This window comes from Canis lupus, chromosome 29, assembly GCF_011100685.1.
Source record: "Canis lupus familiaris isolate Mischka breed German Shepherd chromosome 29, alternate assembly UU_Cfam_GSD_1.0, whole genome shotgun sequence".
In the NCBI taxonomy this organism is placed as follows: Eukaryota; Metazoa; Chordata; class Mammalia; order Carnivora; family Canidae; genus Canis; species Canis lupus.
The window spans coordinates 7,113,516-7,687,400 of record NC_049250.1 but is presented as its reverse complement, the minus strand read 5'-3'; the positions used below and the strand labels follow the sequence as shown (position 1 = coordinate 7,687,400).

Sequence of the window (573,885 nt, the reverse complement as noted above, 5' to 3'; positions counted from 1 at the left end):
CCTCCAGGCTACCCCCACTTCTGCCTCTGCTTGGCCTATTACAAATTTGGAGATTTCCATGACCTCGCATATTACCCTCCTCAGGTTGGATAATTAATAGAATAACTCACAGAACTCAGGAAAATGCCATACTTACAGTTTTATTATAAAGGATGCAACTCAGCAATAACCAAATGGAAGAGGGCAAGGTATGGGAATACGTAGTGTGTCAAAACTTCCTTTTCTTTCTGTGTGTTCCACCTTTCCAGCATATGATGTGTTCACCAATCCAGAAGACTCCCCTAAACCTCATCTTCGTGTTATTCATTGACTTGGCCACTGGTAGGCCTCTCTTCTCCCTGGAGGTTGGGGATGAGGCTGAAAGTTCTAAACCCTCTAATCACATAGTTTTCCTGATAACTGCTCCATCCTGAAGCTATCGAGCCTTTCCCCACCATACCCAACTAGGAAGCATTAGCATAAGACAGGTATTCCTATCACTCAGAAAATTACCAGGATTTTAGGAGCTCAATGCCGGGAGCTAGGAACAAAGACTACATATATGTATATTTTATCACACAATAATGTTTCCAAGGTTCATTCATGTAGCATGTATCAGAATTCATTTCTTTTTATGGCTGCAAAATATTCAACCATATATTATGTATGTCCATAACACATTTTGTTTATCCAAAGTATTGTTTCTACCCTTTGGCTATTGTGAATAATGTTCTTATGAATTGGTGTACCAGTATCTGTTTGAGTCTCTGCTTTCAGTTCTTTTTGATATATACCTAGGAATGGAATTGCTGGGTCATGGTAATTCCATATTTAACTCTGAAGAGCCGCCAAACTGATTTCCACAGACTACCATTTTATATTCCTGATAGCAATGTACCAGGATTCCATTATCTCCATATCCTCACTAATACTTGTTATTTTCAATTTTTTTGGGAAATAACTATCCAAATGGTATCTTATTGTGGTTTTGATTTGCATTTCCCTGATGACATGATTTTGAACATTTTTTCATTTGCTTGTTGGCCATTTGCATATTGTCTTTGGAGAAATGTCTATTCAAGTCCTGTTTTTGTTTTTTAGAGTTCTTTATGTATTCTGCTTATTAATCCCTTATCAGTTATATGATTTGCAAATATTTGATCCTATTCTGTGGGTTGTGTTTTTAGTCTCTTGATAGTGTCCTTTGTGGAACAAATTTTTTAATTTTGTTAGGATCTAGGGGTGCCTGGGTGGCTCAGTCACTTGGGCCTCTGGCTCTTGATTTCAGCTCAAGTCATGATCTCAGAATCATGGGATTGGCCCCATGTCGGGCTCTACACTCAGCAGAGAATCTGCTTGTGATTCTCTTTCTCTCCCTCTCCCTCTGCCCCTCTACCCATCTCTAGAATGGATAATAAATCTTTAAAACATTTTTTTTTCTTTAAAACATTTTTTTGTGGAGATCTAACTTATCTACTTTTCCTTCTGTTGCTTGTGTTTTGGTATCATATATAAGAAATCATTGCCAAATCCAATATGAAGTTTTGCCCTATTTTTTCTTCTAAGAGTTTTATAATTTTAGTTCTTAAGTTTAGATCTTTAACCCATTTTAAGTTAACTTTTCTGTCTGGTGTCAAATTTATACTTTGCATGTGGATGTCCAGTTTTCCAGAACCATTTGTTGAAAAGATTGTCCTCTCCATATGTGGTCTTGGCACCTTTCTCAAAAATCAACTAGTCATAAATGCAAATGTTTATTTCTGGACTCTCTATTCTATTCCATTGGTCTATATGTCTATCCATATGCCAGTACCACTGTTTTGATTAGTGTAACTTTGTAATAAGCTCTGAAATCTAGAAGTATGAGTCCTCTTTGTTCTTTTTAAAGATTGTTTTGTTTATTTGGAATCATTTGAGATTCCATATGAATTTTAGGATGGGTTTTCCTGTGGGTTTTTTTTATAATAAATTTATTTTTTTATTGGTGTTCAATTTACCAACATACAGAATAGCACCCAGTGCTCATCCTGTGGGCTTTTGATAAAGATTGTATTCAATCCATACATTGCTTTTGGAAGTATTGTCATCTTCACAATATTAAGTGTCCAATGAATAGGATACTTTCCATTTATTTATATCATCTTGGATTTCTTTGAGCAATGTTTTATAGTTTTGAATGTTCAAGTCTTTTGAATTTTATTCTTTTATTCTATTTTAAACAATTGCTTTCTTAATTTACTTTTCAGTTGTTCATTCTTAATGTACAGAAATACAAGTGCCTTCTGCATGTTAGTTTGGCTTGTCAACTTTGCTGAATTCATCTATTATCTTTAACAGTTTGTGTTTTTTTTTGGTGGAAACTTACAGTTATCTGTATATAAATTCATGTCATCTGCAAACAGATACTTTTACATCCTCCTTTCCAATTTGGATCTTTTATTTCTTTTTCTTGCCTAATTACTCTGATTAGAACTTCTGACAGTATGCTGAATACATGTGGTAGAAGTGTGCATTTTTGTCTTTATATGATTATTTTTCATGTTCAAAGATGAAAGAATAGATGTGAATCTTCTATCTCTTTCATGTTGTTTGTTGATTTCTAAACATCAGGCTGGTTTGTGTTATTAGGGTTATTTTGAATTCTGGGTGGCTTTATGAACATAATTCTATATCTGTAAAACATTTGTTCTGTCTTGGTCATTCCATTTAATTTACTCTACAGAAGCTATTTACTTGTCCTATTCTTAACTCTAATATGTACTGCCATCCAACAGTATTGAAAACCAAGTACTCATTTATTCAAATGAGTAATTCAATTCAAATCAGACTTATTTATTCAAAACCTTTGTTTAAACTCCATGTTTAACATTATTTCCCCATTTAGGACTATTGTTTTGTAGGTAAAAGAACACATTCATCAACTGGCAGGCAAAATTGAATTCCAAGCAGAAACTCCCACTTTTAAAATTTGGTTGTCAATATATTATCTTTTACAAGTCAAAAATGACACTAAACTCTGTAACTCTAAATCAGAAGACACTCTTTTCTCAAAAAGCAACATACTATTTGTCCTTCCTCAAAAATTCTGTAACAGGAAACTGTCTTTGGCTTTTTCTGGATCAACAAAGGAAGAAAAAGGATTCTCAACAAAATGTATATAATAAAAGCTTTGTAAGTTTCTGACATTGAAATTGGGCTTGTCTTGGTATCTGTTAAATTGTGGAAGTAAAAACACACTCATATTTTTAAAATCTAATTTTCATTATGTCAAAGTAGTACATATGCTGAATAAAACTTATAAGGAACAGTAGCCGTTCTCTATCCTCTCTTTCCCCTCACCTCCCATATCCTATTCTAGACACAAACCCTTTCAGTTCTAGCTACTTTTGCTAATTACTTCTAACTAACATGGTCATATACCACTACTTCTAGATTTATCTGCTGATTTTCCTGTGGATTTCCTACTAAGAAAGCTGGTGATTTAATTCGTTTTTCTCCACTGCTTCCCATACCTCTCCTATTCCCATTCTACCAATAGATTTATCACAACTTTGGATAAAATTAGGATCCAGTGTTATTTGCAACTATGCAAATATGTTTACAGCTTAGCCATATATGTATTATGATTACATTTCCTTTTTTGAACAGCCTTCTCACTTGCCCTGCTGAATTAGTAATTATTTCACTTTCTATTTGGTTAATTTTCCACTGGCCCTAATAGTTCTTCCCCAACTACAAAGTTGTTAAAAAGTCAAAATAATGTTACAGTGATGCACATCAGCCAGTCTGCTGCACTCTACCTCTGCTGGAGACTTCTGTACATGTGTTGCAGTCTGGCATAGTTTCTGTCTGATCCTGCTGTGGCATCCTAACAAATCCTCTCACTTCTTTCTCTTGGATTCCTGCTTTCTGGATCCCATTCTTCCTTTTTCTTGGTTTAAGCTCAGTTTTGGTGGGACACATCCTCCAGTAGTTTCCTGAGAAAGGTTGCATGAGACACACATGTTTAAGCTTTTGAGCAGCTTCACATTTGTTTGGTAGATTACCTGGAGGTAGAATTCTATGATTGAAATCATTGTCAGAATTTTTTTTTTTAATGTGAGGCTTGAATTCTTGAACCCAAGATCAAGACCTGAGCTGATATCAAGAGTTGGACACTCAACTGACTGGACTATGTAGGTGCCTCCATTCTCAGAATTTCTGAATCATTTTCTATTATCTTCTAGTGTCTATTATTGCTTATCTAAGATACTTGGCATTTTGGTTGTGTTTTCTGTGGGACCTGTTCTCTCTGGTAGTTTTGTTTTATCCCAAGTCTCCTGAAATTTGTTGATACTTGTTTAGCTCTTTATTCTTTGAGCTGAGTATTTGGTGGTTTTTTTTCTTTCTTTCTTTTTAACTTTTTTTTAAATTATAATTTTAAAGATTTACTCTCATAGGAATTTTCAAATATGCAATACAGTATTGTTAACTCTAGTTAACATGCTGTACATTGCATCCCCAGGATTTATTTATTTTATAATTGAAAGTTTGTACCCTTTGACTCCCTTTACCCATTTTGCCCATCTCCTTAACCTCTGCCTCTGGAAACTATCAGTCTGTTCTCTTTATCTATGAACCTGGTTTTGTTTGTTTTTAAATTACATGTGTAAGTGATATCTTAGGCTATTTCTCTTTCTCTGACTAATTTCACATAGCATAATGTCCTCAGGGTCCATCCATGTTACACAAATGGCAAGATTTTTTTATGACTGAGTAATATTAGACACACATACACCATATCTTCTTTATCCATTCATCTGTCAATGGGCACTTACGTTATTTGCAAATTTTGGCTATTATAAATGATGCTTCAATGTACACCAGGATGCAGATGTCTTTTTGAGTTAGTGTTTTCGTTTTGTTCAGATAGATAGCCAGAAGTGGGATTGCTAGATCATATGGTAGTTCAATATTTAATTTTTGGAGGAACGCCCATATTGTTTTTATAGGAGCTGCATCAATTTACATTCCCACCAACAGTGCACAATGGTTCCTTTTTCTCTACTTCACCAGGATTTGTTATCTCTTATCTTTTTGATAGCAGTCATTCTAACAGGTGTGAGGTGATATCTCATTGTGGTTTTGTTGAGCATCTTTGTATGTACCTGTTGGCAACCTGTGTGTTTTCTTTGAAAAAAATGGCTATTAAAATCCTCTGCTCAGTCTTCAATTGGACTGGTTTTGTTTTTGTTTGCTGTTGAATTGTATGAGTTCTTTATATGTTTTGGATATTGACCCCTTATCAGATATGTGATTTGCAAATACTTTCTCTCATTCAGTAAGTTGTCTTTTTATTTTGTTGATGGTTTTCTTTGCTGTGCAGAAGCTGCCTAATTTGATGAGTTCCACTTGTTTATTATTGCTAGTATTGTCCTTGCTTTTGATGTCAAATCTTGAAAAGTCATCACTAAGACTGATGTCAGGGAGCTTACTGCCTATGTTTTCTTCCTAGAGTTTAGTGATTTCAGATCTTACATTCAAGTCTTCCATTACTTTTGAGATAATTTTTGTGTGTGGTATAAACTAGTGGTATGGTTTCATTGTTTTGCATGTGTCTGTCCAGTGTTCCCACTGATACTGATTCTGGAGACTGAGGGAATTGTTTGTTTTTCTGTGCAAATCAAAGAAATAGACCAAGATTTATGTCTAGGCAGGTTAGGGTCAGTGCCAGATGAGCTCATTGGGGCCTTCTACACAATTCTTGAACTGGACAAATCCAACAAAAGCTAGGGTCTGGAGACCATGACATCCAAGTAAACTTTATGCTCCTGAGACTCTGCAGAATTTGGTCTTTCTTGATTTTCCCAGCAACTCTGTAAGATATTCCTATTTCAACCTCAGGAAATTGAGGTTTAGAGTTTATACAACTTGCTGAAGTTCACAAAAGGAAATGTCAGAATTGAGATTTGAACCTGCCAAGTCCCTTCTCATGCCTATTGCTATGCTTCCACATCCTCTATGATCTTTGTTTAATATTTCTTTTTAAACACAACATCTGGAGTTGATACTGTGGTTCTGATATGACCAGAATTGAATACAATAAAGCTATTCTTTCTTTTAACTGCTCTTATCAATGAGCTCAAGATTAACCATCTGATACATTTACATTGACCATCTGATCCATTTGGCTCATATTAAATTTATTATCAATACAAAAATCACAGCCTTTTCACAAGAACTGTTTTAAAGCCACATATCATCTGCAAAAGGAAGGTGAGATAAGAATTTATTTCTCTGAATCAGACATGGTTGATTATCTATCCAGGATCCATTCCTTCCTTCCTTTCTTCTTCCAAAAAAGAACCCTAACTTTATTCATGTATCTACCCCTTTTCCAGGAAGTTCGTGTATCTCAGGGAATTCTGACCCCACTTGCAATTCCTAAGATGGCCCAATCTGTCTAAAGATGATCTTATGTCCTTGATCTGTTAATAACTTTGACCTGGGAGGTGGAAGTAGAAGTGAGCCAGGGACTTTGGGAAAATTCTTTCTCATTTTTTTGGGTGAGGTCTTGGAAATGACCCTTTCTCTCTTTGTCTGGATTTATTGTCTGGATCCAGTGAGCCCTGGATCTGCTGTGAGGTTGTCACTTTCAGCCTGGGAAGAAGCCAGCCTCACTGGAGGCCAAAGAGAAAGGTTTACAGGAAAATAGAGATGGAGCCATTAGACTAAGTCAATCCTCAAAGACATCCTATCTCTGGACTTCCAGTTATATGAGCCAATTACTTTCTCTTGTGTTTAAATCTTTAAATTGATTTTTTTTTATTACCTGCAATTTATGTATCTTGACGGATGTGGGGTTCAAATGATACAACATGTGATTTGTTATATACTAGTTTCTTTTCTCTAATACTAGAGAGTAGCCTGATGTGGTCATCACATGTAAGAGCTTTGTGTTTCAAGGTTCTCAATATCCTGGGTCTACCTCCTCCCAGTCAAGTGACCTTGGGTAGAATTACTTACTCTCCCAAACCAAAGTTCGCCTCTATGAAAAGCAAGGGTCATAAAAGCTCCTATCTCACAGGTTTGCTGAGAGGATTAATGATGAAATCATCCCTGTAAAGGGGTTTAGTACTTTGTGGTATCTGGTTGCACAGTATAGACAGTACAAAGCTTAAGACCTGGCTCATGATAAGTACTTGGTACTCAGTAAGTATCTGCTATCATTATTTACTTTCCTGGTGTGTATATGTGCAATTTAACTGTGGAATCTTTATTAAATATTTCATATGTATCCCTTTTAAATTTTATATTCTCTATTTCACCCTATCATTCCAAGTTGTAATGATCTCTCTGACTCTTTCATCAACGTACTGATATTTCTTTCTTTTTTTATACATTATGCATTTTAATTCTACCCCTAAGTGTTCTATAAATATGGCCGAAACCAGGAGCTCAAAGAATTTAATAACTTGCTAGCAAATTGCTGATCCATCGACAAAAGTCCTTGATTTTTCCACAATTACCACCACTGTCTCCAATCTCAGCCCTGCTCCTGGCCCAAGAGGGCTGCAGGCAATCTTCCTTGGTGTTGTGGAGACTCAGTGGGTACTGTGGTGCACCACCATCCTCCTGCAGACAGAGATGCTTTCCCCTCAGCTGATGAAGGCTCAGAGCTGGGTGTCTCTCCTGGAATTGCCCTCTGTTAAAAGGGCTGCAGCATTACCCATAGGCACATCCCTCCCCAGGCACTAGCTCACCTCCAGTGACTAGCCCATGGTGGGAAAAAGATAGACCTTGTCTCTTTCTCAATTCAGGATGTCTCTAGAAGGCCACTCCAGCTCCAGGCCTCTCTGTGGAGTTGGTGGCAATATCTTCCAATTGCACAGTAGTTCACCACCTTCTCCTGCCTGTCCTGAACCTCATGGTCCAGAGACCATAGCCCTTTGCATGCTAATATCCATCTTAGAAACTAACTGCCCTGCTTGACCAGCTCTGTGCATGTACTCTATTTCTAGCTCTGACCATGCTCCTCAGACCCTAGTTCTGATCATGGAGTTCTCAACTCTGAATTTTTTGTCATTTCTCATCTTCAATGCTGGGTACCTGTGAATCTCTTGCCCACCCATATGCTGGAGCTGTGAGTATTGCCTGCTCCTAGGCTCCTGGATTTAATATATGGTTCTCCTAGATCTCTTGATAAATTAACTTTCTCCAAGAAAGAATCAAAATTAGTGTGGTATGACTTGTTAGCAAATCAACACTAGTTTTAGCTGTTTATCTCTTCCTTTTTTTTTTTTTTAAAGATTTTTATTTATTTATTCATGATAGTCACAGAGAGAGAGAGAGAGAGAGGCAGAGACACAGGCAGAGGGAGAAGCAGGCTCCATGCACCGGGGGCCCGATGTGGGATTCGATCCCGAGTCTCTAGGATCGCGCCCTGGGCCAAAGGCAGGCGCCAAACCGCTGCGCCACCCAGGGATCCCTATCTCTTCCTTTTCTAAGTGATTACAAAACACCTTCTTGATCAAGAGAGCTAGAATTGTCTTAAGCAGGGTATCTATGTGTTAAAACAATTCACTTGGCTTTCAATATCTGCATTTTCTTTCATTATGAGTCTGCTGTTCTCAGAATCCACCTCTGCCCCCTCTTGAAAATTAGGACATTCATTCATTCAAGTTCCTCCTGAAGATTTTGGTCCCTATACTCCTGTTCAAAATTCCTTGGATATTAGTAATTATAAATTCTAATTCATCTGGATCTAGAGATTTGAAAAATCAAAAGCAATGAGGAATTACCATGTTTTGACCAGCATATTTAAAGCCTCAAGTCTTTTGAAGAGAACTTATTTATATTTCTAGTTTTGAGATATTTTCTAATGAAGAAGACCATATCTAAGTTAAAAGTGAATGCTTTTGCTGTGCTATTAAAAGTTTTGCTTTGTTATTGAATGTTTTAAATTTGTTTCTTTCTATTCTGTTAGGAAACAGTTTAGTACTCACATCATGGGTATTTGCCATGTGCTAAATTCTTTACAGATATGACTTATTTCTACCAATCCTAGGAAATAGAAATTATGATCTCTATTATAAAGTATATGAAATGGTCACATTTATATGGAGAAGTAGAAATGTAGGCCCCCTGCAGAGATTAAGGAACTTGCTCATGGTCATGTCACAATTGGGAACAGAAGAGAGAATCCCTCCCCAGCTCTCCCATGTCCACACCAGAGCCTGCCCCTTTCCCCTTCCATACACTGCTCCTCACTGGGCCATGGCCCCACACATAGGTCTGTCCTTCTCTTGGTGCTACTTAAAAAGCTCCCTTGTTGTCTGTGATGGTTAATTTTGTGTGTCAACTTAACTAGGCCACAAGATACCCAGATATTTGGTAACATTATTCTGGGTATGTCTGTGAGGTTGTGTCTGGAGGAGATTAATGTTGGAATTGGTAGATGGAATAAAGCAGATGGCCTTCCCTAACATGAGTGGGTATTATTCAGTTTGTTGGAGGCTTGAATAGAAAGGGAAAAAAAGAGGGGTAAAAAAAGAATTTGCTCTCTGCCTTTTTTTGTGCTGGGACAAAGGTCTTCTGAAATAGGTCTGGGAGTTACACCAGTGACAGGTGGCAGATCACAAGAGTTCTCACCCTCTATAATCATAGGAACCAATTTCCAATAATAAATCTCCTGATATGCGTCTATATCTCCTATTGGTTCTGTTTCTCTGGAGAACCCTAATATGTTGTTCTCATTTGCTACTTCAGCCTGGAATGCCAATCTAGAGTTTCATGTCATGCCATTTTAGAAATTGTTCTTGGACATTTGGCATTTCTTTCCTCTTTCATAAGTATCTGTTAAAACTTAAGATTACCAGATGGTAATTTGGGTAACTACAAGGATTTTGATGTGTACCTTCCATTTCTTCATCCTTCAGTAGTGTTGCTATTATGAAGATTTACATTTTTCATCTCTCCTTCTTCTTGAGTCATCTTCCTTTTGTAGAATCTCCAGATACAGAAATGTGGCTATTTTTATCTTAAGTCAAGAATGTCTGTGTTCAGAATTCCTTTGCTTAGCTTTTAGGGTATTATGGCTTTTTACCTTTCCAACCAGTTCTGTTGTTCACAATTGAGATAGAGTAACAATTTTTCGTATTCTTCTTTCTACTGAATGTGGGATGTAATTAACTTCAAGGCAAGTCAAGATTTACAAATTGCACTTTGTTTGTTTCTTCTTGGTCCAGTGAGATTCTTAGCATCAGTTTTCATATTTCATTGACTCCTGTCCAATTTTGGAAGGGAGTTGTGGATTTTGTTGTTGTTGTTTTCTTCCTTTACTTGAACCTTCTTGCTTTCTAAAATCTCCTCTTTCATTCTCTATTACTTTTGAGCTCTTGGTGTTTTTTTCCCCTAATACTGCAAAGCGTACCTTTTTGTTAAAAAAAAAAAAGTAGCCATAAATGCACAAGGGAAATAAAAATAAATCAGGAGCAAATTTTGATAGCTCATTTCCTTCAAGTTGTCAAGGTGACATATTTGTATTCTAGTTCACATTAGTTTTCTCTAAGTCTTTAGTGCTAAGAGCAAGTACTATTTCTTTTAAGAAACTTATCCACCCTTAGCATATCTCCTACAAACTTTATCCTTCAAATAAATATTTATGGTTAGTGGCATTAAATAAAAATGAAATGTACCCTCTTCCTCTGATTTTTCTGAAGTTAAACAAGATCCACCTTGATGAGTGTTTGAGTGACATTCCTGGTTACCTGGTGCCCTGGTGCCCAGTTCTAGAATGATGATTTATAAGAGTATTTTTACTTCTATTTTAAAATTGACCCACACTTCACTCTTTCTGATGTACCGTTGTCTGGGCTTTGAAAGCATCACTGAGTACCCACCATCACAACTGAGATACAGAACTGTTGTGTCACCCACCCCCAAAATTAATGCATGTGCCACTTTTGTAGTCAACCCTTCTCCAACTTCATCCCCTGGTAACTACTAGTCTGCTTTTCATCCCTAAAGATTTGCCTTTTCCAGAATGTCAAATCAATGGAATCATACACTAGATAGCACTTGAGGTTTGGCCTCTTTCATTTACCATAATAGAGATTTGAGATTCATCTATGTCATTACATGTATTTCTAGTTGGTTCCTTTTTCTTGCTGAGCATTATTCCATTGTATGGATGTACCATAATATGTCTAATTGTTCCACAGCAGGGGGGCATTGAAGTTTGTTCGGTTGCTGGCTATTGCAAATAAAGCTGCTATAAATATTTTTGTACAAGTCTTAGGTGAGCATAGTTTCTCAATTCACTTGGATAAATACCTAGGAATGAAATTGCTATGTGTGTTAGTTTCATAGGATTTCTGTAACAAATTACCACAAATTTTGTGGCTTAAAACAATGGAAGTGGATTCCCCCACAATTCTAAAGGCCAGAAGTCCAAAATTAAGGAGTCAGCAAGGCCACATGAAGGAAGAATCAGTTCCTTGCCTCTTTTAATTTTTGGTATTTGCCAACGTCCTTGGTTTGTGGCCACATGGCTCTGATCTCCATCTCTGTCTTCATATTGCCCTTGCCTCTGCCTTCTTTGCATGATCATATTTCAGCATGTTGGCCTTTGACTCCAGGTGACAAAGAAACACATTTAGTCTGAGTGCACACAGCTCCTCTCTGAGGCTTATCAATGGAACAGAGGATGTATGGGGAATCCAGGTTGCACTCTAGGGATATTTATTTTTATGAGTGTTTCTTCAGTCCTGCTACTTCATTCTGGGTTCTCTCTCTTTCTCTTTTGGCTCTATCAGGGTTCTTGGTTGCAAACAATGGAAACTAATTCTGGTAAACGTAAGCAGAAGAACACTTTTTGTGAGGGTATTGGATACCTTGCATTTTCAATGGAAAGTCTACATTTCTGGACTTCAAAGATGCGTAGTCACTGAAAGAACCTACTAAGGGCACTCTTGCTCTTGAGCTCCTGCTCCATGTCCCAGGCTTCTTGTCTCTACCACCCATGTCAAGAATAATTTCTGCCTCATCACTTTTACATTATCTCTCAATATTCAAAGCTCTAGGCAGAAGCATCTTATTGGAAACATGCTTTAGCTGTGAGGTAGCTGAGAAGAAATTGTAACTGTCCCTTCACATTAGCTACCCTACTGGGAGCATCCTATTCCCACAAATTTGTTTTTTTCCAAAATAGGAAATGTGTTTAGCTTCTAGATAGCGAAAACAAAACGAAACTCACAAATGTTTGCTACAAATATTACAGAGTATTACCTGGGTGGCCCGTGGATTAAGTGTCTGACTCTTGATTTGGGCTTAGGTCATGATCTTGTGGGTCATGGGCTTGAGCACACAATCAGGCTCCATACTGGGCATGGAGCCTGCTTGGGATTATCGCTCTGCCCCTCCCTCCGCCCACCCTTGCCCTTATCCCCCCAACCCTGCTTGTGCACTTTTTCTTTTTCTCTCTCAAAAAACAACAAAAAAGCTACAGATTTCCTTTAGTAATTTTTTTTAAGTTTCAGTAGGAATGACTGTATTTCTTCTTCTAGACCCATAGAGGATGAATTTGTCTTACTTTTAATCTCTATTACTGTTTTCTTTTGGAACTGAGGAGGAAACATAAACCTTGACCTCACAGCATTATCTTGACCAGAACTTCTTACACTGCCCAGATACTTTAGCTAATGCTTATCACTTGGTGAGCCCTTGTTCCCTTGTTTACTATATCAAAAATGTCATACCCTAAGTTACCTCATAGTTTTTAAAAACAAACAAACAAACAAACAAAAAAAAGTTGGGCCAATGGTAAAGAAATTTTTGAAGCCTACCTAGTTGGCATGTGGCTCTATAATAGATTTGAAACCTTGTCCTACTTCTCAGACCCTCTTAACTTCCTCCTCTCTCTCACTTCTTTGGTTGGCCCACTGCTTGCACCATGTTGGCCTACCACTTTTGGACTTTGTTAACACTCTACACAGAAGAATATGACATTTGCTTTTCTGAGTGGCTGCCAGTGGGTGGATTGGCATCCATGAACAATGGGTGATACTACCAGGGCATGTGAGGGAATTAGCTCTCCTTGAGGTGAATACCAGCAAGGGGGAGCCAAGTGATGAGTGGAAGTGAGGCCTGTGCATTCCTGCATTCCCTTCCTTTCTCTCTGTGGTGGACTACTCTTTACAACCCTTCTAGAAAATGATAAGTGGTGAATAAACATACTGCAGAGCAACCTGCTGTTTTTCATTGTCACTGAATGAAAAACAGCTTGAGCAGTAATACTAACACTTCCCATTATGCTGTGTCACAGTTCTGCTAGCCTTACCTCTCTTTTTTACTTTACCATCGCTGTTCTCAGCTTGCATTTCCTAAATAAAGTATTGGCATCTTAATCCTTGCTTCAGGCTCTGCTTTCTGGAGGATCGAGGGCTAAAAGCAAGACATGGATTTTAAGACAACAACTCTCAGTGGACTTACTCTGTCCGCAGCTACTGAATGTGACAGGTATAAGGCTCATTTCCATATCCGTCGCATTCTGAAAATCCAGGGAAGAAGTAGGGAATTTGTCTCTTACTCCTAACAGAAATTCTAGACAAATCCAATCTTCCATAGCATACAGTTTTGATGCTATAAGTTTATAAATCTGAGCAGCAATGATTTATAAAGCTATGCTTCTGATACAAAAGTCAGAAGCAGGGAGAGAGGTGGGGTTTTAATAATACCAAGCAGATCAAGAATAATATAAATAACTATGAACTGGCTGGAATTAGGGATAGACAGTCCAGTGTGAGCACCAGCAGTAGGGAGTCCAAGAAGGCTTGTGCTTTATCAGTCCTCATCACGTTTCCATTGGAAAACTGAAACACATTAGCAGACTCACAAAGACTAACCGAAAAGTGTCTTCTGTACAATAATCATCTCTCATCATTTGAACAGTAATTCTGCCTTCTGTTAATGATTTTATTATTCTAGCATTTCTTGATTTATTTAAAAAAGTCTAACCTGAAGCATTGAATGAGGTATATTGAATGAGGAATAATGGGCCTTTAGAGAATGAGGAATAATGGGCCTTTAGAGAAATCATTGAACTCATTTAACAACATTTAACAACAACACAATTTATAGGTATTCCTCATTGAAAATAAACATAGTGATTTGAAGGGGCACATGCATCACAATGTTTATAGCAGCAATGTCCACTCTAGCCAAAATATGGAAAAAGCCCAGATGTTCATCGACAGATGAATTGATAAAGAAGATGTGGTATATATATACAATATTACTCAGCTATCAAAAAGAATGCAATCTTAAAAAAAAAAAGAATGCAATCTTGCCATTTGCAATGATGTGGATGGAACTAGAGAGCATTACGCTAAGTGAAATAAGTCAGTCAGAGAAAGACAAATGCCATATGATTTCACTCATATGTGGTATTTAAGAAACAAAACAGATGAACATAGGGGAAGGGAAGGAAAAATAAAATAAGATGAAAATAGAGAGGAAGGCAAACCATAAGAGATACTGAATTCTAGGAAACAAACTGAGGGTTGCTGGAGGGGAGGTGGGGGGATGGGGTAACTAGGTGATGGGGATCAAGGAGGGCACTTGATGTCATAAACATTGGGTGTTGTATGCAAATGACGAATCACTAAATTCTACTCCAGAAATTAATAATACAGTAAAGGCTAACAAACTGAATTTAAATAAAGAATTAAAAAAAGAAAATAATCCATTCTTAACAAAACAAAGACTACTGTCCTTCCAAATTTTTATTTCTCTAAACTCCTCTTGGACTTTCAACTACTGTCACATAAGTTAATTAAATACGATGCCAGCTTTCCCTGCCCTCTCATTGTTTTCTCGTATCCATCTTAGCTACCTAAGTGGGATATAAACCTATTCAGGACTATGACTCTACTTTCTTTTTTTTTTTTTTTTAGTATTTTATTTATTTATTTATTCATGAGAGACACAGAGAGAGAGAGAGAGAGGCAGAGACACAGGCAGAGGGAGAGGCAGGCTCCCTGCAGGGAGCCCGATGTGGCACTCCATCCTGGGTCTCTGGGATCATGCCCTGGGCCAAAGGCAAGTGCTAAACCACTGAGCCACCCTGGCTGCCCTGGACCCTTCCATTTTTATCTGCTGTTGCCCCTGAGTCGGGTCATGATCCATGATGTGGTCTAGGCTCGCATTGCAGTCCAGGCCACAGAAAGGAGGGTGGGCAGAAGATGGCTCAGCTTCCCTCCCTCTGAGTTCCTGGAATTCTTCACATAGTACTAGTTTACATTTCAACACCCAACACTTACTCAGACAACTACATCTATCCACAAGAGAGGCTGGTGGCAATGTGCCCAGCTACAAACTGAGGTTCCTATTCCTGAAGAAGAAAGGACACCAGGAAGCAGAAAGCAGCCTTCGCTACAGCCACCTTGATGAAATCATGAGGAGGGAAAAAGTGCCATTTGAGTGTGGACTTGCAGCTATGCTCCGCTTCTCCTGGCAGACCCTCAGACTCAAGAAGAAGGGGCCCGCAGTTTGGAAACAGTGAAGGGAATCCTCAGAAATAAGGGGTTTTACTTGCTCTGGGGAAGAATGTAAACTGAAGCATACAATCTGGTGCAAGTCTGACCTGGGTTCAATTGAATAAGGCAGGGAAATCAAGTCCGGTTCTCAGCTCAGGACCCAGAGATTTGGAGGTAGTCCATGCTAGTTATTAAGAGGCCATTGAGAGATATGGGGTGAGTGAAGAGGCTGCCATCAGAGGAGCCAGGGGAAAAGGAGGCAAAAAACAGGCTCTGAAAAAGAGGCAATGCCCTGAGAGCCGGGGGGCACTCAGTAGGAGGCCAGGCCAAGTTAGGCCATTGTCAAGAATGAGGAAATACACACACAGCAACAGACAATTTAGAGTCCAGCCCCGCCTTTCTCTATGGTTTTGAATCTTACAGTGGAAGTATAATGGCAAAATAGAAGTCTCTAGGGAAGTGTTTTTTTAGTTTTGGTTGGAATCATTTTTTTTGTTTGTTTGTTTAAATCCTATTTAGTAGATTTCTAAAATACAAAGGTAAAACATATTCTATGTAATGAGTGAATTTGTCCAAAGGCATATAAAGAAAATAAAAGGATCCCTCTCATGCCTCCCCTTCCTTGAGCCTCTGCAGTGTGTGTTGTCAGCTGCCTGGTGTGCAGTGAACACCTTCCCCTCCCTCCTTGTGCGTGTAAGACATATTCAAATGGATATGTACTAGATGGGAATGTTGTCTTCTGGGGTGTGTGTGTGTTTGCAAACAGAAGATCTGATTAGAAACACTGTCTTGAAACCTGCTTTAAAAGAAAAACAAAGTATCTTGAACACCCTCTAAATGAAGAGATATAGACCTAACTCATCATTTCTTATAGATGCATAATATTCCAACAAATACACCCTTTACTTAATTAAACCATTTTTTACTGATGGTTATTTGGGAACTCATTTGATAATCATCTACCTATGGTAGACTCTCATTTCTGCAATAGGCTTGCAGATGAACTCCAAGTACTGAGTTACCCATGGCTGAACCTGAGAAACATAGATATGCTTCACATCTCCTTTCGTGGGGGGTCCTAATGAGATCCAGTATTCTGTGGATGACCTGAGAAGAGGCATTCTCCATCAAGCCTTCAAAGGGTTGATACGAATACTTATTCATTATACGACAGTGCATGACTATTCAAAAATTTTGAACCGTAAGAACTTCACCAAAATGCTGAAGAGGACCAATGGATTGCTGGAGTAAGCATCCTTCTTCCCAGGGAACTAAGCATGAAGTTAATTAAGATGACAATTGCATTTTTGGGTCTGCATGGAGCTCTTTGTGTCAGTCAAGAGGAGAAAAATCATCTAAAAGTGATACCTCCAGGATACAGATTAAGCAGATGCATTAAAAATTGCTAGTCCTATAATTTGTAACTAACAAGACACGGAAAGCGCCGTCATAGCACAGGCTGGTAGTCTCAGCTCCCCCACAGTCGGGCCTGCGTCAGGCTCCCCTAATGAGACTCATCCATAACTGTCTCCCTGCAGTTCAGTCTCCCTTCACCGTATTACCCAGCAGCTTAACCTTCCCTTGTCATACCAGGACCCCCTTCCAAGGCCTGGAGGATCTTCTCTTGTAACCCCGCAAGGCTTGTAAGGCTTAATTTTAAACATTATAATTAATTTTAAACATTTAAACATTAATTTTAAACATCCACTTAAGAGAGGATCCCAATTTAATAATAGCAACCAACACGGCTGAACACCCATCATGAGCCAGGTGCTATTCAGAGCACTTTAGGTGTCTTTTAAAAAATCCTTTAACAACCTTATAAAGCAGTCAAATAGGGGGATGGTGTCAACATACATAAAAGCATTATGGCTTGTATGTGGTACCCCCCCTTTGCTAGTATTTAAAGGTAATCAAAGGCAAGCTTTTTCTTGAGTTAACAAAAAGCCTTACCAATGTACAAAAAAAAACTTAAAAAGGCTGGAATTCTTCAGTGCATGTAACTGCATCAGTGGATTCAAGAACCATCATTCTTTCCACAAACATAAGAGATCTGGGGGGAGGGGAGCAAGCTGAGGGGAGGGGAGGAAGCTGTGAGTGTTCTGTAGGAGGTGTTTTTTTTTTGTTCATTGATGCTGAAGGTTGCTCCCATAACTGTATTATTTTAAATTTGATGCAACAGGTGTCTATTAGAAGCAAGTGCCTTAAGGACTTACGTCTTGAAAGTGAAAGCCTTGGCTTCTGGGCTGCAAAGCCTGATACTTGGTTGGACTATTCCAGATACAGCTGCCAGGAGCTGGGCCCCAACCTGCTAGTTGTCAAAGTATATTTATGAACAGAACATATCCACTTATTATAAGGTCTGGAGTTGGAAATGCTAGGATCCCCTTCTTGCTCAAATGCTTTTGCAAAACCAGTCAAAACATATCTTCACAATGAAGGACTCTAACCAAGAAGTAGAACTTGTAGTCATTAAAAATCATTGTCTTCGAAAAATAGTCCAGTAAGCCAAGTCATATCTCTAATATGTGAAAAATGAAAGAAAACTAAATTTATTCATATTCAATTAATAACTTAAAAGTTGAAATATTCTATTAAAACTAAAGACAAATATTCATGAAAATAGAAGCAGATATGGGTGTCTGGGTGGCTCAATCAGTTGAGCATCTGCTTCAGCTCAGGTCATGATCTCAGGGTCCTGGAACCCAGCCTCACATCAGGCTCCCTGCTTCTCTCTCTGCCCCTCCACCATGCTTGTGATCTCTCTCTCTCTCTGTCAAATAAAATAAATAAAATCTTAAAAAAAAGAAAACAGAAGAACATAGGAAAAAAACACTGAAGTGGTAGATGAGATGCCTTTGCATTTGAATAAAGTCTTGTTGACAAGGTTCACAAGAGCACCAGAGTCTTGCTACTTGCCCTTTTTCATACCTCTCATCTCTTGATCGTAGCCGTACAGGTTTTTTTTTTTTTCTTTTGTAGTTTCTTGGCACCTTGCCCCCACTTTTCCTCTGCTTAGCTCTACCTTTCCCTGAACTGCTCTTGCTTTCCTTGGCTAACTCTTGTTTAGCTAAAATGTCACCATTTTTATCTTCTCTGTCCCCCTGAAATGTTGGCTGCCATAGATTTCCTTTCTATTTCATTTGTCACATTTGTAGTTTCTTAACATATATTATCTGCCAGAAGCATCATAGTGCTATTCTAGAGCTTAGGTTTTGGAGACAACAGAACTGGGTTTAAAAGTTACCTCTTCTACTTCTTAGCTATAATAGTTTGGGCAACTCACATGACCTCTTTGAGAAAAACAAACAAACAAGCAGAAAACAAAACAAAGCAAAAACAAGGTAGAACTCATTTGGCACAGTGCTGGCATATACACCGGATACATGTCATGTATTATTATCAACGGCTTGTATCATTGACTGTCTGACTGTCGTGTTTTTGGTTCCTTCCCGAATACATACCATGTTATACATAGTTGCTGAATAAATGAGCAAAGTGCATGAAAAGATTAAAACATTTTCTTGTGATAAAGTTGTTTGACTTCATCTAAAAAGTGGCTTAATTTATTTATAAAAATGCACCAGTGTATTTAAATCCCAAGCAACACGTTCTACCAGCTAGGAACTTAGAATCTGTTCAAAAATGTTTTTCTGTATTGATAAATCGAGAGAATTTGATTCCCCTGAAGATCAACGTTCAGGACAACACTAAGCCTAGAATGTAGACATAACAAAGAAACAACCCCCACCCCCCAAATGTATTGTATTGAGTTTTCTGCAAATTGAATCTAGGAATTGTTCATTTTTATTGATTGTCACTGCCAGCCTGGGATGCTACAATGAGGTATCTTTTAAGTGTTCTATGATACAATTAAATAGATTTTGTGAAATCTGTGTGAAGTGACTTTGGGAAATGAACAGTTCTATTTCATGTGTGTTTAAGACTGAAAAAGACTAATTGTCCTTACTTACATCTGGGCAAGCATGGTATTGATTAAGTTTCTTGAGACTCAGGGTGATAAAGCACTATACTAGGCTAGACAGGGATGTTGTGAATCCCAGAGAGTGTAGGTTTCTTTTTTTTTTAAGTACTAAAAAGATAATACTACTTTGTTTTTTGTTTTTTGCTTTGTTTTGTTTTTAAACAAGGATATTCAGGTCTTATTTTTTTTTAAGATTTTATTTATTTATTCATCATGAGAGAAACAGAGAGAGAGAGAGAGAGGCAGAGACACAGGCAGAGGGAAAAGCAGGCTCCATGCAGGGAGCCCGATGTGGGACTCGATCCCGGGTCTCCAGGATCACGCCCTGGGCTGAAGGCGGTGCTAAACCAAGACATAGTCCATCCATTTTCTCTTTGAAAAACTTTACTTTCCTTCATCCACCCAAGTCCCATTATTTGAGCATGTATTCTCTCATTTCCCATTCATACTCACTAACTTTGAAGACGTTGTTAGTTTTTACGAAAAAGGTGGGTTACAAGATTTTTCATGCATATCACATTGCCATGCCTGCTGCCACTTCAATACCCTTAGTTGCCAATTTTAACCAAACAAAAAGAGCCTCTTCTCAGGTCCATATCTTCTGCTTATAGCATCATTCATGTGTCTCTGCTGCTGCTGTCTACCAACCTCCAGATGTAATTTACAATTCCCCCCCAGAAAACCCCCTCCATGGTGACCCTTAGCCTTCTACCTGACGGTTGAATCATCTAATATTCTGATTGCAGCTAGCCTTGACCCTAGAGGTCCACGGTTCACCCTGAAACAGCCATTCCTGTTTCTTCCTTGCTGAAGAGCCCCACTTTGGTTTGGGGGGCCACCCTTCACCACAGAGTTGCTAAATAGTCCAGGGAATACCTTTCTCCTTGCCAGAGATCTGTTTGGGGGTTTGCATGTGACCCAGTCTGGGCTGGAGACCAGACTATATTGGGATCTTCTAATAAACATTTTCTTTGCTGATTAAAAGTGAGAAATACCAGAAGAGATAACTCCTTGTCTCCATTGCCCATTACTATGTCTGGAACATAACACAGGAGCCACGGGGAGCCAAACAGGCAAAGGATGGCAGAGTGAAAACTGTCAACAGACAAAAACAAATCTAAATTGCTAGATTAGCTAAGGCTGGGCCCATTCTACCTCCTGGTGAAAGAAGAAATTTTCCTTGTAAATCAGTTGGCTTGAGAATTTCTTTTTTCATTATAATACCTTTTACTCCGATATTTCATCACCATTAGATTGAGGCTGTGCATTTTTGTTAGAAGCATGGCCAAAATGAAATGCTGTTGTGTTCTTCTCTGTACAGCTGTCAGGAGGCCCAGAGAGCTCATTAGTCCTAATACTGGGAAAGTGAACTTGATCACTTGGCTAAGGTGCCGTCTGCCGGGTTTCTCCACTCTAAAAGTCACTGTTTTCCTTCTACAATTAATTGAAGGGAGGTATCTTAATGCTCTAAGTTTCCTATTCATCATACTTTCACCCACCAGTATTAGTATCCATTGATGCCTAAATCATTTATTACTATGATGGTTGCCAATAGTGTATCCTGATTTTTTTTTAATTTTTATTTTTTTAAAAATAGTGATTATTTATTTATTTATTTATTTATTTATTTATTTATTCACGAGAGACACACAGAGAGAGGCAGAGACACAGGCAGAAGGAGAAGCAGGCTCCCTGCAGGGACCCCGATGTGGGACTTGATTGAGGGCCTCCAGGATCACGCCCTGGGCTGAAGGCAGATACTCAACTGCTGAACCACCCAGGCGTCCCTTTCTTTAAGTTTTTAAACTAAAACATACCGTTTGAATCTTTCTTGAGCGTATAATTTGCATTGTTGGGCAACGATCACCACCACTCATTTCTATAACATTTTAAGCATCTTACACTGAAACTTTGCACCCATTAAACAATAATTCTACCTCCTCTGCTTCCCCCTCCCCTCAGTCCCTTGTAACCATGGCTCTACCTTTTCTGTCTCTGTGAGTTTGACTGCATAGGTACTGCATATAAGTGAAATCATATAAGTGAAATAAGTGTCTGGTTTATTTCATTTCACATAATGTCTTCAAGTTTGATTCATGTTGCAGCATGTTTTAGAACCACTTTCCTTTTACAGACTGTATAACATTCCATTGTGTGTGTACATACCATATTTTGTTTATTAATTTATCTGTCTATGGACATTTGAGTTGTTTGCATCTTTGGTTATTATGAATGATGCTGCTATGAACATGGATGTACAAATACCTATTCTATTTCCTGCTTTCACTACTTTTGGGTATATACCTAGAAGTGTAATTCCTGAATTATATATATAATATCTATGTTTAATTTTTTGAGGATCTACCATATTTTTTTCTAGGTGCCCATACCATTTCACTTTCCTCCCAGCAATGCCCAAAGGTTCCAATTTCTCTATATCCTTGACAATAATTATTTGCTTTTTTTATTGTGTTTTTTTGATAGTTGCCTGTTATCTAGTGGTTTTGATTTACACTGTCTGAATGATTAGTGATGTTGAACATCTTTTAATGTGCTTATCAGCCATTTGCATATCTTCTTTGGAGAAATGTCTAGCAAGTCTTGCTCATTTTTGAATTGAGTTGTTTCTTTTTTATTGTTGATGACTTTTAGGAGTTCTATATGTATTCTAGATATTAATCTTTTATGAGATATATGATTTACAAAGATTTTCTCCCTTTCTGTGGATCTCTTTTTCACTCTTTTGTTAGTGTCCTTTAATGTACAAAAGTTTTAAATTTTAAAAAAGTTCAATTTATCTCATTTTTCTTTTGTTGTATTTTTCTTATTGTTCTTTTTGGTGTCATATCCAAGAAATCATCATCAAATCCAATGTCCACATGAAGTTTTCCTCTGTTTTCTTCTAAAGGTTCTATAGTTTTAGTTTTTACCTTTAGGTCTTTAATCCATTTTGAGTTAATTTTTTCATGTAGTGTAGGGTATAGGTCTAATTTCATTCTTTTGCATGTGGATGTCCAGTTTTCCCAGCACCATTTGTGGAAAAGGATAAGATTTTCTTTTAAAACGTAACAGAAAGCATGTTTCCTCAGAGGATCTTAAACTTTCCCAGGTCAGCACACCCTTAGCATCTCAATGCATTTTTTTTATGGTGCATTGGGTCCAAAAGAAATACCTAACAATCTTACTCATTGAATAGTTAGGTCTAAACAAACTAATGTGTATTCATTCCTGAACAGCTTAGCCATTTGAAAAAAAATTACACATAAATTGAAAGAAAAAACACTATTTTAATTTTATTCTTAAATAACACAACTGCTTTCTAATGAAGTGTATGTTGGGTGATATGTAACATCTCAGACCTTTGAATCAGACTGGATAATGGTGTCCTCATTTCCTGTTCACATTGGTCTTTGTGTGGTGTTTGCTTTCTGTCTCTACAACTGTGGAAAACTCACACTTGCAGAGATATAGTATCACTGAATGTAAGTAGTGTGGTCGATGTTGGAACTGTGAACTATTTTAAGTAGTTCACGTGATGTCTGAAAGACATCCAGCATCTCTGTGCTTGCTTTGAGCAAGGCATCCCATGAGTTTGCTGTGGCATCTCTGCACTTGGTGCATTTGGGGGATGCTGTCTTAGCTGATACAACTTCTTTAACTCTGATGACCTTCACCCTCACCTCTCCCTTAGCCAGCTGCTCCAGTGACCACCCTATCCTTGTCCTGACCTAGAAGATATTTACCTTTTACTCTTATATTCTACTCTTTCATTCCCTGATCACATTATCCTATAATCTGTCTCACACTCTTTCTCCTGATTGTGACTTTAGCTTCGTGAAAATCTCAATGTTCTTCACTTTTCCACTTTCTGCCAATCCATCAGTTTCTTTCTGCTTAAGCATTTTCCCATCTAGCCCATCGTTCAACATCTCTACTTATGTCCCCAGCCTGCTGAACATTAAAAGCTCTATTTAAATTGGAGCTAGTAATCCCTAACATCATTAAGACCCTAAACATTGCCTGAAGATCTTTTATATATGTCTTCTTGGCTATCCCAAGATGATCCCCAACATTCCCCTCATTTCTCAAAATCCTCACTATAATGCTTTCAACTTCATGATCAGTGAGCTCCATGAACTTTACTGAGAGAACGAAAATCGGAATGCTTATGCTAGAACTCCTTTATCTCTCTCTGCTCACTACCCATAAACATCTCCATCTCTACTCAGACATCTTCCTCTCCTCATAGTTCAGTAAAGGAGGGTCCCTTTCATCTGTCAAGGAGAGTCCTACCACTTCTGTTCACATGCTCCATTGGTCCCTAAGGATGCACACTCCACCTTCTTTACCTGCTGTCTGCTCTGGCAAGCCAAGCCCTTGCTCTCTGGCTTCTGGTGGAGTTTTGGCCAATAGACCCTGTCAGGAGACTGGGGAGTGGAAAGAGAGGAAGGTATGTGGATCGAGCCCCCAGCCCCCTTCATGATGAGCCTTGAGTTGACAGTGGCTGCCTATCTCTGTCAAGCCACTGCTGGGTGGTCCTCTCTTAGAGCTGGTACACTTTCTTCTCTGGTCCCTTCAGGCCACGGGTGGCAGTGTCTCCTGCTACTAGTCCAGGAGTGCTCTGCTCTTTTTCCCTGTGGTTACTACTCCTGCCCACACCCTGGTAAATAGGCCCTTCATTGATCTTTCTTCAAACACCTGTTTTGAGTGTGTCACCTGTTTCCTGTTGGGACTCTGAGGTACAGATCCACCCTCTATACTCCTTTATGGCAATTTTTTCTAGAAGATGCCATTCTCTGGCTAGTGATCAGGCTGATGATAAGCTAATAATAATATACCAATAACTATGATTTATTAAGCAGTTTTGACAATCTAGGTACCATGACAACAGTTTTTAGCATGTGTGATCTTATTTAAACACTGAAACTGCTGCCATCTGTTCACAGCCCCCTTTACAGATGCAGGACTCGAGACTGACAGAGGATAAGCAATTTCCCCAATGTCACACGCTGGAAGTGGTAGAGTTGGAATTTGAGCCCAGGACTGTGAAGGACTCACCTGTTAGACATCTAACCACAAGGACACATGTCCTCACTATCAGGCCAGATGGGTTGTCATGACTTCCTTTTTTTTTTTTTTTTTTTTTTTTTTAATTTTTTATTTATTTATGATAGTCACAGAGAGAGAGAGAGAGAGAGGCAGAGACACAGGCAGAGGGAGAAGCAGGCTCCATGCACCGGGAGCCTGACGTGGGATTCGATCCTGGGTCTCCAGGATCACGCCCTGGGCCAAAGGCAGGCGCTAAACCACTGCGCCACCCAGGGATCCCTGTCATGACTTCCTAAACGCAGAGAGGGGACCAGGAAAAAGCACAACATGGTTTGTGATACTGCACTGATGATACTATTTTTGGGGTTTACATTTGGTGTTTGAGTCCCTTGGTTTATGAGGAATGCAAAGCAGCCAGCTTATTTCATCAGTGTCTTCCTGCAGAGCTCGAGTGCAGTGGGGACAAAACATTTGTGGCAGTGAGCAGGGATGGTAGGAGGACCAAACATGGACAATAAGTCCAAACACAAACTTCTTGCTCCTCATTCCATCAGGGAAAGGAGCATTTGTATGCCACCAGGGACTTTTATGTTAAGATCTGTTCTGCCCAGTCATGGAAACATGCATGGGCCTTCAGTGAAGAGCTTTCTTCATGAGGGACTGAGTGATATCAGAAAACATGAGGAAAGTTCTCTGAGACCACTGTTGTGCTCTGTGTAACAAAACAGCTCCAACATTCCCCTCATGTGGCTCCTCTCCTCTCACATTGCAGCCACACTTCACTTTGGTCACCAAATGTAGGGAGGTTTCCTGCCACCAAGCAATTCTCTGCCACACCAGCTGGGTGTCCTACAACTTAACCTAATTCCGACACTGTCCACCCAGAGGTAATGTAGCTCCCAAGTTTTAGGGCTTAGGCCCACAAGACTGCTCTCTCCCCACTTCAGATGCCAATCAGAAGCAGCAAGTCCCAGGTCACCCACAACTTCTGCCTTACTTGGCTGCAAACCAGAGGTTCCCAAGATCCCCATCTTGAGTTTGATGAATTTGCTAGAGTGGCTCACAAAACTCAGGGAAACACTTACATTTAGCAGTTTATTAAAGCATGTAATAAAGGATACAGATGAGCAGCCAAATGAAGAGATGATGTAGGAGGAGGTCTAGGAGGGTCCTGAGTGCAGGAGGCTTTGTACTTGTGGAGTTGGGGTGTGTCACCTTCCAGATGTGGATGTGTTCACCAATCTGGAAGCTCTCTGAAGGCTATACTGTTGAGATTTGATGGAGGCTTCCTCACTTGGACATAATCAATTAACTCCATTTCTAGCCCCTCTCCCACTCTAAAGGATGGGGAACAGGGCTGGAAATCCCAAGCTTCCAATCATGGCTTGGTTTTCTGGTGGCCAGCCCCCATTCAGGAGTCATCCACGGCCCCACTCAGAGTCACTTCATTAGAATAAAAGATGCTCCTAGTACTCTTATCACTTAAGAAATGACAAGGGTTTTAGGAGCTCTGTGCCAGGAACCAAGGACAGAGGCCAATATACATATTTTCTATTATCTCCGATTCTCTCACCTACAGAATGCTGTCTCTCCTCAGGTAGAACGAATGATGGGTGGGGATTTGCCGGTGAGAAAGAGTGAAGCAGAAACACTATTTTTTGTTGATTTTCTTTTCAAGATGTTGGGGCTACTTAGGCTGGGAAGAATGTAAATGAAGATAACATAATTCTCATTCTTGCCTTGACCTCTTTAGCTTTGGCCAGTGCTTGGACAATGAACACATATCTAGTAACTGTGATTCAAATAAATCCTTTCTAAATACCCACCCACCTGGGTGGCTCAGTTGGTTAAGTGTCATGTTCAGGTCATGATTCCCAGGTCCTAGGATGAGCCCTGAGTCGGGCTTCCTGCCTGGCAGGGAGCCTGCTTCTCCCTCCCCTTCTACCCCTCCCCCTTACTCAGGCATGATCTCTCTAAATAAATTAATTAATTAAATATTTTAAATAAATAAATAAATAAATAAATAAATAAATAAATACTTGCCCTTGAAATCCAATGATTCCCTCCTAAATCTAAGCGCCCCTTTCAGAGACAGCGCAAGGGGAACCAGACAAATGCATAATTTGGTTTCTTCCACAGAACATCTGTCAAGTTTCTACCTTTGGCTCTTCTAGAGAAATTGGCGGGACATGTCAGAAAGATCCTAGAGTTCTGGAGCCAGTTCTGAACAGCTCGCCCATGGCTTCCTTTCCTGTTACCTTCATCTATTTTCTGGTCTGCCATATCAGAGGTGCCTCGTGAGCAAAAAGCAACTGGTTGAAGAGGATGGTTCCCCTACAAGCCTCAGGAGCCAGACGTCCAGAATTCTTTTACATGCCAGAGCTACATGGCTTCCTATTCTACTTTTGTAGGTCTTTAGTTTCTCTTCTGCCATCTCTTTGGCCTTGGGACTAAGAATGAGGCAAGGAAGGAGAAATATGGCTTTATCATTGTGGATACTGTTCCATTTATTTACCATCTACAATGTGAATATGTGTGGTGTATCATGTTCACCAACCTTAAATCTTTTGAACCTAACATGAGCTTGGTTGAATGGACTATATTGAGGAGCCATTATTCCATAATTTTTTCTCTTGATTTTTTTCCCAAAAAGGACCTGGAGAGCATTGAGAGGTTCTGAAAGAAGACTTTCCCAAGAAATGAGTTTCTAACTTACTCTTCATCCATTTCAGAACATTTAAAAAATTTTCCCATTAGATCATAGGAGTGTTGTTTTCTTTCTTAGCTTCTCAGATTTCTGAGAAGAAATCTTCTGAGAGAAGAAAGTCTGAAAAATGGGAAGCCAGTGTCCTTTGAGTAGCAGCAAGAAGAAAGTAATTTTCTTCATGCCAGAGGGCAGCACTCTGGTAAGTAGTGACTCTTTCCTTGTCACACTGCTGCTCTGGGGGCAGCTTGCTCTAGTACCCTTAAATTATGTGCTTGAAGAGTAAATAAAATAAAATAAAACACAATAAAATAATAGAAATCTTCCATCCTGTGTCACTGTCAGTGTTGTTTAACCTCCGTAGAAGCAACTTCTTAAAAGTCCAAATACTTTCCAGTATTAGATTTTTTGGTAAAAATACTTTTTTTTAAAAGATTTTATTTATTTATTCATGAGAAAGAGAGAGAGAGAGAGAGAGAGAGGCAGAGACACAGAAAGAGGGAGAAGCAGGCTCCATGAAGGGAGCCTGACGTGGGACTCAATCCTGGGACTCCAGGATCACGCCCTGGGCCAAAGGCAGGCAGGCACTAAACCGCTGAGCCACCCGGGGATCCAAGGTAAAAATATTTCTGATGGCCTTGTCTTTTTTAAGAGATTGTCCTAACTAGAAGCACACCAAATCTTCTACTATAAATGTCTTGTAAAATGTGCAGTCCTTTGTTAGAAAGTTTTTGTTTGTTTTGTTTTGTCTTAAGCTCAAACACTCTTCTATCACTTTTACCAGAATCACTTGGGATGTACTTGTAAAAAATTCAGATTCCTGGTCCCACCTCGAATCTACTAAGTTGGAACATCTGAGTTGAAAGCCAAGGAATCTGCATTTCTCATATTTGAGAACCTTGGTTCTAAATCACATAGATGCTAATTCATGAACAAAAAAAGTCTCAATCTGGACCTAGACCATTATTTCTCAACCCAGGTTGTATATTAGAATTGCCTGGAGTGTTTCAAATATAAGATGTCTGGGCCTTACCCACCACCAACAGAATTTTGGTAGAGGTAGGGTAGTGGTGGTAGGATTTTTTTTTTTTTTTTTTTTAAGCTTCTAAGTGTTTCCAGTGTATAGCCACAATTAGAACTTCTGGTCTAAACCTAGAGCCCTAAGAATTGCCTTCAGGAGGTTTGTCAATATACTCACCAAAATGGCATAATATACAAAAATTGGAATGACTACCTGGCTCATGGTGAACTTCTCTTCTCAAGGACTCTTGATTCACAGTGTAGGGATCCTTGGCCAGAGTCCATTGATCCAGCTGAGATGTCAACCCATGCTGAGTTCACTAGTATCTTTGCCTTGGAAATATTTTTTGTTCTTAAAATCTTTTCATTTTTTTTCTTTTATTAGACTGTTTCTCAAAATAAATATCACTTTTTTCTTACAATAAAAATAACACATTAATAGAAGTAAATCTAGACAAAAGTTGTAAAGCAAAAATGAAAACTATCTCCTTCCAGAGTGAAATCTTATTAACATTTTGATGAGTGTATTTCAACATTTCTTTCTATGCGTATATAAAAAATGTGATCATATACATACTGTTTTGTCATCTTTTTTATTAAATGTAACATATCATGGGCATTTTTCTTTATCATGAATATTGATCTTCATGATTATTTTTAAATCAATATAGCAGCATTCCATTGCATGGCTTTACCATGATGTATTTAATGAACTCCCTATTGAGAATTGAGAAAAGATACTTGGCATTTTTTCCCTGTTAGGAATAATGCTGTGATGGACATATTTGTACATTAAACTTTGTATGCTTTTCTGGTTATTTCCTTAGGATAAATTCAAGAAGTAAGATTGTTGGGTAAAGGGCACGCACATTAAAAAACTGATTATATATTACCAAAGTACCCCCTACGGCAACTGATCTTACTTCCACTGCTACTACCATAGCCTGGGAGTGTGTTGTTCCACGCATTACCAACACTAGTATTATCCATCTTAAAGTTTTGCCAAACTGTTAGGCAAAAATTATACTTATTATCATTTAATTACTTTGATTACTTAATCGGGTCTCAGAGAGAAAATTTCACTTGAGCCCTGGAAGCCACTAGAACTCAGTCCCACATTGGGGAAGAAACAAGTGACTGAGTTTATAAAGGCTAAGATGACATTCTGCTTATTACTATTATTTTTTAGGTGTCTGCTTTTGAGGTCTCACAGTGAAATTACTGGTTGTTTTTATTTTTAGTTCCCTTTTCGGTCACAAATATCTAAGTTAACTTGAGAAGAATTTGGAATAGTCTTGAAGAAGTTACTCACTGCCCTTCTGTCCCCCTCACCTCAGTGAGAAGTAGTGTGAAACAGGTCTGGCACTTCAGTTTACTAAATAGCTATGCCACTTTCCTTTGGTTATCATACTTCTGGCTTCAAAAAGTTTTTTTTTTTCTCAAAAACATTCTCTTGTTTATCCAGCAGTGGTTTTATTCCTCCCCCCCATTCCACTGTTTTTATTTTGTTTTAATTAAGATAATATTCACATACCACAAATTTAACCATTAACTGTTTTAGAGTGTACAATTAAGTGGCCTTCAGTTCATTCTAGTGTCATACACGTCTCCCATCTAGCTAGTTCCAGGACCCTTCCATCACCCCAAAAAGGAGCCCCGTATCTAGTCACTCTCCATTCCCTTATGTGTGCTGTGGCTCCTTTGTATACAATTAAGCTTGCACAAATGAGCTTAGGTATGGACAGTCAAAAGAAATGATCAAATATCAATCACATTTTTTGTGGGGTATGAGTCTCAGCCAGAAATGCAAATATCACCTTTTTGGATGGCTATTAAATGAAAAAAAGACAAAACAGAAAAGAAGTGCTGGTGAAGATGTGGTAAAGTAGGAACTCTTGGCACTGCTGGTAGGACTGTAAACTGGTGTAGCTACTCTGGGAAACACCATGATAGTTCCTTAAAAAATTAAAATTAAACACAGAAAAATTAAACACAGAATTTCCATATGATCCAGCAAATCCATGTCTGGATATGTACTTCAAAGAATTGGAGGTCAGGATTTGAACAGGTATTTGTACAACCATGTTTAACCATGTTTATCTCAGCATCATTCACAATTGCCAAAAGGTGGAAGTGACCTAAGGGACCATCCATGGATAAATGACCAAACAAAATGTGATACATACCTACAATGGGATATTACTCAGCTTTAAAAATCAATGAAATTCTGACATATGCTGCAACATGAATGCACCTTGAAGACATGCTGCAACATGAATGCCCCTCGAAGACATGCTAAGTAAAATCAGTCAGTCATAGAAAGTATATAATTTGAGTTATAGAAAGTACCTAGAGTAAATAGTCAAATTCAGAGACAGAAAGAATAGTGGTTGTCAGGGGTCGGTGGGGAGGAGAGTGTGGGGAGTTACTGTTTAATGGGTAGAGGGTTTCAGTTTGGGAAAATGTAAAGAGTTCTAGAGATGGGTGGTGATGGTGGTGGTTGCATGGTTAATGTTCTTAATAATACTGAATTGTACACTTAAAAATGGTGAAAATGGAAATAATGATTGCATCTTAAAATTTTTAAGTTTCTGATACTAAAAAATATTTTTTTAGCCACTTTTGGATACTACTAGAGCACCAATTAACTCATTATTTTGAAAACTGGTAAATAAAGGTTAAAAAATCCTGAAAAAAAAAAAAGATATGTGTAGAGAGAAATTACATTTGCAGCCAGTTTGAAGGATCTTTCTTTTTGGCCTTCTTATTTTAGTATCTATATTCACTGAAAGCTGGTTATTACCTTGTGTGTGGGCCCCTTGCCAGCCTGACAGATGAGCTTGGGTATGGACACTCAAAAGAAAAATTATCAAATATCAAATGTGTTTCTTGTGAAGTATGAATCTCAGCCAGGAATGCAAAATTTCCCTTTTTTTCCTTTATCTGTAGCTCCAGTTGTGGAGGCACTATTATATTACTCTCTTATCAGAACTGGATCAAATCTGATTTGTTGAAAATGGAAGTTATGACACTAAAGTTAGAAATCCCTTAAGTTGAAATTTGAGTAGTACAAAATGTGATATTTTGGAAATACACATAAAATATGTATTTCCTTCTAGGTTTTGTCTCTGTTTGCTATAGAACTTTAAAAAAAAATTGTTAACTGGAGGGTGGCTCCAGTTCTTGGTTTTGTTCTTGATTTTGGCTCAGATCATCTCTGCACTGGGTGTGGAGCCTGCTTAAAATTCTCTCCCTCTGCCCCTCCCCTCTGCTTGCACATATGCACATGGGTGGTAGCCCTCTCTCTCTCTAAAAAAAAATTGTTAACCAGATTCTTCTCCATGGACCAAAACATCTCAAACAGTAAATAGCAGCTCTTTATATTTTAATGTCTATTTTATTAATATTATAATTTATTTAAACATTTCTTCAAACATTAAGCATAAATGATTAATATTCCTCAAAGTATTTACGTGCTACCTAAGATGAATATATCAAAACTTACACATTTAACAAATTAAGTTACCCAAATGCTTAAGCATTGATTGCACACTTATTTAATCAAACTCTTCTAAACATTAAATAAAATCATGAATCTCTATCAAATGCTTCAGATAACTAGCAGGAAAGAGTGCACAGGAAGATAGTGATAATTACGAAACAAATCATACTTGCTAGTACAAGTTACAAATACGCTAATGCCATGGATTGATTTATTGATTGATTGCTTGATTTTCTGGGGTTGCCTTCCTAAAGCTGCAGAGAGTTTCACCAGGGCTGAGAGGGAAAAGGACAGCTTCCCAGACTAGCTGAGGTTGCCGAATCTGGTTGTCAAGCAACTGATTCCTGGTCAAGACCTAGCCTCCATTGTGCTGTGTAAAACTTTTAAATGTGAGCCACTGTAAAAAGACTGAGTTCCTTTTTATATTTCACTTTCCCTTTTACATTAATGAGTTTTAAATCCATGTCTTTCAGGAGACTTTTAGTTCTTCAAGCTTCATGTATTTCCAAGAAATGATACATTCTTTAGCTTATCCTGCCATTAAGACCTAATTTCTTAGTATTACTGGAAAATGATGGGTTGTATGCATTATATTTAATAAGGTCATTCGTAGTTTTTGGCTACAAGTGGATGAGGGATCATTCCATCTTTGGGACATTTGGCTAACAGATCATCTGGGAACAATTACATATCACCACTAGTATTGATGACCTGACTGATCTCACATTTACCTAAGGTTCTGTTCACTTATTAGAATATCTTTTTTTCCTCATATAGGATAATTTCTATTTTTATCTTTTAAAAAAATCTGACAAAAAAAATCTGACACCCTCAATTTGCTCTTAAGCTCATCCAATGGATTTTTATTTTCAAGTATTATACTTTCCAGTCATAGAATTTCCATTTGTTTTTTTTTTTATGATGTCTATTTCTCTGCTGAGATTTTTCTCTCTTTGCATTAATTATGAGCATATTTTCCTTTATGCCTACAGGCATAGTCATAGTAGTCACTTAAAAATCTTTGTCTACTAATTCCAACCTCTAGATTACCTCACAGTATCTGCCGGTTGTCTTCTATAGATAGGTCATGTTTCTCTGTTTCTTTGCTATGTCACATAATTTTGGAATGTGTTCAGAATATTGTGAGTGATACACTACATAGATTCTGGACTCTGCTATGTTATAGCAAAAAGCATTGATGTTTGGTTTGGGCAAGGTGATACCTTGCTGAACTCAAACTGCAAACTCTGTCTTCCCTGCTTCACTCTGGCCTGGAGCTGGGCTCTGCGTGATTCAGCAGTTAGTGAGGGGTCTGGGCTGTGTTTATACACAGAACTTGGTTCTTTGGCCCTCTTGTTTCTGAGATTATTCTCTTCATTTTCTAACTGCTAGTTCGGCCCAATCTCAGTTCTCTTACTCTTCCAGCCAATAAAACTTAAAAAAAAAAAAAAAAAAAAAAAATCCCAGGTTTAGCCACATGGAACAGACTGGGACCTCCCCCAACATTAAAAAAAAAAAAAAAAAAATAGACAACTCACCCAGTGCCTTCCCTTCTTCCTGTGTCCATCTCCTTCTAGTATCTTCCTGCTTTTGTTTGTTCTTTAGTATCTTTAGGTAATTGTTTTAATATTTTATTCAGAGTTTTTAATTGTTACTTGTGGGAAGATTGGTCCAACAGGAACTACCCAGCCATTGCCAGAACATCTTTTTAAGGTCAACGATTCAGCTTAAATTTTCTAATTTATCATAGAATATATTGCTCTCCTTACTATTTTCTTTTTTTTTTTTTTTTACAATATGACGTCTTGGCCATTAAATGTTTTACTGCATCATAGAAATGATTGCAAGGGAAAAGTTTCCTCTAAACAAGGAGTGCCAAAAAGGTTGGCTAAGTCTTGTATAAATGTAAGCCTATATTATTTTTCAGGAGTTTATGATGGAATGATCTATGTAGACTCTGATTCCACCTGATAGCAATTGTATGGTTAGAGCAAGAGTTTTAACACCTCAAAGTTTGTTTTTCTTTTTATCAAAGGAAGATTGTGATTCACTGACCTCTGTTTCCAAAGCTGAGATTATAATTAAGTGATATGCTACACTTTAAAGTATCTTAGGATGAAAGCAATTCTAATTATTTCCTTTACTTGGTGTCAACTAATATTCTGGGTGTTAAGATGGGGATTGAAAACATAATGGCTTTAGCTCAAACCCTTCACCTCCCATCCTTCTTCTGTTGCAGTTAGCAGACTGGAGAGGGCAATACTACCAGGGAGGTCTGGTGGTTAGCCACTTAGGCCAGGCCTCACCACATGGCAGGATCATATGATGATGTTCCAGCATCTGACCCTCAATCTCACACTCATTTTAGTTTTACTAGTGTTCCAGAACTGATCAGACTAATAATAGATCTAACCAATCTCACAGAAGTCTAGCATGCACACTAGAAAGCTAATTTATTAGCTGTCCCAAGGAGCTTTCTAATTTATTAATCTGCCACAGTAACCAGAATACTTGTGTCTGATGTGCAGGGTGCTGGGCATTAGAGTAATGTAAGCTAAATGTAAGCTAAATTAATAACCTACAGGTTTTCTTGATACAGAAACAGGGCAAAGAGACATGGGTAATGACTACAGTAACAATAAAAACATCTGCCATTCCGGGTGCTTTATATTCTTTTTGGTTATTTTTACAACTCCAAATAAGCTAAAATATTCACTTATATCAGAAATTCATCATCTTACTTTGAACATAAAAAAGGCACAACTTAAAGTAGTAGAAAACCAGTTTCTCCTATATCTGGTTAATAAATGTTGGATAAGATGTAAAGAATATCAGCTTGAGGAGAGCAACATTATTACCCTTAGCAGGCAGGGCTCATGGTCTCAACCCAGGGAATGTATATGCTCATTTTACCCAAGAGTCTTGAGGACACACACTAATCCAACCGAGCAAGGTTTGGGCATAATATCGAGGAGGCTGGACTAGAATATTAGTGTAACAGATTAATTATACTGATCATAACCAGGTAAGCAGGATACGGAAAAGGGATAGTGAGCATGGAGCCTAGGTAATAAGGGAATTTGAGAATGAAAATTTGCAGGTCTTTATCCCGGACCATCAAATGTCCAGACATTGAATCTGCAGAAGGAAATAGGCCTATCATTAGAGAGCCATGTTTTTTATAGGGCCAAGGTGGTTCATTTGGTTTCACTCTAGTCAGAAAAGTGGCTCCTATGTTTCCAGGATTTGATCTTAAGCACATTTAAATTCTCTAGTTTTTAGTGTCTTCAAAACTGAAAAAGATAAATTATAATATCTTAATTTGGAGTTCTCTTTTTCCACTCTGTTGCTTTCTTTCAGAGCTGGACAGCCTAAGTGACCCAACTCACTCGGAGTAGAAGTCCCACTAAAATAATGATACTTATGGTGATGGTAACATTTTCTGAGCTCAACAAATGCCTATCACTGCTCTATGTGCATTTTTTATCCTCATCAATCAGCTATTGTTATCTTCAATCTTTACAAATAAGGAAGTAGAGCTCTGAGAGGGTAAGAGATTTGCCTCAGGTCACACAGTTTATAAATGGCTGACATTGGAATCAAACCCCGGCCTTCTACCAACGCACTGAATTGCCTGTTGGTTAAAATTACTGTTAAGGCTGAATTGTGTCTCCTCAAAATTCAGGTGACCCCAGGACCTCAGAAAATGACTGCATTTGGAGATAGGGCCTTTGAAGAGGTGACTGAGTTAAGATGAGGCCGTTAGAATGAGCCCTAACCGCATCTGCCTGGGGTCCCTGTAAGAGGAACACGAGAGCTGAGCCCACACAGAGACAGAGAGGCCATGTGAGGATGCAACGGGAAGGAGGCTGTCCACACGCTGAAGAGTGAGGCCTCGGGAGACATCAGCTTAGCCAGCACCTGGAGCTTCTAGAACATGGGAAAAATACATCCTCTTGTTCAAACCATCGAATCTAAGGTATTTTGTTACAGCAAGGACTGCCAAGCTAACACATTAATCGTGTTCAAAGTAATTTTAAAGTTCTTCTCCCTGATTTCATTTATCATTTATTCTTCCTTTCTCTTTGTCCCCCCTTCCTTCCTTTCTCTCCTCCTCTACTTCTTTTTCTCTTGCTCCTTTTCCCTCTCCTTCTCCTCCTTCTCCCCTTTTTCTTCCTCTCCCTCCTTCTCCCTCCCGGTCTCTCTTCTTTCCATCTTTCTGAATGAGAAGGCTTCTTAATCATCATGTGAAAGGGTTGACATTTATATAGAAAAAGGAGTCACTGGTCCTAGGTGGAAGCCCCAGCCCATGCATGATTGATTACAGCATTCTGGCATTCCTGAGGTCTTTGCTGACTTTTGGCCTCTCCTGGCTGGTCGGCCTCAGGGCCTCCCCATGAGCTTCGTGGCCCCAAGTGGTGAGCATGTGCACATGGCGCTGAGCCTCAGTGAGGATGGACCAGCTCTCAGCTCTCCTCCAGGGTTCTGTGTACTTTGGAGGATGTGGGGCAGGTTTATATTCTGCCGTCTAGGGATCCTGAGATGGCCCAAGACCACACTTGTGAATTAGTCTAGTGATGCTTGCTGTGCCCCCTAGAAATTAGCTCAGGGTAGCTGACTGGCTGACTGCTTGCTTAATGGGGCTGTGATTAACAATGTCCCAAGGAGCTATCTTTTTCTCATTTAAATCCTCAGTGCCCAGCTGTTTTAATAAAGGCTTTATTATTTAGGTATGGTGAGGCCAACAGATCACCATGATTGCCACTGGAAAGATAGTTTGTGACTCACAAGTCCCAGGAGAAAAGAGCACATGGTTCTGTGCAGGGACACACAGGGAAGCACTGGAATTGATCCAGAGGCAGAGGAGCAGGAGGGAAACCAGGGATCAGAGCCTTTATTGTGCTTTCTACAGGGAGGAACGCAGGGAGGCACGCAGGGTAAGTAGGTTTAGGATTGGCTGACTTGAGTCATTTCAGTGGGCTCTGGGGTACAGGGGCTGCCCCTAGTTCTCTGATACCACTGTGGGAGATTGGCTCAGAGCTGGAGAGCTGTTGAAGTATGGGCTCTAAATTGGTGGGTTTGCTTTGAAAAGTACCCTGGAAGGCAGGGAGTCTCTAGGAACTGTATTAAAATGGGAGGGGCAGTCCCTCCAGTGTCAGGAAGGCCCCAAAGCATCAGAAACAGGAAATAAATTTCTGTTCATGTCTTCTGCCCATTTCATGATTGGATTTTTTTGTTTCTTGGGTGTTGAGTTTGGTAAGTTCTTTATAGATCTAGGATACTAGCCCTTTATCAGATATGTCATTTGCAAATATCTTCTCCCATTCTGTAGGTTGTCTTTTAGTTTTGTTGACTGTTTCTTTTGCTGCACAGAAGCTTTTTATACTGATTAAGACCCCAAAGATACAGATGTAGTGAAACGCCAGGGCACCTGCACCCCAATGTTCATTGCAGCAATGTCCACAATACCCAAACTGTGGAAGAAGCCACAATGTCCTTCAACAGATGAATGGATAAAGAAGATGTAGTGTATGCATATACAATGGAGTATTAGTCATTAGAAATGACGAATACCCACCATTTGCTTTGACATGGATGGAACTGGAGGGTAGTAGGCTGAGTGAAATAAGTCAATCGGAGAAGGACAATCATCATGTGCTTTCAATCATACGAGGAATATAAGAAATAATGAAAGGGATTATAAGGGAAAGGAGGGGAACTGAGTGGGAAAAATTAGAGAGGGAGACAAACCATGAGAGACTCCTAACTCTGGGAAATGAACAAAGGGTTGAGGAAGGGGCGGTGGGTGGGGGGATGGGGTGACTGGGTGACAGGCACTGTGGAGGGCACTTGGTGGGATGAGCACTGGGTATTATACTATATGTTGGCAAATTGAATTGAAATTAAAACAATGCCAAAAAAAAAAAAAAAAAAAAGAAAAGGGAAACAGGAAATAAGAGAAGTGGTTAATACACCGGCATAAAGTTATGCTCTCTAACAACATTGTGGGCATCTCCTACAGTAAAGCACTGGGCCACAGTCGCAAACAGGCAAGATAACACGCATGCTTGTATCAAGTGGGATTGACAGCGCACCGGAAACCCTTGCGTTTCCTTTACTACAGATCTCAACATCTTTACTATTTTCACAAGGTTTTTTGGGGATCAGCGAGTGAAAGAGAGGTGGCAAGGGATGGTTTCCTTGTAACTTCCAGGCCCGCGTGTGCCTGTGCAGAGGGCACTCTGTGCCCTTGCCTTCCCCACAGGGCAGGCCATATGGGTCTATGCCCCATGTGAGGGGAGAGGACCATGTGTGTGCTGGGTAGGCTGCTAAGTGCTCTATTAATTAATATTATTCAAAAGCGGAATGAATTTTCTTGAGTCACAGAAAGTATTCAGAGAGTAATCACTGGTTGTAGGTGTTGTCACCTACAACCATTAAGTGGATAGTTAGACTTGCTCACTTCAAAGATACTTTCTTATTTATTTTAAATTTATTTAAACGAAAAAGTATTTTTTATAGTTAAAAACAAAATTTTCAATTTTTTTTGGTCCTAAGTTTTCTCATATATAAGATAGTATATGCCTCACAGGGTTTTATTAGTATATCATTATTTTTTCTATTACAAAAATATGAATGACTAGATTATTTTTCTTTAATCACATTGATAATATTTCTTTGGGAAAAAAGCATAAATCTGTGTGAATACACAGGATAAATCTGGTTTCTACCCTGAAGCTAATGTTAAAGACAAGATGGTTAGCCTCTTCCTACTTATTCCCCATCTTTGGATAGATAGCTTGGCCTGAATGGTCAGTATGGTCATATCAGTTAGCTCTTTGTCCTGTAAATGTGACGAGTGAGATTGGGGGTAGTGCAGGAGGTAGATGAGGGGCTTTCCAATTTTGTTGCTGACTTCTGTAAGTGTGAAGATCTTAAAACTGAGCCTTAATTTCTTTGAGGAGTTTGTCTTCCTCTTTTCAACAAATTGTGGACAACTTAAATTGGCTTTATCAGTTCCATAGCTGGAGAATATTATAAATATTTCCCCTCCAAATTTTTGGCTCGACATGGACTCTCTGTTAGCTTGAAAATAAACAAGAGACAGACAAAACAAAGCCCTAAACTGACCAGGTTATGAATTGTCATATGAAATAGAATTTGGAAGTGGTCATCACTGATTTTATTTAAATCTATCACTTCTCCCAAATAAAATATAATAAATTTCGTCTGAGAGGCTCTAAGTTTGGGCATCTGAAATACATTGATGGCAAAATGATGGGCCAAGTTACCTGTTCATAAATTTTGTCAGTGAGATTGGAGAAGCATAGAATTTTTTATTGACACTCTAAAGTCTTCCTTGTTCTAGTTTTATAATTCAGGGAAACAAAGTGCCCTGAGCTTTGCACACACCTCCTTCATTTCATCTGATAATGCATCCTCATTTATATAATTAATTAGACACTAAAGTTAATTAAAATACCTGATGAATACTTCCTGCCACCGGAGCTCCTTATGGTCTGTTATAATTGATGGCTATTTTGTTTGTTCATAATAACTCTGTTGGAGTGTCCTCTCTGGTTGGACTCAGGGTAATTTTTCTAGGTTAGATTTAGATCTTTATAAGACAACTTTTTTCCTGGATAAATCTCACATGGAAGAATAGCCAAAGAAAGCAAGTTAAAACAAGTGCTTTTGTGGCTAGACCCCAACTTTCTGGCCTTTCTCCTTCTTATGATTCCACTTTGGAACACACTGGTCTCGTCCATATTTAATTGGGAAAATTCTTTACTCTCCTAAACTACTGACCCATTTGGGACATTCAATCTGAAGATAGCAATTTTTCCTTGACAAATTACTAGTTTCATTTCTCAGTTAATAAATAGCCTTTGAGAACTTATTTAATTTGTGATTGGTGTTGTAGAAAAATAGGTAAAGGACTAGATTCATAATCTTTGCCTTTGAGTTTGGACAGGAACTCATTAGTATTAAGTCACACAAACTGACTATATATTTTAGTTGCTGATGTGTACATATAACTTGAAAATTAACACTATTGTGAGATCCAAAACTAGCTGGAAGGGGAGTCTACTGAGGAGTTATATCAGTATAAGTAATTTAAAAGAGGAATATATTTTGCTTTTCTTTTATACCCCTTATGAAATATGTACATTCATGATTTGAAACACTTTCAGATGCATTAGGACTCTAAGGTCCTATTTGCCAAAGATATAGGTTTATAGTCACAAGTAGAAATAGTTTCAAGAGTTGTCCTCCTCTATAAATACTGTTAGAAAGAATTGTTTAAAACCAACTATCAATACTTACAGGAAATGCCTTTCAAAATTTAATTGGCTGATCATCAACCATTATGTGTAGTTGGATAACTCATTTACATATCCAGGAGTACATTTTTCAACTAATTTTGCCCTGAGGCTTTACCAAGACACTGCTTAAAATTAATTGTTTCATGAGTGTATCATTGAGAAATTTTTGTTTATTTATTTTAAATATTTTATTTATTTATTATTCATGAGAGATAGAGAGAGAGAGAGGCAGAGACACAGGCAGAGGGAGAAGCAGGCTCCAAGCAGGGAGCCCGACATGGGACTAGATCCCGGTCTCCAGGATCAAGCCCGGCGGAAAGCGGCGCTAAACCACTGAGCCACCCGGGCTGCCCTCATTGAGAAATTTTTAATAGTGAAATAGAGAAGCTTGTATTTTTCTAGACCAAAATGATATCAGGGATGTTCTCCAGTGTAGAATTTGGGGACTTGGACTTGAAACAGGCACAGGACTCTGTTTTGAAGAAATGTTGACCTTAACTTGGAAATGTTCCTCCTTGTCAATCTGCTAGTCCAATGTGAGTCTGATTATGGTTTTCATTATTTATAAGATGACTCAAATCTTTTAAAAATATATAGTTCTTATTAAAGCTTGTAGCAAGAATATGTACTCCGGGCTCTCCTTAGCAAATATAGCCTTGAACATAACCCACTTCCCTTTACAGGTCCATGTTAGGCAGAAAGAGGGATTGATTCTCAAGGAGCTATAGTTCGTCCATCCTTCTTAGATCTGTATTTCTCAAAGTGAAATGGAATCACTGAGGAGCTCCTTAAAAATGGTAAGGCCCTGGTCCTGAATCTGAATCTCTGTAATGGGACAAAAAACCTGCAGTAAACCAGCAGCATTACACTCTGTCTGCATTGAGACCCCACACACTCCACAGCTAAATCTATCTGGGACCAAGCCAGATCTGAGAAGCATTTGTACCGAATTGTGTTCTGGCATAAAGCCCTCAGAGACCTTGGGAGAAGCAGTCATGTAGGGAAAGCATCCAGTTTTTTGAGGAGCCATGGCTATTGTATGAGCCCACTACCCTCTACTATCAGTGTGATGGGCCCCTGCCTAGAGTGGGAGAACTGGGAAATCTTAACTCCCCTCTTTGGCCGAGACTTCACTTTTTATTCCCCATTGGATCCCAAAAGTCTCCAGTATGTCTTTTAGTCTAATCATTAAATAGAAATGCAGTATTACCATAATTATTGTAGGGATATTCTTCAGGATGCTATCCACTGTGTCACTTGATGCCTGGTACCTCCACTCAGTGTCACCTGGGATAATTTCCCTTAGTTCTTGCTGCTACTGAAAACTATAACCTCTTAGGTAAATAATATTTGTTTTGTCTTTTGGAGAATGTGAATGTTGCCAACTGCTCATGTTTTTGGCTTTTGTTTTGGTAACTGGGCAAATTCAGCATTAAACATGTGGGCCACTTTTAATAATGAACTGTGCAGGCCATTATGGCACATATTTCTGTACGCTGACTTTTCTGCTTATCTGTGTATGTGACACCACTTGCCCTCTGCCATGGTTTTTTTAATCTTTGGGGTAAAAATCTTGTAATTGCTCTATGTATATTTTTTGATTCTTTAAATCCTTAAGGAATGAAGATATAGATTCAATAATAAACAAAACAATTACAGTAATCCTCCATTATCCACAGGTGATACATTCCAAGACCCTCCAGCATATGCATGAAATCATGGACAGTATTGAACTCTATATATATTATGTTTTTTCCTATACGTATATACATACCCATGATAAAGTTTAATTTATAAATGAATAACAATCTCTCTTTCTCAAAATATCTTGCACTGTACTCACCCTTCTTGAGATGATGCAAGATGATAAAATGTCCACGTGATGAGATGAAGTGAAGTGAATGACATAGGCACTGTGACAGAGCTTTAGGTTACTCTTGACCTTCTGATATGACAGAAGAAAGATCATCTGCTTCTAGACCACGGTTGACCACAGGTAACTGATAAGAGGAGACTGCTGTAATATGTAAAACATTAAATTTTTTTTAAAGGATTTTATTTATTTAAAGAAAGAGAGAGAGAGCATGTGCTTGTGCACATGATGGAGCAGAGGAAGAAGGAGAGGGGAAAAAAAATCTCTAGTAGACTCCCTGCTGAGCAAGGAGATGGATGAGGGACTCGATCTCAGGACGCTGAGATCACGACCTGAGCTGAAATCAAGAATTGGATGCTTAACTGACTGAGTCACCCAGGCTTAGGTTTTTGTTTTTATTGTGTCTTGCATATAAGACATTTCATAAAAAATCTGCTAAATGAATAAGTGGTGAGTTCTAGAAGGTATGTAAAGAAAATCTGGACATATGCTATTTTTGCAGAGAATACAAGAATAAAACTAACAGTTAATAATAGTAATAATAGCCAATAGCAGTTGTGAGCTATGTGCTATAGACATGATCTTGCTTGATCGTCACAAGAGATAAACGAGATAGGTATAACTAGTACATATAAGGACAGTGAGCCATAGGGCAATGATTTTCCCAGGTCACCAGAGGGTAAGTGACAGAGCAGGACGTTTTGGGTATGTTTTCTTGCCAACCTTTGGTTTAGTGGCTACAGGACTTTGGTTGAACCCAGTGGTTGCAGACCTTGACTTCTCCCCACTTTGTTCCAGGTGTTAATTTGTCCTAACTAACTTAGACTTTAGATGAGGTTGTCTTGTTCTCTGAGATCAAGGCAAGATTAATATAAACTCTTGCTTCACCTCCTGGACAAAATCCAACATCTTCCCCCAAATCTTTGCAGATTCCCAGAGGCTTTTATACCCACAGTCAATTCTGGCTCAAAGTTGCTGCTTTGATGCCGTTCTCAAACTTCTCTGGGTCTCTCCCCTTCAGCTATTCTCTTCTCTCTGTTCTGTGCTGTTGCAAAGTAGAATTTGGTTTCTTTGGCTGGTTTCAACAAGCCCCCTATCGTGATACACTTGTGTCTGGCAGATTTTAGGAAGGTTTGAGGAGACAAACATCATTTAGAGACAAAATCCGAAAGCATTTAATATTGATCATTGGACGCTCCTCTTCTTTTATGTTCCTTAGCTAGCTTGCCATAGGAGATTGCTCGTTTGTCAGTTTCTCCAGCAGGTGTCAGGCTTGGGGCTCAGCACTTCTCTCTTCTCTCTACCCAGTAGCTATCCAGCCTAGACAGCTGGAGTTGGAGGTGTGGGTGTGTAGAAGGCGTTCTATGGTGTGTGGGCGTGGAGAGCTTTACGGTGGCCCATTTCAAGGCCATCAACTCTTAGACCAGTTGATTTGCCTGAAAAGGTCCTCATAGTTTAGATGTTTTCTCACTTCTTCTTTGCCACCTCCCCCTTTGTAAGGATCCCCTTTCTTGCTTTCCAGAGGAATAACATATCTCTCCCCCCATCCCAAATTTTATTATAGTACATTGCTTTCAAGTGTTAAAATCTTTGCACAAGGGAACCATTTGAAATATTGATGTGTCTAAGAGAGTGATAGATTCCAGTGAGTGGTTAGCTATTCCTTTATAGCTTGGGTGGTTTCCAGTTCTTGGCTTATAGCAAATTTGAAGGAGAACTTGATTGAGTTGTCAGCTGATAGATCATTTAAAAATACATTTTGAGGATACATAACTATGCTAATTTGGGGAAATATAACTCAGGGAGAATCCAGCAGTTGAGTGATGTTGCTATACTAAAATGCCTTCACTACCATCTACTTATTTAGGTGAGTAAAGCTTTTTCAGCATTTTCATCTATAAAAAAAGACAAGTCATGGTGAAATTAGTGCTGTGTCCTGGGTCTTTTTGGCAATAAGTGTAGTCATCTAAGGATATAGGAACTCAAAAAAAGAACTGTACCAAATATGTAAAGCTAAACATTTCCAATTTTTCTTTTACTTTTCATGTAATATACAGGCATGCCCTGTTTTATTCCATTTTGCTTTATTGCTCTTTGCACGTATTGTGTTTTTTCACAGATTGAAGGTTTGTGGCAAACCTGCATTAAAACAAGTCTACAGACCTCATTTCTCCAACAGCATTTGCTCACGTCATGTCTTTATGTCACATTCTGGTAATTCCCACAATATTTTAAACTTTTCATTATTATCAGATTTTTAATGGGGGTTTGTGACTAGTGACTATGACTCACTGAAAGCTTAGATGATGGCTCACCTTTTTATTTGGCAATAAAGTATTTTTAAATTAAGGTATGTACTTTTTATTTTAAGACATAATGCTATTACACACTTAATAGACTATGATTTGGGGTGAACACAACTTTTATAGGCACTGGGATGCCACAAAATTCACTGGACTCACTTTATTGTGATATGTATTTTATAACAGTGGTTTAGCCAAACTTCAATGTGTCTAATTAGAGGAAATCCGATCATTTTCCTCAGTGGTGTACGCTTAATAATGGTAATGATAAGTCAACCCACGCACTGAAAAAAAAATGTAGAACTTTAGATTCATTGGAAATAAGCGAGCAACCAAATTCAAGTATTAACTTTCATTTATTTATGGTAATCCATAATAAGGCTTTCAAATATGAAATTTGAATAAAACACTATGGAAGAATTGAAATGGAAATCCAAGCTTTAGGAAAAAACATAAACAATAAGAAAGGATAAGATAAACAGAAATGTAAAAAGAAATAAGTAAATTCTACTACTTTCTTCCTGTAAACTCAGTAGATTATCTTGAACAGGCTCTAGTGCAAATGTGGCCAAACCACTTTGGAAGATCTGGCTATCATCCAGTGGGCAGGGCGCTTCTCCTGTGTACAAGAGGATGGGAGACAGTATGAGGATGATTGATGATTATATTCCTGCACGAGTCATTGCCATGGTTTGGGTGTTCTGTATACACTGACCTTAGAGTTATTACTCAGTTTTTTTTTTCAATGTAGTTACTCTTCACTGAAAAACAAAAATGCTTTCTGAGTACTAACCAATAAAACTAATCTTATCTCTTCTTCCCAGATGGTGCAATAAAGACCTAAAAATATCAAAGAAGTTTTCTGAAACATTACAAGTAAGTGGAAAAGAGGAATAGAGGACCTCAAGTCCTCATTCTAGGATTAGTAGACTGCAATTTGTGGCCGCAGGTGTGAGGTGAGGTACATAACTTGAAGATTATGGCAGTATGGTGGCTTATGGTGACTTGTTAAAGTAGACTGATGAATAACAAGCTCTTTCTTTTGACATTTTCTAGAATGGCCTTTTGAAATGGACCCGATGAAGTTTGTCCCTGCCAGGTCTCCTGTACCCTTTGCCCAGTGCTCCCATGCCTGTCAAATATGTCAAAAACAGAGGGGATTTTCATCAATTGTGTTGGCTCCTTCCTTCACTTCCTGGAACTCATGTGAGGTGAACATGTCAGCACCATAGAGGAAGCCACAGGAACAGGAGAGGAGAGGGGAGCAATGGCAACCCCTAGTCAGGGAAGGCACTTCTGTGGGGACATGTTCTTGTCAGATTCAGATTCAGAAAAATGCCTTGCCCTTGTCTAGGTCCCTCATGAAACCCCGAGGACACAAGCACCTGTAAATTTGGGGGCTGGCGGCTTCCATTGCCGCCCGTTTGAGACAAGAGGGAATCTTTGAGTTTGAGGGGGCTGGAGTGGGAAATGAAGGTCTGGGTAACGGACGCGATCTCTAGTTTTTCCCCTTGCAATGTTAGTTCACATATCATAAAATCCACTCTTTAAAAGTATGCAATTCAGTGGTTTTTAATGTATTCTGAATTGTGTGACTGTCACCACAGTCTAATTCCAGAACATTTTCATCACCTCGGAAGGAAATCTCATGCCCATTAGCAGTCATCCCCCAATCTTCCCTCCAGCCCCTGGCAATCATTTTTGTCTCTATGGACTTGTCTACTTTGTCTGTTTTGGGCATTTCAAATGAATTACTTTTATTTGAATGTGACTTTTTGTGATTATAACATTCCCAAGGTTCTTCCACGTTGTGGCATCTATCAGCACTTTGTTCTTTTTTTTTTTTTTTAAACTATTTACTTATGAGAGACACAGAGGGAGAGGCAGAGACATAGGCAGAGGGAGAAGCAGGCCCCATGTAGGAATCTGATGTGGGACTTGATTGCAGGACCTCAGGATCACGACATGAGCCAAAGGCAGATGCTCAACCACTGAGCCTTGCAGACAACTCTACTTTGTTCTCTTTAATGGCTAATATTCCATTGTATGTCTATACTACAATTTGTTCATCTCTCCATCAGTTGATGGGCATTTGGGTTGTTCCATGTTTTGGTTATCACAAATAATGCTGCTATGAACCCTGGCAGAAAAGTTAATAGTTTTTTAAAGTACATGTAATTGAGAGCTCATTTTAGTTGAACAAATGCTGACAGGCTTGTCAAGAGTCCTTGATACCATACCTTACATTAGTCTGGCTAGTCCAAAAGCCATGGTAGATTAAGAGTAAGACATAACAGGGATCCCTGGGTGGCGCAGCGGTTTGGCGCCTGCCTTTGGCCCAGGGCGCGATCCTGGAGACCCGGGATCGAGTCCCACGTCGGGCTCCCAGTGCATGGAGCCTGCTTCTCCCTCTGCCTGTGTCTCTGCCTCTCTCTCTCTCTGTGACTATCATAAATAAATAAAAATTAAAAAAAAAAAAGAGTAAGACATAACAGAAGTATTTTAGTATGCATGAAGGATGTGAACATGTTTATTTGCCTAGTATCATCTACATATTTTCAAATCATGTTTACAAATTTCATTCAAAAATGTTGCTGGCTGACTATATCTTCATTGTCATGGCCATATCACATTTGTATTTTAGAAATATCTCCCGATATATAAAGTTGTCTGTGGTTTGATTTCAACCTTATTCACTAGCCCAGTGGTTCCGAAACTGAGCACTGAGTGCCTTTGGAGACTGCAAGAAAATTATTTTTTTAAATATATTTTTTATTGAAGTTCGATTTGCCAACATATAGTATAACACCCAGTGCTCATCCTGTCAAGTGCCCCCCTCAGTGCCCGTCACCCAGTCACCCTATCCCCCTGCATCCCCTTCCACTACCTCTTGTTCATTTCCTAGAGTTAGGAGTCTCTCATGTTTTGTCACCCTCTCTAATCTTTCCCACTCATTTTCCCTCCTTTCCCCTATAATCCCTTTCACTATTTCTTATATTCCCCATATGAGTGAAACCATTTGATGCTTGTCCTCTGATTGACTTATTTCACTCAGCATAATACCCTCCAGGTCCTCCAGTTGAAGCAAATGGTGGGTATTTGTCGTTTCTAATGGCTGAGTAATATTCCGTTGTATGCATAGACCACATCTTCTTTATCCATTCATCTTTCAATGGACACTGAGGCTCCTTCCAGTTTGACTACTGTGGACACTGCTGCTATAAATACTGGAGTGCAGGTGTCTCAGCTTTTCACTGCATCTGTATCTTGGGGTAAATCCCCAGTAGTGCAATTGCTGGGTCGAAGGGTAGCTCTATTTTTAACTCTTTGAGGAACCTCCACACAGTTTTCCAGAGTGGCTGCACCAGTTCACATTCCCACCAACAGTGCAAGAGGGTTCCCATTTCTCCACGTCCTCTCCAACATTTGTTGTTTCCTGTTTTATTAATTTTCGCCATTCTCACTGGTGTAAGCTGGGATCCCACTGTGGTTTTGATTTGTATTTCGCTGATGGCAAGTGATGCGGAATATTTTCTCATGTGCTTGTTGGCCATGCATATGTCTTCTTTGGTAAAATTTCTGTTCATGTCTTTTGCCCATTTCATGACTGGATTGTTTGTTTCTTGAGTGTTGAGTTTAATAAATTCTTTATAGATCTTGGATACTAGGCTTTTATCTGATATGTCATTGCAAATATCTTCTCCCATTCTGTAGGTTGTCTTTTAGTTTTGTTGACTGTTTCCTTTGCTGTGCAGAACCTTTTTATCTTGATTAAGTCCCAACAGTTCATTTCTGCTTTTGTTTCCCTTGCCTTCATAGGTGTATCTTGCAAGAAGTTGCTGTGGCCAAGTTCAAAAAGGGTGTTGCCTGTGTTCTCCTCTAGGATTTGGATGGATTCTTGTCTCACATTTAGATTTTTCAACCATTTTGAGTTTATCTTTGTGTATGGTGTAAGAGAATGGTCTAGTTTCATTCTTTTGCACGTGGCTGTCCAGTTTTTCCAGCACCATTTATTGAAGAGACTGTCCTTTTCCAGCGGATAGTCTTTCCTCCTTTGTCGAATATTAGTTGACCATAGAGTTGAGGGCCTATTTCTGGGTTCTCTATTCTGTTCCATTGATCTACTGCAAGAAAACTATAGGGGCAGTGCAGGAATGTTTTAAATTTATGAGTTCAAGATATTCTAAACTAAGTGCTACTAGTTAAGGACAGGCTACAGTTTCAACATTAGATGGTGACACAATCTGTTGAATAAATATCTTTGTGAAACTGGGATGTTGGCAGGAGCTCTGATAAAGTGCCAAATACTGCATGAAAACCAATGTGGAATGGGAAGCAGCATGGCTGTGTTCAATCTGATTCAAAGATCTGAGAGGCTCTAGGGTAGCCCGCCTGATACACACATTCCCCAAATAAGTAATTGTAGTTCTTTAAGAATGAAATAAATATTTTTTCTTTGTTGCAAATTAAATGTTATTTGAACTAAACATTAAATAACTAAATAAATCATTTGGATTAAATGCTATTTCATAAATGAAGCTTTTAGCTATTCCCTTTGGCCTCAAGGTGCCTGAAAAATGACTGAGATATGTAAGTTGCAATAAACCAAGATGTTTGGGACCCTTTGTTCCAGTCTCTTCCCTTAGTTTCTCATGTTTTCTTTGTTGAAGTCTCAGTGTTTTTAAAGTATATCCTGTTCTTTCATGGGTCCATGTCCTTGCATGTGTCTCTTTGACCTGGAGTTCACCCCTTATCTCCATTCTTCTTCTACCTGGAAATTTTTTTTAAAACCCTTGGAGACTCTTCTCAAATATCCTCTCCTCTGGGAAGCCTTCCCAGACCTCTCCAGGTGTGCTCACTTACCGAATTTTCAATGTTTCCAGGATGTCTAGTTTATTCCTTCACTTTCTGCCCCCTCAAATTTCATTGTGCTGAAATCTGTCTGGGTTACTGGACTTCCTTTCTCATTCTGAGTTCCACGATCACAGAAACCACATCTTAGCAGCTCTGTATCTCCAGCACAGCACCAGGTGCCTTGTGACAGACCAGTTAACTGCATGAGTAGACTGAAAGCTAACACAAGATATCTATTAAACTACCCTCTCTCTTTCAGAATGCACGTCCCCCCGCCACTGGAAGCAATTTACTATGGTAATATTGGAGAGTACTGTAAATAATCCTGATTGCAGTGCCCAGAAAGCTTTATAATCAGTCAGAGAGACCACGTGAATACAAACTGTGACCGTTTCAAAGGCAATTTCCTGACCACCACCTCAAAGCACATGTCAGACACAAAAGTTGTGCCAATCTATGAGCTCCAATTGAAATGATAGAGTTCACTGCAAGTTCAGCCTGAATTGGGCTTAAATGAAATGAAATTGATAGCAGATGAAAGCTCAACAGGTTGCAGAATAATTATATACTTGTTACGATGTTCTCACTAATTGGAGCACTAGCTCAGTGAACCTCATCTTCTGGAACTGCTACTGGGGTAACTGGCAGACACATCTGTTTGGTACGAATCTGCATATTTGCTCATTTGCCAAAAATGTAAAGTAGAGCCTTGAATTAGTTTCAGTTCACTTCATCACTTCCAAGCTGAAGAATCAGCGGAATATATTACAGTGCTTCTCCCCTCCCCTCGACATGCCAAATTACATCCACAAGCGAACATTCACAAAAGGCAACCTTAAAAAGCAGGCTGTCTGGAATGGTGATGGACAGAGACGCCTACACCCTCTGCATGAACATGTACTACTCTCATTTATCTAACTAGGGGCCCCGTGCTCATACCAAAGGGACGGCTGATAAAAAGACACTCTCTAGAAGCTCTTATTTTCAAGATGAAGGTGAAACTTGTATTTTCTTAAAGGAAGGCCCCTTTAGCTCATACTTCATTCCCTTTGGCAATGTGTGCATTCATAGATAAGTATTTTCCTCATGTCTTCAAAAGTTGTGCTTCTAACCGAATTAAAGTTTAACCTTCATTAATCCCGGTGGGGTTCTCTCTAAAATAACTGGTCGCAGTTACTTTAATGTCCTGTTCATTTTATTTTATCATGGTTCTCAAATTATAGTAATCCTCCCAACCCTTAGATTCAGTATAAAGCAATTTCATGTTTATATTGTAGTTGGCAGACTCAGGTTATCTTCAAATATTCTACAGAAATAAAACTATCAGTCCACAGAGAAGTAATCACCTGGTGGAGATGAAAATGCTTTAAAAAGAGAGGGTTTCCTCTTCCTCTTTAAAATATCAATTGCAATGATGTCTCATGTTGCTCCTCGTGGTTAATATTTTTGGAACCTTTATTTCAGAGCATAAGGAGCAGTGAGTGACTGAGTTACTTTTGAGAGAGAAATTCATTTACAGGCTATGTCTTGAGCTTGCAGGGCCAGCTCCCCAAAACCGCTTCCAGAGAGACCGAAGCTCCTCCTTCCCTGGCTCCTACCTGTTTCCTCAAACTGGCACCACGTGTCAAGGATCAACTGGATCCTTCTTTGTGCCAGACACTTTCTGCTTGTTTAGCAGTGAAGAAGACAGACAATCTAATGGGAGACACAGAATGAAAGTAACTTACCCCATAGTATCAAGATCATTATGCAGTGATGATAAAAATTGCAACAAGGTGCTGAGAAAAGAACAATCTCTGGATATAGGGGCAGTGCTGGTAGTTAGGGAAGGCTTTTCTGAGCAGGTGTCAGATGAAGCCCAAGATGAGAAGGAGTGCACCTTGAAGGCACTGGGGGTAAGAGCCCCACAGGCAGAAGGAACAGTAGGTGCAAGGACCCTCAGGACTGACAACTGGAAATGTCTCTCCTCTCCATTCTGCATTCACCAGTGCCCCTGTCCTTTGTTTCACATTCATCTTTCATATATGTAAACTGACTGGAGATTCCATCTGGTAGACCTCCTGGCTGGGCCAAAAGGTTCTGGGTGTTCCAAAGAGCCATCCATACCTAATACCTAGAAGGCAGGGGTCTTAACAAATTGCATATACTAATATTTGGATTTTTATTCGTTTGTTTTAAAGATTTTATTTATTCATGAGAGACACAGAGAGAGAGACAGAGACAGAGACAGAGACAGAAACATAGGTAGAGGGAGAAGCAGGCTCCATGCAGGAATCTGATGCTCAATTCCATCTCAGGACCATAGGATCACACCCTGAGCCGAAGGCAGATGTTCAACCACTGAGCCACCCAGGCGTCCTGCATATACTAATATTTGGATCCATGAAAACTGAAAGTATGAAGCTTTTCTAGGAGATACCTTCATGAGATCAGGGTTTGTGTTTTAACAGTAAACCCTGGGAAACTTACAGACCTCTGAGACATGCCCCATTCTAACTTTCTACTTAAATAACAGTAAGTTCTGCACAAAGATGAAGAGTTGCTATTTTGCCTGTTTCATCCCTGAAATGTTGCTAGCCTCTTGAATTCTTTTGAGGTGAGGGATCTGGGTAAAAATCAGATGTAGCACTAATGGCTGTGTTCTTAGCCTGTGGCCTCCAAGGACCCCTGTGGCTGTGGGGACCCACAGCCATCTCATAGTGGCTGCCACCTGCCATCATCACATCTTTCATTCTTCCTACTCCAAGAGGATATTTCCCTAAGAAGAGGTAAAATGAGTAAGCCATAGTGACAGTGCATGTGGACAGCCTGTTGCCCCCTAGCTGGGGTAAGAATCAGAAGGACACGAAGATGGATCACTTTGCTTGGGGAATGGCCCTGGGTAAGGGCAATTTGTTGCTCTTCCAAATGCCTGAAGAATTCCCATTTTTGTTCAAGACCCATCCCTATTGACTTTTTATAAAATTTTGCTTGATCACATCTTATCTGCAGCCCCAAGGGCACTGTTAGTCTCGATGCAGTGAGATGGGTCCTTGCCCATCCCAATGAACTGAAGTGTATCTGACTATAAACTTAGATCCTTATTTGGACCTTGAGCTCATCTGTGTTTTGCTCATTTGACTATCTCAGAGTGCCTGCTCCAAAGATGTTTGCCATAAATGAATAAATACATGCATGATGTATAATAAATATAGCTCCTCCAAAGCAATATCAGAAATGGCAGTGGAGCTCAACCTGCTATCATAACTAGAGGAGACAAGTGTCTTCCTCAGCAGAAGCCCCATGCATGTGAAGTAGGGCCCATTACCACTTAGGGCTGCTAATCTTTCATCCACCTAGACATTTTATTTTTCTCTGCTTTAGAAAATAAGAGGCAGAAGGTGGAGAAACTGATATTTTTTGATGAAAGAATAACATTATTTAATGGGTTAGCCTGCACAGTTCGTTTTGTTGCTGTAAAGTCTGTCCAAAGTGTGTGTTTTGGTGTTTCTGTCTTAGTAGCTTAGTAAGTGCAATATTCTGAGCAAAATGGAATCTTTCTTTGAAGGTTGAAGCTACTGTAATGCCTTGCAGTCATCATAACATCAAGACCCCTGCCCTGGTTTCTTCTGGAAAATGCATAGGAAATACAGCCAAGTTTTCACTAACCCCAGGGCATGACTGGCACAGTAATTTTTTGAATAAATCTTAAAATAATCTGGTTTCCTTATGACCATAGTTTCTCCCCCCAAGTTATAAGCTATAAAAAATTTGGATGGGTTTATGTTTCTGCTTAATCAAGGTTTACTGTCTGCCTTAAACTTAGTGCCAAGTGACATCCAGTAATCATTCTTTGTTTGGAGCATCCCAGCAGCCGAGAAGTCAAATTCATCACCAAGTGACAGTTTCACTCACATTCCTGAAGAGAGACAATTCATAAACCTCACATTTTTATTTATTTTTCTCTTACCCCCACCAGGGAATCCTCTAGCCTGATGCATCAGGAGATAGGGCATGACCTCCTATACTACTGTAATATTTCTTTAGTTGGTGTGCTTAGTGAGAAGACTCTGGAAAAATGGATATGGAGAGAACAGGATATATAATTCCTCTCTTCCTAGAATATGTCACAGTGGTAAGTGGATGATGAATGCTGATGAGCATCAAATACTTCCTCAATCAAGCCCTGCTTCTGGTGTGTGTGTGTGTGTGTGTGTGTGTGTGTGTGTGTGTGAAAGAGAGAGTGTATGTGTATTACAGCTGCCATCTGCAGTCTCTATTACTAAACCATCAGGATGATCACAAACAATCAAAGAAAAAATTGAAATGACATCAGATGCATTATTTTATCCATCTACAATATTAACTATGTGGTTTAGCAAAATATCCTGGAGCACATTTTGTCTTAATGTATCAGTGTCAATAGCTGCAAAGAATTTCTGAAATCAAAGTCACAGATGTGGACAGGTTTTCAGAAATGAATTATAACAAAATAATTCTCTTGACTGAAGGGTATATAGTAGAAATGGGCTTCATTTGATAATCAATCTTTTTGCTACCATCCAAATCTGAAGACAAAAATACCTGCATCAAACACTTACTTCCTGGGTACTTTGGTCAGGTTGTTAACTCTCTTAGAACCTTGGAAACCTGCCTTAAGTGGTTGTGGGGAGGAAAAAGCTGGAGAGTAAAGGTTAACAGGAGGAGAACACTGGACTTGGTGTCTGACCATCAAGCCTCACTTATTGACTGAGTAACATTGGATAAATTGCCATTGGATAAACTTCTCTGAGTCCCATACCCCCTTTTGATGGCTGTGGATAACAATATGTTCCTCACAGGATTGTTATGAGGAATTAGACAAAGATATTGAAGTAAGATGGTTGGAACACAGTAGGTGCTCCTAGGCTGTAAAGTCTGTTCACACTCTCCTCATAGCCTGAAGAAACTCTTCTTTATACAAGGATCAGATTAAATGACTCAAATCCAATTGCTCAGCTCAATTAAGAAATACTGAGTAATAAAAGTTGTTGTGAAAGTACTGTGTCAATATTAGTTATTATTAATGACAAAGTTTAATAATCAACAGACTGACTCTCCCACTGTAAAATCTCTGAAATTGTAAATCTCCCATTCTAAATCTCTAAGACATATAAGGTAAGTCTCAGGAATTGGCTAATAGGCAGCACTGCCTGGTGCCCAATGTCTGAAAACTTGTTTCATGTATTTTGTTTGGTTTTCAGTTGTTTCAGGTAGGATGATAAATACAATCCGTGTTACCCCATTATGGCTAGAAGTGGAGGCCTGACAGTGGTTTGTAATGAATTAAAGATGCACTTATTAAGAAAATAAAAAGAAGCATAGCTAAAAAGCCAGTATAAAAAATAAAATGGAATATTAAAAATTATTTGATTAACCCAAATGAAAGCAGGAAAGGAAGAATAGAAACAACAAAAATCATATGAACTAATGGAAAACAAGCAAAAAAAAGGATAGATTAAAACCCAACTATATTAATAATTATATTAAATGTAAATGGACCAAACATTCCACTTAATGAGACTGGATGAAAGTCAAAACTATGGTGAACATGGAGGTACTCTATCAGACTCTTTTTCAAAGAAGGACTTGCCCAGCTTGTCAGAAGTGGGCCTTCATATTTGCCACATATGCAGAGAACTACTTCACTCAAAGCATGCCCTTCCCAATGTGTTCCACATCTAATTACTGATTGAGGCAGAGGCATAAAGACCTGGCCCCTTCAGCCCAGTGTGGGAACTTTAACAAGCCATGTTATGCATCAGAGCTCCCTATCGGGTAGGCTGAAGCTCTGTCAAGGCTCAGTACAGTTTGACTTTTCCCTCTGCCCAATCCTGCTCACTCCCCTTCCTTTCTATTCACAGTTGCAGATTCCAACAAATACTCTGCACAGAAAACTCCAGCTCATCACCTACTTTTAGAGATTCCAGCTGATGACAAAGATCTAAAATCAAATGTCTCCAGAAAACAAAGCAAACAGACTAGAGAAAAACTGACAAATTAAAATCAGCTATTTGAAAATATTAATAAGCTTAATAAATTCTGATCAAGACCGATATGGAAAAGAGAGAAGGAACACCAATCGACAACATTAAGAATGAAAGAGAGGAAATCACTATAGATCCTATAGACATTTAGATTAAATCATAAGGGCATATTAAGAAAAACTTCATGCCAGTAAATTTAATAATTATATAAAATTAGCAAAGTCTTTGAAAAGCACAAATTACCAAAGCTCACTCAAGAAAAAATAGAAACTTTAGTTCTGTAGTCATTAAATAAGTTAAATTCATTACCACAAACCTTCCCATAAAGAAAATTTCAGGCCCCATGACTTAGCTGATGAAATCTGTCAGTTAATAAAGAAGAAAAACAAAATAATAACAATATTACAAAGCTATTTCAGCAAATAGAGGAAGAAGCACATCCTAATTCATATTAAGAGACCATCGTAAGCCTGATATCAAAACCTGGAAAACGTATTAATGTAAAGAAAATTACAGATCAATATTCTCCATGAACTTGGATGCAAAAATCCTTGACAAATTTTTAACAAGTTTATTCTAGCAATATATAAAAATGAAAATACATCATGAAGTGAGGTTTATACCAGGAATAAAAAGGTGATCCAAAATTTAAAAATATCAATCACCTTAATTCACCATATTATTAGAATGAAAGAGAAGCACTATATGATCATTTCAATAGATGTAGAAAAAGCACTCCATAAAATTCAGCACACATTCATGATAAAAATTCTCAGCCATATGGGACCAGAACAGATATTTCTCAACTTGATATGTCTGACATCTTAGTGGTGATATACTGAACACTTTCCCTCTAAGACAGGGACAAGGCAAAAGTGCCCACTCATCACTTCTGTTCAACACTATTTTCTAGTCAATGAAATAAAGCAGGAAAAAAAAGGTACATAGATTGGAAAGCAAAAGAGAAAACTATCTTTAGTTACAGATGACACAATTGCATATATAGAATATCATAAGGAATCTACCAAAATAAGAAAAACCTTTCAAAGTTAACAAGTGAATTTAAGAGGTCACAGGATATATACAAAATTATCAATATGCAAATCAGTATACAAAAATGGTACCATTTCTATGTACTAGCACCAAATAATTGGAAAATTAAATAATAAATTGCATTCACAATGACACTGGAAATCAGTAAACACCCAGGAGTAAATGAACAAATGATATACTTCCACTTGGAAAATTATCTTTAAGATATCCCACAGGTAACAGAAGGGCTCACAGGTTAAGTTGGAACATCAAATTAAAGCCCAAATCACAAAATCTGGGACTTCAGGTTTCCAGTTCTGCATGTAAGGAGCTAGGAAAGTGCCCCTCTGTCCTAACGACAAGTAAGAAGCTGGACAGCCTGAAAAGTGAACAATCTGAAAGGCTACAAATTGTATGATTCCAAGTATATGACGTTCTGACAAAGGCAAAACTATGGAGTCGTGAAAACAAAACAAAACAAAACAAAAAACAAAACAGTGGTTGCGAGGGGGTTGGTGCAGGGGAAGGGATGAATAGGTGATACACTGAGGGTTTCTAGTGTAGTGAAAATACTGTATGATACTGTAATGATGGATACATGTCATTATACATTTGTCCAAACCCATAAAATGTAAAATACCAAAAGAGAATCACTGTGTTACCAGAGTTTGGGTGATTATGATGTGTCAGTACAGCTTCTTTAATCGTAACAAATGTACACACTGTGGGGGAGACTCGCAAGTGTGGGGGCAGGGAGAGATAAGGGAAATATTTGTATCTTCCCCTCAATTTTGCCATAAACTTAAAACTTCTCTAAGAAATTGTCTCAAATAAAAACAAAAAATAAAAAGCCACAGATCACTTGGTTTATGTAATTAATTAACAACACAAAGCAAAAAAAAAAAAAAAAAAGCAAGGAAAAAGGTAACCGGGTATTTTAACACACTTTGGAGAGTTTGCAGGCAAATGGAAGGGCCACATTCTGGGCCATGCTATGCTCACTTGTTCTGCCTTATCAGCCTTCTCCACTGATGACATGGTTATAAGAACAAGAAATGAGGTTTGAGCAAGAGGACTCAAACACTGGACCAGTGACACGCCCTTGCTCAATTGAAGAGATGAAGGCACAATAAAACCTGGCCATCAGTGTAGTGTGCTATTAGCTTGTCAAACAGGCATAGGGTCTGTTTTTTTTGAGGTCAACATGGATGTCACTGATGGTGGTGAATTAAGGCCTTTCGAATATTGAGTGCTCATAAATATTTAGTGTATCCTGAATATTTTGAGCTTCTTTTATATTTACTACAGTATATGCCTCATACATGTTTAATATATGATGAATATTTAGCACCTCCAGTGTATTTAGTGTATTATGAATATGTAGTATTCAGGTGCTGCATGAACATTAGGCATTTTTTACTCTTTCCACCCTTTTTACCTATCTTTAGCACATATATGCGCTACTTTGTAACTATGTATCTTTATCTAACACATTTTATGAATCTTAACATTTTGTGAATTGTCTGTTCTAACAGAGATTTTGCTTGCTAAGTTATCTATACTTAAAATACTTTAAAAGTCTTTGCCAATGTTTTACAAATTACAAGCATTTTCATCTTTTTTAATGGAATTGAACATTTTCAAAATTTAATGTACTGCATGTGTAAGACCACTATCCTGAAATTATAAAATATTGCTGGGAGTAATTTAATCAGGTTTACATAAATGAGGATATATATACTACGTTCATATTTTTGGAAACCTCAATATTGATAAGATATCATATCTCCCCAAATTGGTGCATAGATTTAACAATTTCCATTAAAGAAATTCCAACAGGGGCAACCCTGTTGGCACTCCTCTCACTTCTGAGAGCTTTCTCTGTACCCTTGCTTAATAAAATTCTATTGTTTCTATCAAAAAAAAATTCTAAAAGGCTTTCTTTGGGGGGCAGGAGTAGAAATCTACAGTCTGACTCTAAAATCTATATGGCAATGCAAACTAATTTTGAAAAAGGAAAACAGTTGTAGGATCCAAACTACCTCATTTCAAAACTTACCGCAAATGAAACAAAACAAAACAAAACTTAACCTAAAGACAGTGGGATACTGGGTACATGTATACAATAGAGTCCAGAAATAGATTCACACATATATGCTCAACTGATTTTCAACAATGATGCCTAAATAATTCAATGTGGAACAAGATAATGTTCCCGTAGTTGGAGCTGGTTTAACTGAATAAAAAAATGCACTGCAACCCATACCTCACACTGTATATAAAATTTAATTTGACATGTATTTGTCCTAGAAGCAGAAGCTAAGAAAGAAAAAAAAAATAGGAGAAAATCTTCATGACCTTGGAGTAGACAAGTATTTCTTAGATGCAAAAGACCAATACTAATAGAAAAGAATTCAGATTAGAGTCTATCAGAATTAAAAACTTCTGCTCTTCAAGGACACTGTGAAGACAATGAAAAAGCAAGCCACAGACTAGGGGAAAATATTCACAATATGTATATCTGACAAATGTCTTGTCAGAACTCAATAGTAAGACGATTCTTTTAGCAAATGGATGAAAGTCTTGAACAGATAACATTAAAAAAAATAAAGAATACAAATGTCCAATAAGCAGCAAAAGGATGCCCTACATCAAGTTATCAGAGAAATGTGAATTAAAACCCCAACAAGATACCACTTAACTAAATTAAAAAAACTGACAAAACCAAGTGTTGAGGAAGATACAGAGCAATTAAACCTTTCTCCTGCGGGAGGATATAATCAGGCAACTACTTTGGAAAACCTTGTGCCCATTTCTTACAAAAGTAAAGGTACCACTGTCTATGATCCAAAAATCATACCACTAGATATTTACTCAAGGGAAATGAAAACATATGTCCATGAAAAGACTTGTATTAGCAGTATTATTCCTAACAATGCCAAATTAAAAGAAACCTAAAATACTATCAACAAAATAATTTTTAAACAATGTATGAAAACATAAAGTGCATAAGAGTACACATTATATATGCCTTCTGAAGTCTCTGAATCCTCTTGCAGCCTTCTACTTCTTCATAAAATATATATATTTTTAATTTAATTAATTTATTTACTTAGAGACAGCATGTGAGGGAAGGGGCAGAAACAGAGGGAGAGAAAGAATCTCAGGTAGACTCTACGTGGAGTGTGGAACCCAATGTGGAGCTCCATCCCTGGACCCTGAGATCATGACCTGAGTCACAATCAAGAATTGGACATTTAACCGACTGAGCCACCCAGGCACCCCTCCCTCTGCACACTCTTGATGTGATTGGTAATAATCACTGACCCCACCTTAAATAGACAGTGGAGAGCAGAGCTTCTCATGATAGGTAGCTGTATTGAATCTTAGGAAGAAGAAAAAGCTTGCTTACTTATCTTTTTTCTACCTCCCAGTGGGGTGAGGGGTTCACATCTTTTTGAGTACAAGGGACCAGCCCTGCTTTAAACATGAGTTGGTATGGATGGAATAGTATTCAGCCATAAAAAGGAATGAAATAGTGATATATACTGTGACATGGATGAATCCTGAAAATATGCTGAAGGAATGAAAGCAGACACATATATGATTCTATTTATTTGAAATGTCCCAAATAGGGACAGCTGGGTGGCTCAGTGGTTGAGCATCTGCCTTTGGCTCAGGTCATGATCCCAGGGTCCCGGGATCAAGTCCCACATTGGGCTTCTTTCATGGAGCCTGCTTCTCCCTCTGCCTATGTCTCTGCCTCTCTTTCTCTCTGTGTCTTTTATGAATAAGTAAATAAAATCTCTAAAAAAAAAAATGTCCCAAATAGGCAAATCCATTGAAACAGAAAGTCAGTGGTAGGGACTGTGGGGAGGAGGCCATGGGAACTGACTGCTAACCATATACAGGTTCTTTTTGGGAGTGTTGGAAATGTTCTGTAATTATACTGTGGTGATGATTGCATAGCCTTGTGAATATAGTAGAAATCACTGAATTGTAAGCTTTAAGAGGATGAATTTGATGGTATATGGATTACATCTCAATACAAATCCAGCGGACACATCTCTGTCTTTATCTTTTGGCAGCATTTCACATTCTTAGCAATGCTTTCTTTCTTCATTCACTCTCTTCTATTTTCCCTCTGTGGTATTATATTCTTCTTATTTTACCTCTATTTCTCAGATTGTTCCTTTTTGCTTTCCATTGGGTTACCCACTGCTTACAGAAATACTGGTGGTCCTCAGGGTGCTCTTACAGGCCTTCCTGCTCTCTGAGAGCTTCTCCTCAAGTTCCAAATATCTTTTGTATCATCATTGATTAGCTTATCTATATGTTTCCACCCACATTGCTGTCCTGAGCTTCATACCTGATGCCCAATATCCCATACTTGGCTATGCCATAGGCTACCTATCTTAATAAATGCCACACAATGTATATACCTTTGCTTCAAACCAAACTTGCCAGTCCTCTTGTTTGTCCTTATCTTGAAATTCCAGGAATGGTTCTTGGGAAATGGACTCCTCTCCAGATGGTGTCCTAGAGAGGTTGTTGGCCTTCAGCAGAACTCCATGAAAGTTGATGAGGGCTCAGCTCCTGTGGCATTTGGTCCTGGGAGAGTGTCCAGGTGGTGGTGGATGGGGAGTGGAAGCCCCTGGTCCACTGTGTTACGCACTGACAGCTACAAGCCCTGGACCTCACTACCTGCTAATTTTAGGAGAGATCCTGAAGAGTCACAACAAAATAACTGAATGAAAAATAATCTGGGATAATCAGAAAAATAATTTCATTTCCATAACAGATAAATACCTCATTTTGAGCTCTTTGAGAATAAATACAAAGAAGGGGAAAATTGGCCAAAGAGTGGAACTGCTTAATTCAATTTCCCTCTTATTGTTCATGGACATGGTTCATGGATTTCCAAACGAACCTCAGAAAAAAAGTAAGTTGTTTTGTTAGGGAGATATCTCATCCTGGGCCGTTAATCATTTCAAGGCGACAAAGCAAAACCACATCTGTCTAAACATAAAAGGAGTTAGAGAGACCGCAACTACAGAAATAAAACTACTAGTGGTTATAATGACGGTATAAAGGAACTGTAGAAACCCATCTGGTCTAGAAGGGAAATGAAGAACAACTCAGGACACACATGGGAAGCTTACAAAATACACAAGAACTGGAAACAAGGGAGCCTGAGACAGTTATGAAAATTATCAGGCGTAGAGCTCAAAGAAATAAAAAATGAATATTGTGAAAACTGTCTCAATAAGGAGTTTTCAAATCATGAACATAATACAGATAAAAGATAGCATGTCTTCACCAAATTGGTTTTTCAAAGGCTCATTTCAGATTATAAAGAAATACTAGAGCAATGAAATGGTTACTTTGCATTTGTTTTAGAAAGGGGAAAGAGAGAATTAAGATTTACTTCAGATCAAAAAGTCAATGTTCCCAGGAGCTATGGAAACAGAACTAAACTGGGCTTGGAGATAACAAAGCAATTGATGCTAAAAGAAATGCACTGTCCTGTTTCCATTTTCTTCTGACTGGGGGTTTTAGACCAAGAATTGGTAAGCGAGTTAGGGACAGGGCTGAATTTGGAACTCCACATCAAGTGATGAATTTTCGTCCTGGCCTTGTCACTGAAGGGGTCCTTGATCTTAGCTAAATCCTTTCAGCTCTGTGTCTCCTTGTTTTAAATCTACACATTGAGATTTGTTTGCTTATTCCATAAGCATTTACGAAGCCCACCTTATGTGCTAGGGCCGCGTGGGCTTGCATATCCTTATAGCTATGTCTTCAGCGAAAGACACTTCTGCTGGTATGAGAGATGTTCTTAGCTCACACCCTTCACTTAAAAGATTTCCTGAGATCAGGAAAGTGAAATAAGCCGGCTAAGATCTGTTAGTTAGGAACAGAGCCCCATGAGGACCCTGGCCTCACTGACTCCACTTCATGAGACGTAGGAAGTTCCAGTCAATGTGAAGTTACTGTGAATGGAACGAAAGCTCCTGTACTTTATATGGTAAAAAAAAATAATAATAAAAAAAATTTAAAAAATTGCACTAACCAGTTATTTTTGGCTTTAAAAAGTGTAATAAAACTTCAATGTCTTCTATCATTCTGAAATACAAACCTGTTAAAGGAGATTGGATGCTTTAATAAAACTAGTTAATGTTTGCTGAGCGTTTGCTGAACTCATTCATCCTGTGTGGAGGAGGGTGTCAGTTCTGTGTTCCATGCAAAGTGCTGTCTTCTGCGGTCCAGTATCAGCACTGAAAGAAAACAGAGACTTGGTGAGTGAAGGAACGTGTCGTAGTCATGGGACGGCCCCCTGAGGGTGTCTGTGTTGCCCACTGTGTTAACTGCCAGGTCCAGAAAAGGTGTGGAGGACCAGAATGGGGTTTCTATAATTCCAGAACAGTTTCAGAAGGTAGTGGCAGTTTATGCATGGAGAGATTGGCCGAGGAGCAGAATTGGGAAGAAAAAGGAGCCTGGGAGGTAGGGGTAGGGATGGATGCTGAAGAGATTGTGGAAGGGGATGAGCTGGAGGGCCCCTAGACATGCTGGCACCGAAACTCAGCCTCCCCACTTACTATGGTCTGGGCAGGATCCCAGCACTTCCCTTCCACCCACAGCCTTCGGGCCCTTTGTGACTGCCTTTTCCCTTTCAAAGCTGCCAAATTCTAGCGGAATTAATACAAATTGTAATACACATGATAATATAAAATGATATGAGAGGAAATAATATTTGGAGTATTGAAATACATATAAATATATAATACACATAGTATAGTTTAATAAATATAATGGCCACCATTTGTTGAATGCTTGCCATGTGGAAGGTGCTATAAAATATTTTCCAAATCCCTATAAAATATGACCTCATCTTCAGAACTCAGCTAAGGCCATGGAGTCAGGGGTGGCAAGCCAGGATTTGAGCCTAGTCTGTAGGAATCCTAAGCTTAGAGCTCTTACCTCCTACTCCTCCTCTTTTTGGTCAAGGGCACATGGGGGGTCGCACATCAGTCCCCTCCCAGCCCAGGAGAGACTATGCCTCGGGCCTGCTGTAAGCGTGGAGCAAAAAAGCAATGTCAGATAAAGCCTGGAAAGATATTAGAATCAGCATCAGGCATTTAATAGAGAGATTCTCAATCTGTCTTTTTGAAGGTTTGAATGTCTGCACGTGGGGGACCCTGGAGATCAGCATGCTTGGGGGGTCCTGGCAGGCTCCAAACTACACCCACACCCACCACCCCTTCCAGCGAGCACCCCTGATGCTCCAGGCTGCCTGCTGCCCCAACCATCTCTGTGCCTTCAGAGGTAAGCACCAGGGATAAATGGTATTGAAGGAATATTGTGGTGTCACTGGGATCCAGGAGACTCTGGCTCTAGGGACGGTCTGCTTTCCAATACTCACTATGACCCTTCCCGTAGCCTCCAGTATCTCCCAGTTGGAGGAAGAGGTGGAGTCAGCAGACCCGGAACCATCATTTCAGCATAGTAAGGTAAGAATATCAACTCTGTGGTCAATGGCTTGACTGTCTGCTCTGTGATCTTGAACTTAGCTTAACCCCTCTCAGCCTTGATTTTGTCATCAGTAAAACGAGAATAGTGATTTCTACCTCATAATATTATTGTGACGATTAACTGAATCTTGCCAGTCTGGTGTTTTCTTGCTCAACATCCACTTAAATTGCTCAAGCAGGAGGCTGAGGCCTTACCCTCAGCTCTTTCCTCCTCTGCACAAACCCCATTCCTAATCCCGTCCCTATGTGTCTCAATGATGCTTGCTTATCTCCAAGCCCAGGACTACTCCTGCCCTCCCCCCTCCCCCAACTCATGGTCTACTTTGCAGCCACAGCGGTCTTTCAAAAATACAATTCTGAATAAGCCTTTTTACAATGCTTTAGTGGCTTCTCACTTCTCTTGAAATGAAGCCTGCAACTTGGCAGGTCTTCATGCTCTCTGCGGCTTCATTTCAAGCCTCTTAAAACCTGAAGCTTGGACACTTGCTCAGATGTAGCAGAGCCCTGCCTCTGTCTTGAGCTAAATTCCATGAGCTTTAACAAGACAAGGTTGTTTTTCTCCTACTTCCCGGTAATGACAGATTTTTTTTTTAAACTGTCATGTGTGTTTTTTTTTTTTCCAACATAGACAATTGGAAAATAATTTAATGCAGTTGAATCCCTTCTCCTCCATTTATTTATTTATTTATTTATTTATTTATCTATCTATCTATTTATTTATTTATTTATTTATTTATTTATTTATTTTAAAGACCTCCCCCTTTTAAATGGCTCCTAGATTTTGACTCTTTATTAATAAGAAAGACTTTTCCAACTTTGAGATAATGAAAGTAATTTCCCAGGGCTTCTTCTTACTTGCTTATAAATGTTGCATTGTTGTTTTTTAATGTTGAAATCTTTCAGACTCTTGGAATTTACTTCCGAATAAAGAGGAAGTTAGCGATCTAACTTATTTTTTTTCCCAGTGGCTACTTGCTGATGCAGATGTCCATCTTGTGCCCACTAATATGCAAAGCCACCCTTGCTCCTAACTAAAATCTCCTCTGTAAGTGGATTTATTTCTGGACTCTCTCTTCCCTTCCAGTCTCCCTATCTATCCGTGCAGCAGTGCTGTTCTGTTAATTATGGTAGCTTTGCAAATATGGAACTCTTCGGAGGGCTGCATTGCCCTATTGTTCTTGTTTTTAGAAGAATTTTCTGTATGATTTTTGTATGTTTCGTCTGCAGTTCTTCCTTAAAACTTAACTTTACAGCAATAACACACACATGAACACACTGAACACACTGACAACTTCACTTTTAGCTTCTGGACACTCACGGGCTGCCTTTCAGCTACAACTGCTTGCAGGTAGAAAAGATGCTGTGTCTGCACTGTCTGGTGCAGAGCTCAGGGCAATTGACCAAGGAAGGAGGATGAAGAGAAGAAGATACAATTGCTGGAGAGTCAAGAATATTAGAGTTGGAAGGGCTTCTAGAGATAAACTTCTCATTGATAGATGAAGAGATGGAGATGGAAATGTTTGGCATCTATGTGCCTTGGCTAAGATCACACAGTTCTTTGGTGGAAAAATCAGGATGAGAGCCCCAGTCTGCTGTCTGTGATTGGAATCTTCTTTTTGATGCACAGGGTTTTTGTTTTTAAAATAAAAATGTGGGAGACTTCAGTTGCTTCTAGTCCCTCCCCTTTAAATTGTCCACAAAAGGTACATATTAAAGAAAATATGCCAGATCTGAAAACTGTTAGACTTGTCTTCATTAAAAGCCTATTCAGTAAGGTAGCAAGGGTTGAAGCATGAAAATGGGATTCTAGAATTTTTTTTGGCTTTACTTGAATTAGTAACTTGTGCATTTTATGAGAACTGTACACATCTCTACCTATGTTTTTTATTTTTTCCCATTGATAAAATATCCTAAACCATCTGGAGAGAGCTGGAGCTTGGCTTCATTTCTGTTTAGCAGAAATTATGCTTTGGGCTGTGAGGGAGGAGAACTAAATGTCTCTGGAGTAATCATTTCCCTAGCCAATGATGGCTAGGTCTAGAGATAACTTTATATTTTTCTCTACAGTGATGGAGCAGAAGTTTGAAAGTGGACCCCTCTGAGAGGTTGCTCGGGGAGCAAAGCCTCCCAAATGCATTCTCACTTTACAGAAAAAAATTGAATGATATTTTCAGATGGCTAAGAGCAGACAGATACTCTAAATTAAAATTGAAGAAGAATAACTGAGTGTGCAGCTCAGAGCTTGTGTTTATCTTCCAGGGTTGAATTTGAATTAAAAAAATTTAATCTCTGCATTTCATGCTTATTACTTGGGTGATATATCTCTGCGTTAATTATTTTCTATTTATGTGAAGGGAGATTTAAAATGTGCTAAAATGTAAACCAAATGCAAACAGCTTTTCTTCATTTGAGCCAATTTTTTTTATGTCCCATTTTCCAATAATACATCTTATTTTGGGAAGAAGTTGAGCTATGTGGCCAGAGTTAAGTATATTGGATATTAACTGTCTGTGAGTTGCACGTGGCTATTTATAAAATGTTCTATTTTTGCCACCCATTTCCACATTCTCTTGTCTCTTATTCTATGTCCTTCTTTTCCTAAAATGTTAGCAATGGCTCCTCAACTAATTTTCAAGTCCTTTTTTTTTTTTCTTTTGGTTAAGTTTCCTTTTTCATATTTGATATCATCCAGGGATTTTTAAATAAAATGTTATTCACTCTGCCCAACCCTTAATTTTATACTTTGGTTTTTTTGTTTTTTGTTTTTTTGGTGTTTGTGTGTGTTTATTGTGTGTGTTTTAAAGATTTTATTTATTTATTCATGGGAAACAGAGAGAGAGGCAGTGACATAGGAAGAGGGAGAAGCAGGCTCCCTGCGGGAAGCCCAATGCGGGGACTCGATCTCAGGGCTCCAGGATCATGACTTGAGCCAAAGGCAGATGCTCTACCACTGAACCACACAGGTGCTCTTATACTTTGTTTTCATCCTTCCTTCAGCTTAGTGGAATGTCATGCAACCTCTCTTCTTTGCTTACCTGAGACCCAGGTTGAGCTGAGGCCTCCAGAGGGGTGCCTGAAGGCCTCTCCCTGAGCTGGTGAGCCATAAGGATAATCATTCTTTCTGCTTTTCTTCCAGCCCAGGCCTAACTGTTAAACCAGACTCCTTAGAGTAGCTTCTTTCACCAGACCTGAATCCATTTTTACTTTTATTTATTTACTTATTATTTTTTAAAAAATATTTTATCTGTTTATTTGAGACAGAGACAGAGAGCACGTGGGATGGGGGTGGCAGAGGGCCATGGAGAGGTAGACTTCCTGCTAAGAGCAGGGAGCCCAACATGGGGCTCAGTCCCAGGACCCCAAGATCATGACCTCAGCCAAAGGCAGATGCTCAACTGATTGAGCCACCCAGGCAACCTTTGAATCCATTTTTAAATCACTGATTTCAGATGAACATGATGTTCTTAGAGATTACAAAACGCAGTCTCCCCATTTTATGGACATGGAAACTGAAGCTCAGGCATGATAAATACTTGCAAAAGCATACTTGAGTATTGATAGAGTAGAATAATTTAATCTATAGATTTTTACTCCATGTTCATGACAGATTTAGAAGATATAAGTGGAAAGTAAGATAACAGATCCTACAAACTAAATAATAGTGAAACTCATGAACCTTTATTCATCCTTATGATAACCTATATATTAGTTTGCTGTGGCTGTTGTAACAAAATGCTGGGGACCGGGTGACTTAAACAACAGAGATCTTTTTTTCTCATAGTCTTAGAGGACAGGTTCAAGATCAAGGTGTTGGCAGGATTGGTTTCTCCTGAGGATTTTCTCCTTGACTTGTGGATTTCAGCTTTCTTGCTATATCGTCACACAGCTTTTCATCAGTGTGCTCATCTCCCATGTCCCGCAGTGTGTACAAATTTCCTCTTTTTATATAAAAACACCAGTTAAATTGGATTAGGGCTCACCTTAATGGCCTCATGGTAAATTAGTCACTTTTTAAAAGACCCTACCTCTGAATACAACCACATTCTGAGGTATTGGGAATTAGGACTTCAACATATGGATTTTTTTGAGACATAAATCAGCCCATGACACCCTGTTAGGTCAAGATTATCAATAGCCCCGTTAACTGATGATGAAAGAATGACACAAAAATGTTAAGTAACCTGCCCAAGGTTGCACAGCAAATAAATGGTGAAGCTGGGTTTTGACACAATATGGATTCCTGAGAATGCTGTTCAGTGCTCAGAATCCTTAGAAAATGTTCCATAAGTGCATTATTATAATGTTAAGAATCTTTCCCTGGACAATTGGTGCTACATAAAGATAGTTTTCTACTAAAGACAGTTTTTGTTCATTTGCCATGACTTTTTCCTAGCTCCTTTAGTTCTTCTTTACCATGTGTAAGAAGGTCAGGGTCTTTGTCACCCAAGGAGTGTAAAAACACGTCCGTGTCACCTTTGACTGCATGAAGAGGAATGGAAATGTACAGGAAATCTTCAAAGCAGATAAGAAATTTTCGTCAAACACCTAATCTTAGATCATCCATAACTAATTACATTTGAGATCAAGAGTATGAATAAGTAATTTTAATTCCAAAATTACCACTGAGGATACTTGACTATACCTTCATTCTGTAGAAGTTTCCTATAGCCTATTATCATAAGAAATGGAAATGGTCCTATAACAGTCCTATATTCTGGAGAAAATTTCCCAAGGAATTCATTAACAGAACCGAAGAAGAGTTGAATCTCTATTAAGGGATGATTTTCTGTGTGAGAAAGCTGAAGATTCACCATCATTCCTGGTCGTCCTGTCAAAACCCTTCTTAATTGTAACTTTGACACATCAGTGACAAAAATAGCTGTCCTCTCTTCTTTAGATCTTCTACCAGAAAAATGACCCACCTGGGCCTTGCTATTATAAAATTTTCATGGTTGCTGTCGGCTGAGTAAGTCCCTACAACACAATGTTCATAAAAGTGCTGAAGAAGGAGTCAAAGTCTTTGCCATCTTAAGGGAGGTCCAGAATTTCACCTTCATTTAACACTTGTAATTGAAACAAGGTGAAAAAATGTACCCAAATATATGCAACCACAGGAAATTTTATAATCTTAAAATAAAAGTAGGATCCTAAAATAAGAATTTTTCAGCCTTCAATTTCCAAATCTCTCAGGGTATAAATAAGAAAATGCATTTGTAAATGCATTAAGGTTTTAAACCCTCCACTTCTCAACTTTAATGGTTAACTGCAGTATTACAAAAGAAAATGTAAGATGTAAGCCTGTACTGTGTGAAAGCTGTCAATGACAGAGAAATATATGCACAATTTCCTCATTAGTAATGGAATTTCTAAAATAAAGCAGAGTATAAATACATGTCTCCATTTTAATGATTAAAGTCTAGAAAAATTATTGTCTCTCTTCCATTGTTTTCAGTGTTTGGCTTCTGGTTCTCTGAATGAAATCTAGATGCTTCCCAACAGACCCTGTACAATCATAAGGATAGTCAGGTCAAATTTCTAATTTGTAAAAAAAATTCTGACCCAGAAATTTAAACCCAGAGTGTCTAAATCATGCAGCTCCTGCTAGATGCTGATGGAAACACTAAAATCTGGGAATCCGAGCTCCCTTGCCATCCTTCTGTCCACACCTATCTTTATGAGAAGATAGTAATGGAAAGTGGTACAGAAACACCTTTCCTGGCATAGAGAACTTTATTGTCTTTTAACCTTAGAGAAATTATGATGCCTGTCTTAAGGACAGTTTCATCTGAGGTAATGGTTTCATCTCTAGGTGATAGCCCAATATATTCAGCCCAAATATATTCATTCTTCCCTTGTTCTTAAAATCACATTCACGAAGATATTTACAATTCTAAAACCAGGTGCAGCTTTTATGTCTTGCACAATAATTAGTATGAGAAGCAATCTGAAAAATCCCAAAGCATGCAGGTTTTACTGCAGCTGCAAACTTGTAAATATAGTGGGTGAATACTTAAACACAATTGCAGCTGATTAGTAAGAAATGCCAGCACACTTCTTTCTAAAAAGGATTTGAAGAGCAAATACCTGCCCATGTAGAAACTTCTACAGAAAATAAGAGACATTTATGACGTTATTAAAATGGTGCCTTTGATGATAAAATAATGATAGGTAGACTAGATCTCAGCCTATGTATTTCTTATTAGTTCTATTTCTCTGAAGAACCCAGACTAATATACCTCAGTACTCAAATACCTCAGAATGTGAACCTTTTTGGAATTAGAGTGGTTGCAGATATAATTGGTTAAGATGAGGTGGATCCTAATGACTAGTGTCCTGATAAGAAGGGGGAGTTTGGAAACATGCACACAAGGGGAAAAAAAACATGAAAAGATGAAGACAGAAATGACACTTCTCATGCCACGGAATGCCAGAAATTGCCAGCAAAGACTAGCTGGGAAGACACAGGGAACAGAATTTCTCCCTCACAGCCCCAAGGAGGCAATCCTTGGATTTGGGACTTCTAGCTTCCAGAACTGTGAGACAACATAGTTCTGGTGTTTAAACCACTTGGTTTGTGGTCCTTTAGTATGGCAGCCCTAGAAAAATGAGTGAGGAGGGGAACTGGCCTGGAGGAAGGACCCTCCATGGCATAGGGGGTGCCTTGAAAGGTTGTTGGTGGGAAGGGGTGGTCACTTTTCAAAATGCAATTTTTCCCCCATGATCAATAATAGGACTGCCAGTTATATTTTATCCAAATGCCAAGGTTCTCTATCTTTAAGGAGAGGCTGGCTGATTTCAATCAAAGTCTGATCTGTGATATATTTTTGGCTATTGTTTACTTTTCTATTGCTGTTGAGAATCTAAAAATTTCCTCACATTGTCTGCACTAATTAGAGTAAAGGTCAAACCAGTTAATTCTTTATTAAAACTATTATTGCAGACTTAATATGTACAACATTTTATTTCAAGTACTATGAAAAATGCGAAGTTCAAGAGAATACAATTGCTGCCTTCAAATTAGTCTATAATGAAAAATATGGACTAAGAATCAATAATTATAAAGCAAATTTTAAATTGATAAGAGTTCTAGGTGAAATTTCATTTCCAATAATGGTAGGCTAGGTTATTCAGACTAATCCTTCTTCTGTTAATAATAAATTATACATCATACAGTATTTTAAAAATAATATCTTAACAGCACTGGAGAGGGGACTAAGTACTCGGCCAAATCTAATCTTCAACAAGGAAGACATCCCTTTAATTCCTCCCTTTATCCCCAAGCTTCAGGGGGGGCTGGTTCATAGCACATGATCTAATCAGAACCATGGGGAAATATTGTATTTGGAAGGGTTGGAATACTATTTTTTGGATTATCCTGGAACCATGAACTGTGATGTAGGACCACTATTTAGCACCTATAAGAGGAGAACATCCTAGAATGGTTCATGAAAGACATGAATCTGGAGCTTCTCCACATCCAAGGGAGAAAAGGAAGACATAAGCAAAGCCAACTCATGCAGAGCTCAAGGATCATGAGACAAGTGTGACATGTGTGTCTGGAGACTGGGGGGGTCATTGGTAACATTTGGGAGCGCCTTCTCAGGGGTCACGTGAGTGACAATCTGACTGCAAAGGCTCAGAAATACATTGGAGGAAAAAAAAAAAACAAACAAAATAACTTTCTTTATGTTGGAGAAGGGAGGATTGGCAAAGGCAAGGGTGCCACCCATTAGGCAGGGTGACCAGAATTAAGGGAGTGAAAGTTGAAAGGAATTTTTTAAAGAAGAAGACAGACTAAAGAAATTCTGTATAGATAGGAGAGAGATCGGAGATGTGAAATGGAGTTATTCAATGGAGAAGATTCTGGAAGTAGCAAAAGGAAATGAGACTGAAAGGGAAGGTTGGGAAGAGGAAGGAAAAGAAGTAAGAGGAAGAACAAAAGAGAGCTGCTTCTTATTTGACGGCAGGAATGAGAGGGCAAAGATGGAACAAAGAGTGGTGAGTGGGCCCTTCGTGCTCATTAAACTGAAGGAAGACCTGATAGAAATGAATATGATGGAAGTATTACCTAAGGGACTAAGTATGTGCACTGTCAATTCTCAGCCAGTGCAAAATGAAATATTTTTAGAGGAGGAAGAGAAGGGATGAACTGTTACTTAGAGCTCCACTGTTTTTGACAATGGTACAGAGGGCTCTTGTGGAGCTTTGGGGAGCTGAAAGGGACTGATTCACCTTTTCTCAGGTCTCTCCTCACTTGCCTAAACACCGGAGTAGGCAGCCTTGGTATTTCTTTTTCCAAGGTGAGTATTTTTGTAGGCAAGAAACATGCTTAAGCTTCTTGAAATTCTATTGTGCACTCTTTGGGAGTTACTTAAAACACACTTTCTTTTAATGGCGGCCATTGGCTACATGTCCTTTCCCAGTTCACTGGAACTTTCATTAAATATACCATCAGAACTAACTAGGTCCTTCGTCCTGATTGGAGTCTCAAAGGGAAGTGCCGACTCCATAGGTGAATGCAGGCCAACCCTAGCGGATCAGTTTGGGTGCTGGGAGAGGATGCTGTGACCCTAATTTTTTCAAAATTCAGTTCAGCAATGTAAGTACTCCTCATAATGCAAGATGCACAGTCAAGGAAGAGCTCCTTTTTTGCTGAGACAAGTGACACCATCCGTGTGCCACCTTCTGTGACACATGCTGTTTTTAGAAACACATTAGGGTGTGAGCTCTGGGGGATGTTTCTATCTACATCTAAGGCAATGTTAATGTTTGTAACTGATCATCTAGCTGTGCAGTAAGTTTTTATTTATATTCATGGTTTTCAAACTGTGCTGGGAGAAGCTTCTTAGGAAGCTACAGTGAGGAGAGGGTGAGGAAAGAGCTGAGGAAGGGGCTCTGCTGTTTCATACGGAGGTTTTTGGCATCTGCATAGACCTTTATTTAAACAAAGGTTCTAAGGGGGAAAAAAGGAAAGAAAACCACTATTTTAAATCAACCAAAGACTATTACCAAGTACATTATTAGCAATTAAGCAAGCAGAATTTTTTTTTAAGGGAAGCTATTATTCTGGTCTTTAAATAAGAACTATATTGGGTGATAAGAATGTTAATGTCATTAAAAGTAAACTGTATTTTTTGCAGTTTAAAATCTTAGTGAACCCTCCAAAGCTGTACCTTTCCCAGCTGTTAAAATTGTACTCATCTCTTAAAGATATTTCTTACCTCTAAGGCCTTGCACAAACACAGCACTTCCAATGGCACATCTTGGATCCCCTGCTCATCATTAATTCCTCCCTCCCCAGTCTTTCTGTTGCCTTTGTGAGCATCTGTAATTCTACTACAGATCCCAGTACACACCTTGCCTTAGATTTACTTGTGTGCCAGGCTTGTCTTTTCTGCAAGACTTAGCCTCTGGAGGGTTCTCATTCATCTTCATATTCCCCATTGAACCTGTCTAGGCGTGGAGACTTGTAGCAAAGAAACCCTAAATAAATGTTTGTTTCCCTGAATTCTCAGCAGTCATATTTTTTTCCTAACAAGACAAGGTAGTTGAGCAAATATTCATCATAATGGAAATGAAATTGCTGCCCATAATAATGAAAAGTATTTAGGGGAATGTTTTCACCTATTTGGAGATGTCGTGGATGACAAAAATCACTGCGGTAAAACCAGGACAAAATCCTATTTAGGCCTAACCTCTTTTGACTATTCTCTTTCTGGAAACTGCAAAAGTATCTAGCATGACAGCTGCCGGGTTACCTCAGGTAGAGTTCACCTAATCAAGGGACTCGGGGCTTTGAAATGTCTTCATCATTGTGAGTCATTGTTGACCAGGTGCTTCTTGTCCTATCTGTGTAACTCAGGTGATCTTTGAGGTCCCTTCTAATTCTAGATTTTATGGATATCTGCATTTTATACCTCTCACCTCTTCATCTCTTAAAAAAGATTTTAATTTTAACTAAACTAATCTCTACACCCAACATAGGGCTTGAATTCACAACCCTGAGATCAAGAGTCACATGCTCTGAGCCAGCGAGGTACCCTCATTTTGATTTAAGAAGAAAGTTTTTGAAATTGTTTGAATAGCTGAGCTAGGGGATCAAAGTACAATATATTTGCATAAAATTTTCATTACTTAAATACATCACAGACAGATCATTGGTCAATGATGAGAAATCCTTGGGTTGACTTTATTTTCCTTTGGTCATGGAACCTGGGTACCATGTATCAATGGTTTACTGGATAGGGAAAGACTCTTGGAAGCACTGGTATACTGAATGTTTCAGGCCACATTCTAATGCCTGGAACCTATGAATATCTTACTTAATATGGCAACAAAGACTTTGCAGATGTAATTAAGTTAAGGATTTTGAGATAGAGAGATTATCTGGGGTTATCCAAATGGACCCAATGTAATCAGAATGGTCTTTATAAGAGGAAGACAGGAGACCAAAGTGGGTAGTAGGAAATATGATGATGGGACCAGAGGTTGGGCTGATGCAATAAAGTCATGAGCCGAGGAGTACAGACAGCCTCCAGAAGCAGGAAGAGACAAGGTATAGATTCTTCTCTGGAGCCTCCAGAATGAACCAGCACTGCCCACACCTTGACTTTAGCCTTGTGAGACTCATTTCAGGGTCCTGACCTCAAGAACTGTAGGAGATTAAATTTGTATTGTTTGAAGGCACCAGGTTTGAGGTAACTTGTTATGGTAGCTATAGGAATTATGTATACTGATTTGAAAGTCTGTTGTGCTGTTGTACCATGTATATATCCACATATATAATTATAGTGACATTCCTTGTCACTTTTCCCTGAAGTAAGCTCACAGACCAAAGCCTAGGAAAATGGAAACATATAAATACAATAAGTTTAGTTTTTCTTCAAGGACCAGAAAAGCACTGGAAGTGAGACATGTTGGTAAGTGTAAAAAATACCTCAAAACCTATGTATACATATATATCCTTGTCTATATCCCTTCCTTCCATTAGGCTTCCTCTATCTTCGATAGGAATGTTCCAGTTGCTTTTGGAGAATGGGTGCTAATTAGAGGCTTTCCTCCTGAAGTCATATAAAACTCTTGGTAAAATTGTTGATGTCATCACAGGATTAGCGGGGGCAGTTCAACATTTTCACAAGAAAGTGTGTTTTATTCAGACTATTTTCGTTACAAAAAAACATCATAGATTCATCCAACTTAGTTTGTGGAATTAGACATTTTTTGTAAGTGGAAGTGGATTGTTAAGTATGACAAGTATAAATTGTTTTTCACAATGCTGGGATGAAAGAAATTAATATTTTTTAGTTTTTCTAAGTCACATAAATTTGACTTGGTCCCCACTTGGCTGGAGTTGGTAGGAAATTTACAACTAGTCATGGTTGAGTTCTTCTCTCTTCCCCAGAGTTCTAAGAATCTGGGAAAGAGTCCCAAGAACACAGGCTCCAGTGTGCATCACTGTCTCTGCTTGCACCATACTGGCATCCCATTGCTCAAAGTAGTCATATGGGTGGGCCAAGAATCAAGTGAAAAGAGTGTATCACATAAGTCCATAAACACTGAGAGGTGGGATTCTTTGGGTGGGGGTCACTCTGCAAACATGCAGCACAGACTGACCTAGATCATCCACTTACACCAGGTCACTACAGGTTAAATTTCACTACCATGCATTTTTTAGCATTTGGTGCCTATTGTCTCTATGTTCTATTAGACTGAGTGCCTGAGGTAGAAACCATATAGGTATGGTTCAATGCCCTATAACTACCAGAAGGTATAGTGCTTAGAACATTACAGAAAGAGGTACTCTTGCCCCAGTAGAATGTGACCACATAGACTATTATGTGACACAAACATGTCCCACCAGGCTGCCTTGTAATCAAGTTTTCTTTGGACTTAGTAGTCCTGGATTGGACACTCCTAGGATGGAGAGCTTAAAAAGAAGCTTGGGGCAATAAGTCTTTAGCATTAATTGAGGGAGCTCAGATCAGGTTATAGGAGGATCAATTCCTAGGGCAGACCAAGTCCCATAGTACCTTTCCAATTTCCCCTATCAAGAGCCATCCTGCTCAAGCACTTCTTGGATGCTCATTTGGTTCCCCCTTGGACTCCCAACTCCCTCTTTGTCAAGAATTACGTCCCTCCTCCTCACCTCCCGTACAAATCAGTGTCACATGGATTAGTCAATACAATTAACTCTCCAAACTTTTAACCAGTGAATGACTTGTGCTTGGAAGGAAGCAAGGTGGAGAAGACTGAAGATAGGTTTTAGTATAAGACAACCCTGGATGTGACATTGAGTTCTGCTGCTTATTTGCCTGGTCTTGGCCAACTTGCTAAACTTCTATGGGTCTTTGTTTCACCAGTTGCAAATGATTGTAATCATACCTTCCCTTTAGGGTTTTAATGAAGATGGAATTAATGACATAGAACTACCTTCTTCCCCCATTCCCCTTTCTTCTCTTCCCTCTCAGTTTTTCATACATTGATTGGTATTAAGGATTCTTAAAATGACAGATACAGTCTTGAGAAGACATACTGTGGTATTAAACTGGGGACTGAGTGTGAAGCATTTTGGTATACTCGATTAAAACAGTTTTAACCTTAGGGAAGAAAAAAAATTTTAAATCGCTCATTTTTAGAATCTTAGTGAAGGCCCCACGCCAAGAATAGGGTTCCCTATTTATTAAGTGCAAAAAAAAAATGAAACATGAAATGAGAATAATGTATCTTAAAAGCTTATCTGTAGTGACCTGGGGTGATTAAGTACTCATTTATGTAAGTCCTCTTTGCCTTTCTTGTAAGTGGTTGTAAAATACAGATAAAATTGGAAAGAGACCCAAATACCACTCGTATGAAGGAAAAGACTGTTATTTTGGTATGGAAAACAACATGATGATAATTTTTAGATTTTATTTCAGTTTTTATTGAAGAATGAAATGGGAAGATTTTATGCTCAATCATCTTTTGAAGCTAATGGTTTGGATAATGCATAGGGTGTTCAAGGTCCAAATGGCAAAGTAGACATGCATTAGAATGATGGCTGAAATTCACTGAATAATTTTGGAGAAATCGTTTTTATATAAGTGCTTTGCCCAGGTGCCTCAAAGGCTGTATCATCAGGGAAACCCTGTATCTTGCACTTATTCCACTATATTGCGGCTCATATAGTTTTAAGAACTCTCCCTATTATTTAGTTTAGTTTTTCCCTCACATTTAGACTTGCATTTCCATGGACTTCTTTTTGATCTTATTTTCTTCAAATTGGAGTGGTTTCTAATGAAACCATCACTAAACTATAGGGGATTATGTTACAAAATCACTGGAACTCAAAATGGAAGAAGAATATCCAATCAAAAATATTTTAGAAACATTTTTGGAAGAAAAGATTTGTAAAGTGTCTGGAGCTTCTATCTTTGTTTCTTACACATGCCATTGGTTTTCTATTAGGTAACCTTCCCGATTCTGGATAATTCTTAGTATTTTCTAATATAATGTATTTATCTTAATGAACAGGTTGATCAATTTTTAAATCATTTCTTTAAAAACTTTTTATTTCCCCTGCACTATGATTTTATGCCTGAACATTTTATTTACCATCAAGTTCCAGCAGGTTGTTATGGCCATTAGGGACGGAATGCTTTGGTCTGCTCAAAATTCATGTCAACACCTTAACCCCCAATGTGATGGTTTAGGAGGTGGGGCCTTTGGGAGGTAATTAGGTTTAGTTGAGGTGTTGAGGGTGGAGCTTCAGGATGGAATTAGTGTCCTTATAGGAAGAGGAAGACCCCTCTCTCTCTCAGGTTAAGTTACAGGAAGGTAACTTGCAAATCAGCAGCAGAGGGCTCTCCCTAGGAACCTAGTAAGAGTCAGTGCCTCCAACTTGGACTTACCCGCCTTTGAGAAATAAATGCCTGTCTTTCAGACCGTCCAGTCTGTGGTATTTTGTTATACCAGCCAGAGCTGATTAAGACATGGATTTTCTCTCCTTTTAAAGAAAACTGAATTTGCTCTGCTCCTTTTTAACCATTCCTAAGTGGAATGCAGCTGAAAAACTAGGGAAAATGTTAGTCAATTGATGAAGCGGTCTAGCCAGGTGGGAAGGGGAACACAACGTTAATACACACCAGTGAATGTTTGCAAAAGATGATGAAGTGGATGATGTGAGCATTCCCAGATAAAAATCTGAAGAATGTTCCAGAAATAACATTAAAAAGAATACAATATTTTTTTCTCCAAATTAATAAGTCATCCGACTGTTTTGGTGTCACAGCCATGGCCATTTTAGTATCTTTCTATGATTGATGGTTTCATCATCATTTTGCAAGTAAAATTTTTAAAAGTTGTTATATTTGATACACTAATGAACTTCCAAATGAGAACATCTGTTGTTTTCCTGTTACTCACAAATTCTGTTAATCTTAAAAATAGAGCTATCGAATTTGGTGGAGATGGATTATTAATTTTATGAACTCATGGCATTATTTTCTTATTACTTTGATATCCATCAGCAGGCCCCAGAGAATTAAATCAAAAGTCTGGAAAGTTCTTCCCTCCTCTTCACTTGCCTGTCTCTCTCTTCTATCATTATTACTATGCGACCAGCAAGGCCCAGGGTCAGCAATACTGAGCTCCCTTATAAATCTAAAGGAGATATATTGATTTCAGCTGTCTGGAAATACATCTTAAGAATGGAGATAAGCAATGAAAGGGCAATTATTAAATAGTCAATAATGCCATTCCCTTGGATAGTGAACCGGGAAAAAAGTCCCTTGGCTTATTGCAGAATTTGCCACTTAACAGTATATGTTTGAGTTGACAAACGATCTCAGCCCAGTATTTTCCTTTTTGATTCTCAGTTTTCCTGGAAGGAATGAACTACAGGGGAGGCAGGCTTTCCAGTTGAAAATTCCTCATAGAAGAAATTTTAGCAGAATCTATAGTTTGCATAAGAGTAATGTAAACCACAAGTAGGGTGTACCCTCAGGATTTGCTGGTGAAGTGAAAATAGGAAAATCACCGTCAGAGGTAATTTGTTGCTGATGAGACTAGGAAGAAAGCGTTTTAAATCATATGAAAAAATTCTCCAGGAGGTAATATGGATATAATTTAATAAACTTGGTCTAATTAATGATTACATTTATTATTGTTGAGACAGGAGGGTGATATTCTGGATGGAGATCGGAAAAGAAATAAGGACGTGGAGGACTTTTTCAATAATTCTTGAGTACGGTACTGCTGCAGGTGACTTAGGAAGAAATATTTTCCCTAGAGCGGAGAATCAAAATTCATCATGAAATTATATCTCTTACCAGTTCCATTGTCATTGTAAATGCATAATTTTGGCTTTTTGGTTTCCAAATATGAAGCTTGGTATATTAATCAGACTCCCTTGTGAGCAAGTGGCAGAAATCAACTCAGACTAACTTAGAAAGAGTCCAGATGGGCTCATTCCGGGGGCTTCGTGTGTGCGTGTGACCCAGGCCCTTGCGCGGGGTCGCAGTCGGGACGGCCCCGACCTCCGGGTGTAACGCTCGGTGGTTGCCACTGATATTAATAATTTTACCTTTGGATTTGTGTTTGTGAGTGAAATCTGGTGCTGCAACGGAGCTTGGGCCAGAGGTGTGGAGCTCTGCCTCACAGGACCCCGCCTCCCCAGGACGTGCTCCACCGCCCACTCCTCCAGTCCCTGGTGCCCGGGTCTGGCATTGCCAAGGTTAGCGAAAATAAACAAAAGACAGAAAACAAAACGCGATACCCAGTTATGCCTGAATTTCAGGTAACAATGAATCATTTTTAAGCGCAGCTATGTCTCAAATATTGCATGGGATATAGCGCAGAACGAGCGAAAATCCAAATTTCGTTAGGTGTACCGTTTTTTACCCAACGCCTTACTCCAAGCCAGGCCACCTCCGCAGCGGCGGGACCGTGTGGCGGGGCGGGGGGGAGGGGAGAGGAGGGGCGGGGCGGGGCGGCGGGAGGGGAGAGGAGGGGCGGGGTGGGGCGGGACGGGGTGGAGGGCGGGGCGGGGTTGGGGGGGTGGGAAGGGCGGGGAGGGGAGGGGAGTGGGGGGTAAGAGGGAAGAAGAGGAGGGGAGGGGAGGGGAGGGGTGCGGCGGGGCAGGGCGGGGGGGGGTGGAGGCGCGCGGGGGGCGGGGGTGGAGGCGCGCGGATAGCCCGACAGCCCGACAAACCGACAACCCGACAACCCGACAGCCCGACAGCCCGCAGAGCGTCCGGTGCCCCGCGCGTCCTAGCGCGGAAGTTGCCCTTTGAGGGTCCTGGGGTTACCGCGGGGCTGGCAGGTCTGCGTTCCTTTACTGGGGACGGGGGTGTGGTCCCGGGCCCGAGGTTCGGCTCAGGAGCCCGGATAGTCAGGGATCCCCGTCCCCCGAGTGTGAGACATTAACTGTCAAATAAAAACCAGCGCGACGGATACAGAATGAGACGCGGAAGAAAAGCACACGGGTTCTGTTTTCGTACCTGTAATGACACGTGTTTCCTGCTTTTGAACAAGAGGCCCCATAATTCTATTTTGCATCATAACGGGTCCTGGACTCAATATCCCAGGAAGGAGCTGTGGTAATGTTGAAATTCACTTCAGGTGGAGACAACATTGACGGCATTCTCTCCAGCTCACTTTCCTGCTTCTTAATGAACTCCCAGTTTCTTCTTAGAGCACAGCTGCCGGGAACTTACAGACTCACCGCTCAACAGCCAGGACCGAGGGAGGAAGGAAGCTCCAGTGTGCATGATGTTGGGACACAGTCTGATTGCTGCAGCTTTGGTCCCCTGTGTCCCCTTGGACCGGTCTTGCCGAGTGAAGTGGCAATTGCACACCTCCAGTCCTGAGGTCATCTCCCTGTCAGCAGGAGAGAGCACTGGAGGAGGGGTAGAACCAACTAAGTTACAGGAAGTCACTGCGAGATAATTTACTGTTTTCTACTCTAATTTGATTTTCCTACATTTAGTTAGTATGACTCTTTCCTAGGGCTCTTTTAACTCTGAATTAATTTATATGATTAGTTTTTTGAAAGTACAAAGTTTACAGCAGGGTGGCCACCTACTATGACCTAACAAAATGCTGACATTTTCTGCAACCCAGCCAGAGGGAACTTCTGCAAGTCAAACTCTTTCTTAAAAACTTTAAACATTCTTACATTTAGAGTTCCTCTAAAATTATGTTTGGGAGAGCTCTCAGATGTACAGATTACTGTTCATCCTTCCATCTTTTATTTCATTTGTTCATTCAACATTGTTTTGACCAAGAACAAGTCTTGGAGCTGAAGCTTACTTGGAGGAGAAAATTCTGTAAACTGGTAGGTTTAATGAAAACTACTTAAAATGTCTCATAAATCCACAGCAGAGGCACCAAAGACAGGTGGAGTGCCTGTACTTCCTTCCCCCTTTCTTTCTCTCTTTCTCTTTTTTCACTCTTTCTTTTTTTCTTTCTTAAAGGTGAAGATTAAAAGAAATAGGCTTTGGATTGTGGACTTAGAGCTTAGTCTGGCTATTATTAAATTATTGACATATTCTAGGAGGTGTCTGGAGAAAAAGAGGAGGAGCTTTGAGGGACTGAGTAGTGTGATTGTGCAGTTGTCATGGTGACTTGTGGCTGGGAAAATTGTTCTGTGTTGGTTCCCTTGCACCAAATGTAGGTGTAGCTGAAAGAGCATAAGTCAGTTTCCTAGGAAATTATTTTAAAGGCGTGTCCCAACTGCAGAGGGAGTCAGAGGCAGTTTTCCTTTTCTGTGTCTAAGACAGCATGTTTCTTGCTTTCCCTTGTAAACACATATAATGGCTTGTTATTTTTGCCAGTCCTTTGTACACATACACACAAAAGTATGTAATACTTTGAGGTGAGAGAAAAGACAAATGGATTTTGGCTGACAGATACTAAGGTCAGTCTCTTAATGATTTTTTATTGTAAAGAAAAAAGATATACCTTTGACTTCAGTTTAACTTGAAAGGTATTCTTGAAACTTCCCTGTGACAGTAACTAGATCAATTTATAAAGAATAAAACATTAATGGCAAGGCTCATCTCATGGCATGGTGCTACAAACAGTCTTTTTTTGAGTGCTAATGTAAGTGGTAATTGTGTTTTTCGTTTCAAATTTCCCTTGTTCATTGGTGGTATATAGGAAGATGATTGATTTTTGTTTATTAACCTTGTATCCTGACTCCTTGCTATAATTACTCATTCATTCCAGGAGGTTGTTTTGATCATTCTTTCAGAGAATGTGAAACTTTGGAGAGGTAATTAAGTCATGCAGGTGGAGTCCTCATGAATGAGATCACTGTCCTTATAAAAGAAACCCCAAAGAGCTACAGAGCTCTCTTTTAGCCCTATGAGAACACAGAAAGACAGCAGTCTACAACTGGAAAGACAGTTCTCACCAGAACCTGATCCTCCAGGATGCTGATCTTGGAATTCCAGCCTCCAGAATGATGAGAAATAAATTTTAGTATTTTAAAAGCCAGAATACCCAGTCTGTGGTATTCCAATATAGCAGTCCAAGTGAAGACACTTCTCAATCAGAATACCTTTTATTTGTTTTTCTTGTCTTATTGCATTAGCTAGGACTTCCGATGTGTTTCTGAAAAGGAGTGGTGAGAGAGGACATCTTTTCCTTGTTTCCAACACACAGTGAATATTCAAAATACCGTTTCAGAGGCCATCATTTAGCTTGGTTTAAAAAAAAAAACTTATGTTTTCTGTACTGACAAGGATGAAAAAATAATACCCAGGATTGGTGAGAATATCTGGCTAAAGGTATTCTATTATCCTCATCATAAGATTACAAACTGATCCATTTTCAGAAGACTTCTGATCTCCGGACTGTCTTCTCACATTTAAATTTTAAATTTCTAGGAAATGCTTACACAAGTGCAAATATTTTAGAATAAATATTGCAGTATTGTTTTTAGCCACAAAAAACTGGAAACAATTCATTTATCCATCATAACAATGAACAAAATAAATTATGATATATTTACATAATGGAATATACTGTTCAGCTTTTAAAAAGAATACTAAATTTCAACTATATATTGACATTGGGAAGATGTCAGTAAAATATGTTATTGGGTTAAAACACAAGTTGCAGAACAGAATATATAGCACAATTCTATTTGTGTAAATAAAAGATGTTTGTAAATATGCTTATATAAGCACAGAAAATACGTAGAATTCATGAGAAATTATTACCATAAGTTACCTCTGATTAAGAATGAGTATATCAGTGGAAAAGAAAGAGGTCTATTTCTATTCATTTTATATTTTCTATATGTTAATGGAAACCATGTAAAATATTTCAAGTTGGGGGAAGAAAACTATTGTAATTTAAAAACTGTAATGCATTTATGAAACATTTGGGGCCTGTGCCTTATAAATTACAGAATATTATTCTTTCTCTACTGATTTGCTTCTGGCCATTTAAAATAGCAAAATATTCTTTTTATTTATTTTGAAATCTTATATTCCCTCATCAGAGCTTAGAAAGGATGATTTATTTTTTGGGGGGTGACTCAGTAATATGTGTTAAGACATCAATGAGGCCTCCAAATATTCATTGGTGTTCTTGTTTGTTTTGTTTTTAAGATCTGGTAGGGTATATTTAATCTGTTTTCCCATTCTTTTTTTTGATAGACTTGACATGTTGAAAGATTTTTTTTTATTATTTTATTTTATTTTATTTTATTTTATTTTATTTTATTTTATTTTACTGAAAGAGGCTTAAATATGCCTATATGTAGGGGAGAAAGGGCAAGAAAGAGGTAAAGATTAAAGTAGAATCCCAGGAATGGGTGGATGAATAAATGCAGAGATTTTTTGGAGTGGAGAAAAACAGAGAGAATTTTGACAGATGATTATTCATCTGCTATTTGTCGGAACTACAGCTGTGGGAGCATATGAAGGGTGCTGGAGCAGGCCTTTGCTTCTTGTAAATGTCTTACAATCTGGGAAAAAGTGGTCTGATTGTAGTGTTATGCCCATTACTGTGGCATCAATGCTCTCACTAGGGTCAATTCCAAAATACCATGGTTTAACAACGGGTTTATCACATTCCTAGAGATTTAGTAATCAAAATAGGTAGCTGCAGAAGCTGCTACCTCCAGCATACCACAGGGGTGGGGGTGGGGGAACATATTAAACCATGGAATAAATATAGTACCTCATTCTAGTGTGTCAATTTTATTTGAAGATTTGGCAGAGAATGTGTTATTTTCATATAACCAAAATATGTATATTATGTTAGTCTGTTTGGGCTGCTGTATTAAAAATACCATAAAGTGAGTGGTCTATAAACAATAAACATTTATTTATCACATTTTAGGACTAAGAAGTCTGAGATCATGGCATTAGCATATTTCGTGTCTGGTAAGAACTCTTTTCCTTATTCATAGGCAGCCATCTTTTTGTTGTGGCCTCATAATGGTGAGGGGGCAAGGGATCTTTCTCAGGCCTCTTTTATAAGGGTACTAATCCATCTTTATGACCTAATCGCCTCCTAAAGGCCCTAAATCCTAATATCATCACCTTGCAGATGGTGGCTCTTAGCTCAAAATAATCCATATGCTAAGAGGCATATTTTGGGGTGGCATATTCTGGTACCCTTCAATTTGCAGGATAAAATTTTGTTGTGTTATTCACATACCTAATATCCTTCCTTATTTTAATTCACATAAATCAGATGATTTATGGAGGCAGAGCTACTGTGGATTTTATATTTTTTGGTAATATTTCTAACTACTTATTTTGAAATTTTGTTTTCATGTACATATTAGTTAAATTGAACATTTCTATCAGTGTAAAATATTTCTTTGTCCCATATAATACATTATTTTATCTGATACTAATACTTTCACTTCTGCTTTTTTTTTTTTTTATCATTGGTCTAGTATAATCTGTCAATGTTTTTTATTGTTCTGTGTCCTGCAAATTCCACATCACTTGTTTGTTGTATTGTTCTCCTTTTGTTTTAGTGGGTAAATTAAACTTAGTAATTTTTTTGTGATAAATTGTATGGTTGATTCTATTCTTGACATTTTGTTTTGTGTTCTTCATTGGTTATATTTGTTTTAGAACTTTTTTTTTAAAATATTTTACTTATTTATTCATTAGAGACACACAGAGAGGCAGAGACATAGGCAGAGGGAGAAGCAGGCTCCCTTCAGGGAACCCCATGTGGGACTCGACCCCTAGACCCTGGAATCACGCCCTAAGCTGAAGGCAGTTGCTCAACTGCTGAGCCACCCAGGTATCCCATTTGTTATATATATATTTTTAATTTTTTATGATAGTCACAGAGAGAGAGAGAGAGAGAGAGAGAGAGAGAGAGGCAGAGACACAGGCAGAGGGAGAAGCAGGCTCCATGCACCGGGAGCCCGATGTGGGATTCGATCCCGGGTCTCCAGGATCGCGCCCTGGGCCAAAGGCAGGCGCCAAACCGCTGCGCCACCCAGGGATCCCCCATTTGTTATATTTTTTGTTAATTTTTTTTTACTTTGAATTTTGTTGTCCATTTCTTCTCCTAAGTGGCTACCCATTAAATTTTAAGAAGACATTTAAACTTAATATGTCTAATGAATATAATCTATTTAAAATATTTGAACCCCCTTTCCACTTGATTCAATCATGTGACAAAGACCCTCAGCAAGCTTTATCTTTTATTTTACTCGCTACCTACACATAATTCAAAAGACTTATTAACTCTTTTCATAGTTTAGGTAGTCCACTCTGTGTATCTCATTCATAATTAGGGCATCCCAGCCTTCTCATTACTGAGATTTGTTCTTGAATCAGTCAATCTAATTACAAATCAGAGATGTGCATTCATAAGAGTGCATGTGTGGTAATTGCTCTTATATTGAAGTATGTACATTTTCAATGTGCATTTGTTCTAAAGTAAAGATATAAGGATACTCAATTTTGAAATGCCTCAGATCATAATCTCTTTTGAAATGATAGCTGAAAACATATATATATGTAATTGACATAAGCCATACTTGTGTGAATGTGGCAGGAACATCATAGCCGATAACTGAATGTTGTTAACTCTGTGGAGTCTTTAGAGACTCTTACATGTTTAAGGGCTCTGGCTTTGCCCTGGTTCACCTTATCACAGGGCTGCCTCTGACTGAGCTATATATAGTTTCCTGAATCTACTGGCTCTTCTACTTCAGGGGCTTTGTGTGTGTTGTCACCTCTGTTTATAATGGAGTGGGTCCATGAGAATTGGTTGAAAACAAATTGCCTGAAAGTTGTTTAATAGAGAGAAATAGAATAAAATATTAAGTATCATGATAAGATTAGATTAAGGATATTGTGCTAGTTTGCTATGGCTTCCATAACAAAACACTATTGGGTTTGGCTTAAGCAACAAAAATGAATTCTCTCACAGTTTTGGAGGCTAGAAGTCCAAGATCAAGGTGTCAGCAGAGTTGGTTTCTTCTGAGGACTCTCTTTGTAGCTTGCACATGGTCATCTTCTCACTGTGTCCTAACACAGTCTTTCCTATGCATGCATGGATCCCTGGTGTCTCTTTTTGTGTCCAAATTTCTTTTTCTTCTAATGGATTAAGGTCCATCCTAAAGACCTCATTTTAACCTAATCACCTCTTTAAAGGTGATTATCTTCAAATATAGTCTAAATTTGAAGTATTAGGGGTTAGGGCTTCAATATCAAACTCTACCCCAAAAAAACCAAAAAATCCAGTCAAGAAATGGAAAGAAGACACGAGCAGATATTTCTCCAAAGAAAACATGCAAATGGCTAACACACACATGAAAAAATGTTCAACATCACTTGGCACCAGAGAAACACGAATCAAAACCACAATGAGATACCACCTCACACCAGTCAAAATAGTTAGAATTGGCAAGTGAGGAAACAACAGATATTGCAGAAAAAGAAGAACTCTCTTACACTGTTGGTGGGAATGCAAACTAGTGCAGCCACTCTGGAAGATGGTGTGGGGGTTCTTCAAAAAGTTAAAAATAGAACTACCTGATGACCCAGCAATTGTACTACTAGGCATTTATCCAGAGGATACAAAGATAGTGATTCAAAGGGGGCACATGCACCCCAATGTTTATAGCAGCAATATCCACAATAGCCAAAATATGGAAAGAGCCCAGATGTTCATTGACTGATGAATTGATAAAGAAGATGTGGTGTGTATATATATATATATATATATATATATATATATATATATATATATATGTATATAATGGAATATTACTTGGCCATCAAAAATAATGCAATCTTGCCATTTGCAATGATGAGGATGGAGCTAAAGTGATTATGATAAGTGAAACAAGTCAGTCAAAGAAGGACAAATACCACATGATTTCACTCATATGTGGAATTTAAAAAACAAAACAGATGAACATAAGGGAAGGGAAGGAAAAATAATATAAAATGAAAACAGAGTGAGGCAAAACATTAGAGACTTATAACTATAAGAAACAAACTGAGGGTTGCTAGAGGGGAGGGAAGAAGAGGGGAGTCAGGAGATGGGGTAATTGGTTGATGGGCATTAAGGAGGGCACTTGATGTAGTGAGCACTAGGAGTTGTATGCAACTGATGAATCACTAAATTCTACCTCTGAAACCAAGAATTTTATATCTATATATGTACACATATATATAAAATTTTGAGGGACCCAACTCAGCCTCTAATACATATCAATGAAACAGAGTTGGCAGTGGGCATTTAAGGATGAAGGAGGAAGGGAGAGAGACAAGGTTGAATCAGACATTGATTATTATTTTGTGACTTTCTTGTGCTGTCCTCCTCTCCTGCCCCACTCCTCCCTTCAACTTGCCTAGACCACCCTTCATCCTACCAAGTGGTGTGGTGCCTGAAGAGCCTCAGGGGTAAAAGGTACTAGGAAGCACAGAACTCTAGGTTAGTTTATGTAGCAGCAAGCCAAACTTGAAGTGAGGAAATTTGGTAAGAGAGGTAGAAAGCTGACAGGTACTTTATTTTGATGGAAGTCATGTGAAGGTTTCTTTCCAAAACTCCTCTCTGTATATTTTCTCACCGAAAATCAGTGGTATGCATGATGTCCATGGCAAACCCGCTGGGTTTCCAGTTTCCTGCACCTGCTCTTCCAATCTCACTGATACTTCTTCCAGTGTTGCTTTGCTTGGAGAATGGCAAGAATCTGCATTCATCCTCTATAAGCCCGCTTGAATGTATTTTCCAAAATATCATTGAATATCTGATTCTGTTTAAAATTATCATGAGAGTCAATTTATAAATAAAGGAGCTGATATTTGCCAAATATGGCTGCATTAAATTGACTTGATACTGAAGCACATATTCTATGGGGAAAAAACATTTATGTGAATCTCATTTGAAACATTCTGGGATCAGCTGCTCTGAAGCTTTACACGTTAGGACATTTCCAGGACATTATTTTACCACCACCCCCCTTCTTTTAATCAATTGCTGCTTTTGGCAAAGACTTCCTAACTTTCTAATTGCCTTAAATTTATTTTCTGGTTGAAGACATGTTTAACAATTGAATTCATTATCTTAGAAATTAACAAGACTTTCGTTTTTTAGCAACTGCCCATCATTACAGAGCTCCCAAGGAAGTATTAATTCAAAGAAATCTGTAAAAATGTTATGTATCTAATTAGATTCAGTGAAAATTTAGAATAAAATTTCAGACCTGAAAATGGAGGGCTGTTACAAATTGCTGGAACTGAATTGTGTCACTCTCAAAATTAATGTTGAAGCCCTAGTCCCCAGTGTGATGGTATTTGGAGGTGGGGCTTTTGGGAAGTAGGTAGGGTTAAATGAGATAAAAAAAGTGGGGTCCTCAAGATGGGATTAGTACCCTTCAAGAAGACATCAGACCTCACTTTCTCTTTCTCTCTCTGTCTCTCTGTCTCTCTCTGACTCAAGAAGGACCATGTAGCTCCTCACCAGGAAAGGAATCTGTCAGCCCCTTGATCTTGGATTTTCCAGCTCCCAGAACTGTAAGAAATAAGTGTCTATTGTTGAAACCCACCCAGTTACTTTGTTATAGCAGCCTAAGCTGATGAGGACACAAATATTCATACAGGATAACCATATCTGACAGCACTCTGCAGTTCCAAGCTTTCTGAACTTTAGGGTAGGGAAAGCACCCAAGTCCATGGAAACTTTCTGTTCCTTATTAGCTCAAACCTAAATGCTGGTCAATCTGGTTGGGCTGTCATGATCACATTAGCATCCCCAAAACAGGATCAAAGTAAAAACATGAATCAACAATTTGGCACTGAGATTTCTTTGTGTTCTATGTGTCTAGCCCTCTGTGAGGCACTGGGCATGCAATGGTCAGTAAGACACATACAGACTCTGATGTTGTTGTGCTTATATGCTTTTTGGGGAAATAATGAGAAAATAGACAATGTTCTGAGGACAGAGGAACTGGATGCAGTATGAGGTACAGGGGCTCCTAGAAGAAGTGTACAGGGAAGCTGAGATTAAAGACGGTCAGGAGCAGGAAAGGTTCATAGGGCAGGAAGAGTTCAAGGCAAAGAACTGTTTGAGAACCTGAATTTCTTTAATGGCTAGGACCATTAAAGATTTCTTTATATTAATTTCTTTATGGCTAGGATGCAATGAGGAGAGAGTGTCATGAGAGATGAACCTGAAAGAATTAATCCCATCTAGACCATGCAGGGCCTTTTAAGTCATAGGAGCTTGAAGGTATTTTAAGGACACTGATGAACCAACCACTGAAGTTTTTTTTTTTTTTTTTTAAGATTTTGTCTATTTATTCATGAGAGACACACAGAGAGAGGCAGAGACATAGGCAGAGGGAGAAGCAGGCTCCCTGCGAGGAGCCCAGTGTGAGACTCGATCCCTGGGCCTGGGATCATGACCTGAGCCAAAGGCAGACACTCAAGCATTGAGCCTGAACCACTGAAATTTAATGGCAAAAAGTTGATCATTTTGACATTTTGAAAAGATCCTTCTTGTTTCTATGTGAAATGGATTGGACTGTAACAATAAAAAAGCCAACGATTCCCAGTACCTGGAAAAGTAACAATCTAGGATAGATGATAGAACTGGGCAGAGTTTAGAGATATTTAGGAGGTATACTCACTTTGGTAATTGACTGGATGCTAGATGCCCTGAGGAAGAAGGAAAAGTCAAGGAAGGCAGCTGGATTTCTATTAGATCAAATAAAGGAAAACAGGGACGCCTGGGTGGCTCAATGGTTGAAAGTCTACCTTCAGCTCAGGGTGTGATTGTATGGTCCTGGGATTGAGTATCCGCATCAGGCTCCCTGCAGGGGAGGGACATTCTTTATTGGAGTGCTATTCATTGAAATCCATCATTGCCCGTTTGCCACCTAGTATATAGAAAAAGAGGGTTATGGGGGGAATAACATATTTTTATGTTTCTATGCTGCAGGGAAGATGGACTTCCAGAATGGGGATTCTGTGGATTGATGATGTTTCTCATAATATTCTTATAGGTTCTGGTAAGGTTGGGACAGAGGAGATTTTTGACAGCTCTTCATTCGGGTCATTCCAGCACTATTGTGTTGGATAAGAGTGGCTCAACTTAGTGGCTGCTTACATACCAGAGACTCCAAATCACTGTTTATAGCTCTAAGTTTAATTGAAAATAAAAAGATAAGTCATAGTTGAATGTCTGGTCAAACAATTCTTTTGGCTTGATCCTAGGAAGGGTTGGGAAGCAGTATGCTTTCCTCTGGCTTCCCAAAGAAGTAACATTATTTGCTTAGAGAAATTTCAAAAGCCCTTAATCGATGAAGAGTAATATCTGCACCTTAAAGTCTCAGTTCTTTAAAAATGGAATGGGTATCTCAGAGGGAAGCTGCCAAGGGAGCAGTTCTGGATAAATTTCTTGGGAAGGAGTCAGGTAATGGCCTCCAACATGGCCCATTTGTTTGCCCCGCCCACTTTCTCTGCCCACTCAGTCCAGCGGGTGGTGGACGATCCCATCCCTTCCTCTAATTCACCAGTCCTGATGGGGTTCCTGTATGGCACATGTGTTCCTCCTCTGGCCTGTCAGGACATCCCTCCATTCAAATCTACTCCCTAATTCAGTATGATCCCAGTCCACTCCACCAACTGTGGCCTTGGCCTCTGCTCTCAATCTGGTGATGCCAGCATGTGTCCCTCTGACTCAGTTTTGATTTTGTTCCACTGGGGTTGCCATGAATGTACCCTGCCCTTGCCCATGCCTTACTTCTCTGTGTCAATTTGTACACTGCTATGTAAGATGTGGGGTTTCTGGAGAGCTTTATGACTGACATGATTTGGTCTGATCCTATAAGAAGATGGAAAGTGATCTAAACAAACTAACTAGAATTTAAATAAAAACTTGATACATTAAAACAGTAACAACAACAACAAAATAAAGTGTATGGCCATTTAAGTTTAAAAGAAAAGAAAGTGATTTAAACAACCTTTACCTATTTATTTTCTCATTTCATAATCATAGGTCAATGAGGCCCAGACATATCAGTTAGATGTGTTTTTGAAAGTTCTCTGAAAGATATTTTAAAAATACTCAGAGATTGAAGGATCGGAAGAGGGATAGTTAGCCTGGGGAACTTAAATAAAAGTCAATTTAGTAGTTCAACTGAGAAATGAGAGTCAGCTTAATAGTTTAAGGTGAGAAATGATAAAAATGTGAAGTAGAAGAGCTGGGTTAGACTTGAGGCATTTCATACTATAATCAGCAGGACTAGGTGACCGAATATTGGGGAGGAGGGTGCAAATAGTTGAAGACAAGAGAGGTTTTTAGTTTGATGTGCCATTTATTGTGGTGCTATGAATGAAGAGAAACTAAATGACAATGACTTTAGTTCTTTACATATTGAATTTCAGGCACTTATAGAAAAATTGAGGAATGAAATCTGGTCAACAAAGTGATCTGTGTGGACTCAGGGATGACAGTTCAAGGCTAAAGATTAACACTAATAATCTATTTAGTTTTTTTATTTATTTGCTTATTTTTATGCTTTCAAATTTGAAAATTAATCAATCTGAGGCAGTTTTCAAAGATACTGATACAACATAAAATTAAAAAAAAAACTTAAAATGGGAAATTTTCAGAGTGGATTTGTCAGGAGAGAACAGAAATGTAAGTTTTGAAAAAACCCAACCTTGAAGTATATACACACAAGCACAAACACATGCACACACATACACACACACACACACACACAACATACCTTTCTTTTTGCTAGAGGTAGGCCTTTCTGAGTTTCTTATGATCCACTGCATAATGGGAAACATTTAATTCACAGTATTATTAAGATGGAAGTGTTTTTTGGGTTATAACTCTCCTTGGTACTGACATCTGAAAGACAATTCTTCTGTGGGTTCTCATAAAAGAAGGTATCATGTGACTATAGAGAACAATATTCTTAATGATATCCATAGAACAAATTTAATAAGTGATCTTATATTTTTGTAAAGCCATATAAAATAGGCTAGTGGCATAACACCAAAAGACAGTTTGTTTAAAGTAATTGCTTATGGAGAAGATGATGGAATCCAGGTTTATAAGCTATATGGTTTCAACAAAAATAAAAAATAAAATTTAGATCTAGAAATTTCATAAATGTTGCCTACAGACCATATCTGGTCAGTAGACATTTTTAATACATAGAATTTGGAAAATGGAATTATTTGAATTATTTAAAAGATAAACTATTAGGGATTTTCAAATTAAAAATCTATATTATATTGTATTATATTATATGTTTTGTTTTGTTTTGTTAGAAGACCTTGTACCGTGGGGCTTACCTTCCTATATGGCAGCCATTGGGTAACTCTGTCTTTAGTTGAAAAATGTGCTCTCTATTTTGTTATAGATCTCACTCACGTTACTTGCCTGACCACAACCTCTGCTACAGAGAAAGGTATGGACTGCATGCCATTCAGGCAAATCTTAATGTTCTATTCAATATAACATTAGATAATTATTGTGTGATAGAAGCTATAAGTTTACATACAATAATAAAAATTTGGAACACTGGTATTATCAACATTTTTAAAGGAGAGCCATACATAAACAGCAATTGCACTTGAGCTAATCTGATATCTTGTTATGAATTTAAAAAATTGTGCCTGAGGGATCCCTGGGTGGTGCAGTGGTTTAGCGCCTGCCTTTGGCCCAGGGCGCGATCCTGGAGACCTGGGATCAAATCCCACATCGGGCTCCCGGTGCATGGAGCCTGCTTCTCTCTCTGCCTATGTCTCTGCCTCTCTCTCTCTCTCTCTGTGACTATCATAAATAAATAAAATTTTTTAAAAAAAATTGTGCCTGAATATAATGCCACTCTCTCTTCCCCAGAGGTCAGAGGAAGGAAGTCTGGCATAAAAGGTTAAGATTTTCCTCGGAAAATTGTTTTGGATTCCCAATGCCATGGGAAGAATTGTTGATGGAAGTCCTGAATGTCTGGGTCTCATAATGTAGCTTTAAATACATTAAAGTTGGTGCTATACCCAAAGAACCATAATTTTGTTTTATGTGATTTCTTAATGAACCCTTCAATTAAACAAATTGTATCTTAGATAATTGAATATATTGCTTGCTAGATATATTTAAACATTGCTTAAATTTAGAAGAATATTTACAACATTGATGATCTGGATGTAGAAATCTCAATCTACTCAGTCAAAGACTGATTAGCTAGAGGGTAAGTTTTCTATAAAGGCTTGACCTAGTTCATGCCAGTAAGATAATTTTATCAGGACATAGAATGTTTCTTCCCAATATATGAGTTAGGGAGAAAGAAAGGGGATGTACTCAATTCACCCAAAATGAATATCAGGTCATTAAGATGCAAGTTAATGAGAAGAAGTAGGGGCAGAACAACATTTCCATTTCACCTACTGGAAAGATTCACCAAATAATACTGGACAGTCTTGCTGTTGGTAGTTTGCATAAGTCTCAACAGAAGTGGAAAAAAATGAGTTTATACCGGGTATGAAACCAACAGGTAAGCCAAGGTCAGTAATACTAACAATCTTATGCAATTCCTGACATGTTTCTCCTGAAGGCAATAAAAAACAGACCAAAATCAGCAGTGAAATAACTCAACCCTACATCTCTGCTCTGTGTGAAAATTTATTCTGGGAAACTGATTCTTGGATTATATAAAAAAGAAAATGGGAACATATTTGGGATGGCATGTCTAATGAGTAAATAGTTCTAAAAACTGGAGGAATAGATGCTTTTTGTTTATTTTTTTAATAGAAGCTTATATGTCTGATCCGACCGAGATGAGACATTTCTAATACTCGTCTGTGTACAAGAGTAGTTAAACTTTACAAGTGGCCTAGTAGAGAGTCTTAAGGAAGATGAGAAGAGGGCTGAAAGGAGTTTTGAGAATCACCACATTTCAGTATGAGAAGGGGAGGAGATCCAACTAAGTTGCAGGAGAGGGAGAATACAGAGGGATTGAAAGAGACTCAGTGGGGGGTCACACCCCTACTTGCAGTCAGGAAAATCAAGTGGTAAGAAGAGTAAAGAGGCCTTTGAACTTGGAAATTGGCAACTTATTTATATTTTTGAGAGTTAATTCAGTAGCATTAATATCTTATTTATTACTAAGCTGGCTGATTGAGCTGGCTGATTTCTGTACAGCCTTCACCACCACCACATCCTGTAGATGAGGAAAATGAGGTTGCAAAAATTTAATGAATTTCTTTGTCTCTGGTAATGTTCATTTATTCACTCAATAAAAAACAAAACCAAATCCATGATGTATCTTGACTTTGAAGGAATTGATGCATTAATTTATTTTTTTATTTTTATTTTTTGCTTTTGAGTGGATAAGGAAAAAGGAGAAGACAAGAAGAGGAGGAAGAGAGAGAGAGAGAAGATGGTACAAAGATTGAGGTTTTGGTTTTGTCTTGAGCAATTTTGGAGTGATGGTAGACAGAATGAAAATGACCCCAGAGAAGATGTGAAAGACAGGGGAGAGGAGATGAAGTGATGGCCTATAAGTGAAATAAAAAGTAACGGATTCTTATAAAACACAGGTGGAAGTTTAAGCCCTGCAAAAAAGATGTAGGGATGTCTTTTTGAGACTGTGCAAGGATAGCTGTGAATACATATAGATTCTGATTTTCAGGAGGAGGGCCAGAGGTTTTGTCTCTTATTTGTCTGTGAGATAAAAATGCAGAGAGGGTTCCTATTATGTGAAGGGTCAAGGTGAAACAAGGTCCTTGTCAGGCTTGGTCATATATAGAGATGGTAAGAGAATTGGAACTAGAAATGAGGAGGATCTTAAAGACAGTGATGATTCAATTAAATAGTTTGGGTGATTCTTGGCTTTTGATTCTTTTATTCAATGGAGATCCTACTGTATGCAGTAGGCGTTGCGTTATTTTGACACTATTGAATAACCACATATGGTTTCTTTGCAAGACTCTTCCAGTAGTTCTGACTTCCTGCATGCATGTTCGTTCTCAAGGTGACCATTTCTCATCTCCTGTTTTTTTTAGTATTTACTCTGTCTGAAAAATGCAGAATTTCCTAAAGTCTTTCTAGATGTAGTCACTTTTTGTTTTTTTTTAATTTTTACTTAAAATTATTTTTTATTGGAGTTCAATTTGCCAACATATAGCATAACACCCAGTGCTCATCCCATCAAGTGCCCCCCCCAGTGCCCATCACCCAGTCACCCCCTCCCCCCGCCCACCTCCCTTTCCACCATCCCTTGTTTGTTTCCCAGAGTTAGGAGTCTCTCATGTTCTGTCTCCCTCTCCGATATTTCCCATTCATTTTCTCTCCTTTCCCCTTTATTCCCTTTCACTATTTTTTATATTCTCCAAATGAATGAGACCATATAATGTTTGTCCTTCTCTGATTGACTTCTTTCACTCAGCATAATACCCTCCAGTTCCATCCACATCGAAGCAAATGATGGGTATTTGTTGTTTCTAATGGCTGAGTAATATTCCATTGTATATGTAGACCACATCTTCTTTATCCATTCATCTTTCGTTGGACACCGAGGCTCCTTCCACAGTTTGGCTATTGTGGACATTGCTGCTAGAAACATTGGGGTGCAGGTGTCCCGGCGTTTCATTGCATCTGTATCTTTGGGGTAAATCCCCAGCAGTGCAATTGCTCGGTTGTAGGCCAGATCTATTGTTAACTCTTTGAGGAACCTCCACACAGTTTTCCAGAGTGGCTGCACCAGTTCACATTCCCACCAACAGTGCAAGAGGGTTCCCCTTTCTCCCCATCCTCGCCAACATTTGTTGTTTCCTACGTTGTTAATTTTCCCCATTCTCACTGGTATAAGGTGGTATCTCATTGTGGTTTTGATTTGTATTTCCCTGATGGCAAGTGATGTGGAGCATTTTCTCATGTGCTTGTTGGCCATGTCTATGTCTTCCTCTGTGAGATTTCTGTTCATGTCTTTTGCGTAGTTCATGATTGGATTGTTTGTTTCTTTGCTGTTGAGTTTAAGAAGTTCTTTGTAGATCTTGGAAACTAGCCCTTTATCTGATATGTCATTTGCAAATATCTTCTCCCATTCTGTAGGTTGTCTTTGAGTTTTGTTGACTGTTTCTTTTGCTGTGCAAAAGCTTCTCATCTTGATGAAGTCCCAATAATTCATTTTTGCTTTTATTTCTCTTGCCTTCATGAATGTATCTTGCAAGAAGTTACTGTAGCCAAGCTCAAAAAGGGTGTTGCCTGTGTTCTTTTCTAGGATTTGGATGGATTCTTGTCTCACATTTAGATCTTTCATCCATTTTGAGTTTATCTTTGTGTATGGTGTAAGAGAATGGTCCAGTTTCATTCTTCTGCATGTGGATGTCCAATTTTCCCAGCACCATTTATTGAAGAGACTGTCTTTTTTCCAGTGGATAGTGTTTCCTCCTTTGTCGAATATTAGTTGACCATAAAGTTGAAGGTCCACTTCTGGATTCTCTATTCTGTTCCATTGATCTATATGTCTGTTTTTTGTGCCAGTGCCACACTGTCTTGATGACCACAGCTATGTAGTACAACCTGAAATCTGGCACTGTGATGCCCCCAGCTATCGTTTTCTTTTTCAATATTTCCCTGGCTATTCGGGTCTTTTCTGATTCTACACAAATCTTAAGATGATTTGTTCCAACTCTCTGAAGAAAGTCCATGGTATTTTGATAGGGATTGCATTAAATGTGTAAATTGTCCTGGGTAGCATAGACATTTTCACAGTATTAATTCTTCCAATACTTGAGCATGGAATATTTTTCCATCTCTTTGTGTCTTCCTCAATTTCTTTCAGAAGTGTTCTATAGTTTTTAGGGTATAGATCCTTTACCTCTTTGGTTAGGTTTATTCCTAGGTATCTTATGCTTTTGGGTGCAATTGTAAATGGGATTGACTCCTGAATTTCTCTTTCTTCAGTCTCATTGTTAGTGTATAGAAATGCCACTGACTTCTGGGCATTGATTTTGTATCCTGCCACACTGCCAAATTGCTCTATGAGTTCTAGCAATCTTGGGGTAGAGTCTTTTGGGTTTTCTATGTACAGTATCATGTCATCAGCAAAGAGGGAGGGTTTGACTTCTTCTTTGCCAATTTGAATGCCTTTTATTTCTTTTTGTTGCCTGATTGCTGAGGCTAGGACTTCTAGTACTATGTTGAATAGCAGTGGTGAAAGTGGACTTCCCTGTCTTGTTCCTGATCAAAGGCTCCCAGTGTTTTCCCATTGAGAATGATATTTGCTGTGGGCTTTTGGTAGATGGTTTTTAAGATGCTGAGGAATGTTCCCTCTATCCCTACACTCTGAAGAGTTTTGATTAGGAATGGATGCTGTATTTTGTCAAATGCTTTCTCTGCATCTATTGAGAGGATCATATGGTTCTTGTTTTTTCTCTTACTGATATGATCAATCACATTGATTGCTTTATGAGTGTTGAACCAACCTTGCATCCCGGGGATAAATCCCACTTGGTCATGCTGAATAATCTTCTTAATGTACTGTTGGATCCTACTGGCTACTATCTTGTTGAGAATATTTGCATCCATGTTCATCAGGGATATTGGTCTATAATTCTCCTTTTCGTTGGGGTCTTTGTCTGGTTTTGGAATTAAGGTGATGCTGGCCTCATAGAATGAGTTTGGAAGTACTCCATCTCTTTCAATCTTTCCAAACAGCTTTAATAGATTAGGTATGGTTTCTTCTTTAAACGTTTGATAGAATTCCCCTGGGAAGACATCTGGCCCTGGACTTCTGTGTCTTGGGAGGTTTTTGAGGACTGCTTCAATTTCCTCCCTGGTTATTGGCCTGCCCAGGTTTTCTATTTCTTCCAGTTCCAGTTTTGGTAGTTTGTGGTTTTCCAGAAATGCATCCATTTCTTCTAGATTGCCTAATTTATTGACGTAAAGCTGCTCATAATAAGTTTTTAAGATCTTATTTCTTTGGTATTGGTGGTGATCTCTCCTTTCTTACTCATGATTTTATTAATTTGAGTCTTTTCTCTATTTTTTTTAATAAGGCTGGCTAATGGCTGATCTATCTTATTAATTCTTTCAAAGAACCAACTCCTAGTTTTGTTGATCTGTTTCACAGTTCTTCTGGTCTCTATTTCATTGAGTTATGCTTGCATCTTTATTAAGTCTCTTCTTCTGCTGGGTGTAGGATCTATTTGCTGTTTTTTTCTCCAGCTCCTTTAGGTGCAAGGTTAGCTTTTGTATTTGAGTTCTTTCCAGTTTTTGAATGGATGCTTGTATTGCGATGTATTTCCCCTTCAGGACTGCTTTTGCTGTATACCAAAGATTTTGAATGGTTGTATCTTCATTCTCATTAGTTTCCATGAATCTTCTTAATTCTCTAATTTCCTGGTTGACCCTTTCATCTTTTAGCAGGATGGTCCTTAACCTCCACGTGTTTGAGGTCCTTCCAAACTTCTTCTTGTGATTTAGTTCCAATTTCAAAACATTATGGTCTGAGAATATGCAGGGAACGATCCCAATCTTTTGGTATCGGTTAAGACCTGATTTGTGACCCAGTATGTGGTCTATTCTGGAGAGAGTTCCATGTGCACTTGAGAAGTTGCGTTTGGATATAAAGTTCTGTAAATATCTGTGAAATACATCTGGTCCAGTGTATCATTTAAAACTCTTTTTCTTTGGAGATGTTGTGCTTAGAAAACCTGTTGATTGTAGAAAGCGCTACATTCAAGTCACCAAGTATAAGCGTATTATTATCTAAATATGTCTTAACTTTGGTTATTAATTCATTGATATACTTGGCAGCTCCCACATTCGGGGCATAAATATTGATGATTGTTAGGTCTTCTTGTTGGATAGATCCTTTAAGTATGATATAGTGTCCCTTTTCATCTCTCACTACAGTCTTCGGGATAAACTTTAGTTTATCTGATATAAGGATGGTACCCCTGCTTTCTTTTGAGGACCATTTGAATGGTAAATAGTTCTCTAACCTTTTATTTTCAGGCTGTAGGTGTCCTTATGTCTAAAATGAGTCTCTTGTAGACAGCAAATAGATGGGTCTTGCTTTTTTATCCTGTCTGAAACCCTGAGCCTTTTGATGGGGTCATTAAGCCCATTCACGTTCAGAGGTACTATTGAAAGATATGAATTTAGTGTCATCATGATACCTATTCAGTCCCTGTTTTTGTGGATTGTTCCCTTGGACTTCCTCTTTCTATTACAGAGTCCCGCTTAGAATTTCTTGCAGAGCTGGATTGGTGGTCGCATATTCTTTCAGTTTCTGCCTATCTTGGAAGCTCTTTATATCTTCTTCTATTCTGAATGAGAGCCTTGCCAGATAAAGTATTCTTGGCTGCATGTTCTTCTCATTTAGGACCCTGAATATATCTTGCCAGCCATTTCTGGCCTGCCAGGTCTCTGTGGAGAGGTGTGCTGTTAACCTAATATTTCTCCCCATAAAAGTTAGAGATTTCTTGTCTGTTGCTGCTTTAAGGATCTTCTCTTTATCTTTGGAACTTGCAAGCATCACTATTAAATGTAAAGGTGTTGAGTGGTTTTTATTGATTTTAGGGGGGAATCTCTCTATTTCCTGGATCTGAATGCCTGTTTCCCTTCCCAGGTTAGGAACATTCTCAGCTATGATTTGTTCAAATACATATTCTGGACCTCTGTCCCTTTCGGCATCCTCAGGAACCCCAATTAAATGTAGATTTTTCATTTATTTCCCTTAACCTATCCTCATGATCTTTTAATTGTCTCTTTTTTCCCCAGTTTCCCTCTTTGCCATCAACTTGCCTTCTATGTCACTCACTCGTTCTTCTACCTCATTAACCCTCGTCGTTAGGACGTCTAGTTTGGATTGCATCTCATTTAATTGATTTTTAATTTCTGCCTGATTAGATCTAAATTCTGCAGTTATGAAGTCTCTTGAATCCTCTAGGCTTTTTTCTAGAGCCACCAGTAGCTTTATAATTGTGCTTCTGAATTGGCTTTCTGACATTGAATTACAATCCAAATTTTGTAACTCTTTGGGAGAAAGGGCTATTTATGATTCTTTCTTTTGAGGTGAGGTTTTCCTTCTAGTCATTTTGCTCAGTGCAGAGTGGCCAAAAACAAGTTGTACTGGAAAAAGGAGAAAAAGAAAGAAGAGAAAAAAGAAAAAAGGAAAAAAGAAGAAGAAGAAGAAAAAAAGAAAATAAAGGGGAAGGGGGAAGCAAACAGAAAACAAAAAACAAGAGGGAGTATCCTCTGATTCTATATACTGTAAATCCCTCGACTTCCCCTGGAAGTTTCCAGTGCTGCATGATCAATATCTTGCTTTTACCTTGTCCGTCTAGCTGGTCTTCTGGAGGATGGGACTGCTGTGCTGATTCTCACGTGTGTGCACCTGGGGGAGCTGCCCTGCCCCCTGCCTGGTGCACGGCTCAGTGGGACTTGTTTATCCTGTTTTTATCCTGTGAGGCCACTGTGAGGCTCAGTGAGGATTGTTTATCCTGTGAGGCCCCAGGAGGAACAGCAACAGTGGCGGTGGCCAGCTCTCTAGCTCTGGAGTCAGCTCCCGCAGTAACTACCGCAGCTCCCAGTCCGCAGGGGCCTGGATGCTCTGGGGGCAGGGGACCCCCCTGATCTGCACAGCTCGGGGCCGCCTGGCGGCAGGAGCGTCCTTGCTGCCCTGTGTCTTCCCGGCCTCTGCCTGTCTCAGGGGGAGCGCCGGATCCTGGGCTGTGTCCCCGGCGCCCTGGGCTCCGGGGCCTGAGCTGCTGGAATCGCGACCCCTGCGGCGCAGCCCCTTCCCGTGCGGAGCCTCCGCCCCAGCCGCCTCCGAGCTGCTCCCGGGTCTAGCTGTGCGCGCACCAGCCCTTTAGGGAGCGCGGGATGTGGCGCTCTCCCCGGGGCGCAGGTGTCTGTTAGTGCCCCTGGGAGCCTGAGTGCATTCCCGCCCTCCTGGGATCCTGCAGGAGCTCCCTGCGAGCGCCTTTCCGTCCAGGAAGATTGGTGAAGCTCCTGCTTCTCGGGAAGGGGCTCTCCCCACCCCCCTTAGTCCGGCTCCTCATGGGGCCCCTCCCCCTTGGATGCTTTTTTATTTCTTTATTTTTTTTTCCGTCTTCCTACCTTGATAGAAGCAGAACTCTTACTGTAGCATTCCAACTCTTCTCTCTTTAAATCTCAGGCCGAATTCATAGGTTTTCAGGATGATTTGAAAGTTATCTAGGTAAGTTGGTGGGGACAGGTGACTTGGGGACCCTACTCCTCCGTCATCTTGCCCTGCCTCTCTCTAGATGTAGTCACTTTTTGTAAACTAGCTCTAGGCACAAATCATTCAGAGAAACTTTCAGCTGCTGCCCTACATGGTTACATCTTTCCCTTAAAATCTATCAAATGAATTCAATTCACACCTAGCATAGTTGCTAATTTCATATTCACTGATCAACTGGTGTGTCAGACAAGACTATTCTCAGGTAGCCGCATTTTATCTAGAGCCAATTTTCTCCTTTCAATATTCTTTGCTTGTTGTACCATTTTTTGCTTGGTATTCTAATCTACCAAGCATGTTTATTTATGGTTTACCAAGACACTTGTTTCTTTGTTCTTTACTTTCAAAATGAAGTTTTAACAATTGATATTGTTATTTAATACAATAAAAATGTTATAAAGTATTTTTTAAAAATATTTTATTTAGGACGCCAGTGGCTCAGCGGTTGAGTGTCAGCTTTTGACTCAGGGAGTCCTGGAGTCCCAGGATTGAGTCCCACATCAGGTTCCCTGCATGGAGCCTGTTTCTCCCTCTGCCTGTGTCTCTGGCTCTCTCTCTGTGTCTTTCATGGATAAATAAATAAAATCTTAAAAATATATACTTTATTTAAATTCTAGTTTCATCCTTCTGCACGTGGCTGTCCAATTTTTCCAGCACCATTTATTGAAGAGACTGTCCTTTTTCCAGTGGTTAGTCTTTCCTGCTTTGTTTAATATTAGTTGACCATAGAGTTGAGGACCCATTTCTGAGTTCTCTATTCTGTTCCATTGATCTATGTGTCTGTTTTTGTGCCAGTACCACACTGTCTTGATGATCACGGCTTTGTAGTACAACTTGAAATCTGGCATTGTGATGCCCCTGGCTCTGGTTTTCTTTTTCAATATTCCCCTGGCTATTCGGGTCTTTTCTGATTCCATAAAAACCTTAAGATGATTTGTTCCAACTCTCTGAAGAAAGTCCCTGCTATTTTGATAGGAATTGCATTGAACGTATAAATTGCCCTGGGTAGCATAGACATTTTCACAATATTAATTCTTCCAATCCATGAGCATGGAATATACTTCCATCTCTTTGTGTCTTCCTCAATTTCTTTCAGAAGTGTTCTATAGTTTTTAGGGTATAGATCCTTTACCTCTTTGGTTAGGTTTATTCCTAGGTATCTTGTGCTTTTGGGTGTAATTGTAAATGGGATTGACTCCTTAATTTCTCTTTCTTCAGTCTCATTGTTAGTGTATAGAAATGCCACTGACTTCTGGGCATTGATTTTGTATCCTGCCACATTCTCTTACACCATACACAAAGATAAACTCGAAATGGATGAAAGATGTAAATGTGAGACAAGAATCAATCAAAATCCTAGAGGAGAACACAGTCAACACCCTTTTTGAACTTGGCCACAGTAACTTCTTGCAAGATACATCTATGAAGGCAAGGGAAACAAAAGCAAAAATGAATTATTCGGACTTAGTCAAGATAAAAAGGTTCTGCACAGCAAAGGAAACAGTCAACAAAACTAAAAGACAACCTACAGAATGGGAGAAGATATTTGCAACTGACATATCAGATAAAAGCCTAGTATCCAAGATCCATAAAGAACTTATTATTAAACTCAACCCCAAGAAACAAACAATCCAATCATGCAATGGGCAAAAGATATGAACAGAAATTTCACCAAAGAAGACATACACATGAGTAACAACCACAGGAGAAAATGCTCCGCATCACTGGCCATAACAAAATACAAATCAAAACCACAATGATATACCACCTCACACCAGTGAGAATGGTGAAAATTAACAAGACAGGAAACAGCAAATGTTGGAGAGGATGTGGAGAAAGGGGAACCCTCTTGCACTGTTGGGAATGTGAACTGGTGCAGCCACTTTGGAAAACTGTGTGGAGGTTCTTCAAAGAGTTAAAAATAGAGCTACCCTATGACCCAGCAATTGCACTACTCGGGATTTACCCCAAAGATACAGATGCAATATAACGCCGGGACACCTGCACCCCAATGTTTCTAGCAGCAATGTCCACAATAGCCAAACTATTGGAAGTTCCAATGTCCACAATAGCCAAACTATAGGAAGTTCCAACTTCCTAGTGGAAGGAGACTTGGTGTCCATTGAAAGATGAATGGATAAAGAAGAAGTGGTCTATATGTATAATGGAATATTACTCAGCCATTAGAAATGACGAATACCCACCATTTGCTTCAATGTGGATAGAACTGGAGGGTATTATGCTGAGTGAAGGAAGTCAATCGGAGAAAGACAAACATTATATGGTTCCATTCCTTCGGGGAATTTAAAAATCAGTGAAAGGGAATAAAGGGAAAAGGAGAGAAAATGAGTGGGAAATATCAGAGAGGGTGGCAAAACATGAGAGACTCCTAACTCTGGGAAATGAACAAGGGGTAGTGGAAGGAGAAGTTCGTAGGGGATGGGGTGACTGGGTGACAGGCACTGAGGGGGGCACTTGACGGTTTGAGCACTGGGTGTTATACTGTATGTTGGCAAATCAAACTCCAATAAAAAATATACAAAAAATTTACTTAAATTCAATTTGCCAACATATAGTATAACACCCAGTGCTCATCCCATCAACGTAAAAGTATTTTTTATTTGTAGTTGTTACAGACTATTTCATTATAAGGCTATACCATAGCTTTTTTTTTTTCCAATTTTCACTATGGTAAAGATCTTTGTATATACATTTTAGGATGTTTGTCCAGTCTAGTAGACTCAGTATTTTTTTTCAGTTGATTTTTGGACAATTCTGTTTCTCCTTTAAGGGAAGTAATGAAAATATATTCTATACCTCCTTAACCTATTTCTTTATTGATTATAATCATTTCTTTCCGTCTTTAATGAGACTTGGAAAACATTTCCCACCTCAGGTGACATTAGTACACTATTTTTGTAGTTGTAGTTTTTCAGTTATATCTTTAATCTGTATGATCTGATTTGAGGGTAAGAGATGTCCCTAGTTGTAAGCTGGTTATTCTAAGACCATTTATTGAAGAGGCTATCCTTTTTCTACTGATTTGAAATTATCATATACTAGGTTCATTTATATAATATGTACAGATTCTGTTTCTGAACTTTTTAATATATTCTTGTGCTGGTAGTATGCTGTTATTGTAACTCATAATAGGTTGAGAGGGCAAAGCTCTGTCCATATTCTTATTTAAAAACAAAATATTTGGTTATTTTAGTGCTTTCATTCTCCCATATAAGCTTTGTGATCATTTTGTGAAGTTTTATAAAATATCTTTGTGGCTCTGCTTTGAGTTGCACTATGTTTCTAGATTAATCAGAGGCAAATTTCATTCTTCATTGAATTAAGTTTTTAAATGCAGGAATGTGGTTTTTCTTTTTAAAAAATCTCCCCTTAAATTTAAATTTTTATTTGTGGGATCCCTGGGTGGCGCAGCGGTTTGGCGCCTGCCTTTGGCCCGGGGCGTGATCCTGGAGACCCGGGATCGAATCCCACGTCGGGCTCCCGGTGCATGGAGCCTGCTTCTCCCTCTGCCTGTGTCTCTGCCTCTCTGTCTCTCTCTGTGTGACTATCATGAATAAATAAATAAAATCTTTAAAAAAAATAAATTTTTATTTGTTTTCAGATTATAATAACGATACTCACTCATTGTAGAGAACATAGAAAAATACAAATAGCCATTTCTTTTCCTCCTTGTTTTGAAATTCAAGTAGGGAGTTGAGAGCTAGTTATACTCATGACTGAGCTAATTGCACACTGCTGGTCCATGGAATGATCCTTTAAAAGTCAGAAAAAGCTAATTGCTGTAACGAACAACCCCAGATATCAGTACATCAACCCAGTAGACATTTATATATTGCTTGTTTCCATTTTGGTTCAGCCAGGGTGAACTAGGGACTCTGTTCCATCATCTCATTCAGAGACCTAGGCTCCTTCACTGGTGTGACTCCCTCCCTGTCCTGTCTTCTTTCAAGCTGTGTTAGATGCTCCCAGAATAGTCTGTGCAGACCTTGACTTTTACTACCAAAGAATATAATTCATGTATCTGGATGCATTTCTTTAATAGACTGTATTCTTTAAGAAGAAAATGTGTTTTATTCATATTTATAACCCCAATACTATGCATGTCAAATAGTCACCCTGAAAAGAAACAAGTGAATTCTTGAAATTTTTTTCATTGGTCTTTCTAATAGTTTTATCTGTTTCTATTTGATATTGATAGTAGTTTCTACACATATAGTCAGAGCTTAGCTATAGTTCCGTTTTATAAAGGAAGGCTTTTATTTCTTTTTTAAAGATTTATTTATTTACTTGAGAGAGAGCAAGCAGGAGAGGGGTAGAGGGAAAGGGAGAAGAAGAGAATCCCAAGCAAACTCCTCGCTGAGTGCAGAGCCCCATATGGGGCTTGATCTCACAGCCCCGAGTTCATGACCTGCTTGTTCAGATGCTGAGTAAGCCATGCACGTACCCCTAAAAGAAAGCTTTTATAAGCCAATATATCTCTTACCAAACTGTATAGATAATAGAAAGTTTCTTTAAAACAAAAAAATTAGAATATTTTGAGAAAAATAATTATATTAAGCATAAACCCTAATTTTGTAGGAAAATTAGGCATTTAGACACATCATCTTTTTAAAAAGTACTTTTGTTCATTGACAGTTCTTCCTTTTCTTAATGTTTAGACAAATTATTTAGATTGTTAACCTTCTGTGATATGAAACATCTCTTTGTTTTAATACTGGTTCTAGAGAAACATTCTTTAGCACTTTTCAGAAATAAACAAATGAAACATATCCTAGAAATTTATATAATTTTATTTTAAATCTCAGATTTGGCAGAACTCAGCTTTCTTTATTTTCAGGTTTAAATCATTTTGTCTTGAGATTATGCCTAAGAAGATGGCCTACTCCCCCCGTCTACCCATCTTAGACCCACAATGACTGCTCTCTTCATAGATTTATAAATAATCAGGAACTCAGACTTCTGTTAAAATGACCACAGTGTACTTTATTTAATGATTTTGGTACCTTGTGTTGCAATAAAATAAAAAAAAAAATCTACAAAATCCAAATATATAAAATTTCAAGTTTTCTTTTTTTTAAAGTTTTACAAGAAAAAATCATGTAACCAAGGAAATTTGTTCATTATGAAGCACTACTTTCCACTTCATTTCATCACAATTTGCAACTTACTTAACAGACCAAAATAACTATGGTATTATAGTACATCAAATACTTCACACACTGTGCTTTCAACTAGAGCACATGGGACCGCGGCCTGAGATGGCGGCGTCCAGCCAATAAAGACACTCTTACAATCCGAACGCTAAAGGAATGTTTGGATACATGGAGTTTGAATATATATATTTACAGGAAGGAAAAAAAATTAATAACTAGTTTAATTCTTCATTTCAAATAAAATTCCAAATACATTTGTACAATGTTTACAAAGTAAAAGCACAAGAACTGCCAAGGTTATCATTCGGGTCCAGGCACTGTGCTTGTACTGGGGGAAAAGTCTACACTGTTCCCTAAACACACACATGGGATCTCTCAGACCTTATTTCTGGAATGATCATGGGAGAGAGAAGCACAGGAATGGCAATTTTGCACAATCAGAATGTCATGCAGAGTTGACAACAGGGAACTGAGAAGTGATTGGTCCATTCTCTTGTTTGATGTTCATCTGCCACCTGTTATATTTTCTTTTCAGAGATAGATTTAAAACAAACAAACAAAAAAAATTGAACAGGGAAAGGAGCACAAAATGTTTAAGGCAAATTAAGCAAATATAGAGCAGCTTCTCTTGGTGTTAAGTGGAAAGGAGATTTTACCCCGATCGAACTTAGAAACCAATAAACAAAATTAAGAACAACCTCCTGAGGTTGGGTTTCTTATATCATATACAAATTTTTGAAAATTGCTTTGCACCAAGTATCCTTTTGAATTTTTAAATGAAAAACTTGTTGGTTACAAAGTGCATGATTTCATGTTTCTAAATAAAATAACAGTAGCTGAGGTAGTTAGATGTGAAAATTATTTACTTAAAATAACTGCAGAATGAAGAACAAATGTCAGTAGCAAAAATCCTTGCCATTTGGAAGCAGGTTTATATTGTGTAATGGTTTGATGCTGAGCAAAATGCTCCTTTTTAAAAACTAGATGTTTTTAATGAAACCAGAATATTAACTAGTATTTGTTTCCAATTTGCTAGGTAAGGTGTCAGTACAGACAAAGTCTGTATCCCTGGTAATTTTGTAACTCATGTTTTCACCATTTCTGTATTGAAGCTATAAATAAAATGGTATTTCTTATCATTACTAGAAACTTCTGATCTACACTGTAAAAATAATTCAGTAAAAACTATGAAAAGAACCAACAGGATGGATGATGTTGTTCATACTTTACTTTTTTTTTTTTTTTTGTCTTAGCCCTAAATTCAATGTACTATTTGGTTTCAAAGGTGTGGTAACCTCTGGCTCATTGGTTGCCCTCCTTGCTCTGAGAATGGGAAAAACCTAATTTGCATGTCTTACATCATTTTGCTCTCCAGGCTACTGAGCTGTCTGATAACTGAGAAGAAAAGCAGAGACAATTTAATAGAGGCAAGGTTCTCACCCATGTTCCCTCTCCTTCTGCCACCTTCACTAAAGAGAAGCTTTAGGTGAGACCTTAATAAGCAGTTTGCTGAAAACCTCATTTTTTTAGTGATCTCGTACCATCTAGATATGAAAGGAGTTTGGTGATATTAATATGCCAGGAATAAGAGAGACTATAAATAAGTTAGCAGGCATTCCTTTGGAGCAAAAAAGAGTTTTCCATGTGTTTTCTTCCACATGTTTATGGAACAGAATTAACTGGAAGTAATCGTAAAAGTTGACAACTACATCTATGAAGCATTGCATACACATAATTATATAATGACTGGTCCATGGCAGTATAGTCACATATATCTCTGCTAAAAATTAGTTTTCTAAAAAAGTCTACTGTTTTCAGGGAACACTCTGGAAAGTTTCATGTGGACTGGAAAGCCTTAAGGGTAAAATATAAGGGGTTCAAATTTCCTTTTTTGCAGTAATTAATGTAGCTTCTGTCTAATAACATGTTGTCTACACCTGTTTTTTCATCTCTTTGGTGAGGAATTTTCATTTCTATCATTACAAGGAGTTGTACAGCCCTACTACTTTTAGATTCTGTTTTGTACCTTTGTCATACAGCCTTTCAATGATGAGTTCTCTGCACAGCCCCCTCTCATCCTGGCCAACCCCCCTAAAAGGCTGCCATACATTTTCTTATTTGCATGCACCTGAATCTAGTACAGTTAAATTCAGGTCTCTTGCACAAAAATAAAAGAAAGACATGGATATTTCCCTTCAGAAACAAGGACATTCTGTTACACTTTTGGTTTGAAAAACTTTTGGCACTGGGGGAAAAAGTCAGAAATTCAAATTATTTCGACTCACAATTCTCATATTTTGAGTCTAAAAAATGATATTTATCTTAAGTCTGGCATGGCAACATAAACTTTTTTTTAATGGATCAGATAATTGCCTAGGTTAAATTCATGCTTCAAAAGGTTTAATACCATGCATCAGAAATGTTTCACCAATCTGAAATTTTAAGCTATACCACCAGCAACTAGATTTTGGAATCCAGAAGAGATTATGTTGAAGGTATACACTATATTACCTCCAGGCACAACATGATTTTAAACCCACTTATCAAGATAAACTTTCTGAAAACTTATTTCATATTTTTAAGAGCATGCACTTTTTTTTTTGCAAAGGAATATAATTATAAACTAAGGGCACAATGACAGCATTTATGTACATAACTTTTCCCCGTGAAGTCACATCTTTAAAACAGTATCTGAATTGTTGGTATAATTCCATGGGTGAATTCCTACTTTACAATATTGCCTCCATGACTCAAAAATGATAAATATTTATAACCTCAAATCATGTTATTTAGGACTAAATATTTAAGAAAAAGCATTTACTTTGGGGGGAAGTTGTACAGGATGTTCCCTATAGTTGTTTTCCTACCATCTCCTTTGTCCTATAGTTGTATACTAAGATTTATGCACGTGTAAGTATACATGTATATCACTATATAGAAACCCTTGTGTAAACACGTCTCTGAAAAATTTAAAATTTATTTATAATCTGGAGAGATGTGTCATCTTAGGGATGAAAAAGAAACTCACTGTAAATAACACAAAATCTAATCTATCTATTCAAATTGTTACCTCCTGGTAGTGGGTTCCAGAACACCACTTGGCAATCATTAGTTCTGAACTCCAACATCATGTGGGCATTCTGGAAAATGGAGTTTGGGATCAGGCATGCAAACTCTTTAGGCATCAGAAGGAGCCCAGTCTTCTGGATATGTTTAATAAATATTTAGTAAAATTCAGTTTGGCTAAGAGGAAAATCGTTAGTGTATATGAAACTTTTAAATGTTTGTATGAAAAGAGTTAATTTTTCTCATTTAAAAGCTGATAATTTTAAAAAAAAGTTCTATTAGACCTTTGAAGAAAAAGTTTCACTTCTGTTAAGTGATCATACTCTACTTCGTGACTTATTGCTGTCATGTTGCTAGGCTGCCTTCATCTCCCCCACTGCAGCCTATCCTAAGGCTGCACACAGGCCTCCTTTATGCTAATGTTAGTTATCAAGTGTCAAGCACTTTAAGAACTTAATTCCTCCTCACAACACCACTCTGAGGTAGGTAGATAAAGATTATCTCTCTTTTACATATGGGGAAAAAAGAGGCAGAGGATGAATTTCTGAGGCTTAAGTGACCAACAAAGAATGAGGACTCAAGGGGCTCAGATTCCACGCCCCTGTGTTTCCACTGCTGGACAGGGCCCCTGCATGTTCTTGTCTCCAGAAAAGAATAGATTTCATAGTGTAAAAGGATATGGTTTAATAGAATATATTTAAGTATTTAAAATAGCCATTATAATCAACACAGGGATTTTTTTAGTTTTCTACTAAACCATAACTTCCTCTCAATTATTACATAACAAAAGATAACAAAAAAAGTGCCTAATGTTTTTGTAGTTGCCAATTGATTGTTGCCTCTTTGTTGCCAGTTGACTGAAACATTGAACTAAATATCCTATTGATAACATGAAGGTACAAAGATTTGGAAAAGGAGTTAGTGAGGTAAAAATCTCAAGGAAAAAGGAAAGCAAAGCCATATCGGGTTGGTATGTCATCTGTGACAGGAAGGAGCAGCTCTGTAGGCTGGAAGGCTTTCACAGGTGTGGGACTAGCAAACCATCCAAAGATGCATCCAAAGGTCTGCCATCCAAAGGAGCATTTACAAAACACAGTTAGCATAGGGCAATTGACACTTGGTGGCTGGAAGCCCTTGCTAAGCAAGGGAGAGCACCCATTTGATTTTGGGGTGATGTGATTTCTGCGTCTGATGGGAGGAGGGAGCCGACAAGTGTGGGGACTGATTACCCCATGAAGTCCTTCTAAGTTGGCACTGAAATGTAGAATTCGACACAATCACAACACTACCTAACAATGTACAAAACATTTCGATTTTCTCTGGAAATCCTCTCATGACCTTGGCAGAGCTGAATACCTTCCAGTGCTCTGTGTGCCTTGCTTACAGTTGATGCCTCAGAACAAGTTCTGCATCATAAGCTCATGGGAAAGAAAATCGGTCTGAATAGCTTGCCTGTTTTTCTGTCCAACTTCAGAACAGTAAATAAGGTAAGCACAAATTTGAGGAAATGCACACACTCACCAATACAGGGCCAAATCAGATGAAACAAGGAAGAAATTGTTCACAAGTAATCACAGATACAAGAGTCATATGACTATCTCAAACTTCCTTCTGGAAAATGAACTTTCCTTTGATGACATTTTTTCCTTTTTCTCTTTTCCATGACTACAAAGGAAACACTAATATTCTAATATGTATAACCAGTTAGTCCTTGGCAATCAAAATGACATCAGCAAACCAAACAAACAAAAAAAAGTTATGCATTCTGTTTAATTTGGGAAAAACACCTTTTACTTCTGTTAACACCATAACATGCACCATAAAATAACTGCATTGAGTAGTTTATTTTTCTGCTTAGAAGATGTAATCCTTAAAATGAAAACTTCCTATTTGAAGAATAAAAAGTTAACCAATTTGTATTTCTCTTGAACAATTCAGTCAAATAGACTTGTGAACAATGAAGAGTATGTGAAGAGCAGAGGGGCAATGATAGAATTATAAAGGATTGGGAAGGAGCTGAATAAAATGTTTCCTTGGCAGGAAGGAGCCCAGTGGCAGGCCTCCAGAACCTTCCTTCTGAAGGAGGTCTGTGCTACAATCACATCTGAATACCCCTAGGACAATCTCCCAAGCCTCTTCCACTCATGTGTTTGCCAAAAGTAAATAAAAATCAAATAGCATTTGCTCTGCATTATTTATTCCTCTTTGCACAACAAAGAGATTTTTAGCAGCAGAATATCACTAGCAATAGATTACTTCACAAGAAAGTTAAATTTCATTACCTATAACACCTGAGCATTTTCTGTCTATCTAGACAACACCAGACAACCAGATGAGAAACCATATCATTCAAACATCTGGATTTTCCCAAGTATCCAACTGTTTGACATCACAAAGACCTAATTTACTGCTTGAGTGACCTACTTCTTCACTTTGCTTTGGGATATTTGCATTCATGTGGACAGACTTTATAGTTTAACAATGCCATAGTGTGTACTTCGGTTTAGTTAAGATGGTTCAACAATCATCTGGAAAATTCAGATGTTGAAGGCCCCTAAGTGGAAAGAAACTTAGTCATGAGAAGAAAAAAAAATCAGAGCTGTAGGGCTATCAGTACTCTAGTAGTCTTGTGCATGGTGAAAATCACTTAACTGTCCACATTTTTTCACTTCCATTATTCTGAAGATAATCCTCAAGGAATTATTTTTCCAATTTGGGGATAGATACATAGACCTAGGACGTGTAAACCTGGTTTAGTGAATTTGAACACAGAGGCTCTCATGATGTCATGATATATTTACAATGGGATGATGAGTAAGGCCATAGTAACCCTGAATCTCGTTCCTGTTAGAATGAGGGATAATTCAATGGTTCATGTTCTACAAGCAGGAGTACTTACAACACCTTTAAACACCTCATCTTATAATTCATCAGAAGCTCTTGGCATGCAGAACTAGCTAGCAGCATAGGGGCCAATGATCAAGGAGAGCTGTTATAGACAGAGTTAGTCTCAGACATGAAGCCCCTGACATCTTCTCTGGCCTCTGCCTTGGCCCTTCACATATGGGTGTAACTATCCTCGGAGTGATGGAATGGCAGGGGCTACTCTGATCCTCTGCTCTCTAAAAAGGCAAGTATTCCTGATGAGCTACTGGGAGGTGTCCTCTTCAATCACCTTCTGTGCCAACACAGCTTATAGCTGCTCTCACTCATGAGCCTTGCCTAAGTGGATTGTTTATTGCTCCTGGGTCCCCACAGTCAATCAACTCACTGTATGTTACAGAATCTCTTTGTGCCCATTTTGGCTTTGAAGTTCAGGAAATTACAGTTTTCTTCAACTTATCAGTTTTCATTGCCTTGTAATTGAAAAGAAGTCACATGGTGGTAGGCCAGTTTTTGCCATTAGATTTCAGTGCTTGTGCCAAGCGCTGGTTCTGAAAAATGACTTTGACAGAGTAGGGTAGGCAGCACAATACTGGCACCTGTAACTGGGATTACATTCAGTAGCTCTCAAATCACTAAGATGGTCTACTTAGCAAGGAGAAACATCTTTGAAACACAAGAAAAAGGATCTTTGCTTCTTTTTACAAGATTTTTCTGTTAGGTTGCTCATTGGAAAAACCTGATGACTTTCATCATTCTTCTAGGGTTCACTCCTAAAATTGTTCTACCAAAAGGTTAGACAGGAACTTTATCAGAACATACTGGATGTCTGACTCCTTTGCAAGCCCTGAAATTATAATCTGAAGTATATTCATCCTTATCTTGGAGCTCAAACCTTTCTTGGAAAACAGAAACAAGTGGGAAAGAACCATGATTGTTTAAATTCTGAAACTACCTGTTTACTTATAAGTGAACATTTAGGCAGTAAGAATCTCTCTTGATGACCTTATAGCTTGTAACCGAGGTTTTGTAGGCTCTCAGAAACAACAGGAAGGTCAATTCCACATGCTCATGTGCCTCAGTTTGAAACCACCAGGTTCCACCACCCAGGAAGGCAGGAATCAAATTATTGAATAGTTACATCCATGCAGATTTTACCTCTGAAATGGAATTACAGATTCAAGTTTCATAGATTTGTTATTACAACGCTGACAACAGTATTCTCAAGAAACGAAGTGAGGGCAGCCACTGTACTCAGATCAATCATTAAAGAGATGACAATGACATTTTTTCTTTTCATTTCCAAACACAAGTAGATTTGTATCCATTAACAGGAGTCTCCATGACCCAATACCTATTCTTTGAGCTATGCGAGCCCCAGGAATCCATCGACATTTTTCTTTTTGTTTTTAAAGCAGCTCTTTCTGGCAAAAACAAATGAAGCGGATGAATATTCATAGCATGAATGATGAGGAAGCAGGTAGCATGAATTCATTAGTGCTCTACTTCACAGAGGTCTTTCTCTTCAGGCCCGGGCATGGCATGGCTCGGCATGGCACGACTGTTCCTTCCCACTAACTGATTAATTTTCCCTTGCGGTAGCTTGGCTACAATATTACAAGTCAAGAATTTGCAAGATTAAAGGGTCTGTTGCATTAATTAACGCAAATCACCTTCCGTAAAGCTTGACAAGTTCCAAGATGTTTCTGTAAAAAAAGAAGGGAATCGATACCATCAACACTACACATCTTTGTGACAGTCGAGGCTCACATTTTGAATGATTGGGCTCGTCCCCCTTCCCTTTCCTGTGGCACATGAGACATTTATTCCTCTTCATGGGGCGTCAAGCCTCTGATTCAGACCTAGGGAAATGTTTCACCCCAGGCTTTTGGAACGTATTTCAGGGATCCATTTCCTTTTCTATGTACAATACATTAGAAAGGTTAATAAGGAAAGTTGAATGTTTTAGTTCTTTGAAAGAAGGATATAAAAATGACAATTCTTTGACTAGCCAACAGATCTCCTTTGGTTACAGGATGATGTACTATTGCTTGCAATTCGAATAGAATAAGAACTCACAGTGGGGCCATGGAGAGTCCGGGTCGAAGGTTAATTGCTAAGTTTTACGTAGCAGTACTAGCAGTACCCGACATGCCCAAGTGCCAGAATCACAATGGATTGAAATGCTGATGTTGATTAAGACACGTTCTACTGGTTTGTAACCAAAATAGGAATTTCGTACAATGATAGAAACCTGAGCTGTATTTTCAACTCACTTAGGGGTGTTGTAGAACTTACTGATAAATGAATTAATTTGAAATAATTAAGAGTCTTGATTTGGTACAACTCCATACCAGAATGCCACTAGAACTATTAAATTAAATGAACTCAAATGCAACATCTCCATTTGTTAATATTTGTAGCACTTAAATGAAATAAGAATTTGATTAGTTCCATTTTAATGCAAATCAAGCAATAGAGAGAGGAGAGGGGCACTAGCTTAATTTGATACATGGAAGTATAATAAAAACATGAAACCTTACATTTTCTGAAATTCTAATAACAGAGTTAGGTGACAGGCTTTAATAACAACACAAGAGAACATTTTGTGTTGGTACTGAGCTGGTAATATTTGCTTATCAAGTTGATTAATTAGTTTTGATGTTGGTCTGTTTTATCATCATGATCTTTGCTCTGCAAACATCATATCAGTAACTATACTCTTCTTGGCCTGCATGATGGCTAAAACAGCAGTAATCACAGTGATCAACAACCTAAAGTGGCTTGAACCTAGAGACCATACCTCATACTTCCCACCATTATTAGTCAACTGTTTTATTGATATTTAACTCACCAAGAGATTCGTTGAATTATTCTGTGCTTTTAAAAATTAATCTGTTTTTTCTCTTTCCTTTTATTCCTTAGAGAATCTATGCATTCCCTGACCAGAGTTATTTCACTTAGAGAAAATTTGTTATGCAAATTAATAGTTACCTTTAGCAATATACCCCTTACAGCTGAGGGAAGCCAACCACGTGGCCATATTGTGGGGAGAAACTCGATTTGGGTACTTTGCCAGCATGCAGTATCCACATGAGGTGAGTCTGGCTGTCCTGACTCCTGAATGTAATGCAGCACAGTGTTGCTCTTCTGGACACAGAAAGTATGGCTTTAGGTCAATGTCTCAGTTTGCAATATCTGAGGTTTAGGTCTGGAAATTTGTTATTCCTAAACACTATGCTGGAGACGTACCATATGTGCTAATAAAGGTCATTTCCTGAAGATCAGAGAAGCAGCTTATTGGAAAAGTCTTCAGACATTTTAGAGGCATCCTAATTTCATGCCTCTTCTTAAAAAGAGTTCTCAGGAATATCTCCAAAGGTTATTCAGATATGATTGTTTAGAGTCAAGTGCTATGTGCCAAAAAAGTATTTCAATTTCTTTTTGTTGCCTTGTGACCTTGACTTAAAAACGCCTAGTATTTTTTTTTTTAAAAACGCCTAGTATTGAAGAGGCATAGAAACAAATTATAAAATTACTTTTTTCTTTATAGACTGTCAGCCATTGTTGACTTATCTTTATATTTACATCATTACCTTATGTTTGTCATTGTGTGACAGTTGTTTATTATGAGGCTTACATAATACAATATTGGGAAAGTTATGTTTCCTTGTTGCTCTAGTATAGTATTAAGTGTAGATATTAAAAATAGGAGTTGTGTAAGAGTGCAAAAAAGAGTTAAAGTCAGAAGACTCCATTTTGGTGCTAATAACCAAAGTGTAAACTGCTGGATTGTGAGACTCCTGCGCTTGGCTGTGTGTTTCCTGGCTAGTCCTGTGGATCATGCTTATTGAACAGATGACTGAAGGAATCCTGATTACAAAAATGACCTGATCTCTTTGGATCTTGGTTGTCTCATCTATAAAAGGAATGTGCTGTAGTAACACTTAGATCTCTCTTTAGGTGCTTTCTTTCTTTCTCTTTTTTTTTTTTAAGGTTTTATTTATTTATTCATGAGACACACAGAGAGAGAGGCACAGAGGGAGGCAGAGGGAGAAGCAGTCTCCTTGCAGGTTGCCTGATGTTAGACTCAATCCCTGGTCTCCAGGATCACACCCTGGGCTGAAGGCAGCGCTAAACCGCTGAGCCACCCAGGCTGCCTAGGTGCTACTTTCAATAAAAATTAGTGACTTCTAATTTAACATATCATCATAAAGATCTGCTTAAATTTTCTCAAAGTAGGAAGACAGAAGATTGCTTGTATTTTTCATACTTTAAAGTCAGATTGATCACTGCATATTTTTCTAAAATGAAGACCAAGGTTGAAAAAATTTAGGGTTTATTACTGGCTATTTGTTTAGCATCAATTCAAAGGACATCACACAGCTTACTATACAATGCCATTGAATGAGTTTTACTGTTATCCTATAGAACTCAGACATGTTACATCGAAAGTGAGGAGAGAAAGGAAATATCAATCAACAAATAGTTGGTAAATGTTTGCTTTATTCTTTACACCTAACCTTTCAATATAAGGTAAAATTCCTCAATTTATATGATGGGTCAAGCTAATGGTATAATAATCCTCTTACATATTAAATTGTGTGAACTGCAAGATATATAATTTAGAGAAAAATCATGGCAGTGGGGTAGGATAATGTCACTTCAAATGTTTGCCTATCTTTCTTCCCTCTCTCCCTCCCCCTCCTTCCTCTCTCTCTTTCTCTGTCTCTGTCTCTCTCTGTCAGAATTTCAGAGTAAGCACTGGAGTTTATGTTTCAGTGTGCCTAACTGGATGACAGTATAGCACATGTATAGAATACAAAAGAAGAGCCATCAGGTTACTTTATATTTATCGCTTACTTTAGAGTAGGGTCATGGAGGAGGACAATTGTCCAGAATGGAAAAATAGCACGTATCTACCTACCATGGATTAGGGAGTGGAAGTAAAATTCAGTCACAGGTGATAGCAATTTCCATTTCTCACTATTGACTTTTATTTTTAACTTTTCATTTTGGAAGACCTCTTTGACCTTAAATAAAACTTGCTTTGGAAGATTTCATTGTCAGACCATGATTTTGTTTCTCCTGAAAGCTTGCCAGATCAGAAATAGATGTCGGTGGGAAAATGTTCCTTGGTCTTCTAGAAAAATTTGCAGTTGTGCAAAGTTGTTACAAGTTGTGTTCAATTCTCAGGTCCACTGTTTCCTAGTTGTGGGATCTTTGGCAATTTGTTTAGTGTCTCTGAGATCATGTTTTGTCATCTGTAAATGGTCTTACTTAACTCATGGATGGTTGTAAGGATTAAATGAGGTCACATAGGTAAAGCTCTATAGCACAGCACTTGGCACACAATAAGTTCCAGTCATGGTAAGTTACTATCAATATGAGGAACTGAACTGCAAGAAAATCTAAGGGTAAAAAAATAACCAAAGCATAAATTTGAGTTTGTCAGTGTTTCTGACATATTATGTCAGTATATTATTTATGTGAGTAAAATATTTTAGCAAAATGATTAGGCATTTCAGGGACATTAAACCATCCCTATTGAGCAGAACATATACCACAAAAGACTGACAGAGTTTTACGTTTTGGATTAGATCATTGCATACAATATAACAAGAATGTGATTTTTTTTCTTATGGAATCTAGAGAAAGAGCTTCAGATGGATGCTCAAACAACATGATGCCTTACACACTCAAAGGAGAGTTTCTGAACCCCTCATTTCTGTGGGCAAATGGCTGTTTGCCATTTCTTCCACTTGGCTTTCTGCTGTGAGCACAGGCTGTGTTCGAGCTAGCCTAATTGCTACAATTAACAAAATTAAATGGCTCATTGTGTTTTTATACAATTCCACCCACATTCTGGGGAGTTTTACTGTTGAATGAGTAATCCTACTGTTGAGACTGTTGATCCCAGGCACAGATTGAGTCTTTCTGTGTGCCCATTTCTAGGATTACAACTGGACCAGACATAGGTCCAGAGACAAAGCCCTGCAGTGGACAGTACAGCTTTCCTAAGTGAGCAGAGGAGATGCAACCCGACTGCTGAGATCACTTCACAGCCTGATACAGGTCAGGTCAGGGCCAGAGACTTGGAAATGGAAGTTGGGTGCTTCAGTGGGTAGGCAGTAGACGAAAATCACCCTTCTTCGGCCATGTTGAAATGCCCAGGCTTCAGAGGGGGAAGAAGGGTGTTATGAGTCACAAGCTGGCAGAAGCAATCATTTTGATTGTTTTCAGAAGTGACACTGGACTGTTGAAGATAAATGAACATGAGTTGATCTGCATCCATCACTGAATTTATAGAAACAAGCACCTCAGATCTGCTGTTTTCACCATGCACTTCAACCATCCTCTAAGCTATATTTCTGAAAGACAGTCTGAGCTATTTTTAAAAAGGCTTTAAGGAATTCTCCTTAGAAACATAAAAATGCAGGCATCTCATCCAAGTTTTATATAGAAACAGTGATGGCTAATGGCAAAGATGTATGAGAATGCAGGAGAGCATATATTTAGTGTAGAAAATGGTTCATTAGAAAAAATAGTGGATTCTTATCTAAACATTGTGGGAGAACTTCTTCCACTCGATGGCATTTGGTATGTTTAAAGGCAAATGTGTAACCTTACACAGTCTGGTAAGGACACAAGAGTTTTTCTTTGCTCAATTCAATCAGTTGGGAGAAAGAAACCTTGAAATGATTCAAACCTATTCTATTCAGCTTCTTAGAAGATGAAATCTTATAGGAGTGAAATAGCTTATTTAAGCTAAAAGTGATAAATTGCATCTAGGTATTTCCCTCAACATTACCAGTAGGTTGATGTCTTATATCGTATAGACAGGGATTGTAAGTTTGGGCTGAAAAAGAGGAGGTAAAAGATTTTTAACTAAAAATTCACGTGTTGGTAACACACCAGTTAATATGCATGAAAGGGCAGTATATACCTCATCTTTTTCATCTCTGTTCTTTTGTTGTGTGTGTAGATATATATGTAAACCATACATATATACATACATAACATATATGCATGTTACGGTATTTTAAGAAACAGTCATTGAGATTTCAATTATTCCCATTCACTTTTAATTGGTCAGTGCTATCACTTAATTTATTCATAGAGTAAAATAAATTGGGCATTTAGGAATTAAGCATAAATACTTCATTATACTTTTATCTTCTGGTATCTTCATATTTTATATTGTACTAATACTCGAATTGCATGTTCTTGCCAAGTCAGTAAGAAAATTTATTTCACTTGTTGGACTCATGGTATTATCAAAAATGAATAGTAATGGAGTGTCGGCAAAGCCAGTGTTACTGAACTAGACAGCACATAGTTAAGTAGGACAATGTGAATGGCTAAGAGGATTTAAAAGACATAGTCATCATGGGAGACCAAACTTTGACTTACTTGGAAATTTTTTTTTCTCCCACACAAATACTTAAAAACCTCAGTATGGTTAAGATATATATATATATATGTGTATATATATATGTGTGTGTGTATACACACATATATATATATACACACGTGTGTGTGTATATATATATCACATATGTATATATTTTTTAATCTTAAATACAGCTTCATTTTCAAATGCTAATTTGAAAGTGAAAAAGATGTATAACATTTTCTTTTAGAAAATTTATGGTCTTGGGCAAAAAGGGAGTGCTAAGAGCAGGACTCCCCTTCCCTCAGAGAATCCAAGGAGAACACAGGAAGTTGGATCCTACAGAGAAAGAATCCAGCATTTCCAATCTGTGTGCTAACTGTAGCATGTTCTTTTTGGGCTCTCTGGGCTCTCTGGTTACTGTCTGTGGAGGGTTTCATGGCAGATTGAAAATGAAATCTTAGGAAGAATTAAAATACAGATACAAAAATCAAACGTTGTTCCTTTGCACATTGACAATGTCTCTTTAAATCCTAATACTTTAAACTCTGTGTTTTCTATATATCTAGAAATGAATAATAACGGTTCTCATCACACCATCTGAGGGCAGCACAGTGCTTTTTCTGAATCATGGAAACAAGATTAGGTCACGCTTTTCCTCAGAAGCAGAATTTTTTGGTTCCTATAATCAATCTTGAGAGAGTTTGGAATTTATGGTGAAGATATCCTTTCCTTAGCAAGAATTTTTGACTAACTAAAACATCATCATCTTCAAGTATGTTGGATAATGGAGTATTTATGGCATTTGGGCAATTGCTGAGAAATACAAACTTTTTACACCCTCCTAACTGTATTCTTACCTCCAAGACAAAGCACAGTACATTATTGTTTATTCACACAGTACTCATTTTGACTCTTAACATGTTAAATGGGGTATCAAATTGAGAAATAACTCAGGACTTACATGATTGAGGAGTGTTGGGGCCTGCTGAGTTTGTGTTGATTGACACTCTAACTGTAATCTGGCATTTACTCATGAAATCAAAGGTATAGTTCAATTGAGCCATTCAATTTCCAAAGATCATCAATTAAAAGTTTTCTTGGAAATAATGAAGCTAATAACTCATGGTCCTGCACGAAAGTGAAGAATTTTTGCCAATATAATCATTTTTTCCATCTATAATGGGGGTGCAATGTTTTCACCAATTGCTGATAAGAAGAGCGTCTTCCTGGGCCTTTATTGACGACTAGGTAATCTTTTCACATCCAAACAAAAGATTATTATTTTTTAGTGGAAATCTTGCTTGGAGGATCAAACCATGGAGTGCTAGGAAAGTATCTCTACCAATAAAAAATCATCTATTTTTAAAATGTTGCTCTGGGGCTTTGTACCAAAGGAAGTCATAGATTGAACCCTCTGCCATTTCCTGTGGATGTCACTGGACTGCAGTCTCTGTGTGACACACCCACTATAGATGGTGGCTATAGAACTTGACTATTTTAAGTGGATTGTACAGTCCAAATCACAGAATAATTAAGCTAAACGGACTTTTCCCTCTTCTGTCTCTCTGTCTCTCTTTCTCTTTTTTTTAGTGACTTGACTAATATTTAATATATAAGTTGGGTTAACATAAAACCAGGGAAGGAAGTTTAAGACATCTTCCACTGTGGTCAGGTTTGTGATCATGGATGGATGAAGATAATCATTTACAGCTCTCACATCCTGGGAAACATTGGCCAGTCTTGACAAGCCCTTTCTAGTTAAGCTGATTCTCTTGTCACCTGATATCCTGATAGCACCCCTGGCCAGGTTCCTGGGGGCACCGACATTGCAAAGTAGGGTGATCTTGCAAGAGACAAGTGTTCTCAAACTGCTGAGGCAGGCTGATGGGATTTGTGGACCAGTTCCTGACATCCCAAGTAATTCTGATGCTTAAAGTGTTTTAAACGATTCCAGGTCTATAAAAAAAGTGATGATGCCTATATGTATACCCTATATTTTTTATTACAAAAATATTGAAATAATCCATGAGTTATTCCACTCTGCACCAACTATAAAAAAATACTATCAAAGTTTGACCGGCACTTTTAATGCAACGAAAAGCACCATGACTGAGGACACTGGGAACAGAAAGCAAGGGACGTTTACTTGCCGTACGGAGGTATTAAAAACCCAGAAGTTTGTTCAGAGTGCGACTTTACAAATGATTCAAATACAAATCTTAGCTGGATCTAGTGATAAGCCCTCCATCAGTTGGGAAGGGTTGTCTCATAGCATATTCACTGCACTGTCTGCTCATACTTACTAAAAAGTGTCCAAAGCCTCTAAAAGACACATCACTTTGACCTTGGGTTGGGGAGAGGGGAGTCTGTACACAGTGGGGAACTTGATGGTGCACTCTCACGTCCACTTTGGGGGGCTCATGCCACTCGTTCTCAGGTGTTTGGGACTTCCACATCAGTCCTGTGGTTGGACATGTTTGGCACTAGGAAGGTGTGGCGCAGCGTGCTCTGGACTCGCGCTTGCCTGTATTCACACAGAGCCATGCTTCCCTACGTCTCGAAACATCCAGTTCAGCATATTCCTCTCCTGTTGCTCTGCACCTATGAGCCCGCATGAGCTGCACAGGCCAGGAAATCAGACACTCCTTTTGCCTTGTTTCCCTGCTTCCTCTTCATGTACTTACTACATTTTTGCGACTGAAGACTGAATCATGATGATCATTTAGTTTACATCACGAAATCATTGAGAGCTCCCTGGTCTTGTCAAAAGCCATACATGTGCTGCATAGGATTTCTGTCGGAGAGGATGTTCTCAACTGAAAACTTAAAATAAGAGACAGATCCTGAAATGTGTTGAAAGTGAACCATTCTACCGATTCGCATACACATGTAAACAACAGTTGAGTTTGTTGTCCATTGGGTAGGATTTTCACGTGTGGTAGTGGTTTCCAGATGAGAATGGTCTATGAAATTCTTTCCTAAGTAGTACTATTTTTTTTTCTGGAGTCTTGAGGGATATATTTTCTCTCTGATTTTATATTCAGAATCAGAGCTTTGCATCAAGAAAAATCACCTAAGCTATTTTGACAGAGGACTGGTGCCGTGTGTGTGTGTGTGTGTGTGTGTGTGTGTGTGTGTGACTGTATATTTTTATGCAAAGGTCAATTAACTTCATCAAAACACCCTATTGATTGGAGGCAACATTTTCCGTGATCATAGTACCCTCTGGTGGACACGCTGAAAGTGGGCAGGAGGGGTTGGTAGCAACAAGGAGTCCTGCTGAGCTGGCCCGTTTCCCTTCCCTTCAGTGGCTGTTTTGGAAGGAGACCAGCAGCAGGCAGTCAGCTGATGCAGGGTCAGACGAAGCGCATTACAGCTCGTTGCCCTGCTCTAGGACAAAGTTTCATTATTGCCACGGCCCTGCTGCCACCCCTTCACCTGGAGGTTGTGGCTCCTCCAAGGCCTTGCATCTTATAACGTGGTTTCATACTCCAACCGCTCCTGGATCAGGGCATCATCTTTGTACTGCAGCCTCGGAGGAGACGGGGAACATTCAAAGGCTAAAATGGCCTTTCGAAGGCTTCTGTCCAAAACGTGTCTCTCCCACGCTGGGTACCTATTCCTGAACAGGTCAATTTTAATGACAGATTCTTCAATCCGTGGCAGGCGAGATGACGGGGTGGACGGAGCCGTGGGCCTCACCTGAAAGACAGGTACACACCCATCCCGCTCTACAAATTTCTGGTCGCGGTCGCTGGCGACACTGCGGTTGTTGGAGATGGACCGGAGCGTGCTGGTGGCCACTTCTGGAGGCAGGGTGAAGGCAGCGACTGGGTCCTCACAAGCACAACTGGGTGACTGCCCGAATCTGGGTCCATTGGGGTGAAAGAAGGCATAATACATCAGCATAAAAACGACGCCAGTTAAAAAGCTGCTGAACACCACACACAGTGCTGGGATGGCAAACGCATCTGCAAATGGGGGAGCCTTGTAGAGGTACCAGAGGGCACTCAAGGCTGTATTTTCCAGCAGGATCACAAAATAGTAAATGAAGAGCCTGCAGCGTGTCCTGCCTTCCTTGACGTTGAACCAGCTGAAGATGTAGATGATCCCCACCACCATGTCGAACACAATCTCTTCCCATTTGGTGATACAGAATTCTGTCTCACAGTGGACAATCCAGAAGGTCATGATGCACCAGTGGAGGACAATGAAGATCCCAAAGTACAGCTGGAAAACCGAGGCAAAGAGGGCGAAGGTGATGACTCTGGCAGCAATGGTGAAGAAATGCCAGCAGAACTGGATGACAACAGCCATGTAGCTGATGGGCTTCTTGTCATCTCGAGAGTCCCGGAGAGCCTTCTGGTAAGAGGCCAAGGCCCAAGCCAAAGACACGAGGGAGGCTGCCGCTGTGAATCCTACAAAGGCAAAAAGGAAGACATTTTGTCAAAAGTGACATGCAGTGCTGTCCCCAGAAAATAAGTCATATGGAGCTGGGGGCTTGGGACAAGTACCTGTGACCTCAGCAAAGCTCTTCACTTCTTTGAGTATTTAGCTGAGCTTAATCAGATGGGGCTCCTAGTGTCTGCCCTCTGTGGGCCCAACCATATGGAGAAGTCATGACCTATGACAGGAATGCTATTCAAAACACACGTGGGGTGTGGGATCTGGAAATGGGGTGGGGTGGGGTGAGCTTTCTGTGTATATGGTGGAAGTAGGTAAAGTAAGGAGGTGATTTTGTGTAGTTGGAAAACAGCTATGGACTGGAGGTTGACAGATTGGCTTGCTGTGTCAACTCTGCATGACTTTGGACAATCATTTCAACTGGTGTCCTCATTTATAAAGTGGATAATCTCCAAGGTTCCTGGCAGCTTTGAGATTCTGCGGATGAAAGGGATAAATAATCACTGGAAACCTGAGGGGCTAGCTGATTTACTTTCTGCTTCTAAACAAGAATAAATGCACTTCATTCACAAAGGAAAGTTTATTCTTTCTTACAAATAAGAAGGCCATAAAACCTCCTTGGTAATGTTTCTTGTCTTACCTGGTATGCAGTTTGTCCTACTATAATCTGAACATAATTCTTCCTATAGCTTTTGTCTGTTCCTTACTGCCATTCTCTTAGAAGAAGACATGTTTGCTCACTGGCACTCACCACTTATTCTTTCATAGAGGAAAGATTGTACAGAAATCACCTCTCAACCATTTCTCTTATTTTACGAACTGCATTTGTTTAGTATGTTCTTTAAAAGTTTGTTTACAAGTTTTTAAAATAAGTTTTATCATTTCCCTCCGCTTTGCCGTCATCTGCTGTGTCTGAAGCATTGCTTGTATGGTCCAGACATGGATAGGGCTCACCTGAAAACATACTGGCTTCCTTTAGGAGAGGAGCTCTTTTGGGGAATTCACTTTGCCACTGAAGGGTTAGTCAGTTTGCACACTGTGCGACACACCATAACAAGATTTACCAAGACTAAGAATAGGTTTTGAGTTTTACAGTCCAGCTGGCATTTCTCCACAGATCCATTAACTTATCATAACCAGGCCACCTTATAGTCTTTGGACAAGAAATAGAAGGATTGCCAAGAACTGGGGATAGAACTGTATTTTGTTTTTATATTTTGATAGAGAACGGCTGTTGTCTATGATCTTTGAAAAATGAATTGGAAAAAAATGACTCCTGTAGGAAAGATGCACACTAATTAATGGAAAACACAGTCAACCTCAACGATCATTTCTAACACATTCCCCTTGAGTAAGGTGAACTTCAAAAGACAATATTGGTGAGAAATACCTTCCAATGGCTACTTCTCATATCCACTCCCAATCAAGCTAGCAGAAAGCCCACATCTTACTCTGGATCTTCAGGGGTTTTTTTCTGGCCAGCACAGAAATCTTCTGCTACCATATCTCTCGAGCAGTTATGGCAATATTTTAGGTCAGTTGGAGACCAGCACACAAAAGAATTTTTGATAATGTAATTTCTTTTCTTTTTCTTGTGTTTTTAAAATATATTTTTTGTTGTTCGTTTGTTCTGTTTCTTTCTTTCTCTCTCTCTCTTTTAATGAAAGTATAATTTCTATGGGGTGGGAACCATCTACCTCAATTGTAAAGCAAATTTGGGAGATGAAAGGACACGGTGGGAAGAAAAGTAAGGAGAAGAAGAAGGTGAGACAATGGGAAATAAAGGGTCATGGAATAATGACTTCGAGAATGACACCCTTATTTTCAGTTTAGGACATAAGAACAAAAGGTTGTGCTGTTTTAATCCCAACACCTTTGAGTGACACAGAAGCTACTCATGACCTCGTTCCTTATCTCTACTGTTTGCTGCGGCACAGATGGTTTTGGAGTAGACTGTGTCCTCCTCTCTGAGTACGGTGCATCCCCTGCAGGGCGGCACCAGCCGAAAGCCCCACCTCCTGTTCACACCCTGGCGCCCTGAGGACGGCGTTCACGCGCAGCGCCACCTGCAGGAAGATGGCTGCATTGCTGGTCAACTAGACCAAGCGCTAGCTGACTCCGGAGAGTCGGAACCACGAGGGTACGGTTTTTCACAGGCAGGCGTTATTAAAGGCTGTTTTTCAAAGCAGTGACTAATGGTAAAGCATAACAAAACGTTGCATACACAGCATCCTTAAATCATCTGCTCTTGCATGTAAAAGAATTGGAAAAATAGCCTAGTCCATCTTCCCCTGTAATCTTCACCCCTTTTATTTTTATTTATTTTTAAAGATTTTCTACCTATTCATTCATGAAAGACACAGAGAAAGAGGCAGAGACATAGGCAGAAGGAGAAGCAGGCTCCTCGCAGGGAGCCTGATGTGGGACTCGATCCCCGACCCTAGGATCACGCCCTGAAGTAAAGGCAAGTGCTCAACCGCTGTGCCACCCAGGCATCCCTCTTCACCCCTTTTATTGCATGTCCTAAAAAAGTAATTGAGCCTGCTCCAGGACACTTCAGGAACTTGGTAAGAAAATATTCTGGCAATAGAAAAGGGAAGATTTTCTATCAGCTTTGCTTTCTATGTATCTTACAATTTACAAAGTAAATTTTTTGCCTATAGCCAAGGCAAATTTCATGTCCATGGATGACCCCCCCTTTATGAATTCTCTGCTATAGCAACAATTGGAATTTCCTTGGTTCGTTTGATTTTTTTCCTTTCTGTTTAGCAATTAATTTTTATAAGATGAATGTATCCCCAAACAGAAAATACAGGGCAATCTTAGACTTATTCCTTATTACAAATTCACATTACCATGAAATCCTTAATTTTTTGCTTTTACACAAATAATGTCAGCTCAGTTGTTTCAAGATAAATTCCCTTAGTAAGGCACTGCATTATCATTAAAGTAGAATTCTCTGGAACTTTTGATGCTGGCAGATAGAACCCTAAGTACTGTTTTAGCTAACAATGTATATTTTCACTCTTTATTTGAAAATTATTTCAAACTTAACAGGAGAATTGCAGAAGTAAAAAAGTTGTCTATTGAATATTGAATACTTATATTCTCTTTGCCCAGACTGTCATTTGGCCTCTTTTACTTTATCACTAGCCTCCACCTGCCCACCCCACCCCCTCTCTAGCCTTTTTTCTCTGAACCATTTGAGAGTAAATTGCATACATCTTGGCTGCTAGGGTCTGATTGTTCATGTCCCCCTCCATTCATATGTTGAAACCCTAACCCTTAAAGAGGCTGGTATTAGTAGGAGGAGCCTCTGGGAGATGTTTAAATTATGAATGGGATCAGTGCCTTCTAAAAGAGGCCCAGAGAGCTTCCTAAGCCCCTTCTGCCACCCAAGAATACTATGAGAAGTCTTCAGCTCAGAAGAGAGCTCTCACCAGACTATGCTGGCACCCTGATCTTGGACTTCTAGCCTCCAGAACTGTGACCAATATATTTCTGCTGTTTATAAACTATCCAGCTTGTAGTATTTTGTTATAGCAACTCAAAAAGACTAAGACAGGGATGCCTGAGTGGCTCAGTGTGTGATCCCAGGGTCCTGGGATTGAGTCCTGCATCTGGCTCCCCACAGAGAGCCTGCTTCTCCCTCTGTCTATGTCTCTGGCTCTCTCTGTGTCTCTCATGAATAAATAAATAAAATCTTTTTTTTTTAAAAAGGACTAAGACAATGGTTCTTTACCCAAAAATATATCAATGTCTCTTTCTTATGACTAGAGATATTCTTTTAGATAACCACAATAAATTTATCAACTTTGGTCAATTTAACACTGATACAATACTTTTTTTCTAATCCACTGTATCCACTATCAATATTCCAATTTCATCAATTGACTTTAACAATGTCTATTTAGGATTTTCCCCTGTGGTACAGAATTGAGTCTGGAATCAGATATTGCATTTGGTTGTCTTATCAATATAGTTTTTTTAATCAGAAATATTTCCACTGACTTTCTTTCTTTTTGACATTGGCATTTTTTTGAAGAGTACAGTACAAAAAAAAAAAAAAAGAGAGTGTTCCTTGTTTTGGATTTGTCTGTTTCCTCATGGTTAGATTCAGGTTACACATCCCAAGCTGGAATATTATGTAAGTGACACTGAACAATATTTCCAGCACCTCCCACACCATTAAGATATTGAAATACAAGGATTTCCTCAGTAGTTCCAGGAATATATAATGTGTCCATCAGAATTTTGGTGCAAAAGAATGAATAGCTTACAAAACTTCACTCTAAAATCAAACACACAAAACAGCTACAGAAGACTCAATGGGATTCTCTTATTTATTAAAAGGTTGCAAGAGATGATAGGACCTCAGATCTTATCTAGTGCAATGATCTCATTTTATAGAAAAGAAACCAAGTCTCCCTTGGAGAGCTTATGTGATTTATCTTCCCTCTTTCTTTCCCCTCTCTTATTTCTGATGAAAATTGCCCTTCTACTGCAAAGCTACCCTCTGCTTCCTGGAAAAGAGACTTTTCAGTTAAACCCTCTGTATCCCAGCTCTTCCTCCACAAGATTGCAAACATGTGATAAGCTTCCTTTTACCCCAAGAATAGCCTTTCACTTTACTGAATCTCTTCCTCTTTATTTCAGATTTGTCTGTTTCCCATTTTTCCTTCTATTCTTTATCTCTTGCTTCTCCATTTTTATCTGCTCATCCTTGAGTTACTGGCACTGGTTGGGATGCTGCACCTGGGCCTCCTCCCTTAGCAGCCTCTCCCTGAGAGATTCCCTGCACTCCAGCATCTCCACTCCTCTAGTCTACCTCAGCACTCAGCACACCTATCTCTGCACCAGACTTTTCTGGCCCTAGAGGCGTGTGTCTGATTATTTCCCCAAGAACCTGCAGGCCTACAGTCTTTGTGTTCCATGTACACAGGATCAATGGGATACCTGGAAGCAATCTGGCTGTAGATGACAGTGTTTGCGTTCTCATGGAAATAAGACAAATCTTCTTCCTCTATGCCCCCTGATGTTAGTGTAATACCCTTCTCAGAAAGAGAGAGAACATGAATTTCTGGGTAGGCTGCCACAGTTCTAAGAAGATGATTTCGAATGCCACTTGACTGACTAAGAAATACGAGATTGCAAAACCATCCAAATCCAAGGATTCGCAATATGTGCCATTTGGGTGCATTGCATCTGGAGGGGTCCAGAATAAACCACTGTAAAAATTATTTCCAGTTGAAGGCATTTGAGTTCCTGGAATCTTTTATCTGCCTTAAAGCAGAGTGCCTTAAAAGAACTCAATTATCATAAATGCCCTCCCCAGGAGTAACTTGAACCTTCTTGGAGAGGAAAAGTCAGCACCACACCCAAATAGACTATCATAAAACTATTATATCTCCCCTCCACTTTTTTATAGTGTTTTATTTCTCCACAAGTCACTTGTTTTTCCATAAATGCCTTTTCTCCCCCACTTTTTAGAAATCATTTGTTTTCCCAGAAGTGTCCATCTGCCATCTCTCATCCCCTATTAAGATAAATTCCAAAATCTAATGACCTCCTAGAGTCAGATTTCCTTGGGAATGCTTGTGTGTGCACACATGATTACATACATAATTTACATACTCGCACACATGATTACATATGTAATTGAGTCTGTATTTTGTCTTGCTAATCTGTTTGTTGATTTAATTTGCAGGCCCTCATACATATAACTAAGAGGGTAGAGGAGAAGTTCTTCCTTCCAGTAAACCCCGAATTGAGTCCAGCTGACCCCAGGTAATTTTGTTTTCTCACTGCAGCCCAAAGAATTGATCTGACTTGGAATAAGACAATTCAATGATCATAAAGTCAGTGTGGCAGTTTATCCTATAATTTTGAACTGAATATCTCTATATATTTGGATAAGATTTGGTAAAAGAAGTAGCACCTTTGGAAATATAATCCAAGAATTTTTCTTTAAAAACCTCTAGATGAGGTCGGGATTACTTCTGGATTCTGAGATCTGTGCATTTGAATTGTTGCAGAGGTTGCTTAGTAATTCAGAGACTAGTTCCTCAGAGGAAGACTAAGGTACTTTTCCATTTTGAATAAAGATTTTTTATTCAGAATGAGGGTTTTGAATCTGATACTAGCTAGTTATCTAATTAGCATTTCAAAGAGAACTGATAGAAATCAATATTGTGTTGTTCAAGTGAATAACAAAGTTTTGACTTTCTTCCCTTTTTTCTCCTTGCTTCCTTTGGGTGTCCTTTCCCCAACTAGTGTTTACATGTTTTGTTTTTTTTGTGTGTGTCCTTTTCTTCCTTCTCTTTCTTCTCCTCTCTATGACAGTCTTTCCTTCTGTCCTGCTTTGCTTCTGCTCTGCTCTTCTTCACTCTTTCCCCCCATTTCCTGGGGGAAACATGACATGAAGTTGAATTATTTTTTAAACAGTAGTTGTATTAATGAACTAATGTTTGGTGTTGCCCAAATGTAACCTTCTCACTGTTCCTAAAACTCAAATAAATTCAAAATAAGAAAGGAAATTAGTCTTTTTCAATGTCAATGGCCTGCTCTACTTGCTCTTCTCCTGCCTTTGCTCTGAATCCCATGGCTTTGCTCCAAATCCAGATTTGCTTTCAAGGAACTCCATTGAAAGAATTCATTACTGCTAACCTCTGTTTTTTTATTACAAGTAACTTGCTTTCCTATAATATTCCTCAAGTTGGATCTAAATGCAATCCTAAGGAAAGATGTAGAAAATTTATATATTTTATTTAGGATAAAATAATAGTTCAGAGAATGGTTGATGGGGGCTAGAGGAGGGTGTTGTGAACAAAAGCTCTACCATCTCACTTTAAACATTTCCTTTTTGGAAGAATGGAAAGAATGGGTCTGGTATAGGCTAAAAGACCCTTGGAAATATTACAATGCAAGAAACTGTTTTGATTTGGGGACCTGAAGACTAGGAGGGGGCTACTTCTCACCGCCAAGTGCAAATTCATTCACTCTACAAACGTGTTTTCATATCAAGTGTGCTATCCCCTTCCTTCAGAGTACATATCCTGGTCTAAAATTATGTTTGATCTTGTGCTTTAATTTACTTCATTTTAATGTTAATTATTTAATTTAATTTAAATTTAATTATTGTGTTGACCTTTAGGTAAGGATGAGTGCCTCCTTGTTTACCTTCCTGTCCTCTACTACCTTGTATGGTACCTGGTGTATGTTAAGAATTGGCACTTAGAGAAAAAGCAAGGCAGAAGGAAAGGTAGAATGGAAGAGAGAGCAAGAGAGAGGAAGAAATAGAGAGGAAGAAAGAGTATTCCAAATATAAAGCTGGAACCACAGAGAAAATGAAAATTTCAAAAAATGTGCACAATTCTTCATTGCTCTCCTACTCTGCTTCTTCACAATTTCCTTTTTTTTTTTTTAATTTTTATTTACTTATGATAGCCACAGAGAGAGAGAGAGAGGCAGAGACACAGGCAGAGGGAGAAGCAGGCTCCATGCACCGGGAGCCCGACGTGGGATTCGATCCCGGGTCCCCAGGATCGCGCCCTGGGCCAAAGGCATGCGCCAAACCGCTGCGCCACCCAGGGATCCCCTTCTTCACAATTTCTATCTGAGCTGTAAATGCCAAAACACGGAGAAATAAAGTCTGTATTCCTGTCGTGTTGTTTGTGGTCTGGGTGTAAACAATTCTTGGAAATCCTCAGAGAATGCTTCATAGGATTTATAGCCTAATTCCCCAGATGTAGGAGGTTCACGGAATTGAACCAAGTACTCTAATTCTTTGATTCTTCAACAAACAGAATGAGCCTGTCTCTTCCCTCCTCCTTAGGGAGGGTAATCACAGCCCTTCTCTTGAAAAGGCCAGCCAAGGGTTACAGTCCCAGGGAAACACCTGGCTCCTGACCCATATTTATAATCAAACTGGGGCTGGTAAGATAGGGCTCTTTTACTTTTAACTTAAAACATTCATTATTAGGTAAAAATTCAAACATATACAAAAACAGAGGGAATAATACAATGGATATATACCCTTCCGGCAGAATCTGTATCCATCACAAGGGAAGATGATTTTTGGCCAGCAGAGGGCGCCTCTGGATGTCGCCTTGGATCTACTCCTTCCTGAATCTGAATATTCCTGCATCGGCTCTTTTCCTGAATGCTCATTTCCCTGTACTGACGGAGACAGAAGGGCTGGGCTAGAAGCTAACTTGCTGATCACTGATGTTTTACCAGCACATTTTGGAAAACTTGGCCGTGTATCCCTCATGGCCACCCGATCTCCTCTGGCTCATCTTGTCCCTGCCTCTCTGAGCTTCAGACACACATTGCCTTGTCTCCAATCCTCACATGTTGAATAAGACTGCATTTTCTTCCTAGGAGGAGGAAACTCTGGGGTCCCACTTGAAAAGCCACTTCTCTCCAAAGAATCCCTCCTCATCTCTCAGTTCCCATTTTGAGCATCATATCTTAGGAAAGTCTTTCCTAGCCTCCAATCTACATCCTGTCATTTGTTGTAAGACCCTACAGCACCTTGCATTTGTTCTTCACTCTGCACCTTGGCACACCTGCTGTCACCATACATTTGTATGGTTGATGATAGACACATCTACCCAAAAGGGCTGGATCTGTATCCTGTGGCTGACCATTATGTTCCTGACATCTGACACTTTCTTTGTGTCAGGTTCTGAAATTAGTGCATTTGTTATTTAGTAGCTGCTCTCATATTGTCTATTTGCCCAATATCTTGATTTCACACATCTTGACTTCCATTTCACCCCATTTTTTTCATTCTGTCAATTTCAGCATTTTCTGTTGGAATTTTAGGTATTTCCTCACCAATAGTTTGGGAATGGATGATTTACAACAGCACCCTTCTCAGCTATGCGGGTGAGATGATCATTTCACTGTTCACACCATATACTATCTTATCATCACAAACACAATAACTTTTCTTCTGAATGTACAGTCCTTAAACAAATGAGACATTGACTTTTAGATGATGACATAATATTGGTTTCCTGAATATTGATTTTCAAAAAAATTTTATGGTTTCCTTAGCACATTTGAGGCTCATATCCTAGACAAGTAAAAGAGGAGCAAGCATTTGTTGGGTCCTTGCTTTATGCACTTGTGATGTGCTGGGTACCTGCGTCCTTTGTTCAATCTGAAGTTCATGATAATGCTTTGAAGCAAGCACTCTTTGGCACTCAGGGAAACAGAGATATAAAGAGTTAAACAACTTCCAAGCTCATGTAATTATCGAGGAGGGCAGGCATCACAATTCACAGATTCCAAACTCTGTTCACCATGACAGTAGACCTATCTACAACTGGGATGTGAGGCATGGGCAAGCATAGTGAGCTCTCAAATCTCTTGTGGTCTAAGCTCCCAGGAAAACGGCAGAGAAACGTACATGACTCTGGAATAGTGCCACCTTTTCACGCAGCTGACTCCTAAAGGTTCCCACCACACCTGCTCCTTCAGGGTCTCAGCAACCATATTTGTTCCCAGGCTAAGGATCCCCCTTTGGATTCTTTTCACAAAACAGATCAGAAGCATGAATACCTAGGAGGAAAACCATGCTTTTCTCTCCTTCACATTTTCTGATCTGAAACAACTCTCCTGGTTTTTCTGGATTTTCACTTGAGGAAAAACTGTTGCCCAATTTCAGTTAATTATATGACCTAAGAGTGGGAGCTCCCAAAATGAAGATCCAGAACCAGAGTGGTTTTCCATTTCTTCAGCATGCTTAGAACTTGTCTCTTAGTTACAGATACAAAAGCAGCAAATCCTCTTGGCTGGACTCATATTGAATTCACCCAGTTAAAAGAAGGTAATAATTGAAAAAAAAATGTAAAGCTCTCTGTGCTCTCTCTGATCTTCAGTGAGTGTGGTGAAGGAAAGGAAAGTAATACAAGCTCACCAGGTCTCGGATGTTTTAAATATTGCATTGAAACCATTTATCTCTAATTTAAACCTTGTAATAGTTCTGATTAAAAATATTTAAATGCTTAATATGTTTAGTTTTGGTAGGGATATGCATACTTCTCATAATCCATTCTGAGGATTTCAACTTGTTTGCAAGGCAAATTTTAAGGCTGCTAAGGTGTTGATAAGGGAAACATTGAATTGAAATTTAAAAAAAGTGTTTTAATATGAAACTAGTTGAAGAAAGTTGTTGGAGGAAGCGAAGTGTCTTAACAAATGTGGGAAGTTATTTCCTTCTGAGGTGAAAAGAATCAGAGATGATTTCACATAGCTCCATCTATTTTATAATCTTAAATTTTATTATTTTTAGATTTTTATTAAAATTTCCCAGGAAGACAAACATATTGTGTGGGGGAATTTGAAAATATCTCATGCTTTCTCTAAAAGCATGAGAAAAAAAAATTCTGTAAATAAGAGGAGGCAAGAAAGTCAAAATTCTCTGCACAATATTACAAAATGCGTGGTTAAATTTATACTGAAAGTAAAATGATGGTAGAAATTACTACTCAAAAGACATAAAATAAGGGAACTGAGATGTTTAATAGGATTGAAGTTTTCTTTATTTTCTATTTCTTTAAAAAGTTTTTGGCCACCATGCTGTTTCTTTCTTAAAATTTTTCTCCTTTGGTGGGTAGAGGGTGAAATGGGGCAAAATGAAGAGAAATAGAGACGGAAACGGGTAGAGACAGAGGCTGTGTCCTTCTCTTACCCATCAAAGAGGGACATGGCTGGACAATGGCAAGACTAAAATAATAATTTAAAAAATCCCAGCAGGTATCAATCATCAAGCAGGCTTGTCACATTTATTATTTTATTTCTTACAGCATCACTTCTTTGATGGTGATTTTGCCCATCTTACAGATGGGGAAACTGAGGCCTAGGGGTGATATAATCAGAGGATTTGGAAGGGGCCCAGAAGACGGAAAATGGTGACAAGAAGTACCAGGTATTGAGAACACCAATGCAGTCCTTGAAGGAACTGCAAATCTGCATGGGAGGCAGAGATTTACAAGCACATGTGTACAACCTGGCGAACAGAGCGTGGAGAAGAGAGAAGAAACAGTATTTGCCCAGAGGCCCTGTCCTGGAAAAGAAGGCAGCCCAGGAAGAGACAGGCACATGCCGAAGCTTACAGGTGTGGGGAGGGTGTTTGAGGCGAGCCGGCAGGGGGACCGTGGACATGTGTACCAGACGTAAGGACTTGCACCTGAACCTCATCCTGGAGGCAAAGGCACCTGCACACTAAGCTGTGTACCATCCCTGAGGTGCAAGGTGAACGCAAGTGGGTGGAGAGCTCCTGGCAGAGGCGGGAGGCTTTGCCAGACATCCGAGGGAGACAACAGTGAGGATGGGGGGATCTATACCTGCTAGCTGTATGGCTCCAGCAAGTCACTTGATTTTACTTAGTCTTCATAGGTTTGAGCAAGGATCAATGAAATAGTGTCCATCAAAGCATTTTGTGAGCAGGAAACTTGCTATATAAATAAAATTAGCCACTCCAGATCCTGGCTTTTCTCCTAATCTTGCTCCCTTCTGCCCACCTCCCCCCTCTCCATGCCTAGGAGCCCTTCTCCACCTGGATTCAGAGGAAGTTTTACTGGAGGAGGTTGGCTTTAACAGAATAACAGGGCAGAGACAGAACAGGGTAAGAGGTTCAATCTACAGGGTAAGGAAACATTTTTTTTTCCCTTTACAGATATTAAATAATTTTTTGACAAGATACTGTTTCTAAAAATCACTTTAAAATAGGAAGAAAACGGGACACCTGAGTGGCTCAGTGGTTGAGCATCTGCCTTCCGCTCAGGGCGTGATCCTGGGATCTTGAGATCGAGTCCCAAATCGGGCTCCCTGCAGGAAGCCTGCTTCTCCCTCTGCCTATGTCTCTGCCTCTCTCTGTCTCTCATGGATAAATAAATAAAATCTTTAAAAAAAATAAAAATAAATAAAGAAATAGGAAGAAAAAAATAATTGGCATATTTACCTAGGTGAAATATGTACTTCATTTTATTTAGGTTGAAGGGTAATAAAGCAGAGGCCACTCAGTTGGAAGGAAGGAGGAGATGCAGAAGAAATTATTTGAGGGTTTGCAGAAAAGTATGAGGCAGGGACAGCTTTTGCTGACCAGGTCTTGGGAAAGCCCCGGTTACCAGGGCAGTGATGGTCTACAGGGTTTGTCTGAGTTGTGTACATGAAAAGAGGGTTCCCAGAGAAGGGTATGGCTTGACCTAGAGCACAGGCCTCCTGGAACCTGAGGGCCTCTGGGCACCAGGTAGGTCCCTCCTAAGGGTTGGGGGGCGCCACGGAGACAGGGCAGAGGGTAGTGAAGGGCTGCCAGTTGGAGAAAGACAGGGTGGAAGAGGAGATGGTTGCCCCAAGCCAGGGTCCTTGAGAAGCACAACAAATGCTTCATTTATCTGCTTTTGATCACTTATTTTTCCTGGCTTTATACCTCAATTTTGGCAGAAATGGATGTACTTTAAAAAATACCTTGCTTTTATTAATTTTTATTTTTTAAGATTTTATTTATTTTATTCATGAGAGACACACACACACACAGAGAGAGAGAGAGAGAGAGAGAGGCAGAGACACAGGCAGAGGGAGAAGCAGGCTCCATGCAGGGAGCCTGACATGGGACTTGATCCCAGGTCTCCAGGATCAGGCCCTGGGCTGAAGGTGGGCGCTAAACTGCTGAGCCACCTCAGCTGCAGTTTTTTTTTAAACAGGATGTAGCTTTCTCTAAGGGTCCCCAATGTCTGATCGTTTCTCTGGCATGCAGGTTGGAGGACAGTAGGAGGAGGCTATTACGGAAGCAGGGTGGGGCGGCCCGGGATGCCTTAGCTTTAGCCCTATTTTCCAGTGTCTTGCCCTTTGGGTTGCCTCATTTTTACTTTGTCAATAAAAAGGACGCGGCTTGCTGCTGGGACCATTTAATAATGCAACAATAAATTGTGCTTTCAAGCCCCGAAATGCTTTTCTAGATGATTTACAAAAAATGACTCAATACCCCGAGGACACAGATTTGTAGCATTATCTGTTCTTACGGTTGGACTGGCTCAGAGGAAGCTCACCCTGTGAGGATCCCCGGAGGTTCACAAATGGCAGGAAGCCAGGGAGCCTGGGGTTCAGTCTTCCCTGCCATCCCCACCCACCCCAGTCACTCTTCCTGCACTGGGACCTGTGTCCTGGCCTCTCTCCTCTCCTCCTGGTCCTCCTGGGGGCGGGGGTGTCAATGGGCATACTCCTTTGGGAGACACTCCGTGCTTTTGGGAAAGGAAGACGAGTGCTTCTCAGAGAAAAAAGGCTCTGAGAGCATCTAATAAGATGAGGAAGATTGCCCTGGAGAAGGGAGTGGCTGGCTGCTTTTTCTCGGGGAGCCTCAGCAGGTTCTGGGGACACTCCTCTACATCCCCACCTGCCCCTCCCTGAGCTTAGGACCCCATCAGGCAACGCCTCCCATCTGGCCTGGTCTCCAGCTCTCCCGTCCAGCGGCTTTTTCACTTTGTGGATAAAGTGAACTGGCTCCAGTGCACATCTGATCAAGTGTGTTCCCCGCTGAAAATCCTCCAGGGCTTCCTGTTGCCTCACAGGGTAAATGAGGAAGTAAACCCTTCCAGAACCGGCCCTTTCAACCCCCTCCCGTTCTCCCTCATTCCCTGCCTCAGCCACCCATACCCTTCCTCTCTTTTGCCTGGGCCTCTGTGTCCCCTCTTCCAGCCTGCCTGAAGGATTTCTGCATCAGAGGCCCCAGCTCACAGGTTGGCTGGGAAGCCCACCTGGTCACTCCCCATTACCTGAGCACTGACTTCCACCACATCTGTCATGGCCAGGGGACCTGCCTGCACTCCAAAGCCCCCATCCTTGTCCTGTACCCATCAGACACAAGGGGCTGTGCCATTTTGCCTGTGGCACGTGGGTGGCTCTATAAATACTTTTAACTCTTAACTCCCAGGACTGTGGCTAGCAGAAGGGGAAGTAGCTTTGAAGGTGCTTTGTAACCTGTAAAGATTGTTGAGGAACATTGTGAACATTGTAATACATCTGTGGATGTGAGAGAGGCCTCCTTTCCCAAAAGGATGGACTGTCAGACCCTTCGAGGATCCTTCTAATCTAAGTGTCTTAGATGACAAAACGTCTGGTACTGTATGAGTCTTCAAAAACTTGTGAGTGATACCAGCCTCCAGCTCCTCTGTACACGGGTATTGAGACCAACTGAAACATCTTTTCTAGCATAATCTCATTTTAGAAAGAAGTAAGCCCCCCAACGGCTCAGACAAACTAGCTTTATATGTACCATATGTGATGATGGCCCAGTTCCTCACAACACTTGCTCCTGAGAAGGGAGTTGCCTTTTAGCTGATTGGTCAGAATCTGGGTGCTCTCTCAGTTACTGCATGTTTGAACCTTAAAATTCTGTTTAGGAAGACACATTTACTTGAAATAACCTATGTCGCTGCCGGATTATAGAGACAGACTCACAAAATCAGTAAAAAGAAAAAAAAAAGATGGAAAAGAAGAAAAGGGAAGTAAAGAAATTTAACTCAATTTAAGAATTATTCCTGGAAGTATGAGTTCACCATTAAGTTTGGGCTCTGACAGGTTTAGAACACGCTACCCCAAAATATGACACCTGAACATATTGTTTATTTCAAGCTGGAAGACTTTGAGAAACAGCAGATACAGAAGGGATTTTCTGACCTTCCCCTGAAGTTGGTGATAAGACCCTGAGGTGAAAGGTGTCCTCCCTCTACCTGGAGGAATGGAGCCTCCTATCTCTGAGGATGGGGGGACTCCAGAGGGACTGGAACAAATAGACTGTGCACAGTTTCCCTCAGTTTACCACAGACCCCTAACTCATACCTCCTTGCTCCCTATCCCATTTCCCCACAACTTTCCCATCTTCATTAAACCTATTATCCAAACGTGCAGTTTATTGCTTCTTTGGGTCTTCATTTCCTTGGGAAAATTTGTGTACCAGGTAAAACTTTTATTAAATAAATTTGCAGGCTTTACCCTTGTTAATCTCTGGTTACAGGAGCTCCGGTAAAAAATTCAGAAGGGTAGAAAGAAAATATGTTTTCCCACTCTTAGAGCTCCTACAAATCAGCTTTTGAAAGCAACAGAGTAAGTGGTTAGGAAGAGCCTGTGTAAGGTGACATGGAGCGTCCTCAATGCCTCCTAGTCCTGTCCTCCATCAGCAGTGTCCTCGGGAAGGGGGAGGAGGGAAAGGCAGCTTCTGAAGCTGTCCTAGATGGTGAAAAAATGGTGACAAAGGAAAAGGTAACATTTCTCAGTCTGTATATTGTTTGATACGTATGTATCACTAAAGGGAGTTAAGTGGTAGGAACAGACATTGGGCCATTTCATCTCCATCCCCCAAAGCTTATATATTTAAGGTGGCTTTAAAACTATTTTCTATTGACTCTTTTCATTGAAAAAAAGGGAGGGGGGTTGCTTTTATGCAGAATCACTTCAAAATCAGGTCAATACAGGAATCCCCAGTTCAAACCAGTCGATAGCCTGAACGTGGAAGCCCTTTAGAGACCCATGTAAATCAGTAACGATCATTCTGTGGCCAGTAGTTGTCATGCGCTTCTTTTAAAATTACTTCATGCTCACTTGTTCAGTACCACAGATATTTACTGGGCTAGGAAGGTGCCTAGTTAGTGCCTGGAGGACTCAGGGAGAGCCTAATCTTCCATCTCTCTGGAACTTTCTGGGTTTTTTGACCCGTATCTGAGCCTGGACCTGCATCATGTTTCCCTGACACTCTGTGATATCTGAACCACCCTCTTTGGGAAATTATCCTGCCCCCCTCCACTGGTAGCCAGAAGCTCCTCTTCTTGTTCCCTTACTTACCACCTCATGTATACCTTAATTTTAATTTTCAAGCTATTTATTAACCTTTCTCTTTTTGTGGAATCCATGAAAGTAGGGACTGAATTCTATTCTTTGCTATACTCCCAGAGACTCAGGAGATGCCTAGTGCACTTGATAATTACTTCATAAATTGCACTGAATTGAACTGAACTGAATTTGGAGATGTTTTAAATTGAGGTATTGCTTGGATGCAGTTCTTAGCTATAATAAAGAGATACAACCTGGATCTGGGACTATTTATTAGTGTCTTGGGGCTGAGGTAGCCCACAGGGACAGACTCTATAAAACACAAATCATCAAGATTCCAATGTGCATTCCTTCCCTGACCCAGGCATGTTCCTAATAGGACACAAGTAAATTAAATGCATGCCACCACCAGGTGTAAAGGTTTTTCAATTAGGATTTGGTATGCTAGCAAGCAGTAATTTCCCAAGACAGAGACTTTTAAATGGAAATGACCAACTCCAGATTCAAAGCTCTCTCCAAATCTTCTAAAATTGGCCAGAATAAATTATTTTGAGCTTCTAAAACACAGATGGGGCGATTTTGATTGCATTAAGAGAAGTGTAAGTCTGAGTTCTCAACAAAAACTCTTGGGTTATAGATGTCTCAGGATGTTTCAATTTGTACAATACAAGGAACTGTACACTTTAGGGTACTAATGTACGAAAAAGGACTTGAAACAGGTAGTTGTATAATCAACATATCTAAGTAAATGATTAACAGAGAAGAGTGATAATAAAACAGAGTGACACCACAACCCTAGGCACTTATTATTCTATTGGCACATGGAAATTTATATCTGCTTCTGAGATACTAATTAAAAAAGAAAAAAAATAATGCGTTAAATCATTTTCACCATTGGATAAAAACAGGCCATACTTGTCCTGGTAGACTATTGTGAAAGTAGTGAACCAGTAGAACCATTGCAGTTTTCACGGAGTCAATACTGGCCGGACTCGCAGACTATTGTTTCCATTATAAAGTGCCAAAAATCTAAGCCAGCTCAGATACACAGTAGGTCTGATACACATGTGCTTTTCCTCTTAGGAGTGACACATAACGAAGGCAGGATGGACCTAAAGTCTGCATCACACTGAGCATAAGACTGGTTTTTAATAGCTGTTAGTAGGGAAAGAGGATGTCAATCATGGAGAGATAATGGACTAGTGTGCACATAAAATGATCTCTGCTTTGGAAAAAAGATGAGATTTTGAACAAAATCAGTGTTCTGTGCAAGGAGAAAGATGGGGGGCCGGGGGAGTTGGCTTTCCTAGGGCTTCGTCAAGGTTCTTTGATAAGGCACTAAAAAAGCAAGAAGACATGAAGATATTGCCACTGCTGGGTAGTTAGTGACTGGACAAGGCATTGGAGGACAGGCCTGTTGTGTGGGCCTGGCATGCAACTGTTCCTTATGACAGAGGTTGTAAGTGGGGCACTTGGGGCTGGTATGTGATTTCTTTTTTTTTCTTTTTTAAGATTTTATTTGTTTATTTATGAGAGACACACAGGAAGAGGCAGAGACACAGGCAGAGGGAGAAGCAGGCTCCATGCAGGGAGCCCGATGTGAGACTAGATCCCAGGAGTCCAGGATCAGGCCCTGAGCCAAAGGGAGGTGCTCAACTGCTGAGCCACCCAGGCGTCCCTGGTGTGTGATTTCTTTTTTTTTTTTTTTTTAATTTTTAAAATTTATTTATGTATGATAGTCACAGAGAGAGAGAGAGAGAGGCAGAGACACAGGCAGAGGGAGAAGCAGGCTCCATGCACCGGGAGCCTGATGTGGGATTCGATCCCGGGTCTCCAGGATCGCACCCTGGGCCAAAGGCAGGTGCTAAACCACTGTGCCACCCAGGGATCCCCGGTGTGTGATTTCTATTGTGAGCCCTTCAGCTGCATTTATTTGGTCTCCAAGTGGTAGAGACCTCACACCGATTTGACTTTTTTCCCTTCATTACCCACTTTCCTAAGTCCTTTTAAGATGCTGTGTGGGCTGGTAGAAATCATCAGTTGAATTGCAGCTGTATTTTATGCCTTCTTGGGAGTGTAAAACACCAAAACCTCTATCAGAATACAGGCTATGCACTGAGAGGAGAATTGCATCCCACCCTTCCATTGCTCCAGGGCTATGGAATGGTGGCTACTGATCTGAAAACAAAAGCCAATCCACAAATCCATAATTGAATAGTGCATATACCATATAACCAATATTACAGCCCTGGGAAAAGTTGCTTTAAACATTCAAATATACATATTTCAATATAGGAGGATAATTTAACACATGGTGGATGCGGCCTGATTTGGAACAGCCTACTTAAAGTATTTCAGTGCCTTCTTTAACTTCCTAACAATTTTTTTTTTTAAATCACATACTAAACAATGAGAAAGAACACCAGTAAGGAAACAAAGGACTTGGAACAATATATGCCAATTGGACCTAACAGACATATAGGGTATATTTCACCCAATAAGATCTGATTATCCATTTTTGTCAAGGGCACATGGACCGTTTCCTGGGGTAGACCACATATTAGGCCACTAAATAAGTCTTAAAAAATTTATAAAGATTGACATTATGCAAAGTATCTTTTCTGCTTACAGTGGAATGAAAGTAGAAATCAGTAATAGAAGGAAAATTGGAAAATTCACAAATATGTGGAAATTAAGCAGTATACTCTTAAACAATCTATGTGTCAAAGAAGAAATCACAAGGGAAATTAGAAAATATCTTCAGAGAAAATGAAAACAAACACAACATACCAAAAATTATGGAATGCAGCAAACCAGTGAAAAGAAAGGAATTTATAGCTGAAAATGCTGCATTAAAAAAAAAGTAAAAAAAAAACAAAAAACAAAAAAACAAAAAACAAAAAACCCCCCAAACAATAAATAAATAAATAAATAAATAAATAAATAAATAAATATTATCAAATGGAAAAATCTGACTTCACACCTTAAGAGACTAGAAAAAGAAGAAAAAACTAAACTTAAATATAGCAAAAAGAAATAATAAAGAATTAGAGCAGACATCTACAAATTTGACAACCCTTTAGCTGATTTTATGGAAATAAAAAGGATTATAAGTGACTACTATGAACAATTGTATGCCAACAGAGTGGATAACCCATATAAAAAAGACAGATCACTACAAATACACAGCCTGCTTACACTGAATCATGAAGGAATAGAGAATCTGAACGGACTTACAGAACTAGTAAGAAGATTAGATCAGTAATGAAAAACCTGACAACAAAGAAGCCTTGCACTAGATGGTTTCATTGGTTAATTCTGCCAAACATTTAAAGAAAAATCCTTCTTGAAGGCTTCCAAAAAATTGAAAAAAAGACTTTCTAATTCATTCTATGAAGGCAGCATTACTCTGCTACCAAAGCCAGACAAAAAACCAACAAGAAAACCATAGGCCAGGGCAACCCTGGTGGCTCAGCGGTTTAGCGTCGCCTTTAGCCCAGGGCCTGATCCTGGAGACCCAGGATGGAGTCCCACGTCAGGCTCCCTTCATGGAGCCTGCTTCTCTCTGCCTGTGTCTCTGCCTCTCTCTCTCTCTCTCTCTGTGTCTCTCATAAATAAATAAAATCTTTAAAAAAGAAGAAAACTATAGGCCAATATCCTTGATGAATATTGATGGAAAAATCCTTAACAAAATACTAACAAACTGAATCCAGCAGCATATTAAAAGGATTACATACCATGACCAAATGGTATTTATAGCTGGAATGCAAGGATGATTTAATATATGAAAATCAATCAGTGTAATACATCACAGTTACAGAATGAAGGAAAAAAAAAACCCACATGATCATTTCAATTGATTCAGAAAAGCATTTAATGAAATTCAACACCCTTTCATGATAAAAACATTCAACAAACTAGGATTAGAAGGAAGCTATCTCAGCATAATAAAGGTCACATAATGAAAAGCTCACAGCTAACATCATACAAACTGGTGAAAGACTGGAAACTTTTCTTCTAAGATGAAGAATAAGACAAGGATGCCCACTCTCAACACTTCTGTTCAATATAGGATTAGAAGTTTCAAACAGAATGATTAAGCAAGAAAAGAAACAAAAGACAACTGAAGTGGGAAGGAAGAAGAAAAATCATCTGTGTTCACAGATGACGTATGTAGAAACCACTAAAGATTACACACACACACAGACACACACACACACACACACACACAACTGTTCAATTAGAAAACCAATTCTGCAAGATACAAAATCAACATGCAAAAATTCGAGGCCTTTCTATACACGAATAGTGGACAATCAAAATGACATTAAGGTAACAGTTCCACTTATATAGCTTAAAAAAGAATAAATTACTTAGGAGTAAACAAACCAAATCAAACAAGTAAAAGACTTATACACTGAAAACTACAAAATGTTGCTGGGAGAAATTAAAGAAATAAATAAATAGAAATACATCTTATATTCAATGATTGAGGACTTAATATTATTAAGGTGGCAATACTCCCCAAGGTGATCTATGGATACATTGCAGTCCTATCAAAATCCCAATGATGTTTTTGCAGAAATGGGAAAATCTATCCTAAGATTCAGATGGAATTTGAAAGGACCCTGAAAAGCCAAAAAATCCTTCAAAACCCATAAAGTTAGAGGACTCACACTTTCCACTTTCAAAAGTTACTACAAAGCTACAGTAATCAAGAGTGTGGTATTGGCATAAAGACAGACAGGGAGATCATAGGAATAGAAAAAAGAGCCCAGAATTAAACTCCCAAATATATGATCAAATTATTTTTGATAAGGATGTCAATACCATTCTATGATGAAAAGACAGTCTTTTCAACAAATGGTGCTGGGGAAACTAGATATCTACAAGCAAAATAATGAAATTGGACCTTATCTTACACCACGTACAAAAATTATCTAAAATGGATTAAATACCTAAATGGAAAAGCTAAAAAGAGCCATAAAGATGTTTAAAATTATAGAATTCTTAGAAGAAAACATAGGGAGAAAATCTTTATGACATTGGATTTGGCAATGGCTTCTTGGATATGACAGCAAAAACACAGGTAAAGTAAGAAAAGATGACATAAAAATTGGACTTGATGAAAATTTAAAACTTTTGTACATCAAAGGATAACCTCAACAGAGTGAAAGGCAATCCACAAAAAGGGAGAAAATATTTGCAAATCATATATGATAAAGGATCAATACCCAGAATATATTAAGAACTCCTACAACTCAACAACAACGAAACCCTCCAAAAACCCAATTAAAAAATGGGCAAAGGACATGAGTAGACATTTCTCTTATTTCTCTAAATATGTACAGATGGCCAATGAGTACATGAAAAGTTACTGAACATCACTAATGACTAGAGAAAGGCAAGTCAAAACCACAGGGATATAACCACTCAGCACCCATTTGAATAATTTTTACAAGATGAAAAACCCAAATGAACAGAAAATAACAATTGTTAGGAATGTGGAGAAATAGCACTTGTGCCCTGTTGGTGGAAATGTTAAATGGTGCAGCTATTATGGAAAACAGTAAAATAATCCTTCAAGATATTAAACATAGAATTGCCATATGATCCAACAATTCCACTTCTGAGTATATGCCTGAAAGAACTGAAAGCAGGCTTTTGGACAGACATCTGGACACCAATGCTCGTAGCAGTATTATTTACAAGAGCCAAAAGGCAAGAACAAAGCCAATGTGTATTGATGGCTGAATGGGTGAATGGATAACAAATATGGTGTATCCATACAATGGATATTATTCAGTCTTAAAAAGGAAGGAAGTTCTGACTCGTGCTGCAACAAGGATGAACCTTGAGGATGTTATGTTGAGAAAAAGTCAGTCACAAAGGATAAATACTGTATGATTCCATTTTTATTAGATACGTAGGTGAGTTAAAGTCATAGAAATGGAAAGTAGAAAGGTAGTTTCCAGAGGCTGGAGTAGGGGGGATAGGGAGCTGTTTGATGGGCTGATGAGAACATTTGGGGGATGGATGGTGGTGATGGTTGCACAGCAATATGAATGTGCTTAGTGGCATTAGACTATATCCTAAAAAATGGTTAAGATAGTAAATTTTATGATTTGTTTTTTACCACAATAAAAATAATCGGGTGCTCAATGTAACAGTTAAAGTAGAAGTTGCACATTAATACTGGGTACCAATTTTGGCTCCAAATAGAATCAGATTTCTACACGGTTTTTAAAAGTACATTTGATTTTGTAGCTTTAGATTGGCAAGTCCTTCCAACCAGCAATAAGTTCCAGAATTCCCCACTGTGTTACGTCTTGTCTGTTTCACTTAGCTCATTACCTGCCAGGGCCCGAAAGTTATTTGGGTTGGAAAACTATGTAACTCCACCTTGCATCTCTTCTATTCTATCAGCACGGATCTGTTGGGTGACTAGCCTTTCTTCATTATTTGTAGGAATATGTGGTAGAAAGATATGAGGTTGGATTTTGGACTTCAGTTTAGGTTTAGAATTCAATGCTAACTTTTCCCGCATCAGTTCTATGAAATGGGGAGCTTCAGTTTTCTTATTTGTAAAAGAGCATTAACAGCATTAATTTCATAGAGTTTGAGGAGAGATAGATGAGATTGTAAATACAAAAGCACATAGCATGTGCCTGTCAGGCATCAAAGTTCAACAAATGTTGGTTTCCTTCTTCTCTTTGCCTCCATAAGTGATGTATCTTTTTTTATTTTATAAATTTATTTTTTATTGGTGTTCAATTTGCCAACATATAGAATAACACCCAGTGCTCATCCCATCAAGTGCTCCCCTCAGTGCCCATCACCCAGTCACTACCACCTGTGATGTATCTTTCTGTGAAGGGAAATGGTATTGGTGCCATGTAATTCTCATAGATTAGTGGTGGGAGACCACATGGAGAGTGGTTTTGGGAATTTGTATAAGGTCTGCTGTAGTGAACCAAACTGCAAGATTCTAGACACAAGGACTGGCCATCTTCATCTTTCATCTAGAGAACCAACATGCCGCTTAATAAATGTGTAGAGAATAACAATTGAATGTTGTCAACTTGGAAAAATAAGCATCAAAATTGCATTCACCTATTTTGGATGACAATCTCAGAAAGAAAAAATTAGGACACTGGACCTTTGGGGATAGAATATGGCTTTCAGTACTGGTGAAGATGATATCTTAGGCTTACAGAAATCTGAGAAAAGTTAAAGCTAGGTCAAAAAAAAAAAAAAAAGAAAGAGAACTCAAGAGTTACCAAGTTATTATTTCTTTTTCCTTTTTGCTGCAGTGTTCTCATTTCTTTAAGTTTTTTGGTCCAGTTTGCTTTTCCCAAAACTTCTGACCAACTTGCTCCTCCACCTGCCCTTCCTCTCCGCAGCACAGAGCATCCAGAGGACACATTTGGGGCAGTAATGGTATTTTCTCTCACCTTTCCTCTCCAACACTAGAGAAGAAGGATGGGAGAAATGAAAGAAGAAAATGAATGTTATCAAATTTTTGACACTAAAATTTTTTTTTGACACTGTTAGTTTTCTTTCCTCTTACTTTTAAGAGACATGAATGTTCTATTTCATATCGGAATAAGGAAGGGACGCCTAGGGATTGATAAATTCATAAACTGGGCTTCATCCTGAATTCCAGCTGTAGCCCAAACAAAACAAAAACAAAATGAGAAAGGAGAACCGTGGACTAAAGCATATAAAGACACAGCAACAGCTGGATATATAGCCGACCACTGCGTAAATAAATAATTAGTATTATTAGTATTATTAGTGCATGATGGCTTTCCCTGTCAAGCTGGTGCAATCAATTGCTTTCAGTTCTCCCAACCATCTTTGAAAATTTGAGCTCCTTGGCCTGATGGGTCCCAGGGGCCAGCTCACAATAGGTCACCGCAGATGTGGGGAGCAAGCAGCAAGCCCTCTGTGCCTACTGACAGACCACACCGCTGGAGTACTTTTCACGTTCTTGATTTGTAAATTTGCAAAAAAATCATACCAGAAAAGATATCGTGCCAGTCATTATTTGTTCAAAGATTAAGTCCCCTGGAGGTGAAAACCTCTGTTTCAGAAGTCCCAAAGACTAACCAGTGTGTCACATGGCAGGTGGGAGATGCTTTTCAAATGGCAGGAAGAACGATCTTGAGAGAAAGTTGCTTTAATTTAAGGCATATGTTAATAATCCATTTCTCTAATGGACCTCTGTACTCTAGGCATTTAAAATAACGATAATGACTCCTTGATCTCAAGTAATGCTGTACTATTTTCAAAGTGTTTTTTTTTTCATACGTATCTCAATACAGACTGAGATTTGATATTTTCACATTTAAGTTTTAACTTTGGAGCCTATAGTCACCATAAGAGTGTTGTCTAGAAGTCAGTCAACATTTCTGGATTCTGAAGACACTTGTTACATTTCCTCATCTAAAAAGATGTCATTTTGTCTTATGTTTGATTCAAATACCAGCAGATAAATTTGTGGAGGCTTTCTCTATGGCCAGTGTGCTTTCCCAGCTTCACCACCTAGGAAGGCGCTTGAATAATCCCGTGTTTGGTCAAAGCAGGGCCTCCAAGCAACACTGTGTAGATGTGGGTCCTGGGGAAGATGTGAGTCCTGTAGAAGTGACATTGGGGAAGTCACTTCCCATCTCTGAGACTTGGTTCCCTGATCTACAAAACGGGGATCAGTTATTCAGCAAATGTTCACGAACCCCCGCTTGCAGGTATCCAAAGCTAGGGATGTACAGTGAGCAAACCCCACCATGTTCTTGTGGCCTGAAAACATATTTTTTTGGAGGGAGAAGCAATTAACAAAAGCCCACGAATATGTTCTGAAGAAAATTAAATAGGGCGAGGGAGCCAGAGACCGGTGGAGAGCCCCCTAGGCCTGCGCGGACAGAGCCCTTAGGGGAGCGGGATGAGGCGGGCGGGCCTGGGGAGCGGCTGCAGCGCCCAGAGGAGGCTGGGCCAAGTCCCAGATGGATGAGGGGCGGGCCCTGGGGGAGCCGGGAGGCCTCAGCCCTGCCTCCCCCCCCGCCCCCCCCCCCGTCCCCCGCCCCCCGCCCCCCCCCCCCCCCCCCCCCGCGACGGCAGGGCCGGGAGACCGCAGCCTCGGGAGCCCCGGAGCTACCCCGGTGCCAGGGGCCTGGCACGGCTCACACTTGCATGTTGCTGATGGGTTGGACGTGGCGGGGGCGTGAAGCCCGAACAAATGGAAGAATGGAAAAAAAAAAAAAACAAAAAACAAAAAAAACAAATGGAAGAATGGAGTCCACGTTTTCCGAGATGGGATCTTCATCCCTTCTGGGACGAAATAAATATAAAAATGGGACCTACTTCTTTGGATTGTTTTGAGGGCAAAAAAGCCAATAAAGCAAAAGTTAAGAAGTGACCTATAATAAACATTCAATAAACACTATTCCTCCCCGAACCTATAGCTCATTAAATCCACCCCCCCCAAAAAAAAAACAGAAAAAAAATAAACTCATATCTGTTACAATGGTCCATTTAAAAACATATGAAAAAAAAAAAGAAAAAAAACATACGAAAATAACAACAAAAAACCGTTCAGCAGTTCTGTAGAGTTTTGGTGCCTTCTTCATAATTATAGTTTGATTAGCACTTACAGTTTTATAGTCAATTTCTCATTCGACTTTCAGTGTTCAGATTAAGTACTAAAAATAATAGGGATATAGCAATTTGATAAGTGGACATCTGGGAAATACTACTCAGAGTCTTGATTTTAGAACTTTAACATATTTTTCACTCATCATTGAAGAGAAGGGAGACATTTTCATGGAGGAAATGCATTCATAAATCAGTCTCCTTATCCTGGTGCATATAGAATGAAAGTACTCCTTTAGCTAAGGGTTTGGGGAAGTTTCTGGGGAAGCCCTTATAGGCATCATTTTCAGATGGAGATCACCACTGAAGAGGAACAGAATGGGGAGACTGGCATGAATATTTGCCTTAATTTTCCCCCTACAACAATTCAGATCTACTGACTAAATCCTGTTGCATCAAATGCTACTTTATCATCATGGGACTAGAATTTTGTTTGAGATTTGTATGACACCTAGATATTCTAATACAAAATCACATTCAAAAGCCATATAGATTGCTTTTTAGAGTCTAGCTTTCTGCTTTAGTTTTTAAGGAGAATAACTGATCCAGAGTTACCTGTAATAGGCTGATTTTATAATAAGACTATGCATTACTTGTGTGGGAAGTACTCTGCAACCTTGAAACATTATTATCAATGCCCCTAATTTTTATTTTTTTATTTTTTATTTTTTTTAATTCCCCTAATTTTTAGATAAATAATCTCTGGCTCAGGAGGCTGTCTTAAGATCCTACCCCTTTTGAAGGGACAGAATCAGAATTTGAATGTAGGTCTCTGATTGACTCAAAGGCTGATACTTTTTGAAAAACTGTAATATGAAGTTTTCCTTTTTCTTTTTCTCCTCTCTCTTCCTCTCTTTTTCCTTTTCTTTCTTTCTTTCTTTCTTTCTTTCTTTCTTTCTTTCTTTCTTTCTTTCTTTCTTTCTTTTCTTTCTTTCTTTCTTTCTTTCTTTCTTTCTTTCTTTCTTTCTTTCTTTCTTTCTTTCTTTCTTTCTTTCTTGGCTGCTTATTTAGTTTAAAGAGATAACTTATGTGATCAGTCCCTGGTCCAGGAACTGGCTGAGACACTGAGTAAGAGAAAGTGATTCTGGTGATTGTGCAAAGGTTTCCAGAGTCTTAATTTTTATCCATTAAGCATTAGAGCTTAGAAGATTTCTCCTTAACCTGAACAGCTCCATCCTGTCACTATACCAAATCCTATTGCCCTCATTACTATTACTTAACATATATCAAATGCCTACCACTGCCCTGGGTTCCTTAAAGAACACATTATCAAAGCTTCCTACTGCTGGCCAGGCTTCTGGACGGCAAGCAGGGGAGTGCTGATTGAGTGACCGAATTAATTAGTAAGCAAACATTTTTGATTTTGTATTCTCAAGTTATTTGACCTCAATTTTATGCCTGAGGCAATTCTTCTTAAATATTTCTCATAGGGTAATTTTGAAGTGTGTGAACACATGCATTTGATAAAGAACTTGTTTTACAGTGAACGGATGAATACAAAGGTTATTAACTTCCATAGTGTTTGGGAACCATAAGTAATTAATATCAGGGCGAGCAGGAAATCAATATGATCTTTGTTTTATCCCTCCCCAAATGGGAAAATGAGAACTGTGTAGCTGGGTGGCATTCTTGGATAAAGGTCACAATCAACTTTACAGTCTGCTTTTGCACAATCAATCCAGACATAGGTTGGCTTTTCATTCTATTGCTTATTAAATATTATTGAAAACTATACAATGATTTGGGGTGAATATCCTATGTGCTGGACACTTTTTAAAGAGCTTTATAAACTATAGATTATGTAATTCTTGCAATAGCCCTATGATGTAGGTACTATTGTCATTGCTATTTTATGGATGAGGAGACTAAGTCTTAGTAGGTGGAGTAGCTGGCCCAATAAACTGTGATAAGTATTGTCCATTGACACAACACCATACTTGCCTTTTATACTCTCCCCTAAACCACTTTGGAGGGAAACCTGAAAATTTCATTTTCCAGACTCTTGGTTGGCTAGTGCCCAGGAGAGGCAATAGGAGGTAATCATAACTAATTAAATGTGGAGAGAAATAGAAACTACCCTTTTCTGGCAGTGGCAGATGGCTGCAGACTACTGCAATAGCTGTCAGCAGTTCTATACCACTGGTCAATGAACATGAACTCCTACAGAGGCAATAGCTAGCAAAAACCTAGGTCTTCTGAACCTGCATGTTGTGTCAGGACAGAAGAGTGTGGGCTCAAGGGATTATCACCTCCTTTCAGGATGCTATGGCTTTCCAGAATTTCTGATCTTTAAAACCACCAACTTTCCCATTTTTTGCTCCTTCAGCCCTGAGATTTGGTCTCTTAATTTCCAATTTAAATAACTTTCTGTTTGAGACACCTGCAATGGTTCGTATGTCCCTGAATGAACCAATATCATTTCTATGTGGCCTATTTTATCTTCCTGTGCCTTCTCACAACTGAAGTATAGAGAGGGAGTACCTGGCCCATCTCAAAGAGCTGCAGTTGGTATATTCACCACTGCCCTGCAACTGAGGATCCCATCTGCTCTGTCTGTAACACAATTCCTTAAGGCTGTGCAAAGTGGTCACAAATTCATGAGCTCCTATGTCAACAGAATGACTTCAGATGTCATAGCTGCAATTTTGACAAAGCCATGTGAAATATATAAAACCCAGTTGAATATCGGCATATCATTTGTAAGTCTTGAGGCTGAAGAAATAGAGTTCCACAGAATTTAAAGGTTTTTAAAAAGATAATAAGATATCTGTTTATATAGAGCAAAAAAAAAAAAAATGTAGGATCTAGTTGATTGATCCACCTCAGGGAAGCTGTGGACTGTGAGTAGACTGAAGAATTAAGTCATGTGTCTATTCTGAATTTAGGGATGTGGGCCATGTGACACTTCTTTTAAGTTATGGCTTCATTGACATAGAAATTATAAATAAGATTCAGTGAGTTTCGTCAGCACTGCAAAGAAGCACATAGTGTTGTGTTGAAGGTTTGTTTAACTCAATGAAATTGCAATTGTCTTAATGGGTGAGAATCTTTCAAAGAGGATTAAATAAAACAATGGCAAAGAGAACTTAAATGGTGGCATTAGTATTTCAGGCATACTTATTTTTGTTTTAACTTGATAAACACTAGCTGTTATTACTCACGTTGCTATTATTACAACTATCATTAACAGTTAATTGTTTCAGATTTGGTGGTAAACAGAGGGGTTGAATTTTTTTCATTGAGGTGTAATTGACAACATTACATTAGTTCCAGGTGCACAGTGCAATTATTAGGCAGTTGTGTACACTGTGATAGTCTAGTCAGTATCCATCACCATAAAAAGTTACAAAAACTATGTTTTATTGTGATGAGAACTTTCAAGATCCACTTTTCTCCCAACCTTCAAATATGCGCTTAAAATGCCATTGACTACAGTAACCATGCTGCACACCAAATCCCCATCACCTGTTCATTTCATAGTTGGAAATCCCCCTCCCCCGACCTCTTCACCCATTTCACCCACCTCTCAAATCCCCTCCCTGCTAGCAACAATCATTGTTCTCTTTATCCACAGTTTTATTTATTTTGTGTTTTGTTTTTTAGATTACACACATAAGTGAAAGCATATGGTGTTTGTCTTTCACTATTTGACTTATTTCACTTAGCATAATGTGATTTATGTTGTTGCAAAAGCAAGATCATTCTTTGTTATGGATGAGTAGTATTCCATTGTGTGTGCATGTGTGCATGTGTGTATTTTGTTTCAGTGTACAAGTGTTTCAAATTCTTGGTTAAATTTATTCCTAGGTATTTTATTCTTTTTGATGCAACTATAAATGGGATTGTTTTCTTAATTCCTCTTTCTGATAGTTTGTTGTTAGTGAATAGAAATGCAAAAGATTTTTGTATGTTGATTTTGTACTCTACAACGATACTGAATTTATTTATTAGTTGTAATTGTCTTTTTGATAGAATCTGTAGGCTTTCTATACATAAAATCATGTCATCTGCAAATAGTGACAGTTTTATTTCTTCTTTTACAATTTGGATGCCTTTTATTTCTTCTTCTTGCCTAATGCTCTGGCTAGGACTTCCAATACTCTGTTAAGTAAAAGTGGCAAGGGTGGGCATTTTTGTATGTTCCTCATCTTAGAGGAAACACTTTCAGCTTTTTACAATTGATTATGATGTTAGCTGCTGCTTGGATTTATCATGTTGAGGTATGTTCCTTCTATACCCACTTTGTTGAGAGTTTTAATAAAATAAGTTGATATTAAATTGAAGTTAAATTTTGTCAAATGCTTTTTCTGCATCTACTGAGATGATCATAGGATTTTTATCTTTCATTGTGTTAATGTTGTGTATCATGTTGATTGATTTGTGGATATTGAATGATCTCTGCATCCCTGGAATAAATCCCACTTGATCGTGGTATGGTATATGTTCTTTTTAATGTATTGTTGAAATCAGTTTGCTAATATTTTACTGAGAATTTTTGCATTTATGTTCATCCAAGATACAGGCTGTAGTGTGTGTGTTTGTATGTGTGTGGTGTTCTTGTCTGGTTTTGCTATCAGGGTAATGCTGGCCTCATAAAATGAGTTTGGAAGAGTTTCTTCTTCAGTTTTTTCGAAGAGTTTGAGAAATATAGGTATTAAATATTCTTTGAATGTTTGGTGGAATTCAACAGTGAAACCATCTGGTCCTGAATTTTTGTTTGTTGGGAGATTTTTGATTACTGATTCAATCTCTTTACTAGCAATCAGTCTATTCAAATTTTCTACTTCTTCATGATTCAGTCTTAGAAGATTGTATGTTTCTAGGAATTTATTCATTTCTTCTAGGTTGTCCAATTTGTGATGTATAATGGTCATAGTAGTCTCCTATGATCCTTTGTATTTCTTTGGTATCAGTTGTAACTTCTGTCATTTCTGATTTTATTTGTTTGAGCCCCCCCACTCTTTTTTTTTTTTTTTGCCTTGGTGAGTCTAGCTAACAGTTTGTAGATTTTGTTTATCTTTTCAAAGAATTAGAAATTAGTTTCATTAATCTTGTTTATCATCCTTAATGTTTAATGTACTTGCAATTTTTAAGAAATATGACCTTGTAGAAAGGCAGCCTTACAACTTGAGTAAGTTTGTAAAACTTTGATAAGCTACTCAGAATTGGATTTTCCTTCTTGCCATAAATGACTAAAAACCTAGACAAAATATATTAGATAGCTGTGTCAGATACTGGACAACAGATAGGATATCTGGCCTATATCCTAGATCTAAAGGAAGGAAATAAGGTGAGACCAACAATTGTCCTGGCTTTTTGCCTAGAGCCACTTTCTAAAACTATAGTATGGGAAGGGGAACTCAAGTACAGTGCTGTTCTGAAAGACGTATTAGTATTCAGGAAAGCTGACATGGCTGGAATTTGTGAGGAACAATACTGGAGAAAAGGGAATGATGCAGAGAAAGAGCTCTAGAAATCTGCATAGGCATCCCCTCGAGTTTTTTGCTGAATACTAAGCCACATGTGCATGAGCCAGGCAAAAATAGACCACAGGGGAGTTGTAAGCTGAATTATTCCCAGAGGTTATATGGGGCTAGGAGACTGTAAATTCTGACCAGCAAGAAATAAAAGACCTGAATAAATGCTTTGAATATACAGAAAAGACACCAGAATGGACTTTTAGAAAAAAAAAAAAAAAGAAAAGACTCAACTAGCCCTAAAATAATGCATACTCCAGATTTGCTTTAATGATGCTTAAAAAACAAGCCCTGAAGGACTCTTGGGTGGCTCAGATAGTTCAGCTTCTGCCTTCCTGCCTTCAGCTCAGGTCATGATCTCAGGGTCCTGGGATGAAGCCCCATGTTAGGCTCCTGGCTCAGTGGGGAGCCTCCTTCTCCCTCTCCCTCTTCTTCTGCCTCTCCCTCTGCTCATGTTCTCTCTCTCTGTGTCTCAAATGAATAAATGCAATCTTAAAAAAACAAAACAAAAAAAAAAAAACAAACAAATCCTGAAAGTATCATTCTCATCTCTAAGTGAATTAATTGCCTGCCAGGTCAAAATTCAGCATTCGTCAAAAGAAGACAACAAAATTCAGAGTCACAAGATCCTGCATCCAATAAAAAATTACTGGCCATTTAAAGATGCAGAAGAATGTGACCCATAACAAGGATAAAAATCAATCAATAAGAAGAGAACCCCAAAAAACAAATATGTTGGAACTAAAAGGCAATAGCTCTAAAAATGTAAAAGAAATTTTACATTTCTTTTTTTTTAATTTTTATTTATTTATGATAGTCATACATTGAGGGAGAGAGAGAGGCGGAGACATAGGCAGAGGGAGAAGCAGGCTCCATGCACCGGGAGCCCGACGTGGGATTTGATCCCAGGTCTCCAGGATCGCGCCCTGGGCCAAAGGCAGGCGCTAAACCGCTGCGCCACCCAGGGATCCCGAAATTTTACATTTCTTAAAAATGTAAAAGAAAACATGAGCATGATGAAGGAAAAAATACCCACATGAAACTTTAGAGATGAAAAATATAACATTGGAAATAGGGACGCCTGGGTGGCTCAGTGGTTGAGCATCTGCCTTTGACTCAGGTCATGATCCTGGGGTTGGGCATTGAGTCCCGAAATGGGATCCTTGCAGGAACTCTGCTTCTCCCTCTGCCTATGTCTCTGCCTCTCTCTCTGTGTCTCTCATGAATAAATAAATAAAATCTTTAAAAAATATATGATATTGGAAATAAAGTGTATAGTGATAAAGTTAACAGAATATTAGGCCTCAGGAAGATAAAAGTTAGTGATCTTGAAAGCATAGCAATAAAAACCATCTATTGGTAGAATATACATACACACTCCATAAACGTTCTTCAAAGCACTTCATAGTCAAATTGTTAATAAGCTATGACAAAGAAAAATATCTTAAAAACAGTCAGGGACAAAAGGCATATTACATGTTCAGGAACAGAGGTAGGAATGACCGCTGGCATTAGAAACCACACAAGCCAGAAGATAATGGAATACCATCTTTAAAGTGCTAAAGGAAAAAAAAGCACTTGACAAACTAGAATACTATATCTAGAGAAAATATCCTTCTAAAATGTAGGCAAAATAAAAGCATTTCAAATGAGTAAAGGCTGAGAGAATTTGCCACCAGTAGACTGGCACTATAAGAAACGTTAAATGAAGTTTTGATTGTAGGGTAATAATATCAGATGCAAAACTTGGATCTGCACAAAGTAGTGACAAATGCCAGAAATGGTAAATATTTGGATAAGTATAAAATACTTCTCATTTTAAATTTATTTAAAAAATAACTGTTTAGACATAAATGATTACAGTATATTGTGAGGTTTAGGAGTAAGTATTTGGTGGCAATAAGCACAAAGACTGGGAGGGAGTAAATGGAAGCATCATTGGAAGGTTTTATACCCACAATGGTATACAGTGATTTGAAAGCAGAGAGTGAGAAGTTAAAGATGCTTATGTAACCAGTTTAATGTGTAATTGATTTTGACTTGATTTTTATGTTGAAAGCTTCCTAAATTTATGCAATTTAAAATAACAGGTTAGGGGTGCCTGGGTGGCTTAGTCGGTTGGTTAAGCATCAAGTTTTGATTTTGGCTCAGGTTGTGATCTCAGGGCCCTAAGACTGAGCCTCATATTGGGCTCTACAGTCAGCAGGGAGTCTGCTTGTCACTCTCCCTCTGCTCCCCACTCCCCCAGCCCTGCTTGCTTGCTGTTGAGTACATGCGCATACACTTTCTCTAAAATAAATTTAAAAATTTAAAAATCTTAAAAAATAAAATAATGTGGGTTATTGTATTTAAAAGGGATATATTGCCAGAAATTATTTGAAAAGTTGTGAATATGCCAGATTAATGAAATACATAAGAAATTAAATATATAGAATGTGTAGGCCTGTTTTTAAATATTTGGTGTATAATCGTTTTTCTTTTTTTTTTTTCCTTTCCTTTTCTTTTCTTTTTTTTAAATTTTTATTTATTTATGATAGTCACACACACACACAGAGAGAGAGAGAGAGAGAGAGAGAGAGGCAGAGACACAGGCAGAGGGAGAAGCAGGCTCCATACACCGGGAGCCCGACGTGGGATTCGATCCCGGGTCTCCAGGATCGCGCCCTGGGCCAAAGGCAGGTGCTAAACCGCTGCGCCCCCCAGGGATCCCTCTTTTTTTTTTCTTTTAAGAAAACATGGCAGTTTAAGGTTTAGAGAGGTTAACTGATTCACCTAAAGTGACACGATATGAAGAACCAAGATTTCATCTGTTCACTCCTGGTTTTATTTTTATTTCTTTAAAGTTTATAATTACATGGGCAAATCAATTTAAAGAAATTCATCCTAAGTTGAGAGTACTTAGGGTTATGTGTCCGTTAATCAGTTTATTCTCATCCAGCTTTCAAAATAGTTATAATTAGGCAGGAAACATACCATTCTAATTTATGTTGTAGAAGAATAAAATCAATCTTCCTATCCTGGTGAGAAACTAATCACAAGATAAATAGATATAATAGGGGAGGAGGAAAGAACCTTGTAATGGAGACAGAATTATGGCCATCTCAATCAATGTAGGAAAAAGCATTCTGGAATCTTCATTACTCAGTCATGTTAAAAACAAAACTCTAAGCAAACTAAGAGGAAAGGGGTAATTTCTTTAGCCTAATAAAGGTTTAATTAAGATAAAGTTAGCTGCAAATGGCAAAATAAAAACAAAAACAGTGGTTCAAGAATCTGTTGCTTACTCAAGTGAATGTGGGCAATCCCCACCTAAATCTTGGAGCATGACAGCTCCAAGAGCATCAAACCCCAAAGCTGCTTCTGTCGTGATTTCCTGTCATCTTTCCGTGTTGTGGTGCGAGATGGCTCTTCTAGTTCGGCTGTCTAGAATGTATGCCACCAACAGAAAGGACTAGGAAAAGGACAGGGAAGGGCATTCCCCTTCCCTTTAAGGACATGCACCACAGCTAATTACATCTTATTGGCAAAACTTGAAGATAACGGCACCTACTAACCACACAAGATACTGAGAAAGGTCGTCCGCGTTTTGGATAGCTCTATGATGAGGTAAAGTCCTGGTTTTAGTTTTAAAGAATTTTTTTTTTTTAAATTTAGATATTCATAATAGAGAGAGAGGGGGGCGGGGAGAGAGAGGCAGAGACACAGGCATTGGGAGAAGCAGGCTCCATGCCAGGAGCCCGACGTGGGACTCGATCCCGGGACTCCAGGACCACGCCCTAGACCAAAGGCAGGCAGGCGCTAAACCGCTAAGCCACCCAGGGATCCCCCCTGGTTTTATTTTTAAACATAACTTCATGGTTTTTTATTTTGCAAAAAATATCTCCATGGTTTTTTGGTTTTGTTTTGTTTTGTTTTTTTGAGAGAGAGAGAAGGGTGGGGGGAGGGGCAGTGGGAAAGGGGCAGAATCTTAAGCAGACTCGCATTGAGCATGGAGCCCGACACCGGGTGCGATCTCATGATCCTGAGATCATGATCTGACCCGAAATCAAGAATCCGACACTTAACTGATTGAGCCACCCAGGCGCCCCTCTCCATGTTTTTATTAAAAACGTACTTAATAGATACACTAAGTACTTGAACCTTCTTTGTGGAAAAGTCACTAAGTACCTTTTTAGAGGGTGGTGCTTTTACTGTTAAGATATCTTTAAAAAAAATGAATAGATTTGATCTTTTTGAGCAGTTTTAAGTTTGTAGAAAAATTGAGTGGAAAGTACAGGGAGTTTCCATAAACACCCCCACTCCAAGTTTCCCTTGTTATTAGCATCTTGGGGGTGATATGGACATCTGTTACAATTGATGAGTTGATACTGATACATTATTATTAACTAAAGTTCATAGTTTACAATATGGTTCACTTGCAGTGTTGTACACTCTGTGAGTTGTGACAAATATATAATGATATGTGTCCACCATTACAGTGTCAGAATACTTGCATTGCTCTAAAATGCCTATTCATCCCTGCCCCTTGCCCCTGGCAACCACTGGTCTTTACACTGTGTCCACAATTTTGTCTTTTCCATGTGTCATATGGTTGGAATTAAACAGCATGCAGAATTTTCAGGTTGGCTTCGTTCACTTAGTGATAAGCATTTAAGGTTCCTCCACATTTTCTCATTGTCTGATAGTTCATTTCTTTTTAGCACTAAATAATATTCCATTGTCTGGATGCACCACAGTTTATCCATTCATCTACTGAAGGATGTCTTGGTTGCTTCTGAGTTTTAGCAATTCTGAATAGAGCTGCTCTACGCATTTGTGTGCAGGTTTTTGTGTAGACATAAGTTTTCAATCCATTTGGGTAAATACCTAGAAGCGTGATTGCTGGATCATTTGATAAGACAATGTTTTGCTTTGTAATAAACTGCCAAACCATTGTCCAAAGCACCTGTACTATTTTGCATTCCTTCAGCAATTAATGAGAGTTCCCGCTGCTCCGCATCTTTGTCAGCATTTGGTGTTGTCAGACTTCTGGATTTTGGCCATTCTAATAGGTTTGTAGTACTAACTTGTTTCACGTGACTTTTTAATATTATTTACTTACATGTTACAAACCATGTGATAAGATTATATTCCTGAGTCGTGACTTCAGGTTAGTTACCCCTGTTCTACCTCCCAGAGGCAGGATTATTGAAAAACAGTGGACAAAGGAAAGGGCCCAGGATTCTGAGCTGGCAGGGTTGGGATTAGGGAGAGCCGAGGCCACTTATCTTGATGAAATGGGGTGTGACAGGCAGTCTGAGGGTTACCAAAAATGCGGCTTCTCTCCATTCAGGCCAGCTTGGCATGGATCTCCCCAGCCAGACGGGTTTGTGTACAGCTAGAAAATAGGCCATTTCCTTTTTCCCCTATGCAGCCTCTCACAAGCTCTGACCTGTTTTCTCAGCTTGACTACTCGAAGGTGACATGGCACCCATTCCAGGCCAGGACGGTGGGTTGTTTTTTATAGCCTGGTGCTTCTTTCTGCCCAGCTTCTGGGACCATGGCAGCAATCAACCCCTGCCCTGTGTCCAAGGGGTTGGCTGGCCATCCAATAGGAGAGAAAGCACAGGTAAAAGAGCTTACAGGTCTGTAACCAATGGGAAAAGAAATATTTCTCACAGCTTTAACTAATATATCATAAGTTGCTTGGCTGGCTTGCTCTGTCCTGGCTGTCTTGCTTCACCATGCGAAGGCAATCTTCCGTAGGTTAAATGGGTGCAGACATACTCTCTAATCCTATTTTCTGTGAAAGCTTCTCAGCTTTGTTCAGATTGTCTTGTCAGCTATGAGCATCAGCGTGCCCCACCCACCTGGAAGGATAAAAGGGGGGGTGCTGCACAGAATTGGGGAGAACTTTGGAGGGTAAGGTTTTCCCTTGGCTCGGGGGAGTCTAGACTTTCCCTTCCTCTCCTCTTGAACACCCTTTTCAGCTCTGTCTGGTGATGCCTCTAGAACCCATTTTCTTCATACTAAGTAAACCAATTGTGTGCTTATGCTAATCCTTGTGTGGGCATTATTATTTGTGTTTAATGAACTAGATGAGTACTCAACCTTTCAGTGTCACTGTTTGGTTTCTTAACTCCATGCAGCCTTTTCCCAGTTCTTTCTTCAACATCCAGTTTGGTAGGTTCCAATTCTTCTCTTGGCCTTCCCTCCTCGCTCCCCCAGGGCAAGAAGGGGCTGTGCATTACCTTCTTTAGGCACTTCCCTCCATTGGTTGATTGATTTTTTTACTTAACAAGCATTGGACTTCTGTTTTGAGCAAGACTGTGGGTTAGGTGCTAATAGCACACAAGATTGATGTCAACTCTCACCCTCACAGGCTTGCCAGCTGATGAGGAGGACCTAGGGGGCAAGCTGATGATAAGAACAAATGGGAATTACCTCTGTGGGCAAAAGTGGTGCTTCCAGGGCATAAGGAATAATGCCTCCATTGCCTAACTGGAACTGAATGATCTGGGGAAGGGTTCTTAGAGAGAAACATGACAAAGTTGATACTCCAAAGATAAAAAGGGACAAATAAGTAAGGAGGGTCCTGGGAGAATGTACTGAAATTAGGGGATAACTTGTGGGGAAACCCAGAAACCAGAGTGTTAATGACCTGAGAGAGGTTCAGTGTGGCCAGGGCATAGATTGTAGGAGAGAGAGCCCTGAGGCCAGGGGAGTGCATTAGCAATTACACAGAGTATAATACACCATGCTGTTTGGGCTTTACCTTGAGATAAATGAGGAGCTGTTAAAGGGTTTTGAGTAGACCTGTGATGTGATTGGGTTCATGTTTCGGAAAGACTTACTATGGAGAGTGGATTAAAGTAGAACAAGAACATTTAAGGAGATGGTGTGGCAATCCAAGGAAGTGAATGAGTACAAATTAATTAGAATAAATGCAGAAGGATGGAGAGAAAGTGATAGATTCCAGAGATACCGAGAATGAACCAGTGCCCTTGGTGATTAATTTGCTGTTAAGAATGAGAGAGGAATCAAGTACATTGCCTATATGTTTGGCCTGGGAAACTGATCAGACAATGATGCATTCACTGAGACGGGTAATAATTGAAGTAGACAGATTTAAAAAAATTAATAAGCTTTATTTTTTGGAGCAGTTTTAGGTTCACAAAAACATTGAGAGAAGGTACAGAGATTTCCCATCATACCCCCTGTCCTCACAAGTGCAGTACCCCTCTTGCCCCCCACCATCAACATCCCACACCGCACGCAGCAGGACATTTATTACAATCCATAAACTTACACTGATGATTTATTACCCAAAGCCCATAGTTTACGTTGGGGTTCACTCCTGGTGTTGCATATTCTGTGAGTTTGGACAAATGTGTAGCCATCACTGTAGTATCAGACACAGCAGTTACATTGCCTCTGTGCAACCATCTGTGCTCCACCTATTCATGTCTCCTTCTCCCCAACCCTGCAACCACTGATCTTTTGACTGTTTCCCTAGTTTTGCCTTTTCCTGAGCATCATAGAGTTGGAATCATACAGTGTGTAGCCTTTTCAGACTGGCTTCCTTCACTTAGTAATATGCATTTAAAAGTTCCTCTGCATCTTTTCATGGCTTAATAGCTAATTTCTTGTAAACACGGAATAATATTCCATTGTGTGATGTACCATAGTTTGTTTATCCATTCACCTACCAAAAGACATCCTGGTTGCTTCCAATGCCTTGACAATTTTGAATAAAGCTGATGTAAACATTTGTGTGCAAGTTTTTGTGTGAATGTAAGTCTTCAGCTCATTTGGATAAATATCAAGGAGTGTAATTGCTGGCTTGTATGGTAAGAATGTTGAGTTTTGTGAGAAATTGCCAAACTGTACCCTTTTGCATTCCCATCAACAATGAATGAGGATGCCTGTTGCTGTGGCATTTGGTGTTGTCAGTGTTCTGGATGTTGGCCTTCTTCCTTGGGGAAGTGTTTGTTAATGTCTTTTGCCTATTTTTTGATCAGGCTTCTTGTTTTCTTATTATTGAGTTTGAAGAGTTCTTGGTATATTTTAGATAACAATCCATTATTAGGTGCATCTTTTGTAAATATTTTCTCCCCATCTGTGGCTTCTTTTCTCATTCTCTTGACACTGCGTTTCACAGAACTAAGGTTTTTAATGTTAATGAAGTTCACTTCATTAATGGTTTCTTTCCTAAGTCACACTTTTGGTACTGAAGACATGGTATCGGAAGAAAACTGAGTTCAATTCTGTGCTTGTTGAAGTTGTGTCCCCTTTGGAGGTCCATGTAGACAGGCCTCCTTTGGACATCCAGCCTAGGAGAATAGGCTTAATCTTTCATTAGGATCTTATCGTCTCCTCATATGCCTAGATGGCAATTTAGTCCCCACTAGAGACACTGCAATCCCCGTCACCGTCTCCCTGGGAGACCTCCTCTTCAAAACTAGCAGGACTGCATTCAGAGACCGGAAAAGGCTCCCGTTTCCGTGGCATTCCGGGACAAATTTTCTGCTCTCTGCCATTCGGGAAGCAAAAGCTTTCTATATGCACTGTTCTCTGGGGAGAAGTTAGGCTTTATACCAGGAGATTCTTGGCTTTGGATTTCCAAATAGGGTTTGGGAAATCTGATTTTAGTTCCAAGATGGTAAGTGAGAAAAATGGTTTAATTTGGATTCCCAAGGAGCTTTGCCTTAGATGATCCTGAGCCAAAACCTGCTGGACTAATCATAGATTTTAAACCACAAAGAGGGAAAATGTAGCATGTAGTAAGGCAGCATATAGGAAGAAAGACCCCCACCCCCCATCCTCGGACATCCCCAGACATCCAAAAGGGTTTAATGCTTTGCCTTTTGTCTAAATCTGGGGAAAGAGATCATGCATGTCCCAGGCTAGCCACGGTGGAGCACACACGGCTGTGTGGTGATGAGACCTATTTGTATCATCAGTTCTTTGGCCTCTGGATGGGAGTCTGCCTGAATCACCAGGCTCCTGGCTTGGATCAATTAATAGCAAATTCTTAGAGGTGAAGCAGAAGGAGATGCTTTAAAGAACCACCCAGACAGATGGCTTTTTTGACAGCTGGACAATGCTAAGTATTAACCCTAGAATCTCCCCCCCCCCACACACACACCGGGAGAATCCTGAATCTGACCTAATAATTATCCCAAATAGGCCAACTTGTAGAATAGCAGGACCGGAGTTGCAATGAAAAAGTGGAGTAAAGATTTGTTGCTTCCTTTTTCTGTTTCCCTCAAAGGAAATCCGCTCTCGAGCAAGTTAAGATGTGGAAAATAAAGTTCCATTTCTGCACAACTGATGTAGAGTGTGAGATTTTGCATCTTCTATACAAGCCCCCGTGTCACTTCTGGAACTCTTTGGTTCTGAAAGTCCGTACTGTTCAATTACAGCATCCTTTCCCTAACTTTGCTGCTATGACATCCTGTTCAATACCAGCCCACCTCTTCACATCAGCTTATGTTCTTCCTCTATACCTTGTTTCCTGACAGCATCTGTAGCCATTTTAATATATTTTGATATCCGTGGTGGCCTTTTGTCACTGCCTTTAGCCTTATGGTTCCTTCACATTGTTGGTATGAAAATCTCTACCTCCTTATAATTACCAGAAAGCAATGGCTTATTATTACACTCTACTGCTCTGCTTGCAAAAACTTGGAATTGGCATGCCACTCAGCATTTTTCTTTCTACAACCATGTTGCAGCTTTTGGGACACAAAGCTATTGGGACACAATCAACTTATACTGTTCAGTAACCTGCTTCTGGTCTCACTTACTTCTCTGTCCAATTTAGGTACCGTGGTCAGCTATTTTAACTCTTTTTGTTAATATTCAAGGCCTTATTAAGCATCCTGCTCTGTCCAATTTTCTGTCACTGCTGTTTTCATTCTTCATTTCTGCTTCTGGGCCACAGATCATTGCCAAAGAAAATGCTGGAACTTGGCCAACCCAGTTGACCACATATTCGTGTTAACTTCAATGGGGCACACATTCCTGCTTATCAATCCCATCATTTCATGTCTATTCATTTCCCCAGAAGAGCACAGTGATCTTCTAAACTGGAGTACACCCTAAAATAATTTTGGAAATCTACGTACATCCTTATACATTTAAAAATGGACATACACAGGTTTTCAGCAAAGATTTAAATAGTTAACAAGTATGTACTTTCTGGTTTATTTTAATATCGACACTTTAAAATAAAAGTGTTGCATCGTTCCTTTAAATGAATCCAGTGTAATAGAAACACTATGGTAATTTGACACCTGGCATTACCCATTTGAAAAACACACAGAGGTTTTTTTTTAACAGACAGAGATTTTTACATTATTCCTTTTATTTCTTGAGTTCATATTCTGTTCTGCTTCCCCCACATTTTGTCTCAGTGTACTTTTAGGCTCAGTGTTATCACTCTGCCAGATTTCTCTACAACAAAATGCATATATATTTAATTTATTTATTTTTATTTGCTGTGACTACAAGATTTATGTTAAAACATTCCTTTTTGACTGGGTGGTGGAAAAATTATTATAAGTATAGAGTTGCTCAAAACATCATAAATATATGGCAGTTTGAAAAATATTTATTAAGCAAACATTTTATTGGAAAAGAATGAGTACCTAGTTACTTAATGAAAGGAGCTATTGAGTTTTTTCTTTGTGTTGTGCTCCTGAGACTTGTACATCCAGGCAATGTATGGGATGGATGAGAGATTTGCCTGTTTTTGAGAAAGTGGAGGGAGGGAGGGAGGGCTGGGGGCAGCGGTGAAGAGAGAACAGCAAGATGTGCCCACCCCCCGGGCTTTCTGCCACCAGTCTCCAGGAAGTGGAAGACTGGGAAATCCATTCCATGCCTGTGCTTCCCAGGTTCCTATGACCCCACTGTGAAGACCAATGTCCTGAACTTTCCTCTCCTTGTGCCCTTGTTCCCAGGCAGTGAGGAAAGAGGTCCAAGAAACCTTGGTTTTCCATCCTCCTTATTACAAGTGACCTCCCAGCTTCTCTTCTTTCCATCCCTCTGGAGGATGTACCCTTGACTGTAAGGTTCATGTATTCCTTCCCACAAGTGCTGTTTTGTCATGTTTTTAATTGCATCATCCTCTCTCTCACAACTACCTTCAATTTCTTTCCTTCCAGATGTTTTTCCTTCTGCCAACACACTTGCCAGGTCTCTCCTATTTGTGTTTTTAAAAACACTTTTAATAAAAAAAAAAAAAAAACTCTTCACTTGATTTTTCTGCCTTGCCAATATGCTATTTCCATTCTCTTTGCAGCCACATTTCTAGAATTGCTTATTCAATTCCAGTATGTGTAATTTCTCTCAATATTTTATCTCCCACCCCCACCCTGCAATGATCAACACTTATACTACTTCCTAGAGTTTTTTCCCACATTGTCCATTCCCCTAAGTACATTGATTTCGATTTTCTAGATTTTCTACCTCTCGGATGCCAATTAGTCTGTTTCATTTTCTGGTTGCTCAAGTGATGTGCTCCAAATGCACCTACGCTACTTCTCTAAGAGTCTCACCCCACCCTTACTTGATGCCGGGCTTTCCTCTGATTGGGAATTTCTGACTTGCTCTGAAAGTCTGCCCCTTGTTCAGAAATTCAGTTAATGTATTTTTAAAAATTTCCCAAGAGACTTCACCTTTGTCCCATTTTTTAAGTGTCTTGTTTTGCTTCTAGATGTTTGAATTTAGCCTCCACTGACCATGCACGAGTGAGCAGGTCAGCTTGGCTTTTAAATCCTCCTCCATGGGTTCAATGTCACAATTTCACTTCTCATTGTTGCTTGTAACAGAAACCCTAACTCCAGGCTAGCTTAATGTGCCATACCACTCTCAATATTACATTGAATTTAGAATTCTTTGATGATCAGGATTTTTTTGTTCTTTTTTTTTTTTTCCAGCTTCCTAAACATTGGTTACAAAGTCATTTTAAGGCTATTCTATTGGGATCCCTGGGTGGCGCAGCGGTTTGGCGCCTGCCTTTGGCCCAGGGCGCAATCCTGGAGACCCGGGATCGAATCCCACATCAGGCTCCCGGTGCATGGAGCCTGCTTTTCCCTCTGCCTATGTCTCTGCCTCTCTCTCTCTCTCTGTGACTATCATAAATAAATAAAAATTAAAAAAAAAGGCTATTCTATTGCTTAGTTTAGGAAATAATTGTAGGTTGAAATTATAGAAATATAATAAAGCGTGATTATTTGAGGGGAAAAGAGATACCCTAAAGAGTCACCAGACTAGTGTTCAGAGTTTGGTTCCTGACCATATATCCAATTTTCTCCCAAGCAATACAAAATACCATGCCTTGAGGATGTGTGATGAATGTCTACTGCCATCTGAAGAAACGACTCTAGTCAATTCCTACTTATATTCATTTGCTCAGAGAATTTGAGTAAATTCCTCATGTGCTTTGAGTTTCTTTTGAACAGGGCTAATAATGATTGATTTGCAAAATGCCTGGGGTAAGAAGATCTCATATCTGCAAATGTTTTTTAAAATTTATAATTAATAACAGCATCCACAAGGTTTCACAGAATATTATTGCAGTATTTAATCTGAGGGAACAAATACATCTAATTGAGGCCTGTTAAATAATAAAGAATACACAATTATTTTTTCAGAAACCCAAAACTCATTCAATGAAAATTACTAGGTAGCAAATTTAACACAAATAATTCCATTTTGTTGTAACCCTTTGAATTTATATTACACTCCTTTCTAAGTTCAAAGAATTTAATTAAATAATTTTTTACGAATCCCAACATATAATCATCCAGTCAAATCTACTGGTTAGTAAATGTATCACAGAATAGTTCTTTTCTATGTAGGTTTGTACATGTGTTTACAATTTCTAACATGAAATTTCATCAGTTAAATTGCTATCAGTTTCTTGTTCTTAGTGGCACTTTGACACTTTGGATCATTCTAGAGTTCCTACCCCTTCTTATGTACAGCTCATTAGTGGTGGTCGGGAACACGTTGAGCCCTGTTACTAACACCCCCTACGTCCACACATGGGCTGGTCTTAGAGGCTCACCTTTGCTCTGCAGCCTTTGAACTCGCTCTATCCTGGGCGACTTGTGAAAATGCAGTTTCCCAGGCTCATAGACGCATAATCAGGATATCCAAAACTGCTGCTGGAATCTGCTTTTTTTTTTTTTTATCACTCTGAATCAAAACAGAGCTCATTAATGCATCATTGATGTGAAATAAGACAATTTATATTTTCTGGCATGGAATTTCTCTGCACATACAATAATTTGGCTCACCTGCCTACATCCCAGGAGCATGAGATACAGCATGGCTAGTTTTCTATTTAATATTGCTCTCTGCTTCTAGGTGCCATTTTATATTACTTTTGTATCAGCTAGTGGGAACAAAGGCCACTACATTAATCTTTCTCTATCAGTGCTCATCATCCATACCTCCTATTTTGGTATCTGTGTACTGTTCAGTATTACTGATTGTGTACTATATTATTTCACATGTATTTATGGTTCTTAGATTATTGTCTTTAGTTGCATAACTTGTGTGTATGTTTAGTATCCTCACCCAGATTTTAAACTGCTTGAAGATGGAAAGGAGAATGGTTTCTTTCCTTAATATTCTGGACCAGTGCCTTGCTCAGAGCTCTGAGGCCAGCAGGTGTTCATTAAATGCATTTTAACAGACTGGTTTTCTGCATACACGTCTTCAGTTTGAGAAGAACAAGTATGGCCTGGGAGCTCTATGGTAATGCAGTGACTGGATATCTATTATAGATTACCTAATGAGATATACGAATACAGCATTAGATACATGGCTCATTTGGCACCTTGTGAGAAGGCAGAGGCCATTTTGGTGTAGCCTTATTAGCTTACAGGAGGGATTTGTGATTAATTAAAAATGTTAGTGATCATTAGTACCTGAGAGTCAGGGGAAATGGTTATTCAACATCTGCTCTAATTATAACTTAAATGTGAAAAAAATTGCCTTTATTCTAGTCACTTCAATGTATAGTTATTCCAGAAACATCTTAGAATAATAGATGACATTTCACTTAAGCCAGTTAGCATTTCCTAAAAACCCAAGAATGCTTTAGTTAATTATTCTGAAAAAGAACTTTTCTTATCAAATGGGAGAGTGTGTGTGTATGTGTGTATAGTATGTATACAAGTGTGTGGATACTTAGCAAGCCTACCTGATTTTTAGCTCTAATAAGGAGAGAGCATGTTCCACTAATATGTGCTAATTAGTGCATAGCATTTAGCCACAACTATGAAAATTGAAACCGATGTAAGGTTCTGTATCTTTGTGGTAACTCTCCATATCAGTAATCAGCAAATTAATATGTGTGCTTGTGTTGAAAAGTCAGTTTTTAACTTAATGATTTAAATGAAGTTTTACTGAAGGAAATCGTTAGAAGTCACTGTATGAATGTTTCACTACTTTTGTTTCTAGAAATGCTCTCTTTGTGTGGATGTGGATCTGAAGTTTCTTTCAGAACTCAGGTAAGGAGGTGTTTTGGTTCCTCTGAGAAACTGGCACACTTAACTCCTTTAAGAAAATAGGAATTGACACGCAGCTAACCTGGTCTCCTTTGTGCGACCCTTACAGCTAGCTGCTGGTCTTGGGGCACAATGGCAACTCTTAAGGAAAAATTGATTGCACCAGTTGCAGAAGAGGCTGCGATCCCAAACAATAAGATCACTATAGTGGGTGTTGGACAAGTTGGTATGGCATGTGCCATCAGCATTCTGGGAAAGTCTCTGGCTGATGAACTTGCCCTTGTGGATGTTTTAGAAGATAAACTCAAAGGAGAAATGATGGATCTACAGCATGGATGCTTATTTCTACAGACACCTAAAATTGTGGCAGATAATGATTACTCTGTGACTGCCAATTCTAAGATTATGGTGGTGACAGCAGGAGTCCGCCAGCAGGAGGGAAAGAGCCACCTCAATCTGGTGCAAAGGAATGTTAATGTCTTCAAATTCATTATTCCTCAGATAGTCAAGTACAGTCCTGATTGTATCATAATTGTTGTTTCCAACCCAGTGGATATTCTTACATATGTTACCTGGAAACTAAGTGGACTACCCAAGCACCGTGTGATTGGAAGTGGGTGTAATCTGGATTCTGCTAGATTTCACTATCTTATGGCTGAAAAACTTCGCATTCATCCCAGCAGCTGCCATGGATGGATTTTGGGAGAACATGGTGACTCAAGTGTGGCTGTGTGGAGTGGAGTGAATGTGGCAGGTGTTTCTCTTCAGGAACTGAATCCAGAAATGGGAACAGACAACGACAGTGAAAATTGGAAGGAAGTGGTTGAAAGTGCCTATGAAGTCATCAAGCTAAAAGAATATACCAACTGGGCTATTGGATTAAGTGTGGCTGATCTCATTGAATCCATGTTGAAAAATCTCTCCAGGATTCATCCAGTGTCAACAATGGTGAAGGGCATGTACGGTATTAAGAGTGAAGTCTTCCTGAGTCTTCCATGTATCCTGAACGCTCGGGGCTTAACCAGTGTGATCAATCAGAAGCTGAAGGATAATGAGGTTGCCCAGCTCAAGAAAAGTGCAGATACCTTGTGGGACATCCAGAAAGACCTAAAAGATATGTGATTTCTGGCTTCTAGGCTGTAGAAATTTAAAACCATGATGTGATTAACTGTGAGCCTTTAGTTTTTCATCCATATACATGGATCACAGTTTGCTTTTATCTTTCTAAATATGTGAATCTGGGCTCACAGAATCAAAGCCCATGCTTGGTTTAATGCTTGCAATATGAGCCTTGAACAAATAAAATTAACTATTGTAGTGTGCTTCTAAAAAAAAAAAAAAAAGAAAAAGAAAATAGGAATTGGATAATTGACAGTGTCTGCCTTCTTGTTTGGTTGCCAAAAATCTTAGAGCTAAATTTAAAGCTCAGCTATGCCAATTACGTAGAGATTTAACAACTAAGTATCTATGTTCTTTTATCATCTTGTCTTGACGTTCTACTCTTGTTTTTCCGACACACCTACCTGGAATCCTTCATGGAAAAATGTGGAATGAATACATTCATAAAATGAAAAAGGATTGTCACTTTTGATTTATTATGAGGGAGATATTAGACAAGTCATAGAACCTCAGTTTTCATCTGCAAAAATAAGCATAAAAATACTTTCCTACCTACTTCCCAAGATGGCTGTGAGGATTAATTCAGGCCAGGTCAGTTGCAAGGAACAGACAAATGGTATTTTTGTACAGAAGGCCCTAGCTTTAAAGTTTAAGCTATATTTACTCTGAGGATTTAGGATTCTATGTTTTTAGAATATGTGGGGCAGACCATGCAAGACTAGAAAGGATAAGAAGAATCCTAGAAAAGGACTCATCCTAGGTTTAGATGATTAAGGTGAACTCAGTCATGATCTAGGATCAAAAGATCACTATCAACAGGTGGAAGATTTTATTTTTAGCATTCTGGTCCTTTTATGCCATATTTATGCCAGGGTCTTGGGAGGGAAAGCATAAAAATTAGAAGAGTTGTTTCACTAAAGTCTCTGTAAGGTATTGAGAATGTAAAGTGACTCTCTTGTAACTAACAAACAGTACAAAGCAGAAATCTATCCTTGCTGCCTCCACTTCTTCACTTCCTATTTTGTCTTGAACCCCTTTGATCTTCTTAGTTGATTGGCCAAATCAAATTGTCGACAGTTGCTCTACCAAAATGACTGTGAAATGCTCCGTTATGAATGCCTAGGAGCAAAGTCCTTCGGTCTCGCTGGAATATGAGTGTTCTTCACGTTACCTTGGCTGACCTCCTCTCTTAATGGGCAAGACAGGATCCTGTTACCTCTCTGACCACTGCTCCTCCCCTCTGGCTAGTTCCTCTGCTGCAGCCCAGTCTCCAGGATCAGAGAGTTGGATGTCAGCCCTTCCAACTACCCTCTTTTCCCTGTACACACTTCAAATTACATGCTATCTTGTTTGATGAGTTGTATGAACTAGTAACAGAACCACAATGTAAGTTAATTAGTTGCTTTTAAGACTAGAACATATTTATACCATCTGGTCAAATTTGCATTTGAGATGCCTCCCTGAATAAGAGAAAAAGGAACCAGGGTATAGAGAATTGCTTCTAAATCTAGGCACACCCCTTAGTATTTGTAGACACTCATAGAAATATCATTTGTGTAGAGAAAAGAATTGGGAGCTATCTATCCAATGGATTCCTGGCTAATCAACCTCCTGAATTCTGACAACTCTAAATCTGTATTTCTATTTCAGAATTTTCTCCTGATATCTAGACTGACACTTTTTTTTTAAAAGATTTTATTTATTTATTTATAGAGACACAGAGAGAGAATGAGAGGCAGAGACACAGGCAGAGGGAGAAGCAGGCTCCATGCAGAGAGCCTGACGCGGGACTCGATCCATGGTCTCCAGGATCACGCCCCGGGGTTGCAGGCGGCGCTAAATTGCTGCGCCACCGGGGCTGCCCTAGACTGACACTTCTAATAGGATCACAATACTTGAGTGTTTCTCAGGAACTCAAACTTGTTGTCTTGCTCTTGAATATGTTTATCCTTCTATACTCACTAACCCACCTGGAGTTATCCCAGATTCATTCTTCCTCTGCGTACTCCACATTTGGCCAAAGTTGCTTGTATTTCTGCACCATGTTTTACAAACCTGTCCTTTCCTCTAAATCAGTGGTCTGCACACTTCAGTGATCATGGGTGATTTGATACTGCTGGTTGAGTGGGTAGGAAAGGGCAAATCACACTCTGGAAATCAATGGCTTAAGTCTCTACTCTGACAGCCTTATTTTTTCCTCTAATACTCTCTCACTTGTCTCTCTATGCTCCTTTCCCCATCCCATAAGACTCCAGTGCATCCTTTAGCCAGTGCTGTCCAAGAGAACTTTCTGCGATAATAGAAATGTTAATTCTGTGCTGTCCAATATAGTAGCCTTTAGTCACACGAGGCTACTGGGCACTTGTTTTGTGGCTACTGCAACTGATGGACTGACCTTTTACGTTAAATTATTATTTGATTTTCAATGTGGCTAGTGGATACTATATTGAATGGTGCAACTCTATTCCAAGGCAAGAATCCATTCATATTTCTTCTTCATTTAAAATATTCTAAGGGTTTCATATGGTCCATAGACTAAAGATAAATTACAATGTAATTCATGTTCAACCTGAAATCAGGTGGACCTGATCAAATATTGGCTCTAATACTTAATAGCTATATTGCTTTAGGCATGTGAATTCATCTTTGATTATCAGTTTCTTTGTCTGTCAATGTAAACTATTACAGTGATCATAGCAAGTGATCAATGACTAGAACCCATTAATTATAATAAGAAGTTGGTAACCTACAATAATAATGGTAGTAACAATAGTAATTCTCATTCCAAACTCTGTTGCAAGGCACACTAGTCCCTTCACAGTTTGGAGCTTGCCTAGCTTTCCAATTTTAATTTTGATATGCTGTGTCTTGTACCTTAGCTTCTAGACTCTCTAAATTGTGTGTGTTTTCCTCAAATGCTTTTACCTAATTCCTCCTTTTGTGCCTTCAGTTGTTTGGTAACTTGCTGGTCTACTTGGCAATCAGATCTTTTTATTTTGAACCCAAGGGGTTACCTTATCTATGAATTCCTTGTGCTTTTCCCTGTCATAGCAAGTAGAGCTGACTACCTCCTTCTTTTAGTGGTAACAATGTACAATTTCTATCACAGCATCTATCACCTTTTATTGCATTTACTTGTCCACATGCATCTCCTCTTCCTAGACTGTGTTCCCAGAAAGCAGGGCCATTTATCACTTATGTGTTCCTAGGACCAGCATATGACACACTGCAGGCACTAAATACCTCTTTGTTGAGAAAATGAGGGGCTAGGTCCTATGGAAAAAAAGTTTTTGATAGTTCCTTGAGCTTTAGAAAACTTTTAAATTTTGGTCCAAGATTTGTTCCTGAGTAGCTATGTGGTTTCAATAATCTGTTGCCTCCTCTGACCTTTACCAGCTGGGAGTGGGGTGGGTGGGTTATGGTTGAAGAGTACTCTCAAGAGTTCACCTACCTCTAACACACTCAACCGCTAATGTCTGCTTTTATTTTAAACTTGTATTGTAGTTCACTGATTTGTAACATATTTTTTTGGCCCCAAGGAAAAGAAATAATTGAGTTTTTGAATGGAAATAAAGATTTGAAGTTAGTAATTATTATTTTTTCTTGTTTTAGCTAAAATGGATATCCCAAACATCTGCAGAAACTTTTATTTATTTTTTATTTTATTTTATTTTATTTTTATTGGAGTTCAATTTGCCAACATATAGCATAACACCCAGTGCTCATCCCATCAAGTGCCTCCCTCAGTGTCTGTCACCCAGTCACCCTGCAGAAACCTTTAAACACTGAAAATAAGAATTCAAAATCAAACTAAAAAGGTAAGGAAATAAGCAAAATATAAGATGTGTTCAGGAAACAGCAAGTATTCTGGATGACTAAGACACTGGACATAAGCTGGCCAGGGTGGAGGCAGAGGGTGGTTGGAGATGGGGAGATGAAGAAAAGTTTGGAAAGCAAGGCTGTGTAGATTGCAGAGAGGGCTTCATTTCCAGGCTCTGTAGTTTGTTCTTAATTCATCAGACAAAAAGGGAATGATGGGAATGTCAACATGGCTATAGTGTTTTGTAATAATCATATCAAAAGTGATAAAGAAGATAAAGAATTTTCAACATTGAGTTCTGAAATGACATTCTAGGAGCCTGAACTAATATGTTGATAAAAATTGAAAGAAGGTTAAGGAGACAAATACTGCAGTGGACAAATATTCTGGCCTTGGGTATTGATTAAATATGGAGAGAGAGAAAGATGATAAAACGTGACCCTTATTTCATGCCTTCAAGGAGCGTGGAACAAATCCCAAGAATATGGAAACTGAAAAGTTTGAGAGGGATGGCAAGGGTTTGGTTTGGATATATTGACTTTGAAATGATAATAGGGTATTTTATATGAATGTATAATAGGAATCCAAAAATTAAAAGAGGAAGAACCTCAAGGCATACTTAGGACTGGGAGTTTGAAAGGGCCAAAGAAAGAATGTAAGTAGAAAACCTTGAATCAAATGTCAAGTAGAATGCAAATGTTCTATTTGAGCAGAACCTCAGAGATCTGCTAGTTTAATATTCGTATTTAAGATAAAGAGATTAATCCCTGAAATTTCAAGGAAGGCTTAAGGAACTTATATCCTTCCATTATGGTTTACTCATCTATAAATAAAGGAGGGACTTGAGGCTAGTTTTTAACAGATAAATCATACAGATTGTGTTTCAGCCAACCAAGTATTTCATCATGACTGTTTTCATGCAGCATGGAGAAGTGATCTTGCCTGAAAGACATGTTCTCTTGGTTATCCAAAATGTTTTATATTTTTAAAAACCAAGACTAGTTTTAGGCCCCAGATTGAAATGGAGATATTAAGGATAACAGAATTAGTGCTTAGAGACTAATTCTGTTAAATACTAAAATTAAATGATTTAGAAGAAAGCTGAGTACATATCCTTGCTTGTTTTTAAATACTCCAAGCTGTAATTTGATAGCCCAAAGATAAGAAATGAAAAAAACAAAAATGGAGCTGACCTCTGATGTCCTGAACCAATAACAGACCAATGTGTAGATTTCCCTGGCCAAGAAATGATACAATCATTTTTCTGGCTGAACACTGGACACTTTAGGTTAAGAATTGGTTTACATAACAATTAGAAGACCACTGGAAGTTGAATTATTAGAAACTTCGTCCTGGTATATATTCCCCTAGTTATAGAGTCTCTGTCATCTGAGATGGAAACTGGAGATCCCATCTGACTCCTTTCTTAGAAATAAAATGCTCAGGAAAACATTTCAGGGTATAAAAAACAAAGAAAAGAAACTATAAAGGTTAGTAGGTCTGATTTTGATAATGTTTTTCTCATGGTGCAAGGCACTATAACCAAGTTAAAAGGAAAATATATCAAAAGAAAATGCTTGCTATATGTACCATTAATAATTAATATTCTTAATATTTAAAATGAGATTTCAAAGCAAAAAGTATCAGAAAGTTTATATATATATATATATATATATATATATATATATATGAATATTACTCAGCCATCAGAAAATGAAATCCTGCCATTTGTAATGATATGGATAGAGCTAGAGAGTATTATGCTAAGTGAAATAAGTCAGTCTGAAAAAGACAAATACCATATGATTTTACTCATATGTGGAATTTAAGAAACAAAACAGATGTAGAGGGGGAAAAAGAGGCAAATCATGGAAGACTCAACTATAGAGAACAAACTGACAGTTGATGGAGGGAGGTGGGGAGGGGAATGGATTAAATGAGTGATGGGTTTTAAGGAGAGCACTTATGGGCACTTGGGTGGCTAGGTTGGTTAAGCATCTGCCTTCAGTCCAGGTCATGATCCTGGAGTCCTGGGATTGAGCCCAGCATTGGGTCTCTTTTCTGCCCCTCCCTCCACTCATGCTCTCTCTTGCTCTCGCTCACTCTCTCTTTTCAAACAAATAAATGAAAATCTTTAAAAAATAAAAAAAATGAGGGCACTTTTAATGAGCAGTGGGTGTTATATTAAGTAATGAATCACTAAATTCTATTCCTGAAACTAATATTACACTGTGTGTTAACTAACTGGAATTTAAATAAAAACTTGGAACAAAAAAGAAAGAAAGTTACCTTAGAGGAAAACAAATAAATGGACAGATGTTTTGCAAAGGAGAAGTAAAAATTGCCAAAGACCATTATAATATTTTTTTGAGAGAGAGAGATAGTGCAGGTGGAGTGGGGAGGGACAGAGGCAAAGGGAGAGAGAGAGAGAATATTAAGCAGGCCTCATGCCCAGTGCAGAGCCTGACAGGGCACTCGATCTCATGACCCTGAGATCATGACCTGAGCCGAAATCAAGAGTTGGACACTTAACCAACAGAGCCTCCCAGGCACCTCAGACAATTATAATCTTCACATTGATGAAAAACTTATCCTCTCATTGCCAAACCCCTATCCAGTGATCCTAATCCAGCAATATTTGCCTGTCTTTGGCAAAGATAAAAATTATAATATCTAGCCCTAGGGAAGCTAGCTTTCATTTGGTGGGGGTATAAATGTTCTTCAGAAAATGTGGCAATTTGAACCATAATCTTAACAAATATGCAAACTTTTTGTGAAGGGCAGGCTTCTAAGAGCCTCCAATTTTATTCCTTTCCATTTTATATATCTGTGAACTCAATGGGACAGAACTCCTGTGTTTAGATTACAATATATGACCAAAGTGAAGAGACTTTACAGATATAATGAAGGTTGCTAATCACTTGACTTTGAGTTAACCAAATGAGAGATTATCCTCAATGGGCCTGACCTATTCAGATGAGTCTTTTTAAAGAGTCCAAAGGTGAATGACAAGAAGCATCAGCAGATGCCCTTCTGTTGGGCTGAAGGAGCAAACTATCATGTTGTGAAGTTGGCCACATGGCAGAGAATGGTAGGTTATTTCAGAGCTGAGGAACAGACCTTCAACCACAAGGAACTGAAATCTGTCAACACCATTGAGCTTAGAAAGAACCATGAGCCCCAGACAAGTTTGTGGTCTTGGTTGACACCTTGAATGCAGCCAGCTGAGGTGCCAAAAAGAAAATGCAGCAAAGCCCTGCCAGATGTCTGACCCTTAGAATCTGTGAGATAATAAATGTGCATTGTTTAAAGCTGAGAAGTTCATGGTAATTTGTTCCACAGCAATAGAAAAATAACACATACTTTGAGTAAGTCTAACTGGGAATTTATTCTGAGGTAATAATCAGGCACTCAAACAAAAATATATGTATAAGGATGTTTACTATAGCATTATTTATTGGTGGAAGATTAGAAATAAGCTAAAAAAAATCTAACAATAGTTGATCGATTAAACACATTCTGGTATATCATGATTATTTGGAGGAATATAAACCAAAGTGGTAACTGATTATATGAGTAGTAAGATTAGTGGGCCAAGAAATTCATCTTTGATTTTTATTTTTTTGACAAATATCTATTGGTTTTTAAAACAGCCTTATTAATGTATGATTTAATATCATTAATATCCATTCATTTTAAGCACACAGTTCAATGACTTTGAGTGAATTTATACAGTTGTGCAATTGTCACCATAATCTAATTTAAGAACACTTGTTCACCCCAAAATATTCTCTTGTGCCTGTTGGCAGCAATCCTCACTCCCACTGCCAGCCTTAGGCAACCACTGATTAGCTCTCTGTTTCTATGATTTTGTCTTCTCTAGAATTTTCGTATAAATGGAACTAAATACACATATAATTGTGTATGACTTCTTTTATTTACAGTATTTTTTTAAAAGATTTTATTTATTTATTCATGAGAGACACAGAAAGAGAGAGGCAGAGACACAGGCAGAGGGAGAAGCAGGCTCCGTGTAGGGAGCCTGACATGGGACTCGATCCAGGTCTCCAGGATCAGGCCCTGAGCTGAAGGCTGCAGCGGTAAACGGCTGAGCCTATTTACAGTATTTTTGAAGTTCATATCTCTCAGTAGTTTTTCCGTTTGTATTGATAAATAGTATTCAAGTCTCAATATGCTATATTTTGTTTATGCTTCGTTGGTTGATAATTTGTGTGGACATATATTTCCACTTCTCTTGAGAAAATACCTGGGAATGGAATTGCTGGGTCATATGTTAAGTATATATTCAACTTTTCACGAAACCACCAAACTGTTTTCCAAAGTGACTGAACCATTTTACATCACCACTAGGAACATATAAGGTTTCTAAGTTTCTTCACATTCATGTCAATACCTGCAATTGCTGATCTTTTTTAATGCAGCCATTCTACTGGTATGTGGTTTTAATTTGCATTTCTGTATTAAGGATGTTGAGGATCTTTTCATGTGGCAATTAGCAATTCATACTTTTTTTGATGAAATGTGTATTCAAATCATTTGTTCATTAAAAAAATGGATCATCCTAGTAAGTTGTAAGTTATTTATATATTCCAGAAACAAGTTCTTTAACAGATACATACTTTTCAAATACTTTATTTCAGCCTATGCTTCTTTTTTCATTTTCCTAAAGTTGTTTCTGAGGAGCAAAACTTTTTAAATTTTTAAATGAAATTCACTTTGCAATTTTTTTCTTTTATAGATCAGATTTTTGATATCACACACATTGGATAAATTTTTGCCTAAATCAAGGTCAGAAAGATTTTCTCCTATATTTTCTTCTAGAAGTTTTATAGTTTTAACTCTTCTATTTAGGTCTATGTTCTATTTTGAATTAGTTTTTGTGTCTAATGTGAGCCAAAGATCTATATTTATTCTTTTCCCTCATGAATATCCAATTGTTTCAGCATTGTTTGCTGAAATTATTCTCCTTTTCCCTTTGAATTGTCTTGGCCTTTTTGTCAAAATCCTGTTGACTATAATGATGAGAGTTTATTTCTGGACTCTATATTTTGTTTCATTGATCTTTATGTCTGTTACTCCAATATTATTACTCTCTCTAGATTATTAGTAAACCTTTATGATTAGTTTTAAAATAGGTTAATGCACATTAAACAAATTTGTATTTCTTTATTAAAAATAGTCTTGCATTTCCATATAAATTTTAGGGTCAGTTTATCAATATCTCTGAAAAATGCCTGCTGGAATTTTAATAGGAATTGAGTTGAAACTATACATACAAAATCTAGGGGAGAACTGCTATAATATCAATAATGTCTTCTAATGCAATAATGTGGCATGTCTTTTTTCATTTAGATCTTCATTAACTTTCTCTGAACAATGTTTTGTAGTTTTTAGTCTACATATATTGCTCTTATTTTGTTAAATTTAATCATAAATATTTTATTTTTCAATCTAATTATAAATTGAATTATTTTCTTAGTATCATTTTGATATTGTTGCTACTAGTATCTAGAAATACAATTGATTTTTAAAAAAATCAACTTTATATTTTAGAGCAGTTTTAGTTTTACAGGAAGATCTGAGTGAAAGGTACGGAGATTTCCCATTCAATTGACTTTTGTATATGTAGCTTGTATCCTGTGATCTTGCTAAATTCACTTACCAGTTTAAATAGATTTTCTTGGTAGACTTTTAAAGGACTTTCTATGTAAGGATCATGTCATCTGTGAATGAATAATTTTAATTTTTGTTTCCAATCTGTATACCTTTATTTTGCTTGCCTGACTGTACTGGCTAGTACAATGTTGAATAGAAGTGGACATCCTAGAGTAGACATCTTTGTCTTGTTCCTTATCATAGGTGAAAAGTATTCAAATTTTCACTATTAAGTATGATGTCAGCTATGCACTTATTAGATTGAGAAAATTCCTTCTATTCCTAGTTCCTTAATAGTTTTTATTGTGAATGGTTGCTGGATTTTTAAAAAACTAACTTCTTATTTTGGGGAAGGTTAAGACTCATAGTAAGTTCCAAAAACAATACACAGAATTCTTGTTCATCCTACATCAAATTTCCTTCAATTGTAATATTTTATAGAATCATAGTACATTGTCAAAACCAGAAAATCAAAGAGGGTACCATATTATTAAGGTATGCACAGAAGCTTTATTTGGATTGAGTATTGGATATTAACAAAGACTTTTTCTGCATACATTGAAATGTCCATGTGGCCAGTCTTCCTTTCCTAAAGCAATCCTCACTTAATCATTGTCTCTAATTTTGCTAATATTTTGTGAAGGAGTTTGTGTCTATATTCATGTCACATATTCTATAGTTTTCTTGTGATATTTGGGTCTGGTTTTAATATTAGAAAATACTGAATTGGTAGAATTCAGTTCCAAATGTTATAGTTTTTTGAGTTTTTGTGTAGAATTGGCATTATTTCTTTCTCAAACATCCCCAGAGAATCTATTAGGACCTGTTCTTTTATTTGTGGGAAGACTTTGAAATACTAACTCAATTTCCTTCTTTGAGGTAGTAAGAAGAACTTTTTAGAAAATGCTTGAAAGATTTCTGTTTCATGATATACATGTCCTGCCCTTGAGTGAGGGGGTGTTTTGAATCTGATGGGATGTTATTCTTGTGGCTTGGTTATGTTACAACAAGAAGCAAGGGCAAAGGGATTTTGGAGACATAATTAAGGTCTCTAATCAGTTGATTCATGGTTTTAAAAGGGTAACCATGAAATAATCAGGTGAAAGTCCTTAAAAGAGGGAGTAGGAAAAACATTCTGTTGCTGGCTTTAAAGAATTAAGTCACCAAGTTGTGAGAGATTGTGGGTGAGGACCACATGGTGGGGGATTTCACACTGCCTCTAGGACTTAAGGGCAACTTTCAGCTGACTGCCAGCAAGAGATGAGCCATCAGTCATACTATAGCAAGGAAATGAATTCTGCCAACAACTTTAATGAGTTTGGATGCCATCTTTCCCCAGTCAAACCTCCAGATGAAAATGAGCCCCACTGTCATGTTGACTGCAGCTTTGTGAAATTCTGAGCAGGGAACTCCGCTGTTTCCAGACTCTTGACTCACAGAGCTCAGAAAATAAATGGATATCACTGTAAGATGCCAATTTTGTAGTAATTTGTTACAAAACAATAGAAAACTAATGTACTTTTTATAAGTGTGTACCTCAAAAGTGTCTTTTGTAGACAGATTATAGTTGAATCTTGCTCTTTTATCCAGTTTAATAATTTCTTGACTATTAATAAAGCATCTAGTTCATTAATATTTAATGTATTTCTTGATGAGACTGGCTTTCTATCTACCATTTTTGTATGTTTCTATGTCTTATATAATTTTCTTCCCTCTCTTCCTTCTATAACTGCCTTTTTTGTGTTAAATACTTTTTAGTGTATCATATTAATTCCTTTATTAACTTTTTGAATATTTTTTGAGGTTTTTTTTCTCACTAGTTACCCTAAGGAATGAATATGCATGTTTAACTATGGTTTACCTGAGTTAATGCTGACTTAACTCCATTAAGATATGTTAACTTTGAAAAAAAAAAAAAAAGATATGTTAACTTTGTTAACAACATATAACTCCACTTATCTCTTCCTTTCTGCTATTTACAAATACACACATATTTCATTTACATTTACACACATATATATTTCATTCATATATACTCAACAATGAATTTTTACAATTATTATTAAAGTTTATTTTAGGGGCACCTGAATGGCTCAGACAGTTAAGCATTTGTCTTTGGCTCAGGTCATGATCCTGGGGTCTTAGGATCCAGCTTCAGGTTGGGCAACCTGCTCAGTGAGGAGTCTGCTTCTTCCTCTCCCTCTGTCACTCCTCCCAGCCCATGCTCTCTCTGCATCTCAAATAAATAAATACAATCTTTAAAAAAATAAAATTTATTTAATTTACCTACATGTCTGCCATTTCTAGTGTTCTTCATTTCTCCTTATGGATTTTAGTTTCTGTCGAAACTAAACATTTTATTAGGCCTGAAGGACTCTTTTAGTACTCCTTGTAGGTTAGGTCTGCTAGTAATGGATTCTCTCAGTTTCGGTTTACCTGGGAACTTGCTTATTTTGCCTTCATTTTTTGAGAAATAGTTTTTCTGGGTATGGAATTCTTGGTTGGTGAGTTTTTATTTCTGTTTTTGTTTTGTTTTGTTTTTAATCAGCACTTGACTATGTCATTTTACTGCCTTCTTGCTTCCATTGGTTCTAGTGATAAGTCAGTCATTAATCATATTGCTTCACTCTGTATAGTATATCATTTTTCTCTTGCTGCTTTTAAGAGTTTTTCTTTGGGGATCCTGGGTGGCTCAGTGAGTTAAACCTCTGACTCTGATTTTGGCTCAGATCATGATCTCAGGCTAGTAAGGCTGAGCCCCACATTGGGCTTTGTGCTCAGCACAGAGTCTGCTTGGGATCTCTCTCTCCCTTTGCTCCTTCCCCCACTTGTGCACATTCTCTCTTTCTAAATAAATGAATAAAACCTTTTTAAAAAAGTTTTTCTCTTTGTGTCTCAGAGGCTTGAGTATGGTGTGTCTAGGTGTGAATTATATTGTTGATCCTTCTTGGGAGATAAGGAGCTTCTAAGATTTACAGATTATTTTTCATCAAATTTGGGAAGATTTTAGTGACTATTTCTCCACATACATTTTTTTTCTCCTTTTTTCTTTTTTCCTCTGGCACTCTCATTTCATATATGTTGGGATGCTTAACCTTGTCCCACATGTCTCTGAGGCCCTGTTTATTTTTTAATCTTATTTTGTTTTTATTAGATGAGATAATTTCTATTGATCTATCTTTCAATTCACTGTTTCTTTCTCCTCTCTTCTCAAACCTGCTATTAAACATAACAAGTAAATTTTTCATATTGATTATTAGACTTTTCAATTCTAGAATTTCTACTTGGTTCTTTTTCATAGTTTCTGTTTTTCTACTAAGATTCTTTATTTGTTGAGTGAGTCATTGTCATGCATTTTTTCTTTAATTCTTTGAACATAGTTTTTTCTTTTTTTTTTTTTTAAATCTTTGGAGTTACTTATAATAGCTGCCTTAAAGTCTAACTTTGCTAAATGCATCATTTCAGCAACCAGAGTCAGTTTCTATTGACTACTTTTTTTCCCTAGTACCAGTCACACTTTACTGATTGCTTAAAAATTAAAATTTTAGAGAACATGTTGTAGCAGCTCTGAATTCTGATTTATTTTTCTGAGGATTTTATAATATTTATAATATTTATTCCCTATGAGATGCAGCTACTGAGGTTGATCCTGTGTCTGCATAGCATAGTAGTCAGTCAAGACTTAGGCAAAGAGAAATAAACTCAAGCATATAAAGTCAACTGATATTTGACAAAGGAGCCAAGAAAACTCAATGGAGAAATGATAGTCTTTTAATAAACGGTGTTGGATAATTGGATATGCACACATAAAAGAGTAAAACTGGACTCTTATACCACTCGCAAAATTAACTTGAAATGGATTAAGACTTAAATGTACAACATGAAACCACGAGAAGAAAACAGGAATAAGGCCACTTGACATGGGTCTAGATAATTATTTTCTGGATATGACACCTAACGCACAAGCAACCAAATAAAAATAAGCAAGTGTGACTACATCAAATTAAAAAGCTTTTACATAGCAAAAGAAACTACTGACAAAGTGAAAAGGCAACCTACAGAGTGAGAAAAGATATTTGCAAACCATATATCTGATGAGAAGTTAATATTCAAAATATATAATGAACTTGTACAACTCAATAACAAAAAATAGTCAAATAACCCAATTAAAAAATGAGAAAAGGACCTGAATAGACATTTTTCAAAAAAATATGCAAAAGGTCAACCAATTGCTCAACATCTAGTCAGTAGGGAAATGCAAATTAAAACCATATAATATATCACTTCATGTCTGTTATAATGACACCAAAAAGACAAGGGATAACAAATGCTGGAGTAGGTGTGAAAGAAAAGAAACCTTTCTGCACTCTTGATGAGATTGTAAATCGCTATGAAAAACAGTATGCAGGATTCTCAAAAAAATTAAAAATAGAACTATTATATTATCTAACAATTCCACTTCTGGGAATATATCCAAAGAAAACAAAAATACAAACTCAAAAATATATATTCATGCTCATGTTCATTGCAGCGTTACTTATCATAACCAAGACATGGAAATAACCTGATTGTCTACCAACAGATGAATGGATAAAGAAGTTGACATATATATTTTATACATGCACACACAATGGAATATTATTTGGCCATAAAAATGAGCAAATTCTGCCATTTTGAGACACCATGAATGGAACTTGAGGGCATCATGCCAAGTGAAATAAGTCAGACAGAGAAAGACAGGTACTGTATGATCTCACTTATACATGTGATGTAACAAACAAACACCCTCCCCTGCCACTGGAAAGGAGATTAGACATGTGATTGTTAGAGGTTGGGGCTGGGGGCAGGGGTAACTGGAGGAAGCCTGGTCAAAAGGTACAAATCCCCGTTTTAAGATAAATAAGTGCTGTAGTTATAATGTACAATATAACTATAGCTAACACTGCTGTGTGATATATAAGAAACTTGCTGGAGAGTAAATCCTAAAACTTCTCATCACAAGTAGAAATTTTTCTTTTTTCCCCTTTTCTTCTTTTCTTTATATTGTATCTTTATGGGATGAAGGATAGCAGCTGAATCTATTGTATAATCATTTTACAATATATATGTAAATCAAATCATCACACTGTGCCCCTTAAACTTATATAACAATATATATCAATCATTTCTTAGTAAAACTGGAAAAAATATTTGGATGGAGTTGTTTTCACACACTTTGAGCCCATAAGACTGTACCTTCTGTTAATCAATCTTTGTGTGGGTCAGGAATCCCATTTAGAATTCTACCATTCTCAGCCCTGCCTTAGCTTTAACTTCCCACCAAGGTCCTTCAAGTCTCCACTGCACATAGGCATTGGTTCCCAGTAGGCCAGGAATGTGTGGATCCTTCTTGATCTCTCACATTCAGGGTTTTCCTCTTTAATTTCTCATTAGTCTGTCTCTTGCCCCAACCAGAAGGAAGGATGAAAATAGTCTCTGTGAAGAAGGTCACAGACCCACACAGCCCTTACCTGGAGCTCTACAAAATTTTCAAGAATAAATAAATATCAACTTATTGCCTGCTTTCATTTGCAGAGTTCTAAAATGTCGTTTTCATAATTTTTCTAGTCTTATTTTTTTTCCCTGAGAGGATTTGCTGAATTCTTAACCCTACTACAGCTCGAAGTTGAAGTTATCTATTGCTCATATATTAAACAAACCATAAAATTGTATTTTAGGGTTATTAGATGAGTCAAGTGTAAATCACGATTTCAGGTCTGTAAAGCCCTTGATCATAGAGCCACAGGTAGTTACAAATCCTTACATTGTCAGGCTCTGATTTCCTGGTCTGTTATACGAGGTTGGCTCACTATGGTTCTTTATAATGTTATGAGAAAGACATAGCATGCAAGTTTGGTCTCAAGCCTCATCCCCAATACACGAAGCAAAACTCCAGCAAATTAGGTTGGCCACATTATATTTCAGTTGATTGTTGTTGTGCAGGCCATATGGAAGATCTATATGATGGTAAAGATAAATGGTGGGCAAGAAACCAGAAAACCAGGAATTACAATCATTTAATTAAAGAGGTGAATCCTAATAAGAGAAATACAAACTAAATGTACTAGTTAGCAAGCCCCATCCTGAGCCTGTTCTCTAAACCACAATCTCTCCACTGATCAAAAGCATCTTACTTATAAGCTAGACATTACACAGATGAGTGGATTTGGGTTTAATTAATCAAATTTCAGTAGCATGGGTTTGCCTGGATTCATTTTGAATGTTATGATCCCTTCAATCAGTGACTTAGAAAATAAATGTTTGCATTTTCAAGACTAAGTTTTATTTTGCACAAAATGTTTTCATTTCATTGCCTCATTGACTGTTCGTTGTACAGACTGAATCTTGTTCTTTGGCTTTTTTTTTTTTTCCGGCCTCCTTGGTTTATTGATTGAGCAAAGTGCCTCCGAGCGGCGGAGCCCGGCCCCGATGCGTACAGTCGTTTATAAATGTAAACCTCTCCTGCTGCAACCGGCTGTATACGAGCGCCCAGGGGAGGCCTCCCAAAGCCCGGTCCCGGGTCCGCCGCGCTCAGAGGTGCAGCGCATAGAAGGCGGGCCATAGGTCTGAGGATACTGGAAGTCCAGGTAAATGGGAAGATGAACACTTTATTGAGTCACTCTTTTCCAGAGCAGTGACTATTTTATATGAATAAAATGAGGTTTAATAAATCATCTGGTAATGCCAGTCTTATGAATAGAAATGTATAAAGCATAGAAAAGAAAACTGATGTCTTGTCAGCCTAAAAGTACCCTGAAAGAAGAAAGGAACTGCAAATTGTACAAGCTTTGCTGTTCCTACTTTTACTGTTCTTTTTAGCAAAATTGACAGGCATCTTGTTTGCCAGGGAGCTTTGTACCCAGGGCTGACTCAATCTCAGGAGTGAGAGTGGCAGCTTGGTGTCATTCACTTGCTGACCGATATCCTACCACGAATATTTGACAGACAGAAGCCATTCACTGTGAGGGGCTAATGCTATTCTCCTTCAAAATGGATAGTTTAATAAACCACGCATCAAAATGGAATTAAGGAAGTCTTCAGTTCCCCAGTCTCAAACTCCCAATTCTTTTGCTAAAGAGAAAACAAACATGGAAATGTAAGGAGCTTATTGGCTGTCCCTTAAAAGTCTACCGGTTGGAATAATTCTCATGAAAAAAATAAATAGATCCTGCCTGAATTTTATCACAAGCTGCAAAAGGACTGCTGATGACAAGCAGTTTCTTTCCTGTGAAGGGAGACCTATGAGGTGGTCTTTTAGGTGGTACAGAACAGGTGCCATTTCATGGCACTCCACAAACTCTCAATTAAAGAGTAATTATAATGGTAGATAGGGATACTAACATAACAGTCTTGTCAAAAGACTTGTCAAGTGGAATCTCATTCTTTCCTTTCTTTCTTGGCCAACCTCCTTAGAAAACTGGTCTTCATTTGCTGTTTTTACGTCCCCCCCTCTCAGCCCATAGCAAGAGCACTGGGGATAAAAGTGTATGATGTCTTCCATGATTTCAATCTTGGATGCATTGATTTGGCTTTCACTCTATATCTTATTTAAATCATATCCTCTTTCCACTCTTGCCAAATGAAGTGGTTTCTAATATTCTCTTTTGCTCTCTGACCTTTCAACTATTAGCACATTCCCAGATTTAGCTTTGATTGTCTCATAACTGGCTGATCATACAGATCCTGTCTAGAGAGATGGTCTACATAGATCACCATCTGTGCATTTTTATCATTAGGGACTGTATTCCCCCACTTCAACCATTGCTTTATTTTTTCCAACCAGATAGGATTCCATCATCTCAAAAATTGGAGTGAAAGAATAAATGTTTTCTCTGAAGTTAATAGCAATTAGATATTTTTCCTATCCAATTTTTCACAAAAAAGGGATTTAAGTTTTTGACAACAAAAATATAAATGGGGAATAAAGTATCCTTTTCTGTAAGGGCCTGCTTTCTAGAGGTGCTCTGTCCCTCACTCTGTAGGTTTTGACTGACGTAAGCAGGTGGTCATTTCCTTAGATAGTTGAAGAAATCCAGAAGGAAGAGGAATCCTCTTCCAAAAGGTACTGCCTGGCAAAGGGCTTGGTTGTTACTGAATAGGTATTTGTTTGATGGTGAATTACTTTTTTTTAAGTTATTGCTTTTTAATTTTTACATTCATGTCCATCAGGGAGATTGGTCTGTAATTCTCCTCTTTAGTGGGGTCTTTGTCTGGTTTGGGGATCAAGGTAAGGCTGGTCTCATAGAATGAGTTTGAACAGTTACTTTTTAAATTGTTTTTGTCATTTGTCAAAAGCTTTTGGTGTATTGGGAGAAGGACAGGCCATTTCTTCTGATTTGCTTAATTATCAGGTTAAGTGGGAAAGCATCCCACTCAAATCTTCCTCCTCAGCCAGCATGTGATCATTCTGTTCATGGTCCAAAAATGAACCCTAGAAGATATAAATTTAGGCCAAAAAGTTGAATCCATGATTTCTAGGTCTTTTTATTTGAGGGAAAAACAATTTGTAAGCCTTCTTTAAATCAGTAAAAGTCTCATATTAATGGAGGCAAAGATATCTATATAGTCACTTTATATAAAATTAAATGTATGTAAAATAATCAGAGTATAGTGCCCTTTTGTGATTTGCTTCTCTCTTTCTACTCAGCATTATGTTTTAAAAATTATCCACATTAATATAGCTGTAGTTCATTCATTTTTGTGACAATATAGGATTTAATGATATAATTACATTACAATTTTTATTTTTCCTCTTTACAATCAATGGACATTTAGGTTGCTTTGTCATAATTATAGATGCTGCTGCTATGAATAACCTTGTACTTACCTCCTGATATGTGTGCAAGAATTTCTCTTGTGTAGGGTAGTGGAATTTCTGAGTTTTTGGACTGAGTGTATAGTAAGCTTTAATAGGTAATGCCAAACTTTTGTTTTCCAAAGTGGTAATATGATGTACATTCCTATTTGCAGTGAATGAGAGTTTCCATAACTCCACTTGTTCACCAACTCTTGATACTGTGCAATTTCTAAATTTTTATCAATTTGCTGATGTGGTTTTAATGTGTATTTCCATGACTTCTAAAATATTTGGGTATCTTTTGTAAAGTTTATTAGTAATTTGTGTTTTCTCCCCCATGAAATGACCAAATGATTCATCTTTTTTTATTGATTTATAGAAGTTCTTTATATATTTGGTCACTAATCCTTTGTCAATTATATATCTTGCAAAGATTTACCACTTCTCTACTTGTCATAGTCTTTCTGTGAGAGGCCTTTTCATTCATTTTATTCATTCACTTAATGTAGTTGAACTTGTGCATTATTTTCTTTATAGCTTTCTTTTTCTATATCTTTAAGAGAATTTATCTATACCTTTAGTGCAGAAAGGCTTTCTTCCTATATTTTGTTTAAAGGTTTGAAAATTTTGCCTTTCATATTTTATTTCTTCATGCATCTGGAATTGCTTTTATTTTCTGTTATGAGGTATGAGTCCATTTCAATTTTTTATATGTATATTTTATCTCTAAATCAGAAAGGGTCCTTTTCCTTTGTCACTGTTATGAAGTACCAGTCTGACATATATCAGGTATGCATATAGTCCATTTCTGGGCTATCTATTTTGTTTTATTAATCTCTTTATTGATATCTGAAGCATTGCTTCATAGTTTTAGTTCCTAGAGGTTTCTCTTAGCCTTCATGTTTGGCTATATTTTGACAATTACCAAGCCTTTTTTTTTCTGTATAAATTTTAGACTTTGCTTATGCATATGCAAAGCCAAGTCGGAAGTTTTACTGGAATTACATTATATCTATATATTGTATGGGGATAACATCTCTACAATATCAAATCTTTCCACATGGATTTCTCTCTATTAAGTTTTTCAATGTTTCTAAAGTCAGATTCTTAATTCTTATACATATTTTAACTCTGTTTCTAGTTATAATTTTTTGTGCTGCTTTGAATATATCACCTCTTTTTGAGAACTTCATTTTCTAACTATTGTTGCTGGAGGGAAATATAATTGAATTTTCCATGTTGCATTCATACTCATCAATTTTATTGGACTATGAATAACTAATATTTTGCTCATATTTTTGTTTTTATTAAATATAAATAATCATAAATCTGCACATATGCAATGTTGGCTTTTTTTTCTCCCCTCAGTTCTATGTCTCTTGTTCTTATGCAATGAAAAATAACATTCAACTACTGAACCTGATCTTTGCTGTGGAATTTTTTTCTTTTCATCACTACTAATTGTTGAATTTTATCAGCAGTTTTTCTGCATCTGTTGTCCTTCATTAATCTGTTAATATGATATATTATAATAGCATATTTTCTAATGTGTTAACTTGCTTCTGGTCCTTGATCCTAGAGAGTTATCTTAGGATAACTTGGATTCAGTTTACTAATATTTGTGTGTGATTTCTGTGTCTATGTTCAAGAAAAAGGAAGTCCTATAATTTTTCTTTCTCATAATCTCTTTGCTGTTTTATAGATCAATGTTATACTAGTATGAGAGAGAGTTGTATAGCATTCACTTTCTCACCTTTAAAGAGTTTGTTAAAGATACAGAATTCCTGTATAAAACCAAATGAGCCTGATGTTGACTTTACAAAAACAATTTGACTCTACCAATTATCTTTAATGGTTATAGGAACACCCAGACTTTCAAGCCCTCTTCACGTGTTTTAAAATTCACCTTTCTAAAATATGCAGTTCAGTCTTGTGCAGCCATTCCTACCATCTAATTCCAGAAGATTTTCATCACTTCCCAAAGAAATATTGTTCCTTTTAGCAGTTATTCACTATTCTCTCTCCACCCATGACAACCACTTTCTGTCTCCTTTAGACATTTCATATGAATGGAATCATCTAATGTGTAACCTTTTGGGTCTAGTTTTTACCTACCATGATGTTTTCGAGGTTCATCTATGTTGTTAAATGTATCAAAACTCCATTCCTTTCTAAGGCTGAATAATATGCCATTGTAAAAATATATCATGTTTGATTTTTTTTCCTTATTGACCCATGGACACTTACTTTTCCCCCCTCTTTTGTCTATTATGAAAAATGTTGTCATGTATATTAAGGTACATGTATTCGTGTAGACATATGTTTTCAGTTGTCTTGGATATATGCCTAGGAATTGCTGCGTCATGGGTGTGCATCTTCGTTGAACTTTTTGAGGAACTATAAAGCTGCTTTCCAAAGTGACTCTACATTCCCATCACCAGTGTATGAGGGTTTCAGTTTATCTACATCCTTACCAATGCTTGTTATAATCTGACTTTTGGTTTTATCTATCCTAATATGGGCAAAGTGGTGTGTATTCATCTTTGAATCAGTAATTTTGTCCATTTCAACTAAGTTTTCAAGTTTTTAGGCATAGTTGTTTATAACATCCTTCATGGATATTATATTAATAATTATATATTAATAATCCTTTTTATTCCTTTTAAAATTTTGTGTTTCTTTCATTTTGACCAATTTTGTAGATAATCTTTTTTTTCAAAGAAAGAACTATTTCTTTGTTAATATTCCCTATTGTACCTTTCCGTTTTATTTATTTCTGGTCTTATGTTTATAATCTCATCTTTTTCTATTTTCCTTGGGCTTATTCTGGTTTGTTTGTTTGTTTTGTTTTAAGCTTCTTAATCTGGAGGCTTAACTCATTAATTTTGAGCCATTCTTCTTTTTCTAATATAGTCTTCTATAATTTAGTATTTCTTCCTAAACATTGCTTTAGTTATATCTCACAAGCAATAATTATTTTTCAATTTCCATAATGGTTTATACTTTGACTCATGGTTGTTTTGGATTTGATTTTGTTTTTTCAGACTTGTACCTTTAAACTGATAAATATTTAATAAGTTATGTTTTCTACTGATTTATATAATTTTGTAGTCAGAGAAATGTTATACGTGTAAAACCAAGTCTGAAATATATTGAGACCTGATTTATGGTGTAGAATTTGTTCAATTTTCATAAGTGATCCATGCATACTCTAAAGGTACATGCGTTCTTAGTTGAGTGCAATGTTTTATATATGGTCATTACTAGCTCAAGCTTAAAAAATTTTGTTTTTCAAATATTCTATGTATTTCCTCATATTTGTCTACTTCATCTATTATTTACTGAGAGCTGCATTAAAGTCTGCTTTGATGATGGATTGATCAATTTCTTTTTATATTTCTGAAAATCTTTGCCTTTTATATTTTGTTGGTATATTATTAGATACCTATATATTTACAATTATTATGTTTTCTAGTGATTTACTTATTTTTAAGTGTTTTAAGTTACCTTCTATTGTTATGTTTTACTTTAAACCTCTACTTTTTTCCCCCTGGTAATTGACCAATTGCACCAGCTATACGTACATATACTTTTATTTATTTATTTATTTATTTATTTATTTATTTATTTATTTTTTGCCCCAAGTTTTTTTTTTTTTTTTGCATTTTTTTTTAGTTCTCTCTTTTTTTTTATTATTATTATTATTTTTTTTTATTGGTGTTCAATTTACTAACATACAGAATAACACCCAGTGCCCGTCACCCATTCACTCCCACCCCCCGCCCTTCTCCCCTTCCACCACCCCTAGTTCGTTTCCCAGAGTTAGCAGTCTTTACGTTCTGTCTCCCTTTCTGATATTTCCCACACATATACTTTTATTATATTTTTACTCTTTAATCTTTTTGAGTCCTTAAATTTTGGGAGTATTGTTTTTGTAGAAAAAGTCTGAAAATTCTTGTGTTCTAACTGGTGATTATATCATTTACCATCACTGTTATTTTTAATATATTTATATTTATCTCTACCCTATAATCTGAGCTTTATACTTTTCTTATTCTTTGTCTCTTTCTGCCTTCTTTGTCATCACTCTGATTGATTAATATCACCTCTCTAACTCTATTTTTCTTACTATGAGTTTGTATGTTATATATATATAACATATATATATATATGTTATATATATTCCTACATATTCCTGTAGTGGAGATCTGTTGATATTAAAATTTCTATTTTCTTTGTAATAAAAATGTCTTTATTTTGCCTTTGTAGTGAACTATATTTTCACTAGATAAACACTTCTCAGTTGACAGCTTTTTTGCTTCCACACTTTGAAGATATTCTAACATTGTCTGACTTCCATTTCTGTTCTGGAGAGCCCAGTTGTCTTAAAACTGATTTCTTTGTAAATAATCTGTCTTTGTTCCTTCCTCCCACCTCTCAGCTCCTTATATTCCACTATCTATCTTTGTTTCTTTGGTTTCCTGGAACTTCAGTATGTTGTATTTATGTTTACTCTGCTTAAGAGTAATTGTTAGGCTTTGAATATGAAGATAGGCATATTTGATTAATTCTGGAAAATTCTCACCCATTATCTCTTCAAGTATTGTCTATCCCTAATTAGGTTATTCTTTTGAAATTACAATTAAATATATGATAACCCCTTTTTACTCCATCTTCTATATATTTTAACATTTAAAAATATCTTCTATGGTTTTGTCTTCTTGTGCTGCATTTCTTCAGATTTCTCTTCCACTTTACCAATTACTTCTTTGGGTATAATCTGTTTAACCCACTCATTAAAATTTTAATTTTAGTTTTTCAGTTTTTCAGGTGTTCTATTTAGTCCGGCTTTACCTGATTGTCTCTTATTTCTGCACAATGCTTTCATTTTTTGAAAATATTAAAAATCCTTATTTTATCTTTTGACTCTGATAATTCCAATATTTGCTGACTTAGTAGATCTGTTCCTTAAATCTTCTGACTCTCGTCATGGTGGCTTATTTTCTTGTGTGTTCAGAGAATTTTGGCTGGAGGGACCTCATGTTACTTGAGACTTTATATGTGGGTATTATTTGAGGCATGGATTTAAAGTGCATTTGTGTTTTCCTTTTTGATAAGGGCTTGGGGGGAAAATCAGCTTGTGGCACTTTCAGTTAAAATTAAGCTTCATGATTTTCAGATCCCTCAGGTAATGTAAATTTAAGACACATGTCAATTCAGATTTAGCAGGTTTTTGGAAGTTCTGATAGGAGACATGTTAGTTGTATTTGCTTCTCTTAGAGTCTAGACTAAGGCACACAAGTTCCCCTATGCAAGATTGATTCCCCTATTTCCTACCTCCTTTCTGCTCTGGTTTTCCCACATTGGGATTCTGGATTTATGTGGAGATTTCTAATTGGGCCTCTTCACTACTTAGACTCATTAAAATTCAGGTTCTTTGCCAGTAGGGGTGAGCAGATGCTCTCAAAGTAAAAACTGATTCCATAGTCACTGCTCTGGTTCTAGTTTCTTGTTTGTATCTTGTTCTCGTATTCCTGTCAATTCAGCTATGCCTCAGTATTTAAAATATATTTAATCCAACATTTTATGAGTTTTTGTATCAGAGGGTTCTCTTTATCTGTATAAAAGGTCATGTTGCCTGGCATGGAAGACCACTGATCTCTTCTTTAAATTGATTTGGGCAGGTTCATTTCTTGACATCTTCTTTTATAAGCTGCTCTCTCTTTTTTTAAATCTTCTCTTTGTGTTTTGCTTCCTATTTCCATATTTTATTCACCTTCAGGCCAGGAAGAAGGCTGTTCTGAGTCATTGCTCACTGAAGATGCAAGCTATTTTGGTGCATTGCTTTAGGTGTTCCCTCTTGAATTGAGTTCAGACTCAAGTTAACTTTTTCATCTGGTAATGTGTCCCCAGTGTCCCAGCACTGAGTCATTCTGAATTAACCTCTCTTTCTCCTCAGTTGCTCCAGATATCACACCTTCTCTTATGATTACACCCAGGACCATTTCAGTTTTAATCTATTCATCTTGTTTCTGCCCCTTCTTCATTTCTTGAGAGGAGATCCTATGGTTCTTCACATTTCTGTGTCTTTGCTCTTTGTAACTCACTTAACATTTCCTTAAAACATTTCTCATTCCTATTGATATTTCTTTAAAAGTTTCTCAATCCTATTTTTCCACACTGAAATTGCCAATCAGGCCTGTCTATAAACCACATACAAAACAGTTCTTAGCCATGAACTTTTAATACACATAGACCTATTATCTGCAAAATTTCCTTGGGTATTTTCCATATTTCAGGTCTTGCTTTAATCGCTATATAGCATTATCTTATTTAATCCTCCCAAGTATCTCAAGAAGGAAATATCACTTAAAATTTCCATTTTAGATGAGGAAGTTGAAGTATATACAGATTAACTAGCATGCCTACACTTTATTGTTATTAAATAGTATAGATGGATTTGACCCAGTTTATTTCAGAGCCCGTATCTTTACCAGTATGAAATACTGCCTTCCAATAAATTTAAAATATACATATGTATAGTAATTAGCATTGTCCATGTCACACAGTAGTCACTCAGCATGTGTTTGCTCCTCTCCTTATCTCATTCATATCTTCAGATCCATATAATTTGAGGTGACTACTGGGATTTCTTTACCAAAAGGCTCTAATGTTGACCATGTAGGTAACTGGTAACCTGATTATAGTAAAGGAAGCTTTGGACTCATTTAGAAACCCTGGAGATTAGATCAGAATCTCTAGACTACTGTCGGTATTGTTACTGAACACTGACATGTAAAAAAATTGCATGCAATCTTCTATATTTGATTTGGGCTAAAAACCTCCCTCCTTAATATAGCAAATTGGATAAGCTGCTTGCTAAAATCATCTCCTGATTCAGGTTGGCTATCAGAATCTTGACATCAATATCTTTATGCATGACTAACTTCCTTCACAAACACCTTTTAAAAATGTTTTTACTATGAAAACCACACGTTCTTCAATCTCTGTGTTGAATTCTGAGCAGAAGGTGTAAATTCCATAACTTATGTACTATAGATTTATTTTCCTTGTTTAGAAAACTAGATATGGTAGAAATAACAATGAAATTAATGAAAAAGGCTGAGCACAGACACTGTGTTCGACAATCCTCTCAGAGTGCAGAGACCCTGGGCCCGGCCAGACCTTCTGTGGCATCTGGATCAATCAGCTCTTAAAGCTTGCACAGTCCATGGTGTTAATGAAACCCAACACCTTTACTTTGCAGAGGGAGAAATGGGGACTCAGAGAAGAGAAGTGATTTGCAGGCTGGTCACCTCTGAAGCACGGGATCAAGCCATTTCTTTCTTTTGCATATGTGTTTTAGAACAGTGAACATTTGTGTGACCTAGTTACTTTTATAAATAGCTTCACAACTGAACATGATAGCAGAACAAACTTGTATTATTACTATTTTCCCCATTGAGTCTATGCTAGCTGTACTTTTTTTATTTTCTATTCTCCTGCAGCAAGAAGACCTACAAGAGATGTAGGATTTAGCCTAAAAAGTGGAAACTCAGTTTGGCCAGTTCTTTGATCATTAGATTGTAAAGGATGACTTGCAAGATGCATATACCCTGTTATCTGCAGTTCTAAAGGCTCAAGAGGGGCCTCAGTCAGGGACAGAAACACAGATTTCCTCTGATGTTGTCTTAAGGAGGCCTCCTGCTTAGTGCTGGAGGATGGTTTTTTTGTTTGTTTGTTTTGATTTGTTTTAATTTAAATTCATGTAACATATCATGTAGTATTTGTTTTAGGAGTAGACTTTAGTGATTCATCACTTATATACAACACCCAGTGCTCATCCCAATAAGTGCCCTCCTTAATGCCCATCCTCTCACCACCTCTCCTCCAGCAATCCTCAGTTTGCTCTCCATAGTTAAATCTCTTATGGTTCTCCTCCCTCACTGTTTTAAGAAACAAAACATGGGGGAAGGGAAGCAAAAATAAAATAAGGTAAAAATAAAATAATGCTGGAGGCCTTAATAATGGTTCCTGTTCCAGACATCTGGAATCACTGCTGGAATCTGACGCAGCAGTAATTTGATCCATTATAATTATAATGTATGCAACTTTAAAAGTACCACAGTTAGGGACGCCAGGGTGGCTCAGTGGTTGAGCATCTCCCTTCAGCTCAGGGCCTTTCCGGGGTCCCGGATTGAGTCGCACGTCGGGCTCCTTGTGGGCAGCCTGCTTCTCCCTCTGCCTATGTCTTCACCTCTCTGTGTCTCTCAAGAATAAATAAATAAAATCTTTAAAAAAATAAAAAAAATAAAAGTGCCACAGTTTATCGCTTAATCTTATTTGAAAAAAACTTATTTTATGGTTATGTAAAGTTATCTATTTGGCTTTTAAGAAAAAAATGTCTTCTTTACGTCATATGCATTGGTAGGAATGAACAATGTTAAAGACCAGACCATGTCATGATATGTACTGGGCAATAAATTATCAATGTCTTGATAATTTAAAGGGTTAAAGGTCAAAAGATCACTTGAGAAAAAGTCTTCTTTGAGCTATGAGAGGAAAATGTGGCCGAAAAAAGCCAAAATGTCTTTCTAAAGTATTAAGAAAAGACTTCTGAGGTCAAATCCAAACACACCTCAGGAATGTTCCAGGGTAAACTTCAACTTCTGTGCAACACCATTCTAATTTGGTTTGTGGTAAATATAGGCTTCTGATCAGCAACTTGTCAAATACATTTATTTTTAAATTCCTCTTTACTTACAAGCACATCTGCGGACTATTCTTAGCAGAGCTGTCACATCCGTGACACACTCATTTCTTAATTGACTATAGCAATGAAGGCCTCTCAAGGGTTAAATTTTGGTTGGCTAAATATTGTTGTTAAAAATAGAAGCACCATAAAGTAAAGCACCTACTAATTTGCTTTAAATTAAAATTAAAGAACCTACTAATTTGTCTTAATAAGAAAAATGTTTGTGATTGAATACGTTATATGGTTCACTTCAAAACCCAATCCATAAAATGGCTTGTATCTTACAGATGAAGACAGAGATGATAGATTTGAATGTGTAAGGAAAATGGAGTACTTGATAAATATGTAGCATTTGAGAAAAATATGCTGCATTGAAACATGATTTGTAACAGGGTAGTTGTTTTGGGCAGCTCAACATGCAGAAAATTTTGCAGGGTTACATTTTTCCACAGAATACCAGCAGCCCTTTGAGAATCAGCTGGAAGGTTTCAGATGCAGCTAATTTATCTATACATATGTATTTAAAATGGATTAAGAAGTTAGGATGTCTGTTAGGTGTGACTTTAGGCAAAACTATGAAATGAGCAAAATTTGCCTGGAAGTTCCTTGCCTTTGACTGCAGTCATATGCAGTCCCCTGCTCTGTGCCCTACCCTCAGGGGACTCATGGGGTCCAAGAAATGCCCTAACCTTCAAATTTGTCTCCTGTCTTCTCCTCAAGGATGCTTTCCTCTATTGTATTCCATTTTTAAAAAAAGATTTTATTTATTTATTCATGAGAGACACACACACAGAGAGAGAGAGAGAGAGAGAGAGAGAGAGAGGCAGAGACACGGGCAGAGGGAAAAGCAGGCTCCATGCAGGGAGCCTGATGTGGGACTCGATCCCGGGACTCCAGGATCACGCCTGGGCTGAAGGCAAGTGCTAAACTGCCGAGCCACCCAGGGATCCCCTTGTATTCCATTCTAAGGAAGGATATCCCTTCTCTGTCTAGGGCACAAGAGGTATTAATAAGTCAAAAATTCAACTAATTTTAGTCATCAAAGCAATGTATGAACCCTCTAAGCAGACTGAGAGTTTTAACCAGGATAATATGCATACATCTTCTGAAAGCCCTGAGCAAGTGACACTCAGATTGGGATCAGCGCAAACTCTGGTAGACTGATGGGGTTGTGTTTTGACCAGCTAAGATTTCTGGTACCATTGTATGTGTGTGAGAGTGGCCCTGTTTTCAAAAGCATGAACATATCTTAGAAGTGCTTGTAAGCATGCTTAAGATGTATATATAGTGAACTCTTATTGATTGTTGTAAGATGAGGAGTGTGTGATGGCTGCAGGGTGAAATCCACTTTCATTGCCGGGAAAAGGAGAGCTGGCTATATGTGCCACCCCCACCTCCCACCCCCTGTATAGTCTTAGAATTGAGGCAAGGACAGTTCTGGGGTTTAAATAAGCAGGCATAGTATAACTGTGTAAATAATTTTTGAATTAAACCATCCTTCTACTCAACAAATAAAAAAGCAGTTAAGGAGAAACATGGTGGGGTTAATCTTCACCACACCGAGTGGGTGGAAATCCCATTACCATGAACAGATTTATACACGTAAGTCCAACACATCCACAGGACACCGTTTGCAAACATTGTATGATGAATAATAATGATAAAACTAAAATCTTAAGACTGTTTATTCTGTGCATGTTATTGAGGTGTAGCTTTTGTCTTCATATCACCAATCCCAAAATGAAACCTCATTTTCAATCTGGCTTGTATACTGTAATTTCATCCAATTAACTAATATTTGAACAGTTTGAAAGCCATTTGCTTATGCATATATATATATGCATATATATATATGCATATGCATATATATATATATATATATATATATATATATATATATAATTACAGGCAAAGGTTAGTATCAAGAAGCAACCAAAATGAAAGCTTTCAAATTCACATTAAGTTGTTTCATGAGATACTTTCAAATCTGCGTTTAATTATTTTCCATTGGTAAGATGAATCAAATTTACAAAAAGTTAAGCTAGCAACACTCCCCTTTTAGCAAATTTATGTCATGTTACAAGTTTTAGACAATAAAAGGAAAATATACTGTAGTTTTGTATCGTGGCTCACTGTTAAATTTATCTAGTATATTTATAAATTGATCATATTACACATGATATATATATACACACACACACACATTTTAAAGTAAGTAAACTGTTTTAAATAAAGATGGAAACACATTATCTTGAATTAGGTTTTTGTCTCGTGATAGCTACTTATTTAACCAATGGGACTCATTCTCTATCCCTTCCTTCTGCTCTTCACTTACCAATCATTTATTGTCTACTCTACAGTAGGCAATTAGCTCCCTTTTTTCCTCCCCATTCCTTTTAATTATACTTGTTTTACCAAAGGATTTAATTCATTGAAGGAATGTCTCCCCCATTGGAGAGAGGACAGTCTGGGAGGTAAGTTCCAGATGCATAGAAACTCAAACTTCTCTTCCTTTACAAATGATTGTCGGTAGACTCATAAGACATATATCTCACTTAAATCGGTAGTCTTTGAAAATAAGAGGATAAAAAAGGTAAAGCTTGAGTTAATTATTTGTTATTCTAGGAATATTTCTATTCCTATATTAACCATCATTTAGTAACACTTATAATAAAGGGAACTCCTGGATTCCATTGGCAGATAACTATGAAATGCTATCATCAGTGAATTCTGTACAGATTCATTTTTACTGTATGCCATTAATGAAAACAAAAACTCCCTCTTGATGTGTGAAATTTCCACGGCAAAGCTTGTTTGTTAACAATGTTTAAGAAATTATAAGGCAATTACACTTATAAATATTTAGCTCTGCTCCTCTGTGCTACAGTTTTGTCTCGATATTTTGAATGGAAAAAATAATTCTTGGGTTGGAAACAAAACCCTGCCAACTGTGAGAAAAGTACCATATATACTTACAAGAATGTTTGTGTTTATTTATTTATTATTAAAAAAAGATTTTATTTATTTATTTGAGAGAGAGAGAGCACGAGGAAAGAGGAAGGGGCTGAGGCAGAGAGATGAGCAGACTCTGTACTCAACCCTGGGACCTTGAGATCATGACTTGAGCTGAAGGCAGATACTGAGCCACGCAGTTGCTCCAAATTTGTATTTTAAATGTATATTTTAAAATATTTTAAATAAGCTAAAAAGTAATGTTTCAAGAGGTTGTTTGTCTCCCTGAAGGTTGGATGCAGTGGGCAGGCTATGAATAGTTATTTAATATTGATCAGGATTCTGTTTGCTTCCTTGCTGAAAGGGGTATTAGGCAAACCATAGAAAGACCCATATTGAAAGATGAATTCCATGATCTTCCTTTTCTTTGTCTTTCTCTGATATCAGTGGGGAGGTTAAGTCAGATAGAAAAGGAACCTTATTTTTTAAGGAAAAGTTAATAGAAATACGGTCAAGGAAGGTAGTTACATAAGAAGGCTTTCTAGAAGAAAGGTGAATTAAAAAATATGTAAATAACATAATTTCTCTGATAAATGGAATTTTCTAAGCACTTCATATCCCTCCCAATGTTTTTAAATTCACAAAATGATACATGACATGTATAGTGAACTACCCATCACTTCATTTACAATAAAGGCTACTGCCAATACCAATGAACCTTTCCCATGCTGTCCCTCCCTGTCCATCCCTGGCCCCCTATCACTATATGCCTCTTTCTAATTAGAGACAAAGCCAGACTGGATTATACAATAATAAAGAGTTTACAATAGCTCAGGGGTGAAAAAATATTCAGTTACTGGTGCTTACTTTGTGCACCAGGTGCTGTTTCAAGAGCTTTACCTATTTAATCTTCACAAAATCTCAAGGAGGAAGGGATTACAAGTGACCTCATATTACAGATAAGGCACAGAGGAGTTAAAACAGTTGTTCTAAGTCACGCAGCATGGTGGAGCTAGGACTCCAATCCATACAGTTGGGCTCCAGAGCTCATGCTCTTAAACATTATATTTTGCAAAGACAAATAATTCTCCTCCTGCTCCCACAATCCATTACACACACAAATCAGTGTTTAGATGGCAATGAACTTCCTCCTGGATAACTATAGACAGATAGCATTTTGAATTATAGGAAGAGCTAAATGCTACAATCCATAATATAATCAGGGTCTGATTGGATTAACCATCAATGAAATGATCCATAAAGAAAGAATCAGATGACAGAATAGTTCATTTGAGTAACCCCAAGAAATGCATCTTATGAGACAGTAGTGAGCTTTTCTTGATTATTTTGTTAGCTTCTCCAAGAGTTAATAATATAGAAGGAAAAATATAGAAGGAAGTATATGAAGAAGAAGAAAATTGAATAAAAAAGTGTTATGCCAGGAACTGCAAAGTATATCAGATTACTTTGGGTGGTGATATTACTCAAAAACATTCATGGGGTTAAGGAGCTGCACATGCAATCTAGATATCAGATGTTAGTGATAAATGCTAACAAAGCATTCACTTTGACAGCATAGACAGCCATGCACACTTCATGCTCAGAATAATAGGAACAATGGGAAGGGTCCAAAGACTTACAAAAGAACCTATATTCCTAAAATCTCAGCCAGCCAAGGTAATTGATCTTTAGTTGTAGTTACTGATATTAGCACTGATATTATTGTAGTTACTGATATTATTACGACTATAGTTGTAGTTACTGATATCCACCATTTAAGAGCCTTTTGAACTTTGATCCTGAATTCCCTTGACATGAAGTGAGTTTGCATTCAATCTATGTGTAGAGTTACACAGCCTAATGATGTTTTGGGTATTAAAGAAATTCTGTCAATTAAAATCACTTAAAAGTTTTTCTCTGTAAATAAACAAAGTGAGGCACTTAGATGTTCTTTCTCTCTTCTAATAGTACTTTGCTTTATCTCAAGGAGAAGACTAAACTTCAATGGGAGCAACCCTAATTATTTCTCCACTTAATCAAGGTCCAGTCACTCCCACTACATTTGACTTATTACTTGATCCAACACCTTTAGTAATACTTTTTAAATTAAACTTTTCATTTTGGCATGAGTGTAGAGTCACGTGTAGTTAGAAAACAAAAACACTAATTCAAAAAAATGTATTCACCCCCATGTTTGTTGTAGCTTTATTTACAATAGCCAAGATATGGAAGTAGCCCAAGTATCCATTGATAGATAAATAGATAAAGATGCGATACACACACACACACACACACACACACACTGGAATATTGCTCAGTCATAAAAAAAGAATGAAATCTTGCCATTCATGATAACATGGGTGGACCCACATGATAACAGGGTATAATACAAAATGAAATTAAATCAGACAAAGAAAGGCAAATATCATAGGATTTCACTTATATGTGGAATCTAAAAAACAAAAATATAAACAACCAGAAATAGACTCATAAATTCAGAACAAACTGGTGATTGCCAGCAGGGAGGGGATGAGGGAATGGGTGAAATAGGTGAAGGGGATTAAGAGGTACAGATTTCCAGTTGCAAAATAAATAAGTCACGGTGATGAAAAGTATGGCATAGGAAATATAGTCAATATTGAAATGAGTTTGTTTGGTGATAGACAGTGACTACATTTAGCGTGGTGAACACTGTGTAATGTATGTAATTGTGGAATCACTATGTTGTACACCTGAAATTAATATACCACATGCCAACTACACCTCAATTAAAATTTTTAAAGAAGAAATAATGCAGAGATTCTGTATACCCTTTACTTAGTTTCCTCCAAGCATGACATCTTATAAAATTATAGTACAAAGTCACAGCTAAGATATTGACATCGATGCGATCAAGGTGTGGAACAGTTCCATTGACACTAGGTTCCCTCACATTGACCTTTGACAACTACACCCTCTTCTCTCTGTCTCTACCTCTTCCTTAACCCTGGGCCACTATTAATCTGTTCTTTATTTATAGGATCTTGTCATTGCAAGAATGCTATATAAATTGAATCATGTTGGCTTAGCCATTCACCTATTGAACAAAATCAGGTGGTTTCCATTTTTTGAGTATTCTAAATAAAGCTGTTATGAGGGACACCTGGGTGGCTCAGTCAATTATGCATCTGCCTTCAGCTCAGGTTATGATTCCTAGGAATGAGTCCCGCATCTGGCTCCTTGCTCAGCGGGGAGCCTAATTCTCCCTCTACCTGTCACTCCCTCACTTGTGCTCTTTCTCTGACAAATAAATAAAATATTTTAAAAGAAAATCTGTTATGAACATTTGTATACAGCTCTTTATGAACTCTAGCTCTTCATGTGAACGGCTTTTTCAAGGATAAATGCCCAGAACTGCAGTTTCTGGGCCATTTGAAATTTACATAATTATTATTTTAAGAAATTGCTAAACTGTTTTCCTGAGTGACTGTATCATTTTAATTCTCACCAATAATATATGCTGGATCTAGTTTCTCATTATCCTTACCAGCATTTGGTGTCATCACTATTGTTTATTTAAGTCATTTTGACAGGCATGTAGTAATATCTCATCATGGTTTTAATTTATATTTTCCTAAAGGCTAATGATATTGGACATCTTTTCATGTCCTTGTTTGCCATCTGTATATGTCTTTGGCAAAATGATCTTCATGTCTTTTGCTCATGTCTTGGTTGTATTTTTTTTTTTTTACTGTTGGTTTGAAGATCTTTATGTTTTCCAAATTCTAGTCCTTGTTAGATATGTGATTTGCAAATATCTTCTCCCAGTATGTAGCTTGTATTTTCATTCTCTTAAGAGAGTCTTCCACAGAGCAAAAGTTTGTAATTTTTATGAAGTCCAATTTATCAATTTTTCTTTTTATGAATTCACCTTTGGTGTTAGGCTAAGATTTCTGTCTAGCTCTAGCTCTGGCTCTCAAGATTTTTCTTTCATCTATACCATTTTCTAAAGGATTTGTAGTTTTGGATTATACATTTAAGTCTGTGATCCATTTTGAGTTAATTTTTGTATAAAGTTTGAAACTAAGTTTGAATTTTTTCCCCTATGGATCTTCAGTTGTTCCAGCACCATTTATTGCAAAGGCTGTCTTTAGTCTATTGAATTTATTTTACATCTTTGTCAAAAATTAATTGGTCATATTTGTGTGTCTGTTCTACATTCCATTGATCTAGGTACCTATCTGTCCACCACTGCACAGTCTGAATTATTATAGATATATTATACATCTCAAAATTTCATCAACTTATTTCTCCCACTTTGTTCTTAATTTTCAAAAACTGAGCTATTCTGGTTTCTTTGCTTTTCCATATAAATTTTAGAAAGTCTTGTTTATATCTAGAAACAATCTTGTGAAGACTTTGATAGGAATTTAATTAAACCCATGTATCAATTAGAATGAACTGACAGTTTTACAATGTTGAGTGTTAACATTGATGAACATAGTAAATCTCTCCATTTATTTATATCTTCTTTGCTTTTTTCCCCTCAATGTTTGTAATTTTCAGTATAGAAATCCTGTACATGTTTTGTCAGATTTATACTAAATAAGGAGGGCTGCTTCAGTACTACTGGGTGGAGGTGGAAGTCCAGGTCTCTACTGGTATGGAGAGGAGTTGAGAAAGGGAAGTGATTATCCTCTGGTGACGATGAGAGTCCAGCTTCCTTACATGCCTTCTCTAACACCACTTCAATGGGATTTGGGGCAACTTCTTATAGCCTAACTAGTGGGGACACCTAGGCTCCCTACTCAGCCATGCTGGATGAGTAGGAGTGGAATGGCAGTTTTTTTTTTTTTTTTGTGGTATTTAGCTGGACTAGAGCAGTTATTGTCTAAAGGCTTTCTATTTTCCTAGGATACCTCTCACATGGTCTTTTTTCTTGGAGCTTTTTTTTTTTTTTTTTAATCAGTCTGTGCCCATTTGCATTCTAAGTTTCTAGGATTAAATTTCAAATCTGGGATGTAGGAAGCAAAGAGAAAACTCAGGGAATTCACTGTTGTGTTGTTCATGGATACCAGTGTCTGTCCAGTCTGGCTTGTTCTCTCCACTTTTCAGAGTTTTCTTATTTTTGTTTTACATATAGTATCCAGGGTGTGTAATTGTATTTAGTAAGAATAGTGGTATATACATACATTCCATCTTCCCAAAAGTGGAAATCCTGCAAATATTTTGAAGGCATAGTAAATTATATTAACCACATCCAGTTTCCATAGACTAAAAAAAATTACACAGCATTCTATTTGTCTCAATAGAATTCAGTTCACACAAATGATAATCTACACTTAGAGAATGCCTATAGCAGCTCCACTATGAGATTCTGAGTATTTGTCTCTCAATTAGCCTATCTGCAGAATTGGGATAATGACTCTAAGCTGCTAGAAATGGGACCATGCTTTCCTTTCACCATTACCAACTTGGAACACATACTTAGGGCTTAATAAACATTTGCTGGAAGAATAAACAAATGATATCTCTGGGATGTATAACCATTGAGTAGGTAGAGACTTTTGGAGGTAAGACATTTGTTCAACAACATTTATTTAAGAGAGCCTATTATTTAGTCGAGGATAACTAGTTCCAAAATTAAATATGGACAATTCCACAAAGCTCATTACACAGAGTGTGTATGACAAAAAAGGCTTTCTATTATGCTAATTTTATAGAGAGATGGAGACAATTTCCCCCCTTGTGTTACATACCTGCAGGTAACCACAACTTTAACTTATAGTTAAGAATTGATTCTAATTAATACCATAGAAAGACATCAACTTTGATATACTTGTTCATATCTAACCATAGATAATTTAGAGAGTTAAAACATTTTTATTTTTTAACCATTTTGGTAATAATCATCTAATATATTTTTACTTTGAACACATCTCTTCCAGTTATTGGATGTCTGTTCTATATACACTAGAGCATTTTTTATAACTATTTTGAGATCATTGCTGAACATCAAATTCAATAATGCTGCTATTATCAAAGTATGTATTCATATGAATGCAAAAGGTAGTATTAAAGTAATAATCTAAATGACTCTTACTAATAATTACCATATGTTATATATAGCACTGACCTAATTTGTTTTTACTACCTGGAAATTCTGGTAAATAATTTGCTGTGAATGGCAACTGTAGGCAGTGGTAGGAAATCATTATTCCACAAATGTGATTACATCATCTATGAATTTACAGAAAGCCAGTCAATATTAAAAAATCAATTTATCTCTATGATAGAGGGATGCTCTTTCTTTGTCTACAAATACTAGTACATTCGAACAAAAAGAAAATGTACCCAACTGCTTAACTTTTTAGTGCTGTTTCCATTGGTTTCATAATGAGGGTGATAAAAAATCATCTGATTTTAAACTGGTGATTTGAGTTGCTTCCAGCTCAATAAGTCATAAATATCAGACTCTTCTAGTGTCTGATCCACATTTAATGTGTCATCATTTGGTTGTTCATTCATTCATTCACTTAATAATTTTAAACTACTATGCGCTTGGTTCTGGAGAATCAAAGAAAAAAAACATAGCCTTTCTCTAAGCAAGTACAGGTTTAGGAAGAGAGATATAAATGTAAAAAGATAATTAAAATATGATGTATTAAGTACTATGGTGAGTGTATGGACAGACCCTAAGGGGAACATACATTAAGAAGGTCAAACCCAGCCTGTGTATTGTGCTCCTGTGCTCCTGCGCACACACAGGTGTGTGAGTGACAGGGGTGGGCAATGCTACATGTCTCAGGAAAGGCTTCCAGAAGAAGTTGCCTGTACAGAGTGTTAAATACAGAATAGGAATTAGCCAGGCAAAGATGGAGGGAAAAAAAGGAATTGAATTGGCATTACTGAAGCAAAATAAAATCGGTGATTGTCCATATTTAACTTTGAAAGGTCAAGTTCTTTTTGACCGAATAATCGACTTCCATTGCTATGTTCATGAAAAAATGTCTTACAAAAGTCTCTACCTATTTATGTTTATATCATCCTAGAATTCACTCCAGTCTTTCATTTAGTATTTGCCCAGAAACTCGAAGCAGTTTGGTGTTGCTAATGAACAAAAAGGAAGTAAAAATGTGGTGGGGATTCAGTTTGGAGATGGGGTTGGGGTGAAGCGTGCTGAACACTGGGCCTCTTTGCCAGCATAAGGGAAAAAGGAAACTCATTGATGGATTTTAAGCAGTTGAGGTTACCCAGTTACATTCAATTTTTAGCTTGATCCCTCTGATGTTCTGTGCAGGGTGGCCTTGGAGGAGCCTGAACATGAGAACAGCCATTACAGAGGATCAGCTGGGAGCTGTGAAGCTCAAACAGGGAAGAAGCAGAGCAAAGGGGGAAGAGACAAGAGGCCTGAGAAATATTTAAGTAATGTGGTCTCAGGTCTCAGTGCTTGCATGTGATGAGATGAGAGGGGGAATAGTATGAGACACCCAGACTTCTGCTGTGAGCGGCTAACAGAAGGCCACCAACACATAACTACCACAGGGGAGGAGATTTCAGAGGAATCTTTTAGGCTTGGACAGGCTGAGCTAAAGGGTCTCCAATACATGCAGGTGGAGATGTTAAAAGAAATAGCGTATGATGCCCTGAAGCTCAAGAGAAGGGTCAGAACTGGAGGTATCCATCTGATAATCACCAGCCTCAGGGTGGTCATTATAATCATGACAGTAAGAGAGGACAGAATGAATAGAATGAAGGGAACAATTATGCAGACACAGATGACAAGAAAGACTAATTTCCCCAAGGGTGAATTATGAACCTCTAGATGAGCACTCAACTTCAGAATCGGCACTGATGATTTTCCCATGACTTCTTGAAATTATGAATGACCTAACGCTAGGCTGGGATCTTAGTTACTCTAGATTGGAGTTTAATGTATGCCTCCAAAGTCAGGCAAGTAACATCAATCAGTAAAGCTGCTTAGTTGTAGGGCAATAAATGGCTAGCCTCAATAGAGGGCATGTAGGCTGATTTAAGACAATAAGATGTGGTGAGGATTGAGGCAAACTAGCATGTGTGTCCATTGAAAGAGGGTGGCCACAACCCGCTTCAGTTGTCTTCATTACAGAATACAGGTGGGGATTGCTAGATCTTCCAGTTTTTCATGGGAATTAAGAAATACAGATTTTTATTAAAAATATTCCACATTTTCAATCTTGACAGCTAATTAAAATGTAGAACTATGCAGCAACCAAGGGGGAAAACAAAAATGTCTGTGGTCTACAGCTTTCTGCTTTCTGCTGTGGGTAATTTGGGTTGGAATGACTGAGAATAATGCTGAGGGTCAGGAAGTGGTGATGTCCCATTCACAGGGACTGTACTCCATCAATAAGCACTTATGTTGTGCCTGATATATGCCAAGTTCAAGGGAGTTAGTGGTGGATAGGAGAGGCAATACTCCCGAAAAATGAACTGCATATATGGTTTCTGCCCCCTGTGGTTATTCTCTTTGTGATATTGACATTCAGACAAAACAAATCCAGGTGGTTTTGGTGGAAGAACAAGGCATGCACCTCACTGGTGGTGTCGGATGGGTTCATATTTAGCTGTGCCGCTTTTTTGACTCTGCAACTATTAGAAACAGACCTAGGATGGTTTTTGAATTCTCTGTGCTTCTATTTTGTTGCCTGTGAACATTTCACAGGCAACAATTCAACTAATAGAATTAATGTGAGACTAAGGAGAGATAATGTCTGAAGCGTTAAGCCCATGTTCTGGCTCATGTTAACTATGACAGAGGTTAGCCATAATGATGCTTGTAATGTTTGACTTGGCACCCTGCTCATGTGTCTAGAGTAAGTGATTTTATGACAACAAGCAAGCATTATATCCTATAAAGGATGCAAACATGACTTTTGTTCATGTAACTGTGAGTAGCTACTTGAGAGGCAATCCAACTTTTTCAAATGCTGTACTTTTAAAGAAACTGATTCCTGGAGTACAGGGCAATGCCCTGATGTGATCCTAAGCAGGTGCAAAATCAAATTAATGGTCAGTCAGTTTCATATGCTAATACAAATAAGATCCCTTGTGCTGAGGTCCTAGAAGGGCACAGATGTGTGTTTGGATCCTGTAGGGATTGGGGGCTACTGTTGACAATGGAGTTGCTGGGGGAAAGATCTGTTCCCATTATAACAAACTGAAACCTCTTGTCTTTCAAGTGAACCAGTTCATAGCCAATTTGTCCTCTTTGTGGCCAGAGGGTATAGCTGACCTCATGAGGCAGAACCTGTGAGGTCGACAGGGTCTGACAAGAATTATGCATATAAAGAGTCTGTCATGCAATATAAAGCATGTGTTACTTCAGGGAATATTAATTAAACATTTCCTATGTGCCAGGTGTTTAGCCAGGCACAGGGTTATGAGAACAAAATGGACAAATCTCCAGCCCTTGTGCAGTGGATAGTCCAATGAAGAGGTCAGGCTCTTAAGCAAGACATAGCATAAGTCCTGGTTCCTAGCAAAGCTCATAGAAGGACCACTTCACTTAATCTGAGGATAAGTAGTGGCTTCTCAAAGGAAGTGTTGTGAAAACTGACATTTAAAATTGAGTAACAGAGTAAGCCAGATAAGGGAAGATGATGAAAGCTCCAAGATGAGCAGGAACAAGTATTTATTACATTACAAAGTCAAATAAAGTGGCTTTTAACTCACCTGGTTGCCATTTCTTAATTATGTGTCAAGATTTGGCTTTAGGATAATTTTCAAAGCATATGTTGTTGATTTAAGAGATTATGTTATTAAAGCACATACTGATGTGTATTGTCTTGGACTTAGAGCCACTTTAAAGTGAGCATATTACCTGTCACTTTCATAGATCTCAAAGACATCAGTTTGGGCATCAATGTTACAAAGATAGATAACCATCTCCCATTCATCCTCTCCCTCCCATTGCCACTTCTCACGTTCAGATCGTGTTACCTCTTACTGAACTCATGCAATATTGTCTTTGCTGATTTCTTACCTCAAGTTTTCTTCCCCCACTTCAATTCCTTTTACACTTTGCTGCAAAATTACATTTCCTGAGCTACAACTCTATCACTCCCATGCTTGCAGTTTCTCAGGGGATCCCATCCCCACAGCCTGAGATGTCAGTAACAAACCATTGAGCCTGGCCCTCAAAGCCTTCCAAATGACTCCAGCCTACCTTCTTAGCTCCTCTTGCACTAGCCTGCTCCATGGAAGTCACCTTAGATACCTGGTTGTACTGCTTTCCTGCTTCCTTAGTGTTTGCTCACATCATCCTTCATTTTCATGTGTACCAGCCTGTACGTGCTGAAATAATCACTTCATGGACCAGCTCCCATGTTACATTGATTGTGAAGTCCTGCCCCAACCTCCTCACTCATCACTGTGATCCTCCTGCTTTTAAATCCTTAGTACCATACTCACATACACAGTATCATGTGTCTGTCTCTTGAGTTACACTTGTAAAATTACTCCTTATCAGTATAATATGTGTATATACTAGAGGGTGAGGGCTCTGTATTCCTAAACTTTGCATCTTTTAGATCTTTTACCATGGGATTCTTCACATTGCAGACGATTAATATTTATTGAAGTCTAGCAATTCTACTAGCTATGTTAATTTTATTTGAGTTGAAAAAGATTTGATTTTATGTACTTGTATTTGGTGTGGTCTCAATTCATGGAAGCATTAATTTTTTATCTTGTATATGTATAGCACTTAGAGTTCATAATGATTCCCTGTTTATTATTTTATTTTCTTCCCTAAGGCTCATGGGATATTAATATATGTATCAATATAGCCTCTTTCTTGGCACTAGCACAGAAAGGTTAAAAAGCTCTCTGGAGCTCATTGAGTTAGGAAAGAACAGAGTGGGCCTGGAACCAAGTTCATTTTGTTCCAGGCCCTGCCATTTACCACCTGCAACTTCTTCCCTACTATCTCTTTTTCCCTTCTGAAGACCCAGTAAAATGTAAATGCCATAACAGAAATCACTATTTTCTCACTATATGCAGATGTCAGTTAAGATTGTACATGGCTCCTGCAGCAAGTGGAGAGGAGGATTTGCAACGTAGCCTATGTAGGTAGTCAAGTGCCAGCATAAAACCCAGGTGATTCGCTCAGATTATTCAGTGTCTACTCTTGCAGTCTAAGTTCATTAAATAGCTACCGTTAATTTCCAATGAGTGCTGTTGCAAACAGATTTGTTGCCAGTTGACTAGACTCCAAGGAGAGAGGAAGAGAGGTGTATGTGTAGATGGTCTGCACGTTCCTTCTTGGTGACCCTGTTTTTTGCTGTTACTGCATTAGGGTTTCAGTGAGACGTGATCAGAATCGCTAAATATTTGTAGGCTCTCCATGATGCCCATTTGTTGGATCTAGTTTCTTCCTCTCTTCCTTCTTTTCTTCCTCCCTAACCCCCTTTCCCCTTCCACCTTCCCTCCCTCTCTTACTTCCTTCTTTTTTTTCCTTCCTTCCTTACCCTCTTCCTCCTTCTCTTCCTTCTTTGCTTCCTTCTTTTCTTCCTTCCTTGACCTATCTCCAAAAAGTAGGCTGTAAGTTAAGGTAGGAAGATCCTCGGATTTAAATTTCAAGAATAAGTTTTTAATTTTTGTGTAGCTCCACCATTAATTGCTCTGTGACCTTGAGTAAATTAAGCTACCAGAGGTTTGGTTATCTAACTTTAAAAAAATCAGATAAAATAATTTATAGAAAATCACCTTGTAAGCTTCAAAACACTTTATTGAAGTGTTATTATTATTACTAGAAGAAGGAAATAAGGCAATACTTTGAATAAAATTTTGTTAAAAGAGTTTCAAATACTAACCTGATAGTTTTGGATTTTTTAAAAAATGATTTTATTTATTTATTCATGAGAGAGAGAGAGAGAGAGACAGAGAGAGAGACAGGCAGAGACACAGGCAGAGGGAGAAGCAGGCTCCACGTAGGGAGCCCGATGTGGGACTCGATCCCGGGACTCCAGGATCACACCCTGGGTCATAGGCAGGTGCTAAACTGCTGTGCCACCCAGGGATACCACAGTTTGGATTTTTTTTTTTTTGAGAGGGGGAGCATTTTATGAAGCCAAGATAGCATAAAGCTTGCTAAATTTTTCTGAAATATTACTTAGAGATACTTTATATTTTCACCTTGATTAATCAGATTTAATAACTAAAGCACAGGGAATCTGGGTAATATCCTCAATCTAAAAAGATAATCAAATATAAAAGAAAAATGTAGTTTACCAAACAATCAGAACAATAATAGCAAAAAAAAAAAAACAAAAACTTATGAACACCCTTCTGGACTTTCCTTGCTCTAGACTGGAAAGATAGCACGGCTTCCTTTTATGTAAAGTCCTTTAAAATTGAGAGAGTTTGGTTCCAATTATTGTTCTTTTTGCATTCCTAGAGAGAAAGATTTAATCTGAAAAGCAACAACAGCAAATCTAAAGCAAAGCCAAACCACACCAAAAGAAAACAAAGCAAAACAAAAGGCTTTCAATATTTGTGATAGTTCTTCACTAAAAATACCACAGCTTTTTATTAAAATTATTGGAGGGATTCTTATTTAAGAAATCAAATAACAAGAATTTCATGGAACTTCTAAAGAACTTTGTGTTATTATGTTATTATAGGAGCTGGATTTAGGAGAAAGCAATTGGAAGAAGCTGATAAAAAAAGAGGGAAGAATATTCCTAAAATCGTCTCCATTCTGCCATCCAATTCTTTAACTTATCCTTAGTAAAAACCAACAATAAAACCAAACCAAACCAAATCAAAATAAAACAAAACAAAACAAAAAAACTTCCTTGGTGCTTTGTGTGATGAAAAGAATGGTCAACCACTAAAGAGAATGAGAAGCTGGGCATGACTGAAGAACAAATTGATCCATTATTAATTTGTTAAGTAGTAGGACCCTAACTAGATCTCAGAAGATCATTTTATTGATTCATTATCTATCTAAGTATCTACTATTCCCTTTAGGAGCCCCAGGGAGTTGCTCAGTTACATCATGCATCAAAAATATTTGAATACCCAGCAGTGGTGATAACAAAGCACTGTAATGAAAATTGTTAGAATTGGTGGGACATATTGAATCACGGAGTCTAGAATGGTCAGTTTTAGGAAATTGTTCCAATGGATCAGAGCGGCAATGAAGTGTTCTCTGAGTTTTGCAATTCGATGTCTCCTTGTTGGTTTCTGTACTGGTTAGTTGAGCTTGAACCCAGGTACTTCTCCAAGTGCTTGGAGATGCCTACTTAACACAAGAGACAAAACCGCTGCTTGTCCTAATGGAGCTTATATGCTATTGAGAAAGATAGTCAATAAACACATTTAAAAGGGAAAAATATGTGAAGTTTAATGGTAATAACTGGTGATGAGCCAAAAGGAAGACAAGGTCTAGACACATGAAGTGTCAGAGGGAAGTATGGCCAGGGAAGCCTTTTTGAGAAGGTGACTTTGGTGTATAGCCTTGAGAAAGTGGGGCAGCTGGCTACAGGGTGTTGGGAAGTGTTGTCCAGGGAAAAGGAACGGTCACCCCTGCAGAGGCTGGGGGCAGCAAAGGGTGGAGGGATGGCCAGTGCTGAGGACACCCTTCACTAAAGTTGGAGTCGTGTGTTCATGTGTAAAAGGGAAGGTCCAAGAAGACATGGAAAATAACAAAGGATTTTGAACAGACGAGTGACGTGATTTGGATTTCCATTCAATGGGATGGGTCTGGCTGCTGTGTTGAAAACAGACTGAGGAGACAAGGGCAGAAGAGTGACAAGGTAGATCAGTTTCTACCTGGGCTATTGTAAGAATCCAGACAAAGGTGTCAGATCAGAATGATGTCAGGGGAGAGACAGAGACACAGTTGAATTCTGGATTTATTTTAAAGTTCATGCCAATAGGATTTGCTGATGGAACCAATGGGGCTGAGAAAAAGATGGAGCTGAAGATAGCAGCAAGGTTTTTTAGCTTAAACAACTCGAAGCATGAATTTGCCTTTCATTGAGTTGTGGAAGTATGGAAATTAACAGGTATGGGGAGAACTCTCCAGAGCTCATGTCAGGCAGTTGCTGCTATCAATGGTTTAGCTGAATTCCTCTCTGGGCACTGTCCTCTGAATGGCACTGCCTTGCTAAGGTTATGCCTCCTCCATGAGGGCAGCCTGGATCTGGTCCCACAGTTACTCATGGTGGGGATAGGAGGCCTCATCCCCTTGCCTAAATAAGGGTCCCTGGAATTGGCTCAGGCCTCTGTGGCAACTACATCACCACTCAGCTGTCCCCTCAGCCCAATCCTGCACCCCCTACTCCTCAGTGTTATTCCTGAGAGCGTGTTCCAAAAAGCTTTCTGCACCCAAACCTCAGTCTGTTTTCAGAGAGCCCACCCTAAGACACCTTAGGTCAGTCCCCCAAATCAAAATTATATCTTTCTTTTTAGTGTAGCTGATCCCATCCCATTCCACTCAGCCTCTACCTTGAAAACACTATAATGATTTTCTTCCCAACTAGATAATAGTATGTCCAGCTCTGCCTTAGACTTATTTCTATACTCTGCTCCGAAAAGATGTTGAATATTGAACACATGTTATGTGGTTAACAGATAACCCGTGCAGAAATTAAAAACGAGAAATTAAAGATGAAAAGCAATGCTTTGAAACCGAATCCAGATGTCTGCTTTCCTCTCTGATTCATGCATGTCAGCAAAATCATAATCTCCTGTAGCTGTTGCTTTCTTGAAGTTTGGAGGGCTCTAAGTCTGTTAGCATGATGGCCAGTTTGTAATTAATTGGTTTTCTCCTCAGGCCTCTAGTCTACCCTTGCATCTGCCTTCTATCCAAAATTTGAAAACAAAAAAATCTAGGCATCTATAAGCAATTGTTTTTGTGTATGTTGTACCAGAGAATATCAGATTTGATTGTATCCTTTGGAATGGACTGATCTGAGAAACAAGTTAACCAGTTTATGAAATGTTTGGCCATTTAGACAGCGGTGAAAGAAAATAAAAGAGAAACATTTCTCATAACCCCATGCACAGTGGACAATAAGGCATCATCTAGGTTATTTTCAAGATGTCCACTAAGGAATCCCTTTTCACTCCTAAAAGCTGTGTTTAGCAGGAAAAGGAAAGTAGCGTTTATTGAGTGCATTCTGCATGGTGGGAACTTCATGGGGACTTTCTTCTGTCTCACCCTCTACTACCTTGGACAGGAGTGGTTCTCAGCCTTGGCTGCTCACTCAGTCACCTGGGGAGATTGCAAAACCCTGATGCCTGGGTCCCACCCCTAGAGATTGTCAACTAGTTAGTCTGGAGTGTGGCCTGGGCATCAGGATATGTTAAACCTTTAATGGAAAGCATTCCGAGGTGCTTCTAGTGTGCAGACAGGTTGAGAATCCCTGCTCTATCAGGTAAAATACATTTTTGGCGAAAAGCAATGGAGTGGAAAGCATCTGGCTAAAAGCGATTATAGAAGCAAGTTGCCTGCTACAATCTGTCCCCTGTCCCCTGACAGTATCCTATTCCTGTCACCCCTTTGCTTTTGATTCCCCCAGCCATGCTGGTTTTCTGCAATAAACCAAGCCCTTCCTGCTGCCAGTACAATCTGTCCCAGATCACTTTCAGCATATTAATGCTGACCAATTTTCTATTGACAAAATTGATCTCAGCCAAATATTTCCAGTCAGATCCTCGAGTGGTCTGCTGTCACTACAATCCACAAATGACACTGGGGAGCTATGGAGCTATGGTTCATCCATTGTCAAGAAATTAGCAAAGAAAGAGGTGGGCATGTAATTCAAACCCACAACCAAAATATCTTTGCAGAGGATTCTGAAACTTCCTGTACTAATCCAGACGTTTCTTCTATAATATAATCTAACTGAAATAAATAACAAAGCAGCCTTTACAATCCTAAATTAGACTCCTCTAAGGCTTCTCTTTCCCATGCTCTGTAGCTTCATTTCTTACTGGTTTTTCTCATTGGCCTGGTTTTCCAGCCCTTTAATCACTTTCATTGCATTCCTCCAGAGAGCTTCCCCATTTCCACACATTCATTTAACTTGCAGGGTTCCAGACCAGCTCTTTAATTACAAATTTAAAAATTATGGTAGGAGCGGAAACATAATCACTTCATATGGCTCGGTGCTCTGCTTACTCCTAAAGACAATGTCACTCTATTGCTTTAGCTGTGGTTCTGGTCACTCTAAGCCACAAGGTTATAATGATTTTTATCAGTGTGATTATTATCAATAAGAATTACTATACAGTTACTCTGTGCTGAGTACTGAACTAGAGGATATCATTTAATTCTTATAACTATAAATGCAAGCCTATGTCCAAGGCCCCAGCTTTGAACTTGCAGGGCCACATTCAAGCTAGGTCCAACTCGATAATCTATGAGTTTTCACTGCATAATCATTCTGTCCTTAAAACAATTTTCTAATGAGGTTTTAATTGTTTGGAAATTAGGAAATAAATATTCTACAGACTAGGAATTCTTTGGCGATAGCAGTCTTCGTTTGAAGGAGTCTAAAGGTTCCCAACTACAAAAGATGATACTGATTTCTTGTTGCAATAAATTGTTGACATATATTCGTTTCTTTCTTCCTCAGCTATAGATTCATAATAGGAACTTAATAAATGCTTGCCAAATGCAAGGTAAGGCCTAAGGGGCTGATTTCTTTTCCTATATTACATGAAGGAGACTCAGCTGTTATGCACTTAGCTTCTAATGTATTCATGGTTTTCTACAAGTGTGGTTTTTCTGACCATTTAATAAATTCTTTTTTCCAGCCTTACCCCCCACCATGTCTAGGCCTGGCCCTCCCCCGTCCCAGTATGGTTCCCTACCTCTCTTTGCCTCACAAGAGCTTCACAGGACTGTTGGAAATTTGGAAGAGTAAAGCTTTTCCTTTATTTCTGATCTGAATAATCTGAGATAAAATCATGACTTTGAGAAAGCAGTGCATATTGTTGTCTGGCATTTCTTTGTTAAGCTGTCTTTAAGAATTTGGTTCTTTCCTCTGTGTGATCACAGACTATTGTTAGCTATACAAGATGTGCTCTGCCTGTTTTGACAGATCTAAACATTCTGAACAAGAAACAAGGAGAAGAGATGTGTAAAGCTATCCTGCACACCTAGGTCTCTTGTCCTGGAGGCACTTAAACACATTATTTTCTAGTATGTAAGATGCTTGAGATGGATGGAAAAAGTAAATATTATGATTCCCTAATAACATATAGAAGGCAGAGGAAGAGGTACACAGCATGTCTGTCCCCTTCACAGCATTCTCTTATTAGGCTTTTGATTTATGATGCATTTGAAATTGGATGGACAACTCCAGACATAAATCTTGTCCTGTACTAGCATTTAAATAGAAAAGATAGTTTGTTTGTGATAGGCAGCCTCTAAGAAGGTCTCCAGTGATGCCCTCTTCCTGGTCTTCATGCTCTTGTATAATGCTCTATCCTTGGATGTGGCCTGGACTTAATGAATCTCACATCTGCAAATAGGTTACAAAAATGGCTTCTATCTTGGGTGCTCCCTCTTAGACCATTTGCCAAGGAGAAAGCCAGGTGTTGCATCATGTGGCAGCTCTACAGAGAGGCCCAACAGCAACGGACCAAGGCTGGCCAACAACCACATGAGTGAACCTGGAAGCAGGCACACCTCTCCCTAGCCCAACCTGGTTGAGACTTCAGATGAGACTGTAAGCCACAGCTGACCATTGACCATTAGCTCGTGAGAGATCCTCAGACAGAGGGACTCAACTCAGCCTTACCCAAATTGCTGTATAACAGTGGCTAGGAGATAATAAATATTTGTTGTGTTAAGCTTCTAAATTGAGGGATAATTTATTGAACAGCAGTAGATAATTTATATATTAAGATGGAAAACTTTCCATCTACTAAACTCCAGTTGCATTCTGTCCCTTGTCTTTTGTGAGAAAATACTAATACATTCTCTAATGGCATTTACCACTTTTTAACCTACATCATAAATATGTATCATATCTCTAGCTTGTCTGTAAACTTCTGGGGAACATAAATTCACTGCTATTGGTTTTTGAATTCTTCTAGGTCCCAGAAATGAACCTCACACATAGCAAGTGCTGATTAATAAATATGTGAATAAATCTTGCCTTTGATGGTCAAGATGCAGCTGGGTAACTTGATGTTAGACAAGGTCATGTGACCTGCTAATCACTTCCTTGATCCTTAATGCATCTTAATATATTAATAACTGACTTTCAAGCAGAATCTCTGCTGAGATTTCTCTTTCTACTGTAGAAGACACAAAGTTTGAGTAAATGATGTGGCTTCATTATTTCTTTATGGTGTAGGGAATTTATAACATGCAATCATGAGTCAAAACATAATCTCTATTTTTACTATCAAAAAGATAGTTAGTGTAAAAATGAGTAATTATTTGAGGATACATAGAAAACGTCATCATCAGTAATGTGAAGAACTGTTACTATAAAAGCAGCAAGGCAATATTGTCACTTAAAAATTTACTCATATTCTTCTACATTAGTGTGTTATTATTATCTTTTAACATAAAACACAACTGGTACAAGGAGAGGTACACTGGTACACTGAGTCTGAGATCAAATAGAAAGTGTGGGTCTGAGACACATTGCTGTCACTTGTGTCATAGAATGTGCTACTATGGTTATTATGCAAACTAATAGAAATCAGACTGAATTTTGAAGGATTTGGACTGAAGCAGAGTGGTTTTTTTTTTTTAAGATTGTTTATGTTAAAGATATTTAAGTGGTGCTCTTTTGTGGCCATTATAAAAGGAAGTGATAGGGAAAAATACTTTTTTTTTTTTTAGTTTTTTTTTTTTGTTTTTTTTTTGTTTTTTTTTTGTTTTTTTTGTTTTTTTTGTTTTGATTCATGAGAGACACAGAAAGAGAGGCAGAGACATAGGCAGAAGGAGAAGCAGGCTCCATGCAGGGAGACTGTTGCGGGACTCAACCCAAGGACCCTGGGATCATGCCCTGAGCTAAAGGCAGATGCTCAACCACTGAGCCACCCAGATGTCCTGGGAAAAAGACTTTAATTAAGTGAAGATTGTCAGAGGAAAGTGAAGACCTGTCATTATTATAGGATCAATATAGCAACTGACTTCTTTATCTTCATTTCTCCTCACATGAAGAGGAAACAATTAGTAAAACAATGTAATATATATGATTATTTATATATTGTATGTTATTAAATAAATATATTCAGTATATAGTATCCATATTCCATTTCTATGTGTATATATGTGATTTTGGACTAAATATTATGACCTAAAGGAACTGGAAATGCCAATTAAATTATTTAGGATGAATCTGGTTTCATTTGTCTTCTGATTCCTGCCTTTCCACTTAGACTATCATTGTCAATGATTTTGTTACCTAACTCAAACATGAGAAGAGTTCTGCTGGTGGCTTTAATTGCTTTCTCATCAAAGCCACACTGGACAGTTTCAGAAATTTCTTCTGTGTCTCCTAGGCCACCTTAAAATACAAATGATTCTCCTCCTTCAGTTGTGCATCAGAAATGGTAGGAAATCATTGGTTTAACCAGCTTTGGTCAGTTTCTTCAGGAGCTATGTGTGCATGGTGGCAGCGGAGGTGTTCTAGAGTCTTCTCACATCGTTAACTCAACACGGTTAGTTTCTTCCTCCCATTCAAATCAGGCTGACTAGGGACAAGAAACTCAATGACTCTGTGTTTCAATTGTTTCAAATATCTTTCTACAAATGGATTTTCTGAGAGTTTAAAATGCTTCAATTTCATCTGTGTTGCATGGTCTCTTGTGATTGAAGGAAGGAGACAGCATACACTGGGTGACCAAAGGGCATCTGGCACAAATGTTATAAACAAATGGACCAGAAATCAGGGCCCTGCGTATTGGTCTTGGTTCTGCCATTAGAACTTCATGGATCTTGCATTTTTTTTTTTAAATAAGAGAGGTCATTATTTCTCCTTCTACTTAGCAGGGAACTAGGGACTGGGATCTCAGGATACAGAAAGATAATTTTGGCCATTAAGAGGACTTTGGAAATCATGTGTTGCCCCTCTTACCTCAAATTTATTGAGAGGTGATTTCTTGTTTTCCTGGGTGATCTCATTTTCATGCCAGAGCTTGCTAATGAGCTGGTTTAGAACTCTGTCCACAAACCACCTGGCACCTGCTTCTGTTTCTTTTCTGTTTTTCAGTGACTGGTCAAAGGATTTATGTATAACTCCTGCGAACTGCCCTGCTGCCCCTTTCTGATTGCCCACTATAGATCTGAGATTTTCCTACAGTCTAAAGCCCTGAGAGATTTTTCAATTGCTTTGAAAAGACTTCCTGAGGAGTCTCTCTACCTGGTTTTGGGAGACTAAATATGAATCTCCTAAGATGAGCATCTTCCAGGGAAGCAGCCCTTCTGAGAAGCTCCTTCCATGTCTGTGAGCTGACAGCATGTCTTGTCGCTGTCCATGGATGAGTGCAGTCTGAGAGTCAACAGGCAGTTCTGGGACTGGGGGACTTGGGCACCCATTGTGATTGACCATTACTGCACCTGGGCCATTTCATGACACTGGTAATGGGGTGGCAGTACGCTTTATCAAATTCCATTTCAGTCAGCTTAAAGATAGACTCTGACTGTCAAGGAGAGGAAAGGAAATGCTGACCCATTTCATGAGGTTGACTTCATTTCCAGAGCCAAGGGGCTTGGGGTTTCAGTTTCTAGGTTGCTCTTCCATCCTGCACACAGTATTAGATGGACAAGTGGTCCACTGACCAAGAGCTAGTAGAGACATTATAACCCTACATCACTCTTAGATTGTCTGAGTCCCTAGACTTAACAATATTTTTTTCCCAAAGGAACTCCATTCTGAAAACTTACTGAGTGCTTTCCTACTGTTCTGGGTACAAAACTGAGGAATAACAATAAAAAAATCAAAGCACACATTATGCAACATGTATTATACTAAGCTCTGTGCTAAGCACTTTACATATATTGTGACATTCAGTCCTTACAAGAATCTGATGAGGTAGGATCAGCTATGCTCCTCATCTTGCACATCAGGAAAGTGATGCAAAAGTGCTTAAGACACTTGCCCAATAATCCAAATCCCATTAGAGATGGACACAGGTTTCAGGTCCCAGTGGTCCTTTTCCAGGGCCTGGCTTCTTAACCACCACCTGGGACTGAAGAAACTTGCAGCCTTCTTGAGAATGGCACTGAAGAAACTTCCAGTCTCACTGGGGATGCAAATAGCTAACATTAGTATGAGATAAATTTAATTAATCCCTGGACAGTGGTAAAGGCATCATGATGCTAGAGCACAAGGGAGAAAAAGTTGGTTTTAACTCAGGGTGCTGTTGTTGAGGCATGAATGGAGGGTTGATCAAGATACAAAGACCTGGAGGGGTGTGTTGTATCTTGGGAATGGGAGTGCTCTATGCGCCATGAACGTGTGTACTCTGTGGAGGCCTATGGTGGGAGAACAGCCTGGAATACAATTTGGAACAAGGTCATGAGTGGGCTTGAATCTAAAGCAATAATGAGGTTTTTATCCTGCAGACAGTAGGTACCAGTTTTAAATTTTAGAGAAGAGTACCATGAGCCACCCTGTGTTTTAGGTGTTAGTAGGTAGATTCAAGTTGGAGATCAGACAGGGAGACCTATTGGACTCCAGGTGAGAAGTGGGGGAGGCTAAAGTAGGGCAGGGACAGGTGGAAATGGACATGAAGAGAGGCAGCGTCATGGAACTGGAATCCCTGGTGGCAGCTTACACACACACACAGGAACAGCCCCAGTTACCAGCCTGGCAGAGGCTGGAGGAACCTCTGGCTAAGACAGGGAGACCTAGGAAGGAGAGGCTGTGGGAGGTGCTTGGGGCCTAGGGATTGTGACCCCAGTGACAGCCTCGGTACTTTTGCTATGTGAGAGTCCTGCAGATTATTTACATGGAGATATGCGAAGTGGGGGCTCAAAACCCAGGGAGAGATCAGGGCTGGAGTCATTAGTGTAGAGTGCTTGGCAAAATCCCTACCATGTGTAGAGAGGTCAAGGAAGGTACTGGGGCATGATTTTCCCCCATTGGGCTGCAGAGGAGATCTCGGGGTGGGGGAGCGGGCATCTGAAAGATGCTCTTAGAAGGATGCTGAGTCAAGGATGGGAGGAGAGGACTTCAAGAAAGAGAACTCTGACTATCTCCATTTCAAAAGGCCTTATTATTTTTTAAAAGGCAAATGATAGAGAGGAGTCAACAAGCTTGGCAACCAGAAATAAAGCAATTCTCCATCATCTCCTAGCTCCAGTCAGGCTGCTCAACACAATTTATTTCAAACAGATGAAAATGCGTTTCAGTGTAGCTGGGAGCAGTCAATTAAAGAGATTAAAGACAGAAAAGCTACTGCAGCAAAAGTATTTAAGTTTTAGTTTCTTCCACAGCTGTGCTTTCTCCACTTCTCAGCAATCAGAATTTCCTTATCCTCTTTTCTCTTTGGCGCTTGGGATCGAAGGAAGCTATTTCTTTGGCTCCTGAAGGATTTTTTTTTTTTTAAAGAGATCCTAGGATCATAGATTTCCATTATTTTCATTATTTATATTTTGTATATCTTCTAAGCATTTGGTGCTTTATTCAGTTTAAATCACTTCAACATGCTTAAAAAACTCATCCTTTTATCCCTAATTTGTAGCATAGCAAATCAAAGCTACAGGTTTCCCTGAAATTAAGTGCCATAGGTTATACAGACTCAAAACAACCCAAATTTTTGTTTTATGTTTCATTGACCTCTCCAGACAAATTACGTTTCAGTATCTATTTTTGTGGATTCATGGCATTATAAACCCAGAGACTTAAAACTGTTAAGGAAGGTGGAAATCATGCTCCACCCCTTCGTTTTACTGACTGAAACTCACCCTGGCTAAATGACTGACCCAAAGTCCTATGGTCAGAGAATTTCTGGGCAACACCTATAAATGCCTGCAGTTCCCCATAGTCAAAGTTTCTTCTCACCTCATCCAAGGGCCAGTCCCACTCCTGCCAGTAAAACTTGGGCAAGAAAACTTTGACAAACATCAGCAGGCAGGTCACTTACACTGGCTGCCAGGTCTGTGATGACACATAGCTTGGGCCTCTTCCTGAGAGTAGAGCTAGTTTAGGTGCCTCAGTTTCCATCTGGGTGCTATGTCCAGTATCTTAGTCCCTCCTGGACACCAGAATCTGCTTTACCTCAGAGCTGCACCAGCTCTGTCTTTGGCTTCTGGCTAGTGCCTGGGGTTCTGCAAACTTCTCTAGGCTGGGAGTTTGGACTACTTGTTTCCCAGCAGCCAAACTTTGCCCACCCGTCAGGAGACCTCAGGGCTCTCTCAGGACCCTTGCGTCCACATCCTCCGGCAGCACTTCTGCCTGACGTCCTGGACTTCTGGCCCGTATTGTGACTGTTCTCTTCTCCCACTGGGAGGGACTGTCCTTGGGATCCTGCCCCTATAGCTCATCTTCCCCATCCTGCTGCGGTCCCCTGGGCCATGCTCTGAGACATCATATAGAAGTAATATGTAGCAAAGCCAGGGCCACTCACTTCTGAGCCAGTGTTTTTTTGTTTTGTTTTGTTTTTTTGTTTTTTTTTTTCATTAAATCCTCTTTCTCTTTCATTTCCTGTGTGACTTGGGTCTGCCATTTACCAGTGGTATAAATTTGGGCAAACCCCTCCACCTCTCTAGGCATCTTTTTCATTGGATGAAAAATCTGGATGATCATGTTGATTTCCCAGGGTTGCTATGAGGATTAAATGAGATGAAAGAGCTTGTGATAAATACCTGGCCTTTGACAAGTGTTTTATCTGAACTGAAGGCTGTTGTTTTTTACCACTTATCTTTTTTCTACTAATTATCTGCTTTCTCCCAGTGCTCAATAATGTAATAGGGAGTTTACAACAGGGTTAAGTACTATATTTGTAGATACGAATTGGAGCAGCCATATTGACTGAGCTTTATCTTGGCTTGCAACTGAAGCAAGTGCTCATTCATGGCTTCATTTACCAAGCCACTAATCTGGGAAAGTCATGAGGATGCTCTTGCATGTTGGAATCATGTCTTCAGGTTAGCTACATGGACATTGAATAAATATATCAGGAAATGGAATCCATTGGCTCTGTTTCCAATCCCACCAAAGCCTTTCTTGGCTTATTTTTTGTCCTTCAGGGAAGAATGGGCAAAATGATACTCTTTTATAAAAGTGTGAAGGCAACAATAAAAGCAAAAAAATCCCATACGGGGACACCTGGATGGCTCAGCAGTTGAACATCTGCCTTCCGCTCAGGGTGTGATCCTGGGGTCCAGGGATCGAGTCCTGCATCAGGTTCCCTGAGGGGAGCCTGCTTCTACCTCTGCCTATGTCTCTGCCTCTCTGTGTGTCTCTCATGAATAAATAAATTAAATCGTAAAGAAAATCCCATATGGAACAAAAATCAAATGAGACCTCTTGACTAAAATATTTAATAATAATGGCAAATTGAACACCAATAAAAAATAAATTTATATATATATATATATATATATATATATATATATATATATATATAATAAGAAGAAGAAGCCCATGTAGTGCTTGATCTCCTTAGGAACCTCTTAGGAGCTTCTTGAGCACCCACTGGTGCCTGGCACTCTGTATGTTATCCTACTTAGTCCTGACAAGAGCCCTGGAAGCAGACATTTTAAAACATTTTGTAAGAAGGGAAACTAAGTCTCATAGAAACTCAGAACCTTCCCTGGGGACACACGAAGTAAGTAGGAGATAGAGCTGGCATTTGAGCCCAGACATATTTGCCCCGAAGACCCACTCTACACCACGCTCCAATGCTGCTTCTCAAATCAGCAGACCCACGAACATAAGACAGGGTCCATGACACTTAGGCTGACAGCTGGTGATGATCAGACTATAGGTGACACTGAAGCTCTTCTAAGTCAGTAGTTCTTAAGTGGGACGTTGAACATCATTTGAATGACCACTGTAACCCCATAATCAGATGCCTGGAGTTCCTTTTCCCCCTTTTACAAGGTGATGGGTTAAGGGGATGAATATCAAAAGCTCAGCTGAAATCCTGACAATTTCCCATTTTCCCTGGAGACTCCTGCCCCTCACCAGGACCTGAACACTTTAAAAGTTCAAGTCCTGTCCACGTGAGACTGACCCCATGTGGTCCTCCTTTCTGACTGTGGTCTCTGTAGGATGAGTCTCAAAAATGCCCCATGCCTCTCAAGCTCTCTACAGCCCGAAGTGTCTTCTACTTGGGGTGCTGCAGACACACCCCAGGCCTCCTGAGAACCCTTGATCAGTGGTAACGAGGGTGTTTCCAGGCCAGAGAAGCTAAGAGGAGGATATCTGTATTTTGTCATCTTTCTGGTTTTCTGGTTCCAGGATTTGGGACATGGGCAAGTAAAAAAAAAAAATGTGAATCCTTTTTGACTAAGAACTACTAGAAGCTATTTGCATATTTCCAACAAAGTACTTATTGAATATTTTGGTCAGTCATATTTCCATGTCTTCATCCCTGCCCTCTATATTTACTGACTCTCTGAAAGAGGAACAGGAATTAATAATTAGAGACTCATTCATTCATTCTCTCATTTATTTCCTCAATGTCTAGACATTGAGTGATTTATATAAATCAGACACCATATTACATTCTATACTTCCCATTTCACCCTTTCAACACTCAGTAGGTATTGTGGTCCCCATTTTATAGCTGGGGCAAATAAACTTCAGAAGCATTAAATAATTTGCCCCAAATCCCAAAGCTCATGAAAGATAAGCCTGGGATTAAATACTTTTTGTGGCACATATAAGGAACAGAAGTTCCTTAGCAGGAGAGCAGAAAGTAGGTAAGATCTAATTCTGGGGTCCCTCTCTGAGTTGGATATATACATATAAATAAGCTGTGCCATCACGAGCAAGGTATGTAATCTTCCTGAGTCTTGGTCTCATCTGTGCAATGAGATGGTAACAGCACTGCTCAGAGAGCCTGAGGATTGAGGAATGTATGTGCAGACCTGGGTGCCGTGTTTGTATAGGTAATGCTCAGAAGTGGTAGTGACTACTGTTTTTTTTTTTTTAATCATTATTTTTAGTATTGAATCCAAAGACTGGAAGAAAAGATAGACTCGGAGAAGCATTTGATTGTCTACATCACAGAACTAGTTAAATACATTCTACAAGTCTTATTACTACCCAGTAAATCCTATCCAAAGGCCATGACTGCAACTGGATATCCTACACCCAGAGGCTGGGGAGGAAAAGAGGCAACATTTCATTGCTGAATTGAGGCACAGCTGATCAATTGCAAATTGGTTAAAACCATAAAATCCACGTGTGTTTTATTTTTTTTTAAGATTGTATTTATTTATTTATGAAAGACACATGGAGAGAGAGGCAGAGACACAGGCAGAGGGAGAAGTAGGCTCCCTGCAAGGAGCCCGATGTGGGACTTGATCCTAGATCCTGGGATCATGCTCTGAGGCAGACGCTCAACCACTGAGCCACTCAGGTGCCCCCCCATGTGTGTTTTAATGACAGTTAAGAACCACATGGCTGTGATGCTATTCACTGCTGTGGGGTCCAGATGCTGGTCAGTCCTGCATACAAATGGAAGTGCTCACTTAGAAAGAAAGATACCTGCCACAAAGTAGCAAAGGTCTATATCCACTGTACATGCTCTCCTTCGGCAGAGGCCCTAAGGACATGCCATATAATGGGCAGCAGTGCCATTATTATTGTAGAACAACTCCATTTTGAGTAAGCCATACTTTCTTGGACTAAGATTGTGCCTCTGAAGTCACCTCCTTGTCCAGATATCCTGGAATAACCAGAATCCAAAACAAAAGGATATGGAAATAGAGGAGCATGACAAACATGTGTGCCATCAGCACCTTCGTGGATTCCTCACTAGCTAATTAATCAGGGTGTGCTGAGTCCTTCTGAGAGTCAAGTGCTGTATGAGTCATGAGTCATAAAGCTTTTCCCTCTTCACTTGTTGCTACATAATTGATTGAATCTTGGAAGCAAGGAGGTGATGATGTGCTGGCATCTTTCAGCTCTCCTGACCATAAAAAAAGGTGAGGATGTTGGAAGTATCAGGAAGCCAACTTCAGAGCCAGCTAGCTGTGCTTTCCTGATGACAGTTGCCATCATAATGGTAATTTCAGCTTTCTCAGGGAGCAAATCCTAACACGGGCAGTGGCTTCACTGCCTCTTGTGATTATATTCCCTTGTCCTTCCTCTTGCCCCTCTTTTGGCTTGCCCAGCCAGGCTGTCAGGACTGATTCACAGCTACACACATGGGATCTGACCATGACAACAGTGATGGCTCGACTTCAAAAGAGGATAAGGGGGTTCTCCAGTGTCTAGGCAGTGTCACGAAAAACCAGAATATCACTGGTATTTCAGGCAAACAACTCTTCATTCTCACAAAGCAGAGACATTCTTTAACAGAAATGTCTAAATCACCCAGTGTATTAAGGCATCAAATTCTTGCACAAATTGTAACAGATATTTTTTTCGTTGTGGAGAGACAGAGATTTTGTGAAGATGTCAAGTTGCATAAGGCCGCAGCACAACATGGCATCACAGATGTAATCTGTGCTTGTCACTTTGTGAGGTGAGAAGGCAAGTAGGCATTAATAGAGCCCATGAGTGAGGTGGATCCAAACACAGTTTATTCTCTGCCATGATGAGCAGGTGAATGTCTTGCAAGAGTTATTGGCATTCTTTCTGTCCTTCGATGTCTACTTTTCATCCCCTCATCTACAACGCAGCCAGCAAGACAAGCAGGAATCAAGAGCTGTATATATTAAGAGCTTTGGTCTCCTAACTCTGGGAAATGAACAAGCGGTAGTGGAAGGGGAGGTGGGCGGGGGGATGGGGTGACTGGTGAACTGAGTGACGGGCACTGAGGGGGGCACTTGACGGGATGAGCACTGGGTGTTACGCTATATGTTGGCAAATCAAACTCCAATAAAAAATATACAAAAAATAAAAAATAATAAATAATAAGAGCTTTAGTCAAAGTCTAACTGTTGAGAAATGAGTTGTGCTTGGACCAAGCAGTTCAGGTCAATGAAGCGCGTAGCTTGTTGTGTATTGATCACAAAAACTAAAATAATAACAACAGGATTAGGAAGATAAATGCATGTGGAAGCACTTCTGTAGTTAGCGTGAAAATGAGTGTTTGCTTCATCGTTCTTCAGACAGGAAGCTCCTGGGGAATGACTACACAAGACCCAAGACAACAGGGTTTGTTGTGCATCATAATTGCTAAATAGGACTTCAGGTTAATTTCTCTGGTCTCTAATCATGGAACAAAGGGATTGTGCTCTAACTATGTACTACCTATCTATCTAGCTATCTCATTTATCTACCTATCGTTTATCTATCTATATTTCTACACATACAACATTCAACAATCCTAAAATTAATAAATACCAATAGAAACAGCATTAATATTTTGAAATATAAGGATACTATAAAACAAAGTATAAGGTAATCAAGTATACACTCACACACACACACACACACACACACACACACACATTCATGTATACTCTCAGAAACCACTCCAGGGACTACTCTTTGCTCTTTTCTTTTTTCAAGCCTGCAGCAGGCTGGTCAAGGGCCTATAAAGGGGCCCCAGAAGAGTGAGTGATAAAGGGTGGTGTTGACATCCAGGTGGAAGTGGTGCAGCCAGGTGTGCTCTGGGAACTCTGTAACTTCTGAGATGTGATACTTGCCAGGCTTCTGCAGTGAACACCATACAGCTTTTCATGGAAGGAATAAAACCAGAGTTCCTAATGACATAATGGTGTTTACTATATGCTTTGTGGATGAGCAAGGGAGAGAGGCAAGAGAAGAAAGAGAGAAAGAAGAAAGTTGGTTGGGGAAAGGCTAGGTAGAAATCCTGGTAGAGTCTGCTGTGAGCCCTCAGAAAATGGGTAATGTTAACTGTCTCTAAAAGCAACTTGATCTCCATGGGTTTGTTATAATGGACACTCAGTACAGACTTGCCAGATTCATATGTGCTGGGGAGACAAGTGAAAACTCAACCTTTTAATTACTTAATTGCTGGCTATAAAGTTGACGGCTGACTGCCAAAAGGCTAATGCTTGTCTGCAATACAAAGACATTTTTCTATAGTAAGTCTATTTGTTTTTTATTTGTCCTTCACTGGCGGTTGTTCATAGTTTGAACAGGTCACCTCTAATTTATTTATCTTATTTAAATTATAAATTGTTCTCACCTAAGCAGCCTAGCTATTAAAGTCAGAAAATGTTAAAAGTTAAGACAACTATTAAAAGCCCAAGTAATAGATAAGAGATCATTTTGGATCTTAAAGGCAAAATTTGCAAAGTTAATGGAAACTGTACTTCAAAAAAGATGTACATAGAAATCTTGAAATGCTCAAAGCTGATATGAAATCTTATTTTAAAGCATGAATAAACTTTATCACTGAAAAAGGTTGAATATGAAGAGAAAAAATCCTATTATAAAAACGATGTTCAATATATTCTGTAGGGGCACCATATGGCTGCAGGTGCCACAACTAGCAAATCAGCACCTTAATATCTGAGAAGACTCTTAATGCCAACATAGTGTTTTAGGATGGAAGCCTAGCCTGGGCCTGCCCTTACCCTTTCTGATTCTGATCTTTGATGCTCCTGACCTTGAGCTGAGCAGTCAGGGGTTTGTTTTCCTGACTGGGATTTGGCTGCCTGACTCTGATTGGTAGGGCTGGCCTCCCATCCCATCTGCGTCTGCTACATTTCCCTGCCGGGTCCTCATCTCTATTCATCTGGCTCTAGCTTGTTAACCTGACTTTAGGCCCTGCCTGTTTCCTTTGCTTGAAGCTTCAGTTTGATGATCATTATCCTGAATGCTACCTGACTCTGCTTAACCTGACTGAAGGGAAAAAGCAGGCCATACCCACTGTCTTGTCTCATGATATATGAAGGTTCACATTTTCACAGCAAAAATGAGAACCAGCACTTTGTAGTAAATGGTTCTCACAATTTTGAATGCAAGGGGCAGAAATTGATATTTGGAGGTTGGGACTAATGGCTGGGTCAATCTGGTAGGGGTGGACCCATGTATGGCCTCTCATAGTGTGGCAACCCCATTTTCTAAGAAGCATAGTCTTCTTAGAGTACCATGAGTACCGTGTTGTTCTTTTGAGCCCACATCAGCAAATGAGAAATCATCCTATCCTTAGAGGAAGCTTTAACCTTAGATCCTTAAGGCAAGGTTTCTAAGACCTATATGCGCAACAGTTCATGGTCTAAGTGACAGGCTTGCATTGGTGAAGGGGGTTCCAGAGCAACACAGCGTTCATAGGGCAGACCCAACCTCCACTCCCCATACAGAAGGATATGCCAGAGTGGAACAATTCCTAAAGTATGATCCCGAGACCCCTGGGGGCCCAGGATGTCTTTGAGGTAAAAACTGTTTTCAATATAACACTAAGACATTTTTTCATTTTTCTCATAACTTATCCAGTGGAGTTTTCTAGAGGCTACATGATCATATTACAACAGACTGAATATAGAAGAAGGTGTAAGAATCGATTAGCCAGACATCTAAGAGATTTGCAACCACGTGAAACAATACCATTTCCATTAGATTTTTTGTTTTGAACTTGGTCATTTTTCATAAGATAGACCATTTTTGTTAACATGTCATTAATTTTATTATTGTTCATATTAATTAATAAATGCACATTTAAAATTTTTCTCAATTTTAACTGCTAATATGGTAAATATTGATGGATATATATATAACCAACCAACAAAGGCCTTTTGGCATCCTCAGTAACCTTAGAGAATGTAAAGGGGTCCCAATAACAAAAAGCTTACAAAGTGATGCTCTATTGGGAAATACGTGGGTTTTAGGATCAAGACACCCAGGCTTGCGATCCCTGGGTGGCGCAGCGGTTTGGCGCCTGCCTTTGGCCCAGGGTGCGATCCTGGAAACCCGGAATCGAATCCCACTTCAGGCTCCTGGTGCATGGAGCCTGCTTCTCCCTCTGCCTGTGTCTCTGCCTCTCTCTCTCTCTCTATCATAAATAAATTAAAAAAAAAAAAAAAAGAGAGAGAGACCCAGGCTTAAATCTGAACTCATCCCTAAGTGCCAAAAACTCTGGCAAGTTTCCTACCTTCTTTGTGCACCCATTTACTTCTCTTTGGGACAAGGAAGCCCTTGCAAATGCATTGAGATGTAGTGTGGTAGCAGTGGTACCCAGCAGGCACTCTGGGAGTGGGAACTGTGCATGAGGTTGCAGCCAGAGCTGTGCCCACAGCCACCCCCCAGGTCTCTTAGCCTCTGGCTGGGGAGGTGACTGACAGCGTTTACCACTTGGTCCTCAGCCTGGTTCCTCAGCAAGGAGGAAGCTGCTTTTGGTGGACTTTAAGGACCCAATTCACTCATATGGGTTCCTTCTCCTTTCCTCTTTATCTAGTCCTCTCCTGAAGATTCATGATAATTAAAATGCCTCCTGCTCACTCTGTCTTTGGGATACCAGATGGTAGGAGATGGACCATTTCACTCACAAAGGGAGCCACCCTCAGGACAGCCACAATAAATGCCAGCTCAGCTGGTAGATCCTCTCGGTTGCAGGTGGAGCAAGTGGAGCGCAAAGCATCTAATGGACGTCTACAATAGGTGGGGAGTCAGTGCATCCATGATGCTTTCCATGTCTCTGCAGTCAGCTGCTGGCCCTCACCTGCTCATGCAGATCCTGCGCTTTCCTGGGGCAGATCCCAGGCACTGACCTAGTCAAGTGCCTACTTGCGTGGAAAGGCACAGCAGCCATGAGCCTGTGGGCTGGGAGCTCTGTATGAGAGGTTAGGTTATTGCATCACCCACTGTGTCCCCCGCTGTCTGCCTTTAAGACTTTTTTCAAAGTCTTTCTCTGGGTGATTCCACATGGTACTCAGGCCTTCACTGGCCATCTTAGAGAGGGAGTCTTGCAAGACCCTCACAAGATAGCTCAGCACATAGGCAGGCAAGCTTGGGAACACAACGTTAAATGGGAAATGCAAGGCACAATGACACCAGGTTTAGAAAGCAATAGGCAAATATGTCCAAGGTCTATGTTATTCTGGAAACCTTTTTCACCCAGCTTATAGAACTCTGGATCTTTTGCTTCACTGGTGGAGTGGATACTTCTCTGGATTTGGATAGACCATGGATTTGGAAGCGTGGGGGAGAACCTGACTTGGCTATGGATTCTCATCTGTGTCCCTCTGCTTCAACCTTGCTTTTCCTCCCAGGACCATCCAGTGGGGCTGCTTCCTCTGGCCTTGTCCCATGACATGAAAGAGAAAATGACCCCCCAGGGACTGCGTGTGCCTTGTGGTCCCTGTATCACTAAGGTGACATTTCTCCAACGGTGATTTAGTGATCACTTGCCTTCTTAGGATCTATCTCGGACAAGCTGCATCAGAATGATCATAAAGGTGGAGGGGGAGCTGTATTTACAAGGCCCTAAGAAGGTTCTTAGATTACCCAAATTTAAGGACCATGTATAATAGTAGTATATATTTTCATACTGTGACCTTAATTTAGAAGAAGTTTTTTTTTATTAAAGATTTTATTTATTTATTCATGAGAGACACACAGAGAGAGGCAGAGACATAGGCAGGGGGAAAGGAGGGTCCCTGTGGGAAGCCTGATGCGGGACTCGATCCCAGGACCCCGGGATCATGACCTGAGCCAAAGGCAGACACTCAACCACTGAGACACCCAGGTGCCCCTAGAGGAAGTTAAAAGAGCATACTTGCCTGAACCTATGGATGGGAGTCTTATTTGAGTGTTTTCACAGGAGATTCCAGAGGACTTGATAACTGATAACTGGGACTAGGGAGAAATTAATGGTTTTTAGGATGCATTGAGTTGAAACTCAGTTATGAATAGAAACTGGAATTGGGGAAGTGTGGAAAATCTAGGTCTGAACTAGATTTATCTCTTTTTTTCTTTTTTCCCATTTCTTAGAGAGAAATGATATCAGGGAGGTCACTTCTATGGGATGGGAAGCAAGATGGCAGTGAGTGAATCTAAGGAGTGGGAAGGAAATTTGAAGCAGCCTGTCATGGGGCAGAGAATTTAGGTCTAGGAAAGTTCTTTGCTACTCCTGTTGGTTTCCTCAGGATTTGAAACCTGTAATTTGGAAAGCTGACCCATGTGTTGGCTGTATTTTCTGAAATTACTTCCTCTTCATTTTCTTTCATTGTTTATCGTTGTTTGAGACTTCCAGCTTGTCTAGACTGTGCCAAGGACACAGGTACAGATGAAGTCTTTATTGTTCCTGAGTGTGGGTTCTTATGAGAAACTAGTGTTTGTTTGGCATGTGGAGGACAGTGGGAAAGCCCAACAGGGTAGGAGCAAAGTGGCGTCACCAAATCTCTTTGATGTCACCCCCCCACCCTGCCCCCAGAGTCCTGTGTGTTCTGGGCTGCTCCTGTCTTGGCAATTTAGTGCTCTGTATTCTTACAGCCTCGCCACGGCTCTGTAGAGTTCTCCCTTTCTCTTCTGTTCTTATGTTCACTCTGCTTACCCAAAAAGAAGCTACCGTCTGACCCGTAGCTGTCAACCAGCCAAGCCCCACTCCCTGATAGGTTGATGGGCAAGAGCACCCATGTTAGACAACTGTGTGAACCATTTCCTTCTTAAAGATGACTGGGATTACATAGTTGGGATTCCTGTCTGTGCCCTTATTCTACGATCTCAAGGTCTCAAGTGCATTTCTACACATTTTAAGGGTAGGGGTAGGAATAAAAACTTGCATTTTAAATGACAGACAGAAATAACAAGAGAGGTTTAATAAAATCAGGTAAAAATAAAGATTACAGGGACTATTCTGTTCACATAGTGAACATATAGCACAAGAACTGTCATTGGGAAGAAGTTAACTTGCAAAACTATTGTTTAGCTACTGACTTATTCCAGAAAAAAGTGGCTGTAAATGCTACTTGTACTTTAGGCTGAATTGTATCTTTTTTCCTTTCCTTCTTTCTGCCTTTTTCCATGCTAGACATCCATCTTCCATACATATGGACAATAATGGGTGTAGAAAGTGCTAGGCCTGCAGAGTCTGAAGTGGCTATGCCAGAGAGTCCTGTCAGGACAAATGTTGTGGGAAGTCCAAGTTCCCTGCTATGAAGTCAGAGGTAGAAGGCATACTCCAATTCCACTCTGAATAAATCTCTTTTCTTGAAGTAAATCAAGACAACAAACCAGTAACTTACTAATTCTAGAGAACCTTTATTGGTGGTAGACAAAGGAATGGGAAATACAGTGCTTTTGTGTATTAAAATATTGCCACGCTGCATGATAAAATTTTGAATGTATTATGAAACTCAACAGGTACATGAGCTTCTGTAGAAAACTATTACGGTTTCTATTAAGCCTCAAATACACCAAAATATTTTTTTCAGATTATAATATTTGACAGCAAGAAGTTTTAAGACCTTCTTGTAAAAGGGTCGCCCTGGCTGCCACTGCAATGAATCTGTAAACATGTTTTACTTGGCTTTAAAATTTTAACTATAAATGTCTTCAGATTGCCAGCAAAGCCCTATTTCCTTACCTCCTTGTCTTTTCACTCATTTCCAGTTTCTTGTCTCCTCTTGATGGTTATGAATTTGTTGGATTTTTTTCCAGTGTCTTAATTTGAAAGATGAAGCCCAGAGAGGTGAAGGGATTTGCCTACAGCCATAGGGACTACTCATATCCAAGCAAAAATTACACCCCATCCTTCACCACTTCCACTGTGTGTTCTTTCATCATGATGCTGACTTGCTTTAATTTGTTTAATTCAAACAATAAAGAACAAATGTTTTCTGATGAATTTTTACACAGCATGCCATTTTGGACTGATACGGAAGTTTGCAAAGACTTAAAAAGACATCTGCAGACAGTGCTGGACCAAATCTAATAATGTCTAAAAAGGAAGCTTCAGCCACTGATTACCATTCATTTGCCCCTAATCTGGGCAGGTAGGGGCAGGAAGAAGATTATGGAAGATTATGGCCAGTGGAAATCATTGTCACCTTCCTTTCTGCAGGGCTCTGCTGTAGGGTGGCTGTCCAGATCTGCATCATTCCTGGGAAACCCTTTAGGCTCAGGGCAGCTTGTTTTGAAGAGAGAGAGAGGAAAGTTTTGGGGAGGGAGGGGAAGTTCTATCCCTTCCATCCTTTCAAAGGACACACACAATTGGTTGGATATTAGAAATCTTTTAAAAATCTTTTTTTGGAAAAAAATCTTTTTTAGTTATTTTACTTGAAAAAGACTATGTTTTCACTAAAATTGGGGGATAGTTTGGATTGGCTTGATTTCAAACAATGCTGCAGCATACACATGGGGGCTCCCCAGAGAAGAAATCATCCTTTAGGGGGTTTAATGGGAACTCCCTCGGGATGGTGAAGTGGTTCCCACCCTCAAGCAAGTTCAAGCCCTGTGTGCTGTCCTGGTATAAGCAGCAGCGGGGCTCCTGCTGAGCAGCCCACTAATCCTACAGAGAATCAGCTAACTGTCTTAGAATGCCTGGAACTGGGGCTAAGGTGGCAGGATTTTCCAAGGTGAACAGGGAGGCCAGAAGATCATTGATCAGTCAGAGGCTTAGCTGAAAATTGGCTGACTGTGATAATAGGAGTTAAACACTTGGCCTTTAGAAAGGTGTGTGTGTGTATGTGTGTGTGTGTGTGTGTGTGCATGTCTATGTGTGCATATCCACGTGTGCCTGTGACTTTATATATGCATATGCATATATGTACATGTGCATATGCGCACATGTGTGTCTATGTGTGCACATGTCTGTGTGTATTCATGTGTGTCCGTGTCTGCATATCTGTGATTGAGTGGAATGGCAGGAAGAAGTCTCTAGAGACAAGAAGAAAGTAGTGTTTCATTAATGGCACAGCTCTGAGAAAGGCAAAATCACAGCCCACTAACCACAGTATTGATCATGCTCTCCCTGCCCATCCCATCCGCCACCTCTTATTTTTAGGTCACAAGTTTCCAAACCCAAGCGAACCCCCCACAGACAGAGATGCTTCTTTTAGCATCAGTGTACTGCTCAGAGATGGGAGCTGACAGCCTTTTGAGTGCAGCCATGTGAAGGGCTCTGGCTTTCCTTGCACTGTTCCCTGAAAACTTTTCCATGAGGAGATGGAGATTTCCAGATGGAGATGACACAATAGAGCCAAGAATTACTGTGGCAAGAGAAAGTTTTATGTTTTTTTAACTTTTTAAAAAAGATTTTTAAAAAAATCTATTTGAGAGCGAGAGAGCACGAGCAGGGGGAGGGGCAGAGGGAAAGAGTGAAGCAGGTTCCCCACTGAGCAGGGAGCCTGATGTGGGGCTGGATCCCAGGACCCTGGGATCATGACCTGAGTGGAAGGTAGACACTTAACTGGCTGAGTCACCCAGGTGCCCCAAGAGACAGTTTAAACATGAACCTCATTATTTATAGATGTGCAGTGTTTGGCAAAGAATTTAAGTGAACATTCACACAATTCACTTCTTAAAAATGTTTCCATTGGAATAAAGACAATGAATAATTGAGGCACAGAGTTACTTTTGTTCTGAGTTACCTACAATACTGTCTTGTTTCTCACTTTATATGTACAGACAGAATTAGGTGAACCAACTGTAGAGAAATGATGGGGAAATACCAACAGGAAGACAGAATTTGAAAATTAGGGACGCCTGGGTGGCTCAGCGGTTGAATATCTGCCTTAGGCTCAGGTCAGGATCTCAGGGCACTGGGATTGAGCCTCACATCAGGCTCCCCATGGGGAGCCTGCTCCTCCCTCTGCCTAGGTCTCTGCTTCTCTCTCTGTGTCTCTCATGAATAAATAAATTTAAAAAATCCTAAAAAAAAAGAAAGAAAATTAACCTACATTTCCTTTATCTTATACTGTTTTGTGGCTGGCTATATGCAAGCTACTCCCTACTGAAAATAAAAGGTAATGATAGTTATTCTCAAATGGCAGAAAATACAGTCAAAGAGATCTCCTAGTTTTATGCTTTACTTCTGAGCAAGACGAACACAGCTCAGCCTGCTGTAACAGCTGGAAAAGCCAAAGTAAATGCATATGAATTCTTTAAAGCAGAAATTTAGTTATTGAAGTACAGTTAAACCTCACTAATTTATTCCAAAAAGCCATGGCTGGAATGGGGAGGTGAGCACACATGTGTGCTTTCAGGGTATAGTCCTTGTTAAACAAAACAGTTTCAGTTGTGCTTGCGGTTGCCTCCCTGAAGTCCACATGAGGAGTGAGGAGGGAAGCTGTGCCAGGGGTGCATGCTGGCCTTACCGAGGACTGTAACGCAGGTGAAACCTTTCTCCAAGCCCATCTCCTGTGCTGTTCCTGTTCTCTACCCACCTGGGGGCTCTAGTGACATTACACTCTTTCCTCCGGCCAACTGAGGCTCTCAGGTTGACCCCCAGTTACCCTGAAATTTCCACAACGTTGATTTCATCCCTTGCAAGAGACCTTCCCGCTGCCCTTTATCCCAACAAAATTTTTGCAGTCTGCCTAGCTCAAGTGATAAACCAGTGAAAATGAGGTAGAAATTTGCCACCGCAGATTTTCTCCAGCCAAACAGCACAGGCATTTCAAAAGAGGCCTTGAATCATATAAGAAATGAGTAATATAAAAATCGTCAGCACTCTATCAGGGTCACTGGGAAAATATGTTGTGAAGGCCAATTTTCTGCAAGGTCCCTTAAATCACACTTTTACAGTGCTGCATGCTTTCCACCAAGACCTAAGGTAGGAAGGATGGACTTGACTAGCATGTTTAAAAACCCTCCTAGCTGCGTCTTTGTCCTCACCTGTTTCTTCAGCAAGAAGTGGCTACTTTGGAGCACAGAGGGCCAGGTCACTCTTCCCTCCAAAACCTGCCCCGGGTCCCCATTAGCTACCAAATGAGTTCCAAACGCCTGTTCTGTCCTTCCAGATGTCTGCATTCTAAAAGACTGAGCCTGTCTTACTTTCCTGGCCTCATGGTTGATTGTACCCTGGCACAAATCCCATGCTTTCATGGCATTGCACTATCGATTTCTCAAACACCTGAACTTTTTTACTTCATGCTTTCACATACTTCCTCAGTCTGGAGCCTCTCCCCCTCTATCCTTTTTGCAATCTACCCCCTTCACATTTGCAGATTTAGCTCTCCTGCTCTCTTCTCCATGGAAATAGAGCATGAGCCCTTATGTGCCCAACAGGAGCTCCCATAATATCTATCACACTTTTCCTTGGTGGTACTCCATGGAAAGGAAGGCTTATCATAACTGGGAAACTTTCTCAATGATTTCTAGCTTCCCTTTCCCTACCTGCAGTTCACCTCACACAGCTCCACAGGAGGAGATATGATACCTCCCTGAGCTGGAGAGGCTGCACATCTCTGCTTTGATTTACCTGGAAGGGCTTATCATCTGAGTGCTTGACATCCAACATATTGTAACTATTCCACTTCATATGGAAGTAAAACATTACTAATAAATTGACCAATTATACAATTAGCTCCCCTTAAGCATGCCTCCATGTTTAATCCTAGCAACTCTTTTGGTGGAATCTCTTGGTCAGTCTTGCTGATTTTTGGATGACAAAGTGATTATAAAGTGAAGGTGAAAAGCTAGGGGGTTTCGTGAAGAGTGATGAAGCCGATGCTGGGGAATTCTGGATCCCAAGCAGGATAAATATATGTCGGCAAATGAAGACTAGGTAATTGAGGAACAGCAAATCAAAAATGATAATTAATGACATGATAGGTGCTTCTAGAGAGAATGATTTGAAGAGAACTGATTAAGAGATGCTTAAGGGAAAGCTGGTGAAACCTGTGTGTTTTTATAACTCGCCTTATGATCCTGCTATGAAAGTCAAACAAGAAGTGAAAGGTATTATGTCACGCTGTTATGAAATTTGTTTGGTAAGATTATGCCCACATTCTCCATCACCATGTGTAACTTTCTTCTATAAATCGGTACATAGTTAAGTGTAAACTATGTCTTATTAAAATACAGTGAAACAAATTTATTTTCATGATGTTTCAGTTTATTTTGTAAGATGAAGACTTAATGTTTTAGATCTTCATCATTTCTAGGAAGTTTTGGTCCTTATTTCTGAGAGCTATTTGAATTTGTCCCTTTCTGGTATCAATTTTCTTCAAACAGGAAGCACCTCCTGTAGTTACATATGCAGATGTTCAAGTACCTTACTAGGCAGTAAACATCTTGCTGGCATGAACCCTGTCTTCATTCTTCTACTTACAGTATGTAGTTCATATTCAAGAGAGACTAAATGAAGGGGAAGTGATTTACAATCAACAGTGAGTGTAAAAGTTAGGTTGGTTTTCTTTTGCTTGGAAGGTTGCCGAGAATGGGATTCTCTTGAGCTTCAGAAAAGCAGCCTAGTCTCATGCATACACTTGGCTCCCGAATCAAGAAAAGGACAATTTTTTAATGCCTATTTTTTACATTTGTTTGTTACCAGTTAAAATTCCTCATGGTCAAGGGGTGCCTGGGTGGCTCAGTTCGTTGAGTATACAGCTCTTGGTTTTGGCTCAGGTTATGATCTCAGGGTCATGAGATCTTCTGCCCTTCCCCCTACTTGTGCACATGTACCCACATGCTCTCTCTCTTTCAAAATCAATCAATCTTTAAAAAAATCCTCATGGTCAGGATCTGTGCTGTGTTCTGAATATTTGTGTTCCTGTTAAATCCATACATTGAAATCCTAATGCTCTATAAGATGGTATTAGCTTGGGATCCCTGGGTGGCGCAGCAGTTTGGCGCCTGCCTTTGGCCCAGGGCGCGATCCCGGAGACCCGGGATCGAATCCCACGTTGGGTTCCCGGTGCATGGAGCCTGCTTCTCCCTCTGCCTGTGTCTCTGCCTCTCTCTCTCTCTCTGTGACTATCATAAATAAATAAAAATTAAAAAAAAAAAAAGATGGTATTAGCTTAAGGGAGGGCCTTTGGGAGGTACTTAGGTCGTGAGGGTGGAGCCTTCATGAATGAGATTAGTGCCTTATAAGAAAGGCTCTAGAGAGCTCCCCAGGCCCTTCTATCATGTGAGGATGCAGCCAGATGATGCCTGCTATGAATGAGGAAGGGGACACTCACCAGAGAATGTGACCATGCTGGTGACTTGATCTTGCACTTCCAGCCTGTAGAACTGTGGGAAATAAATTTCTGTTTTGTATAAGCTATCCAGTCTGTGGTATTTTGTTACAACAGTGCAAAGATACTAAGACAGCCTGCTTTGTTTTAATCCTCACTGTGCCAGCAATTCATTATCCTGCATGCAGGACAGAAGATGCTGTTAGTTAGGCAGTGACTAACTTGCTTGAGCAGAAGGGAATTACTCAGGTAGGCTCCCGGGCACAATCTCAAGATTTGAGAAGGGACAGAAAATTCTAGCTCTCATTTATTTGCCTGGAAAAAGGAGGTTTCTACATTTTATGGTTGGTGCTTTAGGAGGGCTTAATCTCTTTGAAAGAAATGTTTATCATTACCAACCAATATCTGTGCTTTGGATTTCCACCTGAAACTCGTAGCCAGCTCACTGACTTCCAACCATGACTTCATTGCCAGGTGTGATGTTCCCTATAATTAGGTTGATTATTGCACATAGCTAAGCAGGCCAAACTGCTCCAAGGTTTCTATGCAGCATAAAATGAGATGTTTTCTTAATATTTTACTGGGGAAAATTCAAACAAAATCAAGGTGAAAAGACTAGTATAAGTGTCCACATATTCAACACATAGCTTCAACTAATCTTAATATTTTGCCACATTTGCTTCCTGTTACCCTTACTTTTCTTTTCTTTCTTCCTTAAGAAGATTCTATTCATTTATCATTTTATCCTCTCTTCTGAAAAAAAAAAATCAAGATCAGTTTTGCTTTAGAAAAGCCATGTTTTAGAATTTTCTGCTTGATTTCTTGTAATGTTATTTAGCTTGATTACAGTTTTTCTCTTTTCTGGAGAAAAAGTGGCAATGTATTCTTCATATTGCATCATTTTAGGAGACACACAATGTCTGTTGTCCTGCTTTCTATGATGCGAAGACAGTCTGATCTCTATGAAGTTTCCCATCTTCATCAAATGGCTTCATCCTTAATGATCCTTACTGAACCTATTTCCTTTGGAGTTTCAAAATGATTATTTTTTTCTAATTCTATCATTCTTTCCAGATTTATTAACTGAGATTCTTTTTTTTGAACAAAAACTTCCTTTTATCCATTGGGGCCACTTGATCACTCTGAAATGCAATTCTTACAGAAAAGGCGAGATAAACCTTCAGTTCCTTATTTTTCATTGCCAACTTTTGGAGTAAGAAGTTGGCATCCTAGTTGTTTCTCAAATGCTTAATATGGTTTTTTTCTCCTTTGGGCTTCTTCTCTTTTATTTGTGACTATAATTCAAACATTTGAAAATATGCATTAATGCATTTCAATTACATTATTATTTTAATTAAAATTGTTTTATCTTTTGTCAATGGAAGTACCTTCACGTTGGCTTTGGTTTCCATTTAGTAAGATCTGAGATTCCTTTATAACTCCTTTGCCTTCTAGAACAACAGGATACTTCAAGGCTCATCTTGTATATTTCCTCCCTAGACTAGGAATTGGCCATCTCTCCAAGGAATTCCCTTCAGTAGGTAATTATATTTAGACTCAACAATCAGGGCTTTTGGTATGTTAACTGCACTTGGGCTGTCATTTCTCCTATTTTTAGAGGACATATATATGAAGCATATAGTTTTGAATAAAATCATGAGCTTGTACTGATGTGTCAAGTAACATGTTTTTTCTTGTCTTCTTTCATTTTATACTTATAACTCTTTTCTTTTACACTTGATAGTCTTGCTTCTTAACAGCATTAATGTAATTATGTTTTCATCATACTGCACCATAGGATAGTTCCAAAAGGACTGGTAATAATATAACAGCTGCAAATTTGACTACTGATGTTTCAGATTTCTTTGCAGCTCTGTTTTTCTGTAGACTATGTTCCAGTAAGTGTACCCAAAATACGATTTTTAAGACATTTGAAATAAATCTCTTCTTTGTGGTTATGTTTTTAATGTGGCCTATGGATAGATTCATTCATATACTTATTTTTATTTTTAGGTACTTTTTTGTTATTTTATGCTATATTATTTTCAAAGTCAATCTGTATAACAAAGTATATGTATAAAATATGCATACTTTTAAAATTTTATAGTTTCTAACAATATATGCTGGAAATTGCTCCAATTAGAACATAGTTTTATTTTTCCTCTTTTATTTTTAAAGCTGAATTATGTTCCATTGTGTAGCTATCTCCTAATATATTCAACCAGTTCTTTACTGATGGACATTTGGGCTGATTCTAATGTTCATTACTGTAAGTAAATCTATAATCAATAAATATCTTAAATATCGTTTCATATTCTAGAGGGATCTTTTGAGGATAGATTCTAGGAAATGGGTTTTCTGGGTCAAAGAACATGTAAGGACAAATTTGTGGGGTGTTTTTAAGTTCCACCCTATAGATTTGTATCCTTGTTCACCCACCATCAAAGTTTGAGGGCTTTTGTTTCTCCACAGCCTTCCCAACAAAGAAAGTCATCAAACATTTGATTTTTGTCAGTATTATAGGAAAGAAATGCTACCTCAGTAAACTTTCTTTTATTGAAAGGGAGGCAAACCATTTTTTCATGTTCATATGCCAACAAAGAATGTGGTCAACTTTTGGGTTTTTTAGAATAAAGCACCTAATCAAACTTATCATGTAACCTGCCAATTTGAGAACTCCAATTTATTTTTAGATTTAAAAACTTGGAGGCAGGAAAAGAAAAAGATGAGAATGAATTCCAAGTTCCTTTTTTCTATAATTATATTGGGGGTGCTCCCTCAGGTAATTAAATCTCTCAGTATACCTGGCAGTGCACAAGGAAGAAACTCATTGTCAGGGTCACCACCATGCCCTGAGGAAGCAACCAGCAGCTCCAGGTGGCTTAGGGCCAAAATTCTGGCTATGCAGAACAGCAGCAGGGAGAAAACAAAACATTTTACAAATTAATACATGAGAAAGTGATTCAAACACATTAAGCCCAGGTGCACAGCTCTGAGCTTTGGTGACACAGGATTCTAGTTCCCATCCTGACAGATTCAAATATGTATCCTAATGGAAAGATAAAGTTTCAAAGACTCCATTTTACAGATGTTTACAACATCGGGATCTCTATGTTAAGAGAAAAAAATAATTTGGGGTGAACTGTAAGGTGTGTTGAGGAAACAAAAATGTGGTGCTTCCTCTGTGAAGAATCCTTGTCAGAATCCTCTAATGGGAGAGCACATTATGGAGGGCAATGTCTTATTTCTTCTTGATATTAAAATTTTATTTATTATCAAGGCTTTAGATTACTGAAGATTAGTAGTTACATTACTAATCATGAACTCTAGACTGAAACTGACAAATGATATGAACCTAACTCCTTAGGATTTTTGGTGTGATTCACAAAAACTTCACTAGAAACCTAGGGCCAAGAAGTTAACCAGAGGAAGAAACAGATTTTGTTTTTAAGTATACCTCCACCAAGAAGCCTCCACATGCTCACAAATGAGCTGTTAAATTTATCTCTTGACCTACAGGCAACCTTACTGGAAATTGAGATAACCACAGGCCAGTTTCCATTTGTCAAAATTTGGTTCTTTCCCTTTGTATTTTTCCCTGGGATCAAGGGTCACTTCAGAGGCCTTGTACGACTTGCACATAACAATTAGAACATAGAAACCAGCCCTTGGCAGGGACTTTGACTGTGAGCCTTATGTCAGACAGAGGAAAAGAGAAATATTAGATGTATGGGCTACAGCAGGCACTAAGAACCTGAGGACATGTTTCCAAGTAACTGGAAATAGCAATAACCAAGAAGAGATGAGAGTGGATTGCCAGGGACTTAAAAATAGGCTTACAACCTCACTTTATTTCCACAGATATTTTTTTTCTACAGATATTTAATAAGCACTGAAACTAGGAGAGCCTGGCAAATGAGAGGCACTCAGTAAATATTTGTTAAATGAGTAAGTGGTTGTGAAACCCTGGAGTAGAACAGGAGATGAAATCTAGCTCTGACTTGATTTTTCTCACATGAGTGGCATATTCATGTTCTTTCTTTATTACTCTCCAGTTGACTTATTTCATTTTCCCTTGATGGGCACTGAGGAGGGCACTTGATAGGATGAGCATTGGGTGTTATACTATATGCTGGCAAATTGAACTTTAATAAAAACAAATGAAAAAAAAGAAATTTTATATTAAAATACACTTCTTTCAATACATTTTCTGATGGATTTCATGAGACAGACAGTATCCATTGGCTATTGTTTAGTCTTCATCTTATATTGCTCTTTATTTTAAAGAGCCAATTTTATAATAATCTACAGTCTTCCAAACATAAATTCTGGCCACTTACAAGTGACTTGAAATGACAAACTAACTCAAGAAATCATTTTACGTTGCTATGAAGATGGTAGTATTAGTTTGCTAGGGCTGCCATAACAAAGCACCATAAACTGAATTCTTTAAACAACAAAAATTATTGCTCCCCAGTTTTGAAAGTTACAAATTGGAAATTAAAGTGTCATCAGGGCCTTGTTCCCTCTGAAGTTACCAGGGAAGAGGCTGTTCCAGCTGCCTCTCCTAGCTTCTGATAGGTCCTTGGCTGGTGGCAGGATAATTTCAATCTTCACATGGTGTTCTCCCTGTGTGTGTCTGGGCCATGTTTTCTCTTTTTAAGAACTAGACCAGTCACATCAAAATAGGGTCCACCCTACTGACTTTATCTGAGCTGATTACCTCTATAATAATCCTATATTTCAACTGAGTTCAGCCTCTGAGGTATTGGGGGTGGTTAGAACTTCAACCTATCTATTTTTGAGTGTCACAATTCAACTCATAACAGAGATCTTAGTGGTGATATCACCAATGGAAATTAATTAATTGCTGTTAAATGCATGAGTGCAATCATAGGCTGATAGATCTTAACATGGGATTAATAGAACCCATTATCCTCTCTCATTGTCTTATAGAGCGGATGTGGCTGGGGAAGCCTGTCAATATGGAAAATTTAAGAGTTAAAATTGTTCCTTTTTAAATTTTATTTCAGAAGAAGGCTTTTAAGAATGTGCCAATAAGAATAAAAGTTGTATCTTGGCCTAAAGAAAATTATCTTATCAGGATAATGATTGGAATTTATGAAGCAACATATTGGTTAATATTAAGTGATACTCTTCTGATCTGACAGTAAAAAGAATAAATGTTTAGATTGCCACGATTGTAAGAATTTAAAACTAAGGAGATATTGACCACCTAAATGACAGGCTTAGGAACTGGATAGACCCTCACTCCAGGAAAGCTGCCTTTAACTGCTGAAAATTATTAAACAAGACAAAACAAAAAACCTCTTAAAGTTCTGATAATTGTTTGGAGGAACTATATCAAATAGAGAAGCATCTATTTAAGACGATCTACTAAATCTCTGCAAGAACGGCAAGGCACTGTATTATTTGAACCATGGGCCATTCATATTCACTCCTGCCTTCTCCCAACTCAATGTGGCAGAAGCTCTATTCTGGGTGGTATGGCTAAGAAGGGGCTCCCTCTCCTTCTGCCTTGCAGTCTAGATGTACAGTTTTGCAGCAGAAGGGGCAGGCTGCTGACATCCTCATCACCCCAACTTCCAGCTTTGTGCTACAGAAGCTGTAGTCCATGTGGATACAGCCAAGAGGACAAGGCTCCCTTCCCCCATTGATGCCATACCTGTAGGGTCAAAACTCTAATCCAGACAGAGCTGGCTGAGAATCCTGGGCTTTAGTCTCCTGCCCGAGCTCACTCATAGGCTAGAGGTCCATACTAGGAGAGACAAGCTGAGAAGAAGACAAGGTACCATCCCTATCCAGAACTCCAATCACCAGGGTGTCCTTCTGAGAGAAGTGGGCTGCTGATGCCAGCCCCAGCTGTGGTGCAGAGGTAATGTGGCTCTGCCCTGGAGGAAGGGACAGGCCTGAAGATTGGAAAACTCCAGTGTATCTGCTTAAAGGGGACTTTACCAGGAACAGGGCATGTGGAAGTTCCTGCCTAAGGGCATGATCTTGGTGGTAAGCAATTAAGAAGGGGAGCCATGGTACTTATAGCAAGAGTGAAATGGTACATCCGCTAGAAGTTGGACAGAGAACCAAGGAAATAGCTGAGAAGAGCCCTCTGTGGCTGGCAGTGCCCTCCCCCTATGAAAGGGGTACAACTGAATAGGATCAGACCCTGGAGCAATCTCTGCCACAGGGTGTTGTCAAAATCAATAGAACATTCAGCTAGTAACTAGTGAGTGCTAATGGCCAATCTGGAAGACCAACCAGAAGCTTAATGGGGAGATCAAAGAAAGAGACCAAGAGAACCCTGCTAAAACCACCCTGAAATTGCCAAATTAAGACCAAGATCTGAAGTCTCTGACTTCGCATGGTATTTTATGCAGTACATATTGCTGTAAATAAAATATTTGCTATGTGGTATGTGTTAGATCTGAATTTTTTAGAAGGGAAGAACTAGAATATATAATACATGTTATAATGAAGTTTCTTCCTAGGAAAGGATCGAAAATTTATCTAAAACCAAAATGAAATAAATGTGTTGGAAGAAAGGACCCTATCGATTCAAATGAGGTGCATTAATTCCAGGGGCTTGTACTTGTACCTTCCATTGTGAAATATGGGGATCCAGAGCTTTTCCCATTTATCCAGTTGTATACCTATCTCTTCTTTGCTACTACATCCCATGATATATTAAAACCAAATTGCTGAAAAACAAACAAACAAACAAAAAACAACCAAACCAAAAAAACTCAAATTGCTATAAAGGCAACAGGAGTGGAGTCACCTTCACTTTCATGTCTGTCACTCATGGGTAGGACTTCAACAGCACAGAAATTTCTTATTGAATTAGCAATTAGAAAAGAGCAAACACATTGCAAAGATGTCAATCCGTTTGGCCATTATTTGAACGAGTAGCTTTTCGGTTCAGCTATATCCAGACCATTAGATGGGATTTTTAGAAAAAGACTTTAATCAGTGCTTTGTGAGGTGTGCTAATTGGCTTCTGGAGACAAGCAGCCACAATGAAAGATCAGGGCCAGAACTCCCCTTGCAGGGACAGTCAGCCTTCCTGCTTTCCACATGAAGGCCATGCCTCACATGGGGCTTTCTGGGGCAGGCTCAAGGGAGGCCCAGCAGACTCTCAAGGAGTGATGACGCAGTATGTTCCCTGATCCTTTTTGGGGGTCCCTAAGGATTGGAGAATTACTAAATTTGTCATCAGGAATGTTTCAGCTCACGTTGGACATTATTTGCCCTTCCCTAGTCCTATAAAAAGGATAAGCATTTTGATGTCTTGACACTTCATTAAGCATAGGTGTATTCTATTTCAGACAGTAGTTGCTCTGTTTTCAGAGTGTCTATAAATTTGCCTTGAATAAAATGGCTTAAAAAGAATTTTTAAACGTGGTATATATGAAATATCCAAGCAAGTAATAGAAAAAATAAAGGCAGCACACAGAATTTGAAGGCATAAAATACATTTTTGTTCCTATCACATCCACTACCCGTTCTTTTGGGATTCTTATGGTTGGTACAATAGAATGTCTCTCCTCTTGGCTCTTCCCAATGGATTAAGCACAATATGCACATGAATGATGTTATGTCATTCATGACTTTAAAAAAGTTGAGACTAAAGATGAGCCCTTTTTTTTGGAACAAATATATAGCAAAATATACACATGAAAGCTAGAATTATTTCTTATAAAGATTTTTATTTATTTATCCATGAGAGACACAGAGACACAGGTAGAGGGAGAAGCAGGCTCCCTGCAGGGAGCCCAATGTGGGACTCGATCCCAGGACCCCGGGATCATGACCTGAGCCAAAGGCAGACGCTCGACCACTGAGCCACCCAGGCATCCCTAGAATTATTGATTTTTTCAAAGCAGTTTTCTGAGACTGCTGTTCTGTCTCCTCTCTTCTGTGATGCTTCTTTGCTTAACATTCTCTGGAACTGGCTCATTTTATTCACGTATTCAGCAAATATTTATTGACTGCTCATCATGTGCTAGGTACTCTGTAGAAGCTACAGAAACAAAGACAACCAAAGCAGAAGTCTTGACTTCGAGAAGCAGAGAGCTTAGTGAGGAAGGGAAAAATAAGTTACATGCCAGTGGATGTGTGTTTTAATCATGGTCAGGGACGGCTTCAAATAAGGTTGCGATATCTGAGCAAACTCTTAAAGGGAAGGATTTTGCCAGACTAAAATGGAAAGGGGACAGGACTGAGACCTCATGAACAGTAAGTGAATATCCACATAGGCTGGAATGCTGAAGCCTGTTAGCTGGCCTCAGGCAGGCTGTGTTTCTCGAGGAGGTTATAACCGGAGATGCAGAAAGACCTAGCCAGCCAGCAAGCAGGGCTTCTGACAGAATAGCCCTCACTCAATAACGCCCATCTCTTTCTTTGCAACCACAATTTTTCTTAACCCTAGAGAATATTGCAAATTTGAAGCATCTTTATTTATCAGACTTAATTCTCTAATTTTTTTTACATATTCCCCAAATTACACCTACTCTTAAAGAAAAAAGATATATTATTTGTTGTATTAAAGATGCTCAAAAGAATTGTCACTAGTCATGATAGCAATTCTTAGAGAGGAGTCCCTGGTGTCCTTTTAGCTATGACAATGACTCACTTAGCTCAACCATGGAATCTGTTTTGGAGGTGGCAAAAATCATTTGAAATTTATATGTTGGTGTACTTGCTAGAGAATCAGACCTATTACCTTATAAACATGCTCCGTGCAGGCTGATAGATACTTCCAGAGGCACCTTACTCACTCTCTGCTATTGGCTTCAAAGGGTGTTCTTGACAGCCTATATTTATTGTCATTATGCCCAACTCCCTTGTTTACTAATTTGTAGGTAAATGTCTCTGAGGTGTTGTACCACCTCACTGTTTCCAGGGATCTTTCTCCTTCAGGCAGGATAAACCTAACTCCTTTGCTCATTCTAACCAGTGGTTCAGTTACACAAACAAAACAAAAAATACAGAGTCCTCATCTGGAATTGCCACTTCTCATCCTGTCTTTGGGCTATTATTTTCTCCCTTGGTAAAAATATGTCAGCAGCTCCAATGGTAAGTTACAAGGCTACTATTTCTAGAAGTTTTTTATTCAGCGCCTGCAGCCCTTCTCACTCTAACCATGATCTGACAAGTTGAACACAGTCAACAACAAAAAATATCAAATACCTAACACACTTGATATCCTACAAATTTTCCCAATGTACACTTTTACTTCAGAAAAGTGAAGTATTTTCCTGCAATGGCTTTACTTGTGCCTTTTTCTGCCTGCAAGGAAGACTTGACTCCAACCTGCTCCTCCAAACTTTGCCCACAACTCTCGATCATCAACCCACTTGTCACTGCCAGGCACATAAAACAATTTGCTATTCCTGAAGCATGCCCTTGTGCCTTGTCTTTGACATGTGCTGTTTCCTTCTCTTGAAAAGAGCTCTCTTCCAGGATTACACTTCCTGCAGTCACGTTCTGCAGGTCCAAGAATGATGCGCTAATACCAAAGATGATTTGCAAAGGACACTTGTGAATTAGGGCTCAGAATTCTCGCTTGAGTCCCCTCCTCACTAATTTATATTAAAATGCAAGACAACGTGAGGCAATTTATGGTAAATACTGCTGGCGGTATATTGGAGTAGGTCCATGGGCTGCCTCTGCAGCCAGATGGCCTAAATTTGAATCCTGGTTCTGTCCTTTTACCTTCCTGTGCCCTTAGATGGGTTATTTTTCCATACCTCTGTTTCCTTTCAAGTGACATTGGGATAATAAAATATCTACCCATTCTTCTTATCACACTCAGGTGTAAAATTGGGATAATGTTAGAATTTTAAAGGCCACAGGGAGGATTAAAAGAAATTAATGCGTTAGCACTTAGAACAATGTTCTAATTATTAGGAAGACAGGAATCATTTCAGAAATGTTAGCTATTTAATCCTTATCATCTTAACAAATGTCAAATTACCAACTCACCTAAAATATAAATTGGTCAGATCAAAAACTAAAAACCCAAACCCCGAATTTCTGCTCTTTCAAAGCCTAAGCTGAGAGTGTCTCAGTGGCTCCCTTTACTTTGGTTATGTGCCTTATTCTCCTTCTCCTTCCTTCTTCAGACACTTAAACAGTTCCTGTGGCTCTTTTCTGTGTACACTGGGGATCAAAAAATGTGTCTGACACTTTACACCAGTGAGAATAGCTAAAATTAACAAGACAGAAAACGACAAATGTTGGCGAGGATGTGGAGAAAGGGGAAGCCTCTTGCACTGTTGGTGTCAATGCAAGCTGGTACAGCCTCTCTGGAAAACAGTGTGGAAGTTCCTCAAGAAATTAAAAATACAGCTACCCTATGGCCCAGCAATTGCACTACTGGGTATTTACTCCAAAGGTACAGATGTAGTGAAACAACAGGACAGCTGCACCTCAATGTTTATAGCAGCAATGTCCACAATAGCCAAACTGTGGAAGGAACCTCGATGTCCTTTAACAGATGAATGGATAAAGAAATTGTGGTCTATATACTCAATGGAATATTACTCAGCCATAAGAAAGGAGGAATACCTACCATTTACTTCAATGTGGTTGGAACTGGAGAATACTGTGCTGAGTGAAACAAGTCAGAGAAAGACAATTATCATAAAGTCTCACTCATATGTGGAATATAAGAAATAGTGAAAAGGACTATGAGGGAAAGAGGAAAACTGAGTGGGAAAAAATTGGAGAGGAAGGCAAACCATGAGAGATTCCTAACTCTGGGAAACAAACGAAAGGTTGCAGAAGGGGATGCAGGTGGGACAATGGGGTGATTGGGTAACGGGCACTAAGGAGGGTACTTGATGAGATGAGCACTGGTTGTTAAACTACATGTTGGCAAATTTAACTTAAATAAAATATATTTAAAAAACCAAACCAAACAAAACAAAAAAAAGTGCCTGAGACTTCAAATATGCGAACACAACTCTCTGCAGGCGAGAGTTTGATGAGGTAGGGCAAAGCCTGGGAGATAGGAATGGTTCTTTCAGTCTGTTTGGTTTGGAGCATCAGCATATTCATTAACTCACCCCACTTATGCCCTAGTCTGTAACATGTACATTCACACATCTCTCTCCCCACTGGTCAGACTCCTCACTAGAATAACTTGCGATAATGAGGCCCACTGCCTGAGAGATAAAGAAAGAGATGCTAAAAAAAAAAAAACAAAAAAAACCACGTAGTAATAAATGAAACTTCCCTCCAGAATATGAGATCATAAAGCTTGGTATGACTTGGGCACTCAGCCAACCTTCTGTAACAAAACGATTTTTTTTACAAATGAATTTTTCACCGTTAGGATGCTGTGAGTGTCAATGGAATCAATACCTAATTGAAACCTTCCAGAATCGAAGTTCTGACCTTCCAAATATCCTCCCTCTCTCCTTCCTTTAATGGCTTCTCTGCAGTACTCTTGGCAACATTAAGAATCACCTGATTACCTTTATTGCTATAAACTCTAAAACAAACCACCTCGGCCATATCAGCCAAAATATATCACCCCTCAATGATTCAGTATCATATTTTATTCTGCTTCTCAAAACCTAGTAGCTGGTTTTTATTCTTTGGAATACATTCACAACTGCTTTTTAAAAGTGGTTATCTGAAAATAAATGCTACCACTTTGTGTAAAAGTGTCATGTTCAGAGTGATCTTGTTCCAGGTCAATGACCACTTCCATTCATTATGGCATATTTCTGTTGGAATAAGAGTTAAATACATGGCATACTTTGAGTTCTTCTGCTAAAATACCAAACCTCAGCAGCAAGCAAATAATTATTGCCTTTCCTGGTCATTTTAGATGAGAAAAGCGGGCAAAGGCATCTCCAAGTGTTATGTCACAAAAATTTAAAGAATAACTCTTTCTTTTAATAACTGTCTTCAGAATTTGCATAATACTAAAATTTTTTTTGAGGAGTTTTATCATAGAATCATAACATAACCGGAAGACAAGATAGAGGTCTCTTTCTGACCCTGACTTGACTTTTCCTCTTATTCCTGCTGTTTAACCTTCTGGATCTCAGCTTCCCACTTGGAAAGTGGGAATAAGAATATAGATTCTAGCTGTGGAAAGAGGAAGAGATATAATAGAGGTAGAAATGCTTTGATGAAAACATGTCACATAAAGGTTTATCACTGGAATGTCTACTTAATTTGGAAATCTATTAAAATTTACAAAGAAGTCATATTTAGAAATTAAAACACCTTATTACTGATTCTGAATTATTTTCTTTTGCCATGGTAACAAAAATAAAATATTTCTTAGTTATCAAAGGAAAACAATTTGGAAATAGCAATAAATAATAAAACAAGAAAGCTGAGATCTGAAATATATCATATTCAGAGTAATTTTAATTTTTTTCCCTCTTGAAAATAATCACCTTTTTTTATCAACTTGTCTAGCAAATTTGGGTTTTCTCATAACTGGCTTTATTGTTAACTGTATGTACTATATAGTATTTGATGTTCAATACAGAGCATTTATTTTTAGACATGAAATAATTTTTCAAAAGATTTTTTATTTATTTATTCATGATAGACACAGAGAGGGAGAGAGAGGCAGAGACACAGGCAGAGGGAGAAGCAGGCTCCTTGCAGGGAGCCTGACGTGGGACTTGATTCCAGGACTCTAGGATCATGCCTTGAGCTGAATGCGGCGCTAAACCACTGAGCCACCCGGGCTGCCTGACATAAAATAATTTTAAGGATAATTGCTACCTTCATATCCACCAAAACAGACAAACAGTTTTCATTAAATGTTTTTTGATAGAAATAAGCATGATTTGTACTTATGTTGAATCTTAGATTTAGAGATAGTGTAGCTTGAGTCTTTCATTGGTTGCATAAATCACCTCCATTTGTAGTAGTTTGCGGAGGACCTACTATGTGAATAAATTACTCAGCACTCAGCACAGAGCCACTGTTAGTGACACCAAAAATGCATCATGAAATCAAGAGAGGGAAGTTCTGGAAGCACATGGGTGGTGGTTAGAGACCTGGGCTCTTCTTTTGGTGACTTAGTGGATCAAGCTTAGTTTCTCTGTGTGTATATGGGTTTAAGCCCCACCTAATAATCCACAAGAGATCACTGAGTAGTTCCCTGAATAAAGTGCAAACACTAAAAATAACTGGGAATGAATGAAATGAGAAAAATACAGTCCCTGGAAGTTCACATAAATTGTATGTTTCTGTTACTGTCTGGATGTTTGTCTAAGTGGAAGAATGCCCCAGCACTCACATTTAATTTCATAAGGCTTTCCTTTCTCTTTCAACATTCAGAATGAACTTGTCTTTTCTTGATAAGTTTATTATAGAAATGGTTTGTACTCTTTTACGTGTTATTACAGACATTGTGCAAACTTTTCTTAATTGATCTTATGCTACTCTTATTTAAGGGGGCCGAGGTAAGGAAAGTGGCCAAATCACCTTCAAGTAGCCTCTTGATGACATCAGTCTTTTGATTTTGCTTCCCAAGACGCCGCAACACATATGGGGGCCAGCACCACCCCCATAATTTAAGTATGCGCTTGAATTGGATTATTCCTCAAGGATGCCTGGACATACCTGAGAACAGGATGCTACCTGACTCTGTAAGCCTCTCATCATAACCAACAGAGCAAGAATGCAGCAGGCAGTTCTTTTGAGGATAGAAGCTTTCTCTTTGAAACATGATTGTGTATTTAATTATGTGAGAACAATAGGAGGAAGCATATGTAATTTTGGGGGGTGGTCAATATTAAGTATCAGATTTGAGCTCAGTGTTTCATAGGTGCGATGCCATACTACATGTTCACAATGCTCATTGTAACACTTGAGGTAGGTCCCCATTTCAGAATGAATAAATGGAGCCTCTGAGAGCCTAAGACATTTGTCCAGTTTTCAGAAGTTGGTATTCAGCCTCAGAACCCAAGTGGTGGGTTCTCCCAAAGCCCCTCATGGGGTTCTACCTGGGAAACCACCATAGGATGTTCAGGCAGCACTGCTCTCAGGATGAGGCCAAGGGGCTGGTCAGGATCTGTAAGTGTACATTCTGACTCGATTGAGCCTGAAACAAAACCAGAAGTGTAAGGCAGCAGCTCAAATCTATCTATTCTAATTTAACACACACATACCAATGAGTATGGGTGAACACCAGCACGTGGGAAATTTACTACAATGCCCTGGGGCACATTTGTAATAATCACATCTCCTATCTGTGCTTTGAAATTAAGTAGGAATTAGCAGTCAGTACAGGACTTGGCTCACAGTAGGCACCCTATAAATACTTGCAGAAAGAATGAGGAAAGCAGATATTTGCACTTTTAATTCTGCAAGCCAAAAGGGAGCATTTCCTTGAAACCCTATTGGGATGGTGATTAGCCTCATCTTGAAAAGTATAATTATTTTTTGGTAATTTGGGGGAAAAATCTAAAGCACCTGACAGTGTTTGGTGATCATAAAATAATTAGACACTTTTGGGGATCTCTGGGTGGCTCAGCGGTTTAGTGCCTGCCTTCGGCCCAGGGCATGATCCTGAGGTCCCGGGATCAAGTCCCACATCGGGCTTCCTGTATGCAGCCTGCTTCTCCCTCTGCCTATGTCTCTGCCTCTCTTTCTCTCTGTGTCTCTCATGAATAAATAAAATCTTAAAAAAAAATAGATACTTTCGAGTTCAGTATATTGCTATCTTATGTTCAGAGAAGCTGGCAAGGTGAACTTACAGAGAGAGAAGTGTGGAGTGTCAGTGTTAGACAGGACCTCTGACTACCAGACTGTAAGCCCCATCACTGACTCCATAATATCATGTCTTGTAAAGAAGCTCCAAAATTCTGCTCAACAATTAGGAGGATTACATATAGGGGCTCTTTGGGGAGAAGAGAAAAATGTACTTTGCTAATTAAATTGAGGTGGATAATTGACTGGTAACTGTAGGATTTTGTTAGTTTTGTATGATGAAAATAGTATTCCCCAACAAAATTAACAGGATTGTATCCCATGTGATAAACATTGAGTTGGGCAGTTTTCAAGCTAGAAGGGAGTATAGTGGCCACTTAGCATGCCTTATTTCACAGATGTGAAAACTGAGTCTTAGCTGCGATGATATGCCAATCATTAAGCGACTTAGTAGTAGATCAAGACTTGAATCCATTGCCTACCATCCATTAGCCATATTCTAGTCTCTACCTCTATAAGCAAATTTTTGTTGTGAATATATACAATGTCTCTCTGGAGTTCCAAGAGAAATACTAAAATGCCTTTCAATTTAAGAAATTGAACATTATCAATGACTATGTAGCCCCTTTCTCCATCCACCTCATTCCCATGGGCAACCACTTCCCCGAATTTCAAGTTAATCATTCTCTAGTTTTTCTCAATAGCAGGCTACCTCTCTTGGTTTGCAATATTTCTTTTATTATGAGAGCCAAATGCACAGATGTTCCCCGAAGCACAATGGATATTTTATAGCACTAATATAAGATCAGAATTTTAAAGCCATAAAAATAGCCAATTAGGCTCCCAGATCAATCTTGCACTTGCACCCCATTAGTCACTGATTCACTCTCTTTGGCTCTGAGATGACATCGCTGCTTTTGACCATTAAGAACTCACTTTTTGGCATTTCCACATCCTTTGATAATGTAAATGTATGAGAATAATGAGCTCCTTTGGGGGATTCTTTGTTTCTCTAAACTCATTGCACTATTTCATATCCTACTCGTTTTAATGTACTATTGTTTTAAAACCAGAAAACAACGACAGCATCAACAAAACTAGACCTCTTCTCTATCCAAGCACTAATACTGCTTATGGGGACAAACAAAAACAGTTATACTCAAATGTTGTCAGTCTTAATTCCTATTCCCAGATGAAGACAAAATCTGATTGGTACCATGGCAACATGTTGCCTCAAGTGTCAAATAGGTATTACTCGCATATAGTCTCACTCACAAATTCTCTTTATAAGTGTTGGGAGAGGTGTGATCTTCTCCTAGAACTCACTAAATTAAAAAAGGCTGAAGAAAATCTAATTAGTGTTTCCAGAAGTACCTTTGTAGGGTCTGATAATATCAGATTACTGTTTCATATTTTTTTCCTCTTGTATCCACAAGATGCAGGTGCAGCATGTAGATGTCTCGGCAAGCACCAGGTAAGTGGACAATTAAGGCAACACCAGGGTATGCAGGCACTATAAATTCATGAAGTTCTGGTGGTTCTCTTTTTTGATATTTCACATTGGTGAGTTTTCCTCCCTCCCTCCCTCCCTCCCTCCCTCTCTCCCTCCCTCCCTCCCTCCCTCCCTCCCTTCTTCCTTCCTTCCTTCCTTCCTTCCTTCCTTCCTTCCTTCCTTCCTTCCTTCCTTCCTTCCTTCATTTCTGGAGGGAAAACCAGTGATGTATTCCTAACTAATTCCCTGAGTTATTTGGTAGTGCAGCCTAGCTGGTAGAATTGACACTTTAGTTATAAATGATCTGCTCTTTGTTGTCTGTACTGGCACATCAGAGTTAAATATTCCTCAAGGAAGAGGACACTTCTTGAGTACCTGCCATACACTAGGCATGATACAGGGCATTTGCCCTTCTCATGATCTCAGCAAATTCTCACAGATGCCTGCCCTATGATGTAGGGCCTACTTTCCCCACTCCTCTGATGAAGAAATGGATGCAGAGAGGAAAAGAAATGAGCCACAGCTCAAAGTTATTAGGTCATGAGTCAAGATTTCACAATAGTCTTTTGAATCTGAATTTCCTCGCCATTATGCTCCTTGAGCAGGCAGCATGCATTTCTTTCTCATTCCCTGAATGGTGGTAGAGGTGGGGGACAAGTGTCATTGCTATTAGGCATTGTGATTTTCAAATACTGTTATAGTTTGACAAGTAGTCTGTGCCAGTCATCCCAGGTATATTTGCATTTCTCTTTCTGTGTGTGTGTGTGTGTGTGTGTGTGCGCGCGCACATGCATATATGTTGGGGGTAGGAGGAGAAGGGAGAGAAAGAGAAAGGTGAGAAATGAGGAAATGGAAAGAAATATGATCACTTGTGATGATTCACTTATTAAACTAATGCTTTTCTCTGAATTTGGACTGCCTCTAACATGAAGAATCTATGGCAGGAAAGGAAGTAAAAAGTATACAAATTGGGAAAGAAGAAACAAAACTATCTTTGTTCACATATGACAAGATTATAGAAAATCTGAAAGAAACAACAAAAAATGCTTACTCCTGGACCTAATAAGAGATTATTGAAAGGTTGCAAAATACCAGGTTAGCACACAAAAGCCAACTGTTTTCTATATGTCAATAATGAATAAGTGAAATTTGAAATTAAACACAGAATACCATTTACATTAGCATCCTCTAAAATGAAATTCTTATATAAGTCTAACAAAATACGAGTAAGATCTATACGAGAAAAACTACAAAACTCTGATGAAAGAAATCAAAGAATTTTAAAAATGGGGAGATATAACATATTTATGGCCGGGAAGACTCAGTATTGTCAAGATGTCAGTTCTTCCCAACTTGATCTGTAAATTTGATACAATTCCAATCAAAATCCTGGTAAGTAATTCTGTGAATATTCACAAACAATTCTAAAGTTTATATATCAGGCAAAAGACCTGGAATAGCTAATATAATGTTAGAGGAAAAGAACAGAGTTGGAGGACTGACATTACCCAACATCAGTACTTACTATAAGGCTACACTAATCAAAGCAGTGAGGTATTGGTAAAAGCTTGACAAAAAGATGAAGAGAACAGAAGAGAGTCCAGAAATATAACCTCATAAATATAGTCAACTATCTTTGACAAATAAGCAAAGGCAATAGAGAAAAGATAGCCTTTCCAATAGAATATCCTGGAACAAACAGATATCCACATGCAAAATATCAATGTAAACACATACTTTATAACCTTCACAAAAATTAGCTCAAAATGGATTGCAGACCTAAATTAAAATGCAAAACTATAAAACTCCTGGAAGATAACATGGGAGAAAATTTAGATGACCTTGGGTACAATGATAACTCTTTAGTTGCAACACCAAAGGCATAATCTATGAAAGGGAGAATGCATAAGTGGGACTTCATTAAGATGAAAAAACTTCTTCAGAAAAACATTATCAAGTGAACAAAATAACAAACCACAAACTGAAAGAGAATATTTACAAAAGACAGATCTGATAAAGGAAAATATACAAAGGACTCTTAAAACCCAATAATGAGAAGATACAACAACCGAAGTGAAAAATTGAGCTGAAGACTTTAACAAATACCTCACCAAAGAATAAATACAGATGTCAGTAAGCATACGAAAAGATGCTACACATCATATGTCATCAGGAAAATAAAAATTAAAGTGGCAAGAATATACCACTACATGCTATTAAAATGGCTAGAATCAAGTTTACTGACAACATCAAATGTTGGTGAGGAAGGGGATCCCTGGGTGGCTCAGCGGTTTAGCACCTGCCTTTGGCCCAGGGCGCGATCCTGGAGTCCCGGGATGGAGTCCCGCGTTGGGCTCCCGCCATGGAGCCTGCTTCTCCCTCTGCCTGTGTCTCTGCCTCTCTCTCTCTCTCTAGGTCTATCATGAATAAATAAATAAATAAATAAATAAATAAATAAATAAATAAATTAAAAAATAAATAAATAAATAAATAAATAAATAAATAAATAAATCTTTTAAAAAATGCTGTTGAAGATGTGGAGCAACAGAAACTCTCATTCATCGCTGATGGGGATGCAAAATGGTTCAACCACCTTGGAGGACAGTCAAGTGGTTTCTTACAAAGCTAAACTATAATCTAGCAACTGTACTACATATGTCTACATTAAAACCTGCACAGGGGGGATCCCTGGGTGGCTCAGCGGTTTAGGACCTGCCATCGGGCCAGGGCATAATCCTGGAGTCCTGGGATCAAGTCCCAGGTCAGGCTCCCTGCATGGAGCCTGCTTCTCCCTCTGCCTGTGTCTCTGCTTCTCTCTCTCTCTGTATCCCTCATGAATAAGTAAATAAAATCTTTTAACACCCCCCCCCAAAAAAAACCAACAATAAAAAAACCTGCACAGGGATGTTGATAGCAACTTTGTTTTTAACTGCCAAAATTTGAAAGCAAACAAGATGTCCTTCAGTAGGTGACTGTATAACACAAACAAATAAAAAACTATGGTACATTTAGGCAATGGCATATTATCCAGTGCAAAAAGAAATCACTTATTAAGCTATGAAAAGATATTGAGAAACCTTAAATGCACATTACTAAGTGAAAGAAGCTAGTCTAAAAAGGATACACACTGTATGATTCCAACTATAAGACATTGAAAAGACAAAACTACGGGGACAGTAAAAAGACCAGTGTTTCCCAGGGGCTAGGAGGAGGGAAGAATGAACATGGGGAGCACATATTTTAGGGCAATAAAAATACTCTGTATATTCTGACGGATACATGTCATTACAAATTTGTCTAACCCTTGCATGTACAATATCAAGAGTGAATCCTAATGTGTGCTATGACCTTTGGATAATAATGTGTCAATATCAGTTTGTCCTTCATAACAATGTACCATTCTGGTGGGTATGTTGATTACAGAAGAACCTCTGCATCTGTGGAGACTGGGGATACATGGGGAAATCTATACCTTCCTCTAATTTTTGCTGTGAAATAAAATTCCTCTAAAAAATAAAATCTATTTAAAAAAGAAGAAAATAGGACCACTAATTTTAGAAATCCTATACTTTCCAAAGACTGAAGAAAATATCTGAAATGTTCAGATCAACACTTAGCATATGAATGTTAATGAGCTTGTGGGAAGAAGATTAGTTTTGATGTCTAATGGGGTGAAGATGATGTACTTAGAAATTTTTTTTTTTTGCTTAGAAAATTTAAAGACACTGCACAACATTTCCCCCCCTAAATATATATTCTTTCAAAAATCAAGGCTAAAAGTACTTCGTGCCAAAAATATAGGTCAGTGGACAGATCAAAGCTTAAGTGGCATTTGCTGGAAGATTTCTGAGGTCTCAACCCCTTTGGGACAACTCTGAGTTCAAGAGACAAGAGCACAACAGATGCAATTGGCATTGGCTCTGGAGGGCATGCATAACCTAAGGCCAGACAGAGAACTCTCCAGGGGCAGAGCAAGTCAATATTTAACTTCAAGGTTATGTAAAATGAGTTCAAATTGGTCTACATCCATTTAAAAGAGAAATAAAATGTGAATTATGAAGCCTCATTTCATAGCAAATTTAGAAACATGCTAAAGGTGTTCTTCCCCTTCTCCATTTGAGACAGGAAAGAAGGAAGCAAGAGGATGCCACAGGTGGGCAGCTGAACCCCTTCATTGCTCCAGACAGGAGGTTGAAGTTCCTTATGTTGTTTATTTGATTCTAATATAACACTGCAATTCAGATCATTAAATTCTTTTCCAGTCAGAGCAGCTAATGCTCACTGTGGTTAAGTAACACACATAGGTCTACAAGGTGAGTGAAAACATAAAAGATCACTTGTGATGGAATTTCTCCATGTGGGGGTCCTTTATCGATGGAATAGTGCCTGGAACCCTGGGCTGTCGTTCAGCTCTACCTGTTATTGGTGGTGTTACTTTTGTTAACTCACACTAAACTCTGTTAACTACCAGGGTAAGGGAGCAGCAACTGGATTCAAGGAAGATCTTGCTTTGGTTCTACTTTTCAAGTCTATTTTTAAATGATTCCTTCAACCACAGTCTTATGTTTATATCTCTATCCTGAAACGCGTGCTGTTAGCCACTTATTACTCATTTTGTTCTTCCCTTCCTGGTCTAGAAATTCTCCTCTTGCTACTACTATTTCTTCTCTTCTAATTCACATTCTTGTTTCCTAAGTTGTGCACTGTTATGTTCTGGGCTTTGTCACAGTAATATCATAGTTGTTAAATCTAATACTATGAAAATGTCAACGTTACCCAGGGCAATATACACGTTTAATGCAATCCCTATCAAAATACCATGGACTTTCTTCAGAGAGTTAGAACAAATTATTTTAAGATTTGTGTGGAATCAGAAAAGACCCCGAATAGCCAGGGGAATTTTAAAAAAGAAAACCATATCTGGGGGCATCACAATGCCAGATTTCAGGTTGTACTACAAAGCTGTGGTCATCAAGACAGTGTCGTACTGGCACAAAAACAGACACATAGATCAGTGGAACAGAATAGAGAATCCAGAAGTGGACCCTCAACTTTATGGTCAACTAATATTAGATAAAGGAGGAAAGACTATCCATTGGAAGAAAGACAGTCTCTTCAATAAATGGTGCTGGGAAAATTGGACATCCACATGCAGAAGAATGAAACTAGACCACTCTCTTTCACCATACACAAAGATAAACTCAAAATGGATGAAAGATCTAAATGTGAGACAAGATTCCATCAAAATCCTAGAGAAGAACACAGGCAACACCCTTTTTGAACTTGGCCATAGTAACTTCTTGCAAGATACATCCACGAAGGCAAAAGAAACAAAAGCAAAAATGAACTATTGGGACTTCATCAAGATAAGAAGCTTTTGCACAGCAAAGGATACAGTCAAGAAAACTAAAAGACAACCTACAGAATGGGAGAAGATATTTGCAAATGACATATCAGATAAAGGGCTAGTTTCCAAGATCTATAAAGAACTTATTAAACTCAACACCAAAGAAACAAACAATCCAATCATGAAATGGGCAAAAGACATGAACAGAAATCTCACGGAGGAAGACATAGACATGGCCAACATGCACATGAGAAAATGCTCTGCATGGGATCCCTGGGTGGCGCAGCGGTTTGGCGCCTGCCTTTGGCCCAGGGCGGGATCCTGGAGACCCGGGATCGAATCCCACATCGGGCTCCCGGTGCATGGAGCCTGCTTCTCCCTCTGCCTGTGTCTCTGCCTCTCTCTCTTTCTCTCTCTGTGACTATCATAAATAAATAAAAATTAAAAAAATTAAAATAAAATAAAATTAAAAAGTCTTTAAAAAAAAAAAAAAAGAAAATGCTCTGCATCACTTGCCATCAGGGAAATACAAATCAAAACCACAATGAGATACCACCTCACACCAGTGAGAATGGGGAAAATTAACAAGGCAGGAAACAACAAATGTTGGAGAGGATGTGGAGAAAAGGGAACCCTCATACACTGTTGGTGGGAATGTGAACTGGTGCAGCCACTCTGGAAAACTGTGTGGAGGTTCCTCAAACAGTTAAAAATAGACCTGCCCTACGACCCAGCAATTGCACTGTTGGGGATTTACCCCAAAGATACAAATGCAATGAAACGCCGGGACACCTGCACCCCGATGTTTATAGCAGCAATGGCCACGATAGCCAAACTGTGGAAGGAGCCTCGGTGTCCAATGAAAGATGAATGGATAAAGAAGATGTGGTTTATGTATACAATGGAATATTACTCAGCTATTAGAAATGACAAATACCCACCATTTGCTTCAACGTGGATGGAACTGGAGGGTATTATGCTGAGTGAAGTAAGCCAGTCGGAGAAGGACAAACATTATATGTTCTCATTCATTTGGGGAATATAAATAATAGTGAAAGGGAATATAAGGGAAGGGGGAAGAAATGTGTGGGAAATATCAGAAAGGGAGACAGAACGTAAAGACTGCTAACTCTGGGAAACGAACTAGGGGTGGTGGAAGGGGAGGAGGGCGGGGTGTGGGAGTGAATGGGTGACGGGCACTGGGGGTTATTCTGTATGTTAGTAAATTGAACACCAATAAAAAATAAATTAAAAAAAATAAATCTAATACTCTGTTGTTCAGTTCTCATTTTGACTGGTCCCTCATGGGCATTTCTTTTGAAACAACGGCCTTGGCTACCATATCACTGTGCTCCTCTGATCTTCCCATATCTCTTATGTCCTTCGCTGTACTGTCTCTTTTTCCATTCTATGCTCTTAAAAGGTGATCATCCCCAGGAGTCTGTTGTTGGCCTTTTCCTCCTCCCACTGATCTATCCCTAGGTGATGTCTTCTATTTTTACTGCCTCAACTACAACTTAGCCCAAGTTGAATGTTTATGAAACCTTTCCCATCCTTTTTGAGTAGAGTGAATCACTCCCTCTTTGGATGTCCACTGTCCTCTGGGTCTGCTTCAATCATAGTACCCAGGACAAACTTCACATTTAATGTTCGTATGTTGTTCATCATTATTAGCCTGGAAGCTCTTCAAAGGTAAATGGTTTTAGCCATCTTCATTTTCCTAGTATCCAAATCAGTGCTTGTCATGGATGGGTACTCAACAAATGTTTATTGAATAAATTAATGTAAAAATTAATGAAGATTCCCTTAGGTCCTAATTAAGACATTGCAGCCTATTGTTGAGGTTGTTGAGAAATGTGTTTCTGGACCTTAGGAACAAAGAGTGGTTTTCAGGAACCTTGAGCTTCAAGATCAACTTCATGCTATTCCCCTCCTGTTTCCTGGAGTTGGCAATATTATTAATGCTCTGACTTCTGCTTCAGGACCCAGCAGATCTGCCTCCCAAGCACTCAAAATCATTTCACTTCTTCTTCTTTTTTTCTCTTAGAGAGTGGGAGAGAGAGGGTGTGGGGAGGTTAGTGGCAGAGGGAGCGGGAGAAGGAGAGAACGCATGCTCCACGGTTTGTGTGGGGCTCAATTTTACAACCCTGAGATCATGACCTGAGCAGAAATCAAGAGCAGATGCTAAACCAACTGAGCCACCCAGGGGCCCCTCATTTATTCTTTAAGATCCATTACTCCTTCTTTCATGAAATTTCTTAGCATCCTTGAATTTGAAATTAATGTCTCCATATGTGTTCACAAAACAGTTCAAAAATGCAATTTACTTCACCTGGGTAGCTCAGTTGAGTGGCGGGTCTTGATTTTGGCTCAGGTCATGATTGAGCCCCACATCCAGCTCAGCAGAGTCTGCTTGGGATTCTGTACCTCTCCCTCTGCTCTTCCCCCTAATCATGCTGTGTCTCTTTCAAATAAATAAAAATAAAATTGTTTTAAAAATGAAATTTACTTCAAATGGTTTTTGTAGCTGCCTTACTTTTCTATGCTGATTTTTTAAAATCTAATTTTTATAATCTGTGCATTTATTGGCCCAATCATTTATTCCTAAAGTCTAGGTCAAAAATATCTGTGTACTATTTACATCATTGGAGCTATGTTTTACATTTCTTACTTCTGAATTTTAACTTAGTGTTTTAGCTAACAAAAATCAGGCAGTTGTTGCCTTTGCTGAAGCCTACACACTGGAAACTCATATACTTAGACCCCACACTGAGAACTGGACCTCATAGAATTGTCCAAGTGTTTGAATTGGTAATATTATGGATGGTTAAAAAGTTTTGGAGTTTTCAAGTCTCAGTTGTCTCCTAGACTCTCAGACTTTTCCTACAGCTGAGTGGAAAGCTTGGGAAATTTAGGATCACAATGAAAGTGCTGACCAAACCTTAGGCAGGCAGCACTCTGCAGGCCTGTCCTTCTGCAATCAGTGGCTCATTGTGTGCTTTGAGAAGTGAGTCTCCACATAGTTTTCTAGGGAGGACCGTTTACATACCAATGGAATCAGTTGCTTCTTTTTCATCCTGCTTGCATCTGGCTCTGAGAGCATGCAGGGCTCTGGATCTCTTCTACACATACACAGTCCTGTGCACGAGTGGGGCATTTTTTTAAAAAAAAACCTCCTTGAATCATTCAACGGGAAATGTTCATACTTCTTTATCTTGCCGAGTCATCAAAAATATTAACTTACATGTCTAAGGAATGCTTTAAAATTCAATCTAAGTCCAATCTGCCAAATAAATGCGAAATGTACTTCTAAACTGGAATGTATGCTTTAGAATGGCAAAAGTTTGTTCATAAAGAGCAGGTTTCACACCGAAAACTATTCAAGCAGTTGTGGGAACTTCCCTTATCCTCCCACCCAATCAGAATCCTTAAACTTTCGGTGCCTTTCGTGGGGTGGGGGCGGGGGAGTAAGCTATTTGGGGAAATACCATAGTAAGGCACTTGCAAATTTTGTATTAAGCTGACCTTGCCTTGTCCCTGCTCAGTGAATATTTTGACTATTCACAGTAGTTATTTTTAGTGTTTAGAAATACTAATTATAGTATGTCAATAGTCAGTCAAAGTAAATACCTGCTCTGAGTTTGGGCTAAAGGTCAGGAAAATGGAAAATGAACATAGGCTTCTATGTCCTTGAAGGTGTGAAGCGTAGAAACGCTACGGAAATTTCGGAGGTTGGAGGTTGGCAAACAAAGCCGTGAGAAAGGCAAAGGAACAGCCAGTGTTTGGGAACACTATTCGCTGTAGACAGCCCTTTATTTAAGTATGCCTCTTCGTTCCAACAGGGTTGTAGCAACCACTCGGCACCTCTCTTCGACTCCCTTCTCAGGCTTGCGCAGTTGTTATTGCCTGTTGACCCCACCCAATCCACTGTTTGGGACCCTATGACTGAACACGCGTACAAACTCACTCATATCTCACAGGCAAGGAGACAGAAGGAAGACTGAGTGGAAAAATACCAAGATTTGTGCTTGATTATTGGAGATAATTAAGTAGAACCTAAAAATAGTCAGGCTCTTATTTCATATTATGTTCAAAATGATTCAAATTCAAAACTATTCACAGCTGTGCTGGGCGCTGATATACCATACAGAGTTGATTTCAAGCACTTGAATCAAATGATAAGCAAATGAAGCTTCTCTCTTTTCTTCTAAGTATAACTTGGGGAGGTACCATGACTCACAGGCTATTGAATGTGAAATAAAGGGATCGATAATATCATTACCCCCATGACAGTCATCGTTTACTCTGCCAATACTTTTCAATAGCGTGGAGCAGTATGGTCAACACATCATATTAGTTTTGTAAAGTCTCTCCCTACAGAGTTGTTGATAGTCTTTTTTTTTTTTTTTCATTTTCAAATATATATTTACAATTATTCCAACACTTGAAATGATTGGGTCACATTTCCAAGAATAATGACTAAATGCGGGTTAACTCTTTTTGCATATCTGTCTCCACCCTCTTTCACTCTTTTTGCATATCTGTCTCCACCCTCTTTCACTCTTTTTGTTTATTTGTTGTTCAGTTAAATGGCTTTAAAAAGAAATCAGTTTGCCAACGTATAGTATAACACCTAGTGCTCATCCCATCAAGTGCTCTCCTCAGTGCTCGTCATCCCCCACGGATGAGGAACATCGACGGTACACCATCGCCCCACCCACCATCTCTCCTGCAACCCTTTGTTTCTCAGAGTTAGGAGTCTCTCATGGTTTGTCTTACTCTCTAATTTTTCATCACTCAGTCCCCCCCCTTCCCTTATGATCCCTTTCACTATTTCTTATATTCCATGTATGAGTGAAACCATATGATGACTGTCCTTCTCCGATTGACTTATTTCATTCAACCTATGGTGAGTGTTGCTAGTCTTTAAAACTCAACTCTGTTTATGTATTGATTAAGCAGACTGGCAGTTTACTATTTTATTGATGTATCTATTGGGAATCTCAAGTACCATACAATGCAAAAACACAGGCTGAAAAGCGATATAGGAAAATAGGTTGTATTTCTTTAAAAGCATATAAGCAAGGACCTACTTTGCTACTAGAAAGATCTTTCAAGTCTGAGAAATAAATATTAATCATGTACTATAAATAACACCAACAATACCATTGCTTTTAGAATCATCAGCATTACTGAACAGACAGGCATAGACAAAACCAACAGACTCTCCCTTCTAGCTTTGTTCACATTTCTATTTTTTTTTAATTTTTAATTTATTTATGATAGTCACACACAGAGAGAGAGGCAGAGAGAGGCAGAGAGACATAGGCAGAGGGAGAAGCAGGCTCCATGCTGGGAGCCCGACGTGGGACTCGATCCCGGGTCTCCAGGATTGCGCCTTGGGCCAAAGGCAGGCGCTAAACCGCTGCACCACCCAGGGATCCCCACATTTCTATTTTTTTTAATAGAATATGAAAAAGATGTTAGGTGTTGTTTGTGATCCAGCTCAGAAGTCATTCTTTTTATGAAAACTTCCTTGATTCCTCTTCTTCTTCTTCTTCTTCTTCTTCTTCTTCTTCTTCTTCTTCTTCCTTCTTTCTTCTTTCTTCTTCTTCTTCTTTTTTAAAGATTCTATTCATTTACTCATGAGAGGCTCAGAGACACAGGCAGAGGGAAAAGTAGGCTCCATGCAGGGAGCCCGACATGGGACTCGATCCCAGGTCTCCAGGGTCATACCCTGGGCCAAAGGCGGCGCTAAACTGCTGAGCCATCCCGGCTGCCCTCCTTGATTCTTCCAACATTCCTTGATATGTTTGTTGGAGACAGACAGCAAGCATGGCATTTTGGCTTTCCCTGTGTCATTTTCCATAAGAGATCGTTTTGAGTTACCACAGGATGGTAACACGGCCACAAATAAAACACAGAGTTAAACATAGAGTTAAGATGGCATTTTGGTCTTTCTTTTCCAGTAGGCTGAATACTTTGAGAGCCGGGCCTGTGCCATTTGTTTTTATATCAATCCACCTAGCATAGGGCTCTGCCAGAGAGCAGGCATTCAGTCTTCATTTTATCCAACAAATATCCATTGATTGCCTAGTATGTGCCAAGTGCGGTGGTCCATGCTGCCAGGAAGGAATGTGTAATGGCCTTTGAGTGCAAGCATCATTGCTAACGTTACCCTTGTTTTTGGCAGCTTCTACTGAGTTTGTCAGCACTGGAAGGGAGGACATGCTGTCTTTTATTTATTTTTTCAATATCGGACTGGGCTGTGCACTAAATGCTATTGCATAAATTTAGTTTATAATGCTAAAAGAAATCACAACCATCCAGTGTAGAGGCTGCTGTTTTATAATTTTTGTCTGGTTTAACTCTTTACAAGTTTTCTTTGGTCAAATTTTTGTCATGTGTTTCAAGGAATGTGTGTCTGCTTTCCTTACAACTTTGGCTCACTAAAATTGAAAGTCTGTGATGAAGCTGTTTTTAAAATTTTGTTTAATCAGCAACAAACTGCTGCTGTTTAATAGAATAGATTTAATAAAGTTTATAAAGGTGGATACAATGAAGTAAGAAGGAAAGAAACTAGAGGGCACTTCTTGGAATTAAGCCCTTCATATTTGAATAGGCACTATTAAGAGCACTTTCCTAGATATCCAGAGATTTCTCTGTCCTTGTCACAATTTTTGCCCTCACTGACTTCCTGTGCACATAAATCAGAAACTTGAGACATTGCAGAATTCTTCTTAAGAAATGCACTTTTTGATTTCCAATTTGACATGTATCAAAAGTCTTCAACCCCTGACCTGAAATCCAGCAATTTCACTTTTTAGGTATTTATTTTTGAGAAATAGTTGAGGCTGTCTGCAAAGATTTAGTTCTTAATGTAATTTGATAACATGATTTTAAAAATAGGGAATTATTGGGGAAGAAAAAGAAAATCCATGTTGGTAAGTTATGCAGTTGTTAGAAACAATGTAGAAACTATATACACATAGTTACGGACATATGTTCGTGGTGTGTTGTCAAAAAAAGGAAGTTATAAAGTGGTATCTATATTTTAATGTAATGTATACTAAAGTATTGTAGAAGTATATAAGAATAAGCAATAAAATATAATCACTAATTATTTCTCAGTGGCAGGATTTTTATTACCTCTGTCAGGAAGACAGTTTTGATTTTCTCCTTTGTGTGTGTTTGTGCTTTCCATTTTATCTTGACTAGCAGTTATAATAGAGAATAAAAAGTTGGTATTTTAAAATTTCCAAATATGTAGAAGTATTAAAAATACAAATATTTGGGGAGATCTTATATTATGTTTTTCATCCATGTAAAATAACACTATGATTTTCCATGGAAACTTAACTAGCAGTATGTACTGCTAGTCCAATTGAGAAACCAGTAGAAAATAAGGTAGATCCTGAGCATGGTAATTACATACTAAATTCTTTAGTCAAATACTTTTTGAGTGCTTTCTATTTTTCAGTCTTATCTCTATATTCCTCACTGTCATGCAGCTTGCCCTCCAGTAAGGATGATAGAGAATAATAATAACAACAATTCATGTGAACAAATAAAATTTCAATTGGCTATGGTGAAAAATAACACAGAATGAGGAGGGAGGGGGAAGGAGGATCTACTTGCAGGGAAGGTGATATGAGTTTTAGAAGTGATGCTCAAGTGTGGTCCTGAGTGAAGAGGATGAGTCATGTGAAGAGGGAAGGACAAAGCAAAGGACCAGCAAATGCCAACATGGCGTGTCTAAGAAACAGAGGGCCAGTGCTACCAGACTTGGGTGAGTAGAGGAAGGATAGAGAGGTGTGGAGATACCAAACCAGGGCACCTTGTCCCACACTCATTACAAAAAAGGTTGAACTTGTTTTAATTGCAATAAAGAATCAAGTAATAAAGAGATACAAAGATCATTATGGCTGCTATATGGCAAATAGACCGTGTGGAGGCAAGGATGAAGCATGGAGAGCAGTTCATTGGAGAAGTCTAGCTAGGTTGTAGCTTGGATAAAGGTGTGGTGGAGGTGGTATAGGGTGATCAGCTTTGAGATGTATTTTGAAGATGGAGCAGATAGACCTTGCTGATGGATTGAGTAAGAAGGTGAGGAAGAAGAGAAATCAAGGACACTTTTTAACATGATCATTATCATAAAATGCAAATTAAAAACACATTGAGATCCTACTCATGGCTAGAATTAAGATAGCCAATAATATCAAATTTTGGAGAATATTTGGAGCCATCAACACAAACATACTTTGTATTTACTTTTGCCTGCTTCCAAAGTACGACTGCTTTGGAAAATACTTTGGAATCATCCACTAAAGTTCAGTGTGCCTGTATTCCGTGACTCAGCAATTTCACTCTTAGGTATTAACCCAAGAGAAATGTGTATACATGTGTAGAGGCATGTAAAAACATCCATAAAACGTCATTCATAATGCCCCCTCACTGAGAACAAACCACGTGTCCATCAACAACAATGGATAAATCAACTGAGGTTTATTCTTACAATGGATTATTTTAGAGTGACCAAAATGAGTTATAGCTACATGTATAATGCTGAATGAAAAAACCCAGAAACACACATATGTGCATATGCACATATATACACAACAATGTATGACTCTATTTATAGAAAGCTCAAAAACCTGGAAAACCAATTTGTCAAAACAGTGATCATACTTAGGGAGAGTGGAGGAGATGCTGGTGTGCATGCGTGAAGAGAAGAGCTTCTGTGATGCTACTCATGTTCTCTTGGTAGGGGTTTCTTATGATGATGATTGTGTAGTTTACTGCATATGTGGTATACATTTCAAAAACAGTGTCTTAAAAATTATAAAACAAAAACATATAGAGAATAGGAAGTGGGGAAGAAGAGGGAAAGCAGAGGAATCTTTCAAGGAGTTCGTGAAGAGCAAGAAGGTATGATGGTAGTAGGTGATAAGGGCCAATTTCTCTTTTTAATAAAGATGGGAGTTATTACAGGATTCTTGCTTATGTGTACTAGCAACAATACAGAAAAGGAAAATGCTGGAGAGGGAGAGAGGCTAATTTCATGAACAAGATGCTTGAGTAGGTGATCGGGGATGGAATCTAGCACAGAGGAGGGGTGGATAGATAGGCTCGAGCACAGTTTCTCCTTGTAAACTGAGCAACCCCAGGTAGATGGGTGCAGAGGCTGGTAGAGTAGTAGAATTAGGATGGAAAATAACTGTTTTCAGAACAGAACAGAAGCTTCTGTTTTCTCACTGAAATAAATGGGCCAGCAGTTCAGAGTGCCAGATGCAGTGTTTCAAGAATGAGAATACAGTGAGTTTGGGAGCAGGACAGTGAATTTCAAGAAGAAATCCATTAGGATTGCTGGACACTGCTGCGTGGCCACTTGAACTCTGGGGTCATACATTGAAGGAAGACATATCAGTTGCCAAATCTGGCCACTTAGCTATCTTTCACATGACGTAATCTCCATGATCTAAAGCCTGTACATTTGTTCATACAGTGGTCTTTCTGGCTTTAACAAGCTCAGTTATCATTTCTCAGCTGGAAACAGGCAAAAGTAACAAACGGAACGGGAAGTAGGTTACCTTTTGCCCAAGAGGTGGAGCTGGGCCTGCAGAGATTTCCCTGAACCTCTCACCAGCTGGTTTCCCATTAAGTTCTGCTGAGAGGTAGTACTGGTAGGATGTTGAAAGGTAGGAGGAGAGGAGAGGAGTCTTTCTTCTGGATTCCAGCTCAGATCAGCATCCTATTCTCACTGGCCTCTAAAGTTCCTGCCTCCTGTCCCCAGCTTCTTTTGTTCTAAAGCCACACAGCCTTACCATGTCCTTGGGGCCTTGCTCCATCTCTGCCTGGCTGACTTTCCAGGGCAGCATCAGCAGCTGCTGTGCCCCACCCCTTTGTCACCCACATCCACCAGGCTGTGCCCTCCCCAGAGATCTGAGCACCTCTTCCTTCATTCCTCTGGCCCTAGGGCATGGAGCTTCTTCCTTTAATTAGGAACTCTTACTTGTATGACATCTGCTTCTTGTCCTCTCAGCTTCCCAGCGCCCATGGAGCATATCTACTGATTTAAATCTCTTCTTTTGGAATATTTAACATGTTCTGCATTCCTGATGAGGGATGGTACTCTAATTGACATATCATCACAAATAGCAAAAAAGAAAAGGAGCTAATGTTCAGAGATACAACATTAAGACCCATAGAGTGGTCTGGGGACATTGGAGGCACATGCATACAGCTCTTGGCTAGCCTTGTGCAAAGGAGGGCAGAGTGGCCAGGTTGCAGCCCTCATGACCTGCAAACTACCTCTGAGAGCCAGAAAATGGGTAACAGGAGAGGGGGCCTGACACTTTGATGCTGCATGGTTAGGAAAGCACTGCCTGCCCTGCTCTGGTCTAATCCACTGATCCTGAAACTGTCAGTATAGATTTCATAGAAACAATACTTTTTCCACATTCAGATTTCACCAGTTTATATACTATTTAATTAAACTAAGTGGTCACAAGAACAAGGTAGTTAAAATGAACAGCTTCAAATCCAAAATGACTCTTGTGAAGCATTCGCTCAACTAGAGGAGAAAACTGCCTATTGACTAAAAGTAACCTGCTTGGCAGGAGCATTCAATGTACAGAGAGGCTAGGGTACTGCTTGCCCAAAGTTGGGTAGGAGAGCTTTTTTGTTTTTCAGAGTTATGATAATGAGTAGTCTTCCGAGTGTGATGGCAGCCCCTGAGACTGAATGTAGTGAGCCGAGGCAGAACTGATCAGAGATTCATGTGTCAGGTAGAGTGATGGGCTAGATGCCTAGTTAGGCCCTTTCCAAGAGTCTGTGATTCATTCAAACTGTCCTACGATGAATAGTGGGCTCAAGCAGAGCCTCGGTGGCCTCTCAGTGGCAGAGGGTGAGCTAGATGCGCTCGAAGGGCTCCTCTCATTTCAAATGTCCCAAGTAGAAAATGGAATATTCTAGATTACACCCAGATAAATTAAGTGTTTCTAAATATGTTTTGTCACGTTGTTTATAATGTCACATTATAAACTTTTAATAAAAACATGAACTTTTTTTAGGACAGATTTTGCAGAGCTTCACACACCGTCATGCACATAATAGACATTCGATAAATGTGTTAATTAACGAATGAAAATAGCAACTGCAAAGTAGACAGATCTAAAGGGATGTGGGCCACAGTCCCACTCACAGGCTGGCACTCTTGCCTGTGCTTCTCCTCCCTGAAGAAACCCGGAGGTGAAGCCAGGCATCTGGCAGAGGGAGAAGGCCTTGAGCCTGAAGGTAGCTGGGTTTCTTCTCTGACTTGAACTATGTAAAGGCAGTTGGGTGTGGCTCTACCTGCTTGACAGTAAAGTTGAGCTGACTGGATATCCCATGACTTAGGTCTTGAAAATCCTCATCAGGACATGGAAAATAAAGTGTTTTTCACACTTTGGGGATATCTTAGTTACTTGAGTTTGTTGGGCACAGTGACAGATGTTTGAGGACGGCCCCTTAACTTGTTACTTCCCTGATGGTCTTATGGGAGGCAAGACAGGAAAAGAATAATTAAAAACTTCTCCCAGCCCCCTTTCCTCTCTTCTTTTCATGAAGTATTCAGGATAAACTGTTGGCAAAAGGGGCAACACGTGGGGTTTTGGATCTGAAGACAACAGAATCGAAGTAGGTGTTGGTGTTTTTCTTGCTCAACAAAGCTGTTCTGGACACATGGCCTGTGGGAAGGCATTTGTTTGTCACTCACTCTGCACATCACAGCGAAGTACATGTAGAGTGTTAAATGAGATTTTCTAGTAATGACAAGTAAATGTGGACACTGGAAATGAAGAACTAAAGCCAGCTGAAAAAAAAGGTGGAAATATTTGGGTTAGCAGATTGGCATGCAACTTGCATTTCTTCTGGTTTACCTAGATGGTTCCTTCATGATGGCTTCACTGGTAGGCATGCACACCTGGCTGCTAGAGCCAGGCAACTGAGCTGCACCAACCTGGAGTGTGACTTACACAGCACACACTCTGGGAGGAATAAATACATGGGTGCCATGATCCTGCACAGCATTCCCTGGGCTGCTCCATGGAGCACACCCTTTGATCACATGGAGCATGGTGCTGAGCAATGCTGTACTGCTAGAGAAGGCCTGTGGATACTTCTTTGTAGGTGAATCAGTATCTTCTCTGCCAACATCGTGAGGCTGGGTTTACACAACCAAACTGAGTACTCACAGAATCACGCTCACAAAACTAAAAGTGACTTAGAGACCCTCTAAGCACAGTTTGCTCATTTTACAACCAAAAGGCCAAGTAGGGCAATTTCTTTGTACAGAAGGTAAACAGTCAACCTTCTACCTTTTCTTGTATTATTTAGATACAATCAAAGGCCCTGGATGAGTTTGAAATGTTGCTTAAAAATAGGACAGGCAGGCCGTGGACCACATCTTATGTCTTTAACACCAAGAGCAGTGTCCTTAAACTGAGATGAACAGGTAGGTACACCATTGCCCATCTTGGTTTATCATGTAGTCTTTCTCCTTCCATTCCTCTTTCTTTCCTTCCTGCATTTCTCTCTCTCTGTGTCTTTTCCTCTTCTGGCAGGGAAATGGAATTAGACTGGAAAATCATAGCAAGATGTATACTGAAAACTCTAAGACACTATACTAAGTGGTCTTATGCACTATGTGCCTTCTTAGTTAGCTATGTGCGTACAACTGGACCCTCTTGAGTATTTCTTCACTTCAGAGATAGATATTCCTAGGAAAACTCCAGATCCAATGAAAAGCAGTAGTTGTGTCTAAGGTAACATTGTGGAGTGAAAAGACTGGATGTTCATTTTCAAGTTTCTGACTTATTCTGCTTCCTGGTCTCAGGACAGGAGCCAAACTGTCCTTCCTGGGACGGTGCAAACTGAGAAAGCATTATACTTTACATGCATGGCTCACCACTAAACCTGTCAGCCTCCAGTACAATGAGGTATCTCTGACTTAATGATTCACTAAGTTAGGGTTGCTGAGAAGGGATTTTCACAGCTAACAGTGTTTTAGGGCTATGCCAACTTCCATAAGGAGAATACAATTTTTAAGCATCAGTTTTAAAATATCACATCTTTTCTTTGATTTTATTGGTTTTTTATTTCTAAAGATTTTGTTTGTTTGTTTGTTTATTAATTAGAGAGTGAGCACAAGCAAGGGGAGGGGCAGAGGGAGAAGCAGACTCCCCACTGAGTGGGGAGTCCAACATGGGACTCCATCCCAGGACCCTGAGATCAAGACCTGAGGCAAAGGCAGATACTTAACTGACTGAGCCACCCAGACCTCCCTCCTTATTAGTTTTTAAAAGAGTGTCCTTCAGAGTAATAGGTGGTTGAAGTTGGGATAAAAAAGCATATCGTTTCTATCCTAAAAACTAATAATTCTAGACAGATATTTACAAGAATGACTTGCAGACTTAGGACCACTCTCCATCTGCTAAATAAGAATATTTAAAAAATTTTAATGCAGAGTTATTTGTAAATAGTTCAGAGGGTTCATGCCATTGATTATTTGCATCCACTGCAGAAAGTTGTGTTTTTATATATAAATCCCAAGAATCTTATACCATAAATATATATGAAAATATATGTCAGAATAGCTTCTATCACATTTATTTTTCTTCTCCAGAGGGGAAAAGCTCTGTTCCTGTAATTTATTCACACCGTTTAATTTATAAGCTGGTTCATTTAAAGTGGAATCATCTATCAGTGGAGGGTTGAATTTGGAAGCTCTCTCTGAAGACAGGTTTCTCTTCAAAATGCAAACTGATTTAGATGGTATTGCCTGGGCTCATCTTCATTTGCTGGAGGTTTTGTGGTTGTTGTTTGCTGTCAGGTATTTTCCATTGTTTGATCTTTTGAAATAACTTTCTGCCCACCTCCCTTATCAAAACATGGAAGGGGAGGAGGGCGGGGGGTGGGAGTGAATGGGTGACGGGCACTGGGGGTTATTCTGTATGTTAGTAAATTGAACACCAATAAAAAATAAAAAAACAAACAAAAAAAAATGGCAACACTATGACCTAGGCAGAAGGCTAATTCCTCACCTTGTGCTCAATGACTTGCATTGATCCTAGTGATCTTTGAATCAGCCTGTCTTTTGACCACTTTGGGAGTGATACAGAACACATTTCCCCTACAGCTTTCTAATTTTGACAGCCTGACTTGCCTTGGCTGAGGATGAGGTGTGGCTCCCAAAGTAAACCTCATGCAAATGTGAGTTTAACAGATAAACTGGGGACACCAGGTGTCAGTGAAGAGACACAACTGTGTGAAGCAGAAATTTTGATTCCTATGTTTAGAAAGAATAATCTCAGAAAAACTAAGGGTTGCTTTCTATTTTTTTTTCCTACAAAACCATATAAAACTCTCCAGCCAAACTGATCTCATTTTCTGATGCTCTCTCTCACCTTTCTTGCTTTGTCTCCATCATCTTTAGGATAAAATCTTCTCTATGATTTTTTAAATCTTTTAGAAATCTAGTATGGACACCCAGTATTTCTTGGGCCACAGAAAGGTAGCTTACAATGTTCCATATTTATGCATGGATTTTCCTCTTATGTAACTATCCCAGGACTTTGCCAAGTTGTTCTGGAGATTCTTTGATAGAGATTCTTTGATAGAGATTTAGTGTGATGTTGCCTCTAAATTTATGCCTCATTTACCCACCATTTCCTAACGCATATCCCTGGCCCTGGAAGGTTACTGGGCATTCATTGATGCAAAGAGGGAATAGAGCTCCAAGGAGTTTGGAGATCATCTAGTTTCATTGGTGACTTCTACATTTGAGAATTTGGGGCCCAGAGACATTAAGTGACTTGCACAAGGTCTCACAGCAAAGAAGTGAGTGGCCAAGTCAGATCCTCCCTCTTCAAGCCTGGGGTCTTTCACCACTAAAGACAGTCATCTACAGCTAATTTATACATCTTGCTTTCTCCAGGCTGTTCTCATCTGTTCCTGTGTTAATGCACTACTTTGTCTTTTTTTTCCCAATTTGCTTTCTAGCATGGGATATCACACCCCATGGATCTCTTTGACTCTTTTCTCAAACTTCTTGGACCAAAGCTATTCTAGTGCAGAGCCAGGGTTGGCTAGACATTCACAAATAAATGAGTCCCTGCCTACCAGTACACTCTCCGTCTTTCTTTTCCTCTTATATGGTCCCCACCCCTCGCCAATTAAAATGCCCAGTCAAAGCTAATATGCTCCTTGCTATGAAAAGTTGTAAGGACACTGTAGAGATTCCCCAAACCAACTAGATCAAATCTCAAGTTAGACCATGGCCCAGAAAGGACAGCAACATGTGTGTACATAGAAGTCACAGCAAAGGCTCTGATGAGATGGAAATAAAATGAGCACATTATAATATGTTAACAGTTACACAACATCTATTTAGTTATAGGATTGACATATTACCAGGAAACTCCTTATTTAGAAAATGGCTATCTGTCCATCCTTTTATTCATTTGTATACCCACTGGTCTGTCTGATTTTCTTGCTACTAGAAAAGATTTGAGTAGCAGAGCCTTAAGAAACATAGGGGTAGATTTCTTACAAGTGACAGTCCTACTTATGAGACAAACAAGAGAGTAAAACACAAAAATATTAATCTGGTAATTTTTAATAAAGCTTAGTAGTATATAAACAATGTATTACTAAATATTGACAAAAATTTTTCCCTTCTGACTTTGAAAGCAATATTATGGTAATCTTTACCATTTCCTTTTAAACTCTCCCTGTTTCTTAATGTCAAAAGGAAATGATAGAGATTATCCTCATGTTCAAATATATGTATAAATAGTATTAGAAAGAGAGAGAACTAGGCCTTTTTTCTCCCACAGTTTTGGAAATTACTCTATGACACAAGCCAGGAAGACTCAGTTGCCTCTATTTACATTCTGACCAAATGTAAAATCATAGAATTTTTTTTCTACTCAGAGGGCAGCTTGAAGGCAAAAAAAAACAAAAAAACAAAAAAAAAAAACAAAAAACAAAAACAACAACAACAAAAAAAACCCATCACAAGTAACCGTGAAGAAGAAAATACACAATTCACAAATTCTCATGTCAAATAGCAGATATATAACAGGGAGAACCATGGCCTCTGTCAATAAACAGTATTAGAACAGTTCTTTGGATATGACAAAAGTAGCCAATCTTTCCCCAAAGTCAGAAACCAAATTGCAAGCCCTTACCTTGGAGGGCCTGTAATCTATGAGTCTGTACGATAATGCAGAGCTGCAGGACCAGCTGTGGAGCACTTTCCAGAAAGGTGGCTAGCAAATGCAGCATACTCACATCTGCATACTCATACACCATTTTCCAGTAAAATCTCCATCTGTCATTCTCCCCACTCTGTCGACTTCGAATACCTAAGTAGATTGTGTGGAAATATCTAGAAAGAAAACATGGAGAATAAGAAAGAAATGAGTGATAATTTATAATTCAAACACCAAGGCTGTTTTTCTTTTCTGCAAGCCACTATATACAAGCACACACAAAAAACGGTTACTTTAGTGGCTTATTAATTTAAGGCCCAAAGTTAACTGCTTAAGAAGTACCCTTATTCTTAAATGTTCACTTTGAGAAGTCACTGCAATCTTCATCCTCATTAAAGGCAATCCACTGACTTGCAATCTAAAGAATGAGGCGGGGGATCCCTGGGTGGCGTAGTGGTTTGGCGCCTGCCTTTGGCCCAGGGCGCGATCCTGGAGACCCGGGATCGAATCCCATATCGGGCTCCCGGTGCATGGAGCCTGCTTCTCCCTCTGCCTGTGTCTCTGCCTCTCTCTCTCTCTCTCTCTCTCTCTCTCTCTCTCTGTGACTATCACAAATAAAAAAAAAATTTAAAAAAATATTAAAAAAATAAAGAATGAGGCGAAATGTGTTGGAAACTCAGGTATAGAAGGAATTTGCTACTGTGACAATATACACGCAGCCTTTCTGGTCAGTATGTGCTCATTGGTACGATGGATTTCCCCTAGGGCACTGTGCAAGTCTGAAGTCCAAGAGCATGTGTCTGTAAACCTTCCTGGTGTCTTCTAAAAAGTGTTTTATTATTGAAAATTTCACACATATACAAAAGGAGAAAAAAATAGTATATCGAATCTATTATACGCTTCACCCAGATTAAGTAATTATTGATACATGTATGTACAATACATACATTATTTTTTATTTATACCACCACTTACTCCCTGCCACCAGAAAATCTTAAAATAATAAATTCTAGGCATCATGTTATTTCATCTGTAAATATTTTATTAAAAATAACTGACACACATAAATGCAGTATCATATTACATTACAAATAAGGACAATTTAATATCAAATACTCAGTTTTCATATTTTCCTGATTATCATATTTTCTTTACAGTTTGTTTGAAATACAATCCAAACAAGACCTAAATATGATTATTTGATATGTATCTTAAGTCTCTTTTACACCACGGATTTCTCTTCCATTTTTTTTTTTCCTTTCCTGCCTACTTTTCACTGTCTTGATTTTGATGACTGTACATATGTGGTATGTTTAACATATTTGTCCTTGTGTTTTCTTCTCTGGGTAGTGTTGATAAGATTCAAGTTTGATCATTTTTATCAGGTCATGTTGACTACTTTTTTGAGGAGACCCTAATGTACTCCTTTATGATGCCATCATCCACTAATGATCATTTCCTAGATCCATTCATTCATTAGGGGTTGTAAAATGCTGATATTCTGAGTTGATCACCATTTAAATTTTTTTGGTTTTTAATTTAAATTCGTTAGTTAACATACAGTATGATATCAGTTTTAGTTGTACAATCAGTATTTCAACACTTCCATACAACACCCAGTGTTCATCACAAGTGCACTCCTTAATCCCCATCACCCATTTCACTCATTCCCTCACTCACCTTCCTGATGGAACCATTAGTTTGTTCTCTATAGGTAAGAGTCTGTTTCTTGATTTGCTTCTCTTTCTCTTTTTTCCCCCGTTGTTCATTTGTTTTGTTTCTTAAATTCCACATGAGAGAAATCATGTGGTATTTGTCTTTCTCTGACTGACTTATATCACTTAGCGTAATAATCTCTACCTCCTTCCATAATGTTGCAAATGGCAAGATTTCATTCTTTTTTATGGCTGATTAGTAATATTCTGATCTCTCTCTCTCTCTCTCTTTCTCTAGATATATATATCTCACGTCTTTTTTATCCATTCAATTTATCGGTTGGTGGACACTTGGGCTATTTCCATAATTTGCCTAATGTAAATTATGCTGCTATAAACATTGGGGTACATGTATGCCTTTGAATTAGTATTTTTGTATTCTTTGAGTAAATACCTAGTAGTGCAGTTGCTGGTTTGTAGGGTAGTTCTATTTTTAACTTTTTGAGGAAACTCTGTTCTGTTTTCCAGAGTGGCTGCACCAGTTTGCATTCCCATCAACAGTGTAAGAAGGTTCCCCTTTCTCTGCATCCTTGCCAACACCTGTTGTTTCTTGTGTTGTTGATTTTAGCCATTCTGTGTGAGTTTATAGTTTTGATTTGCATTTCCCTAATGATGAGTGATATTGAGCATCATTTCATGTGTCTGTTGACCATCTATTTGTATTCTTTGGAAAAATGTCTCTTCATGTCTTCTGCTCATATTTCAATCAGATTATTTAGTTTTGGGGTTGGCTTTTATAAGTTCTTTATGTATTTTGGGTCCTAACCTTTAATCAGATATGTTGTTTACAAATATCTTCTCCCATTCCATAGGCTGCCTTTTAGTTTTGTTGATTGCTTCCTTCACTGGGTAAAAGCTTTTTATCTTGAAGAAGTTCTAACAGTTTTATTTTTGCTTTTGTATCCCTTGCCTCAGGAGACATATCTAGAAAGAAGTTGATATAGTTGATGTCAGAGAGGTTACAGCTCTAAGATTTTTATTGTTTCATGCCTCACATTTAGGTCTTTAATCCATTTTGAATTTATTTTTGTGTATTTTTGTGTATATTTGGTGTAAGAAGGTGGCCCAGTTTCATTCTTTTGCATGTTGCTGTCCAATTTTCCCAAAACCATTTGTTGAAGAGACTGTCTTTTTCCCATTGAATAGTCTTTCTTGCTTTGTCAAAAATTAGTTGACCAGATAGTTGTGGATTTATTTCTGGGTTTTCTATGATCATATTCCATTGATCTATGTGTCTATTTTTGTGCCAGTACCATACTATTTTGATCACTACAGCTTTGTAATATAACTTGAGGTCTGGAATTGTGATGTCTTTAGCATTGTGTGTGTTTTTTTTTTCTTCCAAGGTTGATTTGGCTATTTGTATCACTTTTTTTTTTCTTAAATTGGCTAGAATACTTCTCCAGCTATTATGTCAATGACTCTGCAGTTTGTTTGGTTGTCTGAAGTTTACTCTCTAGTAGGTCCCCTAAGAAAGATGTGTAGGGATAATATTCTCTGCGTTCTTACATATTTATAACAGCAGTTATCAATCTTATAATTGCAGTTATCAATCTTGACTTGCATGGGAATAGATTTACATTTATTATTTAAACCCTAACGTCTCACAATTCTACATGAAAATTGGTGCCCATTTCTGGAGTCTGAAAGAACTTCACCTACTTAATGCAAAGATTTTCTGATACCAAGAAGGGAGGATGCTAGGGATACAGCAATAAAGTACAAAAATAGAATAGCTGGGGCAAACTTTCCATTGGAGTGTCAGGTTGGATGACTATAAAATCTATGTATATTCCATACAAAATCCAAGATCTGCAATTTATTTATTTAAGTCTATTAAATCCATTATTCTATTGCTTATTAGCATGAAATATTGTCATGGAAGTCTGATAAAAATCTTATATTCTTTCTTTTATAAACTACTTGAACTTTTTGTTTGGATCTCCAAGGAATATTTGGTTCTTTCTGAAGACCTATAGTTTTATTAGAATATATCTTGATATTGGTTGTTCTGTATCAATTTTCCCTTCATTACGTAGTTTTAAGTCTTCTTTATTAATACTATTGAGCATTTTTGTTTGTTTGTTTCATTACTTTGGTATTCTTCTTTGAGGACCCCTATTTATTTATATTGTATCTTCTTTATCTTCTATATCAGTCAACTTCCCTGAATGCTTTTATTCTCAAATAGCTTACAGATTTAAATTTTTTCCTCCTTTCTACTATCTATTTATCTTCTAATTATGGTGTTTAGATGCTGTTACACCCCTTCTAGTTGAGTTTTCACTGAGCTGCTTTTAAAAAAACAGAATTCTATATTGAGTTACATCATCTTTCTTGTAAAATCTAACTTTTTTCTATACATGTCTTTTCTATTTTTTTCTGATTCTGATTTGTGTTATATTTTTATAATTTTCTTCATTTCTTTCAACTCATTTTGAAGTATTTGCTTATGGTTTTTATCTGTTTTTACTTGTTTTCTTGGTATGCTTTCATTATCTGTAGGAACATCATCATTTTCCTATTCTTTATTCCTTATAATAAGTTTTGATCTTTTTTCTCATTGCTAAGTTTAAAAATGAATTAGTTTAGTTTTTATGCAGATTTAGGATGGTAGGGGGCCAGGATGGCTTGGCTGGAGTCATAGCTCCAGAGATCATTCCTCTTTTGTTCTCATGAGAGACAAAAAGAATATCACTTGTCAACTTTCTGACATCAGCATCCTCTGTTCCCCTGCCCCTTGCTTTGAATCTGGACTCTCTCTTGCATTTCTCATAACTGTCCCTGTCCTGCTCAACTTTGGCATCTATTTCCAGCAGATTATCTTCAATGTGGAGTCTTGTCTTGGAAGGGTCCTCACTCTGTGTGTAGTGAGACTACTCCAATAGCATTATATGTTATTGCATTATGGTCTCCTTGGACTTGGACTTGCACTGGATCATTGAGAACACACTTCTAGGTCCTTCTGCTCCTCTAAGATTGGTCCATTGCACTTTCTGATGAGCGACTGTTGGGGCTTTGGAGGTTCTTCTGTTCTCAAAGCCTTCTCTCTGCCTCTTCCTGCATGGTTGCCAATATCACAATGCTCTTATGAGCTGTCCCTAATTTGTCCCTTGGTAATTATCTTGGGGTTATCTCAGCACTGAGCTGTATTGGTGTTGTTGCTATTGGTATGAGCAGGCATTGTTCATGCTCCTTCAGTTTCTCTCTGCCTACTTTAATGGGGTCATTTTGGTAGATTCAAAAGCTATGCTGCTACTGCCACCATATTTACAGAGCAGAAACATTTTAAAACATGAAAATAGATTTAATAATTCCCTTGGGCCTTGGATTGCTCTCTATCAATTATAAGATGAAATTTGTAGCGCACTGTTTACAGGGACATTTATGAACAGATCACCATGTTCTCACCACTCCACTGCTACAGTGTGTGATCAGCCCAGTGCAAACTGCTGGCACATCCTTCTTTAGACTTCCGTGCATTTTCACAAGCTCATATTTTTTCTTGGAATATCTTTCCTGCTTCTTTCATTGGCAAATTCATTTTTGAACTGACAGTAGCTGTTCAGTCATTACCAATAATCATTCTTCTGTGCTCTCCCTGTTTATATTACTTTGCTAACAAAGTACCACAAACTGGTAGCTTAAATAACAGAAATTTATTTTCTCCCAGTTCTGGAGGCTAGAAATCCAAGATCAAAATGTTGGAAGGGTTGGTTCCTTCTGAGGCCATGAAAGTCACGCTGTTATGTCCCTCTTAGTTTCTGGTGGTTTGCTGGTACTCTGTGGTATTCCTTGGATTGTGAATGCATCACCCTGCTCTCTGCTTTCATATCTATGTGGTGTTTTCCCTGTGTTTGCATCTGAGTCCAAATTTCTCCTTTTTATAAGCATAAAGTTATATTGGATTAGGACTCCCCCAATGACCTCATCTTAACTTGATCATCTGCAAGGACTTTCCTGTGTTTTCAAAAAAGATCAGATTCACAGGAACAGAGTGTTAGGACCTCTTTTAGGGGGACACAATTCAGTCAGAAGCACTCCTCTATTGATGTTTGAACTTGTTTACTCTATGAACTTACATCCCCTGTTCCAAATCTGCATCTCTCACTCTAACTTCCACCTGAGATCCAAACCTGTATGTCCATCTTATTATCTCTATGCCCATATGCTTTCCAGATTTCCCAAGGCATATATAAACAAGTATATTCAAAATGCCTTATTAGCTTTTCTTCTAAATTTGTCCCATCATGTACATGGAAATCTACATTGCCATACATTCAATAATCCAAGCTAGAAGTCTAGGGAGCATGTGAGGCTCCTACCACTCCTTCCCTTTCTCTTTTTATTTGATAATAGACATGTTATGGATTTTATCTCCTTAATATATTTCCCCCTCTGTTTTCTAAAGTTGGATTTTCTGGGTTTCTGTTTTAGTTCTGTAGCCTACTACGGTATGATCTTAGACTTGACATCTCTCTGCCGTAGCCCTTCCACCTCTAAAGGGGGAAGAGAACAGTACCAAATGCATAGGCTGATCTGAATATTAAATGAAGTAAAAGTGAAGGACTTAGCGAGCTTGGTAAATAATAGGCATTCATTAAATGTTAGTTCTTACTATGAATCAACTTTGAATTCTCTAATGGACCCTTCCCAGTGCTTCCAGATGTGTAAATTGAATCTAATTTCTCCCATTTTAAAAACCTTTGTAACTCCCCATTGCCTGGAAGATTTACAGTAGACTCAAGTAATGCAAATACAGACATTTAAGGCTTTCAGTTTATCCTTTCTTTTTTTTTCTTTTTAAAAGATTATTTATTTATTTATTCATGAGAGACATACAGAGAGAGAGAGAGAGAGAGAGAGAGAGGCAGAGACACAGGCAGAGGAAGAAGCAGGCTCCATGCAGGAAGCCCAATGTGGGACTTGATTTCAGGACTCCAGGATCACGCCCTGGGTGGAAGGGAGAGTCTAAACTGCTGAGCCACCCAGGCATCCCTAGTTTATCCTTTCTAACTTAACTTTTGGCCTCTGCACTCATCGTCCACTTACCTCTCATCCTATGTGCCATAATATGTGCCATATTAAAGCACTTGCTGCTTCTTAGCTATGAATTCACACCTTAATACCTTTGTAGGAACAAAGGTGCTTCTCTTGCCTGGAAGCTTCTTCCCACCCTTTAACATCCTGGAATTCCTACTATTTTATGATACAAGTATCAGCTCTCTCTCACCCTCTGCGGCTACTCCTCCACTCTATGGCCATTTCACTGTTTGTGCCCAAAATATTTTTATTCAGACTTTGACCAGAGAAAATAACATTATTTTAGCATCTGTTCATTTGTGAGTTCACCCACATCCCAAAATACACACCTCTGGAGAGAAAAGAATGTCTTTGTACACCTACATCAAGCTCAGTTTCTCATGATTCATAGGTACTCAATTAATTCATGTCATTTTATTCATTCAATGAGTATGTATTAAACATATGCAATATTTACCTATTTGACAGAGAGAGAGAGATCACAAGCAGAGGGGAGGGGTAGAGGGAGAAGCAGACTCCCAGATGAGCAGGGAGTCTGATGTGGGAATCAAGTCACCCAGGTGCCTGCCACTGTAGGCTTGAGCAAAAGAGTGAGAAATCCAATTTGCATTTTAACAAAATTGGTTATTGTGTGAAAATTAGGGGGCAGGAGGGCAAGGGAATAGATAGGGACATTAGCTGGAAGACCACTGCAGTAATCCAAGTGAGAGAAAATGCTGACTTTAACTAGACTGCCAGAGGTATTGGTGGTAAAAAGACATCAGAATTGGATAATCATGAAGAGAGCACTGACAGCTTTGTCTATTGAGTGAAAAATTTAATGATTTTAATGCTCAACTTCCTTGCGATTATCACAGAAGTTTGAAATCCAGACCCCCATGGCATTAGCAAAGGCAGTAAGGCTTCCAGAAATGCTTCCATGAATTATTTTACTACTAGTTTTCACTTGCAGAGGACATTATGCATACTTTAAACTCTCCAGCAACAGGCTAAAAAGCTACAAATGGATTTCCCAGGTCTGTGGCCCATGGGCACTTGAACTCTTCTGATGCAGTATTTGTTTCTGTAGCACTGGGAACTCACAGTTAACCTGATGGTGGTGGTAGGTTTGTTCCTAAGGAATACAACAAAGAAGCCTTATGGAGTTTCATATATTAGGATACAAAACCCAGTCTTCCAATAATGCTCGTACAGAATTCAAACACCTATAAACCAAGAATGGTCAAAACAAAACTATTTTCTGGCCAAGTGAGTTCCATATGCAAAGGCATAATGATGGCAGGAAAAAGTCCTGTGTTCTGATAATAAGTGCTGTTGTATCTGTAGTTCTCTTGGCCTGAAAGTATTTTGTGCATTCATGTTATCTCTTCTTAGAATGGACTTGCTTCTTTTCTCCACTAAGGAAACTTAATATTTGTGGTTTAAAACTCTAGTGATACATCTCACCTCAGAATACATTCCTTGGGGACCCTCAACCAGGAATCTTTCCCTGTACCTAACTTCATGCCTAGCTTTAATCTGCTTATACGTTGGCTTCAATCGCTGGCCCTCTAGGGCTGGAGTGTGCCCTTTCATCATTGAAGCTACCCCATTTAGCACTATTTTTGTTCATGCGGGCATTCACAAATATGTGTTGAATTGAATTGGGGAAAAATCTATTATATTTCTTTATAGTTAATTGCTTCTATGAGATAGATAAATAGCCTATGTCATACCAATTTTTGTTTCTGGTTAGAAGGACACAATGGGTTATGATATTTAACTAATATTTACGCTGTCATGAATATTATACATTATTAGGATAGTTTTCTACTTTCTCTAAATCAGCAGTGATAGACATCAGGAGTCTTAGGCCCATAACTTAGTCATGAGGAAATGTCAGTTTGGGCTTTTTCTCTGATTTGTGTTCTGAGAAATGGTGAGAATAAGGAGGCTTTGCAGTCACAATTGGATTTCTTCCATCTTGTCAATATGTTAATAGTATAATACATTTTGGTCATATTATTTTTTTAACTTATTTTTCATCTGCTACCAGAAGGAGAGGTTGAGATAGAACAGAATCGATGAATGTGAGCATAAACATTACTATGTGTCACACATGTTCCAATTTATTCCCCATAGCATGGTGAGACAAATTTGCTCTGGGTGAGTAGAGGATGAAAACATAAATTTGTATTTCAATGTCGTATTCTTTCCCCTTTGCCACTGTTACTTCCCATGTGGGCGTATTGACTCTTGCCTTTCAGCTGTAAAACAAGCTCCCAAGAGAAGTCTTCAGCTCCTCAGCTTTTACTTAACATTTGACTACCATCATGCAATTCCACATTGTGCTTCCATAAGAGCATATGGCAAGAGACTTGACTTCAGGGAGATTTGCTTCTATAATGATTTACTTCTCAGGTCAGGAAATTCTGTCCATGTTGACAAAGAACCCCAAATAGCACTCTACTAACTGGTCACAGTACCTGTTCTAGAGACAAACCATCAATACAGAAAGCAAAGGAATATTGGCAATATTTATCATTCAATTCTAACAAATGAGTGAAGATGTTGAATTATTCAAAGAAACTAGATTTCATATGTCATCTAGTAACTGCACAGGAGATTGATATGTAAATACAGAGAAACAGACCCAGGAGTTCCTTTTCTACAGAAGTTTATAACAACATGATGAAGGGCTTGTGTTCCAATGAAGAGTAGTTGCATTTCTGAACCAGAAGCAAAGCTGTCAAGTTTACTCTTCCATGGATGGTGTTTTTGTTTGTTTTTTTAGCTGCCAGCCCAAGGGCCTTGGAGTTATTTCCTATGTTAAGCACCCTTAGGCTGTAATTGAGTTTCTAAAAAGGAAGAGATTTGCAAAGTTAAATATCTTCTGTAAAAAATTGCAATCCCTTTGATGAGACCTCAGTTCTGGAACTGTACCCCAGGAGACATTCCTGACTAGGGACGGTAGTAACACGAGATAGCTTGGAATCACAATAGAGGCAGAAGAAACTTGAGAGGTGCTTATTTCCACCTGTTTGTCCTGGAAAGATGTGGCAACATTAGCCTCTGCTGCAAGCCAGCCCATTAAGGACCCTTAGTGTGAGGGCCTTTACACATTCACCCAACTGATCTGACAAATTCTTCCACTGTGCCCTGTCCAGCTCAGAATACTTATCAGAGATAGAGTTGGGTGCTCCAGTCACTGAGAGGGGACATCTTGGTCCATTGGTTAGCTTTTGAGTGATTCTTGGAAGAAAGCTACTGGGTAGATACAACAAAGAAGTTCATGGTCGTGAACTAACTTCCTAGTCTAATCCAGATCCTTCGCATTGCATTGCAACCACATGTCTACTCTGACACTGGGAGAGAGGTGCACAGCTAATGGTCTATCCCTGAAAAATGACTCTTTCTATACCAGAAAGCAAAGGCTAAGCAATCTTGTTTCTTTGGCATCTGTGTTATTATTATCTCACTGGAAAGCATTTTCTCTTCTCTGATTTTTATAGCCACTTAGCTTTTGAGCTAAGTTTCACATCTGAAGATCGAGGTAACCAGCCCTCCTGAAAGGCTCAGGTGTGAATGAGAGGATGACAGGCATGTTGCCCCTGCTCTCCAAGGTTACTGATGCTCTGGGTTCTTCTAGAATGCTCATCTTTACCCTAATAACTGAAGGTAGTTTTCTTCTCAGTTCTTCTCATTTTCCTTAGGCATTTTATTCTAGGAGTGTTCCATCACATTGGATTTGGCCTTTGACTAGTTTTCCAGAAGGGCGGATGGAAAAGATCATTACTCCATTGAGAAACAAGACAATTTCTAGACTTTCTGAGGATCAAAGGAATCCAGGCTGGGGTCCAGATGGGGAGTGGAGGGACTCACTCAGGTTTTTCTTCTTAGGAATTGGCTTTGCTATGTAGATGTAAGAAAGATCATCTCTGAAAGGGGCATTAGTGACCAGGGAAGTGCATAGTAATGAAAAGTCTCAGTACTTTTTAGATATTCACACACACAGCAGGGAGGATTCATAGAAAGCCATATTTACAGTTAAAATTTTAGCATAATCACCAGGGTTTCGTATAAGAGGGGAAAAAAGTTTCAAAGCTTTAGGATTGAAGATGAAATACATCTTTAGGGATCCCTGGGTGGCGCAGGGTTTGGCGCCTGCCTTTGGCCCAGGGCGCGATCCTGGAGACCTGGGATCGAATCCCACGTCGGGCTCCTGGTGCATGGAGCCTGCTTCTCCCTCTGCCTGTGTCTCTGCCTCTCTCTCTCTCTCTGTGACTATCATAAATTTAAAAAAAAATCTTTAGCATGAGAGAGCAGTGGCTTAACTACACAGCTCTCATTAGTGCTAATGGGAGATGTTCCCAATAAAAACACAGTTGGAAATATCAATGTGCTCCTCCTCTTCCACTGATGTAAATACAACCAGATGACATTTGCCACTCTTATTCATTTCTGCTAGGGACAGTCTTCCTATTTCTTTCCTGAGGAAGTATGCTAATGGAAGATATAGTTTTCCTTACATCACAAAAGGTCACTAAGGAACTCTACACCAACTTTATCAACATAATCCCAGTCTAACAATATCTTGATTCTGTAATTTCCTCAGTATTCTTGAAGATGCCCACATAAACACACCTACACAACTTATACCATGCTGTGCACACAGACACCCACACATAATCTGCCCCCTCCACACATCTGGACACAAATTCAAGTCCAACGATTTTCCGAGGATTTCAATTGAATTGAAATTCTCAGTTTCTTCTCCTCAGCATTTTCCAAATGTGAAGAGCAAGCTGAACTAATGTCATAGCCTCCCACATTACCAGCTTCAGACCTAAACATAACATAGCAAAAGCAATAAACTTGGGAGGAAAAGTCTAAATATTTGTTATGTTGAGCATTATATATGGGATGTGTATTACTGTTGTTTCAGGTAGTTCAGTTCTTTTTTTTTTTTTTTAAAGATTTTATTTATTTATTCATGAGAATACACAGAGAGGAGAGAGAGAGAGGCAGAGACACAGGCAGAGGGAGAAGCAGGCTCCATGCACCGGGAGCCCGACGTGGGATTCGATCCCGGGTCTCCAGGATCGCGCCCTGGGCCAAAGGCAGGCGCCAAACCGCTGCGCCACCCAGGGATCCCCAGGTAGTTCAGTTCTTAAACAATATTTGGTCAAATGCTCACTACTGACATATCAAGAGCTGAATCAGAAGTCATTAAGAGCTATAAGGATATTATGCATACATATTCTAACCCTGAATTGTTTTTCTATCTTCTAGCACAGTAAACAGTTTAGCTGTTGGCTGTTGTTATTTTTACTATCTGAAAAATGCAGTGTAAAATCTGTTCAGAAGATTTTTAAAGAAACAACATTAATAAATTGTGATTCCAGCAAGTGCTATTTCCTTGTTGCCTGGCTACAAAAGAAGCTTTACATTAGGTATGTGTATACACATTTATGATATATACACCTACATGTGTATACATATATCTCCCCAACAGTAGGCACTGATTAGTAACAAAAAAGTATGATTTGTCATCTTAAGAAGTTCTGTATTGGATATGTTAAGCAAAGGACACAATCACCATTTTTTTTTAAACACTAGAACAGTAGGTCTCAATTTATGCTGAATAATAGTCAAAATGACTAAAAATTGTGGCCTTTATTTCCCTAGTGGAAGATTTTCCTAGTGGCAATTGTTTTAAAATTAGATTCTATTTTCCACCAATCATTGAAAGGGAGAAAATGTGGGTTACAGGGAAAGAATAAATTGGATGACCTTGCACTTGACAAATAGTAGGGGTCACAGCTATCAGAGGACAGTCTAGGCTGCCTCTCACCCTGAGAAGACCCAAGGGAGCTGTCACCTCATACTGCAGAGCCACCTCCTCACACTACTCTGCTGTTCCTTTTCATAGAGCCCTGGGTGCGCCTTCTCTCATCAGAAGTGCAAGAGCACTCCCAAACCCATGAGTGTGTGTGCAGCAGTGTGCCTCTCAGCTGCACGATAAGCATATTTGCAATAAGAAAAAAGGGAGAGAGAGAGAAAAACCGGGAGAATATACTCAAGGAAATCCTTGAGTGGGACAAGAGCATGAATACCTCTTCCTCATTTACCACACTTAGACTTCTCCCCCCAAGGGCAACACGACCTCTTACACTAACGAGATTTTGGATTTCTCTGCATATATTTGACCCCTGAGCTGTGTTTCTGTCACTTTTATCTCCTGTTCAGATAATTAGAATGAATGTGGGTCCTTAGAGAAGAATAACACTCTACTAGCTGCATATCATGGTATATAACATTCTTACATGGTGTGATCTTATGCGAAGTAAAATTATACTTAGTTTGCATCTTGATAAAAGTCCTTTTAAATTATTTTTATTGTTCTGTGAAAATTTATATATGGGATATGATTATTTTTGCTTTGTTTAATTTTCATGCATTTTTCTCATATGCTTAATGCATAAAATGGCACTCTTCATATATTTATTCAAATATAGCATAGGAAATAATAGAATTTTTTTTCTCTACCAAATAATTTTCCCTGTAAAGGGCAGCATACCCAGGTCTTCTTGGGAGACATGGTACATTCAACTGAAACTGCCAAGAAAGGAGTGTTGAACTTAAAAGAAGTGTTCTTTACTCACTCTTAACACCTCCTATCAAGTGATACCTACTCCTCAGAGAGAACAAAAGATGCATTCCTCCCCAAATAATTTTTTTCTTTAGAGTTATAGTATACTTATATATTAGTAAAATATGTTTAGTTTGGAGAAAATAGAGCATACTACTGGCATAGTATAAGTTAAATTCAAGCCTTCCAATGATTAAGAGACTACTGGCAGAAATTAACCATATTTTTAAAAAAAGATCTATTTACTATTTATTAGAGAAAGAGAGAGAGAAAGTGAGGGCAAGGGGAAGGGCAGAGGGAAAGAAAGAATGAATCTCCAGCAGACTCCCCACTGAGTGTGGAGCTGAACATGGGGCTCCATCCCAGGACCTTGAGATCATGACCTGAGCCAAAACCAAGAGACAGATGTTTTACCAACTGAGCCACCCAGCCACCAACTGAGCCACCCAGGTGCTCCAGAAATTATGAACTATATTTTTAAAAAAACAGGTTAACAGAATATTAATTCTTATTTCTCAGGAAATAGTGATTTGATAGCATCTTTATCATAAGCCCTGTTGGATTGATTTTATGACAAACGAGGAAAGTTCTGTGTATGTGTGTGTGATGTGTAATGTTTTATTCTTTTTAAAAGATAAGATGATGCCTTGCAGCTTTTAAGTCCTTGACTTTAGCAGACTTAGGGACATTCATAGTTTTTCAAATTAACTGAGAAATCAAGAGGCCTGGGGCATCTGACCCATCACATCCACTGAATGGCCAAGTGGGGAGGAAGGAGAATAAGGGGGCATACCATGGATCCTTACAGTTCAGGATGTGCTGTGATTCTGGGTGACTCTGGGGTCCCATCTGAAGTGTCTACAAACAAATGTCTTGTAGATGATAGGGACAAGATAAGGACTGATTTCAACATTGCCATTGAATTCTTAGCACTGTTTGGGTTCAAATGCAATCCTTTTGCATTCTCTTTAAGACACTCTATTACTGTTGATATTATTGTTATTATAACTTTACTATTTATCTATTTATGCAGAATTTTGACAGAATTCAATAGCATAAAATATAGTGTTGTGGAAAGATAGAGGAACAAAGGAACTGTAGGTCTGGTTGGAGTGGGTCTGAAGTATTTCAGTTCTTGTGCACAAGAGACCTTTGTGCCACGAGCCGACAGGTTTCACTTTTCACTGAGGCCATCATGTTGTGCCCTGTGTAGAAAGATTCCGACATGAGAACATAAAATGCTTGCCACCTCCAAGCTTGCATTAGCCAGTTCAGTCTAGAGTTTATCACAGCTTCATCTAGAACACCTAATTCCTGAGAGTAGATTGCTGAAAGGCTCTTCAGGCCAGAGTTTTGGAGGCTGCAATAACAATTCAGCAGGAAAAAAGCAGAGGAGCTTCCGGAGATTGGAAGGTTTCCTTCTGACATACAGTACAATACAGAGTGGCTCATGGTGATGAATCAGGAAAGGGGAACACCTTTCTCTAAAATGACGGACATGATTCTTTCCTTCTCCCATTTGTTCAGCAATCTGTGTTCTCAACTGTTTTTTAATACCCCAGGGAAAATTGTCATAGCACAATTGGCTGTAAGAATTTGGCAAAAGGTATAAAAAAAGAATTTGGCAAAGGGGATGTGAGAAAACAATATGCTAACCATGGTGGGGTGTGATCCTTTATCCAAACAATCTGACATCACATAGAGTCCTGTTCAGGAATGCTGCAGTCAAAGTTTCCATGACCACCTACAGACTAGTAACTAGAGAAATTGTTCCCTAGGAAATGTGCCTATAAACAAAAAGTTCAGTGTTTCCAAAAAGAGAGTCCCCTTTGCCTAAAATAATGAATTCGGTAACTCATTCATTCATTCAGCAAGTATTTATTGAGCACTAATTCAGAGATGGGCACACATTTGATTTCTGGAAATATAGCTGGGAACGAAATATGTACTTGCATTCTAGTAGGGGAAGACAGGCGATAAGCAAAATAAACAAGTAGAAGATAAAATATAAAATTCATGATAAGTGCCAAGTTAAAAATAAGCTGGGAGGGAGGATAAGGAATGTTGGGATGCTTGTCAATGTAGTTATACAGCCAGGAACATTTACTGGAGAGATGAAATCTTGGTTTGAATTCAAAGGATGGAGGGGAGGTAAGCCCTCTTCATTTAAAATCCAAGGAATAACATTCCAGGAAGAAAGGACAGGAGGTACCAGGTGCTATGGTGGGCATATACCTACTCCATTCCAGGAGCATTAGGTAGATAAAAACAAACAAACTGGGCAGTAATAGGAGATAAGATCAGAGAGGAAATGGACAGTCATCGCAAAGAGCCTGCTGGGCTCTATATGGACTAAGTGAGAGAAGAAACAATTTGAGGGTTTGAACAGGTGAGAGAGGTGATCTGGCCAGCATTTTGGGAGGATCTTCTGACAGCTGTGCCGAGATCAGGATGAAGGGAGGCAAGTATAGAATCAGGAAGGTTATTGCAATAACTGTGGCCAATGATGATGATTGTTTGGACTTACATAGTAGCAGTGGAGAGCTTGGTGAACTCAGTATTTATTTAGAAGTTAGGGCCAATGGAATCTGCTGCCAGGTCAGATGTGGGTGTGAAAGAAAGAGGAAGCAATATTGATTCCAAGATGTTTGCCCTGAGCTTCTGCAAAATGGAGCTGCCACTTACTGAAATGAGGAAACGATGAGAAGATTGCCAGATGATGATGAGCTTTGGAAATGTTAAATCTGAAATGCTTCTTACATATTCAAGGGGAGATCCTGAGCAGGCCATTGGGTGAGTCAGGAATGCAAGCTCAGTCTAAGGATGATTTGGGAGGCATTACGGTATTTAAAGCCATAAGATAAGAAGAGATCATCTTCCCTTACAGTGAAGTTGTGCCAACTTAATAATTTGGTGTGCCTCCTCACTAGGCATGCATTTCATGCCCACCATGAGAGAGGGTTTTACTTCAAAAGGTACCATGCCTAAATACAAATACATCAGGTGACCCCAAAAGCAGGGAATCCAGGTTCTTTTGGGGAAGTGGGAATGCTCAGGAAGTCACTCCCTTTCCAAGACCTAGACCAGGGAAAGAAGGCTACCAAGGGTGACACAAGAGTCGTCTACCTACGAGGCCACAGGGTTATTTCAAACTTCTAGAAGAAAGTTCAATAGTGTGGGTTTGAAATTAATGTGATCATAAAGTATCCATGATGTCTAAACCCAGATGCAATTTTGGTCACCTTTTTTTCAGTGGATATGCTCGTGAGAATGACACAGTTCTTTTCAGAAAGTTTTTACTTACAGAGTAGCCAGAAATGGCTGGGCTTCCCCTTAATTGAAAAGGGAGGAGAGAAAGCACAGAGAGTCCAAGGTACCATCAAGGCAAGTATGAGCTGGCATATTGATGTCCTGCTCATGGTCCCTTGTCACCCATACTCCAAGGTTTTCTCTCAACCTACATGCAAGGCAGCTTGGAGGGATGAGGAGTTAATGTCTAGGTCAATGACACTACTGAATGGTTGGATAAATACCCCAGCTGCTTCTGGTAATGTAATTCTGAAGTGAGTTCTCTACTGCCTCAAAGAGTCCCTGGCGGTCCTGTATCCCAGCTGTCCACAGTGGTTACTTAGTAATTCAAACACATTCATAGTGCCTCCTCTTCCGTGTCCTGCTTCCACACTCCTATCCGTGCTTCCTGGAATTGCCTTCAAATAAACCATTTACACTCAACACTTCCCTGCTCTTAATTACATCACATGTTCAGAGCAGCACCCGTGATTATGCATGTCCTTCCTCTGGACATTAGTCCTCCAAATACACCACTGGCATCATATCAGTGACATGTTCATCAACCCCAGGATGGCTCCTGATTTTCTTATTGTGTGTTGATTCCTCTGCTAAACCTTTCACATTGTCTTTTATCAGGTCCAACATAGCAGGCCATCTCTTTACAGGGCAGTGCAGATGTGACCCATGTGGACTTCTCTTCCCAGCCCTGCATGCCCTTTTCCTTCCTTGGTGATTACCCACATTGGTTCTCTCTACATAAAGTGCCTAACCAAATCCGAGTGCCATTCCTTCACATGCTTAGCTCAAACTCTCCCCAACTGCTCTTCCTACCACAGCGACTCTTATCCTGAGATTCCATTGAACTCTCTCAGCACCAAAAGTCTTGATACCCAATGATCTCTAATCCATGCCTGAAAAATAGATTTTGTTGAGCATACTAACTCTGTTCCATTGGAGGTTACAGTGTTGAGAAGGATGCTGAACTGGTCTTTGAGCTCTTTGGTTTTAATTAGTGGCAGCTGCCATTTGATGAATAATAGCTAACACAACATATTTGCTCAAACTCCTTCATGTGTTATATAGTCTTGACTCATTAAATTGTAAGCCCCTCACTAGTGTAGTGGTTATTCTACACTACTTATATTCTCCTTCCTTTGAGCCTATCCAACTTGTCAGTCTAAATGTAGATTTACTAATCTAAAGCTGAATCATGAGGTTCAAACTCATACATATATATGTATACACACACACATATTGGGTGTGTCCAGAACCAATGCCATCACCACACATAACCATATACCACACAGGCTCAGCTGAAAATGCATCTCTGGTGATTGGCAGTTGAGAGTTATGTATTCATTGAATATAAAGGATTTAAAACCAGTTTTTCTCATTCTCATGGGTAGGCCTGTGTGAGCATTTTGCATGTACCATATCACGTTTCACCTCCTATACCATATCACATTTTATTTTTTAAAGGTCTTATTTATTATTTGAGAGACAAATAGAGCACAAGCAGGGAGAAGGGCAGAGGGAGAGGGAGAAGCAGACTCCCCACTGAGCAGGGAGCCCTATGTTCAGGCTTGATCCCAGAACCCTGAGTTCATTACCTGAATCAAAGTCAGACACTTAACTGACTGAGCCATCAGTTGCCCCCATATCACATTTTATATTAACTAGTGCTTCCTAGCCAATTTTCCTTAGGATCACAAAATAAATCAAGAGAGAATGGGCATGTACACTCATTCTTTCAGGGTATAATTTGAGCTGTTCTGGTAATTTATGAACTAAAGTTATACATTGTGCTTTGAATTCAATTCAACAACATCAGTGGTCAGTGAGACTTAATTTTGTGTTTTATATCATAGAGAAAAATCCAAATGATTGTGTGCTTTATTTAGAGGATGGCTTTAGTTGAGGAAAAACAATGCTAGTAAATATCTAACACCTCTTATAGGTTTTGCCTGAACTTCCATTGTGGTTTATGGAAATGTGATTCATGATGATGTATTATTAAATATTAAAACACATGTAAGATTTAACTGAAATTTATAGGTCAGCTTTTCTTAATTTACTGTCTATCACATAATTTTTAGCTTGCTGCATAAATAACAAAAGACTGCCTACATCCTTCTGTTGATTTACCATAGCCCAGAATTAAAATTAAACTTGCTGACGTTAAAGAAAAAGGAAGGTGCCATGCCACCCAGACTTGAATTTGCAACTTGGTTTTGAATGGCAGCTGAGGGCCAATACCTGGCACTTGTCCGACAGAAGTGTAACAGTGTATATGAGCAGTTTCAAAGTTTCCTTCTGCTACTCAGCCTTCTGGAATGAATGCTCATGATCAAGCAAAAGGAATTAACTTTCTGCCTAAGATACACAGGTGCTGAGTAAAATAATTTTATATGTTTTTTCAGTCTTCTGAGATGCTTTATGAAGTGTGTTACTTACTCTCTTTGATCCCCGTGGGGTCCTTGCCAGAAGAGACTCATTTAGGGACATCATACAGCTAGTGAGCAGTTGAGCTGACCATAGACACTATATTTCCAAGACCCACACTATGAGACATAACGCAGATCAACTTCCATAGAATCCTACATTATCAAACAACCACAGGTTTCCAGTCCAGGAAAACATGTCAGCCACCCATGCCTAAATAGTTACTTGGTTTTTTATATTAAAATGTATTTGGGTCAGAACTTACTAGTTCCTTTAATATAGAGTTGAACCTGATATATTGTGTGGTTCAAAGCAGCCTTTGAGTTTCTAGAAGGCAAGACTAGGATTCCGATCATGGGTCCTGACACTGAGCAATCTGCTTGGCAACAGCTACGTGAGACAGTTGAATTGACTGATTGATTGATTGATTGAATGATTGATTGATTAACTTCGTCACAGCATTTCTTGAGCCTGTTTTTTCAACTTTCTGTGTAAGTCAAAAATACCCTAAAATCCAACTGCAGGGCTTGACCTGGTTGAGGTGCTCCCAGACTTCAAGTGTGGAGGAGCAATTCTGCTTGATTCCTCTTTACACCCCGCACGCCTCACAGCCTCCTGGACAATGGTGTCACAGCCATGGCTGTTACTGGTGTTGCATAGGATAACCAAATAGCACCTTGTCAGACCTGTAGTCTTTTCTCACCCTTGGGGCCACTTTGGTCAGGGAGGATGAGAGGAGTCTTTGGATAAAATCTACTCTTTTCCCTCATCTGGATGTGCACAGGTACACTTGCCCACATGGTGGCCAGCTTGACAAAGTGATATGGGGTGGCAGTCCCTGCTTTTTTGTCTCCACTCAGGCTCCCTGGGACCAGATGCCCAAATAAACCCCATGAACTCTAACTCTTGTCTCAGGCTCTGCTCTTTGGGGGTCCAGGCTATGATATTTATCATACGTGAGTCTAAAGCTTTGTTTTTCTCATCAAGGACTGTGCGGGAGTGGGGACTAGGTAAGTGACAGTTGCCCAAACTAAAGATGCAAATTTTGTAACAAAATTTGGGGAAGCAATTAGCATTTTTAAAAACAGATCCTGGGCACCCTGGGTGGCTCAGCAGTTTAGCGTCACCTTCAGCCCAGGGCCTGATACTGGAGACCTGGGATTGAGTCCCACGTCAGGCTCCCTGCATGGAGCCTGCTTCTCCCTCTGCCTGTGTCTCTGCCTCTCTCTCTCTCTCTCTCTGTATCTCTCATGAATAAATAAATAAAGTCTTTTAAAAAGAACTTAAAAACAGATCCTTTTTCATTTTTAAGAGCAGATCTCTTCCAAATCTGTGTGACTTTCCATTTTTATAACACCTGACAAAATTCTTGCATTTTCACTTATTGCTCAATTAAGTTTGTCATAAAGGCCATGCCAAAACAGCCTATTTCTGTAGTCAGTTTTTGTTTCCAGGCAGCTCAAGCAAGAGACAATACTGGAGACGTGCTGTTCATTAAGAAACTTCATATTGAATATGGCAGCATATGGCAGTAATCAAACACCGCAAGTTTGATTTACTTATACCACAGAGAGGAGAATGCCCTGCCTTTCCTATCAAGAATAAGAAAACTGCTTATCCTATTCTCAGGAGGACCACTGGATTCAGAGTTGAGACAGGCTAGCAAAGGGTCTTCCTTTAGAAAATCTTCATCCAAAGTATTTCATTGATGTTGAAGATGATGTGACCCTTTTGGAGCCACTCCCTTTGTATCTACCAACTTATGGAAATAACCATTTATTTTACTGTTACCCTTTCTAACACACGCAAATTCTCTCTCCCATCCCTTCCCTTCTTCCCTCTCTTCTTTTTACTAGCTTTGGTCTTTTCTCCATGTCAATATTAAGTAGGCCATGCCCTTCCTAGATGTTTCCACTCTTTTCCAGAATAAACGGAAAATGAAGAGTAAGAAAACACGGTGTGTGCATTCCTGAGCAGCCTTCATTATACATTTAAGGACTGCAATTACTAGGTGAGAAATATGGCCTTGATTCATAAAATATTATGAAGCAATATTAAATTATTGCAGGCATCTCTTAAAGTAAAAGAGGAGCATGAAGAAAATAAGAAAACTAGTGAAACAAAAAAAGGTGATTTGATCAATGGGGCATTCTAATTCAAGAGTCTATCTTGGGTTCCAGAATCATCCATGTTGACATTTCTAAGAACTATAATTTATTTTCTGTTGAAAGGCAAACCTTGGCGGTAGGAGACATTCAGATCCTTATCAGTGATGAGACCACATTGGCTCCCCTCCTGCTATTTCCTAGTGAATCTCCAAATTTACTGGTGGCAGTCACACTAAGTTTTGGGTAGGAGCTGGCATGATGTAACTGCATCACATAGAAATGTTTCAGACCCAAATATAAAGCATAAAAATTAAAGTATGTGTATACAAAATGTCAATATTTCCCCCAATAATCACTTGCAAATTTAAGATTGTTTTATGCAGCTCAGCTATGAAATGGATATGTTCACTAGTTCATTTGTTTAATAACAGAATGAAATCATAGTGAACCTAATATATCTATATAACTATGTGTATATATATATATATATATATATTAGTCACGGAAGAATCTGAAAATGACTAGTAAACAGTTCTTGACCTCATGTTGTTTATAATTTAGTAAAACAGAATTGAATTATACCCCTGAAAATTATGTCAAGTATTTAAATATACTCTGGAATCTCTCCCTCCCACTCTGGTCCACATTCCCTTCTTCCTATAAGCGACCATTAAAATGTATTAATATGCATTCTTTTAATTGGCATTTGGTCTTAAAAATTATTCATTTAGAAATAATTTTAGACTCATAAAAATTGAAAAGATAGTATGAAGACTTCCCATGTGACCTTACCCTTGCTTCCCCTAAAGGTAACATCTTATAAAACCATAGTACAGTTATGAAACTAAGATATTGCTGTTGATATTGGCGCAATGCTATTAACTAATCTACAGACCTTGTTTTGGCTTTTATCAGTTTTTACAAGAATTCTGGTTTTCTTTTTCTTTCTTTCTTTCTTTTTTTTTGTGTATAGTTCTGTCAAATTTTATCACAAGTGTAGATTCATCTAACTATCACCACAATCAGGATACAGACATCCTAAATAAAACACCTTGTATTAGCCATTTACACTTATACTCAACACCAACCCTAATTCTGGCAACTGCTGATCTGTTCTCCATAGCTATACTTTATATAAATGGAATAAGATTTTAGATTAGGTTTGTTTCACTCAGCGTAATGCTCTTCTGGTCTAAGTTGCTATGTCTATCAATGATTCATCTCTTTTTATTATTAAGTAGTACTCCATTGCATAGCTGTATCACAGTTTGTCCATTTACCCTTTGAAGGATGTTTGGATTATCTCCAGGTTTTGGTGATTATGAATTAGCTACTTTAAATATTCAAATACCGTATTTAGTGTGAATGTGTGTTTATTTTCTCTAGAATAAATAAGTATAAGTGTGATTGCTGGGTCACATTGTAAATCTATGTATAACATTCTAAGACACTGGCCTTTATTCTTGCATTTGTTCTGTTGGCATGCATTTGTTTATTAAATAGCATTGTGTTAAAATATTTTACTTTTCTACTTCACCCAGTACCATGTTTTTAAGATCCATAGATATTGCTATGTAACTTTCTAATTCACATAAAAATTATTTCCTTTAATTACTGCCTACTATTGTAAGGCAGTTCTCTACTTCAAAGAATCATATAATTAGTCATTTTGTAATGCAAATGGTTCTTTGGAAATGAGTATGCCCCATAAATAATTTGTTCAGTGAATTCAGGTTTCTAGTTACTGGGTTTTCCTAAAATACTGTGTCTCTTTATTGGCTCTGGCTTTGCTTCATGGTTTTGTATACTAATGAAAATGTTATCAGGTACTAATAGTTGTCTAAGTTTGGATCCAGGTAATACATACAGTAGAGTCCCTATGTTGTCTAAGAACTTTCCAGAGTTCACAGCAGCAGAGCTAACTGTCCATGCATGGAGTGGCTCCATAGACTTTCTGTAGGTCTCTATCAGGCTCAAAATCACTGATCTCATTAGGATTTATTGATACCAGTGCTATGGCTGAAGGACCTGGAAGTGATATGAGGTAATCCAGGAGCAGTATCATCATTAGCAAAGGGCCCTGAAAAATAAACTACTGGCCTCAAATACATGATTTTCACACATGCCTTAGAGGTGACATATCCTTAGTCTTTCAGACACATACAAAAGTTCTTCTTCTTCTTCTTCTTCTTCTTCTTCTTCTTCTTCTTCTTCTTCTTCTTCTTCTTCTTCTTCTTTATTTTATTTTATTTTTGCTGTAGCTTTCTTATATAGAAGGCAGTAATTCTAGGAAGGGCCCATAGGTTATCTGTATATTTATATCTATATACATATGCATTCTCAAGTATTCAGGCCATTAGTTCCTTTATTAGAAATACTTTAAAATTCTGTAAGTCACAGGTAGAGGTCGCTGGTATATTTAGTGCTTATGGGGGGGGGTTGGGATTGGAGAAAGGGGCCTGAGAATTTTCTGTAGGTTTTATCAGCTCAAACTTGAGTGTGAATCAGAATCAGTGGGAAATCTGATTAAAATACAAAGTGCTAAGAACTTACCCTAGAGTTTCTGATACATAGTAGATATTATATGTACACTTGTGCCCATCATCATTTAATTTGTAGCCTCTGACTCACAAAGAACCTCCATAAATATATTTGTGAGGTAATTTACCCCATAGTTAGATTCTGGAACAGCCACCTCTGCTTCCCTACATGGTTACTTCATTGTGATTACCAAATGGTTGAGGTTTAATGTTCCAGGGCCTTTCCTCCTCTCAGCCAGTCATCTCTCCTCAAATAGTGCTTGCTGTGCTCACATCTTAGGGTAAAGGAGGAGATATTATTTTTTTCTGTTTCTTTCTTTATTAAATTATAGTGAGTGGTATCATCAAGAGGACCAAGTAGGAAGGTCCAAGAACTGGCTCCCCAAGGGACATATTAAAAAAAAAACAGTAAAGACTGGCTAAAATAACTTTATAGCAGCTATGGAAATCAGTGAGAGAGCTACAGCAATCATGTGAACTCACAACCAGGAAAAAGTCATATTGAAAATGGTAGGAAATTTTGTGGCATTTTTACTCACCCTTGCCCCACCACTTCCCAGCACCATATGGCAAGTTTGAGGAAAACAGTGGCCTGGTCCCCAGGTTCCTTCCCCAGGAATCTGGGAGAGCACAAGTAGACAAAATCTGTAATTTTCTAACCTGTCTAGAGGAAGCCCAAAGGCTTGGTATCTGTGTTGCCTAAACCTGTAGCACAGATGGCTAAAAGCAGTGCAGCTCAGATTTCAGGCTAGTTGAAACCATAGGAAGCAGTGTTTGTGGATCTAAAAAACTGCAGGGAGACGGCATATCCACAGATGCTGCATCAAGAGATTACTGATTGAGGAATATGATAGTTAAGGCCCCGAAAAGAAGCCTGGGTAATGGTCCTAGGGAAATGAAGACATTTAAAAGTAATCATACATACAGAATCAGAAAAAAGCACACATGCACACCAGACGCTGGTCCAAGGAAAATACATACTCAGAAAAGGTTTGATACCTTAAGTCTTCATACTTGGCTGATTAGTGAAGGTCTATGATTAGTGGCTCCTACATAGAGACAGTCATAAAAGATAGGGAGAGTGGTTATTTTTTTCAAATGCCAAGTTTTCAACAAAAACATAGGCATACAAAAAAACAGAAAAACATGGCCCATTCAAAAGAACAAAATAGGGGCACCTAGGTGGCTCAGTCATTTAAGCATCAGCCTTTGGCCCAGGCCATGGTCCCCAGGGTCCTGGGATTGAGCCCTGCATCAGGCTCCCTGCTTTTTCCTTACTCTCTGCCTACAGCTCCCCCTGCATGTCTGCTCTCTCTCTGTCAAATAAATAAATAAAATATTTTTTTAAAAAAAGAACAAAATAAATTTCCAGAAACCATCTGTGATGACACACTGGCATTGGATTTACTAGATAAAGACTTTAAAATAGCTGTTTTATATATGCTTAAAGAGATAAAAGAAAAAATGGGCAAAGAACTAAAGAAAATAATAAAAATAATACATGAACAAAATTAGAATGTCAACAGGAAAAAAAATTATAAAACATGAAACAAAAATTCCGGAGCTGAAAAATATAACAATTGAATTGAAGAATTAACTAGAGGGGCTCAACAACATACTCAAATAGGTAGAAGAAAGAATTAGCAAACTTGAAGTTAGGTCATTTGAAACTATTAAGTTTAAGGAGCAAAACCAAAAAAGACTGAAGAAAAGTAACAGAGTCTGAGGGACTTATGTAGTCATTATCAAGTGGACCAACATCTATATTATGAGCATCTAAGAAGAAAAAGAAGGAAAAAGGAACAAAGAGAATACTTGAGGAAATGGCCAGAGACTGCTCAAATTTAGGAAAGATACATACACAAATACAAGTTCAAGAAACTAGAAATAAGTAAACACAAAGAAACATATGCTGACACATAATAAAACTATCAAAAGTAAAAAACAAAGAAAGGATATTGAAGCAGAAAAAAACATCATGACTTGTAAGATTTTTAGTAGATTTTTCAGGAGATCCCTTGTAGGCCACAAAGCAGTGGAATTGTGTGTTTAATGTACTGGGGGAAAAAAAACCCTGTCAACTGAGAAAGCTGCATCCAGCAATACTGTCCTCAGAAAATTACAAATATCTCTTAATGAAAGCTGAGGGAGATTATTGTCTCTATACCTAAATGAAAAGAATATTAGGTAGTAAGTTGAAGCCATGTGAAAATGCAAAATTCTCTGGTAAAGGTAAATACATGGGCAAATGTAAACACCAACATTATTGTAATTTAGTTTTTAACTCTACTTTTTATTCTTCTACAGGATTTAAAAACCAAAAACAAATATAAATCTTTGTTAATGGGTATGCCACATATAAAGATGTAACTTATGATATCATAAAGTGGGAGGAGGAGTTCAAAGAGTAGTTTTTGTGTGCAAAGTTAATTTGGCATCAGTTTAAAATAGATTGTTATAATTTTATGGCATTATGTGTAATTCTTGTGGTAAGCACAAAGAAAATATCTATAGAATATACACAAAAGGAAATAAGAAGGTAATCAAATATGTCACTACAGAAAATTAACTAAATACCAAGGAAGACAAAGGTTAATGGGGTTAATGAAGGACAAAAAGCTATAAAACATAAAGAAAACAAACAAAAAAAGCAATGGGAATCCTTCTTTACCAGTAATTATTTTCTATGTAAATGGATTAAAATTCTCTGAGCAAAAGACATAAGTTGGTAAAGTGGATTAAAAAAAACAGAATCCAACTACATGCTGCCTATGAGAGATGCACTTTACAACTAAAGACATATACAGATTGAGAGTGAAAAGGTAGAAACACATATTCCTTGAAAATAGTAACGCAAAGAAAGCAGGAGTGACTAGACTAATAACAAACTCTAAGTCAAAAGCTATTACAAGAGTCAAAGAAGGATATTATATAATGATAAAAGTGTCAATTCACCAAGAACATATAATAATTAAAACCATATAAACACCAAACATGTGAGGTCCTAAATATATGTAGCAAACACTGACAGAACAGAAAGAAAAAATAAACTTTCCCACAATAATAGTTGGAAACTTTAGTATCCCACTTTCAATAATGGATAGAGTATAAGACAAAAAATTAATAAGGAAATAGAGAACTTGAACCACATCATAACTTAATTATCCTAACAGGTATATACAGAACTCCACCAAATAGCTAGAATACACATTCTTCCTAAGTGCATATTTTCCAGAATATGCCATATGTTAGGCTGCAAAACAAGTCCCAATAAAAATAAAAAGATTAAAGTAATGCAAAGCATATTTTCTGATCATGATAGAATAAAGATGGAAATCAACAGAGAAGGAAAACTTGGAAATTCACAAACATGGGAAATTAGAAAATTTGTTCAGACAAATAAAGTGCAAGCACAACATATCAAAGTTCATTTGATCCAGCAAAAGCACACCTAAGAAGGCAATTTGTTGTTATAAGTGCCTATATTAAAAAAGATCTCAAATCAACAATCCAAATTTATGTCATAAGGAACCAGAAAGGAAGAACAAACTAAAGTCAAAGTCAGCAGAAGGAGAGAAATAATAAAGATTACAGCAGAGAGAAATAAAGAATAGAACAATAATAGAGAACATCAATGAAACAAAGAACTGGATTTTGAGAGATCAACAGAATCGATGAGCCCAGATAGACAGACTAAGGAAAAAAAAAGAAGACCCAAAGTACTAAGATCATAAATAAAAGAAAGAACATTTGATTTCACAGAAATAAAAAGGATTGTAAGACCATTCCATGAAAAACTGCACACTAACATTTGGGAGATATAAGTGAAATGGATAAATTCCTGGAATCACAGAACCTACCAAGACCAAATCATGAAGAAATGAAAACTGTGGATAGACCAATTAATAGTGAGGAGATTGAGTCAGTAATGAAAAACCTCCAATGAGGCAAAATCCAAGACCAGATGGTTTCACTGGTGAATTCTACCAAACATTTCAAGAAGAATTTACACTAATCCTTCTCAAATTCTTCCAAAAGTATGAAGAGAAAGGAACACTTCCAAACTCATATGAGGACAACCTTAACAAACCTTATCAACCATATCAAAATCAGACTATGGTATTATAAGAAAAGAAAATCACATCAATTTCCCTGATGAATATTTATGTAAAAATATCCTAACCCAAATAATAGCAAACTGAATTCAACAGTATGTTAAAAATATATTACATGACCAAGTGGAATTTAATTCTGTCCTGTGTGAATGGTTCAATATATGAAAATTAATCAATGTAGTATACTACATTAATAAAATGAAAGATAAAGTAAAATGGCATGATCATCTCAAGTGATGTAGAAAAATCATTTGAAAAATTTCTGCACCGTATTATGATAAAAATTCAACAACCTAGCAATATAAGGACATTACCTCAACATAATAAAGACCACATAAGAAGGGGCCACAGCTAATATGTTGAAAGACTGAAAGTTTTTTTCTTTTTTTTTTTTTTTCTGAAAGTTTTTTTCTAAGACCAGGAACAAAAGAAGGAGGCTTGCTCTTGCCATCTCTATTCAAAATAGTACTGGAAGTCCTAGTCAGAGCATTAAGCAAGAAAAAGCAATAAAAGCATTTAAATCAGGAAGAAAGAAATAAAATTATCTCTGTTTGCAGATGGCATGAAATCTTTAGGGTAGAACCCCCAAGTATTACACAAAACTAATGTATTAGTTCTAATAAGTTAGAACTAATAAATTAAGCATAGATACAAAATACAAAATCAGCATGCACCAATTGATTGACTTTCTATACATTGAAAATGAACAACTTGATACAGAAATTAAGAAATAATTCCATGTATAATAGCACAAAAACCCACACAATACTTAGCAATAAATCTATCCAAAAAAATAAAGGACCTGTGCACTGTAATCTACAAAATACTGCAAAATAAGAAGACACAAACAAATACAAAGACATTCTATGCTTATGGATTATTAGACTGAGAATTGTTAAAATGTCTGAATTATTCAAAACAATTTAAATATTCAAAATTTTGTCTCTATCAAAAACCCAATGATTTTTTTTTGTTTTTCTTAAGAAATAGAAAAATCCATTCTAAAATTTATATGGCTTCTTGAGGGATCCTAAATAGGCAAAACCATCTTGAAAACGAAAAATAGTTAGAGTTCTCACACTTCTTAATTTTAAAACCTACACAAAGCTACGGTAATGAAAAGAGTGTAGTATTAGTATATGACAGATATATAGACCAATGGAATAGAATAGAGAGCCCAGAAAAAACCCTTTGCATATAAGATCAAATGATTTTCAAGAAGAGTGGCAAGGCCATTTGATGGCAAAAGGACAGCATTTTCAACAAACAGTGCTGGGAAAACTGAATATCCACATACAAAAAATGAATTTAGACCATATGCAAAATTAAGTCAAAATGGACCAAAGACTTAAATGTAAGGAGCTGAAACTAAAATACTCTTAGACGAAAACAAAGAGGAAGGGTCACATGGCATTGAATTTAGAAATTAATTCTTAGATAAAATATCAAAAACACAAGCAACAACAAAAAGATAAATTGGACTTTATCCAATTTAAAAACTTTTGTGCATCAATAGATACTATTAAGAGAGTGAAAAGGTCACCTACAGAATGGGAGCAAATATTTGTAAATCATATATCTGGTAAGGGATTAACATCCAGAATTTATAAAGAACTTCTAAAATTTAACAGTAAAAACAAACAAACAGACCATTTGATTTAAAAATGTGCAAGTGACTTGAATGGGTATTTCTCCAAAGAAGGTATATGAATGGTCAATAAACACAGAAAAAAGGTGTCCAACATCATTAATCACTAGGGAAATGCAGTCAGAATCACAACTGGATACCACTCTACACTCATTCGTATGGCTAGTATTGAAAAAACCCTGAAAATAACAGTGTTGGTGAAGATGTGGAGAAATTGTAACTTTTATGCATTTCTTTTGGGAATGTAAAATGGTGCAGCTGCTGTGGAAAACATTACGGCAGCTTCTCAAGAAATTAAAAATATGATTACCATATGATCCAGTAATTCCATTTCTGGGTATATCTCCAAAGCAATTGGAAGCAGGGACTCAAACATATGTTTTCATCCATGTTCATAGCAACATTATTTACAATAGTAAAACTTATAAGTAACCCATGTGTCCATCAATGGATGAACAGATAAATAAAAAGTAGTATATATGTACAATGGAGTGCTATTCAACCTTAAAAAGTAAGGAAATATTGACATGTGTTATTTACAACATAGATAAACTTTAAACACAATATGAGGGTAGCCCGGGTGGCTCAGCGGTTTAGCGCCACCTTTGGCCCAGGGCCTAATCCTGGAGACCCAGGATCGAGTCCCATGTCAGGCTCCCTGCAAGGAGCCTGCTTTTCCCTCTGCCTGTGTCTCTGCCTCTCTCTCTGTGTGTCTCTCATGAACGAATAAATAAAAATCTTAAAAAAAAAACACATAATATGTTAAGTGAAATAAGCCAATTACAAAAGGACATATACTGTATGATTCTACCTGTAAAATGTACCTAGAGTAGTTAAATTTATAGGGACAGAAGTAGAAAGGTGGCTACTTCTCCCCCCAGCATTCAGGGGCTTAGAGGAGGGGGAGAATGGGGAATTATTAATAGATATGGGGTTTTTGTTTGGGGTGATGAAAATGTTCTAGAGATAGATGGTGGTAATGGTTACAGGACAATATGAATATACTTAATGCCACAAAACTGCACACTTAAAAATGACTAATATATACATTTATCCCTGGGACACAAGGCTGGTTCAACACCCGTAAAACAATCAATGTGATTCATCATATCAGCAAGAGAAAAACCAAGAACCATATGATCCTCTCATTAGATGCAGAGAAAGCATTTGACAAAATACAGCATCCATTCCTGATCAAAACTCTTCAGAGTGTAGGGATAGAGGGAACATTCCTCGACATCTTAAAAGCCATCTATGAAAAGCCCACAGCAAATATCATTCTCAATGGGGAAGCACTAGGAGCCTTTCCCCTAAGATCAGGAACAAGACAGGGATGTCCACTCTCACCACTGCTGTTCAACATAGTACTGGAAGTCCTAGCCTCAGCAATCAGACAACAAAAAGACATTAAAGGCATTCAAATTGGCAAAGAAGAAGTCAAACTCTCCCTCTTCGCCGATGACATGATACTCTACATAGGAAACCCAAAAGTCTCCACCCCAAGATTGCTAGAACTCATACAGCAATTCGGTAGCGTGGCAGGATACAAAATCAATGCCCAGAAATCAGTGGCATTTCTATACACTAACAATGAGAATGAAGAAAGAGAAATTAAGGAGTCAATCCCATTTACAATTGCACCCAAAAGCATAAGATACCTAGGAATAAACCTAACCAAAGATGTAAAGGATCTATACCCTCAAAACTATAGAACACTTCTGAAAGAAATTGAGGAAGACACAAAGAGATGGAAAAATATTCCATGCTCATGGATTGGCAGAATTAATATTGTGAAAATGTCAATGTTACCCAGGGCAATATACACGTTTAATGCAATCCCTATCAAAATACCATGGACTTTCTTCAGAGAGTTAGAACAAATTATTTTAAGATTTGTGTGGAATCAGAAAAGATCCCAAATAGCCAGGGGAATTTTAAAAAAGAAAACCATATCTGGGGGCATCACAATGCCAGATTTCAGGTTGTACTACAAAGCTGTGGTCATCAAGACAGTGTGGTACTGGCACAAAAACAGACACATAGATCAGTGGAACAGAATAGAGAATCCAGAAGTGGACCCTGAACTTTATGGGCAACTAATATTCGATAAAGGAGGAAAGACTATCCATTGGAAGTAAGACAGTCTCTTCAATAAATGGTGCTGGGAAAATTGGACATCCACATGCAGAAGAATGAAACTAGACCACTCTCTTTCACCATACACAAAGATAAACTCAAAATGGATGAAAGATCTAAATGTGAGACAAGATTCCATCAAAATCCTAGAGAAGAACACAGGCAACACCCTTTTTGAACTCGGCCACAGTAACTTCTTGCAAGATACATCCACGAAGGCAAAAGAAACAAAAGCAAAAATGAACTATTGGGACTTCATCAAGATAAGAAGCTTTTGCACAGCAAAGGATACAGTCAAGAAAACTAAAAGACAACCTACAGAATGGGAGAAGATATTTGCAAATGACATATCAGATAAAGGGCTAGTTTCCAAGATCTATAAAGAACTTATTAAACTCAACACCAAAGAAACAAACAATCCAATCATGAAATGGGCAAAAGACATGAAGAGAAATCTCACAGAGGAAGACATAGACATGGCCAACATGCATATGAGAAAATGCTCTGCATCACTTGCCATCAGGGAAATACAAATCAAAACCACAATGAGATACCACCTCACACCAGTGAGAATGGGGAAAATTAACAAGGCAGGAAACAACAAATGTTGGAGAGGATGCGGAGAAAAGGGAACCCTCTTACACTGTTGGTGGGAATGTGAACTGGTGCAGCCACTCTGGAAAACTGTGTGGAGGTTCCTCAAAGAGTTAAAAATAGACCTGCCCTACGACCCAGCAATTGCACTGTTGGGGATTTACCCCAAAGATACAAATGCAATGAAACGCCGGGACACCTGCACCCCGATGTTTATAGCAGCAATGGCCACGATAGCCAAACTGTGGAAGGAGCCTCGGTGTCCAACGAAAGATGAATGGATAAAGAAGATGTGGTTTATGTGTACAATGGAATATTACTCAGCTATTAGAAAAGACCCACCATTTGCTTCAACGTGGATGGAACTGGAGGGTATTATGCTGAGTGAAGTAAGTCAGTTGGAGAAGGACAAACATTATATGTTCTCATTCATTTGGGGAATATAAATATAAATAATAGTGAAAGGTAATATAAGGGAAGGGAGAAGAAATGTGTGGGAAATATCAGAAAGGGAGACAGAACGTAAAGACTGCTAACTCTGGGAAACGAACTAGGTGTGGTAGAAAGGGAGGAGGGGAGGGGGTGGGAGTGAATGGGTGACGGGCACTGGGGGTTATTCTGTATGTTAGTAAATTGAACACCAATAAAAAATAAATTTAAAAAAAATGACTAATATACTAAATTTTACATATGTATATTTCGCCAAAATATAAAAGATTATGTAACATGAAAATTGTGCCCATGGACTCAAAATCTTTGCAAAATGCAGATCTCCCTGGACATTCATTCATGTATGAGCTAGCACTTTAGTCCTTTCCCCAATCTGCCATCTTGTTCTGGTCAGCAAGAGTGGTGAGTGGTTGAAGGAAGAAACACTTCAGGATGAGGATGCTCATGACCCCCAGTGAGGAAGATGATGAGCCCTAACATGGATACTCATGGAATATATCTAGGTATGGATAGCTGAAGGATATGGAGGTGAAATTTCAGGAAGTTTAGGATCTCAGTAGAAAGTTTAGAAGAAGTATGACTTTATTACTGTTAAACTCAGTCACGTTGGGTGGAAGAAGCAAAATTTCAAATGCATTACATTAAGAGGATTTAAATGGCACCTAATTTACTGTAGACCATAGTGTATGTATTTAACAGAATAGCACGTCTTTCCTAATCATTTACTCTGACAGAATTCAGTACTACCACCATTGATAACTGACTGCTTATTATGTAACAGATACTATAGTAAGCCCTTATTTTCTCATTTAATCCTTATTTCCTGCCTCTGTGGTAAAGACTATTATTTCCCTCATTTTTCAGGTGAGGAAACTGGATCGTAGTGAGATTGAGTAACTGGAAAGAAATCACCCAATAGGTAAGTAGCACAACTGGACTTTATGGTCAAGTCTGTTTGACCACAGTGTTTGCATTCTCAACTGCTTAGCTATGTTGCTTCATTTATCGTGTGACAGGTTCTTTAGGAAGAAAAATATTACATGCTAAATAAGGGAAGGGAGAAGAAATGTGTGGGAAATATCAGAAAGGGAGACAGAACATAAAGACTGCTAACTCTGGGAAACGAACTAGGGGTGGTAGAAGGGGAGGAGGGCGGGGGGTGGGAGTGAATGGGTGACGGGCACTGGGTGTTATTCTGTATGTTAGTAAATTGAACACCAATAAAAAAAATAAAAATAAAAAAAAAAAAATAAAAAATCAAAAATTTCTGATCTGGCTCAAAGATGGTGATGATGATGATAATGATAGTATACCTTCATTTATAACCACATTCAATATATAAGACCTTTTACACATATTCTGTCCATCCTAGAATTAGCTCTGTGATTTAGTTATTTTTCCCATTTTCCAGATGGAGCCTGAGGCTTGGTGAGGTTAAACAAAAACCAGAAAAAATATGGAGTATTTATTTATTTATTTATTTATTTATTTATTTATTTATTTATTTATTACATGAGCATGAGTGGGATGGGGCAGAGAGGGGCAGAGGGAGAGGGAGAGAATCTTAAGCAGTTTCCACACCCAGCTGGGAGACTGAGGTAGGGTTTAGTCTGCTGAACCTGAGATCATGACCCAAGCTGAAATCAAGAGTCAGACACCTAACTGACCTGGCCACCTGGGGAACCCTAGTAGAGCTCATATTTAAACCAAACCTCTGTACTCTATATCTAGTATCTTTCAATATATCATGCTGCCTCATGTATTGGGGTGAGTGCACTTTCGGTAATTAGAAATGGGCCCTGGGTGGCTCAGCAATTGAGCCTCTGCCTTTGGCTCAGGGCGTGATCCTGGAGACCCAGATCGAGTCCCACAGTGGGCTCCCTGCGTGGAACCTGCTTCTCTTTCTGTCTCTCTCTTTCTCTGTGTCTCATGAATAAATAAATCAAAAAAAAAAAAGGAAAGAAAGAAAAAAAGAAAGAAAGAAGAAAGAAGAAAAAAAGAAAGAAAGAAAGAAAGAAAGAAAGAAAGAAAGAAAGAAAGAAAGAAAGAAAGAAAGAGGCCCAGACATGGAAATTCAAAGCAATATTCTTGATAAAAAATTAAGAGCATTTATTTTTGTGAATGGATTGACAAGAGCCTTATCATTTTATAGTCACCTTGTGTACAGAACTGTTGGGAAACTTTAATGCATCTTAGAGAAAGAGTATGAGAAGTAGATCTTATAAAAAGCCTAGGAAACACAAACTAGTTAATAGAAATTAAATCTTTAGAATCCATGATTTTTAAAATACATCATTATGAATTCCACTACCTTGGGATGGGGGCAGAGGCATGAGAAGGTTTAGAAACCTAACTGTCCTGGTTGAGGGGAAAATACCATACTATTAAATTAGGATTATTATGAAGATTCCACACATGTTCATTAGTAAAAGGTTCTAGAGTGGGAGCTGAGCCAGGTTCGATAGGACTCAGCAGCTTTATCAGGTGGCTGGTTCTTGCTCACTGTGCTGAATGAACCCACACTCAGTGCTACTGTGTGAAACTGGATCACAGAGTCACAGGTGGGGCCTGCTGTGTTCATCAGGGAAGAGATGATGGTGATGAACTCAAAAGGCAGTAGATGGGCTGAGATATATTCTGGAAACCAAGCTGATGGCACTTTCTAAATGGTTAGATGTAAGGAGTAAGGCAATTTAGAAAATGTGAGACACTACTTAATACTACTTCATTATTGATAACATTATCTGGGACACTGATGTTATGTTCTAGAGAAAATAGGCTGAAGACAAGGACGGTCCCTTCCTTATTTACCATGTACTATTCCAGTAACATCACGTGCCATTCACTTGAAGCCTATGCATGAAAAACTCAATCCATAGAAATTGGGATGTGAAATTTTGTAATATTTGGTGGACACCATCACCATACTGTACTAGCATTTTGATTGCAAAGCTCTATCTCATTTTCTGTTGCTTGAGTTAACCATGTGAATTCAGCAATTGGCATCTTATTTGTTCTGGCTGAAAGGTCAGGTGGACTTACTTTTCTTCATTTAAAATGTCACAAAAGTCAAAGTTATTATAGGGAGCATTTGTTTTTAGTACACTATTTTGCTGAGTTCCATGTCAAATATGGTTCTTTATGACTAAAGTATGTTAATGAAGTTTGTGGCAATCACTGAAAAGACACTGTGCTACATTTATACTTATTAAAGAACATAAATACTATTTGATTGCAGGGTCTCATTCAAAAATGGCTTCAGCAGAGTTCAGCCTTGAAGCAATTTAAACCTGTAATGACCTTAATTATCATGCAGGGGGGAGGCTTATTTTAACTCCAATTTGACCTCTGTGCCATCTCCAGCAATGCATTTATAATATTGTTTGTTAGAAATTAAAGAGGAAACTGTCTTCCATGTAGTCCTGGGGCAGTTTGTGTTTTATAGATACTAATTCCCATTCCTCTTGATCTGGGGGGCAGTATAAAGAGGTTTTCAAAGCAAGGAGTAGAGCATATTGTATAAATAATCTATTTTTCTAAATGGGGCAAAAAAATCTAGCAAAATCAATAAAAAGGTCCTGACATAAAGACCACTTTTAGTCAAACTGTGAAATAATTCAGGATTCTTGTCATTGCCCTGCCTTCCTCATTTGGGTGCCTATTGACCTCAGGTTTTGGTTTCTGGACAAGCTAGTCAAAATTTTTTTGTCAAAAATGATCTGACATGTTTCATATATGCCTTGGAGTGAACTCAGCCAAGTGAATTTCTTCTCCTGGGGCTACTGGCATTGTGGGTCTTGTCTTTACTACAATGACTTCAAGTGTGCATAAGCAAGTGAGATGAGCTTTCTCTTTGTTCTGAAATAACGTGTTACAGTCCTGCATTTGACTGTTGTCCATGTTCATTTTCTGGCCTCTATTGACCTCCTTGTCCTTGAAAATTCAAACCAATTAGGCTTAGAACCTCAAAAGTAATTTTTCAGCCTACATTCATAACCCAAATCTACCTGTCACAGTTTTCAAACCAGCAGACGGTAACATTGTGTAGTATATCTTAGGAACCAGAGGGACTTGGCTTATACTCTCATTGAACAAATTGCATAATCACTGGGAAACTCTCTTCATCTGCAAGATGAAGACAACAATACAGATCTTGCTTAGCTATTGTGAGAATTGGAAGTAATGTATGATAACCATCAATGACAGGACCTGGAATAGTAAGTATTAAACAAATAGTGGTTGTTAATATCACCAATATCCTCCAGGTGGAGGTTTGGACAATTGCAATCTATCCCTAACAGGTATGCCTGTCTCCAGTTTTCTTTTCTCTGTATTTATGTTTCTAAATATCACTCACATCAGGTCATTCTGTAACTCAGACATATTCTGGTTTTTGTTGACTACAGGATCAAGTCCCAAATATTTGGTTTGGTGTTCAGAATTGCATGCTACACAATTTGCTACACGATCCACACCTTATCCTTATCTCTACGCTAAACCTTGGCATGTTTATGCTGATTTGAAATTTATCATATTCCACCTTGTATATTTTTTTCCCTGTGAACAAGCCTTATCTCCCCAACTATATATTAATTTCTTAGAGAGGAATTACTATGTGTTATTATTTTGTAAAAATTTCCCCATAGAATCTATTTGTATAGTGTCTATTACATAGAAAATTTCTAAAACCTTGTTCCTGACAGTGATAAGATTGTAGGCCAGGAAGACAGGCAATTATGTATGACAATGATGAGGAAAGTGAACAGTATTTTAGTAACCAGTGCTTTTCTATTCTGTCACTTCTTCTTGAATCATTCTGAAATTAATTAGGAGAGAAAAAAATAATATTTAAAATCGAAATAGGGCAGCCCTGGGGGCTCAGCGGTTTAGTGCCACCTTCAGCCCAGGTCATGATCCTGGAGACCTGGGATTGACTCCCGCAACGGACTCCCTGCATGGAGCCTGCTTCTCCCTCTGCCTGTGTCTCTGCCTCTCTCTCTCTCTCTCTCTCTCTCTCTCTCTCTCTCTGTGTGTGTGTGTGTGTGTGTGTCTCTCTGTGTCTCTCATGAATGAATAAATAGAATCTTTAAAAAAAAAATAAAAAAGTCAAAATAAAGGACCATTTACATAAAGCTTTCCTTACAAAGTCTTCAAAACTTTCTATGTTTGAACACATTTTATTTATATTCAAATTCAAAGAGGAATTTTTTCATCTTAAAGCAAACTGAAGGCCCCTCAGAGTAATTCTTTTACTCATGCCTACATAGTAAATCAGTGGGAGATTTGGAATCAGAATTAGAGTTGTCTACCTTACTGTCTGGATCCTCAAAACAAGAGATTAATGGAAGGAAGTCTTGAGGTCAGAAAGCTCTATACTCAGATGCAAAGGTTAGTGCAGTATATATAAACAAACCTAATCCATCAAACTCAAAAATAAATGTATAGGAAAGTATATCAGAAACATGCTCTTTAAACATGTTTTTCTCTATTTTTATTTTCTGATTATAGCATAGCAGTACTAACATCTTCCAAATGGGTTACTCTTTGTGGCTGCTAGCCAAAACATAGCTGAAATTATGCCCCACATTTTCCGTACAACTAGGGTTATATTTAGTTGCCCCCCCAATCCTAATATGCATTTTCTTAGCATTTATTTTGTGGTACATAAGAGATGCGATATATATTTTAAGAGATACATAAAAGAAAAAGAAGACTGTTTTGACTTCCAAGAAACATTCTTATTGAAGAAATAAGATACACATTAGTCAACGACCCGATAGGATCATGTGCTGAGAAAAGTGGTAGCATATTTGTACAGGAGACCAAATTCAAGGCTTGTAAAGTTTGGTATTGCAAGAAAAGGCTTCATGAGGTTGTGAACAGTAAAGGAGACCCTGTTAATTTTGAATCCTGGTGCTGACTCTTACTAATTTATGTGATCATAGAAAAGTTATCTCCTGTCCCCTAGTCTCAACCTCCTCCTGTGTGAATCAAGCATGAAAAGATCCACTTTTGGGGGGCATTGCTTTCTAATACAAGGAACTTTGCTTGCTTTCTACCAGGAACTCAATAAATGATAGTTTTCTTCTATATTGAGTTAAGCCATGGTAAAAATGTGATTATGTAGCGATAAAGGAAAAAAGCATTAAAGTTTAGTAGAACACTGAGTAAAATGTCAAGGTCAGTGGAAAATGGCATGTTTTTATAATAATGAGTACATATCTATTTGAGCTATGGAATCATGGGCAATGATGATGGGTGGATAAAGCAGTGGTGTGGGGACCCTGGAGAATTTGGATTTGTAAATAGCAGAAGAGGTATTAGGTCATTCAATAGAATCTGTAATCTTTCTTTCTATATTAAAGTATAACTGAAATCTCACAGGATTGTATCCTGTTTCTTGTCTCAGTTTGAGATTAGTTTGTTCTTCCTAGATTCTTTTATATCTTGTGTGGAGGAAAGACTGGAATTGCTGCAAAAGTGGAAAACAGATTTGGCAGAGCAAATCCAAGGGTGCATATGAATGAGAGAAGATAAGAAAATAGTTTTGTAGCATTAGAAGGAGATGGAATAGACTGATAAGCTAATGAGAGAAGAGAACAGATTCAAGAGATATTTAAATACTGTCATATCTAAGTCAAGGGTTGGTTATAAAGAATTATGAAAGAGAGGGGAGGTATGGAGAATGACTCCTGAGTATCTACACAACTGAATGGGAGTCTTTGCCTTTCACTGAGAGAGTTCTAGATAGGAAATAATTTAGCTAGTGTGGCACTGCAGGTCAAGTTTTGAGTTTTAGACACTGAGACTGAGGAGCCTTTGAGACATCCGAATGTAGAGGTCAAGTTGGTAGTTTAGTACTTGGATTTGGTCTTATAGATGTGGTCGATATATACAATAGAATATTACTCAGCCATTAGAAATGATGAATACCCACCATTTGCTTCGTCGTGGATGGAACTGGAGGGTATTATTCTGAGTGAAGTAAGTCAATCGGAGAAGGACAAACATTATATGGTTTCATTCATTTGGGGAATATAAAAAAATAGTGAAAGGGATTAAAGGGGAAAGGAGAGAAAAGGAGTGGGAAATATCAGGGAGGGTGACAGAACATGAGAGACTCCTAAGCCTGGGAAACAAACAAGGGGTAGTGGAAGGGGAGGTGGGAGGGATAGGGTGACTGGGTGACGGGCACTGAGGGGGGCACTTGACGGGATAAGCACTGGGTGTTACACTATATGTTGGCAAATCAAACTCCAGTAAAAATTATACAAAGTAAAATTTAAAAAAAAACAGAAGTGGTTCTCAATCAGGAGGTAATTTTGCTGCCCTCCACCCCCAGGAAACATTTGTCAATGTCTGGAGATATTTTTGTTTTCATAATTGGGAAAGAAGTGTGACTTGTGTCTAGTAGAATAGTGGCCAGGAATGCTGCTAAACATTTTACAATGCATAAGACAGCAACCACTCCACATCAACTAAAGAATTATCCTCAAATGTCAACAATGTTAAGGTTGTTGGTTCTTTGGAAGAAAAATGAAAGAAGGAAATCCCCTAATTATGTATATGAACTCAAAGTATGAGACTGTCTTTTGAGCTTTGTATGCAAAGGACAAATGCAAAGCATATAGTAAAAAAGTTTTGAGGACTGAATTAATATTTAGACCACCTTCCAAATCTCAAACTAATCCCCAAGTGGTGCCTGCATAGGACAGATGAAAACCAGAAGCTTTGAAAGTTGAACTGAGATTAGAACTGCCAACCAAAGAAGCTGAGATATAAAATTCAGTCTAAATCAAACTGGATTTATTTCCTGTCAAAAGGACAATGAAGCAAACATTAATGTACTACAGAGGACAATAACAGGGTCAAGGACACAATTCAAAATTACATGACATATTTTATATATATATATATATATATATATATATATATATATATATATATATAAAAACAGGGGCGCATGGGTGGCTCAGTCCATTAAGCATCTGACTTTTGATTTCAGCTTAGGTCATGATCTCATGGTTGTGAGATTGAGCCCCACACTGGGTCCTGTGCTCAGTGGGCAGTCTGCTTCTCTGTCTTTCTCCATCTACCCCTCCTCCCACTGCACTCTCTCTCTTAGAATAAACAGATAAATCTTTCAAAAATATGTGACAATTCTTAAAGACAAAGACAATCAAGAATCATTAACTCTAAAACATCCATATACTGAAATAGTAAAAAACAAAGCAAAAACATTAAAGCAGCAATTTTAACCATCCTCTATAAGATAATGGTAAATATGCTTAAATAAATGGACAGGCAGAAGTTTTTAGCAGTGAACTAAAAGCTATAAAATGGATTAGATGGAAATATTAGAACTGAGAAATATAATTTCTGAAATAAAAAAAATCATTTCCTAGTGCAATAGTGGAACAGTGGTGACAGAGGAGTCAGTGAACTTGAAGACAGATTAATAGAGATTATTCAGTTTGAAGAACAAAGTCAAAAGAAAACTGGAAAAAATGAACAAAGTGTCAGAAATGTATGAAACTATATTTAGCAATCTAACACTATGACATGGCAACCCCACTAGGATAAATAAAAATTTAGGTTTATAAAAATATCTGTATGTGAACATTTATACTAGTTTTATTCAAAATTGCTAAAACCTAGAAACAACTGAAATGTCCTTTAACTGTAGGCAATCGGAACATCCTCATAGTGGAAAATTATTCAGTAATAAAAGGAACAAATTACTGATAAGCTCAACAATAGGCCTGAATCTCAAATGAAAGTATTTCAAATCTCAAGTGAAAGAAGCCTACATACCACATGATTCCAAAACTACATACCACATGATTCCATTTATATGACCTTCTAGAAAAAAGTGAAATTATCAAGACAGGAAAGAGATCAATGATTGTCAAGGGCAAGAGCTGAGATTGGCACTGACTTCAGAGGAGTAGAATTAGTGAGTATTGGGATGATGAAACTGGCCTATATCTTGATTGCAATGGTAAGCATAGAACTGTATGGTCAAAACTCATAGAACTATACAGCAATGAAGTGAATTTTACCATATATAATAATAATACTATTAATAAGTATTCACACAATAGTAAAGTAAAGGAGCAAGATCATGTGATTATCTCAATAAATGCAGAAAAATAACGTGATAATACAATATCAATTCACAATTTAATTTATAGAACTTTAACAAACTAGGACGATAAGAGACAGTTCTTTCAGTTTTGTTCTTCTTTTTATAGATTGCTTTGGTCATTCAGGGTCTTTTGTGGTTTCATACAAATTTTAGGAGTATTTGTTCTAGTTCTGTGAAAAATGTTATTGGGATTATGATAGGAATTACATTAAATTTGTAGACTCCTTTGGGTAGTATGGATGTTTTTACAGTATTTTTTCTCCCTATTTTTTCTCCTATCCATGTTTCTATGAACATGGATATCTTTATACTGGTTGGTGTCATCTCAATTTCTTTCATCAGTGTTTTAGTTTTCAGAGTGCAGGTCTTTCATCTTCTTGGTTAAGTTTATTACTAGGTGTTTTATTACTTTTGGTGCAAATATAAACGAGATTATTTCTAAATTTCTATTTCTGCTACTTTATTATTAGTGTATTGAAATGCAACAGATTTCTGTATGTTGCTTTTGTATCCTACATTACTGAATTCATTTGTCAGTTCTATTTTTTTGGTAAAGTCTTTAGGCTTTTCTACATACAATATCATTTCATTTGCAAATAGTGAGTCTTACTTCTTCCTTACTAATTTCGATGCTTTTTATTTCTTTTTCTTGTCTGATTGCTGTGTCCAGTGCTGTGTTGAATAAAAGTGCTGAGAGTGGACATCCCTGTCTTGTTCCTCTAGAGGAAAGTCAGTTTTCCACCACTGAGCATGATGTGAGCTGTGAGTTTTTCATATATGACCTTTTTTATTTTGAGCTAAAATAAAATATTTTTATTTCCCTCTAAACCTACTTTGGAGGTTATCATGATCCCATATTTTAAGATATACTACAAAGCTGTAGTGATAAAAACCATATGGTACTGGCACAAAAATAAACACATACACTAGTGGAACAGAATACAGAGCTCAGAACTAAACCCGTGATTATAAAGTCAATTAATCTACAATAAAGAGGCAAGAATATGCAATGAGAAAAAGATAGTCTCTTCAACAAATGGTGTTGGGAAAACTTGACAGCTACATGCAAAAGAATGAAATGGGACACTTTTCCTACACTATACACAAAAATAAGTTCAAATGGGCTAAACACCTTAATGTGAGACATGAAACCATAAAATTCCTAGAAGAAAACATAGGCAATAATCTCTCTGACATTGGCCATTGAAACATTTTTTTCTAGCTATGCCTCCTTTGTCAAGGAAAAGAAAGCAAAATTAAACTATTGGGACTACACCAAAATATAAATCTTTTGCACAGTGTAGGAAACCATCAATAAAACCAAAAATCAACCCACTGAATGGGAGAAGATATTTGCAAATGATGTATCCAAAATATATAAAGGATTTAATATAAAAATATATAAAAAGAACTTATACAAGTCCACCAATAAATAATCCAATTAAAAACAGGCAGAAGACATGGATAGACATTTTTCCAAAGGAGATATACAGATGGCCAACAGACATGTGAAAGATGCTCAGCTTCACTCATCATTAGGGAAATACAAATCAAAACCACAATGAAATATCTGTGAATGGCTATCTGAATGGCTAAAATAAAAAAAAAAAACACACAAGAAACAAGTGTTGCTGAGGATATGAAGATAAAGGAACTCTTATGCACTGTTGGTAGGAATATAAACTGGTACAGCCATGGTGGAAAACAGTATGGAGGTTCCCCAAAAGACTAAAAATAGAATTACCATATGATCCAGTAATTCCACTACTGGGTATTTACAAATACTAATTTAAAAACATGTGTGCACCCCTGTATTTATTGCAGCATTGTTTACAATAGCTAAGATATGGAAGTAACCCAAATGCCCATCAATAGATGAATGGACAAAGATGTGGTATATATACACAATGGAATATTACTCAACCATATAAAAGAATGAAATTTTGCCATTTGCAACTAGATGGATGTATCTGGATGGTGTGATGCTAAGTAAAATAAATCAGAGAAAGACAAATACCATATTATTTCACTCATATGTAGAATTTAAGAAACAAAACAAATGAACAAAATAAAGGGAAGACCAAAAAAACTCCCAAATTCTTAAGTATAGAGAACAAAGCGGTGGTTGCCAGAGAGGAGGTGAGCTGGAGGATGGGTGAACTAAGTGGAGGGGATCACACTTATCATGATGAGCACTGAATAATGTATAGAATGGTTGGACCATTATATTGGACACCTGAAACTAATATAACATTATATGTTAATTATACTTAAATTTTAAAAAATAAATAAAATTTTAAAAAATTATTTCTAAGAAAAAAGTTCTTAACATAATATATGGTATGCATAAAATGCTTATAGAAAACATCATACTGAATAGTGACACACTGAAACATTAAGATAAAAGTATACAAGGATGACTGTTTTGGTGGTTTTATTTTCAATATTACTCTGGAGGTTTTAGCAAGAAAGAAGGAAGAAAAGAAATATCAGATACAAAGATTGGCAATGAAGCACAAAGGAGCTGCTTTGACAAATGATATGATTGTTCCTGTGTTTTACCAAAAAAGCCCAAAGAAACCTAAGATAAATGAGCAGAGTATTAGCAAGTTTGCATTGTACAAAATCAGTGCACAAAAATCAATGTAAGTATAATTTTAAAAGATAACATGTACTGTAGCAAAGAAGTACAAATTAAGACCTAAATGAGACACTATTTTACATTCATCTGATTTGTAAAATTTTAAAAGTCTGACTACATCATATTTGGTAAGATTATAGAGCAAAAGGAGCTCCTATTCTCTAATGGTAGAGGTATAAAGTGATTTTTCCAAAATCTTAGGAAAATAATTTAGTAATATTGGGAAAATTTAGAAATGTTCATGTCTTATGCTCTGGCAATTTCAAACAAAAATATATCCTAGAGAACCTTTGCACATTTGTAAAAGATGACATGCATATGAATGCTCACTTTGTTTTTACTGGCAAAGAACTTGAAACAAAATTTTCATCAACAGCAGAATGTTAATAAAGGATGGTGACGATATCCATGTACATACATACATTGTAACACTGTATAGGTAAAGACAAAGGGGTTACAGCTACAAGCAAGAACGTAGAGACTTAGAAACATACTATTATGTGAAAAAAGCAGTCTAAGAAATACTATTTATAATAAAATTCTATTTATACAAAATTCAAAAGCATGCTAAATGAAGCAATCAATTGCTTAGGGACAAAAGTATGTTCAAAACTATAAAGAAGAGTGTGAGAATAAAACACAGAACATTTAGAATAGTGATTATTACTGAGGAGAGAGCAACAGAAAGAATGGGATTGGGGAAAGTCAAGAGGGAATTTCAGATTATGAAAAATACATGCAATTTTAGTAGGTGGTGAGCTCACAGATGTAAGATGAATCATTGTTTTATACCATTCACCTATTCTATGCACATTCTTTTGACCATTTCAACACTTAATAACAAGCAAGGTAAAAAAAAATCTAGGTAGGGGAAGATGAGTCTACGAGGAACTCAGAGAATAGCAAAAGGAGAAAAAATAAGAGTGTAATGTCATGGAAGCCAAGGACACTGTCAGCAGTCTCAAATGCAGCTGAAAAGCCAAGAAAATGAGGACAACAAAAAGTCTCCATTAAGTACACCATGGAAAACAATATAAAGGTTCCTCCAAAAACTAAAAATAGAAATACCATATGATACAATAATTCCACCACTGGGTATTTAGCCAAAGAAAACAAAAACACTAATTTAAAAATATATATGCACCCCTGTGTTTATGGCAGCATTATTTACAATAGCCAAGTCATGAAAGTAACTGAAGTGTCCATCAATAAATGAGTGAATAAGGAAGATGCAGTATGTATATACAATGGAATATTATGCAGCCACAAAAAGGATGAGATTTTCCATTTGCAACAACATGGATAGACCTGCAAGGTCTTATGCTAAGTTAAATAATTCAGACAGAGAAATCAAATATCATATGATTTCACTCATATGTGGAATCTAAAAACCAAAAATGAATAAGCAAGCAAAAAAGCAGACTCAGACCTATTAATATAGAGAGCAAACTGATTGCTACCAGAGGGAAGGAGGGTAGAGAATGGACAAAATTGGTGAAGGGGAGTGGAAGGCACAGTTATGGAGTGAATAAGTCATGGGAATAAAACACACAGCATAGGGATTATAATCAATGCTATTGTAGTAGCATTGTATGGTGACAGATGGTAGCTACATTTGTGATGAGCACAGCAGAGCATAAATTTATCAAATCACTATGTTGTACACCTGAAACTAATGTAACATTGTGTATCAACTAGACTCCAAAAATTTTTTAATACAGTGTGTAATACATTTAACCAAGAAAAAAAATCCAAATAAACCATTTCCACTCTTGTGAAATGAAGCCCAACCGGTGTAAGCTTTCTTTTTCTTTTTCTTTTTTTTTTTTTCCTTTTTTTTTTTTCTGGTGTAAGCTTTCACAGCATTTGTGCAAAAAGCAGAATGCTCCTTCCCCTATCCTTTCCCTAAACAATCAACTTCTACTATATAGAGCTGCTGATCCTGAATTTGCACATTGAGTACCGGTTGGCTACTTTTTGATATTATGATGAGTAACCTAATCTACATTGAACTCATATATCTTCCACCATTCTAGATAGTTAGTTAAGGGCTAGGTAAGAACATTAACTCCTGCATATTATCAGGGCAATTTCTGAGTGTAAAGGGTGAGATACTGAGGTTAAACAGACATAAGCTACTGCCTTGGGTTTTCTTTATCACTATAAATATTCATTGTTTGAACCTACTGTTAGTTCTGTTGTTTTTCACTGTTGAAGTGCTGCTTTTTGATGGCTGTTTTTCAGATCGATATATAATAACATTTTCCAGCCTGCCTAGCTCAATATAACCCATTGCAATGCCCTGGCTCCTGAGTTCTCAAGTTCATGCATTCTTCAAAAAAAAGGCATGAGGATTAAGTGCAGAAATGAGACAGGGCAGAGGGAGAAGTCAGTTTCACCTTTCCAACAAAAAAATTGGAGGAAAAGTCATAACTGCTGTTAAGGCTCACTTCATTTTGCTTCTTCAATTAATGCTACCTCCTCTTGATTACACTACCTTGCTGAGAGGTATCAGTTATGGGTCTCACAATCATACAGATAGAACTTTCGTTCCTGCCAGTGCCTAACTGGGAAAGCTAAAGAGAATTATTCCATCTTTTCAAGTAACTTCTCTTTATCTCTAAAATAAAAATAGCGTGCTTCCTAGGACTGTAAAGATTAAGAGATGAAAATAGCTTTAGCTAATGTAGGTCCTTAATACTTTGCTATATTATGTGTATTTTATAGCACTTACCATGATATACCTTGAATTTCACAGTTAACTCTGCTTATGTTATCTTTTCCACTAGACTGTATGCTCCTTAAGAGAAGGGATCATGACATTTATCTTTGTAGACCAGTTGTACATATTACAGCTGCTTGACTACAAATTAATGTAAATTGGAGAATGATTATTTTCACATTTTTATTCTTACAAGAGAATGGGCTTTAGGAGCAAGGCAAATGACTTCAGTGTACTAACCTTTTGGTATTCACCAGAAGAGTGATATATTTGATATGCAAAATGAATTTAGATACTTAATATTCCACGATATGTTACATTAGTGGTTAAGGAATAATGCTTTTGCTTTTCTGTAGGAAAACTAAAAGTCAGCAAAGAATCACAAATTGCAAAATGTATTGTACTTCTGAGTATCAAGTAAAGATTTGAGTCTGTTTTACTTTTCTTTTGAATTTTTCTTAGAAAAAAGTCCCAGAAAAAATAGGTGAGTTGCTTCGATCTGACTTGATTATGATATTTTCCCAGTGTATTTCCATCTGTTCTTTATCTCCCTGTAACATGGGATGTCACAATGACCTTAAGAGTTTTCCATGGAAAAAAATCAGATGCAGAGAGAGCAAGCTGCCACAAAAAGAAAAAAAAATGAACGAAAGTCATACAATTTCCAATTTCTTGGGAGGTACTGCTCTTCTGTTTTGACAATATGTACTGTACTAGAACATCTTTATCCTACAATTTTAATACTGAAACCAAATTCTATTATCCCCAAGTGCTCTTTCTTGTTGCACATCTATATTGCCCTACTTGTTAATTTGTCACATCTGATAACAGAGAAACTTACAGTTCTTTTCCTGCAAAGTAAGAAGCACTATCTTGTATAAATTACTGGTGTTGAGGTCAGGTGTCTGATGGGAGCAGATATATTCATTCCTAGGGAGAGATGCACTGTGTGTGGTCTCCCTTTGCACTGTAAGCTATTTCAAATCAGAAACCATTCTTTTTTTTTTAAGATTTTATTTATTTATTCATGAGACAGAGAGACAGAGAGACAGAGAGAGAGAGAGAGGCAGAGATATAGGCAGAGGGAAAGGCAGGCTCCTCGCAGGGAGCCCGATGTGGGACTTGATCCTGCACTCTGGGATCATACCCTGAGCCCAAGGCAGACACTCAACCACTGAACCACCCAGGTGTCCCAAGCCAGAAACCATTCTATATTCATCTTTGCATCCCAAGAAGCCAGCGCAATGCTTGGCACAGAGTAGGTTCTCAACACATTTTCCAGATGGTAAGCATAAACCCCATATCCCAACTCTGAGATTTCTCATTTCACAAAATTGCACTTTGCCTGCTCTCTGGTTTTGGGGCCAGGCAATTAAGAAATAGCTTTTTGTTTGAGGCTGGAACAGACTCTTAAAAGAGGAGAGGCTACTGGAGTCAAAAATTGTTTTATTTATGCCATCATAGCCTTCTGCACTTTTCCCAGTTGATAGTAGGTATTCAATAAATACTCGTGGATATGAAGAGAATAATTTCATTAGATTTTAATTTACTTGAGAACAACTACTTATTGATGATCAAGGTACTTACCATGTTACTTCTGGCTTCACTAGACTCAGGATTATCTGTTCTTTTTTTTTTTTTTTATCTATTTGTCATGATTCGAATAAGATAGAAGAGGTGGGCCAATGATTCAGACTAGTAAGGGTAATTTTTAAAGAAGATGTTTATAAAATGGAAGATCTCCCTGCCTGTCTTCTAACTCCAAACCTAAATATTAAACCTCCAATGTCAGCAGAGACAGAAATCCAACCAACAATTGACACAACTTAGTATCAAGTCATACAGGTTTCTGTATGACCCTAAGATTAGTTCTAGTGAATAGGATTTTTACTTGGTCCTTGTGAACAAATTACACCCTGTGACTACATTTTCAGGAAATGGCTTCCTATCAGTTTTTGTTTTTGTGTTTTTCCAGATTCCTTAATCACATCTAGATTGTAGCCATCACCCTGGGTTCAGGGCCTTGTTCTGAAGCTCAGTGTCTAGGGCCAGGACCCCCTACTGTTTCCTGTGAACCTCTTTGCCACCAGTTGGTCTGTATTGCCAGGTAATTCCCATAATTCTTTTTTTCCTGATCACCTGCTGCTTAGGTGGTCCCAGCAGTTTCTATCACCCATAGTCATGGAGTGATCTCCAGATTCTGAGCCTTTCATCTTTGCAAGGGCCCAGGATGGATGTGATCAATGTCTGTCACTTCCCTGGCTAGAAGGCTGGTATGACTCCCAACTAGCTTTGAGCTGAGTGCTTCTTGGTACCATTCATTTATCCATAAATTTATCACAACCAAGCAACATGGAAATGAATGTGACATGAATCCTGCTTTCTCAGATGTGGTATGAAATATTTTTTCTAACAAAAATGAAATGATGGAGGTATTTTAATTTAATAGTCTTGCTCAAAGAACTTATAATAAATTCTCAGACCCAAAAAGACACAATAAATTTGAGGTTAGAAAAATAATGGCTAATTGTGGGGAAGAGGGTGGGTTTTTAAAAATTTATCTGTGATCAATCTTTGAGAGACATCTAGATTCAAGAGACTAATTTCATGCTACCTTAGATGTAAGTAATTGTTTTGGCCACTCATTATCTATGATAGTATGCCAAGTAATTCAGATAAATACTTGAAATGAGTGAATATAAAATCTTGCAGAAATGAACAAGATGATGATCTCACTTTTTTCATAATTTGTATTTTTTTATTTTTTAAAGATTTTGTTTATTTATTCATGAGAGGAACAGAAAGAGAGAGAGAGAGAGAGAGAGGCAGAGACACAGGCAGAGGGAGAAGCAGGCTCCATGCAGGAAGCCCGACGTGGGACTTGATCCCGGGACTCCAGGATCACACCCTGGGCTGAAGGCGGCGCTAAACCGCTGAGCCACCAGGGCTGCCCATAGTTTGTAATTTTCCAAAACAGATGTCTTCATATGCTTTGGCATAAGAGATTTTTGTTATTTTAGAGGGTCTTGGAAGTGCTAAGAGTGGTGGGTCATGTGGATGTGAAGAGTCGGAGAGAAAATGAACACAAATGTAATATTTAGGCACGATGAACTGTGTTTATTCTCCTCAGGTACTGCACCACTCTGTCCTGCATATTATAGGAACAATACCTATTTTAGGGATGGAAGAATCTGACAGAACAAGGTCACAGACATCTTTCCAAGGACAACCTTAGGAAGTTTGTACAGGCAACCTCCTCACTTTGTATACAGGAAACCAGAGACCAGAAAGATGAGTGAGAGCAAAGCATCCCAGAACTAGAATTCAGATCTCTGGAGCTTCTTGCAGATTCTCTGCCTGCTATTTTACTAGACACTTACATATATATATACATTTGAATCCCTCTGTCTTTGGGGAATTATCAAGGTTTGTTGACATAAGACCATACTTCTGGTAAATCAAATGTTTCTAGTCCTAAATTCTATGCAGGACCAACTCAGGGTATGAAATTTCAAGGACAATTTGTTTTATGGGAAATAGCCCCCAAAGAAAGGACATGAAAACAGAAGAAAAATGTAAAGTGATGTGACCCAAGACAGAACATAAGTTATAATTAACACTGAAAAAATTTTAACGTAATAAGCAGGTGCTTTGAAAAAACAAAATTCCAGAGAACTCAGTGATGAGGAACGTGCAGAGCACCAGGCACCACTAATTCACATCTTCCTGAAACAATAATTTCTTTTTTTAAAGACTTATTTATTAATTTTAGAGGAGGAGATGGGCAGAGGGAGAGGGGGAGAGAGAGAGAGAGAACTTTAAGCAGACTCTGTGCTGGGTACAGAGCCCCATATGGGTCTCGATCTCACAACCCTGAGATCATGACCTCAGCCAAAATCAAGAGTCCAACACTTAACCAACTGAGCCACCCAGGCGCACCCTGAAATAAACATTTCATGGCAGACACTGGTTCCAAATTCAATTGATCAAATGCCTCTCACATGTCGGGAAAGCAAGATAAGTCCTTAACTTTTACAAGCAAATCTAATCAATCTCAGGCTATTTTTAACAAAGGCTACAATCATCTCCATTCCCCTCCCTCCTTCCAGCAGCCTTATTTTTTAAGTCATAGAAAGTAAATGTTTATTAAAAGCTTCCCAGCCAGCGACTCCTTTCAATTAGTAGTCCCCTTAAGATCCAGCATCCTTCTGCTATTCCCTTAAGAACCATTTTAGCTGCAATCTGCACTTAATATTGAATTTGCACCAGAGAAATTCATTAGATACAAAGAGTATGAGAATTCCTTTTATGCATCCATTCTTTTAATTCAGTCCAAACCACTGTGCCTCTGAGTCACATCAGATACACTTGGGGGCTGAGGTAGAGAATGGATGGAGTGAAGCAGGACAGGAGGGGAGAACAAAGTAAAGAAAGAGGAGCTGGGACTTCAGACAGGTTAGCTGCAGTGTAGACAAAAGGTAGAGCAGGACCAGAGGAAGGGGCAAAGGACAAGAGGGAGGGAGGGGTAGCTGCAACACAAGGAAGCTGAGTCTTGTAAACCATCCTTCTAAACCAAAATCAGTGTGATTTTCTTTCAATGCCATCTATATGTGATCAATCTCCTGGACAGTTTCAGTTTTAAATATAGATTTCACGTGGATGGAACTGGAGGGTATTATGCTGAGTGAAGTAAGTCAGTCGGAGAAGGACAAACATTACATGTTCTCATTCATTTGGGGAATATAAATAATAGTGAAAGGGCCTATAAGGGAAGGGAGAAGAAATGGTAGGAAATATCAGAAAGGGAGACAGAACGTAAAGACTGCTAACTCTGGGAAATGAACTAGGGGTGGTAGAAGGGGAGAAGGGTGGGGGGTGGGAGTGAATGGGTGACGGGCACTGGGGGTTATTCTGTATGTTAGTAAATTGAACACCAATAAAAAAAATAAATATAGATTTCTGCTATCACCAACTTCGCAAAGGGGGTTTATCTAGAAAAATCAGGACTTTACTCCTGACTCAGAGGTAGGTGTTGTGTCCTAGGTCCTACCACATATCAGGAATTATGGGCCAAAGAGTGTGGCACTAACTGGTGAGGCTGGAGCTTGCCTGTGACTATTGGCACCTTCATAGCCTGAGATTCGGGGCTGCTGTTCACAGCATCAAGGGCAGGAAAGATTCGGTGTTTGGGCGGGGACGTTTCCACAACAGATTTTTAAAACTAAGAGGAAATGCCTGTAAACATGTTTTAGAAATTGTGAAATATTAGCATGAGATCTGTGTTATTTTGGAGAAGGTCCACATAAAATGGTTCATCTGGGGATTTTCTGGACTGAAAGGGCATAATGAGGTGGTGTTGTAGAATAAACATTTCTTCTCATTTGAATGGGCTCTAGGTTCTTCCTCAGAATGGCATAGCCCAGGAGTGTGGTCACCAGCACCACGTCTCCCTCAGGAAGCAGGTTAGCTGTCCCTGCAAAGTTCTGTTCATTTATTCTGCAACATTGTCCAGAAGATGCTCCTTGCTAACACGGGCCAATGCTGGACAGGAAACTCAGCTATTTATTGCATTCTCCCAAATTCCATTGGAGCTATTAGACTGTAAACTCCTGACTTTTAGCATCTGGCTTACTCATCTCTGTGTCCTTGGAGCCCAGCATAGTGCTGGATACATAACAGCTGCTCCATGAATGAGTGCTAAAGCTAATTGCTAATGAAATTAGTACCTGTCACTTAAAATAGGTCTCCCTGTCCCTTCCACTCAGGTATAATGTTGGCACATTGCTCTAACCTGGAATTGCTGTCACGAGAACACTTGGGAAATGCAATTTTAGTCTTAAGGATTATGTAATGAAGACTATGCCATAAAATCACTTAGTTCTGGATGGTAAATGCAGGCATTTTGTTCTCTTTATCTCCTCTCCTGTCCTTGCTGGTCTATCAGGTCCTTCCATGTGGACTTCTTGGACCTCCAAGTCTTCTCCATATTGAGTTGGTACTACAGAAGAACCTGCCTTCTCTTCTTCATCTAGTTTATCCTCACCTTATTATGGATGTTCAGAATATTAGAGGTCTTTCCCAACATTTAGTGAGGGGAAGAGGGGATTAGCTCTCTAATTTTGGCAGGTTGCTACCCATTGTGTTTTTTCTCTCAAATTCTTTTTTGTTGTTGTTACTACTTTTTTTTGAGAAAGAGTAGGAATATACAGATTAATAGAAAAGGCAAATATTTCAAAAGTATATATTTTCCTCTATAATTCTGGGCAAAAGAGGGGAAAACTGACTTAAAAATTCTTAATAGAAAAAATTGGAGGCTTGAAGTTATTTCATGAATACCATTCTGGCTGCATATCTACTGACATATAAAAACATCTTTCTTTAATGTATTGATGTGAAGAGAGATTTAACCATATGTGAATTTTTACCATATGCTCCCAGATCTAAACAATAATAATAATAATTAGTAGTAGTAGTAGTAGCAAGCTTTAAAGGCGGAATACTCAATGTTAACAAAAAAATATATGGTCAAAAATGCACTTCCTTAAAGAAAAACATTTGCACTTCAATATCTTATCAGAAATATTGGGCAGGCCGGGTGGCGCAGTGGTTTAGCGCAGCCTGCAGCCCGGGTGTGTGATCCTGGAGACTCAGGATCCAGTCCCACATCGGGCTTCCTGCAGGGAGCCTGCTTCTCCCTCTGCCTGTGTCTCTGCCTCTCTCTTCGCTCTCTCTGAATGAATAAATAAATAAATCTTAAAAAAAAAAGAAATATTAACCAACCCTTCATTAATCTTTTTGTAATAAGCACAGCAAAAGCGAACTTGGCCATCGAAGGTGCTTGGGTCTGCATGGCAGTTTTCCAAGGGGCTGAATGTCAAACAAATGGTCCCACCTGCTGTTCTCCAAGGTCAGCACCCCAGAGATGTGGGCATGGGGCAAATAGGGCATCCGGGAAATCTTCCACCTAAAGAAGAGCTATTATGACTATCAGGTCCCCTGGGGTCAGAACCTGCAGGCCTGGGGTTGGGATGTAATTGAAATACCTCTGATTCAGGGAATTACATCCTTGACCTAAATTTAGAGTATCTATCTGTAAGCTTATGGCATCAGGTTGGCTCTTAATTTGACTCACATTTTAAATCTTAATTGCTGTAATAATTGGGTCTGCCAAGTTCACCAGTCGGCCAAGGTCTTGGAAGAATTTTAACCAAAGGATGGGACTCCCATCTGGTGTTGGCTGAATCCTGAAATTACTGTACTACTGTTCTTGTTCCTCCTCTTCCAATTCATTTATTGAAGGACTGACCACATTTGGAGCTCAAAAAATCATAAGTTAATGTCACAATCGGTGGCCATCACTGACAAGGATTAATCTATTCACTGGAAAGATAGAAAACTGTGGGGATCCAGGGTTTAAACAACCAGGACAGAATTACTCAGTACTATGGAGAAAAATTGAGCAGAATGTTGCCCTTCTATTCTAGTTAGTCATTCTATGCTGATTGGTTTCCCAGAGGAATGGTATCCTCTTTAGTCAGGAGCCCCAAGATCAGAAGATTTAACAGGAGATCCTTCTCTAGTCAAATCACTGGATGCAGCAGGTGGCCACAACAGCCTTGAAGTTAGTTTTGATGTTCAGTACATTTCCCTTTCTGTAAAGGAATGGCATGGAGGAATATGGAATTTGCCATTCTGTTAACCTTTATTTCCTTGATGCCAGCTGGCTTATGGGGTATTTGACCAGACTGACTAAGTAGATACCCCCATCTAGTGGTTTCCACAGCACCACGTTTTCTCACAGCACCTTGGGACGCTTTTCTGCCCAAACATTATGCTGCTGCTGTGTAGCTTCTGAGATTATTTCTGCTGAAGCCAGAACATGTTCAGGAAACTACCAAGGGTACTGCCTCCAAAGCCCTAATGCCACTTTGATCTTTTTCCGAAGTAAATTTTAACAAATTAGCACTCCCTTCATTTCACCCATTACTCTAATAGCGTCCTCAGGATGGGTTGGACACTAAGCTTATACAAATCAGTGTTACAGCTCCTCGCCAATTACTGTTTATCCTACCCTAAAATATTCCTCCTACACATGATAGTAATGTTGTAAAAAGAACACAATGTATATAGCAATTTTATTTCGAAGAGTGAATTAGGGAATCTATCAAAGCACTAACAGACTGGGAAATGCATAATAATAACACTTTTTACTTCCATGGGTTCTATCCACTAAGGGAATTATGTATGCTTTATATAAAGCACAAGATTAAAACAGCAATTAAAATGCTATAAACCCAGAGAAAGGAAGGAGAATAATGTAACCAAACAACTGTGTCATATGAAGTTCTTTAAGAAAAACTAATCAAATGCTCTGTCTTATTTAAAGAATCTAAATGCAAAACTATCCTAAGGGACAAGACTGAAAGATTCCCATCTAACAACTACAACAATCTGGGTCTTGTGTCTTTCTTGTTGTCTTGATCCTACCTATAAGCTGAAGATGATAGGAGGGATCTCAGGCTGCAGCTGGGTTTCGATATTAGTGATCTGAACTTTATCAGAAAGATTTAAGTTAATTCCAAAAGAGTAAAAAAAAAAAAAAAGTTACCTTTGTTACAAAAAAAGATACTTCTGCAATTCATGAAAAGAGAATACTTCTAAACAAGATCTTGATGGGCATTAATTATACTGGTGATGTAACAGCAGGAATATTGCTATCCACTTTAAGTTCAAATTATCATCCAGTAAAATGCCTGCAGTTTAGACAATTTAAAGAATTACTGTTCGAATCCCACCAAAGGTGCTAAACTGTGATCCTGAGGTAGCAGATTTAATCACAGTATGGGGATTTGTATCAACTTGTTAAATATGCAAAGTAATTGTAATGCTCATATAAATTGATCATATAAGTTGTAATTGATCATATAAATGAAGGAAACAAATGTAAATTTTACTTAAAAGTCTAATGTAATGAAGCTTGAAAATGACAAAAGTTTTATTGTAGATTGGCAAGATACGAGTTCTTGCTATTACCTTTAACTAACTTGAGGAAATAGTTCAGTAATCTGTATCAACAGAAATATCCAAAAGTGGTCTCTTATTTTCAGTCAAAAATCTCTAGTTTTTCCTATCAGTGGAAAAAACATAGACTGGGCACAACAGGCAAAACTTTATCATATCCACATCAAAAAAACACAGAACAGGTTTAGAAGTGGCTACATTTGCAACTAAAAATCACAAGAGGCTCACAGCTAAAAGCTTTTTGCAATAATTATCCTCATTTGACCATGAAATTAAATTGTGCTAGAACAGGCTGTTTCAGAGCAAATCTAAACGAGAATCTACAGATTTAATTCAGTAGATGGTAGGCCACTCTGGACCACAAAATGAGGAAAATCCATGACATTATTAACATAATCAACCATGGAAGCTGTTCCTGTGTTTAGTTTTAGGTTTTGTTTTTTTAAAAGCTAAATTACAGAGACATTTTTAGTTGTTTTATCCACTATATAATTTTTTAAGCTTCCAGCATGCAAAGGATATAAGAAGAATTTTAAGTTATCTAGCTTCAAATCTGTAAAAATGATTATATGTCTCCAGTGATTTCTTTCTCTACAATCCATGGATATTAATGGTAAAATAGGATCCAGTCTACAGGTTATCATCTCATTGTAAATTGAGAAATTTAGATCCTCTTTTCAGCTGCTACTTGTCTCTACTCAAACTGTGTATAACCATAAGACCCTACAAATTATCTCACATGATTCTCTTCATGATCCAGCTTCTTCCCTTCCAGCCTCACCTTCAGCCATGCCTGTCTCCTTCAGTATGGTTATATGGGGTTGATTTTAATTCCAGGAATGTCACATTCTCTTGAGCTCATTGGACCATACTCACTTCTCACTGCCTCCCTATTTTGCTTGGCTAATTCCTTTCTTCTTTCACTTGCTCCTGAAAATCCTCCTTAAGTTCCTCCCCACCACTTGGAGCTGAATTAAGGCTATCTATTCTGTGTTCTTCAACACAGTAGTGTGTCTGCCCTCTTCTAATTGTGTGGCCACTTGTCACTTTTCTCGCTACATTCTAAGTGCCATACAGAGGGAAAAAAGCTCTACCTCGCAGGTGCTGTTAATGTGTTGCCCATGTCCCCTTGCATCCTTTTCACAATTTCAGACACATCAGGCTCCTATGAGCTTTCACTCTCCTCCCCTAACAGCCAACATCTTGATAACCAGTACAGACATAGAATCATTCCAAATCACAATTTTGACCCTCTTATTTTATGGATTGAGGTTCAGAGAGAGTGTGATTTGTCCAAACTTAATCCGTAAGCCAATGGCAGAGCAGGTCTACTAACACCGATGTTTTCCCTACTAAGTTATTTATCCTTTATTCTGTTATTTTGAAAAGTTATTTTGAAAAGAACAATCACAACTTTTAGTTCTTTCAGTTTTAGCCTTAATAGCAACAACACTAGTAAGAGCTAATATTCGTTGAGTTCTTATCCTGTGTTAGAAACTATACTAAATGATTCATATACATTATTTCATTTGAAACTCACTATAGTCTATGAAATAAGGAGTCATATTTTCCCCATTTTATGGGGAAACCAAGATGAGGCAACCAAGGTTTAGAAAGAGTAACAACCTTGCCTAATGTCACACACCGGTAATGGATGTCTGGAACTTGAAAGTTGGAAGTCTGACCTCAGAGCCCATTCTACTAAAAACTGTGCATGCTTTCTCACATTAAAAAAAAATTGCAATTGTGCATAGCATTACTTTAAATAGCTCCAAAGAAATATATTCTTAAAGTTCATGGGTTTCTAAGGACCTTATTTCTAAATTATAGGATTGCAAAGTTCAGAGGTAACGGTTCTTGATTTTTTTTAATGGAACCCTTTGAAAATTATCAATTCTTTTGAAAGATGTCACACATCCACATATAATATTGAACACAATTTCCAGGTGAATTAAGTACCCCATGAATTCACAGAAATAAGTTAACATTCCCTGCTTTAAGGTACATTCAGATATATTATCATTAATAAAAAGCATCTCAATGGCATATGATGTTGTAGAAACTAGTGTACAAAAGTAATTAGATAGTCTGGCTCCTACTTTCTAGATTTTAACAGGACAATTCATAGTCATGGTTATACTAAGCAGCAAAGATAATAATTTCCAACAATTTTTTTACTGAAAGTTTTATAAAGATAATTGTGGATTCATGTGCAGTTGTAAAAAATAATAGTCTTTGTATACTTCACCAAATTTTTCCCAATGGTAACATTTTGCAAAAGTGTAGTATAAGATCTCAACCAGAATATTGACATTTACCAATCTTTCCTAGTTTCATTTCTATTTATACATGTGTGTGTAGTAAGTTCTATACAATTTTATCACCTGTATAGTTTCATGTATACACCATACAGTCAAGATAACAAGCTCATTATTACAAATACTCAATATGCTGCTCTTTTATAACCACACCCACCTTCCTCCCACATGCCCCTCCCATTCCCATTCTGAACTCATAGCAACCACTAAATCTGTCCTCCTCTAAAGTGTTTTCACATCAAAACTGTTAGATAAATGCAATCAAACAGTATGTAACATTTTGTGGCTGGCTTTCTTTACTCAGTTTCTTTCTCTGGATATTCATCCAGGTTGTTGGTGTATCAATAGTTCATTCTTCTATTGAGTAGCATTCACAGTATGCACATTAGTTTTCTATTAGTGATGAATCACATTATCACAAACTTTGTGGCTTAAATCAAAACAAATATGTTATCTATGGCAGTGTAAATAAGAAATCCTATATGGATTTCACTGGGTGAAAGTTTGGGTTTTGGCAGCACTGTACTAGTTTTTGGAGGTTCTAAGAAAGAATCCATTTTGTTGCCCTTTCCAGCTTCTCCAGACCGCCTACACTTATTGGCTCACAATCTCTTACATCCAGCGTCAAAGCCAGCAAGAAGGGGTTAAGTCTTTCTCATATTGTATCCCTCCAACCTCCTCTTTGTCTCCTTCTTCCATTTCTAAGGACACTTCAGATTAAATTGGACCCACCCAGAAGATCCAGGATAATCTCCCCATCTCAAGGTCAACAGATTAGCAACCTTAATTCCATCTGCAATCTTAATTCATCTTTGCCATGTAACATAACATATTCACAGATTCTTGGGATTCTGATGTGGACACAGTTTATTTATTCAATCAACTGTTGAAGAATATTTGGGTCGATTCCAGTTTTTGGTTATTTCAAATAAAGTTCTCAGGAACATTGACATATAGGATTTTCCTTGAATATAAGTTTTCATTTCTCTAGTATAATTGCTCAAGATTGATTTTTTCTGCCCAATTTCTAATTGGATTTCTTAATCTATTGAGTTTTGAGAGTTCTATGTATTTTCTAGATACTAGTCCTTGGTTGAGTATGTCGTTTGCAAATATTTTCTCTCAGTCCATAGCTTTTCTTTTCATCCCCTAAATAGGGTCTTCTGCAGAGCAAAACTTTAAAGTTTGATTTAGTCCAATTTATCAATTTCTGTTTTTTGAATCATGTTTTTGGTACCAAATCTAAAAACTCATTCAACTCATTGTCTAGTTTTAGATCCCAAAGATTTTGTCTTTTTTTTCTAAAAACTTTATAGCTTTAGATTTTACATTTAAGTCTATGATCCATATTGAGTTAATTTGTGTATCAAGTGAGAGGTTAAGATTTTGCATATGGAAGTCTACTTGCTCCAGCCACTTGAATAGTAATTCAAGGGAATTTGGCTTTTGCATATGGAAAGTCCAATTGCCCCAGAACCAAGTTCTAAGGTTATCATTCCTCCACTGAGTTGCCTTTGCACCTTTCAACCCTTAGTTGAAAATCAGTTGAGCACATTTGTATGAATCCATGATCTTTTAAACTATGCCACATTTCCTTATATGTCCTTTCTGCACTGTTTTAGGAGCTGATTTTCTTCATCTTAGTTATATTTAATCTTCTTCACTGTGTCTTTCCGCTTGTAAGCTTTTTTTTTTAAAGGTGTTATTTATTTATGCATGAGAGATGCAGAGTGAGAGGCAGAGACATAGGCAGAGGGAGAAGCAGGCTCCCTCTAGGGAACCTGATGTGGGATTTGATCTCAGGACCCCGGGATCATAACCTAAACCAAAGGCAAATGTCCAATCACTGAGCCACCCAGGTGTCCCTCTGCTTGCAAGTTGAATAGCTACCTACAGGAGATGCAGAGTAGCAGAGTACAGTATTATCTCAATAAGCATTTCCTTAAATTAAGTCAACCTACCATCTTTTTCAGTGTTTATAAACCATGGAAAGTTTATCTGCCCACATGCACAGCTTTCTGACAAAAATGCACACAGCTTTTATTTGTCTCTGCTTAGGAGTAGGTAAATATACCCTACTTCAGACAAAAGTGTGGCATAAGAAGTCTGTCTTCCTTCCTTCCATCTCACCTTCCTTGTAATCTGGAGGTTCACCCAAATCCTGCAGCCCTTTCTGCCAGTTTCTCACAGTCATAAGGAAAGAATGAAACACTTACTTGCATTTCTTGATTGAATACACTGAAATTCGGTTTTGCTTAAATGTTGTATCTGTCATTCTTCAATAGTTCAACGTTTTTGCTATCTAATTCAGGTGGCGTTATTTTTATTAGGGGGAGTGGTATAAAGACTTTCATAAGTCAATAAACAAGTCAGAATATTTTTTGTTTTCCTTCAGTGATTTGAGAGGGATAGTGAATTTGCTGGGTTGGAAAGGGAGATTGCTGGAATATTACCAGGTTTATTTCCAGCATTACTAGTACTATTCCTAATGTTTAAATGGTGCTATGTTTGTTAATAAGTAATTTCATGCAATATTTAAAATTTAATTCTCACGGCCATTATGATGTATCATTATACCCAATTTAGATCAGTAAAGTCTGTAAGTGACATACTTGCAGTACAAATAAACTTAATTGAGTCTTACGACTTCAAATCCAATATTCACTTTACTCAACAAGCACAAAGGAAATTTAAAAGTAGGAGATGAGAAATGCCATAGTCTTCCTTTCTCCATTCCCTTCCTCTGGATTCCTTAGAATAATGAAGTGTCCAGGAATCCTCACCTCAACTCAGGATGCTCCTTCTAGAACGATACTGTTCAATATCACATTCTGCAATGACAGAAATGTCCTGTATCTGAGCTTCCCAATATGGTAGCCACTAGCCACATGTGGGTATCGAATGACTGAAATGTGATTAATGTTAGGAGGAACTAAATTTTAACGTTAATTAATTAGAATTTAAATCTGAATAGCTATATATGGCTAGTGGCTGCTGCATAGGACAGCATGTTTTAAAACTTCCCCTCTCTCTTCCCATCTTCATTTGCTAAGCACAATTTGGAAGCCTCTTCTCACTCTTTTTTTTTTTTAACTCTTCTTATTTCCATTATTTCCTGAAGTTTTTCCACAGACTTACTTTTTATCCCAAAATCTATCACCATTCAGATGTTTTCATCACCCACAAAGACAACACATCTGAGACTTGATTGCCTTACCTACTCAATCCCCTTACCCTCAAGGACTTCCCCTGTCACTTCACCTTAGCTCCTGCTTGCCAACTATCCTCCACCTGGTCATCATTCAAAAGTATACTTTAAAAACTCTACAACATGAACATCCCAATCTTGATTTCTACCTCCTACATAGAACTCCTCCCTTCTTTTCACTCAGATAGAATTACTGCATCTACTGTTTGACCCATAGAGTCTTCCATGCTCAACGCTCATCTTTTAGCCTCCATCTAGCTGTACTTGCTCATTTGCCAATAATTTCTACTCCCTTCTTTTACTTCTCTCTGTCACCCCCACCTGGTTAATTTGAAGTGTCTGCTTTCCTTTTCATATACCTGAAATGTGAGGAGCTGCTGGAAAAGGCACGCTGTCAGCATTGTTGTCTGAATTTATGGTTCTTCCACCACAATGGTGCCATCAGTACAGCCAGACTCTCCTGTGTGCTCCCTAATCCCTCTCCACCACTTTCTCCAGGCAGATCTCCAGGGAGATCTCCCCATGATTTCAATGACTGTGTGCTGATGGCACATAATCTGTGTTTCTGGCACAGATCTCTCTCTTAGGGTCTCAGACAGCAGCTCCCTGTGGGTGTTCCCCAGACACCTCAAATGTGCCCTGTCCAAAATGGGATCCACAGAGCACCTGGGTGGCTCAGCCAGTAGGGCCTGACTCTTGGTTTCAGCTCAGGTCATGGTATAATGGGTCATGGGATCCAGCCCCCATCAGGCTCCATGTGTAGCAGGGAGTCTGCTTGAGAGTCCCTCTGCCCACTCACATGTACTCTCTCTTTCTCAAATAAATAAGTCTTCAAGATGGGATCCAGCCTCTTCCTCTATCCACAGAGCTGCTTCCTCCTGTGTTCCCAAACTTAGCAAATCGCACCACCTGACATTTAGCACACACAATGGACTTTCAGTTGTCACTCTGACCATCCCAATCTTCACTCTTTACATCACATCACCAAGTTCTCTGGATTTTCTACTACATTTCTCTCAATGTGTTCCATCTTTTCTTCCTCACTTTTACTACAGTCCAGATCATGGTCATTTTAAGAGAAATATTATCCCATTTTCTTTTCAATCAGACTGATTATATTATCTTTAAAACATTATCTTTCTAAGAAACAAATATTATTATGTCCTTGATTAACATTTTCTGACCATCTCTACTGTCTTCAGAATCAAGTTCACATTCTAAGCCCTTCTTTAGCACCTGACTCTGGATTATATTTCTAGTCTCACTGTTTGCTTTTCCCATTCACACTTTAAGAATACAAATGATAAAAAAAAAAAAAGAATACAAATGATAAGTAGGTCATATCAGGCCTCTTTAATTTCCTCATCTGTTACACATGCTCTCTTTGTGTAGGTTCCTTATGCTGCCAGGAATATCTTTACTCACAATTTTATTCTAGTGGGTATTGATTAGCACCTAGTTACTAAAATTAGCAGGGCCAGATGGACTCATTTTGAGAGCCATTCTATAAAATAAGTGACTAGGGGCAGCCTGGGTGGCTCAGCTGTTTAGCGCCGCCTTTGGCCCAGGGCATGATCCTGAAGTCCCGGGATCGAGTCCCATGTTGGGCTCCCTGCACATGGAGCCTGCTTCTCCCTCTGCCTGTGTGTGTGTCTCTGCCTCTCTCTCTCTCTTTCTCTCTGTGTCTCTCATGGATAAATAAATAAAATATTTTAAAAAATGAAATAAATAAAAAAATAAAATAAGCGACTATTGTTCTCCAAAATGTCAATTTAATGCATTAGAGACAAAATAAAGCTATTCTAGACTGAAGAAAACTAGACATGTGACAAGTAGATGCAACATGTGGTCCTGGACTGGATTCCATGTTAGAGGAGAAAAGACATAATAAAGGCTGTACAATTGGAAACAGTGGAATACAGACTATAGATTAAATAAAGGTTTTATATCAGCATAATTTTCTGGATCTGATAACTGGACATTGGGGTAACATCTATTGTCACATTACATTGTTACATTGTTACTGCCTTGGGAGTATTAAAGAGCAAGAGAGAACTTATTTTCAAACCACTCAGAAAAAATAAATTTTATGCCCACATATTCATGTGTGTATATATGTATATGCATTTATATATATATGTATGGTGACAGATGCATATATGTATATGCATGCACAGAAGCACAGACGGAGGAGAAAGGGATAAAACAAATGTAGCAATATATTAAACTTGGTGATTTTAGGAAAAAGATATAGGAGATCTCTGTATTATTCTTGTAATTTTTCTGTAGGCTTGAAATTATTTTACCAAAAAAAAAAAAGTTAAAAAGGAAGTTCCAGGATTTTTGATTTCCAGTTTTGAGACTGTTGTTAAGCAAATATGAGAGCTTTTGTTCTCATCATTATTTTTGGTATATAAGAGCTAAAATTAAAAGATGTTATAGGAATTCTACAGCACAAAATATTTTATTTAAAAAATGCTGGGTACAAGCCAGAAGAATAAATAGACTGTAAGTATAATTAATATTTTGCAATGTTTAGAAAAATTCTGAGTATATACCAAAGAACATTATCAATGGATGATGAAATTTTTGATGGAATTTTAAGTGATTTTTCTTTATTCTTACTGTATTTTTTAAGTTTAATACAGTAAATATGTGTAAATTGGTTAAAAAATTGAAAATATATCTAAAGTGCTTTAACAATGAACAGAAAAAAAAAAAAGAAGGCAAATAAGCTCCATTTCTCCATAGTGTTGGTTGATAGGATCTGAGAGCAAAGCACATTTAGACAGAACCCTCTTTAAGGGCTTCTCAGGTTACTTGATTATCTATATACCTAAGGAGTCGAAGTACGTCTTTCTTAGAGAAAAAAGTATTCACAAAAATTTTACAGGCTTAAAATTTGTGACAATTTTTCAAAAATTTTTCCCTTATTTCCATCCTTTTCCCAATAAAATGACAACCTTGCCCTTTGTTCTATAAAGACATACTCTTGTATCATAATAGATCATGACCAGATTATATACAAGCACTTCATGCCAAGTCTCAAAACTCTGAAATTCTAGATCTTATATGTGGATGTTGTCCATTGTAGGCTTTTTGAAGACTGGGACTCTACTTGTTTCAACCTCTGTTAAGCACCCTGCACCTATTAATTTTTTAACAAATATGTTATGCAGAAGTCATACCATCTTGCTTCATTTGGACATTTTCCACTTTTTCTCATTTAATTGTCAACTTAATTTAGCATCGGATCTTGGTTTTAGTTAATAAAATTATAATTCAATATTCTTCATTGATCAAATCTGATGGTTCCAGTTTGAATTCAAAGCACCTTGTAAGTATGTTCCCCAAGCACCTGATACCTCTTCCAGACTGCCTTGCAATGGCCTGTTTACTAGTCTGCTCCAACCCCCACACCCAACCCAAAAGAACATAAGCTCCTCGAGGCACTTTATTCACATGTCTAGAATGCTGTGTGGCACAATATAGGTTTTCAAAGAGTATTTTCTGTTGTTGATAAATCTAATATGACATCTTTATTTTAAGATGAAGAAATAGAGACCTTGGGGTTTAAGCATCTTGTTTAAGACCACGAAGTTAAATATTTACAGACAATAAGAACCTGGACTTCTTCCTTACTAGCCACTGTTCTTTCTTTTATAATTCTGTTCTTGCTTTTTTTTTTTTAATTTTTATTTATTTATGATAGTTACAGAGAGAGAGAGGGGCAGAGACACAGGCAGAGGGAGAAGCAGGCTCCATGCACCGGGAGCCCGACGTGGGATTCGATCCTGGGTCTCCAGGATCGCGCCCTGGGCCAAAGGCAGGCGCCAAACCGCTGCGCCACCCAGGGATCCCTATTCTTGCTTTTGAACATTTGCGTATCTTCATAAACACGTAAATGTCTTACTCCAAAACAAAGGTTGTAGTGAGTGTGAAATTGCAGATTTTAGGTCAGCAATCTTGCTTGATCACCCCTAATCTTGAGGTCCTCTCTGATCCTGCCTGGTCTTAGGCAATTTCTTTATATCTGAAACTGTTACTTCTGCTTTCTGATCTCAACAGGAACTCAGCTATGACCTTGTATGTATGCATAAGTGGTTCATTATTGTTCATTAACTCTCTAAATTTTCCCTGGAATTGGATTCCAATGATGAGTTTCTTTGTGGTAACTGCATCTGTTTTCTCCGTAAGGAAAAAAAAAAAAAAGTAGTGGCCAATTAGGCAGAATGATAAGGGAGCAAAAGGCCTCCATCAATGAAACAACTTGCTCATAATTTTAACACATAATTATGATAGAAATCATTAGCTTCTGCCCAACTTTTAATAATAGGATGCAACATTTTAGCTGGTCATATGGACATTCAGCCAAAGACTCCATTTTGCAGTTTCCCTAGCAACAGCAGCTGAGGGGGGCTATATGACCAACTTCTAAACAGTGAAATAAAATGGAAGTGATATGTGCCAAATCTGGTTCATTCCCTTAAAGGGAAAGAATCTGTATCACCTTCTCTCTTCCCCTTTGTGCTAGATGGAATCCTCATACATTAGCAGTAGACAAAGCAGTCATCTTCAATATGAGGTAGAGGATGTGTGACAAGGATGTCAGGGCAAGAAGATGTAATGAGCTGGGAACCCTGATGATTGTCCAGCCCCATACTAGCCTTGGACCATTTATCTTCCTTTTGTGCAAGAGCAAAATCAACTTCTGTCTTATCTATGTCACCATTATTTTGAATTTCTCTGTTATATCAGACAAACTGATAGCCTATGAAATATAATCTTCATTTAATGCTATTCAATCAAAGTCTTAATAGATTTGTGGAGTATGAAATAATAAAAATGGAATAAAACATTAACCAAAATCACTTGAACATAAAGTGAATACATATGATCAGTAAATCTACCCATTTATAAGCTATCAGGAATAGGCAGATAATTAGTATTTATACTCTATTGAGCATTTTAATTATCTTTTTTTCTGGCAATGAACTTAAAAGACATAATTCTAACAAGAAGAAGCCTGAAATCCAGGGGGTGTCAAACAAATATACACTTCAGATCAGTAAGTGCTTATTCTTATCTGAATGATCTTAGTTTACACTTGTACAGCTTTTACCCTTTATCTCCCACCACTCCTCCACACGACTCCCTGCTCCAGCTAGACTGAATTACTTACAGTTTGATGCTAGAATCACTTTGTCATCACATTTTGTTGTTTGTCAATACTACCGGCACATAATAAGTGCTCAATTACAATGTATGGGAAGAATAGATAAATATTACTTTCACTATAGAGTATCTCCCCCATCTCCAATGCTCCCAGTCCTATCAAACCTAATGTATGAGCCTCAAAACCCATCTTCTCCAAGAAATTTTCCCCAATGCCCTCTGCTGGAAAAGATCTTTTACTCTGAATTCTCATAATACATTTTCTGTGTTTCTCTCATGTCATCTATCACTACCTTTGTCATAGAAATTCATATTTATCTCTTCTGCCCTCCTATGTAGAGCTTGAAAGCAGAGAAAGGAGAGAATTCATGCCAGAATCACTTCTCCATTTTTTTATATGGCTACCATGGATCTTACATTTAGCATTGGTATTAGTAATACACAGATTAATACATAGTATGAGGTATATACATATTTTAGATATATTTTTATCATGAATTATCTCAAGTGATTTTGTTCTTTAGACATGGAGAGAGAACAATGAACTGAAAGAAAATGAGAGAGATCTATTAATTTAATGATCTGTTGAATTTTTAAGGAATAAAGGGATACTGAATTAAGTGAGGTTAATTACAGAAATGTGGTTGGGTAATATTTTTAAATGGTTTTATGTCAATTTCCTCACTGGTATCATGAGGGCTTCATCTTTCCCTGATGGCATTAAGACAGAACCAGAAACAAAGGCTGCAAAAATGCAGCTATTAAGCCACCAAAGCAGATGGTCCAAGTGACAGAAGAATATTAAGGAATAATAGAAGTCTAAATTTTTCAAACCCTGAGTTACAGGTAAACAGATTGAACAGGCCTGGAAACAGAGGAAGCAAGGGAACAAACAGAAACCATGCCAGGAACTTGTTGGGATGAAGTATCAGCAGCAAATTGCTCCTCTTGATGCCATCTATTGAGAATGACTAATCACCCAGACGTTTCCCATCAATGTTCTAGTTGGAGAGATGCTCATTTGTGTCCAAGGCTCTTGCCAGTATCCCCCACCCCACATCCTCCAACTAGTCCAAGGAAGATAACCACTCTTGAGCCAAAGTGGAGAAAGTAGTGTGTGTTTGGGGGATGGTAAGAACATGGATCCTGAAGTGATGATGGCAGGAAGGAAAAACATGCATTGACTAACACAAGAATAGTTAGTTTGAAATTTCTTGCTAAGACAGCACAGCAGGGAATGAATTTTCTGTTCAAGAGGTTCTTAGAGAAGAATTTTAAATTAAATTAAATCTTCTTTATGAAGATGGCAAAGAAGGCTGGAAGAAAATCCCAACATAGAAAGCAAACTAGCAGGAATGAGCAAATCATGAGGCAGGAGATGATTAATCAGTGTTGTGAAACTCATTGGTAACAATGGTGGATAGTAAGAAATAAAATTGAAGATGCAGTGAGGTAAACTGATGGAGGGCTTTGAAGATTCTGTGTTGGTCCAAATGTTCACATTCTTGTGACCCAGTGTCCTGAGTTTGGAAGATTTTAATGGGTTAATGTTTCCAAAAATCAAGTTTAGATGTTGATGGACATTCAAGAAGTTAGTCTGATGATAACTGTAATGGATAGCTTAAAATCAAATATAAACAAATCAATAATGAATTGATATTTTTCCCTGAGTATTTTGTTTCCCAACTATTAGTCCAGATTTGCCATATTAAGTTGATTATGACAGAATGACAAATCAATATCCTGAGCTTAGATTTCTCATGCAATACTATAAGTGCCCACCTATACAAACAAACAAAAATAGTGCACATTTAGTACATAAAGATGTCTTTGAGAAAACAGCTTAAAGTATGATATTCTTTTTAAAAATAGATAAAGCTTGGGATACCTGAGTGGTTCAGTGGTTGAGAGTCTGCCTTGGGCTCAGGACATGATCCCGGAGTGCGGGGATCAAGTTCCACATCAGGCTCTTTGCGTGGAGCCTGCTTCTCCCTCTACCTATGTCTCTCCCTCTCTCCCTCTCTGTGTTTCTCATGAATAAAGAAATAAATTAAAAATCTTTTAAAAAAGATAAAACTTTTCCAATTTCTAAGACAAAAATAAAAATGTGGCTTTACTGAAATACTATAATTTTAATAAGCAAAACATATTAAGTGTTTTAATAACATATAAACCATTTTTCATAGTTTAAACACATATAAGGATGAAATTAATGATTTATTTTACAGTTTCTTTCCCAGAATGTAGCCAATTTGTCATGTCTAAAAAAAGAGAACTTATAGTAATTTTATCTTACAAGAACTATTGAAAAAATTATTACAAATGAACATTCATAATTTCACATTTATTTCTTTTTCTTACACAAGAACATGTTAAACCATTGGATTTTAAAAGAAAACAGAAAAATGGCATTTGGTGACACTAAAGACTATATTTTCTAACCACAGTGGATTGTTTAGAAGTCAACAATAGAAAGATAAGAAAATTGTCAAACACATAAAAACTAAGCAACACAGTGGTAAATAATCCATGGGTGAAAGGGGAATTAAAAATTAAAATTAAAAAACTTATAGAACTCATATGGTAATTCATATGTGAAATCTAAAAAACAAAACGAGTGAATTAAAAAAAAAAAAGAAAAAGCAGAACCAGATCTATGAATACAGAGAACAAACTGATGGTTGCCTGAGGGGAGGAGGCGGGGAGATGGGCAAAATCAGTCAAGGAAAGTGGAAAATACAGGCTTCCAATTATGGAATGAATATCTCAGGGATTAAAGATACAGCATAGGGAATATAGTCAGAGGTATTGTAATAGCATTGTATGGTGACAGATGGTAGCTACATCTGTGGTGAGCATAACAAAACATATAGACTTGTTAAATCACTATATTGTACACCTGAGACTATTGTAACACTGTATGTCAACTATACTCAAATACAAAATTTTTAAATAAAATAAAATACTTTTTGTTTATACATATATATATTATATATATATGTAACTGTAATATATGTAATATATATATCTGATTGAAAATGAACTACATTTCAAAAGCCATGGGGCGCATTTAAAGCAGCATCAAGAGGGAAATTTATAGCACTAAAATCCTCATATAAGGAAGGAAAAACAGTCTCATATCAATAATTTATGTCCCATCTCAAGAACCTAGAAAAGAAGAGCAATGCAGAAGGAAGGAAAACATAAATATTAGAGAAGAAATCAATGAAGTTGAAAACAGAGAAACAATAGAGAAAATCACTGAAACAAAGTTTTTTTTTTTTTTGAAAAGATTGATAAAGTTGACAAACTGCTATCCAAACAGACAAAGAGGAAAAAAGAGACAAGACCAAATTACCATGATTAGGAATGAAATAAGTGATCTGGTAAACATGCTTCAAGGTCCATCCATGGCATGGAATAGTACTTAGCAATGAAAAAAAACAAACTATTGACATGAAGAGCAGCTTGGATGTATCTTCAGATAACTACACTTCATGACCAAAAGTTAATCCCTAAAATCCCATTTGTATTACATTCTTGAAAAGAGAAAAGATTCATGGTTGCCAGGTTTAAATTATAGGATAGTAGTGGAAAGAAGTGAGTGTGTTTATAAATGGGCAAGATGAGGGTCCTTGGCAGTGGAAGGGCTCTTGATTGTATCAGTGTTAATACCCTGGTTGTGATATTGTACTCAAGTTTTGCAAGGTCTTCCACTGGGGGAAAACTGGGTAAAGAGTACAAGGATCTACCTTTCTGTTTTATTTCTTACAACTGCCTGTTGATCTGCAATTGTCTCAAAATAAAAAAAAAAGAATTAAAAATATGATAGGAAAAAAAGCAGTTGGAGGAAACAATGAGCATTTGCTTTTTTTTTTTTTTTTTTTTGAAAAAATTTTGCTCTGTCCTGAGTTTCAATATTCTCTGGATATAAAAATCACTATTATTTGGTGTGCTAGGAAGATGAGGCTTAGATTATTTTTACAAGTGAATTGTAATGTCTAGTTTCATGCCAAAAAATATCTTCAGGATCTATTGTAGAAGCCACAATTTTGCAGTTTTTAAGCCTAAGAGATTCTTAAGTGGATTAAATGAATTTTACACCCTTTAATTTTCTTCACAACACCTTTAGACTACCTTTGACTTTTGACTACCACAAAATGGCAAAGGCTGAAATTGAATCACAAGTCATTGTAGCCTTCACAAACAACAGGGCTCTTCCCTGAGTCCTTGAAAGCTCAGTTGCAGTCTTTGTGTGACTGAATCCTGACACATTGCCCCTGATACTGATAGAATTCCTTGTAATCTCAGATACTGAAAAGGAGGAAAGAAAGGGTGAATATGTCTTGTGCAAAAAAAATTTGGTCAGGTTCTAACAGTAAATCAGTTATTCTTTTTCCTACTAATTTGGGTTAGCAGTGCTCAGAGAAATCCTCTTTGAACATTTTGGCTTAGCAAGTTTTTAGCACTCATATTCTTCAACAGGGCTTCTAATTCCCACAAGCAAAGCCCTCCTCACCCCCAGGAATGGCATTCTGTATAAGACTCTTAAGGAGAACAGGAGTAAGCAAGGAGGTGGATTGGCTGTCCCCCTCCTCTCAAAAGAGTGAGCAACTTTTAGTCTGCAAAGAACGCCTTCTGATGAGCCCACTGTTATCTGGCTCTATTAGTAGAGCTGGGCCTGATGAGCCCACAGCACATTTCAGCATCCATTTCCAAGATACTCCATCCATCCCGTTAAGTAAAAGGTTCTCTTCCTCTGGATTCCTTGACTGAGATCCTAAGGCTTCTTAGAAGTTGAAGCATCTTGGATATTGAGAACTAGTGTTTGGGGATTCCTAATACCTATTCTCATAAGCACTATAGACTTAGTAGATGTACCTAAAGTCTCTAATATGCAAATATGCTTGGATCTAAACTGATGTTCTAAATATGGCCTTGAACTTAACAGCTCAACACAAGTTTCCGTTTTGAAATCTCCAGTGACCAGTAATCTGATCACTTAGTATATGTAGTGTATTCAAACTTTTGCCACTTTTAGTGTGCTTATTTATATTTTGATTTTCTGAAAATATAAATTGGTTGGAAATGTTTAGTGATTTGTTCTTGTATACATCTATTTTAATTTAAAGTGCTTCCTGTTATTATTAGAGACTTTTTTCAATTAAAATTTGAAATACCTTGTTTTGACACTTCGGTTTACAAGTATAGCTTTCTCTTCTATACTTCAATGGTATACAGAAAAACAAAAACAGAGAGCCTCAAACCAGCCAGATCTGTCTGCCTTGTTTCACATAGGACAGACATGGGATGAACTAGAACTAATTACTTTATATAAAGACTCTATAAAGCATGGAGAGGAAAACAGGGATGCTAAAAATGAAGACTAATATAACTCAAGAAGTATTACAAATCTATGCTGTATTTTTGTAAGTGAATAACCCCCTAGACTAAATAACTTTGTTGACTAAACTGTAGTTTAAAGGACAAATTTTCTGAAGGGCATGATTTGGTCCTGAGCAAAAATCTGTGTCAGGTCATTTCATGTATCTTTCTCTAGAACATAGACCTTTCTATATTTGAATCTAGGTATTTTTAAATCTTGGTGTTTTGAAGAAGGGCTCTCCTACTTAATGGGAGGTGGGTACTAATCACATCTAAGAAAGTCCCCTGTCATGTACATTTACTGAAGAGATAAACTTAAAGGTTGTTGATCCCATGAAAAGAGGAAAAGAGCACACTGTCCCAGATGTCATCAGCTTTTGGCTGAAGGTACTTTGCCAGAGAGGTGAGTAGAATTGTTTCCTAGATGACACTGGCTGTGCAGCCCTGTGGTTGGAAGGCTGCACAGGACACTGCCCCAATTCAAGGACACCCACTCCTGCCTCCCTGTGGGCTCACTACTCAAAGCACAATCCTTACAATCTCGGGTCCCTGTGAAGCCAGAACACAGGGCTTCCTACCCAGTGTTCCCAAAGCAAAGAGGCTGCCACTTGGCAAAGGCATTGTGCCTTTGATAGATGTCTATTCTGTGCATTTACAGTAGGAACATGAAAGAATAAATGCTGCTTAATGTCCACTAGTGGCCCTGAAGGCTGAATGCTTCCTCTGGGTGTCTAACCTTTCTTCTCATTTTTGCAAATTCCATGTCTCTTTCTGCAGCCCACCTCCAGTCTCCCCATCTTCTGACTTTTCCTGACAATCCCACTGTGATGTGGTGTGACTACTTTCTTTTCTCCCTGTCATTTCAATTCTCGGAACTAGAATCATTCATTTTGCAACAGTCATCTTGAAATAGGAGGTCCTGGGAAAAATCCTCTCTAATTTGCTTTGTCAATGCCTATGACAATTTTTTTTCTTATGGGACATAAATGTGACTGTTATTCCCAAGCCATGTATTGCAGCCTTCTCAGAAGAGGAGGCTTCATATACACAATAGGTGAAAAATCAATAGTGTCTGTAGAATTTCTGTAAACCCCCTCTTGTTTCTAATAGAAAATAAACACATGCTTGCCTTTCAGTGTCCTGAATGAGGTAATATCAACTGCCTTGAATAAAGTAAGAGAGGTGGTAGGCTGACATCAAGGACAGCTGTTGAGGGGGGCGGGTGCTGAGAAAAAGATTCAGAGCAATTGCCCCCATGTGCTCATAAAACTTGGTTATAGTTTGGCAGAGTGAGGCAAAGCCATCTGCATGCTCTCCAAGACCAAGTAAACTATGTCAGCATGTAGATCTGAACCATCTCTAAGTAACCACTGCTTCTTACTTCCAGAGAAGTGGAAGCACTGAGTGCAATATGGAAATGAAGGATAAAAGGACAGAAAAACTCTTTAAGTGGGTTCCCTTCCTATTTCATTTCAATTAGGAGTCCGCAAATTTTACTTTAAATATACCATCTATATATTCCTTATTTTCTTCCTCTCTCTTCATTTCACAGCATAAACACACACACACACACACACACCTCTTCAACTAGAATAATTCAATTCTTCATTCATTCACTCAAAACTGTGTGTTACTACTTTTTAAAAATGAAATCAATATTTTTTCCCATAAGTTTTAACTTTAGGGATTTTCCACTTCCTATCTTAGATTCAAGAGTCCCTCCTCTTCCTTCTCCTACATGCTGCAAGTATAAATGATGTCCATGTCACTGAGCAGCCAATAATTTTGTAGAAGAAGATAATCAACTTTACTTATGGGGATGTGTATGTTTATTTGACGTATTACTTAATTTTGGCCACCTAAATCAGCTGGGCTCAGAAGTTCAGGTGGGGTTGGGGGAGAATGGGAGCTGTGTTCAAAGATAGAGGAGGACTCAACCTTGCCAACCATTGTAAGGGCTCAGGTTTCTACTCTGTGGGAGATGGGCTGTGTTAAGACTTGTGTTTTAACAGGATCTGTCTGACTGCTACATTGAAAATAGCCTGAAGTTTAGGGGACAGGCAGGGCAAAGTGACTTAGACAGGAGCAGCATTTGAGTTAGTAACAGAGGGTTGAATTCTGAAGTTTTTACAAAGATAGAGCCAATAGAACTCCCTGATGGATTGAGTGTGGACTGTAAGTGAAAAAAAAAAAAAAAGAGTTAAGACTGATGCAGTAGTTTAAAAAGGATCATCACATATCCTTAACAATCTTCCCCTGAGAAGGTGAAGACTACTAAGCTTCCCCTTTAGTGTGGGCTCGACTTAGTAACATGCTTCAAATGAATGGAAAGTTGTGGAAGTGCTGATATGTGACTCACAAGACTAGGACATAAAAATGTGGTTTCCTTCTTCATGCTTTCCCTCAGGCACTCTGCCCTAGGGGAAGCCAGCTGCCATGTAATGAGGACACTCATGCACCCTTATGGAGAGACCCTTATGTGAGGAACTGAGGCTTCTTGCAACAGCCATCAGTTCAAACTGTCTTGGAAGTGTATCCTCCAGGCTCAGTCAAACCTTCAGCTGATACAGCCCTGTGTGACATTATCTCAGCAACCTCATAAGAGATTTTGAGCCAGAACTACATGGCGTCTAAATCTCTGACTCATGGAATTATGGGAAAAAAATGTATATTTTTTGTTTAAAACACAGATGGATGGGTCATTAAAATTTAATAAAATCACATTTACAAATATTAATGATGCTTCAAACTACACACTTTAGTAAGTTTATTGATATAATTCCCAAATTTCTTACATAATAAATGAGAAAAGAAATCCACTACCTTAGCCATTGCCTCATCACAATTTAAGCCTCTGTATCTCTATTAGTTTAAAAAAGAAAAAAAAAGGTCTCTAGCATCAGTTAAAAAAAAAAAAAAAAAGAGAGGAGAGGGCATATACTTTTGTACCCATGGGTTAATCATATGCAACTTTTACCATGATCTAGCCTTCACTGAGAAATTGTGGCAGTGTTGGTAGGGTCAAGTGATGGCTCTATAGGACTACCATAAGCTATCTAGTTTAAAAAATTAGCAAAGGGTAAATTCCCCACTATGTCCTCTTTCTTTTCCCTGATAACTTCTCAGTAACATCAGCTATGAAACAGTCTGGCTTCTCCTCTGACCTGAGGAGAATGGATGGGAGTTACACATAGGTTTTAGGGAAAGCTCCTGATGAAACTACAATTTCCTTCATTGTTAATAAAGAAAACCATGTGCATTTGGATGTGCAAAAATAAATATTTTGTTAATTGTCATTTTATTGGAACTCATTTATAAAAAGAAGGTTCTGGAATGCTTTTTTAACTTGAGGAAAAGCTCACCAGCATTCTCCTCCACAAAAATAGCCACGGATAGTCAGGATGGTAGCTCCCATTCCAGCATTCATTTACTGAATAATTTTAAATCAAAGTCACAGCTGACATTTGGATAGCACTTTACAGTTTATAAAGCACTTTCATATGTAGGAAGAGATTTGTCATCTACATCACAGCCCTCGAAGGAAGTGTGAATGTATAAAGTTGACAGATGGGATCCTGATTCTCAGGGAAGTTTGGAATTGCTTTGGGCTATGGAGCAGTTGGTGGCAGAGCTGGTATTCAGAAGTGGGTCTTCTAACTTTAGGTCCACTTCTCCAAAGCCACTTCTCCAAATCACCCAGTTGTCATTAAAAATAAAGCACTTAGCACCATGCCAGGGATATAATAATAGCACAACAAATGATTACTATCGTGAAAGGAACCAAAATGATACACTGCTCTAAAAAAGAACCGTGGCTAGAACTCCTTCGTGGAAGTTAGTTTGGGATACAGATCTCTGTGACTCCATTCCAACAGAATAACTCTTGGCACCCTGTCACTTCCCAGAGTTGACACTAGGATGTAGCTCCCACTGCCCAAGCTCTGGGAAGAAGCATGTGGCCACAGAAGGTTTTTAGTGAGTTTCACAGTTATTCTGCCTACTTACTTTGGGAATAATACAGGTCCAGCCAAGAAAAAGCAGATTCCGACCTGCTTGTCACCATGTAGTCTGATAGCTTTGTTTGATGTTTGGGACGTAAAGTTTTGAAACAGTCTTTTCTTAAAGAACATACTAAGAAGTTCATTTGGGGATTTTTTTATGGAGCATGCCAAGGCCCAAGAAAATAAAGAAGTGATTTTTAAAAAAAAACCCTCACTCCCCTCAAATGGAGAATAAGCCATAATAAGTTTTCTTCAAAATGTCTACATTTTCCTCTTTTCATACAGGTTAGCAATACTTGACACTGGCTGTAAGGCTCATGATTCAATGTTAGTGGCATATAGAGTTCCTAAATGTTTCATCTGAAATAAATATTTTTCTCATTCAAATTTTAACTTTAGAGATTTCCTACTTCCCATCCTAGACCTTAAGAGTCTCTCTTCTCCCCTCTCCTACTTGTTACATTCCTTAATGAGAAGATACATGACATCCACATCTCTGAGTAGCTAATGTTTTTGTAGAATAAAATAATCAATTTCACTGAATGGGTATATGCACCTATTTGATGTACTACTTAACTTTGAACGCCTAACTCAGCTGAGATCAGAGGATGATTGTTTACGGTAGACTAATATCATCATGAACCTAATAATTTTTTTCCAAAAGAATAATTAACATTGAAATCTCTTAGGAAAGTCATTGCCCAGCTCATTAAGAGAAAAAGTAAACCCCCTCAAAAAAATTCTATGATTATCCTAGAGACAAATCAAGATTTTATTTTTCCTCTGCTATCTATTATCATTTGAAACCTGAACCACTATGAAAAACTGGTCTTTTCTCCCAGATACAAAGCAGAAGGTGATAGAAAAGACAATTCTGTTTTGTTTTTTTTAAAGACAATTCTTAATACAGTGCCTTTTAACAAAACCGCTAGTTCAAACTCCAAATAAAATCTTCTTAGACAATCTAGAACTGTTAATTAGGAGATTTTACAGAAAGTGGATGAATTTTTGTCTTGAAATCCTTATGTAATTATAATATTTTAAGATAGTCAATGGTTATTATTTACTCCTGTTTTCCAAACTTCTATTAATTGTATTAAAGCTATTGATACCTCATATTATCATTCAATGGCCTTTGAATAATTTTTATTTTCATATCTAAAATCAAATATTTTCTAAAAATCCCAGAAATCTTACTAGTTCAGAGTGACTGTAACTCTTCTAAAAATGATTATGAGGAGGGGCAAGACGGCGGAAGAGTAGGGTCCCCAAGTCACCTGTCCCCACCAAATTACCTAGATAACCTTCAAATCATCCTGAAAATCTAAAAATTCGGCCTGAGATTTAAAGAGAGAACAGCTGGAATGCTACAGTGAGAAGAGTTCCCGCTTCTATCAAGGTAGGAAGACGGGGAAAAAGAAATACGAAACAAAAGGCCTCCAAGGGGGAGGGGCCCCGCGAGGAGCCGGGCTGAGGCCGGGGCGAGTGTCCCCAGGACAGGAGAGCCCCGTCCCGGAGGAGCAGGAGCTGCACTGACCTTCCCGGGGGAAAGGGGCTCGCAGGGAGGTGGAGCAGGACCCAGGAGGGCGGGGATGCCCTTGGGCTCCCGGGGACACTAACAGACACCTGCGCCCCGGGAGAGTGCGCCGAGCTCCCTAAGGGCTGCAGCGCGCACGGGGGACCCGGAGCAGCTCGGGGGGGCTCGGGGGCGGCTCCGCGGAGGGGGCTGCGGGGCGGGAGCAGCTCGGGGGGCTCGGGGGCGGCTCTGCGGAGGGGGCTGCGGGGCGGGAGCAGCTCGGGGGGGCTCGGGGGCGGCTCCGCGGAGGGGGCTGCGGGCGGGAGCATGAATCCAACAGCGCAGGCCCCGGAGCACAGGGCGCGGGGACACAGCCCAGGATCCGGCCTTCCCCGGACAGGCAGAGGCCGAGAGGGCCCAGGACAGCCCCGAACTGAGCACATCAGCTGCCCCGCCCCGGAGCCTCCAGGTCCTGCAGACGGAGAGCTCCGTGGTGACTGCAGGAGCTGACTCCAGGGCTGCAGAGCTGGCCCCGCCACTGCGGTTGTTCCTCCTGGGGCCTCACGGGGTGAACAACCCCCACTGAGCCCTGCACCAGGCAGGGGGCACAGCAGCTCCCTGAAGTGCTAACACCTGAAAAAAAGCACAACAGGCTCCTCCCCCAGAAGACCAGCTAGACGGACAAGTTCCAGGGGAAGTCAAGGGACTTACAGTATACAGAATCAGAAGATACTCCCCCGTGGATTTTTTTTTTTTTTTTTTTTGCTTTTTGATTTGTTTGCTTCCGACACCCTTTTTTTCCCTTTCTTTCTTTTTTTATCTTTTTCTTCTCTTCTTCCTTTTTTCGTTTTCTCTTTTCTTTCTTTCTTTCTCTCCTGTCTTTTTCTCCTTTTCCTAATACAACTTGTTTTTGGCCACTCTGCACTGAGCAAAATGACTAGAAGGAAAACCTCAACTCAAAAGAAAGAATCAGAAACAGTCCTCTCTCCCACAGAGTTACAAAATCTGGATTACAATTCAATGTCAGAAAGCCAATTCAGAAGCACTATTATACAGCTACTGGTGGCTCTAGAAAAAAGCCTAGAGGATTCAAGAGACTTCATAACTGCAGAATATATATCCAATCAGGCAGAAATTAAAAATCAATTGAATGAGATGCAATCCAAACTAGAAGTCCTAACGACGAGGGTTAACGAGGTGGAAGAACGAGTGAGTGACATAGAAGACAAGTTGATGGCAAAGAGGGAAACTGAGGAAAAAAGAGACAAACAAAAGACCATGAGGATAGATTAAGGGAAACAAACGACAGCCTGAGGGAGAAAAACCTACGTTTAATTGGGGTTCCCGAGGGCGCCGAAAGGGCCAGAGGGCCAGAATATGTATTTGAACAAATCATAGCTGAAAACTTTCCTAATCTGGGAAGGGAAACAGGCATTCAGATCCAGGAAATAGAGAGATCCCCCCCCCCCCAAAATCAATAAAAACCGTTCAACACGACATTTAATAGTTAAGCTTGCAAATTCCAAAGATAAAGAGAAGATCCTTAAAGCAGCAAGAGACAAGGGATCCCTGACTTTTATGGGGAGGAGTATTCGGGTAACAGCAGACCTCTCCACAGAGACCTGGCAGGCCAGAAAGGGCTGGCAGGATATATTCAGGGTCCTAAATGAGAAGAACATGCAACCAAGAATACTTTATCCAGCAAGGCTCTCATTCAAAATGGAAGGAGAGATAAAGAGCTTCCAAGACAGGCAGGAACTGAAAGAATATGTGACCTCCAAACCAGCTCTGCAAGAAATTTTAAGGGGGACTTTTAAAATTCCCCTTTAAGAAGAAGTTCAGTGGAACAATCCACAAAAACAAAGACTGAATAGATGTCATGATGACACTAAACTCATATCTGTCAATAGTAACTCTGAACGTGAACAGGCTTAATGACCCCACCAAAAGGCGCAGGGTTTCAGACTGGATAAAAAAGCAGGACCCATCTATTTGCTGTCTACAAGAGACTCATTTTAGACATAAGGACACCTACAGCCTGAAAATAAAAGGTTGGAGAACCATTTACCATTCGAATGGTCCTCAGAAGAAAGCAGGGGTAGCCATCCTTATAACAGATAAACTAAAATTTACCCCGAAGATTGTAGTGAGAGATGAAGAGGGACACTATATCATATTTAAAGGATCTATCCAACAAGAGGACTTAACAATCCTCAATATATGTGCCCCGAATGTGGGAGCTGCCAAATATTTAAACCAATTAATAACCAAAGTGAAGAAATACTTAGATAATAATACACTTATACTCAGTGACTTCAATCTTGCTCTTTCTATACTCGATAGGTCTTCTAAGCACATCTCCAAAGAAACGAGAGCTTTAAATGATACACTGGACCACACGGATTTCACAGATATCTACAGAACTTTACATCCAAACTCAACTGAATACACATTCTTCTCAAGTGCACATGGAACTTTCTCCAGAATAGACCACATACTGAGTCACAATTCGGGTCTGAACCGATACCAAAAGATTGGGATCGTCCCCTGCATATTCTCAGACCATAATGCCTTGAAATTAGAACTAAATCACAACAAGAAGTTTGGAAGGACCTCAAACACGTGGAGGTTAAGGACCATCCTGCTAAAAGATGAAAGGGTCAACCGGGAATTTAAGGAAGAATTAAAAAGATTCATGGAAACTAATGAGAATGAAGATACTACAGTTCAAAATCTTTGGGATGCAGCAAAAGCAGTCCTAAGGGGGAAATACATCGCAATACAAGCATCCATTCAAAAACTGGAAAGAACTCAAATACAAAAGCTAACCTTACACCTAAAGGAGCTAGAGAAAAAACAGCAAATAGATCCTACACCCAGCAGAAGAAAAGAGTTAAAAGATTTGAGCAGAACTCAACGAAATCGAGACCAGAAGAACTGTGGAACAGATCAACAGAACCAGGAGTTGGTTCTTTGAAAGAATTAATAAGATAGATAAACCAGGGATCCCTGGGTGGCACAGCGGTTTGGCGCCTGCCTTTGGCCCAGGGCGCGATCCTGGAGACCCGGGATCGAATCCTACATCGGGCTCCCGGTGCATGGAGCCTGCTTCTCCCTCTGCCTGTGTCTCTGCCTCTCTCTCTCTCTCTCTCTCTCTCTCTGTGTGTGTGTGACTATCATAAAAAATTAAAAAAAAAAAAAGAAAAAAAAAGATAGATAAACCATTAGCCAGCCTTATTAAAAAGAAGAATCCAAATCCAAATCACAATGAGATACCACCTCACACCAGTGAGAATGGGGAAAATTAACAAGGCAGGAAACCACAAATGTTGGAGAGGATGCAGAGAAAAGGGAACCCTCCTGCACTGTTGGTGGGAATGTGAACTGGTGCAGCCACTCTGGAAAACTGTGTGGAGGTTCCTCAAAGAGTTAAAAATAGGCCTGCCCTACGACCCAGCAATTGCACTGCTGGGGATTTACCCCAAAGATACAGATGCAATGAAACGCCGGGACACCTGCACCCCTATGTTTCTAGCAGCAATGTCCACAATAGCCAAACTGTGGAAGGAGCCTTGGTGTCCATCGAAAGATGAATGGATAAGGATGTGGTTTATGTATACAATGGAATATTACTCAGCCATTAGAAACGACAAATACCCACCATTTGCTTCAACGTGGTTGGAACTGGAGGGTATTATGCTGAGTGAAGTAAGTCAATCGGAGAAGGGCAAACATTATATGTTCTCATTCATTTGGGGAATATAAATAATACTGAAAGGGAATATAAGGGAAGGGAGAAGAAAAGTGTGGGAAATATCAGAAAGGGAGACAGAACATAAGACTCCTAACTTTGGGAAACGAACTAGGGGTGGTGGAAGGGGAGGAGGGCGGGGGGTGGGGGTGAATGGGTGACGGGAACTGAGGGGGGCACTTGACGGGATGAGCACTGGGTGTTATTCTGTATGTTGGTAAATTGAACACCAATAAAAAATAAATTTATTTAAATAAAATAAAATAAAATAAAAATAAAAAAAATGATTATGAATGGTCATGCCAAAGTAAAGAGTTAACACTTATACATATCCTCATTTTAAAAAATTGAATTTTCAAGCAAAGTATAAGCTTAAGCTGTGCCTCTCATTTACATGGTCTTTTTTTTTTTTTTTTCAATGTCATGGAAAAATGAGGGAATAGATAGGACATATGACTAGAGAGCTACAGGAAGAAAACTTTCTTCTCTTGGTAATTTGTGGTTATTTACAAGGTGATTAATGGCAAGGAGTTCACAACCAAATGTTTGTGTTTAAGAAACAGGATACCCTGGGGTGCCTGGGTGGCTCAGTCAGTTAAATGTTTCACTGTTGATTTTGGGTCAGGTCATGACCTCAGGCTGGTGAGATAGAGCCCTATCTTGGGCTCCTAGCTCAGCATGTAGTGTGCTTGAGATTCTCTTCTCTCTCTCTCTCTCTCTCTCTCTGTCTCTCTCTGTCTCTCTCTCCCTCTACCTCTCCCCTCCCACCCCTGTCTCATCAATCAATCAATCAATCAATCAAATCTTAAAAAGAAAAAGAAACAGGACACCCTGAGTTAACAGAAGCTTACCTAGTGATTTTGCCCATTTGCACATTTACTAAATCCCAACAAGACTCTCAGTTCTATGTGTGATGACTCTGTACATGCACAGAAAACTCTGTCTTGTGCCAGACGGGAAGAGAAACAATGAGTTTAATAAACATAAAAACACTTCCAGTAATTCTTAGGCTTGAAATACACCATTGGATCAGGGTCATTGGGATGCTTTTCTATTCTCTCCTCACACAGACCTTGATAAAATGACTTTATTTTTATTTCAAAAGTGAGCAATCCTTTAATCAGATAGCTTGTATTTGAATGAAACAAAAAACAGATTACAAAATCAAAGAGAAATGATTTGACCTTCATTAATGATACCGTTACCTTTAGAAATGTGATACATCTCTTCAAAACCAATTAAGAAAGCTTTGTCAACTTATGCTTTCATTATTACTGGCTCATATTTGAAAGAAGAGCAAATACAGGGCTAGCTGGGTGGCTCAGTGCTTGAGCATCGGCCTTTGGCTCAGGCCATGATCCTGGCTGGGGTCCTGGGATTGAGTCCCGTATCGGGCTCCCCAGAGGGAGCCGGCTTCTAGGGCCCTCTACCTATGTCTCTGCCTCTCTCTCTGTGTTTCTCATGAATAAATAAATAAAATCTTAAGAAAAAAGAAAAGCAAATGCATGACTCATTTTGCAAAAAAATTATAAGTACTTGCACCTATTTCATCCACATCTAGTTATTTCTCTGTAGGCCTGCAAATGATAAGTAACAATATATCAGGCAACTGGCACCATTCTGGAGAAAACAAGTGTGATGAAGACTTGCCCCCACTGGGTAATGAGGTTAAGAGGAAGAGCAATCCCCAGGACACCACCTTGACTTGCTCTTCTAGCATTTGAAGAGGTGGCCCAATCAGAAAATAAAGGTTCTTCTCAGTGGCAGCTTTCAAACCAGTGAAATAAGACACTTCGGTTGAAATATCTGTTCTACTAAACTATATAATTTGTTGACCTTATCACTTAAATGAAAATATAGAAGAGAGGATAACAAGTTTTCCTCAACACAGCAGGCCCACTTAGAAAGTGACCATAAGGGCACATCACAATTGAAACAACTCAGGTGAATCCTGCTGAACCGAGAGCAGAGCCACTGAAAATGTTGTCACATCAGCATCATTTGTAAATTCACAGACATGCAATGGAGAAGGTCCATGGCTGAGAGTACCTTAGACCATTGTAGAAGTGGGAAAGAGGTGTGTGTATGGGCCCTGCACTTCAGGAACATATTTGTGATTAACATTTTTCAACTTCAGGAAGATACTTCTTTATATAGCTTGCCTGTGTTCACTAGACAAAAGGAGACCACAGCTGAATGCCTTCAAGTTTTGTGTTATTTTGCTGCCAGAGTTGATGTTCTTTGGTGTATGGAAAGGAGCGATGCAGTGGAATCGCTTGAGTAAGAGAAAAGAAAAATGAATTTATCTTCTAGTCCTTTATCTTGGAGGACATGGACACAATAGATGCTTGAATAACACAGAATTATTTCCCACTAACTACTGAAAGTCCATTTCTTTTTTCTCATTCCCTCTTTCCTTCCTTCTTTCTTTATCTTTCTTTTTTCTTTTTTTCTTCTCTTTTCTTTCTCCCTTCCTCCCGCCCTCCCCTATTTCCTCTCTTCCTTCCTTCCTTCCTTCCTTTCTCCCTTCTTCTCCCCCCCCTCCCTTTCCCCTTTCCTCCGTCTTTCTTTCTTCCTGTCTGTCTTTTACTTTTCTTCCTGTTCTAATATGTGGTTTCTGAGATACTCATGAAGTAGCATTGTACCTCAAGATTTGCCCATAAAAGCTGAAGAAAATTTGGAAATATTAAACAGGTCATTATATTTTATTACTTAGCAAATGTTGCTGGTCCATAGTCTAATACTTAGACTTGTGCATTAATAAATAAACCCAGTCATCAGTGATGTTTTGATAACTTTCAATCACATATAAGCAATAGATGCAATATTTGCAAATTTTTTATTTTGATATTTTGAAGGTTTATTTACCAAGGTAGGAGGATGATCACGATAGAACATATTCCATTTAATAATTTGTAAGGTTAATTTATGACCCTAAAGTATTTCAACATGATACATGGGCCTCCATTTATATTCTTGCTCCCTTGCCCTTGGAAATGTTTCAGGAGGTATGTGTTGGTTAAGTATGTATATATACTTACAAAATAGATATCAAATAGCATATCATTAGATATACTGTTCTATTCCATTAGAAGAACCTTAGCATCATGGATTTATAAATGATGTAGAGGAAACAAATGATGGTATCTGAGAGATACATATAATTGAACAACAATCACTTGGAATATGACATGACCACAGCTTATATTGACCTCCATAGCTGCAGAAGGAGAGTTCTCAAGAGCAGGATCTGTTCATGAATCCTGGGGGGCAGTCATTCTATCAAACATTGCTCACTAATCCAACCTGGCTTTTAGCTGGCTCCTCCAAGCATTGTTAGGCTCAGCTATTCACAGAGGCAGCAGATGAAGCCTAGCCTTCAGTTTTAAATCCTCTATAAATAGTTTCAAAAAACAAATGTTCCATGGTAAAACTGTAGTTTACATAGCTTTGCCTAAAATAGAATTTATTTTTTCTATTGTCTGACTGGATTTATTTTGTTCTTTCCTTTTCCAATTCAGAAACTAGATGTGGATGTATCTATGGAATTTGCAAGAAAAATAAAATTGCCTTTTAAAAAATTATTGCAAAATGGAATAACGGTTAATGATTTGTTTCTGTCTTGACATTTCAAAAACAGCAATTAGTGAGTCCAATATTTACTGAAGTAGTATAAGTCAAATTTATCCATAATCGCTTATTTAGAAAACAGTTAGGAAAAATGGTTGACTATTTCCCAGCAGGGCTCTCAGAAATTGTGGGGTTCTAAGGAGTGAATAGGAAGTAGAAATTATTTTAGATTGTATCTTTATATCTCCATCTATGATGTGAAGAGTTGCACTATGGTTTTTGGGTGTTCTAAAAGGTAGTGGAAAAAAGTAGATGATGAGGACTGATTATTGACTTCTATATGAAGTTATTCACTGGTTACTACTATTTTTATATTTGCTCTCTATGCTATGACTACTTGAGCAAGGGAATTAGAAAAGCAACCTTCTTGTGCATTTGTCAGACCACTGGAATAATTTTGTTTTGAATCTGCTGTTTTAGGGGGAATAAAGTCTATTGTTGGGATGCTTGATGTCTCCAGGTAAAAAGCACCTTTGGCTTTCCAATATTCATCACCAAACCAATGTCTTCAAAGAAACTAAGTATTGAGGGTATTCTGTTAAATGCAGTCTAAAAGATCTGGGAAAATATTGGCATTTTAAATGTGTGAAGTGTAATTCAGTTACTAGCAGTGCACAGTGTGGAGCCATTTTAGACTTTCTTGTGGAGGAAATTGTTTTTACCGATTTGCTAGAGGCCTTAAAAATCCTACTACTGCAACTCTGTTAAGGGAAGCTTGGAAGAATCAACATGTAAATGAGCCATCTAAATATTAGTGTGAACAACGTTCAACATTCTAACAAGATGAAGTAGAATCTGGAGGAAGAGGACATCTTAAGAAATGCTGGCCTAGATGGAATGGTTATAGCCAGTGGTACTCCAGGGAAGATGCAGTATTTTGAGGGGATTTTGGCCAAGAGAAAGTACTTCATAATTTAACTTAGGATCTATATGCTAGTGATTTAGATTAATTAGTTTAAACTAGATAAACTTGGAGTGAACTCAATAAATTGATAGATACATGAAATCTTCTAGGCTGAGTAAATTGCTCAAGAAGGAATTCATGAAGAGTGTAAGCAATGGTCCTGTTGAGATACCAAAAGATATTTTTTAAAAGATTTTATTTATTTATTCATGAGAGACACACAGAGAGAGGCAGAGACATAGGCAGAGGGAGAAGCAGGCTGCCTGTGGGAAGCCCAACTTAGGACTCAATCCCAGGATCCTGGGATCACATCCTGAACTGAAGGCTCAACCAATGAGCTATCCAGGTTCCCCAAAAATGTATTTTTTAAATAAATATTTTATTTATTTATTTGATAGAGAACACAAGTAGGAGGGCCAGGAGAAGGAGAAGGGGAAGCAGGCTCCCCCTTAGCAGGGAGCCAGATGAGGGGCTCAATCTCAGGACCCTGGGATCATGACCTGAGCCGAAAGCAGACATTTAACCAACTGAGCCACCCAGGCACTCCCATAAGGTATTTTATGATAATATCAATGCTGCAGATCTAGATTCTGTGTTGGGGGGGACGTATATCTTCTTAGGATGACTAGGTTTGGCAGAAAGATCATTGGGTCTAACATTACTGAGACTCTTCCTTGACATTCTCTAGCTTGTTTGCACCCAAACCAAAACACTATTTGTGTTATTCAGCCCCAAATGAATATATTTATTATACAATATCTTGGAGGAGTCAAAGATATCCATGTGATTTAAAATTTCTTTCCTCATGAAATTAAAAATCAAATTTCATTAAGATATTCTTTTTTTCAAATATTTAGGCTGAATTACTCTTTACGTTTATCATTACAAAATCTATTCACAGTCTTCCAAAATAACAGCATATAAGATAGCCATATGTTATATTTTAAAATCAGATGCTATAAAACAGAAATATGAAATGATGAATACTTTTACTTTCAAAATTAAAATGATTTTATTTAAAACTGAAACATCATATCTGCCTTTCAAATACTTTGTATAGACATTTCAAAGAAAGATTTTCTGCAAAATACATAAAGTTACTAAATTTACAATAATATTTTAGAATTCTAATATTTCCCTAGGAAACAAGATGTAATTCCAGATTAGTTTCAATACAGAAGTCCTATTTTTACCCCTAGCACAGAATAAAGGAGTCGGCTTTACTGCAGTAGGAACTCGTTATAGGCAAAATTGTGTCTCCCTCAAATTTTTATGTTGAAGTTCGAAACACCCAGCATCTCAGAATGTGACTATATTTGAAGATAGGGCCTTATAGAGGCGATTAAGGTAAAATGAGGTCATTCGGATGGGCCTTACTCCAATATTCCTGGCGTCCTTATAAAAAGAGGAAATTAGGGCACAGACCTTCACAGAGGGAAGACTATGTAAGGACACAGAACGCAGACAGCCATCTGCAAGCCAAGGAGAAGCCTTAGAAGAAACCAACCTTAGAGATGTGTTGATCTTAGACCTTGGCCTCCAGAACAGTGAGAATGTACATTTCTGCTGTTTAAGCCATCAGTCTGCGATATTTTGTGATGGCAGCCCTAGCAAACTAACATAGCACTAGTCATATTATTGGTGATAGCTACACTGACATTATTTTGTTTTTCACATTTCTGGATTCATGATTCCCATGTTCATCATCTTTATCTGCTTTTAGTTTATATGAACATGTGCTTGTTCAATGCCCTCATTTCAGTCTGAAATCTTAAGCATGAGCACAGTGAAAGAAATGACTCTGGACAAACAACCTTCATTCCTTGATTCCTCATCCTTAGGGGCAAGAATTCAGAATTAGAGTGTGTTGCATGTAGCCTCTCCTTTGAGCTTCACTAGATGATACTGATTCACGACAAATTTGCTAACAAAAACATAATTAGTCACTGAAGGCATGGCAACACACACATACACACACACACACACACACACACACACCTCTCTTTTCCTGATGCTATCTTGCTTTCATTTTATTCTATTCCTATTATGCTTGTGGGAAAAATAAAACTAAGAGATACCGTAGGTATTTTCTCCACTGAATGTGATTACATCATTTTGGCACGCTCCTTAGAGACAGAGTAAGGCATTCTAGACATTTTTGCTGAAATTCAGTTAACTGGCCCAAAGTGGACAGTGATATTATTTACCAGAGGAGTTTATGTCCAATGATTTAGATATCTCCAGATGTGATTAATAGAGAAAATTAAGTCATTCTACAATAAAGAACACTCTGCAGTGTAATTCCTGGAATTCTTCTCTAAAGGGGAGATGAGAGAAACTATTCACCATCACAGTAGCTAAACATAGAGATGTCATCTGTAGGAAATTTTAAGAGAATGAGAATGTTTAAGCATAACAGAGCACTTGTTGTGTTTGCTGAGCTAGCATGACTCGGGGGTAGTAGAGACAGAAGCTAAGGGAGAGACAGCATGACACCGGATCATGCAGGCGCGAAAGACAGATTTGGTGAGAGATCCTGGAGGCAGAGCTGAGGCTGACAGATGGACAATTAACAGAAATCTGGAATGAAGAGCTAAGACCCTGTCAACAATGTTCCAAAGCTGTAATCTAGGAAGCAGGCTTCCTAGCTGAGCATCGTTGTGCGCTCTGTGGCAAATGGAGGGCCCCGTAGATTCTGTGGACCTACTTCCCCCTTTCCACTGCTGGTTTCATCAGGCTAGCCCATTACCTGGCGGCTTTACCTGGCAACCTCTGCAAAGCACCACTCACACAGTTCTAAACTTTATTCATTATCCTATTGCTTGTTACTCTTGAATTACTTACTCTGAATCTTTATTCTAAGAGCCAAAGGCATCCATTCTCTACTTGCCCTAAGAGTGGAAGTACTTGACATATCCTTGTGTGGAGATGGCCCCACCACTTTCGTGGCTGCTTGTATTATAGAGAATTACATCATCTCCTATTCTTCACTCTGTTGGTTGCTCCTATTAGGCTCTACCACTTCCTAAACACCTCTGTAACCGACTCTCTCTCCCATTCCCTACCAAGTCCATGCTTACACACAAAACAGTAGACTCAGGTCACATCTCTGTCTTGAGAAACTAAACATACACATGGATAACATCCAGACAATGTATATAAAACAGAGCTTTCACTCACGACCTGCGGCAACCTACCCTGAAACCAACTCTTGATTGACAACACCCTCCCCCTCCCAGGATGCCGTTGTGCTCTCAGACTCACAGGAGGCCAGATTGCTATCCCTGGTGACAATCCAGGAAGCTAACCAGTAACTTCTGTAACAATCAGCCCCAAATGGCCAGGACATGATTAATAACTGACAGCTCCCCTAATTTTTGTCCCGCTTCCAATCTAGGACCAGCCAGAGAAAGCCATATAAGCTCTTCTACCAATCCCTGAATAACTAGTCCAGTTGTAGCTTTCCCACATCAGCAGCCTCCAGTCAGGGCATACATCCCTGAAGAGCCCCTTTTCTGCACTATACTGTGCCCACTCCTTGGTCTGCCTTTGAGTCTTTGCCAAAATGCAAGTACCATGGTTTGCTATAGCAAGCTCAAAACAGTCTTTGCTTCTTTCATTTGTTAGTCTTCATTTATTTCTATGATGTTTTCCTTCTCCACCTCTCTTTACTATTACTCTTTTGAGCCCTAAGAACAAAAACAAGCCATCAAAGATATGTCTCCTTAGCCTTGCCTTTCATGATTTTATTTCCCTGGTGGGTCAAAATCTACTTCATTTAGTGATAGTTTCTACTGTCATTCTGCTTTCCAATCCTTTCATTCTTTTAGCTTTATATGAATTAATGATTAACTTCGAGAGATTGTGTTCTCTTAAAGCAGAAAGGAAGTAGTGAAGGGAAGGAGACTTTTCAGGTCAAGAATATGGGACCTGATGATTTTCCAGTGGCAGAGGGTGAGAAAGAAGAATTAGCAGTCAAAGGTACTGTGGTATTTTGAAGCCCAACGATAAACAAGATGGTCATGGCATAAAAAAGCAAAGCAAAAAAAAAAAAAAAAGGTAGTCTGGAGGAAGTGCTAGTTGTGCACCAAAATACTTGCTCTCCATTCTTCTTGAGCACACAAATAGAACCCATGTTTCATCCTGTTTTAACCTGGTAATTTCAGGGCTATAGCCCCTCTTCTGACTGGTGTCAAACTGACAGAAACCAAAATTGTTAGAATTAGGTGTGAAAAAGGAGTAAATTATCTCTGAATGAAGAACAAATGAACGGCTCCAAACAAAGTTATACAGTTTTGAAATAAATTTTGTACATTCTGGTAGCTCTAGAATTTCTAGTCATTTTTTTTTTTTTGTTTCTTGGTCTGTTTCATGGCTCTAAGCTGTGAATTGAATGGTTAGTTTGTGGCATAAACAAGAAACCATTGCATACATTGCAAAAATAAAACATTAGCAATACTTCACCTTCTGTGATTTATGATCACTAGACCCTCGACATAGGTTATGAACCTTTATTCTGAATAGAGCCTAGGAGCTGCCACTTGAAGGACGACTAGGGGGTTGCCAAGTGGCCATAGCTCTCAGCAGAGGCAAAAATGGGAGGTGGGGATAAGGAAGACTGGAATGGGTGCTGAATCGTCACATGGCCAGGCACAGAGCAGGGAGCTGCCTAGCAGCCAGGTCGACCTTAGAGGTGGCTTCATCTAACATTTATCTGATGCACAAAACCCCTACAGCCTCCCAGGCACATGGCCTCATCCTTCTAGAGGAATAACCAGAGTGCAGGGAACTCACTGCCACAAGAAAGGGTCCATATTCTAAAAATCATGCCTCAATGTAGCATATTTGCATTTTTACTGACTTAAAGCAAGTTGCTGATGATAGAGTGAGAATGATAAGTTCATATGTGGCCAATTGTTATGAACAAAAGGTAAGGATAATGGTAGTAGTGCCGTGGCTCTCAAATACCATTTCCAAAAACTCAACACAGTTGTACCATCAGTTTACCACAGTGAACTTCTTTATGACTTATTTGTGCAGAACTTACTGACATTTCTATTTCGCAGTCTCCAGGCTTACTCATTTACCAACTCGCATAGGGTCCTTGAGGATTATTATCAGCATAAAAAAGATGCAAAAGCCCACCATGGACAGAGCATCCAGATTCCATGTTCCAAGATTCCTTTGGGTTTTTGTCAACTCATTTGTACTTTGGGGCAGCTGTAGAGGAATGGAAGGCTAATGGTAGCTCTGGCTGGTTGCTGCCTTTATGAGAAAAGCCAGCTTCCCCACACCTGGCTCTGAGCCCTAACGGTAACCATAACATACCTTTGGACCATAGTTATCATTCCAATCCCTCTTGTCCTCATTCTTTGTCTGCTAATGTATGCAGTGTTCCGGGGAAAGTGAATACATACCTTTTACAACTCTGGTAACATCACGTGCATACAGAAGTATATTTTTGACACAGAAGCTAAAATCAAAGTCATACTGATGATTTCAGATTAAACAATCTAAAGCCTGTGCTATAAAGGTGAAGCATCGCTAATGTTTTCTTCTGTAACATGTGACGGTAACTCGTTTATGCCACAAACTATTCATTTCATAGCTTAGAACCACAAGAGAGACCAAATAAATAAACATATGACTAGAAGTCCTAGAGCTTCCAGAATATACAAAGTTTATTTCAAACTGTATGACTTTGTTTGGAGCAAGTTCATCTGGTCTTTGTTCAGAGATAATTTATTCTTATGTCACACAGAATTCTAACAATTTCTGTTAAGCAAATGTAGGGATTTTGAATGTTTCTTCATGTATCTGGAAATGTATTTATGTAGAAAAATTTATTCTCTGACAGAGCTGGATGAGCTCTCTGATCCTCCACTTCTCCATCTATAAAAAGAGGATAGAAATACAGCATACTTACGGAGTTGGTATGGGGATTCTTGATTCATTATTTAATGTCTGTAAAAACAATTAGTGTAGTGCTAGGTACATAGTAAGAGCTCAACTACTGCTAGTGTTGCTATTGCTGTTATTACTATTATTATTATTACCATTGTTATTATAATTATTGAGTGTGAGTATTGCCTTCCTAATTAGAGCATCTCCTTTTTTGAAGGCAAGAAGTACATACTAAAATTCTTTTTTATTTTCTGTACCATTATGTCAAGTCCTTATTTTTCATAGGTATATAGTAAATATCTGTTGAATAAGAATAACAAAAAACCCTGATTATATAATACAGTAATTTTATATAGCACACATTAAAGTATCTATGATAACACAATCAAAAGTATCAACATCACTTGCAAACTGTCTTTTCCTTATGGTGCAAAATCTCCTAAACATTTTACCTTGAGACTACCATGTTTTATCATTAACCTTATTTACTGTTATGATAGAAATAAGTTCCTTTTAAGGATATTACTTTATAAAGTTCTCATATGCTAGATCTCAAAATGCTGAAAAGATGACATACTTTCTTTTTCTCAAAATGAAAATGAATGACTCTAATTTATGGAGAATCTTTTACTTCCTCCATTCATTTTAATCTCATGAAGGTAAGAGAATAATGTACTCGTGATGGCAAAATCAATAGACTCATGTACTGTTTCAACAATATCTTTTCATAATTACATATCATCCATTAGTTGATATAATGAACATCCAATATAGGGCAGAGCCAAGCTGCACTGTTTTCCTTCTTCGGTTAATCTCTCAATCTCATTTCCATTCAAGGCCTTGCCTCCTCTTCTATTTCTCTGTCATTATTTTTTTTTCTATAATACCATTTAAAAGAGAAACTAGGTTGTCTCAGTTTTTACATAACTACAAACGATTCAGTGAGTCAACAAATGTTTTATGAGACTACCTTCCTTCTTGTAGAACATATATGTTCCAGTAGAAGAGACAAATGCTATGAGAAGCACAAGGTGAAAGAGGCTCTTACATGAGTCTGTCATCCCAAGTTCAGAAAGTGATGAAAGATTCACCTTTTGTTAATTATAAATAATAGTCATTATAAAAACAATGAAACTATTTTTACGAAGATGGGAAAAAGTGGACAAGAAGAATAAAACCCATAAGCCTACCACACTCTCACAACCCTTGTTAACAGGTGGGTTACAATTTAATGCCTCATATCTCTTAGTTATGCTGTAGTTAAGTCTATCTATCATCTATCATCTATCATCATCGATCACAAGGAATATGCTTCTGTTTATTAAGCCACTTCACTTTGGGAGTCGTTTGTTTCAACAGTTAGTATGCATGACCCCAATTATCATTTATTTTATTTATTTTAAAATTTATTTGAGAGAGAGAGAGAAAAAGCAGGGGGAGGGGCAGAGGATGAGGGAGACAGATTCCACAATGAGCAGGAGCCTAATGCAGGGGTGATCCCAGGATCCTGAGATCATGACCTGAGCTGAAATTGAGTCCAACACTCAACCAATTGAGTCCCCAGGTACCCCATGACCCTAACTAATACATGTACTGTGTCCTATAGACAGTCACTTAAGGTTATCTGGGTCCCACTTCTTCAACTGTTAAGTGAAGATATTTCCACTGGGTTATTGGGAAAAGTAGACATTATATAGGGACATGCTTTGTAACCTATACTGTGTCATATAAATATTAGTTACTAGCATTAGTCTCCTCATGTGCTCAAATTTTATTTGTAATACCTGATAGACACTGGATGTCTGCTATATAGTGACCCATACATTTTTAGTCTCTGGTTCAAATGATCCCAATTATACTGTATTCTGTGATCTTTAGCTTCTCTTTCTTGTCCTCTTATAAAAAAGTTCATCTTCTTTGTTCTAGCAGTTATTAAAATATCACCTCCTCTTTGATATATTCCCCGAATGATGGGAGAAGATGTAGCAAATCCATTTTGACAATCATTGTTTGTGCATGTGAATCCCCTAATTCCTCTCACTGGGGCACTACCACACACAGAATATGCAATTTATCCCACAGGCATGCAATGTTGATGATATTTAGACATGGTATTATAATACTTCTCAATATGTGCTTTCTACCCTGTTAGAATAAAAGAAACTCAGAGAAAAAAAAATCCATGTCTCTTTAAGAGGCTCAAATGAGGGTTGGGGTAGGAGGTTGTTCCAGTGACAGAAGAATAGATAGATGGTTGTTCTGGTGATACCTCTGATACAGAATCTCAGTTTCCTGATCTTTTAATAGCAATACATGGCCACACCATCCAGAAAGTCACAAAACTTTTCATTTCTGACCCTCTATTTGAGCAAATTTCTTTTCCCCTTCTCCCTATGTATACCCTATATTTGATACTGGTTGACACTGACCCTGATGTTCACCTTTTTCAAGGTATATTGAATTTCTATCTTCTATTGAAAGAGCTGAACACTCCTCCTTTCTTGGGGTCCTGTCATTAGTAAATGTCATGGGCATCCTTTCTGCTCCATTATCCTATTTGCGACTGAAATCTGTGACCAGCCTCACTGTGGCCTTTTAAGGCAGGCCTGTCCAGTACTTCCAGTACTACGTGATGCGCTGGTGAGTAGAGAGGCAGTTCACAAAGGCAGGCCACTGGAAATGCTGGGCTTGCTCTGTCCTTCTCTTCTGCCTTCAATTCTGACAACTTGGCCTCATAACTGCTCCCAGGGTTGCCTCATCTGACTAAACCATTAGAGTTTTAATTTTCCATTTCTAACTCTCACCTTGAACATGGTTTTTATACTCTTTCTATTTTTCCTCTTTCCTTCTCTGAGTAACTCCTTCCATCCTTCAAACCTTAGCTCTGGCCTTTGGGAGGTCCTGCTGGGATGGGCAAACTTTGAGGCCAGACTTGGGCCATGTGGAACTTTACCTCTGGCATAATTCATAGCTGCCCCCAAATAGCATAGGGGCAAAACTGGGTTTGCCCCAGCAATAGGCACACATCTAATGCATGTTTTAAAGTAATTATAGATCTCATGTGACATATTTGCTAGTCCTTATTTCCTGACATTTTGGAAAATATTCAGCAGAGATGACAATCTGCCAGTGGTCCCAAAGATCATGGATCTCTACATTCAGAATATTTTTTTCCATATATATATATTTTTTCCTTTCCCAGAGAACTGAGATGATCCACAGATTCAGGTTCTGGAATATAATTCATCCGTCAGTACCAAAGCCCTGCTTGCTACATACCTGCTGCTCAATGGACCAAGGAAAGAAACTGGCTGGTAGTGCAATACAAGAGCAATGTCCTGTGGTGAGCACCAATATAGTGGTCAAAATGAATGCTTCGAAGACATTACTTAAGACAATACAGATGGTCTGTGGAATTCTGGGAAACAGCTGCAGCAGATGGAACCATCTGGCAGCAAGCAGAGGGGACTTTTTTTGGGGAAAGCCTGAGATTCTTTATGTATATCACCAGGTCTTAGAATTGTATCTCTGGAAACAAATACAAACCATGCAGGCTATGTGTGTGTATATGTATCCATATATTCTGGTTCTATTCTGTAGAGACAGACACAATCATATGCAGAACAGAATTGATGAATAATGATCACTTTCATGTGATTAATTCAATTTTCACACCAGTAGTATAAAAGTATCTGCCTTGATGACAACTTGTAGACCATGAAAATATCTTCCTTTTACAGGGTTTCTTTTTTTTTATTTTTTATTTTTTTTTTATTGGTGTTCAATTTACTAACATACAGAATAACCCCCAGTGCCCGTCACCCATTCACTCCCACCCCCCGCCCTCCTCCCCTTCCAACACCCCTAGTTCGTTTCCCAGAGTTAGCAGTCTTTACGTTCTGTCTCCCTTTCTGATATTTCACACACATTTCTTCCCCCTTCCCTTATATTCCCTTTCACTATTATTTATATTCCCCAAATGAATGAGAACATATAATGTTTGTCCTTCTCCGACTGGCTTACTTCACTCAACATAATACCCTCCAGTTCCATCCACGTTGAAGCAAATGGTGGGTATTTGTCATTTCTAATAGTTGAGTAATATTCCATTGTATACATAAACCACATCTTCTTTATCCATTCATCTTTCGTTGGACACCGAGGCTCCTTCCACAGTTTGGCTATCGTGGCCATTGCTGCTATAAACATCGGGGTGCAGGTGTCCCGGCGTTTCACTACATCTGTATCTTTGGGGTAAATCCCCAGCAGTGCAATTGCTGGGTCGTAGGGCAGGTCTATTTTTAACTGTTTGAGGAACCTCCACACAGTTTTCCAGAGTGGCTGCACCAGTTCACATTCCCACCCACAGTGTATGAGGGTTCCCTTTTCTCCACATCCTCTCCAACATTTGTTGTTTCCTGCCTTGTTAATTTTCCCCATTCTCACTGGTGTGAGGTGGTATCTCATTGTGGTTTTGATTTGTATTTCCCTGATGGCCAGTGATGCAGAGCATTTTCTCATGTGCGTGTTGGCCATGTCTCTGTCTTCCTCTGTGAGATTTCTCTTCATGTCTTTTGCCCATTTCATGATTGGATTGTTTGTTTCTTTGGTGTTGAGTTTAATAAGTTCTTTATAGATCTTGGAAACTAGCCCTTTATCTGATATGTCATTTGCAAATATCTTCTCCCATTCTGTAGGTTGTCTTTTAGTTTTCTTGACTGTATCCTTTGCTGTGCAAAAGCTTCTTATCTTGATGAAGTCCCAATAGTTCATTTTTGCTTTTGTTTCTTTTGCCTTCGTGGATGTATCTTGCAAGAAGTTACTATGGCCGAGTTCAAAAAGGGTGTTGCCTGTGTTCTTCTCTAGGATTTTGATGGAATCTTGTCTCACATTTAGATCTTTCATCCATTTTGAGTTTATCTTTGTGTATGGTGAAAGAGAGTGGTCTAGTTTCATTCTTCTGCATGTGGATGTCCAATTTTCCCAGCACCATTTATTGAAGAGACTGTCTTTCTTCCAATGGATAGTCTTTCCTCCTTTATCGAATATTAGTTGCCCATAAAGTTCAGGGTCCACTTCTGGATTCTCTATTCTGTTCCACTGATCTATGTGTCTGTTTTTGTGCCAGTACCACACTGTCTTGATGACCACAGCTTTGTAGTACAACCTGAAATCTGGCATTGTGATGCCCCCAGATATGGTTTTCTTTTTTAAAATTCCCCTGGCTATTTGGGGTCTTTTCTGATTCCACACAAATCTTAAAATAATTTGTTCTAACTCTCTGAAGAAAGTCCATGGTATTTTGATAGGGATTGCATTAAACGTGTATATTGCCCTGGGTAACATTGACATTTTCACAATATTAATTCTGCCAATCCATGAGCATGGAATATTTTTCCATCTCTTTGTGTCTTCCTCAATTTCTTTCAGAAGTGTTCTATAGTTTTGAGGGTATAGATCCTTTACATCTTTGGTTAGGTTTATTCCTAGGTATCTTATGTTTTTGGGTGCAATTGTAAATGGGATTGACTCCTTAATTTCTCTTTCTTCAGTCTCATTGTTAGTGTATAGAAATGCCACTGACTTCTGGGCATTGATTTTGTATCCTGCCACGCTACCGAATTGTTGTATGAGTTCTAGCAATCTTGGGGTGGAGACTTTTGGGTTTTCTATGTAGAGTATCATGTCATCGGCGAAGAGGGAGAGTTTGACTTCTTCTTTGCCAATTTGAATGCCTTTAATGTCTTTTTGTTGTCTGATTGCTGAGGCTAGGACTTCCAGTACTATGTTGAACAGCAGTGGTGAGAGTGGACATCCCTGTCTTGTTCCTGATCTTAGGGGAAAGGCTCCCAGTGCTTCCCCATTGAGAATGATATTTGCTGTGGGCTTTTCATAGATGGCTTTTAAGATGTCGAGGAATGTTCCCTCTATCCCTACACTCTGAAGAGTTTTGATCAAGAATGGATGCTGTATTTTGTCAAATGCTTTCTCTGCATCCAATGAGAGGATCATATGGTTCTTGGTTTTTCTCTTGCTGATATGATGAATCACATTGATTGTTTTACGGGTGTTGAACCAGCCTTGTGTCCCAGGGATAAATCCTACTTGGTCATGGTGAATAATTTTTTTAATGTACTGTTGGATCCTATTGGCCAGTATCTTGTTGAGAATTTTTGCATCCATGTTCATCAGGGATATTGGTCTGTAATTCTCCTTTTTGGTGGGGTCTTTGTCTGGTTTTGGAATTAAGGTGATGCTGCCCTCATAGAACGAGTTTGGAAGTACTCCATCTCTTTCTATCTTTCCAAACAGCTTTAGGAGAATAGGTATGGTTTCTTCTTTAAACGTTTGATAGAATTCCCCTGGGAAGCCATCTGGCCCTGGACTCTTGTGTCTTGGGAGGTTTTTGATGACTGCTTCAATTTCCTTCCTGGTTATTGGCCTGTTCAGGTTTTCTATTTCTTCCTGTTCCAGTTTTGGTAGTTTGTGGCTTTCCAGGAATGCGTCCATTTCTTCTAGATTGCCTAATTTATTGGCGTATAGCTGTTCATAATATGTTTTTAAAATCGTTTGTATTTCCTTGGTGTTGGTAGTGATCTCTCCTTTCTCATTCATGATTTTATTAAGTTGGGTCTTCTCTCTCTTCTTTTTAATAAGGCTGGCTAATGGTTTATCTATCTTGTTAATTCTTTCAAAGAACCAACTCCTGGTTCTGTTGATCTGTTCCACAGTTCTTCTGGTCTCGATTTCGTTGAGTTCTGCTCGAATCTTTATTAACTCCCTTCTTCTCTTGGGTGTAGGATCTATTTGCTGTTTTTTCTCTAGCTCCTTTATGTGTAAGGTTAGCATTTGTATTTGAGTTCTTTCCAGTTTTTGAATGGATGCTTGTATTGCGATGTATTTCCCCCTTAGGACTGCTTTTGCTGCATCCCAAAGATTTTGAACGGTTGTATCTTCATTCTCATTAGTTTCCATGAATCTTTTTAATTCTTCCTTAATTTCCTGGTTGACCCTTTTATCTTTTAGCAGGATGGTCCTTAACCTCCACGTGTTTGAGGTCCTTCCAAACTTCTTGTTGTGATTTAGTTCTAATTTCAAGGCATTATGGTCTGAGAATATGCAGGGGACGATCCCAATCTTTTGGTATCGGTTCAGACCCGATTTGTGACCCAATATGTGGTCTATTCTGGAGAAAGTTCCATGTGCGCTTGAGAAGAATGTGTATTCAGTTGAGTTTGGATGTAAAGTTCTGTAGATATCTGTGAAATCCATCTGGTCCAGTGTATCATTTAAAGCTCTCGTTTCTTTGGAGATGTTGTGCTTAGAAGACCTATCGAGTATAGAAAGAGCTAGATTGAAGTCACCAAGTATAAGTGTATTATTATCTAAGTATTTCTTCACTTTGGTTAATAATTGATTTATATATTTGGCAGCTCCCACATTCGGGGCATATATATTGAGGATTGTTAAGTCCTCTTGTTGAATAGATCCTTTAAGTATGAGATAGTGTCCCTCTTCATCTCTCACTACAGTCTTTGGGGTAAATTTTAGTTTATCTGATATAAGGATGGCTACCCCTGCTTTCTTTTGAGGACCATTCGAATGGTAAATGGTTCTCCAACCTTTTATTTTCAGGCTGTAGGTGTCCTTCTGTCTAAAATGAGTCTCTTGTAGACAGCAAATAGATGGGTCCTGCTTTTTTATCCAGTCTGAAACCCTGCGCCTTTTGATGGGGTCATAAGCCCGTTCACATTCAGAGTTACTATTGACAGATAGGAGTTAGTGTCATCATGACATCTATTCAGTCCTTGTTTTTGTGGACTGTTCCACTGAACTTCTTCTTAAAGGGGAATTTTAAGAGTCCCCCTTAAAATTTCTTGCAGAGCTGGTTTGGAGGTCACATATTCTTTCAGCTCCTGCCTGTCTTGGAAGCTCTTTATCTCTCCTTCCATTTTGAATGAGAGCCTTGCTGGATAAAGTATTCTTGGTTGCATGTTCTTTTCATTTAGGACCCTGAATATATCCTGCCAGCCCTTTCTGGCCTGCCAGGTCTCTGTGGAGAGGTCTGCTGTTACCCTAATACTCCTCCCCATAAAAGTCAGGGATTTCTTGTCTCTTGCTGCTTTAAGGATCATCTCTTTATCTTTGGAATTTGCAAGCTTCACTATTAAATGTCGAGGTGTTGAACGGTTTTTATTGATTTTAGGGGGGGATCTCTCTATTTCCTGGATCTGAATGCCTGTTTCCCTTCCCAGATTAGGAAAGTTTTCAGCTAGAATTTGTTCAAATACATATTCTGGCCCTCTGTCCCTTTCGGCGCCCTCGGGAACCCCAATTAAACGTAGGTTTTTCTTTCTCAGGCTGTCGTTTATTTCCCTTAATCTATCCTCATGGTCTTTTAATTGTTTGTCTCTTTTTTCCTCAGTTTCCCTCTTTGCTATCAACTTGTCTTCTATGTCACTCACTCGTTCTTCCACCTCGTTAACCCTCGTCGTTAGGACTTCTAGTTTGGATTGCATCTCATTCAATTGATTTTTAATTTCTGCCTGATTAGCTCTAAATTCTGCAGTCATGAAGTCTCTTGAGTCCTTTATACTTTTTTCTAGAGCCACCAGTAGCTGTATAATAGTGCTTCTGAATTGGCTTTCTGACATTGAATTGTAATCCAGATTTTGTAACTCTGGGAGAGAGGACTGTTTCTGATTCTTTCTTTTGAGGTGAGGTTTTCCTTCTAGTCATTTTGCTCAGTGCAGAGTGGCCAAAAGCAAGTTGTATTGGGAAAAAGAGAAAAAGAGAGGAGAGAAAGAAGGAAAGAAAAGAGAAAGAGAAAAAAAAGGGAAGGAAAAAAAAAAACGAAAAAAAAAAAGAAAAAAAGAAGAAAAAGAGAAAGAAAAAGAAAGGAGAAAAAAAGGGGGTGGAGGAAGGAAACAAATCAAAAAGCAAAAAAAAAAAAAAAAAAAAAGAACCACGGGGCAGTATCTTCTGATTCTGTGTACTTTAAGTCCCTTGGCTTCTCCTGGAGGTTGTCAGTCTAGCTGGTCTTCTGGGGGAGGGGCCTGTTGTGCTGATTTTCAGGTGTTAGCAGTTGGGGGAGCTTCTGTGCCCCTGCCTGGTGCAGGGCTCAGTGGGGGTTGTTTACCCCGTGAGGCCGCAGGAGGAACAGCCCCAGTGGCGGGGCAGCTCTGGAAACCTTGATTCAGCTCCGGCAGGAACTCCGTCTGCAGGGCCTGGAGGCTCCGGGGCGGGGCCGCTGATCTGCTCAGCTGGGGCAGGAGCGTCCTCGCTGTCCTGGGCCCTCCCGGCCTCTGCCTGTCCCGGGGGAGGCGGGATCCTGGGCTCTGTCCCGGCGCCCTGTGCTCCGGAGCCTGCGCTGGTGGATTCGCGCTCCCGGGGCCGCGCAGCCCCCTCCGCGGAGCCGCCGCTCGAGCCCCACCGAGCTGCTCCGGGTCCCGCCGTGCGCGCTGCAGCCCTTAGGGAGCTCTGCGCACTCTCCCGGGGCGCAGGTGTCTGTTACTGTCCCCGGGAGCCCGAGGGCATCCCCGCCCTCCTGGGTCCTGCTCCACCTCCCTGCGAGCCCCTTTCCCCCGGGAAGGTCGGTGCAGCTCCTGCTCCTCCGGGACGGGGCTCTCCTGTCCTGGGGACACTCGCCCCGGCCTCAGCCCTGCTCCTCGCGGGGCCCCTCCCCCTTGGAGGCCTTTGTTTCTTTACTTCTTTTTCCCCCGTCTTCCTACCTTGATAGAAGCGCGAACTCTTCTCACTGTTGCATTCCAGCTGGTCTCTCTTTAATTCTCAGGCCGAATTCATAGATTTTCAGGATGATTGGAAGGTTTTCTAGGTAATTTGGTGGAGACAGGTGATTTGGAGACCCTACTCTTCCGCCATCTCGCTCCTCCCCCTTTTACAGGGTTTCTAGTTAAAATTACAAACCTCATGGAAATTCTAACATATGTTTTGTCACCTCCTCTAATTTCTCCTGACTCTGGAAAATGAACAAGGGCTAGTGGAAGGGGAGGTGGGCGGGGGAATGGGATGACTGGGTGACGGGCACACAGGAGGACACTTGACGGAATGAGCACTGGGTGTTATACTATATGTTGGCAAATCGAACTTCAATAAATTCTAATATATTTCATACTAAGGTACTACCTAATTGTGGCTGAAACCTTGACTTTAACAATTTACCTTAAGAACAGACAGCTAAGCACACCTGTAAATAAATATACTAATGTTCTAATTACACCACAGAGATTAGTCAGGGGCCATCTGTTTATCCACATATTTATCATTCATCAAATATTTATTGAGGGCCTCTATATTTTTTTGTATATTTTTTTATTGGAGTTCGATTTGCCAACATATATAGCATAACACCCAGTGCTCATCCCGTCAAGTGCAGGGGGCCTCTATACTTAGGGCGTAGTTATGGGCAGTAGGGGACACAACAGTAAAAGAAATAGATACCTCTCATGGAAATTGTATTATGGAAAGGAAAAAAAGAACAATAAACAAACATAAAATCTGCCAGGTGTTGATAAAGGCAAAGAAGAAATATAAAGTGGGATAAGGGGAATCAAGAATGGTATAGGGATACTGAGTGAGATCCAAATAAAGTGAGGAAGTGAGCTGACATAATGAAGTGATGACATATGGAGGAAGAGCCTCCAGCCAGCAGAATAGTAAATATAAAGATCCTGAGGCCAGATCATGCCTAGTATGTTTTTGAAACAGAAGGAAGCCACAGTAATAGGATTGAGATAAGTAAGGGAGAGGGCGATAGAAGATAGCAGGCAAGGTCAGGAGGCAGACCATGTCTAGACCAGTCTAGAAGGACTGTGCCTCACCCATAGTGCCTGTTCTGGATGGCAAAAAGTAGCATACTTTTACAAAACAACTCAGGTATGGAGGCTGCTCTGGCCTTCAACACACTGATAATTATTACTTTCCCAATTTCAATCAAGAAATTGACAAGTGGCCCTCATGGGCCTTTGGTACATTTCTGCACACCTGAGTGTGACTTGATAGTCTCACTTACTCAGGCATTGGTTACAGCTGAGCATTGCACTTCAGTCTGTAATAGGAAAGGCATCAATTCTTGCATGTGGCACCTATGTTAAGTAACTAGCCACCCATGTTAAGTCACTCAACAAATTACCTGGTGATAGTTTGAAAGGTAAAAGGGAGAAAGAAATTCATGATTTGAAACAATATTTATCACACATTTTAATGGAGGATGGTGAAGATTAGAAAGAGAATATCTGGAACACCTGGGTGGCTCATTTGGTTAAGTGTCTACTTTCAGCTCAGGTCATGATCCCAGGGTCCTGGGATAGAGGGCCCAGCATCAGTCTCCATGCTCAGCAGGGAGCCTGCTTCTCCCTCTCCCTCTGATGCCCCCCTGCTTGTGCTGTGTCAGATACATAAATAAAATCTTTAAAAAAAATCTGTAAACTGCTTTGCCATCTTTGGGTGAAAGGATGTTATATAAATAGCATTACAGTGATTACTTTAAATATGCATTATTTATATTTGCATACAATTTCAGTTTCAAAATCTTAATGATCTGTTTTTATATTTATTTCTGCCTTTTTACATAGAAAAGCAAACCTACCTACCAGATCTGAACAATCCTAAGGACGAGAGCAGGGGAGAGATTGAGAAGAACGACATCATTCATGCAAGGGAGACATAACGTGTGGGGTAAGGGCACAGCCCACAGTGACACCTTGTGATTGGCTGTATCTTCCACACTGATACTGTCACCCTACCCCCCAGGTGTTCTATAGCGAGACACTGACACTCCTCCAGTGGTCCTTGTACCACTGAAGGATTTAAAGCAGAAAAGTAACCTAACTAATGTTTAATTTTAAAGAGATTGCTCCAGGGTTAAGATAAAGGCAGAAAGACTAGTGGGGAGAGAGGCTATGAGATGAAGCAGGAAGGTCAGGGTGGTCAGAAGGGAGAGATTTGAAGTAAGGTAAAAAGGGAGATGATGCCAGGCACAGAGCTTGATTCTGTGCTGGCACGTGTGGGAAAGTGGGGAACCTAGGAAGGTGTCTCCCACTTTCAGGGTTTCTACTTTAGTGAAAAAGGAGTTACTCGCCATTAGGTGCTGGCTGCTTGGACCACAACGATCCAAAGTCAGTCCCTTGGTACATCCATCGATCCCATTAGTGCCTCCTTGCCCACAACAGCTTCATGACCCCATGCCCTTGTCAGTGTGTCTTTGAAATCTAGCAGAGTTAGGTTACAATACCAGCTCTGCCAATGTCTTAGCTCAGGCTGCCATAGCACATACCACAGACTGGATGGCTTAAACAATAGGCACTGCTATCTCACAGTTCCGGAGGCTGAGGAATCCAAGACTAAGGTGATGGCAGATTTGGTTCTTGGTTAGGATTCTCCTCCTGGTTTGCAAATAGCCACCTTCTTGCTGGGTGTGCTCATGGAGAGACAAAGCTCTGATCTCTCCTCCTCTTCTTATAAGGACACTAGTCCTATTGTGGGGGCTGTACCTCTGAACTCAATCACCTTCCAAGGGCCCCACCTCCCAATACCATCACACTGGGGGTTAGGGCTTCAACATAACAATGGGGGGGTGGATTGGGGAAACCACAAACATTCAGTCAATAACAACCACCCATTAACTCTTATAGACAAGTTACCCAACCCTTTCCCATCAGATTAATGGGAAAATAATATCTCCTTTACATATTTGTTGCATGGATTAATTTTGGCAACTTAGATGAAAGATCTGTTCAGAGAAGAGGTTAATCAATGCCAATGGCATTCTCTTTAACATGCTTCATTAATGAATTAATTTACTTATCAACATCCCGCTTGCTTATATACTCACAAAACATTTACATGCATGTTCTCCATTAAGACTGTGCCAAGACAAACTCATTTTAAAATTGATCTAAGGCAGTTTTCAGAAGATACCTGGGAAATGTTGGTTTTGATCTTGTTTATCAAAGTTCCTCAAACTAGTGCTCTCATGATCTCTCATTTTAATAAAACTAATAACTCTCTCTTCCATGGAAAAGACTGATTACAATCTAAAAGGAGATACTTTGTACGAATATATCCTTTTTTTTTTTTCTAAACCAAGTCTTCTCTTCCGCAGTGGAGAGAAGTTAATATTACCAGCAATGTCTCATATTCCACAGGAGTGACCCTTTAGCCTATTAATAACCAAAACCTATTTTTAAAATTCCTTGCATTTCCCATCCCCCATGGAGAGTCAGTGTGGTATTTACAGAAGGAAATCTGCTCAGTTGACTGTTTCCAAATCCCTGAGTTTCAAACCAATTTTATTTTCAAAGAAAGCTTGAGTCTTTATTTTGCATGTTTTGCATGAGCCTAGAGAATGAATCTGAAAGGCTGCCAAAGGCCAGCTTCCATCAATTTTTAAAATCCTGACAGTTTTGTTTCTATTACTCTTCAGAAAAAGAAGGGTTGGCTTAGGTGCAAAGGAACTCAAAATAGAAGATCTTTAAGCTAAACCTTGTTGGATCAATACTTACACCTGTAGAGGAAGGCAATCCTTTTACCATCACAGAAAGAAGCAAAATCTGAAAAGTGTCCCTGACATTAGAAAACACATTTTGAGTTATCTTGAGAATGTCAGGCCTGGCTAGATCTGTAAGGGGTAAAACCTAGAAAGTTAGACCTTTAGAGAACTTTGAGGTCACTCACACTGACCCACTTGTTTCCAAGGTAAGAAAACTTAATTTCAAAGAAATACTATGATGCTTTCCCAAAGCCACATGTTCAGTAATTGTCAGCATGAGAACCCAAGTATTCTGATGCCTGGTCCACAACCTATTCCTCTCTATCTTTCCTTTCCTCTCCTTTCTTCCCTTTAAAATAATCTGGCTTTCCTAAAGTCTCAAATCCCTAGGTATAATGAGACAAATACTAAGCATCTTTTCCAAACCTTTTGGAGAAATAAATTCAACACTTCTAAAGCAAAACAGACTTGTATTATTTATTGACCAGTTTAACTGAGATCATAATAGATGATGGAATAGAAATGAAGCTCCGTGAAAAGCTTTAGAAGAAAACTGTAAAAGGAAAAAGGTACCAGATCAGCTGGAGAATTTGGTTTTGTGGAATGGTCAGGACAAAGAGTAAACAGCCATTAGGAAAATTATAGGAATGCTTTACCCACTTTTCAGCAAGTATTCACTAAGTACGAACTTCTGAGGCTTACTTACACTGTGGTGTAAGGAGGAATAGACAGCAAACAAGATAAAGAAGTAAACAGAGAATCCCAGATATTGGTAAGTGCTAAGTAGGACACATGAAGAGGGGAAGGGCAACAGGACATTTCATACATCTGTTGAGGACATGTGTAGGTGTTGTGTGAGATTGTTTATAGGTTGGCTAAGGCAAGCCTCATTGAGATGTTGTTTGAAAAAGGTCTGACAAGAATGAGGTTCAATTAAGTTTAATAAGAATTTCTCATTTCTAAATAATATAGGATATTAGAATTCAGAACTATTAGTTAATATAAGCCCTCATTCTACACTAAAATGTGCCATACAAATAACCAGATAAGAGGATCAATGATTTTTTTAAAGATTTTATTTATTTATTTGAGAGAGAAGGAGAAAGAAAAAAAAAAAGAGGGGGCATGAGTAGAGGGAAGGGGCAGAAGCCGACTCCCTTCTGCCAGACAGTGGCAGCCCTTTATGTACATTATCTAAGTCAGTGCTCAAGACTAAACCAGGCATTGCTATTGCCATTTCACAAACACGGAAGCCAAGGGCTAGAAAGGTTAAACATGTTTCTCAGGAATGGTCTGAACCCAGAATCATACAATTGAAGCTGAGGATCACCACTGGGCCCACCCTCTGCCCAGTGTTCTCTCTAGAGATGCAGGTGAAGCTCAGAAGGAGCTTGGTCAATGTTCACTTCATCTTCTCCCCCCTCATTCACTGTGTAGTAGGATATGGTGGCTTAAGGAATCACAGGCATTTCCAAATGTGACAAGTGTCCCTACGAGTGAGTACTTGCCCCTGAGAAAAGGAACATCCAAGCCACCGACCCGAGGAGAGCCCTCTTCATCAGCAATGCAATGAGTTTACTGAGTTACTCAAGGTTGTATCTGTTCAATGTTTGTGACACTTTGCTCTACAATCTAGAAAAAATAATGTAGGTAAAGACTAGAAAGGTTTGTAGGGACCCCAAACCTCCTGCTAAATCCTGAGTGCAAAGGGTCAGGAGAGGTGCTGAGTTTTCTGAAATCACTCTAAAATTCAGCTAAAAGTGAATAGTCTGATGAGGAAAATGTAATAAATGCCCAAGAAGATGGAGAAGAGATGGAAAAGGAGAAGGGGAAGAAAAAGGAGAGGGACCTGGAGGCTGATGGAGAAAGAGGGTACAGGAAGAAAGGGCTAGGGTATTTAGCCACATAATGCAGTCTGCCTTCCTTCCACCCAGTGCCCTAACACGCCAGGTATGGGGCAGGCTGAGGAAGATCTTCAGTTGGAGCCTGAAATGGTGGGTCCCTCAGGCAAATCACCTTCTGTGCTGACGAATCCATACAAAGGGTATCAGTGCTTTTAGGCAAGGATCTGTCCCCCACAGTCCAAATGCCTTTCCCGTAAGATGTGGGCACAGCCATGTGGAGGGGACTGACTGATGTACTGTATACCACCTGGGTGAAGAGCCTTTTAAAAAGATTATGCATATATGTCTTAAGTAGAATAGGGAGAAACTTCTCTTTGTGTCCCAAATAAAGCCAAAGAATGTTGGAGGAGTACTACTTCATAGTCAAAAATTGCAACTGAACCTCATCCCAGGAAAAGTAATAGGGAGTGGAGCTGTCCTGCTCCAGTGTAGCTGGCAGCCTGTGGACACTCTGCAGTGAGGAAGCCCCTCTGTGGTCAGCTCACTGGGGACCATACCCGCACCGGGATGGCCTGGAAGGCTCAAGGTCTTTGGCAAGAGCTGCAATCAGGGCAGCTAAAATATAGTGCATTGTGACTGTGTCTTTCTCCTGTATCATGAAATTTCAGTCTCATTGTGATGAAGAAATTCAGTTTGCTGTCCGACAAAGAGAAGGTGGTAGTCTTCAATTTGGGAAATTCTAAACCAATCTGTTTTTACCATGGCTTGTCCCATTCCCTGGGGGCTACACACTTACTTCACCAGTCTGCTCAGTCTCTGAGCTATGAAGTTTGGTGTTTATAGGGGATAGCAAGGAAGTGGCATGCACTCTGGAAGCCCATTCCCCACAGGTGCTCAAGTAGTAGTAAATACAAGTGATTATTAATTAAATAATAGTAATAATTCTTCATTATGGAGTATTTACTCATTGCTAGACATTGGGCTAAGTGTCATCTTTCTAATTTCGCCTACCACACCTCTGAGAGGTAAATGATGACATTGTCCTGCCTTTGGATTTGACACAACTGGGACACAGCGGTTAAGGTGCCTTGCCCAGGGTCATCAGCTCAGGACCCAGTGTTGGAATTTGAACCAGACTTGTCTGCTCCTGTTTAGAGCCTGTGGCCGGAACCATTGCACTGGCCACTCCTTATCTTGTAGAGCTGCTGCTGGGTATGCACTGGTGGTGGGAAGAAGCCTGGTGGCCAATGGAAGGGGCACCTCAGAGAGAACAGAGGTATTTGAGGAAGGCAAGTACAACCTGAGAAACATTTTAAAAGTCAAAGAGGCTCAAAGGAAACATCAGAATGCAGAATTAGACATTTTTCTTTTTCTGAGTCCTTAATTTGAGAGTGACTCCCCACTGCATCAGTGCAATATTAATAAAGTGTCACCTACCTGAAAACACCCATAAAAGTTCTAAATGGAAACCCATGTGTATTTGATGTACACGTATAATGTATAATACTGATTCTGTATATATTTGCATGAAAGTTTGTTTCCCTACTTGAAGAACAACAGAAAGGGATTGCTGGGGATTTTTAATCCATTCTGCAAATGAATGGCCAGGATCATCTTCAGATTCTCATTAACAGGAATTCTTTCTTTTCCCATGAGATCTCTGACCTCTTTGTCTGTCTCTACTGCCCTCTCTTCCCTCTACTCCCCTCTTTCTTTCCTTTTATAAATCCCTATTCTTTTCTCTCTTTAGAAATATCTGATTTTTAGATATTAGACTGTGGATATACATTTATTGAATGAACTCTTTTGATGCCATTTTTTATTTTAAAATTTTGTGGTTGACTTCTTCTTCTATTTCTCAAAGAAAGCCCCAGGAAATTCAAAGCAGTTATAAATAGGCCCTGATCCTACCTTCATTGAGTCAATGTCCTACTTATGTTATATAACCATGTCAACCAGTCATTGTTTACACCACAGGGCTATCTCAGAAGTGAAATCCCAACCTTCTTGGTGCAGGTAATCCTATCTCTCTGGTCCAAATCTCTTCTCTGATACTTATGCTCAAATGCTGCCAGCATCCAGGGGGTACCTCAAACTCACTTCATCACTTCTACGACTAAAACATTCCTCCTTTGGCATTCTCTCTTTCAGTGGATAAAATAATATTGCTATTAGCCATGCAAGCTAAAAACATCAAATTGTCTTAAACTCCTGTTTCAACTAAATTCCAACATCCCACCAATCACCAATTTCTGCCAATACTATTTCCTAAATATTTCCCAAATTACTAACCCCTGTCCATCCCAACCTCCATGGCACTAGTTTCCATTTTCTCAGACTACAGTTGACCCTCGAACAACACGGGTTTGAATCATGCTGGCCCACTTACATGTGGATTTTTTTTTAAGTATACAATACAATATTGTAAATGTATTTTCTCTTCCTTAAGATTTTCTTAATAGTAGTTTCTTTTCCCTAACTTATGTTATTGTAAGAATATGGTATATAACACATATAAAATATGTGTTCATCGACTGTTTATGTTATCAGTAAAGCTTCTGGTCAACAGTAAGTGATCAGTAGTCAAGTTTTGGGGAGTCAGGGTGTGTGTGGGTGCTCAGTTCCTTCAGTGTCCAACTGTTGGTTTCAGCTCAGGTCATGATCTCAGGGGTCATGGGATGGAGCCTCACATCAGAGCTGCGCTCAGTAGGGAGTCTGCTTGTGAATTCTCTCCCTCTGCCCCTCCCCTACTTGAGCTCTTGCTCTCAAGTGAATAAATATTTTTTAAAAGGTTTTGGGGAGTCAAAATTACATATGGATTTTCAACTGTGTGGAGGATTGGTGTGCCTAATCACCATGTTATTCAAGGGTCAACTGCAATTGCCAACACAATCCCTCAATGGTTGCTCAGACCCAGTCCAGTCTTCTTCAAATCCATTCCCCACACAGCTTCTATGGGATTTCACTCAAAATTCAGTCTGATCATGGAACTCCTTGGCTTAAAACTTTTCAGGGCACCAACTATCTATGGAATAAAGTTAATGCCATTCATGAGATCCAGAGGGGCTAAGTCCAACAACATAAACTTCTATGACGTCTCTACCTAATTTTGTTGAGTAATTTTATCCTGAGATGTCTTTACCCTGTCCTGTCCTACTCAACACTCCCTCTCCATAACTCTCAACCTTCTTATCCACCCCAACTCTCACGTCACCCTCCAACTTTCCTGACTTATTGACACTTTCACACTCTGCTTAGGCACAACTCCTCCTAGAAAACATGCCCCTTCCCCATCCTCTGTTCCCATAGCATATCCTGGGCACATCTCCATCATTGCATTTCTCTCTCTCTATTGTGATTATCTGACTATGTGTCTCTAGTACTGTTTGCCTGTAAGCTCATTAAGGGCAAGACACATCCATCTTATGCTTTCTATCTCTAGTGACTAGAATTTATCTGAGGTGTAATGAAATTCATTTTTATCTCTCTGGTTCCCACTACAGGTAATTAGACTATCACAGCTCACATAATTCATGACTTCACAAGCTTAAAATCAGAGCCTCTCCTTCAATTCTTAAGGTCAGAATCTTCTATTCATGGAAGCTTTGTTTAGTGGTTTACTTCAATGTTTAATTATACATTTTATACATAAATAGCTGTGTGTATAATTATTATCAAGTAATACATTACTTATTACTATACATCACTCTTTAAATTTAGTTATTTTTCTATCACTAAGCATGCACTGATTGTTTTCTTTATGCTTTAAACAACACTGTCACTGCTGAGAATCCCGAAGTGAAAAACTCAGTGTTTGCCCTCATGATATTTACAACAAGGTATTTAATGATTAATTTGGTAAAAATAAAAATTGTTGGGGTATACACTAGAACATGTGGAGGAAATGATGGTGGCAGTTAATGAATGCTAGGTAGATCGTTTGCAAAGTGCTACATTCATTAAATGCTCATTATATAGCAGAAACTGTTGTAGGTACTTTATATATTTTCTTTCTAGTCCTTGCTATATGCTCTAGGAAGTAAAATAACTTGCCTAAGTTAGCAGAATTTAAAACCAGGTCTTACCAGATTTAAAAACACAGATACTGGATAGTGATATTCAGAACCAGCAAAGAACACACACACAACGATTGAAGTTTTCTCTAAAGAGCTCATGAATGCAATAGTGAAGATGTGTAGATACCTAATGAAAATGGCACATTTATGTTCAAGCAAGTTGTGCAGAATAATTAAAAACTTATTAGCTGTGCTTGGTTTTGGCTTCCATTTTGCAAACGGGATGTGGCAATGCTGGTTCTTTCATAGCACCCAGAAGCCCAATTTGGCTGTCAGGTATGACCTTTCCTAGTACAGAATATGTATCATTACTTCATATACAATTTGTTGGTATATGAAATCTTTCAATATTGGAGGCTTATGGGGAGAAGTAGTAAGAGGAGACCTTGGTAATCAGGAAGTTTATAATTACTGAATAAAGCAATTGAAAGTTATAGAAAATCACGTGGAGGCTGGGCTCCTCTTATTGGGGCAGGGAGCACAGCATGGAGCCTAATGGGGAGCAAGGGGCTGGGAAGCAGAATGAGTGGCTGATTTCAGTTAGCATTGGATTTTCAGGTTCATGAGGACAAATTTGGCATACTTCTTCCCCCGTTTTGAGTATAATATGAGCCCCAGCACCAGGGAAATGACTGACTTGGGGCCTTTCTGCTATTAATGTTGTCTTTATAAAAGCATGAGCATTCTTTTCTGTTTTGGAATGAATCACTTGTTTCATGAGATTATTTGGCAAGGCATTGTAGGGGGCCCTTTATAGATTTTGCTTGGAAAAAGAAAAGCACTTGAAGTTTGTACTTTGTCCTGTACTCTTTGAACTGCTATACACCCAATCCATGACAACAGTGTGTAATGAAAGAGGAGTGTACCAAAGGTGACAAGATTATACACACTGATTATTTGGTTCAAACAAGCCATTCCAGTGTGTTTAAAATTCATTCAGACCCATTCTTCCAGAAACCATGCAAGAGAATAATAATTTTTCAAATTTGGAAAGGAAGAGAATCTGAGAGCAGAGAGATAGCACCTCATCTTCCACCCTCCCTCACTCCACCCTCTCTCTTTTAACACGACACAGAAGGAAGAAAGACTCAACTGAAAAATATAATCTATATCAATTTAACAAGTTCACTGCAGGAAGCACTTTCACTTGTTGAAGAAAAAGATAAGACCAAGTGAAAATGGTAGAGGAAAGATAAGGTGTATTGAAGAATATAAGATGATCTTTGAGAGGTCCTAGCCAAACAAAACAGTGTCACAAAGACAATAACTCCTCCGCTCTTGACTGTGATCTTCTCTGAATAAAAAGTGACTTGCAGTCTGCATTAAAGTTCATCATAAATCTTTGAGAGAAGACTCTTGGAATAAGAGGCAGTCTAGACAGTGCCTGAGAACTAACATTATAGAACTTGCTGGCCTTTCTTTTCCTTAATGGTCAGTCTGAAAAAAAAAATTATGGTGTTGAATATTATTTCCTAGTACTTCAATTTTTCCTATAAAAATAAGCCCAGTAAAAACTAACATGTCAGTTACCAAAAAAGCATGCTTCCCTACCATCTGTATAATAAATGGTATAAATACATTGTTTAGAACAATGAGTTCATGCTCATTCTGATCCTCCTAGGCTACTGTATTAAAATCAAATAAAGGGTAACGGACTTCCTTCATGGTTTAGAGATTTAGATCTTGATTTTTTAAACTCATTTTGTGGATTTTTTTTTCCAAATCATCAACTTCTAAATAACTAATAAGAAACATCCACTTACTATTTCCCAAAGAGATACGGGTCTATAGGACCCTTTCTTTCCTAGCTCCATGACTACTGATCTCATTCAATCGAATTTAATGCCTAAAGAGAGTTAATAGGTTGACAGTGGCAGCAAAGACAACACTCCATACAAAACCCTACAGAAGAGCTAGTTGCCACTTAAATGTAATTTGAAATTCAACATCCTCTTTAATGTTCAGCAGCTGAAAACTGTCTCTGACTCCATTTACCCTGACCTTAAATGAGTGTGGATTATTTCCAGAGGTCTGGATAACACCAGGAAATGATAACATTGGTGAGAGCCAGTAATAGAAAAGGACCATACCTATACCTACACCCATAATTATACTTATAACTCTACCTATTCTTATTCCAATTCCTATAGCTTCTTGAGGGTATATCTGGTTCTCTTTTGGATCCTTAAAACTGCCACAGTCTGCTCAATAAATATTGTGGAATCTGTGAATATATTGCTCTTCCAGAATTAAGAATGAATTATGATGACCACAGAAAGTGGCATAATACCAATTTGCTGTCACAGTTACCAATAACAAGGCTTACATTGTTTTAAGGGAAAGGATTATTTATTATAATGGATCACCTAGTATGTACTAAGTCCTGTCTTCATTTCTATTTTAATTGAACATCATAAAATTGACATTTATAGTTGATACTATTTTTTCCATTTCAAACAATATGATCAGAAGTCAAAGAATATATTTAGATATTAGAAAGTCAAAATGGTGAAATGACACCTATTAAAAACTTTTTAACTTATGAGCCAGTTGAGCCAGGTAGGATGTACTAGATGAACGGAGATGATTCTGGGTCAGGCGCATGCAAGGTGAATCTAGGTATTCTCAGAGGAGTGAGGGCACTCATCCAGTGTCCTTAGAGAAAAGTCTCTTACGAAGCTCTAAATTAAACATCCAAAGATACAGAATCAGGGCATCCAGAGCCAGAGTGTGAAAAAGCAAATAAAAAAGGAGAGTCAGATGACCTGTTTCTGTGGACATTCCTCAGGATCTATGGATTTCTTTACAATATATGTGAGTCATTCCGTCATGTTATTGTTGGAAGAGAGATAATTTTAGTTTTATGTGTGGAAGTGAATGTGCTGCATTCTTTCTGAAAAAAAAAAGTGGGTTCCTTGATTCACATGTAGTCATCGTTAAGCTGTCTCTAAAGTTCACACTTTTAAAATATCCATAATAACTCTCTAGCCAAACCGTCAGAATCTCTGAAAGAATCACGAGATTTTAAAATGACCTTGAAAATGTATATTAACCCAAATGCTATTCAGATTGTAGTGGATAAGAAAAGCATCATACAACTTGCTAATGCCAAAAAAAAAAAAAAAAAAGAGTTAACATTTCAGAGAATTTCTCTGATACAGAAGATATAAAGAATTAATAAGCAATTAATTGTTTTAGTTACTGAAGTGTTTAATTTCCCACTCACATTCTTATACATTAGAATATTTCAAGTCAAATTGTGCTATTTAACAATGTGTAATTCCATGTATAAACAAAAGTAGTCGATATGGATATAAAATAAGTATCAGAAGAGTTCACACATTAATTCTACAGAATCCCAAGTCTAAATAGGACACTAAATTTGATGTGGCTACATCACTGGCTAGCTGTAAACTAAGTCTATTTCACCTTTATAGAAGTCTCTATGGATATTTTCTGGTGCTTCCTTAACTAATGTTTAGTATGATGGAGATACCAGACAATTGGAAAGAATATGGCCTATTATGAGGGAAGTCCCAAAACTTAAGACTCAAATGGCAATTTGAAATTGTCAATCCACAAGCCACATGTGCAGCATCATGCTCTTGGTCTAGGAACGGAGTCAGCCCACTGGGTGGATGGGGATCCACCACTATGTAATGAGAACCAGGAATTCAGAGACTCAACTGAGAGTTCCCATAAAGTCAGGCTGAGGCAGCCATCTTGACAATGTCTAACTTGAGTGGACAAAGCCAGTCTACAGAGAGAACAATGATGCTTCCATGAACAATAACAACAACAAAAGACACCAAAGCCCATGAGGTTCTAGCAAAAGGGGCAAAGGGGGAAAGAATCATTGCTTTAACTCTAATGACTTCCCAGTTTCAGATTTATCTCTTCATGAGTATTGACCATATTCAAATCCTTGAATTGTATGACTTACCCCTTTTGTTAGCTTAAGTCAGTTTCATTTTAGTATAACCAAACAGTTCCTGATCAGAATGTCAGCTTCACAAAAGTGGAGGCATTGCCTATTTTAACAATGACTTAAGAACCACACTTAGCAATAAACAAAGATTTTTGAATGAAATGACTACACAGAGAGAAACAAATTGCACCAAAGGAATCTGAGAAGGATAAGGTAGTGAAGTTAGAAGTGAAAAAAGGCCTTCAATCCTGGGTAGGACTTACGTAACAAGAGAAGTTTTAGGCCAATGGTGACACCAGTAAAATGTTTCAGATTTGTATTTAACCAACATTTAGTGTGCACCTATGACCCAGTAGTGGTACTAAGGGATTTTAGACATAATTAACAGAGTAGATCACTTTGCAGTTATGCCTCAGTGCCTTAATCTTACCTTAAAAATACTACCTTCCTTTGCCAATTCTAGGTCCCAGAAGGCTTGTTTTTAAGTCTCCACTGAGACATGATCATAAAGTAGCATATGAAAAAGAATGGCTCACAAGTCAGTATGGGATAACATTACTCAAGGCCACCAACTCTGAAATTACAGGCTGCCTACCCTGGTCATTGTAGCATTTTATATATATTTCAAATTAACAGGGATAGAAGTGAGTCTGGAAAAAGCAGAGAAAAACAAGAAATAAAAGTTTACCTTATGTGAAGAAATATTAAATTTAAGAATACGCTGATACATATATCTACTTGTATGAGAACATTTAAATTATTTACATGCAGGTGCCCCTATGAAACATGCAAAAAAGTCCTGAAGATAAATGAAGCAGAGTAAATATATGAGTACTTTTTGAAGTAAAAAGTCTCTGTATAAACACAAGGCACTTTTATTGTTATATATTATTTTGATATGCAATAAAATATTCATCACTGAATGAGAGACATGGAGGGAAAAGCTGTGTGTAATGCAATTTGACTTTCAAACTTGGCTGACATGTCTGCTACTCCTGAGCTATGATGGTAGTAGTAGCAATCACACGTATGTATGAATGCCAAATAACGGAAATTACATTACAGAACAGAAGACGAATGCTCTTTGGTGGGGATGAATCAGCTCTTTAGAAAGTATATATAGTATGAAATAAGTCAATCGGAGAAAAGCAATCATCATATAGTTTCACTCATACGTGGAATATAAGAAATAGTGAAAGAGATTATAAGGGAAAGGAAGGAAACTGAGTAGGGAAAAATTAGAGAGGGAGACAAACCATGAAAGACTCCTAACTCTGGGAAACAAACAAAGGGTTGCAGAAGGGGAAGTGGGTGGGAGGATGTGGTAACTAGGTGAGGTGATGGGCACTAAGGAGGGCACCGGATGGTGTGAGCACTGGGTATTATACCATATGTTGGCAAATTTAATTTGAATAAGTTTTTTTTAAAAAAGAAAACACATATAGTATTGTATGCCAAGGGAAAGGAAAAATTAAAAGCAGTTTAGAAACTGGGCTTCATGTGAAGGATGACAAGTGTCCCCGGGAGAGGCTTCTAGGCTCTCTCCATTGGATCTTTGGTAGGGGTAAATAAGAAGAAAGAAAGCAATATAAGTACTCTGATTCTGGTTACTCAAAGTAGCTCAGGAGAGCTCTGTGGCTCATAAGAGAAAGGGTAAAGCACTGTACTTATAACTGGGAACTACAGAGAGGCCAGATCTTTCATCTGGCAGAGAAGGCAAGGTGAATGGAGGCATAAGGAGACCAAGGAGTTTCAGCACCATCTCCCTGAGTGGTTAGTTAGTCAGGTCCATGTTAAGAGAATATGGATCTTAGAGATGGAGAGCCTCATGTTCCACTCAACTCTATCATTTGTGGACTGTATTGGCCCAAGAAAGACATTTAATTTCTTAGACTTGGTTTCTTCATCAGAAAAATGATAACAATAATACTTTTCACCCTAAGCAAGGAATTCTCAAAGTCAAGAGAGCTCAACTTTATGGTCAACTAATATTCGACAAAGCAGGAAAGACTATCCACTGGAAAAAAGACAGTCACTTCAATAAATGGTGCTGGGAAAATTGGACATCCACATGCAGAAGAATGAAACTAGACCATTCTCTTACACCATACACAAAAATAAACTCAAAATGGATGAAAGATCTAAATGTGAGACAAGAATCCATCAAAATCCTAGAGAAGAACACAGGCAACACCCTTTTTGAACTTGGCCACAGCAACTTCTTGCAAGATACATCTATGAAGGCAAGAGAAACAAAAGCAAAAATGAACTATTGGGACTTCATCAAGATAAAAAGCTTCTGTACAGCAAAAGAAACAGTCACCAAAACTAAAAGACAACCTACAGAATGGGAGAAGATATTTGCAAATGACCTATCAGATAAAGGGCTAGTGTCCAAGATCTATAAAGAACTTATCAAACTCAACAGCAAAGAAACAAATAATCCAATCATGAAATAGGCCAAAGACACGAACAGAAATCTCACAGAGGAAGACATAGACATGGCCAACATGCACATGAGAAAATGCTCTGCATCACTTGCCATCAGGGAAATACAAATCAAAACCACAATGAGATACCACCTCACACCAGTGAGAATGGGGAAAATTAACAAGACAGGAAACAACAAATGTTGGAGAGGATGCGGAGAAAAGGGAACCCTCTTGCCCTGTTGGTGGGAATGTGAACTGGTGCAGCCACTCTGGAAAACTGTGTGGAGGTTCCTCAAAGAGTTAAAAATAGACCTGCCCTACGACCCAGCAATTGCACTGTTGGGGATTTACCCCAAAGATACAGATGCAGTGAAACAACAGGACACCTGCACCCCGATGTTTCTAGCAGCAATGTCCACAATAGCCAAACTGTGGAAGGAGCCTCAGTGTCCATCGAAAGATGAATGGATCAAGAAGATGTGGTCTATGTATACAATGGAATATTACTCAGCCATTAGAAAAGACAAATACCCACCATTTGCTTCGATGTGGATGGAACTAGAGGGTATTATGCTGAGTGAAATAAGTCAGTCGGAGAAGGACACACATTATATGGTCTCATTCATTTGGGAAATATAAGAATTAGTGAAAGGGAATAAAGGGAAAGGAGAGAAAATATCAGTGAGGGTGACAAAACATGAGAGACACCTAATTCTGGGAAACAAACAAGGGGTAGTGGAAAGGGAGGTAGGTGGGGTTTTGGGGGATTGGGTGATGGGCACTGAGAGGGGCACTTGGCAGAATGAGCACTGGGTGTTATGCTATATATTGGCAAATTGAACTCCAATAAAAATATTTTTTAAAAAAGAGCTCATAATACTTGGAAAACCACTTTCAAAATAGGTGTTATAAAATCCATCACTGAGCAAAAATCCTTTGAGGAGTCCAAGGGCAAGTTTGGGATCAAGCAGTTTGGGAAATGGCAGGAAAAGGGGGCACACTCCCAAATAATTCCAGGAAAGCTTTAGTTCATATCCCTTCTGTCTTCCCATGTACACTAACCACTCGATGAACCTCAGGCTTTGTTGGCCACTTGGAGACACATTTTCACTTTCAGAACTCCCCTCATTATTCATATTAACCCAATTTCTCCTCTTTGGCTTAAAAATATTGGTGGGGGGGGCAAGGAAAGAGGGAAAAGACAATAGCAGTACTCAGGCATTTTTTCTTGGCCATGGTCTCTAAAGAATGCCCTTGTCTTAACCTTACCCTCTTGGATTTTATGCAATTCTCTCCAGACACGAAGATGTCTTATCCCTCCCTCTGCAGGTCTGCACTCAGCTCATCCTGGGGAATCTCCTCCCAGAAATCCAGGACATAGTGAGTAAAGAAGAATCTCCATGGTGCCCTGGGTGGTGGATGTGGCAGCTCTCATTCTTATGTTGCAAATGAAGAAGTTTGGAGCTAAAAGATTGAGTGACTGATTCAAAGAACCACACTATGAGTCACTGTTGAAGTTGAACATGGAATCTAAATCTCTTCAATTTGGACTCAAAGTTCAATGAGGTCTTACTGAGGCCCAGAAACTCCCCAGAATGCTCACTAGTCTCAATAGTTGTTGGAGGAATTTGCTTTGTATATCCTGGTTTGAGGAACAGAGGAAAATTTACATGTCCCATGTTAATTGTATATCTGGTGGACAGAAGAAAACCTTTCAAGGAATTAGAATGAGGAAACCTTATGTTCTAAAAGCCACAAAGTCAAGAGCTGATCAATACATTTGGTCTATCTGCAAGTACAACTGACCACAAATAGATGAGACCAGTATATTCTTTCATCCCTTTCTCCAAATTATGTTCTGTCTGTGACATACTCAGGAAACCACACCATATTCTCTTCATCCACCCTCCCTTGCTCTCTGTGCTTTCTTAATGACCTGCCTCAGATTGTGTCCATTGCTACTGAGCATCAGGCAACAGAAGATTCTCATCCACACTAACCTGGCTCTGAGCCCTCCTGCAGACCCTCCTGTGCGTCTTCACTTCAACAGTGTATGACAGATACCGTTAGGTTCTTGGGATGCAACAATGAACAAAGTAGGCACAATCCCCACATAAAAATATAACAGGTAGAGGCTGTCAATGGGGAAAAGGGATAGGGGTCAAAAGGTCTGGTGTGTGTTTGTGTGTGTGTGTGTGTGTGTGTGTGCATGCACACATGCAAGCTCACATGTACACTATTTTACATAGGGTGGTCAGCAAAGATAAGAACTGAGTGGGCACCACAGAAAGTAAAGGAGTAAGCCAGTTGGAGTAGAGTGTTCTAGGAAAACTCATGCATTCCAAGCACACTGGTACAGAGAACAGGCAGTAGACAATGAGGCTGGAGAACCATGAGGGAGAGCCTAAGTAACAGGAACTGTCAGAGATTCGTTCCATGGAAGGCTAGAGGATTGTGTAAGCCTTTAAGGACTTCAAATATCATTTTGGAGATTCAAACTTCAGATGGGAAGCCATTGGGAGATGGTTTTAGATTGTTGGTCCCCACCACCCCCACTGCCAGTAGATGGTTTTGAGCACAGAGTTAAATGATCTGCTTGAGTAGAAATACTGTGGCTACTGAGTGGAGAAGAGATAGTTGGGCAGGAAGTCAGTCATGTACAAGTGGTCCAGGTGATATAGGATGGTGACTTGGACTTGTGCGTTTGAGGTCAAGACAGTGAGAAGAGGCTGAATGGGGCTTTGCTAAGACTGAGCTAACTGGAGTTGATGGCAAGTTGGGTGTGCAGTATGAGAACAAGAGAGGAGCCAAGGAGGACATAGTAACTCTGGGCCTGCTCCAGCAGGGACCTTCAGTCCCTGCCTGAAACGGGGGCAGTCCTGCGGCAATAGGTCTCTGTGAAAATTCAAGAGTTCTGTTTTGGAGCTGGTAAGTTTGTTGCACCTGCTCAACATCCAAACAGAAATGCCATATAGGCATCAAGAGCAGGAGAAATGAGGCCAGCAAAAAAGGCTGAGAGGTGCAATCAGTGAGCTCAAGAATAAGTGAGAGCTGGGATTAATTAACTGGGAGACATGTGGACTGTTTATTTTAAGTTGCTGTAGAGCACCGTAGGATTTTGCTTTTTTAAATATTTTTAAAATTTATTTATTCATGATAGACATAGAAAGGGGCAGAGAGAGAGAGAGAGAGGCAGAGACACAGGCAGAGGGAGAAGCAGGCTCCATGCCAGGAGCCCGACGCAGGACTTGATCCCGGGACTCCAGAATCATGCCCTGGGCCAAAGGCAGGCGCTGAACCGCTGAGCCACCCAGGGATCCCAGGATTTTGCTTTTTAATGAAAAAAAGTTGTTTTTTTTACTCTAAAAAGAATATGAAGGATTTTTTTAAGTTATAAAATACCCCAAAAAGGTAAGATAAGAATCAGAATATTTAATATTCAGCTTACAGTCATTGCCTATTTTTTCCTAAATGTTCATGTATGCACATGCACATGTAATAATTATTGTTACAATGTTTACTGAGTGCTTGTCATGTGCATGGCAGGCGCTGTGTATGTATTTACACGCACCTGTCTCACTTTTCACTGCTACATGTCCAAGAGATCCTGCAGTTACCCTCCTCCTAGAGCTGTCCTTGTGGTAGAGGTGTCACTGGAACTCGGGTTTTTTTAATTCCAGAACCGGGTTTCTGCTCATTACTATACTCTTAACCCTTACTAGAATTGCCATTAAAATGTGCATATTGAGCAACAGAAGCTTCCATTCAGTGCTAGTGGGATTGCAAAATGGTGCATCCACTCTGGAAGACAGTTTGGTGGTTTCTTACAAAGCTAAACATACTTTTACCATACAATCCAGCAATCAAGTTCGTCGTATTTACTCAAATTTAAAATGTTTGTCCATGCAAAAACTTGCACATTGATATTTATAGCAGCTCTATTCATAACTGCCAAAACTTGGAAGCAACCAATGAAAAGGCAAGGAAGATACTTAAATATCTATTACTAGGTGAAAAAAGCCTACCTGAAAAGGCTACATATTGTTCGATTCCAACAATATGATGTTCTGAAAGGCAAAATTAGAGACTATATAGAGAGCAATGGTTTTCAGTGGTTTGTGGAGAAGGAGGGATAAGCAGGGGGAGCATAGGGAATATTTAGGACAGTGAAATTATTCTGCACGATACCATAATGGTGATACATGTTATACATTTGTTAAAGCTATAGAATGTAGGGGTGCCTAGGTGGCTCAGTCATTAAGCATCTGCCTTCGGCTCAGGTCATGATTCCAGGATCCCAGGATCAAGCCCTATATTAGGCTTCCTACTCAGCGGGGAGTCTGCTTCTGCCTCTCCCTCTGCTCTTCTCTCCCACTCATGCCCTCTCTCCCTCAAATAAATAAATTAAATCTTTTTAAAAAGCTATAGAATGTATAACAGTAAATGTGAACCTTAATGTAAGCCCTGTGATTTGGGTGATAACTATATTCACTGATTATAACAATGAGAGAGCTACAGGGTCAAGGCCTTCACAGGGAGCTGGAGGCACCTGGAGGGCAGAGGATGGGACCAAAGAGGACTATTCTCCAGCCTCATGATCTAGGAATTTGCCTGGCTCAGTTTTAGACTACGGTTTGAACCTTCTTTCTTACTTCTCCCGTCTGGAATGGGGATGTCTATCCTATACCTCATCCGTCATATTTTGGAAGCACCATGCCTGTCTGTTTTCACAGCTTCACAGCTGGAGAGGAATTTACCCTCAGGATGAATCATACCTCAAGCCTTATACATATCTGATTTAGATGATATTTAGATGTGACTTTGGACTTGAGACTTTATGTTGAAATGTGTTAAGATTTGGGGTGGATGTTGTGTTGGCATGAATGCATTTTACATATGAGAAGGACATGAATTTGGAGGGTCAGAGGTGGAAGGCTTTGGACTAAATGTTTGTGTCTCCTCAAAATTTGTACGTTGAGGTGCTAATGCACAATATAACTGTATTGAAACATGGAGTCTCTAGAGAGTAATTAAGGTTAAATGAGGTCATAAGAGTGGGACTTCTGATAGGATATGATAGGATTCACGTCCTTAAAAGAGACAACAGAGAGCTGTGTGTGTGTGTGGGGGGGTGCGTGTAAGTACACGCACATACATGTAGAGGAAAGGCCATGTGAAGGTGCAAGATGGTGGCCATCTGCAAGCCAGGAAGAAAATCCTCACCAGGAATCAAATCATCTACACTTTGATCTTGGACTTTCCAGCCTCCAGAACTATGAGAAATAAATTTCTATTTTTTGTCACACAGTGTATGGTATTTTGTTACAGCAGCCCCCGTGGACTAATGAAGTGTCCAGTATTTTTTATTCAGCTCTTTAAGAGTTTGAACTGTGTTTTTTTATTTATTTATTTATTTATTTATTTATTTATTTATTTATTAATATATACAATGGTATTTGGAGATAGGGTCTTTGGGAAGTCACTAAGGTTAGATGAGGTCATGAGGGTATAGTCCTCACAATGGGATTAGCATTCTTAAGAGAAGAGACACCAGAAAGCTTGTTCTCTCTGTGAACGCATGAAGAAGAGACATGTGACTGCACAGCAAGATGACTCCATGCCAAGAGAAGAGGCCTCAGAATGAAATCTATATTGACGGAACCCTGATCTTGAACCTTACAGCCTCAAGATCTATGAGAAAAAAATGTCTATTGTTTGAACCAACTAATCTGTGGCATCCTGTTACAGCAGCCTAGATGACTATGAACTAATTATGATTTTCCTCAAGTAATGGATACCTTTATAGAGAAATCTTTTGATAACATTTTCGACAATGTCCATAGAATAAATTCTTAGAACTAAAATGCATGCATGCTTCCTGTGCTGCTCACTGCCAACCATCCTCTAAAACCTTGGGACCATTTCAGAGTCTTGATGCAATGTAAGCACATGCTCCTTCCCATGCATGCTCACCAAGGTTTTGTTATTTTTTACATTACATTTATTACAATTCTGAAAGTGATCATGGCATCTCATCAATTATTCTATTTGCATTTCTTTGATTATTAGTGAATATTTCAAACGTTTTTATTTACTCAAAAATCCCATTCTTTTTTGCAATCATGTCCCAGTGACTAAGAATCTATACTGCACTTCTTACTTCTAACACTGTCTTGTTAAGTGTCTCGTCTCATTTCCTCTCTTACGGATGACCCACAAAGTCGTGAGGTCAGCCTGTCTCCCTCTAAGAGTCAGAAGACTATCAATGCTGACACAGTAGGGATGGAATTGGGACAAAGCTCCTGCGACTGGTCCCCCCTCCCTTTGTATTCATAACGTTATACACAGCAGAAGGACATCAGGGAGATACCAATGTCGACTTCTACTCCCAAGTGGAGTCTGAACAAATGCATACCAATCAGGACAGGAGCAAAGCTATAGAACCCTATGGGGAACTGGAAAGAGATTCGGATGGGATTAAGTTGAAAGAAAGTAAGAACAAAGCAAGTGTTTAATAAGCGAATACATGAATGAACGGAAGTTGCTTTCATCTTTTGGCACTTATTTGGCACTAAAGAGTTTAGAACATAAGAGAGTTTCATTCAGGGTTTTTTGTTTTGTTTTGTTTTTTGTTTTTTTTTTTTAAGAAAGCCTATGTTCTTAAATTAGTAACATTTAAGGAAAAGATAATAAAAGTTTAGGACTTACACATTTGTAAATATATTTATAGCCATAATTTACTATTCTTGTCATTATTGCTGTTGTTGTTATCCATAGCAAGGAAGTTAAGATAATCGTTACAATTTAATCTACATACTAGCTATCACAATTACATATTAGTTACAGTATCATTTATTGAGTATCTACTACATGTCAGACATGAAGTACTTTAAAAACATGATCTCATTTGATGAAAATCTAGCTCTAGAACTCTGAAATATCAGGGTAGGCGGTGTGGAGAAGTATTTTCGTCAAGTTCCTTCAGCAAAATATAAGAAATAATGGAGCCCTTGGCTGAATGATCACAACTCCAAAATTCTCTTAAGATTTTGAAAAGAAGAGAGTATAAAGTCAACTCAGCCTCTTAGAGGATCAGAGATTGCCTTTAGGTGAGAAACAAAATACACATCCAGGGACCCTGGCTGTCCCAGGAGGCTCTAGGCTAGTTCCTGGAGGGGCTGTGCTCCAGGGCCGAAGAGAATGCAGCGAAGATAAAGGCTAGCTTTTAAAGGCTTGAGAGAAAGCACTCCATTCACTCATGTTTAAAGTGCTCATGCAACTTTGAGAGAAGGAAGACCAGCAGCAGTGCAAGGAAACTGAGGCAGCTCCAGGACAGGAAAAACAGCCACTGGGTGGGGATCTCAAGCCTCAGGTGAGAGACACTCAGGGAAGGAGGACTTGCTAGTGAGTAAGCGCCACACAGGTAGGGACGAACAGAGAATAGATGAAAGGCAGAAACGGGAATATGCAAGGAAATATAAACAGGAATGACAAGTAACCCAATACATTCTTGTTGAAGGAAAGAATGATTGAAGGGGAGTTTCGGTGGCAAAACAGGATGAGCTAGGAGCCCAAATCCACTGGACACTCAAAACCTCCTGGACATTCATTGTCTGAGGGGAAGCCAAAGTCAAACACACACTTTGGAACAAATTCCTTTTCTTTAAGTAGATATATGCACAGCAGGTTAGAAGTCTTTATCCTGGGATCCCTGGGTGGCTCAGTGGTTGAGCGTCTGCCTTCGGCCCAGGGCGTGATCCTGAATGAAGCTTGCTTCTCCCTCTGCCTGTGTCTCTGCCTCTCTCTCGGTGTCTCTCATGAATAAATAAATAAAACCTTAAGAAAAATAAAAAACTATAAAAGAAGACTTTATCCTTAAAATGGGCTGGATGCTTGCTCCCTGCTGGCTAAGACTCTGACTGTCAGGTAACATGGTCTGTTATAAGAGGGGCCAAGCAGTTTCCTTCAGTTGGTTTGTACAGAAGCTCACCTATCAAATAAACCAGAGCATAACACTGGAAATAAAAAAATTCCCTCAAATTGCAGTTGCTTTTCTCATGCGTGTAACTCAATTATTGCTTCATTTTTAAGCCGTATGAGTCTTAGGAAATGTTGTGGTCATAAATGAAAGTTACTGAGTTGTCTTATGAAATGAGTATTTATTAAAAGTTTGTGGGGTTTGTTTTTTTGTTTTGTTTTAAACCATTGGCTTCCAGAGTCTCGAAGCTAGTCTCCTTGTCTGGAGTTCAGTTTCCCTGTGGGGAAAATAAGGGTTTATTTTCTTGCTATCACCCTTTTAAGTATGAGGAGGTTCAAATAATTCCCAGCCACCTAAAGGCTAAACTCCCATTCCACTTAATCATGTTTGCTCTTGCTGTTTAACTCCTATTTGTCATTTCCCTCCACCCTAGGCTTACTCTTTCCAGCCTTCAAAGCCCTCCAGAGCAAACAGCCACCCAAGCTTGGGTCTTTCTTATCTGTCTGCCATGCCACGTACTTGTCTTCCTTGGGATGCTGTCAGCTGTCCCAAGATTCATTGGTGTAAGCCATAAAGCTCTTCAGCTCCAACTTTTTAAATACATTCTTTATGTATCAGAGAATGTGTAGATTACTTAGTATTTAAATGTTACCTTTGGTGTCCATTATCCTTCCTTCCACTTCTTATTGTTAAGATTTCATTTTTCTTTTTTTTTTTTTTTTTTTTTTTTTTAGATTTCATTTTTCTATAGCAATCTTAGGTTCACAGCAATGCTAAGGAGAAGGTACAGAGATTTCTCATGTAGTGCCTGGGCCCACACTGTAGAGCTTCCCCTATTATCAATATTTGTTATGACTAATGACTACACTGACACATTATAATTACCAAATGTCCACAGTTTACTGAATGGTTTGCTCTTGGTGTTAGACATTCTGTGAGTTTGGATGAATGTATAATGACATGTATCCACCATTATGATATCATGTGAAGTAGTGTCACTGTCCTAAAAATCCTCCTATTCATTGCTCCCCCTGCCCCCCCCAGCCCCCCACCCCCGCAGCATTTGGTGCTGTCTGTGTTCTGGATTTTGGCCATTCTAATAGGTGTATAGTGGTCTCTCATTATTGTTTTAATTTGCATTTCTCTAACGACATATGGTGTCATTATTATAATATGCCAGGAGGAATCATGGCTGGATATATAAATCTGGCAATTTTTCAAATTATTGAAGAAATGGGAATGGATGGGTTTCTAAAAGAGAACACTCAGCATGAGAAGAGTTTCAGGGCAGAATGTTACCAGAAAACCCACATGGAGAGGCAAAGGAGCACACAGAAACCAGAAGGAGGAGCAGAGCAAGGACAGCATAGGAAGCAAAGTGCAGAGACACGCTCCAATTCTTGGGGGCTGGAAGTCAGCATAAAGATGCTTCTTGCTTTTCAAAGAGCGAAAGGCATTTCTAAATTACTCTGGGCCGCAGGCAGTATGTCTTTTGCATATAAAAAGCATCATATGGTAGAGCATAGGGATTATTGATATTGATCTGTTGCCTTCCTTTTCTATCTGAACACAATTTGAGCTATCACCCATGACCAAACAACAAGACACTTCGTGTATCAAGTGACACGAATGCATGACATCTCTACCTAACACAGAGCAGTGAAGCTAAACGTGTTTTTCAAACTTCAGTATCCTGAGAATCTACTGATTTCATACATCGCCATAACAATAAACTATGTAATTGTAAAGAAAAAAAAACATTAAAACAGAGGTCAAGTTATTACATTTTTCATATAGATTAATATGGAAAAATAAAAGGTGCTGGTTAACCATGGCAGTTGGAAAGAACTTAAAATTTTTTCACCAAATGCATCAGAAACTAGTATAGGGAGATGTACAGATTTTGAAGTCAGACAGATTTAGGATTGGGGCTTAACTCCACCATTTACTTTTTTGCTACTTCATGACCGTAGATAAACTATTCGTGTTCTCTAAAGTTCATTTATTCATCCTTAAAATGCCATCAAAATAGCTTTATTACCAACATAATTGGGCAATATTTGAGGTTTTAATTTATGGGTTTTTTTAATTTTTTCTTGTATGTGGCTGATTGCTGATGGGGCTCTGAAATTAATTTTCTACTTCTCCTTTTAATAATAGAACCACATCTTCCACAGGGGTTTTAGCTAGGTTTTAGCTAGCTTCTGGCTGTGCCTTGCCTGTCTTATAGCTAGGGGTGGCCATATTCAGTTCAGGGCAAAGGGAATGAGCAGAGGCGATGTGTGTAACTCCAGGCCAACACCTTAGCTATGCTTACCCTAAATTCTGCTTCCTGCTGGCTGGAAGATAGCATAGTTAAACCCGTAGTCTTGGATCCAGAGATGGAAGCCACATGTTCTGGGTGATACCATTGACCCTTTAGTGTACAAGCTGGCTGGGTAACCTACTGATTTTTGAATTGTTTTATGAAAGAGAGACAGAAACTTCTATTTATTTAAGCTACTATCTTTGGGGATTGCTTTGCCTACTGATTAATACTCATTTTTATCTTTGCTCCCCCAAATCATGTTAATTCATAGTACTATTGTCTCAGAGGAAATTTGTGACCAACTTATTTTTTCATTTTTCTCCCCAAAGCTTAATTCCTTAGAACTTGGAGGATTTAGGGAGGAAACAAAAATAACAACAACAAGAAAAGATTCCCTGGTAGAGAAAGAAAGGTGACTTACAAAAACAGCAGGAAAGTGAGGTTGTCAACTCCCTCTTCCCACCTTCAGCCAGGCATAAAAAATATTTTTTCTGGGGTTGAGGGAAGAAAAGGAGACTTTTATAGCCCAGATCATGGCATAGGATCTCTTAGTAGGAGAGACAAACAGAACCTATACCACTAAAAGATTTGATGTCCAGAGGATGGCCATGAACAACAGAATCTGTTGGACCAGGAAGGATACTTCAGACCATGGAAAGGAAAGATTAAGCACATTCTATGTCAAACAGCCCCTATCCTTTCACCTCGGTGCTTTGGTGATACTTAAGAGTTGGAACTGGGTACTACCAAGGGGATTGAGGAGAAGGCCACACAGAGTGTGACAGATTAATTTTCTACCAGCCCAGAAGCATGACAAGGTCAGTGACATAAATCAGGTGGAGTTATAAAAGAAAAAGTGATCATTCCTTTCACATTTAATTTTGACAAGATTTTGACATCCTCCACCTAGATGAAATGAATTAACAAATATAATATGCATTATACAGTGTTCATTTCCTCTGAACCTTATACTTAACATCTGCTTTATGCTGATGAGCAAAGTATGAAAGCATTTGAGATACAGTCTCTGTTCCTTCATCCAAGAAATTCAGGTCAGTGAAGGAGAGCAAAATGGGTACAAAGTTTTCTATAAAGAACTGTGGACTCAGAGAAGGAGGAAAAACATCTCTGCCTTGGAGAGCTGACCACTTCAAATCAGAGTGATATTTGAACTAGACATTGAAGCAGAAGTATAAGCAGGGGGAACAGAAGGAGAGGATGTATTCTTTACCCTGATTCCACACTGTTCAATGATACATAGGTGGCAGGTGGCCACAGGATTCTCAAGACCATCACCAGAGAAGCGGTAGCAACACCATGATTGAAAACAGCACTAGAAAGAGAGAGAGATGGGCAGAGATATGATGAACCGGCAGCCTGGTTTCCCCACAAGCCTTATTCTCCTCTGTGAAGTCCTGGCCTTACTTGTGCTTTAAAGATAAATATAAATTGTTCAGGTAGAAAGTGGGGTAGAACAGATAGATAAATTAATAAGGAGAAAAGGCCTGGTGTTCGGAGGATGGTGAGCAGCTGTGGTATCTAGGAGCTGGAGCCAGAGATGGGGAAGATGGAGGGATGGATGGAAGGCAGTTGTGAATCACTGGTCCATCCGGGGCATTCCACTGACTTTAGCCAACCAGGGTGGGTCATCCACAGTATGAGAACAAAATTTGTTAGTTGTGAGGCCTATGTTCATAAGGAGTCCACCCAAGGCCTCCTCTATGTGCCACCCACTTTCCTCCAGTTATCTTTCCTCTGGACCAGTGGATCAGTGGATTCCCTTCATATCTGCTTTTGGAAGGAACTCCAGCCTCATCTGGATTGCACTGGAGTCAGGTTGAATAAATGATCACATGGGTTATATGAAGTGCTCATCATGTAGCCTGGGAGACACATGGCCAGAAACCACTGGAAATCAGGGCCAGTGGGGAACTGCATGCAATCTCTTAGGGCCCCACTTTAACAATATTTCTCATACAAAAGGAAGAAGGAGAGGAAAGACAACAAAGCACCACATTCTCATCTTTCTATGTAGCTTGCCCTGGTATTTATACCCCTTCACATCTTGTATACACCCCAACTCGTCTTGTCCTACAAAGGCCGCTCTGGGTTTATGGACTGGCAGCATCTGTGCTTTATGATCAGTGCAAGCCAGGTTTGACACCTATACCACCCAAACAGGCCTGCAGTGAGACAAGTTTTGGGGTTTGAAATATAGTCAGATGACCACAATTTTATGCCAAAAGACCTGAGCTGGCTCGCCACATAGCCAGACTCAGTATGAAAAGTCATAGCCAGAAGCTCAATCAGAGGTAATTTAATTAAAGTGAGTTGGTTATCTAGGCCCAACCAGGCTTGCCAATTTGTAACTCGGCAAACAGGAGCCACGTGCTTTTTTGATGGATTCTTTGTCCTTTGTCACCCAGGATCAGGCTGTGGACTTGTTTGGCTTTCTTTCCCTCTCCTATTGTTGTGGCAGCATTTCATGCCAAAGTTTACCTTTGGTTCCTTTAAAAAAAAAATGGACAGTTTGTAAAGAAAGGAGAAGGGGGTAGGGATATACTTGGTGTTGTGGGGAAAGGTGATGCTCTTTTAAGTGTACCTGCAAAGGGTTCTATGACAAATAAAAATGAATTTTTAAAAAAATATTTTATTTATTTATTTTTTTTTGAGAGAGAGAGAGAGAGAGAACGAAGAGGGCCAGAGGGAAAGGGAGAAGCAGACTCTGCTGAGCAGGGAGCCCGATGTGGGACTCAATTCCAGGACCCTGGGATCATGACCTGAGCTGAAGGCAGACGCTTCACTGATTGAGCCACCCAGGCGCCCAATAAAAATGAACTTACATTTATTTAGTTAAGTGTGATGTTGTTTACTCATGACCCCAGTGAAGAGTGTTTTACACACACTGCTTACCAGATACAAAGTATGGTTCTAAGCACTCTACCTCCATTACAACAACCTATGAGGCAGAAGACATTCTTAGCAGCCACACTCTACAGTTGAGGCAACTGTAGTGGGTTGAATTGTGATGGCCTCCCCCAAATTCATGTCCTCCAGGAATCTTAGAAGGTCACCTCATTTGGAAACGAGGTCTTCGCAGATGTAAAGTAAAAGAAAGATGGAGATGAGAGCATCCTGGATTAGGGTGGGGCCATGTGAAGATGGAGGCAGAGACTTTGGGAGATGAAGGACAGGCCAGGGAACTTGGGCCACCACTGGAAGCTGGGAGACAGTCAGGCAGTGGGTTCTCCCTCAGAGCCTCCAGAAGGAACCAAACCAACACTACCGACATCTTCATTTCAGATTTCTGGCCCTTTGAGCCATGAAGAAATAAATTTATTTTGTCTCAAGCCACTCAGTTTATAAAATTCATCATGGTGGGAGCCACAGGACACCAAAACAGCCACGAAAGCCCTTACCCTTGCCTAAGGACACTCGGGTTGTAAGTGCAGAGCCAAGCAGTCTGGGTCCACAGTCTGTGTTCCTAATCATTCTGCTGTGCTGCCTCCCGAGCCAAAGGGATGTGTGGGTGTCCTGAGAGGTTCCTCGGAGCCATCATACCTGGTTTCCACTGTGTGTCTTTAATGCATTTGATTATTGCAGTCTTGGTGATAAGCCATTCAATATCCCCATTTGCTACAATACTCCTGTATTTGCTTCACTGGCTGCCAGATTACAATGCCTGTTAAAATAAATATGCTTCAATTACCTTAAAATCACTCAACATCACCAGTGTTCCTACTGATATAAAACTACTGGAGTGATACAAATTTTAACAAGAGTTTGAATTTGGAAGTAATAGGTTTTGTGATATGTGTAATGTGGAGTGATTCCAACAGCAGACATTTAGAAATGTCTGGTTCGGACTGAAAATATTTAAGTTCAGAGGCACCCTTTAGACATAGTAGCCTCAAAGGTATTTAATTTGGGGTAACCTAAAAATCTATGCTTCTGATTTTATTAACCATTTTAATTTAAAATTCATGTTTGTTTTTAAGGAAAATTATTTTCAAGATGACTATAAGTGGACAAGGATGGAAACAAAGTGTTGTCCGACAAATCTGACTTTGCATTGCTTTAAATACGATAAGAACAGTATCTAAATCTATAGGTTAGGCACAAGCCTGATAGCATTTTCAGCTCTCAACAGCTGTTAAAATTACACCAGTGTGAAATTGAAGGCTGCATCTATGTGGATAATGAAGACTTCTCCATTCCTCGTCCATGCAAATTACATTCTGCTAGTATCATCCTTGACCATAGCTTCCTAAATCCTGCGCTATATTAATTCAGACTTCAGGGGACAGATAATGGCATTGGCTCTGTTACACACCCGTAGGCCCCTCCTGCTCTGACATGTGTTTTTTGCATTTCCCATTTAGGACAGTTTTTCCTATCTAATATTTGTCTTTCATCTCTAAGTCCACAAATGTAATAATCACAACTTCTGAAATATACTGTCTTCTGCTCCTGAATTTTTTCATGGTTTATTCAGCGTGTCTGCAACAAGAATAAGCTTATTGTATTTCCTTAGCCCAATAGTAAAGGATAGTGTTCCAATGAGAGTAAGGAAGCAAAGGGCTAAAGCAAATGTGGAAAAAGCCCATGAAAATGTGTCAGACTTCCCAATTTTTCAAGTTTCTCTTAAAATCCCAGTTCAGGCAGTTGCACACTTTGGGGGCATTCCCCCCCACCCCCCACCCCCACACACATAAGCTCTATGACTGGAAAATCAGGTCCACCCCACTGTGGCAGGTACCATGGCTCTTGCCTACATAGTTATATGTGCTCTGCATGCCAGGGCTTCTTAAAGAACTGACTTCCTTCTAGAGGATGCACTGTGAGCGCCAGCATGAGAACATGCCTTTGTCCTAGCACAGCCGACTGGACCAAGTACTATCCAAAATCAAAAGGGAGCCATAGCCTTCCTAGTAACTTTGGCCTAATGAAACAAAGGGTGGCTGGATCAGATCCTGCCTGGGGAGTTTGGAACAGGATAAGCCACTAAGTAAGTAGCAGGACAGAAATCAGTAGACATAACAGAATCTAGATAAATTTCTTTCATAGAGGAAAACTCTATGAGCTACCACCGCTGAAGTTAAGGAACATGCTCCACCTCCTGTCTTTGTGGGGATGGGTATGGTAGCTTTCCTTGTATGTCTGAGTCCTTATAATGAATCTCCCTTTCCAATGGAGTGACTTTCATTTACAATGAATTTCCTGGATCAAAATGTGGAGTAAAAAGCAACCCATGGACAGAACTTTTCCCAAACCAGTCTGCCCAGCACTACATATACCCACTTCCTCTCTTACAGATGCACCATCTCTCTTTCCTATCATGTTCCACTCACAGTGGGCAGCAAGGACAGACAAACACAGCCTAAAAAATACAGGCACAGAGAGGGGTATGGGAGAGAAAGGATCACACAAAGCCAGAATGCAGAAAGTGGGGAGAGATCAAGATGCCCAAAGCAGACAGCACCAGGACCAGGAGAGACTGTGGGTAGCTCATGGACACACACTGGTAGATCCTGGTGACATTAATTTTATATGACTGAGTCTACAGGTACCCAGGGCTAAACATGATTTCTGGGTGATCCTGAGAGGGTTTTTGGATGAGAGCAGCATTTGAATCAGTACATTTAGTAGAATGGCTTGTCCTCCCCAACTTGGGTAGGCATCATCTGATCCATTGAGGGCCTAAATAGAACAAAAAGATGGAGGAAGGAGAAATCTACTCCTTTTTGCTTCTTGCTTGCCTATGACCTGGGACATTGGTCTTCTGTTCTTGGATTGGGATTTACACCACTTATTCCCCTGGATTCAGGGTATGCACTGATTCCCCTGGATTCAGAGGAGGTCTTCAGATTCAGGATGGACCTACATTGCTGGCTTTCCTGGGTGTCCAGCAGGCAGATAGTAGATCATGGGATTTCTCAACCTCCATAATTGCATGAGCAATTCCTCATACTGCATCTCCTTATATATATTGGTTCCTGTTTGTTCTGTGGCTCGAGAAAACCCTAATATGATCTCTTACCTCCTCTTTGGAAATGCCAGAAAATGAGATGGGAGTCACAGAGGACAATACAGATGCTCTTTTAAGACTATAGAAAGCAACCATCCTGACATTTTGATATATCATTATTATGGCTCTTTTTTCCTTTTATTTAGCTCATGAGTAATTTTTAAAGTATGGGTTTGCATTTAACAAAATCCTATTATGTGGGGGAAAGTCAGGCTTACATATGATTCTCTGTATGTTCGTAAAGATAACAACATTTGGTCATTCGTCTGATGTTTCTAAACAAGCTCCATGTATACCTAATGAATTGGGAGCCTGACTCCAATTTCATTTTTCTTCTTTTTGACATTTTAGGTATAAAGTATCAAAGTGATTGTGGAATATGACTCATCTTTGCTGCTTTCCAAGCCATCTGCAGGATATTGAGAGATGCACAATTTCCAGGCTGTGAACATATAGCATGCTTCACATTCCAAACCATCATTGGCAGCTGGGTGCTAATGGCCTCTTCCCAGCAGTGCGCCCAGCTAATGGTCTCTTCCTGACACTCGGTCAAGCATCGCTAATGACCAGCACATTGCCTGCCCACACCAAACGTGAGAATTCTACTTCCACATTTGAAGAGAGCTATCCAGGGGTCCCTCCCTTCAGCCACAAGAGCCAGGGGACTTAGATGCACAGCATAATAGAAAATGACTTTTAAGAGGTAAGTTATGATCTGCGGTCAGGACTAATGAATTTGAGATGGGATTCAGTTTTGAACCAACAGTGCCTTTGTCAGGGAGACATAGAACCAGAAAGGACGAAACATCTTTCTTTTATGAATCCATCCATCAGCTTGATTCTGATGTCAATATCAAAGAACTATTTGTGAAACCCTCGTTACACTAAATGGATCTAAAATGATAACTGGCCCTCAGAATTGGAAATCCACACATGAATATACTGCACTTAAGTATCTCAAGCTCACCAATCTGATCCTTAGGCACATAGAGTGGTAGGGAATCTTTCAAATTATATCAACTGGGATGGAATTTATAGGGTTTATAAGTACTTGTGTTCTGCAGGTGCAGATCCTGTGTCCGATTTTTCACTCAGATCTTCCTGGATAGATACCAATGGAAGTATACGAAATATACTCATGAGATAATGTCCTTCTGCCAAGACTAGGGATCACAAGCTTCATAATTCCTCTGCCTAAAAAATACATATTGGTATGATTGATTGATCACTCCCCTCTTTTTTGGGTCATGGCTACCTCAGTTTGAACTCTGCCTCAGTCAAAATGGGAAGGTAAACAAAGCCAAATCAAAAGGGATTAAAAACAGTGTAAGTTAACTCAATGGTTCTTTCACAGCTAAATGAAATGAGAGGGCAGATATTCTCTTATGATATCAGTGATGGTTTCATTTTACTTTTTTCCCCTCACACTAAACTGATGTGTATTAAGTGAGTATTTTTATCATCCTGTCCCATTTCACTCATGATGTTCTCTGCTTTCCCAATTTACAGATGTCAAGCTAATCAGGTGTGAATAAAGAAGAGTTTCAGTTTTGCACTTTGATTTATCCCTCATCCTGTGGTGGGAAAATCCTTGCCTATAATTCTCAACATTTTAATTTAAGTTTATGTACACAGAAAACCAAAGGTAATGAATATAGCTATTACCTTTGATTAGGTAAATCAATCAATCAACAATATAGACTTTAGGACTGGAAGAAACCTCATTATCGTCAATTTCAAAGTCTTCATTTTAAAGAGGAGGAAACAGACCTAAAGAAGTCAGGCAACATGTCTATGCTTTTCAGGTAAAATCACCAAAGCTCAGACATGATCAGACTGGGTAGCTGCCAGCGGAGAAGCTCCACAGGGCTGGACAGACCTGCTGTTGTAAGGCCAGTGTCATCACCAGTCCAAGGAACACGGAGATAAAGGTGATCAATGGTGTGAGCTTTTCATAAAAGCACTATTTCCTGTTTAAAAGGTTGTCTTGTATTCCGAGATGGTCATTCCTACTTTTCAGGATTAAAACATCTTTTCCTAAATGTAATGATGGTTACCATAAACAGTGATTTTAAAAATGTCTTTACTAGGAGAAAAAAAAGACTTCCCTCCCTGAATTTTTTCTAGTTTTGATTTTTTTCTAATTGTTTTATTTATTGCTCTATCATATCTAAAATTCTGGAAAACCACTGCCTTAAGCCATAATGAGTCACTGGAGATTTTTAAATCAGAGAGTAACATGAACAGAGAAGTAATTTGGGAAAATTAATTGTTCTTCAGTGGATAGCATCAACTTTAGCGGGAAGAAAATGGAGTCAGGAAGCCTGCTTAGAAAACAGTTGCTACACAATCAGCACAGAGTGAGAGGAAAGAGCAAGTTGGGGGCTTGGAAGTGGGTGAGGGCACAGCAAAAGCTGAAATAAAGACAACCAGGAAGGGGGAGGCAACAGACAAAGATGACTGGGAGATTTCAAGCCCAAGTACACAAAAGGATAATAATTTACATAGGGACCAGGGAAACCTGGAGAAATTAGAGGTAAAGACAAAAACAAAAAATTGATTAATTCAGCAATAGTTATATTTGGTTTAAAGATATGGTAGATGCACTATGGAGAATGTTCAACTGGAATTTGGCAATGTAGGACCCAGATTCTATAGGGAGGCCAAGGAAATCCTATGAGAAATCCACAAAAATGTGGTAGTCACAAGAATGGAGAACAGAGACATACAGAGGACCAAAGCCTGGAGAGAAGAATACGCAGATAATGATAGAGACAGAGAAGATTGGCCAGAGAGAGAGAGAGGAAACCCAAGCAGAAAGGTGTGTTTCAATATGAGATAGTGTTCAATTCCTTTCTTTCTCCCTCCTTCCTTCCTTTTTATCCATCCATCCATCCATCCATCCATCCACTCATTTATTTAGCACTTACTCTGCTTCTAGCCCTGAACAACACTTCAAATAAGTCCAAGGCTGCAGTGTAGGTATGGAGAAGGCAGAAACAAGGAATCGATGAGATTCCAAGGAAGAGGAAAGTGCAAGGTGAAGGATGCACCTCACCTCCATCACTCTGTGTCTCCCAGCTCCCTCTTTCCTTTCCTTTGCTCTATTGCTCACAACCTCTGGGCTGCCCAGAAGCTTTGGCCAGACTACTGAGCTGAAATCAACAAAATGTGGACAGTGAATGCAAAGTGCCAACTCTTTCAGAGTATAGGGCAGGCTTCCATTGCTGCCTATGTTACAGGCAGAACGGATTTAAGCATGGGGCTCCTTATCCAGGGCAGGTAGGCTTAGTTGGAGAACTTGGCCACAGACATCTGATAGCATGCTTCCCGCCTTTCAGGAACAGATGCTTCTGCTCTGCTTCTTCACGAAGAGTTTATTCAGTTCTTTAGGAAGAAAAATGCTTTAATGGCAAGATGCAGAAATTGCTGACTGAAATGAAGTGATTTTTCTTTAACCAAACATCAGCCAAATGGAAGGGAGCCCCATGATCAGGGTGGTTAAAAACAACCTTTTCTTTTAATAAATTTCTGAATCCAGAATTACAGTTTAGAGACAGAAATAGAAATGTGTGTGTGTGTGTATAAACAAATATACATACACATACATATATAGACATATATAATATATATACATAGGCATTCATTTAGACGTTTCAACAAATATTTAATGAAACACACAACATGTAAAGAAATAAAATAATTACAGGGGTGTCTGGGTGACTTCATAGTTAGGCATCCAATTCTTGATTTCAGCTCAGGTCATCATCTTGGGGTCCTGGGACTGAGCCCTGTGTTGGGATCCATGCTCACCTGGGAGTCTGAAGATTTCTCTCTCTCTCCCTTTGTCCCTTCCTGCCACTCACTTGCATGTGCTCATTCTCTCTAAAGTAAATAAATAAGTATTTTTTTTAAAAGAAAATAATTAAAACTATGGTAAGTTATGAGAAATACAGATATGGTGCTACTATACAAGAAATAATAGTAGGGGGCCTACAATAAGTTAGATCCAATTCCTTATTTTGGAGATGAGCATGAAAGCCTTATTAAATTCCTTAATTTGTTACATGTTTTAGGTGATTTCTTCAATTAAACTGTAAACAATAGCATTTCATTGATTTTTTCCTTTGTGGAGATTTTAACTATTGGGTTTAATTATTCCATCTATATTTTACAATGTGTCCAAGGCTTTTGAACAACGAGAATGCTGGTAATAAGTCAAATAAGTAATACAAAATAAATAAAATACATTCTCAAACAACTTTACATTAAAATTTGACTTTCCTTAAAAAATCCATTTCAGGGCAGCCCTGGTGGCGCAGCGCTTTAGCGCCGCCTGCAGCCCGGGGTGTGATCCTGGAGACCCGGGATCAAGTCCCACATTGGGCTTCCTGTGTGGAGCCTGCTTCTCCCTCTGCCTGTGTCTCTGCCTCTCTCTTCGCTCTCTCTGAATGAATAGATCAGTAAATCTTAAAAAAAAAAAAAAAAAAAAAAACCATTTCCTGTAGGTTGATCCTCTTTAAATGAAGAGTAATTTTTCTTAAGCGGCTCTTTCTGATATTGAATATTTATAGCAAATTGTACTGAATGAGTGTGTTGTAAGACTTGCTCTATTCAAAGCTATTTATGGTTTTGGTCTTCTATTTTGATTTTCTGTTCCCATCCAACAGGGGTGCTAAAACCAGTAATGGCATTATATGGTGGATGAAGAACCAATGACAGTCATGCATAAGAGGATAAGTCTGGGCTCCACATTCTGACCATGCCACACAGCACGAGGACTCCTGGATGGCACAGATTGTGGGCTGGTGCCCTGCCTTCAGCTCTCACCCTACCCTTCCCCTTTTCTTCTTTCTGCCTGTCTCCTCAGAGTTCTCAGGCTGTTTATAGAGATGTCCCACTGTAATCATGAGTTAGGCAGTACAGCCAGAGCCCTCTAGGCCCATTGGTTCAGGCAAATAATTTTGTTTCCCCATCTTAAGGAAGAGACATTATTATTCCTGAACAGAAGTGAAGAAAGGTCAACAAAATGGCATTACCATCCTGACTTCACACCCTCTTACAGGGACAACTGCTGTTTATTCATGAACAAGACGCCATTGAGAGAATATTAGCATATGGCAGGATAGAGAAGGCTGAGGCCCCCCCTGTGCCACAGACACCAGACAGACCACACTGAAAAGTAAGAGAAGCAGCTATGCGCTGACCACATTACGCTTCTCCCAAGCCAGTTCAGCCCAGAGTCTCCCAGAACTTGCAGTTCTTGCAGTGGGAAAAGAGAACCCAGTGGAGACAATTAGCACCTCCTGCCCCAGCACAGTGGGTTGCTTTTGTGAGCCCCTATTCGGATCTCACCCCACCAGGATTTCAGAGAAATCTGTAGGGCCAGCCCAGGGACTATGACTGGGGGAGGGGTTTGCAACAACAAGCATGCAAATTTTGGCAGATCAAGTTAATACCTATAGTGCCCAAGTAGTAATCCCAACCAGCTCATTTGCAGAACTAAGTCAGTAGTGCACCCTGCCCAGGCAATTCTGTGGGGTGCAGTTCTACCAGATTTGGATCTTGAAGTGAGGTTTGCCAGCCCTAGAGTCTGGTTTACCCATGCTCAGACAGGGTGCTGAGTCACTGCCCCACCACTGTGGAGAGGTCTCCCATACCCATCTGACCAGAAATTCCTGGAAACTGTGAAGCCCAGTGGCACACAGGCAGAGAGGTGGGTGAGCAGAGCTGATTACTCTCAGCACAGCCAGTACCTGGCATGGAGTGTTCAAGTGCTATGCACAGGCAGGGAATTAATTCATACTCAAGGCTAAGGATAGATCTCTGTCCCTCCCAACTGGAGAGCATGTTAGGGAAATTGAAAGTAGCCTGGAGAGGTCCCTCTCACCCCAACCCAGGCAAGGAGGCTAAGACAGTCCCACCTGCTGTGGCTCCCAGGACCCATCTGCCCAGAAGGCTTGGTGAAAATACCAGAAGGCTGTGGCGTGGCAGTGCTTGAGCTGAGAAGGACAGGCAGAGCCAATAGTTTGCAGAGCAAAACCAGTAGACTTGTTTGGCCACAGAACCTGGGGTTTGGCTTAGCTTGAGTTAAGACAACAACAAAAACCTTTATCAGCTTTAGAGCTGCTTCTCCCGCTATGCCTAGACTAATTGATAGCCTCTCTTATTGCTGAACAGAGCCTCCAGCTGGACTGACAAGGGAACTTAACCAGAGCACAAAGGAAGTTGCATAGCCCCTTTGACAGCCCTATATACACTGGCACTTGAACAGAAAGCCTACCCATAGCTTCCCTCATCTGTAGAAAAAAACTGGTAGCCTCATCTGATCAGGGAATGCAGTGCAAACTCTTGCCTGATTCAGGTTCCCATTCAAGCTATACATGCCTTGGATCCTACCCTGCTGCAGAACCCTATCTACTACTGAACATAGCACCTGGTCCCAACCATCTAGTAAGCCTGGACAGAGAATCCAGGCAGCCACAGAGCTTCACTTGGGTAGGAACTAAGGCAGTGGTCCCATCTAACTGTTCTCAGCCAGTGGCACATTCCCCACCTCCAACCTAAGCTCAAGCAGTTAATTCAACCCAAAATAGACCATAATAGCAGGCACCACCTGCCCTAGGACATTACCAGCAAACACACTCAGAAACACAAACTAAGCTGACTGGTGAAGATTTGTCTCTGCCAAAGCAAACCTGTAGAGTCTGGAAGAGGAGCCCCATTACTCAAATGTGTAGATAAAGACTTTATCAACTGAATAAACAAAAGCCAGCAGTGTTCATTACCACCAGACAGAGCTTATAAGAAATGCTAAAGGAGTTCTTTGGGTGGAAGTAAAAGGATGCTAATTAACATCATAAAAACATGAAAATGTAGTGTAAAACTCATTGGTGACAGTAAATATATAGTCCAAGTTAGACTGGGGGCACTTGGGTGGCTCAGTGTTGGAGCATCTGCCTTTGGCTCAGGTCATGATCCCAGGGTCCAGGAATTGAGTCCTGCATCAGGCTCCCTGCAGAGAGTCTGCTTCTCCCTCTACCTATGTCTTTGTGCCTCTCTGTGTATCTCTCATGAATAAATAAAATCTTTTTTAAAAAAGTTAGATTCTGTAATTTTGTAATAGTGGTGTATAACCCACTTGCAACTCCAGTTTAAAACTTAAAAAAAAGAAAACAATAAAAAACATAACTACAATCATCTGTTATTAGCTACACAATATATAAAAATATGTAAATTGTAACAGCAATAACTTAAAATATTGGGGGGAGAAAAAATAGAAATGTACAATTTTCAAATTCTGTTGAAGTTAAGTTGTTTTCAGCTTAAAATAGGGTGTTATAATTTTAAGATATTTTATGTAAGCCTCATGGTAGCCATAAAAGAAAAGCCTATAGCAGTTAAATAAAAGAACATGATAAAGAAATCAAGGCATACTGATTCAAAAAGACATCAAAACACACAAAAGAGACAGCAAAAAAAAGGGAACAATGGATTTACAAAACAAGTAGAAAATAATTAACAAAATGACATAAAAAGTCCTTACCTATTAATAATTACTTTAAACATAAATGGATTAAATTTTTCAATCAAAAGACACAGGACAGCCGAATGGATAAAAAAAAGTAAGATCCATATATATTTGCTATATACAGACTTGCTATAGCCTTTATATATTCATTGACTGACAAAGAAGGGGTGGAAAAAGACATTTCAAGCAAATTGTAACCAAAATATTACATTAAAATATTACTGCTTATGGACAATTCACCTAGTCACCCAAGAGCTCTGATGGACATGTACAATGAACTTCATGAATGTTCTGCAGCCAATGGATCAAGGAGTAATTTCGACTTTCAAGTCTTATGATTTAAGAAATACATTTTGTAAGGCTAGCTGCCACATACAGTGAATTCCTCTGAAGGATCCTGGCAAAGTAAATTGAGAATCTTCTGAAGGACTCTCCATACTAAATGCCATGAAGAACTTTCCTGATTCATGGGAAGAAGCCAAACCATCAACATTTATAGGAGTTTGGAAGAAGTTGATTCCAACTCTCACTGGTGACTTTGAAGGGTTCAAGATCAGTGGAGGGAGTAACTGCAGATGGGATGGAAATAGCAAGAAAACTAGAATTAGAAATGAGCCTAAAGATGTGATTGAATTGCTGTGATCTCATGATAAAACTTTAATATACTAGGAGTTGCTTCTTATGGATGAGCAAAGAAAGTGGCTTCTTAAGATCTACTGCTAATGAACATGCTATGAAGATTGTTGAAATGATAATCAAGGATTTAGAATATTACATGAACTTAGTTGATAAAGCATCAACACGGTTTGAAAGGACTGACTCCAATTTTGAAAGAAATTCTGTTGAGGCTAAAATGCTGTCAAACAGCATCATATGCTACAGGGAAATCATTCATGTAAGGAAGAGTCAATTGATGCAGCCAACTTCATTGTTGTCTTATTTTAAGAAATTGCTACAGCTACCTCAACCTTCAGAAATCACCACCCTGATCAGTCAGCAGTCATCAATGATGCAAGACCCTCCACCAGCAAAAGGAGTATCACTCACTGAAAGTTCAGATGATGGCTAGCATTTTTAGCAATAAAGAATTTTATACTTAAAGTATGTACATTGTTTTTTTAGACATAATGCTATTGGACATTTAATAGACTACAGTATAACATTAACATAACTTTTACATGCACTGGGAAACTAAAAAATTCATTTGACTCCCTTATTACAATATTCACTTTATTGTGTTGGTCTAGAACCCAACCCGTAGTATCTCTGTGGTATGCCTATACATGAAAGGCTAACAGGTATGAATAGAAGCTCAATACCACTAGTCATTAGGGAAATGGAAAGCAAAACAACAGGGAGATATCACTTCATGATTATTAGAATGGCCATAGTCACAAAGACAAGGGATAACAAATGTTAGCATGGACATGGAAAAAAGGGAACATGGGAATATAAATTGGTACAGCTACTGTGGAAAACATATGGAGGATCCTCAAAAAATTAGAAATAGACTAACCACATAATCCTGCAATTCCACTCTGGGTATCTATCTGAAGTAAATGAAAACACTATCTCAAAAAAAAAAAAAAAAGCCCCCTTATTCATTGCAGCATTATTTACAACAGTCAAAACATGGAAGAAGCCTAAGTATCCATCAGGGGATGAATGGATAAAGAAGTTGTGGGGTGTGTGCGTGTGTATATATGTATGTGTACGTATTATATACATATATATATACACATATATACACATTATATATAATATATATATACATATATAATGGAATATTATTCAGCCATAAAAATTAAGAAATCCTACAATTTTTGACAATATGGATGAACTCTGAAGACATCATGCTAAGTGATATATTCTGACAATATGAATGGACCTTGAGGGCATTATGCTATGTGAAATAAGTCAGACAGAGAAAGACACATAGTGTGTTATCTCATTTATATGTGGAATCCTAAAACAACAACTAAATGCACAGAAAAGGAGATCAGATTTCTGGTTACCAGAGGTGGGGTTAGGGAGCAGGGGGAAGGAAAAGAAGGCACTCAAAAGCCATAAACCTTCCGCTTATAAAATAAATAAGCGTCTGGGACAAAATATACAGCATGATAACTACAGTTAACACTGTTGTATGATATATAGAAGAGTTTTTAGGAGAATAAATCCTAAGAGTTCATCATAAGAAGAAACATTTTTTTCTTTTCTTCTTTTTTTCCTTTTTATTGTATCTGTATGAGAAGAGGGATGTTAGGTGAACCTGTTGTGGTCATCATTTCACAGTATATGTAATTGATATCATCATGCTGTAACACCTTGAACCTCCATAGTGATGTATGTCAATTATTTCTCAATAAAAGTGGTGGGGGGCAGGGGCCATGCAGGAGGGAGGAAGTGGAGAGAGTGTGAGTTTCAACTCAGACCTGATTGTTGCACTGACTCTGGGGCCTCCTTTTCCTCATCTGAGAAAGGAATGATGAATCTTACTATGCATGATCTTTGTGAGGTGAAGCAAGCAGATGGGAGTGACACCATCAGTGCCAGATCTGCCTTGGTCCCTCTGTGGTTATTCATTGAATGAAATCATAGTCTGGAAGTTACATATGTTGAATAAACAAAAATTCTCAAGTCTTTGTGTACAGGATAATGGGACCATTACATCGTTAATTTCATAGTAATAATGTTAGTAACTATTTGAGTCTTATCAAATGGCAAAATTGCTCACATCTAGAAAAGGACATAGGTAAGAGAACAGACAGTCGTGATACATGTAATAAATGCCCTGAGAAAGTAATGCACAGGGTGCTCTAGCAGAAGGTGGAGGGCTCCTGCCACACATTGGGAGGGTGGATGGTGTTGGGGTAGTCCAGAAGGGCTTCTTGAATAAGCTGTTCCCAAGAGTGTGCAAAAATAAGTAAGAGTGAGCCAGGTAGATGGGGTGCATTTTACAAAGCAGACAGATTAGAGGGGCAAGGTGATAAAAATTCTCATATGTCTTGCTCCAACTTCATTTTCATCCTGAAGGTGATAGGTCACCAATAAAGGATTCTGAATTCCAGAGTGAAAATCACATTTATCTTTTAGAAAGATCGCTCTGTCAGCAGTAGGAGCCTTCTACTGAGATGCATTGAAAAAAAGGTAGGAAGATGAGATCTGTTCAAAGGTGTCTTTGGTAATCCAAGCAAGAATGGTGGGAAGCTGAACTAATGCAGTGACAGTGGACACAGTGAGAAAGGTAGAGCTGGGAGCTATTTGAAAAGTAGGATAGGTCATCCTGGATGATTTTTTGAATACTGGGAAAAAGAAGGAATCTAGAAGGAATCTTTTAAAAATGAGTTGGGAAGACATATTTTTCACCCACTGGGATGCATCCCTTATTTTCTACCTCCAGCACAGCAGCCATTCTTCCTGACACTTGGAGTAAAAAACTTTCATTCCATGAGTAGACAATCATTTCATAGGTCACAGGCTGTGTAAAAGCCCTCCTTTGTCATTCTTGCAATTTCACACTTAACAGAATTTCTTCTTCAGCCTAATTTATATGCTCAATTACCCTACTGGGTATGCATTTTCTCTTTTCACAAATTAATGCGTGATTCCTGTAGATCTGAGGAAAGATTTATCGTCTTGCCTTAATTTTGAAGTTCCTTAAGCCACATTTCCTGATTTTTCTGTCTCATTCCATGAATCCTTGAATAAATAATATTTTGTTAATCTTTTCATATAAAGATGATACTGACCCATTCTCATCAGGGTATGCTGAGGATATTGGCTATGTTTTGAAGAACTTTTTAGCTATTGTTACTTCACTGATTGTTTTAGCTTTAGTGGACCATGGTCACTGGTGGACATAGAGTGGGTAGCCGTGACAGAGGGCAGTTATCTGGTTCATATGGAGACATGGGTCTTAGGACTTAAGCCTTCTCTACTCCTGCCAACTCTGGTTACTTATGCCTCCTGTTTTGCTTCACCTCTTACAAAACAAAGCAAACTTCCTTACTTTAAAAAAGGAAAGACTGGGACACCTGAGTGGCTCGGTGGTTGAGCGTCTAACTTCTGCTAAAGGAGTGATCCCTCAGTCCCAGGATCGAATCCCACATCAGGCTCTCTGCATATAGCCTGCTTCTCCCTCTGCCTGTGTCTCTGCCTCTCTCTCTGTGTCTCTCATGAATAAATAAATAAAAATCTTTAAAAAAAGGAAATAGACTAAAACACTTGAGACATTATAACAATACATTCCATGTGGAGTGTGTAGTTTCACTTGCTGGTTGGTGCCTTTTTCTTACACTCTCTAGAGAGTAACAACAACTGTCAGCACTACACAATGAAATGTCATTTATCCAAAACAACCAGTCACTGTGCTGGAACAAGTTTGATGTGCATATATTCATGTGATTGTTTTATGTAAAGTTCAGCCTTTGGCTCTGGCAGATTATGACCAAAAGGAAAACACAACTCTAGGAGCTAGTATTGTGGGCCGTTGCTAAACCTGCCATCTGTCTCCATAGGAAGAGAATGGTCCCACAGACCTCTCCAGGCACAGAGTGTCATTAATACAATCATTTGTTGCAGTTCGCTATAATAGGGTCAATAATAGCAATGATCCCATTTAGGCTGTGAGAAATACAAACAAGGCTAAGAGGCAAAGAACACCATACAGTTCATTACATAATCTATGCCACCTAAAGCCTAATATTACAATTATGCCATACATCTCATGGGCCTCTCTGTAAATAACTGTTTGACTTATAGAATTAATCATTATCTTTTAAAATATATATATAAATTGTGAATTGAAACACTGTACCCTATCAAAATTAAAAATAACCAAACGAAGAAGTAAGAGTCATTCAAGCTTGTGAAATCTAGAATATGCACAGTCACACCGTGGGACTTTATGTTGCATATGTCCTAAATGAGACGGAGGTACTCGTATAGATTAAGAAAGCACAGGGAAAGTGTAACAAAGGTGAATGGTATAGTAAGTTCTACATTATGTTTTATTCTAAATATTTATAATGCATTAATACGTGTTAAATTATCACATTTAATTTACTAATGTGACACCTTATACCATAATCAGGATGAGTATTGATCTTACTATCATAAATGATAGTTCATTGATGTCAGAAAATACCTAATTCTTATTTTTTAAAAAGTGACTTATCCCTGCAGTGTTTCCAAAATCATATATGGTGATGTCATTACTTGAAAAACAGTGTTTCTGTAAAATAACAAAATACCACAAAGCAATATTAAGTAATGTCATCTAGAATTTTCCAAAATGTTTACATATTTAGGATTCTTTAGGATTCTCTGTTAAAAAAAAAAAAAGAGAGAGAGAGAGAGAAATAGAAGAGAAAGGGTGGTTAAAAAAGTTCAGGAAGTACAACTACTTTCTACCTTGGTGACTCTCAAATGCTTTTGAGAAATAAACATGCCTGTTTGTTTGTCCCAGTACTTTCCTGGCCCATTCTCTCCCCACCTCTCACTCATATTGAACATTAAATTCTCATGAAACTAAGGTTCTATGCAGTATACTTTGGGAGGTGCTATTTTTTAAAGGATTTTGTAGCCCAAATCAATTGTGAGGCATCAATAATAATTAAAAGGAAATGACACAGTTGAGACCGAACCAAGTTATATGACAAAATCATTGAGTCAGTTCCATAGACTACACAAAAGGCCAAATATTTTTCCTTTCAATTTTCTATTCCAATATATTAGTTTGGAAATTCTAGAAATGACATGAAATTTGTATATATTTTCATATAGAAAGAAAAACTTTTAAGACACAAATATGATTATCCATATTGTTTATTTGAAATATTCTTTCTTCTAAGGTTTGCTAAATTGGACTCACTTAAATGGGAGTCTCTGTTTCATTAAATAAGTGTAAATGAGCTTAAATAATTTTTTTCTACTAGTTCAATCATTTATTTTACAGTCAGCTCTCTCTCCTTTGATTTCTTTCTCTCTCTCTCTCTCTCTCTTTTTTTTTTTTTTCCTACTGGCAGACATGCATTCCTCACATGAGGAGTAAGGAGAAGCATGGTAGATCAAGCAGCTTAACTACTATGTCCCATAGGATGTTCCACTATATCTCTCTTTACACTGAAAAATCTGTTTTCTTCCAGTGGAAGGTCACAATCCCTGTTCAAATGCCCTGAACAGGAATCTAGCCTTTTTCTCTCCCTTATCCCTATATTAAATAAACTAACAACTTAAACAACTGTTCAAAGAGTTTTAAAGAATAGGAAAACAATTATATTTTTTTTTTCTGACTACTTCAAAGAATTTAGAGGAATTTCAGGTACTTTCCAGACATGCATTGGGAGAATTTTACCTACTCTCCAGGAATGCCAAATAGAAGAAATGTCATCATTTACTTTACAAAGTTATATGCAACCCTCTATTACATCACTTACTAAAGTGTCAAATGTCCTGACTCCCATTTGGACTATAAGTTGTTAGGGGGGAGTACCATGTCTCACTTTTACCTTATAAATTTCCAAATGGTCTCATTTATCACTGAACACAAAATGGCATCTTAAATACTTTTTCAGTAAATAGATTAACAATAATACAAATACAAAAAATCACAATATAACAGAAGCCCTTTATGGGAGGGTTCCATTCATTAATTCAACAATTCAGCTAAGTTGTGCCAGGGACTTTGTGTGGGGAACACAGTGATGACAAGACCAGCTCCCGTCTTTATGGATTTTCATTCTAAAGAGACAAAAATCAGGACATAAGCAAATGAATAACATACATACAGATTGCTACATATGCTATGAAAGGAAATAACAAAGTTCTCTGACAAAAAGTAATGCCAATGACCTACTTGGGATACGGTGATCAGAGAAGTCTCACGCCTCTGTGGGATGGACAAAAGTGCCCTCACTAAAGAGACCATGGCAGAGTGTCAATAGCTTTGTATAAATAAGCTCTTAATACAGTATTTTTCAAACTGTGGGTTTTCACGTATTCACGAGTTCAAAAAATACCAATGTGGTGTTTGTGGCCATTATTTTTAAAGGATAGAATAGAGTAGAACAGAAAATATCAAAGAGCATCATCCATAGTAAAGAAGAGTGTTGAATGAAACATTTGTTTCTATGGGTTCAAAGGAGTTTGAAATACATGACCTAAAGAAACTTTCTGAGGGTTAGAAAGTGGGTGGCTCAGTCAGTTAAGCTTCTTGACTCTTGGTTTTGGCTCAAGTCGTGATCTCAGAGTCATGAGATCAAGCCCCACATCAGGCTCTGCACTCGGTGGGGATTCTTTTTTTTTTTTTTTAATTTTTATTTATTTATTCATTAGAGACAAAGAGAGAGAGAGAGAGAGGCAGAGACACAGGCAGAGGGAGAAGCAGGCTCCATGCAGGGAGCCCGACGTGGGACTCAATCCCGGGTCTCCAGGATCACACCCCGGGACAAAGACGGCGCTAAACTGCTGAGCCACCGGGGCTACCCTTCAGTGGGGATTCTGCTTAAGAATTTCTCTCTCCCTCTTCTTCTGCCTCCCATATTCTCTCTCTCTCTCTCTCTCTCAAATAAATAAACCTTAAAAAAAGTAAACATTCTAAAAGGCAATGATTCCCAGGCTACAACTATCAGTATGAGGAGAAAAATCTTAAGCAAGGATGGGTGGCTGGAGCGAGGATGCCCCCAGCACTTCAGAGTTCCTATAGTAGGCAAAGAACTCTCCTTGGGATAGGAAAAAAGCAGCATCCATAGACTCAGCTTTCTGGCACAGGTTAGTTGTTGGAGAGAAGAATCCATTCATTCTAACACTTGACAAGTAAAGAATGAAAAATCTGCTTAGTATCCAGTTCTCTGTGTCTGGCAAGACAGTTGGGTTTGACATACTCCATGAAGCTGAAGATTGGAGGTGATGGGTACAGTGGGCCAGTTTATGACCATTGGTATTACCCCAAATCCCAGGAGACAGAGAAAAGCCTGTCTCTGAGAGATCCTCTGGTAAAGAGGCTATAAGATGGTAAACATGTCTAAAAGGAACTGAGACAGAACAGCACTCAAGGAAAACATCTTCTCCCCACTGCACACTGGCGCCATTGGGAAGGCTAGTGAGGAAAGTTATGGCTGGCCAAAGAGAGACCTTCCTGAGCTCAGTCATAGAATGTAGATGATAATGGAAAGAAGATCACTGAGAAGTAATGTGAGCATCACAAATTTTAAAAAGTAATTTCTCTAAGGAAATATAAACCTGAGGAAATGTAAACCAAGGCCCACCTTGGCTTTGGCCATCAGCAGCGTCAGAGTAGCAAACCAGGGCCTTCAGAGTGTAGGGCAGAGAAACTACTACACGCTATTTGCCAGAAGACTGGGAGGGGCTGCTAAGAGAAAAGGATAAATCCCATGGGCCTTTGCAGAGTAAAGGAGATTGTCTCATTGGGTTTCTCAGAGTCAGAGATGGTCATTATTACCATGTAATGCCTTTGTAATTTACTACACTCATGTGGAAGTTAGGTTGACAAAACTCACCTGCAACCCAGGTTCATAAAACCCATTTTCCAGGATCCCTGGGTGGCGCAGCAGTTTAGCTCCTGCCTTTGGCCCAGGGCACGATCCTGGAGACCCGGGATTGAATCCCACGTTGGACTCCCGGTGCATGGAGCCTGCTTCTCCCTCTGCCTCTCTCTCTCTCTCTCTGTGTGACTATCATAAATAATTAAAAAAAAAACATTTTCCACTTATCTGCTATCATTGTGTGTGGTATTTTATCCATGGGTTGACAGGCAAAAAAAGTAAGAAAAACTTAAAAGACTCCAATCAACAAGGCTATAGGCTTCACGTTGGTTGGCCAGCTTTGCAGATCTTGATGTTCAATGGCCAGCTCACCTAATCTAATTTTGGCTGGCAATGATACCCAAAATTTCTGAACCAATGATGGTATAAAAAGTATACCATCATTGGCAGAAGTGATACTTGAAGATGAGTTATAGGTAGAGGTCTGTCGATATTGGGCTATTAGTAGCAACAGTATCCACCATCAGTGTAGAGTATACTTGATGTAAGGCACCGTATAAAGTACTTTACATTTAATCCTCATAGGAAAAAAAAGTCTCCATAGGAGTCCTATAAATTAATACCCTTATTTTAAAATTATGATTAAACACTAAAACTAAGTCACTAGCTCAAGATCAACTAGTTAGTAAGTAGTAAGGCCAGACCTAAACACTGGAAGTAGAGGATAGAGATCTCAGCTCTTGGGGAAAAAAAAGAGATAGAGAGACCTGGAAGTGGTCAGAGCTCAAACCAAACTGTCCAGGGTTTAAGAGTAAAAGTGTGTTTAATTCAGTAGAAGATTCCAGTGTGGAAGCTATGCATGTCCATGGAGATTTTTCCAGTCACACCAGGACCTTCACCATTTCCCCAATAGTTGACCTTAATGGTTATTGGCTCAGGAGCTGCAGGTTCAGTCCATGAAACTAGATGGTACTAGGGCAACAGGTACTGCTGAATCCTATCAGCATATTGTAAAATTTTGTTTTCTACCTTCAGAAAATTAAACACTTACGATCACTTTCACTGGCACTGCAGTATTTGTATGGGATGTTTAAAGTCCAAGAAGACTTGTGTTTCCTTTGGCTTGTGGCATATAACTAAACACTTCAGGATATTTGCCTTCATTACACTTAATCTCTAGTTTATTCTATTCATTTGCTTATACAAACCCAGATTCAAGATCTGTAATTTTCAAGGCTATCATAAATGTTTGATCTAGCAAATTAAGAACTCAGTCATCCAGAGGGAATGATAGATGTCAAATTAGATGCATATATTCAGACAATTTTCTAGTATTTCCTATTTCAGCAATCAGTGGATTTGCTATGAGCACATATTCCAGCATTTTATAAGAGGACATGCTCTCATGTCATTTTTGAGATTTCTTAATTTTAGCAATACCTCTTTGTGGCTTGCATGATAACTTTAAGATTCTAGTTTCTATAATTGTCAGGATACTTATAGGGGACCTACTTTAAGGAGTTGCTAGAAGATTGCAATAAGGTCATAAATCAATTTGTTAAGCTTTTCTTTTTCATATCACATGTATTAAATGCCAATCATGTGCCAGTCATGGGGTGCTATGAGGAGAATAGAAAAAAATAAAATATACTCCCAGCCTTTGGGAGCTTATGATCTTGTAGGGATCTCAGGTAAATACATGTAAAAAAAATGTGTAAAAGCTCCCAAAGAACAAAATATATACATAAAGTTTAAATATTTCTATGCCCTTGTCACCAAAGCAAATGGATTAGTGACCGTTATAAGAAAGTAACAGTTTATGCAAAAGCTTACATACCTATAAGCCTCAGGTTTGGTCTTCTAAAAAGTGTTTATTCCATTAAGAATCAATACTCAGCTGGTTGGCTCTGAGAAGGGGTGGGGAGAGATTGTTGGTTTGCAAGGCTGGGGTCTGGGTATTTTCCATATTTATCAGAAATTAACTAAGGAGAGAGCATCATGCATTATGCAGAAACACACAACCCCTTTTCAGAGTCCAGTCAAAATAACCACAATATTTTAGTTTTCAGAGCCCCTGGGTAAGCAGAGCAGTTTTAAGAAAGCATGAACAGGGCAGTCCGGGTGACCCAGCAGTTTCAGCCCAGGGTGTGATCCTGGAGACCCGGGATCAAGTCCCACGTCAGGCTCCCTGCACGGACCCTGCTTCTCCCTCTGCCTGTGTCTCTGCCCCTCTCTCTCTGTCTCTTTGGTGTGTCTGTCATGAATAAATAAATAAAAAATCTTAAAAAAAAAAAAAAGAAAGAAAGCATGAATAGACCACCAAGACTCGCCTCCACCACTCCAGCCAGCCTGCCCTGCCCTCCTGCACAGAGTCCAGCTATGCAGGAGCTATATAATCCAAGCCCATGGGGGAGCCTTGCCAAGAATGAATTGCTGCTCTCAGCATCACCTGCAAACATCCAGGGTGAAGTGGGAAGAGCCGATTCTGAATGGGAAAAGAATAAAGATCCGTGGCAGGACCATGAATGAATCAGCTATCATTTACTACTTAAGTACCCAGCAGACAACAATGCTTTTGACAGTTGCCTTAGATATTACTGCTTTTTCCTGTAATTACTTAACAATAATGGGAACTGAGCATCTGAGAGCATGGGTGGCTTACAGAAAGAAGTCCAAGCTCTGAGAAGCATGCAGGATGCTCCTTCTCTGCAGGGTTCATGCCAGAATAAAGGCCTCTAAAGAAGAAGAAAAAAAGGCACTGCTCCTAGAATTTGGTGTGAGGTGGATCTTACTGTCTCTAAGACTATTAAATGTCTTTCTGAACCTGGAGGTGTTTGGAATGCCTGCTCTTGTGTCTCAGATGTGAGAACAGTTCCTGCGGAACACTAATGGCTCCTCAATCAAGCAAGTAATGATTCTAAGCAAAATGAGAGAGATGCTCCTTTTCATGGAAATGTAACAATATCTCAAAAATCGTGGAATCCTATTGTTTGTTCAAATTTATATCTACTTCGAAGAATATGATAACTTGCTGTAAAGGTGCCTTGTCACTAAAAGCCGAAATGTTCTGCACAAAGGTTTATATCATGAAGGAAAGCAAGATCTATGGACCCACAAATATTGAGGCCATTTTAAAATCAAGGTTTTTTTTTTTTTTAAGATTTAAAAATTTTATTTGACGGAGAGAGACACACAGAGAGAGAGAGAGAGTGCACAAGCAGGGGAATGGCAGGCAAAGGGTGAGGGAGAAACAGGCAATGCAGGGCTCCATCCAAAGACTCCATCCAAGGACCCAGGGAACATGACCTGAGCAGATGCTTAACTGACTGAGCCACCTAGGTGCCCCTTAAAATCAGTTTTCAAAAAAGATGTGAAATCTTTCTATTTCTTATAACTTAAAAGGTATTGGTTGCAATGATTTTGATACCAGATTTTATCCTTTAAATTTAATTCTGGTGGTGATTTTTGTTATTTTTATTACTCAAAATCTATGCAACACACATATGTATAAGATGGTATGTTATGTTAGTCTCTTTGGATATGTGGGTATGTCCCACTTAACATTTAGGTCATCTTACTTCGTAGTATGTTTTTTTTTTCTTTTTTAAAAAATTTAAATTCAATTTGCCAACATAGAGAATAACACCCCCAGTGCTCATCACATCACATGCCGTCCTTAATACTGTTTTATAAAAAGTTTAGTTTCTTTTTTTTTATTTTTTAAAGATTTTTATTTATTTATTCATGGGAGACACAGAGAGAGAGGCAGAGATATAGGCAGAGGGAAAAGCAGATTCTCCCTTGAAGTGGGACTCGATCCAGGACCCCAGGATCACGACCTGTACCAAAGGCAGACACTCAACCACTAAGCCACCCAGGTGCCCCTAAAAAGTTTAGTTTCCTGATGAAAGCAAATTCAAAGTCCTCTTCTTCCTAGGGAAAATGTCCTTTGGTTTTAAAGGATAATAATTACATATCACATGATATAATTGAATCACTTGCTACAAAAATGGTCTTTCATAAGGCAGATGGGAATTCCGAAACTGAGCTCTACTATTTTAGAGCTATTGTGATGTCATACAGATAATCACAATTGATCCTTGAACAAAATGGGTCCACTTATTCGGACCATTTTTTGTATGAGTACACTACAAATCTGTAAATATATTTTCTCTTCCTGATGATTTTCTTCAGAACATTTTATTTTCTCTGTCTTACTTCATTGTTAAGAGTACAGCATATAATACATGTAAAACCAACATATGTGTGAATCGACTATTAGTGGCTTTTGGTCAACAATATGCTATTAGTAATGTTTTAGGAGGAGCCAAAAGTTCTATGGAGATTTTTGACCCCCCAGGTTGTCAAAGGGCCAATTGAATACTTTCTTGGAGTTAGTTTTCTCATCTCTAGAATAAGTAATGTAGTACGAAGCTTACTGATTCTTGTGAGGTGTAAATGGAAACATTTGTTGAATGCTGACCTACAGTCCCTCTTTTCCATCTCCTATTGCCTTTTGAAAGAGAAAGCTTTAAAAACATTTTGTGAAAAATGAATGAGGAACAGCCAGAAAATATAATCTATTATTTTTTTTGCTAAATAGAGCTAAGTTTTGTACATTTATCTCTGTTCTTATTAGTTTCTCCGTGATAGGAGGTACCTACTATCCTAAGGTTTGTGTTTATGATTTCATTGTTATTGCAAAACAGCCTTCTGAGATTGTTACTTATATCTCTATCTATGTACCTATCATCTGTCCATCCATCCATGCATGCATCCATCCATCTATCCATACTATCTGGTTTTGCCCTATGTACTTTTGATTTCTATCTAAGAAAAGGTATATTTATATAGATTTCTGCAACTGGCTTATATCTACAACTCTTGTTTATAGTTGTAGATGATTCATTTTTTATTTCTGAGTAATATTCTATCATTTAAATATGCCACAAAACTGGGTATTTCTAAGTTATAGACCCAGGAAAGGAATGACTGCATCAGAGAATATTCACAAGTACAATTTTATGAGATAATGCCAAATTCTTTTCTAATATGATGATATGAATTTACACTTTCACTGGCAGTATGTAGCAGGTCCTAGGACTTCAAATCTTCCCTAATGCTTGGTATCACCAGATTTCTTAATTTTTGTTGATGTAGATGTTATAAAATGGCATCGTTTTACGTTTTACTTCAGATTTTGCGGATTACTAATATAGTTCAGCATATTTTCATCTATTTATTAGCCATTAATTTACTTTTTCTGTGCAAGGACTATCCATGTCTTTTGTGTATAGTTCTTTTGACCATTTTTTTGCCAAAGATATTTATTTATTTATTTGCAATTCTAATGTTTTCTGGTTTCTTTGTATGGGAAATACCTCATTCCAGATCAAGTCTTGTTCTCCCATTATCTTTATGGTAATTTTATTAACAGAAATGTCTCATTTTAATGTTGTCAACCCCATCAAACTTTTACAGCTAACACTTTTTATTGTCTTGTTTAAAACCCACCAACCTTTTATGACTAACAGTTTCTACTGTTTTGTTTAAAAAATATTTCCCTACAATAAATTCATAAAGATATTTCCTTGTAAAACCTTCTAAAAGCTTTGCCTTTCATCCTTAAATATTTAATCCTTACGGAATTATTTTTTATTGTATGGTATTAGGTAGGATCCTATTTCAACTTTTCTATATTAATATACAATTGATTCTGCACCATTTATCAAATAGTTTTCTATGGGTATTTACAATGCCACCTGTACCATAATCCAGTGACCACAGATAAATGTAGGTCTATTCATCTTTCCCTCACCAACACCATAAATTTCCTCAATTACTATGACTTTATCATAAGTACTGATGTCAGATACAGTATGTGCCTTCTTAATTCTTCAAAGAGTTTTGGCTATATTTGTCCCTTTGCTCTTCCATACATTTTAGAATCACTATGTCTAATTCCTATGAAAGTACTGTATGGATTTTGATTTGATTTTCTTTGATCTACAGAGATCAATTTGTGAAGAATTAATAATGCATATTTTTAATTTTCTGAGTCATGAACATGGTATATATCTTCACTTACTTAGTTCCCTCTTTAAAAACTTCCACCAACTTAATACAATTTTTCCACAAAGGTCTTGCTGATTTTTGTTATATATACTTTTTTTTTAGTAGTTTATGTGTCTATATTCTTCTATAAACGTTTATTTTTGGAGAGGAGAAGGAAGATAATGTCCTTTTTTTAAAAGATTTTATTTATTTATTCATAGACACAGAGAAAGAGAGGCAGAGACACAGGCAGAGGAAGAAGCAGGCTCCACGCAGGGAGCCCGACGTGGGACTCGATCTCACGTCTCCAGGATCACACCCCAGGCTGCAGGCGGCGCCAAACCGCTGCGCTACAGAGGCCGCCCGGAAGATAATTTCCAATGTAGACAATCGTGCCATTTACAAGAAAAGAGTTTGGTTTCTAACTCTTCAATCCTAATAATAATTTTTCTTATTTTATTTCATTAATCAATACCCCAAAAGCAATCCTGAATAAAATGAACATTAGTGGACATTTTTGCTTTACTGATTCAAGTTTAGAGTATACTATACTCATTTTAAAGGAAATGCTTCTCTTTTGAGATTCTGGGAGGGGCGGAGGGTAAGGGAGAGAGAAAATCTTAAGCAGGCTCTATGCCCAGAGCAGAGCCTGATAGAGGGCTTCTTAGGGACTTGATCTCACAACCCTGAGATCATGACCTGAGCCAAAATCAAGAGCTGGATGCTTAACTGACTATGCCATCCAGGCACCCCTAAAGAAAATACTTCTAATGTCTCACTACAAAGAATAATATTTATTATAGGTTTTTATTTTTTGTAGATAATTTTTACCAGTTTAGTGAAGTATTTTCTTGTCTAGTTTCCAAGAGTTCTTTTTTTAGTTATGATTAAGTACTGAATTCTATCAATACTTTTCTGCATCTAATAAGATGGGTTGTATAGTTTTTAACCTCCTTATTTATTATAGTGATTTACATTTGCAAATTTCTTAAGGGTAAATTATTCTTGCATTGTTTTTTTTTTTAAAGCAGTTTTTTTATTTTTTTATTTATTTATTTTTTTATTTATTTATGATAGTCACAGAGAGAGAGAGAGAGGCAGAGACACAGGCAGAGGGAGAAGCAGGCTCCATGCACCGGGAGCCCGACGTGGGACTCGATCCCGGGTCTCCAGGATCGCGCCCCGGGCCAAAGGCAGGCGCCAAACTGCTGCGCCACCCAGGGATCCCGCATTGTTTTTTTTTTAATTTTTATTTATTTATGATAGTCACACAGAGAGAGAGAGAGAGAGAGAGGCAGAGACACAGGCAGAGAGAGAAGCAGGCTCCATGCACCGGGAGCCCAATGTGGGACTCGATCCCGTGTCTCCAGGATCGTGCCTTGGCCAAAGGCAGGTGCTAAACCACTGCGCCACCCAGGGATCCCTATTCTTGCATTGTTAAGATTAATTCAATTTGGTCTTGGTTGGATTCAGTTTGCTAGTATTTTGTGTACTAATTTAACATGTGTATCCATGAATGAGATTGGTCAGTAATTTTTCTTTTTCATCTGACCAGTTTCTAGTTGTAATATCATATAATAAATTAGTGAGTGTTCATTTTTTTTAATTCTTTGGAAACAAAATTTAAGATTGAAATAATCTTTACCTTTTGCCTAATCCCCCCAAAAGTCGTCTTATGCTATATGAGGATCTTCATTGGGCCAGGTTAAATTATATGGTCTATAAGTATTTGGGCAAGTTACAACCTAAATAGTAAGCCATAAAGTGTTCCTTCCAATGTAGTAGGATACATAGGAGGAGCTTTGTTTGTTTGTTTGTTTGTTTGTTTTTATTTTTTTATTTTATTTATTTATTTTTATTTGTTTATGATAGTCACAGAGAGAGGGAGAGAGAGGCAGAGACACAGGCAGAGGGAGAAGCAGGCTCCATGCACCGGGAGCCCGACGTGGGATTTGATCCCGGGTCTCCAGGATCGCGCCCTGGGCCAAAGGCAGGCGCCAAACCGCTGCGCCACCCAGGGATCCCTGTTTGTTTGTTTTTTTTAAAGATTTTATTTATTTATTTATTCATGAGAGACAGAGAGAGGCAGAGACACAGGCAGAGGGAGAAGCAGGCTCCATGCAAGGAGCCTGACATGGGACTCAATCCCAGGTCTCCAGGACCAGTCCCTGGACTGAAGGCAGCACTAAACCACCTGAGCCCCCCGGGCTGCCTTGTAGGAGGAGTTCTGATCATCCCTGTTGATGGAATGCTCTTCATGAGCTGAAGGAAGGCTAGGAGAAAAACAAATAAGGTATGCCTGGGTGGCTTAGTGGTTGAGCTTCTGCCTTAGGCTCAGGTCGTGATCCTGGGGTTCTGGGATTGAGTCCCACATCAGACTCCTTTGCCTACTTCTCCCTCTGCCTATGCCTCTGCCTCTCTCTCTGTGTCTCTCATGAATAAAAAAATAAAAATAATAATTTAAAAAGAGAGAGAAAAACAAATAAACTGGCCTGGGCTTTAGGAATTACTTTTATAGTATACTCTAAACTTGCGTCAGTTTCAGAGGCATATGATAAAGATGTTAAAATTTATAATACAGGAAATATTAGCTGACAGTGGAATCACAATTTACCTTTTTTTTTTTTTTTTGTTAAAGAAACAAAGCCCAGAAATTTCTGGTATATTTTCTTCTTTTGTGTACAGCTCTAAAACAAGCATGTGATAAATCAAAATTCTCTCTGACATCAAGAGAGATAAGCTTGTTCAATAAATGATGCATCATTTTGCTACTAGTCCTAGATGCAAGCACAAACCTCTTTTAGAGTGAAACAGAAGGTAGTTTCCCTTCCCCTTACTCCTCTACCCAACTACCTATTGATAAGTAGGGAATATCAAAGTCAGTGAAACCTGGCCCACTGCACTCCCTGGACTTGAGTGTTATGCAACAGATTACCAAAGACATTATAGGGATATAAAACCTCAAGTTCAGTGAGACTGAGGATCTTGCCTAAATGATACTATGGCATTTTAAAGTGAAAAATCATCACATCTCAAAATATTGTGGTAACATCTGTATGCTTCTATGAATACAATCAATCACTGCTAGGCATTCATAGCCAGTTATTTTTTTCATTCATTTATTTATTCTTGATCAGCATTTATCAAATACTTACTGTAGTCAAGGTATTGAGCTAAATATTACATAGGAAACATAAAATATTCCATGAAGTAAACATTTATTAAGTACCTTTAGCTACAAGGCAAATTATAGGTACAAGGCATTGTAAAAATTATGAAATTAAGGCAGCATGATTGCCTTGGATGACCTTAGAAAAAATATCGTCCTTGATACATTTATTATATAATATTTTTATTTGCAATATGCTATGAAAACTTTCAAAATTTTGCTAAATTATTTTTAGTTACTTAATTTTCTATTTTATTTTTCTGAGCTGATTCTGTTTTGAAAATAAGCTTTTATTGATTCAACTCTGCCTACCAAGTCAGCAAATACATGCATAATGGCAGCTTGTACAAAAAAGAGCCTGTAGCCAAGGGAAAATGTTCAACATTGTTGCATGGGAGTCTTCTGGTGGCTTGATTTCATAACTGAGTGAAAGGTACAAGTTGGAGAGATAGATGAACTATACTCAGCTTGGACCTTCATCAAGAAGTGACTCCCCCAAAGTGTGTTCAAAATGCCCCTTCATTGCCACATCATATGGAATACACAAAGTCATGAAAGAAGAGTGTACATCAAAGGATACAGAAAACTGACAGACTCTTAATGAGGAGTAGGACTTGGTTCAGGGAGAACTGCAAGGCTAAGCAAGCACATCGCAGACACTCCGTGGTAGTAAGGCAGGCAGCCAGCATTATGCAGAATAAGATGAAAAGAGCAAATCTCAACAGGAATTACTTGATAATGACTACCAGAAAGATGTAAAGAACTCTTTCCTAATAGTAACGAGGACCCTGGAATAAGAAAATGGTAAATTAGGACTCGGAAGTGGGGATCAGGAATTGGGTAAGACACCCAGCAAAGAATCAGCAGAACTTGAAAAAGTTTTCATCAATTTCTACTAAGAAAGAACTAGAAACTTCATATTCTAAGTCTATTAAGTAGACCTTAATGTTCCATGTGTACATTGCTACTTACTTGATGTAGAATAAACAGTAAATTACCCTTATCCCACAGTGTGCAATCATTTTCAGCAAATTACATTTTGGTATTTTGATAATCTTTAATAAAAGACCTGCTTCAGTTATTGCTATAAGCTGACATAAAAACTGGGTGGGAGTGCCTGGTGGCTCAGTCAGTTGAATGTCCAACTCTTGATTTCCACTGGGGTCATAGTCTTAGGGTCATGAGATCAGCCCCATGTAGGGCTCCTTGCTCAGCAAGGAGTCTTCATCCCCCTCTCCGTTCCTCCTGCCCCCCCTTACCCTCTCTCAAATAAATAAATAAACCTCAAATAAATAAATAATAAAAACTGGGTGCTCACCATTAAACAATTTGATCAAAAGTCTGTTACTGAGGAAGAAAAACGACAACAAAAACCAGAAATGCCTGACCCTTCCAGAATGTTGGTTTAATGAGATTTATACTTCTGTTTGAATTACATGAAGAGTGTCTAATCAGCCTCTGGATTTTTAAGGCCGAAACAACATGGCAATGAAAAATGGTTGTGGGGAACTATCTTTCCTTGTCTATAACTGAAACCAATACGTTAATATTTGATCAAGCATGACAGACTTCAGACACAACTATAAATGGCAAAACATGACCTCAATGGAAGAGGAAGCACAAATTTTTTTTCCAGCTTTATTATGACACAATTAACACAGAAGCATAAAGGCTTTTAGAGAGAGAGAGAGAGAGAGAGAGAGAGAACTAATGTCCAAATTCTTTCAAATCAAATTATCCAATTAAATAATCTAACTGATAATTATAAAGAAAAACAATGATTTTTTAAAAAGTTAAAATAAAAAAACAAAACAAAAACAAAATTGGAATCTATATAGTAACGTACTATGTATGGTACAGGGCCATTGGGTAGGAAGTGTTAAGCTTGCCACCTTGGGACATTCTTGGCAGGTACCTGTCAAAGGGATTCTATACCAAATCATGATCTGAGCGATGTTCACTTTGACTTAGAGCCTGATTAACTAATCTCCAAGAGCAAATCAGAACTTGAGGAGGGACAAAGTTTCATCTCCTTCAAAGTAGATATAAAAATAACAAAATGGTTAATATTTAAAGCTTCAGAATAAATAAATGTAGACACACTGTGAATGATGTTTGGATGTTTTAGGACCTTCTAATGATGTTGTCTCTGACCAATTAATAATTTAAGAACCCAATTTGAATTCTCAAACATTTCTAGTTTTTCTTCTTATAATTACTCACAAACCTGCCATTTTATTCATGGGAGAGAGATGAAAAATATGCAAAAGCCCTGACAATTGTCATAGAGAATGACTTAAATTTACCACCATAGTTAATCTTGATCACAGTTATGTGTGGCAAATTTGTCAAAGAAAATGCCAACTATAAGCCCAGAACATAAGAATGGAGAGAGTAAAGATACAACACTCTAGAATAGATGAAATCTGTGTTTCTTGGCCTGGTGTCCAATATGAGTTCATTGTTCAACCTTGGGCAAATCTGGATCTTTCATAGCTAGATGTATAAAAACTAGATGTATAGAATCTTTAGTGCTACCAAAGATTCTATACTCTTGAGTCAAAAACACTTGGACCTATGCCTTGAAAAGGAGTGTGGGCTTAAAATCAGAAGAAGACACAGGTTTTAGTACTGACCATGTCATCTTAGCCTTACTGGGAAGGCCTAGCAGGAACCCAAGCCACTCACAGACCCCCTCTGGGGAAGTTCTCCTCTGGCTGATGGGCATGAGATTATATGGTGGAGAGACACCTCCCAGCCTGCCAAGCAGAAGCAGAAGCAGAAGCAGAAGCAGAAGCTGTATCTAGCAACAGGTACCAGGTGGTGCTGGTCACCCTTATGCAGGACTTTAATCCACACTTGGACCTTCTGCAATAAATCTGGCTTTTCCCAGCAGCATGTCTGCTAGCACACCAGAGCAGGCGCATAGTAGAACTTTGCAAACTCTACAGGATCGCTATCCCTCACCCTACCCTCCTTGCAAATCTACCTTAAAAAAGATATTTTTAACAAGATTAGGTGGAGGCTGCACAGGGTAGTTTTTAAGATCTCAGGCTCTGAAAGTAGACTGTGTGAGTTCAAATGCCAGACCTCCTGCCAGCCAGTATAATACCCTAAATAACTAGTAGATCAACTAATCTCTCTGTGCTCAGCCTACTCATCTGCAAAATAGGGATAGTGATGGCAATGCCTAACAGGTGGTTTTGAGGATCAAATGTGCTAACTAACACATGCAAAGCACTGAGCTCAGCTTACCTAGGAAGTACTAGGTAAGGGGGAGGGCAAAGCATATACAAACACTGCTCTTTTTTCCTGCCACTTTTTTCTCTCCTGCAGGTGTCCTGAGAAACCCTTCCCCAAACCAAAAATACTGTAAGTGAAAGGGAGTTTAGCTGATAAGTACTATTTATAATCAAGATGATGACCCCCCCCCACACACACACACACAGCTGTCTGATCCAGCACATTCACTTTATACAATTGGGTAATGTTAATGCTGGAAGTCAGTAGGGTAGGTTGATTTCCTGAGGTCACCCAGCTAGTTGCTGCAGGGCCTTGACTACAGAGCTCATCACCCGTGAGGCAAGAGTGGAACTGTTTAGAAGATATTAATTTGAAATGTGAGAGGGAAAGGGGAAAAAACACATTAAAACCAATGACAGGTATGCTTGGGTGGCTCAGCGGTTGAGCATCTGCCTTTGACTCAGGGTGTGATCCTGGAGTCCCAGGATCGAGTCCCACATAGGGCTCCTGAGGAGAGCCTGCTTCTCTTTCTGCCTGTGTCTCTGCCTCTTTCTCTCTCTGTTTCTCATGAATAAATAAATAAAATCCTTTTTTAAAAAAAATAATAAAACCAATGACAGGGACACCTGGGTGGCTCAGTGGTTGAGTGTCTGCCTTTGGCTCAGGTTGTGATCTTGGGATCCTGGAATCAAGTCTCGCATCAGGTTCCCCACAGGGAGCCTGCTTCTCCCTCTGACTATGTCTCTGCCTCTCTCTGCCTGTCTCTCTCATGAATAAATAAATGAAATCTTTAATAATAAATAAATAAACAAACAAACTAAATAAATAAATAAATGAAATGTGCCAAGTTACAAGCTATGGATAAGAACTTTCTTCTCTTCCTCTACATCCAATCTATGATGGGCATCTATCCACCAGAAGGCTCATATTACTTATTAGCAGGGGAATTGATAAAAAGAGCAGCTTGCATACTCATATATATCAACAAAGGCTTGTGAAGGGATGCATTGAGGGGTCCATACACTGTCCTAAAGAGTTTTAAGGTGCCTTTCACAAGAGAAAACAAACCGTATCAATGTGCAACTCCACTGCTTCTTATTCCCTGTATCTAAAATAATGTACTTAGATATTCTCTTCTTTTGCTTAAAGGTATTCCCTTAAGTGGGTAAGCAGTGTTTTTGAAATTTAAAAAAAGTTAATATGAGGAATCTTCATCACATCTCTACAACTCCATGTGTCTAAGAAAAAGTTGGTCTGGCTCTGTAAATTTGAGTTCCTTTAACTAAAACAACATAATAATTAATCTCTATAGACCATTGGTTTCCATCACCATTCAAATGGGAAGGCAACAGAAAGTTGTGGGTCAAGCATCATAGCAGTACATTTGTGGCATTTTTCCCCAAAGCAGTTTATATAAGAGGAATTGAGGAAGAAGAGTGAGGACCAGGGAAACTTGGAGCCTGAGGGAAACTTGGGCCAGGGAAACTAGGAGCCTGGGGATAGGATGGGGTCTAGGCACCAGGACTGATCTCACTGGTTTGCTCAGACCTAATCTCATTGCTGATGTAAAATCAATTTTTCCCCTCTTCTTCTTCCTCTACCTAGTCATTTTTCTTGTGTGGTTTGACCCATTTTACAAAAAGAGCAGGGATTAAGTACCTATTAATTTAGCATTCCACAGGGACAAAACCCCTGTGTGTGCACATGTGTGTGTGTGTGTGTGTGTGTGTATGTGTGTGTTGGGGGTGTATGTGTGGTGAATTTGTGTTTTGCAGGAGAATGGAGGGAGCCATAAAGAGAGAAGTAGGGATGGGGATAATGATACCTGCTCTGGTAGAACTCAAAATGTAATGGGGTTGACAAGAATGTCACATCAAAGAAACCTCTATCCAAACGCAGTGTGATTTAATCCTGGGGAACAGAGCTAGAGTAATTAGGTCAGGGAAGATGACTGGGGAAAAAAGTCTGGGGACAAAGAAGTCAGAGAGAATTTACCAGCATCCCAAAGGAGAGCAGGGGAGGGGCATGGAGATCTATCTCCATTTGTCCTGAGGTCCGTGCACAAATGGCCCAGGAGCAGCAGGGGTGTTGGGCATGTCACCTGGCTGAGGTCAAGTGGGCAGCCACTAATCCCACCCTGCCTGCCACATGCTAAATAATAACTAGCACAGTTAAGAGCTGTGGAAAGATGCTGTGCTTAGTACTGAGTCAGGGATAGTCAAGAATGTGGGGTAGCAAAGCACCAACTTATTTATAGCTTGGCCTCCCCTCCCTTGCTCAGGGCACTTGTAGAAAAGAATGACAAACTTCAGCATGGTTTTGGAATTTGTGGAGTGTGAAATCTTTCTTCCAAGACTCTATTCTTAGTTGAAATGCATAAGGTTCACAGGACACAGATAGCTAGATTTCTCTTGATTAAGCAGACTTATTCCTGTGGGGCTGGATGGCATTCTAATATGTGCCAGTGACTGTGTTGAATAAGACCAGCTCCAATTCCCCTCCTGCAGAAAGGGTCTGCATGCTACAGTATGCAGGTTTCTTCAGTATAATTTACCTTCTTTCAGTGATAATTATATGGAATGTCCTTCACCACTTCTAATTTAAATCTTCGCTCCTGACCATGAGACAAAATGGTGTCCAAAATGCATTTTTTATCAGAAAGAGGCCTTTTTCTTGATCATAAATATGTCCAAAAAATAAAATGTCCACTCTGGTGGACAATCCACCTTCCATGACAATATTTGCTGTTTGTCTGGCAGTTTCTCTTTTTCAAACCCTGGAATTTTCTTTCTCATAGCTGTAGGATTGTCCCTCCTCTCATTTCTGGCTCATAGCAGACACTTGGTAAACATATACGAACAAAAAACCCCCAAATTTTTATTGTGTGTTGTGGACAAAGGAAATTTCACATCCTTCACATGCTATTTATACATGTGCCATAAGAGGACATGCCACATAACATTCTCATCGTGAGATGCTCCAGAGTAAAATCACTTACTTGAACTCGTATTTTATATTTTATCAAACGCAGAAATTTTATTGTGGATTTGCCTCTTCCTTAAATTATTGAATGTGCTAACTTGCAAAAGGAAATTAAACAGCATTGGTTTCTCTTGGTTGTCACTCATTAATTTTTCAAAAGAATTTGGAGCACACATTCTTTGCCCACTATAACCCTGTGCTACTTTTCTTGAATTTTCTAATTCCAGCTTGCTGACATCCTAAGTGCACTTGTTCATTGAACACATAAGTTTTGTTGAGCCTTTCAGCATGAAAATTGAGTAGAAGAAACATTCCCTGCTTCTGAGTTTGAGTCTAATTGTATAATAACAATTGCATATCAAACAATCTAAGTATAAAACAAAATAAAACCACCTGAAGTGCAATGTATATGTCGTATGACAGGAAATTTTTCAAATGTGGTCAGGTAGGCAGGAGAGCTTTTTGTTCTTAAAAAAACAAAACGTAATAAAAAAAAGACTGAGCTAAAAGTCATCTCCTTTCTTCAAAATAAGAAACCTGGTTGCTGTTGTTGTTTTGCTGAGAACCAAGTGGATGTTCTTCACTTTTCTGGCCACATGGGCATTAATCAGAATACTAATGGAAAGCCTTTTAGAGAACTGCCTTCACAGCTAGTTAGGGTGATCAGAAAAGTGATTTACACTGAACACATGTGACCCCAGGAAATGTTTAACTTGATCCACAGTGTCCACCCAACCAGCCTTCTAGCCCATCTCTAACATGGCCCTGTGGGAAGTTTTCTCAGAAGATATTATTTATCTTTGAAAGCATTAATATGTATCACTGATCATTCTTACTTTCCATTTTTGTCATCTCTGATACTATTAGAAACTAAGAATTCATAGAAATTAACCTTTACATTTTTATAAAGTACTCTCAGGATTCAGTAGTTGTACATTTGAAATTCTAGCTCAAAATGTACTTTCTAGGAATCATCTTTACCTCTTTACCCACTCCAGATTCTGATCTTCTCTACCCTCTGTTCCTTCAGATGGATAGTACTCATTTTTAAATATCATTTCCCATTGTGATTTTTTGCTCAAGAACTGTGAATTCACTTCATGTACATATCCCTTCCAGTAAATCCAGAATGGCAGAGATCTTTCTGTCACTTAAAATAAGATCACATATCTTACAGTGAAGTGCTCTGTATACAAATGTCAAATGAGTGCTTGTTAAGACAGATTTTCCCAACAGCTAGAAATTCCTTTATGAGCCATCCCTTCCATTTTGATGGTTCTCAATCTTTGCTACATATTCAAGTTACATGGAGAGTTACCAATTCCTGGGTCCCTCTCCACAGATTATGAGTTAATGAGTCTGGGTATGGCCTGAACATTGGTATTTTTCCAGTTCCCCAATGATCTATCTCCAGTCAAGACTGAGATCAGGGGATGCCTGGGTGGCTCAGGAGGTTGAGCGTCCGCCTTTGGCTCGGAGTGATCCCAGGGTCCTGGGATCGAGTCCCACGTTGGGCTCCCTGCGCCAAGCCAGCTTCTCTCTCTGTCTCTAATGAATAAATAAATAAAATATTTTTAAAAAGACTGGGATCAGTTCTCAAGATGTACACTTACTCAAATTTCCCTGAGAAAAATAACGTGGAAACTTTTTAACCATATGGACTACTAAGCCTATCCTATCAACTTCATTCAGTGAGTCTAAGGCATATTCTCCCCATATGTAAGCTAACCATTCTTCTGGAGAAATTTTTATCATCTGGGTATTGGAGAGACATAGAAAATGGTTCCCCTGACAGTCAAGAGGTGGACTACTGGTAACTGACGATCATTAGTGCTATGTTATTTTCATCCCACCTTCAAGTTCCCTTTCCCCAGTGAATGTAGACATGAGATGGCTGAGATACAGTTTGGACAGCAGGAGAGGCAGGAAAGGGGAGGACAGCGTGGTATTAGTCCAAAGCCAAGTTACAGCTTTTGGAAGCAGGGGTAGTGGTTGGCAGGTGTTCATGTCTGCTGTATTATTACAGACAATAAGTCACAGCTGGTGCCAACTGTGACATGCACACTACATGCCTGTCATTCTATCAAACACCCTGGTAGCTATTCTACAACAATCTCCTTGCCCCATATTTTGCTGAGCCTGAAATTGTTTGAACTTTGCTACACATGGAACAAGCGTTCAGTGAAGTGGGCTCATCAGTCATCTCAAATGCCTGCAATTTCAGGATAACCTGCCAGCTGTGGCTGGATTCAAAGGCTCTACTAAAGGTCCGGGTGGGTAAGCAGTCAGAGCTGTTCTGCAGACGCAATGATTTGGGAAATTGCCATCTCTAGTGGCTGCTCTACTGAACCTCATAAAAAATAATGTTTGCATCTGGATTTAGAAAGGGTCTCATTTCCTTCTTTAAAAATCTTCATCATGATGATATATTCAAGTCTGTTCTTTGCTTAGAAGCAGAGTTAGACTTTAGTCAAACGGAGGCACTCTTATACCTTAAAGGATTATGGGTAAGCTGAGATCCCTGGACAGGGCTTTGATGCAACAAGGAGACTCCAGACCCCAGGTCTCCAGCCATAAATGCTGGAAGTCATTTTCACGTGAGCTATGATAACAAAATGTTGGAGAGCCATGCCTAGAGAGCTTTGCTGGTAAGTAAAATGTTGAGCAGTAAACAGAATATGCATGAGAAGCATAAAGATCACATCATTGGTAAATCTTGAAATAGTCATTGTTGGTCTGGAATCATTTGGGAGGTGCTGAAGATTCAAAGTCTGGGAAGGGGCCCCTTGAAGAGCTATCTTTTCAGGGTATTGCTGCCGTCTAGAAATTACAATGGTTAGCTCTTTCCTATAAACCTCTTAGGGAAAGTCTCCACCTCCCTTGGTAGCCATCCCACTCTGGTTCTATAAATCATTTCCCTACTCGTAAGGCCTGGAGCCAATTGGCTGTAATGGCATATCGAACTTTGAGCCCCATATGCCCCTGGCTGATTATATATTCACTAGATTTTAAAAGGCAAGTCCAAACTATTGAGTACCCTTCACGTTTGGAACCAATTCCCCCGTTAGGATTTCGTCCTTATTAGAATCTGAATAGCTGTTGGCACCAGTTCCTTTCTCTTCACACTGTCTGCTTAAGTGAGAAAAATTCTTGAGCAGTTACTATTCTTAAATGCAGGTAATATTAAGCAAAACTAACAGCAAAGCCTCCATTCTGTAAACACGGAAATGATGTCTCAGTTTTAGCAACCGAAGAAGGATGCTCCTTTTTAATATTAAGAGGTCATCTGATTTAATAACACATTTCCCAAACAACATAGAGGCCTAATTTGGACAAGATATTGATTGGAAGCCATCTCTTCCTATAAATGCTCAACTGATGTAGGCAGCAGGAGGCTGTACAAACTCAATGGGCAATTTCAGTACCTCTACAGAGCCATCAGAGCATTGGCTTGAGATTTGGCCATGCAGTCATCCCTCATTTCACAGAACACTGGAAAATTCCTAAATTGGATCTAAAGCTCCATTTCTTATATTGGTTACAAAGTTCCCGATAGCTCTCTGTCTTGCAAGCTCTCCTACAGACAGGGTAAGAGGTGAAGCTGAGGGAAGGAGGAGGCTGCCCACCCCACAGCATCTGTGTACTCTCTGGGAAATTACATAAATTCTCAAGGTCTCAATTTTCCCAGAAATACTATGAGAAAAATCCCATATTTTAAGTTACTTGGGGGCTCAGAGAGGACAAATGTGTAAATATAGCTTAGTATTCTCCTTACCGTTCAGGTTAAGCTAAGTCTACATTATAACAGCATGGGGTCTGTCACCATACCAATTGTTGGCATAGAGATGTCCCAATGACATGAAAATTTTTCAGATGCATTGTCTCCTCAATTCAATTGCAGCCACAAATATTTTGGAGTGTCTTTTGTTTGCCTGCACTGTCCTAGGCTCTGCAGATGTACACTGCAAAGCCGAAGTATAGATTAATTTTGATTTCTCTAAAACTTCCAACTAGGAGATACAAAGTCAACTTTATTCATTTGATTTACTTTTAGATTCACTGTTGTTTCATTATCTGTGTAGGAGTCAATCTCTACTCTTTAAAAAAAATAGGCAAGCAAAAATAGCAAAAATAAAATCCCTGAAGAGATTCAGACAATCTTCTGTTGAGAGGAAATGCTACTCATATAAATCCATACCTCATTATCAGTTAACATAAATTAAAAGGATCTTTCAGTTAAATTCAACTGTTTACAAACATTTAGTTTGTCTTACTTCCTTACCTTCTGTTTATCCATTATTAAAACATTAAAAACACTGTTGTTTCTGTGAACAGATGCCCCAAAACTCAAGGAGCTGCAGACTCTTGTGCAGAGCTAGTAATACTGCAAGTGGTTTCTCTCCCTTATAACTTTCATTTTAAAAAGGCTTTCATTTCTTCAATAGCAAAAAAATTACACTAAGTCACACTACCATGTCAACATATTGCAAATCCAAATGCAATTTTTCAAGATTTTTTTTAATTTCCTTTTTTATTGAAGTATAAATAACATTCAGTTTTATGTTACTTTCAGGTGTACCATATAATGATTCAGTAATTAGATGTTTGGATTTATAACCCATTTCTAAAATGCTTAAGAAAGGGGATCCCTGGGTGGCTCAGTCGTTTAGTGCCTGCCTTCCGCCCAGGGCGTGATCCTGGAGTCCTGGGATCGAGTCCCGCATCAGGCTCCCTGCATGGAGCCTGTCTCTCCCTCTGCCTCTCTCTGTCTCTGTATCTTTCATGAATAAATAAATAAAATCTTTAAAAAAATAATTAAAAAAGCTTAAAGAAACTATGATCATTTCTATTTCAGAAAACCTTACTGATACCCTTTTTACATTTGCTTCCTTGGCAAAGAGATCGAATATAAACTTTAAAATGTCTACCAGAAGTTCTGCATATTATACTGTACTTGTAACTATTTTCCTGTATACTCTTATTTTCTCCATCTCTTCTTGGATGTATAAATGGGTACACACTGATCCACATGGCAGTGTCTAATTGAGGTAAGTGAATTGATACAAGTGAAGTTGTTAGGAGTTGAGGATTCTGGAATCAGTTAGTATGTTTGATTGGTTGTGCAGCTTGTCAGGCCCATGACTTCAGGAAAGCAACCATTTTAAGCATCTTCATTCAGTATCTTCATCTAAAAGATGAAGTAATTCATCTCAGAAGGATACCAAGAGAACTAAAGAATAATACAGGCAACATGCTTAGTGCAATATCTGTCATGCAGTAAGCCTGGGATAAACATTAGCAGTTAATATTATTATGTAACTATTTTGTATGAAATCCAACACTATTGATCTAATTAGAGGAGTTTTTGTTTGTCTGTTTCTCCAGTGTCAGTGGTACATAGCTACTATCAGGAGGGTTGGCATATTGTAGTCACCATCACATTAAGGATTTTATTTATTTGAGAGAGAGAGCAAACGAGAGCACAAGCAGGGAGGATGGATAAAGGGAGAAGGAGAAGCAGACTCTCCACTGAACAGGGAGCATCACAGGGCTCAATTTCAGGATCCCTGGGATCATGGCTTGAACCAAAGGCAGATGCTTAACCAACCGAGACACACAAGTGCCCTGAGACTGTCATCTTAAGGATACAAAGACTGTGCCTTGATTCTGTAGCTTATTAAGTCTGAAGCTACGTGAAGATCACGAATGTCTCTGAGTTTTGTTCCCATCTCTGGGCCATTGGGACATAACTTACAGGGAGGTTTGTGATAAAGATGAAATAAAGTAACCATGTATAGAAGTATTTTGGAAATTGTACAGCATCTAAGAAATGTAAGTTATTATTAATGGATGTTTCAGATCAAAGGAAATCATGATGAATTGATGATGATAACTGTCAATTACTTGATGTTTACCATGAGGTAGACATAATGCTAAGCATTTAGATGCATTATCTCCTATCCCTAAGTGTAATCTGAAATTATATAAAAGGAATTTTGTAGTTTTGCAATCTATAAATAGGGGAATTGCTGATTTTTAACTTCTCTTTTTTACCTTATTATTATTATTGTTTTTATTTTTTATTTATTTTTAAAGATTTTATTTATTTATTCATGAGAGACACAGAGAGAGAGAGGCAGAGACACAGGCAGAGGGAGAAGCAGGCTCCATGCAGGGAGCCCGACATGGGACTCTATCCGAGGTCTCCAGGATCAGGCCCTGGACTGAAGGCGGCACTAAACCGCTGAGCCACTGGGTCTGCCCTATTATTGTTTTTTAAATCAAAGCTAACCTAGTCCACTGTAGCTTTGGGAAATGCCTTTGACATTCTGGCATTGTGTGATTATCCCTAACTCTGTAATTTTACAATGCGACATTAATATGTAAGAAGTAGTACTATGAACACATTCATTGCCTTGATCTTGTTGCCTATATTGAGAGAAGTTTTTAAGAGCTTCTTTATATGTGAACTGAATATTTTCTTTATTTTTTCAAAATTGCTTTACATACTCTTTCCAACTGTTTATAGCTGGTTCAAAAGCCAGACTATTAATTTGTTAAATTTAAGGTAAAATTGTATTTTTTATTGACATTCAGATACATAATCTCTCTTATCATACAAAAGAGGGGGTTAAGATGTGTTTGTTATATTTATCCTAATGTCATAAAATGACTCTGGACCACCTACATTTATGAGTTTGCATGTTTCACAACAGTTGGGGTTCCATTCACATTGTAATGATTACTTATTACAACAAATTTATAAGTATATTTTTCCTACATTTCTAAAATAGGAGTATAACTTTTTTAACAAAATCAGTATTTTATTTCAATTTCTAATTGAGGACAAGCATATTCAAAAGTGAAACTCACTTCTTAATTTACATGAAGGTATCCACATGAGTGGTATCTACACAAATACATGTTTATATAACATGTATTTCTATAAATATATAAAATATTTATATATTTAGAAGTTATATTTATAATTTTTCTTGATTTATACCCTCAATAATTTAATCCTCTTTATCAGTTTTAAGTTGCTCTTTTACTATCTTTATTGATTCTTGATCACCTATACTACCCCTCATGAAAACATTACTTATGTTCAGGAAGCTGTGGTTTTGTTTTGTTTTGTTTTGCTTTTTCAAAGAGAGAGAGTACAAGGGTGGGGAGGAACAGAGAAAGAGGAAGAGAGAGAACCTTAAGCAGACCCCACACTGGGAGCCCAATACAGGGCTTGATCTCACAACCCTGAGATCATGACCTGAGCCAAAACCAAAGAGTAGGATACTTAATCAACTGAGGCACCCCAGGAAGCTATGTTTTATATTTGACACCAAACTACAAATTACTCAGATAAAGCAGATGACAGTTAACATCATTGTTGTGACTAGTCATTACTCATAAAATCCCTATAACACAGGATAGCACAGATATCTCAGTCATCAATGTGGTTGACACATATAAGAATATTTTTACTCTTCACTTTTTGGCTGCTCTACTAGGATCAATGGCATTCGCAATAGAGATATTTCAATATTTCACGAAAAACATATAGGGAATACTAAGGCCTGGTATTGCCAATTAGGCAAGACTTCCTTTGATTTTTCAGAAAAACACTTTATTTGGCCAGTGTGGATACTTTCAGTTGAGCATTTATTTGTTCTAACAGTCTCAAGATTCTTAGCAACACCATAAAATTAGACAGAGCTTTAGTGAAATTTTCTTACTTCCTCCCACTTTTAATCAAGGATCTTAGTCATAAAACTTCATTTTTAAAAATTTAGCTAAAGCCTGTGCTTTAGTGTTAGACAGATTCCATTTTAAAGTTTCAAATACAAAGCTCATAAGGAGCTTATTTTATCCATCCATTTAATTACATTCAAATTATCACAAAGTGCTTACCTTTGGCCCATAAAGTAACAAAAATCCAATTTTTGCAAGAAGCTCATCAATGGTTGTTGTGGTTAAGAATACTTCTTACTGAATGTTATTAATACAATAGCAATGTATTACTTAATAGGAAGGTAGAGAATACATCCCATTAAAAGAGTCACAGAGCAAAAGAAGATTATAAGTATACAAAGATCACTGAGACAATGATTGAGCTGTATCATCAAGAGCTGGGGTAGCCTTCAACTTTATTACCCTAAAGCATCAATGGCATCATGACAGCACCTGAAACTACAGTGTAAACCACCAGGTCTAAGGTTCTCCCGACTGATATCCATAATGAACAGATGATAAAAAGGGAATACAGATTGTTTTCCCCTCCATACATCTTCCTTTAGCATAATATTTTTAAGATGCTCAGTTATGAGCTTTGAAAACATGGATTCAAATCTTAGTGAAAGCATCACACTTTAATGTGGGAGTTACTATATTCATTCTGAAGGAGTAGGAGGTAACTACCTTATTAAAACACCACTAGGTATCAGGTGCCATACTGTTGTCTGAACAGCCTAAGAAGGACTTTTGAGGCCCAGAGATGGGAAATGTTTTGCTTCAGGCCACACAATCAGCAAGCAGCAGAACCCAATGCAAGCACAGTTCTCTCCAGAACTAGTGACTGCTCTCTCAACTCCACTTGCTGCTGCCCTGATACCTCAAATGGGAGCATAAGGACACCACACTCAGCTCCAAGAGCTAGAGAAGAGAAGCTTTGCAACAAGGTCTCAGCAGTTTAGATTGTGTCCTTTGGTGCCATAAAGCAGTGGACAGCAAGCCGACCACTTGGCTGATTGACTGAGAGAGATTTATAAAACTTTAAATTCACAAGTCACAAGGCCAAAGATTCTGATTTGCAGATTTGGGGATGTGACAAGAGCTTCAGTTTTGATAAAATATAAAAGCACCTCATAGTGATTTTTATAAGTAGCCTCCTACTTTAGAAACCACGGTCAGTGTCTTAAACAGTAGTCTTCATAGATTTGTTTGCATACTCAAAAGAATTTCAAAAACTAGAAACATTCTCTGCCATTTAGTGAAAGTTTAAAATTTTCTCTTATAATTTTAAAAATGGTAAAAGATGTAAAATTGGTGCCATTTTAAATTTTATCATTTTAAAAATATTTGCAATAGAATTTAAATATCAAAGCAATTTGACAGCCAAAATTATCCTTTTGAAAAAATATGTGGAAAATATGGAAACATAAAAGCATTGAGTTGCTAAAGCAATCTTGAGAAGAACAAAGTTGTAGGCATCACCTTTCCTTGTTTCGAACTATATTACAAAACTATAGTAACCAAACAGTATGGTATTGGCATTAAAAATAGGCACATAAATTAATGGAACAGAATAAAGAACCCAGAAATAAGGCCACACATATATGGTAAATTAACTTATGACAAATCAGGGCAGCCCGGGTGGCTCAGCAGTTTAGCACCGCCTTCAGCCCAGGGTGTGATCCTGGAGACCTGGGATCGAGTCCCACATTGGGCTCCCTGCATGGAGCCTGCTTCTCTCTCTGCCTCTCTCACTATCTCTCTGTGTCTCTCATGAATAAATAAATAAAATCTTAAAAAAAAACTTATAACAAAGGAGCCAAAAATATACAATGAAAAGGGTGGTTTATTTAGTAAGTAGTGTTAGGAAAACTGGACAGACACATGCCAAAGAATGAAACTAGACCCCTCTGTTATATCATACACAAAAGGTAACTCCAAGTAGATTAAAAACTTGAATGCAAGACCTGAAACCATAAGACTCCTAGAAGAAAATGTAGGAAATAAGCTCCTTCACATCATTCTGGGTGATGATTTTTTTTTGGATTTGACACCAAAATCAAAGGCAACAAAAGCAGAAATAAACAAGTGAGATTACATCAAAGTAAAAAGCTTCTGTACAGCAAAAGGAACCATTAACAAAATGAAAAGGCTACCTACTAAATGGGATAAAATATTTGCAAATGATAAATCTGATATGGGATTAATATCCACCAGATATAAAGAACTCATACAAATCAATAGCACAAAACAAACCAACAATCTAATTAAAAAATAGGCACAGGATCTGAATAGACATTTTTCCAAAGAAGAATTACAGATGGTCAATAGGCACACATAATGGTGCTCAACATCACTAATCATAAGAAAAATGCAAATCAAAACATCAAAACTTCAATGAGATATCACCTCACACTCGTAGAATGGCTATTATCACAAAGACAAGAAATAAGTGTTGGTGAAGATGTGGAAAAAAGGAAAGCCTGTGTACCGTTGGTGGAAATGGACATTGGTGCAGCCACTATTGTAAACAATATGGAAGTGGCTTATAAAATTAAAGATATAACCATTATTTGATCCAGCAATTCCATTTCTGAGTATTTTCTAAAGAAAATGAAAACACTAACTTGAAGAGATATTTGCTACCCTTATGTTAATTGCAGCATTATTTATAAAAGGCAAGACATAGAGGCAGTCCAAGTGTCCACTGATAACAATGAATGGACAGAGAAAGTGTGAAACACACATGTTGTGCTTGTGCACACACAAGTACACACACTTGAGGACTATTCAACCATAAAAAAGAAATCTTGCCACTTGTGAAATCACAGAGGGATCCTGAGGTCATTATTGTTAAGTGAAATAAGTCAGACAGAGAAGACAAATACTATATAATGTCACTTATACATGGGCTTAAAAAAACAAACTCACAGATACAGAAAACAGATGGGCGATTGCCAGAGGCTGGGGGTGGTGCTAAATGAGTAGCTGAGGTCAAAAAATATAAACTTCCAGTTATAAGAATAAGTCCTGGGATATAATGTACAACATGGTAACTATAGTTAGTAACACTGTATTACATATTTGAAAGCTGCTAAGAGAAGAGCACAAGAAAAAGAAATTCATAGCTAAGTATGGTGATGGACATTAACGAGACTTATCGTGGTAATCATTTCATACTAACAAATGTCAAATCATTATGTTGTATACCTGAAACTAACATAATGTTTCATGTCAATTATCTCTAAAAATGTAAGCATTATTATTTAAACCACTAGACATTTTTTCTATTTCCTTTCCTCTTTGAATTTTTGTTTCCATTTCACTTCCCTTGCTGTCTTTTAGGCTAACATTATATATTCTTATTTGGAAATTTAATTGATTAGGCTTTTAGACTTTGGTGAAAGAAAAACTACATTTTTAAGTGAAAACGAAAAATACTTGGTGTAACTGTAGATCTCTGAAGTGTTTCAAAACTTGTTTTCATTACATTATTAGTGTATAATTAATCAAAAACATAGACAAATGAGACTTTTGATATTACTAAGAGTCAAATGTGATGGTAAATGCTTCTAGTAATGAGATGGATAATGCTTTTTAATTTGGTTGTATACATGTATGTGAAAATTATTTATTGCTGGGATGGACAAAGGTCAGTATCTATTCCTTTTCTTCCCTTTTTTCAGAATAAAAAATTTTATTCACATTGATGGTTGGAATGGAAGGGATTTCCTAGTAGTGAACTACTCAATTCATTGTATTCTTTTAAAGTTATATGCTCCAGGGATCCCTGGGTGGCACAGCGGTTTAGTGCCTGCCTTTGGCCCAGGGTGCGATCCTGGAGACCCGGAATCGAATCCCACGTCGGGCTCCCAGTGCATGGAGCCTGCTTCTCCCTCTGCCTGTGTCTCTGCCTCTCTCTCTCTCTCTGTGAGACTATCATAAATAAATAAATAAATAAATAAATAAATAAATAAATAAATAATAAAGTTATATGCTCCAAAGCACAGTCATTTGTCACAAAATATGATATTTAATAATCTATCACCTGAAAACTACCTTAGATTTTCCTTCCATTTTGTTGAAAGCAAACAATTGGAAACCAGCTAACCAGCTATGAAGATTTGTTAGCCATACTTAGCACCTATTAATTAGTATCACTGACTTCTTTCAACAACAGTATTGAGTTACCTCTTTATTTGATACCTGGGAGGTGTTTGAGTCCCAGAGCTACAAACCACATTAGGGTTCCCCGTAGGTATGAATTTCTCTTATAAAGTCAGAAAAGGGGTAGTAAAAAAAGAGACCTGTGTAGATTGGTGCTAGGACAGTGCCTAAGGAAGTAGATGATCTGAAAACCCCCTGAAGCCGTGAACCTTGCTGAAAGACATCCTGTTTCACCAAAGTTATGTATATAGGATTGTAAATGTGGCTGCCTTATAGCATCCTGAGAGTCTCTCTATGACAGATTGGTGCCCAGGGGGTAGCTAAGGAAAGAACGGTGTCAGATAATTGTGACATGTTTGCCTAGGGCACCTCAAACCTGAGCCCTTGCTGGGGAGAAGGGATGTTTAGTCACCTTGCTTGTGAGGAGCTCTAAGTGGGTCATACTGAGACCCTATGTAGAATCTAAGTTGTTCCTCAGGGACGAGTGACATTTCTCTGAAGCAGCCAGAGAGAGTGGACTGGCCTTTCATAGTCATCAGGGTTCATGAGGAGCTGACCAAAAATACTCCAGGAATGTCTGCTGGGGTGAATGACAATCATAAAAGTGGCTGTTGGAGGCACCAAACTGTCAGTCTGCACAACAATCAGATTATTCAGTGGGGATTAAGGAACCACTCTTACTCTGGGACGTCAGGAAATCCAACCTGGCATTCGGTCACTTAGTTGCTCTGAAAGAGGGCAGCTGCAGACTCTGAAGAAAGCTGAGCGCTGCAGGATGTCTAGGGCATAGACTGCAAGGTGGCCATGAGGGGGACATGAGCAGGGAGCTCTGGGATAGGGGCTAACTCCCAGGAAAGGCCAGAGTGGGGCCTCATGGGGAGAGGGACACAGGCCAGCCTGGAGCCTGTAGGGATCTCATGCTCTTAGCCACCGTGGTTTGAGTTTGGAGAGTGTCTGGTTGGGTGGCCAGCATACCTGACCAGAAGCCCAATGTTTGTACTTCTCATATCAAGTCCCTAAGTGCCAGGGGACACAGCTCTGCATCCGCCTTAGTGGCCTGAGAGGATCTCCTGCCCCATGGTTTCTTAGAAAATCACAAGTGAGCTCGGCATTGCTTTACGTCTTTTCTAGCCTGGGGGCTCTTGTTTCTGTAAACAAGTAGTCCCTACAGTTGAAAACTTGAACAACTTGCACTCGGGAGGGGTGCAGTCAGGAAGGGACCCAGGGGCACGGCCCCAGGTGCACAGTGGGACCTGCGCCACCCCAGGCAGCAGCTCCAGTAAAAGAACCAAGCCCCTGATGGCATAGAGGTTAGGGCACAGGGCATTTAAGAAGTATGGTCACTGACCTAGCAATTCTGTAAGAGAAAGGAAGGAAGAAAGGTGGGTTTGACACAAAGACACAGGGATGGAAGAGGATGGGAGTAAGCTAACAACAAAGAAACCCTACACAGACAACATGAAAGGGGACCAGGGTGTGTGGAAATTAAAGAAAAAAAAATCTGTAAGGTTAATCACCACAGAAGGGTTGGAAGTAAAAAGAAGCAAAAGGAGCATAAATAAATCAAGGTATTTGCCTCAGGCAGCACTGTTCAATAGCTTGGAGGGGTGGGGAATGGGAACGCAGTTCTAAACTAGTCCAATATATTCAGAATCTTTTCATCTTAAGAACTCAAATCAAGGCTTTGCAAGAATTCTATTTTTAAAAAAATAAGAAAGAAAAGAAAAGTAACTGGAAATAAAGCATAGCCAAATCCTAAGTGTCATGCTGTTTGTGGAACAATTGTGTGAGTTCCAGGCATAACCTTGGATCCTGCAGTCCCATTCCCCACCACTGCCATAAAACACATATCGCAATAGAGAGAGTCAAATGATTTTTTTTTGTTTCCCAGTGCATACAAAAGTTACGATTACACTAGACGATAGTCTATTAAGCATGTCACAGCATTATGTTCAAAAACAGAATGTATGTATCTTAATTAAAAACTACTTTATTGGTAAAAAATGCTAGCCATCATCTGAGCTTTCAGCGAGTTGTAATCACTGGTCACAGATCATGATCACAACTATAATAGTAATGAAAAAGCTTAACTACTGTGAGCATTACCAAAACGTGACACAGAAGCACAAAATGAACAAATGCTGTTGGAAAAATGGCACCAATAGACTTCTTTCCTCCGTGCATTACCCCAAACCCTCAATTCGTGAAAACTGCAGTATCTGCAAAGTTCAATAAAGCAAACCACAATAAAACAAGGTGTGCCTGCATCAGCAGTGATGTACTTGGACAAAAATCCACTGGACCTTTTTTTTTTTAAACAAATACTTGTGAAAAGAACGGGTAGATCCACAGACAACAGGTTGTATTTTTCATAAAAGGTGGGTCCTAGGCAACAGAAGGTTGAAAAGTATAATGGCAGAGATCTGGTTTCATATAAAACCTAAGTGACTGCTGAATCAGTAGGTATAAATTGTACAAACATGATAAACATTCAGAAAGCTGGCCACGGTACATCACTTCTCTCAAGTTGGTTCTGGGATGGTCACAGGATTTGGGAGTGAGGAGCAGCAGTCCAAACTTACAGCAAAGCCAACAGGGCCTGGGGTAGTTAGAAGCAGGGTCAGGGATCTTCACAAAAGGCTCAGTGTATAGAAGACTCATTGGGCACTCATGAAACGACTCAGATTTCTCGAGAGCCCACCTATTCACCTAGGCTGTTAAGGACAGAAGGAGATTTTCCCCACAGAGCTATGGACTCAGGGAAACTCCATTACAAATTGGGAAAGACCAGAGAAGCCCTGTTAATCCAATGCTACTCATTTCAGTTCTCTAGGGCTTTGTTAAGGGCCAGCCATTTAAATAACAGCTGATTTTGATTCCAGTGCCTTATCTTTCCCATTTCAGTAAAGAGTGGAAACCCTTTGCTGGCAAACAAAAAGGTTGAAATTACCAGTAAGTCTAGTCCTTATAAGATGAGGAGTCTATAGAGAGAGGGTAAGAGATTAGTCCTGTATTATATTGACTCAAAGACTGAAAAAGCCCCACTTTCAGTATCTTCGAAAATAAGTCTCAGGTTTGTCAAGGCCAAATATCACACATATATTTCCATAAAGCAAAGTAGCTCTGGATTCTGGTATTCAGTTCTTTTCTGTTGTTGGTCCAGAATACAACATACTTGAAAAATATTCGAAGACTCCTGACCTCTGTTTTAGCTTATGAGATGTTATTTTTCAAAAACTATTATTACTTGCCACATACACTTCTATCCTCTTATTTTTATTTAAGCCTACATAGTAGCATCTCCTAAATTTAAGTGGCCATAAGAATCAGCTGAGTTCTTTCTTTAATTCATTTTTAAGATTTTTTAAAAAATTTATTCAGAGAGAGAGAGAGAGAGAGATTGGGGCAGAGACACGGACAGAGACACAGGCAGAGGCAGAAGCAGGCTCCATGCACGGAGCCTGACGTGGGACTCGATCCCTGGCCTCCAGGATCACACCTGGGGCTGCAGGCGGTGCTAAATCGCTGTGCCACTGGGGCTGCCCCAGCTGAGTTCTTAAAAATAGAAATTCAAACACCCATTTCCTGGACACTCAGTTCAGAAGCAGGCTCAGGAAGCTAGATTTGTAAAGAGTGCCCAGGTGAATTTAGCAAAAGTTTTGCAAACATTGTGATAAAGAATTATGGAACTGCTTTTTCTAGCTCATACTTTTTGAAAAGAAATATTTTTCTTTGTCATATAGCTATGCTTACTGGCAAGGAATTACTATTCTCTTATTGTGAGTCTTTGAAATTTAATAATTATTTTCCCCTTATCATTGGGCATAGAAAATTTTACTTGGTGAGAAGAAACCTTGATAGTGCTTCTTGTTCTGAACTCAGCCATTTTAGCCTTCTGCTCCTGCTCCCAAATACTCACAAGCAGCCACAGATAGCAAACCTTCACAGGCTCCATTAATAAAAACGGTCCCATAAAGAGTGATTTCAAAAGCTTCCAAATATAGCTACAGGGTAAAGCCAATCTGTTTTAAGTAGATTCAGAATTAACTAACCCGGCGATACACTTCTTCAGGTTTGTCTCTCAGTGAATCTTTCCAGAGCTGAAATTTTGATCTTGATTCACGAATATCTTTCTGACTAACAGAACCAAAGTTCTGTAGGAAATAAGAAATCTAGCTTTAATTAACTGAAATATGACAGACATGCCTGCCATGTGGATTTTCAGATTGTATGGATATCCATTTTTTATTGTCTCTCCATTTCCTAATATGAGATTTAAACTCATACAAACTCAGTATACATTACATCATAATCGAATGGGGGCAGAAAGAAGATTTTATAATGAACAGGAACTACAAGCCCTGATAAAGACAAATACTCATACATCAGTTGTGATGGCAGATAGTTTTTTTTAAGAAGCCTCAGAATATTTGCATCTTTGAAAAAAAAATTGTTAATCATCAGCTGACAGGCAAAACTCTTTTTCAGATTTTGCTAGCCTCTTTTATTAGGGTGTATATCTAAATATGCTCATTTTTAGGCAAAAAAAAAGGTAAAATAAAACAAGTTAAACAGGAGTCACAATTCCATTAAAATCACAATTAAACTCATCAATGTGGGAGGCGAGGACCTAGTAGAGCAGACGGAGTGGAGTAGTTCAAGATTCCAGTCCTGTGTATCTTAACTTGTACCTTGAATTACAATTATGTTTTTAGATTTCCAGCTCCCAATAAAGATGCCAGAAGAGATTCGTTTATCTTATCACTTAGCATAGAGCTGGTACTTATGCTGAGTAAATAATAACTGACATTAATTGAACACTTATTTGAGAACTTTATCTTGCAACATCTCATTTAATCTGCCTCCTCCATAAATAGGTACTATTATTACTGCCATTTTATAGATGGGAAAACTGAGGCTTAGCAAAGTTAAGTAACATGCCCACCTCACGATCACTAAGCATTGCCACTTACTTGTCACCTGTTTAGGAAGTGGCGGAATGAAGATTTTAAACCCTAGCAGTTTGACCCTAGACCCATAATTCTTAAGCATTTCTCCATACCTTTTTATAGATACCAGCTCACTTGGGCAATATTAGGAATTCAGTGTCTGTATTAAAAAAAAAAACTTCAAAAAATGCCTCCCTTTTAGGTCTTTTTAAAGATTTATTTATTTGAGAGAGAGTGTGTGTGTGAGGCATGGAGGGGCAGAGGAAGAGGGAGAGACAATCTTGAATAGACTCTGCGCTGAGCACAAAGCCCAATCTCGGGGCTGGATCTCACCACCCTGAGATCACGACCTGAAATGAAACCAAGAGTTGAACACTTAACCAACAAGAACCCCAAAATATGCTCCCCCTTTTAAACTTGGAGAATTAATTAGATCAGATCTGTTGTACTATTGGACTATCTTGGGGAAAGTGCACTCTTAACATGGGGTCTTTTCTTACTATTTGCCTTCTTTTAATCACTGAAGATTACTTTGGACAAATTGTGGACTATTAAAAAGTCTCAAAGAGTTGCAAGGTTGATTTTTTTTTCAATTTTTAAGGGAAATGAGTAATTACTTTCTTGATAAATTTAATTTCTACTTTATAAAGTAAAATTAAGAATAAGGTAACTCAGACTTGATTTCATAGTTAAGGCTATAAGTGTAAGACAATAATGTGACTATGTCTCATGAAGCATTACTAAACAGCTGTGAAAGGTTAGTTGCAAGAGATGTTTTATGAGTTTAATTCTAATTATAACAAATATACAGTCCTATACATTTCTATGAATGCAGACCCAAGTATCTACTTGACCATCTATATTCCTGAAACAAAAATAATAGCATTCCTTTAACAAATAATTTTTATACTTTTAAGAAAATTATATCAGCACGAGGAAAAAGTTGTTTTGAATTTTGTCTTCATTGGAAAAGGCAAAAAACACACACACTAAAGAAAGCCCTTTAATTTCAAAGTAGAGAAAATTCAATCTTTATATGTTTGTCAAAGAGACAGTTCTTATCATTAATTTGAGTTTGAATAATAAGGCACTAATCCCATTCACAAAGCTTCCACCCTGTAACTTAAACGTCTCCCAAGGGCCCTAACAACTAATACCACCTTTGGAAGTTAGGATTTCAACAGGCGAGGCAGACATGCAGACCACGGCAACTATGTTCCCCTAGCTCCATCACTGAGGATAGTGGCTATTTTTATTTTTTTGTTCTGGACCACAGAGCTGCTCTCAGTAGATGAGAGACCCTGCAGGTCATGACACCAGAGTGCCAGGCAGTCTAGAATCCTGCGCAGAAATCTTGAGCAAATGATTCAGGTCCGTGCTGTACACTAGTGACAGTAAGCCACAGTCCTTCAAACCATCAGTCACTAGGCTGAAATTGAGAATGTCAAATCCATGAACATCAAGGCTTCCTGAATGAAATTGTGCATGAGAGATGCACATTCTCTCAGACCTAAGCAAACATCCTCTTCAGATTAGGGACTGTGTTATGTAAATGTCAGTCTTAAAAGAAAAAAAGGGGGGGGGGTATCTTTCATCATAATTACTTCTTTAGTAATCATAGCTCATATAATTGCTTGTTCCCTAGATACTGGCTACTTATTTGGTGACTACATAATTACTGATTATAAATGTAACAGACTATTATTTCATCACTATTATTATCTTAATCTAGGGAGCATAATTTCCTTCAAGAAAAGGATATATTATGAAGCACGTTTGAGGGTGGAAAAAAGTATATATTCTGTGTAAAAGAATTGCAGTTGATTATCTCAGATGGATCACCCTTACTTGGATCTTGAAAGCCAATTCTTGTTTTCAAACTCTTACCGGCATTCTCATCTCTTTGGCTTATTAAGCACATTACTAACACACATGGGGTCCACGTATCTGCAGACATTAGAAGAGCAGAGCTCTTAAATCTAAACTATTATTTCTCTGCCCTATGGGAAACACAAATCAGCAGTTTTGTTACAAGCGCCAAGTCTGTGCTCATATTGATCTCTTCTGTTATTCTGAGAAGTAAAATAGTCCATCACCAGTGAGGAAGGGAAACATAGATTACTAAGTTTGCAGTTTGCTTTTATTACACTCTTTGAAGGGTACCATGAATGTCTGGAACCTTAGAAAGATCGTTACTGATGTAAATATGAAACACTTCCCAAAAAGAAATATAAATAGTTTAGCAATCACCAACCATTTTTAATGATCAGTTTCATGCTTTGGTTCTTTTATCAACCCCCTTGGCTTTTTTGTGCTTAAGAAGTTCACAGTAGGGTTCCCTGGGTGGCTCAGCGGTTTAGCGCCTGCCTTTGGCCCAGGGCGTGATCCTGGAGTTCCGGGATGGAGACCCACGTTGGGCATCCTGCATGGAGCATGCTTCTCCCTCTGCCTGTGTCTCTGCTTCTCTCTCTCTCTCTCTCTCTCTATCTCTCGTGTGTCTTTCATGGATGGGTAAATAAAAATCTTTAAATAAAAAAAAAAGTTCACACTAACTTAACATTAACTTGGTGGCATTAAGGCCAACAGCTGGGCAGAGATGCCAGGGTAGTTAACAATTGATTAGCCTCCAGGTGGAATCAAACTCTTATAATCTCTTCTGGAAAATGTCTACTGTCCATTAATAAGTTAATAAACTATTATTTCAGTGACAGCCATCATGCTCTATTTCTCCAACTAGAACTATATATTTTAACCAGGCACTTTTTACCTAACCATAGAAAATGATAGCAAACCCTTAAGAGTGAGATTTCTTGAATTCTGAATATATACAACTACTGTTTCATCAAAAGTTCATCTAGTTCCATTTTTACTACTCTAACTATTAGACTAGTGGGTATGGCAGCAAGGTCTTTCATCAGCTTCTCAATTGTCTTGAACAATTATTAAAACGTCACTCAAATTGGGGTGATACTCTGTTTATGTCTATCAGAAAAGCCACCAGCCATGAAAAATAGTTGCATGAAAGGAAATGTGTGTACTCTGGATGTATGAAGGAGTTAAAGAAAGGATAAAGCAATGGAAGGTGACCTTTCAATAGGAATTATTGCCTCAATACCACCAGATAAAAGTGGGATTTCTAAACCCAAACATATCAATGCTGAAAAAATTATTCTAGATCATTTATATGGTGATAGATGGGCTTTGGTTTGAAATGGTTTTGCAAATGAGATTGCCTCAAGCAGAAAAACAGAATCCCCATATTTCTCTAACCCCTTTCCATCAAGTCAACCTATTAAAAAATAAATTTGCTTTCTGTCTATCACTGCTTAACATCAAGATGTCTCAGATTGGCTTATGCTCAAAAACTGTTTCCTATTTTTTTCCTTTTTTTACAGTTTTAAACCGAATTTCAAATGGTATAAGATTAGATTAATGATAATTAATGATTGGTATTCATTATCAAACATTAAATATTGATATTTATACTTTTTGGAGTTAAGTAATTCTTCAGTTTCAGTTGACTATTACCATACTATGGCCAATAATAATCTAACCCTAAAAAAAGGGAAAACAGAAAATACTTCTGAGAAAAATGATTCCTGTTACCTAAACACAACAGACATACTGATTAGAAGACAGAAGAGCTGAGGCTAACACTGTAGAAATACTGCTCTAGAGACTGTAAAAGTGACTGATGTTTACCACAGTTTTCACTGAAATGATCATTTCCCTTATTTAACATGTACTCAACAGTGAGCCCTCCCCACAAGGCACAGAGATTTATAAGTAGTTTGTTTCCAAAAAGGCATCACTGTAATTGTACAGATACATAGAATGGATACATGTAATTATAGAAAAGAGCAGCAGAAAAATACAGTTGACTCTGAAACAAAGCAGAAGCAGAAGTTATAGGTGCTGACACTCTACACAGTTGAAAAATCCACTCATAACTTTTGATTCCCTGAAACTTAACTACTAATAGCCTATTGATGCCTGGATACCTTACCAATGTCATACATAGTTAATTAATCCATATTTCATATGTTATGTGTATTACATAATATATTCTTATACTAAATTAAGCTAGAGAAGAGAAAATATTAAGTCATAAGGAAGAGAAAATAGATTTACAGTACTATACCTTATTTACTGAAAAAAACCTCCATATATAAGTGGACCTGTGTGTTTGTTCAAGGGTCAACTGTACACAATTTCCATTGTGAAAGTCAATACTTGGAAGTATCCAGAAAGATATAAGTAATATTCTGCCAGCGGAGAGCTTGAGTGGACCATGATTCCTATAAATGCAGGAAGTCAAAGGGCAAAATAGCATAAATTTCTATCAGTGAGATGGTGGCAACAACAAAAAACAGAGATTTTCAATTCTCAAAAATATTTGTGAGGCATCTAGTTTCAGCTGGAAATGCGGAGACTGTTACTCTTACCTTTGCAACCAGGAAAAGACTGAACAACAAATGGACAACTTCTCTTAAACCTATGAGAGAAGTAAGGTTGGAGAGCAACCAACCATGATGAAATCTGGAGAAAGAAAAGTATCTACAGGGAGCAACAGAACCCAACCCTTTGCTTACCTGGAGCAGACTGCTGGACACCACAGAAACTGGTAAGAAGACTAAGCTGAGAATGTTTTTAATAAATCACTAAAGGCTAAGTGTGGGCTACCAGGAGGGGTCAATCCCTGGCGATGCAGAGTAAGGGACTTGTAGTCTTTTGTAAGATTCCTATCTATGAACCCAGCAGACATTCAGGCAAATTTGGTAAGGATCCTAAGGAAGCTTCCTTGAAGGAGTTGATGGGGGTAGAGAACAGTAACCACGCTAAGTGTGTACACACCTAACAAAGATTCAAATTATCTAAGGCAGGGGATCCCTGGGTGGCTCAGTGGTTTGGCACCTGCCTTCGGCCCAGGGCGTGATCCTGGAGTCCCAGGATCAAGTCCCACATCAGGCTTCCTGCATGGAGTCTGCTTCTTCTCTGTCTGTGTCTCTGCCTCTCTCTCTCTCACTCTCTCTCTCTTTCATAAATAAATAAAATCTTAAAAAAATTATCTAAAGCAAAAATTATTAGTAGAACTGAAAAGAGAAATAGACAAATCCACAACTATAGCTGAGACTTCTCTCCTCTCTCAGTAGTTGATAGAACAAGTAGGCAGAAAATAAGTAGGGATGCAGATGATCTGAGTAACGCTATTTCTCAACTTGATTTAAACTACATTGGAAAATTAAAATAAAATAAAATAAAATAAAATAAAATAAAATAAAATAAAATAAACTACATTAGAGAACATTCCATCCAACAACTGCATGATGTATATTCCTCTCAAGTGCATATTCTGGGACATTAAACAAACTTTGACAGATTTAGGAGAATAGAAATCATACAAAGTATGTTCTCATATAATAATGAGATAAAACACTAAGTCAATAATAAAAAAAATGTATGGAAAATAACCAAGCATTTGAAAATTAAACAGCACATTTGTCAAATAATCCATGGATCAGGGAGAAAATGTCAAGGAAATATTTTAAATATTTTGAATTTAATAAAAATGAAAATACATCATATAAAATTTGTGGGACACAGCTAAAGCAGTCCTTACAGGTACGCTTATAGCATTAATGCTTACATTAATAAAAAGAAAGTTCTCAAATTGTTCACCTATACTTCTACCAAAGAAACCAGAGAAAAAAACATTAAATCCAAAGCAAGCAGAAGAAAGGCAATAAAATTTATCATTTATTTATTAAATTTTATTAGAATGGAAATCAATGAATTGAAAATAGCAAAAAAAAAAAAGAAGAAGAAGAAGAAGAAGAAGAAGAAGAAGAAGAAGAAGAAGAAGAAGAAGAAGAAGAAGAAAAAGAAGAAGAAAAGGAAAAATCCATGAGATCAAATACTGGTTCTTAGAAAAGATTAATAAAATTAATAAAACTCTAGTTACTGAAAAGAAAAAAAATACCAATATTGAAAATGAAAGAGGGAATATCAGTATTCCCCCATAGATATTTAAAGGAGAATGATGGGATACTATAAACAACCCTATCCTCATAAATTTGGCAACTTAGGTAAAATAGATCAATTCCTGAAAGATATAAACTACCAAAAGCCATTCAAGAAAAAATACATAATGTCAATAGGCCTGTATGTAACAAAGAAATGAGATTATAGTTTAAAATCTTCCAAAAAAGAAGTTCAGTCCCATATGGCTTCACCCGTCTATAACTAATAAGTGAGTTTTTGAAGGCCACGGGATAGAAGGTCAATATACAAAAGTAAGTCTTATTCCTAATGTAAGCAACTGAAATTAAAGACAAAACAAACAACTTCCCCAAACCTCCAAAACACCATTCACAACAGCAATAAAGAGTGGGTGCAAAAACAGAGGAAATGCATGTGAGAAGAAAATATGTGCAGGATTTACTTGTTGAAAACTATAAATGTTCATGAAGAAAATTTTAGTCTTCAATAAATGGAGAATAAATTTTAGTCTTGAATAAGTGAATAAATATTTAAATATTTTCCATATTTACAGATTGGGAAATTCAATATTGTTAACATCTCAATTTTTTCTAAATTGATCTATAGCTTCTATAAAATCCCAATCAAAATCACAGCAAGTTTTTTGGTAGATCCTGACAAGCTGATTCTAAAATTAATAAGAAAGGCAAAGGACCTAGAGTAGCCAAACCATATTTTAAAAGATGAACAGAGTTGAAAGACTCATATTACACAATTTCATAACTTACTATAAATTTATAGTAATCAAAACTATGGCATTGGTGAAACCATAGATATGCAGATCTATGGAACAGAATAGAGAGCCAAAACTAGATGTGCACCAATGTAACCAACTGACTTTTGACAAAGATGCAAAAACAATTCAATGAAAAAATGAAAATCTTTTCAGTAAATGCAAAAATTAGATATCAATATGCAAAAAGTAAACCTCAAGGCTTACCTTACACCTTCTGCAAACACTAACTCAATAAGGATTATAACTAAATGTAAAACATAAAACTATAAAATTTCTAGAAGAAAATGCAGGAGAAAATATGTGATCTTTTTTGTAGAGGTTTGGAAATACAACACAACCATGATCCATAAAAGAATAAAGTGATAAATCGTACTCTAGCAAAATTTAAAGGTTTTGCTCTGTCCAACAGGATGTTAAAGAGAATGAAAAGACAAGCCACTGACTAGAAGAAAATATCTGCCAATCACGTATGTGATAAAAAAAAAAAAAACTCCTTACCAAAATATCTAAAGAACTCTTAAACTTGAACATCATCATGTAAAACAACAAAATCTAGGTGCTTACCCATTTAAATTGAAAACTTATGTTTATGCAAAAATCTATTAGCGGTTTAATTAATAATTGCAGCTTTATTCACAGTTTTTCAAACTGGAAATGACTCACACATCCTTTGGTAAGTTAATGGGTAAACTGTGGTATACCCATTCATATGAATATCACTTGGCAATAAAACAGAAATGAACAATTGATTCATGCACCAATAGGAATGAAACCTAAATGGATTTTTCTAAGTGAAAGAAGTTAGTCCCATGCAGCTATATATCATATGATTACATTTATATTACATTCTGAAAAAGGCAAGACTACAGGGGCAGAAAAGCAATCCCTTGTTATGGGTTGAGGGTGGAGTGAGTGGTTGACTACAACAGGGAAGTATGAGGGTTGACAACAAGGAAATATATTGTATATTGCAGGTTTTCAGCTTTGCAAATAAAGCTGCAAATAAGCAAAGGGAATGCTAGAAGGAACCTTGTGGTGGTGGTTGGGAGTTCAATCATCATGAACTCATGTTTATTTTGATAGATAGATAGATAGATAGATAGATAGATAGATAGATAGATAGATAATAGAGAAATAGAGAAATAGAGATAGTGCATATACATGTATTAGTACACATACATATATTTCCTGTCTGCTGAAAGGGACTAGAAACAGTAGCAACCAGCACATTTTTTGTCCATATCCTGGATTCTAAATAATATTTTCCAGTAAAAGGAATCAGAGTTCCTTGGGGAAAATGCTAATTTTAGGACTGTGACAAAGAAAATACTAGATGGACCTGGAGCAGCATCCTTCTGTACCAAAAAGAGTGCATATCCACAATCACCACTACCCTGCTCATATTACAACAACAAAACAAAACAAACAAAAAAAGAAGCCATTGGTCATATGGAAAGGACACGGAAGCTAAACAAAAAATGTCTCCAATGGCCAAAGCTGGAACAATTTTAGCCATGAAGTAAATAATGATAGTTCTGGATTCTAACACAAAAAAATAAAATAAAATAAAACTCCACCAGTCCATGCAGTTATAAATAAGTGATGGAATAAATAAGCAGATGGAAGGGAAGGGACAAGTTTTCCTTTCAGAAGAATTCCAACCAATAAATGTATAGAAAACTAGAAAAACAGAAAATTACCATAATTTACTATGGCAATACTTGCTGCAAGAAAAAGAATCCATTGATGAGTATTAAAATTAGTGACTTTAAGGAAAAACAGGACATTTGCATATCCTCAAACTAGCTCCACCAAAATATTAATTACTGCAGTGGTTTTAACATATGTGCAAATTCTTTGACATTCCTTCCTCCAGGAGGCAAACACTAAATCCCCTTCTATTGTGAATGGGCTAGATTTAACTTGCTTATGCAGAATATAGTATGCAAAGGGGGAAATAGTAACTTATGATGGAGAAAGAAACCTGGTAGACACTGCCTTAACCAAGGATCAAGGTTAACATCACCAGTAATAAAACATATTGATATCAAGTACTCCTGAGATGATGTGACAACAAGGGGACATTTCCTTTGGGAAATGTCCATATCCATATCCTCGGGTCACTGATTGAGAAAATATCAGACAAAGCCAAAGGGAGGGTACATTGTATAAAACACCTGGCCAGCACCCTTCAAAAACATCAAGATCATGAAACAAAGATGGATGGAAGAACTTTGAGCAATTGGAGAAGACTAAGACAAAAAGAAAACCATTTGTGATATCCTGGATTGGTTCCTGGAATAGAAAAAGAACCTTAGCATAAAAACATGGAAAATCTGAATCCAGGTTGCCTGGGTGGCTCAGTCAGTTAAGCATCTGCCTTTGGCTCAGGTCATGATCCCGCCGGGGTCCTGGGATAGAGCCCAGTGTGGGGCTCGCTGCTCTGGGAGCCTGCTTCTCGGTCCTCTCCCCGCTTGTGATCTCTGTTTTTCTGTCTTCCTCTCTTTCAAATAAATAAATAAAATCTTAAAAAAAAATCTGAATCAAGTTCATAGCTTACTTAATAGAATTTACATTAATCATTGATTAGTATTAAATCATTATGTATATTATACTATTATACTATACTATAGTATACTATAATTATACTACATATAGTATTTTACATTGTACTATATTATTATATTAATTACACTATATTATATATTGATTAATATAACATACTATTGTACTATACTATGTTAATTCCAATTTACTATATTATTTATTATACTATACTATATAATTATACCATGTTAATATCAATTTTTAAATTTAAATAATTATACCATAGTTATATAAGATGTTAGCAGTCGGGGATTCTAGGTAGAGGGACTCATTCTACCACCTTTGCAATTCTTAAGTCTGTCTAAAGTAGTTTTTTAACAAAATATTTTAAATATATATGTATGTTGCTCAAGGAATTCTGATCTACATTGCATGGTAGACTGAAAAATTCACAGAAGTGGAAAATATCTTCAGTTGAAAGAAAATGTAAGAAAAATAACCAGTGTATACAGCATTAAACAGGGCTTCAGTCCCCAGGTATCTACAGAGGATTTGTGACCTTTGGTGGTCATGCCACATGTGGAAGATATAATAGCAAACCATGTACAGTCTCAGCCTCAAGGAAATAACATTAAATGTTTACAATCAACAAAACCAAAACATTTCAATTCACTAGAGAGGATGGAAATCTAGAGAAGGGAGCAATTAATTCAATCTGAAGGAGATTTAAAAAAAAAAAAAAAAGATGCCTGGAGGAGAGGACAGGACTTTTAAGCTGGTTGGGTCTTAAGTTACCCAATGAATGTGGAAATTCTCATTCTTCTCTGCCCGCATTGCTTTGATGTACACCTGTTCTTCTCCAACAAATCAGTCTCTAGTCATCTTCATTCTACCACTCAATTTTCTCTCATTTCAAGTTTCTCCTCTGCTCTATCCTCAAAGCAGATCCTTATCATCTCCAGCTGGCATAGATGCAGCAGGCTCCTAACACTCTTACCTGCTTCTCAACCTTCATGCTGCTGCTCAGGTGACCTTTCCTTTTTTTTTTTTTTTTAAAGATTTTATTTATTTATTCATGAGAGACATAGAGAGAGGGGGGTGCAGGGCAGGGACACAGGCAGAGGGAGAAGCAGGCTCCACGCAGGGAGCCTGACATGGGACTTGATCCTGGGTCTCCAGGATCACCCCTTGGGCTGAAGGTGGCGCTAAACTGCTGAGCCACCAGGGCTGCCCCCAGGTGACCTTTCTAAACTGAAGATGGACTCCTCATTCACTGAACAAACCTTTCCCTATTGCCTACTACATACATGTCAGGAAGGAGCCCTCAGCTTGTTTAAGACATTTCAATAAATATCCCCAATAACTGTTCCTAGAAGTATAAAACAATGGACAGAAGAAAAGAAGGGAAGGGAGTGAGGGAGAAAAATGAACCAAGGGGGGAGTGCAAAATGCATACACACAGGGAAGGAGGTACAGAGGATTGTGGGGTGGTCATCAGAAGGATCCACGTGTAGGAGATATGTGGGGTGCCAGGAGATGACACTGCTGAGGAGTTTAGGGCCAGCACAAGACATGGAGAGAAAGAAACGATAGTTTTAAACCCAGCTCATTATTACTCACAAAGAATGATGTGGAGAGTACAGACGCTTCTTTGACAATCAAACCTAATACTAGAAAAACATCAGAAGCCAGAGTAAGGATGATAAATAAGACTTGGTCCATTGCTTTGGAATTGCAAATTTACTCTTTTTTTTTAGACATAGCAGGTGCTTGGATCTATTCATAGAAGATCTGCCAATAGGATTCTAAGTCCAAATTTACTTTAAAGTTTTTATTCAACAATTTCATCCATCAATTTGTGTTGATAACATCAAACATTGGCATCATTGATCAATATTACTCTTGAGTGAGTTTGTCATGGTCTGTGTCAGGTACCTTCTCATCATATGAGAATAAAGTGAATCTCTCTTTTGTAGACAAGGAAGTCTGAAGGGGAGAAATAATTATTCAAAACCAGGAGATGTTTGCATAGTCATTAAAAAAAATGGCTTCCAAGTTCGTTCGGTCACATTGACTTCCCTGAGCACAGGGAATGTAAGTTACCTCTTGAATAAAGCAGGAAGTTCAGCTTTGTTGGAGCTATGAATTGTGCTTATTCGTTTTCTTTACAAAAGACTCAGCTACAACAGGTGCATAACCATCCAATTCACACTCGTTCACATATAGGTATATTTGCACGCACACCTCTTCATGCAGCCGGCCTATACCGATTAATGATCAGCACACACTGAATATGTCATACTATGAATGGTCTTTATAAAGTACCTTCTGACTCATGAATCTTTTCAACTACTCAATCTAAGATGATTTAGTTCATTAGAATCAGTATTTAATTCAAATATAAAGGTTTACAATCCATGTGTTGACATCAAGAGAGAGCTCATTATGCCTATGATTATAATAACATTGTATTTAAACATCACTACACAAAAAGAAAAACATCTCTTCTAAGAGAGCACTGGATAATTCTACTTTCTGCTAGAAGAGGAAGAAACACTTCCATAAAGGCTTCTCAAAAATTTCTAATTTTCATGGAAAAGAAAATATGATTATATTTAAGTAAGTTATTAGCAATTTTTATTATAACATGATATTAATAGAAATAGCACAAAAGACAAATTTTTAAAAAGGGTAAAGCTGAGAGACTTTCTACAATATTCCATTATACCAGCCACACTTCGCTATTTATTACAATCCATTCTGTACTATTGCTGTGCATGCAGGAAGCCAAAGCAAAGCCATATTATTACCTAGGCAACAAAATAGATACACACGTTTTCTACTGAAAAATGCAGAGAATAAATACTCTACTTCAAGATAGCTGTGCCTTTGACATTTGCAGATCTGAATGCAAAGCTGAAACTTAGTCCCTCAATCTTTTCAAAAAGTTGATTAACAAAGCAGATTTTTTAATTCAATAATTTTTTGGCTTTAGATAGTTTTCTAATGATCGGCAGTGCAGCATAAAAGCAACAATTAATTGGTAGGAATCCAGGGATGGAAATCGGTCTGAAAATGAGAGAAATAATCTGTTTGGGGTCAAAATAATATCCCTCTTGCCAGCACTGGAGAATCTTAGGACTGAAAGGATTTTGAGAAGTCATGCATATCAGCAGCGGCATAACAGCAGGCACTCACTAAATACATGAATGAGTGAATGAAGAGGTAGGGCATCCTCATACTCCTGCCATTGGACAGCATTGCTCTTTAATCATCTTGGAAAAATTAACCTGTTTTATTTTAAAGTTTCTAAAGTAGATATTCCAAATATTGTTTGACAATTGCGTTTAAGGCTATTATCATCAGAATTTTTTCGACAAACTCAAATATTCTATTATGCCAAGCCAGTCTTTGGTTCCATCATTTCTAGCTTTCTGCCACATTTACGCTCACTTCTCCTTGTCTAATTTTTCACAGAAAATAAAGAAAAGGCTCTCATTATCACTCATATTTCCCCAGTGCTCAGATAAATCCACTCTTCCTCACGACACTCCACCAACAAGAAGCAAATAAATAAACATTCTGAGCTCTCTGCTAGGAGTAGGATTGGATTATTCTTTGGGGGAAACTGAGGCAGTTAGGGCCATAGAAATAACCAATAGTTTAAAGCAAGAGAAGGTATATTGGGGTGGCTATTTTTATATTTGTAGACCCAGAACTGTTAGATATGAGAGAGTATGTAAAGTTTTTTTTTTTAATTTCCTAGTCCTTAGGTTATATATGAAAAAAATGGATGTCAAAGAAGTTGTGTCAGTTTACTAAGGTCATATGACTAGTTAGTGTCCAGATGGGTTTAGAACATGGTTTGCTGATAGTTAGCAGGGCTCTATCCTCTACCTTAGTACATAAACCCTGGTAGGATATTTTATCAAGAGAACATGTGGCAGAGTGATGGAAGAAGCCCTCTGGGTCAGGAGAGCTGTTTTAGTGATAGTACTAACAGTTATTATCACAGAGAACACTGTTTACAATATGACGGGCACTGTACTATAGGCTTGTTGGTAAGTATCTTTTTTAACCTTCACAACTCATTGAATTAGGTGATATCACCACTTCCATGGTACTGATGAAAGTGAGGCACCAAATTTAAGCTGTTAGCCCAAGATCACAAAGCAGTTGGCATACCTTATTTTTAAAACTGATCCAACTAGATTATTGAACATCCCTCAGCTATGACTTAGTCAAGACAATGAGGGACTGAACTCTAAGGCCATATGGTTTATGAAATGAATGTAAAGAATAACATTCGCTGCTTTGTAGCAATTTTCCTGGAAGGCTCCAGTGCTTCATACATCTGTCTCCATTTGTACGCCCACCAGCACGAGAATGTGTACAAGCTCAGTAAAACCAGGGGGCAATGCAAAAATTGCCAATGTTTTTTCTTCTGAAAAATTACTGCTATTAAAGGGATTTTTAAATCCTTGATAGGACATATTTTAGAGCCCCTTCGTAGGGTAGTAGGTGTCCCTAGATGAGCTAAGGCTGGTCGTGGCAGGGCATTGTCCTTGGCTGCTTATATAGCTCTGGCCAGGGGAGCTGTGCACATCATACTTTTTAAGAAACCAGTTTTCAGGGGATAAAGAACAATAATGAGAAATGCAAAGCAAATCTGAACCATCGCAAAGTCCACAACTGCCATGGGATAAAACCAAATCCTCTGGGAAAGAAGCAATGTGACATTTATAACTTCAGAACAATGACATCTCTTCAGTTGGTGTCAGTGAACAGTACCTAAAAAGAATGACAAAGAGAACACATCTTTCCCCAGCAGGAGGGAATTTGCCAGGACTCACTGGCTGGCTCCCTGTGACCCACAGAGCTAACACAAGTCAGAGAGAAAAACGTTCAAAGCCAATAGGAGATCCAGGCACAGATTAGCTTTATGAGGAGCATGCCTAATAGGAAGGATATTCAAAAGTGGGCACATGCTCAAGTTTTGCGTGCAAAATCAAATGTGTTTTTGAGATGGGCCCTAGGTGGGAGGCCAAAACTTTACTGTGTTTTTAGTTTTCCTAAATGTAAGAATCAATCAAGGGGGAGTCTGTTGTCTTCTAGTTAAGAAGGATAGACCATTAGGATTTATGAATTGAACATTTCTGCTGTGGTTATTTGAAAATTATTAGGCAATTGCACCTATTATTTTAGAATTTGGCTAAACACAAATTTGCCTTGTAAATACGAAGACCAAGGTTGTCGTATAAAAGTGAGTTAGCCAGGGAATGAGATAACTGATCAATACTTCCACAGCTCAACCCATTTCCATGATCCTTGGCTCCTGATTTTCATGAAACCATCTCTCACTATTATCTACTTGTGAAAAAATAAGTAAAATGACCATTTAATGGGAGAAAATTTCAGTAAATGTGAAAAGTATACCAAGGTGTGCTATGAGCCTTATGAATAGAAAACATATTGGGCAGCCCTGGTGGCTTAGCGGTTTAGCTCCGCCTTCAGCCTGGGGTGTGATCCTGGAGACCCGGGATCGAGTCCCACGTCGGGCTCCCTGCCTGGAGCCTGCTTTTCCCTCTGCCTGTGTCTCTGCCTCTCTCAATCTCTGTGTCTCTCATTAATAAATAAATAAAATCTTTTTAAAAAGGAAAGAAAACATATGCTTCTCAACAGAAACAAGGTCAAATCAAAGTCAGAAGCCTGTCCATATTTGGGAATTTGGACATTTACAAAGGTTTAGAGAGAAAACCCTTGTGAATATCTGGTGTCCACCATACATTGAATAGATTCTTTCAGAAATCTTTCAGAAACCTTACTATTTAGGCACACACATGCATTCTCACACACCAGCCCCCAGCCCATGAGCAGTAGTCCCTAGGCACACCATGGAGTATAGGACTCTCCACTTAAACATCTCTCTCGAGGCAGTGGTTGAGGGCGAGTGCATAGCTGTGCATAGCTGGCACAGCTGGTTCTATTTGGAGCCCTTCTAGCCATGAAGGGTCCTAATCTGTCCATGTTGCAGTGTTAATCTCCAACTCAGGCTGCTATAATTATAGAAAATATACTTCTGAGCTCCTTGAAAAATGATGGAATATAAGTTTTATATGCGAGAGATAAATATGAGTGGCTGTGCACAATTTGTTCTTAGGTTCTGACAATATAGACCTGGGTTTTGTCACAGGCCACCTGCATCTCTGATTTACTTTATTAGGTAACTTAGAAAGAGGACATGTGCTTATCTCAGGCTTTAGAAGGGAGTCTCAACTTCCTATCTGTCGAGTACAGAGAGAAAAAGAATCTTACATTTTTCTAGATATTAAGAATTTCATTCCACAGAGTGTGAGGGGTCTATTACATTACTCAGCCTATTTCCCTAGTTAGTAGAAAGGGGTCCTGGGACCCCAGACATCTAAATGGGTTCACCCCCTAAGACTTGTGGATCATTCACATAATTAATATTTTCTTATTTTCTTATTTTTTATGTACCATTTGGCATAAATATTTGAACACACTAGTATGTTCTTTCCTATCTGCAAGTGACTCAAAGGCAGATTTTATAAACAGAACCTATAAAAAAGTTTAATCAAGCATAATGCTTTATTTCCATTTGGACAGTGCTAATGTTCTTTGGTGCTTCTATTTCCACGACAAAAGCCTAGCCATTGCAAAAGCTGAAATGCTGAGTAGAATGCTTTCTTCATGGACCTGGCATCTGACATAACTCTGAGCAAGTAGTACAGTGCTTTAAAAGACTCCTTGAGTTATTAAATGACCAAGCATAAATCCTGATTATTTTAGCAGGAATTTGTAATTACAAAACTGGACATTTAAAAAATAAGTCAACATCTGTTATTGGTCAGGTAGCTGCATCTCTTAACCATGGTTCCAAGCCTTTGGAAACTCAAGCTTATATTATTTTTATATTATTCGTAATCTGCCAAATTGACTCCATAGCCACAAAAATATTGGATACAAAACCACTTTCTGACAAAGCCAATTTGTATTATAGCTTTGAGTCACAAAACCTAAGCTTCTCATAAAAAAAATGTCTTAAAAGCCTCTTCAACCATCAGGTGAAATTATGGTTTTAAATCTCTTAATTATTTGCAGTAGACCACCATCTCCTGGGTTTCCTGACAAATCTCATATAGATGATAATGTTCAAAATATCATGTGATCTTTGGATGTATTCTGAGCCAATACAACACCATTCTATTTCCTGTTATTTCAAATTCTATTATTTAACATTAGTGCATATGTAGGATAAAATCCTGAAGTCTACTAATGAAATTACTTTCTTTCCTGTTATCAGAAGAAATCTTGTCCTTGATCACATGTCATTAATTGCTTGTCTTCTCATCTGAAGGGGAATTTAAGACTCTTTCTTTTATAAAAAAGAGAATTTATTTATTCGAGAGAGAGACAAAGAAAGAGCAGTGGGAGGCTCAAAGGGAGAAGCAGACTCCCACTGAGCAGGGAGCCTGATGTGGGACTTGATCCCAGGATGCCGGGATCATGACCTGAGCCAAAGGCAGGCTCTTAGCCAACTGAACCAGCCACCTGGGCACCTTGGAGCTTAAGACTCTTAATGAGATCCTGGAGAACAACCTGAGACAAATGGACCACATTATGGGATGGTTGGTGGAGATAATCATGACCTGTCACAGGCCATTCTGTGGGAAATGTTTCTGACTAAATCATTTCCTATATCAAACCTCTTGAATAATAAACAACCCCTGAATTATCTTTAATTGGTATATGATTATCTTGTCAACTGAGAAAGATTAGTTACAATTACTACTCCAACTAACTGGTAAAACAGAGTTGGATCAAAGCCCTAAGTCATTGAGTCTTTCCCTATGTACTGCCCATTATCTTATGATAAGGAACCAATTAATCATAGATAAAAGGTAATAGGACTTAACCTTAAATCACAGGATGAATTTTGTATTTTTTTTTCTGAAGAAATTATTCAATTAGACATTCAACAAGCATTACCAACTATTGTATGCCAAGTACCATGTAAGGCGCTGAACACTCAGCTGTAGATGCGGTCTTCATCCTATTTCTTTAGTGCAATCAACATTCTTTTGTTCTTTGGAAGGAGTTTGATGCAGGATGCAAAGAAATTGGTTTGCCCTTCTTTTCGGCGGATATAAATTCCATTTGTAGTGCTGCTTTTACTGTGAATGGAAACTGACCTACTGACTAGTTTATGCAAGAAATCCAGAAGACTTTTCTTGGGACATTTTTCAGACATGAAAGACAAAATATGCCATGTAAGCAAGTGGTATTACCTTACTTGCTTACAAGGCAAGCATGTTTGGGAAAGGCTAGTGCGCTGGGCCTTATAACCATGTTAGTTCAATTTAAAAAGTTTATTTTATTTTATTTTATTATTTTTACAGTTTGCTTAGTACTTTGCTAGGCAATGTTTGCATCACAGAGATAAGGGAAATTATAAGGATAAAAGTCAGCACCTCTGTGAGGAGACAAGAAAAAGCATTGGAAGAATAGTGGAGACAGGCAGTCCAAGAAGAGAGAACAACACAATTAAAGGCATAAAGCATGAAACAATGTCACATGTTCTTGACTTGACAAATTTTTATATCAATATGGCATGAAATACAAGACAATGGAAAAGGGGAATACTTAGAAACAAGGTTAGAGAAGTCAGGAAGAGCAAGGCTATACTGATAAAACAGCAACAAAAACACACATTGATTGAGCCCATGTGACATGCCAGGAATGGCACCTCAGCATGCATGCATTAATCCATTTAATCTTCACCAGGTCGCTCATTGTGGCATGGGGCAGCAGGGGGGTGGAGGGGGTAAGCTACCAGCTGAATGCCCTGGGGTGGCAAAGCAGGACAACTGTTGGAATGAGCATTTGCAGCAACTCAAAGCCCAAAGTCTAGGAGAAGTTGTGAAGTGAGCACCTCCAGCCCCATGCAACAAAAGTATTTGCTCCAGCTGCAATCTGTGTAGAAGCAACACACATGTTTTCCTACTGCCATGATGAATAAACATCTTTCACCATCAGAGGAAAAGAAAACAATCAGATCCTATGCTGAAATCAAATCAACTCAACCAACAAACCAAAAAACAGGGTCAACCCATCTAGCTCTAGTTCCTCAAATAAATGAAACCTTGAACATTCCCATAATGTGTGAGGACCCTAACAGAAGCCATTGTATTTCTGGCTTTTCCATTGCTGTTGTCTGGAAATGTGTTTCTGACTTTGTGGATAGGCTAATCATGCATGAAACTGGCTAATCTTATGATCAGCAAAATTGTAAACTCATAAATTTGATACCTGTGTATATGTTTTAAATACCTGTGCTATTTTAAATTTGGCCAGCCCCCTTGTACTTCTGCACAAGTTAGTTTCTTTACTTTTCTGAATGTTTTACACTCCAAGTTTCTTTTTTTATGTAAGAAAGAGAGAATTTAAAAAATCATATACGCATATGTATATGTATGCATTTTATTCGTATAAAGAAACTGAAAAGATGTAGAAGAAAATATATTAATTGTCGCCCATTTGGAGCAGAGGAGCAATCCTCTGGGTGGAGGAAGTGTGGGAATCAGGCTTTTCGCATTGGTTTGATTTTGACCCGTGGAAATGTATTACCTATTGAAAACTAAAATTTAAAAATGTTTTAAAGTTGCATATTATCATTACCTCCATTTTAGAAATGAGCAAACCACAGCAGAGAAAAAATGAGTAATCACTTAAGGCCCTTATCCTATAGGTGAGGGGAACCCTTCTAGCATTTTCATGATGGCCACGTGCATGCTACAAAGATCTCTGTCAGGACAGAGGGAAGTATGAGTGGAAGGGCTGGACCTAGAGACAAGAAGGACAGCCAAAGAGCAATGGCAGCAATGCAGGTCAGAGGCAGTGAGGGTCTGAGCTCAGGAGATACAGAGGGCGAATAGGCAAAGTAGCTCAAGGACAGTAAAGGCTGCATAAATGGAACTGGTTATTTGATTGGCAGGTGAAGGAAGGAAGGGTATGTAGCAATGCCACGGTCTGTGGCTAGACAGTGAATGGAGTGTCCCCAAAAGAGATAGGGAGAGGGTATGAAGATTTCAGCCATATTAGGCAACCGTGCAGAGGTATGCATCAGGGCTGGGAATAAAGAATAGGGCAACCTGAGGCGATGAGTGGGTGAAAGGCCATGGTGACCCTATGAGGTAAGGCCTATGCTGTCCCATTTCGTAGGTGGACCCATGGAGGCTCTATGCTCTAGGGAGACTTTTAGAAGGTCTACAGCTAAGTTCTAGGTGTAGGATTCAGACCAGGCTTTCCTCACGCCATGCCCCATTTTCCTTCCTTCTTCCCACTCTGCCTTCCATCAGATGCTATAACAGATGCCTGTAAGGATACATTTTCCATCAAATGCCTCATAAATAAAATTCAGCATCATCACCTCAAAAATATTCTTTAATTATTCAGGAAGACATTTTTACTTTCTCTGTCATAACTACTGAAAATTATCTTCACTATTTTCTGATCTGTTTCTTCATTGTATAGAGTATAAATGTGTAAGGATTTTGATCCATTTTTCCGCTCTTAACTGAAGAAATACAATCAGTGAAGTAAATATGTTAGCTATTTTCAGTAAATATTAATTTCTAGGAGATTTTTTATAATCTGATACCAAGAACATCACAGAAGAATTGACAGAAAATTATTAGCAATACTGCCAGGAAGCACAGAGTTGACTGCTTAAGAAGGAAGTGTAGAGACACTTTGACCTTCTGCTGTCTGACAGGGAAACAATGAGCTATGTATCTCACCCTTTGCCAGTTATGGCACACTCGCTCATATCCAGAAAGTCAGAGGAAAACTGTAGTCCAGAAGTTCAAAATGTGCAGGGAAACACTACTATCTCAAGTGCTGACTGGCTGAAATGTTTCCACAGAGCCCATCGTCATGGTCTTTATACCTTCCAGGTGAAAATGAACACAACCAATAGATATAAAAAGTGATGAACGAGTATGTCTCATGAGTATCTGTATTAATTTCCCATTGCTACTGTAACACATTACTACAAACTTAGCGGCTTGCAATAATACAACTTAACTTTCTTAAAGTTCTGTAGGTCAGTAGTTTGAGATGGGTCTCACTGGACTCCAGTCAAGGTGGTAGCAGAGCTGTGGCCCTTCTGGAGGCTCCGGGGGAGAATATGTTTTCATGTCTTTGCTGGCTTCCAGAGGCTACTCACATTCCCTGACTCATACCTCATTCCTTCATCTCTAGTGCCACCATCTCTCTGACCCTTCTCTAGTCCCATTTCCCTCTTTTTTTTTTCCTGCCTCCCTCCTCCACTTTTAAGGACTCTTGTGATTATACATCTGAATAATCTAGGATACTCTCCTACATTAAAGTCATTCACTTGGCAACCTTAATTCCATTTGCATCAGTAAATCCCCTTTGCTTTATAAGTTCACAAGTTCCAGGGCTTAGGACGTGGACATCTTTGGGGATGTCATTATTCTGCCTTCCATGGTATCTGACATACCTTGATTAGCCCACCATGCATAATCTAATGATTGGAATATGCTGTAAACTTTAGTTGATGTATATGAATATAAATAATAGTGAAAGGTAATAGAAGGGAAGGGAGAAGAAATGGGTAGGAAATAGCAGAAAGGGAGACAGAACATAAAGACTCCTAACTCTGGGAAACGAACTAGGGGTGGGAAGGGGAGGAGGGCGGAGGGTGGGGGTGAATGGGTGATGGGCACTGAGGGGGGCACTTGACGGGATGAGCACTGGGTGTTACTCTGTATGTTGGCAAATTGAACACCAATAAAAAATAAATTTATTATTTAAAAAAAAGAATGTGAATATGAATATGCATTTGGGGGAGGACAGCTACTGCCTGATTTGTGATAGTGTGAGACAATAAATTAGTTTCATAACTCAAGATACATGTAACATTATTAAATGGCAGATTAATAAAAGTTATATTAAGAGTTAAGAGGATGTTAGCTCACTCTGATAATTATTATAACAATCAATATTGATTAGGAGGAGAGTAAGAACTCCTTACATCCAATGAACTCTCTTTAATGGGGATTTCTTGGCTATGTAATATTCTTATTCAAGGTCCAAAACTTAACTTTGGAATAGTAGGTATTTCCATTGTGGTTCTACAATTCTAAGTTTTTATTTAATTAAAGAATCAGCTTAACACCATTTGATCTGAAATCAATAAAATTTAGTAGGATGGAATGGAGAGAGATGAATTATTTTGGCACACCAGTGTTTCTGAACACAAAGGAGGGAGGACTGCTGATCCTGAGTGTCCATTCAGTCATTATGGTTTTGTGAAAGGACCAACCTGATGCTAGACTCTTGTCCATCAGTATTATGTTAGAAATGGAAACTAAAACACAGAAGACCTTGAGAAAGTAACGAGTTGGTGCCCTTCTATAACCCTGAATTGATAACTTTCATATTGGCTTTGGCATTTACTGTTCAAATTCAATCTTCACAAAGGGATGAAACCACTGATGAGCATTATTGCCGTTTTGCTCACCATCCTGTCTTCCTCCTTACAGTGTCCAGTTGAAGCAATCTTCTCAGAATCCATCAGCAACAGAAAGGTACAAAGAACTACAGAGCCTTCCCCAGCAACAAGGTCATAAGAATTAGATGAATTTCATATTTTAAACTATATATAAGCCATTAGCAAATGCACCAGTTATAAGAACTTTGGATCATGTCAATATCTCAATGAACACACGTTAAAAACCTGACAGCTTGCTCTTCAGAATTTAGTATGCAGCATGTGTCTTGAAAGAATAAAAACTAGATCAAAAAATATTTTTAAAGGAACATGATTTAAAAAAAAAAGAGAGAGAGATTTGTTTCTGAAATGCTTATTAAGAAGCAGTCTACCAGATGTGAAGTGGCTTTTCGGTGGCCCTGCAGTTTACTAGGACTGTCCGTGGGCCCACAGTTAATCAGTTAATTGGATACTGACAGACTGGTAAGCTCAGTGTTCAGTGTATACACTTTAGAGTTAATTGCCATGCTCTTGTTCATTAAAAAAAAAAAAAGGCAAAATGTCTGGAATTCTTTGCTCATATGAAAGAAAAGAAAATGATTATCAAGGGAAAACTGAGAAGGTGATTTGAAAAAAAGTCTCCAGAAGTGTAAGGATGACCCAAAAGAATTTTTTTTAAAATATTTATTTATTTATGATAGTCACAGAGAGAGAAAGAGAGAGAGGCAGAGACACAGGCAGAGGGAGAAGCAGGCTCCATGCACCGGGAGCCTGACGTGGGATTCGATCCCGGGTCTCCAGGATCGCGCCCTGGGCCAAAGGCAGGCGCCAAACCCCTGCGCCACCCAGGGATCCCGACCCAAAAGAATTTTAACACGGGATCCCTGGGTGGCGCAGCAGTTTGGCGCCTGCCTTTGGCCCAGGGCGTGATCCTGGAGACCCGGGATCGAGTCCCACGTCGGGCTCCCGGTGCATGGAGCCTGCTTCTCCCTCTCCCTCTGCCTATGTCTCTGCCTCTCTCTCTCTCTCTCTCTCTCTGTGACTATCATAAATAAAAAAATTTTTTAAAAAGAATTTTAACACAATTTTAACAGGAAAAGACACATCAGAGAGACATAAGAGTTAAATACAACAAAATAAACAAAAGCTAAAGTAAATAGATGAGATGGCACAGGGAAGGAGACAACAGGGCATCCATTCTTCCCACAGTTTTAATGACATCATAGCAATATTGTCAGAGTGACTTTCCTGACTCATAATATAAAGCACAGGAAAGGAGACAAGCATACAGAAGTATAAAATGGCTGTATTTAAAAATCATTACAAAGTTATAACCTATCCACCTCTCATGCAATTTAGAAGGAAACCAAACAGGGTGAAGGATTTAATGTTTGTCACTCATGTCCCACCTCCTAGTTTAAAACATCCTAGTTTAAAACATCTGTATCCTTGATGAAAAACCACACAAACACAACAACAAAAAAATGTGATGCAAATAAAAACCACTTTTCTATTCAAGGTCCCACGTGTCCAAAAATGAAGAAAAATGAAAATTTGGCTTATAGAGGAGTTCCAGGTTCAGGGAGTAAATGAGAAATGACCACTTTACTGGGCTATCATTAAGAACAACACATTTTTCTATATAGTTATATGATTCTTCTCTTAAAACAATGGGTATTGCTTTTAAGAGAAGAGTTCGGGATCTCTGGATGGCTCAGTGGCTTAGTGCCTGCCTTCATCCTGGGGTGTGGTCCTGGAGTCCCGGGATCAAGTCCCACCTCAGGCTCCCTGAATGGAGCCTGCTTCTCCCTCTGCCTGTGTCTCTGCCTGTGTGTGTGTGTGTGTGTGTGTGTGTCTCATGAATAAATAATAAATAAAAAAATAAAGAGGTCGGGGTTTCCCAATTTTCACAGCTGCATAATAAACACTGTAAAGTTATCTTCCATCTAAAAGTATCTACGCACATCGTGAAATGGCCTATTCCTTACCTTACTTCATTTTATAGCTGATCACTCCCTCCTCTTTGACATTCTGCTTTATACAGTTTCTGAATATCACACTCTCCTGGTTGCCCTTTACTTCCCAGGCCACCCCTTCTCTGGCTTCTATGCCCATTCATCCCTCACCTCCTTGATCACTAAATCTTCAAGTCCTGAAAGCTCAACCATTGTATATCTTCTCTTTTCATTCCATGCTCATTTCTTTGGGGATCACATCCACTTGCATGACTCTGAAACACATCTACCAGCTGCTGGCTCCCAAACTTGTACATCCCAATCTGGATATTGCACTAGTGGGTGTAATACTAGTTTGTATAGAAGGTAAACTACTAAATCTTAAGGCAACAAAAGCTTACTTCTTGCTCTCAGTCTATAGTAAGCATCCGCACTTGGCAGGTAGCTTTAGATCTGGTATTTGGGGACCAAAACTGCTCCTATCTTGTGGTTCTGCCTTCCTATGTCAGCTGTCCTTAAAGATGGGGAAGAAAAAAAAAAAAAGATGGGGAAGAGACCAGAGCATCATGCTTGTGAGGGGTTCACAGCCTATGCCTGAAAGTGATGAATATCACTGTGCTTACATTTCCAGGCTAGAATTATCCACAAAGCCAGACTAACTACAAGGAGGCCATGGAGGAAATAGCTAGATGCCATGGAGGAAAAAAGAAGACCTAATAAACATCTCAATCTTAGCATACCCAAGTACAAAACTCTTCAATATTCCTCCTCCTCAAAAAACAAAAAAACAAACAAACAAACAAAAAAACCCAAAGCACCCTCATTTTTTTTTCCTGAGGTCTTTCTCATCACATTAAGTAACAATTCATTTCATCTAGTTGCTCAGGCCATCTGTTGCTCAAAAACAGTATATCATCCTGGATTCTTAACTTTCTCTCACACCCCACATCCAGTCCACCAAGAAATCTCTCGACTCCACCTTCAAAAGTTATACATAATTAGATGTATATATTCCTACCACTTTCGCCACTTATATCCACAGTCTAAGCTACCATCCTCTCTCCCTTAAAATTATGGCAAAAGCTTTCAACTTCTACCCTTGCTTTCATGCAATCTATTCTCAACATTTAGTCTGAATGAAACTTTTAAAATATTAATCTGACCATGACTCTCTGCTTGAAACCCTCCAATGGTTCCACATCTCACTGAAACCAAAAGACCATCTTTGCTCTGGTTAACCAAGTAGCACTGGATTTGGGCCTTATTCCTGCTCTTCATCCCCTCTCTTATTCCAGATTCAGACATATTGACCTTCTTGCTGCCCTTGAACATGCTGTGCAAGGTCTGTCTTGGATCCCTCCACCTGAATATCCCCCAGATGTCTCATAGTTCACTAAATACCATCCTCTCAGGCAGATTTACATCATTCCTCCACTTCATTGAGAACTCCCTGGGCCAACTTCTGCTTTATTTTCTTCTGCACAGCATTTACCATCATTATACATATTATGTGCTTTAAGGCAGAGACTTCTGTGTATTTTTTGTTTGTTTGTTTGCATGCTTTTGCCACTGTATCCATAATACTGGCTAGTGTTTGGCACAGGATAAGTGCTTAAGGTGTATTTTTTTTAATGAATAAATGAAATATTTGCTTTAAAGACTCAGGCAAGATTCCTGTTCCTACACCAACCAGCCAGTCTCCTCCTGCTTCATCATCAGGAAGACAGTGTTGGAACATCTCTACAGATTCGGGGTCTAATTGTCCCTAAGTATTACCATAATACTATGCATCATAGCAAAAAAAAAAAAAAAAAGAAGAAGATACCTTCTATGGCCAAACACACAGACAATCGGATTGGTTAATTATTTGTTGCCCATAAAATATTTTTTGTCCCACAGTTTGGGCCAAGCTAGCACTATTACTCTCTCCCTTCCCCAACTCATTTACTTAATACAAACAGCCAAATCTACACCTTGCTACACATATATGCTTTCCCTACTCCCCATTAATTTTGTTCAAAGTAATGCCCAAAGTCATTTCTGAATATATCACACTTGAACCTGAGTGGGAAAGATATAAAAATGGGAAAGGTAAAAAGTATCCCAACTCATTTCATTTGTACTTAAGTAGTTACTTTCTCTCAGAACATATAGGCATTGACATCCTTATTTTTCCACAAATTTCTTTGACTCTCAACTACCACATTTTTATGAGCTTTCAGATGAAGAGATGAAGATTCAGGTCACTTTGATTTTGAAATGCCTCTTCACTGACATTGATTATGACATGAAAATTGTAGACATTTAAAATTTAGTGAAAATTTTGTAGATTAGTCTTTTTCTTTCTTTCTTTCTTTCTTTCTTTCTTTCTTTCTTTCTTTCTTTCTTTTCTTTCTTTCTTTCTTTCTTTCTTTCTTTCTTTCTTTCTTTCTTCTTTCTTCTTTCTTTTCTTAACATATTTCATGATATTTGCAAGTTTAGTATTGCCAAAATTTTATATAAACTATTCAGGCAAAAATATCTTATTTGCTGGTATGATGATTAATGTTTTGTAACACTGGTAAAATTAAAAATACATAATTGTCATGAATAGTAATGGTGCATAATATGTATGAAGGTCATTACATGGTCAAGGAAAGATCTTAAAATAGCTGGCATTTTGATTAGCCCCGATTCCTTTTTTGTCTTCCTGTACATGGGTTCATTAATATACCTCTAACATGTCATTAGTCTCACATTGAGAGGTTCTTACAAATCAGCACTTTAATTTCAAATAAAGACCAGTTAAGCAACTTTGTCTTTTCATCCAAAAAGGAACTATTGGGGAAAACAAGCATGTTGAATTTTCATTGTCTCTCCTTCTATGGGAGCTGACCATCTTCCTTCCAAAGAGCCATCCTACTTCTTCTGTGCCACTAGGCGATAATTTCACAGATTTCACCTTTTGACAAGAAATGAACATCTTGCCTTCATGTGAATTCAAAACTCTAATCCTGAACACCAAACCTGAAGGATGATAGAGAGGACTCACTCCCTAGAGAGTGAGTCAAGGAGTCATCTCTAGGGAAGGGGAAAGCAGAACACACCATTATTTGGTCTGAGAAACGGCCCTGATTTTTGACCTGAGCACTGAGGTATATAGATTAACTTGTGTTAGGAGGATTTGGAATAAAACACAAAATAACTTTAAAAATTAGTAATGCAGCTTATACCTGGGTCAGACTGGACTCAGTCTTATTCTCTCATTTTCCCTCTCTCTGTAATCTTTAAATAAAAACATGTGTTAGAATACGACCTATGCTTCCCTCTTCACAGTCCGGCCATCAAAAGGGATGGTCCTGTGAGTATCTGTTTTGCCCACAGCGCTATCCTCAGGGCAAAAACAATTCCTAAACATCTTCTGAAGACTACTCTGTTGGGCTGACGGAGGTAGGGCCTCTCCAAAATGGGAGACCTAAGGCTAATAGGTGAGGTCACCTTTCCCCCACATGTCACCCCGGATAAGTTCCTGAAACTCATCAAATCACAAACAACTCACGACCTACCGAGACCAAACTAAAAGAGGAAGAACCTCAGAATCAGCCAAAAACAAGAACATGCACCCTGCTTCATTCACCCTATCACATAAAACCACGTCCCTAACCACCCCATTTTTTTCTTAACTTGCACAGGCATAAAAACCCACAGCCTTCCCCTCCTGGGCGTGACTTCCCTGACTCGGGCCTCTCCGAGTCATGGAACCTTGCCCAGGAGCGCTCCCCATTAAAGCACCTACCGCCTGACTCTCCGGTCTTTAATTTTCTCCACCGATCATTAAAAGAAAACCTAACATACTCTGTTCGGGACATTGTTCTAGCAGCTGTGGAAAATATGCAGATAAGAAGTTTCAATCTCTGTCCTCAAGGTACTTTATTTTTTTAGGAGTTCATCAGTAAAATATGCATAGTAGCTTGTTAGAGGCTGGATCTATGAACACTGAATAGCTATCTCTCTTCCAGGGTCATTTCCCCCACCAGGCAGCAATGGCTGAAAGTAGAAGAGTATCAGGGGAAGAGAGATGGAGAAAGAGGAGTAGGTAGGTCCCAATGCCTGTGGACTGCAAGAAGGTGTGGAGGTGTAGGAGTGTCAGGGAAGGATGCCTGTGTGCCCTGCCAGAGATGATCAATGTGACATGCTCAGGGTGAGCTACTGTGGGGCTGGTCTGAGCTGTGGCCTGGATAGAAGAGAGGACAGAGGTCTTAGTGTGGATCACAGAAGAGGGTGAAGGAGCCTCCTGAAGCAATTGTGTGTGCATATGTCCACACTCAAGTTTGAATATGCATGCAGGTATCAATGTCTGGGCACTTTTTAGTTGGCTTTCTCACTCTTTTAAAGAGCATTTATATAGTATTTATAATTACAGTTGACCCTGGAACAACTCAGGGGTTTGGGGCACTGATCACCCTCTATGAAGTAAAAAACCTGCATATAACTTTTGACTTCCCCATAACTTAACTAGTAGTCTACTGTTAACCAGAAACCTTACAAGTAACATAAAGAGTCTATTAACATATATATTCTATGTTATATACTGTATTCTTACAATGAAGTAGTAAAGTAAGAGAAAAAAAAGTCTTCAAAAAATTCATAAGAAAGAGAAAATGACTTCACAGTACTGTAATATTGGGGGAGAAACCCTGCATATAAGTGGATCTACACAGTTCAAACCCATGTTGCTCATCGGTCAACTGTATTTATAATAATGCTAATTATTTAACATGGTTATCTGTGGAATCAGAAGACACAGAATCCATAAAGATAAGCATAGTTAGACGGTTATGTTGAAGTGAAATCCTAATTGGAACCACAGGTCACCTAGAAAACCTGAGCTGCTCCTTTGGCCATTTACTTGGTCTGTTGTTTCTGTTTTCTCTTTTAGGGCCATAGGGTCTTAATTGTCTCTTTTGGGCAGCCCCTACCTAAACATGACCTAGTTTAATGGAAGATCTTGAAAGTCATTCACAATTAAATTGCAAACAGCTAACAATTAGTAAAAGTCTTCTCTTCCAAGAGGTAAGTTTAAAGAATTAAGCTTTAGATAGACTACCAGCTATATATTTACTGGAGGGAGGGTGGATTTATTTTAGAGAAGGAACATTATCATATTACTGAAATTACAACATAAATAAATGCTCTTGCCTGGGGACAGGTAAAGCCACATGTAGAAATGCATATGAATTCTAACTCTTTTGTACACTGTGAGATTAGTGGAAAATGTAAAGCATTATACAGCATTATATATATGTATAATATGTATTTTACACATTGGGTTATTACAGTTTTTAAATTGTGCCCATGTTAATACATACTATAAAGTTCAGATATTTTGAGATTTTGTTCAAAATAAATATCTCATATGGAAAGATATAAAATGGGTTTTTTTAAAGATTTTATTTATTTATTCATGATAGACATAGAGAGAGAGAGAGAGAGAGAGAGGCAGAGACACAGGCAGAGGGAGAAGCAGGCTCCATGCAGGGAGCCCGATGTGGGACTCGATCCTGGGTCTCCAGGATCACGCCCTGGGCCAAAGGCAGGTGCTCAACCGCTGTGCCACCCAGGGATCCCATAAAATGGTTTTATAAGGAATTAAAAAAACCTTCTAGTGTGGATTTTGGACATTTCAAACTGAATAATTAGAATTTTTAAAAGGCACAAGTCATCTAATTTCACATGATAATGTCCAAATTGTGCTCTTGAGATCCTACTGATTGCATGTTCTTTCTGTGCATCAAGCTTGCTTTCAAGGCAGGGATTCTGGGTAGTAAGTGGAAAGAATGATGATTTTGGAATCAGACTCTAGTTTGAATCCTGACTTAAAAAGTAATGATCCTAACAATAATACCGTTTATTCAGTGGTTACTGAGCTTTGAGTAAAGTGTTTAAATACATCCCCTTATTTAATCTTTACAACATTTGTAGAAAGAAGATATTATTTATCTTCATTTTAGAGATGAAGCTGTGATTTTAAGAACTTAAGGAGCACAGTTCCTTCAGCTACTAAGTTATAGATGTGAATAAGTGAACTCTCCTATTCCAAAAGGCCCTTCTTGCTCCCAAGCCTAGTGCTCTGCATCGTGCTGAGAACTGTGCACAGAAAGACAAATAAGGCATGGTTTGTATCCTTAAAGTTCTTCTAGCCTTGTGGGGAACCTGTCCCTGCACTCCTATGATCTCAGGACACTGTGATGAATGTTATGGGAGGATGAGAGACAAAGTTACACAGGGCTAAGAGAAGAATGCTTGCAGGCAGACTTTGAGTCATGTTAGGGAGGGCTTACTGGAGGAGGCATTGCTCAAGATGACCTCCAAAGGGCAAATAGAAATGACTGAGACAAGGATGGACAATTGGTAAGGAGAAGATCATGTGAAAAGATCTTTTTAGGTTCTTGAAAACACTATCAGATCAAAGGTATATGATGCCTAAATGAGAAGCAGGGGAGACTGGGGGGAGGGCAGAGGCTAGATTATTGAAGAATTTATCTGAAAAATGTAAGGTGCACAGCAGGATTTTAAGAAGGCTGACATGAATACATTGTTTTTTAAGACTTTGGCTTTTTTTAATTTTTTTTTAAATTTATTTATGGTAGTCACAGAGAGAGAGAGAGAGAGAGAGAGAGAGAGGCAGAGACATAGGCAGAGGGAGAAGCAGGCTCCTTGCACTGGGAGCCCGACGTGGGATTCGATCCCGGGTCTCCAGGATCGTGCCCTGGGCTAAAGGCAGGCGCTAAACCACCGCGCCACCCAGGGATCCCAGACTTTGGCTTTTTAAGGCAGCTCGGGTGGCTCAAAATGGACAAAAGGATTTAGCAACGACTATATGAGCTAATACATGCAAAGCTGTAGGTGATACCTATCCAGAGTGACTGCAGTGACAAGTAGAGAGGAACCAGGTGCTTGTAAACACTGCCCAGCTGGTAACCCCTCTGATCTGTGCTGCATCCTGAGAAATGGGAACTACTATTCACCCAACTTTAGCCAATGAAGACAGGTGAAAGAAGGGTTGAGCAATTACTCACCTGCCCTTTTCTGCCTCTCAAGATGGTGGCTGTGAAGGGCACATCACAGCCCACAGCCCACAGCAGGTCCTCAGGGAGAATCCAGGAGTTAGGGTGTGTACCATGATGTGAGGAGGAAACCAATCAAATCCACTGCACTGCAAAACATCCTTTATACATTTAAAGTAAGTCTAAGCCTGTGTCTTATATTCCAAGAAATACGAAATGAAATAAATATGTCTATAAAAGCAGAAATCAGAGTCTCCAATTGTATGACATCTGCTTTGTACCTAGGACTGTAAAAAAGAGCATTGCTGCTGCTGTGTACTCGCGAATCTTCAATCCTGCATGTGAACCTAGGTGGCACGGAAGCACCGGCTCTAATCAGCTCCCGGTGCTGGCAAGATCCCATGAAAGAGAATCACCACTAAAGTAAAAGTATAGGATACAAGTCCTGCTTGAGTTACAGAAGCCATCACACTACTTGCTGGCTGCTGACATGTGTCCACAAACCACTCTTGCCTTTTCATTAAATCACCCATATGCTGTTGGAAAAAAAAGTCCATCTGATGGAATATAGCATAGGGTACCTTCAAACTTTTTTGCGGGAGTCTTATTCACAGAATTTTATTTATTTATTCAGAAACATTTAATAAGTCCTAATTATATGGAGACACTGTGAGAAGTGCTAGAAATATAAAGTTAAATATAACATGACCCCTACCCTCAAGAAGTTATGGCTAATGAAAAGTATTCAGTTGAACCACATAAAATTGCCCTTTTTACCAGCAAATGCAGGCAAACACTGGTAATTTCATGTGGTTCGACCTAATATAATGTTGATGGTAATAATAAATAACGCATTTTACAGGGAATTATAGAAACACAGAGTGAGGCACAAGAACTTCCAGGAGAGAATTATGGAAGGCTCTGCCAGGAATTCTGTTTTGCAAGATGAGCACACCCCGTGTACTCTTGCCTTTGGACTCACTCTAGACCTTGTCATTGCCAAGAGCTGCAGCCAGGACCCACCCTGAAATCTGAACCCCAAGCATTACCACTAACTGACCATCTCCTGTTTTCCTGCCAGTCCACACCTGGAGAATTCCAACTCCAACCCTACTGGAACTTTTGATCCATTGATCATACCAACTCTTCACTGTCTCTTACCTTCTCTCCCCTTCTTTCCCAGTTATATTGCATATCAACCAATTTAAATATGCCTTGCATTGCATACACATGGCTGCATTGTTCTCACTTGGAAAACACCACATCCTGATGAAATCGAACTTTCCATCTACTTCAGGTATTCACCCACAGCTGAAGTAGAAGCACAACCACAACGATGGCCTCACTTTAAATCCATGACCACACCCTTACTGTTTCTAGATAAGACCATATCTTCCTTGTGCACTTATTCTCTACATTTCTAGATGGTTCTTGTACTTCTCTTCTTTACTCAAATACATAGCACCTTCTTCTCATCCTTACTCTTATCCAATTATTTCACTTAAAGAAGCAATTAGAAAAACCATATCTATCACCTATTCACCAACCACACCACCAGCTGAATTTAATGGCAGTTTACACAGTCTGGTACCATAGATGGCCTAGCGCTGCACATAGCTTCAAGCCAATCCTCTTATTTGTGCCCTAGGTTCATCCCCTCATCATCAATATCTCCTTCTTCTGGATTATCCCCACCAGCTGTCATTCCTCCTGTCTTAAACTAATAGACATAATCTTATCTTGCCTTCTTTTGATGCTCAATTTTGCATCAAAATTGTCTTGAAGGGTCATCTATATTTGATGTTTTCAATTCATTCCTCCTCCCATCTCTTAGTCACAGGCTTTCATCCTTACTGAACTACTCATATCAAGTACAACATGACTTCTTCAATCTTTATTCAAAAGATGCATCCACATAGTATTAAAACTGAATGCTCCCCAATCACCTCCTCCTCTCTTCATTAGTTTTTATAACATATATTGCCTTATAACATAAAATGTGTCTGAGTGTATGTATATATGTAAATCATTTATTTTGTTTATTGTCTCTTGTCTTGTCCACTAAAATTTAAGATCTATGATAGCAAAGATCTTTGCTTTGTTCACTGCCATATCTCAAGTGCTTTGAAATGCATGGCAGGGGATCCCTGGGTGGCGCAGCGGTTTAGCACCTGCCTTTGGCCCAGGGCGCGATCCTGGAGACCCGGGATCAAATCCCACGTCGGGCTCTCGGTGCATGGAGCCTGCTTCTCCCTCTGCCTATGTCTCTGCCTCTCTCTCTCTCTCTGTGACTATCATAAATAAATAAATAAATAAATAATAATAAAAAATATGAAATGCATGGCATATAGTAGACATTTAGTATATATTAATCTATCAAAAGACTACTTCTAAAAAAAATCTGAGATATATATGTTTCCCTCATACTTTTAAGAGGATAAGCATACTATTAAGGGTTGAAATAATGTTCTAAAATACTAAAACAGACCACATCTCATCTTATCCTCTATAGATGACACTGCTTTCCTATATCATTATTCTTTTAATCCTAAAAGAAAAAGACTTCTTCAATGCAAGAAACTTCACTAATCAAGTTACATACTTGAATTGTTCTATAACTAAGTAAACTCCATGTCCTATTCATAGATAAACATCCCCAAGAAGTCAGAACTATATAAGTCAAGTTTAGAAAATAAATTATAAGGGTTAGTTTAAACATATAAAGTAAACATATAAAGCATAGGTTCTAATTACTATAGTAAACAAAGTTGAACACCAATCTGTCACATGAATGGCTGTATAAGTTACAATAATGCCATACGATTGCTTCATGAGCAGGCTTTGCAAATATTTACTAAAGAGCTTGTAAAATTGGGGAAATGTTATTTCTTTTGCTAAATGAAGAATATAAGGACACAAAGCTCTATGTACAGTGGGATCAGAATCATACAATAAATGCAAAAAAAAAAGAAGTTGGCTTCAGGTGGTATGACTATGGGTAATTTTTAAACTTTATTTTTACTTTTCTTTATTTACATATTTGCTTACAATAAGTGCACAGGAAATTGAAATAGAAAAGAAATACACTTTATGTTTGGTTAGACTTTTATGCCATTTTACAGCAATTAGCAATTTCCCTTCTACTCATGCATCCACCAGCTAAGCATTTTCAGCAGCCTCTTCTGTAAGCACTTACAAAAAGGGCAACCTGAAGGCTCATTCTGGGATTGGAGTGCCGTCTGTCAGCAAAGAAATATTGACAAAAAAACCTTTGGTCCGATTAGGCAAGGTTTCTCTATACCCTGTGATATGTGAAGGCTTCTTCCTTCCCTGCCTACTCTCCACAAAAATCGGTTGAAAGGAGGATCTTGGCCCCTCCATGAAAGAAAAGGAGGAGCTCTTAAATGGGTTTGAGGCACTCAAAGCCAATACTCTTGCCCTGCCTTACAGATTATGTTGTCCTCTTTAATACTCTTAGCTCACTAGTCCCAGCAGCCCACAGTTTGACCCTGGATTTAGTTCACTATTATCCAATGTGTATGAGGACAACAATGCCTAGGAGACATTTGTGGGTAATAAAACTCCAACTTTGGCTCTTATATATGATCTCTGCCTGTGGAAACCCTAATGCAATCCCCTTCCTTGGTAGACTGATGACTACTATCCTTCTAGCTGAGACCTTGCCATAACATCAGGAGTGGTACCAAACTCAAAAGCCGTAGGCATCTTGTTGACCAACAGGAAAAGGAAAAAGAAAGGTCACCAACTCTGGATTGGTAAGCCCAAATCCCACTCCAGAGCTATCTGAAATATTTAAATCTGAGATGAATAAAAGCAAGAAATGCTAAAAATTTCCCAATTACTTTTCTCTTTTGTCTGGATCATACTGCCTTTCTACATTATTCCAACTTCACAATGACTGCATAAGTTCCACTTGTAAGCTTCCTACTTCTATTTTTAAACCTATTCATAAATAGCTCTATAAATTATGTAGGATATGAATCAATGTTTGCTTGACAGATTAAAAATAAAGTCAGTAAAGCTGCCCAAAGTCACACAGTATAGATGGTGGTTTGTTCTAGAATTCCATAGGATGACTGGGCCATGGGAAGTTGCTGTAGAAGGAATAGGAGCAGACACCAATATCCAGAGTAGGGCTGGGATAGGTGATCAATGATGAAATGTTCAGTATGAATGTGGTGGTAATAGCATCAATTCTGACAAGATAGGAAACAAGAAACCAGAGTGGAAAAGTCAGGATACACATAGGAGGAAATTTGGGATCTTGGTAAGTCAGCATTAAATCTGTATATTATCGACAGAAAGAAGCCAGTGCAGCATCAAATGGGGTGCAACAGTCCAAAAGTAAGAATCAGGTTGTCCTTGGTGGATGATGTGGTAAGTTACCTTCTTTATTTCCCTGCAAAGTAGGCAGAATGCACATTTTAAGTGGCATGAATCTGAAGGTCTGCAGGAAAGGCCAGTGTGAAAAACCAAATGTAGGGAAAGAACTTAGCAATGGATGTTGCACCACATTCTAACATGCTGAAAGTTCAGGTTGAGCTAGCCAAAAACCTAAAACCTTCCATTCTGAGAGCAGTAAACAAACCAACAGGTCACTTGGCCAACTGATAGAGGGATGATTTAATTTTCCAGCTCCCCGTGCAGTAGGTTTGAGTTAAGATGACAGAACAAAGAATTATCTACAGGAACAGCATGCACCTTGAAACACAATGAAAAATGATTATATATATTCACTGAGCACCAATTTAGAAGATGATGTGATGTTCCTCTGAAAATTTGCTTTATATTTTATGGTGTTACTACATTTAGAATTCTGGATATTCTGTTCAGCTCCATTGCTAGCACACTTCTTAGAGACCAGTTTACCAGGAAAGTTCACAGAGACATATCATTGGTGTAGCTCTGAACACAATGATGTGGGCCCTCCTATGGACGGACCACACCCCAGTCTAAGGGTGATGTAACAAGACTTTGACTCTGAATACTTCTACTTTACAATCCTTTTCCTGTCTCTTCATCTCCTAAAGGATTTTTAAACTTTTATTGAATTTTAAACCTATATCATACAAAAAAATCAAAATTAAGAGATTTCCATTGGGAAAAAGGCAATCTGTGCTCCATTCTTTTTTAGCTTGGATGCCCAATCCCACATCCCAGAGACAAATACTTTCAACCCTTTTAGGTATTTCTTCAAACATTTATCTCCAATCTCTTTATGTTCCTATTTGTTGCTTTATGAATGTTAGACATGATTACAGAATTAACTACCTACAAAGGGAAAGATCTAACCCTTCTACCCCACCCTGCTTCTGTCTCCCCTTACCATCTCACTTTGTGATGATGTAAGCATCATCTTCTGTTCAGTGATTACATATCCTTACACATATTTATCCAATTATTTGAATTTATACTTATTTGTCTTCTTACATATCTATTGCCAATTTCTTCCTAAGCATTCCAACAGACTTGCCAAAGCCTAGCAAGATATTTTTCCGCATGTACAAAAACAATAGCAAACAGCCTACCCTTTGTTCTCCCCATGGCGGTCCCCTCCCACAATCATGGTTCTCAACTCCAATCAAAATTGGCTGCTCTGGAAAGCTACTTGCCTATGCCCAAAGCCTATATTCTTTATCTCAGGACTTACTCATTCTGGAATAATTTTTTTGGCTGAATCACATTTTCTACAGCTTCTCAAGATAGGTTGCTTGAGAGGTACTCTTGTGTATATGTGTGAGTCCTTACATACCCAAAGGTGTCTATCTTGCTCTTACACTTGATGAATAAATGGCTGAATGTAGAATTTTATATGTAAAATCATATTCCCCTCAGAGTTTTAGGGTATATCTCCATTGTTCCTTATTACCTATTGTTGACTTGAGGCCTGACTGCTATTCCCTGTAAGTGGTCCTATTTTTAACACTTTTTAAGATTTACACTTTATCCCTATTATTCTACTATTTTACAATGGCTAACATGAGTATGTGTGTATTTTCTTTTAAATTAAACTGGATGTTTGGTGGTCTCTTAATTTAGAAATTTATATTATTCTTTGCAATTTTATCTATTATTTCTTGAATAATATCTTCCCCTAAGTTTTTATTTGTTCTTTTTTTGTTTCATTTTGTTTAGAATTTCAATTAGTTATCTTAAACTTTTCAGAGCAATCATTTAAGATTTTTATCTTTTTTCTCTTAATGACTTTACTTTCTATGAGACTTATTGACTTCTTCCAAACTCTCAGCATGTTTTCATTTTACCTTATTTTCAATGCCTAAGGGCTTTTTATTATTTTCTGGTGTTCCTCTTATTCCAATATTTATTTTGTATTATATGGAATATCTTCCCTTTAAAGATATATATTCTTATTTTGAAATTTTTCATTTGCTCCTATATTACATTTCCTCTAAGAATTCTTTTTTAAAAATGCTGGTAAGGTTGTGGGATTGGGAACTTGTATACATTGTTGGTGAGAACGCAAATTAGTATAGTTCCTGTGGAAAATAGTATGGAGGTAGCTCAAAAAATTCAAAATAGAACTACCATATGATCCAGCAATTCCACTTCTAGATATTTATCCAAAGAAAATGAAAACACCAGCTTCAAAAGATATCTGTACCCCCATGTTAATTGCAGCCTTGTTTGTAATAGGCAAAACATGAAAAAAATCTAAATGTCCATCACTGGATGAATGAATAAAGAAAATGTGGTATCTATACCCATACATACAATGGAAGACTACTCACCCATAAAAAAGAAGGAAATCGTGCCACTTGGAATAATATGGATGGTCCTTGAGACATTATGCTAAATGAAACAAGTCAGAAAGAGAAATGATCTCACCTATGAGTGGAATAAAAAAAAAGACAAAGAAAGAAGGAGAGGAAGGAAGGAAGGAAGGAAGGAAGGAAGGAAGGAAGGAAGGAAGGAAGGAAGGAGGGGAGGGAGGAAGGAAGGGAGGAAGGAAAAATGAAAAAAATGAAAATTTCAGAAAAGAAAACCAAACTCATAGAAAAATATCAGATTTGTGGTCACTAGAGTTGGGGTATGAGAGTAGGGAAATTTGGTGAAGCTGGTAAAAAGGTACAAAATGCCAGTTATAAAGTAAATAAGTACTGGATATGTAATGTACAACATGATAACTATAGTTAATACTGTATATGTTACATTTGAAAGTTGCTAAGAGAGTAAATCCTAAATGTTCTCACCACAAGAGAAAAAAAATACTTTTTTGTTAACTATATGAAGTGACAGATCTTAACTGAACTTACTGTGGTCATCACTGTATATGTATGTCAAGTCATTATACAGTGTATATGTTGATTATGTATCATTAAAACTGAAAAAAGAAGAATTCTTATTCTTAATTTTTTTTTTGTTCCAGTTTTTCACAATGGGAATGTTCTTCTAATATCTGTTGGGTTTTGCTATTTGTTTACATTAAGAGTGTTTGTGACTTTGTTTTCTCTGGGATTGTTCATTTTCTTCCTAGAATACTGAGAAGTATACAGCTAGTTGCAGGCTCTGGGAGAGCCTACTGGGGAGGGGCTGGAGATCTCACAGATCAGCAGGCAGCATTATATTCCATCTCTGCTTTCATTCTTACATCTCAACCCTACTCTTCCCTCAACCTGTTGACCCAAGTCAAGGCTCTTTGGGTTGATTTCTCTAGAGAATTTCTGATCTGCAGACAGTGTAAGCAAGGAAACTCCTCTATCTATGTAGAGAAGGGAGCACAGGACACTCATGTGTTTAATCTGCCTTCTGTAAACAAAAGTCTTCTTGCTTAATCCTTACCCTGTATACCAGAGACATTTTCTGACTATATAACTATAAATTTTATAGTGATCTTTCCCAGTCCGTACATATCGCCAAATCTCCAATTAACTGACCTATTTTTCTCCTTAATAAATAAGCTGCTTTTAATTATTTATAACTACTTTCTTCTGAAACATTTTAAGTGCGTTTAGGTTATTTGCAGCTGCAAATATCCTAATGATGGGAATGAATTTCTTATCTCTACCTAAAGTGCAGTGTCCTTATGAATAAGCCTTTGGCTGCAGTATATCTCCAATGGAAAGATTTTCAGAGGCTTTTGCTTAGTAGCATGAATATGGAAAGGATGCAATGGGGTCTGAGGCCAAAGGCAAGCCAAAGGAAGCTGTTTAAACATTTACAATACAAATTGTACACGGAACATTTTCTCAAGAATCTTTAATTTTTTAAATAGAAAAAGTTCCCCCAAATATTTAGAAATATTAATTTTGCTGGGTTTCAATGTTGCAATACATAGGACAGATATCAAACATAGAAAACATCACAATGTAAGAAGGATGTAAAGATTTTTCACACAACTTTTCCAAAATTTCATTTGTATAGAGACTCAAATACCACAACTTGAATTGTCAGATTGAAAATAATATTACTAAAACATTTTAAGAATTACAATAAAAACATCTCTTGAAATAATTGCTGAATTAGTAACAGAGTCTGAAAATAGATTTACACATTCTAAAGTTTGTTGAGACCAGAACAGAAATGCTACTAACCTTCCCTGTGTATGTACGGAGAGGAATTCAATCTTCTTTCCTGTCATTAACGGCCCTAAATGCAATCAATGGGCCATATACTCTCAAATCTGTGCCTGGGGCTGTAAGAAATGTCAATAGAAACTGTGTTGGAAGATCAAGGGCAATGAGTTTATCAATGTGTTTACCCTTCCTGGGAATATACTCTCATCAAAAGCATACTCTTAAACCAACATATTTTGTCAATTCCCAATATCTTTGAATTGCCTATATATATAATATCTTCATGAAGTAACAAGCCTGGTTTTATTTTTTCCAAGTGGATTTGAATAGACTCAAGATAGAACCAAGCCTAACAGTAGTAGAGGAAATATTTGATCCAGGACTCAATCTCTGTTTCCATGCTCAGAAGGGTAGCAGAAGTGGACACTTCACAGTAAAGATTTCACATTAAAACAATCCTTTCAAAGAGGGAGAAACTGTTATTAATTTGAGAATGTTGCCTTTGTATTACAACTCAGTGAAATGTTCTCAAGATCCACCATGTACAATAAAGTATGAAGAAACAAGTGATTCAGCCTGACCCACATCTCAGGTGTTTTATCTTTATCATTAAAGTGGATACTCATCTGTGAAGGTAGTTCTTCTCCTAGCAACAGTAGTGCTAATTTCCTCCTGGTCTTCTCTCCGGAAGGCTGAAGTGTTGGTATATATGCTCTTTGAAGGTCCACAGGTCATAGAATAGTCTTTGAATATTTTCTCCCATTAAGGTCCAAAGCTTTCAAAAATAACTGGCTCTTTCTCACTTACATCTTCCCTTGGGATAAAAACTGGAAGGCGAAAGCACTGAAAATGTCAATTTTTATATGTTTGTCTCAGTTAAAAGTTTTTCTACAGCACACTTGGAGCAAGAAACGTATGTAAGTTGGGGAAACACAGATAGCCCATCCCATTTATGTGGCAATTAAGATCAACTCTAGTGTGGACTTTGAGTGTTGATCATTCTAGACCAAGGGAGCACACTAAATTCAACTCAGGATGAATCTTGACCCTTCTGATTCTAGACCCTCCCAAGGTTGTACCAGAATAAAGCTGGTCAAAATACATCCCCTGAAATAGGAGCTATTGCCTCCAGTTCTTCAATCCAGCATGTCAATCTCAAAGCCTTGGGTTAATTCTTATAAAGAGCATGTACCATATTTCAATTTAGGTATTCCAATTATGCTGTATTCTCACACTTCTGAGGTGAGTAGGTGAGGTGTGTAAGCTGAAGTAACTTGGCCTAGGGTTGAATCTAGTTAAGAGATGAGCTGGAACTGGATCTCAGTGTCTCAGTCCACAATGTTGTGTGAAGTGTTCAGTTCTCTGATAAATATCACTTCTCATTTGGATACAATTCCTGAATTGATTGAACTCACAGCAAAATAAACCAGCTGACTTTCCCCTTTATTTAGTAATCAATGATCTAGGTGTGCCCAACTCTACAAATCATCAATATTAATAACTGTTTTCACTTTGTGTTTGGATGAGTACCATTGCTAGATTTAGCACATAATTTAAGTTACAAACAAGTTGGAAAGATTCAATTAAGCAGTGCTCTACCCTTTCTAAGTTTTAAGAATTTAGGAATCTAAATAACCAACCATTCATTTACCATTCCTTGGAAACAAAATAGAATTTTCAAAGCCTGTGTAAATTTTCTTAATTTTTGCCTCATTTAAAGGTTCTGTTTAAAACTTGTCTTTTTCCTGTGAAGGAAAGATAAATGGTACATAATGAACATCTTCCTGGATTTCAAATCAGGCCTTAAGACCTTCTAGAAAGTTCTCTACAAGTACATAATATCTCTTAGCTAGCTTTAAAAAGAGGATAGAAATATAAAAGACAACAAAATTATCAAAGCTGCTTCCTCATTAATTTGTGGTGAATCTGAGATCTATAGCCCTCTTTCATAATAAATATAGCTGATGTTAAAAGTACCTTACTCTGTTAATATTCCCTTCTTTTGGGAAGTTTTCTAGCTAAACTTAGTTCAAAGCTACTTTATTTTTTCCTATTGTAAGGGTGGGAATTATTTTCACTTAACTAGATTTTGCTGCAATTAGAAGACATATAAGATACGATGGGCCATCTGCCATCATGTCAGGAGCCTTAAAAACCTTCATGTTTTGACCTAGCAATTATACTTCTGGGAATTTAATTAAAAAAAAATAAAGATGCACACATAAAATCACTCACAAGACTTGTCATTGTATTTGGACAATAGAAATAGTGGCAACATTAGGGAAATGGTTAAATAAATTATGATAAATGCACCCACTGAGTATTAATAAGGCATTAAAATCCTGTTTTTGAGAGCCATCTAATGATACGAGGAAATGCTTATAATGAAATGTTAGGAGAAAACAGGATACAAAAACCATTTATATCTTGATTCCATTTCTATCTATGAATCGATCACTCTGTCCTTGCAGTTCAATATTGATAGTGAGTGGAGGGCAGAGTGATTTAAATTTTCTTTTTTTAAACCTTTCTAAATTTTTACAGGAAACATGTATTATTTTTATACTTATGAAAAACAATATCTAAATGTTTATTAAGTGCACTCTACATAAGTACCCATTTTTGCCACATAGTGAGGTACCTGTACTTAGACAAGAGCACAGCACCTGAGTTTTTATGTGTGACTTATTCACTGATCAGTTTGCGGTCATGCCATGTACTAGACGACAAGGAGAGACACAAGTTTGCAGTGTGACCAGCAGCATGTCTTTTGCAGATGAAGTGAGTGACAGAAATTCACCTCACATTCCTGTTGCTTTTCCCTTGGTCTCAGCTTCCTTCACTGTCAGATCTGGTATGAGGTCAGATAAATTTTTAAGGTCAGACACTGTCTTTTCAAAGTACTTGTGAATTTTACTTCGCAAACCAGAAATTCAGGTATAAATTCTAGATTTAATAATACAGTGCTATTCTTGTTCGTTAACTATTAATGTGCTACCACGTGAGATGGGCTGCTGATAGGTCATCCGAACTAGGTTGACCTAGGTTGTAGGTACTACCTACAGCTTGAGAAATGATAAGCAAAAACAATAAAAGGCATCCTTGCACAGACAAAAAGTATTAAGATGTTACTATTATTAAACTTTCTTTAAATACTGAAGGCAAGTTTAGTAATTACTAAATCAAACACTGTTACTTTCAACCAATTATAACTTGGCAAAGCTTCTGTTCCTTAAAGAGCTGAGATGCTATGGGGAAGGGAATATTAGCTCTCTCACTTACACACACTGAAACAGATGCATTCGTTCATACTCCATTCAGCCATCCGCTCTTTATGCTCCTGAGAAAGAAATGCTTTGGTACTTTCTGAGCATCAGACCCTGGGGATCTTTATGAAAAAGACACCATTCTCTTCCCATGGATCCCACAGTTTATTGGAGGATAAAAACATACAAGTAGTTGTGACATGTGATAAATATTATATGAGGGATAGTTACAATGGGTTATCCAAATCCGGAAGAAAAACATTTAATTGTCTGGTAACATCCAAACTGGGATATCCAGGATAAGGAGGAGTTCTCTGAGCAGGAAAAGGGAAGAGTGAGAAAGCGCAGAGAGTATGTCAAAGGCAGGGCTCAGTGGCATAAAGACATGTGGCCTGCTGATGGAATTATGACTGTTGGCTGGGATGTGGTATAGGGCACTGGTAGAGGTAGCATGAGTCGGCCTGCGGAATGGGGGAGTTATGAATGATCCTGCATGACTTGCTAAGTATGAGTGATATCCTTACAAAGATTATTCCATAATTGTTGGATGCTAAAATTATGTTTTATCTACATAGTCTGGAATAGCTAAATCTAACCCTCTATTAGCAACTTTCTCCCTCCCACTTCCTTCTTCAGCAACTCATACCGTATACGAAAACATACCAGCATCAGTCTGCAATAAATCTGCTGTGTTTAACTTCTAAGCACAGATTTGAATGTAAACTGAACCAAAACAAGAAGGGAAAGAAATGGCAGAAAAATGCAATTTCAGTTACAGTTACCCAGAGTGTTTGGGTACAGTTACAAAAAGTGTCTGATGATGAAACTATTGCTCTGATTAATTTCAAGACTCAGTTACATAAACCAATGACGATTTCACCAAGTAACCCATGAAATGGTGTCCCTATCATCTTAGAGGTTTAAAGCACAATCAGGGTAAAGTTTAATCAATACACATCATACAGATGAAAAAACTGAGGCTTTCTGCTGACTCATCCATGAATATACAGCTAGGGTAGAACAGCCAGTCTAGAGTCTGCATCTGAGTCCAGCCAGTTCTTCCTACTGCCCTACGGTGCACCGCTGGAAGGCAGGCATTTTCAAGATAAATAACAGATCAAGACAGTTTCCTCTTGCACAAGATTGTTACCAATAAATAGCCAACGTTGCCAGTAAGAGTTTTGATAGGCAAGCCTCCCCAGACCTCGCCCCAAATTTTGCTATGACAGGTGCGCATGGATTGTGCAGAAGATCTCAAAGAACCAGGCTCACATACGGCAACTAGCCCTTTCCTGATTTTGGTCAGCTGGCTGCTGCCCAGCTATGGTCCCAGCTGAGCTGTAAATCCTCCAAAGGGCAGAGCTTGGGGCATCTTCTGAAATGCTCTTTCCAGTTGATGGCCATGATGAGAGAATGATCGTTCTGTTAGTTATCAAAAACGATCCCCATGCTGCCAAGAAACCCTGAGAAACATTATGTAATGTCTAAATTTAAGCTCTCTCTCATTTCCAAAGGCTCCCCACCACCCTTTCCAGGCCTACTTCTCTTCCTTTCTCTCAGTCTCCTACTTGTGTCTGTGTCAAGGTTTTCAGATGCATCATCTCTATGCTCCTCTCTCCAGCTCCTGCCTCCTTGCATCTTCTCTGACTTTATATGCTTTGGCAAATCTCTCTGACAATATTAGTTTCCCCACCCCCTCAGCACTTGGACCAAGGAAATTCAATTGAAAAAGAGAACCAGCTGACTGAGGTAAGTGAAAGGTACAATTAGGTGATTCGGTGGCATTTCGAATACTTGGATGGGTCAAGCATGTTATAAAGAAGTCTTAGAAACTTGAATGACACAGCCAGCAAACTCTGCCTGCCTGAGATCCAGGGAAAGGTACACTGCCCAGTATCCAAATAAATTAATCATTGTTCCCAGGCAAAAACCAAACAGAACTATGTCTTAGAAGTAAAAAAAAAAAAAAAAAAATGTTCAAATGGTTCCTGGACAGTATTTTTTGAGGGTCAAGTGTCATCTAATTCAGTCATGGGAGCATTTGTCTTACTTGTACATGTATCTTGATATTACCTTCATTTTCAAGAATTAAAGGGTTAATAACAGGAGAGCAAATCATTAAGAAGGAAAGTCCGTTCTCTACTAAGAACTCCTCTGTGACAGAGTCAAGTAAGTCTATAACCAGCTTTGAGCCATAAATCACCAATTTTAATATAGCTGCACGTAATTTTAATTTGCCCTTAAGCTAATTGACCACTTCATGGGTAGAGGTTTGGGTTTTAACTGTGAAAGGAAATAAAGAAAGGAAAAAAATCTTTAATTATTTCAAACACAAATAATAAATTACAATCTTCTATATAATTAAATTGGATAGACTTCAACACGGTTTGGTGGGGGTGGGAGAAGCCAGTGTATGAGTATTTTATGCCATCATATATATTACATTACTTGGCCTGATGATTTCACAGTGACATAATAAAGAAAGCTCCACATTGCATCCCAGCTCTGGATATGAGACACACTTTTCATGAAGGAAATCATGAGATCTCAACTGAAGCTATGATAATTCTTAAGAAAAGGAAGAAACTATATGTGTCTCTGAAATATTTCCTCCTTAAATACAAATGGCTCAAATTTCATATATCAGAACTTTATGATATCACTTGAACATTCATTGTTCATGTATTAATGCTATAACATGAACCAGTGTGCTTGTAAAGCAGCCCACACACTCCCTCCCCTTTTCTTTTAACAGGTTAGAAAAATGAGGAATGAGAGCCCAAGACCACCAAAAGTTCCAGCCCCTGTCTCTTCCCTATAGGACCTATAATCCTGTCTTCCAGAGCCAAAGAGAGCTACGACACCACAAAGGACAAAAGTCTTGACTCAAAACATGTAGTGGCTTTGGTTTTCTTGGTTTATGTCATGCATCAGGCCATATTCTCCCTTCGGGCACAATTTCATATTTATGACAGGAAATTATAAAATATACAAAATACAACCAAAGTACCAAAGGCTGAAGGACTTGTGGTTTTACTTCTTGGCCACTGTTGGTAATCTATCCACCTGCCATCACACGTCTACAGTGGTGTGGTGGTAATTTATCCACCTGCCATCACACGTCTACAGAGATTCTTCTGAATGCTCTACTAAACACTACATTTCAACACAAATGCACAGGTGGAAGGGCAAGGGGTAAGCAATTGTTGAGCCTCCCATCTCTTCTCAAGACAAGGTTCTCAGCACCAGGCAAAGCCCCTCCATTCTGCATCATAGCTTCCAGTACTTGAATAAGCCACATATTCTGCTCATGATGTATTGGAAATAATTTAGTTTGTCTATTTAAGAGTCTGGAGAATCTGTAGAGCACGTAAATTAGAATCTGAATCATGAGGTTCAGCATAGAATAGGATGTTCCTCATAATTAAAAGATGAAAGAGGTTATTAGATCTCTTCTCTAAAGGTCTCTAAAAATAGGATAGCGATTCTTCCCTTTCAGTGTTCTCCACTCACTCCTGAGGCTGGTTTAACTAACCACTCCAGGGCTTTCCCAATCTCTTACTTATGATACTGTACTATTTGATAAGCTGCTTTATTTGGTTATTTTATGATCAGTATTTTTTCCAAACAAATCTTCAATCTCTTTTTAAACAAAAACAGATGTTAATTGAAGCTGTTAAGGTATGAAATGAAGCAGACATGAATCAACTTTCTTACATACCTGCATCTCACATTTACTGGGATGCATATGCTGAAAAAAAGATGTTTGACTTGAAAGATTCCTCAAACTCATTTTTATGATAAGGGTGAATACGTTTCATACTGTGACCTATCAAATTATACTGCCTTTGACTTTAATAAAATGCCCAAGCTATTTTTAAAAACAGCATTTCATTGTATTGTAGATGGCACAGCCTAACCTTCTATGGAATGAATATCTCTAAACCCCGACACCTACTGCTGGTAGAAGGAGTCTGACAGGGATATCTCCTCACTCAGAGGGCAGCTTTGTCAGAGGAACAGAGGAAGTGTTGGCTTTTCTCCCCTGCCTGGTATCAGCCATGCCTTCCATTCACACTGCCCACATCCTATCTCTGCCTAAAGACTTCACCTTGAGAAACTAAAAAAAAAACAAAGACCTGCATTGAAGATATTCAGGGTTCCTAACTTGGATGGAGAAATAAAATATTTTAAGCCTTTCTAAAAGACAGAAAAGATCTATTTCTCTCTAGAATTTTGCTGTCCAACACAGTCACCACTAGTGGCTATTTACACTTAGTTAAAATTAAAAATTGTATTTCTCAAGTCACAGTTGCTACCTTTGCCACATTTCAAGGGCTCCATAGTCCTGTTAGAAAGCATAGGTGCAGAAAATTCCCATCACTGCAAAAGTTCTGCAATGAGAAGTGCTACTCTAGAAAATATGGTACTCTGTAAGAGAATGGTATTTATCATATTGGAAATTGATTTGCACCTCATTGTAATTATTGCATGCTATTGACTCTGTTTCCAGAAGTCTCCTTCCTTAACCTCTTTAGAAACCAGAGGCTCCTACTTCTCATCCCCATCTCCAAGCTGTGCTTCCTGGAGGTTGTCACTGCTAAGTTCATGGCAGCTGTTTAAGAGGGCTCCCAGGATGTGAACTGGTGCAGCCACTCTGGAAAACTGTGTGGAGGTTCCTCAAACAGTTAAAAATATACCTGCCCTACGACCCAGCAGTTGCACTCATGGGGATTTACCCCAAAGATACAAATGCAATGAAACGCCAGGACACCTGCACCCCGATGTTTATAGCAGCAATGGCCACGATAGCCAAACTGTGGAAGGAGCCTCGGTGTCCAACGAAAGATGAATGGATAAAGAAGATGTGGTTTATGTATACAATGGAATATTACTCAGCTATTAGAAATGACAAATACCCACCATTTGCTTCAACGTGGATGGAACTGGAGGGTATTATGCTGAGTGAAGTAAGTCAGTCGGAGAAGGACAAACATTAATGTTCTCATTCATTTGGGGAATATAAATAATAGTGAAAGGGAATATAAGGGAAGGGAGAAGAAATGTGTGGGAAATATCAGAAAGGGAGACAGAACACAAAGACTGCTAACTCTGGGAAACGAACAAGGGGTGGTAGAAGGGGAGGAGGGCGGGGGGGGTGGGAGTGAATGGGTGACGGGCACTGGGGGTTATTCTGTATGTTAGTAAATTGAACACCAATAAAAAATAAATTAAAAAAAAAAAAAAAAGAGGGCTCCCAGGGAAAGTGTTGGCTTTTCCTTGGGAATTTCAATCTTTTTCTTGGAGTAGGTAAGGAATGTGTACCCCAGCCCTCCTAGAATACTAGTAGTCAAGTCACTTTGTAGAACCTAAAAGGCATAACAAAAAACAGTTGTAGCCTTATATCACATTTCATGCTCTATGGTGACTTGGGTTACAATGTCATTTCATTGTTCACCTTTGCAAAGCATCAGTTCTACTTCACAGTGTAGCCAACTAGTAAAAATAAATCCAAGATAATATCTACATTACCAACTGAGCCTAAAACATTTTTTCAAATCTAAACGAGTGATAATGTTTTTGTTTCACAAATAGTTCTACTTTCAATGATGAGACTATTCAAATGTCTTCATGAGACTGTAGGAGTCAACTATCCAGCCAACATGTATTCATTTTGCATCTACTGCACACAAGATGTACATGATGGCAAGACATAAATAGATGGCCCTGTTTCTTAAGGGCTTCGCAAAGGAAATGCACCTTCATGAGCATATATTTAATTAAACGAGTTTATTTCAAACTCTAGACTATTTAAATCTATTTCAGATTTTTAAAAAACAAAACATCCTGAGTTAAATTATGTATGCATCAGGGCACCTGGGTGGCTTAGTCAGTAATGTGACTGCCCTGGGCTCAGGTCAGGATCTCAAGGTCCTGGGATGGAGCCCCAATTCAGGTTCTCTGCTCAGTGGGGAGTCTGCTTCTCCCTCTGCCCCCACCTTTACTTGTGCGCGCATGTGCGTATATGCTTTCTATCTCTCTCTCTCTCTTAAATAAATAAATAAAATCTTTTTAAAAAATGAAGTACATATACATCACAACTGAATGATTACTAAAATACTATGATCATCTTAAAGGGTTGTAGATTACATTTTATGTAATCGATCAGCCAAATGACAAGGTATTAAATACTCTCTATATGGCCCCAAATTATACCAAATATTGCTGGGGGGAGGGGCGCTACAAAATGAATCTAAAACATGAGAGTAAACAATCCTTTTAGGAAAATTGAATTTTTAGAAAATGTTTTATGGTAATTGCAGTGTCAGTGATTTCAAACACAGATTTAAAATCTTTTCAGAAGAAGAAGTCAGTGTATCCTGAAGTTGTAAGAATGGCTTGATGGACAAAGTAAGATGTTAAGCAAGCTTTAAAAGGAGAGAAGGAAGTGGGAAGGACCAGAGGGGGCAGGGAGCATGAGTAGATTCAAAATTCAAAAATGGCCAAAGGGAACAGCAGTAGGAATGGGCAGAGGTGTTCTCTGAAGAAGGCAGGGGAGGGACTGAAGCTAACTAAGCACATGCATTGGGGAGAATGGAAAATAATGGCAATTGCAAAGGTAGCCTAGCTCCTGAGGGCCAGGACAGCATTTAATGTGTGTCATAAAGGTCAGAACTCAAATGGGCAGCCAGAGACCACACTTCACATTGTTTTGGTTTTGTCTTACAAAAATTTTTCCCAAAACACTTGAATTAGATACCAACATCTAAACCCAAGGAGGTTTCACAGAAAATTTTGGCTTCCCCAAGTCTTTTGAAAACCTGGAAGATGTAAAAGCACTAGGCTAAAATCCACCGTGGCAACAACTGCCTGGAGCTGAATAGTTGCAGACAATCATCTGAAAATGGGGGTTCCTACCACTATTTTTAGAGGAGCTTGTGCTGTTGGATTTTCTCAGTGTAGGGTAAAAAGGGAAATGGCTTTTTTAAAGACAGTTTTTATTAAATTAGGAAAATGAAAGACCAAGAGGTTCCTGGATTTCAAGGGAAATGGAACAAAGCATAAATCTCTGTGGACTTAAAGTATATTACTAGATGTATAATATGCAAAGGCCATCACTTGGCCTTCATGCACATGCACTATGCAGCCCCATAGTTATATGGGTGTGTAACTCCTGCTGAAGAATATTGACCAGAAGAGATGCAAAATTAATGTGTTTTTAAATAAAGACTAATCTGATCAGTAACATGATCAGAAATATTAGAGATGACAGAAATGCAGTTGAGGAAATCAGCCAAGAGGTTGTCATAATCATTCAATTCTGAAATGATGAGGGTCTGCATTACGGGGAAAGTAATGAATAGTGAAAGGAAAAGTATCCATTTGGTATAAATGACAGATTAGCTATTAAAAATAAAATTCGGAAAAGAGTCAAAATCACTCCAGCAAAAAAACTACAGGGATTTGCTTTTCCTCTAAAGATTAAGCTCTTACACTACAATGTTCTTTTCTGCCTTTACTCAAAATTCCCAGATTGCTTAGTATTCTGACCTGCTCAGAGAAGGATGCCAAACTTGTTTGTTAGTATTGAAGGACAATGAAAAGCACATGGGTCATATAAATAAGGGACGTGGAGAAAGTTCTGCTCTGCAGCTCCTTCACGATGTGATTATGGTATTGTCAAGTTCTAGGGAATGTGTTTTATATCTCAAAATGCTCCAGATCACCTCTACTGTCTCTTTTAGTGGAAAATTCTAATCTCTTCTGTGCTGTCTCTTTCTATGAATAATGATTCCTACTCTTTCAGAAGTGAACAAAATGCAGTTTTTACATCATAAATATATTAGCTCTTTTGAGAAAAATCCAAAATGCAGTTATTATAAGTATACTAGCTTTTTTGAAAAAAACTGAAATTTTATCAGATTTTTTTTAGATTTTTAAATCATCATTAAGAGGTAAAACAACTTTGAAGACTATTGGGCAGTGCCTACTGAAGGGGCACATGTATACACTCTATGATTCAGCAATTTCACTCCCAGTTGTCACCCAAGGGAAGTACACACAAATGCTCACCAAAATACATGCAAAGGAATGATCAGAGCAGCGCTTTCTGTAATAGCCCACATTGCACACAAATTTCAAACATCCAGCAATAATCGAATGAGTGGCATTTTTGTAGGATAGAATAATACAAGGCAATGAGAATAAATGAACCGTAACAACACACAACGACAGGGGTGACTGTCCCCAGTTTAATGTTGAGTGAAAAAAGTCAGAGAAAAATGAATATGTATTGTATGGGTCCATTTATGTGACGTTAAAAAATAGAACTAATCCAGAGTGTTAGAAAATGTGCTGATGGTCACCCCTGAAGGACTGGTGGCCAGGGGAGTCATGAAAGGGTCTGCTAGGCTCTGCTTCTTCATTGGGGTGATGAATACATGGATAGGCTCACTCAGTGAACATTCACTGAGCTGTATTTCATTGTACATAGGTGTACACACATGGTAGACTCTATATGTATATCCCTGAGGCAAATGCTTACTAAAACACAACAGGAAATGTCAACCCAAAGTTCCTAGCTTCAAAGTTCTTAAGACTGGTAAATTTGTTTACTAAAATTTGGAACTTTGAAAGAAAAAAATTGACTACTAAGAACTAATGTACTTACAGGTCTGGTTTTGTTTGTTTGTTTGTTTGTTTTTTTAATTTCTCCATATTTAAATCTCCGGAGGTCAACTCTCCAAATCAAAGTTGTGAAAAAAAAATCCATCTATGATACACTTGAAATGTTTTAAAATATACTTGAGTAAAAAAAAAAAAAAAAAAGTTTAATGAATATTTTAAAATATAGAAATCTTTTCATTTTGAATAAGCTCATGGTCTTGTATGAGGACTCAGGAAGATCAGATGGACATCTGAGCACCTCAGGAGTATAAGTGAGACCCAGGGCAGGGATAGTTGGGAGTAGGTGGAAAGGGCCCTTAGTAAGGACAAGGAGGTGAGAAAGGCACAATCATCCATAGTGTGAAGAAAGCCACTCTACCCTTTTCATTTCTGGAGAATGGGGAGAACTTCAACTTTGAGGAAAAATGGAGAGAGAAAGAAGAGAAAGAAGAGGGCCGCGAGTCAGTTTTAATAACATGAAATTCTCTAACTAGACCACAGATGGATAAACAAAAAGTGTTCAGGTAAGCAACAGAGAGTTACTGCCCTGGGCCCACTGTGGTGGAAGAATGGATATAGGGAGGAGACAATAGCTTATTAACAGCTCCTCAGAAGCCAGCAGTCATCAGGAAGATGCCAAGAAAAAATAAATAAATAAATAAAATAATAAAATAAAATAAAATAAAATAAAATAAAATAAAATAAAAAGGAGGATGCCAAGGCCAGAGGATGGGGAGAAAGGAAACATGGGTCCAGCCCTCTGCCTTACAAGGCAGCCAGGCTCAGGTTCCAACTTCCCATCCTGATGAAAAGGTAGAGCTGGGGAAGCATCTTTGAGAAATATTAGGCTAAGAGAGGGGTGCTGGGGCCAGCATGTCTGTTCTCTTAGCTCTGCTGGCTCCCCTCCTTGGAGGCCAGCTTCTGCTGAGTGTAACCATATAAGACCCCCACTCCACATGTCTCCCTTATAGCCGATTGACTAACAACCAAATTGAGTCAACTCTATTTTCTTTTCTGAGAGTCTGTAATTGAGATTCAGGGATTCAAATCTATGCCAAGTTGTTTTGTGAACTGTTACTGATCGACTAGGAGAAAATGGACCAGAGGTGGCCATTCCATTGAGGAAAAGAGAAAACAAGGCAAAAGCAGTAAGAGGCAGAAAGAGAGCCCTATTCCATAGACACAGAGAATGATCAGAACCATCATCCCTCACTGCCTAAGTTCCCAGACCCAGGTTAACCCAGCTTCCCCAGGATCTCTTTCCTTCGATTATGTCATTTCCAGTAGCTTTCTAATTTGTGAGACCCAACATCCCTTCAGGCACATGGGTTTTGGACTCCAGTGGGGATTGAGGAGGAGGAGGAGGAGGAGGAAGAGGGATGGGGACAAAGGAAAAATCAGACATTCCAACTCTGGTGAGCAAGAACCTCAGATGCCTTTGATGCCAAAGCATCTATAATAGGGAGGAAGGGATTCAAGTGCTTGGAGTGGGGTGGGTGGGTGAATATATTCATTTGAATGCTTTCTTAAGAAAGCTTTATGATTTTAGCTTTATTTTTCTACCTGATGGAAATTATTCTCTCAGAAACAAGCCAGAAGTCCACTGGCAGGGCACTCTGTCATGCAAGCCAAGGTCCCAACTCAATCATCACACAGGATGGCACTTGAGCCAGGTAAGGACAAGTACCTTCTCCAACTAGGGAGCCACTGCAGCAACACTCAAATGGATATGTAATACATCTATCTCCCATTACACATTTTCATGTACATTTCAATATAAAAGAGAAAAAAGAGAGGAAGTTGAAGAGTTGAAAACCCCCAAAGCGATGTATTTTTTTTAGTGCACCTATAGTAAGGTAATAGTGGTAATTCTCAGTGCCCTGATGAACAGGGGCAGGAAAAGAGAACAACCAGCACAGAGGTGCTGGGTAGGGAGTTTGGGAATCTCTGTCCTAATTGGTGAGATGAAGCCATTCATTGAACTGAGATCTTCAGGTGTGGATATGTGGGGACCCAGCACCAAGAACATCCCTTAATAGGCTAAATGAAGATACGTCTCTGTCATATATGTGGCATCATAATCTGCAGTCCTTATAATGGTCTATGAACAAAATAATGGCCCAAATGCAAATATTTTACAGACTTCCACTAAGATCACAGTCTTCTGTTTTCACACTTGTCTTCCTAAGAGTTGAAATGGAGTCCAGGATCGGAAACTGATTATTATTTATTGGAATCTGCAGTTGAAACTCAATTTTGAGATAATTACATTGGAGAAAATACTCTCTCAAGATGGTACAAACTCAGAATAACTGAGAGACAGTCATTGTAAGGAAAGACATCACCTTGTAAAATGATTAAAAGAAGCAATATTTTTCTAATTTAATAAATAAACTAGGGTGTGAACTTTTTCAGCAAGTCTCAATTTTTGCTAGCTTCAAAACTGTTAGCTAATTGGAATGGAAAGGAATCAATGATTTGTAAATACATTAACTTTAATTATGCATAATTTGGTAAATTAAGGCCACGGCTTAATGGTGTACATATTCAATTAAGTAAAAAGGTTTCATTATTGTTTTTTATTGATGAGGATGATAGAAATAAGAGCTAACCATTCCTGAGTACTCTGACTGTGCTAGGCACACTTTAAATTTATTAGCTCATAAAATGCTCAAACAAATCTTGTGAGGTAAAAACTATTATTACTCCTATTCTGCAAAGGAGAAATTGGATGTTTTAGTTCAGTATTTTCTCAAAGAAGATAATTGTACTAAAAAGATTATTTTCTCTTAAATATTAGATTTATGTCTTCTTGGATTTTCATTTTGACAATACAGCACTGATGCCAGGTGTATGTCCCTCTGAGTAAGATGGTTTAGTAGAATCTATTGCAGTTAGAGCTCAGATGTATTAAATAGTATCACTTTTTTTTCCTTACAAGTTCTTTTCATCAACACAGTAGACCCTCTGGTACAGAGATGGGGCCAAAATTCCTGTCTTCTTCTCACAGAAGATGGAACATACTGTAAAGTCAGATGGTCATGTAGCAATTAGAATTTGGGATTCCAGAATTCCATCTCAACACAAAAAGATATACACACAAATACCATTTACACTTTCACTCTGTACAATGCAGGGATTAAGTACAGAATTTGGAGATTTCGGACAGAAGAGCTGGCTCATTTCTTGTTTAAGGGTAACACAATTAATACATGTTCTTGATCTTGATCTCTCCACTCTATTTTAAGACTTCCTCCAACTTTTAGTTTTTCTCCTTCCTGCATATTCAGTTTATCTTCTTGCATGAGTCCTTCCCAAACAGTTCCAATTGGCCTCTCATCCCCAAGAAAATAAATAAGGAAAGCTAGACAAACAAAAGAATCACCTTCCTCAACCCTGCATCCCCCTTTAGAAACTTCCCTATCATTTTCTCAGCACAGTGCCTAGCACAATACAGACTCTCAACACTATTTGTCAAATAAATGGATGAGGTGAATGCAAGCCTCATTGCATAAGAGATAGCACTAATTGACAGTTATCTTTAATTAGATGCACAATCTTTGCGCTGAAGGAGTTTGACATCAATTCTCAGACACCATGGCTTAGGTACTGGTGTGGATTCAGGTGTGGATATGTGGGGACCGAGCACCAAGAACATCCCTTAATAGTTAGAGCATCTAAAAAAGAAGTTTTTTTTTTACCAATTAGAGCATCTAAAAAAGAAGACTTCATTTTTCTAAATTATATTTTTTCTAGAAGATTATCTGAATATTTTCCTATGATTTAACATTAGAAACTTTTCTCTCCACTTTACCCAGACTCCATCTCCTTCTCATCTTCCCCCCAAGCCCACACTCCAGGTTACCCATTCTTGGAGGGCAAGAATAGAATGGGTACCTAAAAGCCCTGTTGTGTCCATTGGCTTTGATCTTGTCACCCATGGTATCTTTTTAACTAGCTTACTCATAGCTAGTAAATTTGCCTAAAGGAGCTAAATGCCAGCAAAGAAATAATTGGTGAGACAACCCTAAAACAAAAAAAGCATCCCTTGAACTGAGAAGCCATAAACAGAAACTTGCTTTAGAACCAGCCCCCTCAACCCCCTCGTACCCATTTTAAGGCACAAGCAATGGCAGAGTTTTGAAGACAATGAGCCAACCTCCTTCTTCCTGCCTTTGCAAATATAGAAATCTGTGTCCCCACTCCCCCCCCCAAAAAAATTCTTAGCCTAAAGATCTTGCCCTAGTATTAGACTTTCCTTAGCTATGCGAGATTATAAATTAAATATGAAGAAACAGCCACTCTTTCAGGACACCAGAACATACTAATTAACACCATTATGTGTGCCCTTTATACTAGATATTATTAAATACTCTATCCAAGTTATTTTTTCATTTCAAGGTTGGATCTTTGCTATAATTTTCTATGCACTGTCTATGTCTCTTATCATTCTTAGTTTTGGATTATTAGCTATGCAGATTATTTGGGGTATTTTTATATTTTCTCTCTTTGGTTACATAATCATCCCTTCAATAGGCTGAGAAAACCTCTTTCTTTACATTCCTCTTTAATTTAACTAAATGCCTTGATCAGAGTAGGTGCTCAAAATATAATTTGAATGGATAATAACGGACAACTGGGATAATCCCCTGAAAGATTAATTTTAAGATCTCTAGGCAGAAGAGGCCTGGAAGGAATTTCAGAAATTCTCTTGTTTATCTCCTCCTTCTCCCCTCTCCTTCCTTCTCTTCCCTACCCATTCGTTCCCCAGCCTACTGCCCACGTTTTTTGACTTTATATAAATCCTTCCCTTTTTTCTAGAAGATTCTTTGTCTGGATATCTTCCCAAAAATTGACATGAGTCTAGTCTTAAAGATTATAAACATAAAATGCTCACACTGTGAGTTCAGCTCCAGGACCTAAAAACTATAGTTCTCACAAATGCCTAGCATTATCTTTTCTTCTGTGGTTAAGGTCATAGATTCCAGTTCTGTCCTCAGTGGAAATGACAGACACTTAATCATGCTATATTGTAATTAGCTCTCAATTCCTTAAAGACAGGTGTCTTTTCAATGCTTTCTTTTACTCTTCTTCCTTGGAAATTCAGTTGTTATAAATTTAAAACTATAATACATAGAAGAAGCCAAAGGGTATTTAAAAAACTACTTTAAGAAAAGCTAAAATTGTTTAAAACTAAGCCAAGATGATTTAACAGATTTTCTTATTTCTTTGTACAGCTACTAAATTTCCCATCACTAATTAAAGAGATATTATCAATTTGTTAAAATACATCAGATTTATTGACAGTAAAAAAGAACTTGCAATTCATTTATTATCAGGGAATAAACATTATCAAGACCTATAGATCTGAATTTCTCCAATTATTATTGTTAGATTATTGGCCAAAGTTTCTGATAATACAACCAGTAACAATTTTTACACTATTCTTGGGAACATGCATTTTATATTTAATATACTATTACCTTATATACTACTATTTTATATACTTTGTTGGTGTGAGAAAGAAAATTAAAAGATAAGATCTCTATTTTAAATATATATATTTACAAAGCATTAGTTAAACTAATGCGATACTTGAAGGATAATTCATTCAGCTTTAATCCATAAGGGATAGACAAGTGAATATTCAGAAATTCTAGATTGCTCTCTCTGGAGAAAGGAAGATCTACCTGTCACTCTAAAACAATTCCCTACTCAGTTCAGGCATATCCAATAATATATCTTAATTATAAAATAACAGTGCATAATTATATTGTGATTTCTTTGCAGTAAACACAAACTCTTGAACATGTTGAAAGAATATCTAAGAGAATAATAAACAAACAAAAATAATAAATAAACATATATATTATATATATTACAATATATATGCTAATTACAATATAGCATGATCTCCAATCTCTTCTTTGAGGAGTCTTCCCACCTTCTCAGACAAGTGAGAATAAGTAGCCACCAGGCAAGAAGGACATGAGTAGACCTGCTTAATATGTCTGGGATCAGGGAGGTACCCAAAGGAGAATATAATTTAGACTCCTTTCTCTGGCTCCACTATCCCATTTCTTTTTCTTTACTGTGAGGTTTTCAAAAAGACTCACTATCACAGCTATAATGGAATAAATGGCAAAACCTTAGTTGTGACTTTACACTTCTATCCATTGATAACCCAACTATCTGGCTGATAAACCTGTCCTGGGCTTCCTCTCACCAGATTGCTTACATTACGGTGGTGCAGAAAGCCATGGTATCATTAGGTTGTGCTTCTTGTTACCAACTGAGGAAAAAGAGTTAACATTACAAGCAATTGAAAATTGAAGTTATTGGTTCAGGTAAGATTTTTAGAGGATCGACAGATTTCATTATTTCTGTTCATTATTCATGAAACACTGAACAAATATGAATGCATACATACATACATATTGGTAGATCCATATGTCTGGATTTATCATGTCTATCTATAGTAATTCACAATGTACAATGTATTTCTTACAGTGCATGCACTTTAAGAAAAAAATAAAATTGTCCTAGATCACTGCCACTAGGGTTTAAATACCAGTCTCTCTGTTTACTAGTTCTGTGACTTACAAGTTCTCTGAACCTCCTATTTTTCATTTACTAATTAGGGCTTGGATTGTAAGAATTATATGAGATAAAGTACCTCAAGTACTCAATGTGGTGCAGATGAATATGCTATTTTAACAAAAAGTATGAGCTAATTTCACAAAATTTGCTTCATTTGGTATAAGAGCCTGCCAAGACAGGGTTACCAATATTATTACCCTCTTACAAATGAAGAAACTACAGCTCAGAGATTATAGCTTGCTAGTAAATGGCAGTGGGGAAACCAGAAACCAGGTCCGTGATGTTCCATTCCACCCCCATTGCTCTTGGCCACCTACATAAGAGATACCCATGCAAATGGCGCACACCAACATGCTGGGAGGGATGAACAGGAAATGAATAAAGAAAGGAAGGAACAAATATAGATAAAAATCACTGGACTGTCTTTTCCTCTGCCTTCCTTTTGTCCTTTCCTAGGCTTTACATGAAAGCAGCACAGACCTTTTCTTTTTCAATTTTGCTTTCTTTACCTTTACGAAGAACATACTGGCTATCGCCATCTCCATAAACATACACAATAGCTTCCCAATATAGCAGAAATATTTTTAGATAAATCCAACTTATTTTGAAAAAAAGGAAAGAAATATCCCATTCTAAATAGCATCCACCAATCTAATATTCACCTACTTTCTCTCTTAGAACTCATATGAACGGATCTGGAAGTTCCTATTTGGAGAAAATCTTACTATATAACAGATAACAATATATTTGAGCACCACGGGGAAAGTATTTTTTTCTCTAATCAGTTGTTATAGTCCTTTACTTTCCTTTCAGTAATTGAAGAAAATTATAAATTGATTTCAGAGAAAAAAATTCTGTCTAGGAGAAAAACTTTTCCAAAGCATCAAAAAGGTTGAATTTGTGAGTCTCAAGTCTCTGTAGATCCTGTGGACTTTCTCACGTTCTAGGCAATCCATAACTGAAAAGCCTCAAACAATACTAACTTTGCTGCATCTCCCAAAATGTCAAAATATCTCTCATAAATCTTCATCTCCATTATTTGTGATTAAATATTCAGACAAAATTAAGTGCAACATAATTGTCTCTATCCATCTCTTTTTAATTGATGACAGTTACTGAGGGGAGCGAACTATATCCATTATGCATCAAAATACCTAATTCAAGACTTTGACAACTTTGACTACTAAATACATTCTCAGTTTTCCTGTGCCCTGGAGTGTTAACTTATTATTCAGTAATCTTCAGTATCACCCACTACAAGAATCTGCCACTCTCGTACTGATTTGCAGACACCAGATACCTCAGCAGGCAATTCCTATCCACAGAGCACCCTTTCACCCCATTCTGTTACATGAACCACTGAGATATACCTTGCAGATGATGCACTTATCGCTGGCAGAACTGAATTTATTGCATTTGATGGGAACCACATGTGTGTGTCTTAGGCAGACTCCAATGCCTTTCACATGGAAACTTGGTTATCCATAGTTCTGTGCAAGACATACGTATGCTTGTCATTCCCAGGTCTCTGCACAGAGACCAAGTGCCAACCAGAGCAGATTAATAAATTACTTCCATGCCTGCACTTACTCTTCCTGGTAGATTTCTAACATTTACCTCTCTCATCTTTTCCATCATCAACTTTTCCATAGATTTGAGGCTGTTGTTTTCAGCAACCATTCCCATTTTTATGGCTGTTCTTGGAGAAATGGAAGGAGTAAGGCAGACAGAGTCCTTTTCTCTCAGGCAATAAAGCATTTCTCTCTTTCTCCCCAAATATGCCCAAACCTTTTCATCTTTCAAGGACCAGCCCAGTCACTTAGTCGCTTTCCACCCATAGCCTAACCCCACCGCAGCCAGAACCCAAACCCAGTGATTATCATAAGCTTCCAGCCACACTCACAATCATCAATGGCTCTACATAAAGTTATACAGGGAGTCAGCTGCTGCTGGGGCACCCCCACTGGGCTAACTGGACACCTGCCTTCTTCCTAGACCTCGGCCTCTTCCCTGTTCCTCTTACTACAATTCTATTCTGATAACATTCCAGGTGCACCATCTCCACCTGACACCTGAGTTTTCCCTCTCAAGGGCTCCTCAGGAGGCAGGTACAAGCTCTCCATTCCTAGTAGCCACACCTCCCTGAAGTGAACAGTCCACCACCTCAATTTCTGACAAGTGGTTCTAGCACAGAGGTTAATAGTATGTCCCCAGAATCAGGTACACCTGGACTTGAAGTTTAGCTTTGCCTGCTAATTACATGATTTTGGACAAGCCATTTAACTTCTATCTCAACCTCTTTGTAAAACAGGGAAATAAGAGTGCTTACGTCTTAGGAGTCATGAGAACAAAAGGAGGTCATGTGTGCAAAGCAAGGAGCCCGGCAACAGTATGAGCTTAGTACGCTGGAGCCATTGTTATCAATCCCTGCCATTGTGCGCTGCCCACTTGTGAGGATGTCCAGTTGCTTGGACATGCCCCTGGCTCGGCTGATGATATGGTGATACCACACCCCTCCAGCCTCCTGCTTGTCCTACCCAATGAAACAGCTCTGCCAGGACAGAAAAGTGATCATTTCATCCCGAGAATGATTTCCATGGAGCCATGCACTAAGCCAAGCGTTAATAGCACTTGTCCTGAAACAACATCAGGAACGTTGGGAAATCTTTACAAATACACTTTTGAGTCATGCAGTATGACTTATTTAACTCAACTAAGTTCAGAGGAAGCTAAAGGGAGACATTTGATGTAGCTGAAGTGGCCCAAGCTTCAAGGGAAGAGGACTCTTACCTAGGACAACAAAAGGATCTGGATCTTAAAAGAAAAGGTAAGATGAAAAAGGAATGGTTTCCCATTCCACATGTAATTAGATGATGTGTACTCCACTTTGTAACAAAGTAATTATACAAATGTTTCTATTTTGTTCAAAGAAAGTAGAGGAGGCCCATCAGAGCCAGCTTAGAAGGCTCTCAGAAAAATGATCTTAAGTAGAGAAAATTAAAACCTTCCAGTTTTTTTGTTTGCTTAGTTTAAAATGCACATGCAAATCACCTGGGGATCTTGTTAATACACAAATTCTGATTCTAATCCATTAAATTTAAGGTGTGGCCCAGAGGTCTCCATTTCTAATCAGCAAGTGAATAGCAAATTTGGATTTGAAGGCCCTGAGTCTCGCCAGTGGCAGTGCAAAGTAAACTGCAGGTCTACACTGTCAGGGACTAACGCCAACTTCCCTTTACCAAGGAGACTTGTCCATGCCTACACACACTTGCACACACACACACACACACACACAGTATAAGTTTTGTGAACTCTCTCACAGACGATTCGGGGTCTGGTCATTTGGTTATCCATAATGTGGGGCTGCAGTCTAGAAAGACTGTCCAGAGCAAAGCCAGAAGCAGTGTGCATAGACATTGTAAACTGAAGCTCAGTCCAAAGAGGCTCATGAAAGACAGAGAAAATGTAGGGGACCTCTGGCCCAGTGGATCTCTGGTCCACCCCATTCCTGCCACTCCAGGGAATTCAGCCTGAGAAGGGGGCATCGCTCTCCTGTCAATGAGCTTGTGTGCCTCCTTCACCACTGATTGCCCAACCAGCTGAGTACTGCCACTCAGGGTGCTGCAAGAATGCAACACATCTCCTCTACCCTACCTCCTATGCCACTGACTGCAACCACCTGACTTTCCAGGTGACTTCCTCAAATACCATCCAGGAAAGCTTCCCTCAAGGTCACAAGGTATGGCAGTCCTGGACCATTTCGCTTTCCTTCTCCTCTTCCTTCCTCCCCTCCCCACCCTCTCCTGTCCTCTCAGAGCCTTCTCAACCCTATTCAAACAGGTTTTGGACTCTCCCATTTAAAATGCAAGTAACAGGGACGCCTGGGTGGCTCAGTGGTTAAGCATCTGCCTTCCGCTCAGGTCGTAATCCCGGGGCCCTGGATCAAGGCTCATCGGGCTCTCCTCAGGGAGCCTGCTTCTCTCTCTATGTCTCTGCCTCTCTCTGTGTGTCTCTCATGAATCAATAAAATAAAATCTTAAAAAATAAATAAACCAAATGTAAGTAACATCAACAAGGCAAAAAAAAAAAAAAGACAAGGAAAGAACAGAAAAGAAAAACGGAATGGGAAAAAAGTTTCTCCCTTCCAGGACCCACATTCCTGTCCAGCCCCTCTTTCCAGGCCTCACGGGGAATCTCATCTGGAGTTGTTGCCCACACTTCCACACGTCTGATGCAGTCCTCCAACCAGAGACCTGCCATGCTTCAGCAAAACTGCTCTCAGTCACCACTGAGCAATCATCTCATTACTAAATCCAATGAACATTTTGCAAGAAAGTAATGAGAGAAGATGCAAAAAATTGAGGTCAAACTATAGTAGGTAAAGGCAACTCGCTTCAAAAGGAGGTACAGCTCTGAGAACACAGTTTTGCCTCCTGGCACCAGATTTACAACAGTGTTTGAGATGATAGGAGATTTCTTTTACTGGAATTTGCCCAGAGGGGCGAAGTCCCTTGAGGGCATCACTCTTTTATCCTGGAAAAATTCTTTTCCTGACTTAGAATATAGGCTCTCAGAATATAACCTGGGTAACTAGCCTTGCAACTGGAAAGAAAAAAAATTTTTTTGAGATTTTTGGATTATCTCTCTATTTTCAAACCTCAGCAGATTTTCATACCTTCTCAGGATTTTGTGGAGAAAAAAAAAAATCTTTTTTTTTTTTTTTTGCCATGCCATAAGGTCAATTATTTCCCTATTAACATTTTAAAAATCTGAGTTCAGCTGGAATACAAGAATGTTTGTAGAAGCTTCCAGTTCATTTGGTGGTGTTGTTGATGACCACTTCAGAGCCTATCATGGTTGGTGAAATTACCTACAAACAAACGTTTGATGTACATTTTCCCAAATTCCAGTTCTTAATCCACCCTTAAGACCAAGCACCAGTGTTTCAGGATCCTGAATAAAGGTGCTGCCACATGAATAATATTTGGTGTCTTCTGAACTTTGATTACCTGTGCCATTCATTTTTTGGAGATTTTTTTTTTTTCCCCGTAAGATTTCTCCCAAAAGAGAAATCAGGAATCTATTTGTTGCACAGGTCAAACATAAAGTATTGACATGTCAGGAATTTTATGTTTGGTTTGATTGTCAGCCAGAGAAAACCTCCAGGGGCACATCACTAGATCACTAGCTCTTTCTTTCTTTCTTTCTTTCTTTCTTTCTTTCTTTCTTTCTTTCTTTCTTCCTTCCTTCCTTCCTTCCTTCTTTCCTTCCTTCCTTCCTTTTCTTCTTCTTCTTCTTCTTCTTCTTCTTCTTCTTCTTCTTCTTCTTCTTCTTCTTCTTCTTCTTCTATTTCAAGTTTTAAATGATCTGAAAGTATATACAGTCATCCAAGACAAGTTCAATCACCACCATTGCTCTTACTTGGTCACAATGAGCAGTGACTTCTTAAAATGAAGTCACTTAATCCTGTCTGCTAAGGCTTGCCTCTAAGACAGAGTTGACTAAATCTTTCAAACAGAGAAGAGTGAGTGATGTTCTGGGCTGCAGCAAAGTCACGGTGGCCGTAACAGCCTGTGTGTCTTCAATTACCACTCATTGAGGATGCTCCCACTTAGACATGCAGAGTTGCACCTAGAGAAGTGCCCAGGGGAACACTGACTCTGCTTTAAGGGTCAAATACCTAAGCTGAAATGAGAGGCAGCAACATGTTTTAACATTTCTTTTCAGGGCATTTTAGCTGCCTTGTAACATAATGGTTTAAAAGTAGAGAAATCCTGAGTTTGTCACAGTTTCTTGCATCCCTCTGTGCTCCCACAGCACTAGATACAACCTACTGATGAAGCGCCTCTCTTGTGGCATTGTTTTGACTGGTTTTCTAATTGGTTTACCAACTGGATGAAATTTTCCTGAGGCTGAGGAACCGTGTCTATTCGTCTCTGAATTCCCTTTATTTTTTCTAAAGGATTCCTGTTAAGATTTTTTGAAAATAGCAAGTTATTATCAAGTTTATACATTTTAAGAAATATATTGTATAAGTCAAAGTATGCCTGAATTCTGTAATTGTGGTCAGTTTGGTGAAACACTTGATTGATACATGTTATTTGACCAAATGAATGAGAACATGTCTAGAAAATAACACTTTAGGAGATTTCAATGGGGAGAGCCAAAAGTAAATTTAACTTTAATTTACAGTGTTTTTTCAGCAGTGAAGTAGCTAGAACTGAAAATCTAATGGAAACTTATCATAGAATTTTTCTTGGTTTTGATTGGTTTATTTTTGTCCCTATTCTCCTCTCCGTCTCCCAACTCTACTCTCTGATTAGGAAAAGACAATTTTACTTTTGAAATGCATCTGTTGAAACTATGCCAGACGGTTTAAGTAGAGAAAGATTTATTGCAAAATATTAGATCACTTGAAGAATTACTGGGCTGATCAAGGAACCAAGCCTGGATGTTCTGTGGCCCAGAGCAATGCAGCTGGAGAGTGCCTTACCACATCCTGAGACCTTTCTTCCAGCTACTCTGTTGTGGCTACCACCTGCTGCTCAGCATGAAGGACTACAGGAACAGGACATTCCAATCCCTGGCACAGTTTTCCCCAGAAGAAAAAAACACTTCACAGCACACAGCCTGCACCTTGAGTTGCTTACTTCATCATTCCAAATTACCATGAATGCAATTTTTTGCCAGAACCTGGGTTCTCTAGCTACATGAAAGATCTGAAAGTTTTTCTTCCTCTCTCTCCCTTATCCTCCCTCCTTCTTTCCTTCCTTCTTTTTAATTTTTTTTTAAAGCTTTCCAGTTTCTATCACATAAGACACAGAAAGAAGGGAGCTAGAGTGGGGGCTTGGTGGCCCAATCTATAATATCTGCTACATAAACAAGGGTTCTGTTTCCAGGGATGTGCAACCTGTGCCATAATACAAGGCCCTGCATTTGCTTTCAAGAGAAACACGGCAGATTTTATATATTGGGCAAATGCAAGCAGAGCCTGAAAATAAAGATGAATTTCTGTAATTGTAAGTGAAAATGTTCATCTTTCTGTGTACTAAAAACATTTCTGTGAACCATCTACACGTGTTCTTTGTCCAGTTTTAAGTGGTTAGTGGCTCATTTCTTCTTATTGACTGATAAGAATTTTTATGTTAGGAGAAATAGCCCTCTATCAATAACATATAATATGTGTTGTAAAGATATTTAGCCAGTGTGTCATATGTATTTTGACAGGAATGTGTGTGTGTGAAAGGATACTTTACTATGTTATTGGGCATACTGATATACTTGTAAAGAAATGAAAACCGGCAAGTTAATGTTGGTGGGCAAATAGTATTTCTTATAGTTTCCACACAAAATCTGTAGCCATCTGAAAAACACCTGTTAAATTGGATTTCTTTATTGGATGACATCAGGTGTACTTATTTCTCCCATCAACACCATATTCTATGAAAATGGCCTCATGCTAAGATTTATCATTTATATGTAAAAAGTGTCTTTATAGGATGAAGCAGAGACATTAAGTGTTGCCATGAATCTCTGCCTAACATTCAGTAGGACCCTATTAAGTAGTTCTAATGAATTCTTGACTTAAACATTTCAAGCATGAACAGATCAATTATTATTGAAGAAAACGATGGTGATCTTGTATTCTTATGTTTACAAATTTCAGTGTAGCCTTCCAGTTAAAAACAAGGATAATGAAAATAAGTTGGATAGTGTCTACATCTCTGAGAAGAAACAGTAAAACCACAGTTGAATTTCCATGTTATCCAGATGCTGAAAGGTCTTCTAAAAGAGTTTCAACACTTACTGTGATGCGATACAAGTAACTGTCATAAAAATACATTTGGTTTTGAAAGTTTGTGAGAATATTTTGAAAAAGATAAAAGTGAAAACAAACAAAAACAAGGAGACCACCATATTTCAGCCACTACTGCACTGCCAATGTCATTAACAGTAGTGGGCTTGAAGTCAAGTAGCTGCCCTGGATTCAGAACCAAACTGAAAGCAAGAGGAGGACTGGTCAGTGCCTCTTTGCCCCTGCCCTGGGGAGGGATGCAGTATGCTCTGCAAGAAGAAGACGCTGGGGAGAAGGAGCGCAGATGTAACTTGTGCCCACGTCACAAGAAATGCTAAAGAGGGGGGACAGTGTTGGGACAGGCAGTGATAGCAAGTAAATAATCAAGGAGCCCTGGAGAAGTGGTCACATTTACAGAAAGCATTGTGGCCAGTGGGGGGCAGTAGACCCAGCATGGCAAACTGGTAGGAGTAAGCCAGGGGAAGCATTTGGGAACCATCTCCAAGTTAAGAGGGGGAGTGCAAGGGGGAGGGAATATGGGGCACAAATGAAACATGAGAATTCATCTGGTTTTACAGAGAGTGGCAAAAAAGAAAAAGAAAAAAAATTAAATAGACTTTGAGAGATTGCTTTAAATAAATGGACTTTATGGTGAAAGGCAAGCAGGTAAAAATGATGTGCTAATTCAATTACTCTTGCCATTTGTTGTTTTCAATCAGAATTATTAAGTGTGGAACGTAGGTTAGGGTCTAAGAAAATGGTGCAAATTGTATCTTTTGCTCATTCCTCCTCCACAAGACGAAATAAGAATGGGACCACCAATAAACCAAGGCTGTCACCAGGAAGCCCCAGAGTATTTCCCCAAGGGACATCTGCTTCAGGAGCCTATTACGCAAAGACAAGTTTCTGAGGCTGTTTTCTGGAAAGGGGCAGCATAACCAGTAGGACCAAAGCTTCTCCTTCTTTAAGGGCCAGGCTCATCCAGGCTGGGACAGGAGACACAGTGTTCTCAGTGGGTAGCCATTCCTCAGATGTTCTTAAAGGGAACCCACAGGCAAACTCAAGGATGCAGTGTCTTTGCAGCCTGGAAGCTCTCGGGTCCTAATGCCTACACTCAGGGGTCAGAGTCAGTCTTGACTGCAGAAATCCTGTCCTTCCATCCATTGGCCTGATGTCAACTGCAAAATTTACTAGGGAGGGCTCCAGCCATGCTAAAAGAGGCTATCTTGGGCATCATATACTGTTTTAATTGATGGATTAAATTCACAAGGATACAAAACATATAGAAATAAGGACTACATACACCTTTCATTGGAATGAAAATAAAATCCTGTAAGAATTTGCTGGTTTTCATTTTATTCATTTAATCAACAAATACACATTAAATGACAGGGTGCAAGACACCATACTATATGCTGGGGATCCTGCAGAGAACAAATCTGTTTTTGCTTTCACAAAGCACACATTCCAGAAAGGGTCAGAATTTACAACTGAAACTAATTACTGTGAGGTTGACAAAACCAAGCATCAATCTTGGAATAACCATATTCAGAAATAAGCAAGTGTTGGAGAAGGTTATGGCAAGACCTGACCACCTATTGATCTGTGAGCTGGACCCAGGTGAGACCCCTCACCCTGGTCCCTTTCCCTGGAATGTCTTTCTGGCTCCCAGGGGCTGCTTCAAGGACAGAGCCTTGAGATAAGGATGTGGAGCTGAGAACGCCTTCACAGCGTACTTAACCGAACCCAGTTAAGGCGTCTATATAAACTCTAAGATTTGGCAGTGGGCACATGGACCCACTTATCTTGCTGCTGCCCAAGACAAGCCTCACATACGTAAGTTCCCTCTGCTTATTAAAACTGCCACCTACCTCTCTGGAATGGTCTGCCTCTTTTTCCCCCATCTCTCCCTGCTCCCCATTTCCAGGGACCAATTCTGAATTTCACCTGGGAAGCTCCAGAGGGTTGCAAACCAACAGCCAGAGAGATGACTGTAGTGCAAACCAGTATATAAATACTCACCAGTCCAAGTGAGTTCACGAGGCGTTTCTGCACACACCTGATCCACAACCTTCCTTTCCTGTCCTCTGCCATCCTTCCAGTTCTTCTTGCTCTCACTTCTCTAGGGGGACCCATGGGACCACAGGAAAAGCCTCAGGGGACTGCAAGTTTAATTATTTCTTATACAGAGGAAAAGAATGACAGCCCTTTGCTCCAAGTCACAGCATTTAGACTAGAGTTCACGTGAACATTTCTTTTTCTCTTGTTTTTGTATCTTATCCTTATTCTTAATTCAGTAGATTTCAGGGCTTTCATGTCTATATCAGATTAAAACTGTTCTTCCTTTCGGGCACAGGAGAAAGTGATTCTTCAGCATTTCTCTGTTAATTACTAAATAAATAAATAATATAAAAGTGCCCACACGCTGCCTACTCACAAATTATCCCATTCTAATCAACAAACTTACATTTATAGTGGAGACAGAGAAGCAAGCATCTCAAATCTTTTCAAAGCTAAAAGATCTCAACAGAATGACTGATGCTATTCAATGCACTTAGTAAAGTTTGGGTGTCCTTTTCTAGCCAGGTAGTCTTGCTAGAATTGTCTTTACATACCATGTAAAATTTTCAGTTCAAAAATTTGTATACAATTTTAAAACCCAAAAAGGTGGAGATACGGAGACAAATTTAAGAACTTGTATTGAAATGAATATTTATGCATAATGCAAAGACATTTGACACTGATACCCAGGTTGCTTTTATACAGTGCAGAGGAAAAAAGAAAATTATCTGATTACATAATTTGGACCAAAAAGGATTAACATGTTCATCTTATTTGTTGTTTTAGTTGAACAGAAGAGGACAAAAATTTCAATTGTCTGCTTTTAAGAATTACAAAAATAAAAAGGAATTACAAAAGTAATTCTGCTCAATCTTACCTAATACTATCACTATTCAAATAAATATTCTGACAAGGCCTTTTAAGAGGCAGAGAAACCAATTTTTCACCATTCATTTGTGTACAATTTCCATTCAAGTCCATTGGAGGCAAAAGCCAAACTGAGCAGGAGTAAGTGAATCAGGCTGCTGCTACCCCGGGGTAATTGTTCAAGTCTTTGGCACAACTCCAAAGTATTTCAGAAGGGGTGTGTGTGTATGTGTGTGTGTATGTGCACTGCATGCTATGTTTTTTTTTTTATCTGAAAAACAGAAAGCATTTACCACACAGTTACAGTTTTCAAGAAATAATAACTAAGCAAGTTTTTAAATCTGTGGAGATCACTAATCTGAAGGGTACATTATAAAAAAAGACTAGTGTTGCTCCAACAGTTTTTCTTTCATCCCTGTGAAACCAGAGTTGGTACCAGAACTCAATATCTAGATGCGGAGGCAGAATAATTTTGTAAAACTATTTAAATGCATCTTTGGATTGTGTAGTATTTTACTATAATTTAAGTGTTTATTATTTTACCCGTTTCTCATTTAAGAATTATTATGTGGTGCGTGCTATAAAGCAGAGATCCTAATCAGTAAACCACTCCAAAATTTTAGTTTATTTATAACCTGGACAAGTGCATGATATCTTAATTCTTTCTAGAATAACATTCTGTGTCTTGGCTCACTCATTTTGTGCACATGGTAGGTACTCAAAAGTTGTTTAATACAGAAATATAAAATAACACAATCACTTAGAAAATGGTTTGGTAATTTCTTATAAAATGAAACATGCTCTTCCCATGACCCCAGCAATTGTGCTCCTTGGTATTTACCCAAATGAGTTGAAAATGCATCTACACAAAACCTGCACACAAATGTCTATAGCAGCCTTATTCATAACTGTCAAAACTTGGAAGCAACCAGGGTATCCTTTAGTAGGTGAATAAATAATTGTGGTGCATCCATACACTTCAGTATCACTCAGTGCTGAAAAGAAATAAATTATCAAGTCACAGAAACATAAGGAGGAACCCTAAATGCATACTGTAAGTGAAAGAAGCCAATCTGAAAAGCCTATGTATTATTGCATGTTTCCAAATACATGGCATTCTGGAAAAGGCAAAACCAAGGATAGAGTAAAAAGATCAGTGGTTGGCAGGGGCTGGGGTGAGCAGGGATAAACTGGTGATTTTTAGGGCAGTGAGACTATTCTGTACTCTACTGTAATGGTGGATAGATACCATTATATATTTGTCAAACCTATCGAATTTACTACATAAAGGGTAAACTCTAACGTATAGACTTTAGTCGATGATAACGTATTAGTATTGGTTCACAAATTCTATCAAATGTACCATATTAATATATAATGTCAGTATCAGGGAAGAATGGAGGTGAGGGGAAGTACCCAAGAATTCTGTACTTCTCATTCAATTTTTCTGACCCCAAACTGCCTGAAAATAAAAATAAAGTCTATGAACTAAAAAATTAAAAAATTGTTTAAGTGTGTTAAGTGGAGATGTAGTGAAACAAAAGAAGTCTGTGGAGTCTCAAAAGTACCTTCCTCCCAGGAATCGTCACCGAGCCAAGTACCATCGGTGGTGGAGTGTTCACCACATTCCAATGAAGAATGAGTGGCCCAGTCAGTCCAGGGGATGGTCCCTTACCTACAGAGGCCTTTCCAGGTTAGAGTTCCCCTACTTACAAAGAGAACAGAAGTTCATTTCCTAAACTAAGAAAGGTAAATCCTATTAAAAGCTAAAATAGTAAAAAAAAAAAAAAAAAAAGGGCTAAAATAGTGTCTAGAGCCAAGGGAGCTGAGGAAAAGGAGAGGGAATTTATAACCAAACTCCTTTCAGGCTCAGTAAGAAACCCATGAATGAATAGCAGAGGGTCACCTTTGGCTCAGGAGGTTAACCAGCAGGCTCCTTTACTGGGAATCGCTAATTAACTTCTGTGGGGAAATTTCATAGCTAACTGGTGTTGATTGTAAATGCAAACCCTCTTTCCAACATGCACAGATGTTAATGTGCTATTTTAAAAGTTCAGGGTACTTATTACTGAGTTGTCAAAGGCCCATTAATTATCCACTATACTGTATTTAGCTTTTCTCTGGTAAATCTTTTTTAATTGCCCAGTCTGCATTTACGGAGCATCTTTATTTAACATGCTCCCAACTCTGTTTATGTTTATGCCTTTTCCAATAGCTCATTAAATAGAGTTCTTACCAGTACTATCAGAATCTTCAGTGAGAACTGTCCAAGCCCACTTAAGCGCTTTCATTGCACTTAAGTCCTCATTATTTTCAAGTTTTGAATATGTTTCAAGTCTACCCTCATTCACATCTTTTCCCTGCCTCTGAACAAGTCTCTGAAGCAGGAGACTTTCTTCTCCAATATATACACTATTTTATAAAAGGTAACCATTAGAAAATACATCCCTGACAGTGTTCCCTGGGCTTCCACTCACCAACAGAATCAAGTCCAGATTCCTCTGGAAAGCACCGAGACCCTCTTTAGCTTGACCTGACACTCGAAACTCATCTGTTGACAGTCTTTCCCTCACATCTCTCATTTCAGCCCTTTACACAAGCACATCATGAGATGTCTTTGTCCCTTCTTTTCTTTCTGTTGCAACTCTCTTTGTTCTTACTCAAATGTCACTTCCAAGTGAAAACTTCTGGAAAGAGGTCCTCCCTCTCCATTTCTCAAACAATTCTATTCCTGCCTTTATTGATGACGTATTACCCTAGGAGGTATAAACAATTATAAATGAGAAACCCTCTTGCAGGACCGTGAACTCCTTCAAGTGAGGGAGTGCCTTTCACGAATCTTGGTGTGCACAGAGCCTGCACTCAGTGAAAGTCTGATAAATATTTATTAAATGAATGAAGGCATTTTTACTCCAGACCACCTGAGTTTTATTAAATTATTTCTGCTCTCTCCAACCGAACCTACATAATCACATCATCAGGTACGTACATAGAAGAAAATCATGAGAAAAATGACCACGACATAGATATATATGTATTTCTTAGAACATATTACTTGGGATAAAAAAAATCCAGTAAATCAGAATCCATTTAATGTCATAAACATCAAAAAAACTGGAAATCATTTAGTGTCTCTGTAAAAACTACATTTGCAAAGATACTCTTGAACATCAAGAAAAACAATACTGCATATTTTTCACTGAATGCTGCACACACACCCTAAAAGATCCCCCCCTTAAAAAAAAACTATAAAAAGGACCAAACAGCAGTTGGTAAGCCCCTCCAAAGCAAATCATATCTACTTGGAGAGGTGTATCTTTTAAGTAGGCAGAGGGGAATTTTTGTTTTTAGGAATAAACATTTGGAATTGGCTTTATAAAAAGGAGCTGAATCTGATTCTGAAAATTCTGAATTGTGTGCATTTGAGAATGAATTTTCTAGCACTTGCATATGCTAGACTTTTATAGTGCTAGTCCTCTGAGATAGGTCTTAGGAGTTGCATTCGAAGTCCTGTTACATAGACATAAATCCTGCTGGTCTCAGAGAAAGAGATGTGACTGACAGAGAGGTTCTGTCTTGCATGCTTGTAGCTGAATTCATAATTCATGAACATATGTGGAGGAGAACGCTGGCATATGCAAAGCATGACTGGGTACAAAATGAGGATATAAATACAGGTTAATTACATACTATTCACGTGGGGCTGGAATCTACTTAGTATTCTTTAGTGTCGTGCATTTCCCAGTGGAAAGAACATGTATTTTATTAGTAGGTTATCAAATAAAAGTGACACATTATGGATAAAACTGATCCATAGTCTCTGTGTTTGAAGTTTGGTGTGAAATATCAATCTCAGGAGTATTTATCAAAAAACCTAGCCCAGGTCAATTAAGCATGAATATTGGTTTCCACATGAGTATTCAATAAGGTGTATCAAAAGAGTTGATAAGCTCCATGCAGGTACCAGGTTTCACAGAATTACAGAGCTGAAACGAACTTCACAAATTATCGAAGGTAACTCCCACCCACCATTTGATAGTTGAGAAGTTCACAGCAGAGTCAAGAATCAAATCTGACCTCTGTCATCAGGTATGTCTCTCCCTTTTCCTGGTAGTCAGAGCAAAATCTCAAAACTGGTCTTAGCTAATTTCCATGAATGACACAGTAAAATTGAACTCATTTTAGGTTTGAGCACAGTTGCCAGTCTGAAGGGGCAGGAAATACTCCTCCCAAGGATTCTCTTGGATTAATCAAAGAGTAGTAAGATATAGTGGGCAAAGCACAAGATGCAGAAACTGAAGTCAGATTGTGAGCACAGGTAAGTGCTATTTAGTAGTATCTGTGTGCACTTGGCCAGGTCTCCTACCTCCTCTGAACCTCAGTGAGTTCATCTTCAAATGAGAACAATAATAATACCTGCCTTGAGAGGCTGAACAGAAGATTGGATAATTTAATATGGGTAAATGTGCTTGGCAAGCTGCAACAGCATTTAACAAAGATTTAGTACTTATTGTCATGATCAAACACTATTTATTAAACCACCAAATAAGCACAGCATGTCACTAGGCCTTAAGCAAAGCAGAAAGCAGGGAAGACAATGGGCTTTATTCACATTAGGGGTTTTATCTCCCAAAGAGTCAGTTTTTTACCAGCAGGTAACCTTATTTGCAAAATCCATTAAGTCAACCTGCTTCCTAGTGAAACAACCCACTGCTCTTTCTCTGGTAACTTCTCGTAAATTGTTATCTTAGTATTTTGAAATCTTCACTTAGGATTTTCTTCTTACTTCTCAAGAACTGAATTCTGACATTACCTAGAGCAGAAATATAATACAAGCCCCAAATGTAATCTTAATTTTCTGATGGTCACATTTATGAAGTATAAAAAGCAACAGGTGAAATTAATTTTAACAATATATTTTATTTAACCCAATATATCTAAAATGTTTTTGGTTCAACATATAATCAATATGGATATTACTAATAAGATGTTTATTATCCCTCTTTTTTCCCTCACACTAAGTCCTCAAAATCCCCAACATATTTGACACTTATGACACACATCGATTGGGAGTAGCCACATTTCAAACATTCAATAGCCATGTGCAGCTCATAGCTACCATATTGGAAAGCCATACAGGTATAGAGCCTGGCAGGGTGACCACACCTACTGATAGTGCAGACCTAGAAAAATTAACTTAGTAACTCTCCATGGAAACACTTAAGATCACTGATAGAAACAATCACATTCTAGCACATAGATGGGGGAAGAAGCCCTAGCAACATAAGTGACAGCATAGCAACACCAGCTGTTGTACAAAAGGGAAATTAGAAAACTATTACTTTGAAAAGAAGCATTTCTGGGAAGGTCATTCTTTTTCTATTTTGTTCAATTTGAACTAAGGAAACTGGTAATACCTTTACAAGAATATACATTTAATAAAGCAACATTCTCATTATCTTCTTATTCTACAATGCAGACACTGACGTATTTTGTCACAATGTTGAACGTCCTAGTTCTCACTTAGGATGACAAATAATAAGGCATGTAATCTGTCCATGACATAGCCTGCCTATCGGTCTTGGGGTCACTGGCAGTTGAACTGTGTGGAACAGGCTGGTCATCAGAAATCTTTCCATATCATTTTATAAAAATACCTTGCTAATTCCTGACCGGGGCCTAGTCTTGAGGTCTTGGAAATCTAGTTCCATTTTCTTCTGTTCCTCCTTCTCCTGGCAGATACAGAGGCTGCTTGAGCTATCAGGCTAAAAGCTGGGGGTAACAGATGCCCAGAACCTGACTTCTCTCTCCACTGCCCCAATGTCCTTTGCTCACACTCAAGAGTCCTTGCTTTTTCAGAAACTTATGAATAGGAAGGAATACTATTAACAGTCCAGCTCCAAGTCTCTGAGCAAAGACAGCAATCATTATGTCTTGGCAGGAACTGTCACCTTGCCTCCCTCTCCTCTCTCTCTATCCTCTGTCTGCTTACTTTGAATCCAGTGCTTTCCTTAATGTCTGTTTCTCTTTTTTCATCACACCTTGTCCACTCCATCTGAAGGATTGTGAGGGGTGCCTGAGTGGTTCAGTCGGTTAAGAGTCTGACTTTTGGTTTCGGCTCAGGTCATGATCTCATGGATTGTGAGATCAAGTCCCCTGATGGGCTCCGTGCTCAGCAGGGAGTCTGCTTGAAGATTCTTGACCTCTGCCCCTGCCCCATGCATGTGTGCATGCCTTTTCTCTCTCTCAAATAATTAATCTTTTTTAAAAAACCATAAAACTATGACAGGTGGGTGATCAATATGCTTCATCAATTTCCTAGAGATCAGTTTTGAACAGCAAAACTATAAAGTAGTGGATTTTTAATAAAGATTTTATTAAAACTTTTCCCTTTCTTCATCGATGAAAGATTTCATATCTTTGCTTATAGCATTGCCTATAAGGAGAGCCCATTGTTACCACCTCTAAGCACCAGCCCTTGCTTTCATAGCAAATAAGCTGACTTTGGTAAGAAAGCCAGTTAAAACATCCAGATCAACCATATTTTCCATTAATACTCAGTTCAGAGTAACCTTCCCTGATCATTTCAGTTGAATGGGATTACTCTCCTGCTTCTCAAACTTCAGTGTGCATACTAATCCTCAGGGGATCTTGTTCAACTGTAGGTCATGATTCAGTGGGTCTAGGTGAGCCTGAGATTCTGCATTCTTGAGATGCTTCTGAGAGATGTGGATGCTGCGGGCTGCAGATCCTACCTACAAGGAGTCTCAAGGCAATAGCTCCATTTTTAGCACACATCAGAGACAGATTTGGAGGTATGTATGTGACATGCCTCCTCTCCTAGATGATAAACCTTTTGAGAGTATATTCTTCTTCATACACTTTCCTTACAATGATTTGAAGCAAATGTTTGTGCCATTCATGATTAAAAGGTTATCACTGGTCTTTATTTTTGTCATTATATTCTCAGCAACTGATTATAATGGCCAAGTCATGATTTTGTCAGTAGACTGTTAATGAATTTGCACATATCAACAGTGGTTGAATGTGAGAACCTACCTATGATCCCAGATCTTTGCCTTCCCCTTCCTGGGATCAGAACCAGACCTCCATGCTGAGGCCTTACTCTCAATAACTGACCAGGCAGAAATTATGTAATAAGGACATAAATGAAGCACAAATGTCCCTTTAGATTTACATTGTGAAGCACGATGTTACAGTTTCCTTTCATGATGCACTTGATCTCAGATACTCACTTACCTTTACCATTAGCAGGTTTGTTCCTGGCCCTACCCTCAGGTTCTCAGGTTTGCATTATATTCCAATTTGTGATGGCCACTGACTTCTTCCCTACTTCTGTTCTGTGACTCTCAGATCTCAGACTCTCAGGGCTCTCAGGTCAAACACTTCCAAATTATAGATGCCACTGGTGCCCTCAATATCAAGTTGACTTAAACCTGAACATTTTCACAACTGAAGTTTTTCCCCTCCATTCCTAGAACCAGCTCACTTAGCCTGGCTAGTGAAGCCTTGCTTTCAGCTTTGCTGTGATGAGTTTTATAATGGATGTCAGTACAATTTTCCCATTCACACTAGTAAGGATTGAAATTTCACCCTCTGATTCTGGAACAAAATTCTCCATTTTTGTTCATTTCTGTCATGGCCTTCTTTCATGGCCATATTTTTTTCTTCCTCAAGCTAATAAATTCATGCCTTACCTACAATACCCTCATCTCCTATGAACAGATCAGAGAATGGAACTCAGTGACAGTTTCCAGGGCATTTGGTCATGCTTTCTTGATAGAAACTTCAGGTTTTCAGGGATCCCTGGGTGGCTCAGCGGTTTGGCGTCTGCCTTTGGCCCAGGGCACGATCCTGGAGTCCCGGGATCGAGTCCCACATTGGGCTCCCAGTGCATGGAGCCTGCTTCTCCCTCTGCCTGTGTCTCTGCCTCTGCCTCTGTCTCTCTCTCTCTCTATGTCTATCATGAATAAATAAATAAAATCTTAAAAAAAAAAAGAAACTTCAGGTTTTCTCCCTCACTAATTTGATTCCAACCTTATTTTATTTATTTACTTATTTAGTTATTTATTTGGGGGGGAGGAGAGAGAGAGAGATTGAGGATCTCAAGCAGGCTCCACGCCCAGTGCGGAGCTGGTGCCCTCATTAGAATAGCCTCACATTATCTGTTCCTATGTAGAACTCAGTGTTTCAGACCCAACCATCACCAAATCAACAAAATTTCTACAGGATATCTGTGACTATTACTCCTAATAGTACATCCCCTGGAAATATGAAACCCTGTGGGACATACTTCCTAATTTATATTAAAATAACAGATCCAAGTACTGTAAATCGCTTTGGAGAGTCTTCAGGAATTGACCTACATTTTTAAAAAGTAACTGTTATCAATTTTACTTCTATAAAGCAGGAAATTAAAAAAAATATATAAAGCAGGAAATTAGTTAAAGAGCTGCAAATCTACCAAAATAAAGACACTTTTACAAATCCTTTCCCCTGCTTTTCTGAAGGATCATTTCTTCATTGTTATTGTCACCTTGATACTGTGATTAGGCCATAAACCAAAAATGCAAATAATGTAGGACCATTGTGTTATGGTCACTGCTCCAAGGGCTACCTTGGTTTTGATTATTGGCTTTCTGCTACTGAAAAAGACCTGATAAGTAAAGAATTTCCATATCTTTATTCATGACTATTATCTAAGCTGCAGAAAAAAGTCCAACTGCTTTTTATGTGGATGAAATCTCTCAGATTGGTGGTTCAGAAAGGTGACTTTGTCCTCCTTAAATAGAGTGTACTTGATGGGAAGCCAAATCAAAGTCATCTCAAGTCTTTTTAGACTCATATGCACTGTAGATCCTACTTTTTCTATACATGCATGATTTTCTGTTTGACTAATCCTCACCTACCCCACACACTGCCCACTGCCCTGTTTATATAAAAGGATTCCCCTGACAGGAAAACAGGCCATGTGCATAAATTAAACAAAAGAAGTAGAACTGATTCAAACAGCCTACTTATGAATCATGAAGATAAAAAAAATGGTTTTACATACTTCAGGTCATTTTAAAATAGATGCTTAAATTTTTTTTTTAAGCAAATATCTAAAATGTCGTCAAGGGGTTGAAAATTGTTCAGCTTCATGACAGATGTCTAACATCTTAGAGATCGAGGTAATTCCTATCCAAGAAAGGTTAATGCACTGTTCTCTTGTTCTAGCAAAGTGTAACATATCCCCCCTATTCCTTAATGAGTACAGGTCTGGAGACCGTCTCTGTACAGAGCTTAAATTCAATTCTAGCATATTTAATCAGTGACAGTGTAACCCAGGACAGGTTTTAATTTAAAAGCAAACCTAGCTCTGGCAACAGCTTTCGCACTGACATAATGGATAGTTCTTTTTAAGACCGTGAAGCATTGTTCTTATTTGCTAATCATAGCACTCCAGCTGTGCATACCTTACTACATGAAATGGAAATGGTAATTTTGGCTTCCCAGGTCTGTATGGTAGATATTTTAGAATTAGTGATATGGGAGCACTTTCCACATCAGCTTCAAATGCTTAGATATGGGTTTTTGTGAATATAGTGTTGATTATAACTAAAATTCAGAAATGACACAAAATAAGTTACATTATACAAACAAGCTGAAGATTCTCTCCTCATGTGTGAAATCATATTGGTTCCTAGAGATTAGACTCTAATGTTATCAACTCTGGAAAGTCCCTTGTAGATCCCCTTTGACTTACATAACCAGAGAAATACTATAATGGTGGCCTTAGAAGAACACACAGAGACTCCATGGTGCGTATACTCTGGGGATAGGCAAATAGAAAGAATTTATAATAAGAGAAAAACCAACATTTTGGACCTGGGAAAGAAGGTCCTGAATATTATTTTTTGACCAATCATATCACACCAATAGAAAATTAAGACTCAGAAGGAGGAAGCCAAAAGAATATTTAAAGTTTGTGGGGACCTAGGAGCTATTCTGTGTCGTCACACTGACATAGGTAACAAAGCACTTAGGTGACCTGCCTGGGGTCTGAGCTACCAGGCAGCCAATTCATCTCTTCTTACATAGTCCACCTCCCCAAAGGACAGCTGCCTCTATAAAGAAGGCTCATCACTGATACTCTAACTCTGGTCCATCAACTTAAGGTTGGAAAATATCTAATGTTGTCATTCAGCCTAGAAAATCTCTGGACTGACTTTTTTCCATTTTAACCCTTCTTTCATTGCTTTTGCAATCAATAATCTATATTAGTTTTGTACATATATAAGGCATGAAACTACTGTTTTATGGTGATAAGAATTATGGCATTGATGGGAGTGGTAGTAGTAACAGCAGAAGCTACGAACCTTCATTGCATAGACAAATAGAAGCATCAGAAATACAGAAATTGTCCCATAGATAAATATATTCTCAGGTAGTCAAGTGTAGGTAAGAATTAAGTGAAAAAGATCTATCCCAAAGCTATCTGACCCTGACTTTTCGATCAGCAAGAATAGGAATGTCAAGCTGGGCTTCTGGATGCATCCTTCTCAGAGAAGAACTAGTACTTTGTGAAATTTGTCTCCACTTCTCTAATGCTAGTGATCTAATAAAAAAGATTTAGGATAATGAGTGGTATCTTTTCTAGATAACACCACCCCTTATGATTCACTGTACCCTTAGAAATTCAAGAAGCAAACAAGCAACAATTTCTGCCCCTTTCTCATAAAGAAGAGAGAATAATGCCTGGGCTCCATTCACAGGTAGTAAATATTTACTGAGCCTATTTTCTTATTCATGTAACTTTTACAACCACTAGAATAACTTCTCAAGGACTTGCCTGTGGTCTTTCTTCCCTACTGGCCTTGCCATCAATTACCGGTGACACCAGTAGATAGGTAGAAGGGAGTCACTTGGTGGTGGTCAGAATTATGCAATGTCATCCAAGAGAATTTGTTTTTCCCTATTACAACTATTTTATAAAATTACATCTGATAAGTATTTTCTCATGACTAGCAGCACACTCCACCTTATATTTGATAATGCATAAGAATAATAAATCTGATTCTAATCCCTAAGTCTTGCTTCCATAGGCCTAGTCCGTGCACCATTCAAATTCTAAAGCAAGTCACCGGATTAGGCAGTGAGTCCATATAAAGGTATCATTCTGTTTATCTGTTACTTGGTGATTGGTGCTATGTAATATCATAGTAGACAATTTCATTCGAACTGTAAAATACAGAACACATTTAATAGCAGTTTGTGTACATGGATATTCAAACATTAAGGAATATTTTGTAAGTGACTGAGCAAAGACCTTCAAAGCTACTGACTCAAGGACTTGTGGATACTGTTAAAAAATGATAGCACCCATTTGTATAGATACTACTTTTAACTGCTCTATGAAGGAAGTCTGCAATTCCATCAGAATGTAACAAGCATAACACTTGTTTTCACCCTTCTGAAGCAGGATCTAGTTTAAGTGAACAGAAAAAAATACAACTTTTGCATTAGTTATTGCAAAGATGTTGAAATTAGGTATATTGATCATATAGATTTATGCATAAATTATTCCAACTCCTACAGAATCTCCAGTAAATACACAGAGGACCATCTGGTTTTGTGTGGATTTATATTCATTAGGTAACTCAGAGATTAAAGTACCAAGCCCAGCACTCAAGGATGTTACATAGATTTGTGATGCCCCAGTAAAGACACCAAGTCCATAAACCAATGAATAGATTCAAAGTAACATAACTGCAGTGTTTCAAGAAAACCCTTACTTCTTTCATGCACAAAAAAGCAAAGGTTAGTCTACTGTATTTGGAGCAGCATGTAATGATGGAAACTGTCATAAAATCTCAGGGCTGGAAGATGATCTTTTAGTTCAACCTTCTGTGTGATCCTTAAAAGTTTTTTCCAGGGCAACTCTACCTACACTTCTTGAAACTATGCTTAGACCCTCCAATGATGGGGAACTCAATGCTTCTAAAGAATCTTAGTTGATCTTTGGATGCCTTTGATTAGTCAAAATATGCTTCCTTGCATTGATTCAGAATCTCTCCTGTAACTCCTCTGCATCTTGTCCCAGAGGGCCTACACAAAAGTCCAATGCTTCCTCCCTGTTACAAACCTTAGTGCTTACCAGACACCATTGAACTTCTCCGCCTTCTTTTCTACCTAATGATCCCCAATCTCATCAACCATCTCTCGTGTTGCCTTCTTTTCTCTCCCACATCAATACTGAATTCTAGCCTAGAATCAGTGAAGAACTATATGAACTTAAGAGAGAAACATTTAACATTCTTGGTCTCAATTTCCACATTTGCAAAATGGAAGTGCTACCTCAAAGACCCTCAAAAGGATCAAATAAGAAAGACAGTGAAGTCCTCTAAAAAAATTGAAAACTGTTACAAAAATAGAAAGAACAAGTTTCTAAGGACCAGGAAAGCTAAATGTCAGTAAGGCAAAGACTACTGTATCCTAAGGGAAATCTTTCAAAAAGTAGCAGAAAATAAACTTTTTTACTTTAGTGTTTTTCTGAAAAATCACTCCCCTGCCTTGTTGGGCCTACTTATTATACACCCCAATTACATCCAAATTCGATCCTTTTAAAATCAATGAATTTTAATAAATGGAAAGACATGACAATCAGAGAGGAACTGATGACATGTCCTTGAAACTCAGCTTTGTGACATTCCTTTAGATAAAACAATGTTTTAATACTTTGTTAACAATCCCTCCCTTCCCTGTGCCTTATAATCCTTCAAGGATTCCTCAATGCCTTCTGAATAAAATCTAGATCCCTTTTATTGCGGACACAACAAATTCTCCCTCCTCATCTCTAGCTTCTATCTCTCAACTGCTCTCTATTCAAAGCACACACTTAGACCTTGTTCTTTCTTGCCCCACCACAACCACTGTGCCTTTCAACAAAGTCCTATCCAAATATCTGCAGCCAATGCCCCACTTTATTCAGACAGCAGATTTTCTCACCATTCAAACCTTCCCTCAAATGACCCCTGCTCCAGTGTCTCACCTGAATCACTAAGATGGTCTAGGTTTCCTGTTTCTATCATAGCACTTATTTCCTGGTATTGAAATGATCTGTTTACCTGTCTTCCACACCAGACAGTAGAATCCCTGAAAGATAATACGAATTTTATCCATCTTGGTGTAGTCAACTAGCACAGTGCCTTGCATAGAGTAGGCACTCACTATATGTTGAATGAATAAATTAATCAATATGCAGTAGAGAGAACACAAATATACAGGAAAGTGATAATCAACCCCACCTGACCTATATCAGAATTCAGAACTAACTCCCAATCAATACTTTTTCAGTAGTCGAAGGTGTAACCCAGATGCTATTTCCTCTACCCATTCTTGATCTCTAGAATCTCTTTATCATTTGCAAAGCACTTCCGACATGTGCACATGCATTCTGTCATTTAATCGTCAACTGCAAGATGGTGTTAGTCAGCTGGGTTTTAATGCAATAAGCTCAGCATGTCCACATGGTGTAGCAAGAAGATCACTGGCCTTAAGGTCAGCCAAGCTGAGCCCCAGTCCCTATTCTGCTGGTTGACTACTGGTGTGTTACTGGATAGATCTCCTGTCCTGTCTAAATGGCAAAGTCCCCAACTTTGTCACACTCGGTGGAGGTAAAGTGTCACTTTCATGAATTGTTGTCATTATAATCCAAGTTGACATTTGGAGATAGCTAACTGATCCGGAAAGAGCATAGTCTTTAGGGTAAGGTGGGCTTGGCTTTGACTCCTAGTTGTATCACATAATAGGTGGGGAATTTCGTGCCAGTTAATGAATGTCTCTGAGCCAGGTTACTCATATATAGAGATACTAATGATTTTCTCTTAGGTTACTATAAAATTTAGATGAGATAAAGAGTATAGAAACATTTATAAATTTTTAAGTGCTATATAAAGTTGTTACTATTATTATTATTTGGCCAGGTTTAAGAATGACTTAGAAAAATGTTTCTCAAAGTGCCCTGTGCGCCACATTGTCACAAGAGTATTTAATAAGCGTACCCTTAAAAAGTTATCGATAACTGCACACTAGCTTATTAAAGGCTCTGAGAAGTCCTGCTGTAGAGAGATCTGTTTAACTCCATTTATCCCACCATTTTCCAATTTATTTGAATAAGGGAACACATGTCATACCGTTTGGAATATCAAGCATGTGAAAAGCCAAAATGGTCTTTCACTAGATCTTCTCCACATGACTCTCATGATAGATATTCAAAAACAAAAATCAAAATAGTAAAATAGTAAAAATACCCCCCATTCTACTATCCATTGACTCACTGACTTATTGTTTGCAATATGCCTATTTGCCTTTAGAAGACAATCAAGTATGTACATACACAGGAAAAATTAAAGTATAATTTTAAGAGTGAGTCATGAATTCTGAAGGAAGAAGGCATCTAGATATAATTGATTATCAGTGTGAAGACTAAAAACGGTTCTAATTGGCTATTTGTGATTCCCACTGGCTGAAGTGCCCTCTTAGTAACTTCTGGAATCATATGAAATGAACAAGAAAAAAAAAGTAAGTATTCATTTGCAGGTACATTTCCTTTAAAGTCATAATTACTCTTTTCACATGGTAGCAAAAGTTCACTTCATTATTTCAAACAGCTGTTTCTCAGAATCAAATCCTATGACTTTAAAAGCTGCCATTAATTTCTCATTAGTAAACTTTAATTAAAATGAACATGTATCATTGCTCTCAGCAGTTGCATTTGTAATAAAGGTATAAATACATTCAGATTTCACCCAAAATGTTCCAAATAGCTATTTTGAACAAGCAAACACTTTGATGTTATTTCAAAGGATTGTATCTACAGAAAGCTTTTAGAATCTTGCCCTTACCTAAAATAACTAGCATTTCATGGAAATACAAGGAACAGTTACCAACCTAGCTAAAATCTATTTTATTGATCTTAGAAAGTAGCATGTTAAAACATGAAAAATGACCTCTGAGCTTTGAACCATTCAGTATCTCGGTGTTTCTGCAACATTTGTGTATAATGCTTGGAAAAGTAAAGCTAGAAGGAGCAGAGGGATGCTCCTAATTTAAAGCATCCTAATGGTCTAAGATAATGGTTTGATACAATAATCTGAGGTGAAACTGCATCTCACCAGCTTATTATCTCAAAGGTGCATCTGCTACCCAAAGTTCCATTCCAATATTCCACACACAGAGAAGTTGAAACCATTTCAGAATGCAACTGAATTCCATGAACTTTCTGATCCCTTTCCAATGTCCTACATTAGGCTGAAGTTTGTTTGTTTGTTTGTTTGTTTAAACATACTTTCTAAAGAGAAAATGAGGCTGGGTCTTAGATCATGCTTCCAACAAGTTACCCCACTAGTCTCCAAATAGCTTAACTAGAATCCAAGAACAGTTAGATTAGATAATTCAGACTTACATATTAAGCACATTATTCTGATAACATAGACTAGGATCTGAAAATATTTTCAACAAATACGTCCTCCCAGACAACCATGCCTTAGCAGGAAAAACTTCAAAACCACTAAGGAAAACACTGTAGAAATATTTAACAAAGAGGAGTCACGTGGGACCACAATTTCTCCAAGGGTTGGGTTGGTTAATGCATTTGTCCCACAGCCTCTGTGTGCTTTTCCTTCTGCACGCAACCTTCCATCCCTCCTCCTCCTGTCGATATGGCCGGTTGGCCCAGTGGCTGTGGTCTCACTGACATGTATTTAGGTCCTTCCTTTTCCGAACTATTTATCACTTTCTGCATTGTATGTCCTTAGATAACTAAATGTCGATTTCCAATTGGGAAAATATTGGGTTTAGAAGGTCCAGTAAACAATTAAAAGTATTAATTGTTTAATTAATGATAATTAAAAGTATTTTTTCAGTTCACCCAACTTGATATCAACTTTTTCACAAAGTATCAATCTGTAGGAAGCATGGATAGTTCTTCCATTAATATATTGAGAAGTGTTTGCATTATTTAAAGGTGATTGAAAAGAAGTGATTTCCAAATCCTGCATAAAGTTTGCAAAAGTTAACAAATGGAATGTTAAGCTTCATTTTCCACATTATCATTTAAAACTACTAATCATATGCACCTAGCCACTAAACAATTTCAGTAATTAACACGGACATTTGAGTTCTTCATCAAACTTGAATAAGAGCATCAACTTCTAAGTCTTCATAATAGTCACTCATGGAACATAACAGCTATCACACTTAACTGACATTTCAAAGTTGTTTGAGTCCAAAATACATTGGTTTCCAACATCAATTTGACCTACTGCATATCATATACCATTTTTCCAGAAAGTATCTGTTTGGGAAAAAAAAAAAAAGTTTTCACAATTTGAAAAGTCACCATCTATGGCAATGCTTACCCTGCTTCACAAAGCAATGGTCCCAGAAAGGTTGTAAAATAACCACATTTGCTCTTCTCAGCGGAAACACTACTCTTCGCCACGAATAAAAGAAGTTTTTAGTCCTATTCCACAAACTCTCTGAACTGTTTCTACACGGGATGCCTCAGCATAGCTGATGATTTCTGACACCTTTGTCACAAACATGTGACAAGTGAAATTGTAATGGACAGCATGTAGCCCCACATTGGTGCCCTTACTGAGAAGTTTTCTCATTTCACTTATGCTACATACTTATTAGTCATTGTAAACCAAAAAAAGCTCCGGAATGTCAACATCTAAGTGCTACAATCCAAAAAAAATTTTGCAGATGTAAAACATTGCTTCATAAAGCTATTAAAAACATATAAAAGTTGGTGGAATATATTTCTGAGCAAACCGTTTCATTATATTCCTAAATCTAGGCAGTGACTGTTTGAATGGCAGCTCCCTCTGCCCAGCAAGTTTAGCCTTGTATTCCAGTTTCTAAGTGGAAGTGATATCTGTGTAAAAAGACTTGGTAGCTCAGATGACAAGTAGCAGAGCAACCAATGAAGATGCCAAGTACGATTAAAGTTTACAAGATGCACTACCCCTTTTCCAAGGGTTATTAGTTATGTGAGAAATCAGAATATGGGGATATTGCAAGATAATCAGAAAGTGCATCATAAAATACAGATTATATAGATACAGGTATAGGTGTTCTCCAGAAAAAGACAAGCAGTCTCCCTACTAAGCTTTTTACTTGGAGTGCAGTGCTTCTCTAACGGTGAGATGTAAAATGTGGGTACTTCACAGCAGTAAGAATTCCCATATAACTAAAATTAGCAATAGGGAACAAAAGAAGCCATCCAAATTGCAATACACACCTCGAATTCAACGTAATAAAAAAGGATTTTTAGAAGATGTGACAGGAATCCTCTCCTACTCACTGAAACGGTATCACGAAAAATGGGGAGGGGGTATCATGTAAACATAGAGAAGCTAGCGAAGCAGAGTGAGAACACGGAAGGGATGGGTTGATCAAAACCACTTTGCTGCCTGTCCCTTGTTTCTCACTCCCCCCCCCCCACACCCCCCCCCAGGTTTTGATCACAAATCTTAAAAATGCAAAACCACCCAGTTTAAGAAAAAGAAAGAAAGAAAAAAAAAAAAAAAAACCCGAAAGAGTGTGCCTAGGGCTACTGCCAGAGCAACCCTAAACAATTTCCGTGCAAAAGCAAAGCAGCGAGGATGTAGTAGCAGCAGCAAATCTCCCTCTTCCCCGCCCCTGATACGGTACCTCCAGATTTGCCCGAGCTGCAAGATGTGGATGAGCGACTGCAGGAGCCAGATGCAGAAGGAGCAGGACGCAGACCTGCGCTGGCCGCTGGCCCGGGTGGCCCCGCTACTGTTGCTGCCGCTGTTGGCGGCGGCGATGTTGCTCTTGCTGGCGTTGGACGCTTGCCTTTGCGGCGTGGAAGGACGAGCCTCGCCTTCCGCGGCTGCAGACCCGCCGCCGGCCGCCGTCTTGCAATCGGCTCCGGGCTGCGGGCAGCTGGAGGCGGCTGCGGCCGGGGCGCTGTCCTCGGTGCTGAAATCGTGCACGAACCAGCGGAAGCTGAACACCTGCACCGAGAGCGAGCCGAGCACCACGAAGAAGAGCGTGAGCCCGAACCACCAGCGCTGGCCGCGCAAGTAGTAGTCCACGGCGAGCCAGATGTCCGTGCCCACGTCCGCGAAGTACACGGCCACGGCGGCCAGGATCCAGAGGCAGTCCCACAGCGAGTAGCGCCGCCGCTCCCGGCCCAGGCGCAGGCACAGCGCCGCCGAGCCCGCCCCGCCGCCGCCCGGGCCGCCCGGGCCGCCCGAGACCCCGGAGCCGCCGCCCGAGCCGCCGCCGGAGCCGCCGCCCGAGCCGCCGCTCCCCGCGCAGCAGCAGCAGCAGCGCGAGCAGCCGCCGCCGTCCGGGCAGCAGCCGCCCCCGGCAGCCTCCTCGTCCTCGGCCCCCGACCCCGACGGCAAGCCCGGCGCCAGTCCCTGCACCGAGCCCGACAGGTCCGAGTTCTGCAGCGGGGTGAACGCCACGTCGCTGCCCTTCTTCATTTTCAGCCTCCCGTCTGACTTAGCGGCCATGATGCCTCCGGAGCGGCGGGGAGCCCTCCTTTATCTGACACCTTTCCCCGCTGTCTCCTCCTCCCGCCACCACCTCGCCTCGCCCCGGCTCTCCTCCCGGGCGGCGCGGCTCCCCCTCCTCGGGCTCCCGCCCTGCTCCCGCGCCGGCCCGCCCGCCGCCCGCCGCCCGCCGCCCGCCGCCAGCCGCCCCCCGGGCCGGGCGCTGGGCCGGGCGCTGGGCCGGGCGCTGGGCCGGGCGCTGGGCTGGGCGCTGGGCTGGGCGCTGGGCCGCCCGCCGGGCTGGGCGCTGGGCCGGGCTAGCGGCGCGCCTGGGGCCGGCAGGAGCGCCGCCTGGCTGCCTGCGCCGAGCCAAGCTGCTCGCGGCGCCCCGCGCGCGCCCCTGCCCGCCGCCCGCGCTCCTCGCCCGCCCGGCCCCGCCGCTGCCGTCCGAGCCGCCGCCGCCGCCAGCAGCAGGAGCAGCAGCGGCCGCCGCGGCGGTCCTCGGACCTGCACATTCCTCTCCTCCCCGCGCGCGCGCTCCCTCCTCCCGCTTCCTCTCCTCCACCAGCTGACTCCGAGGGAGAGGATGACCTCATCCCTTCTCTTCCAGCTGCCGCCGCTCCCACCCCGGCACGGGCGGGGCGAGGGAGGAGGAGGGCCCCGGAGGAGGGGCCGGGGCCGAGGCGCGCGGCTGCAGCGGGGTGGGCGGCCGGCGGGCCCCGGGGGTCGGGATCGGCGGCCGAGAGGCCGGAGGGGGACGGTCGAGGGCCCCGCTCACGGGACTTCGGGGATCGCCCGGCGGATTTTAGCGACCAGGGGGAGGGGCAGGCGGGCGCCGAGGGGAGGGGTCCCGGCGTCCAGCCCTGGCGGAGGTCGAAGGACAGTGGGCACGGGCGGGCGCGGCGGAGGCCAGGGCTCAGGGGCGAGGCCTCTTTGTATTCGGCTCCGACCGCGGTACCCGGAGGAGGGGTGGGTGCGCGTGCGGCTGGGGCTGGCGGCGGCCGGGGGGCGCGCTTAGCTCGGACGCCAGGGCCCCGAGCGCCGGCGGCGGCGGTGGCTGTGCCCGGCCTTGCAACAGCTGGGGAGGGAGACGGCGCGCGGGGCCCGCAGAGGCCCCGAGGGGGCGCGGGACGGCGGCCGGGGGCGCCGCGGCGAGGGGCGGGTCCGGCGGGAGCCCCAGCCGGCGCCCTCGGCGGGGAGGCGCGGCCCGGGGCGTCAGCCTCCCGGAGGCGAGGCGGCGGCCGGGCGCCCTCGGCGGTCCAGGCCCGCGCCGCTCGGTCGGGAAGCAGCCGAGCCAGGTGCAGCGGCGGGCCGGGAGGCTCCCCGCGGCCGTCTCGTCGGCGGTGGGCGGCTCCGCACCCCTGGCGGCGGCTCCGGGCGCTGCGGGGCGGCGGGGCGCGGCGGGGCGCGGCGGGGCGGGGCGCGGCGGGGCGGGGCGGGGCGCGCAGCTGCGGGGAAACTGAGCTCCGGCCGGCGGGTGCGGAGCCGCGGAGCCGCGAGCTGGCGCCACCTCCCCTACTCCAAGACGAGAATTACCTTCTCTTAGAGCTATAGGACTTACGGACTTGGTTTGTGGTCCCACAACTCCAGAAATGACCCAAAGCAATTAAATCTGTGATAGGGGTGGCTCACCAAATTAGATATAAAGAGAATATATGGGATATTTGGGTGCTTGAAAAAATTCTTAAAAACCCAATACATATAGGATCCTCATTTTTTATTCAACAAAAAAAACTTAGTCTGATTTGCCTCACTTAACTTTTGCAGTGTAAGATACAGAGAGTGTAATTCTTTAATTACACTGTGACTCACATGTTTTAAGACCAGAGGGAAGTGAGGCAACACGTGTTACACTGCCATTAAGAGCACCAGTTGTGGTCTTCTAAATCTGGAGGCAAAACATAACACCCTCCCCTCCTTCCCTGTTGTAGACACAGGCTCGGGTTGCACTAGTGTATGTGCCATTCTTAATTAGTAGCATCATGGAGTAGAAATGCACAAAAAAAAAAATTTCTGCATGTAGAAATAGCCACCCCAGACATCTGGTGCTAAAGCTTATCTGCTGTTTTAGCACCAACCTGAACCAAGTAGAATTCTCCCCACCCCACCCCTCCCTACCCCACTCCACCCCACCCCACCCCCCACCCCCGGGACCTCCTTCATTCCTACAGATGGGCACTTTGAGAGCTGCTTTCCTAGGCTTTGCCTGACTGTGTAGCAGGAAGGTGTTGGGCCGCAGAGCCCATAAACATTACATGGCATGTACAAATCCGGTATTTCTAGCAAAAGGCATGGCTAAGAGGAATAAAGGTCAGCGCAGTACCACTGAGCCAGTTAGAATGCCAGGCAAAGGGTGTATTTTTAAATCTAGCTTTAAACTTGGATCCTTTTGGAGTAAGAAAATTCTCTTTAGAATAACACTCTGGTACTGTTTCCCCAAGGTCCAAATCTAAGATTCCATCTCCAGGGCACTACAGCTGATCTTACTGTGTGCCAAACCATCCGGGAGAGGTATGATCTCTTAGGTGACCGAGTCCTAAGGGATTGAGTGTATTCTAGGTCAAATGCACTGCCTTAAAAATGCACCAGGTGTGAAAAGGCCTTGCAGAATATCTGAGGTTCCTAAAGGCCTGGAGCTGACTGAAGGTTCCTTTAGAGCAAGGATGTTTCTTATGCACCTAGCACAGCACCTGCACAGACTATTAGCTCAGTAAATTATAGTTGAATGAATGCATGAATTTATAGAAAGAACATTCCACAACAGGAAGAATGCCACATTCTGTACTAACTATGTTCCCATGGAAACATAGGAATTATGAGACTTATCCTGTTAGGTTCTAAAAAAGAAATAACTAGTAATGGTTTCCTTAATAATACATTTATGCAAAACTCTCTAGACTCTTTTTAAAGTTTCTGTCTAGAACATCTCTGGAAAGTGATGGTGGATGTTAGTAGAAGGAGGGTACAAGTAGGAGAGCAGAGAATGAGAATTCACATCCAGGCTGTGCTACTTACCAGCCCTAGGATCTGGGCAAATTGCTTAATACACAAAATCAATAAGAGGAGTAGATGAGATAATGCATATTACTGGGCTTTATATACAATATTGTCCTCAAGAACCTCTAATCTCATAAGTCTACTATTCACATCTCAGGATGCGGATTTAATATCACCTGCTCTATCATAATCACTGTGGCAGTCAAGGAAGATGAACATAACCTTTAGGCACTCAGAGTTCAGACTCAGGCAGTGGTGTCCTTGGGCGTGTTATTTAACCTCCCTGGCTCTCCTGTTCAACATTTGTAAGGTAAGGTAGGATGACAACAGTCTCTAGTATTCACAGTTTATGCCAAGAATACACTAAATGACACAGTAAACTGACACTGCGTCCAGCCCATTGAAACACTAAACACACAACATTTTGTTAATAGTCTTCATGTTTCTTCTACCCCTTCATGTTTTCTGGTTCCACCCGAAAACTTTTTTTTTCTTTTTTTTTTTTCCACTCGAAAACTTTATGTTCAGTTAGTTAACTCTACCTAAAATGAGATTTCCTCAAAACACAGTCCTTAGACCGCCTTCATCAGACGCCGTTGGTTTTTGATTCAGTTTCCTGGCCTACCAGTATTGTAATCTCTCCTTCCATGATCTTATCTTCCATTTTATCTCAGAGGTTCATTTCCATTGTCGTAATCTAAACTGTGGCATTACGAACTTGCAAGCATAACCTCCATTGCAAGCATCTCACCGTGATTAATCCTTCCTAAGTGGTTAACTCACCTCCTCAAGTACCCCTGGATTCAATTCCACTTCATTTTTATGCCCTTTAACCCAATCTGGCCCTCACCTTTTTTCTTACATAGCTGAGCTTCCATGGTCAGCTGCCATTGGCTCTGCCTTGAACATATCTTCATCGTTTTTGTCCGTCCTACTTCACAGAACACCAAGTCTGTTTAAACCTCACTCTCCACCCACTGCAGGTCTGAGCCCCTGCAATTGGCCATGGCAGGACAAGGGTGCAGCCATGCAACTGAGCTCCCTTTAGATCCATCATCACAGGAAACCTGCAGCAGACCTCAGGCCCGCTCAGCATCACACATGCCTTCCTCATCCCTTTTCTCTTTTTAAATGGTTATTTCTTTTCTTATGTTCCCTTATCATACTTTAAATACCTCCTTCCCCTTACTCTCAGCGGATGCTTCCAATTTCACTGAGAAAAATGAAGCAATCAACACAACACCCAAAGCTCTCAGTACCTCCTTCCCACCAACCAGCATTTGTACCCACATACTCAATCTCCTGCCTGTACAAGGAGACCCTTCTTGATCACCAGCCATCCTCTCTCACTGGTCAAAAGCACAATTCAAGGCTAGTTTCAACAACCATAGATTTTTCCCTCTGCTCCATTAGTCCAGTCAGCATCCAAACATGCTGTTATTCATCCACTAGTTAAAAAACAAAGCAAAAAAAAAAAAAAAAGCAAACACACAAACAAAAACTCACCAAAACTTCTTTTGATTCCAATGCTCTTTTAGCCACCACAAAATCCCCCTAAAGCCTTTCACACCAAGTTCCTCTAGAGTGGGCTAACCTGGCTTTCTTCAGTTCCCCTTGCGCTCACTCAAATACACCCAGACCTGCTCCAGTGAAACTGCTCTCACTAAGTGTACACTATCAATTTCTACTTGACTAAACATCCCACTTCTCATCTTACTCAGGACCTTCAGTAGCATTGACCTAGTTGACCACTGGCTCCCTATTCACCGATATATGTTCTTCACTTGTCTTTCACTGTACCACACACTTGGTTTTTTCTGTCTCAAAGACTGCTTCTCTGCTAATTCTGGGTCCTTTGCTAATTCTTTCTCATTTCCTCTATCTTTAAATAGGCTCAGTCTTCAAATCCTTCTCGATGTACTCCTGCTCCCTCAATAATTTCATGAAATCTTATGTTTTAAAATACCATCTATATGGTAATAGCTCCCATATTTATTTCTCCAGGCTGGATATGCCCTAAACCCCAGAATATACCAAACAGCTTTCTCAATGTCTGTATTCAGATGCCTAATGGACATCTCAAATTTAAGTAGTCTGAAATTGCACTTCAAATCCTCCCTCACCCCTCAAAATCTGTTCCTCCTTCTTCCTTCATTAATGGCAACTCTTTCCTTTTGTTTCATAAATAAATAAATAAATAAATAAATAAATAAATAAATAAATAAATAGTAGAGCCATCCTTGGCCACTTCTTTCTCTTAGGCCTTGTATCTAATCTGCTGTAAAATACTTTTGGCTCTATGTTCAGAATCTATTTTTATTTGATCATTTTTTACCATTTTCCTTGATGCCACTCTGATTTAATTCACAATTATCTACCCCCTGGATTCTTGCCTCCCTACTGGTCTTCCTGTTTGCTCCCATGCTTCCCTACAGTCAACATAGCAGTCCAAGTGGTACTTCAGATAAGCAAGTCAGATCATGCTATTCATCTACTCATATCAGGGTCAGCTACATAATTTGTAGGGCCCACTACAAAATGACCCTGGCAAGGGGCAAGGAAACCAATCTCCTTTCCCAGAACCTCTGCTTCAACACATACTGGACAAGCAATCCTCAAGCGATTACAATGTTCACAATGAGACATACTCAGGATCTAGATCTTGGATAGGCCAGACACCACTGCTGAATGCTCCTGGTGCTACCAACCCAAGAAAGGGAAGGCTACTACCCCTTGCCTCACCCTGAAATGCCATGGAGCACAAACTTGACCTCAATATCCCCACTTCTGTGCCCAGGGCTCCACTAACAGTGGAGGACAATGATAATGGGACCAGGTGAGAGTATGGGTGAGAGTATGGATGGGGAGATCAAGCAGAGCTCGAGCACTAGGAGGTGGAGAAGAGGTAGAGAATCCATCCAAGGGAAGCAGAAACAGAACCACTTGTGAGCTAAGGCTCCAAGTCTTTGGCACATGCTTCATTGTCCTATCAAAACTCACTTACAAAACATAGGTTCAAAGAGTAAACATTGGCAAATGCAAGGTGTTAAAGCATGAGGCCCTTCTAAGCATGGAACCCTGTGCACTTGCACTGGTCACACACTCATGAAGCTGGCCCCAGCTTATCTTTATCCAACATCTTCTCATCTCTCACCTTATAGAAAAAAAAAATTTTTCACATTAGCATGCAAAGCCCTATACAATCTGACTCCTGGGGAACCAGTTTCTTTCTGACCCTATTCATTCATTCTCTCCCTCCGCTGCATCTACACTGCTCTCCTTATGAAACCTCAGAAACACCTAGAAGGATACGGCCTAGGGTCCTTGCAGATGCTGTTCATGCTTTTTGGGATGCTTCTCCAAGTATCCATAAGGTTTATTTCATTTTTTTCAAGTCTTCACTTCAAATTCTCACTCATGAGGCCCTTCGCCTCCAACTTGGTAATCCTTATTTTGAATAGAGGGCGACATTCTTCACCTTACTTACACATTTAGTCCTTACCATCTAGGCCAAGAGAAAGAGGTCTGACTCTTTTGCCTATCTACGTAAAGCCCTTACTCAAAATTGTGATTTCCCACTCAAGGTTCTACCTTGTTCTATGGCAGCTAGCATGGGCAGCAGGATAACCTCCCTGTTCTGCAGAGAGTCCACATATTTCCTGATAAGTACTGAGCTTATCCTGTAGGTTCCAACATAGAAGCTATATCAGAATACACATTAATGCTAACATGTGCCCCAAAGATACATATTAGGTGAGGGTGGAAAGCAGACTTTGTTAGGGTCTACCTAGAGTGTTTCTATTTTTTTTTTTTTTACAATTCAACTTTAGAGAGGGACTATATGGACTCAGGAGAGAGTTAGGGAGTAAAAGAGAGCCATTATTAAATATTCTGATTTAATTTATTTTACCTTGAAAAGATAGAGGTGAAAAATGAAATAGATCCAGCTATTCCCTATGGTTAGCCAGGAAAATCAGTAGTTAAATATTAACCAAATTAAGGATTCTACTTGTGGTATGGCATGGACTGGGTATTTGTCACCACTAGTTGATGGTATTTTGTTATATCAGTCTAGTAGACTAAGACAGGGTGGTTGTCCATACTTATACTCCTCTCTTGTATTTTTGTTTACTGATAAGAACTTCGTTTAAAAAAAAATGTTAACCTTATATTACTGAAATAACTGAATGCTACTGAAATTGATGAATAAACCAGTGGTATATGACCCAGAACTTTTCTCTGGAGTCCATCCAGGAAAAATTGAAGATTTTTCACTTAAAGTATCAAGCATAATTCTGTGAGGATTATAAAACTTCACATCCAGTCATTTCAAATTAGTGCAGAAGTACCCTCTGGAGGGTATTCTAAGAATTGGTAGAAACCCCTAATTTTGCTCTTATTTATTGGCCAGCAACCCCTCCTATATGCCAGGACACCCTTCACTATACCACCCCCCAGATGTAGGGAGATCTCCTCTCTTCTCCAGACATCTGGACCATACCTTGCCCCACCACAAAACCGTTTTTCCTAACTCCTGTCCATTCTGCAAGCTTCCACTTAAATGAATAGAAGAATATATGCTTTTTTTTAAATGGAAAAAAAAAAGAAAGAAAAATAAGGGTACCTGAGTGGTTCAGTTAGTTAATAGCTGCCTTTGGCTCATGATCCTAGGGTCCTGGATGGAGCCTCCGCCTTCTTCCAACTTGCCTCACTCCCCCATCCCACCTCCCCCTCTCATCCCCCCACCCCTCCACCCCCCACCACCCCCAATTAGGCTCCTCTCTCAGCTGGGAGTCTGTTTTTCCCTCTTCCTCTGTACCTTCCCTGCTCATGCTCTCTCACATGTGTGTGCACACACTCTCTCTCTTTCAAATAATCTTTAAAAAACAAGGAAAAATTTTACAACCAAGAGGAAGTAAAATTATCTCCTACCCTGTTTTTCAAACACTATTGCCTCATGAGACATTTGAAAAACAATGCAGATGGGATTTTACCATCATTTGAAAAAAGAAAGAGAGTAAAATGAGATCTTGAAAGTTTGGAAGACTGCTCAGTATCACAATTCTTAAGGTATAAGCTAAGAAGATGCATCCCCCTCCCACAAAAAAAAAAAAAATAGCTATAGAGATTCTTGAAGCATTTAATATAAAAAGAACGGCATGACTAATTTTGCATTTTGGAATGAGCAATCTAGTAGCAGAGCAGAGAATTAAAGAGAGATCTTGTATAAGATCCTATATGATGTATGATATTCTACTAATTTTCCATGTCTGTACTCTGTGCCCTGAGCCTAATACAGTGTCTGCCATATTAACAAGCACTTGATAAATATTCTGGGAGAAGTTTTCTTGGGCAAATAACCTATACTTCTGAGGACAATCTTGAGAACTATAAGCGTGACTTTCAAAACACTAAAGTTCCAAAAGCATAGACATCTGGACTGCTCAAAAGTCAACAAAACTGGGCTTTAAAATAAAATTTAGAAAAGTACTATGGAATTTAAAGTTTAGAAATAAGTTGAAGAAGGAACAGATTGGCGATAAGGGATACAAGTACCAAAAATGATCATTAGAGGAACCAAGAGGAAGCTAAGGAAATGATGACCAAGTGTAATGTGGTATCCTGGATAGGATCCTGGAATAGACATTAGTAGATAAATCAGTACAATTCAGATTAGGTCCAAAGTTTGGTTAGTAGTAATGTATCAATGTTGATTTCATTAGTATGTACATTTGTACATACTCATTAGTATGGTAGATGTTAACAATAGAGGAAACTAAGTAGAGGTATATATAGGAAATCTCAGTGACATCTTTATAACTTTTCTGTAAACCTAAAACTAGATTAGAAAAAATTATGTTTTCTCATATAAAGCATAAAAAGAGAGTTTTATAAAGATATTGAAGGAGACCCTCCCACTCTCAAGAGCATTAGAAACTAACAGCAAGGATTCTTTATTATAATTTTACTTCAAAACATATAGTCTTTGTTTTCTATGATTCAGATACATCACTAACATTTTTCTTAATATAGGACTTTCGGGATGTAGAGAACAACAAACAAAATTTGTGTAAGACCAGGAGTATAAATAAGAAAGAAGTGAAGCAAGACTTTTGTGCGGGCTCAGCTGGAATTTGGAGGAATGAAAAGAACAAGAATGTAATAATAAAGAGATGAAATTGCAGAAAGGCTGAACAAGATGAGGAAAAGGAGGTGGGTGAGTCACCATAGTGTGGTGCAGCCAGCCCCAGAGTACCTTGTGTGTAGGGGGAGGGCCACATTCTCTGGCCCCAAAGTGCTATAGGAAACTAAGATTCATCTTTTAACAAATACATGTGCACTCCCACTTCACCCTGAGACTCACTGAAAAAAACAAAACAAAACAGCAGTTTGCAAAGTATCTAGACTTTATGTAAAGATTTATTGCAGGAGGTGCAGAGGAAAGTTGGACTGCTGGAGACAGAGGTACTGATGGATACTCTTTTTGTACTGTCCACCTTCCCAGATAGAACAGATGAGTGAGTTTGGGTGTGCCATCCTCCTGGTCCCTTACTTAACCAAGTAGGACTGGGCAATTGTGACACAATCCCACCACCTTTCTGAAACTAGTGAGCATGCCCTGCTGCCTATCCTTCCAACTGCCCAACCAAAGCCAGTGGGTATGCACAATCCACACAGGGAACACCCCTTGATTACCTGGCCCTGGTGGCCAAGGGGCTGGCATTCCTGAGCTCCATAGGCATATAACAATTGGAAAGACAGTTCTTAACAGCCCACTACTCCCAGGGCATTGCATGAATAGCGGACTAAAACACAACCTCAATATTCCTGTGAAAAGCTCATATTAGCCTGAAGCTTCAGCTTGGGTGACATACTTCAGGTTTCCCAAATATCTGGAGGCTAAGAAGGCCCTCCTGGAAAAAACATAGGCAAATAGACATCCTTTGACCTCACTACAGGTCAATGAGACTTCCAAGAAAGGAGCTTATATACTTGTCTGTTTTTTACAACTGTGACCCAAGGGACATCTCTTGACTTCCTGGTCTGTAGGCCAGCAAAGATTGTGATTACAGTTCTACACACTGTATATATCTGCATACTTTAAAAGTTGCATCCTGAGGGTCTGGCTTTTAATCAACCTGAAACTTGATACTAAATGAGATCCCTCCCATTATAACACTGACAGATCTTGGCACACCTTCAATAACAGGGTAATATTAAGAATAAATTAAGTGGTTTAAAGAATCACAAAGGTTTGGGAGATAGCCAAGAGTTAAGGCAATGTTGAATGAGAAGGATCATCATGTATACAAGGTGACTCCTTCAAGCCTGAGAGAGGTAGCCATTTCACCTCTCATATAGAAACAAACACAGAGAAGGCACCTGGATGGCTCAGTTGGTTAAGTGTCTGCCTTCTGCTCAGGTCATGATCTCAAGGTCTTGGGATGGATCCCCACATCAAGATCCCATCTCAGCAGAGTCTACTTCTCTGTCTCCCTCTGCCCCTCCCCACTACTGTGCTCTGTCTCTCTCTCAAATAAATAAATAAAATCTATTTTTTTAAATAAACAAACAAACAAAATGAGGAAACAGAAAAATATGTTCCAAATGAAAGAACAAGAACAATGCCAGAGAAAGACCTAATGACCTGGAGATAGGTAATCTACATGGTAAAGGATTCAAAATGAATGAATCGCTTTACTGGAAGAAAAAGCAATTGAACTCATCCAGAGAGAGAGAGACAAAAAGAAAAACAGAATTCTATTTTTTTAATTTTTAAAATATTTTATTTATTTATTTGACAAAGAGAAAGAGAGAGCAAGCACAAGCAGAAGGAGGCAGAGGGAGAGGGAGAGGGAGAGGCAGCCTCCCCAGTGAGCAAGGAGCCTGATGTGGGACTCAATCCCAGGACCCAGGAATTAGGACCTGAGCTGAAAGAAGACATTGTACCCACTGAGCCACTCAAGTGCTCCAAGAAAAGAGAGTTTTAAAAAATGAAGATAATTTAAGGGACCTATAGGTCAATATCAAGTGGAAAAATATTTGAATTATAGGGGTCCCACAAGGAGAAGATAGAGAAAAGGGGGCAGAAAACTTATTTGAAGAAAATGTTGAAAACTACCCTAACCTGAGGAAGGAAACAGACATTCAGGTCCAGCAGGCACAGAGAGTTCCAAATAAGATAAATACTACAATATCCACACCAAGACAAGACATTATAATTAAAATGTCAAAAGTCAAAGATAAAAAAAATCTTAAAGTCAGTAAGAAAGAGAAAAACAAATTATAAAATACAAAAGGAAGCTGCATAAAGCCATCAGCAGATTTCTCAACAGAAAATTTGCAGATCAGAAAAGAGTGGCATTACATATGCAAAGTGTTAAAAGGAGAAAAACTTCCAACCAAGAATATTCTCTCTGGTAAAATTATTCAAAATTGAAGGAGAGTAAAGAGTTTTTCAGACAAGCAAAAGCTAAAGGAATTCAACACTACTAAACTTGCCTTACAAGAAAAGTTAAAAAGACTTTTTAAGAAAAATAGAAACAGCTTAAAACTAATAGCAAGAAAACACACAGAAGTAAAAATTTCTTTGGTATAGGTAAATATATATTAAAGGAAATGGATTAATCACTTACTAAAGCTAGTATAAAGGTTAAAAGACAAAGAAGTAAAATTAACAAAAACTACAATGATAAGTTAAGGGGTACATAAAGTTTAAGAAATGTAAAATATGACATCAATAAAATAAAACATAGTGGGGGAAATTAAAATGTAAAAATTTGAAACATGTTCAAATTTAAGTTGCTATCAACTCAAAAAAGACTGCTCTCTACAAAGAATGATATATGTGGACTTTGTGGTAAGCACAGAGAAAACCTTATAGTAAATCCAAAAATGAAAATGAGAAAGGAATCTAAACATAACACTGAGGAAAACTATCAAATTACAAGGAAAGGGAGAAAGAGAAGAAAGGGACAAAGAGGAATTCCAAAAACATCAAGAAGATAATTAACAAAAAGGCAATAAGTACCTACCCATCAGTTACCACTTTAAATGTAAATAGACTAAATTCCCCAATCAAAACACATAGGGGATCCCTGGGTGGCTCAGCGGTTTGGCGCCTGCCTTTGGCCCAGGGCGTGATCCTGGAGATCTGGGATCGAGTCCCACATCGGGTTCCCGGTACATGGAGCCTGCTTCTCCCTCTGCCTATGTCTCTGCCTCTCTCTCTCTCTTTGTGTGACTATCATAAATAAATAAAAATTATTAAAAAAAAACACATAGATTGGCTAAATGGATAAAGAAATTAAAAAACAAAAAACAAGGCACATCTACATACTGCCTACAAGAAATTCCCTTGGTGGTAAGGACATACACAGATTGAAAGTGAATGAATACAAAAAGAAAGCTGGAGTAGCTATACTTATATCAGACAAAACAGACTTAAAAGACTAAAAAAAGACAAGGAAGGGGCACCATATAACAATAAAGGAGACAGTCCAGAAAAAACATGTAACTTTTATAAATATATTTGAACCTAATATAGGACTACCAAAACATGTAAGGCAAATATTAATAGACCAAAGGGAAAAATTGACAGCAATTTTTCCTACAATAATAGTAGGAGAAGAAACTTAAGTTTCCATCAATGGATGAATGGATAAAGAAAAAGTGAACACACACACACACACACACACTAAAATTGGCCATAGAAAGGAAAGAAATTTAGCCATTTGCAACAACATGAATGGACCTTGAGGGCATTATGCTAAGTAAAATAAGTCAGACAGAGAAAGATAAACATTATAGGATCTCACTTATATGAGGAACCTAAAAAACAAAACAAACAAATCCTAGACTCAAATGTAGAAACTAGATTGGTGGTTACCACAGGGGATGGAATTTGAGGGTGAGGCGGGAATGTGTGAAGTGGATCAAGAAGTACAAACTTCCACTTATAAAATAAATAAGGCATGAAGATATAATGCATAGCATCATGAATGTAGCCAATAATACTGTACTCTAATGACAGTAACTAAATTTATTGTGATAATTGTGTCAAATAACTATGTTGTATATCTAAAACAAGTATGATGTATGTCAATTACATCTCAAATAAAAAATTAAAAAATAGGGGCATCTGGATGGTTCAATCCATTAAGCATTTGCTTTCTGCTCAGGTCATGATCCCAGAGTTCCAGGATGGAGCCCTGTGTCAGGCTCCTTGCTCAGCAGGGAGTCTGCTTTTCCTTCTGCCCTTCACCTTGCTCATGCTCTCACTCTCTGACTCTTCCTCTCTCTCTCAAATAAATAAATAAAATCTTTTAAAAAAATTTTTAAAAATAATAAAATTGCTTGATGATCTTTGAAGAGGCCATAAAGAGGCCAAAGTACTAACTAAACCCAAGTTATTCAATATTATGTGGGTTGTGACAAAAACTTGTATAGGAACAAAGACCCTCTGTTTTTGAAAAGAAGACTACTTCAGAACTCAAAATAAAAACAAACAGAAAATGTCACCAGAAAGTCACCTGATTTAAATAGAACTCTCTCATTTCTTTCTTTCTTTTTTTTTTTTTTTTTTTTTTGTCGAACTCTCTCATTTCTTTACTAAAATTTTAATTTGGGGGTGCCTGGATGACTCAGTTGGTTGTGTGTCCAACTCTTAATTTTGGCTCAGGTCGTAATCTCAGGGTCATGAGATCCAGCCCCATGTTCAGCTCCATGCTCAGTGGGGAGTCTGCTGGAGATTCTCTTTTCTCTGCCCCTCCCCCCCGACCAAATACAATCTTTTAAAAATTAAAAAAAAAAAAATTTTAACTTATTTGGAATCCTACTTCAAATTCATGAGTTCAGATTACCCCTCTACTTCAAAATCTTTTTACCTGAGAAAGAAAGATTTAATTTTTGATAACACCTAATGTGTTTTGGAATGTTAAAAAATGATGGCTATTTGAGTCCAGAACAGCCTATAACAATGAATGTATAGATGTAGAGGGTCTTATCGACTGACAGCTGATCTACCAAGACAAGGCTCCAGTACTAAGTGAATAGGCATTTTTGGAGAGCTGAGGACAAATTCCTACAAGTCAAAAAACCTCCTGCTTCTAGTATGTAATATTTAGTAGTATTCCATACTCAAATCCTTCTTTGGAAAGCATATTTAGTTTGATGTCATCAAGTTGGACTGACACCAAGAATCAGTCTAATGTGGGCTTGATAAGAGCACAGATGCTTATCAAAGTGAATATTATGTTTGACCATCTTTAGTTTTAAAGGAGAAGAAGATCTTAAAGGATGAAGGCAGCTCAGAGAAGTACTTTAGAAAAGAAACAGAAAGTAAAAATATCCTACAGTAATGATGGAGTCAAAAGAAACATTTCATTGTTTTTTTTAATGAAATAAAGGTGATACATGATAGCTGTTGAATTGTCTTATTGTCTTCATATTTTCCTTGTTTTCAAGTCTTATATTTATTTATATTAAGAATATACAATATGAGCTATGAAATTTAAATATCCACGAGTTAAAATAAATTACTGTCAGTAAGGACAGAAATATGAAAATTATTAATTTTCTCATACATATCATTTAATTAGTCCTACTATTAAATACTACTGCTTGCCTCTGTTAACTAGTCCTATTGTTTTGTTTAAATAATAGCACAAATGTAACAGAAAGTAAATGATACAAAAAAACCCATAATTTTATTTATTTTATTTTATTCTTTTGAGAGATAGAGAGCACACATGTGAGTAGAGAAGGGGCAGAGGGAGAGAGAGAATCTCAAGCAATAACACATGTATACAGTTCTTTTTCAATGAGAGTGCCCTTCCTTACAAGACACAGAAAGAACACATAGAAATACAGAGGAAAAGGCAACATGGGAAGATGTTGGAGTGATGTGGCCACAAGCCAACCATCGCCAGGAGTCACCAGAAGCTAGAAGAGGCAAGAAAGGATCCTCCTACAGAAACTTCCGAGGGAACATAGCCCTGCAATTTCTTTTCTTTTCTTTTCTTTTTCTCTTTTATTTTTTTTCAAACATGCAAAAACATATTTGGTCAAATGTACATCACACTGTGTGGACCAGTAAGTGCAAAAGGCTAAAAGAAAATTAATTCCAGGGCGCTTGGGTGGCTCAGTTGGTTAAGTGGCTGACTCTTGATTTTGGAACAGGTCATGATCTCAGGGTCAGACTTCTGTACTCCAGAACTGTAAGGATCAATTTCTGTTATTTTAAGCCACCCACATTGTGGTAAATTGTTATGGCAGGTCTAGGAAAGCAATATACACATCTACCAAAAATATGCAGAGATGGGGTCATAATGATATAATCATATTACTACCTGCTTTTTTGGATTCATCGTGAATTTGTTTTTATTCCCCTTATTCTAGGTGTCAGAACCTGGAATTAATTTTTTCTTTCTTTCTTTTTTATGTATGTATGTATTTTACAGAGAAAGAGAGAGTGCAAACAGGAAGTGAAGGGCAAAGGGAATAGGGAGAAAGAAAGGATCTTAAAAAGGGGCTCAATCTCAACACCCTGGGATCATGACTTGAGCCAAAATCAAGAAAAAGTCACTTAACCAACTGAGCCACTCACGCACACCATACTTAATTTTGACCTAATATGTTTTTACTTGTTTGCAAAGGAAAAGTAAAGTTGGAAGGAAAGAGCACAGTAAAGATGAAAACTATTATTTTAATAGGAGGTGGGGTACAAGTAGGGTGTGAACATGCATGTGTGTTCATGCATGTGTTGCACACCGCTGTGCTCAAATCACAGGTCATAATACAAATTGGAAATAAAGTGACTTCCTTGTTGCATAAATTTCTATATGGAACACACAGTTTCAGAGCCAACCATATTATTAGATATAATAATTTTATTTTATCCTTATTTTATCTAGTAACAAGTTTTTCAGATCTATTTTGTAGGTTCTTTAAGATTAGAAAAATGTTTTTACATACAGTAATTCCTACCTATGTTTTATAGAATGATAAGAAATTATATCTTTATTGGAAGTAATTTTGTATAAAAAAGTAACATGTGAAACAGACTTTGATGATCAACTGAAGGGGGTACTGTGGTCCTTTAACACATTTATAGACTTGGTTCATAAGTTTTTATTACACCCTTCCCTCTCCCTCTCCATTCCTTCTTTCTTTGCCTCTTTGTTTTCTTTTCTGTTTGCTCCTTCAGATAATGCAGTGAAGTTATATGTGATGCTGTATTGACCTGGCTTGATGCGACTAATACTGTTTTGAAATTTTCTTCTAATTGTCCGGAGTACCAAGTAAAATTAGCTCTGAATTCCATTGATAATTTCCTTTGTAGAAAAGTTACTAAAATAAAAAAACTAAGAAATAGAAAATTAATAATGGTATTGTTAAAATAAATGAGTATTTTTTAAGTTTTATTTAAATTTCAGTTAGTTAACGTACAGTGTAATATTAGTTTCAATGGTACAATTTAGTGATTCAACACTCCATACATCACCTGGTGCTCATCACAAGTGCACTCCTTAATCCCCATCACCCATTCCTCCACTGATCTCCCTTCTGGTAACCACCAGTTTGTTCTCTATAGTTAAGATCTGCTTCTTTGCTAAGAGAATTTTTTAAATTAATTTATTTATTTATGAGAGAGAGAGAGAGGCAGAGACACAGGAGGAGGGAGAAGCAGCCTCCATGCCGGGAACCCGACGGGGGACTCGATCCCAGGACTCCAGGATCGGGCCCTGGGCCAAAGGCAGGTGCTAAACCGCTAAGCCACCCAGGGATCCCCGCTAAGAGAATATTTCTAATAAAAATACAAAATTAGAATTTTAATAAAGAAGTAATATCAATGGTTTTTTAAAGAGAATACTGCCTTTAGAATAAACCACCAAATTAAATCTAACTCTGATTCATGATTAAACAAAAATACAGATCAATTGAATTCAGATTTAACAAAATCAATCTCCTTGAAATTCTTCCTGCTTTTTGCATCTGTCACTGTTCTACATGGTCCTGAAAATACAGAGGTTTAAGGTTCTTTTTTCTTTTCCTTAATTTTTAATTTTAAGTTGGCTTTACACCAAATGTGGGGCTTGAAACTCACAACCCTGAGATTAAGAGTTACATGCTCTATGGACTGAACCAGCCAGGCACCCCAGAAGTTTCAGTAACAGAAGCTTCTCTGCCTTGGGAGTCAAGAAAGCTGGGTTCTAAATGCTGTATAGACCAGAACCCCTCTTTTTGTGGCTGTGGCATTTGGGGATCTTGGTTAAGAGAGAAATAAATGGATACAAAGCCTGGATCACAGAAACCTAAGAGACTTCTGTGATGTGGTTTTTCTAGCCAGCATCATGGGGACAAGTTTTGATGGTCTCCAACCTTAGTCAAGTAAGTAGTTTGGCCCAGGCTATATGCCACGCACACTTTCACCCACTGCAATATTTCCTCACCCTTTTTTAGTCTACACTGACTCTTCCCTTGCCCTCCCTGCAGTGTGTCTCATTGCCACAAGGACCCACATCTGAATAGCGGCCGCTTGAGCACTATTCGGAGAAACCACAAATGTAACTTTTACTGCCAACTCTGCTTTGGACACCTTCTCCCATATTCTTCTTGTGAGTTCTTGTCATCAATGCCCAGAGCAGAAATTTTTATAGTGGATCTGGGATTATTTCACACTTGGGAACCAAGGCAGGTTACACTAGGCATTTTATCCTTTGATACCCTCCCCCACCATACTCAGAGTCTAAGAGACATACAAAGTCCAAACATGTAAAGGTAAAGGCATGATCTTGTACAACAAAACAAGGTACAGGTTATCCTATTCAATAAAGAAGAAAATAAAGAAAAATGATAGGCTAAACCATGCCTAATGGTAAAGAACAGAGGAGTAAGTACTAACCAAGCATGTGCTGGTTCCATTAAGTCCAGATCATCACCTATTCTGGCTAAAGCTCCTTTAACAGTCCCCTACAGCTCCATAACAGTTATGCTTAACTTGAAACATGTCCTCCAACCTTGTGGGTTCTACTCCATTTATGGGACTGTGAGGGAGGTACCTTCAGTGTTTTGTGTATCTCACTTTTCTTAACCATGCAGCATCAACTTGAGGGAGATTTTCTGGGGAACTAGAAATGATGTAGTAGCTCTATCTTCTAGGATCTATTACTTCTAGAAACAGGCATCTGTCTTGATGACCAGGAGCTGATCATCATGCATGTAGTATAGACCACCAAGAGTGGTCTGAGTTTTTAAAATCAGTTACTTCATTAATTCAACAAACATTGAATTAATACTTTCTAATTATCTGTAAATGCAATCTGTATAGCAGTCTGCGGAACGTGAGTACAGTGGTACCTTAAGTGAGCCCAGACTTTAGGGTCCAACTGGCCATGATTTCATTCTGGACTAGAATTCTGCATGCTTCTCCTTGGGAATGTTGCTTCTGTGAACAAAGTACTCTGAGTTCAGTTTCCTCATCTGAAAATAAATTGGAGATATTATAGCCTCTTTGTGTGATGGCTATGAAACTGCTATAAAAATTAGAGCCAATATCAACAATTATGGATAGGATAGATAGATAGATAGATAGATAGATAGATAGATAGATAGATGATAGATAGATAGATAGATAGATAGATAGATAGATAGATAGATGATAATATACATATATATGTCAGGGTTTTTTACTGTTAATTCTTGCATAAATCACATTTTATATGCATACAAAAAACAACTTGATGTTTTTTCTCCGACAAATTGTACATGCATAAACAAATTTCCAATTGGATATGAACTTAAATTTGTGGAGGTGCTCCATGTCTTGTGACACTTAAACAAAAGAGATTCCAGTTTTTATCTTCACAAAACAATGGGAGTTAGGGTAGTGAGGGTGGACAGGACAGAACAAGGCCAGCTACTCTGGGCAGCCAGCCGCAGTCTCTTTATCTTGAAGACCTCATTAGGGGCTCCTGGGATTCAGCTTCCCCAGAAGAAGTTGGAGGCTACATGGTGTGGGCTTCCTTTGTTTGTCTTGGTAAGTCCACAAGAAGTTCTTAAATACTGTTCGGAGAGGCTTCGGGGTCACCAGCTTCTACCGACCCCTCCCACCACCCTTTGAAGGTCCTCACCTCGGTGGGCCAGAGTTCACGGTACTCCCTCTACCCTAGTTACCACCACTCCAGACCCCTCTGGAATTGGTATATATATATACTGAGAGAGAGAGAGAGAGAGAGAGAGAGTGTGTGTTTTTGTGTGTGTGTGGAAACATGACACCTGATAGATGAGCTTAAAAAGTAGAGGATATATGCATCATTTCTTCAAAAAGCTTTAAGTCTAGTACAGCAAACACACATAAATACTGGTAACATAAGATGAAAAATTTATTAATGATACATAAAAGCTAGAATAAGGATTCATAGTGTATAATTAACTCTCTGGAATCAGGGATGAATTTGCAGAGGAGATGATATTTGATGAGGGTTCCTAAAGAATTAGTAGTAATTTATCAGGCAAGCAGAAGGGGGAACTGCATTCCATGCAGAGCTAGCAGAATTTCTAAGAGTAAAGAGGCATGAAATAAGTAGACCATAGTTGCTTAAATATATGCAATTAAATTTCACAAGAAGATAAGTATATAGGGATAAGAGAATTTTCAAAACCATGAATCTAAATGGAATAAACTCAAGATACCTAGTGAAAAATGAGTATACTAAAACCTTAGTCAAAAAAAAAATAAAATAAAACCTTAGTCATTGTAATATATATGTTTCTCGTACTAATATGAGTGAATTCTGTTCCATGGTACTTGCCCCCCACTACCGTCAATCCTCCTCTAGATTGGCTCCCTGGGTTTCCATCATTCAAAGAGAATGTACAAAGCAGGTCCTGAAGTGCCCAGAGATCCCATGCTCACCTCTCATCTCCTCCTCCTGAATCACTTTGGCATCAGGAGCTCCCTTTGAAGGCTGAGAGATTACTGGGCCCTGTACTAGAGGCTGCTGATTTCCGTTTTCCTAATTAGGTTTCCAGGTTCCTTGAGAAAGAGAAGTATAGCAAACTGAGGTGATTCATGCATGCCTTAGAAAATATGAAGGAGTGGAAGGCAGTAGAAATGGGAACTCCCTATTGTTTGTCTAATAAAACTGGAAGTCATTGAAAAACCCAGTGGCTTTACATTTCAACGTAACTTCTTCATGAATTATATGTAGATTTAAATTGTTTTTAATTATTCTGATAAAAAGATATGATTAAACATAAAAATTAAAATGAGAAATAGTGGAATAATTCTTTCTCTTACTCAAGCTTATACTACATTAAAAAAAAGACCCAAACCAAAAAATAAACAAAAACACCCAACACTCTTCCAGAATTATAATAGGTATTTAGTGTTTTAATGGTTCTGCTGCTTCCAAAATGCTCTAGTGTATGTTATAGATAAATTGTGGAAACATCATAAACTACTTGTCAGGAGTAATAAAGATGTGATAATCTTTTACATAAACAATCTCAGAAAAATTTAAATTCAATTGAATTAAATTGAATCATGACAAAATTTTTAAGGTGATGAGAAACAGACTTTGGCGAGTAAAACATCCACCAAAATATATAGATATTATTTTGGACAATGAGCAAATCTTAAGGAATTGCATAAATATATTCAAAATGTCTAGAAGATTGGTGTGAATAATTAAATTAAATAGCATAAAAAGCCTAGCAAAATAATTTCTCTACTCCATTGTAGTTTTTATTTTCTAAATTTATAAAGGTTAGGGCTAACTGCTTCACATAGGAACAAGAACAAAAAAAATTGTAGTCTCCCATGAAATAATTCTCATAAGGCAGAATCAGATGGGACATTTGGTTCACTTAACCATGCAAGAGATGAGCAATGGATATTAAAGCCTCCCCAAGAACTCAAAAGTTCCTGGACTTAAGCAAGAGGTCACATCATATATTTGACACAAGTATGTTTTTGAACAGGCAAGTTACAAACAAAATGGACATATGCTTTATTCATACAGGTTCCAGTTCTGACTGAGGCCTGGATGTCATTGAGTCTTAGGGCACAGAGGTCAATTGGACTTTGCTTTTTGTGAGATAGGATTAGGCTTCCCGCTTGAGGGGAATCAACTGACTTCTCTGAATCAATAAAATGGGGAACCTACAGCTTTTTTCATAGGTGATGGTTATAGGTACAGGAAATACTTCATGGAGAAGAAGAGGATCTGGCCAGAGTGGGAGAGAGGGAAGTCAAGAATTGTTATTGCCATGGTTCTAAGATCAACAGAGGGAATAAAGATTAGCTCTGGATTCCTGAATGTTGTGTTGCACTTGAACACAGAAAAGAATTGTATTGATAATCAAAATTAGCTGAAGCCCTCGAAGTACCTGTTTATAACAGGGTGTTCTTGCCAGAGTGTTCTTGCCAAGCCATCCTTGGGAATAGTTTGCATTCCCAAGTGCATCAGAAATGTAGGTATAATGACCTGTAAGATATGAGGAATGTGGAAAAAAGGATAATGGTCTTCACTCAGGAACACTATATTAATTACCATGCATCTTGCCACTTGCACCTTGCCAATACAGGTCCCCTGGGGTATCAGGGCAGAATTTCTTGCTCTTGGCCACCAATGAAAGGCCATGTCAACTTTTAAAATACGATTTGGCTATGGTTGTGCTTTCCAAATAAGTGAGTAAGTCAGATGAAACCAATGAGTGAAATGGACTTGTATTTTGAGATTTTAAAAACAAAATATTCAAGTGTACTGCTTAGCTTGTGCTGAAAGCACACGGTAAAAATCGTTGAAGGTGCCCATACCATAGAACAAATTATGGACAAAATTTCACTGTTAAGAAACCTTGAGTAGTATCCATTTTTTGTTCTATCAATAACAACTGTAATATATCCAAAGGGGTGTATTCAAGTGTGTATTGTTGGGAAAGACTCAATTGGACAAAACTCAATACCTTGTGGCATCCTACCCATCATCTAAATGGTACAGACAACAGAGGTAACAACTTTCTTCTAGAGTAATGATAGCCAAAGGAGACAAGATCAAAGTTATCAGAATTAACTCAGAAAATACTTGTCAGTATAAAAATTCTTATTCCTCTATAGATCTTTTTACCCTAATGAATTTCATGGATTTTTTGGAGTGATTTATTTACTAAAAGTACATCAGTTAAATATGTGTACAGGTATGTGACTATGTACCCACCTACCCAAAATCTCCGGTATTAAATATCTATATGAAGTGTTAGAAATTTTAGAAAGCAGAAAAAGAAATACTTTTTCTTTGTTAAAAGTCAATACTCCATACTTCAGTTTTTATCTTCTTTTTCCTTTTTAGATAAATCCTTTCTCGTTATTCATTCAATTGTTCTTCCCAGCACTCCATTCACATAAGCAACTTGGGAATTATTCTTCTCTTGAAAGGCCCAAAACGATAATTCCAAAGCACAATCTCTAAAATCAGAGTAGGCAGTTGGCACCCTCATTGCTTGATCAAAATAAAAACATATTTGAAACAGTATGGAGGTCAAAGTACATTCCCCATGTTGCTGATCCTCAGCGGATGAGCACATAGATCTGACATTCAGGTGTGGTAAAGGCTAGCTCTTCAGGCCCCAGGTGTAATACAACCACAAAAAGAAAGTATTCTTATCAGTAGTGGAAAACAAATAGATTAGTTAGGGCTTATTTGTGCATGAAAGTCAAATATGGTATTAAAGAGAATTAATATTACACACAATTAATGGAAAGGCACATTAATGAAACAGAGCACATAGCTAGTCACAATGAGGTGGTTTAAGATAATAAATATTGAAACCAAGTAACCATATTATACTCTCAGGATTGGAGATAAAATCGGTTCCAGGCCCTCCTGTAGCAGTACAAAAGGAAATTATGTTTCTGAAGAACTAATATTATGTCATTATTTGCCACTTAGATTCTTTCAGGAACCACTTGAATTATTACTTTTTGGGACACAGAGAAATAAAGATAAACTTCCAAGAGGATTGTATGGTTTTCTGTCGAGAAATATGGTGGAGTCTATGGAACATGGTCAGTCAATAGTCACTCCTGAACCTGATTTTTAAAAACAAAAAGGTTTTATTTCAATCTTGAAATTAGCATTCTTGCAACATATAGACTTTGTATTAAGAAAATAATTACTGTTTTGTACTTTTTGTAGGTTGTATAACAATTGTACAATGTGAATAGAATAAAATAAATGCATGTAAAATAGAAAAAAAAAGAAAATAATTACTGTAAAGATAAAACAAGTCAAGACAAACATTTGATCTATAAGGAAATATCAGGAAAGCTCGGGCAATATCAGGGTCTGGATCTGACATTTGAAACCTCCCATGTGTATGTAGAACTAAGACCTTTCAGGCTCATTTTTCCTAGTTAATTTTCTCCAACCTCTATACTTTTTATTTCTGATCATAGCAAGAGGCAGATGCCAAATCTTATAAGAAAGGCTGTTCACAGAGTATTTCTAGCCTGTCTGAAAATAGGAAGTACTAGAAATTTCATAAGGAAGTCAGTTCTTCTTAGCTTTCTGATTCAATTTTTGCAGACCAAAGTGATCTACATAATTAAAGCCTGTGATTAAACAATAAAATTATAATTATTAGCAAAGGTAGTGCTAATCAATGTGAGAAGGCAGCAGAATGTAATGAAAGACCACTGGACCATGGATCAAGAAGCCAGGAATTTCTTTTAAGTCTGAAATTTGCTGTGTTATCTTGGACAAATCATTTAACTTCTTTTTAGTCTCAGGTTTGCAATTTTTAAGATGAGGAGCTTAGACTAAACCAGTGGTTCATATATTTAACTGCATAATTGTTTATTCCAAATACATATTATGTGTACATCAAACAGTAAAAACAGATGAAAGTGGAAGCACTCTTCTTGAAGAGAGGACAGTTGTCACATAATATGTGTTCAATAAGTACTTTTTGAGTGATTGACTCTCAAACTCCTTTAAGAGGCAAGTGGGGAACTCTCTAAGGTATCTTGGCTAAATTATTTATGAAAATTTGAATAAAGAGTTAAGGCCTTTCTGAAACAGAAATATCCAAAGAAGAAGAGACAGAGACCTTGGGGAAATTATTGCTAAAAGGTGTATGATCTTTCTTTGATACCTGGAAGGTTGCAGCCATTAGCATGCCTTTTTTTAGTCACACTGGAAAAAAATAACCGGTTGCTGTCTAAGACTTTATTCAAACCACACATGCAAGAGATACCCGTTGAAAACCTACCTTTTAATCCCAGTTTTACTAGGTGCTGTGAAAAAATCTAAAGGAAAGAGTTGAAATGTGAAGAATTTTATTTTCTTCTTAGTTTTAGCTAAGTCAAGGCTCACTCCTTCAGTAGGCCATGAAGGCAATCCTATCCAAAGAACACAGCTGGGAATTTGTATAAAGAGAGAAAGAAAGGCCTTTCGACAAATATCCAGTCCAGTTCAGCTATTAATATTATTAATTTAATGCATCACCATGTTTCTTTATATAGATCAAGTGAAAGACTTTTTAGAGAAAAAAAAATGTATGCCCACATCTGATCATTATTCTCTCATGTCATCTTATTAAAAGTCACATGGACCATGAACTACTGAGTGGAAGGACAAAGAGTTGAATAGGAGCTAACTTGCGTGTATCAAAAATATACACAGACCCCAAACAGCACAAGACTTTTTTGTTCTTTATTTACACATCATTCTAGCAAAGTATGTAGTATTGTACATGAATGGATTACATATTATAATCTTTAAATTTACAATGTTATTAATGTATTGTTTTGATATTCTTCATAAATAATTATGGGACCCTCATAATTTCATATGAAGAAATCTGGGAAATAAAATTAGCATTTGCTGGAAAAAAGAGAAGTACATGGAGAATAAACATTGAGAAAAAATTAGAGCATATTCATTGGCAAAGCTCATGACAAGGAGGTAGTTGACATCATCATACTCTGTCAATCACCTGCATCAAAAAAAAAAAAAAAATCACCTGCATCAGGGAGAGAGAAAACATGTTTGCCTCAGGTATAGCCCAACATAAATCCAAGAGGCAGTTAGTAAACATGCTCACTAATTGTAAGGATTAATCCCCACTTTATCTGAAACCCAATCAGCCTACTCATGTCCTGAAGATGAACTAAATTGTGTTTTTTAGTCACACTGGAAAAAAATAACAGGTTGCTGTCTAAGACTTTATCCAAACCACACATGCAAGAAATACCTATTGAAGACCCACCTTTTGCTCCCAGTTTTATTAGGTGCAGTGAGAAAATCTAAG

At 38.6% G+C, this 573,885-nt stretch overlaps 1 protein-coding gene, 3 long non-coding RNA genes and 1 pseudogene across 5 annotated transcripts; 3 read left to right on the top strand and 2 right to left on the bottom strand.

The window, feature by feature from the left end:
- Nucleotides 1–34,955: 34,955 nt before the first annotated feature.
- LOC111093172 lies at nt 34,956–46,077 on the top strand. The gene is made up of 6 exons (XR_005380963.1): nt 34,956–35,733; nt 40,765–40,878; nt 41,935–42,077; nt 44,074–44,168; nt 45,082–45,133; nt 45,314–46,077. It is a non-coding gene; the product is annotated as an uncharacterized LOC111093172 (long non-coding RNA).
- On the bottom strand, nt 44,595–80,563 carry LOC102156572. Its single transcript, XR_005380962.1, has 3 exons — nt 80,153–80,563; nt 62,285–62,423; nt 44,595–44,876 (listed from the first exon to the last, which is right to left on the bottom strand). It is a non-coding gene; the product is annotated as an uncharacterized LOC102156572 (long non-coding RNA).
- LOC119866699 lies at nt 79,994–92,660 on the top strand. Its single transcript, XR_005380964.1, has 3 exons — nt 79,994–80,988; nt 84,009–84,052; nt 92,536–92,660. It is a non-coding gene; the product is annotated as an uncharacterized LOC119866699 (long non-coding RNA).
- Nucleotides 92,661–106,368: 13,708 nt separating this feature from the next.
- XKR4 (XK related 4) lies at nt 106,369–548,661 on the bottom strand. Of its 2 annotated transcripts, XR_005380961.1 has the most exons (4): nt 547,760–548,661; nt 278,872–279,071; nt 122,208–124,322; nt 106,369–114,214 (listed from the first exon to the last, which is right to left on the bottom strand). XR_005380961.1 is itself a non-coding variant. In XM_038579326.1 (3 exons), exons 1-3 carry the CDS (start codon nt 548,590–548,592, stop codon nt 123,376–123,378), a joined length of 1,980 nt encoding a protein of 659 aa, XP_038435254.1. In that variant the 5' UTR covers nt 548,593–548,661; the 3' UTR covers nt 120,057–123,375. The 2 variants fall into 2 exon arrangements, 1 of the variants encoding a protein (XP_038435254.1); XM_038579326.1 differs by lacking the exon at nt 106,369–114,214 and having other exon boundaries at nt 120,057–124,322.
- Nucleotides 169,847–171,105, top strand: LOC477883 (L-lactate dehydrogenase B chain pseudogene; annotated as a pseudogene).
- Nucleotides 548,662–573,885: the final 25,224 nt, after the last annotated feature.

Bases quoted from the DNA above. Each gene is read 5' to 3' on its own strand.
- XKR4 (XM_038579326.1), bottom strand. From the start codon at position 548,592: ATGGCCGCTAAGTCAGACGGGAGGCTGAAAATGAAGAAGGGCAGCGAC. The intron at 279,072-547,759 runs GTACCGTATCAG...TTTTCTTTCTAG, and splicing joins CAGCTCGGGCAAATCTGGAG to ATATTTCCACACAATCTACT. The intron at 124,323-278,871 runs GTAAGGGCTTGC...TTGCCTTTGTAG, and splicing joins TAGATTACAGGCCCTCCAAG to GATTCACAGCGGCAGCCTCC.